The 576,716-nt window shown below is 39.9% G+C and overlaps 12 protein-coding genes across 23 annotated transcripts; 5 read left to right on the forward strand and 7 right to left on the reverse strand.

Annotated features, from left to right (window-relative positions):
- Positions 1-3,224: 3,224 nt before the first annotated feature.
- On the reverse strand, positions 3,225-4,061 carry LOC139465460 (uncharacterized). Its single transcript, XM_071247186.1, has one exon. It carries the CDS (start codon positions 4,059-4,061, stop codon positions 3,225-3,227), a length of 837 nt encoding a protein of 278 aa, XP_071103287.1.
- Positions 4,062-9,874: 5,813 nt separating this feature from the next.
- On the forward strand, positions 9,875-10,708 carry LOC139465470 (uncharacterized). The gene has a single exon (XM_071247197.1). The coding sequence runs from the start codon at positions 9,875-9,877 to the stop codon at positions 10,706-10,708; it is 834 nt and encodes a 277-aa protein (XP_071103298.1).
- A 6,982-nt stretch (positions 10,709-17,690) lies between these two features.
- Positions 17,691-28,712, reverse strand: LOC139465482 (uncharacterized). The gene is made up of 7 exons (XM_071247206.1): positions 28,621-28,712; positions 26,868-27,101; positions 26,582-26,689; positions 26,258-26,385; positions 24,359-24,444; positions 20,895-20,975; positions 17,691-19,620 (listed from the first exon to the last, which is right to left on the reverse strand). Exons 2-7 carry the CDS (start codon positions 27,070-27,072, stop codon positions 18,309-18,311), a joined length of 1,920 nt encoding a protein of 639 aa, XP_071103307.1. The 5' UTR covers positions 27,073-27,101; positions 28,621-28,712; the 3' UTR covers positions 17,691-18,308.
- A 160-nt stretch (positions 28,713-28,872) lies between these two features.
- LOC139465493 (DNA-directed RNA polymerase III subunit RPC3-like) lies at positions 28,873-44,054 on the forward strand. The gene is made up of 15 exons (XM_071247217.1): positions 28,873-29,048; positions 29,812-30,073; positions 31,838-32,008; positions 32,236-32,312; positions 32,804-32,908; positions 34,353-34,445; positions 35,242-35,322; positions 36,241-36,292; positions 37,411-37,471; positions 37,751-37,817; positions 38,905-38,988; positions 40,004-40,105; positions 40,660-40,709; positions 42,348-42,497; positions 43,933-44,054. The coding sequence occupies exons 1-15, from the start codon at positions 28,902-28,904 to the stop codon at positions 44,039-44,041; spliced, it is 1,611 nt and encodes a 536-aa protein (XP_071103318.1). The 5' UTR covers positions 28,873-28,901; the 3' UTR covers positions 44,042-44,054.
- A 2,184-nt stretch (positions 44,055-46,238) lies between these two features.
- Positions 46,239-61,773, reverse strand: LOC139479295 (molybdopterin synthase catalytic subunit-like). Its single transcript, XM_071262159.1, has 5 exons — positions 61,684-61,773; positions 53,239-53,358; positions 52,558-52,708; positions 51,496-51,619; positions 46,239-49,091 (listed from the first exon to the last, which is right to left on the reverse strand). Exons 2-5 carry the CDS (start codon positions 53,333-53,335, stop codon positions 49,014-49,016), a joined length of 450 nt encoding a protein of 149 aa, XP_071118260.1. The 5' UTR covers positions 53,336-53,358; positions 61,684-61,773; the 3' UTR covers positions 46,239-49,013.
- Positions 61,774-78,794: 17,021 nt separating this feature from the next.
- LOC139479305 (sodium channel protein 1 brain-like) lies at positions 78,795-157,935 on the forward strand. 7 transcript variants are annotated; one of them, XM_071262193.1, is made up of 28 exons: positions 78,795-78,879; positions 86,270-86,897; positions 113,430-113,644; positions 116,331-116,459; positions 119,053-119,165; positions 119,570-119,779; positions 120,574-120,634; positions 121,385-121,529; positions 122,084-122,218; positions 123,408-123,833; positions 130,758-130,854; positions 132,408-132,655; positions 133,288-133,458; positions 133,962-134,152; positions 134,624-134,777; positions 135,509-135,749; positions 136,099-136,214; positions 136,951-137,144; positions 139,355-139,487; positions 139,989-140,162; positions 142,150-142,272; positions 144,230-144,502; positions 145,323-145,376; positions 145,708-145,845; positions 147,066-147,176; positions 147,877-148,147; positions 150,595-150,621; positions 153,473-157,935. In XM_071262193.1, the coding sequence occupies exons 2-28, from the start codon at positions 86,427-86,429 to the stop codon at positions 154,741-154,743; spliced, it is 5,892 nt and encodes a 1,963-aa protein (XP_071118294.1). In that variant the 5' UTR covers positions 78,795-78,879; positions 86,270-86,426; the 3' UTR covers positions 154,744-157,935. The 7 variants fall into 7 exon arrangements, with proteins under 7 accessions (XP_071118294.1, XP_071118276.1, XP_071118271.1 ...); XM_071262175.1 differs by lacking the exon at positions 78,795-78,879 and adding an exon at positions 83,645-83,850; XM_071262170.1 differs by lacking the exon at positions 78,795-78,879 and adding an exon at positions 84,368-84,471.
- Positions 157,936-166,535: 8,600 nt separating this feature from the next.
- Positions 166,536-206,799, reverse strand: LOC139479353 (KH homology domain-containing protein 4-like). Of its 2 annotated transcripts, none has more exons than XM_071262222.1 (20): positions 206,750-206,799; positions 193,659-193,791; positions 190,602-190,697; positions 190,265-190,341; positions 189,883-189,935; positions 187,045-187,214; positions 186,642-186,728; positions 185,877-186,001; positions 185,268-185,328; positions 177,281-177,377; positions 174,960-175,055; positions 172,776-172,922; positions 172,295-172,399; positions 171,532-171,696; positions 170,835-171,136; positions 169,893-170,087; positions 169,531-169,652; positions 169,016-169,125; positions 168,133-168,198; positions 166,536-168,001 (listed from the first exon to the last, which is right to left on the reverse strand). In XM_071262222.1, the coding sequence occupies exons 2-20, from the start codon at positions 193,782-193,784 to the stop codon at positions 167,268-167,270; spliced, it is 2,934 nt and encodes a 977-aa protein (XP_071118323.1). In that variant the 5' UTR covers positions 193,785-193,791; positions 206,750-206,799; the 3' UTR covers positions 166,536-167,267. The 2 variants fall into 2 exon arrangements, with proteins under 2 accessions (XP_071118323.1, XP_071118315.1); XM_071262214.1 differs by lacking the exon at positions 206,750-206,799 and adding an exon at positions 195,668-195,755.
- Positions 196,160-198,222, forward strand: LOC139465502 (lysine-rich nucleolar protein 1-like). The gene is made up of 2 exons (XM_071247227.1): positions 196,160-196,274; positions 196,988-198,222. The coding sequence occupies exons 1-2, from the start codon at positions 196,160-196,162 to the stop codon at positions 198,220-198,222; spliced, it is 1,350 nt and encodes a 449-aa protein (XP_071103328.1).
- A 5,428-nt stretch (positions 206,800-212,227) lies between the features above and the next one.
- Positions 212,228-317,853, forward strand: LOC139479371 (S phase cyclin A-associated protein in the endoplasmic reticulum-like). Its single transcript, XM_071262231.1, has 29 exons — positions 212,228-212,444; positions 215,676-215,796; positions 216,416-216,672; positions 217,449-217,552; positions 217,814-217,978; positions 218,149-218,300; positions 218,591-219,069; positions 220,547-220,717; positions 222,238-222,307; positions 223,021-223,135; positions 223,930-224,041; positions 224,784-224,924; positions 225,182-225,283; positions 225,637-225,833; positions 227,662-227,743; positions 228,174-228,332; positions 228,713-228,814; positions 229,391-229,521; positions 230,703-230,768; positions 231,340-231,466; positions 233,796-233,908; positions 235,793-235,916; positions 236,978-237,189; positions 250,610-250,756; positions 263,115-263,352; positions 276,228-276,380; positions 288,558-288,749; positions 307,423-307,489; positions 313,774-317,853. The coding sequence occupies exons 1-29, from the start codon at positions 212,319-212,321 to the stop codon at positions 313,869-313,871; spliced, it is 4,323 nt and encodes a 1,440-aa protein (XP_071118332.1). The 5' UTR covers positions 212,228-212,318; the 3' UTR covers positions 313,872-317,853.
- A 108,453-nt stretch (positions 317,854-426,306) lies between these two features.
- On the reverse strand, positions 426,307-512,140 carry LOC139465513 (insulin gene enhancer protein ISL-1-like). 5 transcript variants are annotated; one of them, XM_071247247.1, is made up of 6 exons: positions 511,492-512,140; positions 448,837-449,029; positions 443,703-444,025; positions 438,264-438,541; positions 428,491-428,700; positions 426,307-427,182 (listed from the first exon to the last, which is right to left on the reverse strand). In XM_071247247.1, exons 2-6 carry the CDS (start codon positions 448,965-448,967, stop codon positions 427,015-427,017), a joined length of 1,110 nt encoding a protein of 369 aa, XP_071103348.1. In that variant the 5' UTR covers positions 448,968-449,029; positions 511,492-512,140; the 3' UTR covers positions 426,307-427,014. The 5 variants fall into 5 exon arrangements, with proteins under 5 accessions (XP_071103348.1, XP_071103344.1, XP_071103337.1 ...); XM_071247243.1 differs by lacking the exon at positions 511,492-512,140 and adding an exon at positions 449,223-449,349 and having other exon boundaries at positions 428,491-428,679; XM_071247236.1 differs by lacking the exon at positions 511,492-512,140 and adding an exon at positions 449,223-449,349.
- LOC139456229 (uncharacterized) lies at positions 503,972-504,892 on the reverse strand. The gene has a single exon (XM_071237837.1). The coding sequence runs from the start codon at positions 504,890-504,892 to the stop codon at positions 503,972-503,974; it is 921 nt and encodes a 306-aa protein (XP_071093938.1).
- Positions 512,141-555,086: 42,946 nt separating the features above from the next.
- LOC139479380 (uncharacterized) lies at positions 555,087-575,857 on the reverse strand. Its single transcript, XM_071262237.1, has 9 exons — positions 575,602-575,857; positions 568,537-568,609; positions 565,738-566,406; positions 563,975-564,044; positions 562,855-562,965; positions 561,993-562,040; positions 560,473-560,607; positions 558,909-558,981; positions 555,087-557,747 (listed from the first exon to the last, which is right to left on the reverse strand). The coding sequence occupies exons 2-9, from the start codon at positions 568,582-568,584 to the stop codon at positions 557,600-557,602; spliced, it is 1,302 nt and encodes a 433-aa protein (XP_071118338.1). The 5' UTR covers positions 568,585-568,609; positions 575,602-575,857; the 3' UTR covers positions 555,087-557,599.
- Between the last annotated feature and the right edge of the window lie 859 nt (positions 575,858-576,716).

Genomic DNA, 576,716 nt, shown 5'->3' on the forward strand with positions numbered 1-576,716 from the left:
CCACACCACCTGTACTAGCCCTGACTATAACATTATATGAATGGATACCTTTACGATGTTTTAACAATCATAAGAAAATACATCATGTAGGCAATTCATCTGACTGTAGACACAGTTAATGTTTACTGAGTTTCAGCTTATTTACACACCATATACAAACTACTAGCCAAGCCAAACAGTGGCCTCCACCTCCCCTTCTAGCCATACCCACAACACATTATATGAATTAACCTTTATTGAAAACTACATCATGTAGGCAATTCATTTTAATGTTTACCGATCTTCAGATTATTTACACACTACATACAAACTACTGGTCTAACTAAGCAGTGGCCTCCACCTCCTCTTCTAGCCACGCCCACACCATCTGTACTAGCCCTGACTATAACATTATATGAATGGATACCTTTACCGATGTTTTAACAATCATAAGAAAATACATCATGTAGGCAATTCATCTGACACAGTTAATGTTTACAGATCTTCAGGTTATTTACACTCTACATACAAACTACTAGCCTAGCCAAACAGTGGCCTCTAGCCATACCCACACCACATTATATGAATTAACCTTTATTGAAAACTACATCATGCATAAAAGCATAAATCAACCGAAAGACGCAATTATATTTTTTAATTCAACAATTATGATTCCACCTTTATTGATGTTATGATATCAATAACAAAATTAATCATATTTCTAATTTATTTGACACAGTTAATGTTTATCGATTTTCAGCTCCTTAATACACTGCATACAAACTACCTGCCTAACTAAACAGTGGCCTCCACCTCCCCTTCTAGCCACGCCCACACCACCTGTACTAGCCCTGACTATAACATTATATGAATGGATACCTTTACGATGTTTTAACAATCATAAGAAAATACATCATGTAGGCAATTCATCTGACTGTAGACACAGTTAATGTTTACTGAGTTTCAGCTTATTTACACACCATATACAAACTACTAGCCAAGCCAAACAGTGGCCTCCACCTCCCCTTCTAGCCATACCCACAACACATTATATGAATTAACCTTTATTGAAAACTACATCATGTAGGCAATTCATTTTAATGTTTACCGATCTTCAGATTATTTACACACTACATACAAACTACTGGTCTAACTAAGCAGTGGCCTCCACCTCCTCTTCTAGCCACGCCCACACCATCTGTACTAGCCCTGACTATAACATTATATGAATGGATACCTTTACCGATGTTTTAACAATCATAAGAAAATACATCATGTAGGCAATTCATCTGACACAGTTAATGTTTACAGATCTTCAGGTTATTTACACTCTACATACAAACTACTAGCCTAGCCAAACAGTGGCCTCTAGCCATACCCACACCACATTATATGAATTAACCTTTATTGAAAACTACATCATGTAGGCAATTCATTTTAATGTTTACCGATCTTGTAATGTTTTGATATTCATATTAAAAATACATCATATTTTCCATTTATTTGACAGAGTTAATGTTTATTGATCTTCAGATTATTTACACATTACATACAAACTACTGGTCTAACTAAGCAGTGGCCTCCTCCTCCCCTTCTAGCCATACCCACACCACATTATATGAATTAACCTTTATTGAAAACTACATCATATAGGCAATTCATTTTAATGTTTACCGATCTTCAGATTATTTACACACTACATACAAACTACTGGTCTAACTAAGCAGTGGCCTCCACCTCCCCTTCTAGCCACGCCCACACCACCTGTACTAGCCCTGACTTTAACATTATATCTTATACGTGGTTGATAGAAAATATATTAGATGTCAAACAGAATTTAGTCTATGATTTTGAGCCCAAATAAATATTGCCATAGTTTTATCTGCACAGATTAGGTTTTAATACAAAGTTTGGCCTAATGTCCAGTCCGTTCTGGATAATACATGCACTTCATTTATTAACGCTGACTAATTACTACCTGTCTTACTTTTTCATGTACATAGCTGACCAGATATTCTTTGAGGCAACATTGATTGTATTATTCATATCATTTGGTATCATTTGATCAGAGCTTACATGTATCATTAACCAGGTAATGTTAGCTTGAGCAAGGGTCATGAATGTGTGTTGCCAGTACCTCTGAAAGGGGCAGGAGTAGGGGATATAAGTACTGACAGAACTAAGGACGACAGCCACTAGCCAGGCGTGAACCACCGACTGGAACATCAGTAGGAGCTACAACTACTGGCAGGGACAGGAATAGGAGCTACAACTACTGACAGGGACAGCAATAGGAGCTACAACTACTGGCAGGGACAGGAATAGGAGCTACAACTACTGGCAGGGACAGGAATAGGAGCTACAACCACTGGCAGGGACATGAATAGGCGCTTAAACTACTGACAGGGACAGGAATAGGAGCTACAACTACTGACAGTGACATGAATAGGGATTACAACCACTGACAGGGACAGGAATATTAGCTACAACCACTGACAGGGACATGAATAGGTGCCAAACTACTGACAGGGACCGTAGCATGAGCTACACCCACTGACAGGGACAGGAAAAGAAGCTACAACCACTGAAATGGACAGGAATAGGAGCAACAACTTCTGACAGGGACAGGAAAAGGAGCAACAACCAATGACAAAGACAGGAATAGGAGCTACAACTACTGACAGGGACATGAATAGGGGCTACAACTATGGGCAGGGAGAGGGGTAGGAGCTACAACCACTGACATGGAGAGGGGTAGGAGCTACAACCACCGGCAGGGACAGGTATAGGAGCTGCAACTACTGACAGGGACAGGTATAGGAGCTACAACTACTGGTAGGGACAGGAATAGGAGCTTCAACCTCTGGCAGGGACAGGAATAGGAGCTATAACAACTGAAAGGGACAGGAATAGGAGCTACAACCACTGGTAGGGACAGGGAAAGGAGACACAACCAAGGAGGAATGAGAGTTGGGACTAGAATCAGGCTGGAACACAAGTGGGAAATGTTTAATGACAGTGATAAGGAATAGGGCTGTAAATTATTACAAACTGGAGTGATAGCGGAAGGACACAACTATTTTAAATATAGATATAATATAGATAGGACAATAAGATATAGTGTGACTAAAATAATAGCAGAAATTAAAGATAGTTCTACTCCGAATAAAACATAAAAAAGAGGTTTCTAAATTAAATGTTTCAAACATACATTAACAATGTACATCTGACCATACCTACCATACCTACAGCCTGGCCCTCTTACAAACCTTCACCTCTACCTCATCATCATCCTCATCTCTCTTTCTCTTCCTGTCCACCATCTTGTTCAGGGGTCCAGGTCTCCAGCTAGGGACTGGAAGTGGCACTCCTTGGTGGCTTAGGCTGGTCAGACTGCAGGACACATCACACTGGCTCAGGTTGGTGAAGCTGCTCACTGGGCTGACAGGGAGAGATGTGGTGCTTGAGGTCAGTCTTGGTCCATACTGAAAAGGGTCAGAGATCTTACAGAACCAGAAGTCTTTGTAAACTGTAGCTGAGAGGGTGATGCCATCTGGGAAACCTGACATGACTGATTCCAGGGATCTGCTAGGTGTGGGTCCATAGTTCAAGCAGGTGGTGCTGGAAGATGGGGAGGGAAGAAGATCATTGTAGAATTCCTCAGAATTCTTGAAAAGGGTAGAAGAGCTGGGGAAGGGGTCAGTAAGACTGGTGGAACTCAGGCTGGTCAGGCTGGAGCTGGTGCTGGCTGGGAGAGACTCATCACTTGGACTGACAGGCCAGATATCTGAAGTGGCTGACAGAAATGTTGATGTTAGATCAGGGGTGTCAAAGAATGAAGTAAATCTGGGACATTCTGGATAAAGGAAGGAGTCATGGTTTTCTTGTAACTTGCCGATGGGGCTGTTGGGGGTGTTACTTCCAAACATGGATGATCTAGGGGTAGGGTTAGTGGGGCTGATGGACCTTCTAGTGGCAATGGAGGGGATGGCAGCATCAGTCCAAGTTGTGTGGGAGTAGAGACAGGTACAGCGAGGCTGAAAGTCACCCAGGCTCACCCAACTCTCATTGGGACACAACATCTTGTGGTTCTGAAGTGTGTTAAAGATTAATTTTATTAACTGTAAGTTCATTTTACATGAGTGAGTGAGTGAGTTGGGTTTAATGCCGCTTTTAACAGTATTGCAGTTATATCACGGCGTGTCAGCTTGATGTGGGAGGAAAGCCCGAAGTGATGCAGGTCTCAGATGTTTACCACTTCGGTGAAACCCACGAGCACAGGTATGGAGCTGACAAACTTAGAAACATAATCGGGGCGAACCGGGATTCGAACCCACAATCATAGGTTTCTGGCGTGCCCAAGGGACGCAACTCTGCACAGTGAATCGCGGCGCTTTAGACGACTGGGCCACCCGTGCCCCCTATTTTACATGAAAAATCAAGAGACATGTATTTAAAAATAATATGCTTTTAATGTCATTGGTTTATTTTAAAAGGAACTTCAGGTAATGTCTTATTGTCTACGCATTTGAAGTTTCAAGATGGGCAATGTCTAATACTAATGCCTAAATCACTTGAATTACCTTCGCAGTTGAACTCTCTTGCACCAACTCAAGATTATACTAGAGTACTCAACTCCAGACTCAAGTCTCACAAGAGAAATCTGTAAAATAAAACACATGCATGTATGAACATGTGACTGTGTGAAATAAATTCATCAGTGAATGATTGGATGATTTTTCAGTAACTGTTTTATTCCAACCTCAAACCTGTTAAGAAGGGCCTCATTCTCACATTAGGTGTTTGTCACTATAATGCCAAGGTAGGTCCTGCACTGATGCACTAACCAGGCCTTGTGTAAATAAATAGGTTTAAATACATGACAAAACATGAGATGGCAGGCTAGATAAAAAGCCATGTGAATGACCAAATTAAAACCCGAATCCAGCCTTTCATTAATTAATTACTGATATGACATAGGACAGTCCGCCAACCAAATGGAAAGGGGAAGACATACACTGGTGCTACAAAGATACATGTAGGGCCAAGTATCGCTGTCAACATGTTGTAACAGATCAATTACAAAAGAACCGTCAAAATACATATTATCCAACTAGAAGCCCTGGGCTTTTCTTATGTGCAATCGGGATTACTAAATGTCTGTTTTGAATAGGCCTACTGCATGTTTAGCCCCTAGATTCATATTTCAACCATGTAGATTTAAACATCCGGGTATAGGCCTAGGGATGATGTCAAAACCCCAGTCGGCCTGTTGGCCTGTGTCTTACGGTAAAAAATGTATGTAGAAGCTTACATTACATGGACATTTAGTCATTACAATGTAGAGTTCTAGTGGGTCAAGTAAGGACATTTTGGCTGTTGTCAAGGATGACTTGTTACGTTTAAATTGACAACAAAGGTAAATGTGGGAACATTGGAGCAACAGAAAACTATATCTACACAGGAAATACGTTTAGTTACCTTACTGCGGTAAGAAAAAAGTACAGGAACTCAAATATATCGACGAAACTTTCAAAAGAGCAGAGGTGTGATAGCAATGATACGCTTCGGTAAACGAAGATTCGTAAGAGCCGGGCTTGAACTTGGCAACCGTTACCCTAGCAACACCGGAACTGACATTTTTTTTTTAAGATATATCGTAAGTGAATGAATGAAATATTTAGAATAACAACAAAGTGAAATTCCCCGAAAATACAAAAGTAAAATATAGAAAACTTACCCTTTCCTAAATATAATTCCTAAAAGGGAGCCTACTCTGAAAGTTATAAAAAGTTACCTCCCTTTGCAAAGCCGCTAAAAAATAAATATATTAACCCTCTGGATGCCGAGTCTTTTTTCTGACGCACATTTTCCTAAGATCGGAAAAGTGAAGGTTGAGAGAGAATTGCGCCCACGCGCACTGGATGTACTCCTGGCTATAAAATTGAGCAGAGGTGGGTAATATTAATGTTCCAATTTGATGGTGTAAATTTAACTGCAAATATTAAACCGGTTTTAAAAAAGACACTTCTAAGTGTTTTCCGAGAATTTATTCTGCAAGGAAAAACAGTTAATTTCTCCGCTTTTTATCGTACACAGATAAAAGTAATGTGCTTTATTTTACAGCATAAAGCTACAATCAATTGTTCACTGTTGTAACAAAACTGTACGTAGATCACAGTAAAACGTGTACTGTACAAATGATATGCTCCATGACTACAAAGCAATTTCATTGAGAATATTTCATTGTTTACCATGTTTACAGTAATCATACAATTATGCATTCGGTCCAGATTACAGAAAAACATCTGGTGTGGTATTCTCTTGGCTGCATCAGATGGGATGTCCCCAGTATGTGATAACAAAGCAACACTGATTCTAAACACTTCAAACACAACTGGACATATTTGATGGTCTGATAAAACTAACTTCATCCATATCCCAACACTCGGCCAACCAATAAAATACATCCTTCATAGATATGATTTGACCGTATAACAACCAGAATGAATCTGGCACGGAGACCTGACCAGCATGGTGAATGAGTGGATGGTTTTACGCCGCTTTCAGCAATATTCCAGCCCTATGACGAGGGAAAGCTGAAACCACTAGACAACCTCACCGCCCTGACCAGCATGGTGGGACTCCGAGAGCCGCTGCATTACCTCAAGTCGTCTCCAAGCTTGCCAAGATGACTCCAGTGCTAACCAGCTCACCGATATTGAGTGAATGAATGTTGCTTTGCACTCATCGACACTATTCCAGCCATGTCATGTAAATAAACAAGCCTGGAGCTGGCAAACTAGTTTCTGAAAGCATGAACAAGGATCACATTGCCTGACCACAGATCCCCATCTTTGCTGGCTTCTTCAGAGTCCACAAAGGGATATAGCAGAATGTCTATCATTACCTAGGGATTACTACAGCCATGGTGCTGTGGTGGTTTGTGAAATATCAACAGATACAGCAGGGGAAACTGATTTACCGCAAAGAAAATCCATTTACATCGTAACAAACTGAAGGCCTAGAAAACATCTTATTCAACAGTATGTATCAACATTTCCTCAGTGACACAAATCTATATCTCAACAAAGTAAACCATAGTAGATAGCAGGTTAGTATATATGGTGCACATGGTGTACTTCAGATCACTTTGTCATGTGATGTGTGGATCAGAAGGGGCCATCAGCTAGAGGCTGATATAAGTATTTTCATTCATCCTGCGAGTCTTGGCACTAGGTTCCCCTGGAACTGCTGCCTGAAACTCGGCATCCTGACTGTTATGGAATCCAGACAACCCTGACCCCAGACTGACAGCTTGATCCAGATGATGGTGTGCTGTATTGGAGGTCAAGGTCAAGTTTTGTGAACTGTGACGTTGATGCGAGTGAGTCTGTGAGTTGAGCACGTCAACCTGTGCAACCTGATGGAAAGCGAACTCTTAGTGAACTCTACATGGAGGCATTTTTAGGAATGGAGTGAGTGAGTGAGTATGGTTTTACGCCGCTTTTAGCAATATTCCAGCAATATCACGGCGGGGGTCAACAGAAATGGGCTTCACACATTGTACCCATGTCGGAATCGAACCCGGGTCTTCGTCGTGACGAGCGAACGCTTGAACCACTAGGCTACCCGCTCGCCCCTTTTAGGAAAAGAGAGTTGGTTGTCAATTATTCATTATCTGGAACCAGCGTTTCAATTGATTTACACTTGGAGTAGACAGAACTATTTTTTGTCGGAAAACATGTGTTGCCAGCTGGGTTCAAACCTGCATTATTTGATTTGAAGACGTCTAATTGTCGTCCTGAGCTGCGGCGATACTGACAGAGAGTGCGGTCTGAAATTAAACTTTTAAATATTTTGAAATATTTGCATAATCTTTAAATCTAAAAAAACATAATATGTATATTTATGTTGCATTACAGTGGGTTACCTATAACAATGTTCATATTTAAAGCAATTTGATAAACCTTTAAATTGACGAGAGGAAAATCAGGTGAACTTAGCTGAGGCAATGTAGAATCATTCTAGACTTGAGTTGGACTTTTTAACATTTATTCTCTAGTGTCAGGGAGATAGACTATGTGAAAGTGTAAAAGTAGGGATATGTTTTAAGTAGGGGAATGTTCTCGTAACTCTCCAATAAATAATGAGGATATCTTGTTTGTGTAAGTTGATGCACATTTGATGTCATTGTGTATCTCAGCCCATAGACGTATAGAGAGATATTTCACCATCTTTGGAAAACGTCCCTTACTTAACCATTAACTTAGATGCATCAGTATTGTTGCACAATCTTTCATGAGAATATATTAAAGATGTTTACATTTACCAAGTACCACTATTACATCTAAGTGCATCTTATATGTATGAAAACGGACAAGCCAATTAGAGACTATTTTCTTGGTAAAACTGACTTTCGAAACATTTAGCTCAACATATAGTTTCTTGGTTTTATATATATCTACTCGTTTTTTAATTTTTTAGCGGTATTGCAAAGGGAGATAACTTTTTATAACTTTCAGAGTAGGCTCCCTTTTAGGAATTATATTTAGGAAAGGGTAAATTTCTGTATTTTATATTTGTATTTTCGGGGAATTTCACTTTGTTTTTATCCTAAATATTTCGCTCATTCTCTTAAGTTCTACAGAAAAAAAAAAATGTCAATTCCGGTGTTGCTAGGGTTACGGTTGCCAAGTTCAAGCCCGGCTCTTACGAATCTTCGTTTACCGATGCGTATCATTGCTATCACACCTCTGCTCTCTTGAAAGTTTCGTCGATATATTTGAGTTCCTGTACTTTCCACTTACCACAGTAAGGTAACTAAACGTATTTCCTGTATAGATATAGTCTTCTGTTGCTCCAATGTTCCCAGATTTACCTTTGTTGTCACTTTAAACGGAACAAGACATTCTTGACAACTGCCAAAATGTCCTTTCTAGACCCACTAGAACTCCACATTGTAATGATTAATCTCCACGAAATGTAACATTCTACATACATCCTTTACCGTAAGACACAGGCCAACAGGCTGTGTGGGTTTGTAACACTATCTGTAGGCCTATAAACCTACCCAGATGTTTGAGTCTACATGATAGAAATATGAATGAATCTAGGGGCTAAACATGCAGAAACCTAAAGAGACATTTAGGGGCCTAGTAATCCCGGTTTCCAGTTGGATAAAATGTAGTTTGACAGTCCCTATCTTTGTGTATTGTAGGGAAGAATAATATGTTATTCTTTTCCAATTGACCTGTTACTACATGTTGACAGCAATACTTGGCCCTACATCTGTCCTACCCAATTTCTTTTGGTTGGCGGACTGTCTTATGTTAGTAACTAATTAATGAAAGACTAGATTCGGGTTTAATTTGATTTATCTAGACCTTCCCTGACCAACCCCCAAAGTGAGAATGAGGCCCTTTTTAAAAGGTTTGAGGTTGGAATAAATCAATTACTGAAACACACCCAGTGATGAACATGTCACTTCAGCATCTCCTTGTACATTATTGACAATTTTGCACCAGGATAATTTTGTCCCAAATTTCCTTGTTTTTGAACATCCGGTCATTCACTGATTAATTTATTTCACAAATTCATTGGAAAAACAAGCATACCATTTCATACATGCATGGATTATATTTTACAGATTTCTCTTGTGAGACTTGAGTCTGGAGTTGACTACTCTAGCATAATCTTGAGTTGGCGCAAGAGAGATAAACTGTGAAGGTAACTCAAGTCATTTTTAGGCATTAGTATTAAACATTGTCCTTCTTAAAACTTTAAAGGCCTAGACAATATCACATCACTTGAAGTTTCTTTTCTCTTGATTTTGTCTTGTAAAATTTGCTTTTAATTTATAAACTTTATCTTTAACACACTTCAGGACAACAAGATGTTGTGTCCCAATGAGAGTTGGGTGAGTCAGGATGACTTTCAGCCTCGCTGTACCTGTCTCTACCCCCACACAACTTGGACTGATGCTGTCATCCCCTCAATCGCCACAAGAAGGTCCATCAGCCCCTCCAACCCTACCCCTAGGTCATTCATGTTTGACAGTAACAGCCCCAACAGCCCCAGCGGCAAGTTTCTAGAAAACCATGACTCCTTCCTTTATCCAGAATGTCCCAGATTTACTTCATTCTTTGACACCCCTGATCTAACATCAACATTTCTATCAGCCACTTCAGATATCTGGCCTGTCAGTCCAAGTGACGAGTCTCTCCCAGCCAGCACCAGCTCCAGCCTGACCAGCCTGAGTTCCACCAGTCTTACTGACCCCTTCCCCAGCTCTTCTACCCTTTTCAAGAATTCTGAGGAATTCCACAATGATCTTTTTCCCTCCCCATCTTCCAGCACCACCTGCTTGAACTATGGGCCTAAACCCAGCAGATCCCTGGAATCAGACATGTCAGGTTTCCCAGATGGCATCACCATCTCAGCTACAGTTTACAAAGACTTCTGGTTCTGTAAGATCTCTGACCCTTTTCAGTATGGACCAAGACTGACCTCAAGCACCACATCTCTCCCTGTCAGCCCAGTGAGCAGCTTCACCAACCTGAGCCAGTGTGAGGTGTCCTGCAGTCTGACCAGCCTAAGCCACCAAGGAGTGCCACTTCCAGTCCCTAGCAGGAGACCTGGACCCCTGAATAAGATGGTGGACAGGAAGAGAAAGAGAGATGAGGATGATGAGGTAGAGGTGAAGGTTTGTAAGAGGGCCAGGCTGTAGGTATGGTAGGTATGGTCAGATGTACATTGTTAATGTATGTCTGAAGCATCTATTTCAGTAAAATTAATTGCTATATTTTCAGTTCTCTACATTTAGCTTGCTTTGAATTGAAATGACTTTACTTGCTGCTATTATTCTTGTCATTTTGTGTGATATTGTAATACGTTTCATCTTTACTTAACTTTTCAAAATAGGTGCATGCTTCCTCTATAATTGCCAATGTGAATGTCACTACTCTAGTTTGTAATAACTAAAGCCCTATTCTTATCATTGTCTATAAACTGTGTTCCAATCAGCAATTGCTTCCTCTCATTGTTATTCTTCAGATCACGTCATTAACAGTCCTGCTGTTTCTCCCACTGTTCACAACATAGTGAACCTACATTGTTGTCACTTTCCATGCCACTGATTCTATCTCCTATTCCTGACCCTTAATTCTAGCCCCCCTTCATTTATTCATGCCCCTGCTAGTGGTTCTAACACCTGATCCTGCCCCTGCCAGTGGTTCTAGCACCTGATCCTGCCCCTGCCAGTGGTTCTAGCACCTGATCCTCCCCCTGACAGTGGTTGTAGTGCCTGATCCTCCCCCTGACAGTGGTTCTAGCACCTGATCCTCCCCCTGCCAGTGGTTCTAGTGACTGATCCTCCCCCTGCCAGTGGTTCTAGCACCTGATCCTCCCCCTGCCAGTGGTTGTAGTGCCAGAGCCTACCCTGCCAGTGGTTCTAGCACCTGATCCTCCCCCTGCCAGTGGTTGTAGTGCCGGATCCTACCCTGCCAGTGGTTCTTGCACCTGATCCTCCCCCTGCCAGTGGTTCTAGTTCCTGATCCTGCCCCTGTCATTGGTTCTAGTGCCTGATCCTGCCGCTATCAGTGGTTCTTGTGCCTAATCCTGCCCCTGTCAGTGGTTCTAGTGCCTGCTTGTGCCCATCAGTGGTTCTAGCACCTGATCCTCCCCCTGTCAGTGATTCTAGTGCCTGATCCTGCCGCTATCAGTGGTTCTAGTGCCTGATTCTGCCCCTGCCAGTGGTTGTAGTGCCGGATCCTGCCCCTGCCAGTGGTTGTATAGCCGGATCCTACCCTGTCAGTGGTTCTAGTGCCTGCTTGTGCCCATCAGTGGTTCTAGCACCAGATCCTCCCCCTGCCATTTATTCTAGTGCCTGATCCTGCCGCTATCAGTGGTTCTAGTGCCTGATCCTGCCCCTATCAGTGGTTCTAGTGCCTGATCCAGCCCTGCCAGTGGTTGTAGTGCCGGATCCTACCCTGCCAGTGGTTCTAGCACCTGATCCTGCCCCTGTCAGTGGTTCTAGTGCCTGATCCTGCCCCTATCAGTGGTTCTAGTGCCTGATCTTGCCCCTATCAGTGGTTCTAGTGCCTGATCCTGCCCCTGCCAGTGGTTCTAGTGCCGGATCCTACCCTGTCAGTGGTTCTAGTGCCTGATCCTGCCCCTGCCAGTGTTTCTAGTGCCGAATCCTACCCTGTCACTGGTCCTAGTGCCGGATCCTGACCCTATCAGTGGTTGTAGTGCCTGATCCTGCCCCTATCAGTGGTTGTAGTGCCGGATCCTACCCTGTCAGTGGTTCTAGTGCCCGATCCAGCCCTGCCAGTGGTTGTAGTGCCGGATCCTACCCTGCCAGTGGTTCTAGTGCCTGATCCTGCCCCTGCCAGTGGTTCTAGTGCCGGATCCTACCCTGTCAGTGGTTCTAGTGCCTGATCCTGCCCCTGCCAGTGTTTCTAGTGCCGGATCCTACCCTGTCACTGGTCCTAGTGCCCGATCCTGACCCTATCAGTGGTTGTAGTGCCTGATCCTGCCCCTATCAGTGGTTGTAGTGCCGGATCCTACCCTGTCAGTGGTTCTAGTGCCCGATCCTGCCCCTATCAGTGGTTCTAGTGCCGGATCCTGCCCCTATTAGTGGTTCTAGTGCCCGATCCTGCACCTATCAGTGGTGCTAGTGCCCGATCCTGACCCTGCCAGTGGTTGTAGTGCCTGATCCTCCCCCTGTCAGTGGTTGTAGTGCCGGATTCTACCCTGCCAGTGGTTGTAATGCCGGATCCTACCCTGACAGTGGTTCTAGCACCTGATCCTCCCCCTGCCAGTGGTTCTAGTGCCTTATCCTGCCCCTATCAGTGGTTCTAGTGCCTGATCCTTCCCCTGTCAGTGGTTCTAGTGCCAGATCCTGCCCCTATCAGTGGTTCCAGTGCCGGATCCTGCCCCTATTAGTGGTTCTAGTGCCCGATCCTTCCCCTGTCAGTGGTTCCAGTGCCGGATCCTACCCTGTCAGTGGTTCTAGCACCTGATCCTCCCTCTGACAGTGGTTCTAGTGCCTGATCCTGCCCTTATCAGTGGTTCTAGTGCCTGATCCTGCCCCTGTCAGTGGTTCTAGTGCCTGATCCTTCCCTTATCAGTGGTTCTAGTGCCTGATCCTGCCCCTGTCAGTGGTTCTAGTGCCTGATCCTCCCCCTGTCAGTGGTTCTAGTGCCAGATCCTGACCCTATCAGTGGTTGTAGTGCCTGATCCTGCCCCTATCAGTGGTTCTAGTGCCTGATCTTTCCCCTGTCAGTGGTTCTAGTGCCTGATCCTTCCCCTGTCAGTGGTTCTAGTGCCTAATCCTGCCACTACCAGTGGCTCTAGCAGCTCCTGACCCTAGTTCTAGCTCCTATTACCATGGTTACCTGGTTAAAGATACACATGATAAAAAATGTACGCTAAATGGTACTAAATGATAAGGATAATACAAACAACAATGCTTAAATAATCTCATATCTGGTGAGACGAATCTGGCATTTGCTTCAGGCTGGAAGACTTGTCCAGTACTATATGTGCAGGTAACAGATAGGTAAATACAGATACTAATAAATCAGTGTTAAAAAATAAAGTACACAATAAAATATATTGTTCAAAACTGACTGGTTGGAAATAAGTATAAACTTTTGTTTTAAAAACAATCTATGCAATAAAAAAAGGCTCATGTTTCAATTGTCTCAAATTCATAGACCAATTTCTGTTTGACATCAGATATAATTATCTATCATCCACTTATAAGATATAATGTTAAGTCACTGTTTAGTTAGGTTAGTAGTTTGTATGTAGGGTGTAAATAATCTGAAGATCAGTAAACATTAACTGTGTCAGATGAATTGACTACATGATGTGTTTTCTTATGATTATTAAAACATCCGTAAAGGTATCCATTCATATAATGTTAAAGTCAGGGCTAGTACAGGTGGTGTAGGCGTGGCTAGAAGGGGAGGTGGAGGCCACTGTTTAGCGAGGCTAGTGGTTTGTAAACAGTGTGTAAATAAGCTGAAGATCAGTTAACATTAAAATGAATTGCCTACATGGTGTATTTTCTTATGATTATTAAAACATCACTAAAGGTTAATTCGTATAATGTGGTTTGGGCGTGGCTAGAAGGGGAGGTGAAGGCCACTGTTTGGCTAGGCTAGTAGTTTGTATACAGTGTATAAAGTAGCTGAAAATCGGTAAACATTAATCAAATAAATGGAAAATATGATGTATTTTTATTATGAATATCAAAACATTAATAAAGGTGGAATCATAATTGTTGAATAAAAATATAATTGCATCTTTCTGTTGATTTATTCTTTAAAAATATAAATCTGTTTTAGAGAAATAAATCATAATATCTTTAGTTTATTTTTATCTATCTCCTTTGTTCATTCATGCTTCACAAACATAATCTGTTCAGGAAAATAAATCTTAATATCTAAAGTCTGTGTTTTTGTTGTCATTCATACCAAAGGCATTAGCACGGCAAATCGAACCACGGTCCTCGGCATGAGGAGCAAATGCTCTCCCACAAGGCTACTTCACTGCCCTTACCCTAGGCAGATGTGGGCTGAGACAGTGGAAAATGTGGTGGCATATCACAAACATGTGCCCTGGAGTGAAACTGGTCTCTTTGACCATTTATTCACAAGAAATGACGTTTCTCGTTTGTTTGTTTGTTTGTTTGTTTGTTGTATAACCACTGTATCAGTTAAGGTATATCTTGGTTGCCTGTAAATAATTGGGTCTGGGACGGATAATAGAGTGATTGATGTTATGAGCAACGATAGTTGGAGTACGATGCCATGCAATAAACACAAGAAACAAAATAAGGTTGCTGAATCTGGCCACCCAATACAAGAAGTTCCCTCGTGCATAGGTCACTGGGGATCTTTGCTAACCAGGGTTGTCCACTGGGGTCTGGAGACCATCGAGACAAATGGAGAATATATAGATAACGACAAAGTTTTCTGACAAGACCATAAACCTATCAAAAAGATTAAGATGAAAAAATTATAGTTACCGAGATAACTTTTTTCATTGTAAACCTTTACAGTACATGCTAAGCATTATTCCAACCTCACATATTGATATCACCCATTTTAACAATTTATAGGCGTTTATTATAAGTAAATAATGCTAGACCGGACTATGGCGTTTAGCCATTGATGTTTGGGGTCGTTTTTATGCAGTACACTATTGTTCTATCATTCTCAGAGGTGATAGATTTTGTTCAAGCAATCAACAAGCTATTTGTTCGTTTTTTGTTAACGGCCACACTCAGTAGTATTCCAGCTATATGACTCTGGCCTGTAATTATCGAGTCTTGACCAGGCAAACCAGTAAACCAGTATCCATTTAGTCACATAATACGACAAGGTTGTGCTGCTGGGGACCTATTCTGAAGGGTAAGAAGTCCATTTAAACATATCCTGTAATGTCAACAATCTTTATGTTGAGTAATCAGAAGACTCGGAGGAGAGAAACAAATTGTTTTAAAAATTTGTTTTATTCCACAACTGTGTAATTTAAGGGCCATCAGACCCATATGGTATCCATAAAAAAAAATCATAAAAAGAAAATATGCAAAAACTGTATCTGTCAAATGAGAGCGAGGTGAGTCGGGCTTTAAAGTTTTTCCCTCTCATAGTGACTGTGTGTGTGACTGCTCATACTGAGAAACCAAGATGCAGTTTAACATGGATTCCCAACTCACACACATTATACTGACTCCGACCCGGCCAGTTCTTGTTTTATCCTCTTAATGCTGAGCAGTAACAACAAGCACCACCGTCCAACAGCTCTTGGTATGAAGCGGCCAGGTCATTGAAACACTAATGAGTGAGTGAGTGTATCAGTGAGTGAGTGAGTGAGTGAGTGTATCAGTGAGTGAGTGAGTGAGTGACTGAGTGGGTGCCTGTGTGCGTGGGGAATGTTATTTCATGGTACACTTCACAATATATTACATCATTACGGACTACATAAGGTCAGCCATATCAGTTATAATTGTATGAAGCAGTAATGGTGATGTGGCTGGAATAATGCTAATAGTGGCTTGAAACCATCGCCACACTCTGGTATGTCCACTCCTAATTCATTTACTTCCAGTGATAAAGTATTATACAGCTTTTAGCAATATTCCTGCCATATCATGGTGGACACTAGGAATGGGCTTCACAGATAGTGAGTGAGTTGTGACTAATGCCATTTTTAACAGTAGTCCAGTTATATCAAGTGTCAGCTTAATGTAGGAGGAAAGCCTGAAGCGATGTAGATCTAAGACATTTTTTTCACTTTGGTAAAACCCACAATCATGGGTATGGTGCTGTCAACCTAGAAACATATCATTAGGAGCGAACCATGATTCAAAGCCCTTGTGATAGCTTCCTCGTGTGCAACTCTGTACAGCGAATTGTGGTGCCATAGAAGATTAGGCCACTCGTGCTCACACATAGTAAGCATGTGGGCAAACAAACCAACTATGGCCTAGACTACCCTACAGGCCCTCAAATACAAACAGGCTGCCATGATAAATATGCTGTAATAATTTTTTAATTTGAAGTTTACACGATATACGGCTTTTTAATTGGACGAGAGGTCGATCACATGACCGTGAAATTGACGTTCATAAGTGTATGAACGACACAATTTGACGTTCATACGTTTTTCACGAGACCGTGTTCTTTAAATGATGTAAACACTGAAGAACTACTTCCACATTCTTGGGGAAACCCCTGGGAATTCCCTAGCACGAAAACACACTTAAGCGTTCTTTCTGATCATTTAGAACCTTTATTCTTGGTCTCAGCGTTTCAGTATACATTGAGATTGTTCACGAATATCCTCGCTGCGGCCTATCCTAATGAACAAACGATGAAATGCACATCTAAACTATCGTAGTTTCGACTCGATCCGTGCCAAGGCTGACATTGACCGTCTCCAGCAATCTATGAATTTACCTTAGTGTCTGTTTGACGCATCTTTATTCACCTTTCATTGATCGGCCAGTTGATCAATGATGACTAACACATGTAACCGCCACACGTTCATTAACAACTTCGGAAATCTCTCCCGTCACGTTTATCGTGTCTGCCATTTTGACGTCTTGTACTTGATGTAAATGTATTACGACGCGCTGTCATTGTGACTGACTTACTGAGGTAGTTCTTTACAGACCTTTCTCATCTAATGAGGATATGATTTGAATTTGAACACATGTGCTGCTTAAGATGTTTCTGAAGAGCAAGTTGTGCATCCATACGCCCATGTCACCTCTCTTTTTGAGGAACTATTTTACTCCGCGATATAGCTGGTTGTTGTATGGCTGTCAGTGTAAACATGAAATCACACGTATGTAAATGAAATTGTGTTTAGATCTTGGCCTACATCGTTTGAGGTAAGAAATTGTGATGAAAAAATTATAAGAATTGACTTTCACGTTGTGTGAGTTCATTGGAGTATGAACCTTCATAGAGTGAGGGCCAAACATTGTATGAACGTCGTCGCAAGCTCCGACGTTCATACTGTTTGGCCCTCACTCTATGAAGGTTCATACTCCAATGAACTCACACAACGTGAAGGTCAATTCTTAAATATTATTGATTACAGCATAAAGCTACAATCAAATAAATAACAACACTGTGTACGTGGATCACAGTAAAACGTACTGTACAAAACACATAAAGTCAATGCTCCATGACTACAAAAACAACAAATTCATTGAGAATATTTCATTGTTTACCATGTTTACAGTAACCATACAATTATGCATTTGGGCCAGATTACAGGATAACATCCAGTGTGGTATTCCCCAGGCTGCATCAGATGGGATGTACCCACTATGTGATAACATAGCCACACTATGCACTTCAAACTCAACTGGACATATTGGATGGTCTGATAAAGATAACTTGATAAATATCGAAGTGTAGAAATATCACAACACTCGGCCACCCAACAACATATATCCTACATGGATATGATTTGACAGGCTTGCAAGCGTCTTCAGAGTCCACAAAGGAATATAGCAGTACCGAGGGTTACTACAGCCATGGTTCTATGATGGCTTTGTGAAATATCAACAGATACAGCAGGGGAAACTGATTTACCGCAAAGAAAATCCATGTACATTGTAACAAACTGAAGGCCTAGAAAACATCTTATTCAACAGTATGTATCAACATTTCCTCAGTGACACAAAGCTATATCTCAACAAAGTAAACCATAGTAGATAGCAGGTTAGTATATATGGTGCACATGGTGTACTTCAGATCAGGTGGTCATGTGATGTGTGGACCAGAAGGTGCCATCAGCTAGAGGCTGATATAAGTCTTTTCATTCATCCTGCGAGTCTTGGCACTAGGTTCCCCTGGAACTGCTGCCTGAAACTCAGCATCCTGACTGTTGTGGAATCCAGACAACCCTGACCCCAGACTGACAGCTTGATCTAGAGGATGGTGTGCTGTATTGGAGGTCAAGGTCAAGTTGTGTGAACTGTGACCTTGATGTGAGTGAGTCTGTGAGTTGAGCACCTCAACCTGTGCAGCCTGCACCTCAGACACAGAGTGTGTTCCGTGCATCTGTCCCTGGCCGCCCTGTGTCTGTACAGCAGGCAGCGACGTGGGAACCTGCATGTGTGTCTGCAGATGGGGCGGCTGTGGTGGCATCTGCAGCTGAGCCTGTTGTGTGGTGTGCACCAGAGGCTGGTGGACTCCCTGTAAGGTTTGTGTGGCCTGCATCGATGGATGGACCGTTGGTACGGTGATGGTACTCTGTCCATAACCCAAAGGCACTGCTTGTTGGTACTGTACACTGTCCAGTGGTAACTCTCCAAAACGTTTGTGGGTGTATGTCATTTCAGGTTGAACTGGTGGTGGAGGATTAGTCCAGTTCTGAGTCACAGGAGGGTAAACCACTTGTTGATTGGGTAACGAGTTGGGGCTCTGTAACACCTGTCCTGATTGGTCAACTACAGCTATAGTCTGCTGTGAAGTTCCTTCATCCAATATCTGCTGTTCAATCAGTTTCTGTACAACTCGTTCACGACTGAAATCTTTGAGAGGTTGTGGTTCCTGACATGGTTTTGTTGTAGAAGGCTTGGGAGGAGGAACTTCGGGTCGAACAGTTAGTTTAGTAGCTGACGGTTTAAAATCCTTCAGCTCACTGTCCTTGCCAGTCAAATCAGACAGAGTTGATGATTTGGACTCATTTTTCACTGATTTCATATTCTTATTCTCAGCCACCTCTGTTTGTGCCTTGTTTTCAATATCATTCCCTTGTTCTGAACCTTGACTTGACCACCCTTTGATGTAACCTTTGTAATCTGGAAACAATTCTTTGTCCAGTATCACATAGTTTGATATTTTCTTGTTTACCGAGTGTTCTGAACTTATTGTAACCACTGGACGTTCAAAATCTGGAATATCCACATTGAGAATCTTGCACACCCTCGTCATGACTTCATCCACATATGCCCATATTCTTAGTTTTGCATACTTGTCGTGCTTTGTGGGCTGAAGATTGACGATAGCTAGCTTCCCTCCACTACCCACTGTCATCATAGGCAGGTTCCCACTCGGAACAATCTGTAACGATGTGCCTAAACACAAGCTGAGGTCCGCCTTCCTATGATGAAAAACATAATTGACATAAAGGACCGGTCATTTTATTACCAAGAATACTGAGAATGCTCTGAAGATCAGTTATAAGTTATAAAGCTTGTGATTTTGTGTCAACCCAACATCTGAAATTACTAGACAATTTCTTTCATGACACTTTGAGTGTGAGTGTTCGTTTGCTGTCAGATTCAGCCGTCAGCAATATGCCAGCTGTATATGATCTGTTAATAATTGAGTCTGGAGTAGACAAACCAGTGACCGATATCATGAACAACATACAATGACATGCAATCATAGCGCCTGACCAGCCGATCCATACAGTCGCCTGTTACAACAAGCATAGACACTGGAGAACTATTCTAACCTGGGGTCCCCAGAGGGTTACTACTAAAGCGAATGATGTTTTTAATCTCGCCCGTGAAGAGATCATCCCTTTAATAAACATACAGTTGTATTACACATTGAGTAATAACAAAGCGTGTGCTTACGTACTGCAAGAATTGTTTCTCTGTTGGATCTTGCAACAAAATTCCACATATTACGTCATAGGGTATTGTGACATGAGTGTAAATGTTGTGATGTAGGGTCCTGTTCCAAAAGGCGATTGTAGCGCAATGACAGTCGTAAGTCAATGTTAAAGTATGGGAGTCACGATAACCTTAGTGCTATGATAGCTTTGAAGAAGGGACCCCTGAATTCTAAAGGTAGGCAGTTGTTCGGTATTAAATTGGATTATGATGTCGATTACATAAATGTTTTCCTATTCATACACAACAGTGAAATATTAAGAAAAATTAATAAATAAAATACAAAACTCGCTCCCGTTGTCATCATGGTCATACCGGTTCTAATACCAATTTATTTAACTCATGAATAGTTCTCGTATCTCACTCCCTTTTGCTCGTCTGACATCAGAGTTTCATAAAATTGGTATTACATAGGAGCTCATTTAGTATTCTTTACTTGGGCCACACACAGTCACACATTTTAAGCTGCCCCTTATGACAAACATTGGATGCTTGGGACTTAGTATTCCTGGACCCCATGCAATGAATCTGAAGATGATCACTATCGGTATCACACAAGCATTATGATCATAGATATATCGGCTGTAATGGAGCCAGAGACAATGAGGGAAGAGCAGTCCTGGACATGTTGGCGGGTGTTGAGAACACACATCATAAAATGTTAGACACCTGCATACCTTGGAGGAGTGTCGCGTACATTAAGGAAGGAAATCTAAACATACACAGATATGTGTACAAACTGTTGACAGCTTACTTGGATTCTATCTCTGCCTGTTTGAGGTCCTGTTCAGGAAGTGAGTCCTCCCAATCCAAGATGGTGTCCGTCAGCTTACCTCTACACAGAAAAGTGAAATATTGAAAATTTAAAAATGAATTTAAATATATATATTTACTTATCCTATCACATACTATGCATCTCTTCCTTCTTCTTTTGATCCTGGTGCGCAAATGTCCTAAATCCAAGTTTCCAGCTTCACAAAACACTACAATCCAATATGTCCGAGCATCACCACGGTCACCACTTAAACAATGGGTCATGCACCACCTGTACGGCTTGATCATCTGACATACCCTGCCATTCCATTCTCTTTCTTAGAACGGACAGGCTGGTGTTACTGTGATGTGGGGATGTTTGGGTGGGCACATAGTCTGGGAAATAGGATAAGAATATAAATATACAATTTATTTATAATTTTTTAAAACTTGTCCTATCTCACACTAAGCATTTATCCTATGGTTGGACGGTGGGGCGCAGAAACCCTAGCCTGTAGAGACTACAACCATGCAAGGTACACGAGGAAGCCGGTGCTAAACACTGTTACAATCAGAAACATTCTTATCATGTTTAGTGTCGCAAAGACAAGAGCTCGTGAATTGGTGAAACAAACCCCTTTGTGTTACTAGGACACAGAGATGATGATAGTCGGTAACTCATACGTTATGTGTCTTCATGCAGGACGTCAACCCATGAGAAATTAGAATGACTGCATAACTCTGAACTAGGGAAACCTATTCAGCTAAGATTTGTAACCACTTCCATTGAGAAAGTTGAAACACAATTTCTCTGGCCAATCGGTTCTACAAGACATGCCTCACACGTCATTTCTGATGGACAGTCTTACTTAGGCATGCCGCTGTTGCTAGGGCTGGTAGAAACACCATCTTCAGTGTGATCCCAGGTAGGATCAGGTCATCGGGTGTTTGTAACCGGGGTAGGGTCAGGTCATCAGGTTTTTGGTGCCAGGGTAGGGTCAGGCCATTGGGTGTTTTGTACCTGGGTAGGGTCAGGTTATCGGGTGTTTGGTACCCGGGTAGGGTCAGGTCATCAGGTATTTGGTGCCAGGGTAGGGTCAGGTCATCGGGTGTTTTGTACCCGGGTAGGGTCAGGTCATTGAGTGTTTGGTGCAGGGGTAGTGTCAGGCCATTGGGTGTTTTGTACCCGGGTAGGGTCAGGTTATCGGTTGTTTGGTACCCCGGTAGGGTCAGGCCATTGGGTGTTTTGTACCCGGGTAGGGTCAAGTTATCGGGTGTTTGGTACCCGGGTAGGGTCAGGTCATTGGGTGTTTTGTACCGGGGTCTGGTCAGGTTATCGGGTGTTTTGTACCCGGGTAGGGTCAGGTCATTGAGTGTTTGGTACCGGGGTGGGGTCAGGTTATCGGGTGTTTGGTACCCGGGTAGGGTCAGGCCATTGGGTGTTTTGTACCCGGGTAGGGTCAGGTTATCGGGTGTTTTGTACCCGGGTAGGGTCAGGTTATCGGGTGTTTGGTACCCGGGTAGGGTCAGGTTATCGGGTGTTTGGTACCCGGGTAGGGTCAGGTTATCGGGTGTTTGGTACCCGGGTAGTAACTATAGACTCATCCCAGCCTTAATAATGATGTGACGGTTGCTGTTTTGGCAGGCTTGACCTCTGGAACAAATGATCTGACAGCTACTTGAGTGACATGTTTAGGTTTCTTGTTAGTGGAAGGTCCATACTCCGTGTTCTTCGGTACAGATCATTGATCGTTGGTCAATAATGTGCTTGCGACATTTGCGAAGATAATTACAAAAATCTTTCCACTGTAGTTGTCTGCATTGTGAACATTTGGCGGACAACTTGCATTGTCCACGACAATCACAGCAGTTGGAGTGAGGGTCTACTGACAAAAAAATATGATTGCTATTTGTGCATGGGCATTTCTCCATGTTAAACCAATCTCATTAAAATCAGACATTAGTTCTCGCTACTGCTAAACAAAGATCTGAGGACATCCCATTACGGGTCACGTCAGAACGACCTTTCATCCAACCAATCAGTGCGTCGCTTACCAGATTATGAAAGTGACATTCGGAATGTGATTTAATCATGCAATCTCGAAAACTTTAACATGGGCTATTCCGAACGATAGTTACAGGTTTAACAACTGAATCCTTACAATCTAGACCATCTATTAGTCATTCCAGAATGTTTTTTTCATTCCGGTTTCAAATTTGTAATCTAGAATTAGTCAAAAGATGTTTCGAAGCGTAGTTGCCAATTTGAAATTTGTGCCGTAAAGCACGAGAAAGCTGCCTTCTGATTGGTCATTCCATTGGTTGGTCAAAGTTTGTGCAAAGTCGGTCTGACATGACCCGTAATGGGATGTCCTCAGATCTTTGTTTAGCAGTAGCGAGAACTAAGATCTGATTTTAATGAGATTGATGTTAAACTGACTGATATGTTGCAGCTGTCTGAGGAAGATTCACAAGAAAACAAAAAACAAAATATACTTCTCCATTGATTCAAAACCCGTCCCCACACTGTGGCGATAAGAAAGAGAATGATGTGGCAGGGTATGTCAGGTGATCAGGTTGCATGGGATTGCAGTGGTTGATGACCCATTGTTTAGGTGGGGACAATGGTGATGCTAGGATGTGTTCGGGTGTAGTGTTTTTTTAAGCTGGAATCTCGGTTTTAGGACATTTCCACACCAGGATCAAAAGAAGAAGGAAGAAATGCATTGTGTGAGATAGGAAAGTTTACAAATTAAACATTACCATCAAACATACACATGAAATTCAACAACTTTAATCTAATAAGTGCCTGAGCTTTGTTAAACTGTTTACTATTTAGAAATCCATGGTACATGGTATTAAAAATAATGTCTCAAGATTCAAAACGAGAACCTTATTCCAGTTCAGACACCTTATGAAGCACAAGCACCTGAAATTGTACACTTGAGTTTACAAAAGAGAATAGATAGAGACTGTTCACCACTTTTAGTAATCAGCAATATGACAAGGGGGACCCCAGAAATGGGCTGGTCACATTGTCCCATATGAGGTGAACTTGGGTTCAACGTCGCGTCCAAGATTATTGCACTTATATAGCGACGTGCATGGTGTGTGTGTGTGTGTGTGTGGCTGTTTGTAATAGTTCGGACTGATGCCGATTTATAGTGCTAGACCACTGAGATACCATGCCGCAGTTTAACATGAATACCCCACTCAGACACAGTATACTGACTCCGAGCCGACCAGTCCTTGTTTTAGCCCCTTAATGCCGAGCGCCAGACAGGGTAACAACAAGTACCATCTTTTAACGTCTTTGGGTATGACGCGGCCGGGGATCGAACCCCATACCTTCCGCTCTCCGGGCTGACGCTTTGTCCCATATGAGGAAATAAACCCCCTGGGCTTCGGTATGATGAGTGACCACTCAGCCCCTAGGGGCCCCCGATGAGAATGTTTCATGTTTACCTGCAGCGCCCCCTGGATTTAGACTGAGTACAACTCCTCCCAGTCAGCTTCAGACCCATGGTCGGGGTGCAGGTGCTCAGTATGTACTGTAAACAATGGGGGTTAGATATGTCAACATGGTAACATCAATAATAACTTTAAAAGGTGATGTGGTGGAAAGAAAATATCTCCAGAATACCAGACATTTTTTTCATTCAATCAACACATGTTTAGTCAACTATTTTGTTTTGTTTGTTGTTTTATGCCACACTCAGCAATGTTCAGCTATATGATGACTATCTGTAAATAATGGAGTCTGGACCAGACAATACGTGATTGACATCATGTGCATCAATCTAATCAACTGGGATACGATGACATGCATCAACCGAGTCAGATAGCCTGAACGCACGTTAGTCACCTGTTACGCCAAGCATGGGTTGCTGAGTACCACTTCTAACCCAAATCTTTGGGGAAATTATGTACACGATTGGGATTATCCCTTGGCCAGCTGCTGGACAAGTAGGAAGTCACCGTTTATGGTACCCATACAAGATGATAGTCATACAAAGAACTAGTTACAGATACTAATTGTTATTTTAATTATTCAAAATGCCAGGATCCCATGTTGCTTTGTACACTCAGCAATGTCATCTTTCCAAGGCAAGAGAGTTAACTGACTTTAAAAGTCCAGGCCAAACTAGGCTGGAATTCCTGGGCTCTATCGTAGCGCCTCCAGTGGCTATCGTGAGTTATGCCCTTTCTAAGCATTTCCTATGGACCAATCATATTTCACCTTTCGTATCACTTCCATTTGTTTCAAACAAAATGGCCACGCCCAGTCAAGACAATCTGATCGATAATCAAGACCTATATTGTGATAAAACGGGTCTTACATGCGAGCACTTTGATTAAAAACATGAAAGGATTTGGAAAATATCGGTTGACAATGAGTTGGCGGTGCACATGCTTTGCAAATCCTGCAACTGACCAGAATCTCCACGACAACTGGATTTCGATTTCGTTGAGAGATTTTAATTGGACTATGCATAGACTCGTTAGTCCAGCCAAAATGTAACTCCATTATACCGGCCAAGTTTGGCAAGGGTGGAAACTGGAGTTTTATAGTCAGTTAACTCTCTTGCCTCGGGAAGATGCAGCAATGTATGCAATGTTATTTTTGTAGGATTACCAGAAATAGAACCAGTTAGACTGACCACTTCCTGATGTATCTGTATAGCTGCTAAGCATCACAAAAAAAACAGTAGATAGACTCTGCAACCCAGACTAAATATCAGCCAATGAAAACATGTGTCATGCACTGCTGCACCATTGCAACAGTAGCTTCAGGCCAAATAGTTTTGTTTAGGAATCCGATCAGTGTGTGATCTTTTCAGCACTTTCATTTGGTCATTTAAATACTTTCTACGAATGTTATGATATTTTTCCTCTCGGAATTGACTTAAGTATCTAGGAAAATTGCTATTTGCAACAAAATCACAATCAATGTTTTCATTTTACTTGCCCTTTAAAGAGCCATATATTTCATGAACCCCTTTCATAGGCTTATGATCACTAACACTAAATCCATGAGAATTGTACTCAACAGAAATAAAATTACTGGATGCTCATTTGGCAATAACAATAACATTAATAAATATTTTGAAGGAAAATGAGTTACTTCAAACCATGGTAAACAGGCTGTTTAAAAACACACACAGCAAAAGAGCATCTGATAACATGATTTGTTTGCATGTTGATTTACGTTGCAGTCAATAACATTCCATGAAAATAAACAATTAAAGCAATTTGATCAAGGACACTTGTACAATAACAGTGACAGCAACATCTTTATATGACAGAGATGTGTGTCGGTGACAAAGACTGCAAGAAGGGAAGGATGTTATATTGTACAGTCACCTGGGTGCCACATTTATTACACTCTTCCACAAACATGTTGCCATGGAGTTCGGAGAGTCGACTGACTGGATACCCCGAGCGGATGTGAAGTCCATCCACGTTCTGGCTCACTGTGTACTTCAGCATATCTATAGCAAATATCAACAAACGAAATAACAACAAAACCAAAACAGGACTTTCTTCAAAAACAAATTATTATTTTCCTCTATAACATTCATGTATGGCAGGTATAGTAATGTAACAGTATGGATTCTCAGATGTATCTTCTATTGATTTTCTTTCTAAACTTTACTTGTTACTTCAGGGAAAGATGGTTTGTCTCACTCTTTTTCTCCAATCCAACAAGTGCCATATGTGTACTGGTGGGACGAGCTGATTCAAATGTCACATTAAAGTGTGGTTGTTCCCCTTTCTTCTCCAGGGTCCACACACCTGCAATCAAATATAATGATTAGATAAAAATAATCAACTAAACACTAACTCAAACTGAGACTGCCCACATGGAAAATCTGGATTGTATAAAAGTACAACTGAGCACATGTGGTTGGTTAAATTGGCAAGTCATTCAACATTCATAAAGAAGATTTGGAATCAAAAAAACAAATTTTACCTTTGGGGCCTCTAAAGTCTGGGATTCCAGCTGAAGTGCTAATACCAGCTCCTGTGTGAACGACAAAATGGCGACTTATCCTAATCATGTCGGCCAACTCTCTGATTTTCGATTCCAGGATGTCCGGCGGGTCATATTTCTCTGGCATCCCACACTTGCCCTTATTGTCGTATGGGGACAAGCCTGCAGCATAGTTTACAGACATTCCTCTCTCGTACTTTTCTTGAACAAGATCTGCAAGAAATTTTATTCAACATTTGTTCAAAGAGGTCAAATTTTGTGGATTTTTGTTTGTTTTATGGTTCAGACAGGAATATTCAAACTCTATCATATCATTAAGACTGGACCAGACAAACCAGTGGTTGATATTATGATCAGCTTGCCACACTGTGGATGTAAGATGAAAAGTCATCAAGTGATCAAGAAGTGCTGGGCAGCTATTCAAACCTGGAACCCTTTGGGAGTCATGGCGAAGGAAACAGAGAAATTTGTTCTAAATACTGTACCTTGATCTACCTCTGTATTTAATACATGAGTCAGTACGGTTGTATGCTGCAATTAGCATTGAAGCAATATTAATATTTTAATTAGCCAGTAGCATAAAAAAAATTCAAAGAGGCTTTGATGATAATCATGTTAGTTGTTTAACGTCGCATTCAGCAGTATTACAGATATATGATAGCTGGCGGTAGATAATCAAGTCTAGACCAGACAATCCTGTGATTGATATTGTGAGCAACATTTCACGTAATCAACTAAGTCACTGAGTGTGACCACTTGATCCAATTTGTTGCCTCTTATGACAGCATGTGTTGTTGGGGACCAATTCTAAAAAGGAATCCCCCCTGAAGAGCTAATAATCATGATAATAGTCAGCAAATTAAGATCAGAAATTTCTGAAATTGAAGTCTGATCGATTAACACCCCAAACATTTAATTTTGCACCACCAATGTGAACTGGCATTGTCATGTATAAGTATATTTATATTCTCCAGATCCCGTTGAACATATTGAACAATCTTAGAGCTATGAATAAGAGTGCAGTAAACATGTAAATAATCAAGCATTAAAGAATATAACCAATGGCTGACAGCATGAGCAGCGATGGCACATGATGGGCAATGTCACACATTGATGATTGAGCTGAGGATGTATTCTGACCCAAATTTGGATAAGTACAAATATGAAACTTAGTTCGCACTTACAACTTGTTAAAAAAAGGAAATAGCACCTGTACCAAAATGTTGCAATGAAAATAAAGAAGTTGAAATCCTTGTCAACCCCCGTCTTCATTGATACCACAGCTTCTAAAAAGCCACTCATACAAGCGAAACATTGCGGGGAACCTATTCTGATGTGGTATCTAAACCCTGCTGGGGCTTAGCACCAAGACTATGATATGTGTTCTCAAGTTTAGGAGTTAATCCAGTTGTAGCACCATATCACTTTGTGAAATTGGCAAAGACATTTAAAACAATTCCTTTCTAATGATTGACTAAATCAAATAATCTCAAAATGATTGAGCTCCAAAGGCAATATATGCCTTCATTCAATTCAGTTTATTCGTTGTATGTTATACCATCGTCCAAATAGACATTGTATGAATTGAATGTGTTGGTTGCTAGTATGCCAAGAATGAATGGAATGAATACCATCGTCAATAGAATCTACACTCAGTTCGTTTGTGTACAAAAAGCTTCACCGGATCGCGCGTTGAAACGCCATGGCGAAGTCAAAATGTGAAAATACTTACTGCAAGTGTGATTAATATTATCGTTCAAAGCTTCTTAATTACTGTATAGGGAAACACGCACGAAATAATGCCCATTTAGAACAATACATTGTCGGAAGTTCCAAGCGTCTAGCGCGAGTATCGCAAACTCTTCTTCGATGCACCTTCGTGATGCGGTAGATGGGGTACGGTAGAGGAGGCATCGCTACATTACTGTTAGGAGTTCTATCAAGACGAAAACTTCCGGTTCCAAATTGCACGGTGTGGCGTGAGACAACCGAGATACCGGTGGTACTGGCAAAATGTCTCGCAGCAAAAATGATTTATGCGCTCGCATCTTGAAAGACCTTTATGGAGAACTTCCTTACAAAATAGGAAAATATCTTATGGCCAAGGGAGCATGCCCTCTCCGTTTAATAACCACAGACACAAAAATTCCTCATAACAGTGTAAGTGCACGTCATGATCGGTGGTATAGTTACAGGGACATGTGGAGAAGAACGATGTCCCTGTTTGTGTTTAAATGAAGCAAATCTAGGTTTTCCATGGGTTCTGAAATTATCATCTCACTGGGGCTTTTAACTTCAACGAAGCTGCTTATTTCTATCAAAATTATGGGGGGCACGAGTGACCCAGGCTGTGCAGAGTCGCGTCTCTTGGGCACGCCAGAAACCTATGATTGTGGGTTCGAATCCCGGTTCGCCCGATTATGTTTCTAGGTTTGTCAGCACCATACCTGTACTCGTGGGTTTCACCGAAGTGGTAAACGTCTGAGACCTGTATCACTTCAGGCTTTCCGCCCACATTAAGCTGACACGCTGTGATATAACTGGAATACTGTTAAAAGCGGTGTTAAACCAAACTCACTCACTCATTCACTATCAAAATTATGTATTTTCAGAGGTTGGGCGTTATAAGCAAAACAGTATTTAAAGGACATAGAAAGCGTTGCATTAATCCTGTCTGTTTACTAACAAGAGAAAAGTCTGGTCATGTGACAAGGCTACGCCCGTGGAGTGATCACTGGAGCAGGACATTCTGTTGCCGAATAAGGCGAGCAGAGCCGTGGTCGATCAGGGGTTATCGGCTAATGTTTCCAAATAAAGCTTTAGAACAGTCAACATCCTCTCCTTTTAAGAATTTTTTTTTATGACTTTTTTAAGAGATACTAATTCAGAGTTGTAGTAATGATCTGTATTGTTTCTACTGCAGGTGAAGAGAGCCCTGTGGGTGCTGAGTCATCAAAATATAGTTCACTTTGAGCAAAACAAAAAATCTTTCATTGAATATGGGATATCTTGTGATAGAATTTTGTGGCATGTCAGATACCCTAAGTACATATACTGTGCAAAGACTCTGTATGGAGATGCTGCTGAACTCATGGTAGAAGAATTACTTCAGGGAGGTCAAGGTCTCATGAGTGGGGTCGTTTCCAAGGTAACAGAACGTCTGAATGAAGCACTGGAAGCATCAGGTGCGTAGAAACATTTGTCTTATAGAGTATGTTAACATGATGATGTGTAACTATTAATTTTGTTTGTTTGATGTTTGTTGTTTGTTGTTTAGCACAATACTTAGCAATATTCCAGCTCTATAAAAGCAGCTTATAAATAATCAAGTCCGGACCAGAGAATCCAGTGATTGATATTGTGAACAACGATCCATGTCGTCAGGGTACAAACACATGCTATCAAACAAGTCACCGAATCTGACCAACCGACCCATTTGGTCGCCCTTTTATGACCTGCATAGCACAGGTTGCTTGGAACCTATTCTAACCTGGAATCCACACAGGGAAAACCATTAGTTTAGCAGTATTTCTTTCAGTTTCCTTAATTCATAGACATGTCAGATTCTAGAGGGAATTCTGGAGGACTAGGATGGGGCAAATGACAGCTCCAGAAAGTACATCTAATTAAAACACCACCATTTTATCTACTGACTCCAAATGTATGTCTATCACTTGATAATTACTCTTATCCCTAAAGGAAATTGTTTTATTTTTTGAATCGCTAGATTAGTGAGTGAGTATGGTTTTTCGCCGTTTTTAGCAATATCACAGCTGTGAACAACAGTAATGGGCTTCACACATTGTACCCATGTCGGAAATTGAACCCAGGTCTTCGGCCTGACTAGCAAACGCTTTTACCACTAGGCTACCCAACTGCCCCGAATCACTAAATTAAACAGTGTAGACCTATACTGAATATGATCAATAGGCAGTGTAGTGTAGTCTCCCTTTCAAGGTGATTCACAATGTAGTTTGAAGAGATGATAGTATTTACAGGCCTTCATCATATAGCTGGAATATGGTCGAGTGTTTAACAGCAAACACACAGACTAGATTGAGAGAGTGAGTGTTACCAGTTAGACATGTTTAACATGTGTCTGTAATTGTATGATACTGGGTGACTGTATTCATGGTAGTGTGCATGCTGTGAAACATGGATACATGATGACACTGACAGCCTCTGTTTAGATCCGGGTTAGAATTATCTTCATCAACCCAGGCTCGTCGCCAGAGGCGAATAATGGGATCAGCTGGTCAGGCTCGGTTGATGGATGTTATCTTGTCCCACATTGCATCATGGACACTCTAAAGGGTCCATGATGATTGTGTGAACAATGCTCGTGATGTCGATCATTGGATTATTTACAGACCACTGTCATATAGCTGATATATTACTGATTGCAGCTTTAAACAACAAACAAATGTTGTGAAATACCAAATGCTTCTGTAAACAAAGACATAAGATACAAAATCAATTAAAACTCAAATGATTTGAGCTTTTCAAGTTTCTCTTTGGTTGACAGGTCTGATACTAGAGAGTAATTGGAAAGTTAACTATGCATCAATGTGCTCATAGCATTGTGTAATCAGATTGAGCATTTTTAGTCATAAGGCAGGTTTATTCAAAACTTCGTAAATATTACTTTTTGAAAATACAGCATTTAAACATGAATTGATACAGGTATATCCTGTATTGTATTGTCATGATTGTCAGGTGTGACTTTGTAACATATGCATGATATAATACATCCGTTAAACTGGACATCACTTGTGGTTAGCATGGTTGGATTTATACTTGTGTCTGTGCACTGTTTCTATGTCAGGGGGTACTCTTGTTATATTGATGCAGTGATGTGACATAATCTTAAATACTGTTCAAAGCAGAATTCTGTCATGTTTTTGTTGTCTTATTTTTTTTTATATTCTCTTTTAAATTCCTCTTGATAGGTCATCCTAAAATCAACATGTCACTGGTTAAGGACAAGTTTTCGAGTTTGGTGAGAACTCACTTTCTGCATAGAAGTTTGGAGCCTGTGAAAGATGATAATAACAGAGTTATCTCCCTTCAATCACCACAGAACAGAGAGGAGTTGTTCCAAACACCGCTGGAGACGGAGGGTATAAATTGACAAAAAGTTTCATTGTCATAAAATTTATTGAAATGTTTAAACATTGCTTAAAGGAAAACAGTGTGATTAGATACATTTTGTCTTCTCCCTAACAAAAATTCAGAAGACAAATCTTTTAAGAAATATTTATAATGAATGAATGGTAAGATATCTAAAAACATATGTTACTATTATTTTGACACAGTTGACAAGAACATGAGAAATATGTGCTTACAGGTCCCAAGAGGAAGCGGTCAGTTGATGACCATTCCAACCCGACCAAGAAACTTAAGACTGAAGGAGGAGAAAAAGAGGTTATTTTCTGAAGCATTTTCATTAAAAAATGTATTTTAAATTTTATATGACCATTATTGTTTGATTGTTTGATGCCTTTGTTACTTAAAAGTTAAATTTTCCAAATCCTTTTTAAGTATTGAAACCCTATAGAATGCAACTTCATTTTGATTCTGATCAATAAATGTCAGTCAGTTTATGGAACATGGAAGATTAGCTTGTACATGTTATAGACTCATGGCCATAGTTTTACTTATTGCGTATACACTGTAGGGATTCCCAACTAGAATAACTAAGACGTTTTTGTTGTGGACAACTTGTTGCCTGCAAATTTATCAGGTACATTTACCAGTGGGACATTGTTTAACAGAGCATGACATTTGGACCCCCATTTCCATGTTTCGTGTGGGCAATTAACAACCCTATCCAGTTTCAACGACCAATATGTTTCTATGCTTTTTGTCCAGACTTTGTGGATGAATAGTAATATAGAAGCATCCTCTGATTTCAGGTTCCATTTGATGATGGTTTGTACTGGCAGGTGAACTTTGACCGTTTTCACCAGCACTTCCGGGATCAGGCCATCATCGATGCTGTTTGTAACAAGATAGACAAGGTGGGAGATAAGTCTACTTTCAATGCAAACTCCGTATTGATCAAATCAATTTAGATCTCTCTTTCCTAAATTCTCTAATCCACAGTTCTTACATCTATTAGATATTAGCAAGGGGGTAAAAGTGGCACTGTGATCAAACCCATTACAACTCACTATGCAGAGTTGCATCCCTTAGCTGAGCCAGGATTTGCTTGTCTTTGATTCAAATCCCTGATCCTTCCATGTGTCCCTGATCCTTGGACTGTGTTGGCCTCCATGTTTTTTAAACTGTTGGATTCATGAATGTGGTTTTTCCATGACTTGCACCTTTTTTTGAACTTATTCAGCCCACATGTCATGATATAACTAAAATACTGTTCAAAGCATCCTCAATCATCCAGTGTATTATCATGATATAATCTCCATCCTATGATGATGATGAATACCCTGTACTCCTTTGCCACTGTGGTTTAATTTTGGAAGTGATGTCACCATATCCTTCTGGGTAAGAACTGCTCTTCAAGAACCCATGCTTGTCACAAGAGGTGAACACACACACGTGCATGCATGTCGCTATAGAAGTGCAATAATCTTGGAAGTGATGTCACCATCTCCTTCTGGGTAAGAATTGCTCTTCAAGAACCCATGCTTGTCACAAGAGGTGAACACACGCACATGTGCATGCATGTCGCTATAGAAGTGCAATAATCTTGGACGTGACGTAAAACCCCATTTCACCTCACCTCACCTCACCCCGCCTCGCCTCACCTCACCTCACCTCACCTCACCTCACCTCACCTCATAAGAGGTGACTGTGACTAATGGATCAGGTTGTAAGGCTGGCTGACTTTGTTGATACATGTCATCATATCCAAACTGCGTAGATCGATCATGATGTCAATGACTGTATTGTCTGGTCTGGATTAAATTGATTACAGACTGCCATCATATCGCTGGAATATTGTGTGGCATTAAACAGCAAACAAACTCAAAATTTCTCTTGATTCTGTGAATATATTAATTGAACATATATTGTTAGCATTGTGTCTCAGCCTCAAAATGATGCTTTTGTAGCAAAATGGTATTATCAAAATAGAATGTACATATAATACACTGGATAATACATTATTCTCTTAGAGGACTGGTCAGATGGACTACTATATCTACAAAGTACTCCCCAGCAGTAAAGGTCACCATGGTGTCAGTTTGTATATCGTCAGTGGTTTACAATGCTGTTGACGAAAAGGATCGCTAAGCTGACTGTTTTGTGATTTTGAAAATAGAAATTCAAAGACTTTTATCTTCATTATCATAGAGTATGTGAAATATGTTGGCTATCTGTTGCTAGATAGAGTTTGAATGATTATTGTTCCATATCATTGATCATAGGCTGCCTTGACACAAGATGTGGTCCCTTTATTTAGGGTCACAAGTGTGAAAATGACTTGACTTCTGCTATTTTTAGAAAGCCGGTGAGATAGTACGGACCATGCTTCGTCTCAGTGAAGTGAGGACTGAGCAGACAGCCCCTGTTACCATGCCGATGTCAATCAACGAGGTAAGGATGACCAGAGTGGGCTTCTATTGGGAGCAGGATCCTATTTCACAAAGTGACCTTTAACTGTGATTGCTGTATTCCCATTGTTGAACATCATCATTACAGTGCTAATCTTACTGTGTGGAAGTGGGGCCATGATATAACTGGAATACTGTTCAAAGCGACGCTCAACCCAACTCACTCACTCACGTTGTGGATCTCGGCCCTGTCTGTCTTTGTGTCTGTGACATACAGAAACATGATCCTTGGTAAATGTGGTCATTTTGATTTGTTTCTGTGAGTCTCTTTGTGTGTGCCTGTGATCTTTAGTGTACTGTAACATGATTGTTCATAGATGTGATCATATTCCATTTTTTATCTGAGCAATATATATCAGAATAGCAGATGATGATGATGATGATGATGATGATGATGATGATTGATATTTGATATTTGATGATGATGATGGGGATGATGATGATTGATATTTGATGATGGTGGTGATGATGATGATGGTGATTGATGATGGTGATGATGATAATCTTAATGATGATTGATATTTGATGATGATGATGATGATGGGGATGATGATGATTGGTATTTGATGATGGTGGTGATGATGATGATGATGGTGATTGATGATGATGATGATGATGGTGATGATGAGTTGGGAGATCACAAGATTTGACTGTTCCTAAGAAAATGAGGAATGGGTTTGGTGAAGAAACAACGGTGGATGTAATGGACAAGTTCATAGTCAAAGTTTCTCTGTATCCTGTAGTGTTAAAGTCTTGAACCATGCTCCTCTATATCTCAGATTTCCCAATCTCTACCCAAGGACCAGGGAATGACTCTGAGGGTGGTTGAACAGTATCTCTCCATTATTGCCGATGATTCGGTATGTACATTCACTTGAATAGATGCAGTATTGTTTGAAGAATATTTAAAATTGTGCTCTCTCCTCCCCCACCTGCCATTTGCCTGTGACACTCAATGGTGGGGAGGCCATGCTTCTTTGTTGAGAGTGAAACCTCATCAGTCCAGACCCTGTTAGAATGGTTAAGCTGGGCTGTGTTGTATACTCGCCTTGATGCATAGCGCTGCACTTCTATTTACTAAACAACGTTTCGCTCCATGCAGTGCTGCGATTACCACTCACTGCGACTGAGAGGTGGTGCACACGGCAGTGAGCAAAATAAAAAATGGCGTCACAGTATGTACTTCTAGAAGTCGCCAAAGGTAACTTGTCCTTACTGGTGACCGAAGAGCAAGGGAAACGGATGCTATGTTTGCAATGTTTGTGTTTTGTTATTCACCAATAATAGTGTATTTACAGTTCTGATCTGACTCTTGTGGCAAAGGTGTGGCTAGTATCGGTGATACGTTTACTCAAAGAAATAAGCGACACCATTTTGAATGAAGTGCTCTAATCCACTTAGTTGCACAGGTGTGTGAGCAGCGTTGTGCAGCAAAGCTTGTAACCTTTTGCTGAACAACGCGCCCCAGAATAGCTTGCTCTCTGGACAGTTATTGTTGGAAACCTCAGCATATGATAAAAGAGATCTTACTACCCATGATTTATTAACCTGGAACTCAGACAATTTCATTGGGTACCCTCTGTATTAACAGGGTTTCACTATCAATATGTTGGATCATTATGCCAATGATGTTTGAGACCTGTGTTTGTATTATTATGTTTTTTTGTTATTGATGATATAAATTGTGATTTTGAGCTTGCGGAGAAAAAATGGTTTGTTGACACATAGTTGATTGTACCTTTGAAGAACGGTAATTTTGACTTCCATGTCTGTTCCAGTGTGATTTTGTCAGCAAAGTGGGAGACAGTGGAGGGGGAATGTATGTCGTCAGTATCCTTCACTTGTTGCCATGGTTAAAGATCTTTTGATCGTGACCATGGTTACAGAACGTCATTATTACTTAATATTAATCATTGGTCCAGACTCGATTATTTACAGACAGCGGTCATACAGCTAAACAGATTATTATTCATGATAAATGAGTAAATAATAATCCAAACAAAGCACAAGAATAATAATGACATGCCCTATAGATTTGTTGATGTCGATGTTGATGCTCAACTAATGGTTATTGTCACTGTGAAGTGTAAGCTTCTTGACACAGTTTTTAGGATAGAATACCCAAGTTCTTTACAATAGCTAATCCTAAGGCTAAAAAGATAATGGTCTTGGTTCTCAGGCACCACCGACTTCATCATAAGGTCTGCCGCACATTTCGTTTTTATTTCCATTATAAAACATCAAACAAAATCCTAATACTTAAAAACGATGCCATCCAATGAAGCATGCAGTTACCTCCCTTTACATCCCCTCTGCCTACTGTGCCTCTCATGTTATGGTCAAGGCGACAGTAGAAGTTTGTTTGCTTCTTTATGTAGGGAGGCCCTTTCTCATGCTGATGGTGCACAACTGTGTATTTGGTTACATACCAGTTTGAACAAGCCAAAAAAGACTAAAAAACACCGCCCACCTGCACTATGTTTTCAAAAGTCATTGCCTGAGAACCACTTCTTTTATTTTTTAAGCCTAAAGTGTGAATACTGTTTTCACCATGATATGCACCCTGAGAGCTTAGGAAATTGACGAAAGTTGGCGCTTATTAAACCATACACCCTTATTATTATTCTGCACTGCTGGTTTCAGGGAAAAATATGTAATACGAACAACAAATATGGACTGTCATGTAAATTGTACTTAAAAGATTACTTACAGATTGATCTAGAAGTTGGTCAAGTGGCACTTAGTGGAGAAAGGTGCTTGATAAGACAAATACATTCATTTAAAGTACATTTATGTGATGGTGTGCGTCCTTCTGGTTTTACAAGTGATTTGTCAGTATTCATGGTTAAGAATTCTGATGCCCACTTAATAAAATTTGCACATTTATGTAATGATCTCGACTACAAATGCCCCAGCATTGATGTATGCAGTCCTTAACTCATTGCTAGACATCTTCAAGTCTCTCACAGCACTCTGCAAGGCACACATTGAATCTGTGGTGCAGGAAAGGTGAGAAGTGTAGCTGTGTTCTGTTGTATGTTGATATGTCCTCCTCTGCCTTCATCAATAACTAGATCTACCAGATGTATTTAAGATTCAATGAGTACTGCCGTTCAGTTGAAGGAAATGAAAGTAATTGGTTACAACAAATCTTCAGCTTGATATGATCTATGTGAATCATGACGTGTATTATTTGTAAGAAGATCTGTTCAGCAGAGAAATATGACTATAGTGAACATCCTGCGCAGATATTCTATCGTCAATACAGTGTCTCACATCCATCTGCAGGTTCGGCTCCAAGTGTGTGAGACTGTTCCGAGTCCTCCTCCTTAAGAAACACGTTGAACAGAAGCAGGTGAGACGAACCTTCAACTGATGTACATACATCTATTTCAGAGAATGCTTATCGCCTTCACTTTTATCATGGCGCTTTGTGGCCAAATGATCACCATTAATGTCAGTGATGACAAGTGTGGATTCCTGGTTCAGATTTCTAGGCTTCACGAAGGACAGATTCCTTTATTCTGAGTTTTGAGTCAGCTATTGTATATATTACACATTATCAATTTAAGAAATTAAAGAAAGAAAGAGGTTTGAGACTTCACTGAAGTCAGCTTATTGTTCAGATGAGGTAATGTTTCTTTGTGAGAGATCATGAACAATATGTAACATCATGAACAATGGATGACATGAACAATGGATGATGACATCATGAACAGTTGATGACATGAACAATGGATGACATGAACAGCAGATTAAATAATGAACAGTTGATGACATGAACAGTTGATGACATGAACAGTTGATGACATGAACAGTGGTTGATATGAACAATGGATGACACAACAATGGATGACATCATGAACAGTAGATGACATGAACAATGGATGGCATGAACAGTTGATGACATGAACAATGGTTGATATGAACAATGGATGACACAACAATGGATGACATCATGAACAGTAGATGACATGAACAATGGATGACATGAACAGTTGATGACATGAATAGTTGATGACATGAACAATGGAAAATGCCATCATGAACAGTTGATGCCATTATGAACAGTAGATGACATGAAGAATGAATGACATGAAGAATGGATGTTGACATCATGAACAGTAGATGACATAAACAATGGATGACATGAACAGTGGATGACATGAACAATGGATGACATGAACAGTGGATGACATAAACCGTGGATGACATGAACAGTGGATGTCATGAACAATGGATGACATGAACAATGGATGACATGAACAGTGGATTACATCATGAACAGTGGATTATGTCACATCGTCATATCTCTTAAACTGACCAAACAGCACTGAGACTCATTAAAATGCCCATTTGCAATATTGGATAGTTATGACACTTTGTGCCCTTATGGGTAGTATTTGAGGATGTTGTTCAAGTTAAACACATGTTGACTTCAGATAGAGGAGTGTGCCATGATCCCTGCAAAGGAGGCCAAGGATCTTCTGTACACCATGTTTGCTGAGAACTTTGTGTCCATCACTGTAAGTGTTGCCCTCTGTACATGTGTGTTCCATATACCACACACATGATGCACACACAAACTGACACAAGCTTGAATCCAGAGGTTTTTTTATTAAAAAAAGGAGAAAATACTGATTAACTTGGAGTTGTTTTATTCTTCAAGCTTTGATCATGTTGATAGATATTGGAGCTTAAGATACAACAACAAATCACTTTTTGCTCTATGACTAAATGACTGGTGATCTGTAACTTCAATCTCATTAAAATCAGATCTTAGTTCTCGCTACTGCTAAACAAAGATCTGAGGACACCCCATTGCGGGTCATGTCTGAACGACACAGGGTATTCCGAACGACAGTTATGGGCTTTATGTCTGTATTCATACAATCTAGACCATCTATTAGCTATTTCAGGATGTTCTTTTGATCAGTTTTTAATTTTTAATTGAGTACATGTCAAAATATGTTACATAGCGTAGTCGCCAGTTTAAAACTCGTGCCGTAAAGCTCGATTAAGCTGCCTTCTGATTGGCTATTGTCGACTTCTTGTTAGTCATTCCATTGGTCGGTCAAAGTTTGTGAAAGGTCGGTTTGACATGACCTATACTGGGATGTCCTCAGATCTTTGTTTAGCAGTAGCAAGAACTAATAGATTTTAATGAGATTGTCTATAGCCTGTATGTTAGTGGTATTTAATGTTAATAATGATGTATAAGATTGGTAGGTTGTTACTTTAAGACTAGTTAGCTTTTACTCTTGAATAAGTGATCATTTTCTAATTGTTTATTCTCTTTTGATGACACCTTTTAAAATAAATGTGTAATTTGCTCTCATCGCTCTATGGCTGAGGTGATGCCTGTGTGATGTTAAACCTTTACCTCACTCACCCTGAGACCAAAGCTCTAAAATGTGATACCTAAGAAGCACTTTTTTCACATGTAAACAAGAGAGTTTACTTACCAATTGGAATACAAATGTTTCACGTTTTATTGTGAGAGAAGGGGGACTTTTCAGCAAATGTTTATTTATATATCAGGAGATATCCAAGACCCCGGACCATGCCCCCTCACGGACATTCTACCTGTTCAAGGTAGACATTGACCAGGTGGCTCGCATGTTGCTGGAGAGATGCTACAAGGTTTGTACAAGATGAATAGTTGGGTACACATGGACCACAAGATGAATAGCTGGGTAGACATGGATCACAAGATGAATAGTGGGGTACACATGGACAACAAGATAAATAGTGGGGTACACATGGACCACAAGATGAATACTGCATGGGGTACACATGGACCACAAGATGAATAGCTGGGTAGACATGGATCACAAGATGAATAGTTGGGTAGACATGGACAAGAATAATAATAGTGGGGTACACATGGACCACAAGATGAATAGTTGGGTACACATGGACCACAAGATAGATACTGGGGTACACATGGACCACAAGATGAATAGCTGGGTAGACATGGATCACAAGATGAATAGCTGGGTAGACATGGACAAGAATAATAATAGTGGGGTACACATGGACCACAAGATGAATAGTTGGTGTACACATGGACCACAAGAGTAGATCAAAGTGAAATACTTTAATTAGTATTGGTGTTTTGTTACTGGTTGAGAGAGAGTATGTTGTCTTCAGATGAGAAATGTCCTTACAGCAACATGCTGCGACTCTGATTTCAGGCCCTTGCAAATTCAATGATGAGAAGAGAAATGGAGGTTGCAGATCACAAGTAAGCAGACATTTCCCAGTGTTTGGGGTCATTAAAATATTTTTACTTTGATAACAGATTTCCTGTTCAGCGTGCAGGTTTTATTGATACCCAGACATGTGGTTTGTCAGTTGTCATTGTTTTAGCACTTTTACTGCTATGTGTGGCGTGTATCGGTTATGAAGACGCAATGATGGCTTGTCATCAATGGTCATAAGAAGCAACTACGGCATTGTGTCATTGAAGTTGCTCAGATCAGCTACTGATTTGTCTGGTTCAGACTTTATTGTGCCAGAGGTCACTGTAATATTGGTTAATTGCATGATCAACCACCCACTGTTGTGCACCCCCCACCCACCGTTGTGCAGCCCCCACCCACCGTTGTGCACCCCCCACCCACCGTTGTGCACCCCCCACCCACTGTTGTGCACCACCCGCCTACTGTTGTGCACCACCCACCGTTGTGCACCCCCCACCGTTGTGCACCCCCCACCCACTGTTGTGCACCACCCGCCTACTGTTGTGCACCCCCCACCCAACGTTGTGCACCATCAACCCACTGATGTGCACCACCCAACCAGTCGTACATCACCAGTCCATTGTCGTGGACATCCTACCCACTGTTGTGCATCACCCACCCACTGTTGTACATCACCCATCCACTGTTGTGCACCACCCACCCACTGTTGTGCACCCACCCACTGATGTGCACCACCCGCCCACCATTGTACATCACCCATCCACTGTTGTGCACCCCCCACCCACTGTTGTGCACCCACCCACTGATGTGCACCACCCGCCAACCGTTGTACATCACCCATCCACTGTTGTGCACCACCCACCCACTGTTGTGCACCCCCCGCCTACTGTTGTGCACCACCCGCCCACCGTTGTACATCACCCATCCACTGTTGTGCACCACCCACCCACTGTTGTGCGCCCACCCACTGATGTGCACCACCCGCCCACCGTTGTACATCACCCATCCACTGTTGTGCACCACCCACCCACTGTTGTGCACCCACCCACTGATGTGCACCACCCGCCCACCGTTGTACATCACCCATCCACTGTTGTGCACCCCCAACCACTGTTGTGCACCACCCACCCACCGTTGTACATCACCCATCCACTGTTGTGCACCATCAACCCACTGATGTGCACCACCCAACCACTGTCGTACAGCACCAGTCCATTGTCGTGGACATCCTACCCACTGTTGTGCATCACCCACCCACTGTTGTACATCACCCATCCACTGTTGTGCACCACCCACCCACTGTTGTGCACCCACCCACTGATGTGCACCACCCGCCCACCGTTGTACATCACCCATCCACTGTTGTGCACCACCCACCCACTGTTGTGCACCCACCCACTGATGTGCACCACCCGCCCACCGTTGTACATCACCCATCCACTGTTGTGCACCCCCCACCCACCGTTGTACATCACCCATCCACTGTTGTGCACCCCCAACCACTGTTGTGCACCCCCCGCCTACTGTTGTGCACCACCCGCCCACCGTTGTACATCACCCATCCACTGTTGTGCACCAACCACCCACTGATGTGCACCACCCAACCACTCGTACATCACCAGTCCATTGTCGTGGACATCCTACCCACTGTTGTGCATCACCCACTCTCTGTTGTGCAGACGTCTGCTGGACAAGCAGGAGCGAGTGGAGGCCATCATCGCGTCGCTGGAGCAGGAGGGTGGGGAGGCAGCTCAGAAGGAAGAAATTGAACAGATGATCACACCACCGGAGAGGGCACAGCTCGATAAAGTCAAGAAAACTGTCAATATGTATGTAAAGGAGAAACCACTTCTCCTCAGGATTACTTGAGATTGTAAACCTAGACAGTCCATAGGCCCCTTCAGTATGTTCCCTACTGGCAGGGTTTACAATCTCAAGTAATTGTCCAACTTATAAAGCCACCATCACTTGGATAATAAGAAAACATTGAGATACCTTATAGTGAAACAGTACAATGTGTCACGGTATGAAAGGAATTCGATCAGAAAAATTGCGAGCTAAAAACCATGTGCAGCATGGAGCAGAAGATTCATGACATGTCAATCTGAACAACTTTTCATCATCTACTCCGGTGGCTCAGTTACAAAACTAAATATATGTGAGGTTTACATTGATTGTAGCCCCTGGAGGAGGGTGTAGAATCAATCATTGTAAGCCCTCATAGGAGGCCTTTCAATCATTGTGAACCAGACTGTAAGGCATCACATAAAAACTAATGCACTCTATTACCTGCCAGGGTTACACAAACACGTAGGAGGTTTATAAGTATATGGTATCCGTTACCTCATGAACATGTCCCTTAGAGCTCATGAAGTACACACACTTACTGTTGGTGTAGAAATCTACAAATGATGTAGCAAAGGAGATGGAGATTTGTAATTTCTGCTGTTTTTCTATCCAAAAATATTCCCATTTTGAAAACAAGTTCATATTGGCATGAAAAGGACTTGAATCAGATGCTCTGTCTTAAAAGGCTTTGAGATTAAAGAGTACCTTTAGAAAGGGCTTGAGTTTTTTATTTTAACGCTTTACAAAGAAGTGCATCTGTAAGATCGTCAATATAAATTATTCAGTCGGATTCCTGGTCAGAATTGGTCCCCATCAACATATGCTTGTCGTAAGAGGTGACTTCATAGATTGGATGGTTCACAGGGGTTTGTAACCCCAAAATTAGCAGCTGCAAGATCTATGGTAACTACCAGTGTCATAGTACTGTGTGGGCGGTCGGGTAGCCTAGTGGTTAAAGCGTTCGGGTAGCCTAGTGGTTAAAGCGTTCACTCGTCACGCCGAAGACCCGGGTTCGATTCCCGACATGGGTACAATGTGTGAAGCCCATTTCTGGTGTCCCCCGCCGCGATATTGCTGGAATATTGCTAAAAGCGGCGAAAACCATACTCACTCACTCATAGTTCTGTGTACAAGGAGAGGAAGGTAACAGTGCATAGTTTTATGGGGTATGTACAGTGAACATTGTTGTACTCGTGCCACAACAAACTTAGTGTGTTGACCTTGATATTTAGTGCCATGCAGGGTATAATATGCTCTGATAATTTTTCCTTTACATGCCCCTGTACAAGGCATGCATATCATGAATATGCTCTAGACCATAAAACCTTGTCTACATGTTAATGAATCCTGCAATAATGCATTGTAGGAGTCAGCTGGAGGGTCACTGTGAGGTCAGAGTGTTGATGTTTGTTTCAGGTTGGACAGCTGCGAGGTTCAGTTGGACAACACGATATTTCTCCTGGAGACCTATCTGGAATACACCAAGATCCCACTACCTGTCTTGAAGAAAAAACAAGCCTTCTAGGACCCACTGTAAATAAATCTAGTAAATGTATTGTATTATTCCGGGATGTGTGGTTTATCTAAGTCAGCATTGCTGCACCATGGTGGACAGTGTATGCATGTGTGTCACTGGTCAGGAGCACATCTAGCGTGGGATATTACCACATGTGGCGTAATTGTGTTCACACCTTGTTTTCCTCATTGGACCTCCGTGACAGTGGATATTTGAGTGACTGAGTTTGGTATAGTGCAGCTTTGAACCTATACTACTCAAAAACAACTAAGGACCACCCAATTCTTTCATATTACCAAAGGTAATGTGTCATATCATGACACTAACTACAGTAATATGAAAGATTCTGGTTGAGTATTATACTTCAGTTGAATCATGTCATGTCATGTCATGTCATGTCATGTGATTGTCACTGTACAACAAATTCAGATCAGGTGCAAATCCACTTTTATTACCAAGTGTCATACATATTTAAATCTAATTATAAAAATATGATTAAATGCATCTAGTTAAACATACCAGTCCCAGAAGGCAAACAGCCCCCCCTTCATCCAGGATCAAGGTCCAGACTATACATGTAACAACCTGAGAAACAAAAACTGATGTTAACTCTGTGCCCCAATGGAAACCGCTAGTAAGGCACTGGAGTCAATTTTCCTAACAGAATCTCTTTTGTATAACGTGGTGGTCTGTATTCAGCAGATAGATTTCAGTGTTTGAAGTAAATGTAGATGACAAAAGTTGACATATGACCATGATGACTAGGGGTATGCTTAATAACCATGGCAACAAATTATCAATACTTGATGCTGAAGTATTCCAATCATTATTATGGCTTGTATTTTACTAAAATATCCCTTTTATATGTTGAATACATGGGTAGACCTGTTTTCATGAGGGAATAATATCATGTGACAGACATTATGATACCCAAGCCTGCCAGCTATATATTGAGGAGTAGATTTGAATGTATAGAGCAAAAACCTCTTTCCTTTACAATGTATCATGCAATATAAAGCATTAACATGTACTGTAAATGACTGTTGCAGTGATTATATTTGGAACAATTACTAAAGCTTACAAAAAGATCTCAAATAAATTTCTGATGTTCCAAAATGAGCCAGAAAATCCTAATATCTAAAATCAGATGTAACAAATGTTATATTTGGGATAACACTTACTTTGTAAAGTACAGATTCTCATACCTTTTTTGGGTTGAGTCCTGACCGGGATTCGAACCCACACTGCCAGAGTGAGGCATCTAATCGCCAGCGCACAAAGTCAGCGATCTAACCCACTCAGCCACCGAGGCTTCGACAAAATGAAAGTTCGAAAACTGGTAGTCTAGATCACCTACTTTGTGCACCCCTCTGACAAGTGTAAATTATCACAGCTCCCATAGCCGAAAGCTATGAACACACAATGCCATTTAGAAAGTGGTAAAATGTAACAAATATTATATTTGGGATGACACTTTCTTAGTGTGCTGGCAATTAGGTGCCTCACTCTGGCAGTGAGGGTTCGAATCCCAGACGGGACTCAACCCAAAAAAGTATGAGAATCTGTACTTTACAAAGAAAGTGTTATCCCAAATAAAACATTTGTTACATTTTACCACTTTCTACATGGCATTGTATGTTCATCTAAAATCAGAGTACCAACTCAAATTTAAGTTTAAAAATCTATCTTCCCTAGCTGTATCAATATCTACAAATATACCATACCTTTCTTAAGAAACAACTGTCAACTGTAAAACATGGTGTGGAAATAAATATAACATGAAAAATGATATACCGGTACTGGATTTCTAAACCTATCTAAACTGAATAGATACACCATCATCATCATCTGGGAGTATCATCACCTGTAAAATATTTTATTTTGGTGATGTGACAAAGTGAGAAAGCAAGGACCCGAGACCCAGCCCCTGTGGTGGTCTCACTGGACAGGTCTTACTGGACAGATCTCACTGGACAGATGCCACAGGCTGAGGTCCGGCCAGACCACCAAAGGTGTCAGGTCTGAGGGGCATTGTTTTCACATTATTACCTCTCCAAAAGTAATTAATTGTTTTGTTATACCAAAATTCATATATGAAATATGAAATATGAAATACTTGATTTCATCTGTTTTGTCCTTGAGATCTTTTTCAGGAAGATCAGCGAACCATATATTACCACTTACCAATAATGTTTTCTTGATCAATATTGATCACGTGACAGGTCAATAGTAAACATTTTTGGGTCAGTTTTCTATTGTTAGCCAACTTAAGTCAGCATTGAAATATATTGTTTCGTCATGTGATGTGGATTAACCAATGAAATTCACAGATTCTTAATAGAGGTATAACAATTCTGTATACACAACAAATGTGGGTGAATAATCTGATTTCTTATCACTGTGCAAAACCTTGCCATCAGATTAAATACACCAGTTAATGGCTTCACTGTCAACAACCAACATTTACATTAAATATGAGACACATCCATACCAGTACATATAATGAGACATCCTGTTTTCACACCTCAGGAGTATTCCCAGTGAGAATGAATCAAAGTAATTTTTGTTTGCCTAATATGTATACTGAGTTAGTGAGCGGCTTTTAGCAGTATTCCAGTGATATCATGGCGTGTTGCCTTAAAGGGGCACTGATCTAACGCAATTCCCCAGACTGGTTGTTGCCCCGTGAGTACCCGGATGATACGCAACGCAACTGAGCGTGACCAGAGACTGGGCTACCGTCTGCAAGGACAGCTAAATAGACTTGGAGGCTTGAGGCTATATTAATCTTTTTTTACGCATTTTTGAACACTGATTGGTTAACTGTGATCTATAAAGATTTCGACAAAGGGCGCATGTTAATTAATTTCTTCAGCCTCAACAAACAGACAAAAAGAACAACGGAGCTCAACGGATGTCGTCATTTGGAAATACCCCAGATGGTTATAGTTTAATAATAATAAAAAGTATCCATGCAGTGAATTGCGGATTGCGTCGATAATACGATTACTACTCACTTGTTGTCATCCACGTTTTCTGGTATAACCTTACACTTGTGTATTTGCGGTCATTCACTTGATGCTCAGTTAATGAATTTATTACAGGTACAGTTAGTGGTAGCACCACTTAGATTACCTGACAAAGGTTCACATTTGGCATTTATTGTGTCTGGGGTAATTATTCAATCCAAATCCAGGTTTGAAGTGAGGTGAAATATGTGTTATGTAATATGCACGTGGCAGCCCAGCAAGAGGTAAATGATCAGTTGATTTACTTTTTTTGAAAATCAACGGATCCTTCCTAGTCATCAAAGGATTAACAGAAAATATGTTGATTGATTAATCACTGTTATCTTGCACGGTGGATATGTCAAAAGTGAGTGTTTACATGTCTAGGTTTACTAAAACAACCTACACTCATATCATGGCGTGAAGTGCCGATGTAAAAACAACATACTTTGTTCAAAGGGTTAACTGATAATACGTTGATTGATTGCTCATTGATATCTATCACTCAATGTATTTTTTAGGAACCGTGGACGTTATGAAAATAATTGTCACGTGGGCTTTCTCAGCCGACCCTTGAGACTTGACACCTATGTGAAACACGTGAAACAATCTAAGTGATCAGTTGAGAAACGAACACGGGTTATTTATATCCCGAAATGATATGTATCTTTTAAAATATTTGATTGTTACAGAGACACGTGACATCGAATAAGTTTCTTTGTACAGCTGCAGACGAGTGGGATATTGTTCCTTTGTGTGGATATTCACGGATACATTCCTCGAACAAGGAACCTGCCTGAAATTTATACACATAAATTTGGTAGGTTGTAATTATGGTATTTGCATTTTGTTTTCCTTCATTTGCTGTAGCATTGAACGGATTCGTTCTTGTTCCTCTACGTTCCTCTATGCGCGATAGACATTGTTTCCACAAGACTTTTCCTTTGTAAGCGTGTATATATTACCATCAATTTGTAAAATGTGATTCTCTCAGGCAATTTATAAAATCTGTAAATATATCAGTCATCTTGACTGAAAAATCTGTCCAGATTGACTAAAATTGATTAAGAGGATCAAAAGGGCCTAAAAACATCACAACAGATTATTATGTAGGATTAGAAGCCAAACAACATAGAAATGTACTTTTCAACGTAACATTTTCAGTCTCTTGGTGATGACATTAAACATCAAAATGTTTGGAATTCGTTATCATAATAATACAGATGGAAATGTTTTTCAGTCACTTTGTAAAATAACTGAATATTTAGGCGTTTAATAAATTTGAAAATGTTACACATTTTTGCAGTAAAAAAATATACACTATAAAAAAAAGCAATGCTCAGGTGAAATATTTACTTTGTGTTGAAAGTCAAAATAGTGTAAACGAAAATTGCAAAATTACCAAGCAAGTGACTTATCAAAACTTCGTCACCATTACCGATGCTACCAACAAAGATACCTACATTTCCTTATTATCTTGAAAACTGTATTTCATTTTGTTTATCAATGTGACCATACGCCTTTATTACTACCGATAAAAGTGACTAATGCGCTTACGAATGGCGCAGCAGAGGTCGCGAACTAGTCTAGATTTCTGCTATACATCTGGGTACTCACTGGGAAAAAACAATAACAAAGGCAACAACCAGTCCCGGGGAATTGCTTTAGATCAGTGCCCCTTTAATGGTGGAGGAAAGCAGACTGGTATTATAAAATATTTTGCATAAAAACATAACATAATAGTTGTGTGATCATATCACACAACAGTTTACCCATCAGTGATAATCAGGTTTTAGATCAGTTCATTTTCTAGGACACTGACAGATTGTCAGCCAAAATATCCTCATTTGAAAAAGAAAAATAATGATATAGAAGATTGTCTTAAAGATTTGATAAAATCATAAAAATGTTCTTATGCCATTTGTCTCCAGCAAAGTCTCTGGGTATTGTTATAATATTATAGTGATCTGATATTATGATTGTTTGTTTGGTGTAGCCCATGCACACTCCTTGTTAGCTTTCCAGTCTGAACTGTGGTCATCATAGATTTCCTGAAACGAGAAAATTGGGTAGGTCACTAGTTACCATGAACAAACTAAGTTCTTACAAAGGAATTCGGATAACACTGGCAGACCATGACATTGGAGTGAGTGATGGAGTAAGTTGGGTTTAATGTCACTTTCAACAGTATTTCAGTTATATCACAGATGTTGGAGGAAATTCTAAAGTGATACAGGTCTTGGATGTTTACCACTTTGGTGAAACCCACAAGCAGGGGTACATTGCTGATATTGCTGATACGAAAACACACGATAGTAGGTTTCTGGCACGCCTAAGGGGTGCAACTCTACAGAACAAATTGTGGTGACTGAGACAACTGAACCATGTCCCCTTGACATAAGTGACATATGCAAGATTTCAGATGGTGATTTAACATGTTTCCGAAGGTATAGAAGTTTGACTGGGCATTTGCCATTTATGCAGCAATAAATCGTGGGGAACATTTCTCATCCTCAAACACTCTCAAATCAACACTAACAAGCTTCTGTTTGACAAGAGAAACTGGAAGTTTTAAACCAATAAAACAGAATTTTCTTGACTGCTGACTACTTAAACATGTTGAATCTGGCAATACCTGGTTATTATAATTAAACAAAACAAAGTGTCTACCCACAAGACATTCTTCCCAAAACTGGTCAAGGAGGTGAATGAGTTTACATTTTGAAATTTGAAAGAAACTACTATGCAAATGGATACTCATCCAAACACAGGCACAAAACTTAATACAGAAGAGTACTTGAAAAACGGAACCAGTCCCTTGACTGCCATTTCGGGGTGGTGGGGCAGCCTAGCGGTTAAAGCAATTGGGCGATTCCCTATTGAGTAGCAAAACATCATTGCTATGCTATGATTTAGTATAGACGGAAAGGTTTGACCTGTACTGTCTCAAATTGCCAATGGCTGAAGTGGTCAATATTTTGACAGTTATTAATTGACATCTTAAAGTTGGTCTAAACTAGAATCCCAAGGGTGTATTTTGTTTGTTTGTTGTTTAACGCTGCACACAGCAATATTCCAGCAATATGACAGCAGTCTGTAAATAATCGAGTCTGGACCAGACAAACCAGTGATTGATGTCATGAGCATCGATCCACGCAATTTGGATACGATGACATGCATAACCAAGTCAGCGAGCCTGACCATCCAATCCCGTTAGTCGCCTCTTACGACAAGCATAAATACCTTTTATGTCAAACATAGGTTGCTAAAGATCTTTTCTAAGGGTTATATCAATTTGAACATATAAACCTCATGCTAAACGTTATGTCAATCAAGCAATCTGTCATCAGGAAAACAATCAGACAACCAATCAGAAGTTTAAAAAATGTATCTCCAACTGCAGATGTGCCAAAATATCTTACTACGCATATCTCCTGTGGGGCCTGTATTGGATAATATACAGGTAATATACAGGTACATGTGACACATCTTCTTGAAGGACACCATTGCAGTTAGGAGGGAGGAGGAAAGGACCAGAGAAGTAAGATAGGTAAGCTATAATATAAACCAACTTATTAAGAAATCATTATCTTGGGACTTATAAACAATACATTGGGATATTTTCTTACAATGATGTTTACAACACACACAAAAGAAATATCCCCCGCCACCTCAACTCTGTAAATACTGTTCAACGTTTGATGGATTTACTTCTTATTCCGTGAAACATGAAACTGATTACTTTTAAGAATCTGCAACTGAAGTTACTAGTCTGAACCCCAAGTCTTTTAGAACTGATTCTGACTTTTGAAGCTCAGCTAATAATAGTCCATATGTTACAATGAGCTTTTACTGAAAGTCTCTGAAGGGCAGGTTTGGGTTGGCTGATGAAATGTTTTTGATATACTTGAAATTAACATAAGTCTGCTGGTCCGAGGCTAGTTGAATTCAGGAATGTCCAGTGACATTTCCTTGTTGACTACCACTTTTACAATTAGGTACGTGGCAATTATGTAGGAGTTCATTTCCATGAACAAGAGAAAATAGAAATTAATTTACAAACCCAGACATTAATGTATGTGAATTAGCTTTCACTATTTCAGTAACCCTATCAAACGTTGCACAGCATACAATAAACTATCAATCCATAATCCACATACAGTAAACTACAGTTATAACAAACACGCTTATAACGAACTGATGGATATAACGAACTTACTTTTTGGTCCTGACTACTTGCTGTAGTCATGCTGTATATGTACTCGTACTTATAATGAACTGTGGTTATAACGAAATAAAATTAGAAGTCCCTTTGAGTTCGTTATAACCGTAGTTTACTGTATTGCAGAACGTGTTGGTCAACAAAATGAGAATAATGCATTCTTATATCAAGAAGAAACATTTGTTGAGTCGAGGAGCCAGAGATGATGAGTGAGTGAGTGAATGAGTGCCTACCTTCTTCCAGATGGGCACAGTGGCCTTGAGGGTATCAATGGCATAGGAGACGGCAGCCAGTGACTCCTTCCGATGTGGGGAGGAGACCGCGATTATGATGCTGGACTCGGTCACAGGAACAACACTACAGAACACAGGAGAATGGTCAAGGGAGGGCAGAAAAATAAGTCTGGACAGTCAGTCAATCTATCAGAAAGCTGCATTCAGCAGTATTCATGATCCTATATCATGGTGGCCTGTACATATCTAAATATGTGACAAACCAGTGGTTGATATTATGAGCATTTTCCAATGTCGCTGAGGTACGATGACACACAAGTCTGACCAACCAATGCCTCTCTTGGCCTCTGAGACCTATTCTTACCCGACTTCTCATGAGTACGTCTTGACATTGCATGTTAAATAGTTATTGGCCTACTACTTATAGGAAATTGTACAAATTACATGGATCATTATAAAATACAGTCAGTGTTGCCTCTGGAATGAGTGAATGTTGTTTTCATATAACCAGATCACACAATGGAGACAGGAATGTAGGGTAGTGGGGCTCTCTTCTGCCCCACTTGAAACCCATGAGGAAACAAGTGATGGTTAATGGGACCCGTTCAACTCTAAATCCCAAAGGGACACAAACATTGAATACTGGGGGCCAATCTGTTATGGTTCTTCTTTCGTAAACAAAAAGATGGGATACTGGGGATCTATTCTGCTCTAACTCCCTGTTGAGCATCAATTTTGGAGTACTTTCCTTCTGCCCTTAACAATCTAAGTTGCCTCCAAGAAAAAACGGGAACACCTTTTTCGGATTGTTCAAATATTAACTAGGCCCCAAAGCAGTTCAGTCTAATATAAACTATTTGCAATCAATCTAACCATGAAATGACAATGCCTTTTAAATCTAACCAAGGCTGTACACTTTGCCTCAGAAAGACCATAGTTGAAACAGGATCATTAGCTAACACATCTAGTATGCTCCTATTCTATTCAGTACTTTACTTGATCCTACTGCAGAATTACAAGTAAAACAAGGGCATCATTTGACCAACCGCCATCTGGACCTACCCAAGTCTGTGGACAATGGCGATGTGTTCAACCTGCCACTGAGCTCGGATCTGGTCACAAACTTCCACCATTTTCTTCTTTGCCATGGGAACGTAGGCCTCATACTCCAGTTTCACAACACGCTTGTTGTCAAAGTTGTCCCGCGTTGTTCCTGTGTGGAGACAAAAGCTACATAACAGAAGGGGTCTTATGAAACATCGCCACAAATGTAATGACACAAGTGACGCGATCCTCAACCAACTTGCCCACCCTCCAGTCCATGTAATGTATAACATAATTACCAGGGTTCTATTCCTCAAAGCAAGCACAGAGCTGAGGTGATCGTAACTCCCATACTTTAACATAGACTTACGACAGTCATAGTGCTATGATTGCTTTGTGAACGGCGTCCTGTCCATGACATTGATTGCATGTTATGAGCAAGAACAGAATCGCAAAGTTTGAAACGACAGTGAGTCATAATTTTTATTTGGGTATACAGTGAAACCTTGAAGGACTTGTTAATCTAAAAGCCCTACTTTTCTGACGATGACTCTTATAATAGAAATGTCTACAGACATACAGACATTGGTCTCAATGAGTCTAGAGTCCTAAATTTGAAATGGGGCTGTTTGTAATTTTAGAGAGTTTTAGATTTAGAAACATGAGGTAGTGAGGACATATTCTGCCTTCAAAACTGACCCATGAAGACTGATACAGCTCCACACGAGGGCGCAGTGACGAGGGCTGTGATACGATCCAAGTTGAGCTTTTCCTCTGTTATATCTATGTGATTCATCTTCTCGAGTTTCCTGGGATTATCTGTAGATGAAAATAACATTTGATTTTTATAACTTTGCTACACTTTCTACAATAACATTTCTATGAAGAGTGTGAGCTCAACTGGTTTTACATCATGACAGGACATCTGTGAGGTTACAGCCAATACTGTGACACAGACATCAATCTCTGTAATCTGTACGGGGTTATTTTCAGGTTGAATGTTACAAGGTAAGAACTTGAAAAAGTTTTACACTTTATCAAGTTTGTTGTTTAATGCTACAGTCAGCAATATTCCAGCCATATGACGGTGGTCTGTAAATAATTGAGTCGGGACTAGATAATCCAGTGATTGATATCATGAGCATAGATCTACGCAATTGTGATACAATGACATGAATCAACCAAGTCAGCAAGCATGACCACCAGATCTCTTATGACAAGCATAGTCGTCAAGCATGGGTTGCTGAAGACCTATTCTAATCCGGATCTTCACAGGTTTAGTGAGTGAGTGAGTGAGCGCAATCCGTGAACACAGGTATGAACACAGGTATGGCAAAATTTTATTTGTTATGCAAGGGCACATTTTATTTTGTTCCACCGTTCTGGTGTTCTGGCAGCAATCTCACTAAAATCAGATCTAAGTTCTCATTGCCGCTAAACAAGGATCTGAGGACACCTTTCACGAACTTTGACCGACCACTGAAACGAAAAAAACACAGAAGTCGACATCAGCCAATTAGAAAGCAGCTTTCATGAGCTTTACGGCACTCGTTTCAACCTGGCGACTTCCATTTCAGACTATCCTTGAAAAATTTGTTGACACAGTTCTCTATTAAAATTTTGAAAACTGAACAAAAGAACAATCCGGAATGTCTAATATATGGTTACGATTGTATTGCAGTGCTTTCCACATACTGTACAATGCCTGCTCTGTTCAAATGTTTATCCCACGGAAGCGAGAGACAGACGATAATTTTGACAGAATCAGTCGTACGGGCCGTAACTGTCGTTCGGAGTACCCCGTTTTAACTTTTTCTAGGTTGCATGTTTAGAAAACACATTCCGACTGTCACTTTCATAATCTGGTAAGCGACGCTTTGATTGGTCAGATGAAAGGTCGTTCTGATGTGACCCGTAATGGGATGTCCTCAGATTTTTGTTTAGCAATAGCGAGAACTAAGATCTGATTTTAATGAGATTATTCTGGCAGCTGTTAGGTTCCTTCACCATTGTAACAAAGCCATGCTTGTCTGTGACATCGATATGGTAGGCAGGGCCACTCTTTACATATATCAACCTTTGTCCAGAAATTAGATTAATACCAAACATATGAAAAGAGCCCTATGTTCATTATCATGTATTTATGCCACGATTGTAACTGCCTGAGTTTAATTATAGTGATTACCATAACCAATCCGCCTGAGATGAATGCCAACACAGTGATAAAATAAAAAGATCATCTCCCTGCACTGCAGCTGTTGGCAGATTCATGTTGGTACAATGTGGATATGAACTTATGACCACCTTAACCATTACAATATCCAAAACAAATTAGATCATGAAATGTGAGGCAATAACTGTTTTATTAATTGTTATTCAGATTTATCAAATCTATCAACATCTTCAGAAATTATCAGTATAGTAATATTTACTATTATTATTATTATTATTAATATTATTGATGATGATGATGATGATGATCATCATCATCATCATCAACATCAGAAGCAGCAGCAGCTCAGGGCCCTTGCCCCCTCTACATGCAGCCCAGACAGCTAATGGGACTTCTCCCAGAAGCGCTGCCTAGTCGAATCCACCCAGAATTTTTTTGAGAATGTGAAGACTCGTCAACACTGCAACCTTCTGCATTACTCAGATTGTCAGAAGGGCTGTATTCCTGGCAGCAAACCTGGGTACTCTCCCAATGTCAGACAACAGATTGGGAGGTACCAAACCTAAGGCACTGAGATCAATGTGGAGTTGGACATGTGACACCCTTCACTCTTGTTTCTTGCGAGAGCAAGTGCTCAGGGGACGGTCGGGCTGGCATCAGCCAAGTGTTCACGTATTACTTTTTAAAATTCTACAAATTACATTAAGTAATACGTTACCACTGTTATACCGAGGCTGATTACCACAGTAGGCGGTGGGGAGCGCTACAACCCAAACATGACTGCTCATTGTTCCTTTTCCAACCAGCGGAGGTAAACAAGGCAGAAGCACTCTATGCGCATGCTCCCAGCCTGGCGTTACCGTATAGGAATATCAAAGCACTGTCAAGTGCATACCATAAGGCTCAATCGTCTTTGCCAAACGATTGGTGACTACAAACGGCCCCACTGGATAGGTATTTCATCGCCGCAGCAGATGAGAACACAGTACCCATGTGAGCTGAATCTTAGATCAGGTTAAACAGTCAGGAAGAGGGAAATTAATTTCAGAAAGCCTACTTAAAGTATGAGTTAGGCGCGTGACCTAATTCCAGTATTTGTAAGCATGCATTACAAGGTTGGAACACAGGACGGACAATTAAATACATAATTGTCAAAAATACAAATAAGGACAAAACACACAAAATGCCGCCCCACCTGTGGTGTGAGAGCCCTGGTTTGCGGGATCCCCACTCCTGTTACCCACGGCGGTGGGACCACCTCGACCCAGGTTGACCACCACGCAAAGGTCTGAAGCCTAAGGAGTTCGGTACTGCGCTAGGAACAACCCTTAGATGACCGCTTGCGCCGCGATCAGTGGCCCAAGACGATGCACACCCTCCACTTAATGATTGGCAAATACCGAGTCAGAACGCCAGTAACAACCTCTCAATATTCTGAGATATTAGAGTGTAGGGCAAATGTTGCCACTAGCGCTTGGATCTCATGCAGGTTTGAACCAGCAACCGGTACCCCCCGTGACTGGTATGCCAGACTGATGACAGAACAAAGTCATAACGCAATCGAGTTGCGAGTTATGTCAGCAGTCCGATTAGGGTTACACGATATGAACAGATGGTCGCGCCATTGTCTACGTTCATTCGAGGCCTTAAGATAATACTTAAGGACCCTAACCGGACACCGTGATCTGTCCTCGGCATCAGCAGGATGTAAGATTTCATTGAGTGATCTTACAGTGCATTCTCTCTCCGTTTGGCCAAATTTCTGATTCTAAGTGATGAAGCCCATGAGCAGGCCCAGTCTGGACCGCTCCTTTGTCGTCCCTATCGAATCGAACCTTGTTGACATCGATTGCATGCATTTCCAACTCCCGTGCCGCCATGGGAAATGAGAGGGGAAATGCTGTTTTCCAAGTCAACTGCCCGAACGAAGCACTACTCAAGGGTTCATACAAAGTCTCCGTAAGTGATTGAATCACCGGCTCTTTTGAGAGACTGGTACTCATAGCATTGTCCCGTACCATAGCAACGGACAAGACATAGCGGAATGGAACCCCTGGAGAGTTTCCAGGTCTCTCGTAAGTGAGACATGAAACGAGCAGCGTCCTGCACAGATACCTTATCTGGCGAAAGAATGTGATGTTTACTACACCACTTCATGAAAATAGCCCAGCTTGCATTATACACCTTCTGGGTAGAATCACGATGCATACTAACCTATGCCCGAGACGCCTGGCGAGAGAAACCTTTCCTCCTCAGTCGCTCGGTGACAACATCCACGCGTGCAGATTGAACTGCCCTGCGTTTGGATGAAGCTGACGTGTGTGAGGGTGGATCAGCAGATCCAGTCTCACAGGCAGTGGAAGTTGTGACTGTGTGGCCTGGGCCAGCAAGTCGGGGTACCACAATCTGTTCGGCAAACAACAATGGACGCGATCAATAACATTCGACAGTGGACTCCTCGGAGCCGGCTTAGAATGAGTGGTATTAACGCCGTCGGCGGGTAAGCATAAGCGTCCATGCCCATCCAGTCTAACGCTAGTGCATCGTGATCGATGGCCCTCTGGTCCGGGACTGGTGATACAAACAACGGGACGACATCGGACGACCCAGACGTTCGCACAGCCACTGAAACACTACTGGATTGAGGATCCACTCCATGGGGCTCGGATCCCGAGGCCTTGACAGAGCGCCTGCCAGCATGAGTCGGGCGCCGACTAGACGATGCTTCCAGTGATTGACTGCGTTGATCACTGCCTTGAACTCTAGGCAATTGATGTGAAGACCTAGTTTGTCTACGCACCACGGCCCCGAGCTCACCTCCCCCTCTAGATGGGCACCCCAGCCCACTAGAGAGGCGTCTGATTACAGGTTCAACGTGGCCTGAGAGGGGTCCATAGAAACTCCTGATAAGACGTTGTATGGGACCGTCCACCACTCCAGATGCGGTCCAAGCCGATCTGGGAGGGCGACATACGCACTGTTCTCCCCCTGTGCTAACAACTGGATGAGAAACCGTTGCAGCGGGTGGAGTTGGAGACGACCGTTCGCTGCAGTCTTGGGCCGATAACTCTCGTACCGCCCTCTTCTCCACCAACCTGCCGATTGCATCGGCGAGGATGGGAAGATCAGCTTCCGAATAGAAACCTACCAATGGGGCGACGGTGAGCGGTGGATTTGCCTTGAGATCTAGCCGATAGCTGTACCGGATTGTGTTGACCACCCAGGGGTCGTCGAACACTTGGTCCCAATTCTCTCAGTAAGTCTGGAGTCTGGCTCCTACCGGGGAAGGAAAGGGAGGCCTGACAGGCTGCGGCAGGCGCAACTGTCCAGGGCCGAGTGACTCGGCTTCGCCTACAGGACAACCGAAGTTGACGCTGTCGGCATACGAACCCCTCCAGTGAGAGTCACCTGGAGGAGCCCTTGCCGTCCTTAGACGGTTTGGGCTTCCCCCAGTGTCCCTTCTTCCCGCGAAAGGACGGGAGATTGCCCTTACCGGAAAAGGAAGAAGGACCCGACCCCTTGGACTTACCGGCCGCAGCATCCTGAGGGGGCACTCCGCTTAGATCCAAGATCCAGCGTGTGCCGAGAGGCCTTGGCGGACACAGCAGCCTGTTGTTCTTTGAGAACGCCAGGGATCTTTTTTATCAAACAGGGTCTGTGCAGACCAAGGCTGCGAAAGGAGGACCTCCTGATTAGCAGCGTCCAACCCTGAGGCGGCAAGGTACGCTTGCCGTCTGAGGAAGAGGCACGTGCCGGAAAAAAAGGCCGAAGCCCCGGCGACGTACTCAAGCCAAGCATTTAAACTGATTAAACAGTTGTAAATGCACTGGTCTCGGTCCGCGTACGAAACAGCCAGCGGCCTATCCTGGGATAAGGCCTCCAGCTTGGAGTCAACGAGTTGCGAAAGCAATGCAGTAACGGAGTCCCCGGTCAGCCCAAGGGTCGCCAGGGGATCCGCTGCAGACGTGGAAGTGGTACCCGCAAGGGGACCCCTACCGGGCGAGCCGGCCACCACAGGGATGGAGACAGGCTGGAACGCCTCAGGCCCCACACCATCGCACAGGGCGCACCGGGTGTACCCACAAGGAACCCTGCACTGCGGGCAACGATCATGGAGATCCTGGGACAATAGAAATTTGTGGCACACCGCGCAACGCCTGGTTGCGGGAGTGGAAGGGGTGGAGCACGGCGAAGTGTCCATGTCAGACATTGTTTAAGCTATAAACAAAGAACAAAACATGGTTACAACACAAGCGCCACAAATATTCACAACGAACATTTTCACAAGAAAATAAACGAGTAATGCGAATATAGAACATACACATATTTTAGCGTGATGTAAAAAAACCCAAACATACTATAACAGGGGAACGTAAGGCACAACATGCAGACAAAACACCCTGTAAGTATATAGAGAAAAGCGGGGAAAAATATTTCCGAGCGTAGTTAAAGCAAACGCCCTCAATAGATATAGTTTATATGCTAATAAACAGTAATAAATATCACCAAAGGATGAAAAAACAGGAACGCTTCCAAGCAGTCTTTGAACGTCTTGCTGAGGCAAGCGAAGAGACAAGAGTGAAGGGTGTCACATGGCAGCTCAGGTGGCTACGCAAGTGCTGCATGAGGTAATTGACATCTCTGTGGTAGATTTCGCTATTTAAGCAGTTGTGGGAGACAACAGCCTCGGTATAACAGTGGTAACATATTACTTAATGTAATTTGGTGGATCCAAGTTGGCAATCTAATATGCCTGAAGGATGATAGCAAGCAACCATAATGATACGGTCTTGATGCTGACTTCATTCATAATGTCAAAAAATGTTAACAAACAATTAACAGGTGTTTCCTAGCACCATGCAGAGTCTTGGAGCGATGGATATAAACTCACAGTGCATGCACAGGGCACAATAGGAGTTCTATGTGTCTTCGGTTCCCACAATCAATGATAAAGGTAGGAATGAGAAGGACCAGTTGGACTGTCCTGGTAGTTGATTCTTGGCAATGAAATCCCAGCACAGCCCTAGGTGAACAGCTCTGTGCGTACCATGCACAAAGCATATGCGGGTAATGTCGAAAGTATGAAGCTCACTTCTTGGTGAGGTTATAAAACAATGTAGCATGGAGAGGCTTGAATGGCAGAGCACGCAAACACTGAAGTACGACATTCAAATCCTATGCGGGAGAGGGAAACTTAGTCCTCTGGGCCCCGTTCCACAAAGCGATCTTAGGGCTAAGTTGATTGTAACTCACTAAGTATGCGATCTTAAATTTTTGTTACGATCAGCCGCCCGTTCCACAAAGCAATCTTAACTAAGAGAGTTGTAAGTTAAGATCAAAATGCTAAGTTGCTCCGGACCAACTTAGGATTGCTAAAATTGATCTTGAATATTGTACTATAACAACAAAGATGGCGACTTTTATTATGATGTGCAAGGAAATGCGTTGTCTGCTAAACATGACCAAGGGAAAATTTCGTATCTTTATGGCTGAAGATTCCGATCATTGTTAAGATCGGCTACTTAAGAACTTGTAAAGTTACAATCGCCCTAAGATCGCTTTGTGGAACGGGTGTAAACTTTAGCTAAGACAATTTTTGAATCGACGTAAGTCTCTAAGACTGATTGTAGTTACGATCGCTTTGTGGAACGAGGCCCAGATCTTCAAGACGCAATGAGCGTCATAGCGCCTGTAGTTCTAGGTTCTTTGTAATTTTTGATCTTCTGGAATTTCAAACACCAAATTGCGAGCCACCACAATAGGTAGTAATGCTTCTGCCTGTCAGGTGTTGCTTGGTATGCAGATAAGGGAGGTATTCAGCCAAGAATTGAGGCAAGGTTGTAGTGGGGTCCTGGCCCTTTCTTTTACATCAATCATAAAGGTCTCGATCAGTGTGCCATAGCAATGGTCTCAACTGCCCGTGCTGAATAGCCTTTTGTGCCTTGATTTCTCTTAAGAAGGTGTGCAGATGAAACCTGCTTTCCGTTGGGTGTGTTAACCTGCTGTGCAGATGGATGGGTAGGTTGGACCACCCCGGCAGAGTGGATCTCTTTCTGCAAGACTTCTGAGGTCTATGACCCAACGTCTTGCTGATACCCAAGGCACGGTAACGATGAGAGCAAGGCTCTTGGTTGCCCGGATGTTCCTTATCAAAAATCACTATGATGTCATTCCCAAAGACATGAACACAAGTATAAACATTACTACATTTGGGGTTAGAGGGCAAATTTCAAGATGCCATGGTTAAGATCAAATGTAATATATGAAGACACAAACCAAAGGAAAGATATAATTCACATAAAACGTATAGCATGCAAAGGATTGTAATGGGTAAAGCTGAGGGCTCGAAACCAGTGACTGTTCTCTCTGAGTGACACCAGTAATGTGATGATATGTGACGTCATCACTTCCGTGGTCATGTGGGAGCTGTGTGATGGGATTAGCCACACAACCAGTTGGAACATCTTCTTCTTCAGCAAGGGGGCACGGGTGGCCCAGTCGTCTAAGGCGCCGCGATTTGCTGTGCAGAGTTGCGTCCCTTGAGGACGCCAGAAACCTATGATTGTGGGTTCGAATCCTGGTTCGCCCCGATTATGTTTCTAGGTTTGTCAGCACCATACCCGTGCTCGTGGGTTTCACCGAAGTGGTAAACGTCTTAGACCTGCATCACTTCGGGCTTTCCTCCCACATTAAGCTGGCACGCCGTGATATAACTGGAATACTGTTAAAAGAGGCATTAAACCCAACTCACTCACTCACTCTTCTTTAGCAAGACCTCACACAGCTCTTCTTTCTGTCAAGAATCTTCAGTAAATGCATTAGGGAGCAAAAATAAATAAAAATATGAATAACAAATAGACAACCATTCTGATAACCATCATTGCCAGGAATAAAATTGCTGTGGGCACAGAGATCAGCTTGGGACCCCCATTTCAATGACTGGGACCCCTAAAAGTTATTTTAAGCCTTACCTGTGAGAGCAATGGTTTATCCTCCACTGATTGGTGGGATGACTGCCAGTTCGTCCCCGTTATGAAGTTCTAACTCGTTGTCATTTGGGTCAATATAATCTTCATTCAATGACAATACAATGTTTTCTGAGATAGGGGAAATGCTGAAAATATATGAAAAGGTTGCTCAATTTTAAACAGCAGTCATATGTCACTGTCAACTAGCTATTGGAAAGTGATGCTTACAGATTGAAACCTATTTCCTATTACTTCTAATTCTGTAACAAATGCAGGTACAGTTTGGTATTAGATTTAAGAATAGGGCGCATATTTTCACAAATTTTGTCAAAAAGCACAACCCATGCACGGGTAAAGTTTAGTATCATGATAATAAATATTCAAGCCCATGATCAGTTAATTCTGTTGTTACTCAGCAAATTCCAGCACCTTACAAAGAGTAAATGATACTTAAAGAGACAGGCAGAGACACAATATCCATGACAAGCAAACCTTGGAAACTTGTTCAACAGTAGCTGCAACAGCTGTTGTGCTGACAAAGATGGTGGAGCATCCACAAGTGATTCCTTCTGCCCAACTAAATCACGACTTTTGGCAAAAAATAAGACTTTAATCTGAAACAAACAAACCTGGTTTCATTAATCACAAAATAATGTTGTACATACAGTGTATACTTTATCATAATTTAATAATCGTGTGAAGTGTCCTGATCCATATGCTGAATACGGAAATAGTCTTCTATTTCACTGTTCAATCATTTAATTCACAGTTTGCCATAACCATTAGAAATTATAGAATGCTCAAACATTGTGTGTGTTGGCACTGTACGGACGTTATGTAAATACGATAGAAAGGACAATTTATCGTAATCGATAATTATCTGACGTTAACACGTTTGAATAATCTTTATCTAGTGGTCACTGTTGTTGTTGAAAGGATAAAAAGAAATCGCACTGATTGACAATCACGTTCGTTGTGAAATTGCAGATCCTACCTGAATATTGTCTGTCATGTTCGTCCCTGTTCCATCTCACTGAAGCACTTGAAACAAGAGTAGTCTCCCCTTAATCGCTCAATTGAGACTGGGCACTGTCTACTAATTTTGTTGATGCGTCCAGGCATATTAACAAGAAAACCGATTCCTGCGATCATGCAGACGCAAACAAAATAATTGACACCAAAATTTCAGTAGCAGTCTGAAACCAGCACGTGAGTACAAATGAATTGTAACATATGAATTTGCATAAATTCCCGTCGACCGAAATGAATAGCCTAATCAAACAGGTCGTAAGAGTTTATCGTTCAATCAGTAAGGACGGCGGGAAATACAAATGAATGCCCATCACAACACTGAATATTGGACATACAATATTTACAACTAGGCCCTAATAGGTACAAAACTATTATCTCATTATATGTATATTTGATGGTCACATATCAGAGTTTAAATAGGTTTTAATTACCGAGGTATTTCAAGTATACTATTGTTTGCCAAAACTAAAGCCTACTAGAAGTAGCCCATGGGAACAAGTCAAAAGGGTAACAGACACACTAACAAAGTCTAGAAGGGCCACACCAAAAACTCAAAAGGGCCTCAAATCTTAGTCAAAACGGCAACTTGAAAAGCATAAATATAAAGCATAGTGTTTGTTTTTATTTGTTTGCTATATTTATTTCATTAATCCAAAGGATTTAGTATAACCTTTGATCTATAGTGAAACCTCTGTGTGTGTGGTCTTTATTAAGCTTTCGTAATACATTCTTTGATACTGTGTGTGATGGACCTTTGATCATCTGTGAATCCTGTGTGTGTATTGTCTTTACTAAACAGAGTGGGAAAACGATCCAAAGTGCCAGGTGCTTAGATTGTATACCTCTCGTGCCTGTTGACCAAAAACGTTTACAGAACTTTAAAGTGTTGTCACTTCCCCTAGTGTACAGTGCATTTACCCTGTGCACACTCATACTATGGTAGATGGATGACCAGATGGTGGAAACATGAATACGTTCAAACACCCAAAAGGCGAAGCACAAAGTGTCAAAACGTGTGGTGTCACCCTGGGCAAGTGACTTACCGGTAGTTTTCATGTGCCTGTTCACCTCGCAGGGAATGGAACCTGATATATGGATGCCCTTAGGCAGCTTGGGTTGTATACTCCCAGGGAATTGAGAATGATAACTGAAATGCATATGGATCCACTGGTTGAGGAACAAATAAACCTCATTTTTGCATATACTAGTATCTGGTGTTGTATATAAGTGTATCAAATAATAAGATACTGTGTTGATTGTCCACTGTGATTGGATTGACTTAGTGTCAGAGTGATTGGTATATACATGGGGTGAAGTGGATCACTTGCATTACCTACCCCTCAACAAACCTGCTAAATGTGTACAGTGTACCCAAACTGTTCTGAAGAATCAGCAAGCTCTTGATAGTGACTCCTGCAAGCATTGGACTCATCGGGCACAGGAATGAGCAATGTTTAACCAGTTGAGCCAGAAAATGTGCTTTATAATGCTGATGTATGCCTACTGTAAAGATCTTTGTTTTATGGAATGAATAAAGGTTTAAAACAGACAAAATGTATACTTTCATATGTATAATGTCACCACTTTGGGTTTGCTGACCTTTGGACTTTTTAGGGTGTCCCTTTTGACTTTTTTGTGTGGCCGTTTTAACTAGGCGTTTCTGGTAATTTTTACTCTTTCGTGGCCATTTTGACCAAAAAATTATGGCCGTTTTGACTATAACCATAGCCCATTAAGGCATTCAGTCAACAATTTGACTTCCTGCTGACTCAAGTTAATGATCAGGATTTATTTTCCAAAAATAATGTTACATGTACATCAAGCGTGGACATAGCTTTTGGAAAATAGGGATTCATTTTTGTCATTTTTGTTAAAAACATCACTTTATCACTTAGTTATAGTGTTGTTCAAATTGAATTTATATAACCTTAGTAAACTGGTCACATATTTGTATAAATGATTTTCTTATGACAAACCTGATACAGACAACCAATGTTGCTTGAATTTGAAGTATGAACAACAGAACAGGTTATAAGGACATGCTCACAACAGTGTTATACATGAACACTTGCCTGATACCCCAAGACCAGAAAGGTTTTCAAAGGACTACTTGATTGCTGGAATAACTACATAGTAATGAGGAAGAGAATATATGGATGTCAACTTCTAGATTATGAGGAACACAATGTTTCGGAGTAAATGCTTACTCCTTCATCAGGTGAATGAATGCCATTTCTAGTATTTGTTGTTAATTATACATAGTAATGGACTGGATATAATGACATGCACATATTCTAGGCCCACAATATTGTACCCGATTTTTGATCTGAGTTTACCTTTACTGTTTTCAGATAGTTTGTTTATGGACTTTGACTGTCTTCTGTTCATAAAGAAATGAATGAAATCTCTAGTATTTGTTGTTAGTTATGCAGTGAATCATATGAATTAACTGAAAAATCTTCATTTTTAGTTTCATAGACATGATAAATAATTTTACATTTTAAATAAGCAGGTTTTCAATCACCAAAGGCTCTGTTGACACAAAAAGCAGGGTTTCCCCTGATGCAGAATTCTTGCGTATTTGACTCTCAATTAAGGAAAAATACGTCCAGAAATAAATGACTGCGTCATGACTGACGCAATTTCAAGATATCTATGTTTTTGTTTACCAGCTTTGGAATGAAAATATTACAACTACTCACCTGAACTTAATTTATAAACATTTTCTGAAGACAATATATGCAAACATCTTAAAATTTACGTCAAGTTTTTAATTAATCGTCGTTTCAAAATATATTTATGCATCAAAGCGAACATAACTCTCACACTCCATGTGGCTTTGATGACAGCATGTGATGTAAACAAAGGAAAACTCCGCAAATGGACAAGGTTTTTCATGTTTCGGCATATTTTCTCACTAAAAGTTAACCATAACATATGTTTATCTAGATGTCTAGACTCGTAAAAAATGAAACAGAAGAAAATATTATCATTGTTGCGGTGAATAATGTGATTTGGCACGGTCACAGTATGTGGTTAAGCGGAACCTATGGAACGGGGTAAACAGAAGTTGTAAGTATCAGAGGGACACATGTTTTTGCCGAAATTTAGGTTAACATTATTGAATGAAATCTTAAATAAAATTAATAAAATAGATGACAAACATAAGGTCAGATATACAGAGAACACATTTTTATTACCAGATAGTGTAACAACAGGATTAACTTGCGAAATTCAATTCGGATTTGTTGTGCTATTTCCGATGACGGATCATGACAGCCTGAAATAAGACTGAAGAAAAGTCTGTGCGTATTACACACGAGAGATATTTTTTTCAGGATTTAATTGCCCATAATTAGGGGTGTGGATTATACACGAGTGTGTATTATACACAAATAAATATGGTATATACAAAATGTAAAGCTTTGGCCATGTTTGTTGTTGCTAATAAACTGTATTCAACCAGAAAATATTATGAGTGTTCACAATTCTTCAGTTCAACTTCACGTTGATAGATAATACAAGATAACTAGATAAAAGATGTAAATGAGTTAGTGGTATTAAATTATAATCTGACATGAAATGTATTTTAATATCCATCCATGATAAAAAATTATGTCTCACAGTTGAGACTGATGTTATTTATTCATCCTGTATTAGTGTCACTGTAAATTGTTTCATGAGCCGTGAAGTAATTAAAGATTGTGAAAAAATAAAACCAACAAACTTTGTTTTTCATTCATATAGCCTTTATTTCTCTGTAGTACAATCAGCTGAGAACATTAATTAGCACTTGTTAACTTAAACTAAAGACATTTAATATTTAAAAGATACTTAACTTTAAGTGTAACATTAACAGTGAACACTTTAAATTTCATTAATCATACAATAAATCATTTGACTCTCAAAAAATATTTTTGAATCCCCAAAATTCATAGGCTGAGTCAAAGTGTCTAAGGGGAACCCTGAAAAAGTCTTCTCACATCACCTGTGCGGCAAACATTGTTGGATGGACACCCACAATTTCTAAACAAATGGTCATACTATCGATGTATGGTGCCCAGCCTTTTAGATCGCTGGATGACAAGATGCTCCCCACGATATAAGCAGCTGTAGTTTCACATATGTCAAACTTTAAGGACACAGTCAAAGCCATGTTCACTTAATTTGTTTCGTAACATTAATTCAGAAAATACTGACATTATATTTGAGAAATTTAATATTAGCAGCACATTTGGATATCTGGAATATAATGTTATTTTACATACAGGCAGAGACCATACACCACCAACATATTGATATATGGTCTCTGGTACAGGCAACTCTTGAAAACAATAAATCCGGTTTCAGCTGTAGATATCCCAACTTAAATGCCAGAGCTGTTATCGTCATGTGAATTGTGAACAAGCAGATGTTTCAGGTACAACTGTGCTTTAACAAAAGTATAACAAAAATTTAACATCAGGCCACTAAATGCATCCAGTTTTCTCTTCCTAATGAGATAATCTTATCTGTTTCTGAAGTGAACTAAATTGACTGGTTCAGAAGTGGACGTTAAACCGATAAATGACTGACTGTCTATTACAATGGAGTTCTTAAATCTGCCATAACTGAGACAATCCACCACAGAATAGAGGTGAGGTCAAGTGAAATGGAGTTTAACAATGTGCACAGAGTCCGGCCATACATCTGACTCCAACCTATATACTTCAGATGTACCTATTTGTAGTCTAATAATGTCTGATGAAATCATTTCTTAACACAATTAATTCCATAAAGTTGTGCATATTTATTATTTACTCACCAACTTCTAGAATGCCAATCACACAGTTACAAATAGTTTTGTTCAAATAAAAAGTATAAAAGTATTTTTATTTTGTGTTAATTTATAGCAACCTTACAATAACTGTTTTTCACAGATTGAATATGTACATCAAGAAAAACTAAAAGTCAAGTGTGGCCATAATGATATCTTCTGCGTTGGGAAGATTCAATGAATGAATGAATGAATGAATGAATCATTTGACAACATAATATGTCAACACAAGGAAAGTTAATGTTCCTTGTCACACAAGGAGAAGTGGGCATTATGCCAATGTTAAGCTTAGCCAGAACCACAGTGTTCTGTGTTTCTAATTCTATACAAGCCCACAGGGTATGTTGAACTAGGAGTTTACAATACCTCTCAAGAGGTATAGATGTATTTATATGTATCATGATAATCAACATGTATCCATTGTCACACACACACATGATGATGAAACTCAAATCTGTTACTTTCTTTGCTAGGTGCTGGGTATGACATAGCACAATATGAACACAATCTTTACACCTGGGGATCCGTCTCCAATTCCTAACATGTGCACGCATGGGTACAGCTCTTTTTTTTAAAAGCTGGGGTCCATTTTGTGATATGGCTATTCACTTTTAGTAATCATGTAATTTTGTTGAAATTACTTTACCAAATGAGTTAGTCATAGTGTTGTTATACATTTATATTTAGTATACCTGATTGCCTATTTAAATATCTGAATCTATAGATATTGATAGAGACCATATATCAGTTTATAGTCTCTAAAATTGAGTTTGTTTATAAATTGACAGGTTTGCACACCCCTGTATCCCCATCCCTTTCTGGATCAACATGTATGATGGCAACATTGTGAGTAATGGAAACATGACAATGGATGTTTGCTCTGAGCACCTTGAGTATAGGAGGTTGTTTAAAATATTTGTCTTAAAATTAATAAAAGTGCCACTGTCAGATCTGTCTGATTCTTGAACTCCTTTAAGTCAATACTATCATATGCTGAAGGATTAGATAAACCTTTGTCAGTCATGGTTAAGGATGTCCTCTGGTCTGTATATGAGTATTTAACTCGAACTAATATTGTTATTTTTATCTTCTGCCATGAGCTGGGGCCGGGGATATAGGAGTGGAATTCGTCTGTTCGTCTGTCTGTCTTCCATCCGTCCATCCGCTTCCCAAAGGGGACAGACGAATTTTCTCAAAAACTATTTAAGTTAGAGAAATGAAATGTTACACACTGGTATTACTGGTCATGATCTTAAATGAGTTCAAAATTTGGTGTCTAAAATTCATTTTTTACAGAGTTATAGCCCTTGCCCCATGCTTTTCAAATTAATGAATACTGCGTGAAATGGGGACAAGTTTTCTCAGAAACTACTGATGTCACATGAATGAAACTTTGTAAGCTTATCTAAGAGATAAATTGTCAAAACTGAGTTTGAACAACGGTGTGGTAAGTTATTTGTTTACAGAGTTATGGCCCTTGTTCCATGCTTTTCAATTTGCTGCATAGTGTGTGCAGTGGAGACAGCTTTTCTCAGAAACTACTGATGTTACATGGATGAAACTATGCATGCTTATCTATGAGATGCAAGTTTGTTAAGACTGTATTCAAAAATTGGTCCCTTAAATTATTTGTTTACAGAGTTACTACCCTTAGTACATGTTTTTAGATTTTGAGCATACACAGTTTTGGCCCTTGATCCATGTTATTTTTCAAAGTGCATATAAGTGTCTGCAATGAGGACATGTTTTCTCAGAAACTACTGAAGTTTATCAAAAATGAGTTCAAGAATTGGTGCCATAAATTATATTTTCCAGAGTGCCTTTTGAGTGTATTAATTTAACATTTGATCCTTTTTTCTGATAACATAAAGCGAGCATATCTCTTCTTAAGGGTTCATTTTTTCATTGTTTATATTCACTACTATATGAACAAACATAATTCTAATGTGGCGGGGGATAGTGATGATGCTGTTTTACAGAGGTAGAAACTAACATATTTAGTCCACTAGTCCTTATAACAATATGATATCAAAACCCTTAAAAATGGCAAATTTCTACTAGTCCCTATGATACCTTACCCCAGTAACTATTGAGCAGTTTGGTAAGGGCTACAGGGCAAGTGCCAATTTCTAATGCTGTTGTTATTGTTGATTAATTAATCTGTCAAAATATAGAGACCTATAAGGAAATCATTCATGCTGTAAACAGTTTTGTATAAAGGTATAATTATTAGTATTTAACTTATCAAAATATCTAACCACTTCTGTATGAAAAGTTTGTCCATAAGAAAACATCAAAATATATTCACAATTTTACAAAACAATGTCATGGTGTCATTCAAATATGTTACAATGTAGTGATGTGATAGTTGAAAGAATGTTTTGGTCTTTTGCTTTTGCTGTAAACATAATGGAAATAAATTCACTTTCTGACTGATACATAATCATGATAAATTTGTAGCTTTGAATATTTGACTTTTAATCAATGATTCTCTGCTGCATTGCTTTAAAAATTTATGATCCATTGAAAAAAATATGTCTATAAAAAGGATTCCCAATTGACACTTTGAGTGAACACAACATCTTATCTACTGACATCCTTAACCGCTAAATTTTCTATTACATTTTACCTTCCTTGAAAAGTTAAATGATAAACCAGCAAATATCCAGGAGATGATAAGATCTAATCACAGGTTTAAACTAGGAAGCAAGTATTTCAAAGCAGAAAGTTACAAAAATGACAGTTGCCCTCAATATATTTTAACTTTTTCTCCTGTTGATGTAATGATTATAGTTTATTGCAGTTCACTTGAAAAGTGAAGACTTCATTTCTCTCGAAAATGTGTTCTAAAGGAACTTGGTTATTGAAATGGTTCACACAAAAAAGTCACCACATGTTATGACTACTTTGTAACTAATTGGTAATGAAAATGTTAATTGACACTAATGCGTCATGTAGACCACCCATAGGGAACAATTGCCACAAATATGTTACACACCACATTTCAAAACCAAGATGCTTTCACCATGTGCTTCTGAGACAACCATAGCAGTAGTGAAAGTTTGTGTCACAGCAAAATATGATGCAGCAATGAGCTGTTATCATATCATAAGCATCTTAATTCAAACCTTCTATGTACCTATACCATAGGTTCATCAAAAGGGACAGTGAAAATATTGATTAAGTCATTGTGTGTTGTTATTAATGCAGTTAAGTTTATGTTAAGAACATTCTTAAACTTTGATATTATGTCTTGAGGACCAGGGATGCTAAAACATATTTTACAGACATGCAATTTGGCACTTGCCTGCCAGCCCAAGTCAGTTTATCTAATGTTGAAGGCATCCTGAGAGCTAGTAGAATCTCAGGCTTTTGACATGTTTTATGGGGAGTTCTTATATGTTATCACCATACTGGCTTGTGAATGGTTCTGGTTAAGCGGCATCACTGTTTGTTATGACAAACGGACCGAATGGCATCAACATTTTTGGAAATTGACACCACAGTATCGACCAATTATATGATTATGTGGAATAGTGATTAAGTAACAACCACCTACTGGTAGGGAAATGGTACTGAAGACATTTTTTTATGGCAATAATGGTGCATGTTTACGACAAGGTTGCTTGCCACCCTTTCATCCAGCAGTGTAATAGGTGTGAGAATAATTTGTCCAGGCAGCCAACAGCATGCCAGGCATACTGATCCCACACAATTGATCTCTGTCACTGACAATCTCCCAATACATGACCCAGTGAATGGCAGCATTAAGCTGACATCGACATTTGTTTGGTTGAGATGTAGGTTATGGAAGATTATTAAATCTGGCTTTGCACTTTCAACATGAATGAACTGAAATGCATGAAACAGTTCACTGAATGTACCAGAATAAAGGTACATGGATTTTTATGAGACCACACTTCGTTGCACCTTTGGCCAATTTTCAAAGTAAAACATGTTTTAAATCTTGTATTATCCCATTTAAGAAATTTGTGAAGTTGAACATACAGTAGGTAAATAAACAACGTCAATGCCAGAGAATAACCTGTCTTGATTATCTGATGAAACAGATTCCTTTGGACGTAAAAGGAAAAGTAGCGGTGAAAATTATATGAATGGATCACTGAAAATGTGTGATGACACCAGTGTTTGCAAAAAGGGTAAGCATGTCCTGCCCCACCGGTTGTACACACCACTCACGCAATTTGCTTAAAAAAGTATATGCTTGTTGCTATCAGGAACTGTCACTGTTCGGACAATTAACAATACTGGAAATTACCCTTGAAGCAGAATAAAGGTTTTTGTTAGTGAAACCCTAGTGCAGGTAGTTCAACATGTAATGGTGACTACAACCTCTGGTGGAGGAACATAGTGTGTACAAGTATTGATGATGTGCCTAAACACAACATAAGAAAAACTATTGGAAGTAATTCATTTCCAAATATGAATCTTTTTTTCATGTAAACATGAATGCGTATACTTATTTCCTAAGGGGAATGTATATTTGGACAAACTTTGTCCATGTCACCTACAAATAGAACATGAAAATAATCATCCTAACCCTGTGATAACTTTGGGAAGACACCCATCAGATCAATTTGTTTCTTGACAAGATTTTTTGTTAACAACCAAGCATCATTGTTACTGGTGATTGAATGTCAACAAAGCTGTTTCTTTCCTTCTGACAGGACAAAACAAGTTTATGCTTGATGCATGTATAATCATCAGTGCTCTCTGGAAACAGGTTATACATGAATTGAGTATTGATTTCTTTCCAATGGTAAAACATATATATATAAGAGACGCGATTGTCAATTTGGTGAGTATAAAAACACTAACCATTCAGTCATAAAAGATGTACAATCACAATATGTTTGCAAGGATAGCACCCTCCTCTTGTGAATTATTTATCTAAATATGAAAAAAAAAATCAATTTGTGTTTATTTATTCCTTTGCTGTATAGCTACGTATGTTCAAGTTTGTTAGCTGTAGTGTGTTGTAATGCATTTATGACTCCCAATCCACTTGAGACTAATAACATCCAACTTTGTAGGGAAAAGAAGGTTTCTTAATACCTGAACACGATTTGTTTCATGGAAGTGCAGTCATACACAATTGTGTCGAAGTTGCAGGTAGCTACGTAAATGCTTCTAGTTATCCAAAGTTTGACACAACCGCAAATAATGAATAAAGAAGGAATATGCAGGGACCAAGCTTTTCCTTCGAGATAACCATAAGTTCGACACATCAAAGTTATAAGTTTGACATAACAGTGTTAGACTGTATTTATATGATGAACCTTCGTCTTTTAACGTGCCAACAGCTTTGTATTCTTAAGTCAGTCAATATGTTCAATATGCCAACTGTCTCATAAAGGAGTTCCTATGACACTATATGAATAATCCTATAAACACTGATGAGTTGGTATTATGTGCTGGCTGTGTAGAAGACAGTGGCACAGGATGTACTTTAAGAGTTTATTGACTTCATCATCTATATTTGGATGGTCTGTGCATATAAGAAAAGATTATATTGACAGAAACTTGTATCAGATTATTGTTGAGTACAGTATTTCACGCTTTAAGATTAGTTCATTTTTTAGGGAACTGACTGTTGCTCATTCAAATTGTCCTAACAATACTTTTGACTTTTGGCAATGGTGTAGTAGAATCAATACTTGCTAATATCACGAAAATGTCCTGGTGACATTTGTCTCACTGGTATCCATACACACTGTGCTTAAAACATTTGAGACGGCTAGCCTGAACACGTTTCTTAGCATCGTTTCAGTAGATTTTATTGTTATAATATGTATTGCTTTTATGAGAATTAAAATTTGCTTGACTCAGGCTTTGGACTATCACAAAATGTTCATATTGACATGACAATACTGGCAATAATTCAGACATGATGTATTGTTTAAATTACAGGATCTCGGATATCTAGAATAGTGACAAGCAGCAGTTAACAAGGGCAATTTGTGTTTGAAGTAGTGCCTTTGTGATAGTAATCACATGGGACCTTTCACTGGAATACAAGATTAGTGGAGGTTTTACCTGTTCATTCTCCATGTGGGTTGTAATGTTTAGAGCTCATTTTTAGTGTTCCCCGCTGTGATAATGATAAAACCAATGTAAACTCAACTCACTCACTCAAACAGAAATGAGAAAATAAAGTTATGCATCCACACCCACATAGAATTGTTTGTCAGTGAGGCAAGTGTAAAGGCATTTGTTATCACACACTAAATTGAACAGATCTTATCAAGACACATTTCTAGAAGATGAGCATCTGTGATGAAAAAAAATATGTTCCAGACAGATTGACACCTCTTCATCTCTTTAAAATCTTCTGAAGTATGAAGGTTGATTGATAAGTTCTGAGCCTCGCATAGAAGGAATTGCGTAATAGTGAAATCCTTTGCTGTGGACATTACATGATGCCACAGAGGTATATCCCAAAATACTCCATTGAGCAACTTATATCACTATGACAAGTCAGTAGAATAAGCAAGGGTCTAAAACCTGACAACGATTTGTGACTATGGATGAAATGTGGGTTCACCACTTCCAGCCAGTCAAAACAACAATCTAAAAGTACTTGATCACTGCTTGCTCCTCAAACTTGTCCATTTTCCAAAGGTCACAGATCCTTGCTTATTTTGCTGACTTGTCACATAGAGATCAATCTCACAAAAATCAGATCCTCACTTCCGCTAAGCAAACGATAGCGAGAACTAAGATCTGATTGCAATGAGATTTCAGTGAAATCACTATGAAATAGTGATGATACCAAGTGTTTGAGAAACTCCACTTCACACACACACACTCAAACAATACAATGTGAATTTATCTTTGCCTTGATAACAATGTTCTCCAAGATCAGTGTATCTGGGAGCTTTGAAAAGATGATAAGAACACTGATCTGTCTTCTGATCCATTATCCACTTTCAACTGAGACCAAGACACCAATAATCAGTAATTCATAAATTGAATTTCTTTGTTGAAACGTAGTCTCTTGTGGTTTTACAGACCCCAGAGCAATATTTTCAAAAAAACATCCACCCCCATTCTCCTCTCATTCTCTTCTCAGGTCTAGGAAATTATGAGTCTTAGGGGTTCCTAAATACTCAAGGGTTCCTTTATTGAAGTATTCTTGTTTAACCTTCTACATAACTTTATTTATGTTGGTCTAGGTTGAAATTGTCCCACTAGAAATATGCATTTTGGAATTCTTCGAACATCCAAAGGATGATAACTATTTTCATGTTTGATTACAAAACAAGCTAAAACAAACCTAAGTTATTTTCTCGGTAGAGCCTATACTGCATTTAGAAATTTACAGTAACGACTTCATTTATTCATGTATTTTAATCTATGATTTAGTCCATCGTTACCATAATTCCGATTGTTTCATCCACATCTGCCTATATTGCTAAATTACCAGTCATAATCACATATATTTCATGTTCTCATCTATACCAAAATGTATCAACCACTGAACATTTTCACCAATGGTTATATCATTCGCTGAATTACCCAGTAACTAGAGTCTGAGAGTAATTGTTATTGAGCTTCCAACACTACTTCTTCTGGAGTGTATGATGGGTTTTTTAAGGTGTCCAGCTTATTGAATTCAAACAGGGAGTCTATATGAGATTAGTGAATATAACATTATATAGACTGACTGTTTCAAATTACATTTCTGATACCAGTCATCATATGTAAAAGCAGTATAGATTTTGAATTAGAGCTTCTTTAATCTCGACTTTAATCTATTATTTAAGGTCTTGTCAAAGGCAATGAGGTCTGGCCTGATTAGCCTGAGTCAAGACTTTTCTGCCCCCCTGAAAACATGATCCGATAGCTTTCCCTCAGCCATGAGATAATTTCCTGGAAATGAAATATTTAATGAGTATATTGACTTTTGGCTTGCATGACAAATTAGTGTTTTAAACAATGAGATTGTGGAATTCTATACCTAGCCACATGTTAACGTTTCACAAGATTTAGTGTAGACTGGACAACAAAGCAGCTCAAGACCATGATAATCAGCTTACTGTTCATTTGTGGTAAATTCCCTCGACCATGTTATAAAAGGCTGGTGATATTCATGTAATTGGGAATGTATCATTATTTAGTGGTAACCTATACCTAGACATTCCAAAAACATCATTATGGGTTTAATGCACATGTAAAGCATTATATTGCAGTCTGTGTCAAAATGTTTTGGTCTACTAGCCTGAACCTGTGTCTTGACATCATTGTCAGTAGATATTAGTGTTACTGTATGGACTTTTATTGCAAAGCTTACTGGACTGAAAGAAATTTTACTAGACTCGGACTATGGACTTGTGGCTAAAGTCTTAGACTTATGTTGGTAACAGATTCCATTACGATAGCTTGACACATATTGGAATAATACATAATGTCTCCCATATTTAACCAGGAATAAGTGTTTTATTCAACCTATTTCAACAAGCCACAGCTGCCATAAGCAACAGCCATGTGAACTTGTCTTATCCTAAGCAATTGATGATACACCTATATCCTTGCAGTGCTCAGATGTTGGATCAATATCATTTTATAGAGTGAACAGTAGCTTCTAACCCTATCCTGACGTTCGTATGCATCACTTGTGTCCAGTGCATTTCTAGAATGCTGATTTACATGGGCGTATTGAACAAGGCTATCTGATTAGGCCCAATCTCAATAAAGACTATTCGTGCTCAAAGATCTGTTCCCAAACTACTGTAAGTTAGGGACATGTCAAATCCTCCTAGCATTTCTTTCTACCAAAGCTGCAGCAGCTCAGTGCTCAGCTGAGTATGTATGACAGGATGAAGATTGTGTTCCCTGTGATTTATTTTCATTCCAGCCATTGCAAAATAGGAGAGATGATAATTTCTACCTGGATGCATGCATGTTGCAAACATAAGGCAAGGGATTTCGTCATATTTCAGTATGGTGTTACAAAGCATGCAAACCCTTGTCAACCAAACAAGTATAGTTTGCCATAAAACTGCCATTCTGTTTTCCAAAACATATCTGGTGGAAACTAAGTGAATGCATCAAATCCATCATTGGTTGCATTAGATTTGTAGCTGTTGCTACTACTTGGTGTTTAGGGTAGTATGAAGGTCCTATATGTTAACCTTAACTATTCAGAATAATATAATACTTCTTTAGGTTGTAGGTGGCTGAATCAAACTGTGCCAAATATTAGGCATATTGCTGCTTCACTGGTACCAAACGTTTCCATATTTATCTCCACTCACGACAGTTGTAAATAGCCAGTAGGGGTTAATAGGTTCATATCAATAAGGCCTTCCTATCTATACCACATATATAAAACATGAGGTGAAGAGTCTAATATTGTGAAAGCAGGCGACTATTAGCGAGAATGTGACAGGTCACACCTGTGTGGTTGTGCCTCTTATGAAATTCAATATGCAACAGTGCACTTGTATTGGACTTGACATATTCATCATTTAGGATACACATTTTGCTTCAACGATTTCCTTTCATATGATATAGATTGTGAACGGGTTCATGATTCTGTAATTATAACTTTGCTTATAAACATTGTTTCTTATGTTCTGCAACGTTTGCAAATACAGAAAGAAAAATGGAAACAATCAGTTAAGAATTTTATAGGCAAGTGAGGACTAATTATTTTGTTTAGTATTTCTTTTATTTTATTTTATAATAACAATGTCAACTCCAGAGAATAACCAGTCTGCAAATGCCTAGGTGCCCATTTAGACCCAAATGGTTAAAAAACCAACCATTGGAGATCACATTGTATATTATACATTATGATTATTCTTTAAAGCAATTACTATGGGACTTGAGGTGGAGACTCGTAGCACAAGGCTAAAACCTTCCTCACTCGAGTCTATAATGCTATACTTGTGATTATTCCCTCTGTGGGCATTGTTCGACAGAGAGAAGAAAGTAATTACACGGTAGAATTTCAGTTTTGTAAGCACTTACGTTCGTATCTCCCATGCGTCATTATTTCCATCTAAGAAAGTGTGTTCGCTTAGTGAGCTACCATAGTCTTATTACTTTACATTTACAATATAATGAAGAAGCATTAACTATTTATTCCACAGATTTGCAAGGTTCTTTCTCCATAGATTTTGTAAAGAAAGTCTAAAGAACAATTGGGCATTCATTAAAGCAAATTACAGATGGTTTCATCGCGATTGTCATTCCAAGAACAAAACATTTGTGTTCCACTTCTTAGATCCGACTGAAGAGGTACTTTATCACTGGTCATTGTAATATTTTCTGCCAGGAAACGTATACATTGTATACATAGTTACATGATTTTTTTGAAAGCTTCGCATTGAAATGGCCAATGATTTGATGACATGTATTTATAGTGAAACAAAATTTGCCCAGTTTATGGATGTGGTATGGTATTGGTTAAGTAATGCATTCCACTTCCATAAGTGGTTATAAAATCAGTAGTGCGTCATTAAATAATATGTCTACACTGCAATTCTAGTTCAACTAAAGATGTCTCCCACATAGTATTTCATTGTACACCATATATCTTATTATGAACAAAATACATGACGGACGTATAACAAGTGTAAACTTTGTTGAAAATGTAAAAGAAATACCTGCAATCCTACACTTGTTTGCATATATTATTTAATTTGATTTAATGAAGACCTAAATGAACACCGTGTTTACTTTGTAATTACTGTCCTTACAGTTACACGTGACTAGGTTTAACATCCGCCCGTATCCCGCCGTAAATATATATATATATAATTGAAAGGATTGAGCGACAATGCATACATATATAACTTTTGACTCACTGTACGGTCAATACAATCGTACTCTCGGGTACGATTTCAACTACTACTTGACACTCTTCAAAATCAATAAACAAAACGTTTAGTCATTTAGATTTCAGCTGTGACAAACACATGTTATTTACACCATTACTCAATACCCGATGCTGAAACACTGATCTCTATATGTCGTTAGATGGTTACCCAATTCCTATTCACAGATTAAACTTGTATCGACGGGCAATACGTAAATCCCCAATCGAAGCTATACCCGTAAATGCCTCTTTGTGCATTTTGCTTTATGCTTATTGAAAGAACTGTTCCGTCTCAAGCGCGCTTACATAATGTAAACCCTTTGTGACAAATCTGCCTAATGCTGAACCATTGCTACAGACTATCAGAGAGGTAAAGCTATGCTGAAATATGCTTGTATGAATACCCCGTGTAGAAAGAGGACGGCGTTTGAAAGCCAGGATACTTAATGCTGACAAACTTTGTATATTTGTCGACAGAATCATCCTTGTTTCATAGAAAAACTGGGTAAGTCGATAATTCTTTAAAACATGCCAGTTTATATACACAGTACCATTACTGTAGATTTGTTATCGCCAAGGCTACATTGACCTCATCGGCAATTTTAAGGAAGTCTCAGGCATCCATAAGATTTCCGTCACTTTAAGAAGAAATCACGATCAATTTACGTGGTTAGTCGGCAAAGAAGAAGTAAATATTAAATCGAAAGTGCCACTACGTGTGATTAAAGGAGCTGAGTTGGGGAAATTCAGTCTTCCAATTTGTACCGTGTCACTCGAGGTTGATTGGTGAATCATTCCTTTGATGGATCGCATACAATGGTAATCGACAAATGACCTTGGGACGAGTGTTACTTACTCCACCTCTCAGTCTCCAGGGTAGAATTGGTTCCGGTATAAAACCTGAGCTTGTCGTAAGAGTCGACTAAAATGAATCGGTGGAATTTGACTTGGGTGGTTGCATCTCATGGTGCCACTATGACGTGGGTCGATGTTCATGCTCTCACTCATTAGTTTACTTGGTCTAGATGCGTTCATATACAGGCTGCAGTGATATGGCTGGAATGTTGCTGACTGTGGTGTTTTGGACATTCACTAACTTATAGCATTGCCACATACGAACCAATTAGAATATGTAATATATATATATATATATATATATATATATATATATATATATATATATATATATATATATATATATATATATATGATGTATATGATACGATACCAGTTCTTCCTTTCAATTACATAAACTTGCGACAAAAGTTGTGTGCCTATGCATGTATTGTACCTATGGGTGAGTCACTCATTTACAATCGAAATAATCAGTTAAATACTGAAGAGTGAGTGGCGGGTGGGTTTGGTTTAAGCTGCTTTGAACAGCATATAGTAGTTATGTCACGGCGTGACAGCTTGATGTTGAAGGAAATCCCATTACAACGTATAATGCTTGCCTTAGACGTTTACCACTTTGGTGAAACCAACAAACAGGGGTACGTTGCTGACATACCACGTATATGGAATTCGAATTCTCAATCATACGTTTGGGGCACACCAAAGGGACAGCGAATAGTGGCGCCTTAGATGACTGTACCATCCGTGCCCCCATGTATGTTTAGACAACCCCCTATGCATTATCAGTATAACCAAACGTCTTGGAGTCAACATCGGTTCTTGACCTTTCTGATTGAATATACGTAACCTGTTAAACGGTTAGGATACGTTTCAGTCTATAAACTGCCTATGAAGCAAGACGTTTGCAAGTTTAACTTCCCCGGCGGGAAATCATGAGCAGAAAGACGATTAGGTTGTCATAATTGAGGTTATAGAGCACATGTATTTGTTGGATCCGGAATACCGACTTTCCGCTGGCATTGTATACCTGCGTATACCGGTGTATATCAGTGCAGTCTAACGGTGCCTGGTTGGACTAAACGTGGCATGGCGGCTATGAAAGCAGTGTCAGAAATTTGTACTAGTCCTGTAGTCCTTGCCAAACTGCCAAATAGTTAAGGTATCATGAAGACTATAGTAGAAATGTACCCCTTTTAAGGGTTTTGCTATATGCTATATCATTATAAGGACTAGTGGACGAAAACAGTTAAATTCTACTGCTGCGACTCTAACATATGTTATATCTCTCTTACAACTTAATCATATTACAGATGTAGTCCCCAGTATCCAATACTTGCAGTAAGAATAAGTAAGTTGGGATTAACCCCGCGTTTAACAGTGTTCCAGTTATATCACGGCGTGTCAGCTTAATGCGTAAGTCCGAAGTGATGACGTTTACCACCTATTAAGTGAAACCCACATGCACGGACATGGTGCTGACAAACCAAGAAACATAATCGGGGCGAACCGGGATTCGAACACACAAGCATAGGTCTCTGGTGTTCACAAGGGATGCAACTCTGCAAAGCGAATTGCGGCGCCTTAGACGACTGAACCACCCGGGCCTCTGCTCGTAGACAAGTTGTCAAGGGTTCGATTATTTGCATGCAGTCGTGATATAGCTGGAATAACGTATGTATTCTATAAACTGCGTCCTTAAACATTCATTTGCTTTTCATTACAGATTGAACTTTTTTCATCTACCGACAGTTTCCAAAACTGATAGTTTTATCAAATTTCTTTGTTTGCATATTGAAAAAAACAAGTATGTGGGTAATCTGTTTACCGCATGGGAAGCTGAATGACGCGTACAATTCTCGTCCGTTAACATCTTGGTTTTGCATGCACTTGAATAACTAATCAAGGGCGAAAAGCGTAGTAGTTAAACCAGTGTGTTATATCTCCATGCTTTTGTGATAAACACACGCGGGACTCATTTGCTACCATATCCTCGCGCAGGAAGTCTCGAAGCGGTGGGGTAGTCTTTTTCGTGGCTCGTCACATCGAAGACCCTGATTCTATTCTCCACATAGCTACAATGTATGAAGCCCATTCTTGGTGTCCCCCGCCGTGGTAGTGCTGGAATATTGCTAAAAGGGGTGTAAAACCATACTCATTCATTCACTTTAGGAAGTGTCGCCATCCTTGTCTGTCCTAACAGTAACATCGCACAGATTTTCTCTCGCTCGTTAGTCTTATGTAATTGGTTGGCTATTTTAGCGTCAAAACGAATGTATGGTTAATTGCAAATGCGTCATGTGTATTTTGTCCTAACAGAATGACGATATTATCCACTGCATGGATAATCGAGGATGGTGAAATGTGGATATTAAATAAAAAGCGACCAAAATAATCCATAATCGTAAGTAATCCCTTCTAAAGGCAGAGGCCATTGTAGGATTCCGACTAAATCAATAGAATGTGTGTATGAATCACTGTGTAGTGATACTACAAGGTGTTCGCAAAAAGGTATGTGAGGCACCGGCAGAATGGACCCGGGATTCGAACCCGGGTTTCCTCTTTAACCACCGCCCCTGCTTTTCGTGGAGATAACGGGTCACAATAAGACCCCAAACCACACGCCTGTCGTAAGAGCGGACTAAAATATGGATTGGGTGGTGTTCTCGCACTTCTGAATAAGTAATGAAATTGTATGCCATTTTACTTTCAAACACGTGTATCTAAACATAGAGATGGGTGTTAGTAAAAAACATAAAATTTAACTATTTTGTTCAGAACTTCGGCTTTCAATGGTGTGACTTGGATGATTGCTGACATCGTGTCCCGATGGTGTGGGTCGTTGCTCATGCAACGAGAATCATGATTCACAAATACTAATTATGTAGTCGGAATCGTAAAATGGACTCGGCTTCTAGTAGAGATTTCTTATGATTATGGAAAGGGTTTTGTAGCTTTTATTTAATAATACCCACTGGTTCGCTTGGTCCAGAATCGATTATTTACTGGCCGCCGTGCATGATGGTTGGAACATTACTGACTGCGGCGTTCAACTACATTCACTCACATTTCTGGTCAGAGCGTACCTTTGACATTAAAGTCTGTATTCCAGACACTGCAAGGCCGTGCGAGTCTAGTGGTAAGGGTCATGCTACTTAGGTCCTGCTGTTCGTGTTGTCAACGTTACAGTACTTTAGATGAAGATGGTGATCTTGTTACACTATGATTATTACTACATGACTATGTTGATATCTGCGTCATCTAGTTACCAAGTGTATGTAAACAATAAAAAATGACTCTGGCATTCCAATTAAAAAAAACACATTTAATACATTCCTGCTAAGGTTCAGTAAACCCGCGTTTCCTTGATTGACGGCGACAATTATCGTTGACAGTGTTCTCTAAGTGCGTAAGTTCTCTTCATCATTGATTTGTGCCGGTGAGTGATGATATATTCAAAGCCATAATGAAACTGTTTACTCATTATAAGACGTTGAACAAACACCATGCCAGGTGAAAGTAATGACATCGACTGTCGCCAACACTTTAAACAACACATATAGTTACTAGTGAACAGATAGAATAGAATCGTTTCCGTTGTCAACAGTTATTATAGAACTGTACACCTAAATGACTGGCCATTAACAGGAAGCAACACTAACGCGCCGCGTGTCCAACACAACGGCTATATACCAGTCGATGGTTCCATTCAATCGGCTTTGTTTAAATGCCGAGTGGTCGGGGTATAAATTTGTCACATTCAAGACAGAAACATATCTTAGAGTTTGGATAAATCGATGTTATGATGCTTCAAAATGAATTTCACCATAGGTGTAGTCACGTGTAACGAAGCAAGGTTTCTGACGTGATCGTCTCCAACAGTTTATCAAACGATGACGTCATTGCCTCAAGGATATGTTTTTCCTTCATGCCCTTTAATGCAGTAAGCCTTGTTTTGTATACGCAAATAGATACAATTGTTTTATAAGGATTTCATGGTCTTGTTGCTTTGATAGGAAATCTAGGAGTATACTCGGGAGTGTCTGAGGATTGGCGAGTTATGAGATTGGTATCTAGTAATGTATATTCGTATTGTTGTTCGGCGTATCTATTGCCAGGACGTATGACCTGTGTGAATGTGTCTCTGAATCTATATTAAAATCTCAGACAGACACGTACAAAATGTATGGACTTTTACAGTGTTGGAATACTTAAGTCAGGGTTGTGGCCTGCGATCTAAGCCGTCACCTTTCACCCGGGCGTCACAGCTACAATTGACAAACTGTAGACGTTGCCTTGCCACTGCAAAGCCCTATTCAATCTTCAATAATTGGGGCTTGTCAATAAAAGGATTTGGGTGTTCCGACCGACCGCCCAACACTAATACACCACTGCATTCTACAAGAGTGCGGCTAGATGCCTGTATACAATAGGCGTTTGATTAAGTGGATTTCGGAAATATAGTTACGAGTAATTTGCTGCTTGTTACGCTCTAACGATCACTTACTAAGCCGAAGTCCCAGCTATTGTATTGTTCTCGAAAAACTCGCTCAGTTTTAACAGATTACCAGTTCGATTAGGACCGGTAAAGTTTGGAATACTTGTGTCCCACAAACTCAGACAGGTATGTTCACGGATATTTTTTTCATATTTGAATATCTTTGATTAACGGAATGCAGTGTTCACTATGACGTTACCACTGTCTGGTAACTGCGTTTGTTCCGCGGTCAACGAAGCTGTATAATTAAAGTTCACAGTACACATGTTAGTAAGCAATCGCCGGTTACCATCAGTAACACTCGGACTCAATCGATGTAACCTGGTATATAACTTCTCAAAACAAACACTGTGTGTGGGGGACTGGCATCAGCCAAGCGTTTGTCCTTATCAATTAGTTATTACTATTGAGAACAAAAGAAAGTCATTCTGCTAATTGGACCTTGTCAAGCTAGACAAAATCATCGTGGTGAATACTCGCATCTTGTCAAATGATTCTGTATTAACTGAGGAAAGAAACAGGTGACTTATATCGCCGTCAAACGAACAGTATGCCCGTGCTGGCTATAGCTGGCCAATACCTGCAGATCAGTCACATGGTTAAGGAATCCTATACACCTGAGTGACGTCGTAGACTTGGAGCAGTCGATGCCTGGCGAGCTGGCGTTTATTGCCTCGGCGTGGCTGGCGTTATGTGATCTTTAAACTTGGATTAATAACGTGACATAGAGACTGGCTTAATAACAAGGTAGGTTTGGATGATACGCACCAGTGATAAGGATAGAGTTGAAGACGTTTTCATCTTCTTTTTAAAAGTTACAATTCCCATTCTAAAGACCTTTGCGTGTATACAAACTTTGCCGACTTCACCCACAATCTTTGGTAGTCTTTAGAACGCCATGTTTGTGGGTATTATTGTGTAACGGCCGTCACGAGTGTCGCAAGGTGTTCGTTGTTGGGGACGAAATATGCAAAGCGTGAACATGGGTTGCTTACAGCTGTGTGCCTACTGGGAACAAACGTAGTGTTTGTGAAGACGTATTAATAGTGAAACGACTTTCTCTGGAATTCTACTGACAGTGGAATTAAACACAGAATTGAAGAGCGATGAAGGATGTATGAATTATATGTATGTTATCAGATGAGTTATTATGTTTATCTGATGGTAATCTCTTGAGGTAGGTGTATCAACCAGATCATAAACACATCTTGTTTAGCAAAGAGGTTCTCAGTTCATATTCTTAGTACTTCAATAATGACACAGCATGAATTATCCTTAAGTTGAACGTTTTAAAACTAAAGTAACTTTAATTACTTATGGACTCTGCTTTTTGTAGATAATCCTTGATATGATTTTTTTTTATTTATGAACAAATGGATATGAAATAATATGTTTCAGGGCTGGATACATATTTTCCATGACTTTCTTCAAAACACTAACAGCTTGCATATACAAGTATATATTAATATTATTTTATCATACTAGATAACATTTTAGATGAATACAGTGATTATCTACTAGCCACTTTGCTTTGAGGTATTACAAAGTAACAGTCTACTAGTCCTGCTGACAAGTTCAGTAACTATATAATAGTTAAGGGTGTGACAAGAAATTCATCACTACAGTTCGTGGATGCAGTTGACCCACAGTTGACTGATTGACCCACTATGTTGAATCAGACCAGGAAAGACTGAAAGATTGTAACAGTTGCTTGCAAACAACATATACATAGCAACATGGGACTAGTGAAAGTTCAGGAAGGATTGAGAGTTTTTGTGTTTACTAGCCTGCAGGGTAATTTAAAGTTTGTATTCTTTACTATTATGTCATACATGGACATAATGTGTCAGAATTGTCTTGCCTACTTTCTGCAAATGAAATTACTTGATACACTTTTGTATCCCTCTCAGCATATTGTATCGCAAACCTTAAACTATACATATATTCTTCAAACAAATGGCTATTAATTTCCAAACAGCTGTTTAAGAGTATCAGCAGTTAGGTAAAGTTAAAATCTTTCATTCAAGGAAATAGCTAAAAGTATCAAACAGTTTCAAACATTTTTCAATGCACCAGTTTTTGTTCTGACAAATGACAAGTCACTGACTTGGTTAAACACATTTGTGTACCTTTAACAAAGTTGGTTGTATACATTTAGTATACACTCATGTTTGAGGGTAAAAATAAAACAAATAAGAAATTATTTATTTGATGGTGATGTATTTGATTTATGTTTGCAGTGTTTCTGACACTAAATTATTTTCAGCCTAGTTACGTTTTTGTAATTTTATTAGTCAAATCTCATTTTGAAGTGTATCCTTCTTTTGCCTGGAAGATAAATACAGTGAAGTGCAATGAATTCATATTTGAGAATATTGGACCTAAATACACTCAAATGATGTTTTCCTCAAAGTGAAAATAACCAAAAGAAAACTGCAATAACTGGAATATGGTATTAAACTTGAAAAGACTGGATATTCAGTTGAAAGTGGTAATTAGAAACACATTATTTCAGAAATTAATCACTGTGTATGTACAATTGCAGGAAGCATGAGACATAAAGAAGATGGTATATGTGGAAGTTAGTACTGATGGGACTTCACTTCAATAGACTCTAAAACACCATAAGAACTTCAGCTGCAGGGACACAGGCCAGTGCCCCACCAAACTGAAGTAGCACCTGATGTTTGCATGTGTAAATCATGAAAGCTGAAGATGAAGACATTGCAAAGACTACAGCCACCACAATTCCTGAAGATGGTGAAGTCCCACCTGTGGACGAGGAGGTTTCGTCACCAGCAGACGACATGCCTCCTAAAGTTCCTCTTGAAATCATGGACACTGGTCAAGAACAGAAGAAATCTGAGGAGGAGAAACCTAAACCATTCAGCAAGATGTGTCATTTCAGGAAGTTTACAGAGAAGACATATGAGGAACTTGTGATCCGAGAAACGTCAGATAAGTTGAAAGCACAGCAACGGCGTGCCAAAGGGCAAACAGCACGTCTGGTAGATGGTGACCTTAGGTTTGGAGATGAGGACGAAGAAGAGCACATTTTGGAACCAGATCCTCTTCTCCATGAAGGGAATACGCTCACAGAAAACTATGGAGTTTTTCCTACACCGTACTGTGGTTGGCCAATTGAAGAGATTGACCAAGGGATTAAAGACAAGGTGGGTCATACAGCAGAATATTAATCACAACCTTTACTATCTTTTCTCACAGTCTTTCATTGCATACAATATACTCCTTTTTCCCTACATCTTATGTTAAGTTAAGTATCCTCATATACTGTTGCAAAAAATTGTGATGGTATTTGATTATGTCACATTTTTTGTTGGATGCAATAGCTAATATTCATACATATAACTGATTGTGAGTATCCATCATATCTAGAGCCTTTAAATCTTATATGAACATGTGTACACCATAAGTTGTATCACATATTCGAGGTACATTAACTGATAAAATGACTGCTTGCAAGCAGAGGCATGTGAGAGTTAGAAGCTAGAGGCAGACACAACTGTTCTCAAGCTACATGTAATTGCAACATTCATCAGCTGCTACTGAATGATATGTTTCTTCAATGCGGATGTGGAGGCACGGTTTGCATAGAAGTCGCCTTATAGAACTAAATCCCCAGGCAGTGCGAGGATCTGTTGATCATGGGGTATGATTATGGAAAGGGCTTTGTCACATTTATTCAGATTCTAGATTCTCCATTGATCAGTGGTCTGTCAAAATCTAACCAGTTTTTTTGTGGGTGGTAAAGATCTACAACCTGCTCCACTTTGTGCTTTACGGAAATACTAAAACTCCCCGCAGCATTTAAACCAACTAACTCACCAATTATGAATGTCACAACAGGGTTAGCCCTTTCCCACAGATGTTCCTGTAGCTCAAATAGTAATAACACTTTGGAGAATACAGATGTCACTGATGTTCTTGTTGTGCCCATTATGTTCAGTGGGTCAGTCATTCTACACAGTAGCAACAGTAAGAGGCTTTCCCCCAGATGTTCCTGTAGCTCAAATAGTAATAACACTTTGGAGAATACAGATGTCACTGATGTTCTTACTGTGCCCATTATGATCTGTGGGTCAGAGGTAGCCCTGCTCCAAGGCTGTACTGAAAGAAAAATCTATTGATGTGAAGTAATTCTATCCTAATAAGCAAGTCTAGATATGTGGACAGTATGGACAACTTGTTTTTATTATTAACATTATCTAAGACAATAATTATTAGTTAAAATTAAAAGTTCTAGATACTTGTATAAGTCTAGGCCAGAGGCATACACATTAGCACCAAGAGGCTTTTCCCTAGTCTGTCATACAGACCCTGAAACAAATATATCCTATACAGCCCATGCAAGTCTATACTGTTTGGCAAGTCTAGATTACTGCAGTGTCTGAAAATGAAAAAGTCTCTGGGCTCCTTTTTATTATATTTTATAACTATAATTTAACAACTGTTTTTTCTGTAAAATATGTTCATTTCATAGACTAGATGTTAGTGTAGGTTTTCCCCGATGTTCCTGTAGCTCAACTAGTAATAACACACAGGAGAATACAGATGTGACTGATGTTCTTACTGTGCCCATTATGTCAGTGGGTCAGAGTAATCCTACACAGAAAGTCGTACCAGCATCCCCTTAGTACGTAGTCCTCTTATTAATCGGATAATTACATCAATAAGAGATATATCTAAATGATACTTAATGCTGTGGGTTGTAAATATGCTATGCTTAGTGCATTTACGTGTAACATTAACACTGCTATCATTGAAGATGATAGACATATGATGCACTGAATGCACTAACAGTATATTTATTCTTAATGATTACTGATTGTAATTGTTATGGAGTGTCTTGGTTACATATCTAAGACGTGTTAGAAGGTGGTAATATAGTTACAACACAGTCAACTTACTTTGATCCACAGAACACAGACATCTATGTAAATAATGTGAAGATGGTTAATCTGGAATGACAGGATGCTGCAAATTCTGAATTTTTACGTGACACCTCTTCTGTTCTTTTCATGTTTATGTTGCTACTGACATCTGTTTTAATATGATGAATAATTCCACTTGTTATTGTTTCCCTGGGTTCATGACATCTGTTTTGATATGATGAATAATTCCACTCATTATTGTTTCCTTGGGTTCATGACCTCTGTTTTAATATGATGAATAATTCCACTTGTTATTGTTTCCCTGGGTTCATGACATCTGTTTTAATATGATGAATAATTCCACTCATTATTGTTTCCCTGGGTTCATGACATCTGTTTTGATATGATGAATAATTCCACTTGTTATTGTTTCCCTGGGTTCATGACATCAGTTTTGATATGATGAATAATTCCACTAACTATTGTTTCCCTGGGTTCATGACATCTGTTTCGATATGATGAATAATTCCACTCATTATTGTTTCCCTAGGTTCATGACATCTGTTTTAATATGATAAATAATTCAACTCATTATTGTTTCCCTGGGTTCATGACATCTGTTTTAATATGATAAATAATTCCACTCATTATTGTTTCCTTGGGTTCATGACCTCTGTTTTAATATGATAAATAATTCCACTCATTATTGTTTCCCTGGGTTCATGACATCTGTTTTAATATGATAAATAATTCCACTCATTATTGTTTCTTTGGGTTCATGACCTCTGTTTTAATATGATAAATAATTCCACTCATTATTGTTTCCTTGGGTTCATGACATCTGTTTTAATATGATGAATAATTCCACTCATTATTGTTTCCCTGGGTTAATGACATCTGTTTAAATATGATAAATAATTCCACTCATTATTTTTTCTTTGGGTTCATGACCTCTGTTTTAATATGATGAATAATTCCACTCATTATTGTTTCCCTGGGTACATGACATCTGTTTAAATATGATAAATAATTCCACTCATTATTGTTTCCTTGGGTTCATGACATCTGTTTTAATATGATAAATAATTCCACTCATTATTGTTTCCCTGGGTTAATGACATCTGTTTAAATATGATAAATAATTCCACTCATTATTGTTTCCTTGGGTTCATGACATCTGCTTTAATATGATGAATAATTCCACTTGTTATTGTTTCCCTGGGTTAATGACATCTGTTTAAATATGATAAATAATTCCACTCATTATTTTTTCTTTGGGTTCATGACCTCTGTTTTAATATGATAAATAATTCCACTCATTATTGTTTCCCTGGGTTCATGACATCTGTTTAAATATGATAAATAATTCCACTCATTATTTTTTCTTTGGGTTCATGACCTCTGTTTTAATATGATGAATAATTCCACTCATTATTGTTTCCCTGGGTTCATGACATCTGTTTAAATGTGATAAATAATTCCACTCATTATTGTTTCCCTGGGTTCATGACATCTGTTTAAATATGATAAATAATTCCACTCATTATTTTTTCTTTGGGTTCATGACCTCTGTTTTAATATGATGAATAATTCCACTCATTATTGTTTCCCTGGGTTCATGACATCTGTTTAAATGTGATAAATAATTCCACTCATTATTGTTTCCCTGGGTTCATGACATCTGTTTAAATGTGATAAATAATTCCACTCATTATTGTTTCCTTGGGTTCATGACATCTGTTTAAATATGATAAATAATTCCACTCATTATTGTTTCCTTGGGTTCATGACATCTGCTTTAATATGATGAATAATTCCACTCATTATTATCTCTGGGTTCATGTTTCCACTTTCAGCTTTTATTCTGTAAAATCATATGTAGATTTATGCTAGTATGTACTGCCTGCTATGACAACCAGGATTAACTTGCATTAGCTGCAATTATCTTTCAGTATATATTTCTTCTTTCTTTTGGCATGTTATTGTATTGCACTTTCATTGATTTCTTGCCCTGATGTTGATTTCCGCTTCAATTCATGAATTATTAAGTGATGAAATGCTGTCACTTAGCATCCTTGACTTGATGGTTTAGCCTGTAGGGGAATCTCAGTGCTGTAGTGATGGCCACAAACTATCAGAGACAAGATAACTATTCATGTATTGTAAAAAGAGGAACTAATCTGGAACAAAAGGCTTGTGTTACTTTCAAGCTGGAAAATGATATATATTTGTCATAGTAAGATTAAGGTTTCTGCTCAGTTCTCATTTCAAGTATATGTTATAATGATATATTCATAAATTTCATATTTTTGTGTCCCATGAAAATGCAGCTGTGAAACAAAAGATCATCAAGACTGCAGTATTCTGGCTAGCATTTTAGGTACGGGTATGCACTATTTTGTGTGTGAAAATTGATAAATTGTGTAAATTACAAATTGAGTAGGAGAGAATTATAATCATTGACAGAAAAGTTAATACTGTTTTCTTATACTCCAACAAGCATTACTGTAAAGGACTTCATCACAAGCTGTTTACGAGTTCTTGGTATAGTCAGACAAGATAGATGTTTTATTTAAGCTCATTAAATAAACGACATATAAAACATAAATGACAGAGATATAGAGGTTATCACGCGAGTGTGTTTGGGGATGGTAAATATCCTGCATTAGGAATAAACATTGTATTTAGCGAGCCTTGGCCTTGTACTCATCGGATTCACGATGGTTAATTCTGACTCGATCGCCGAATGACAAGTGCGACGCCATGTTTGTTTATAAACACTGAAAGTAGTCCCTACTTGACCTTTGATATTTGCATCTCTATCCGCATATGACCCCAACGGATATCGTTTTTATCCGTTGGCTTTAACCTACCCATTATATGATAAAAGATGTTATTCGCCATTCTTTTCAGAATTATGAGAGTTTTTTAATGGATAAGAGTATTTAAAACACATTATGATATATAACATTGAAAATACTTTGTAAAACTATACAAAAAGTATGTAAAAAGACCAATGAATTTCAAGGTACTCGTAAATTAGAAACTCCTGCTTTTGTATCATATTGTGGACACTTCAGCAACACATGGCATTCTCTTTCAACAAATGTAGGGCAGATAAAACAACCCATCTCCTCCAGTGGGATGGGTGTCAGTAAAGCAGCCTGTCAGCATTCAAAGGGTTTAAGAATGTTTAACTGGAGACTATGGATGTATAGTAGTTTAAGACACGTTAGACCCCTGCTCTTGATTTGCTCTTTAAAATTTGCCTTGACAGTAAAATGTATCTTTGGAATGTTATCTTATATTTTGCTTCTGTCATGATATTAAATTAATTTCTGACTAACAGAAAAAAATGTTCTAGCCAATTGGTCTGGCACATCCTATTCTATGAGAGACTGACTCAAATTACTGGCAATTTGTCCACACCTAATACCACACAGAGTTTGTAAAAACTGAACAGGAGACAGTGCTGTATGTACTGATTCCAATTTCATCTCTAATGTTCCAAATTCCACAAGGTGCCACATTATTATTATCCGGGCAGTGGAACAGTTTGCACTCAATTTTCCTTTCTCAGCTCTCTGGAGAGTATACAGTTTTAATGGAGTAAGCACTGGCATGTTTATGTAAGAAATTGAAGCTGAACTTTCCAGCACAAAAATAGGTTCTAAGGCAGAACTTCTTCAATTGAATTCCTTATTGTTTAAATTAATTTATTAGTTCTTTGATTATTTCTGTGCGGGAGAAAGTTCAGTGAAAATTTACTTTGAGGTAAAAAATAATAATAGGGAAGTAGAGATATATCCACCAGTCACCTATGGTTAACACAATTGCTTAATTTACTGTTTTGTTTTGATCATATTGCATGTGTATACCAATGATTTGTGAACTGCCAGAAGTAGCACTATTCTTAAAATGTAGTCACATGCTAAATCGCAATGCTATTTTGTGTTGAGATGCATTGTGGCTTAAAATGTATGCTAATAAAATTCCAGGTGCTGTCATTTGTTTAGTCAACAGAAATATCATTGGGGGCATTTGTATGCAATATCATGCATGTAACAGTGAGGGGTGATCTCTCCAGTAATCATCTAGAGTGTCAATAGAAATATTTCAATTTCTCTTTCATTGAAATATACTTCAAATCCCTATGACGAGTGCTCAAAGATTGAACAATGGACTGTTGATAATGTTGATAATTGTCGGAATTAAATGCCATCACCGCACTATGGTGACTGACAACTTGGAATATTGATCATATTTATTAACAATAAGGTGATTGTTCACACAAATGGAATCCCCAGTCACTGGTCTCCAAGGACAAAAGGTATATATGATTTCCAATCCATCGGGAACTAAGAATAATAGGTTTTTCATGAAAAAAAAAAGACATCGGGTGATGAGTATTGATTTTCATCAATGAGTTGTGTAGTCAGAAGTGGTCAAAGCACTCTTATTGCAGTTTGTACATCCATAGCTAATCCACTTACCTAAAGATGAGACAAGGTAGCCATCACCTCATTATCATGGAATTAATTCAATTAATCGCAGTACTCAAACAAATTGGTTCTTTGCTATTATTTTTAAAAAAAGTGTTTGATGAACTTTTTAAGCCATGTCATCTGATGTGCTTCTGACTTATACTCAAAGGATATACATGTATCATTAAGCAGAAAATTAGATTGACTAATGCAAGCATCAGGATTGTTTTTGAGAGTTTCAGTATTTACTCACATGTTATCATACACATTAGGTATTGACATTTCTCTTTAGTTATTTAATACATTTTTACTCCCATGGGTTCAGTCTATTCAGTATTACCCACTTCACTCAAGTTCATTGTAAGATGCCAGTATTCAATGAGTAGATATAGATCTGTAAAAAAATAACACATGTATGCAAGCTGAAAAAGCAGAAAGGTAATTAAGCAAGATGTTGTTAAAGATGGTTTTGAAATTGTTTTTGCATGTTTGTACGCAAATAACTCATAATAATATGTTGCGTATTTCATTCCTCAGTATTTTACGCAAATAGACAGCTTATCTGAAACTCTGATAGTGTGTTTTGGGTATGTTAACATTGAATTTTTTCACACATAAATGAAGTTAAATATATAGCCACATATTAGGTGAAGTTAGCAGCAGTAGAAATTGGCACTAGTCCTATGGTCCTTGCCAAACAGCCCAATAGTTAAGGTATCATAAGGACAAGTAGAAATTTGTCCTTTTTAAGGGTTTTGCTATATGTTATCATTATAAGGACTAGCGGACAAAAACTGTTTGTTTCTAACGCTGAGTTAGGTTTTAAAATAGCCACACAAACAAGATGAAAATGCACTTACATACAGAATGTGATAAGTAGTTATCATTAGTGGATCCTAGTCTGAATGTCCTGAATGTGCTACTAGGGTACTGTGTTGAGGTTGCTCTGATGGGATTAAAAGTGAACTGGTGTCTCACTCTCAAAATTGATTTGGAACCCTAGGGTACTACTGATGCTACTTTGTGCTATAATTTCATAGAATTATGCATAAGTCAGGTTCCATGTCTTAATCATAAACCTGACCCAGTAATAGAAATTGACTCACTAGCCGGGACCAGGTTTGTTAAAGGGGAAGTGTACACGCCCAAATCACTTTCTTTCTTTTTCTAAACAAAACGCAATTTTAGAATTAGTTAGTATCTGTGTTTGAAAATATACACTCATTTATTTCACAGTGAAAGTAGGAAGCTACCAATAGTGTGAAAATGATATGCCGTTATGAGGCCTTCGTTTTTCGAGCTAAAAAGGCCTGAGTTATGACGTAATTGGTGCCAATTCAACTGGGTCCCTGTCTATTCTCAACGCAAAAGATATCAAGTACCAGTTTGCGGTAAAACAACTTGGCCTACGACACACTCCGGCGCAGTGGTGACTCAGCATAACACTATGCTGGCTGGCATCCGAGACGCAGGAATCACACACCTGTACCTACACCATGTGAAGCGGCTCTAACCAAACATGATGACGTCATAATGTATATCAATTGGCACCAATGATGTCATATTGCAAGGGGCATAAGCCATGGTGCTTTTGTTATGGAAATAGAACACTTGGTAAATATGAAAAATATAAATAGTTTTAATGCGAAAAATATGTTAATTAATTGTGATATTTTTATATTTTTGTCTATGACACTTCTAGGTGAACACTTTTAATGTGGAAAAAGTACAAGAAAAATAGGTTCATTTCCATGTGAACTTGCCCTTTAAGGTTACAGTTTAGCTAGTAGAATTTCAAACATTTTAGGGGCTGTTGCCTTATGTTATCACTAATTTGGTGTGTAGATTTTCTTGGTTAATTTTGTATCCCTGTGACCTCTTCTAGTTTCACATAGCAACATTTTCAGTGCCATTACTGAATTACACAAAATGAACTAGCAGTGTTCAAAATTATTCTCGGCTAGTCTGAGACAAGTAAAATTCAGGAAGGTCCAGTGACAGTTCTTTGAGGACTACCACTTTTACCATTAGGGAGATGGCAACTCTGTAGGACTCACGGTAGACTAGGGAAATTACGCTCTAACCCTAACAAGTCTGAACAAATTATCATTAGTGTTTAGAATTTGTTAAAGTTATGATATTATCACTACCAATAGATCAAAATTGGTGTAGCATCGATCCAATCGATCCAATAGAAGTAATTATTTATTTCGGAATGATTCAATATCCCAATATAGTAACATGAATTTGATTTTGTAGGTCCATGTACCCAAGTACTGGTACCCCCAAATCACGAATCCTATCCCTTCTGGATATGTTAAACTTGTTTTATGATCTTTTGTTTGTATTTGATTGTGGCTAATTGTTTCTGATTGCTTTGTCGTGTGATTCTCCAAACCAATCTATGATTATTTCCATTAATTGTCACACCACCAGTCTGTAGACAGCATTGATTAGAGAGGTGTTATTATCACAGGACAAGCAGACTGGCAATGACTTCAAACTCTGCCAACTGGTGATTGAGTAGGGTGTAAGACCGACCTGAGATGCCAATCGTCACCTCCTCTTCTCACACCTAACTTCAAAGGACGAGAGATTTTTTTATCGATCTGTAATAAGACATGGATATACTGCACTGATCGTCATGGCCATTTTGACAGGATTGATTAGTGCTGGTCAATATTTTGCATGATTATTGAGGAAGGACAAGATTCCTGACTTCATCACATTGTGTGCTTGATGGATGATGGGCTCAATACACAAAGTAAATAAACAGACAAAGCTTTTTCATGTAGAGATGAAAGCAGTGTCACCTACAACACAGCACACTAACTGTCACGACATTCTGATTCGGGTATTAATTTCATGAACTTAGTTGCCCAAGAATAACATGAAAAGACAGTACATGGTAGATGCAAGTTTATCCAATGTTGCTTGCACAAGGATCAGGAGAAAACATAGTATTCAATAGAGGCAATAACTGTTTGTTGCACAAAGAATGCATGAAAACATGGCACATGGTATATGTCATAAAATGTTTGTTGTACAATCATGAAACTGTTGAAACATCAAAGCCAGAGAACAATCTGTCTTGATTATCTGCCGAACAGATTCCCCTGTGTGTAAAAGGCAAAATAGTTGTGGTAATTATATGAATGGATCACTAGAAATCAATGATGACACCAGGTGATGGTAAAGAGGGCAAGTACGCCCTCCCCTGACCGTTGCACCTACTACCACTCAGACAATTTGCACAAAAAAGTAAGTGATTGTTTTTTTGCCCAACTCCTGCCATATGAAGGTGGCCTGTGAACAATTTTGTTGAAACTAAAAATGATATGTTAACTTTAAATTACTTCTGCTACTTACAAGTAAAATGAAACACTTCAGAAACATGTTCATTTTGCAACACAGCAGGCAGCAGTCTTAATGTCTCGGCCGAACATTTTATTTTCGTATGAAAACATAGTACATACTAGATGTAATAATAATATTTGTTGCACAAAGAATGCATGCTGACCTATAACACAAATTAAAAGAAATGTTTGTTTGTTACAAGTTTAGAAATACAGCTTTGAAAACTATTTGCTGTTAGCTGAGTTTCTACACTTTGTTAAAATAAAAGCGACTATTAAACTATTAAAATATTCCCTTCAGTGGTTCTTGTTATGCTTGAAGATGAATTGTAATCTTTTCTAATATTTGTCTTAATGTAATAAATCATCATCAAATGGCTGTCTGTTAGCTGTATGACCTCCATTCTCTCCTGATTAGGCTTACACATTTGGCCGCAACCTTTAACATTTATTGATGCTTCTCTTACTGCAGCTTTCTGTTCCAAGGTATAAATGCTTCATGTTGTCATTGCTAAACCTCATTAATGTACAATTAAAACATTAAAAGAGTATAGTATTCTGCATCACACAATGGTGAAAATGTCATCAGTTAAGATTTCAAAAAGGCTTTGGTGCAGCTGATAGACCCTGAATATGATTTGTGTTGTGATTGTCATGCATTCAGAAAAAGAGGAGGATGAGGATGAGGATGGATGCTTTTGCAGTATTGGTTGTTAAAATAATACTTTCTCGGAGCCCTATAGAAATGAAGGGAGATGTTACAAACAGAAACGTTGTAGCTTTGCCCCAGGTAACCTTCATGTCACTGTTGTGATAAACTGGAAGGAATGCTGTATAAAACTGAAAACATAATGCATTAAGAGATGAGAATTTATCTGCTTGAAATTTGTTTATATTCATAATACACATTTGATGCTAAGAATGGTAGGACATTTTGCCTTCATGACATTTTCAGATAAACTGGAAGGGTTATTTGAAAGCACTTCAAGAATATATATGCATAGTGTATTTGAAGTAATAAGCGCCAGGGCGCTCTCAAAATTAGAAATATTCTCTTATTAGAGTTGAAAGATAAATTTCATGCTTTTTGCTGACAGCCTGAAATGTTTATATACGACAGATATATTTTTCAAGAATTTAATTGCCCATAATTAAGGGTGCATGTAACACACAAGTGCGTATTATACGCGAATAAATAAGTCTTTTGTACATTGATCAATCGGAAGAGGTGCTAATTGGGATTGTTCACTAGCCAATATATTAGCAAATATCGCTGTGGGCACTTATTACATCGAATACGGTATTAATGAATTCCAATATATGTGAGAAGATGAAAGTTAATAATGAACTGCTTCAGGTTAGTTCTTTCCATCTTCATGCACTTCAAAAACATAAGGGGGTAGGGGTGTGCAAGTTGTCCAAGGTGCCACGGTTTGCTGTGCAAAGTTGCGTCCCTTGGGCACGCCAGAAACATATGATTGTGGGTTTGAATCCCGGTTTGCCCTGATTATGATTCTAGGTTTGTCAGCACCATACCCATGCTAGTGGGTTTTCACCTCCATCACTTCGGGCTTTCCTCCCACATTAAGCTGACACGCTGTGATATAACTGGAATACTGTTTTAAATTTGATGCTAATAATAGTGTGACATTTTGATGTACCCAGGGTACATCTAAAAGTGCCTAAAGTGGGACACAAGTTTTTGCTTGTTCATGGTTGGACCTCATGCATTAGTTGAGGTATGGAGGAACAATATCAGATGTTTTGTTGCACTCTAAGAAAATATGTGATAAGAACTGACCCATGTAAACTAAACAATAAATGGTAGTTCATTCGGGAGCTAGCTATTCATAGTTAACAATGACAGTCATAAAATTGGGACTAAACAAGTAATCAAGACAGACATATTTGTGTAGTATATATGACTTCCTACTGTTGTTAGTTAATGTCAAAAAGTGATTGATGTAAATGTCTTATGACTGTGATATATCTAATTATATATCATAAGATGTATATCATGGTATATCATACTACTTCTGCCATGTTAAGTAACCTATGTTAGGACAATGAAGGACAGATAATATTACAGGCCATTGACATCACCAGCAGTTTATTTTTAGACCTGCCCTGAAATATATGTTGCATTTGCGTAAAATACTATCAGATAATATCAGACCTTTTTTTGTGTAAGTTATCAAGTTGACTACCAAACTTGTTAGTAGGAAAAGGAATACAAAGTAGCTTTGCATTTAACAGATTGTGAATTTGGGTACTTGAAATGTCACTTTTGTAAAGACCCTGTTGCTTTTACTTTTATGTTACAAACTATATTATGATTGCCATTAGGCAGCGAAGGAAACTAACACTTTTTGTCCACCAGTAGTATAATAATAACATATAGCAAAACCCTTAATAATGCCCACATAAAACACATTTGTATTGATAACTAAACAAACACACAGTTGATAGAAAATTTAATTATGCAATGAAAATAATAAAGATGTAAACTATTTTTACAAAAATGCAATCATGACATATATCTTATATACTGGTAGTTGATGTTTCTTATAAGCAAGTAAAAAATATGTTTATACCTTTTCTTTTAAACTAAATGGTATGGCAAGATCTTTTAATGTTTAATTTGATATTTTAATACTCATCTGAAATAGGAAAATAGATTCAGATTTGACTATTTACAGGTCACCATCTATAGCTGTTATACTGCTGAGTGCACCATTAAACTTCAAATAAACAAATATACCTGAAAGATCTCATCTTCATTTATGATGACTGACATTTTATTTCTAAAAGTATTGTCTACTGAGTAATCAGTCCACAGTTTTTACTTTGATACCAGACTGCTAAATGCCCTTAGAAACCTATCATATATCCATCTCAAGTGCACGAACAGGTAAATCAGTCTATACACTATGGGCAAACAGGCTCATATCGCCAATATCAAGCTATCAATTATCACAATATTTAGTTTGAACTCAAGAATGTTTAGGTTTTTGTTAAATTATCTGCAGTGTGGTAGATTCTTGAGTTGTTCAATAAATAATGCTTTATCTTGAGACATGGTTCACTCATTGAGCTGGGTGTCAGGTAGGGAAGTTAGATCAATTCTGTGGCTACTAGGCAGGTAGAAGATAATGGAGAATTATTGATTGTTTCCCTACATGCTACCCAGCACGTTGCCCCTAGTTCAAGCCAACACTATCTGAGCCACAATTTCCCAATACCATACCTTTCAAACTGGTTTTACCTGTAAAAGGTACATATTTGTTTTGTGTTTGGACATTGTTAACACGTTATCCAATGTCTGTATTAGTCGGCCAAGTGAAAGATGAAACAGTTAATTTATGCATGGTCGATCCGTTGCTGTTTATTATCTATAAATACTAGTCAAAAGTAATTTCAGGATGTAAATTGAATTTGATGGGTAAAAAAAATCAGGGTTGTTTGGTTCATGTAGCCATCTTAAGTTTCCTTGATAACACTTGGTTGAAAAGATCTAATAGATCACTGAGGTAGAGAACTATACTTGGTCATTACAGAGCTAGAGGTAAGCAGCATATTTGCGTAAAATACCCCCCCCCCCAATATACAAAACCCAGTTACTTTCAATTAACTGGCATACAGAAACACATGCATTAAATAGATAACTCAAATGTATAAAAACAGCATGCATAAATACCCAATAAAGCTTTTTCAGCTTGCTCACAGAGGAACTTATTTTCTAAACACAATTACGAGCTAATTTACTTTCCGAGTCAAGCCTATATATATAGAACAGTTATATACATCTAAAACATTATTTCATTTTTCTTAAATCTTAAAATGTTCACTAATTTTGGGAAAAACGCAATCGAGTGATGAATAGATGAGTGAAAATATATTGGTTACCAAATGAAAAATGTAATAACCCAATTAAAATAGAAACCCAAGAGTAAAAATTCAATTTGTCAAAAAGTTATCTGGAGCTCTGTCTTTAGATGTGTCAAGGGGCAGTGGTTAAAATGTGTTTTAGTGAAATCACTGTTGTTGTATAATGCATTATAGACAGGAACAGAACCTGGAATAAAGGTTTCACTTGAATGTATGGAGACATTCCCTTCACACATACATCTATAGTTCAAGTCTCATAAGTCAGTGGATGCGCGGGAGGATCTCATTATAAAATCATTACGACCCTTAGGGTATTTTGAAATCAATTAGTTTCACTTCCTATCACCTTTGGGATCAATATGTCATGGTGTCTTGGTCATGCTTCCAAGCAGAAAATGAAGAGATGAAGGATGCTGTTGATCAGCCCAGTTGTCCTCAGATGCATGTTTATTAGCACTTTGTTTTACAATTATAAGGGTGTGCAGTGTAGTATGAGTGAATGAGTGAGTATTGTTTTACGCTGCCTTTAGCAATATTCCAGCAATATCATGGTGAGGAACACCAGAAATGGGCTTCTCACATTGTGCCCATGTGGGGAATCGAACCCGGTTGTTTGGCATGTTGAGTGAACGCTTAAACCACCTCCCCATGGTATGAAATACAGAAACGATATATTGTCATAGAAGGCATGCTTATTGTTTTACGTTGTCATATCGATAGATGTGTTTATTTGATGCAAATAGGCAAAGTTATGCTTAGATAATGACATCACGATATCTTTATCTCAACTATTCATTGACCAGAAGACTGCCTCCATAGTCTAGTAGATAGAGAGTCTGCTGGGTGAGTGGAAGGTCAGTGTATCGACCCTTGGCCGTCTCATTCCAAAAATGTAAAAGATGGTACTTGTTGTTACCCTGTCTGGTGCTTGGGATTAAAGGGATAAAACAAGAACTGTTTGACTTGGAGCCAGTGTATTGTGTCAGAGAGGGGGATAGTATGTCAGTGGTCTAGTACTACAAAGTCAGCATAGTTCAGACTGGTACACGCAGCCACACATGCATGCATGCACGTCGCAATAGTTGAATGTAATCTTGAATGTGACATTAAACCTTATTTCACCTGACTTCACTTATTGACCAGTACATCTCCTGACAGGGCAATGTCTGGCATCCTGGCATCCTGTTAATATCTTTGTGTCTGATGTTAATTCAAACAAATATTTGATAGATAATAACTAAATTTGTTTTTTGGACATTTCAGAGGTCAAGTTTGATAACCAACTCAAATTGGTTGATTTTAAGTAGGTAACATGGCAGTTAATAACTGGTGTGTTTGGTTTCTAGGAGGTCATTTGGAAATGTAAGATCTTTTTCCTTATGTATTGGGAATGAAGAAATGGATATTGGTTCCGTATTTGCCGTTCTTTCCAAATGTCAAGTATAGATCTTATGTTGTTCAGCAATAAACATGACATAAAACAGTCACCAGCATCCATTAATGTATTTGATGCTTTTACAAACAATAGGTTTTTGTACCCTCTTACAAGTAATGACATTGCAGTGAATATTGGCATCTGTAAACTATAAGCCCTAGAAAAGAAGGTTTTATTTTTGTTGTTGGTTCAAGATAGATTGATGCAGTGGTATGGCTTTTGGGAAACTGTTGTAGCGCATGCAGTCAGGCATTGCTTGATGGATATCAGCCTTTGAAAGACTCAATATCTCAAGTCTGTTTTTTAGTTGAAATGTTTTAATTGTTTGTGTAACTTATGACATTGAATACATTAGTGGCACAGTATAAATGGGTGCCTAAATGAAATCAGAGCTGTATATTCTGTCTTTGCTGTGAATTTGTGTCCTGTGATTCTAGTTGCAGTTAAACAGAGTGCATTTAAGAAAATCATTCCAACTTCCCTGGAAAGGATCACCAACACATTTGGTTCAGCCATATGTTCTCAAATGTCAATTATTCTGGTTAAAAAAGTCAGAAAAAGGTCCATACTAATATTTTGATCACAATAGTTTTTTGGTTTGCATTTTACATGCTGAAAATTACAAACCAAAATTGGGCATTAAATGTCCTTGAAAGGAAATTTCTAAACCTATTGGTAAGTTTGGAAAGATTGTCAGTGGATTTTAATTACGTTGGGACTGAAAGTAAATTCAAATTCCCAATCTTTCTTGTTGCATATTTGACTGCCATTTTCCGTGTTGAGAAATGCATAAGTTGTTGCACAAGCTTCAAGATAAATTGGCTTGATAAATCTCTGATGTTTGGGGCAATGATTCACAGCTTCATTTTACCATTTAGGCAAAAAGATTGACATTAATATATTGTCAAAGGACTACTGATACACGACAGTTCAAGGTGTGCAGTGCAGCCAAAATCATTCTAGCAGACATCCTTAAGATTATAAAACCTTCCATTTCATGAGTAATTTGGAACAATGAATGTACATTTGGCTGCTGTGGTACCATTTATGTCATAGCAAAGCAGAGCTGAAAAATATTAAAAGTGCTTTTTTTTAAGGTGTTGCTTGCAGTAGGTGAATGTTCAATGACTCAATATATATTTCAAACACACCTAGCACTGTGGTAACTACCCTTACGTATAAGGCGTATATGACTTTAATGTCAGCTGATGGTGTGACAAGCAACACTTTGAGACAACATCATCACAATGTCATGTCATTCATTCTAGATGCCATTTACATGTAATGTTGGTGTTCTTTATAGGCGAGAACTGACGGTGGCCGTATTTTTGTTGTTGTTAGATACGATCAAATACTGTTGATTTGAATGTGTCCCATTGACCATGTAGATCCCACTATGGAGGGATTTCAATACCTGGCTCAGTGCCATTGGCTTTATACATACCAAATACAATGCGTCGCCAAATTAAATATATAATGTAAGGAAAGTACACTTATGGGCCTGCATAAGCAGGATTGAGCATTAATATAATTAGGGCTTTAGAAGGGCTGCAAGAATTGCTCAACTTCCCATGTTGAAAGAGGACTTTGGCACTGTGTTTTGGTGACCTCGCGATGTGTATTCATCCGTTACTTCTATGGTTATTTGTATGGAGAAACATTCATGTCTACAGAATGAAAGAATCATGTATTCTTCTCATGTTGGTCGATGACATGCTGCTTGTGAAATGTGTTGGTGATTGGCAATATGGGTACTGAAATAAATTACCGTATATTCTGGTTAACAGCTTGTCTGTAACCATTTCAAAAGGTATTTAAATATCTTCATCCCGGACTAAGTTGCACGGATTTTGAATAAAGAAACTCTGTTTTTGTGCAATCAAATTATGGATAGGGCCAGAGTGAATCAATTATTTGATTTTTCCTCTTGCGTGCCTCACTACCAAACAGATGGAGAAAATATCTAAGACTATTTGTGTTTTCTTTTCTTGATAAAATACCGGTACACTATCTATGTAGTGTTACCATTACAAATATGCTTCATGTGATCATATCCGTTGACAGTTACTGTACACAGATACCTTGAACAGTTTGTTAATATATAATAGATAATACAAAAATGTAAAAAGATTATAATTGGATAGTAAGTTAATTTTAAATTAATTTATTGTGCAGAGCTAGCTTGAGTTTGTCTTGTGTTAGAGGTATGCTGGTGGCGAGTAAAATTTCAGGTTTTTAGGGTCTGACCTTATGTTATGACTATTCAGGATAGTTAAGGATTTCTTTACTCTCACTGGAAATATAAACGCTCCTTTAACACCATGAACACTTTGTCTTTGTCTTCAATATTCAGATGTAGTTACGTGTTCAGTAAGTAAAATATTCCATATCAATATATAGATATTTAACATGCACTATGTGACATTTTCAAACCCTCTCAAATGAAAAATTATTGAGCATATATGATGTTGATGTATTATGATACATGTATTGGCAATTTTTTCAAAATACCATTCTCATATAGAAGAATTGAACTGTGAGTGAATGCAGTTCAATATAACACATGCACATCTCAGAACCTCCTGCTTGAGGTCTAAACACTGGTACAATGAAGGCAAAGGGTCTTACATACCCTGGTAATCCAATATATCAATGTTTCCCACATTGATATTATTCCTTTTATTCTTTATATGTTTTATTTTCTTTGGCTTAAATGCTGAATGAATTATTGTTGATATAAACTGCCAGGCAAAAGAAGGTATACATTTGAAAATAATATTTGACCAAAACATTTGAAACATTATCTAATGTTACTGGGATGAAAATAGTTGACGAAACACTTCAAACTTAAAGTAAAATACTTAACTATGACACTCATGATCAAACTCATCACAATTGAATAACCATTTCTTGTTTGTTTCATTTATAACCGGGGGCACAGGTGGCCCAGCCGTCTAAGGTGCTGCGATTTGCTGTGCAGAGTTAAGTCCCTTGGACTTGCCAGAAACCTATGATTGTGGGTTCGAATTCCATATCGCCCCGGTTATGTTTCTAGGTTTGTCAGCACCATACCTGTGCTCATGGGTTTCACTGAAGTGGTAAACGTCTCAGACCTGCATCACTTCCAGCTTTCCTCCCACATTAAGCTGACATGCCTTGATATAACTGGAATACTGTTAAAAGCGGCGTTAAACTCAACTCACTCATTTATAACCACCATCAAACATGAGCCTATACTTACCCTTGCCCGGCAGTTTATACATCTATTTCTGACCATTCTAACTTTCAGAAGTAGAAATAGAAAGTGGACCAATATTTGTTTAGAATTATCTTTAACAAGGATTATTCTTTGCTTGCATACACCAAAATTATGTCATTCACAACAAAGACAGATTCTCCAGTAGTGAAATGGTCCTAGGGACGCATCCCTGGAGGGCTTAGGTTTTAGAATACAAAGCATATCAAACAAAATATTTTGTCGGGGATGTTGCTGAAAGTCTTGGTGGCCTTTCAAAATGTTAAGTGCTCGGAGCAATCCTTGGCTTTCACCCTGAATGTATTACTCACAACTCTTGCAGCCCTCAAGGAACAACGTGGAAAAACGTGACAGGATTAATCATGTGAATGCTGCACAATGTAAATCTTAAATCAGCAGTCAGCGACTACTCTGCTTAGCTGTGAGATCAGGTTATACAATAAGTCTGATACGTTCTTAAATATATTGTGGGTGAGGTTGTGGCAGTAGAAACTAACATTTTTAGTTCACTAGTCCTTATAATGATACTGATAACATACACACGGTAATCTTAAACTCTGCATATAAAACAATGCCTATCAGAATAGGGAATACAATTTAATCGGTAAATGATCATGTCGAGTGGTTTTTTTTATCCCAACTTGTAAATTTGTATTGACCAAGTTTAATTGTTATGATCTACGCCACTGTATTTTTTTTTCTGCGTAAGACATTGTGTATGCGCTGGTGAGGTGCTTCATTCCGAGTCGCTTTATAGATGGAGTATATAAATTAGCATTCATTTTAGAGGCTTGTACAGGAGGGTCGTCTTATATGTGAGGTCGCTCTATAGATTCTGACAGCGATATATGGTATAGCAAACCCTTAAAAAATGGCAAATTTGTACTGGCCCTTATGATACCTTAAGTATTGGGCAGTTTGGCAAGGACTACCGGACTAGAGCCAATTTCGAATGCTGGGTTGTCAACTGCCCCTAAAACTATCAAACATTGAGTTTATTTTAGTAGTATTAGGGTCCTACCAGGACTTTATAATGGTTCATGTTCTGTAAACACACAGTTAAAAGCAAGTTCCAGCAAAATGGTATCTTGACTTGCTAAGTTTTATAAGACATCAACAGTTTTAAAGATAACTGACATCAGAAATAAGAATCAGTATATATTGATGAGGAACAAAAATAACTTAGTAGAAAAATATTTTTATTATTATAAAAATACTGATGCAGTTTTGATACTAAATTACTATATAAAAGTAATGTAACACTTGAGTTTTAGTAGCTTAGGAACCATATGTAGGTATTGAAATTTGAGAGTTAAATCATCTGTGGTTCAACTTTTCTTCCCAAAAGTATTTATTCTTCAAGCCAATTTATTCTTCAACAACTTCTATGACTAACCCATTCCCACTGAAGTATTTTTTCAAATGTAGATTTGGAAATTGATCCATTAGTCACCTGAAAGAAGCTTGTGTAGATGGTATACAAATTTCCATTACAAACACAATGTTTAGGCCCCCACAAAATGTTGTTTTTTTTAAGTTACATAATGTACAGTTTGCACAGAACAAATGATCGAATTCTAGTCTTGGAAAAAACATGTACAGTACAGTCTTCTGTATATCCAGAGTATATTTCATTTAGGGTCGTTTGATAAAAAGTGTCTCATTTCCGAGAAAGCCAGGAGAGAAGTTGAGCACCGCAGCAAGGCTGTGTTCATTGCTTGGAGAGAAACACTACTCTGTATCCCATCATCAGCTTGCTTATGGGAGATTTGCAGGCACCTTTCAATGATTAACTGCACTGGAGCAATCATTTTTATGCAAAAATAGAAAGTAGGTCATATATATCCTGAATTAGTGAGTAATTCAGTTAAAGCAATCTGTAGGAATCATGACAGAAATGAAATGTCCTTGACTTCTGTGGCTTACCTTGTATGGTTGAGTGAGGGAAGATTACCCAAATTAGGTTACAGAAGACACCAGTGGTTCAAAAGGCCACAATGAATTAATTATTGATGTTCAGTGAAATAATCAAGACTGGTTATGCTCTGGCATTGATTTTTATGTTTGATGATGCAGGTTAAAGGGCACCTTATCATACCTTGTCATTTAGATTTCTGTGTGTTATTGTACTGAGTTTTCAAATGCTTTAATGTCCAGGCATCAACTACTCAATGGATGACATCAATGATAACTAAATCAATTGGGTTAGTGGAAAAAATGGTTTTGTTTTGACTTGTTGCTAAAACTTTAAATTACTTTAAAGAGGAATCCACTCAGCCAAGCACATTTTTTCAAATTTGGATTAAGAAAAGATACAAATAGAGAAAAGTATTAAAGATTTCTGGGATCCATTCGCATTTAAGAAAGATTTTCAACCAATCAGTTTGAAGCAAACATTCATTTTACAATTGCGATTCTATGTCAAAAGAATTTGTAAACACAAAACATACAGATGTTATATGGGGTAAAAAATATATAACATCATAAGGTTTCAGTTTGTCTTTTTGTGTGAAGTTTCTAAGGTAGGGAATACCATTAAGAGGACAGATCAACATTAAAGACTCTTCATTTCACACAGTCAAGAATAATCATACCTTACTGTTAAAAAACACTCTTGTAACTATATCATGGAGACATAAGATATTTAATTCTGATTATTAAGAACCAACAACACAGGTATTTTAGCTTGAAGCATAACAAGAGGCTTGCAATGATATCAATCTTTTTTTGAAGTCATTAGTTTTCCTCCTGAGAATGAAACTTAATGTCTGTGACATTTGTAATTCAAGACAGGAATATCTTTGACATTCATTTCCCAAGTCTGGTCAGGAATTTCAAGATATTTCCATAGCAACTAGAATAATTTGAAGCGTAGTGTTATTACAAGAAACTGCTAGTGTAATCTAGATTTTGTCTATTATAGAATACCACTGATTATGTTTTATCAGTTGAAATTGTGAATGGTTATATGACATTTAATATTGGTTGAGTGTTTGCAGTTTAAATCTGTAGGATTAAACTTCTTCTATTGCATGTAGTTAGTGGGCTATTCTACATAGTGTGTGAGATCTGCTTCCTCTCTCTCTCTCTCTACCACAATCCTGATTAATATCAAATGAACATTCTGCTTGGGCATCAAGGCTGCACCTTCAACTACTAGAATAAACATTGTACATTTTCGGTTACTAGTGTAGCAGTCTGTGACTTAAAGATAGTCATCAAGTCATACTAAAAAGCCAAAAGGCATCACATCGCCTGAATATGTCACAATTCAATTCCCTTTCTTGACAAGCCAGCAGCACAACATCTTGATTAAACGCATCTTGCAAAACAGACAAGTAATTGAAAAAAATACATTGTACAATGCCTGGTCTTGTTAATCAAAACCTGGTGGCCCAGTCATCCTAAAGGCACCGCAATTCGCTGTGCAGAGTTGTGTCCCTTGGGCATGCCTGAAACCTAAATCGTTAGTTTGAATCTCAGTTTGCCCCGATCGTGTTTTTTGTTTTGTCAGCACCATACCCGTGCTTGTTGGTTTCACTAGAATGGTAGACATCTAAAACTTGCATCACTTCGGGCTTTCCTCCCACATCAAGATGACAGCTGTGATATATTGTATTTGACGTAATAAGTGCCCCGCTCTAATAAGCGCCCACAACGATATTTGCTTACATTTTGGCAAGTGTACAATCCAAATTAGCACCCCTTCCAATTGATCAATGTACACAATACTTATCTATTCTCGTATAATACGCACTCGTGTGTTATATGCACCCTTAATTATGGGCAATTAAATTCTGGAGAATATATCTGTCGTATATAAACTTTTCAGGCTGTCAGCATAAACCACGAAAAGTATCTTTCAACTCTGTTTTTTTTCCATAAAAATAATATTCTAATAAGAGCCCCTATTTCTAATTTTGAGAGCGCCCTGGGCGCTTATTACGTCAAATAGGGTAACTAGAATACTGTTCAAAGTGGTGTTAAACCCAACTCACTGTTTGCAGCCTACACTCAAGCTGTTTGTGAAATGACCACTTAATAGGCTATCTTTAAGAAATATGTTTGAAGCAAAGGGTTGTTAAACATTTTTTGGCCAAGCAAGCACGCTCAGCAAACAAGTCCATATAGTAACACTACAATCTAATGAAAATGAAGCAAACAGCTTTGTCACAGACTGATTTAAATTGAGTGAACATAGTTGCAAAAAACTCTATATTTGTGAGTAAAATAAGTTACAAATCTTTCAGGTTAACTAGTTAGAGAAATGTCTTTGGCTAAGAAAAGATCTTATATAAAGAAAAATCTTATTACATCTTTCTGCAAAGTCATAAATTGTCTAATGCTTATGAGAGTATTAGTACCTGACCTTTGACATAGCAGAACAATGGAATCTTTTTCAAATTGTCCATGAAAACTCTTTTGACATATGAAAATAGAACTAAAATATTTCACCCTAAAAGTTTTCTATTAGCTTTCAAATAAATCTGTTTATTCAGCTGGCAGTAGAAACGTTCACAACAGTTACGTGAGTTGGTATAATAAGGCGTACCATTCCTCAGCTATGTTTTATATATACTTGAAGGCAGTTATAAGATTGAGATGATCATGGTTTGTGAGATTTGTAGGAAAATGTATAAAGAACAGTAATTACAGCACCAGCATCTCAGGCAGTCTCATCAGTGTGTTGTGTAACTTGAGAGTCCGTGGGGGGTGGCAGCTGCCCCGCTCCAACACTTGCAGCCCCCCAAGTCAGTCTTACCCTACAGGAGAAAATAGCTCCATGCTCACTCACATTCAAAATGGATGAAGCTGGGAGACTGGTAAACTGCACTTTTAGAGGCAAAGGGTGGCACGAAAAACAAAAGTTAATTACTGACATAAATACATGATGAACACACAGCTCTCCTGTGAAGCAGTGATTTGAGGATTGTGAGTGCGGCAAACTGGGATGGATGGATGTGTGCGACTTGACAATTCCTGGTAAATGTTTAGTTCAGGTGTCAGAGACCTACCTGTAATAATATCGATGGAATTATAATCCACTACAAACAAAATCCACTGAAATGCGAAACAGTTGCAGTAGAAAAAGCTGGTGAATGCTAAATGCAAGATCTGGATGTGATTCCACTTTGAGTCTTTGGAATTGCAGGATACAGCGGATATTAAATTTCACACCCACCGGGTGGCACCTGACTTATTCATGAAAGACTGTCAGTGGAGACGGCAGCGAAAACACTACACATAAGGATTAATTGCTTGTGTAATTACTGTGAGGGGAATGCCCCTTGGTTGGCTCTCTGTGCAAACCTGGAAGGATTGGTGTATACCCGAGTTCCATCTCAACTATCCTGCTAATGTACCTGATGCTGTTATAGAAATTAACAAGGCTTCACATGATGATTCCAACTCTGCACCGGTAAAGATGCCACGTCAGCCATTGCTTCTTGTGTAGTTACAAGTCCAAATTTATCTTATTTCTTTATGTTGCTTCGGGTTATTTTGGTATTATTTGTGTATTATTTTTAAGAGATATGTTACATTAGCTTGTTGTGAGGTTTTAAGAGGCTAAAAGGGGTATGATGTATTATTGTTGAGGCGCTCTTGACACAAGGTTACAGTGTCATAAACGTTACTGGTTACATTGTCAGGACCAAGTCATTATATACTGTTAGATATCTTAATATATGCAAGAGATTCCAAGGCATTGACAACATAATGAGAATGTTTTGTACTGGAAGAGTTATGATGATCATACATTTAGGCCAACAGTTATCAATTAGGAGGAGGATGTTCTTGTTTTGATGAGAAGTACCGAAATATTGATGTATGTTGCTCCCAGAAGAGTAAATTGTTGCTAATCATTAAGATTTATTTACCTCTTTAAGTCCCATCATGCCATGTACATCAAAACAAATCACAATAATGAGCAGCTTACTGCAACTTCTGTTTCTTTACCCCTGTTATTTCATTACTGAAGTGATATTATGCACTGACCTTCTCATCCATTCAAATATTGATAATCTCTTCTGAAGAATTATTAGTGCTGATTAAGAAACTTCAAGCTACCTGTGAATCATGGACAACAGATGCACAGTGGAAATGCAATATGTTTTATAAGTATCATCAAAAAAAGTTAAGAAGTAGTATATCTTTAAAGAAGTAGATATGGTTGAAGAAAATGTACCTGTCGTAAGAACTCTAGAAATTTGTTTTCGGATTAACTCTGTTCAATTTCTTTTGAGTATATCTGATTTTGTAATTATAAAGGCTCAATTCTTGTCAGCAGGAATGTGTATTTCTGGAAGCTAGAAAAAATATGGTTAACTAAATAGCTAAATACAGAGACATGTGACTTTGTTTTTTTAAAGAAATCACTACTTAAAATAGATTAAGTTTATGGATATGTGAAAAGAAAGCGACTATTCTGAAGAACAAGTAAGTAAAGTGGTGAGGCTCCTAGCCTAATGGTTAAAGCATGAGCATTCCATGCTGAAGACCCTAGTTTGGTGTCCCTTGCTGTGATATCGCTGACATATTGCTAAAATCAGCATACTCACCCAATCACTCACAGACACCAAAGTTAGATTACTACTCTTGAGTAGCGTGGTAATATATAGTTTCAACAAAGCTCTTCTCATATAGCATGGCTTCTTACTGTGTTTGCATTGCATCACCAGATTCTCATGATATATATTCTCATTAATCTATTTTAGTCAACTGTCCTGTTGGGTTTGCCCTTTTCATCATACTCAAATGTTATTCATGATTATAAGTGAATGTCATTTTTTTAGATTTACATTCTCATTTCAAATTCAAACCAGATTTAATTTTTTTATAAAAGTATTGAAAATCTTAGTTGGAACTTTAGTAAAGTACAAGGTGGAGAATAGATCGGTGATTTAACGCCACTTAATTTGATCAGTATTTTGGTTATATACCCTGGGTAACAGTGTGTCAGCTTGATGTGGGAGGAAAGCCCAAAGCAATAGAGGTCTTAGGCTTAAGAAACCTAAACAGACGAATCTTGGATTTAAACCCATGAAACTAGCTTGCCAAGGAGACTCAACTTTGCATGACAAATTGCATCACCTTAGCTAAAACCTTGCAGACCATGCCCCTACAAGATGGATACTTGAGGAGATCTGGTCCTGCGAGTATGATATGAACATACACACACACTTTGTGATGACATTAGTGTTCAATCAGGGAAGCCGTGAGACCATCAGCTGAGTACATGTATTACCTTTGATTGATGACCGTAGCATCATGGTGTGACCTGATATTGTAGGGGAAATCACACCATTAGAGAGGACTCCATAAGCTGTGTTTCAGAATTGTGCAGTAATTGTTCTTAAGAGTAGGTTTGAATTATGAATGTTAGGAGGTTCAGAAACCATGTGAATGAGAAGCGAGTTTGTTTAGGCGGTGTTGTTTTTAACACTCGGTCTTCGGATCTGCCAACCTTAACAATTAGACATGTGAATAAAAATTCCAATTAAAAGGTTTTTTTTCACGAATTGTTTCACTGTCTGACCGAGATAAGGAATATATGCTCAACAACCTGACAATGTACTCCAAACACCAGTGATGATAAATAGTATTCATAACTTCACTAGAACTCCATCATTGTGTGGCACTGTTCCTGTAAATGCTATGAAATGTCTGACATTCCTGTCACGTCTCTTAACAATTACCAAAACTATAGAATAGAATTTGAAATGTTATTTCTTTCTCATCTTACCAACCCAATTTTTGTCTAATTATATTATTTATTTTGTTTCAAGTACCGACTGAAGGTTTAGAGAAAAAAAGTCTGTTAACCAACTAGGGCTGGTTATCGATATAGATTATAGAGATTGTTAATTGCTAATTAAATATCGATCAATTATCAATTAATATTGGAGAAGTAACTTTAAGCAAATATGCAAGAAAGTCCAGAGAGAAATCAACATATTTCACGCCTATTTGTGGAGATTTGAGATATAACAAAAACAGTTGCTTTCTCTCTTTGACAACTGATCTAATTGACAATAGCAAATCTGTTTCGATAAATCTAAACTTTGTTTGATCACAGTAGTTTATATAAGTGATGATCGATGACAACAGCCCTAAAACCACCTAATGAAAAAGGATGCAGTTTTTTGCAATATTCAAAGCAATATGGGAACACCAAGAAAGGGTTTCAAACATTGTACCCCATTAGAAAATTAAACCTGGGTCAAGTGTGATGATGAACCTACCACTTGGCAACCTGACCATTACTCATCACATTAGTAATGCTGCTTTACACAAATAATAATCTGTTGGATACTTGAAAGAAACATTACTTTCCTGTGAGAAGTATAAAATTGTTATCCAATATTAAGTCCATTTTTTTTTTATCTATTTCAGACATTTGTGGTCATTTCCAGACGGGTCACAAAGAAGACTATATACCGGTTTTCAGCAACTCGATCTTTCTACATTTTCCCCCCATGGAACCCTATACGAAAGATGGCTGTGTTTGTCTCCACCAATCAATTCTTTGACTATTTTGTCATCCTTACCATCCTCACAAACTGTGTCTTTCTTGCCTTACCAACCATGACATTCACAGAATCCTCCGAGTAAGTACAAATCTCATCTCATGTGTAAGTTTAGCACTTCTTTTAGCAATATTCCAGAGACAGTCAGGGACACCAAGAATGGACTCCCCACATAGTCCTTGGAATCCATATTGGGAAGTGAACCCAGATTATCAGCATCACAAGCCATGGCTTGGACCACTTGGCTCCCTTTTGCCCTCATCCAACATGGTGGTTTTTCTAGTTTCATGACAAATAAATGTGTACCCTATTTATTGGGAGATTATCCTTTTCTTTTAACTTGCATTATTTGATTTGAATTTCATAAAATGAACATCATAAATACCAGCATGTAAGAAAATATGTAAGTTTTTGGTATGCAGATATTCTGACCATGTAGATAATTAAATACAGGTTCATGAGTTGGTTAAATAACCAAGGAAAACAAGTAGCAATTTACAGACAACATCATGATAAAGTTTCCGTGTTATGAATGTGTGTACATTGTCATTAGGGTACACAAACTTATCTGACTCGTATCAAAAGTAAATGTATGATCAAGCAAAGTATTGGTTCAATTATGACGAATTTGTATCATAAGAAACTCAGTCAGCATGATGAGGATATAATAACACTGTTGGTAAATGAAGGGGGTCCTGGGGTTCTAGGGATCTTCAATGGTACTTTAATCTGGGGACCCCTCTAAATCTTCACTTTTGAAATTTTGATTATGACAAGGCCCATTTGACTTTTGAACTGTGCATATAATGTAAAATTTGTGATTATAAGATGATATTTTTGAGAAAGAAAATGCATAGTTCTCTTGCATATGCCGTAACTCTGCTCATTAAGTAGCATTATTTAAATTATGCTTTTATGATAGATAAACATTGAGATTTGGGGGCAGAACAGGTCAACAGCACCACAAGGTTCATCTTGTGTTATCCAGTGTATCATATCTCAATTCTGTTGTGATACATATCATGGACACATTTGCCGACGAAGACTTCTTTTAGGGAGTGATGTCATCAGCACCATATCTCTTATCACTAATTCAACACAGATTTTCCTGCCTTTGAAATCTACAATCAATTAAAATTATATTCAAAATTGTGGTGAGAAATCGGTTGAGGGTATTCATAATAGAATGGAGATTTAATACAATGTATTATCAGGAATTCTAATACTTATCTTCAGAGCAGACCAAAATGAGGGTTCTGGTAGATATGAAGTGCGATCTTGCATGTATCATTATACCATAATGATTATACCCTGATGAAATGGATCATTTTATACAGAGAAGATTGTTTACAGGCAGCTATAGTGCAGCTAGAATATTTCTTGCATAAAACAACATTTTGACTTAATATCATAGATGTGTAATATTTGACACCTTGTATTGTTAGAATTTGCACTTTGTGCGTAGGTTTTGGGGATAATTATCTCTTTATGTTTTGCATAGTCAGTATCATAATTAGGTAATTGTATGTAACAGAATGTATCAACTCTTATGTGTTTCACTTCGGCAGAAGGAATTTTAATTTACTGTTAGTTGACATTTGGTTCAGGGATAATTAATAAATCATGATTGCAATGATACCTAATCACATTCTGAGTTACTGATTACAGTTAAAGAGACCAAAGGATAGAGTAAACCATGCTATAGTAAAACCACAATGAATGACAACCATGTAATTGGCACAGTTTCTTTCACTGGTTTAAATAATACAAACTATATTTTGATTAAATACTAACTACACTTGGTTTCGTCTGGGGATCAGATAATGAGTGGAATACAATAAATGTCTGGAAATGGTTTGGGGAAATAAAACATAAAATCAGTTTTCCCCCCAATGTTAGAATCTCCAGTGTGTGTATTTTAGTGCATTGTGCCTATTTTAGATGTGAGGGCTATTTACATCTTGGCAGTTGCCTTTCATTATCAGGCTGATGGCACAGGATCAAAACATTTGTTCACTTGTTTCAATCTGAAATATGGCTTCTGAATGCCATTTCTTGGAATGGGAAGTTGGGATTTGAACCAAAAATACACCCTGGGGAAAACTTTAAAAGACCATTTCCCTCCACTGATAGATAGCAGGAATTCTTTGTGTATCCTAGATGAAAATCCAAATTGTATCACTAATAGGTATTTATTAGTTTTGAAAACGAAAGACATACAAGTTATTGTTTAAACAAAAGTTCCACCCCACTCAATATGTCACCGTCGAAGAACCATTTCTTGTTTGTTATAGTTTTAGCTGCCATCATACATGGGTGTATACTTTCTTTTTCCCTGGAATTTACAGGAAATTTCCAAACAATAATATTCTGGACTAACAGGATTTCAACATATACTACTCAAAAGAAGTTAAGGATCACCTGATTCTTTCATATTACAATAGTTAATCTCTCATGCCATGACAGATTAACATTACCAATATGAAAGAATCGGGTGATCCTTAACTTCTTTTGAGTAGTATACTTCATTTGGATAAGTTAGATATTTGAGTTCATCATTTACATATAGTTTTTTCTCGAAGGTTTCTGTCATGTAGTCTTCACAGTTATGAGACATGCATTAGGAAGTAATAACCATTACCAGTAGCTTTTTACACTGTGATGACTTTTGACACATTGTATGACCTGTGATGGTAATATCTCTTTTATCACATTTTACTTATCACCTTTGGGGTATCAGTCATGTCTTGTAACTCTTTTTTTGCAGGTTTGTGTTCTTAGGAATATACACATTAGAGATGTTTATCAAGTTAATAGCCAGAGGATTTTTTATCAATAACTACACCTATTTGAGAGATCCGTGGAACTGGCTGGATTTTGTTGTCATAGTAATAGCGTAAGTATGTTTAATTTAAATTTTGAATGTGTTCTACATGTCATCATTTAGTAGTGTGTCATTATTTATATAATTTGCCAAGCTCAACAGGAAAGACACTGAAAAAGCATATTTCAATACCGGGGTACTTTCATTTCTTCACTCACAGTCCCATTTTCAAAACATGTGTCTACTGTTTCTTAACTAAAGATGGCTATCTGTCCATAAAATGAATTTTTCTCTACACATGTCATTATATTATGCAAATGAAAATATGGAAAAACAAGTGAAAATTTAAATAGATTTATTTGGCTTCTTGTGATGTCAAACATTACTGACAACTGATGAGTTGATAATTGTTCATATTTTGTTCAGTTTTTATGTGTGAACACGGCTTATCAAACCATTATGGTCAGATAAGAATGAAAAATATCGGGTTGATATAATTGATTATTTGTTTATTTTTTATGCACCACACACCATCCAAGTTACGTCAAACTGGCATGTGCCCAATATTTATGATTAATAGTATTATATATGCAGCTGTCATTGACTAATACCTGGGTAATTGTTCTATTCACACCTTTGGCAGCTCTAACAGTTTTGAAATGATCTTTATCTTGTGCATGATGCATACAAAAACACATATAACAGAAAATCGATAGGATCAAGGATAATGATTATGTACTTAATTGATTGTTGCTGGCAACTTTTCTAAATTGCCACTGAATTGAATCCTTGACATTGTTGTGCTAAAAATGAGGCATTAGTATCTCTTTTATGATGCACAATAGGAGAACATCTTGACCTGATTACAGGGTTTTGCTTGTGAGTTGTTTGGTATTAGTAAGAAGAAAAATTGTTGTAGATTTAATGGCGAGTATTCAGGTTATGAGGATGTGTGCAATTCAACACTGATGGAGGCCTGGTTCAAATCTTGTTGTGGTACTCTAGCTCTCCTACAGTCCACACACATTTGCAACCATTTCCCCTTGAATCAGTGTTGGTATAGAGAATCTCACACGAGTGTCTTTTGATATCAAATATATCAGCATAAGGGTAGCAAAGCGCTGAGGCTTGCTGATGAGGCTTTCTACTTTATCAACGAGTACTGATATATTTGATATAAAAAGATATGATATGAGTGTGACATTTTATTTAGTATCCAATCTTTGTGTACAACAACCATATATTTGAGACCATGTTTCTGTCCATCTTGAAATCATAAAAGCACATCACCTTGAAAAGAAATATCACAATGTATTTCTTTAATTCAGCTGAAACTTTTGCGGCCAGTATATTTTCTGTAGTGGTACGATATCTGTAAGATTTCACAACCTAAATATTGCATTGCATTGTTTTTAAATTTATCATGCAAAGTTGAATGCTATGCCTTTCTTTTGTTAAAATGGCAAAGTGGTCAAGAGTTTAAGCTGTTGAGAAATACCTCCATTCTAGTGATGTGCCACCATTACCTTACGATGTCAGTGTGTAAAGTTTTATGTACCGTTACTATGCTGTGAGGTCACAGTTAGGAAACAGTAGGGTCTGGCGCTCAGTCACATCTTCTTTATTCTAAAATAGAATCACTTGTGTTTGATACGAACACTTAAGCCTAGGGAATGCAATATCTCCAAAGAGATATATTATTTTTATCTTACACAAGCAATATTTACAGCTAAAGCTGGTCTTGGATAATAAATGTTGAATCAGTCAATAAAATTTTGGATAAATATTTGATAATTTTCATTAAATATAGAGAACAGTGTATGAAATTAAGCTTGGAAGTCAAGAGGTCACTAGATTAAGGATGTACCTATATTCAAATGCCATAGAAGCAGTGCAAAAAAACTTTTGAGTCACTAGCCAGGACCTTTCTTTATTTTCAGTAGATCTTAGTGTTAGTATTTGAACTTCAGTTAACAAATCTCACTAGACATCATTATGACAGTTCAGGCAAAGTGTTGGTGTGTTTTCAAGATAGTAACTGGTCAATCAGCCGGCTAGATGTTATACGCTTCCATGTCAATACGTTTGTTGCTCTTACAGTCATTTGGCAGGAACAAATGACAATGATGATATTTCTATCTGCTTGAGAAATTTGCAGTAGGAAGAACATAGTGTTTAAAGTGTAGGTGGAGATTCACATATTCACATAATATCCATTTTCGAACCATGCTTGGCACATGTTATATGACAATGAAAATCCACCTGAGTGTTGACAGAAAACAGGCACTTCCTTCACTGTTGTCACATGAGTAAATCACCAACCTTTTGTATCCCTGCTAATCTTTTTATGGATAACAGCTTCTGCAATCTTTGTAACATCATTTCAGAGCTACTTCAAATTATTCACTGATGAAAGGACAAGTAGTAGCCCTGAAACGTTGTCACAAAGAATAAAACAAATTGTTCTAAATTAAAAAAGTGTCATGTATTCAGACTATAGAAGTGTTTCTGTGTTATGAAGCAAAATATATCCAAAATGTGATAATAAATTTGATAATAAAAATTATTCTTGCTGATCTGAAATAACAGAAAGTCAATGGGAATTGAGATGAGGTTCACACATTTATGCTACAGTAGTGCAGTCAGCAATGATATTTGTTCCCAGGTATGTCACAACTATCATCCAAGCTGCAGCTCCAGGCTTTTCTGTTGGCAATCTCACAAGTTTGAGGACATTCAGGGTATTCCGAGCATTAAAAACAGTGTCCATTATACCAGGTAGGCCTCTTGTTGCTATCCATAATAGTTGGTACTTCCTTCTTGGTCTGATTTACTATTGATGAAGAATAATGGCTTGGGCTTCACACATTGTACCCATGTCAGGAATCGAACCCGTGCCTTCAGTGTGACGAGCGAACGCTTTCTACACTAAGCTTCCCAACCACCCCACATAATAAAATGGAAAAGAAATTCACTGGATAAGCAAGAATAAGCAGAAGAAGACATGTATTTGGTTGATAATGTGCATCATGGAATAAGTGTTTGCGTTTATTCAAATTTCAAATCTGCATCATGTTAATTTTAAGCTACTTTGTCTAATGTACCGGTAACCATGGTAACAGATGGCAAACATTGCTTATAGACGTGCTGTCCAATCTTGATTTTATTCTGCCATGTTTCAGGTCTAAAGACTATAGTTGGTGCCCTGCTTCGAGCTTTCAAGATGCTGATTGAAGTGATAATGTTGACAGTGTTTTGTTTGATGGTGTTTGCTCTGTTTGCTCTGCAAGTGTACATGGGAGGACTCCGACAGAAATGTGTTTTGAACTATAACATCACACAGTCTGATTCTATGTATGTTACACACTACAGTGAACATATACGGAACTCAAGTAAGTAACTCTTGAATTGCTACTACCATGCTGATCAGACACTCATAGTTTACCAGGATATTTTACAATTCTGCATTCTGATTGGTCTGTCAGTGGTATCAAATCTATGTAATACCATCATTTTCAGGATGACCACATTAGTGCAGAGGAGAATATCATTTGAAAGCACTTCTTTTTCAAAGACTTATTGGAAATTTATAATTAGTTTTGCCTCTCGGTTGTGTCAGGATCTGCTGATCATTAGTCATGAAACCAGATTCTCCCTGATTATGATGCTTGGTTTTACCAAAGTGATAAATGTCTCTGTCTTGCATCACTTTGAGATATTGTCTGAAGCTGACAGGTTGTGATATAGTGAAATACTCTAAAAAAGTATTAATTCCAACTCACTCACTTGGTAATATTATTACAGAATTGACTTCAAGTTTTTCTGCGTTTATGTAGGTATACGTAAAATCTGCAAAGTGTGCACAACAATTTTATGTTTATATATAAAATATAAATATATATAAATAACTTTGCATACTGTTAAATTAATCATATTCAAAATGTAGACCGTAGTAAAAAATCAGTGACATCATTCAACAAAATGATAATATAAAAAAGTCCCACTAATTCTATTATCAGCCAATCAGGAAACAGTAGTCCGTCATTGGGTATGGCCTTATTTTTTCAATTTAGTGTTAAAAGATTGCTTGGTAAGCCAATCAAATGCCAGGGAATGACTTGCAATGTATTTATTCATGCTTTTCTTGATCATGTCAAGTTTAACTGACTGTTCTATGACATTGAAGGCAACTGGTTCACTGATGGTGATGGAGGGTATTTGCTGTGCGGAAACATCACAGGATCAGGGTCAGTGTAGTTGATGTTTTATTCCATCTTAAAGATCCTCTATGAGGATTCTGGGGATTCCAGTACCCAGTGCTTGTCCTGTCGTATTTTACCTTGCTGATTATGTGTCATTGTCACCTAATTACTTGGATTGTTGCTCATGCCAACACTGGTTTAGCCTGGCCAAGACCTGGTTATTTCAAAAGCTAGATCATTCCTGAAAGTGGTGTAAAATTACATTCTCTCAATCACCAATTTCAAGCTTGGTAATGGTGTTCAAATCTGCACTGAAACCTCACTGCAATCGCGATGATGAAGTTGATCATCCATACTATCTTGTAATTTGTTACACCTATCAAACTTCTCAGAAGCTGTAGAAACTGGCACTAGTCCTGTAGTCCTTGCCAAACTGCCCAATAGTTGAGGTATCTTAAGGGCCAGTAGAAATTTGCCATTTTTAAGGGTTTTGCTATATGTTGTCATTACAAATACTAGTGGACAAAAATTGTTAGTTTCTGTAGCTGCTCAGGGTGGTGGTATAGTTTCGTGTGTACATCGTTAGCTGATTCAATTCACCACACGTTTTACTTCTGAAGCCCATTTCTGTACCACCTGTGGTATTGCTTAAATCAGCATATGACCTTACTCACTCACTCATTGTAAGTACCACTCAAAGATATTGCTTTTATTTCAACTAAATTATTTATTTATTTATTAATTCCACCGACAATGATCTAGGTTATGCTGACACACATAGTCTGTCTTCTACAGAGGATGCCCAAGTAACTACACCTGTTTACCTGACATTGGAGAGAACCCCAATTCTGGCTATACAAACTTTGACCACTTTGGCTGGGCCATGCTGAATGCCTTCCAACTCATCACCCTGGACTTCTGGGAGGATACTTATAATAAGGTAGGAACTTTATATCTTCTCACTCTGCAAGGGACCAAGATTATTGTTGTTGCGCCACAAGCATGATGAGGCTGAATTATTTATTTTTTTATTGTGATGAAACAATATACTGTCCTTCCTGACAGTTAAAAACTCTACCTCATACACTTGTCATGCATTCTCCTGTTGTCTTTATTTCTCCGTAATGCATTCTTCTCTTGTTCTGAGGGGGCAGGGGTGGTTCTGTTGTCTAAAGCGCTGCAATTTGCTGTGCAGAGTTGTGTCCATTGAGCACGCCAGAAATCTGTGATTGTGGGTTAGAATCTCAGTTAGCCATGATTATATTTCTAGGTTTGTCAGCAAGATACCCCTGCTTGTTGGTTTCACCAAAGTGGTAAACGTCTGAGACCTGCATCACTACGGGTTTTCCTCCCACATTCAGCTGACACCCTGTGATATCACTGGAATACTGTTAATAGCAACGTTAAACCCAACTCACTTACTCACTCTGTTGTTCCAAAATTCTCGCTCATACATTATTTGGATGAATGATGATATTTTGATTGTCCATGAAGGTGATCCGAGCTAGTGGTCCCTGGAATCTGGTGTTCTTCATTGTGGTGATATTCTTCGGCTCCTTCTACCTCATTAACCTCATGCTGGCTGTCGTGGCCATGTCCTACGAGGAGGAAGCTGTGCGTGCTGGGAAGGTAAGAACCATTCAAATTTGTTGAAGGATCTCTGCTGAATGAGGGATTAGGGAGCAATCATTGCCTCAGGAAGCTACCTGAGAGCTGATTGTTCTGTGTGATGGTTGGTCATTTATCTTATTGCCACCTTAATGACATACTGTCTGTTACATGATGATTCCATGCTTTATAACAAAATCTTTAATAGAAGCATGATGTTCAAAAATATGCAATGCTTACTTTTATCTTGAAAATTATATTTTTCAGAAAATAATGGTTATTGTGAGATTATTTTTTATGCTTGTGATAAATTTGGTTAGAGTTACAAACAAAGAAGTTCATTGAAAAATTTTGTTTTGAAAAAATATGTGGTAACTTTTATCTTAAACTTTAAGATTTTGAAAATATTATATATAGATATTTTTTGCTAATAGTAATTCAGTATATAACCATTTGAAGTCACTGATAGCCCACCTTGAAGAATTATGTTTTTACAGGTTAATCTAATTTGCACATCGTGTAATCATTTTCACTTGAATGTTGCATGGTAAATGTGTCTGACATGGCTTGTTCAGTGCATGTGATGTGGTAAATATGCAGCATGGCCATCATCTAACTGTCTTGAAAAAATAGTTCACATACCGTAATCAACATAATACATGTACGTGGGAAGCCAAAGTAAATTGGTATACCATCAAGCATATGGGGTCTTTTGAAGATTTATTATTAAGCTCGTTGTAGATAGAGATATACATATCTATCCCCCAAGAAGTAGTTTATTTAGTGCATGAAAAATTATTAACAGTAACAACTGAATTGATCTTTTGTCACACTATTGCTGGATAAATGGAAATATTTCGGACATTCAAGTTTTGTTGTGAGTGAAAGGTTCTGTTTGTTGTGTTTGTTCTTTAACGCCGCACTCAGCAATATTCCAGCTATATGACGGTGAAAGATTCTGAAGAGCATGGAGGCAAAGCTAAAAGAGTTAGGGCTGGGGAAACACATGATGACGCTTTTGAACAATAGGAGTGCTCATTGTGTTGATTACGGTAGACACAAGATATTGTAGTGACAAAATTCCATGTATAAACCAGGATGAGATATCATGAGTGACTGTTGTGAAAGAAGCTTAATGTAACTTGGGTTTGAATAATGCCTGAACAAGTGAAGAAAATACACAGAAGACATTGCATGTTACCATTCACAGGAGAGAGAACGAGAAAAAGCTAGCCAAAGGAAAAAAATGAATCAAAATCCAATATACGACATAACAAGAATATCCATAGCGAGCAAGAAACTGAAACTTGATGAAAAAAAGAACCCTAAAGATAAGAAGTCTGGATTGAAAAAAACGGAAATAAAAGGAGCAGAAGGATTAAAGCAGCCAGAGAAGAAGCCTAGACCTCCCGTGAACCCTAAAAAGCCTATGGTCAAGATTCCAAGCAAGGACAGTGGCTATTCATCCAGAAGTCAGAACAGTAGTCGTTCTGTGGGGAGCAGGGTTCTCAAACATAGGGACAGTAGAGAGAGGCTGAAGAACCCAGAAGATGCTGAAACAGACAGTGAAGCTAGCAGCAGCGTGAACTATGCCTTTAAGTCGGGTACGCTGATCAAGCAGAATAGCCGTGGTAATGTAAGTAAACCTAGAGATTTCAGTCTGACAAGGGATATGTTGTCAGGAAAACTAGTTATGGAATAGAAAAGATAGTTGAAATCTTGAATGGCTACTACAATGTATATGTATATGTGTACTAACTTTGGATACCATCATTTGTAGGATTAACACATTTAGAGGAATTTGTATTCGTTCATTTGCCCTAATGTAGTTCCATGTAGTATTAAATAGAAATAGTTTAATACTTCATCATAAGGTCTTAATACTTCATCATAAGGTCTTAATACTGCATCATAAGGTCTTATACTTCATTATAAGGACTTAATACTTCATCATAAGGTCTTAATACTGCATCATAAGGTCTTATACTTCATTATAAGGACTTAATACTTCATCATAAGGTCTTAATACTGTATCATAAGGTCTTATACTTCATTATAAGGACTTAATACTTCATCATAAGGTCTTTATACTGCATCATGAACATCATGAAAAGAATTTAACATTTAAATTTCTAAATGGAAACTAAAAGAGAAAATCCTATTTAATTTAGTATTGCAATATCTATACTGAATGATAGTTTGTTATTCAGATCCATATAAGAACTTTTTAGCACTCTAATTATGTATGGTGGTAATTCTATCTTTGTTCATAAATATGTAAGTAGGTGAAACATTGATGCCTCCACCACCTCTTTCGCTGTAGTCTTAATATCACGACAGGGTCACCAGAAATGGGCTTTACACATTGTTCCCATGTCGGGAATCGAACCCAGGTCTTTGTTGTGACGAGCGTAAACCATAAGGAAGATATATATAGAATAACAAAAGCTAATAAATGACTTTTGAGGTCTAATGTCAAATGAAGGCAGCACTAATAAATAGTCAAACTTAACATTTTTAAACCATCTGATGACAGATAATTAAATCAATTTGTCAAACAATATGTATCAACACAGAATGAAGAGTATTATGCATGTATTGTTGAAATTCATAGTACTTAAGAAAAACATTTCCATGTTTTTAAAAGTTTCACAGATTTAACAAAATTTAGGCATTTTTTAATATATAGTTACACACAATTGATACAAATATATATAGGAGAAGATCTTATAGATATAATGGTACACTGCAGATATCACAATGATATACAATGATCAGGAAAGCTAACCGGTGATTGGATTTTGAACGTGGTGGCTGCATGCCTGAAGTCAATGAATGTGTTCTAGAAAGCATGGACAGTAGCTGTATTCATGATAAAATACATGCAAATGAGGAAGAAACATAGTCATTTAGTCGACTAATTAACCGAAAGAGTTTTGTGCAAATTGCAGGGATTTTTGAAAGTGAGTACACCTCTGTGTTGCTTTGTTGGTTGTGTTCGTTGTGTGTCATTTGGCATGTAGTATAGTCTCCACTATATCTGTTGCACTACACAACATCCAACTCTCATTTCACTTTTTCACAGAACATTATTATTTAAATGCAGTCAATACAGTCAATTGTCAATTTTGAATTCTTTCTTTTTCAACTTGACAAAGCCTTAATGCACACAGTAATATGTTAATTTTATTTTGAGTTTAATAAATCTACTGGGCATATATACAGCTCAAAAGAAGTTAAAGAACACCCAATTCTTTCATATTTAGTAATATAAAAGAATCAGGTGTTCTTTAACTTCTTTTGAGTAATATATATATTCTTTTTATTATCTGAGCTATGTATTCATCGTATAAACAGATATTGTTGTGAGCATATGCACAAAAACATTCCCATGCATTAATGTTACTATTTTTTGTAGTGAGATGTGTTTTAAACTTTATACTTAACAGCAACATATATATGACATAAAACACAATTGATTTCTTTGACAACCATATATTTATACATGGCTGTGTCTTACCAAAAATATGTATTTTATATCTTGTCAGTGCTGTATTTAGTAACCATGAATGCATCTTCTTTCCCTCTATCTATTTTCTTCTATAATATTTTTGAATATATTAACTGCATATAAACTAACAAGTTTGAGTTTCCAGTTACCATGATTATGTAGCTGTTGTGTTGGAAGGTTGTGTCTATAACATTCTCCTTTCAGAGTTTTTGGGGGTGCACATGGGCTAGTTGTCTCAGGCACTAACTGCAATGTGTGTGAAGAGTAGTGTCCCTTTGCCATACCAGGAACAGCTGATAATGGATTTCAAATCATTGATGCAGCCTAGTGATGATACTTGGTTTTTCAGCAACATAACACGGATTTATCTAGGATTCCAAACCCTTGGCAGGCAAATTGAGGGAAAATGTAATATTGTTGACACTTTGGTTTATAAAAACAAGTTCTTATTTTGTTAATTTGTGAGTTATTTTAACATTGCAGTCAATAATACATTAATCTGACGAGCCATGATACAACTAATATAGACAGTTTAAGGGGGTATTTTACACTCACTCACTCACTCACTCACTCACTCACTCACTCACTTACAGTTTGGTCATGGTTCAAAGCTCTACATCATCTATATCTATAGGGTTCACATTTCAGTGAACCTAACTGTCTTTTCCTGTGGATCAACAATCTCAAGTTACCCGCCCTTGATTTTCATTAGCCAATCTGATTTGCTACGGTACTCAGTGTAACGGACCAATCAAAATATGAGTTACAATCCAGCCTTAACATTGGGTTGGTGATATAAAAAACATGGCAGTCAGTCCCATTCATTATGATAGAATTTGCAAGAAATTCAACTTTGAAAAAATGATTGACATACAAAAGGAAGCCTTAAAAAATCAGTTTGATGGAAAGGATGTCTTTATGTCCATTAAATTTAGCGTTGGCAAGTTCTAGTTCCTTTTTCCTTACCTCAACGTTTCATTGGTCGGTAAAATGTTGATGAAAATCAAAGGCGGGTATTTTGAGATCACGAGAACCAAGGGAATGGATCCAGGAGGAGTGTAGGTCCACCGAACTAAGCCCCCGGGAGATATAGAGGATGAAAGCTATAAGGTCAAAATGAATAAGTTGTTAGATATTTATCAAATTCCTCATAGGCTCATTTAAGTTGTTTTAAATTTCTTTCTGTGAAATTGAGCCTACCATTTCTGAACAAGTCATCTTTAGGTTACAGAGGCAGGGCTGACAAATGGCTATCAGGATTCATTAAGACAATGGAGACATGAGGGAGTTAAGATCTCATTATCAATTTATCATGGCTTACGTTACACATAGAGTCAACTTCTGAGGCAACGAACACCAAGGGACCTGTTCATTGTATCCAAAGTTGGTGGTTCATCTGGGCACTGGCACCAAGGGTAGAGAATAGCTAGGCCACAATAAATTAGTTATTAGTTTAAGGTGGGCGGGAGGCATTATATTAGTTATAGTTGTGAGCAAACTGTTCAAGGCATCTGTGTACATCAACTACAAATACTAGAAATCTAGATTTGCTAACTATTAAAAGCTTGCATGGGCTGTATTGGATATATTTCTTTCAGTGTCTGTATGACAGTAATCTAGACTTGCTAACTGTCATAGACTTGCATGGGCTGTATAGGATATATTTCTTTCAGGGCCTAAATGAAAGACTAAGCGATATATCTGTAGTTGAAGAAGTAGGGGTGTAATCAGTGTTCCAAATAAAGACAAAGAGTGTAATGGGGTCCTTGTCATAACCCTACTGATAAAACTGAAAAATTGGGGGCACTCCTAGATTCAACTACTGTTGCAGGAAAACCTTCAAAGACCTTTTGGACCCTATTTAATTTCGAACACTGTGTAATGGTTGTTGAATTATCAATGCATCACAATTGTCCCATGCCTCAATGGCAATACATGCATGACAAGTTAAAATATCAATAGTTGACAACACAAGCTACACTATCCATAGTGTTGATTAATATGTAACACAATCAATGGAATACTGTTAATCATTCATTTACATTTGTTTTGATTCTAACTATGCCTTGCTCAAAGATACATGTGGATGTATTCATTCATAAATCAATATCAGACTACGTGGTACATCCTAAAGTCTCCAATTTAACTTCCCAAGAAATATGCTGAATGTAGGATGGATGTGTTGGTATTTCATGTTAAATATTGTATTTAACGTAATATGCACCCCGCTCTAATAAGCACCCACGGTGATATTGCTAATATATTGGCAAGTGAACAATCCAAATTAGCACCCCTTCCGATTGATCAATGTAAACAAGACTTAAATATATTCCTGTTTAATACGCACTTGTGTGTTATATGCACCCTTAATTATGGGCAATTAAATTCTGGAAAAATATATCTGTCGTATATAAACATTTCGGGCTGACAGCAAAAACCAAGAAATTAACAATCTTTCAACTCGTGTTTTTTGTCAAAATAATATTCTAATAAGAGCCCCCTATTTCTTATTTTGAGAGTGCCCTGGGCGCTTATTATGTAGAATACGGTAATGCAGATATGTAAACCATTTTGAAACATTGTTTGCAAACAATAGCCGATAACCCACAAGGTTACTTGTCTCTTCTTATGTTGTTCCGAGAGCAATACAAACAAAGGATAAATAAGCAAATGGAAATAGTTTTTCACACTTTAGGATATTTACTGACTGAAAGTTATAAATTTCATGACATATGTTTATCTGAATGTGTCAAAAATAGATGAAAACATATGCATTGTTTATTGGACAGTGTAAATTGTAGTGACGAGGTACAAGGGCGTTCGCAAGAAATTCTGGGTTAGGTAGTGTTCTGCAACGTGATTGGCTTCATATGACCAATTGCTTTTATTTTTGAGAAACCCATGAAAACGAGTATCAGGGCAATTGGGGATCTGAATCCACAATCAAAAGTTTCTGGTGTGACACAGTGAATTTACAACTTGGACACACACACACACACACACACACACACACACACACACACACAGAGCTATTTAAATATTTTTCAAGGAATTCAAGTTTTTGATACATCACTAAGGAATGAAAAGCTGCTGGTCATAAAGAAGTGATAATTCTGATAGCCAATACAAGTTATCACATTCCATGGCATAGGAAGCATCAGTGTTTATAAGTATTTGTTTTCTCAACTGTTGCAGATCAATAATGGTATTCCCTAGATAGGCATTGTTCCGTGGGAGGGATTAGTAGTGTAAACTCACTCTTTGGAACGGGCAAATTTACACTCATATGATCTCTGTGATGTCTTTGTGAGTATTTGAACTACACCCTCAACAAACAGGCATCGGTCACACCATGTACATATATGGGCCAGGTGGATTCAATTAGATACTGAATTATGAAGACTTGCTGTCCTTGCCATTTTATGTACACACACACAATCAATACTCAGTCAGAGTACCAGAGTGCAATATGCTTTAGTAGATAAAGTGTCTCTTGGGGTTCATGGGCACAAGGTGCAAACTATGCGTTCATTTATTCATTTTTAAAGATTCAATATTGAAATACAACTAGGCTGTGTATATTGCACGTAGTTATGTAGGTGTGTTTTTTGTAAAGAAATAATATTTTATCGGTATTAGAATAGCTGTGTTGCTGTGTCAGCTAAAATGACATGACAAACATAACATACAACCTATGATGTTGTAAGTCGGGTTCTGGGTCGGGATGTTCTATAGCTTCATTAATATTTCATTTACTTCTTAAAATATTTTTAATCAAACAATGCTATTGGTTAGCCAGTATTGTTGAAAAATTATTTTTTTATAGTAAGTCTACATTCTTGGAATCATTTGAATGACTTCATTAGAAGTGAAGTTAAGTAGACCAAATAATTTCTTGTTTTACGTGTTATGTAGGCCAGTAATGGAGATATGGCACTACTCCCAATCGACTTTGATGAATTAATTATTTTTGACTGATGAATAATGCTGTATCTTTGCAATGGGATAGTGTAGCCTTTAGACATAGGGAAATCCTAGTGCCACACATTGGACTAACTGATACTGATGAGGCCATTGTTGGCACAGGAAGTGTCTGCAATAAGCACTGGCCTGTAGGCCTGTTTCAGGGAGATCTTGTGTCTGGCTGTAGTTTCAAATTTGAATGGGTCCTTATGGCCTGCAGTACATTTACATGTCTATTTATTTGTCACACTAAAGTAAAGCTGGGCCTGCAACTTCTGAAGTGTGTGGGTTCTGATGGCAGCCTGGCAATTTTTTATGTTTCAAACACTGGGAACAGGTACAACGAAACTTTAACTCAGTGGAAAGTTTCATACAATGCATCTTATATATTAGGTCCCATTATTCCCTCACAAAACTTGACAAAAATATGGATTTACTTTGGAGTTCTTAGGATTTCCTTTTGAAACATTTGTTAAAAGACAAATGTCCCCAATAGACTTATTGATGTCCCTCCTTGAAATGGAAGAGCCTCAGAATGGTTTACAAGTAGAAGAACCCTGTGGAATTCTGGGTTAAAATAGAGGCCCATGTTGTAAGAGGCAGCCATATGGATGGGGTGGTCAGGCTTGGTGACTTGGTTGATAGAGTGTCATCATACCCTGATGGAGTGGATCGTTGCTCAAAATAACAATCACTTGATAGTCTGGTCCAGATTTGGTTATTCACAGGCCATTGTCACACAGCTGGAATATTACTGAATGTGGCATTAAACAAATGCAAACAAAACAAGTAGAAGATAAAGAGAGTTTTGGAGATCAGTTAACTGATAAAAGTCATACAGGATAGGATAAGGGGTAAATATTTCACATTTGTTAATACTTCATATGCATTAAGTGAGGATGATACACTGAAATATTATGGAAATGCAATTCATATGGCATTATTTCAGTGATAATTTAGATGTGTATGATGTCCAAGTTCTGAAATATGTATTCCACTTCTTTTCAGAGTGAATAGTGAATTGAGATCGGATATTGTACAGAAACCTGCCTGTTTGTGTTGTAACAGTATTGTTTTGTTATCTAGGTGTCTTCATCAGGTGTGATTTTGGAGAGAGAGTCCACAGTCAGTGAGCTAAACAGCCTTGAAGAGAACAAGGAGACAAGTGTTGTTATCATCAAAGGTACTTATTCCCAATAATAATCCTAATAACCTATATAAAATTTAAAACAAAACACAAGACTTAATACTTTCTCCAAAATATGGTGGTGCATGGTCCTGTGCACAGTGCACAGGTGACAAGTCAGGTGAACTTAAGCAGTGTTGGTCGTGGAGAGTCCTCGGATGGGTGACCGTCATCATCATCATCATCATCATCATCATCATCATCATCATCAAGGATTCATGACAATAAGTGAATCTTCATTCTCCCTGATTATAAGAATGTTACATGGAGAAAGTATTCATTGTTGTGTTTTGTTTCAAATTTTATAATACTTGTGTTAGGTAAAATGGGTGTGGTAGACTGGTACAGATACAACATAGAGTATGTGGTCTCTGAAATATATACACAACTGCAAAATAAGCCAGTAAGAAGGAAGAAAAGCAAAATTTCATGAGCTCTAGAGTAATCTAGAGTATTTTACTGCCAGTTTGTTGAAGTATGTCAACCTTTTAAATATCCACATTGAAATTAATGCCTCAACTGTCAGCAAGCATTGTCACATATGTGAAATAATGTCCTCCTCACTACCCTGTAAAGGAGCTTCATGTAACTGAATACCCGTAATTGAGGTGTTTAAATTGTGGTGGTATTTTTTTCCCCGGAACCTGATGCACATGTTAATGAGGACCTGGAGTCTTGGAACATGAGTAGGGGGATTTGGAGACCAACACAGATTGTTTAAATTACCAGACAGATTATTATCTCAAGTGCCCAAATGACAAATTATGTCAGCATAATATGTGTAGCTGAAAAAAAATGAACACCTGTTTGGATGGTCTTTAAGATCGAAGAACATGTAGATCTACAGTTTATCAGCATTGTTAGTTACGGTAACTTCTTGTGACTGGTTGCTTCTTTTGAGAAGCTATACAGGTAACACAACAAAGGTGAAATATAAAACTGGAATACACATGTCAAGTAGCTGTGTAGTAGAGCATGAGCAGTGACCAACGTCGGCTCGATATCATGACACACCTGCCAGGTCATGCATTGAGAACCTGGTCCCCATTTCAATCAGCTGTGTGGGGTAGTACACATATTCTGCCCTATCGCAGGAAGGAAAAAGAGGAAAACAATCTTATAGAGTTCTGCTGTTCCAATTTTTTTTTCATAAAAGCCCTGTTGATCCTGTACCCATTATTCCTAAAACCCTACAGCCTGGAAGGTTGCTATGAGGAATGCTTATGTACATGTACATGCACATAAAACAGACGTTACTCAGTAAATTATTAATCCTGACAATTTCACTTGGAACAATAATCTTCGGATTAAAGAAGGTTCCAAGTCAGTGAACAACAAACTTCTTGTTAACTGTCACTTTCATAATCTGGAGTTCTCTATAAACAAGCATGAGATATTGGCTGGAAGAGAGAGCAGAAATAGTATGTTTCTCTCAAGAGTACTGCAATATTTTCAGTGATATATGCTTAGAATGCAGTGTATAGTTTCAGGTTAAGTGAAATCATTGTTACAGTCTTTAGGTATATAGTTTTCCCTTGGTTAACTTTCAGCGGATGAAGACCCTGACATTGTTCCCGGCCCAAACGAACTTGTGGACAGAAACTGTAAATGTTGCCATAGCTGCTGCAAGTGTTTCATCCCCCTGCTCCGTGCTGAGGGCATGGTGTACGCCTTCATCAGTGACCCTCTCTTTGACCTGTTCATCACCATCAGTATCGTCCTCAACACCATCATCATGGCCCTGGAACAGCATGGGCAGTCAGAACAGATGAACGTCCTTATCAAAGTTGCAAACTATGTGAGTCTTTTTTAACTATTTGTATGATTACTTATTTTCAATGGGCCAATGACTCGATGTTGCAAGAATTTCAAGCAGTACGTGTTTGTGTTCTGTTCAAATACCCTGTGGGGATACTGGGTTAGAACTGGTCGTCAGCAAGCTCTGCTTGTTGTACAAGGCGACTTTATGGATTAGGTTCACACCATTGCAAGTCTCACCCCCTACCAGAACAGGTGAGACAGGACACACTGTTACCTGCACTACATCATTGGGCCATGAGCATAGAATTGGTCTTCATCAACCCATGCATGTCATAAGTGGCAACTAACTGGATTGGCTTGTCAGGCTTGCTGACTGGGTTGATGCATGCCATTGTATCCCAATCCAAAGGCTGCACACTTAAACTTGCACTTTCTGGATCTTGGACAACTAATTCCTATTTGGTTGATGTTTTTAATTGTATCCTGACATAGTGTGACATTGTTAATGATATCAGTCCCTGGTTTGTCTGGACTGGGTTTGATTTTTTACAGCTGGAATATTTGAGTTTGGCATTATACAGCAAACAAACAATCAATAATTTGTCCAGAACATGAATAAGAGGCTATCTGTTTTTGTGGTCCAATATAAGTAAGTATTTGTCGTTTCAGGTGTTTACTGCAGTCTTCATTTTTGAGGCAGTTTTGAAACTGTTTGCTCTCAACAAGTATTACTTCAAGAGTGGCTGGAATATCTTTGATCTGATCATTGTGGTCGCCAGTATCATAGATTTAGGATTTGAAGAAGTAGATGGTCTCTCTGTCTTTAGGACCTTCAGATTGGTAAGTTTTACAAATGCTTGTTAATTATATTTAGTAAGACGGATAGGGCTGTGTGCGATACATATTGTGATATATTGGGAGCTAAAGTGTTTGACACTGATTGACACTGATTGTACATGCAGATCCTATTTACTACATACTGAAGTGAATATCATTCAGCATGGTCAGTCGCCAACATTTTGCCAAGATGTATACAGGGCGAATACAAATGTGAGAGAAAAATCAGTTCTGCATTTCCACAATTTGTGAATGAATTTCTGTGTAGATTTTTGGTTAAATGATACAAATAATGACGAACCTTGTTTCGTTTGTTTTACCCAATATTACCAATATATTGCAATACGTATCATATGACAAGCATCTTGAAGTATACTGGTAATACTGTGCAATCCTAAAGACAAACATTTACAAGTTTTATACAATAATTCATTGTATAAGAGCCAGACAAATTATCATATTTTGGTATTTCTGTTAAATTTGTGTGTGCTTTTGTATTTCTACAGCTCAGGGTGTTCAAGCTTGCACAGTCCTGGCCAACAATGCGAATATTGCTGTCAATCATCTTGAGCACTCTGGGTGCCCTTGGAAACCTAACAATTGTGCTGGCTATCATTATCTACATCTTTGCTGTAACTGGACTGCAGCTGTTTATGTCAACCTACACCCCAGAAAAGTTTGCCCCAGACCCTCCACCGTGAGACATGTTATAACTTTACTGCATGAACTTTCCAGGGCAGAATAGGTCCTTGTACTCCATGCTTGGATCAACTGTGTGACCTGTCTGATTATGGGTCATCACCTATATGGATAGTTGCTCATGCTATCAATCACTTGGATGTCTGATTCAGACTCTATGGTTGATGTGAATACACTGGTTTTTAGTTAATTTGTGTAATTATCTAGTGTAAATAAAACATTCATTCACTCGCTCAGCCACTCGTATTATATCTAATTACTATGTAGACTTTGAGATCACTCAACTGTGAATGTGCCTTAAACACAGCTGTCAAATCGTCTATTTCAATCAGAGGTTATTGTGATTTGCTACCTCTGATTGACCAATCAGAATCAAGTAATTTCAAAATTGATTGTAGAATGTGTTTGAATCATTTGATCAATAAAAGAGTAGTGTGTATGCAGTATCTAAAGCATGTTTCTTTTCTAGGAGATGGAATTTTAACAACATTCAACATGCTCTGATGATGATATTCCGAGTGCTGTGTGGAGAATGGATTGAGCCGCTGTGGGCCTGCATGAAAGCCAACAATGAACTCTGCATGGTTGTCTTCCTGCCTGCGCTCGTGCTCGGCTACTTCATCGTAAGTTAGAAAGGGGAAAAATGCCTGTACAGCACAATACTGAATACCAAAATACCTCTCAATACAACGTAAACACGAGGAAGATTGTCTCCAGATTGTAGCTTCACATCAAATTCATGCTAAACACTTGAATTCTCACAGAGCAAATAACCTAATGCGGAACGCTTAAACCCCCATGTAACCTGAGTTTTATGTTTAATCTTTGACATTGTAAAAGAATTCAAACAAATTCAAAATTGGAAGAAAACAGCTGTTCGATTGAGCTGAAGTTACCTTGCGCTATGTCACGTGACTTCCATTGACTCGGAAAAAGTGTGCTGCTATTTGCTTGGAAGCAGGGCATAAGGGATTTATTCTGCCCCTTAAATCCATGTGCAGCCTGACTTGCGCATGGCGGGGTATAAGAAATTCGCTGAGAAATTTATTCCCCTCCAAGGTGGGATACACATGGTTTTTTTATCAAGATCACGTGGACCAATCAGATCTCATCATTCTGACATGGAGGTATGATAAGACCCTTAGCTTGTAAAATCCAGTACACTCTGCTAGTGACACATGTAACAAATTTTATTCTAGCCCCTAGATTTAGTTATGTAAGTGTGAACAAGGTCAGTTGTGACATGCAAGTGACGTCACATTAAGCATATGACATAATAATATTCCTATGGGATGGTCACCTGGCCAGTCAGATAGATAGATTCTTTGACATGTAATCATACTTGATCTTCCAGGTCCTGAATCTGTTTTTGGCTCTGTTACTGAATGCGTTTGCTACTGACTCAATTCGCAAACACAAAGAAACAAACCAGGAGGAATCCCGGCTGAAGCTGGCTTGGGAAAGAATCCGAGGTCTTTGTTGTTGCTGCCTGGGAAAGAATATAAATGCCATAGAACCCAAGAAGAATGGCAAGGCATCAGGGGAAGATTCCACGAATGTAATAGACATTGATGAAAATGGAAAGGAGATTAAAAGTGAGTACTAGATTATAATTCTGTATGCTGGAGTACACTAAAACTAGTAGCATGAACACACTTTATGACAGGAAATAAAAACATTTTCAGGAAAGGTGTGTTCTGTGCCAAAAACATTTGAATCTCCTTGACCAAACTTGTCTTTTGGCATCAATTTCAGTCGATTTTAGTGTTCATATATATTGAGCACGATGAGCAGACCTTACTAGACCAAACCACATCTTACCAGACCAGATTTCGAACTAGTGGCTATAGTCACAGACTATGATCTTAATGCACAGGTGAGTGAAAGCCAAGGATATTCTTTTTTGTACCTTCTGGTGATCATTAGACCCTTGTTATTTTTCAGATGCTGATGCTGATGCTGATACTGATGCCAAACCTTCTACCAATGGAGTTAGTACTAAATCTGAAGATACAAAGAAAACCCAGTCAAATGGTTCTGTCAAAAGCCAACATGTAAAGGTATAAGATTCTTGATATAACAAACAGACACATATACAACAAATATGCTTGGAGGTGAGGTGAGGTGAAATGGTGTTTAACGTCGCGTCCAAGATTTTGCACTTATATAGCGACGTGCATGTACGTGTGTGTGTGGCTGCTTGTGCTAGTCCTGACTGATGCCGATTTATAGTGCTAGCTCACTGAGATACCATGCCACAGTTTAACATGAATACCCCACTCAGACACAGTATACTGACTCCGAGCCGACCAGTCCTTGTTTTATCCCCTTAATGCCGAGCGCCAGACAGGGTAACAACAAATACCATCTTTTAACGTCTTTTGGTATGACGCGGCCGGGGGTTTGAAACCCCGGAGCTTCTGCTCTCCGGGCGGACGCTCTGCTACTAGACCATGGAGGCGCTAATAAATATGCATGGAAAGTGCTATGTTGTGTTATCTGGTGAATCAGTGCAAGTAGAAGCTTCCTATTTTGTCTTGGGTATGGTTTTAAGCCACTTTTAGCAATATCCCAGCAATGTCAAATCAGGGCACACAGAAATTGATTTCACACATTGAACCTAGGCCTTCGGTGTTAGGAGTGAATGCTTTACCCACAAGGCTACTCTACTCCCACATATTTCTTTTAACTGTTTAGGTATGTATTTACAGTACATTGTAATCCTAACATAAAAACCTTAACATTACAGCTGAGTGAAAGTTGATAATTCCATGGTGCCTGTGTCTTATTTGTCAGGAGGCCCAGGCAGCATTTGATACCTCGCAAAAGAGGGCTCAGTTTTCAAGCTTTGAGGAGGCTCGCCAAGCAGAGGCTGAAAGGAAGAAGAATGGTGTAGATGAAGATGGCCTTGCTCTTGGAGATACTGCATCCTCACTAAAGAAGAATGAAGTTGTAGTGTTCAACTGCATGCCCAAAATCCTTGCAAAAAGGTGGGTTAATAAGGAATAGGGCCTATACACTTACATGTTCATTATACTTATGAGAAGTATTAATAGATTATTATTTTAATCTATACATGAAATAATTAAATTTCAACCAAAATGGGGTGAAGTTAGGATAAGATATATGGATGAAAAATTTCTTTATTGCAATTAGAAGCAACATTTTGGTGTAGGTTCTAACACCATTATCAAGGAAGTGATGAACAGAGTATGGTCACAAGCATATATACAGGTATGAGCTGGTGTTATACAGTTGAGTAGATTGGCATGTAGTTACAATGATGTGGACAAGCCTGTTATTTACACAAACTGGTGATATAAGGTAAACATCGTAACAGGTGAAGTCAGTAGTATGAACAATAGGATAATAACTGATCGGAGTCTTTGATGAGTTGATGGTACGCAGGGGGTATATAATAGCCTTGATCACCATTGATTTATGGTTTGTGTCTTTGATGCTGATGACTTCTTGGAGTATTCTGATTTTGAAGTCTTTGAGTTTGGCGCTAAGGGCTTTGATTTTGTCCCTCTGGATGCTGTGGGTTGTCATGGATATGGTCTGAGAGAATCAATTTTGGAAACTGAGATTGATGTTCTGTAATTTCGGGTTTTGAGGGGCCTTGAAGTTTTGCCAATGTAAGTTTGTCCACAATTACACGGAATGTGGTACACTGCTCATGATGGTTCTTGCTGTTGGCTCGATGGTGGTCTTCCTGTGGCTTCCTGGAGCTTGTTGTTATTGTCTTTCTGTACAAGTACATCAAGGAAGGGTAGAAGGCAATTGGATTCTTCTTCCATGGTGAACTGCATTCGTGGGTTTGGTGGTCCAGTAGGGCTCTGTTGGGATGTAGGATGACAAAGGTGTCATCTACTTTGTGGAACCAGCAGAGGGGTGGGTGTTATGGGGGATGTTTCTAGGGCTTTTTCTTCTAGGTTGGTTATAAAGATCTCTGTGATTATGGTTGATAGTGGGGATCCATAACAGTGTAAGAACTTACACCAAAACATCAGGGATCGCTCCGAGTTGTAATAAAGAAGTTGTTCATCCATATATCTTATCCTTACTTGATACTCCAACTTGTAAATTCCTTTCAAAGAAGTTACAACATGGGGTTGTTTCTGATGAGTTCTGTATGAATAGTTGTTTAGGGTAAAAATTAGTTTAGGATGAAAGTAAAAATGTGAGTTATTCAATTGCTACTTATAGTCAAAATGCACTTGTGCTATCACGTATCACCTATTATGTTTCCTTGTTGTCCAATACTGTTCCCAGACCAAACATTTTTTCTTATGAAGGGTATGGAAGAAGAAAGTTTGGATTAATATATATTTTGTTACTTTTCCACAATAGTACATTTTTTATAAGCATGAACGAATGAACAGTTAGAAATATATACTGTGTACTAAATGGTTAGCGTGTGGCTCGTGAAGGTTTGGAGGACTAGTGAAATGAATAAGGACACTAGCTCACAGAAATCTAGATTTTATCCCCCTTGTTTTCCAAACTGTTCTCAGCTAGCTGTTCAGTTATGAGTTATTAAATCAGTATTTCTGTAGCTGAGGATATTGGTCAAATGCAAGATACAAGAAGCTTTCTTTAACATCAGATATTTTAGTACAAACAACATTCGCTAAGAAGTTATATTTACGACAAAACAGAAATAAAACATGGAAGAGAATGTACACACAGAACATGAATTAATGGAAAGATGAGGAGAAAGGTAACTGAAGATGGATAGCAGTGGTAGAAACTAACATTTTTTGTCCACTAATCCTTATAATGATAACATATAGCAAAACCCTTAAAAATGGCTAATTTCTACTTTTCCTTATGATACCTTTACTTTTGGGCAGTATGGCAAGGACTACAGGACTAGTGCCAATTTCTAACCCTGGATAGGAGATACAAATACAAAAAAAATACAAGAACTGATGGGTTCACAGCTGAGTCATCGGCATACTGATCAAGTGCATGTGGGACCGTCTGCAGAACTCTACATAAGATAGTCTTACAGAATTTATTAGGCTGTTCCAGACCTGAGCAGCCTCATATGCAAAAGAGTTAAGAATTTTGTTGTATTAACCTTGGGTAATTCAGCCAGGAACTCTTGCCTGAGGGATAAGGGGATGTTTTAATTTTAATTAAATATTTTATAAATATATGAAAGAAGCTTACACAAATTGTTTCCTCCCTGCAGGATGCCGTGGTTGTCAAAGTACGATCAGCCATCACGGTGGTACAGCATGAGGAGGTGTTTAATAAAGGTGGCCGACAACAAGATATTTGAGACAGCTGTTCTGCTCGTCATCTTTGCAAGTAGCGTTACTCTGGTGAGTGTCCAACGTGGTTAAAACTGGTGCATCTTTATCAATGCATCAATATTTCATATCATTTTCTAGACTCACTTCAGTATTTAATGCTAAATTTGCTCTCTTTATAGAAAGTGTTAATTATTCAGCATCCAATGTCATGTCATAAATTTAGTGTCTAAATATTGATGATGGGTATTCTGAAAGTCTTGTAGTAACCATCCATATAGTATTTTGGTGTTGTTAGATATACTTTTTATTTTACAATTTCAAAACATACAGTTTTTTATCTGTCTGGAGAAGCAAAATAGTGAGTGAGTTAAAATTTAACGTCACATCAGCATTATTTCATCCCTAAACCGATGAGAAGCCAAATAATGTTGTTTTTACAAACATTATTTTTCATGACATCCAACGTGTCCACACAACAATTCTTGTTCTTTCTGCAAGACCTTAGGCAATTGATCTGTCCCTCAGTATCATTTGGACTCATTTTTCAACGTGTGTTTGATCTTATTTCAGGCGTTTGAGGATGTGACTCTTGATGAAAAGCCTTCATTGAAGTTGGCGCTGTATTACTTGAACATCATCTTCTGTATTCTCTTCTCGGTGGAAATGTTGATAAAGATGTTCGGCTACGGCTTGCACAAGTATTTCACAAGTTTTTGGACCATATTGGACTTCTGCATTGTGCTGGTAAGGGTATGCTTATATAGTCATAGCATTAGTGGTGTGTTGTTGTATCATGATGTAAAAGCATGGTGGATATCTATCTGCAGTCGTATTTGTTATCAAATCTGGATCATCAGCGGTAGAAACTAACATTTTTGGTCCACTAGTCCTTATAATGATAATATATAGCAAAACCCCTAAAATGACAAATATCTACTAGTCCTTATGATACCTTAACTATTGGGCAGATTTGCAAGGACTAAATTTCTAACCCTCATCATCATCATCATCATAATACCATGCTTGTGGTTTTGACACAGGTCCATCCATGGTAAGACCCAGAATATGTAGAGGGTGTCCTGGAAAATGATAAATACAAAATTCTTTGGAATAGGCCCATTTACAGCCTCAAGCGTCTACAGGCCAACAAACCTGATCTTGTCTTTTGGATAAATCCGATGAAATCATTTATATCATTGAATTTTCTGTCCCTTTTGACTCTAATGTGATTGACAAGATTGAGGAAAAACATGGCAAATATGTAGACCTCGCTTGCATCCCAAGCACCAAGTTGTCCGACTCCCCATTGTTCTTGGTGGCTTAGGTTTTGTACCTCCCAATTTGTTGACTGACATCGGGAGAGTACCCGGGTTTGCTACCAGGAATACAGCCCTTCTGACAATCCAAGTAATGCAAAAGGCTGCAGTGTTGGGGAGTTTTCACATTCTCCGAAAAGTTCTTGGTGGGTTCAACTAGGCAACTCTTCCTGGGAGAAGTCCCATTTGCTGTCTGGGCTGCGTGTTGAGGGGGCAAGGATCCTGAGCTGATGATGAGCCTAACCAGCCTGACTGTGCCAGGATCACCTGTTGTAATACTCATTTATCGCTCATAGCGCATCAATGTTAGCGAATCAGAATTACGTAACCAGTTATGTAATTAGTCTACCGGTATGCGTATGAATATCTTCCCGTGCTTGCACTTCTACCTGTAACATCATGAAATCATCCAAGTAAACCAAGTCGCCCTAAAAGGTGTTTGTCTGCTATTACCTGAAGTCCGGATTCAACAGTATGTGTAGCATGGTTCTACAACATCACCCAAACCCTCTTTGCTGCATTTTTTATTTTAATCTGTACTTAATAGCAACAACAACAATAATAAGTCCATGTATAATGCGCCAGATTCCATTCACCAATGTTTATGGTGCTACATATGTTGAAGCAGATTATGCTACAGCAAGGAAAAAGTCAATGGCTGGGGGTGAGGGTTGTTGAATTTAGACTAAATAGTACTGTTTGAAAAGGTAGGTCCAAAGATGTGCCTTGAATGATGGGAGTGATGGTGAGAGCTTAGTAGACTGATTGATTGATTAATTGTCAAAGAAACCCAATGGCAAGGGATATTGCTCCTAATATTAATCACGTTTGTTTCTGGTTCAGACTCGATTAGTTACATGCCATCATGATATTGCTGGAATACTGCGAGTGTGGTGTTGAATGAAAATAACAAAAAAAAAAAAAAAAAATTAACCTTGTGAACTATTTGCAAATTCTTAAAAACAAAATGTATACAAGAAATTAATTATGTGTGGCCTTATTAGATTATTTTGCAACATGCTTGCCTATTATTAACTCACGAGTGGCCCAGTCGTCTAAGATGCCGCGATTCGCTGTGCAGAGTTGCGTCCCTTGGGCACGCCAGAAACCTATGATTATGGGTTTGAATCCCGGTTTACCCCGATTATGTTTCTAGGTTTGTCAGCACCATACCCATGCTCATGGGTTTCACCGAAGTGGTAAACGTCTAAGACCTGCATCACTTCGGGCTTTCTCCCACATTAAGCTGACACACCTTGATTTAACTGGAATACTGTTAAAAGCGGTGTTAAACCCAACACACTCACTCACTCACTCACTTTGTATATGATTTCTATCATGTACCACTGTTATTGTGTTTTTGAAGTCATGAAATGTCATTTTATCTTCTATCCTAAATATGTTTCTCCTTTCAGATATCAATCGTCAGCTTGATAGCCGAGTCTCTGGGAGTATCAAATATTGCAGCTTTTAGATCACTGAGAACCTTACGAGCCATCCGACCTCTCCGAGCCATCTCTCGCTGGCAGGGAATGAAGGTAGCTTTAGTCCCATCAGCTGACAATATTCCTTCATTATTCATTAATTTCTTCTTTATCCTTTGGTCTTTGTTTTATTACTTGCTCTACAGTTATTTTTCTCCAAAGCCATAGGGTTGGTGTTTGAAATACAAGATAGACAAGTAGTATTTGCAAAACATTTTAGAATGATTTCTTTTAAAATATGGTTGGTAGAGTGAAATGACAAAACATAACATAAAAGAAACATACTGCTTGGAGTGTTAATGCAATAAATATGGGAAAAGGTTTCATTTTCATATCTTTTGAAAAACTTGAAAAAAATCAACTGGCAGATAAAAAGCTATTCTTAAAATTCTGTTTCATATTGGGGATATTTTGAATTGGTATATCCTCAAATGAAGTAATAAAACTGGAATAAAAGAATTGACACGACAGTGTATATTGTGTATATCACAGATATTTAAAAAAAGAAAACAGCAGTTAGAAAGGATATATAATTGCCAAGTAACTATTATAAAAGAAGAAGTTTAGTTTCATCACATCTTCTCGAGGCAAGAGAGTTAACTGACTTTAAGAGTCCAGTTTCCACCCTTGTCGAACTAGGCTGGAATTACTGGGCTCGATCGTAGCGCCACCAGTGACTATTAACAGTTATGTCCCTTCTAAGCCTTTCCTATGGACCAATCAGATTCGAAACATATAACACTTGCGTTTGCTTCACACAAAATGGTGGCGCCCAGTCAGGACGATCTGATCGATAATCAAGATCTATATTGTGATAAAACGGGTCTTACATCACAAAATGCATCAAATCACGTGAGCACCTTGATTAAAAACATGACAAAGATTTGGAAAATATCTGCTGATGAGTTGGCGTTTCACATGTTTTGCAAATCCTGCAATCGACCGAAATCTGCACGACAGTTTTCGAGTCGGATTTCAATTTCGATCCACAATTTTGATTGGACTATGCATAGACTCGTTAGTCCAGCCAAAATGTAACTCCATAATACCAGCCTAGTTCGGCAAGGGTGGAAACTGGACTTTTATAGTCAGTTAACTCTCTTGCCTCGGGAAGATGGTTTCATCAATGTTTGAACTAACTTTTTTCACTGCTGCTTGATCTCTCATGGCGTATGGTTTTAATAAGCAACCCCCTTTGTCAATTTTTTCTTGGTGTACAGGGCACTTATTACGGGAAAATATGGTATATGTCATATATGTGTCAAATACATTTACCCACCTTGGACATGTGTGTAAGCTTGGACATTACTGATGTGAAATCAGATTAATTTTACACACACGTGGGGATTCCAGGTATGAATATAGGTCCTCAGCAACTTATGCTTGTTGTAAGCGGCAACTAAATGGATTGGGTGGTCAGGCTCATGGACTTGGTTGACTGCATGTCACCCTATCCTTAAATTGCTTAGATCGATGCTCATGATGTCAGTCACTGTTTTGTCTGGTTCAGACTTGATTATCTACAGACTGCCATCACACAGCTGGAATATTGCTGAGCGCAGCACTAAACAACAAACAAACAAACCAACGATGTCATGTAAATCTTTAAGTGGGATTAAGACACTGTAGTATCAATGAAGACAGAGTTGACTTCTGTCAAGTATCTGTAAAGTTTTGAAGGTGCCATGTAATGTCATAATACATCAATTATAATAATACATTAATTGTATGATTGTATTCCTGCTTGATATGTCATGCCTGTTTCTGTAACCCTGCAGATAGTTTGCCTGGAGTTACTTGTTTTTTTAAGAATATAAAATCAAAAAGACCTTTAGACAGTATTACCACATCATCTTATAAAAGAATAATAGGATATCTTTTATCACATCTCATGTTTCATATGTTTTGTCTTCATTGCCCTATACATATTTCCTTTGAGCAGAAACCATATACTGATGTTAGGTCTCTGATTTAACAAGTAGATATAACGCATTGACCATTGCTGTTCCAGATTGTGGTGAACGCCCTGATGTTGGCCATCCCAGCCATTGTGAATGTCATCCTTGTGTGCCTGGTGTTCTGGCTCATCTTCAGCATCATGGGCGTGCAGTTCTTCTCTGGCAAGTTCTTTAAGTGTGTGGATGCCAACTTGGAGAGGATTGATGCAAGCATCATTGCCAACCGGAGCGAGTGTGAAGCAAACAGCCACATGAACTACACATGGAGAAACTCCCATATCAACTTTGACAATGTCTTACAGGGTTATTTGGCCTTGTTTCAAGTTGTAAGTGCCATAATCATTTCTGGAAGGTTTAAATAGAATGGGCTACCAAATAGCAGCAACATTTTGTTCCCATGCTTCACACTGCCTAAATGTCTTCTTCTTGTCCTTTGGTTCCTGTCTGAAGTCTTTGTCGACAATGATGAAAACTGTTACATGTGTGGTACCCTAGTCTGTCTGTTTGCTATGGCTCACTGAACAAAGAACAGTTTTTTAGAGTTTTGTAACAACAGCCTTCCTCAAGCTTCAGGAATTGACAGTTTGAGTGAGATAGTGAGATGGGTTTTACGCCGCTTTATTCAGTATTACAGTTATATTGTGGCGTGTCAGATAAAAATGTGGGAGGAAAGCCCGAAGTGATGCAGGTCTCAGACATTTACCACTTTGGCGAAACCCACGAGCACAGGTATGGTGCTGACAAACCTAGAAACATAATCAGGGCGAACCGGGATTTGAACCCACAATCATCGGTTTCTGGCGTGACCAAGGGATTCAACTCTGCACAGCAAATCGCGGTGCCTGAGACGACTGGGCCACCCGTGCCCCCTTACAGTTTGAAGATGTGCCTACATATTAACTATGTTATGGTTTTATACATGTAAACGAGCAAACAATCCCTTGAATGAAAACATGTGTAGATACATGTAGTTTAAGATTTAGTGTAGACTTTGATGGAAATATTGAGTGTGATGATAAGTACACTAAGTATTATGTGATGTAAAAAGACATTAGTTTTAATGACAAAATGAAAACTACCACCTTTCAAATCTCAATACCATGAATTCTTTGTGATGCATGATTAGCAACATTTGTGTTTCTACAGGCAACATTTGAAGGCTGGATGGAGGTCATGATTGATGCTGTGGATGCAACTGAGGTAAGATCCTATTGGAAAAAATACTTGCTGAGAAGCTTTGTTAAATCTGTACACATATCAAGTCTCATCTACCATCTTTTTTCAAATGTTCAGATGATTTTAATTATATTTTCAACTTCCAACATAAAAAACCCAGCCGATTGTATTTTGAACCAAGAAAGCGAATTACATTAGGTAGATCCGACACTCCAAACTTATGCCACATTTCTTCAATATCAATAATTGCTTCTATTTATCTATTTGTTAGTTTGTTTGATCAAGAAGAGTAACCAGATATGAAAGAGTGGTCTTATTGCTGGATTTCGTCTCACAGAAAGTTTGATACTTCCAGATTGATGTTCAGCCAAGGGAGGAGAACAACTTTGCGGCCTACTTGTATTTTGTGGGATTCATCATTTTTGGGGCCTTCTTCACACTCAACCTACTGATTGGTGTCATCATTGATAACTTCAATATGCTGAAGAAAAAGGTGAGGCTTGGAACACAAAGTGTCGGATACTCACTATAGGAAGCAAACAGTATTCTCTCACATCAGTAGGGAACATGTGGTTTAACGCCACTTTGAACAGCCTTCAAGTTACATCACAACATGTCTGCTCGATGCAAGAGGAAAGCCGGAAGTGATGCATAATCACAGTGAATCTGGGATTCAAACCCACGATAATAGATTTCTGGCATGATTAGGCCACATCCCTGTACAGAAGACTGCGGCATGTTAGAAGCCGGTCAGCAATTTCAGAAAATTTCAACAATTTTAAAAAAAGTGTGTAAATACAGGCAATCACATCTGAGCCCAGCAAACCAGTGGTTGTAAGAATGAGCAATGTGCCATTGTAACCCGGTGATTTCTAAATGGAAATGCAGAGATTAAACCAAAACCCTGTTCTTACAGAATTTAATTTTGAAGTCAGTAAATAACCACACCAGATCAATTAATAATTAACAAATTGTATTGAAACACAATTTTAGAGTTACAATCACAAAAGGCAATACAATAAAGTGGCAACAGCAGTAAATGACAGACCCTCTAATAAATGTCAGTGCACTCACAAATAAACATAATTTGTCACTGTCAAATGTCTTGAATGAGGCACATGCTCTGTTCTTGAATCTGGATTCAGCTGGCAGAAAGTCAGTGTTTTTAGTATCCTGTCCGCTCTCAGTAAAGTAGGTAAGACACAAGTCAGGTGTTATATAGGCACAGCCAGCCTTCTAGAAACTGTCACATCATGAAACTTCTCGGGGCGGTCGGGTGGCCTAGTGGTTAAAGCGTTCGCTCGTCACGCCGAAGACCCGGGTTCAATTCCCGACATGGGTACAATGTGTGAAGCCCATTTTCTGGTGTCCCCCGCCGTGATATTGCTGGAATATTGCTAAAAGCGGCGTAAAACCATACTCACTCACTCACACATGAAACTTCTCAAACGATGTTGTCTGTCCTGTTTGTTTACAATATTAAGGGGGGGGGACTCTAATTTACTAGCTGCCGAGAGCTTCCACTCTGCTGCCACTACTATCACTCCCTACAATAATTTTACTTTCACATTACGCCATGCAGTCAGGCTCTGATGACCATCCAGGTGACATTAACTACTGGATTCTCTTTACAAGGACTGGATAGACCTATTTGCCCTAGACTCCTACCGGGATTGATGTGAGTACTACAAGGGAACTGTGTTTATGTTGCAGTATGAAGGCAGCTACCTGGACATGTTCCTCACCTCCAGTCAGCGCAACTACTACAACACCCTCAAGAAACTCGGCAACAAGAAACCTCAGAAAACCATCAAAAGACCAAAGGTATGTCAACTTTAAACCGTTGCTGCAATGTATGTACATCAATGCATCTGTCTCAATACAATACCAAACTATTGATTGTTTAACCCTAGCTCTTCTGACGCCATCAATTATCCATCATATTATTGACTATAATCAATGCAAATTACTTCCAGTAGTATCAGGTAGTTGGGTAGCCTAGTGGTTAAAGCGTTCACTCATCATGCCAAAGGTCCGGGTTAGATTCCCCACATGGGTACAACATCAATTTCTGGTGTCCCCTGTCGTGATATTGGTGGAATATTGCTGAAAACAGCATAAAACCACACTCGCTCACTCACTCCAGTTGTTCAAATTAGGAAGAGCTGAGAAATGCTCATTTATTAGCATTAACAGATTTAGACACCGACACTTGATTGCTAGTCCCAAGACAAGATCTGGAAGAACTGGTATTTGTTTGAACTGTAGTTGTCTCACATGAACAGCTAATCTGAAATTAGCTATGGATTTGTAGGATTAAAATCATGGTATCTTGATACAATGCCACTGTTGAAGGATAGGAGTTGTATTTGTTGACATTCATCAGCTAATGAAGACAGTGCCTCACATGAGCAAGTTCCATGGTGCGCTAAGGTCACCCGCTACTGTCAACATTTTGAAGTGGAGAAACAAATAACCCAAGAAACTACAAGATATTACATCATTCATGTCTTTTCATTTTCAGAAACAATTTGCAGCCTTCTTCTATGATGTGTCCATCAGTAACAAGTTTGAGTTGGCTATAGTGCTGATCATCTTCCTGAACATGATTGTGATGGGGATTGAGCACTACAACCAGTCAGATGCTGTGTCCCAGGTACTGGACATCATGAACATCATCTTCACCACTGTCTTCACCCTCGAGGCCTTGGTGAAACTTGTCGGGCTACGTTGGCACTACTTCCGCCAGGCCTGGAATGTCTTTGACTTCATCATCGTCATCCTGTCTATCCTAGGTGAGACTCAATATGTGGACATACAATAAATGTGCCTGCTTCTCAAATTTATAGTACAGTCAACTCTAGTTAAGTGGCAAATGGAGGGCGTGAACTGGAAGTTTCTGTTCAACCAGAATTCTTTTTTTTTTGATTGAGTGATTCCAACCTTTTTATTAAAAGAAAACACCCTTTCACATGTTCGCATAGAAACAGTCATAAGGTGAAATAAATAGTAAAAGAAGTAATGCTGAATCCTTTTCCATCTAAACGGGATCAACAATTTATTCATTTATGGATTGAAGTTGTATTTGTTGACGTTCATCAGTTGATGAAGACAGTGCCTCATCTTAGCAAATTCCATGATGAGCGAGGCCTCTAACAAGCACAAGCCTGTATAAAGGGGCTCAGGGTACTCAGAAAATATTATTATCCACAATTTCTACTTCTTCTATTTATTGGTTAAAAATCCAGTTATCCAGTTTTACTTGCAATGTCAACTTTACAAGATCTGACTGTTCGCAATTAGTATCAATAAGTGAAAACATTTTTATCAGGACTCAAGGCTTAACATTATTTGTAGAAGTGCTTCAACTGGTTTAACAATGAGACAAGAAGATTTTGTTCTGGTACATTTCAATGCATTAATATATTACTTAAATTTCAGGAGTAGGTTTATAAGCTTATGACCTGTGCAGTATGTACTGTCTTCTTCACATCAATAGAGTACTATAGAACAGATAGAGAATCTCACTCAAGTGTCTTTTGATATCAAATATATCAACACTCTTTGATAAAAGTGGAAAAACTATGAGGCTTTTCGAGGAGTTGTTCCAATTTTATCTACGAGTGTTGATATATTTAATATTGAAAGACACTCGGGTGAGATTTACTATATGAGCAGCAGCTTGACTTTTGACACTTCTAATAGAACAGAATCATTATTCGGTTAGTCAATAAGTCTACATTAGGTTAACATTAGTGATAGTATATGTGATATTTGTTCTCTTCATTCCTGTCAATATGTTTCTTTTGGCCAGTATTGGCTGGTTTAGGACGACTGCCGGGATGCGTTTGTGTCAGATAACATATGAATCATAATTGGTGAGGTCCAATTACTCTCTTATATAGCAAGGGGACATGGATAGCAAGTCCAACACACTGTGCTGAGTTGTATCCCTTACCTGTGCCAGGATCCTGTTGTCATGGAAGCTACCCAGATTAAGCTGACATGCTGTGATTTATCTGAAATATTGTAGATATATGCAAGAAGAATATATTGCACATTTTTACTTTTATTTATAAAATATACCCCTCACATACCTGCTTAGATCAACTGATATCGTCACTCTGCGGGGTGGCGATCGATAATGTTTTGCTGAATTAAGTGTTGTAAACAGTTTCACTGATCAGGAAGATAACAGGACACATGCATGAGCAATCCCGGTGTCTTGTCCACCTCCTATTGTCAGACATTGTGGTTTTCATTTACCATATGTTTTTGTGTATAATGTACACATGAGTATAGTGAGCAACCCCCATTATTAGGTACAAGGTTCAAGAAATTCTGATTTTGTATACAATTGCAGTCAGAAATATCCTATTGCTTGCCCACTTCCGGCGAATAAAAAGGAGATAGCAAACTTGCTCGATGAAAATGTGAATTTTGTTATAACAAATTGCCAGACATGATGATTTACAATTTCAAATTAATTTTTGATACTATAGACAGAAATACACTGAACATTTTTCATAGCATAATAGTAGGTCTAACTTATGAAGTTCATGACAGATTTGTTGAAATGCTATTTCCTGTGTTACCTGCTATGATTATGCCTTTGCTTTGGAAAGTATTATAAGAACTCCTTGTCTGCATGTATAATGCTCACTCCTATCTACCTTCTACACAACAAAATATGGTATCAGGTCTTTTAAAGGTATGTAGAAGTGATACACATAAGGAAGAGAATATATGGATGTCAAGTTCCTTATTATGAGGAACACAATGTTTCGGAGTATGTGATGAAGGAGTAAGCACATACTCCAAAACTTTGTGTTCCGCATAATAAAGAAGTTGACATCCATATATTCTCTTCCTTAAAATAGTGTATGTTGAGTTATACCCTTCATTGTTCCCTGCCACTGTCCACTGAGTCCTAAACTAAATGACATTCATCATCCTTGTGATAATGAATCCAAAGAAGTTGCAAGACCCTCAATCATGGTAAAGTTATCTTATTTCAACACTTCAAACAGTTTCACATGTCACAGTTGCCTCTGCCTATGTGAAACATTTCAGTTATCGAGGATTACAATCAACCATCTTGAAAATCAATATTACAAAATGTGATCTGCCAAATTTTAATTTCTTGATTAATTTTTCAGGGAATTGTCATCTTATTTAGTAAAATATGATTCACAACAGCTAACAACATTGTTTTACACTTTTCATGAATCTTCTTATTTAGATATTACCGTGAGCCAGTTACAGTCAGGTAACTTAGCAACAACCTATCAGTAGCTCAGTTCATGTCATGTGACTGTCCTAGAGTCTGCCAAATGACTTGGTGCTGGCAGTATAGACTTGAAGCACTATGTCACCATTATGTAAAGTAGACTCATCTGATTGCACAATATGTAAATCTCTCATTTCAATATTCCAATCATGAGCATGGTTTTCAGTTTAGAAGATTTAGATACATAGATGAAATATAAGCACACTTAGTCACATAATAAAGGTATTGGGCACTGATATTTATGTACATCAGGAATTGTGTTTAGTTTGTGGTTACTGCCATATAACCTAATCAGTAATACAGTACTGGAAATGCTATAGACAAAACAAATGACTGTAATTTGTTCAGGAATACAAAAACTGAGATCAACAAACACAGAGTATTGTATACTACTCAAAAGATGTCAAGGACCATCCGATTCTTCATGCCGGGACAGATTAACTATAGAAATATAAAAGAATCAGGTGGTCCTTAAGTTCTTTTGAGTAGTATATACAAGTGAAATTTTTGTAAAGTTTTTGTGTTTTGGCATTCATTGAAGAGTCAGCTTATTCATTCTCACCAAATAATTCACAGTATGTACACATGAAGTATTGGCAGTAATCTAGACACAATTCCTGAACCTCCTCACTACTGACAGGAGCACTAGCAACACCATCAACCCATATAGTCACCCATGTAACTGAATGTGTACCCATGTCTCAGTAGCATCTAGCCAGGGAACGATGCACCAAAGATACGATATGTGTTGTGATACTTTCTTCTCCTTGATTCACATCACAATATTCATGCTCAGTGTCGTTGTGACATGACTGAATAATGTACTTTCCTCTAATGATATGCAGTAATTAAAACAATTAGTGAAATAATTATCAGAATTATATCGTTTTGTTGCATTGAATATTGCTTTGTACTGGTGAATCGTTCTGGTCTTTGTAGCTATCACTATATCTGTGTGCCCATGTTAATGGTAGCTTTGTGTAGAATGTACATCTACCCCAGCTGCTTCCCGTGTTGTACTACCCATGTGCCTCAGACAGATGACAGGACATTGACTGATGTACCCAGCTTCATTGTGTCATGTCCACGCCATATGAGGGTCATACACTAGTGGTGGCATGCATCTACCCTGAAAAGTAACATGCCAAAGTTTGTCCTAAAACCCGGTTTTTCACAGTATGAACCTAACAGGGATTAATTTAGATGTTTGCTTGGTAGAACAAGGACTTCAGTCTGTGACTGCTTGACCAAATCCTGAGTGGAATACTATTTTTGTTGTGTTGGGCTAGTGTAGAATGTGTTGAGAATTGGGTTGACACCTCGTGCATGCAGAGGGGGGAAATATGCATACAATAAATACAGAAGTCCTATATACTAACTTGAAGGGTAAAGGACTTGGGAAATGATGTTGTGGTTAAGTGGCTGAAATTTGACACAAGTGTCCTAAAAAAAACCACCTTAGATGGACTGGGGGCAGTAGGAGGGTGTCGAGGTCCTGATGGTGAGACAATGATCAGTATTCCCCTCAACACCCCCTGATGTTTTGTCAGACATTGTAAAAATTAACGTCTGACATTTTTCTTGGGTGATGGACAGTATTGAGTATTAATTCAGTATCTTGACCTAAAGTTATTGTCATCTTGCAATAATCTTCAATATAATGTACAGCAGTTTTGATAAAGATATTTGAAACAGTGACAGATTTATTTGATCATCACTTCTTAATAAGCCAGACATTATCAGAGAAAGAGGGATTGTGTTTCAAGTTTCTATGAGGAAATTCTAAAAAGGATGATAATGTCTTGCATTTTTTACTTTTTCGTGATCCACCAACCATGTTCTATGTGCTTTATTCCATTTCTAGGTGTTCCATTTCTGACATTTCAAGATGAGAAGCCTTTCATACATTACTTTGTAAAAAGTGGTACACCCTTCAGTTATACAACATAGATGCATTTTTAATCATATGTGAATACACTTTCTTCTACTTTCTGATAAATCTGTGATATCTAAAGAAAGAGTAACAAAACACTACATATATTGTGATGGTAAATGGCTGACTTAACATATTGCAAGCTCCATCACTAATAATGTGTATACTCTCTATCTTGTTAAGGTCTGTTCTGTCTGTTGACCTGTTATGTGTTGTAAAATGTCTTCCATTGAATATTAGGTTTGATTTTATGTGTTCAACACAACTCTGGCAAGAACATGTACATTATCAGGCGTGTATTGAGAATGTTTCTCTATGTTGAACCACTGACACATATTTTCTCAACTCTAGAATAATTATCAGACAACCTGCAAATATTTATATTTTTATAGATCATATAAAAACTACACTATTTTGCAAATTCTCTGTATTTTTCAAATTTAAATAATACAGACCTCTCATACCAACAAAACCAGAAAATGTACACATTATTGTAAATATTTCACAGTTAGTACTGACATGTTTCATCGTGAATATTTTAAGCTTATTTCTATAATGTATGATAAATGTCAGTATTTCATAATCATTTTATTTCCAGCTGCACAGATTTATGAAACATCTAATAAAGAAATAGTATACACAAACATTTGCATTTCCTGTCCTTGTAGCTCCAATAAGGTAATGAACCGGGACTTATATGTTACAGATATGTTGGCTTTAAAATTAGACAACAAATTAGATCATCTAGCATAGACACATCCCTACCTTCAATTTTATATTAGAAATTCCCTCAAAACATGGGTAACCAACGGGCAAGGTTTGTTGTTTTTAAATTGGTTTTCTGTGCTACCAAGGAATATCGTCAACCAGTTTTCAAATGAACTTCTAATATTTCAGGTGTGGTACTGGATGATCTCCTCTCCGATGTTTTTGTGACTCCGACACTGCTACGAGTTGTGCGTATCTTCCGTATTGGGCGAGTCCTACGTCTCATCAAGGCTGCCAAGGGTATCCGCAAGCTGCTGTTTGCTCTCATAATCTCCCTCCCGGCCATTTTTAACATTGGTGCTCTACTTTTCCTGGTCCTTTACATCTATGCCATCATCGGTTTGTCCTCCTTTGGCAATCTGAAAATCAATGGAGCACTTGATGATATTGTCAACTTCAGGACATTTTTCAATTCCTTCATGTTGCTGCTGAGATTAGCTACCTCTGCTGGCTGGAATGACATCCTGGATGCTATGTTGATTTCTCCCCCAGACTGTGATCCGGAATTCAAAACCTTGCCTAACGGAACCTTGGTGAAGGAGACATATGGTGATTGCGGCATACCGTGGCTAGCAATACCGTTTATGGTGTCCTATATTATAATTATCTTCCTCGTTATTATCAATATGTACATAGCTGTGATTCTGGAGAATTTCAACCAGGCCCATGAACAAGAGGAGGTGGGGATCACAGAGGATGATTTTGATATGTTCTATGTAGTTTGGGAGAGGTACGACCCACATGCTACCCAGTTCATTAAGTATGAACAACTAACTGACTTTGTGGCAGATCTGGATGAACCATTTGGGATAGCCAAACCTAATGAAATTGCTCTTGTGTCATTTGACCTTCCAATAGTTGAAGGAGATAAGCTACATTGCTTGGACATCTTAATGGCACTGGTGAAAAATGTGTTATCAGATGTTGAAGAAACTGCAGAATTCAGGGAGGTAAAAAATCAGATGGAGGAGAAATTCCAGACTGTGTTCCCCTCACGTGTCAACACAGTGGTCAAGTCAACCACCATGCAGAGGAAGAAAGAGGAAGTAGCTGCAAGAACATTGCAACAAGCCTGGAAGAGCTTCAAGACTCAGCGCTTGCTGAAGAACATCACCGCTCAGGCCATGCAGCAAAACATGTCTCGTTCCAGCTCCCAGGACTCACGTTCCCGAGCTAACAGCATTATGAGCCTCGGTCGTCGGCTCAGCAATGCACTGACGTCTTTCTTCAGTTCTTCAAGGCCCAGCAGTGCAGTCAGTCGGGCCAGCCTGAAGAGTGCACAAAATCAACACTTCTCACCTATCAGAAAGAAAAATGTATCAAATACTCTGCAGGTTCCTTCTGTGAACACGCTGTATTCTAGTAGCAGTGACTTGGACATCAATCACCTTGACTTATGATGCTTGCTGTGATTGATTATAGCTCTTGTGGAACTTGTTTATAATGTAAATGTAAGATAATTATTTGCGTTCGTGGCAAGATACATATGGGCCAAAAACAGGTTAAACGGAAGTCTCCCCAAAGAAGAGCACACCAATGAATAAATGTGCTCCCAACTGCAAAAATCGAATAAGAAATATGGGCTGTGACTCAGTGCTGACCTGTCATTTTATGTACTGTAACCAAGGACAACAAACCACATAGCAGAGAAAGTGACTGGATACAAGAGACAAAGTGTTAATTTTCTTCAGGTGACAATATTCTGAAGTGATCATGTGATGGATACCTAAAGCGAAGTCTTGCAGCCCAATGGTTCATGAGCATGAAGGTCTTGGATGGATGCTAATGGAAGATGGAGTCGTCTAGCCCAGTTGGACTTGCCCATGGCAGACTTGACTGTATTTGCAATCCATTCATTCCAGCTTTGTTCCACTTTCCTGGCACTGCATGTGTACAGTGCATGTAATACATGCAATTGTGTCTATTTAGATAGCACCTAAAAGCCAAAGTGAAACCTTAGTGAACTGATGATACTGACCTCACTTAACCATGTCCACATGTCTTGTTATTGTAAATAGTAATTCTGCCGGCCAAAGATGAGATATTTACTGTTATTTCTTGCAATTGTTTGGAATCCCTTAGTGGGACTGTAAGGTTAACCTTTAACTTTATTTGAGAATATTCAAGTATGATTTTAAAATGTTTTCACAAAACACTGTTCACCCTTCTGTGAATCCTTACAACATATATACTCTTCATTGTGTGAAATCAAAATTATCTGTTAGTGTACTAAATCACAGCACAAGCACTAGACAACTGGCATGTAAGAATCATCTTCATCTTCAGGTACTAAACAATAGGATAGTGGATACAAGATACTTCAGTTCAAGAACTTGATTCAACTATCAGTGTGAAAAGGACTTCTTCCAAGTTAAGAGTTGATTTTATACATTTTACAAATTTGAATTTCTCATGTTACCATGCTACCTAAGCATCAGATAAAATAATGTGCAAACCCAATTACCCACTTCTAGGAAGGTAAATTATTGCACCTGGTAATTTATGATGATATTTATCTTGTATTATAATTGATAAGTGATTACAGGTAATTATAAGCTAAGCAAAGGTCAAGTTTCAGGGGGTGGACATGAGTACAATTAGTCAGACCTTTCCTTATCAAATGGATCAGAGAAAAGCCATTTTTGAAAATGTGGAAATATTGTGAACATTTTCTTTTTTCTTCATCACCTGAATTTATTTATTACTCAATAGAGGGGCGGTCGGGTAGCCTAGTGGTTAAAGTGTTAGCTCGTCACGCCAAAGACCCGCGTTCGATTCCCGACATGGGTACAATGTGTGAAGCCCATTTCTAGTGTTCCCCGCTGTGATATTGCTGGAATATTGCTAAAAGTGGCGTAACAACCATACTCACTCACTAACTATTACTCAATAGACCATATGGCTTGTTGATCAAACTTACTTCATATTATACTGCTTTAAGTCTTCAATCTGGTAAAAGAAGTCGATTCATGTACTCATTTGCACAATATGACAAGACTTGTAATGTAATGCATTTGATTAGCAACATCTTTTAATTTAGATTAGTTTACCCATAAATACAGCTCACTATAATAGTATCAATGATAAACTGTAGTCTCTTTCCTCCCTGTCTGATTGATTGCTGCTTTTCCCAACTTGATAGGTACTGGTCTTGTAATCTGCAGTTACTTAAATTTTGACTATCAGTATAGGTTGTTTCAGTATTGTAGGTGATAAACAACTATTTTAAGTTTCAGCTTCTCATATGAATGTGCCAAACTCATATTGTAAATATACTAACGACAATAGCTTTCATATTGGTTATCTGTTACCATATATTACCTAAATCAGTATTCCTACGGTGGTACCACGTAAGGGCTTAATTTCAGACCAGCTGAACATATATGCAAGCACATATTGGATGAACTGTTTCAGGTAAAACCGGTATTAAGATACTGGGTCATCCAATCAATGCCAGAGTCATCAGAATCACCTCAGTGTACACTACTGCTCACTTTTATTCTTACATTATTATGCTTATTTTCTTGAATCTGTGATATTTGATTGTTCTCAGTAAGCTTATGGTGGTACTTTTCGCCACTCAAGTTGTTTGTCATGCTTGTGTATTTATTGATCTTTGCATGCATTTTACTGTGATAGATAAATACTCATCTGGAATGTCTAATATTGTCTTCCGACTTGACAACTGTAGTGTCTGTCTGATTTCATGAATTGGAAATGAAGTATGCCTGTGAGATTGTACCATGTGATATTGAGTTTGAAACAGTTTACTTACTTGGTGAATTAAGAAGTATTGTTTTGTTGTTCAGTGTCTTACAATAATGAACATTCATATGATATACATACAAGGAACTGTCAACTCAGCGTCACAGGAAATAAACTAAATTAAAAAGATCACCTAATTCAAGATTGCCAATACATTTTTAACGTGAAATGTTTTGATTAAAAAATGAGTAAATAATTCATATAATTTATTAATATGCAATGACGCTTGAAATTTTACAATGTCATCAATTCAGTTAAATATTCACGTCACCATTGAAATATTCTTGCAATATCTTCTCTAAGTAGCTTTTTCTTTAAGTGAACATTCTGTAGTTGCTTTTCGAAAGATTATTCATTGATTTCAGCAAATACTATTCGTAGTCCGCAGAATAATTTGTTACAGATTCCCATCGATAAGTCAAGCATGAGATCCTATATATCCTGTATGTGATAATTAGATGATGATGATGATGATGCTGCTGCTGCTGCACACTTATTAGTCCTAACTTCCCAGCCATTTGGCCACATACTGATGCTCACAGTCTGTATTTGCTGCTCACTGATATATTATTGTTCTTATTGTTACATAGTATTTATTTGTTTGTGTCTTTAACTCTGAGAAGCAGACTTGTATATTATGGGATTAGTGTCTGCAGTGACTACAATGAAATGTGATCTTTACAAGAGAAAGTATCAGGGAGGTGAAAATGACACTAAATGCTAAATATATGATTGAAAGTTGGGAAAATGGCACGATGAGGTGTGATGCTTTCTCTTGGGAACATCTTCTGTAATATTTTGAGAAAACAAATAAATTTGGTACTTTAACATGCTATTTGTGTTGTCTCTCTTGCATCTAGTAATTGCGCATGTGAAACTGGTGACCTTTATCTCACTTTTATTGTCAATGTAGCCTTTTGGATTTTGTTCATTTACAAACCTTTAAGTGAAATTGTGGATTTGAATCAGGGAGTATGTTTATGAAAAGACTCAAAGAAAGTCATAGAACAAAATGTCACTGGTATTGCATGTTTTGTTTTTTGCAAGACAAATTAATATTTGGGTAAAACACAATGTTCACATTAAACTATACTTTCTTTTGAGTATATCGCACGCATAACAGGACATTTGTTACAAATAATGGATCATTATTAGTAACAGTTACACATGCACATTCAGATTTAAAATACATCCAGGAAGTTAAAATGAATCAATGTGCAGGGAAATTTAATGCATTACATGTATAATACATGAGAATGTTTTACTTACTGCTTCAATATCTGTGCTGCCATTGAACTAGCCTGTATATTTGTACTACAAGTGAGATTTGATCATTGTAGCCAGTATATCAAAAAATTAAATGCATGAGCTAAAGTTTGGATTGCATAAAGTTAGTCAGTATACTGTCAGTTTGTTAGAGGTGAGGTGAGGTGAAATCGAGTTTAACGTCGTGTCCAAGATTATTGCACTTATATGGCGACGTGCATGCACGTGTATGGCTGCTTGTACTAATCCGGACTGATGCCGATTTATAGTGCTAGCACACTGAGATACCATGCCGCAGTTTAACATGAATACCCCACTCAGTCACAGTATACTGACTCCGAGCCGACCAGTCCTTTGTTTTAGCCCCTTAATGCTGACCGCCAGACAGGGTAACAACAAGCACTATCTTTTAACGTCTTTTGGTCTGACGCGGTCGGGGATTGAACCCCGGACCTTCCGCTCTCCGGGTGGACGCTCTACCACTAGACCACGGAGGCGGTCAGTTTGTTCGAGATAATCTTCAATTTTAAAATTGAATGACATCCAAGCTGTATATTAAATGTGCCCCTAACATTTATGAATATGCCAAAACCACTTACCAGTATATTATATAATAAAAGTAATATACACATGCACAAAAGTTAAGCGCCACCATATTCATAGTCTCTTGATTTCACGTGTGGGAATCAGAATTACGAAATATGATGATGTATGAGTGAATTAGGCTTCCATAGTTGCATGAACCCAAATTTGTCCAGATACCACAAGAAAAGCGTGCTTTACGTTTGCTGAAGTTCCCCTACCCTATAAATAGTGAAATTCAAGTTTCAGACACGTGATTGCATTTTGCTCCTGTGTGAGATTCCCCTTCTAAAAGAGTTTGAAAATCAGCCATGGTGAGGAGAAAGTTAACGAACGCTGAAAGATGGCAAGTGATAGGCGTGAAAAATGGACATTACAGAGAGGATAGACGTCTTTTCAGGATAGTCAGACGAAATCCATTTGCCACTTCAATAGATTTAAGACAGCAGTGGATTACCCATCAGAGACTCAGAGTTTCATAATAAATGCATGTTCAGAGAATACAGGAGAATGTAAGATTCTTCACATTGAACTTAAATAGAAGGAAGACTTTGTTATACAGTGAAAACCGCAAAGAGGTTCTGACAGAACAGACACACAGCATCAGAATAGTGAGATAATAGCTGTACACAAGTTTGTTTTGAAATTTAATGCAGCACTCAGCAATATTGCAGCTATATGACAAAGGTCTGTAAATTATTAAGTCTGGACCAGACAATCCAGTGACTGACATCATGAGCAACGATCTACGCAATTAGTATATGATGACATACACAAGTACTGCAGCTGCATCATGGCTTTACTTGACCTAGAGCCTGGTGCGAACAGTCTGCCCCACCCACGTCATAACACAGTAGGGTTTCCTCAAGCTGCGTAATGGAATTAAACGATTACATTTAAGCCAAACGATCATGAAATACAACTTCCCTAAGAACTCACTGCTTATCATAAATGTTGATACACAATCACTGAAAATAGACTTGTTCTTGTACCATCAATACTGCCCTGGAATCATTAATACTCAAATATTAGTATTACAAGGTACACAAGGTGTTTTGATGCCTGTCACGCTATAGCTGTAATATTGCTGAGTGCAGAGTTAAACAACAAACAAACAAAACAAAACTGAATAAGCTTGACTTTCAATGACACCCCAAAATATGTCAGAAAAGGTCCTCAGAATATATAAGAGGTACATCAGGCATGAAGATTAACAACTAACTTCTGCTCTAAGCGTGTAATTAATCAAACCAATTACAGGCGGCTGCATAATAACATTATTGGCATGGGTAATAATGACGTTGGCATGTCGTATAAATCGAACAATAGTTATCATTGATAATAATTCTAAGAATACTACCTCTATTACATATCTGCCATTAATCCCGTATTTTGGCTTTAATCACACTGACTAAAATTTTAAGATTTTCAATAGACGTCCTCTTCACTGTCAATTACACACAAGTAATTGTCGCCATGTAGTCTCGTAACCGCCCACGCCGTGACGTCACAACGGCGGCCATATCACTTTTCCCCCTCATCTCCTACTGGAGGTAGATGAATTGGGGAGGTGGGAGGGGGTAATTTGTATGTAATTGCGATAGTATTCTTAAAATTATCAACAATGATAAACTATTGTTCGATAATTCTTACAAAACTTCTACCTCTATTACATATCTGCCAGAATATAGCAGAGGGAACGCGGTAACCCTATAGACTTGATCCCAAGTAACTCTAGTAACTCCCTGTGTAACTGACAGCAATCCTCTTCTGGGAACCATAATATACTGTTTCTAATCCTACTGATATAATTTCCTCTGAAATTCCCCTTGAGGACTTGAAAATCAGAAGCTATGTCAATAACCAGTCAAATATGTGATATACTTAAGTAAAAGCTGGTGAAGGTGTTTTGTGAGGCCCACTGTGAGCTGGAAACTACTTGTTCTTCTGAGACTGTAGTCCATGACGCGAGACTCGTGGCTAGGGCTCTTATTTCGTGAGCTGAGCAGGATCCCAGGTGTGGCATGGAATTCTGAGCCAGTGTATAACTTTGTGCAACTCTGGCCTTCATCCATCCTGCTTAAAGTAGCCTTGGTGATATCCTTGTTCGAGTTGGTCTTATAGGATAGGAAGCATCTCCTTCGATAGCGTCTATGTTGGTCTGAAGCCGAGAGACAGAACTTGAGAGCTCTGATGGGACACAAGAGCCTGTCTGATTGATCCACTGTTGGTCCCGGGATTGTATAGTGTCAATGACCCAACTGTCCCATTGTGGTAGATTGGTTCTTGGCTTTGAACTGGACTGACATAAACTGGCAGTTGTTTGTTCTGGCAGATTGTGAATAGATCTATTTGTGGTATGTCCCATATCTTGGTTATCCAGGTGAAGATCTGTGGATGTAATGTCCATTCTGTTGCCACTATTCTCCCCCGATGTAACCAACTGTTGGCCAGTATGTTCAGTATCCCGGGTATATGTCTCGCTTCCATCCGGCAGTTGAAGGAGTCTGCCAAGGCAAACAATCGTGTAGTCTCCATCATTAGGGAGTTGGATCTGGTTCCTCCCTGCTTCTGAATATATGCCACTACTGCGTTGTTGTCTGTGGCTATGAGAACTGATATAGATGAAGCTGTGTTCTCCATTCCAGGATGGTGTAATATATGGCCTTCACTTCAATGCAGTTGATATGAAGGTTTTTCTTCTCTGTGTTCCACGATCCCTGTACTGTGAGATCGTCCATATGAGCTCCTCATCCTGTATCTGATGCATCTGTGAACAGATGGTGTTCTGGTGTCGGATAAGTCAGCAGTATGCCACTCATCACATGTTCTCTGATTCCACCAACGGAGGTCTTGGAGCAAAGTGGGAGGTAACTGAGACTGGAATTCTAGTAGACCATGAGATCGTATAGAGTTGACCCATGTCTGTAGAGGACGTAGCCTCAGCCTTCCTCTGAAGGTCATATCCTGTAGAGATGTCAAGTTGCCTAGCAGAGACATCCACAGAGACATCATCCACTTGCCGGGTTGACTTGAGATTGATTGGATCATCTTTATAGTCTTGTCGAATCGACCCTCATAGACATAGATATCCTCTGTCTAGCTGGAATCTTGCTCCGATGTATATAATGTCTTGGACTGGAGTGGTCTCTGACTTCGCTGGGTTGACATGGAAAGTCATAAGCTGGAATAAGAATATCATGTTCTGATGTAGCTGATCTTTTTCCCTTGGTCTGCTGCTAAGAAGTCGTCCAGATAACCATGGATTCGAACTAGCTGGAGATGAGCAACTTGATGACTGGCGCTGTAATCCTGGCGAATAGCCAGGGGACTATTGCCATCCCGAATGGTAGGACCTGGAATTCATAGCATCAGCCATTGATTGCGAAGTGTAGATATTTCCCAGATGATGGGTGTATTGGGACGTGAAGATATGCATCTGTAAAATCTAGGCTGATAAGCCAGTCTCCCTTCTTCAATGCCGACCGCAACTTCAGTATGGACTCGATCTGGAATTTTGGAGGCGGCACCAGATATCTCTTGTTGAGGATCTTTAGATCTATTATCATCCTCTTCTTGGTTGTGTTCTTCTTCAGGACTAAAAAGACTGGGGAGTAAAAACCTTTGGTGTTGTTGAACTCCTTCAGTTCCCGAATGGCTCGCTTCTTTAGTAGTTTCCTGACGGCCAATTCTGCAGCTGCAAACCTGGCACTGGTCAGGTGAAACCCTCGACCCACAGCGTTTATGTTCAGGCTCAAGTGATTCCTTTAGTGTAGCTTGTAACTGTGAGCCATGACGTCTAGAATCCAGTGGTCGGGCGTTCCAATTTTCGGCATATGACAGAAGGCTTCCTCCCACTGGGCCCGGAGTCAGTGTTCTGTTGAAAGACAGTTGGCGTAAATCGCAATTCATAGATGTAACCAGGTCAAAAAGGTCTATAACGTCGGAGCGGGTTGTAAGGAAGTCAGAATTTTCTTTCCCCTTTGCCGCTTTATCTTCCACGGCGATTATATCCCCGTTTCTTGTAGTCTTGCTGACGAAAAGTCCTGCGAAGATTGTTGCTTGTCGTAGCTCCGCCTCGGTTGGAACAAATAATTCCCAGAGTGGACCAACTTCTGAGGAGGCTGTTTGGATGCAGATGACTTATGGTCCAAGGGTCGCTTTTGAGAATGTGATGACTCATGAGCTCTTGCCGCAAGGTCTATGGTTGAAGTTGCAACATCAGCCTCTTGGTCTGGCTAGATTCGGCCCTTGACCTAATCTGGGAGCTGTTGTCGCTATAAACTCAGTAACTGTAAGGAAGTCCAGACTTGGGATGCTTGTAAATCTTCCTGCATCTTAACGACCAAGTCAAGGCGGCTGTGAATTAGTCTGACTTGATCAGTCCTAATAGTCATGGGTGTTTGCGGCGTGATTCCTTCATATGATGGTTGTAGAGTCAGTATGATGTGTCTGATTCCGGCGATGAACCAATTTATATATGCCACAATATTCATGGAGTATCTGGCAACCCATACTAAATCCTTGAAACGTGTTGCTGATAACGTAACGTTCATGTCGGGATTGCGGACTAATTTATAGAAATCCTCATACAAGTTTTGGAACTCCAGCGGTGTAGTATCCTGCGTCTTGTATGTATAACTTCTGTTTCATAGGTGGAAGAGGTTGATGTTCATTGTGCTTGAGTCTATGGATATTATCCGTTGATTTGTCTACGACCTTGCCCGTGTAGCTGGGCCGAGGTAACATCTGATGAATATGCTGAGATGGAGCAGGTGCATGACATCCCCCATATTCCGGCATCTGGGGTGGTGAATCCTCTGTCACATGTAGCCGAAGTGGAGTCCGTGCGACTGGCTTGGGTCCCGTTGGACGGTCCGTGCAGTGGCCATACGGTTTCTTCACGGTTGGCTGGCTGGACAGCTTATCAGATGGTTGGAATGCCGTGGCTGGTATGGCTGGCTGGCTGGCTTGGTTACCGTGGACGGCCTGTCCATGGATACCGTGCGGCTCCCGTCTGGTATTGTTCTCTGGTCTAGAGCTGGTTGGCCAGCTAGCTGGCTTGGTGACTGGTCCATGGGTTGGTGACGTGAGTCATGCCGTGGCCCATGGCCTATGGCTTGGCCATGGTCCGTGGGCTGGCCGTGCAGCTCAGCTAGTAGCTCTTGTGTAGGCTGACCCATGGCCGTGGACAAAGAACTTGTAGTCTTAGCCAGAGCTACCGTCCTGATCTTAGCATCCATATCAGACAGATTAGACTCAAACATGTCTTTCACCATCTCCTGCTGTTCTCTCAGTAGCTGTTGAAAGAGACTCATGGTGATTGCAGGAGATGATGGGGTCGCTGGTTTATATGAAGATCTCCCGTGATCATAAATCAACACTTCCTACACGCGGAGGTGGTGGGAGACAGCAATCTTATTAGAACAATCTTAGGTTCATGTGACCAACTACCAGGTGCTTGATTGTCACTACTACTATAGTAGGTGTTGACCCTAGCACAAACAGGAAATAAGTGATATGGCCGCCATTGTGACGTCACGGCAATGGTAGTTATGAGACTACTTGGCGGCAACTAATTGTGTGTTATTGACAGCGAAGAGGACATCTGTTGAAAATCTGAAAATTTTAGTTAGTGTGATTGAAGCCAAAATTCAGGATTTATGGCAGATATGTTATAGAGGTAGAAGTTTCGTAAGAATGATGGTATTACAACATGCCACCCTTGGTTGTCATTTGGAAAGCCAAGGCATTCACTTTCCATTGACCGTCTGCAGTTGAAAGCGTCAAAGGTTGACTTCAAAGAGTGAAATAAACATCCTTTCTATCTACAAGTCATTTGTCATTTTTGTGTCAATCGCTGATGAAAGTACTTCTGTACCGATACATTTAGACAGTATTTGCTGTAAGGTATGGGAACTTCATATCTGTCTTAACACATTTACAACAAGAAATGTTTTTGCATGTGATTGAAGTCAAGTTCACTCTGAAGTAAGCAAACCTTGAATCAACGAGTTTAAAAAAAATAACCTGGCCTGCCACCACGGGTCCCAGTGAATATAACTCCAATACCAGGGTCTGGTTGAGCATCTGGTACTCGCATGGTCAGGTACAGCACAGTCCTCTGCCTCGAGAGACAGGCTTACCTCATCTCCATGGAACTGTGGGAAGGTAGATTCATCTCTGCTGTAGCTAGAGTGGAGTTTGGGGCATGATGCTTTATCCTTCTAGGCAAGGGCACGAAAAAGAGTCCCATCCTGTCCTGCCGTAACAAGCCTTCATTTGGGTGGTTCAGACTTGTTCACACTTATCTCTTCTAGTTCCAGCTGGTTGTTAATAAGCTTTTCCCACCAAACTAATAGTAGATGTCTGAAACCTTTGATTAGCAGGTGACCTGATGGAACGCAAGTAATCATCGATGATGGATTGTAATACATATCGGATTCCTGCCGCAAACCACTTCATGTACATGCTGATATTCTTCATCTGCATATTTACTGCATCCTTACATTTTGCAGGCTTGCATTAGGTTGGAGATTGTGCCAGTTTGTACAAATTATCAATTCTGGGACACAGTAGGAAAGGACAGTTGTGTCTCTTGTACATGGACTTACTGAATTGAGGCACTGCTAATCTATTGACCGTCACTTTGGCCCTTTCAGGCGAATCATCAACCTAACTAATGACTTTTTCCATGAAGGAGGGAAACCCCAGAGTGGTAAAGTGTTCCACTTAGGGGATGGGTTCAGCAAAGCCGCATGCTCAATCAGCTGGGTTGTAGGCTCATCAGTATGAGATGGCTGCAAGTCTGGTAAAAGATGAAACAATTTATGTACAAAGTCTGCAAATGAGTAATTGTTTGGCGGTGTCTACTGGCACATCCGTAGGAGACATTACTGTTGGGAGTCATACCTCACAGGGAGCCTGTGCTGGGGTGAGCCGTGAACACGTGTGAGTGTCAGCCAGCTAGAGGCTCGGCTTGCACATGGTGCGTGCCAAGTAACGGTGACAGTGGATGAGGATAAGTTGTCTGAGCTATGATTGGCTGTCTGTTTAATTGGGGCTAAAGTGACAATATCTTTAACTTAAGGCTTTGCACCAGCAGCCCAAGATTTTTCAGCATACTGCAAAATATCAAGGCAAACTTCAGTAGTTTCTGAAAAAACTTGTCCCCATTTCACGAAGTATGCGCAAAGTTGAAAAGCATGAAGTAAGCGCCGTTCTCACTACCACTAAACAAATATCTGAGGTCACGTCATGGTAGCAAGAACTAAGATCTGATTTTATTGAGATTGTAATTCGGTTAAAAATGAATTTAAGACACCAATTTTCGTACTCAATTGAGATAGTGACCAGTAACATCAAATTTCATTTCTCTAACTTAAATAGATTTTGAGAATATCAATGTCAATTGAAAAGCAGACAGACTGAAAAACTAACATGGAAGGTTTTCATATAATGGTCCGAGGAAAGAAGCCACGATGAAGACATTAAGGAAATGAAGACAATCCATTCCTTGAACATACATACTTCTGATCAGAAGAGCTGTTTAATAAAACATCAATTAGTACAGCTGAAAAGGTAGTTTATTGGAAGTCAAACCATATGATACAACCATTACACTATATACACTTTGATACATGTTATCAATAATTGGGGGGCAGGGGTGGCCCAGTCGTCTAAGGCGCCGCGATTCGCTGTGCAGAGTTGCGTCCCTTGGGCACGCCAGAAACTTATGATTGTGGGTTCGAATCCTGGTTCGCCACGATTATGTTTCTAGGTTTGTCAGCACCATACCCGTGCTCGTGGGTTTCACCGCAGTAGTGGTAAACATCTGAGACCTGCATCACTTCGGGCTTTCCTCCCACATTAAGCTGACACGCCGCGATATAACTGGAATACTGTTAAAAGCGGCGTTAAACCCACTCACTCAGTCACTATCAATAATTGCATATGGAACAAATTGTTTCAGTTCCAGAAATGAAACTTTACGCCACCAATTAATCAGTAAATCAGATTGAAGATTCCTTTTCAAACTGAATTGTCATGTTTATCCCACACGAGCACTACGATACTTGAAAAGCGTCAGGATAGGTTATGACAAAGTCACCAACACACAATGCTGTAAGACACAATGTACACATTACTCTGCAGCTTTGTACACATTCACTGTATTCTGTACAATGCTGAAACAGTTCACATACTGTACTGGTTAAACAATCACACATAACACAGGCACTCTTGTATTGAACATCTTCAGGCCAACACAGCTAGATCCAGATGCAAACCTTTGTCATCCTCTTCAATTTTCTCATACCCAATACTGCATCCCTGGGGGCGGGAACTGTGACTGGGGTGGTGGGGGTGGGGGAGGCGGTAATGGGGGCTGCGACTGCTGGCCAACGAATTGTTGGGAGTAGCCATTCTGTGGCATAGGAGGGAAGGGTTGGTTGCTTTGGAACTGGGGCTGTAGTCCTTGACTCTGCTGAGAGGGGGGTGGTGGGGGCTGGATTTGGCTGTGTTGGCTTATAATCATCTGGGCCTCTGGGGGCCGAATATTAGGTGCCTGGGAATAAGGTGGCTGTGGGCTTGGAGGTGATTGGTGATAGTGAGGCACACTCTGGGATGTAGCGACAGAGTAGGTAGGAATCTGTTGCTGATGGTGGAACTGCTGTGGAGGGGGAGGATATTGTTCAAACTGTGGTGGAGGGGGTTGCCCAGCTTGGCCGAACTGTTCCTGTGGGTTCTGAGTATATTGTTCAAAGGGGGAAATCTGCTGCTGGTTCATCTGCTCGAAATGTGGAGGGGGAGGGGGAGCAGGAGGAGACTGTCGAGGAGGACCTTGTGGAGAACCAGATCGGAACGCCTGAGGTTTCCCACCAGGAAAATGAGGATTATAAAAGTCTCTCTGTTCCCGCTCTCGTTCCAAATGTTCTCGATGTTCCTGTTCCAACAATTCTGCATGTTCCCGCTCGACATCTGGTGGTGGTGGAGGTGGTGGTTGTGTTCCTCTACGTTTGCTCTCATCACCTTCTTCTTCATACCCTGGAAGACAGAATTCTCAAGAATAACAGAGTTGGCAACATGATTGAAAGACTAGTATATATAACATTATAAACAGACACATGTGGAATATAACTCTGGGACTGCAGGTATGACAAAACAGATGACAGTACCTAAGTTAGTCTTTGACTTCTTCTCTGTGTCTGGTTGACCTTGCCCTGAGTGACCGCGTTTCACACCTGGACAAAATGAAAAACGTGAATATGAATTTACTTTCTTTCAAGTCAACTGAAAAACATAAAGATTGTGCAAAGATTGTGAATTTCCGATCTGACTTAGGGCATAAGAATATAACGATAACAGATGTTCCATCAGGCATCTTCCATATTTCAGGACCCGTGAAGATCCGGGGTAGAAAAGATCTTCAGCAACCCATGCTTGCCGTAAACGGCGACTATGCCTGTTGTAAGAGGTGACTAACAGGATCGTATGGTCAGGCTCGCTGACTTGGTTGATGAATGTCATCAATCTCAATTGCGTGGAACGATGCTCATGATATTAATCACTGGATTGTCTGGTCCAGACTTGATTATTTACAGACCGCCATGATACAGCTGGAATACTGCTGAGTGCACAGCTGATTCCCATTTCCGGCTTATTTTACAAGACAAACACACATGTAATCTTAATCTATGCATATCAAACATTGTCTGGCACACAGTACACACATACCATTGAATTTGTAAATCATCATGTCTAGTGATGTTTAATTGTAAGTTTCATGGTTTCATTGACCAAATTTGCAAACAGCAAGACAAGCACAAACTCCTATTGCTGCCATGACCATAACACGAGATGCACAGTAAAGCAGTGTGCATGAAAAGGGAAGTAACTGCATGCTTTACTGGATCACACTATTTTAAGTATTGCAGCATTTCACTGTCGGGGCCGTGTGTTCCAGATGCAGAATATTTAAGGATTTAATTTTGGGGGAAAATGGAAATAAAAGCGGATTTCATGATGATGTGGGCCTTTTAGCCTAAAGGATACAAATACCTTTTATTCCAGGAGGCGGCATGAGATGTTTGTCTGCCTCAGGTCTGTCATGTACCGATGTTGGGGGAGGCGCCAGCACCACTCCGTTATTGGCCTGACTAGTGTACGGCCTGCAGCATGCAACAGTCAATGTAAAATCAACCCTTGGCGTCTGGACATTAAACAGGAGTATTTTGAGAACGCCTGACTAGCATTGCTTCTTTTCTTGTCCACATTATTAGAAGCCCGTTTCTTATAGGCTGTGATATTTGTACATATTTTATCACCATTCTCCGTTAAATCCCTTTCATTGGCTTGTAAATAAGAAATATTAGAACAACAATATGTTTATATTTTTTTCAATACAATTCACCATGCAAGAGATCAGTATAGTTAATGTGTTAGCTTCATTTGGGATGAAAGCCCCAAGTGGTATGACGCGGTATGACATGGCTGGGGATCCAACCTTCCGATTTCTGGGCAGAGGCGGTCGTAAAACATCAATAAGGCCACTAGTATTAGTCTGTATATCTCACCGTCCATCATCTGAAAGTGAAGTTGGTGTGAACGCCTGTCCCAAAGGCAGTGCTGCAGACACCATGGTGGCTGGAGGGGGCGGGCCTGATGCCATCAGGTTAGTCAGATGAGGGGGGCCATGCTGTAACAATAACAGTAGTGACATCAGTCAATCACCGAGCTTCGTAATTCGGCTTTATTTTTTTTGTAGTGACATCATAGCATATCAGCTTCATGTGGGATGAAAGCACAGGCCGCAGCCCATTTAAATGAAACTCACAGCATTGGGTATGTGCTGGGGATGAGTATCATAAACTTAACTTTGGAAAAATCACAAGCTTGAAAACTATCAGCAACGGAGTTGACTGATGAACAGGTGTACCTGGTATCCCAGGAGGTTTTCTGGAATCTTCTCCTCCTGTTTTTCTTCTGTAAACCGGCGTTTGTGTGGTTCCTCCTTCATAGGAACACTGTATGCATAGCCTGAAGTGGCCACTGTGTACGTGGCAGCCGGGGAACTGCACATCATGGGAGAAGTCACCATGCAGTATGGCTGGCCACTGCTCACAGGGCTATACTACAATGTCACAAGAGAAGGTGGTTGGATTCAGATAAATTAATATTTGAGCAAAATAATTACCAGTGTTATCATACAAGTATACTTACTTTGTTAGCATGGAAAATAAAAAGTAAAACACAGTATTCTACAATCTGGGGATTAAGTTCAGAATAGGACTAACATTAATAAGACTTGAAAGAGCAAATTTGGTTCAATGCTGCTTTGAACAATTACATCACTACATGTGAACTACAGTTGGGATGAAAGACCAAAGTAATGCTGGTCTTAGACCCTTACCACTTTGAAGACAGCATTGAGACTTATCATCATAATGAGGCATCGCGGATTTGTAGCTACGATCTTTGGATCCATGTAAAGCAAAGCGAAGCAAAATCATGTCGAATTGTGATATCTTAGACCACTACACATGACCCTACCAAGGATAGGTTCATAGCATGTTTGTTAGTGGCAATATTCCAGCTAAAAGACAGAATTCCAGCTACAATTGAATCTCAACCAGACAATCCAGTGATTGACATCATGAGTAGCAATTTATGCAACCAGGATACGATAACATGCATCAACCAAGACTGCAAGTCTGACAACCTGATCCCATTAGTCGTCTTTTACGATAAGCAACTGAAGACCAATTCAAGATTGGAGATTTATGGTTTAGGTGAAATGAGAGACACCATGACAACATGACCTGTAGTAGAGCACAAAAACACTACAGTATGCTGGTAGCATCACTTTGATTGTGGTTACCTGTGTGTAGAAGGGTTGATGAGGCTGTGGCTGACCCATGGGTGGCCCTGCAGGTGGTGGCATGCCTGGAGGGGGCAGGCCAGTTTGTGTCATCAGCTGCACTCCAGGTCCTAGTGGGCCACCCCCGGGGCCAAGAGGAGCTCCGCCTGGTGCTATAGCTGTCCCTCCCAGAGATGTAGCAACCTGTCCGGGGCCTCCAAGGGGTGTGGCCAGCTGTGGTGCAGCTACCTGCACTGTGACAGGCTGTGGTGGCTGACTTAGTATCATGTGTGTTGGCTGACCACCATTGACTGCTGCAGCTCCTGCATAACAACATGGGGACTCATGAACACCTTGTCTCACCCTGTTACTAAAACATTCAATGTTTTACTGACACAAAACAAAACTCAGATAAAGTTAAACCGGTACCTAAAAATGCCACAAGCATACATACCAATTCTCAGTCATCTATCAGAAAATTACAGCTGGTGAAAGAAAAAACTTGAATATTTATGAGTGTGGCATTTAACAGCAAACACCCTACACACTCTTGTGGATTTGATCTTTGGCACAAGATATCTAAATTCTTTCAATTACTGTCAGAATCATGTACATCAAGTAAGGGATAAAGGCTATAATAAAGTCTCGATCTTTGGAGTTACAAAGTTTCTTAAAAGTTTTTTTCATTAACACTGACACTGATGCTTCCTATTCCCACCTAGAAACTGGCTGTCGGTGATGGGCACATCATATGTGCTGGGTGTGGGCACAGCTGGAGCCTGGAGCATGGGTGGGGGCAGACTGGTGTTTGGGAGGAGCCCAGCGCTCACCACAGCTCCTGCCGCTTCCATCTGGGAGCTGACTGTAGTCGGGGCAGGAGGTCCTGGAGGAAAGCATGTACAGGTCAATAACAACTCAACACTCCCCAATACCAATCTAGTCACTGTGTTCAGTGCAATCTTGGAATGTGGTCAAAATTGGACTAGCCCATAGGAAGCTAGCCATTAATAAGTCATTAACATGTCCCTAGTCCACAAAGTGTCATTATTATTGTAGTCTAAAGGAAATATGTGACTTACAACGGTCATAATTCTGCTAATCACTTTGGGGGGCCCTGTTCTAGTCACTGATCTACTGGTATGACTTTACTGCAGATCCAGTTTGGTTTAAAGATATTTACTTGTGTTGGATAGTGATCACATAGACAAATTATCAAGGTCTTCCATTAACGACCATCCTCAATCCAAATTTGATGAAAAAGATATTTTGTGGGCACAATGAGTGAGTACGGTTTTACATCGCTTTGGCAATTTTCCAGCAATATCACAGCAGGGGGCACCAGAAATGAGCTTCACACATTGTACCCATGTCGGGAATCGAACCTGGGTCTTCGGCGTCGGCACAATGTGACCAACTTCAAATATAGACACAACGCCATCGGATATTGTCAACTGCATACAGACATGCAAGAAAGATCTTACCGGCTACCATTGTTGTGGCAGAAACAGGCATTGATGTAACAACCGGTACAGGAGCCAGGGATGTTGGCAACACTAAGGCAGGACCACCAGATGACACTGTCAAACCTTTTAAAAAATGTATGAATCTGGTTAATGTGTTCACTGTCATGTTGGCATGTCGTGAAATGGGATAAAAAACTTTAAGAAATTCCATTCCACTCACTATCCTTGTTGCATAGAAAGACAATTTATATCAACAAACTTTCAAATTTCATTTATACAGACAAAGTAACTGGGCTTAAAACCTTATAATTTAAGAAATTATTTCTTCTGCATCAAACACGATAAAATTGATAAGCAGTAATCCAGCAGTCTACACAGTTGCTTTAATTAGAGGCAATTACTGAAATTTGAAACCTCTGATCAACCAATTGAATCTATGTTTTCCAAAATCATGACAAACTTGTTCTTCTGCAGATTTGTCCACAAATGAGTAGTTTACCTGGAGCTGGCGTGATGAGAGCACTGGGTGTGAGGTTGGTGAGGGTGGAGTTGAGTGACGCTCCTGACATCACCACTGATGTTGGGGTGGACACAGGAATCATATGAGGGGCCATCATCCCCGGGTGGTGTCCAATCTGTTGCACTCCTACAGGCAACACACAACCATGTATGCACACAGACAAATCTATACTTGTACCCTTTATGTGGCAAATGACTCTTTCAAACTGACTGCATATGTGGCATCATTTGTTTTGATTTAGTTTTGCTACAACAAATTCTCTGTAAGTGCAATATTGGAATATCAGGTCAGATTAATTAATAACTCAAAGGTAAAAAATAAATCAAATGTTTTTAAGAAAAGATCCTGAAAATTTCATGCAGGTGAGCAGGTTTTCTTGTTCTTTGTTTATAAACATGTTTTTTAGGGGGATGTTTATATAATGATGCTACCACATACTTATCACATATCACATTTCAGAATTGGGGTAAAGATGAATCCGAAAGGCTTTCTAAAGATTTTGAATTGATTAAAATAAACTAATTTACATGCTGCATTGTAGTTCACACGTTCCTTCACAAAAGTTTAGGTCTGTTTATTTAGTTCTCAGTTAAGTCACATGACCAGTTACTTTTGTCTCCGAGTACACATGACAACAATAATCAAGTTTGCACTAACTACACTTCCACAGGAGAGTGTGAGTGAGTGAGTTAGTTATGTTTAACGTCGCTTTTAACAGTATTCCAGTTATATCACGGCGTATCAGCTTAATGTTTGAGGAAAGCTTGAAGTGATGCAGGTCTGTCGTTTGCCACTTCGATGAAACCCACGAGCACGTGTATGGTGCTGACAAACCAAGAAACATAATCAGGGCGAACCAGGATTTGAACCAACAATCATAGGTTTCTGGCGTACCCAAGGGACGCAGCTCTGCACAGCAAATTGCGGCGCCTTAGACGACTTCCCCAGGAAGTAGGCTGGGTCAATAGACATGTCATAATATACATATCACGAAATACAATACAAATCTAGATACAAGAAGGGCACAAGCTGTTTAAAATATAAACTAAAATATGTGTTGACTTAGAGGTCAAGTCGTTTGGCAGCAATTATCAAACATGAACAAATGATGGCAAATTTTTTACAGCCAAACACTGATATTTTCTGTGCACAAATACAGCTAACATCCTAATAACTGTGTAACATATCATCTAATATCAACCACATTGTTAAAAATAACCGAGATGATAAAAATCATATCCACACAAGTGAAAATATCACTTCACGGGCACCATTGTATTGTTTACGTCATCTGGACGGAATTGATGATGTCATTCGAATCGTATTGTGACGTAAGGTATGAATAACATCTCACTAGGAACGATGTCATAGCTGAAGATTGTTGATGTCAATTGTCAATAGTGGTTTGCTGAGACGGGGGTCGTGATAATACATTTTTTAGATGGAGCTCAAAAGGATAATGAAATAGTGGGTAATAAAGAAATTATTACACTCCCATGTATGTCAAACTGATTTACTGAACTCATGTACTACCCTAGCTCAGGAAAGACATGAATTCTGAAACTCGTTTTGTAAAATCAGTACGACACACATGCTCATCTAATAATCTTTATTTATGGATACAACGACCTAGGAGACAATGGTCTCATCAAGTGAGTGAGTTGGGTTTAATGCTGCTTTGAACAGCATGCCAGTTATATCATGGCATGTCAACTTGATGTGGGAGGAAAGCCTGAGTTGATGCAGGTCTCAGACATTTTCCACTTTGGTGAAACTCATGACCTTGGGTATGGTGCTGACAAACCTCGCAAAATAATTGGGGTGACGGGGACTCTAACCCACAATGATAGGTTTCTGGCATGCCCAATGGTCACTACACTCCACAGTGAATAGCGACGCCTTAGACAACTGAGCCACCCCAGTGGTAGAAATTGGTACTAGTCCTATAGTCCTTGACAAACTGACCAATAGTTAAGGTATCATAAGGACCAGCAGAAATTTGACCTTTTCAAGGGTTTTGCTATATGTTATCATTAACACGATGAAAACCGTCAGTTTCTTCCTCTGCACCCGTGTCCCCGATCACATCAAGACTTCACATATCATGATACATGGACGTATCATACAAGCTTACAGGCGGAGTACATGAGGCTGTTGACCTACCTGGTGCAGCCACCTGAGCAAGAGGCTGTTGTTGCAGGTGAGAGAAGGTAGTGATGCCAGGCTGGTGAGTAAACAGGGTGTTCCCGGGCAGTGAGGCTGCAAGAAGGATACATCCAAGTCAGACAGATCACCTAAATTACAACCTGACACATAAAAACACCAAGCATACTTTTCCTGACACTCCTTCAGAAAACCATCACAGTCAAATATACTTACATCAATTTTGATTATTTTTTTGGTTCCAAATGAAATGATTAAGTTCAATACGGAAGAATCTAGAGCTAGTTATTACTGTAAAATGTTTTCAGACAAGCTGAGCTGTAGCTTCGTACTTGTGGAAAAATTATGTTGTTACAAATCAGTTAAAAACCCATGGAAACAGAAAAATCCTGATATACTGCAATGCTACTATATTCTTGAGATAATGATGTATTCAACAGACCAATTTTATCATTCTAAGAAAAGATAACAAAGGATGTGATAGGGAAATAAAATTTCATATCAAAATTATTATTTCACCTTCCAACAAGCACTGATAATGCAACCTCAGATTTTGTGACACATTATGATAATTACCTTATTTTCTATATTAGACATCTACTTCATCAATGACTATCACGTGTCTCGTACCACAAAGCAATCTTAGCACAATAGCTGTCTTAACTCCCATACTGTAACACCGAGTTACAGCAGTTATAGCACTACTATCCAGTTTGTGCCACGAGATCGTGATCATTCACACCCTATCTCAAAATAGCTTAAAACAACTACAGATATAAGTATGCTTAATGTTTCACAACAACAACAACAACAACAACAACAAACAGTTTCTAAAACAAAACTGGATCCATGAACAAGCCTTCTTCATATTTGTTTCTGAAAACAAATAGTCCATTATCCCCCACAAAAGAAAGAGATAGAAGAGAATTCATAAAAAAAAACATTGAAATCAAGAAGAAACATCCATCTTCTGAATCTGGAAAGGTAAAATGAAAGGCTTATATCAAAGGTTAAGCTCTGAAAAACATTTTCCAAATATTTTTTGTTATTAAATACAATACTGGTTCTTTTCCAAAGCAAGGCCTTATTCTTTCAGAGAACTGCAACTCAAAATACACCTTTAACAGGTGTTGCATGTATTTAAGTGCTGAAACTTCAAAATAAAACCAAATATGTAATCTGAAACAGAATCAGATCTCTTATTAACATAGCCAACAACACAAGGTTTAAGCAGCTGACAGAGAGGCAAGACAAGATATCAGAGTACAAACTGCTCCTCTGCATCTGAAACAAATACAAACATACATCAAAGTGTACCATCGTCATAAGCTGGAACAGTTAATGACTGTCGACTTGTTTGTAGAGTTCAAGAGTTGCTTGCCTCTGAACATCTGCACAAGTCTGTTTTCTCTTGGAGGATTGTATCAGCGGTAGAGCAAACCTTACGCTAAACCACCTTCTTTACCTCCATCAGTAAGTGGATTACTGAGGACAAAGGATTCTTTCCATCCCAACACTGTCACAGGTGTGTATATATAAATACAAATACTGCTATCCATGAAGCTTTTTGTAAGGAATCAGCTGAAGAAAAATCCAGAAAGATTAACTCTCCAATCACTTTACAGCAATTTGGATGTGTCAAACCTTTTGAAACAAAATTGAGTATAAATGAAAGATTTAATGCTCAATAATACGTCAGAAAGTAATCCTTGACAAAGAACATCAATTTTCATAGCATAAAATTATTGTCTAATTTGAAACAGATACAGGTACAAATCAGAAAGTCTTGTTTTATCCACAGAATTCTTTGCAGCAATTGCATAAAAGATTAAAAAAAAATACAGCATTTCCTTCAAGAACACCACCTACAATCATGACAAAAGAAACGGAAATCAACAAACGAAAGGAGGACAGCCAGATGTCCGTGTTATTCTCCTGAAGAATCATGTCAACTGGTCATCCAACACCAACCTCATTGTCTAAAATACAGCAAAAGGACTTTGATGTTTTATGAAATTTATATGTATGCAGTCATATTATTTTGACTAGTATCTCAAAACGAAATTTGCAACTATAATCCAATATTTGTCATATGGAGATAAGATGAATGACCACTCCATCACAAGTCCAAATGCTATGACTGAAAACATCTGAAGTCCACAATAACTTCACACCAGGTTCAGAAATAAACAAAGCACTACAGAAATACCAGCACTGGGTACACCTGTGAACCGTCTCCACCTTGACCACTTCTAGCACTGCAGTAGGTTCCTGATAAAACAATGCGTCAGAAGTGTAGGTTTAACTTATTGCAGACTTACTCTGCTGTATGCCAGCAAACAAGGCGGCTGTTCCTGGATTAACTTGGGTGGGCATCGCAGCTAGAGCTTGTTGAAAAGAGGCATACTCCTGCTGCACCTAGAATAAACATGTACCAACATGGTTAGCACTGGGAACGACTGGTCCCAGACATCAATACCTTCTGTTCACAGACATACTACTTTCAATGATAATCAATAACAAATCTAGCCAGCAAGTATGTCTTCTTTACAAATCTGACAACAGGTTCTAACGTCTGCGGTAAACGTTTGCTCAGGATGATCTTGATCTGTGGAAAAACCAAGAGTTACCTCCCTTTGAATATGACAATGGCTTTGATTTATCAAGTTCATGTTATCTTGATTTGAGTTAAACCCAAACTGAAAGAATAAAGATTACATAAATTGCCAATTCCAGATTGATACTTCTGTTGTGCAAATTCTGAACAAGAATATATAAGTTAACTAAATATTACATGAAACCAGAGACCATATAATAGAGGGACAGCCCTCTAGCCTATGCGCGAAACCATCAGTGCTACGGCTTGTACTACGCAGCCTGTCCGGAAGCGAGCAGAAACGCGTTCACTGCAGTCATCGTTGTCGCCTTTTTTCCCATGCAAAAGATATATTTCACAATACATATTTACTCATGTATTTCTTAACATTGTAAACATTACAACTGAGATTTGTTGGTGCCCTAAAGCATGTCGTTGTCACTGTATTTGATGACTGTGATCATGCTTTGTCTTTGTCCGAGAGAACAAAATGGTGCACATGTAAAATCGGCAAAAGTGCAGATTTTGATTTTCAATAACGGCCTCTAATTCGCAAAGAAAGTCCTTGGTTACCAAGATGTATGAAAAGGAGATATGTTAATAAATGGTTTAGTGCCCTTGACAAATTTAGGGCGGATTCGAAATTTCAGATTTTTCCCGAAATAATTACACAACTCTTAATTTTCGCATGCTTTCAGACGAATGTGTTCCTATTATCGGCCCTGAATTAAATAGTTTTACATTCATCACGATTTCTCCCTTGGCATGGTACCAAAGTTATTTAGGTACGATCGGTAGTTTTTTTTGTATGATTTTTGGTGCAAGGCCATATTTTACGTCACATATTTTAAGTTAAATTACCATATAGCAGACGACATAACATCCTTTTTGTCTGTGATTATCATCCGCATACATCTTTTGAAAAATTCTACAAAGTGACTTATATTGTATATTAGAAATTTTTTTGTAAGACGCATATTTTTTTAACCATTGCTTTCGCCATTTCTTCGTAAGTTTAACTTTGTTTCAGTTAGGCTTCTATCACATATCGCGCATATACTACAATACTACATATTTGTTATCTTCTGTAGATTTTGTCTGTATTAATCATGACTACATTAATCAATTACATAGTTTATGCCGTGCAAATATTGATTATGAGCAAAATGATCTTGGCCTAAATCCAATCATAATAATGTAAATATGAAGGTAGTACTTACTTTGTGTATTTGGAAAACAATGAAAACATCATACAAAAATAAATATCCATTACATGAAATATTTGTATTATAAAATTATCATTTACTTTGTAAATGCCAAGAAAGAAGAAGGATTATATCGGCAGTCGTCGGGAGAGGTCCCAGACAACAAGGTCGAAGGTGTCATTCAGTAAAATGTATAGATGGTCTACATCTACATATGTCAGAGTTTGTGATGTTTTGTTTTGTTTTGATAGTAATAGTTGCATGCCTCGTTCCAGGTTAGAGTTTAAAGTTTGTTTTTCATTGATCAGATATAAATAGAAAACTATGATGAAACAATTTTGAAAACTACAAACGTTACTACAGTGTACATATACTAGTATATATCTGGTACCATGCTCGTTGAAGCTATATTGTTATACCTGAAATACCTAATTATTTGTATGCTGAAATATCAAACTAATCGGGTAATATTAAATAACGATTGCAAAATTACAATCGTCCTCTTTGCTTTGGAATTTAACAGTAGCCTCCCTTTGAAAAAAAACTTATCTTGCTCCGGCAAACCCCATTATCACTGCTAGCCCCAAACTGGCATTAACCAATAACATTTGATTCCTTCGAAGCCCATTGTCGGACACATCGAAAATTCATTTAACAACGCTCGTAGTTTAAAGTGTAGTTTTAATTCATTGGAAATATTAGCATTATAAAATAGTAGCTAATTTACATGAAATAAAAACATCAATAAGTCGTCATTTTTTCTGGCTAATAGTAAAGCATTTACACCAGTCGGTGATCATGCATTTTTCCAAGTAAATCTAGTCTGGACTTATAAGATATGAAGTTAATATGGAGATATATTTTGTGAACATCGGGAATATGGTGATATCTTACAGGTGTCTTCCCTGCTTCTGGATGAGTTTTATTTACACTTCCTGAGTTCCTGTGCAATTTACCGGATCGTAGTTTTCTGTGGCGTTTGTAGTAGACTTGGTATATTTTTTTATTTATAATAGTTAAGAATTGCAGCATAAAATGAGATATATTAACTGATTTTTAAAACAAATAGAATACGTTATACGATATCGGAACAGCTTTTTCTCTACACGCCCCCGAAAACTTACGCTTGAGGACAGACGTCATATTTTCATTTCCTATCTTTTTCTTTGAGTGAAACTTTTTGGGAGGTATTTACCAACGGCTTGGAAGTGGTACCATCACTGTGTCATTCTATTTAGACCACGAGTCATCCGAAACCAACCCCTGGTCGAAGAGTGGGAATTGTTCAAGTGGCATATCTAGGTCCAAGACGAAATCGTCCCAGTGAATGAAGTCGTCCATGGCTGTGGCGAATGTAAATTGAAATAAATGTCCCCGAAGACACACATGTTTAGCAAATAATTTGCAGCCAACAGACATGTGCTAATGAGAGATATCATAAAAAAATCTTTGTAATCCGCTTAGAGACGTCCTTTCATTGGATTGTCGGAGAAATCTCGGCTAAGGGACTTAACTCTTACCCCGGATATTATGTAATATTGTTTACATGGTTACCAGAATGGTCAGTCGTGAATGTCTGCGTATCTGCAGCGGTACAGGGAGGTTAACAGCAGGGTGTCGGGGTGTATCAGTTACATGCCAGACCGTAGCGCTGATGGTTTATGATAAACTGTTGGGGAGGGCCGTCCCTCTATTATATGGTCTCTGATGAAACAAATAAAAACGTCTCTTGCTGGCTAGATGTGTTCACAGCTGTGTAGGGAGTACTCACATTCTACACACACAATGACATACACTTCAACTAGTGGTGGGATCGGAACCTAAGTCTGGCAAACTGTACCTTGTGTTGATACTCATTTGATATGCATGCCATATGCAATATTGTCTATACAAACTTGATTTATTATGAGTCAGTGAGGTGAGTTAAAGTTTAACGTCACATGGACAATATTTCAGCCATATCGTTACGAGTGAGTGAGTGAGTGAGAGTTTATGGCTGCTTTGAACAGCATTCCAGTGATATTGCTTTTCAGCTTTATGTGGGAGGAAAGCTCAAAGTGAAACAGGTCTCAGACGTTTACCACTTTGGTGAAGCCCACGAGCATGGGTATGGTGCTGACAAACCTCAAAACATAATCAGGATGATCCAGGATTGGAACACGTGACCATAGGTTTCTAGGTGACAAAGTACGATCAAAACACCTACAAATTTTCTGTTTCTTGGAACCCATGTTTTTTAGTTGTGCAGGAACAAGTTTAGATTCCAGAATCCCTTGAAACTGTAAATATTCACTCAATTATTGAGCAACTCTTGACTTCTTAACTTTTGTTGGACTTGCTGCTTCAATAACAGATTTATTTGTTTGTTTCACGTCACACTCAGCAATATTTCAGCTATATGACAGCGGTCTGTAATAATCAAATCTGGACCAATCTAGTGACATCAACCAATTCAGCGAGCCTGACCACCTGATCCTGTTAGTTGCCTCTTACGACATGCATGGGTTGCTGAAAACCAATTCTAACCTGGATCTTCCCGGGTGCATTAACACCGGTGAGAGATCCTGCTGGGTAAATGGCAGCTCATGAAACAAGTATAGGCCATAACTCTCTATGGTACAAATCAGTTTGGAAAAGTATAGTCAACCAGTGGAACCGGGATTCGATAGTTTAGTTATAATTTTAAAACCAAAACTAGACAGTCAGGCAGGTGACCCATAAATATTGCATGTCCATTTTCAAAGTTACCTGCCCACATTCAGACAATATTGAATTTAGATGTATCCTCGCGTTCTGTGTTTTCGAGCCCCTAAGAATCATTTCTGATTATATGTTAATATTAATCCCAATGCACTAAAATTAAGACTAGATTGACCAATGAAAGCGTAGTTACTTCCTTTCATCCTCTGTTAATAATGGATCGCCGAAGACAGTATGAGGAATATTGAGACAAATTGAGAAAAATAAGAGACAAATTGCGTCTTGATTCAGTTGAATTAATGCAAAGAATTACTTGTGAATCTAGGAGGAATACTGAATACGTAATTAGTATTAAAATTATCTGCCAGACAGACAGGCAGGTAGAGGAAAATTTCATGCAGCCCGACAGAGAAGCCACCAGCCACGGGCAGGCAGACAGGCAGTTATTTCTGATACTGAATTACAGATATCATGAACAAGTAAAAAGTTCTGGCAATGTTTTTTGATAAAACTTTAGTACCAGATATTTCACACATTTGGATTTTGGTGAAAAATATAATCACAAAATGATTAACCCAAAATCGTGATGGCTGGATGAGGAATAACATGGAAACATATTTACTAAAACCTGTGAAAACATGCCATTAGTGATGTGACCAACTGCATACTAGATACCTGCCAAATTCAAACACAATATCGAAATAAATGCTTCTTTATCATATGGAAACCAAATTATCCATATATTTGCGAAAAGCCTTTGAAGCCTTTCATCCATGCAAACTTTCAGCTTTAATGCTATAACAAGAGTAAACCCAAAACGCCAACGCCAGAGAACAGTCTTGATAACCTGCCAAAACAGACTGACTCAGACAAACTCAGACTCTGTAAAAAAAATCTGAAACAATTTCCTTCTACAAAACTCTAATAATACCGGTGCCAAGCTGAAACAATAGAGTTTAGAAGTGCAGGTGGGTTAGTTGTCTCACAGGTAAACTTTCAAATCCTTTAAACTCTTCATCTCTTTATCACCATGACAACAGTGCTTAAAGTATCACATCTCGTACAGCAACATAATTGGTGTAGTGAATCCATGGAGATCTGCAAGTATCTGCTCTGGAATGGGTTTTGATGGCATATACAAGCACAACAGTAATCAGGACAAAGGCAATGAATCATCCTATTTTCTGACATGATATCTGGTTTGGTAAGTCTGACAAGATCCCACCACTACACAGCATAAGTAATCAACTAACGAGTGGGCAACACACACACAAACATACTCAGGGTGACACACAAACACTCATGCACCACACACACACACTCAGGGCACCACACACACACACACTCAGGGCACCACACTCACATACTCAGGGTGACACACACACACTCAGGACACCACACACACACACTCAGGGCACCACACTCACATACTCATGGCACCACACACACATACTATTTTAGGACACCAGACAAACATACTTAACAAGAAGATGCTGCTTACAGTAACAACAGTGATTTGATTCTGACTGAACTCACTCACAATATCATCAGAACAGTACCACAAGTACTGCTGCTGTGTATTGCCTTTATTGGCCTCAGACATGGTGTCAGGAGTCAACACACTCCGCCCCGCCCACATGTTACCACACTAGGGTGTTCTCAAGCACCTGCCATACCCTACTCCCTAAGGATAAAAAATTGCTACTCTAGAACTAGTGTGATCGTTTTTAGTGACAATTATCAAAAAGAAACTTTTCAAAGATCCATAAACATAAGATGTCTTTGAGGATTTTGTTAACTCACTTAAGTTTTGATTACCTTAATAATTTTGGGGAGTTTATGTTGTACAAAAATATGTTTAAGTCCAGATAAGGTACGGTAAAATGTTTGCACAAATATTCTGAAAGTATTAGAAATATATGAAAATCCATTACAAACACTGCTGTAAACTAAAGGAAGCAGAGATAAAGATGTAACACTGCTTATCTTAACTAACTGTAACACAGAGTAGGTGTCCATGCATCTCATAATCATTGTGTGGGTGTGCTGATTATTCACATTTTCAGCATACGTCCACCAATAATGAGCATTCATCTCAATCTCACAGACTCACTTTCATTGTTCTTCATTTATGAAAATAATTCATAATTACACACACAAAAATACTAGAGCAACGAAAACTGATTCCTACCACACTGTTGTCATGTGTGGAAATGCATCTTAGCATACTAATATATAGTCAACTCTGAACTCGATCCAGTGACACTATCTATATTGTGCAAGAAGTTATCTCCCTTACAATCCCTAACAATCTTGTTAATAGTCCTTGACAATGCATTACCTAGTTTCAAACAATCTATTATCTAGTCCCAAACAATTTATTACCGAACAATCTTGTATCCAGTCCCTAACAATACATTATCTTATCCCAAACAATCCATTATCTTATCCCTAACAATGCACTATTTAACCCCTAACAATCCATTATCTAGCCCCTAACTATCCATAATCTAGCCCCTAACAATCCATGACCTAGCCCCTAACAATCCATAAATCTGGTCCCTAACAATCCATTATCCAGTCCTTTACAATCCATTATCCAGCCCCTAACAATCCATTATCTAGTCACTAACTATCCATTATCATGTCCTTAACAATCCATTATCATGTCCCTAGCAATCTATTAAACATAGGAAAAGGTGAACATCACTTTGACATCTCACTAATAATTAGAAAAATCATCATTTCAGCTATATACCTATGCTGTATCATCCCCTGAATCTTATGTCTGAGGAGCCTAGAAGATTGAGCATGGTTCATGCTGATATGGTTTCACACTTTGATCCAATGTGGCAAATTGAATGCAGGACTTTGACAGTACAAGCAAATGCATTTACCAGAAAACTACCCACTTTCCCTGGTGCTTAAAAGAAACAAAAGATAGAAATAATGATTAACTACAGCTTGCACTTGACAGATAGTATTGAATATTAAGCTTTAGAGAACTGAAATTGATGTTCGCATCATGGACTCTGAAAAATGTCTTGGTTATGTGTGTCAAAGTTTGCTAAAAAAAGTGTCCAAGGAAAGAAGTACGAGATATCTTCAAGATAACTTCCTCCATTTTTATATTAAATATATTCAACGGTAAATAAATGAAATAAAACATCTAAAATTAATAAAAACTGAGACAGAAAGAAGAACTCAACCCGTACATTTCTTTCATTCATTACAGCTGTGAACAAATAAACAGGACAATACCTAATCAGGTAATGTACAGACACATTTCTTTATGGAAAACATCATTTTCCCCTTTCTCATAGTAGATACGTTTGATGTCTCGAATATCTGTGAACTGACAGAAATAGGTTTTGTTTTTATGAGTCTTTTTTTGTCTCAATACAAAAAAATGACCAGCCAAATGGACAAAAAGGTGCAGTTTTTCAACATCAGCTCACATATAGTTGTCATGAACTTCTTTAAGACCAACCCTAGCTGGAAAAAAACTTAAGTTAGTAAAGAAAAGGTTAAGTTAATATTTCCTACATACATGATATATGAAGCCAGTACGTTCAAAAAACTTGAGCCAAAGTTTTATGGCATCTTCCCCAAAGCTTTATTTAGATTATCATATGAAACATGCTTTTGTCTTCATTGAATACATGAATTGAAATTACAGTATAAGAGTTTCATTAGAGATTATTCATCCACGATACATCATCACCCTCTTCAGAAATGTAAACAAGTTGATGAGATAAATCGTATCAGTGTCAAATGAAAAACCATGGACATGAAAAAGATACTTACTGTTTGAATGAGATTTTCTGCCAGTTGTTTAGCTTGTTGAAGTCCCACCATTAATGTGTGTCTGGAAAACACAACACACCATGAACACTGTCATTAATGAAAGATGATTTTTCTAGGATTTCAAACTAAGTACACTTGGCAGGTAAATTAAGAAACAAATAATTATTTTGTTCAAATTTGAGACTTGTTTACAAATTCCTATTTCCCCAAACTGAGTGTTCTGACACTGCATTCAATGCAATCACAAGCTGGTCCTGTTATCGTAATTTAACAAAAGAAAAATCCCCTCTACAAATACATAACATTAGTAGAATATTATGAGTTGGGAAATATCGAATATCGGCCTCAAAGCAGGTCAAGATAAATCCCTTGACAAACATCCACAGACCAGTCAGCTTTGAAAAAGAGTGGTTTGGGGTATTGGTCGTATCCAGCCAGGTCAAAACGTTGCTATTACAGGCAACAGTCCATGCCGTTGGGGTAAGACATGCATGTCTAACCATTGGATCCATTACAAGCTTAGGTTGCTGGGGACCCATTCTCAGCAGAGGATCCTCTTGGAATTACACAATAAGTTGTGACAATATCAAACATTGGGCAGCAACTTACTGTATATGTACATGCATTGGTTCAAAGACTTCTCTCTCTCTGGCCGGGTCGAGAAAACATGAGCCCTTCCCTCTAAGCGTGACCTTCGCTCCTGTCTCATTCATGATATGTTGTAAAAAGGAGCCCTGAGAAACAGAAAAATGTCTTTGATTGCTATTACCTTTTAAAGCTGATCTAACTCCCTGTTCTACTGACAGTTCATTTGTGTAATACAATGAGAGGAAGTGATCTAACTAGGACTTCCTCATTCTTGATAATACCTTGAACAATATCTTCAGTTGATAAGCCTGCATTTATATGGTAACACATTTGTATAAAATTTATCAGCTGATTACGTAAAAGTGCATAATTCCATGCTATATCAATGTTGGTCTTTCATGAACATCAGCAGGAAAAGTGGCCTGTAAGTGTTGACAGCAGATAAAATATATAATCTATTATAAAACCAAGTATGGTCCCATGAATATTACTCCTTTTGTGTGTAGCCACATCACTGGGTTAGAAGCTAATTTTACTAGTTAACGAATGTGATCTGCTAATTCATGGAAATGTTTTAGTCCACAAAGAAAAGTGACAATTGTCCTTCCTGAAATTTACCAGTGTTCTTTTGTTAATTTCAACCCAGTATAATAAAATCACAAGGAACAGGGCCCCATTTCATTAAGCAGACTGTGCTCTAGTACTGCCGTAAGTCTATGTTAAAACATACACAGTGGGAGTTACAACAATGAAGCACTACTATCACTTTGTAAAGAGTCTACTCACACCAACTCCCAGGATCTTGTTCTTCACATCAAAAGATGGGGGAGCATGTTCCAGGCCAATATACAGCTTTTCCTGGATCACAGTCACCTGCAAGAAACACTGCATTTGTACCCACAGAACAATGAACCCCAAAAAGTTGTCATCATTTTTCAAGTCTAGACTATTTGATTTTGTATTAATTTAATTTTGAATTTACTTTGTTAATAAGCTATGACATGGATAGATCTAAGATGCATTTATCAAGGATTGCTGCATTATTTTCAAAACTGATAATCCAAAAGCAAATGTATGATACTGTGACCACATGATCTCCATTATACAACACTGAAAATCCTGTGGTACTGGGAACCTATTCCACCCTTCAATGCCCTCTGGTCTAACTTGACGATATGAAGTTGTCTACCTGTGGTCCAGGTGGCTGAGGTCCAATAGACATGAGTGGGGGTGGCTGATGCATTGGTACCCCTTGGCGGGGTCCAGGCAGATTCATCGGGGGTCGCACAGCTGGTGAGAACCGAGATCCTCTCTGCTTCATTCCATTCTGGATGATTTCATTTATTCTCTTTACAGCCACTGTAGGAAGAAATAATGTCCAACTAGGTGATTACCTAAATACTGGAATAAATAATGTATCACCTATGGAAACATACATTTAGAGTTCAGGAAGATTTTGTGATTCCGTTCTTCAATGGGGAAATAAAACTAGTAAAATCGACAACGGTATAAGGATCTATACCGAAACGTCGCCTTTTACAGTATTAAAGAAGTTGTTATCCATAAAAAATTGTGTCTATCTAGTAAAATCGAGATATTATTTTTTATTTGGATACTTATCCTGCATTTAGTGCCTGTTTTGACAGAAAGAAGAGCTGTGTGACGTCTTGCTGAAGAAGAAGTTGTTCCAACTGGTTGTGTGGCTAATCCCATCACACAGCACCCACATGACCATGGAAGTGATGACATCACATATCATCACACTACTGCTAGATCGTAACATCTGAAGACATCTTGGGGAGGCAGCTCTGTGATGGGTGTGTCACTTTAGATGTAGCAATGCAGGATAAGTATACAAATATAAAAAATATCTAGATTTTACAAGAATTTATAACTTATCCTGCATTACTCCTTAATGCATCTTTATCGGATGGTACAGCGGAGCATCACTTCAGATGCGGTCCTCAGTGACATTCTGTCTAGTAAACTCGCTTGGTGTTGGATGTGGTAAGCTGCTGTGCAGATGGATGGGTAGGTTGGCCCACCCCGGTAGAGGTAGTGGGTGTCTTTATGCAAGACTGAGGTCAACGAACCAACCTCTTGCTGGTCACCAAGGCACGATAACAATGAGAGTGAGGATCTTGGTTGCCCTGATCTTCTGCATCACCCTGTGGTGGAAAAGAGTACACTCAGCCCTTCACACGGGATGCTGAATGCGTCCACTGCCCAAGTCTGCGGTTCTGGGATTGGGGAGACAGGAGGTGCGATCTAGTAGTTCTGGCAAGTGGCAACCACTCGGATTGTGTGTGGGTTGTTGGCCCTGGGAGGATCCAATCCAGCTATCTCATAAGCCTGTAGAATGAGAGCACAAAAACACAAGGAGATCCGCTAACTTCTGTCTGCAATGTCATCCCAGGTGCGTGCCATGTCTGCCAACTCCAAAGCATGGATAGGGAAATCGTCCTCCCTCAAACAAGGAACCTTGAATGCCAACGATAAAGATAATATAGCAAATTCTTCATCCAATGCTATGACCAGATCCATCAGCCAATGGAGGTAGGCTTGGACCAATAGTAGCTCGTCGTTTATCCACACCCGCTGGAACATGGACTGCAGCATCTGCAACCAGGTGGGATTCATATAGGGAGCCTGGAGGAGCTGTTGTGGTGCCAACTGGAAGGGCGGGGAACTAGAAGCACTGAGAGAGCCGGTGCCAGCAGTGCAGAGCACCGACGGTACAATCGCTGCTCAGGAATGCTGGTGCCGATGACAGAAGCACGCTTGCAGGAAGGACTATCTCTGGGTCGTTGGCGCCATAGGTGGTCTCAGACAGGCGTAGTCGTCAGTGTGATCAATGGCGTCTGGAGTACTGTCATCTTGAGAGTAGACACCAGCACCTGTACAGTTGAGGTGTTTGCCGGTCGACTTAGATAGAAGAGATGCAGGGGAAGCCGATCTTAGAGGGGTAGACTGGAGAAGATGAGTAGCTGTGGTTAGTGGAGATGTAGCAGTGTCAGAGGAGTAAGTTATCTTCTTTTTTGCTTGTCGACAAGCTGGCTGTGAACGGCACTTCTGAGTGACTCTCAGGTACTTGGAGAAGGCTGGGACAGAGGGGTATACACTTCGTAGCTGTCTAACATATAGGGTCAGGGGTCATGGTCCCAGCCAGACTTGTAACCATGGCACATACAATACAACAGGACATAAATATGCAATGACACAGAAGGTGTCATCCCAATGTGTTCCCACCATGATCAGCGTTAGAAATTGGCACTGGTCCTGTAGTTCTTGCCAAACTGTTCAACAGTTAAGGTATCATAAGGACTAGCAGAAATTTGCCATTATCTAGGGTTTTGCTTTATGTTATCATTATAAGGACTAGTGGACTAAAACAGATAGTTTCTATCGCTGATGATTGTGTGTGTGATATTCTAAATCCCATAACACAGAGGTTAAAGAATAAGGTTACGTAAAGAAAAGTTAATAAAACACTTTAATAACCATAGGGAAGCATAGGTACAACAATGTATAAGAATTAACAAGCAACAAAAAGAATACAAAATGCATGACACGAAAAACGTGACAACAAAGTGAATTCAAAACGGCTCTTTGGAACAATACCCCTGATACTTACAATGACAAATATCCACCATCAAGCTTTAAATATTATGCAATCACAATAATAGTAGGTTATTCATGAAGTCACAAACCATATGAAGGGTATAAATCACAAAAAACAAGTGGTGTTGAATAACACTCAAAGGATGTCAATAGATTGTAGCTTGACAACTCAAACAGGACTGTTCAGTCTGTGTGACAGCAATAATGTGATGGTCTGTGATGTCATCATTACCGTGGTCACATGATGGGATTAGCCACACAACTAGTTGGAACAATTTCTTCAGCTGGACCTCACACAGCTTCTGTCAGTCATGAAATCATTCTGTTTAAATGAATCTATTCTATATTTCCTTTGCTTTGCTAAACGACTTGCATGATACAATCAAAGTGTTTTGAGTTTACTTACAATCTACAGCCTCTTGGTTTGGACCCTGGACACAAAGATACAACGCTCTCTCCCTGCAATAACACAAACATACTTTCAGTGTTATGGTATCAAAACATAGAATAAAACTAACAGATCATTAAAAATGTTTAAAGCTGAACTGTAAAAATAAAATGTTTGGAAATTGCTTATATATCATGTATAATATGTATATATATATATATGTATATATGTAATATAAAAGATGTAAAATAATTTCTTGTGCTTCTTGCATCATATTGTACTTACATTAAACTGGGATACACAAATACAGTTATAGTAATCTCTGGCCGATGAATGATGAAACATCAAGTTATAAATATCACAAAGATGAGCTGTTCTCAAAAGTGCAGCTGCAGCATACCCTGGATTTCTTAGTCGTTCATCCATGGTCATGTATCGACCCCTCGTAGAGACAGCGGATCCACTCATCTTAGATATCTGTCAACAGAAAAGGAATTCTTTAATATACTTAATATGTTCACAATAGAAATGAAACCATTACGGATATTTTGGAGATCTAAAAACTTAATATGTCACTAGGGACCTGTTCCACAAAGGTATCTTATTGCAAAGATGTTTATAATATAACTTCCATGTTTTTACAAGACTTGACAGTCGAAGCACTAAGATTACTTTGATTAATGGGCCTAAGTTCTTTCTTCCCTGTCAACAACTTTTAAGATACTTGTGACTATTACCTCCTCTTGTGTTGATCCTCTTGTAAGCATATTCCTGCATCCAATTGGTACATCATTAATGTCAACCTCGGCAATTACCAAGTTTGAAGAACTACTCTGCAAACAGAAACACTTGCATAAGATTCACATACAAAACTATTCCATCATGATACATTGTTTAAACATTTATCAATATCTGATACATCTTATAGTTCATACTTATCCTGCATTCCCTTCTGTTTCCTTCGCAAACATGACTGGAAGCGTCATCCCTTGAGAAAAATCCTGTTCCTGAACATAGTTCAAACTACTTGAACAAACTCATCCTGCCCTTCCCACACCAGTCAACATAAACGTCACTCTTCTTGTTGAGAAAACAGCAACATCCACTGAAGATACAAGCAGGGAGGCAGCGCCAGCGCAGTGGGCCCAATCACAATGTAATGCAGGATAAGTATTTAAAATAAAATATATCAGATATCGATAAATGTTTACTTAATCCTGCATTACATACCGGTATTGCATTTTATTTGACGGGCGGAGGTGGGCATACCTTCAGTGTAGACTGGTTATCCAATCCCCCGCGTGGGTAGTGTAGTAACATCAGGCGACATTCTGTGCACACCAACAGCGATTGCAACCTGCACACAGGTGGAGACTGGAGCAGGACCCACAAGTGCTGGGTATACTCATCGTAAGTCACTTTAGTCGAGTCGAGTAGACCCTGAGAGGTTTAAATTACCTCACTTGCATGCTTGACTAACAAAAACGTATATGTTGGATAGACGCATCATGAATGCCAAAACCCCTATGTCCTCTCGACACTCCTCAGAGAGGGGGAACCTCAGGTGGTAGTGTATGTGTCTTTTTGGGATGTCGATTTGCTGTGCAACCACCAGTGGTCCAAAACTATGGACGGCCTCAACAACTATGTTGTGTAGATAATGAATGGCAAACACAGAGTTCAATCTCCAAAAATATCCCTCCATTTAGGCTGTGACTGTACAGTTGCAAATGGAGAGCCATCATCGACAGTAACACTGATGAACGGAAGGCATCCTGATATAGCATCCACTCCGTCAGGGACAGCTTGCTACCAGGACGTTCGTGCACCCTGGAGTGTGCCTGACCCTGACCTCCAATTGGATGGTGTCAGGAGGGGAAACAGGCGAAAGGTTTGGGCCAGCAGCCTGTCCGAAGGAGTGGAATCCTGCTTCTGCATGTACCACAGAACTCTCTGAGTTGTCAGTGGCAATCAGCTACGAAGTAGATGCCACCAGTGTTTTATGATGTGCCTCATTTTTTGTTCGTCTGACTACAGCCTGCAGACAGTCTAGTCATGAAGATGTGCCCAGGATCTCCAGGATCGATCATGGTCCGGAGGAGCGACAAAGATGTCATCCAAGAACCTTTTGAGGAAGTGACGATTGTTGGCACTCTTGTTGTGAATCGACTCTAATTCCGAACTGCTCTTCTTAGGGACCTAACATATGGGGGGAGTAATGCTCTTGTGACATCGTTCAATGAAGTTCTTTCTTAGCGTGTTTGTCTGGAAGAACGTTGATGTTCTCCTCAAACTGGCGATCGTACATCCCCTCTGTTGTGGTCGGTGACATCATGAAGTTCAGCAACAATGTGGAGTCTGTATCCATGTCTGATAATATTTGTGACTTATTCATCTCCGAGAAGGCACTAATTCTGCCAAAAGTGTTAGGAGTCTCCCACATACTTGTGTCGGGTAGACCAGGATGACTGGAGATGGGAGCTCCCAATCATGTAGGTACTGTCCATCACTGTTGACCCCCTACACTGCCTGTCAGACTGAGGGTCTCAACATAGTTTGCCCCTGCCTCTGCCTGAACTAGAAGCGCTGGCACCGCTGGGATGAAAACTACCATGTCTAGCGTGACGGACAGATTTTGTTTTTGTTTGTTGTTTAACGCTGCACTCAGCAATATTGCAGCTATATGATGGTGGTCTGTAAATAACCGAGTCTGGACCAGACAATCCCGTGATTGACATCATGAGTATCGATCCACTCAATTGGGAATTGATGACAGGCATCAACCAAGTCAGGGAGCCTGACCACCCGATAGCGTTAGTCGCCTTTTACAAGCCTAGCCGCCTTTTACTGCAAAGATGGGTTGCTGAAGACTGTTTCGCCAGCCCTAGAAAGAATACCCAAGTAAATAAACAAACCAATATGTCCTGAAAGAAAAGTAAAAGTTTGATAACCCCAACAAAAAACAGAGGATCACTGACAATCTTTTCTCGTTGGCGAAAACAAGAAGAGTGACATTTATGTTGACTGGTGCGTTGAGGGCAGGATGTATTCCGGTGAGCATTTTCAACCAATTCCAGTCATGTTTTTTTAAGGAAACAAAAGGGTAATGCAGGATTAAGTAAAAATCAGAATTATCGAACTTTCTGTGTCTGACAACAACAAAAACTTTCTGTTTCCGGCAAAAACTGCAACCTAAATGTTAATGAGAGCCAGTGAAGTTAATAACAGGAAAAAATAAATAATTGTTTCTGGTAAACACACTGTTGGTAGGGAGTTTTTGGTAGGTAGAGAATTGGTTTTTCAAAATGAAATTGTAGACAAAAAAAAGGAAACTTATGACAGTTTTGTTGTTTCTGTAATGTGAGTGAGTGATCATAGGATTTTACGTTTAAGCCCAATGTGTCTGTGCTACAAGACACAGTTACCTTACTTTTTTACAAGAAAGATTTGCTTGTTTGTTTGTTGTTGAACACTGCACTCAGCAATATTCCAGCCATATGATGGCGATCTGTAAATAATCATGTCTGGACCAGATAATCCAGTGACTGACATCATGATCATATGCTGTTGGGATACAATGACATGCCTCAACCAAGTCATAGAGCATGGGTTGCTGGAGAATTTTTTCTCCCTAACCTGGATCTTCAAAAAGAAAGACACAACAGGTATTCATAATTTTCAGTGATCATTAGATTTACAACTTTAGTAAGATCCTGTTAAACATGTCATTCCATAATTCTGGTGGGAAAGTCACAGAATTCTTTCTTTTGCTGTTGTTGGCCATGTTGACTTACCTTTCTGTTTGACTGACTCTGGTTGACCTGTGAGGGCCTCAGTTTTCCTTTGGCAATTAACATGGCGTTAACTTTGGCTGCAGCCTCTGCTGCTGCTTCTAAACTACTCCTGTTTTCATCATACATGGCTTGGCTGCAAGCAAAGTGCATCATCATCATCAAATTAGAATCATATATGTATATATTGTTGCTTGACAATGTTTTCAAGAATCAGTACCTTATCATACTTTATATATATCATCTCAAGATACTTAGATTAGTTGCTGCAGGCATAAATGACAGTCAAGGTTTTTAGGCTTTCAATTCAATGTGTATCATGTATACATTGAAAAATTAATAACATGATTAAGATCCTCTGAATTAATTTTTTCGTAAGGCATTTCTTTCAAGTTGACAGGTGACAAAGTAGACACAAATTATGAATAACAATTTCTTTAACCATGTTAACATGTCTATTGTACTATTAGTATTATAACAACATTTTGCTACAGATCCTTATATCCCATATACTATATAGTAGTGAATAACATGGAAATTATGTGAACTATAAAAGAAAATCCTATATATCCTTAAGAAGAGATAGGCACTGATTTTACTTTCCCCATTGCAGACACTGTGTGCTAAAAAAGATATAACACTGATTTAATGGCCGTAACTGTGTATGCACAAAATCTAAAAACATGTAGCAAGGGATGTAACCATGCATGGTAACTCTGGAAAAACATAACTCATCGCACCAATTTTCAAACTCATTCTTGACAAGTATCTCTTCGATAAACATGCAAACTTTCATTCATTACTTTTTAGTAGTTTCTGAGAAAACGTCTCCCCATTTCACAAGGTACGCATTAAGTTGAAAAGCATGGAGCAAGGGACATAAATCTGTACTCATTTGAGATCATGACCAGCAATATCAGTGTGGAAAATTTCATTTCTCTAACTTAAATAGTATTTGACAAATTTTGTCCTCATTGAGAAGCAGACAGACGGATGGACAGATGAACTCCATTCCTATGATAAGTCTTACATATTGCCTTGGTAATGCAAGAAATATCCTGAAGAACGAACATGGCAAAGATACCAGTTCAGCACTTGCATGATATGTATTACATACAAAGTTTCTTGAAAAAATATTCAACAGTTTATGAGTTATGCTCCAGAAATGAAACGAAGGGTATACAGGTTCCATTTTTATATTCCCTGTCTAACATTGTTGAAGAATTATTACACAATTCATTCTACCTAAACAATTCTATTACTTACAACAGTGAAGACCTTTTCTCCCCCTTTCCAACCTAAAGACATGACTTATTCAGTCAAAATTCAGGGAAGATTATTGAGACTTGGCTAAAACCATTACATCTTATCAGAACACAGGGACAAAGATACCATTTCATCCCTTTTTGACGGTGCAGGAACAGCCACTACCAGACAACTGAACTGATGGACTAGGCCTATAAGTTTTGTCACAAAACCATCTTTTTACAGTCACAAAACTACACTTGTCTGCAATGAGCTTTTGACTATGGAGATGAAATTTCAAACGTCCTTGTGCAACATGAATATAACTGCCAGTTTACCTAGTTTTCAAGACGAGTAATGTTCATGTCGTTTAATATTTGTTAAACCGATAATTACGAATGGACAGTGTGTTTAAGACGTTAAAACACAGTTCGAGATTGCAAGGTTAACCTAAAGTTTATCTCCCTTTTCTGTGTTTGAGTTGAACCCTTTCAACAAAATTCTACAAAAGACGGAATATAACATAAGATCCAAATTTCGAAACTTTAAAATACAATCATATTGCAAATTCAAAACGCGTGCATCTAAACGGCAATAAGGAATATTGACACATTAGGCCCAATCTTCATCATCGCCATTTTATATTTATTTGGTTTCCGGCCGCAGGTTGCAGGACATGGAAGTTCATACTAAACATACTAATATAAGGCATTCATCAAAGACAAATAGAGAGTCACTAGCTGTTACGAAGGTGCAAAATGGCTTACCACAATAACTTCAAAATGTCTTACGCGAGTAGCCTAATGCACAAAGTGCATTAAAAAATATTGGTTGAACAATACTTAGCGTGCCATCCTAGGCCGCCATTTGTTATCAATCTACATACGCTGTGACATCATCTATGACGTCAGAATATTCTCGAGGAATTCCCCCTGCGCTCGACATGTCTCGTATCAGCTGATTACAGAAACAGAAATATTCGTTCAGTGAAAACCATATGTTTTAATACATCCACCGAGCTCTTATGCAGAAGATAATGTAAAGTAGATGTAGATATCCCGTGCACCTGCCACTCTAGCCAAACATTTTCAAATGGAACCAGAAACGATATTGTCTTTTGTACAAACTTTCATGAAAGTAACTTTGCGTGCTGATTTCAGATGAGGGAAGATGAGCAAATCTTTATTAAGTACAAGAGTAACAAGACAACCATTCTTCGCTTTTCAAACCACTGGAACCAAAGAACATGTTGTACACAGATGTATTTCTCATCCCAAACAGGGCCCCTTGTTGTTTCACCGCTAGGCGGCGTCCTAACCTTTGGGGTTTCCCTCAGTCTTCAACACGTGGTTTCAAGACGAGAACAGTGTTTTGGTAAAATTCCTGCCATTCATGTAAAGCACAGGACTATGTAACTAACATTCTATATTAACAAACTCACATAGGAGGCATCGTCTGGGAGTTTGTTAATATGGAATTTTAGTTACATGTTTCTAGTTAAAGGAACTAATTAAAATGATTCAAACGTGGTTGTAACCAACAACACGTATATATCTCTGCACACAGGACCATGTAACGGTAAATAATAACAAACAAACCCGCATACGGGCTCGTCTACGAGTGTTTTTGCGAATTTGTTTATCATTAATAGTTATATAGTCCTGTGCTCTGCCGGACATAAATAGGCACAAAACTATTTAATTTCTCATAAACCACCTGTGAATCGATAACCTAATTTTGAAAAAATATGATGAATAATAATTCATCTTTCGTTTTATGATATCCAGATCACATGTACCAAGGACCATATATTGGTGTATGGTCTCAGGTACATGTTTTATGATATCCAGATCACATGTACTAGAGACCATATATCGGTATATGGTCTCAGGTACACATGTGATCTAGATATAATAAAACGAAAGATGAATTATTATGAATTCATCATTTCTATTTTGGTATATGGTATATGGTCTCTGCATATATCATGTATATGTTTTAGACAACCTATATTATTATGAAATGTATCACATGATGTAAATATTTTTGTTTGTATTCAAATGTGAATGTTTTCTATTCTTATTTAGGTAAGGGCTTCAACATGGGTGACACTGTTATATCAAAGAAATCAAAGAAGAAAAGGAAAAATTCAGACCTTGATATTGAAGTGGCACATTATGATCCAAAGAATACTGCTGAAAATTATTTTGCCGAAGAAAAAACAAGAAAGAAAAAAAAAAAGAAGCAGGAATTAAGTGAAAGTGGTATTGCTCTTGAAACAGAACACGATAGTGGCAACACAAAGGAAACACTTAAGAAAAAGTGTAATAAGAAAAGAAAACACGAACCAGAGTTGGACGACAAAGATGGCAGTGACAGTGTATCAAGCGGTGAAATCAAAGCAAAAAAGAGGAAAAGTAAAAAGAGTAAAAGAAAGGAAGCCCATGAAAGTGAAGACAGTGATCAGCTTGAATTACCAGTCCCACCAAAGAAGAAAAAGAAAAGGAAAAAAGAAAGAGAAAAAGATGTTGTCACAGAGAGACAAGGTGAAATTACACATTTGTCCAAAGAAAAATGTGAAAAAAGAGACAAAAGTGTGAAAGGTGACCATTTGGAAAGTGATGAAGGAACAGTGAATGAAGAAAATACAAGTAAGAAGAAAAAGAAGAAAAAAAAGCAGAAGCAAGAGGATAATGAGGAAACACCCGTAGGAGATTCTAAATGTGAAGATATTCATGCTAAGAAGAAAAAGAAGAAAAAGAAACACGACCAAGATGCACTGGAGGAAAACAATGATCATGATGATCATCACGACAGCATTGAGAAGATTTCAAACAAGAAAAACAGAAAACAACACAATAGTTTACCAACTGATCATGCTAGTAAGGAGAAAGCAAATTCATACAACAGTCAGCCTTTTGACTATGGCAGTGAGGACAAGTCAGGGGGTGATATCTCCAACAACACTTCAGGCCCATACGTTGGGCAGTGGGGTACAGCATCGCTTGGTAACAACGAAAGACAACAAAAGTTCATGCGATTACTGGGGGGCTTTAAGAAAGGTGGAAATCTTGGACAGAACAAGCCAGGATTATTTGGGAAGTTAGGGACCAAAAGTAGTTCTTCCAATTCTGCTTTAAATCGTGCAGAAGAAGATATACTAAACAAGAACCTTGAAAGTGACTTTGAGAAAGCACTGGCTTTCAGGCTTTCTAAAGAGAAATCTTCTGGGCTTGGTTTTGCTCCGCCTCCTGAGGAAGGCAAGAAGTTTTATATAGACAAGACAAGCTCTAAGTCAATTAAATTTGATGATTCTGATTAATTGTAATTAATGAATAAATTAACATCTTCTGTAATCGATTTGTGAAGTGTTGTGTGTGGTGTCAATGATCTGTGAAAATTGTTTTCACTATCAATGACATTTCAGTTCCGGAATGGAAACCACATTGTAGAAAGTTATATTGTTATTAGGTACAGTCGAACCACGCTTATCCGGACAGTTAGGTTTTCTTAAATATTGTCCAGATACATGAATTTCAGGATATCAGAATCCCATGTCAACTGGCCAGAGTTACCTCCCCTGCCCAAATGCTACAGGGACCAAGAACCCACTCTATTATTTACTATGTCAAACAAGTATGAGAACACCCACTATTAGGATATATTTCAGTAAAAGTAAAGTTTGCTGTACAGTAATGCAGTGGTATGATATCTGGTGGTGCATGTGGAACATGACAGAGGTGAGGTAAGCAGATGTGCAGTTGGAACCCGGGAGGAACCCAGATTGGTTGTGTTTTGGCGACAGTCAAAATGACAGAAAACATGTGGAAATGTCGAATGCAAACCTGTCCATTGTCACACGATGGTGTCTGCCACCCAAACAAAACCATCCACGTGCTACATGATTCCTGTGCAGCCACTGCACACACAGGTTTAAAAGCTGAGGCAGCAGACATTTGTCAATGTCCAGTTTTTGAGACGTCATGTTGCGAAGACCCCTAAGTGCTGTTGATCGTGGATGGGCAATTGCATGGCTTCAAGATGGTGTAGCCATGAGAGAGGTCGCATGACGCCGTCAAAGGTCAGCATCTGTGATTCATTGTCTAGGAAACATTTTCAGGCAACAGGAAGAGTACAGGACCGACCACGTTCAGACAGACCCAAATCAACGTCAAGGGCTGATGATCCTTACATTGTTGTGACGGCCTTAGGTCAGAGATTCCCTGCCATCAATGCACTTCAGCTGCAACTGAGCCACACACACATGTGAATGTCTGTGCATAGACAATTCGAAACCGTCTCCAAGCTGTTGGTCTCCGTAGCACTAGCAGACATCCTGCTGTTGCCCGCTTCTTCCATGTCACAGAGCATTGGAATCGTCAGGACTGCTCACAGGTATTGCTTTCTGAGTCTTGGTTCAGTTTGCAATATCAAGATAGCCATATCCTGTGTGCTCAGAAGGCAAGGTGAACGTTTCCATGATGTGAAGTTCTGTGAATGAGACAGGTTTGGTGGAGGGTCAGTCATGGTGTGAGTGAGTAAGTGAGTGAGTTGGGTTTAACGCCGCTTTTAACAGTATTCCAGTCATATCACGGCGTGTCAGCTTAATGTGGGAGGAAAGCCCGAAGTGATGCAGGTCTCAGACGTTTACCACTTCGGTGAAACCCACGAGCACAGGTATGGTGCTGACAAACCTAGAAACATAATCGGGGCGAACCGGGATTCGAACCCACAATCATAGGTTTCTGGCGTGCCCAAGGGATGCAACTCTGCACAGCGAATCGCGGCGCCTTAGACGACTGGGCCACCCGTGCCCCCCAGTCATGGTGTGTGTGTGTGTGGGTGGTTGGGGAGCATCAGTTTGCAATACAGGACCCCCCTGGATCATGTTCATGGCAATCTGATTTGTGTCCAAAACAGAGAAGAGGTTGTTGGACCCCTTGTGATACTGTCTCTCAATACCATAGGACCTGGTGTCATTTTCGTTCAGGATGACAATGCCAGGCCACATAGTGCATGTGTTGTCACTGACTTTCTCACTCAGGGGGGCGTTCAGATAATGCAGTGGCCACCATATTCCCCTGATCTCGGGGCAATTGAACATGTTTGGGACATTTTGGGACGACGTTCCTGATAACCATCCTCTACCAGCAAATCTGCAACAGCTTGTCGGATTCCTTCATCAGGCAATGCCCCAGGCATCATTAGCCACTTGACAGGTCAATGACAGGTCAATGACAGCTTGATGTGCAGAGTGCGCCAAGAACCAGGGTGGCCACACCCATTATTGACTCTGTAATGGCGTGTGGCTTTTCAAAATGACCCCTCAAACTTTCTGTTCAACATATGGGTATTATTAGATTTGTTTACTGGTGCCTGATCAGAAAGGTTCATCCACTGACTGTCACATGATCTGAAATTACCCAATGTTTCCTGGTTGTCTTTGTAGTCATTGAGATAAGATGGAAATATTGGGTGTTCCCATACTTGTCTGATGTAGTATAAGTAATGCTTAACATTATTCAAGTAAAAACCTCGCCAGGAAGGTGAGGTTTCCGGGTATTTGGGGTCTGGATATGCAAGTTTCCACTGTATAGTTTGTGTGACAATTCAATTGGGGGGATTTGTATCAGAAATATCAGAGGTTGATACCCACAGGGATCCTGGGATAGAATAGGTCCAACCTATTCCTCATCTTTGAGGCTTTGTGACCTGGTTGAAGTTGTGTCATCACACTCTACAGTATGAATTGTTGCTCATAATATCAATCACTAGTTTGTTTTGACAAGCTACTGGCCATTGTCACATAGCTACACGTCTATGTCAAACTGTCCAAAATTGGAATGAGGAATTTCTAAAATCAGATTTTATTATGTATTATCCCAAGGGTATTGTTTTATCTGTGTGAAGGTAATTTGTATTTCACTGATAACACATGACTGATGATGTCAAACTTTAATACTTAGATCTTACACTATTACATTTTATGCAATTGCTAAATGCAGAATAAGCTGACATTATATAACTGACATACTTTTCAAAGTGAGGTTAACCAAATTCAGTCACTTGTGAGAAGGTCGGTTGCAGATTTACATGGTGTTTGAGGTGAAATGGGGTTTATCGCTGCGTCCAAGATTACTGCACTTATATGGCGACGTCATTGCACGTGTGTATGTGTGTTGCTGCTTGTACTAGTCCAGACTGATGCCTATTTATAGTACAAGCCCACTGAGATACCATACCACAGTTCAACATGAATAGCCAACCATTCCTAGTTTTAGCCCCTCAATGCTGAGCTCTAAACAGGGTAACAACAAGTACCATCTATTAACGTCTTTTGGTATGACATGGCTGAGAATCAAACCCTGGACCTGGTTGACACTCTACCACTAGACCACAGAGGTGGTCAGATTGCCATGGTTATGGAATATGTATCATGTAACATGCAGCATTGATTAAACTTATTAAAGAAACAGAGTTGATCTGAAGTTGATAGCATCTTGCTGGAAATGTCGCATAGCTGGGTTACCCACATACGGGAGCTGTAGCCATGTTACTCCACTAGGGGACCTGTAGCTGTGTTACTCCACTAGGGGACGTGTAGCTGTGTTACTCCACTAGGGGACGTGTAGCTGTGTTATTCCACTAGGGGAGCTGTAGCCATGTTACTCCACTAGGGGGACTGTAGCCATGTTACTCCACAAGGGGAACTGTAGCTGTGTTACTCCACAAGGGGAGCTGTAGCTGTGTCACTCCACTAGGGGAACTGTAGCTGTGTTACTCCACTAGGGGACCTGTAGTTGTGTTACTCCACTAGGGGAGCTGTAGCTGTGTTACTCCACTAGGTGAATTGTAGCTGTGTTACTCCACTAGGGGAGCTGTAGCTGTGTCACTCCACTAGGGGAACTGTAGCTGTGTTACTCCACTAGGGGGACTGTAGCTGTGTTACTCCACTAGGGGAATTGTAGCTGTGTTACTCCACTAGGGGAACTGTAGCTGTGTTATTCCACTAGGGGGACTGTAGCCATGTTACTCCACTAGGGGAATTGTAGCTGTGTTACTCCACTAGGGGAACTGTAGCTGTGTTACTCCACTAGGGGGACTGTAGCCATGTTACTCCACTAGGGGAGCTGTAGCTGTGTTACTCCACTAGGGGACCTGTAGCTGTGTTACTCCACTAGGGGAGCTGTAGCTGTGTTACTCCACTAGGCGAGCTGTAGCTGTGTTACTCCACTAGGGGAACTGTAGCTGTGTTACTCCACTAGGGGACCTGTAGCTGTGTTACTCCACTAGGGGAACTGTAGTTGTGTTACTCCACTAGGGGAACTGTAGCTGTGTTACTCCACTAGGGGAACTGTAGTTGTGTTACTCCACTAGGCGAGCTGTAGCTGTGTTACTCCACTAGGGGAACTGTAGTTGTGTTACTCCACTAGGCGAGCTGTAGCTGTGTTACTCCACTAGGGGAGCTGTAGCTGTATTACTCCACTAGGGGGACTGTAGCTGTGTTACTCCACTAGGGGAGCTGTAGCTGTGTTACTCCACTAGGGGACCTGTAGTTGTGTTACTCCACTAGGGGGACTGTAGCTGTGTTACTCCACTAGGCGAGCTGTAGCTGTGTTACTCCACTAGGGGACCTGTAGCTGTGTTATTCCACTAGGGGACCTGTAGTTGTGTTACTCCACTAGGGGAACTGTAGCTGTGTTACTCCACTAGGCGAGCTGTAGCTGTGTTACTCCACTAGGGGACCTGTAGTTGTGTTACTCCACTAGGGGAACTGTAGCTGTGTTACTCCACTAGGGGGACTGTAGCTGTGTTACTCCACTAGGGGAACTGTAGCTGTGTTACTCCACTAGGGGGACTGTAGCTGTGTTACTCCACTAGGGGAATTGTAGCTGTGTTACTCCACTAGGGGAACTGTAGCTGTGTTACTCCACTAGGGGGACTGTAGCCATGTTACTCCACTAGGGGAATTGTAGCTGTGTTACTCCACTAGGGGAACTGTAGCTGTGTTACTCCACTAGGGGGACTGTAGCTGTGTTACTCCACTAGGGGAATTGTAGCTGTGTTACTCCACTAGGGGAACTGTAGTTGTGTTACTCCACTAGGGGACCTGTAGCTGTGTTACTCCACTAGGGGAGCTGTAGCTGTGTTACTCCACTAGGGGGACTGTAGCTGTGTTACTCCACTAGGGGACCTGTAGCTGTGTTACTCCACTAGGGGAGCTGTAGGTGTGTTACTCCACTAGGGGAGCTGTAGCTGTGTTACTCCACTAGGGGAATTGTAGCTGTGTTACTCCACTAGGGGAACTGTAGCTGTGTTACTCCACTAGGGGAGCTGTAGCCATGTTACTCCACTAGGGGAATTGTAGTTGTGTTACTCCACTAGGGGACCTGTAGCTGTGTTACTCCACTAGGGGACCTGTAGCTGTGTTACTCCACTAGGGGAGCTGTAGCCGTGTTACTCCACTAGGGGGACTGTAGCCATGTTACTCCACTAGGGGACATGTAGCTGTGTTACTCCACTAGGGGAACTGTAGCTGTGTTATTCCACTAGGGGACCTGTAGCTGTGTTACTCCACTAGGGGAACTGTAGCTGTGTTACTCCACTAGGGGACCTGTAGTTGTGTTACTCCACTAGGGGAACTGTAGCTGTGTTACTCCACTAGGGGACCTGTAGCTGTGTTACTCCACTAGGGGACCTGTAGCTGTGTTACTCCACTAGGGGACCTGAAGTTGTGTTACTCCACTAGGGGAACTGTAGCTGTGTTACTCCACTAGGGGACCTGTAGTTGTGTTACTCCACTAGGGGAACTGTAGCTGTGTTACTCCACTAGGGGACCTGTAGTTGTGTTACTCCACTAGGGGAACTGTAGCTGTGTTACTCCACTAGGGGAACTGTAGCTGTGTTACTCCACTAGGGGAACTGTAGCTGTGTTACTCCACTAGGGGGACTGTAGCCATGTTACTCCACTAGGGGACGTGTAGCTGTGTTACTCCACTAGGGGAATTGTAGCTGTGTTACTCCACTAGGGGAACTGTAGCTGTGTTACTCCACTAGGGGAACTGTAGCTGTGTTACTCCACTAGGGAGACTGTAGCTGTGTTACTCCACTAGGGGAGCTGTAGCCATGTTACTCCACTAGGGGGACTGTAGCTGTGTTACTCCACAAGGGGAACTGTAGCTGTGTTACTCCACAAGGGGAACTGTAGCTGTGTTATTCCACTAGGGGAGCTGTAGCCATGTTACACCACAAGGGGAACTGTATCTGTGTTACTCCACAAGGGGAACTGTAGCTGTGTTACTCCACTAGGGGGACTGTAGCCATGTTACTCCACAAGGGGAACTGTAGCTGTGTTACTCCACTAGGGGAGCTGTAGCCATGTTACTCCACTAGGGGGACTGTAGCTGTGTTACTCCACAAGGGGAACTGTAGCTGTGTTACTCCACAAGGGGAACTGTAGCTGTGTTATTCCACTAGGGGAACTGTATTTGTGTTACTCCACTAGGGGAACTGTAGCTGTGTTATTCCACTAGGGGAGCTGTAGCCATGTTACTCCACTAGGGGGACTGTAGCTGTGTTACTCCACAAGGGGAACTGTAGCTGTGTTACTCCACAAGGGGAGCTGTAGCTGTGTTACTCCACTAGGGGAATTGTAGCTGTGTTACTCCACTAGGGGAATTGTAGCTGTGTTACTCCACTAGGGGAACTGTAGCTGTGTTACTCCACTAGGGGACCTGTAGCTGTGTTACTCCACTAGGGGAGCTGTATCTGTGTTACTACACAAGGGGAACTGTAGCTGTGTTACTCCAGAAGGGGAACTGTAGCTGTGTTACTCCACTAGGCGAGCTGTAGCTGTGTTACTCCACTAGGGAACCTGTAGCTGTGTTACTCCACTAGGGTGACGCTAGCTGTGTTACTCCACAAGGGGAACTGTAGCTGTGTTACTCCACTAGGGGAGCTGTATCTGTGTTACTACACAAGGGGAACTGTAGCTGTGTTACTCCAGAAGGGGAACTGTAGCTGTGTTACTCCACTAGGCGAGCTGTAGGTGTGTTACTCCACTAGGGAACCTGTAGCTGTGTTACTCCACTAGGGGGACTCTAGCTGTGTTACTCCACAAGGGGAACTGTAGCTGTGTTACTCCACTAGGGGAGCTGTATCTGTGTTACTACACAAGGGGAACTGTAGCTGTGTTACTCCAGAAGGGGAACTGTAGCTGTGTTACTCCACTAGGCGAGCTGTAGCTGTGTTACTCCACTAGGGGAGCTGTATCTGTGTTACTACACAAGGGGAACTGTAGCTGTGTTACTCCAGAAGGGGAACTGTAGCTGTGTTACTCCACTAGGCGAGCTGTAGCTGTGTTACTCCACTAGGGGACCTGTAGCTGTGTTACTCCACTAGGGGGACTCTAGCTGTGTTACTCCACAAGGGGAACTGTAGCTGTGTTACTCCACTAGTGGAGCTGTAGCTGTGTTACTCCACTAGGGGAATTGTAGCTGTGTTACTCCACTAGGGGAATTGTAGCTGTGTGTTACTCCACTAGGGGAATTGTAGCTGTGTTACTCCACAAGGGGAACTGTAGCCGTGTTACTCCACTAGGGGACCTGTAGGTGTGTTACTCCACTAGGGGAACTGTAGCTGTGTTACTCCACTAGGGGAATTGTAGCTGTGTTACTCCACTAGGGGAATTGTAGCTGTGTTACTCCACAAGGGGAACTGTAGCCGTGTTACTCCACTAGGGGACCTGTAGGTGTGTTACTCCACTAGGGGAATTGTAGCTGTGTTACTCCACTAGGGGAATTGTAGCTGTGTTACTCCACTAGGGGAATTGAAGCTGTGTTACTCCACTAGGGGAGCTGTAGCCGTGTTACTCCACTAGGGGGACTGTAGCTGTGTTACTCCACTTGGGGAGCTGTAGCCGTGTTACTCCACTAGGGGGACTGTAGCTGTGTTACTCCCCTAGGGGAGCTGTAGCCATGTTACTCCACTAGGGGAGCTGTAGCCGTGTTACTCCACTAGGGGGACTGTAGCCATGTTACTCCACTATGGGACATGTAGCCGTGTTACTCCACTAGGGGAACTGTAGCTGTGTTATTCCACTAGGGAACCTGTAGCTGTGTTACTCCACTAGGGGAACTGTAGCTGTGTTACTCCACTAGGGGACCTGTAGTTGTGTTACTCCACTAGGGGGACTGTAGCTGTGTTACTCCACTAGGGGACCTGTAGCTGTGTTACTCCACTAGGGGACCTGTAGCTGTGTTACTCCACTAGGGGACCTGTAGTTGTGTTACTCCACTAGGGGAACTGTAGCTGTGTTACTCCACTAGGGAACCTGTAGTTGTGTTACTCCACTAGGGGAACTGTAGCTGTGTTACTCCACTAGGGGACCTGTAGTTGTGTTACTCCACTAGGGGAACTGTAGCTGTGTTACTCCACTAGGGGAACTGTAGCTGTGTTACTCCACTAGGCGAGCTGTAGCTGTGTTACTCCACTAGGGGAACTGTAGTTGTGTTACTCCACTAGGGGAGCTGTAGCTGTGTTACTCCACTAGGGGAACTGTAGCTGTGTTACTCCACTAGGGGAACTGTAGCTGTGTTACTCCACTAGGGGAACTGTAGTTGTGTTACTCCACTAGGGGAGCTGTAGCTGTGTTACTCAACTAGGGGATCTGTAGCCATATTTTTCCGCTAGGGGAACTGTAGCCATGTTACTCCACTATGGGACCTGTAGCCATATTTCTCCACTAGGGGAGCTGTAGCCGTGTTACTCAGCTTCAAGCTAGCCATGTTACTCAACCAGGGGAGCTGTAGCTGTTCTACTTTGTACATGTAATAAGATAATATACTTACTGTGTGACTTAGTTTGTGGATAGAGGCAAACATGTTGACTTGAACAAGATGACCAACCTTGGCGTAATATATGCTGCGTAGATGGACAACGCGTTGTGTATCTGAACACCAGCATGCATCGATCGTTCAGCGTGCAGATGTTTTAATAGTTTCTCCAATACATAATTTGGGACGCGTCTGCCTTTACAGGCTGCTAAATCAATTGTTTACACTGCAAGAGTAATAGTTGTCCCGTGTTGTTCGTTTGACAGTCTTGCCATCTGTTTCACGCTGATGAAGTTTGATAAAGTAACTGCCATATCAACACTACCCCAGTATATTCGATGTGTTTGTGATCGACTCCTATAAGAAACTAAACAGCGAGAGAAATTGAACCATCATTATAACAATCTCTCTCTCTTGAGGACCGCCTCCGTGGTCTAGTGGGAGAGCGGAAGGTCCGGGGATCGATCCCCGGCCGCGTCATACCAAAAGACGTTAAAAGATGGTACTTGTTGTTACCCTGTCTGGCGCTCGGCATTAAGGGGCTAAAGCAACGACAGGTCGGCTCGGAGTCAGTATACTGTGTCCGAGTGCGGTATTCATGTTAAACTGCGGCATGGTATCCTCGGTGTGCTACCACTATAAATCGGCATCAGTCCGGACTGGTACAAGCAGCAGCACAAACACAGGTGCATGCACGTCGCTATATAAGTGCAATAATCTTGGACTCCATTTTACCTCACCTCACCATAATAGTTAGTTCACGGCGACTTGCTTAGATCCGTAGTTGCATGTATCACACAGTCATTGTGGTGCCTTGTGCTGCTTTGTTGTTGCATAATAATATAAACCTGTCTAAGGAGCTCCTTGGTTTAACGCCGCTTTGAACAGCCTTTCAGTTATATCACGGGTGTCAGCTTGATGTGAAACCTCGAAGAACGTGAGGTCTTACCACTTTGGTGAAGCCAACGAGGACGGGTGTAGTACTGACAAACCTTGAAAAACAATCAGTGAGAATCTGGGATCGGAACCTATGATCATAGGATTCTGGCGCGCCTAAGGGATGTAACTCTGCACAGCGAATTGCGGCGCCTTAGACGACTGTGACACCTGGGTTAACCCTAATCCCTCACACGATATCAAGTAACAAAGAGCTAATATTATCAGGGTGTTTATGTAGACTCGCTGATATATATAGTTATTACATATGGGATATGTTATATTTATGGTAATGGTGAGGTTGAATTTCTGACGGTGTCATATCTATAAACAATGACTGTCCACTGTGATATAAAGTTAATCAGATACAGTTAAAGACCAACAGAAAGTATCGATATTTACATAGATCGACAGAAGTCAGGTGTTTGAAGCAAAGTTACAGTATTTACCCCAGTAATGATAACAGCGCAATGAGTGGTACTTGAAGTTTATTTACAAAATCAATCTTTTGTAAAGCCCAAATATGTGAGTGAGTGAGTTGAGTTTAACGTCACTTTTAACAGCATCCCAGTTATATCACGGTGTGTCAGTTTAATGTGGGAGGAAAGCCAGAAGTGATGCAAGTCTCAGACGTTTACCACTTAGGTGAAACCCACGAGCACGGGTATGGTGCTGACAAACCTAGAAATATAATCGGGGCGAACCGGGATTCGAACCCACATTCATAGGTTTCTGGCGTGTCCAAGCGACGGAACTCTGCACAGCGAATCGCGGAGCCTTAGACGACTGGACCACCCGTGCCCCCAAAGCCCAAATAACATTTATAAAGGTCTAGTCATATATAATACTTACAAGAGATGCAAGATTAACTACAGTAATGCGAAAGAACGAGTGGTCCTTAATCCTTTTTGGTAGAATATATATATATCCCAACAATACGAGACACATTCTGCTTTGGGTAGTCAGGCTCGCTGACTTGGTTGATGCATGTCATCGATCCGAATGGCGTGGATCGATGCTCATGATGTCAATCCCTGGATTGCCTGGTCCAGACTCGATTACCGGCCGCCGTCATGTAGCTGGAATATTGCTGAGTGCGGCGTTAAACAACAACCCCACTCACTCACATTCTGTTTATCTGTAGTAGTAGTAGTAGTAGTAGTAGTAGTAGTAGTAGTAGTAGTAGTAGTAGTATGTAATCCTAAGCTTCTAACTCGGACAGAACGATACTTACAGCAGTCGTGTTGTTTCATCTGCAGTTACTTGTAATCATGTAGTGTGAGAATACACGAAGATTCTTCTGCATACAAGATATTTATTTACACTTAATCTATCTATGAATATGATATCTATTATCTATTTATGCTTACAAAAGCTCTATTAGTTACTGGCTTATATCGGAACAGCAGTTTATTCACCTTCAAAAGTCGTTCTTACCTGAATTCATACCACACCTAAAATATACCCATGAGCAGGTTTGGCACAGCATGCTCCAAAACGGTACCAAAACATCCTCACATTTATTGTTTAAAGTTACTTTTAGAACAGAGCTGTACCTCAAATGTATGTCTATTAAGAAATTCAAAGTGGTCCTAGCACAATTGAGATGTTTTTTCCACCAACTGCATATTGAAAGCGGTAGACATATTAACATATGGCAAAGTAATGTTAATGTTGCAATTATGTATAAATTGAGGATGAATATCACTTCTTATTAGTTTGCACTGCGGACAAACATCTACGTATAAAATATATATACAAGAAATCTATAGCCTTCATCCTGATAAGAATAAATCTTATTTTCTAATGACCACAAGAAGCGGTACGTGTATTCAAATTCTAGCTATGTACTTTTATCATGCGATGCTCCTACGTAAAATAATTCTGAGGATATGATGTCAAAAATCTTCAGTCTTGTCAACTATTGTATTAGACTATATATATGTATGTTGCATGTATTCTACACGTCATGTATTCGAGGGGCGGTCGGGTAGCCTAGTAGTTAAAGCGTTCGCTCGTCACGGGTTCGATTCCCGACATGGGTACGATGTGTGAAGCCCATTTCTGGTGTCCCCCCGCGATATTGCTGGAATATTGCTAAAAGCGGCGTAAAACCATACTCACTCACTCATGTATTCGAATGTAAACATAGACCGCTGGCCTACATATACCGAAATAAAGAGTATAACTGAATGTGATATACCTGATGGTTCTTTGCGTGAATAGGAAAAAGTTGATGGAATACGTGCTTGTCTGTGGCCATAATGCGACCCACCCTACTTAAAACAAACACTCACCGAGTCAATTTTCTACAAAAACATTTTGCTACAAAATTAGCTTACAGGGATTGTTTCGTCAACGATAAGCTGGGATTATCTTTGTTCATTGGAGCACGTGGTGGCCGACATTGAGTTGGGTGATACCACGACGTCCACGGGTTTTAGTGCAGGCTATTCGATATACTAAGTAAGGATAAGAATTTATGGATGAACAACTTCTTATTTACAATTAAGAGTGACGTTTCGGTGTTGCTTCTAACACCGTTATCCAACCCACGCCGAAACGTCGCTCTTAAATGTTAATAAGAAGTTGTTCATCCATAAATTCTTATCCTTACTTAGTACTCCAACTTCTAAATGCCTATCAAAGAAGTTATTCGATATACTGCTGGCATAAGGCCAGTTAAACACATTGTCTTGTTTCTCATGATTTTCTTTAAGAAACTTATTGTGTAGGGAGGGGTAATTTTCTGTTGGTTTTTTTTTCAGTTGGTTACAAATCTATACAAAATATATAATTTGGACAAGACTTATGACACACTACGAATGACATAGCTGGTCAAAATGAAGTTGTAATCTGGTGGCAAAACAAAATATGAATTGGTCACTTCGTTTCTAGAAAACATAGAAATTACATGCCCTTTACACTGCAGTAAGCATTCCCCTAAGTAATACCAGCTCTGTCAGCGGGATACCCTCGTGGTAGTCACATCCTGGTTATTACATATTACTGACCCGTGAAGACCCGTGTTAGAATCAGTTTTCAGCAACCCCTGCTTGTCCTACGAGGCGACTGACGGGATCGGGTGATCGGGCTCGTTGACTTGGTTGATGCATGCCATCGTATCCCAATCTTTCGTAGATCGATGCTCATGATGTCAATCACTGGATTGTCTGGTCAAGACGCGATTTTTCTCAGACCGCCGTCATATTATTTATGGCTGCAATGTTGCTGAGTTCGGCGTTAAACAACAAGCAATAAAGCAAACAATCTTTAAATATTACATATTACTGCGATCTATGGAAATACGTTACATGTGTAAATACTACAGTCTGTGGAGACACATACTGCATCTGTAAATACTGTGATGCATGTTTTTTTACAGCGTTTTTTTTACAGTGCAGTTTAAGTGTAACACAAGAGCATGGCTACTCCAGACAGACTTTCCAATGTCCGTAAGTATACGGACTAGCCGAATAGTCACAACAGTAGAAGTGTTCGAACCAAGCGATTACCGATAAGCCAAATCTCCTGTCAGGAGTAAGGCGTTCGTGTCCTGCTGAGTGCTTAACAAATAATAAACTTAAAACTAAGACCAATACAAAGTTGATTATACTCACATAAACAAACATCTTCCGTAATATCATGGACAGGTGTATATGTAAGCAAGGATTATATCCTACCTAAATATTATCCCGGGGGGAGTTTTAATCAAGAGTATAGTTATAGGATAGGATTAAACACACTGGTATGGGCTCAAATTCACTAGGGAGAATCATCCTGACACTAGGGAATTTCATCCCCGGGATAAAATATAGGGTAGAATAATATTCACTCTTACATATACACACAACCAATGGTAGCACAGTGTTACGCATATCGAAATACATGTATAGCATACAGGAGATCTTATCACTTTCCAGTAACTTTGCCTTAACTACGTTGAATCATTCATGTACAGGGCACATTATGTGTAAAAAGTATTGAGTTGTGGAATCCATGATAGTTTTCAGTTCGTCATATTGTGGTAAATACTTAAAATATCGTAGACGAATTTACTTATGACAATTTTATCCAAACATAGAAATAGAGTCACTTTGATAGAGCTGACTGGTGAGTCACAAACTATTCTAATCCGGTATACATAACAGAAAAAAAGGATATTCGTCGTTTTCATGTAAATAAATTCCTGTCGAGCTTCATTACATAGATATTACGTTTTCTAAACATTTGAAGTGAAATCATATTTTATTTTACGAATAGCATCAACACTTGCAGGTCGTAAGAATGAGATATTTAAGCAACCTAAGTGGGGCCCCTTTAAGAGAGTAACCTCCCTTTCAGTTACGCGATCTCTGTGAACGTGCATAATTAAATAATGTTAATATAATATGTTATTCTGAATACATGAAGCACACTGTAGTTATCACCCCAACATATGTTCTTGTTGTTTGTTTTTTTAAGCTACGTTTGATAGTTTTATTTTTTAACTGCAGAACTACTCCATTATAGTTCCGCAGACGTCATATTTTTGGCTGTCTGCAGGCGCAGGCTCTGTCTTGACCTGGTTACCGATATCATATTTATTTGTGGTATGTCTGAGTAACAACTGTACTAACCAGCGCATTACCTAGTTAACTGCAGTACTATGAGTGATTCTCGGAGGAAGAGGCACGGCCCGGGGCCCAAATCTCGGTCAGATAACGGTGAAAGTTCGTACCGGAGTCTTGCGAATGGTGGCAATTCCCAGCGAGGAAAGGGCTCTCATTCCAGTGTAAGTGAAATGGAGTAGGTTCCAGAGGCATTTGTTAAAAACGAAAGAGCTGTTAGTTATTTTTAAAATATCACCTGTTGATTTCAGCAGCTGCAGAATCCTCAGTAACTAAATGACTCATCGTTATTTTGGTTCCTATCAGCTCTTGTCTTGGTACCCCACTGAAGAATAATTTTGGTCCTGAAGATTTAGATCTTTCTCGCCTGGATTTAGAACTTTAGTTTTAAATGTAATGCGTTTTGTAGATATTTAGAAGAGAGAATAAGACAAGATAATTTTACTCGAGACAGTTCTCGAATTTCCCCAACGTGTTTGGTTTTGAGAGATGTACGATTAAGTAAATGTACACACCATATTTCATTACTGTTCACTGTTCACCTGAAATAAACAAAATGACTCACTGTTCACCTGAAATAAACAAAATGAACAATATCAAGCTAAATCTGACCATTAAGGATCAACAGTAAAATTTGTCAGTTATGACAATATTCCCATCACATTTTGTACATAAGTTTTTTTGCACAGTGATGGTAGAACATCTTGTTCATTCCTCATTGGACATTTATAAAAATGCTTTTTTGTTCAGTTTATACTTTGAAAATAACCTTTAGCACCCAAAGTGGGTCCAAAAGTGTTTGTTTCTGAACATTAGACTATTTAATCCTTTGGCATAATAATATGTTTGTACATGTTTATATAAAATAAAACCAAATTGTCATCATTTTGTTAATATCCCTAACACATTGCTGTATGTCTCAGAGCAGAAAGCTACAAATTGTTTTTGACTAACCTTAGAGTTAAGGTCTGGGAACTTCAATACAAACTGTGCCTGCCTTTGCTATTTTCAGGTTTACCGACCAATTGCAACTATTGTCAGATGGCACACTCTGGTTATTACGTGTGACAGATTTTGAATAGCACACAATGTTTGAAATTAAAGGTGGTCCTGGAGATTTTGCTCCCATAATATTTAAAATCTTTGGACCTCTTGAATTTGTTCAGCCATTAGCATTAGAGTTATGATGCGAATCCACTGGCATATTTTGATGGTATTTTGGAGCGTTCCAGATTGGTTTTAAACATTCACCATTTTAATGACTAACTGTTATCAACATGGAGACATGTCCTAAAGATTATTTTAAAAATGATTATCATGTTGTAATGATATAGACATGGTTTAAGATTGCCGCATAAAAACAGGATGTCATGAATTTTGTTAATTGTGTGACCAGCCATGGTCAGATATTGCGACTTCATAATAGCATTAAACAAACTTTATAGTTTAACATGTAAGAACATACCACATTTACTATATTATGATTTCTGCTCCAATAACTGTGTTTACATGACAGTCCATATTTACATGTGTATATTATGGATTGTTTAAAGGAAACAGCAGCAGTGGGCATATAATTGACTTGTAACTGTTATCCAAATAGTTTTAGTTTCATCAATGTTTAAACAAGGTTTATACACTACTGCTTGATCGCTGGAAACAGGTATACCTCCTTGTGTATGGCTACAATAAGCCCCACCCCACCCTTGTCTAATTTCTTATTTCCAAGTGCCCATACTGCTTATTATGGTGAACATGGTATGTTGAATGTGATTGCATAATTTTTGTTACGATTTCCAAATAAAAGTGTGTTTTGATTTCATGATTATGGAATTTTGTTTCCAAACCATGTGATGGGTGGTAGAAATATAAAAATGATAATTGAAGAATGTTTTTTATCATGTTTAAGTGTTCTGAGGAGTAATTGAGTTATTGTTGTATCGCAATTGTCCCTTTTTCAACAATATGGATAGAAAATAATATAATGAACTCTTCCATTGGTTTTAATCCCAAATACATCTTGCTTGTTGGGATATGGAGGTATCTAATGAAAAAAAGATTGTAACTTCATATCAAACAATAATCAGAATGTGTTAGGCTTTGTCATCATGTAGATTCTGGTGGGGATTTCAGGTAGTGTATTACCCTAACAACCTGGATTTGATGGTCAGATTTGGTGACTTGGTTAATTAGGAGATAAACCTTTTCTGTTTCTGAATTTTGAGGTTGTTCATTGTTGATTATACGCTGCTAAATGTCATTTAACACCAGATGCATTAGCGTGAAGTTTTAAATGTACCATTTACCCATGTTTAATCAATGCAGTGTTCCAGGTGGCTTTTGAAACTCTAAAAATTACCAGTCCCCTTTAATTTTTGTCAGTCCCAACTTTCAACAAATAAACGACGTCATCTCTGAAGTAATTTAGTTAGATCATTCACACAAAGTTCAGTCACAATTTTCTCTGTTTTTAAAAAAATATTTTGAGACTAAATCGCTACAAATATATATTTAACCTTGAAGCATGTGAAGCAATGCGAAATGTTATTTCCTTGCACAGAAAATAGACAAGGGAAAACCCAGATAGCAACAGACAAGCTTACTTCGTTTGAAGACTATACTTATATGAATATCGTCGAATATCGGTTCAATAACAAAGATTTATAAGGTACTTTTTTTGCCAGTCCACAGGGACTGGCAGTCAGATGAATTACCGATCTAAGCCTAATTTAACCAGTAAAAAACTTGTAATTACCGGTAAACAGGAACACTGTCAGTGATCAATAAGTTTGTTTCTTATCTACCAGGACTAAAATATTTGTAAACATTCTTGTTCTTACGCACATATTCAGTGTAGCAATGTGGGCGGAAGTTGATATCACTCATAGACCGTGTAAAATTTAGTAAAATTAACCAATCAAATTAGATCATCCTTCAATGTCATTTTGGAATCGGGTATGTCAGTTCCCACAGTATGAATCATTATCATAAATCCACTTAATTTTGGTTCAGTATTCAGAGATGGAAATTGGCAGTAGCCTGTTAGCCCAGACCAGTTTTGGTAATGTCAAACGTATCCGAAGGGGTAATAGAATTTCAAACATTTTTTGGGGTATTGCTATATGTTATGACTATTCAGGCTAGTAGACATTTTTTATTAATTTCTATACCTGGATTTTGTAATACATGATTGGTTCCCACCCTCTTTCAAAGTAATCCTGATGATGTCTGTATTACAGTAGTTTTTTTAACAATGGTAAAGATACCCTCGAAATTCATTCCTATGAAATACATATATATTACATTGATATCATGAATATGGGGTGGATAGTTCTCTTCCCTTGAGTTTCGGAATGTGTTTGCTATCATCTTTGATTGATGTTCGTTTCCTTCAGTCACACTATCAAAGGATGAACAGCTTTGACAGAGTGCGTAAAATAGTCCAAGAAGAAGGTCGAACTGCTCGCAACTTAGTGCAGTACAATCTACCACTGGAAACACATCATGAGCGAACAGGTATACTTACAGATCTACTGTCAAATGTGTTTTTTCTTTCACGTTGTGATATCATCAGACATGACCATTGAAAACTGTTGTGACTGAATACTATGATAGGTAACATGGCAAACTTACACCTACCATTTCTACCTTCCATAGCAAAGAAACGTAATTTATCATCCGAAACTGGCTCCCACAGGAGATATCGCTAGGGTGAGATCAAGCATTATCTATACTGTAGATATCGCTGCAATGAAATTGCATCACAATGCTTTGCAAACCATTTTGACATCATTGGCTACCATGACGTCACAATCAAATGACATCACTAATGGCTCTGCTACTGAAGCTGTTAGCAGTACTTTTTACACTTAAGACACTGCTTATTACTTTCTACAAACTGAATAAGTTGGAAGAATGATGTTGGATTATAAATAAAATGTCTCCCTCGTATCTTTTGATATCAATCGCCATCGTCTCCATGTTGATGTCATATGAAGACTTTGGATGGCAGTTGGAAGTGATACACAAAGAGATAATTTATGGATGCCAACTTCCTATCATATTATATGAAAAAAAAATCAACTGAATGCTTTATAATAGAGTGTAATGAATTAAGAATATTTTTTTATGTCAGGTCGACCTACAACTCGCCAGATTCGCAAACCCGGGACCCGCCGTGAGCGCCCAGCCTCACTGTCCTCATTCCCAGGACTAAGTGGTAAAATATCTCCACTTGACCCAAGCATGGCAAAATCTCCTAAGTCAGATTTAGGTGGCAAACGAGTTGATCTCCGAGCCAGATACTGGAAGTTCCTGTTTGACAATCTCCAGAGGGCAGTGGATGCAATATACGACACCTGTGAACACGACGAGAGTGTGTTGGAATGCAAGGTTGGTGGCATTTTGGTGGCATCAGCTTCATGTAACTTGTTTTCCTGTTTCAGCATTATACAGAAATTGAGCTGTTGTAAATAGTCTTGCATTCAGTTGATGTATATATGATAAGTGTATTAATATGAAGAAAAATGCTGATAGGTCTAGGGGGAGGAGTAACAGTGCCAGAGGCTTACAATCTAAGGGAGATAACTCTTGTTACCAGAAGTGATAATGAACGTAAACACTGTTGAGTTGGGAAATTCTAATGTTGCTGAGTAACTGGTGAATAATGGCAGGTGATCAAATGTTTTGTACACGTCACAAGGATATCTGGTTAGGTTGTCAGGATGAAAACGGATATTGTAGAAAGGGCAGTTTGAGTCTAGCTCTGAAATAAACAAGTCATGTTGTGACCAGATGTGTTTCGAGCTTTCAATAGACATTGCTTCCTTTAGTCATTGGCTGTTAAACCTGTAAAATATGGTGTCCTATTCATGATTATGATGATAGAAGAATGAATGGAATGTCAGAAATTCTTCAACATATTCCCCTAATTCTGTATTAATGTCCGATTAGAAGTTTGACAGATCCAAGTAGACAGATCTTTTATTTCTGATTAGGTTTGATCTGTATCAGTATGATGTGTTTAGTGATTTCTTGTGAATTTCAACTGTGGAGGGCTTTTAGCTCCAAATGACGTTTCTGCTCATGAAACTCTCAATAAAACCTGCAAATCTGAGAACACATAATATTTATTTCTGACATAATAAACTGATGTTTTTGCTCTGTAGGAAGTGATTATGATGCTGGAACAGAGTACCAAAGACTTTAAATCGTTGATTGAACGCATGAATCTGCTGAAAGCTTACGAAGATGCAGCTCGAGGTGGAGACAGGTAGGAATATTGGGGCAAATTATGTTGCAGGTAGATTGGCGAGACAGTACTTGTGAATTTAGCAAACAGAAATGACAATATGAGACTGAGAGCCCTAATAATGTCTGATATTGATAAATAAATGTCAGTGATTGTAACTGTTTTCTACATTTGGTCATATGTTCAAGATAGTTTTGTACAATATTCAGACAGGTATTGTTTTATATTTCTTATGTAGTATGTCCTGTTATTGTATTATTCAATCATACACTTTTACTTCAGACCAACCTCTATAGCATGGGAAGTGAGGAAAATGTCGCCTGGCAAAAATACTGGAGGTCATGGGTCATCAGTTCAAGGTCGGTGCTCTCCAAGTCCAGCACAGAGGTCACTGAACTTCTCCAGTCCCCCACAGGGCCAAGGATTTAATTCTAATAAAAATGAAAAGTAAGTACACTGCTTTTGTATCCTCATTTAATCAGCAAAGCAGCCATCAAATATATCAATCAGGTTTGTTGTACATGTTATAAAAGCATGCTAAGACTCAAGTGACAGTTAGAGAGCTCTACTTTTTGTAAACAATCTTGAATTTATATGTATGAACTTGTGTTTTTCAGTTCAAAACCAGTGTCTACTGGCAATAGTTGGGCAGACAAGGTGAGAGGGGTGCCAGCTAGGCCGGCTGCCCCTACAAACATTTCTCCATATAAGCATGTTCCAACCAGGCGAAGAGAACCATCATTAACAGAAGACTCGGTCTCACCAGCAGGTAGGGAGAGGATTTGGTGTACTGAAACTCGGTGTACTGTCATGCAGATTACAAGAGGATATGGTTTATACTTCATTAATACTGTCATCCTATTTTAATTATCTGTTTAGTGAGTAATATTTGGATTGATGGCTGGCAGGTCAAGTATTTTTTTCATTAGATAATACAGTCAGTTGAGTTTGATAGTCTCTTTAATAGTGGGTTTTACCTGCTGTGATTCAGCATTACCAGGATAATTCCCTGTTCCCTGATCGACATACAGATCTTGCATGGTATTGATCCTGCTTCAGATGAAGACAGTGATGGATGGGAGACTGTGCAGCGGGGAGGCAAGTTGAAGTCACGACAATCCCCATCCCAGAAATCTCTTGAAAATCTCGCCTCCAAATCAAAAGACAAGAAGAAACTGCAGAGATCAAAATCAGTCCCTGATTCCACCAAAAACGTTTCCAAAGAAAAGTCTCCAGCAACTGACAATGGAGCCAATAGGACATCTTCTGATTCCTACTTGGATAACACCAACCCACGGCGTGAGCGAGCCGGCAGCAAGGACAGTGAGAAGGAGAACATCCCACAGATGAATCCCAATGTCCTTCAGCAGCAGACTCTCATGCAGGAGCGGCGTTTGGAACTTGAACGTCATGAGAATGCCCAGCGTATGATTGATAAGTTCGTTGACACGCTCTCCAAGGCTCCTGATGACAGCTTCAGCTCCGATGATGAGCGAGAGAGGGATGAAGTCGAGGCTCTTGCAGAGCAACTGGACAATGTAAGCAGATTATGAAATAATGATGAAACATAAAAAGTTTGTACTTGTATCAATCTGTTGTTTACCAGAATTCCAATAACATAACTGCTTACAGTTTTGCTCCATATCATTTGCTCACTTGCCACTTCCATGTTCACTCCTAAAAACAATCAAATCAATCCCATACATTTTAATACTCTTCTACTTTTATTCCATAAAATCGTACAAACACGTACACCCCCACCCACCCATCCACCCACCCACACCTATCCAAACCCACAGTCAACATCTCTGCTGACACTGAAACTGTGCATGAATAATACCGGATGTTATTTTTATTCAAAGTGGCATTAGTGCAGACATGACCATTTTGATAATGTTTGTTTGATACATGAGCCATTATTCATGTCAAATGTATCAAAATGTGTAAATTGGTATGCAACAGGTATATTTGTCTCAGGAAACACGTTCCAATTTGGGCCTTAGCGACCTTGGGGTCTTCACTTCATCTAAAGAATTTCGAGAAACTGTTTTACATTTCTTCTGAAGACCTTTGTAAAATCTTCTTTGTTTCAAACATGGCCTTGACGGCTCATCAGTGTTATTTATTTGAAGACCCTAATCATTAACATCATTACGCTGGTAGTGATTGCAGGGGTCCGGAAACCGTCATATGCGCCGGACATGTCCGATTGGGAATCTCAAATGTCCGGTTTAAAATAACTATTGCTATCAACGATATTTTAGTATTTGTGATTATATTATCTGTCTTGTTTTTAAATAATCTTTAGTTTAAAAAAACCCTTTTTCCCGTGTGGTCACGTGATATCCAAATATGTGATAATAGTCTCGATCCAAATGTTACAACGGGTACACTTGAGCAGATATGAATATTAATTAGACTGTTCACGACGTTAACAGATCATATTATAACAGAAACAGACGTATGTTTTCCATGTATATCTAAAATGATATTATTTGTTATTAATTGTCCGGTGAATTAAACAACTTAGATTGAAATAATTCATCATATTATGAAAACGTAACAACTTGTAATATGTGTGAAAAGTCGTACTAAAATACGCTATTTGAAGGGGGCGTGGCCTAAATGCAAATGTCCGATTGGGATTTTAAATTTTCCGGACCCCTGAGTGATTGTTTGGTAGACATATCATGAACAGGACATACAAACAGTCTGTGACTTTAGCCACTAGTCTGAGCCTGAGTCTAGTAAAATTCTCTTTGGTACTGTAAGCTCAGCTAATAATAGTTAATTTCATAAGACTAACATCTGAAAATGTCGCTAAGAGTAAGAGTCCTGTACAGGCTAGTAGACATAAGAGTATTTGCCACTGACCGAAGATATGTATTTATACTCTGTTTTTGTTTGTTGAAGCCTAATGTACACGTTATGTGCTTGCCCTGGTATCTGCAGTATTTGATAAACCCAATAAGAACCCCCGCCTGATTCACAAACTAATGATGTGAACATTTCTAGGCCTTGGCTTCTGCGCTTGACGAGGACGACACTCAGTCGAGTCAACTGGAGCGGGAGCAGAACCGAGCCATTGAGTCCGCCATCAAGGAGGAGGAGTCCTACCTCCAGGCTCTGGCCAAGGAGGAGAGCACGGAGATTGAGGTGGAGACAGAAACAGAGAGTGACCTAGGGGTGAGTCTCTCGGAAACTGTCAATGCCCTTTCTCAGTGAATTAAATGTTCTTAGGAGATTGATATGAATGAGTGAACTGTGTGAGGCCCTTGCAGAGCAACTGGACAATGCAAGCAGATGAAATAATCACGAAAGACATGACTTTGTATTTGTATTAAAATGTGAGTCTCTCAGAAACTGTCAAGCACGGCACTATCTCAGTGAATAAAGTGTTTCCTAGAAGTTTGTTGAGCGAGAGTGAGTTGAGTGAAAACTGACAATGTATACAACAATGTATAATGATGAAGGACAAAGTTTGTATTTGTATTAATGTGTGAGTCTCTCAGAAACTGTCAAGAACTGCAGGATCTCATTAAAATGTTCCAAGAACATTGATAGGGGCGAGTGTTTGGTTTAACATTGCTTTGATGAGAATAGCCTGAAGTGATGCAGGTCATAGACTTATACTTCTCTGGTGCAACCCAAGAGTATGGCTAGGACATTCCAAGGATCATAATCTGGACAAGTCTAGGATTTGATTTAGCAGCTCCTGGCTTTGCTAAGCATGCTAAGGGAGGCAACTTTACACAGTGAACTGCAGTGCCTCAAGCCATCAGTTCCGCCTTACAGATTGACTGTAACACATGTTTGTTGTACATGATGGCTGCCAAAACAATATCAAATCTGATTTCCAGTCTGTCTCTGTTAAAGCTGAAAAATGCTTATACTGGCAGAAAAGGGAATTTAGTATTGGTTGTAAAATGTCATACTGTCAATAGAGTTCGGCTTAGAAGAAAAGCTGTGCAAAATTCCAGCGTCTTTATAATCCTAATATTCCAGTATGCTGCATGGTTAGACAAAGACACTAGACTATTAGTCTGAGGCTAGAGAAGATCTAGCGAGGCTACCAAGATCAAGACATTTTGCATAAAACACTAGTCTGAAATAAGCTCCAAACTATTTAGAAAACATCAATGGTGTCTACCCCTGACAATGCTTGGTAAAGGGGCAAGCTGGATAAAAGTTTTAGTACATGCATCTGCATAGAAACGTTGCAACAGTGTAAATATAGAAGTTGTCATCTACAGAATTGTTTTCTATTACCTCACTCAACTACGATTTCAACCCGGAGCACCTATTTCAACACTGGACATGTCATCCAAAAAGATGGTACTTGTTGTTGCCCTGCCTGGCACTCGTCATTAAGGGGCGAACACAAGGACTGGTCAGCTCGTAGTGTGTATATTGAGTGGGATATTCATGTTAAACTGTGTCGCTGTATCTCAGAGGGCTAGCACTATAAAAGCGGCACTAGTCCTGACTAGTGCAAGCAGACACACATGCTTGCATGTTGCTGTATAAGTGCAATACTCTTGAACGTGATGTTAAATCCCGTTCAGCTCACTTCACCCCACCTACTATTTCAATCGAAGAATGAATGAATCTTATATTGGGGTTAAAGTTATATGTATAAGTAATTAAGTTACACATATGTTAAAATACATCTATCTACATTATGTATATTGGCTTTTCTGTTACAGAATACAACATGTTCATTTGATAACTCAGCCCAGAACCTGGACTGGGACGCTATGGTAGCTGCATATGATGGTAGGTTATAAGAATAGGGACAAATGCCCTTAATAGAGATATATTTTGGTTTCACGTGGTTGTGTCTGTGCACAGGGACAAGGTTTCAGGTACAGTGGGTTTGATATTTATGCTTTTTTGAGAGATTAAACATCCTAACTTAATCAACAGTTATTCATAATTCATTCCCTTGATGCTGTTCTGTCCAAAACGATTCTGCAATTAAACATATGACCCAGTCTGAATTATGACATACAAGCCTTTTTGTTAAACTATTTTCGAGACAAGTTTGTTGGAGGACAAGGTTTGATAAAGGCCCTATTTGCCCTACAGGATCTGCATAATTTAGGAATTGAGCTAAAGTGTTGGAAATTGGTATGACAGTTATCAGATATGTTCATATGAATAAGAACATAACTTTGTCCATTTCATGAATTACATTTTGGGGACTTATGACAACACTAAATGCATAGGTAAGGAGGAAATGTGTCCAAAATGGCTGATTTAAGAGGTTCTCATGAAGTATTTTTTAACATGAGCAAATCTCTGGCAGAATCATTTCCCTTTTGTCTATGCATCTGTCTGCAGCTGAGTTGAACATTTCCTTGATCAAACAAAACCCACAACATTTCTAGGCTTGGAGTTTGGACTTGGGACTAAATTCACCAAATGTATTTTTAGAGTGTTTGTATTTTTAGGAAAATGCTGATTTTGTAAATTGTTTGTAACATCAGAGCAAGAATCATCTGGGAGGAAGTCGTGGGGGGAGATGGCTGAGGAGGCAGATGCTAGGACGCCAGGACATGGGGCGCACATGCATGAAAAACTCTCATCACCATCACGGAAGAGGTAGGTCACTTACCCTTCTCCAAGTTTCAGAGAATAATAATGATATATGTGTGGTAAAAATGAGCCTTTCTGAATAAATGCCTTTTTTTTATACTTCCTTGATGCTACACCTATAGAGCTGTGTAGTGTAAGGTAAGGCAAAACATAATTCTAAAAGGGGTTCTGTCTGTATTTGTCTGCTGCTCTAGTGCCCTTTCCTCTTCCAAGCTGTCCAACTGACCTCAGTTATTGAACTGGTGCAGAATAGGTCCAAAGTAACCCATGTTATTTGCATGAATTGTAAGAGCTAACATAATTGATTGGGTGTTAACATGTGAAGGTGACTGAATGTGTGTTATTATACCCCATTGGCATGGATGTTTGCTAATACTGTCATACTGTTATTTAGTTTATATAGCCGGAATGTGACTGTGTATTAAGATACGTGTTTGATGGTAGGTCCCCGACCAAGTCCCGGCGCTGGTGTTGATTATTTAGTTGCTACAGCTGGAGTGTGACTGTGTATTTAGATACGTGTTTGGTGGTAGGTCCCCGACCGAGTCCCGGCGCTGGTGTTGATTATTTAGTTGCTACAGCTGGAGTGTGACTGTGTATTAAGATATGTGTTTGATGGTAGGTCCCCGACCGAGTCCTGGCACTGGTGTTGATTATTTGGTTGCTACAGCTGGAGTGTGACTGTGTATTAAGATACGTGTTTGGTGGCAGGTCCCCGACCGAGTCCCAGCGCTGGTGTTGATTATTTGGTTGCTACAGCTGGAGTGTGACTGTGTATTAAGATACGTGTTTGGTGGCAGGTCCCCGACTGAGTCCCGGCGCCGCCATGAGGAGAAGCAGGCCAAGGCCCAGGAGCTGAGGGAGAAGCTGATGCAGGAGAAGGCCGACAGACTGAGGGATTTGTCAAAGAAGGTGGGAATTACATCTCTAAACACTGTGTCAAACATCCTGTGGGGCTCAGAAATACCACCCTATGCTTGTCGTTAGATTGATGTCAATGTTCCCCTATCACAGATTTGTCTACCTGTGAAGATTAGGGTTAGAATTGGTCTTCATCAACCCATGCTTGTCGTAAGAGGCATACGGGACCACAGGATATGGTGGTCAGGCTCACTGACTTGGTTGATGCAAGTCATCATATCCCAATTGCTTAGATCGATGCTCATGATGTCAATTACTGGATTGTCTGGTCCAGACTTGATTCTTTGCGGGCCACCATCATATATGTGGAATATGCTTGGAGTACTGCATTTACAACAACCAAACAAACAAACAAACAAACAAACAAACAAACAAACAAACAAAAACTTTGTTAAACATCTTCCAAAATATGACATTTTTGTTTCTCACTGAGCAACAATGATTAAGTTTTAAACAAGAGGGCATTTCCAGTACATGTATTGGTTAAAAGAGATACATCTGATTCATGAAAAGAATTGTTTCTACATTATCTTCAGCCTATTTGAGAAGGTCTTTAATGTAGTGAATGCAGATTTGCTAAGTTCTTTGTGCAATGTTGATCATTCACCTTTAAGAAATTTAATTGGAGAGTAAATTTAATTGGAGTGCAGACAGTTGTAAATGTTTGTACGCTGAGATTCCTCGACCAGTGTTATCCCATACAGTTCCACACTATGGTGTATGTTCTGATCAGGTTGAGGAGGTGAGAGCATGGAAAGAGGAACTGATGAGACAACGACGGGTAACGATCACACGCAAACTACAGAGAGCCGAGGTGAAGCGGCAGAGTCAGCTGAAGATCAAGGCCAAGAAAGCTCATGAGGAGGAAGCGAAGGTCAGTGTGGTGAATAGTCAGAGAGCGCTGGTATAGTTCTTATTATAAGGATGTCATTTCCTATCTTCTTAATGTCTAAAAATATTTGCATTATGCATAGCTCAAGTCCTGAAGCCTAATCTTTAATCCAAAGCTGGACATTTGATAACTTTTCATTTAGCATGTTAAAGTGCATCCAATGCCCCAGAAGAACTCCCTTTTTAGATGACCTTCATGTGTCAATTTTTGTATAAGCATTCATATTTATTTGGTTGCAGGCAAATGAGATAGCTTTCATCAACACGCTTGAAGCCCAGAACAAGAGACATGACATCATGTCGAAGCATCAGGAGTCAGAAGCTCGGTTGCAGGATCTTATTGTGAGTATAATACAACTTGCCTAGATGCTCCATATATTACATTTAAAAATATGGGGCCGGCCGTGTAGCTCAGTGGTTAAAGCGTTTTCTCTAGTCACGCCAAAGATCCTGGTTTGATTCCCGAAATGGGTACAATGTGTGAAGCCCATTTCTGGTGTCCCCTGCCTTGTTATTGCTGGAATATTGCTAAAAGCATAACAAAGTGCAGTGATATGGCCAGTTTAGCTGTAATATATTACTTACTACAGCAGTAATTGTTTACTCTTAACATGGTTCTTTTGTTTATCATTTTTACTGTATTGCTATGAACTGCTGTTGGTGAGATTCTGTGAACTGTTGGCATGTGGTTACAGGAGGAGCGTCAGAGGAAGGTCGAGGAGAAGCAGGCCAAGGAGGCAGCTGTGGAGGAGCGTCGCCGGGCGCTGGAGGCAGAGAGGAAAGCCCGGTTGCTGGATATGCAGGAAAGACGGAAACAGCGGGATGCTCGCATAGAGCAGCAGCAGCTTGTCCGCGAGAAGGAGAGGCTGGAGGCTGTCAGGGCGAAGGAGAAGTGAGTAAAGATGGATGTCAGGGCCAGGAAGTGGGTATAAATGGATATCAGGACCAGGAAGTGGGTATAGATGGATGTCAGGGTCAGGAAGTGAGTATAGATGGGTGTCAGGGCCAGGAAGTGAGTATAGATGGATGTCAGGGCCAGGAAGTGAGTATAGATGGATGTCAGGGCCAAGGAGAAGTGAGTATAGATGGATGTCAGGGCCAGGAAGTGAGTAAAGATGAATGTCAGGGCCAGGAAGTGGGTATAGATGGATGTCAGGGCCAGGAAGTGGGTATAGATGGATGTCAGGGCCAGGAAGTGTGTATAGATGGATGTCAGGGCCAAGGAGAAGTGAGTATAGATGGATGTCAGGGCCAGGAAGTGAGTAAAGATGGATGTCAGGGCCAGGAAGTGAGTAAAGATGGATGTCAGGGCTAGGAAGTGAGTAAAGATGGATGTCAGGGCCAGGAAGTGGGTATAGATGGATGTCAGGGCCAGGAAGTGGGTATAGATGGATGTCAGGGCCAAGGAGAGATGAGTAAAGATGGATGTCAGGGCCAGAAAGTGGGTATAGATGGATGTCAGGGCCAGGAAGTGAGTATAGATGGATGTCAGGGCCAGGAAGTGGGTATAGATGGGTGTCAGGGCCAGGAAGTGGGTATAGATGGATGTCAGGGCCAAGGAGAAGTGAGTATAGATGGATGTCAGGGCCAAGAAGTGAGTAAAGATGGATGTCAGGGCCAGGAAGTGAGTTTAATGGATGTCAGGGCCAGGAAGTGTGTATAGATGGATGTCAGGGCCAAGGAGAAGTGAGTATAGATGGATGTCAGGGCCAGGAAGTGAGTAAAGATGGATGTCAGGGCCAGGAAGTGAGTAAAGATGGATGTCAGGGCCAGGAAGTGAGTAAAGATGGATGTCAGGGCCAGGAAGTGAGTAAAGATGGATGTCAGGGCCAGGAAGTGGGTATAGATGGATGTCAGGGCCAGGAAGTGGGTATAGATGGATGTCAGGGCCAAGGAGAGATGAGTAAAGATGGATGTCAGGGCCAGAAAGTGGGTATAGATGGATGTCAGGGCCAAGAAGTGAGTATAGATGGATGTCAGGGCCAGGAAGTGGGTATAGATGGGTGTCAGGGCCAAGAAGTGAGTATAGATGGATGTCAGGGCCAGGAAGTGAGTATAGATGGATGTCAGGGCCAGGAAGTGGGTATAGATGGATGTCAGGGCCAAGGAGAGATGAGTAAAGATGGATGTCAGGGCCAGAAAGTGGGTATAGATGGATGTCAGGGCCAGGAAGTGAGTATAGATGGATGTCAGGGCCAGGAAGTGAGTATAGATGGATGTCAGGGCCAAGGAGAGATGAGTAAAGATGGATGTCAGGGCCAGAAAGTGGGTATAGATGGATGTCAGGGCCAGGAAGTGAATATAGATGGTTGTCAGGGCCAGGAAGTGAGTATAGATGGATGTCAGGGCCAAGGAGAGATGAGTAAAGATGGATGTCAGGGCCAGAAAGTGGGTATAGATGGATGTCAGGGCCAGGAAGTGAGTATAGATGGATGTCAGGGCCAGGAAGTGAGTATAGATGGATGTCAGGGCCAGAAAGTGAGTATAGATGGATGTAAGGGCCAGGAAGTGAGTTTAATGGATGTCAGGGCCAGGAAATGAGTATAGATGGATGTCAGGGCTGCTAGAGGCCTAAGATGCTCAATTAATTGATGAAAAAAGATGCTGTGGACACTGTTGAAATATGTTGACAGGAAAAACAACAATTGTCATGATAAGGTTGATCCCAGGATATGCAGTGCTGTTTTGATATAGTTGTTGAGCGTGTCCTTGTGTTCCAGAGACCGAGAGGAACGCCTTGCAGCCCTGAACGCACAGCAGCAGCAACACATACAGGAGCTACAGAAGAAAATACAGCAGAAAGTAAGAGCAAGCATTAGATTAACTCTGATACTACATCAATCATACTACACACACAGGCTCCAGTGTCTCCAGTCATCTTTCTCATCACATGATCTTCAGAGATCAGGGGAAAGACAAGAGTTACTTCCCTTTGACCATTTACGATGATAAAATCTCCATGTAATATATTTCCCCCAAAAACATCAATTTATCATATTTTGTGTTGAGCTTTTGTATATCACACATTTTGCATTCTTTTGCCATATGCAAAATTTTGATATAATTCAAATTCTGTTTTGCTTTCAACCTCACAAGATAACAATTTATAGGAGTAACTGTGCATGTACCTACCTCAGCATGGGGCAAATATCAGGTGGAGTGGAACTCGGATCACCACTGGAAGGAAGTGACCCTACAATGTGGTAGTGCAATGATTATGTTCTGTTTCCAGCAAGATGAGAGCTCCCAGCGACATGAGGAGATCCTCAAGCAGATCCGAGAGAAGGCATTTGTGATGAGTGTGCTGAGACATTCCACTGAGGACCACAATGATGCTCCACAACTTACACCCTATGACAGGCAGAAACTCTGCAGCATCTGTAACTATCTGGTCAGTTTACTGTCTTCCTTTCACAATGTATATAAATGCCTTATTTGTATGTACGAGGTGGGTTCAAAACCCAGATTCATTTTAAATATAACTCTTGATCTGTCAGCATCATACCCATGCTCATAGTTTTCAGACATTAACATCTGTGACCTGCTCACTTTCGACCATCCTCCAACACTAAGCTCGCATGATGAAAACAATATGTTATCAGTTCTCTCCTAGAACTCATTTTGTTTGGGATTTTTGACCCAGCATAAAACAATGAATGAGGTGCATAAAAGTGACATAGTCTGCCTGTTTACCTATTTTTTGTTGTCATTGCATGAGAGGCATGTTTAAGCATTTTTTAATGTGAACAATACTGTTTCGTCACCCCCCAGATCCCGTCAGAGGTGTACCTGCTGAGCCATCTGAGAGGCAAGAAGCACCAGCAGGCTCTTCATGACAACAACTCTGGAATTGCCATGTCAAAACAGGAAATTGTAAGTCTTTGCTACCTTCATTCACTAGAGGGCAGTCCTATAATTGTTGTGTTATTAGTGTAGAGTTTAAGTGCCAGTATTGTCAGTCTGTCAGGGTGGTCAAGATTGCTGGCTTGGATGATTGTTTGTCTTTGTACCCTGACGGCATGGGTTGTTGCTCATAATATCAATCGCTGGTTTTTCTGGTACCGACTTGATTATTTACAGGATGGCATCATACTGGAATTTGCTTGAGAACAAACGAGCATATCCCTTAGGGCACCAAGTAGTAAGACACAAACGTTCTGTTGTTTGTGACTGAATATAACATACCTGTACATCACACTTCAGATCTGTTTTAGTTTGCAATTAAATTGAAGACTGTGTTAATTCCTTATGAGTCACTATGCGCTTGATGATGTGTTGACACTATTTATGTAAAAAGTGTCCAGGAAGAACTTTGAAACTGTTAAGAAGTTCATTTGTATCATAGCATAACATATCAAACAAAAAGGGAATTCATTTCCATTTTACGACATATCTCATGTCGTACTACCCTGCTCATTTCCAGTCACTGATCTAGTGGGTCTGTTGTAGGAAACTTTCAACCTGAAGCACATCGTGGATGCTCCCGACAACAGCAACCACCCCAAGATTTTGACGGAGAAGGAGAGGCAGAAGTCCCTGAGGAAGCGATGCAAGAAGCTGCGGCAGAGGATGACATCACGGTGAGCGAGGAGTACAAATTGCCGCTAGTCCCGTAGACAAGGCTAGATACTCCATTCTCCATAGGGGGGACAGGTGGCCCAGTTGTATAAGGCGCAGCAATGTTCTGTGCAGAGTTGCATCCCTTTGGCGCGCCAGAAACTTATATTTGTGGGTTAGAATCCTGGTTCGCCTTGATTATGTTTCTATGTTTGTCAGCACCATACCCATGCTTGTGGGTTTCACCGAAGTGTAAACGTCTGAAACCTGCATCACTTCGTGCTTTCCTCCCACGTTAAGCTGACACACCTTGATATAACTGGAATACTGTTAAAAACGATGTTAAACCCAACTCATTCACCCATACTTCATAGCTCAGGCGTATAAGGAGTTGTAGAAATTACAAGCTCCACACATCATTATCAGGTCTATTGACAATAGTTCAGTTAGGTGTCTAAGGTTAAGTCTACTCTGTCTTCATGGATACTACAACTGCCTCCATGATCTAGTGGTAGAGAGTCAGCTTGGAGAGCGGAAAGTCCGGGGTTTGATCCCCAGCCGCTTCATACCAAATGACATTATTTGATGGTTCTTGTTGTTACCCTGTCTGGCGCTCGCACTTAAGGGGCTAAAACAAGGACTGCTCGGCTCGGAGTCAGTATACTGTGTCTGAATGGGGTATACATGTTAAACTGCAGCATGGTATATCAGTAGGCCAGCACTATAAATGGCATCAGTCTGGACTAGTACAAGCAGCCACGCACACACAAGTGCATGCAAGACGCTATGTAAGTGCAATAGTCTTGGATGCAACATTAAACCCAATTTCACCTCACCTCATGGATACTACAGCTTCTAAATGCCACTTAATCATATCTATGAAAACCATCAAACACATGAATCAATTACAAAAAAGTTTGTGATTGCACTTTCTCAAAGTGTATTTCTGTATCTATCATTAAAGTTGGTATATATACCTTCTTTAGGACTGGATCCTGTTTTGAAAAGGACAGCTGTCAGGTTTTGTAAAACATGGCTATATCATTATCAGTTTATGAGGCATGGTTACCTCTATATACTGACATGTTTCTGAACAAATCCTACCTCATCAATTGTCGATTGCATTTTCAAAGACCCTCCTTATCATTGTCACAAGTCCTGGATTCCATGTCACTGTTAGCATCGCTACTTTCTGTGATTTCAGCGGTCTGGAATATGAAGGGACACTGGCCAACAAACAACAGACAGCTGATTCTGAACATAAAGCTAAGTAAGTAGACAACCCAGACCACTTGTCACTAAGTTAAAACTGCTGCGTCCATGATATGAAATATATGGCTATAATCAATTCATCATTAGATTTTCATCTGGACCTAACATAATGTTATTGTCATCCAGAACGACAAAGAAAGAAAATAACTGCGTTCCCGTTTTTCTTTACTTGATGAAATAAACTACATTCATAGTACTTTCAAGCAGGTCTGTCAACAGTCCATGTACCCAGTGAGTTATTGTAGTACGGCAACATTGGGCAGGATTATAATACTGATGACCCGTGAAGATCCGGGGTAGAATAGGTCTTCAGCAACCCATGCTTGTCGTAAAAGGCGACTAAGCTTATCGTAAGAGGTGACTTATGGGATAGACTGGTCAGGCTCGCTGACTTGGTTGATGCAGGTCATCGTATCCCAATTGTGTGGATCAATGTTCATGATGTCAATCACTGGATTGTCTGGTCCAGCCTCGATTATTTACAAACCGCCATCATATAGCTGGAATATTGCTGAGTGTGGAATTAAACAACAAACAAATGATACTGATGATTCCATGTTTCCCTGCAGGTTGCAAAAGGTGATAAAGGACTTGAACAAGTACCTGATGACGCAGGACCGCGGCCCCTGGCCCACCAGTAGAGTCTCCGCTACAGACCGAGCGGTCGGGGAACTCACTCGCATCCTGGAGAGGAAGGTACAAGCAGCATCCGTTTACCATATTATCTTCTCACTAGATGTAATTAATCAGTGTTAACTTAAATATATTAATGATGAGGTGGCCCTCGTGGTAATTCCATCATTAAATAAATAGCTTAGGTTTCCCATAAGATTACCATGGTTACAGGTTGTTTTACTTTTCAAGATGTGTTATTGAAGCAATTTTGTTTCAAAACAACTGGAAATCTGGCTTCCTCACTTGGATGTATTTATGCATTTATAATGTTTAATAAAGGTGAAACATTGTTCCAGGGTAGGACACACAATTACTGTAATGCGCTTTGTTTGGAGTCATGGATATAAATATAAGGTCACCAGTATCCAATGCTTGTTGTAAAAGCTTAACAGTGTGCTACCTGGATGGTATTTCATACCAGTATTAACTACCACAGTGGATTGTAACATTTAATTTTTAATCTTATCCTATCTCACACATTGAATTCCTCTTTACTCTCTGATCCTGGCGTGGAAACATCCAAGAACCAAGTTTCCAGCTTAAAAAAACAACTCATCCCAACACATCCCATGCATCACTACTATCACTACTATCACCAGTGGATGTTTGGACAGTGGGACCTATGGTATGTCGTCCATTGCGTCGGCCTAGGATCTGGATCGTGACAATTGTGTCATTAATCCAAAGTGATCTTCACATTCATCTTTTGTCAAAGATAAGGACTTAGCTCCCCTGGATCAGACTTTATGTCGCACTCTTCCACTTCTCTCAAGTATACTCAAGGAAGCTGTAGCCTTATCTGTGGCCCACGCCCAATCATCAAAAGAGGCCCATATTCATGGGACCATGGCCTTGGCCCATGAGATTTCAGGGCGTTAATTCTCACTATCACTCATTGGGTGACTATTTTTCACTTGTCTTGAGTCATGATCCAGTTGGACAATGCATCTGTTATCTGGTACGTCAACAAGATGGATTCGACCAAGTCAGCTTCCTTCCTCAGATTGACAATTCAGTGTTTCCACCTAGTCAACTCTTTTCATTTACTGACCCGTGAAGATTCCGGTGTAGAATAGGTCTTCAGTAACCCATGCTTGCCGTAAAAGGCGACTATGCTTGTCGTAAAAGGCGACTAACAGGATCGGGTAGTCAGACTTGCTGACTTGGTTGATGCATATCATTGATCCCAATTGCATGGATCGATGCTTATGATATCAATCACTGGATTGTCTGGTCCAGACTCGATTATTTACAGACCGCCGTCATATAGCTGGAATATTGCTGAGTGTGGCGTTAAAAAAACAACCAACCAACCAACCAACTCTTCATATACTGGTTTGAGCCAGACACATTCCAGGAATCCAGAATGTAATAGCAGATGCCTTATCCTGCGCAAAGCACTCGTCCCTGACAAAGTGGCAACTCCACCCACAAGTCTTTTGCTGGATTTGCTGCCTTTTTGGAGCCTCAGACCTCGACCCGTTTGCCACCCAGTTGAACAGTCAGCTACTGATATGCACCTCCCCACATTCTGTACTAGCAAGCTTGGACGATATCGCCCTTGCTGTCTTGTGGGAAGGTCTCTACGCTTACGCCTATCCTCTGACTGGCCTCCTCCCTCAGGTCCTGTAGAAGGTGATAATCACCAGTAGCCTTCATCTTCTTTTGGTGGCTTTGAGGATTTCCCTTCAGGCTTTTCAGGTATTACGTCGTTCACACAAGTGTATCTCCTTTGCAACTTCTGAGATATGGCGGACCATTATCTCCTTTTGGATGTGCTTTATCACCCAAAGAGCTTACCACTATGAGGGTTAACCATCTCTGGTTGAAACCAACCCTCATGCTCAGCAATTGCACTCTCAGCGATCATGGAAGGATGCTTATGGCAGTCTGACATGGTCTTTGCGTCTCATTATCTGCAGGACATCTCGGTTGCCAATGTCCAAGGTCTGCATCACTCAGTCCACTTGGGTTGCTCACATCAACCCTTCAGTGCAGATAAGGATACTTCATGTACTACAGTCTCGTGTCTCGTCTCCTGTATATAAGTCAATATATACTTGAAGTTATTTATTTGTTCTTTTTATTTCTCCGGGTTCCCAGTCAAGAGTTAGGGTGAGTTGCTTTTTTTGAAGCTGGAAACTTGGTACTAGGATGTTTCCACGCCAGGATCGAAGAGTAAAGTGAAATGGGTCAGGTATGTAAATATACAAAATATTGTAAAATTTTAAATTATGCAATCAACCACTGATTTGTCTGGACCAGACCTGACTGTTTATAGGCGGGGTAGTACTGACTGGAGTAACTTACATTAGTCACCGACTGTAAAGGCTTCTATCCCATGTTTCAGTCTGTCTTGGATCAAGTGAGTTACCGGGTGCTGGGAGGGCTGACCACGCTGAGCCGTCTCCTCCAGACCATCGATGACTCTACAGTCTCTCTCCCTCCAGTCATACCCCAGAAGTGAGTAGGATCACACTTGTACTGTGATGCAGCAATTCAGCCTACAATACATACCGGGGTACACCGATGCATCTCTAAAAATCTGTATAGCGCTTGTGCAGTGTTGGCTTGTTTTTCTTTCACACCAATGGTCAGAAATGTATCAAAGTTAAGCTTTGTAGTGGTTAAATCTATATTCTTTTCAATAGGGTGGCTCAAATTCAATTATTTCTGTCCACTGAAAAAGTATTGGACCATGTATCCCAAGGACAAGCGATGTTTTGTCCTTGAATGTGGCTAAGAACAGGTGCTTTATTGTGAATCAAAGTGAAGAAAAGATTTGTGTTGAAACTTGAATTATTTTGAATATTTTATCAGTTATAATATTTTTATTTATGTGTTTGAATAATTATTTGAGCATGTGGTCCTGTGAATGGCTTGGAAAGTTATCTCCCTTAGACTGTATGCCAGCCATTCAACTTACGTGAAGCTCATTGTCATATTGGTAAATATTGATCCAGTGAACAATTTCTTTTACAAAATGATAAATTTGTACTCATACTCATGCTTCAACAGCTGTCCGCATCACAGCATACATGTATGGTCTCATAGTCATTTATAGACATATTTCCCCAAAATTATATTCTGATTTCAAGCAGCATATTTTTATAAACAAACACAGCTGTGTGAAGGGAGGGGCGCATCATACACGCCATAAAGAGTTTTGATGTTTTTTCCCCCAATGCAAATACATTACCGTGAGCTCACCGAAAATACCAGTCAACAAATTTGTACAGAAGTACGCAAATTAATTATGTAATTTTATTGTCTGGTTACAAAAAAGAGTTCATTGTCTATCTGGACTTATGTTTGTAACCTATTTTAATAATTTTATTCAAAATTTCTTTCAGTATTGTTTACATTAATATTGGCGAAATCGTGTGTGAAGTGATTGGTAGATCATGTAGATCGTACAACTCTCCAATATATTCAGCAACCACGGTCAGATGACCATTATTGACCCTTGAAACAAACTTTAGCTGACAGGGAATGGATACATATATCAAATGCCATACTTTGACTTGTTAAAAGTCATATTTGGTGTAGTTTGACTGTTATATAGAATGTTACATGGAGTTTTCACAAGGGCTGGAGCCTTGACGGTGACTGATTATGTTGTTCCATACGTAAAAAATATCCGGCCATAAAGATCAGCTGTACCAAAGTTACTGCTCCACATATGGTTATTAGTATTTGAAATATATATAGTAGAAGCTGCAACTAAAATAACACAATATTGGAATATAGTATTCCTCATAAAATAATAGTTTTAGATACAATTCTTTTGATCATTGCATAAAAATTCTTTTAAGTTATGTTATTGTATAATTTTTAATCGAATGCTGTAGATAGGGAGAAAACGTGTGTACAGCTGAAAATACATACAGTAATCTTAATCTCTGCATATGAAACAATGCCTAGTACATGTAGTAAGACTGGAAATACTTTTTAAAATCATCTTGTCTAGAGATGTGTTATCTCAAGTTTCAAATTCATATTGACCAAATTTGTTAGATGTGTTTTCTGCAGGGATACAATGTAAAACATTTCTGCTCATAATACTCAAATTTGTTTCCCCATCAATACTGAATACCCTAGAGGGGGGTTTGCATTATACAAGAGACAAACATCTACAACGAAAAAAGTATCACTTATTGTTTATTGAGAGAGAGTAGCAATGCTGTGGTGCATATCTAAAATGAAATACAAGATAAAGCCATTAAACTCCATTCAGTAATCTAAGTGTACTCTTTTAGTTTTGCCAGTACTCCTACTTTGAAATAATAAAGAGCAAGTACGCCTGATGCTGAAAACTTATCTGGAGCCCTGTTGTGTACTTTTCAGATCTCTGTGTCAGACCTGCGACGCTTACCGCCTGGCATGTAAGGGATGTTTTGAGAATTGTCACTACATGTTGTTCAGCAACAAGCTGGGAGTCCTTGCGGATCATCTGATACATCAGCTCTCCGTAAGTTGGCTTTGACTTACGAGATAAACATTGTGTGTTTTCAGATTTGTGAGTTTATAAGAGTAATTCATGCCATGAAATTTCACTTGGAATCAACAGTTTTAGCTGGAGGTTTCAGTTGTAAAAAGTCAATGCCGGATAGCAAAATGTGGAAAAAGCCTTTATCAAAGTTGTTGGGATAAATATTTATCCAACTTAATATTTGATTAATGTGATATCCTCTTGCCATGCCAACTGGCATGTTTTGGTAAAAATAAGATGCTTTTCAAGAAAAATATTCATGTGCCAAAGCTTTCCTGGCTTCAAATTCCATTTAATCCTGTTTTTCAAACAATCAAATCATAGAACCCACTCCTTTTCATTTGACAATGCACATTCACCATTGGAATGATATAGATTTTGTAGTTTGTATTTCAGTGCCAGCATTCTCTGCTCCTCTGTTTGTGAACACTGAATGTTGAGAGTTTAGTTTTATGTGGTCTCTGCCCAAATCTAAAATGAATGTTATGTTTTGGATATTTTCAGTTTAGATTCTATTTATTTTTTATTAATTTTTTTAATGTAATATGTTTTTAGTGCACAAGATGAAATTTGTCAAGGAGATTTTAACCTCTATCTAACCATAACTCATTATTGCTGTACAAATGTGTGGGAACTATGAGGCAGTACAGCGTTAGAAATTTGGTACCAGTCCTCTAGTCCGTAAGAGGTGACTAATGGGATCAGGTGGTCAGGCTCACTGATTTGGTTGATGCTTGTCATAATCTCCCATTTGCGTAGATTGATGCTCATGATGTCAATCACTGAATTGTCCTGACTTGATTATTTACAGACTGCCTTCATGTGGCTGGAATATTGCTGAGTGTCGCATTAATCAAGAAACAAACAAAACAGCGACAAGCAGAACAGATTTCAGGGCTCCTAAAACTAATTTCTATGATTATATTCATCCCAATATCTCGTCTACCTTTCACCTTATGTTTTCACAGACAATATGTCTCTAGAGCCATGAGAGAGGAAATCGGTACAAATCTCTTATCTCACTCCTTGTTGTGTCCCAGCTGCTGCTACCTGAAGATTGCCCCACTCCTAGTGGTACAGTGGAGCAGAAGCTCCCCTACGACCCGCTAGCAGCCAGCCTGATGCAGGTAGTGGCCAGTGTGCTGTCCTGCCTGGCCAAGAACAACCCTACCCTCCACTCTAGTGAGGCCTCCATGGAGAGGATGAGCAGCAGCGGTGACGCCTTCGCCAACAGGGGTAACGACATCATCAGGTAGGCTGTTTCTACACAAGCAGATGGATTTCAAGCAATCTGTGGTTCTGGGACTGTGCAGATTCTCAGGGCATGGGGGCTGATTTGTTTAAGATTCAGAGTTGCTCCCCTTGCTCTACAAGGATCAGCTGATCATTTGTTCGAATCCAAGAATCTCCCATATTATAATCCTTTTGTCTGTCAGCATCATAACTATGGTTGTGGGTGTGAATGTCTACATGCTGTGTCTTTTTGAGATTCCCTTCTACATTAACTGAAATATTGTATAAAGGGCGAGTCACCCACACAACCCACACAACACTCTTTGGAAGAGAGACAGCTGACATGGTGTTTGCTACCATCTTCAACAGTAATAATAATTATGGACTTTCTATTGCGCCATGAACACCCATGAGTGCATGCTTATTCACTATAGGAGGGTGGTCATCCCAGGAAGATGTGTATGATGTAAGTGAGATATGACTGACTCTTGCATGAATCCACCTCACTCATTACTGGAAAATAAGATACAGCTGTTGAAATAAGGAAGTTCACCATCCACATCTTATCATTAGCTGTGTTACATTGTAAAGTAGACATAATATATGGATAACAACTTCTTTATTTTACTGTATAGGCGACATTTCGGAATTGATCCTTATACTGTTGTCAAGCAAGGACAAAGGTATAAGGATCCATACCCAAACGTCGCCTTTATAGAAAAAAAAAGAAGTTGTTATCCATAAATTGTGTCTACTTTGCCATCTGTTAACTTCTAAAAAATGTCTGTCAAACAGTTGTTACATTGTAGTTTGAAAATACATAATATCTTTTGAGAGCACTAAGCCTTCAAGTCTTTTTAAATGAGTTAGCAAAATTCTTTTAACGTAAATTAGTCTTATGTATTCACCACAAATGGACATACTCACGACGTGGGTGAGCAGTGTTTTGCTTGTAATTTTAAGATTGTTTGACAAGGTTACCAACAACAAAGACGCCATCATACATGGTTGGCAAGTGTCATAACTGCTTGATCAAATTTTGTTAACAAATTGATCACCATTGATGTGGAACTTGGTGAGAAGCACTGTCTACTTCTAGTGTTCAATAGCATTGTTGATAATGAACAGTTGTGTCATTGTTTCAGCCCTTGTGCTGTGAACCTGACATAACAATAAACTACAATATGTACAGATAAAGATGTGTCACTTCATTAATGTGAGCAAGGATACTTGCATTTTTCACTTTAATTTCATGATTTTCAGTATATATAAATCATCCAGTGAGGAGTGCCTATCCACTTCCAAGTAGTTCCGATGTGTGTCAAGTTCTCCTGTGTCATGCTGTAGCATCGGGAATGTAAAGACTATTAGCTAGATTAAGTGCTTCAAAATCTATCTCTCAAAAATGTATGTAATATTGTCTCTCTGCTGGCAGAAAGATTTGTACTTGTCTTTCTGTCTCATTTTGCTCAGATACCAAAGACAATTGATTACTTGTTTACAAATATCTTTTGACCAAATTATTTTGACCTGTATTATATGCAGTCAAGTCGTGGCCACATTGATTTATTAAGAAGATTTTCATCCAAATTGTTGATGAATGTGAGGCAGGAAGTTGAGGGGAGGAATGTGTAAAGTTGATGTCTCTCCACACCTGGAAACCCTGCCTCACAGACATTGCTTGGTGGAACTGATTGTGTGGCATCATGCGCCAATGGCATGGATTATTGCACATGCTGTCAACCCCGGTTTGGCTTGCATAGTCTTGACTATTTACAGGCCCTTGTGGTATAGCTGGAATAGTGCTGTCAGGCACAACGCAGTTGTTATCACTGATCATTATCTGTCAAATGTCAAGGTCATTCGCTAGGGTTGCTTGTGTGAAGGTCCTGATGCTGCCTGCCCACAAATGAACATCAGTATTCTTCTGATTATGATGAATTGAGACTAAAGTAGTTTAGATCAACTTATATTTCTGGAATCAACTGATCCGAGTGATTTTTTCCGACTTAAACCATATTATGGTTTATATATGATTTCACTATAATTTTGCATAATGATCTAAAGTTGTGACAGTTTTCCGCGTTAAAAGGCATGTTCAGAATGGCCAGATAATTCCTGGCTGAGAATCAACTGCAACGAAAGTAGTGTGACGGCATCATACTGGTTTAAGATAGGAATTTAGACACCATGTTGTATATCTCTATGTTGCCATTTCCATCTGATTAGATTTGGGCTCATACCCAAAGGTGAAAGGTCGAGGTCAACATACATGGTGTTTCCGGGTCTAAGGCACCGCGATTCGCTGTGCAGAGTTGTGTCCCTTGGACACGCCAGAAACCTATGATTGTGGGTTTGAATCCCGGTTCGCTCTGATTATGTTTCTAGGTTTGTCAGCACCATACCCGTGCTCGTGGGTTTCTCCGAAGTTGTAAACGCGTGAAACCTGTATCACTTCGGGCTTTCCTCCCACATTAAGCTGACACCAGGATAGACCCTCTATGTTAATTTCCCGCTAATTAACCAAGCCAAGGTTATTCACTCATTAGAGTTGTGAGTTAATTAACTCAGGTATTAATTAGTTGCAGCTGACTTAATCGGTCGTTTATGCATCTTGTTGATATCTTCTCAAAGTATTGATTTAGCTACCTCGCAATTTATTACTGTAATACAGTTGCTTAGCTAAGCTGCTTGTGTATTTACTCTGATTTAGTTTCTGTATTTTCTTGAGTATAGTGCACACTTGTTTCTCAAAAAAACACAGCTGTGTGGAAGGGGCTGAGCATTATACACGCAATAATAAGTTTTGATGTTTTTTCCCCCACCGGAAAGACATTACCGTGAGCACGTAACACCGGAAATACCATGTCAACAAATCCATACTGAAGTAGGCAAATTAATCATGTAATTACACTGTCTGACTATAAAAAGTGTTTTATGTATATCTGGACTTATGCTTGCAACTTATTTCATAAATTTTATTAAAAATTCCTTTTAATATCGTTTTAATTAATTTCCGCGAAATCGTGCTTGGAGCCATCGAAAGATCGCACAATTCGCTGTTATTAACAGCAACCACGGTCAGATTACTGCTATTGACGCCTTGAAACAAACTGTAGTTGACAGAGAATGGATTCATATATCATAAATGTCATACTTTGACTCGTTAAAATTCATATTTGTTATAGTTTGACAATTCCGGAGACTAGTCAAACTGGTTCCATGTGAAAAATAATAACCGACAATAGCGATCATCTAATTTGCTTAGGGTTATAATTTATTATTTTAAATATATATAGTAAAAGCTGCAACTAAAAGAACAAGTTATTGGAGTATATTATTCCTGATAAAAAAATTAGTTTCAGATACAATTTTTGCCATTCATTAAAATCTTGTAAAGTTATATCATTTGGTGTGTCTTGACCGAATCACTGGTAGATTCCAAGAAAACGTGTGTACAGCTGATTGCTGTTTCCGGCTTAGTTAACGAGAAATACACAAGGTAATCTTAATCCCTTGGTGTAAAACAATGCCTTGCAGTACAAAAAATACAATTTAAACGGTAAATCAACATGTCTGGTGATTTTTTATCTCAAATTTCAAATTTGTACTGACCATGTTTCTCATCACCTGTTCGTTTCCCGGAATTTGCTGAAGGGGAACGGTGTATTTTTTTCTGCTTTCTGCGCATAATATTTTTTTTTTCCAAAATACTGAATCAGCTAGAGGGGGATGCACACTATACTCAAGAAAATATTGTAATCAGCGATCCTTGTTAGTATAGATTGGTTATTTTATCTTTCATATTGTCGTCCTTTGATACAATTAGCTGCTAATAAGAAACCTGTGAACATATTTCCACATTTTCATTATGACTTTATTCTTGTTTAATGACACCCCTGATCATTGGAGCACAGCTCCATGACACTGTGTTAGAAATTTACAAAAGATCCTAGTCCAAGGCGAGCAAATTCAGGAAGGACTAGCAGAATTTCATTGCAGACAACCACGTTTATCTTTTGGTAGATGTCAACTCTCCAGCAGATCATGTTGTAGACTAGTGAAAATAAAATTAATTTCTAACCATGATCAATTATTGAGACATTCATCCAGCAATATAACAAATAATTTTATGGACGAGTGAGTGAGTGAGTTGGGTTTTACGCCGCTTTTAACAGTATTCCAGTTATATCACGGCGTGTCAGCTTAATGTGGGAGGAAAGCCCGAAGTGATGCAGGTATCAGACGTTTACCACATCGGTGAAACCCACGAGCACTTTATGGACAAGAAACTTGGTGAGATGATGATTGATCATGTAAATATTGGTTGAATGTTTGTGAATACCATTACATCACACTTTATTAAAGAAGACCATACTCCTTTTAGACATAATTTGCATGTTTCCCCTATCGCAAGATACTACTGTAGTTGTATCAGCGTGTCCCTCCTTCCCTTGCCCCCACAAGTCAGATGGAAATGCCACGGAACAAAAAACGTTGTTTTGACACAGACATTATCAGGTAAAACATGACGCTTGTGGTTGCACAGTACGATCAAGATTATCAAATCTCCAACTATTGAATTTCTGGTTTTGTCTTGTTTAGTTTTTCTCAGTAGGAGCTGGGCTGTCATGATAAAGATTGTGGGTCCTATTTCAGACGTCCATTGGGTTGTTTACATCTTTTCAGACAGTTTCAGAATGTCATTTCATTGTGGAATTCAGGATAATATCTTCAGCCACATATTTCCTCCTTCAGGAATAAACTAAGTAATTGTTTCACGTGTAACTGGTAGATACAGTTTTGTGTTTTTGGTGTATTTGGAAACCTTGTTTGACATCACAGAAGCAAAAAAGGTGTGAAATTAGCGTCATCAGTGTGGTGGCATCAGGAAAAAACTGGTTAATTTGTACAAGATAGGCACAGCATGTCCTGTCTAATTATCGTCAATTTATGTATTTTTTCCCCTTAAGTCTTTTCTGCATGGTTGGTAGGTCAGTTGTTATGTTAAGTGTTGCGTTGCCTGGAGCAAGTTGCATGTAAACTTGCACGAAAACAAATACTCAGGTTGCACCAAGTCCATGTATCATTCTTGTGTGTTTGTTTGTTGTTTAACGCTGCACTGAGCAATATTCCAGTTATATGATGACATGCATACAACCATAAGTCTCTTATTAGTCGCCTTATATGGCAGGCATGAGTTGATGAGGACCAATTCCAACTCGGATCTTCGCGGTGGTATCATTCTTGCCCTAATTGGAACTTAAATGGTAGAATTGGCCAGCCCTTCAGAAATTTGGGATTATTATTATATTATGGATTGGTCTGTCTCTCTCGATGACATGATGAGTTGAATGACATCTTGCCCTTATATTAGGACTCATGCTTTCAGTCACTGGTTTGCCTGGTCCAGACTTGATTATTTATGACCAGTAATACAGCTGGATTAATGCTGACCGGTGCATTAGACAATATTCATCCACTTTACACATTCATGAAAAGTGGACCCGTGAAGATTCCGGGGTAGAATAGGTCTTCAGCAACCCATACTTGCTGTAAAAGGCGACTATGCTTGTCGTAAAAGGCGACTAAGGTGATCGGGTGGTCAGGCTAGCTGACTTTGTTGATACAGGTCATCGATCCCAATTGCGTGGATCTTGCTCATGATGTCAGTCACTGGATTGTCTGGTCCAGACTCGATTATTTTACAGACCCTCGTCATATAGCTGGAATATTGCTGAGTGCAGCGTTAAACAACAAACAAACATGAAAAATGCTCCATCATTTTCTTTGTTTAGGCAGAAATATTTCACCGATGCACCATTATCATTTATTGCTCTTGGACATAAAAAAGAAATTTTGTATGTATCAGATTTTGTTTTCCTCTTTTTTAGAAAACATTTGGATATATTTAAGGATACATTTCATTGTGATCAAAGTATTGTCATACATGGCATGTGACTGGTTCAGACTTCATGTCCATTCTTGAGCTAAGTAATAATTATGATGATATTGTGGTTAGGGATTGTGTATGTCACCTGACCAAAAACTGGATGGATCATGGCTCATGCTGTCAATCACTGGTTTGTCTGGTCTAGATTATTTACTGGTTGCTGTGATAACTGATGAAGGTGAAGAGTTACTGAAGCCTAAACAATTCTTTGAATAATATTTTAGACAAGAGTTAGTCAGTAAATAATGCTTAATGTGGTATCAGCAATTTGGTTATTCATCCTAGAATACTCTCCCCAAAATCGGGTGGCCCAGTCATCTAAGGTTTGGAAATTCAGTGTGCAGTTATGTCCCTTGGGTATGCCAGAAACCTGTGATCATTGGTTTGAATCCCGGTTCACCCTGATTATGTTTCTAGGTTTGTCAGCACCATGCCCATGCTCGTGGGTTAAACGTCTTCTTCAGGCTTTCCTCCCACATTTAGCTGACATGTCGTGATATAACTGGAATATTGTTCAATGCGACATTAAACCCAGCTCACTCTCTCACCCAAATTCTCTCACCCTCCTCATGAACTTAACTTCAAACAATGGCATCATGTACTCTTGTGTTAACAAATATTTTTTAAATAACATCTCTATACAATAATTGATGCCATTTTATTGTGCTTATATTATGATTTAATGTAGTAGGTTTGAGCTAATCATTGTTTCTGGTAACTTTCAGTAAAATGATGTCTTGTCTTTATTTTAGGACTGGTAAGATAGAGAGAAGCCTTTGGCTGCACATTATTTATTTCAAATGATGACCTAATTTGTCACAGTGGTGGTGTTCTGTAGAGTAACATGACAAGTGAAATCTTTCCAAACCACCCTTGTAGAGCGTATCAGCGATCTGTTGTTGTGTTATCGCATATTGTAGGGGATGCAGGTTGTCGGCCCTTATCTGGGAGTCTTATCACAACCAGACTGGGGAATCACACAGGGAAAGTCGCCTGGGCCTGCCAGAGTGTCAGATAGAGTTAGCAGTAGGGAAAACAGTATCTCTACATTGAACAGACCTTTCCTAACCACTGGTATCACCTTCTAAGGTCACTAGGAACAGGAGAACTGTTCAGGGCTTAGTGTGATTATTTCATCATTCACTGTCACTAAATGTTTTGCTTCTGTTAATGGCGACTTGAATAATTGTTTCAGCAGTTTGATTTAGTTGTGTGCAAACAACTTTTCCTGTTTATGAAGTTCCGAAAATACAAATTTGCAATCTACATATCAATTTACAGGTTTTCGGATTTGGAGTGATGGTTATAGAGTTTATACCTGTTTGGAAGTTTGTACTTGTTTAAATTTGTTTAAAGAAAAATATTTCAAGAATCAACATATGATATTCAAATCTTTTGTCTTCTGCAATCTGCCAAATAATATTTTCGTAATATGAAGGGTGAAAATATGAAGAATGATTTACCAGGATTCAGAACATGTGGTTGTTCAGATTATTGGTATTACAGTCTGCTACTCTAGCCACTTGTCAGATGCTCCAGTCGAGTAAAATTTCCTCTTGTCTAGTAACATCACATTATACTAGTTCATAAGCTGAAACTAAAATATACTGGAAATTATGCCCAAATACATTTTTGGGCAAGAAGACTTCAAAGTTTTTGGAGTTGACAGACTAAAAGTATGTGTGCGTAGTTATGTTGCAGGTCACCATGGTTTACTGGATAATAATTTTTATTTTTCCCTTTGTTAATTGCCACCTTTTGTTATCTTATTAATTTTGTTGTCCTTACATGTACATATATATGCTCTCTGCCTCATTCACCTGATGAAGGAGTAAGCATATACTCCGAAACGTTGTGTTCCTCATAATAAAGAAGTTGACATCCATATATTCTATTCCTTATGTGTATCACTTCTAAATGCCTTTCAAAGACCTATTTTCATGTTGTTTATATGCTTGCTTGAATTTGTTACTTAAATGCCCTAAGGATCTGTGACTAGTGATCCACTATGGATGAAACCAAATAATAAAAAGAGCTAACCAAAGCAGCAATGGGACGAACACTAACTATGCCATCATACCAGTCTACCAGAATTAAAAAACTTTGTTAATAAAGAAACGACGTAGATTGTGATGTACTATTTTGCTGTAAAATGTGTAGGATAGCTTGGGTGGCTTGTTGGAACTGGTATAGTTTGTTCTTTAGTAAATAATAATCTAGATTTTTTACAAATTTTAAAGTATGTTTTCTTTTTGTTCTATTTTTATTTTTATTTTTCACTATTGTCATTTATGCCTTTGTGTCCTGATATATGTTTTAATAGTGAAATAACATTGATAGATTTTGAGAGACAATTCTCATTTATTTTTCTCTGCGTTTTACTATAATGGCTTAATAGCTAGTCTTGTAGAAAATTTCTCTCATCAGTCTCAGCTCAAAACTGATATTTCAAGAAAATAGTCCAGTTTGTTTTGATATCTGTTTTTAAATTATCAGAATGAAAAACATATTTGATATAATGCAAATTTGAAGTGTTAGAATCAAGCACCTGTCCCTGTCATTCAAGCTTTAAGCTCAGTAGTTACTCAGGAGCAATCACGATTTTTCTCTCATTTTCAGTTTTCATTGTTTGCTATTGAGCAGTGTTTGCTAATGTGTGGTTAGTTTACGAAGGTGCCAATCAAAATCCACAGGGGCATGACAATGCAAACATTGCTGGAAATTAAGCGTGAAAAACAAAAAGGAAAAAACCTCATTGTGGAGTGAGAAATTACAAGGTCGTCAAATCGCAGGGGCAAGATTTCCTTAACCTAGGGCGGAGAAAGCGTGAACCTCTCTTTTACGCCTTGACAACAGGATGCGTGATGGCAAGCAGTACCTGAAATGAGAGACCATCCTCGCTCACTGCTCAACACTCCAGGGCAAAATTTCACCATAAAACAACTTCTCACCACTGGCAGATTTGACATGTCTTTTAATTCTATGTTGAGCCAGGAAATGGCAAAATACAAGCTGCCTTGCTGATGACAACGTTGCTGGAACATAAGCCCACAGTCAGGATATTATCCAAAGAACGATATTAATCATTTTGTTTTGCTGCATTGGGTTTAGCCCGCAGCAAAATAGATCCAGGCTAAAACAATACAGTGAAATGAAGTCAGTCCTGAAAGTTGTCCATGCATCGGAGTCGCACGTACAGGAGCCTTCGAGAATTATTAACTGGCTGAATGCAGACAAGCTCTTCCTGACTTCTCCAGTTCATCAGTAATAAACTCCTGTGAAATGTGATATGCTCCTTTCCAGTATCATGCAGCATGGACAGCAAAAATTGCCCCGCCAATACAATTTGCTAATATAGTATCTATTAACTCTGTCAATGAAAATCTTGAGTTTCAGGCGCATTGGACAATAAAAACATTGTGCTGCAGTGAAACGGATATCTCAACTCCATCTAAATTAGGAGTATTGGCATGGAGGCCTTGGAGCTCAGACATAAAATCTCAGACCAATATCAAACAATTCATTTATCAAAATCACTGCGTTCAATTTAGGTTTGGTTATATGGAAGAAAGAGCTGGAAGAGATGGATTCCCGTTCTAGCAGGGAAAGTGTTTGGTTTTACAGTTGGAGTTTATGGACTGGAGTGAAATAAATGTACATATAATCTCATTAAGTGGTTTATGGTTTGGAGAAACATAAAACTGGTGTGATTGTGGCTGGATCAAGTTCCATTTATTCAATCACCTCGTGTGTGTCCTGGGTCAGGTTGGGTCCCCATACCCATCCTTGCCATAACAGCTGATTCAGTTTAGAATGGAGTTGTCGCAATGGCTGCTGTGCATGAATTATACACTACTCAACTTTAGAGAGGGAGTCAGTGAAACACTGTTATCTAGGCAGTGCCATTTCCAGTTCAGTTGTCTGGATTGACACATATCTTGGTTATCAAATTGTGGTTACTTAAAAATTGACTTGCATATGTTTTGTGTTTATGGAAGTATAAACATAAAAACAGTGTGCAGACTGTGTATGCAAAGAGTGCCCTCAGGTTTTTATGTTGATACGTCTATAGATGCAAAACAATATGGAAGTTGATTCTTAAACCTCAACTGATTATTTAAACATTAACACACAAAAAACTAGACAACAATATAAAATCAGTGTACTATTGTAAATAGTATAAAATATCTCTGTAAACCTATCAAACTTTGAGAAGTATACCATATATAGTCTTTGAAAGGCATTTAGAAATGATACACATAAGGAAGAGAATTTTTTTATGTCAACCTCTTTATTATGAGGAACACAATGTTTTGGAATATGTACTTACCTGATGAAGGAGTAAGTATATGTATATACTCTGAAACGTTGTGTTCCTCATAATAAAGAAGTTAACGTCCATTAATTATACCATATATATTTTAGAAAAAAACTTCCTAAATATATATCAATTCAGTCACACGCTTCTGATAAATCAACGGAAGCCAGGGTTCGGAAAAGTCAAGGAACTGTGATTTTTAGAAGTAATTAACTTGAAAGTGGCCTATAGTGAACATGAATACATGTATTGTATAAAATAAAATATATACAGTTCGGGTTTAATGTGCCTATTTTGATTTAAGATTTTATATTGTACCGAACCTGTATTATAGTACAAAAACTAATTTGAATGAAAGACTTTTATAGAGAATAGTGAGTGAGTGAGTTTTATTTTACGCCGCTTTTGGCAAAATTCCAGCAATTTCATGGCGGGGGACCCCAGAAATGGGCTTCAGACATTGTACCCATGTCGGGTTATAGAGAATAGAGATACCCATAGCTTGATACAGCCATCCACATTAGGACCCCAAAATGTAGCATGTATGTTAAACCAACTATACGGTATGTAGTGGTAAAAAATAATTTGACTTGACATTCTTAAAGCTAGCTTACATGTGGATCCTAGAGATGCCCATTGCCGGATGCAGACAACAACATGAGGATGCTAGAATGCAGCATCCTGTATCTTCTAATTGTTGCATTGCACTCCAGCTGAGTGCAGTCCTATACAGTTAATTAATAGTCAAATAATGGTTATTTGTTGGGATTGTGCAGTTCCACAAAGGGTTGTTTGCTCTCTTCATCAGTATCTGAGTGACCTCCCTGTACCTCCAGTCATTGAAAGAGTTGTTAGTGTGTCTTAAGAGGTGCGTTCAAGTTGGCGATGCCAGTTTGATTCCTAATGAATGATTATATACTTGGTGGCCACTGAGGTTGTTCATTCACACATGCACTGCTATTGAAGAAGTTGACCAGAGAGTCTTTAATTTCCTGTCACTGGTGGGCTGAAGGCGACACTTTGCTCATGCTTCAATAGCTTAGGAATTAACGTTGTCTTTGCTCGCAAATGGTCGATGGGAATTCTCATGGCTTTTATTCAGACTTTGGTCTTGAGTTGAAAGGGATTTGGACATATTGTAGCCCACAACGTCTCGTAATGGTGGGCCGAATCTGCGTATTCAGTTGGAAGAGGAAGTCCCTCCGTAATATCGCATTGATCGCATCTCAGTGGCTATACAGCTTGTCACATGCAGGATGTCGTGTTCCAAATCCGCGGGAAATCAAGGTTCTTGTGGGGCCCACAGTGACACAAGATTATTAGAAGCTCACACTTGACTTATTCCACTCTCATGGTCACGTTTGTTTCCCCAGTCTTGTATTCACAACCATCACCAAATTCCATTTTGAAATAAAGAACAAATTTGAAAAGAATGACTTAATTTCCTGAAAGAGCTCTGTCGATTTTTTTCTGATGTAATTGAGTGTTTCCGAGACAGTTGAACCTCACATCTCTTTTTGAAATTATGAATGGCAGTCTTTAGTGTTTCACCAAATCTGCTTGCATATGAAAATAAGTGGAGCTATTTGTCAGCATGGGAGAGCTCTAGAAATAGTTCCAGGTCTTCAAACACCTCTTCACAACTCTCTAAAGCACTTTCACCTTCTCTTCAAAAGAAAACACTCGTTTTCAATGGGTCCTGGCTGAATTAGCCCAAGGTGAAGTGTGAAACCATTGTATTTGAACAGGGGGGTGCCAAAATCTCCTCCGCTGCCATGAAATCCTTGATAACCTGACACAAAAAGGCAGTATCACATTTGAAGGCCATGACTCACTATGTCTTCTTCTCAGAGTACTTCATATCATCTGGTTTATTTGACGATTCAAACTGGTATGATATACCCAACATTAGTTTGTGTAGGTTTTTAGAGTAGATCTTTTTCTGATGCTGGATCTTATATCAATTGCTGTTTAACATAGAATGTTTTTGTAATTGTGTATTTGTTAAGTACAGCTTGCCTTGTTATGAATAGCCCAGTAACTGAAGCAGTAACCTATTCTTACTCACAATACATATTGTTAAAAATGAGTATGTAACACTATGCATAGAGGAACCAGGTTAGTCCTGCCTTCATTTATCTGGATGTGTGCCTGAGGGAATGGCAGTCTGTTCACTGTAATCAACATAATCATTCTGTGCCCAGAATCATCATGTTGATTGTCAGGGGCGCTTATTGAAGCAGGGTGCTGAATACAGTAAAGGGACATTGTGAAGTATTTATGATGTATTAATCCGAAAATTTGTTACGCTGGACAATTTTGTGGCACCTTCCGAATTAACATTGGTGCTGCTTGAAGATATTGTCCAGTTTATTTGCAAGTTTACGGTAGATTACGGTCCAGTATGGGTAAATGTAAAATGTGATGAGAACTGGTGTCAGGAATAGAGCTGACAGATTGTAAATAGAGCATTCACCCCCCTCCCCACCCCCCAAACTGTAGATGGAAAGGAAAGTCCAAAGTGAATTAGCCGTCTATTACTGGATTTTGATACCTAGTGTCTACCCATGGATATCATAGGATTCATTTGATACATAGTGTCTACCCATGGATATCATAGGATTCATTTGATACCTAGTGTCTACCCATGGATATAATAGGATTCATATGATGCATAGTGTCTACCCATGGATATCATAGGATTCATTTGATACCTAGTGTCTACCCATGGATATCATAGGATTCATTTGATGCATAGTGTCTACCCATGGATATCATAGGATTCATTTGATACCTAGTGTCTACCCATGGATATCATAGGATTCATTTGATACCTAGTGTCTACCCATGGATATCATAGGATTCATTTGATACCTAGTGTCTACCCATGGATATAATAGGATTCATTTGATACCTAGTGTCTACCCATGGATATCATAGGATTCATTTGATACCTAGTGTCTACCCATGGATATCATAGGATTCATTTGATACCTAGTGTCTACCCATGGATATCATAGGATTCATTTGATACATAGTGTCTACCCATGGATATCATAGGATTCATTTGATGCATAGTGTCTACCCATGGATATCATAGGATTCATTTGATACATAGTGTCTACCCATGGATATCATAGGATTCAATGGACAACATTGTTATTTCAGCTACATCATCAGTGTTGGAGTGATTGACAAGCTTCAGCACTACTTCAGCAACGTGCGCGGGCCTATTGATGGAGACAAGAATGCTGCTGACTTCCTTCAGCACAGCCTGGGCCTGCTGGTGGCTATGACCAAGTTCATGTCAAAAAGGTATGTTGGTGCCGTGTTCAGTGTCCAGCAATCAAAGCCTTTAACATGATGAGAATAGGAATTTATGCCCTATTAAACATGTGTTTTACATAACATGAATCAGCATTATAGTTCTTGAACCAGAAGATAGTATTATCATTTTAACAACTTCAGAAAAAAATTAAAAAGGAATAACTAAATAGGCTTGAAAGTTTGTCTCAGGCTCAGCCTGTGGCTGTATGATTTTTAAGGTTCCAAACAAAATAATGACATAAACTTGGGAAAAGTAGGTACATGTTTTCACTGCCTGAGTACTTGTTACTGAAATAGTCTTAAAATGTAAATGTCTCTGTTCCTCTATCACATTTAGTATCGGGAGCATAAGTACATTCGGTATTCTTTAGTGAATCTTTGAAATTCAAATTGAATGCACACCAGGCAAGTAATGACCTAGTGCCTTTGCCAATTTGTGAATTTTGTGTGTGTGTTTAGAATAAGTATATAAGTATACGAATAAGTATATAACTTAGGTTCAAAAGAGGCTGAGATTCATTTCAAGAGCATAAACTCAAAAACAGTTCAATATTTCATCTTGTGCTGAACTGGTGCCTTTTGATATTTCCGCAAAATCTAAATGTGTTTTTTGGGGGGTCATAATTTAGAGTTTTGAACTTATTACAGTATGTAACCATGGTAGCATTACTGTCAGCCACTTCTAAATGAAGTTCTGTTATGCAAAAATGCATTACTGATGTACTTGGATGAAAGACACATAAACATTTAAAGAACAGAAGGAATCTTGTTGTGTCTTATCATGAACTGGTCATGTCACTGGTACAGATACTCATTTAGGACTAACACAATGTTGATTGGAATAATCACATATATACTACTCAAAAGAACTTGAGGACCACCAAATTATTACATATTACTATAGTTAGTATGTCGTGGCATGACAGATAAACTATAGCAATATGAAAGAAACCGAGTGTTCTTTAACTTCTTTTGGGTAGTATATAACCAATGCATACATATACTTTATTTTGAGATTTTATAAACATATTGAATAGGACGTTAGAATCTACACCGAAACGTCGCCCAATTGTAATAAAGAAGTTGCTCATCCATAACAATTTTGTCTTAGGACGGGGAATATCAATGACATTTTCTTCTTGTTTAGTTTTCCTTCAGCCCTATGAACATGTAGTCACCGTGCTGTTGAGACTCTAGCCCAGAACATGGGGAGGGATGTGGGGTTTCCCCAGCAGCCAGATGTGTCATGGGAGGGAGGCTCATGCTGGATACATGTCTACAAACAGCCACTGCAGTGTGGCTTTGATCTGTGACTGGCCGTGTTGTGATTGGTTGGTGTTTGTTTTGACCACCCATGCACAAGCAGTGCTGTGCTGGTGTGTGTCTGACACCAGGGTGTCAGGCAGTGAGAAACACAGTGCATCATCCTGGCTATCTGGGCCGTCACCTGCAGATAGTTGGTGTGGTTCTTCCTCGGGTTGATGGATCCCAGGAAACACACACACTCCCACACACATTTACACTAGCACATTGCAATATCACAAGCTATTTTGTTGTCAAATGCAGGACTTGAAACACACATTTACTCCACCACATTGGAATACAATATCACAAAGTTTCTGTGATATTATTGTCAGGATTGGTGCTTGTTTGATGTGATGTGGCATGCAATGACTAACAATTGAACATGAAAGAAGTAATAAATTATGTTTCAGTAGCCAAGGTATTATATACAGTTTCTAACTAGAACATGCTTATGAAAAATCATAGTTCTTCAACTGCTACACTAATGACTACTAAGCACTATCTTTAACAAAGAAGTTAAACAACACCTAATGTTTTTTCTTATGACTATAGTTAATCTGTTATGGCATGGCAGATTAGCAATAGTCTGATGAAAAAAATGGGTGTTCTTTAAATTTCTTTTGAGTAGTATATTTGATTCTAGCCAGAATTGTGAGTGAGTATGGTTCTACACTGCTTTTAGCAATATTCCAGCAATATCACAGCTGGGGACACCAAAAATTGGGCTTCACACATTGTACCCATGTTGGGAATTGAACCCCGGTCTTCAGCGTGATGAGTCAAGGCTTCAACAACTAGGCTACCCCACCGCCCACCTGGTCATGACAGTTGTATGGTATTTACAACCACCATGATGATGATCCTCAGATTCTAAAGGCTTTTAAAAATCAGAAATACCTTGAAGCTGTTTACCGGTATGTGTATGGAACAAAACTAAATGGGCGAAGGGTGCAGCTATTAGTAATATTTTGGAATGATTGTTTCATTGACGATACAGTAGGAGAGCCTTGATCAAGAGCCCCCTGACTGCTCCTATGTTAGTTTTGATCGCTATCATTGTGATACAGTATTTATCAGGGTTGCAAATTGGCACAAGCCTTGGTATCCTGATTCAATTTGTCTGAGGTATCTCAAGTGCGAGGAAACTTTCAGTTTTTTTAGGGGTGTCCTTTATATATGTAATCATTGTTCAGGCTAGTAGATTTTTCAGATTTAGTTTTCTCCCTGTATATACAATAATTGTGTGACATGTTGTCTGTCTTCATGTATGTCCGTGTTGCTATAGCCACCTTGTGTGGGGGCACAGATGGCCCTTTTGTCTGAAGTGCTGCAATTTGCTGAGCAGATTTGCATCCCTTGGGTATGACAGGATTGTCAGCACCATTCCCATGCTTGTGGGTTTCACAAAAGTGGTAAACGTCTAAGACCTGGATCACTTTGGGCTTTGTTCCCACATAAGCTGACACGCTATGATATAACTGGAATACTGTTGAAAGCCACGTTAAACCCAACTTACTCACTCACTCCACCTTGTGTACATCTGGGCAGTGGTGGTATATGAGGTATATACGTGCTGAAACCATGCAGTAACACCTCCAGGTGATAACACCACCCTCCGTCCTGCTGATTGCTAAATATCAACTGACTAAGTGACTCCATCCTTTGTTTTTATCACACACTGGCATTTACGCAGTGAGCCAACAGTGGCCTCTTCTGTCCTTAGTACAACCACATGTTGGGTGGGGTGGCCTCCATGGCATGGAGAACTGGGACAATCATTATAACGTTTTTCTTAAAATATTTACTTGAATTTTTCCAAGAACTTTAAAATTCTATTATGAAATGAAGTCTTTGTTTCAGTGTTTCCTAAACTTGGATAATAAAGTTAACCTTGAATTGAATTTTTCAACTAGTTTGTTGAAAGCATTATTATGTCAACAATATTAAATTTTGACATCTTAGTGAGAGAGAATTTTTGTGTGCAATATTAATTGAATGTAATTTGAAACTATGTACTGAAAAGGCTTTTGTATTGTTATGAAAGTTCCATACACACCTGCAAATGAAACCATACTTTTTATTACTTGATGCTGATCTTGAGACTTCGTGTGAATGTTATCTTATAATTCTATCATGTAATGTCTACCTATCTTTTCTTTCTTGCTGATGGATTTAGATTTGTTCCATTTGTGTTGAGTGCACCACCATTATAAAATGATCACGTTTGGGTTGTCTTACAGGAGTTGCTTCCCTTTGTCCAGTTTTCACAACCCATCCGTTTCATGTTTGGGGTATTTGGTGTACTTTGTTGGGAAACAACTTTGAAATTGAACAACTATCTTTGATATATGTGAGACAATATCAGTGTTTGTCTTTTGACAGACTGGTTACTGGGTTTTCTGGAGCTGACAGTTAAGAAATAAATACACACTCTCAGTGGGATGTATTGTCTGCAATCTGCCAGAAGTCTCCTGCCTGAATGTGTCATTTGATATCATTTTCAGTAGATCAGTGTGTATGAACTTTTATTAGCAAAGCTTACTAGACCGAAAGACATTTTAGTAGGGCTTCAAGCTGTTGGCTCACAGTCCCAGACTGTGCCTGGTGTATTTGTCACATGGTGTTAGTTACCTCCAAGATGATTTAGTATGGCTTGATATGTTTTGTTCATACTGTTTCTCTGTTGAATATTACTTAACTGGGGCATACCAATAATGTATGGGTTGTTCAGGTACAAAAGAATCTCTGGCAATAATTAATTTTCATTGGAGGAGTTGTGTTTTCTCATGTGTCACTATTATGAAAAATTACCAATAAAGAGGATAAAAGGCACTTCAACATGTGCATCGTGGTGACAAAATTAATTATCTGTGATCATGTTGATCTATTTGGCTTCAGAGTCTGCCGGCACTAGAGCACCAATGTATCTTATCAAGTATGAAATAACCACATCTGTAGGTGCTGGGACAATTAATTCTTATAATAATCAAGATGGGCCAGCATCAGATTTAACCAAAGTGAAGAATTATCAATTATGATATGTTATTTTCTCAGTACGTCATATGAAACAGCAATTTCATGGGTTGTGGTTTCGAAGAAAGTGAAGCAGTCTGCTTGGCTGTGAATTCATTGTTGTATGAATTGGCCAGTGATTACCACTGAGCTTCAATTCTAGGGGCTGATTTATGTTTGAACTGCTTGATAACAGTAATTGCTGTGTCATTGTTGGCTGCCTGTCCTTGCAGGGATTGTTTGACTGGAATCAGTGTATGTTGACAAGATAATTGAAAACTATCAGGTCTTCCGAAGAGCTGCCTAGTCTCGTGTTACCTCACTGGCCATTCGTGGCCACAAAGGCATTGGTTCCACTCCACCGTTTTGCATCTCTTCTTTCAATTATTTATTGTCAAGGCGGCTGATGCTGTCGACTGACTGATTGTCTGCATTTGTTTTTGGTTCCTGTTTTAAATGTGAATTATGACAGTCGAAATTCTATTAGTTTTGTATGATTCATCCATACAAACATTTTCCGCTTTCCTTCTGACCGGCTGATGAAATGTTCACACCTTGAAATTTGTACATCATCAAATTGGCACTTGTGATCATTTGCAACCCAGTATAATTATATCATGCTGGGCTATTTTCCAGATGGTGATTGCCTGATCACTGATTATTTGATGTTTGTCAGGCCAACGGGGACAGTTTATTTCGCACCTTGGTTCCCAGGGGTGCGACCAGAGAGTTTTGTCACACCTGTAATGAGAGGACTCAAAGCAAGAACTGTCCCGTGGGATGCGCCACTAAAAGCTTGGCAGTCTGCTGGAACAATCATGGACTAGTATGAGGACAAAATGGACTCCAGCGATCATGCTGATTGGTGCCGTCAATTTTAGCAGATTGTTCAGCTTCGTACTTCAGCAAGATTGCATCAAACTTCTTTCTGATTCTCGGGAGACCGTATCGTGTGTGCTAGGCAGTGGCTCACAGGCATTGTAGTCAATTATTCACAAGGTCTGTTTGGTGGTTGAAGGCACCCTGCTACATGAGATGTCACAGGAGTAGCAGCCACAGCCCACAAGGACGTCCAAGTCATCCAGTTCCTCTCCACATTTGTAACCGTCTGCTCGCGTCGCTCCACCACCAAGAGGATTAGCTGTGAGCTGATCACCAGGACACACCGAGCACATCACTAACATGAATAAGTCATGATGATAAGCATGGGTATTGATTCACGATCAAACACCCTATCCTTCCCAACAAAGCTGCGACAGGACTCACAATAGATTTGCAGGTATTAACTTAGTCACGCTCCAATCACCAGCCTGCTGCCTCACCATCAAAAGAGGTTTAGCTTAAACTTGATGAAATATTAAACAACATACCCCATGGTTAACAGTAAAGAGATAAAGTGGATGTGATCAACTTCTGTTGAAGAGCACTTGCAGCATAGGACGACCTTTGTCTCTCCCCATATCTTTTGTTTCAACACACCATTGAAAGTTTTAAAAAGTGATGAAGAGCGCTCAGCATGAAGTTTGTTCTTATTGATGAGCACTTTCTGCTCATCTTGTTGTTGCTGAATTATGAATCAAAGTGAGGCAAATTCATGCACTACTGCCCTTGCTTATAGTTCTCAATCCAGACAGAACATCAAAGAATTGTACTGTTATCTTCAACTCTGAAAACATCAAAACTTTCATCCTGAACCATTCAAACTTTTATGGCTTACTTTTGTTTACGTTTATGCTCTGTAGTTGGAGAGAGTGCTTTGTCCATGGCTGCTTTCAGTGTGACGGGGTATAATGTAAAGGTTGAGAGGAAAGGAATTATTAATTTAATGTACTACAAAGGTGTTGTTGTGAACATATGGTAGATACAATTATGTAAATTGGGTACTTTTATTTTTTTTAAAATTTTCATTGTATCCAAAACTAAGAAGGAATGTTTATTTCAAACTTGCTGTGAGCAATTTGATCGATGTTTATTGTGAACAATTAAGTCACTGTATGAAGGATGTTGCATTTTTTCAGTCAAACATAAGTATTTATCTGTTTAGCAACTTACAATTGAAAAACTGTAGTTCCAGTTTTGGCTGAAAGAGTAAGTTTAAGATATGTTTCTGGGAATAAAATCCAATTATTTTAGCAGATCTTTTCAAACTTTTACCAGTGTTACTGAAGCATCATGCATATTGTTTAATGTTTTGATTGCTCTCAGTGTAATTTATTTTAAGAATCTATAGAACACAGATTCCCAACATCAACAGTCATAAACAAACATGAAAAAAACCTAATAAATATCCAAAGCTCTATCGATTTATGTACAAAGTTAATTCGTGAGTTGAAAATCTCCTTTTAGCTTGTCATGCCTTTAGTGCACATCAGCAAAAAGGACAGGAACTTTTACACAATTAGGGCATAGATTTTTCATTTTGGACCATTCAGATGTGTTTACTATTTTTGTGATCTGCCTCTTCGGGTCAGCGAACATTACACTCCTGTAGAGAAGTCTGAAAATATTGGCAATATCCGTCAAACGGGAGAACGTAATTGATTGGACCATTACAACCTCCCTCCACGAGAGTGGCGGGTTTCTTGTGCAGCTTTCTAAATGGTGTTACACGCTTTGTTTTCAGCACAGTGATTATGCAAATTGTTTCTGATTTGAGTTTTATGAGAAGACATAGTGACAAAATGGCTTGGAAATGGCCTGAAAAGTATGGCAATTGTGTATTCATCAAAACAGACCTCGACTGCTGGAGCACCATGAAAAATCAAATTGTTTTCAAGTTTTCCATGGCTGTGAGAAATTGTTGAAAGCATTTCCTCTATGATATGGGTATGACCCGATATGAGAGCTAGGAATGGAGTTTGAATGGGGTGTAAAGTGGTAATGGCGGAGATACAATACTAATGGGTTAAGTGGCTTTAGTAACATGCCTGTTGAAAGTGAACAATATCTGCCATCGTCGAGGAAACCATATAGAATTATTGCTAAATGCTTTCTGATTGGTTGATGAGAATTTCTGATCAAGTGTGAAAATGGTTTGGGAAATAGTTGATATATTTCATTTCTTTGACACTTGTTCGCTCACAATGCCATTTAGACATTCTTTGTTGGTGTAATTAAAGATATCAATGTCTGAAGATTGACTTAACTGATTTCAACAGTTTTGTGTTTCTCTCAGGTAATTGTCAGATCAATAAGTCAAGTCAGATTGATCAATTGAAAATAAAAATAAATGTAAAGCCACAGAAAGGATACATTTCATTGCCTTGATGCATACTGTTCAATGAATTCAATTCTTGAACTATTGTAAATGGGGTATTTTAAAAGGCAGACTTTTTTTATTTCTTGAATGAATTCTGTTACAATGGTTCTATTTTTTCAGCCATGATTATGATTATAAACAAGTTTCTTTTTAAGCTACAATGGATTATCAAGGTATAAAAAAAGAACAATACAGTTCTTTGTATTTGTTTTCTGAAAAATTGATTTTGGTTTAACAAACCATTGACTTTACTGCTGCAATGAAATCTCAACGGCATTGGAAATCACCAAGATATTTTGTGTGACATTCTGCAGATAAATCTTCAGAGAGTCTGAAGTTAATCTTCAACTTGTCATCTCTTAGGTTTGATAGAATTGAAGACATGCAGAAAGATATTGTAACTGGTTGTGTGTCAAGTTGTCCTTGTCTCTCTGACATGTGACAGCTTAGCCCATTGACATATTGTCACTCCAAGCTAGCCAGGCCTACACGTTCAGATTACTTTTGGGGACAAATCGATCAAAGTATGTTTTTATGTGGCACTGACGATAAGATGACATGATAGAAAAGGACCATGCTTTTGTGATCAACTCCTGTGGGAGCTGTTCTCCATTATGCTGGCCATTGTTAATTTGGCCCTTGTCAGTCGCACATTGATTTATTTACAAATAGGACTGTCAGTAAATTTGCCAGGTATTCTTGCGGATTGATTGCCAATCAATATAGGTGATGTTTGACAACGTGAAATCATATGCTATGTTTTAGTGGCTAGAGCACAAAGGCTCAAGTTAAATATTTGGAAAATAATCAGTCCAGGGAGATTTTATCTGCTGGTTGGCTATCTCTTTTCCCAATTTCCTTTCCTGGTCTGCAGTGTTTAGTTTGGACCTGTCACCTGTTTGCACTCCTCTCTGATCTTGCCCAGGTGACCATGACGTCGTTCTACTGCATCATGCCGATGTTGCAGCTTTGTGTTGGCTTTGCTTTCTTTGTCCTGCACTGGCTGATGCTCGTGCCGAGATTTCGGAGTGTCGTCGGCTGATAATTGTCACGATATTGTCTTGTTTTCACACTTCATGGAGTCCGGTGAAAGGCGACAGTCGACATGAAAGGGTCTGGTCTGGATTGGTCTGTCTGCCTGATCAATCCCTATGTTAGGATTTCATCCAGTTGACTTGTCGTGCAGTCTCTACCTGAATGGAACCATGTCAGTATTAATTGGTGATTAGCGACTACGATACTGTAAACACATGCAGTGCTATTCACCTGCAAAATTGAATCAGTTGTAAGACAATGATCTGTGAAGACTAATTAATGAGTTGAGTCAAGGCACATTGATTTGAAACAATGCTTGGCAGAACAGTTGCTGAGCACATTCATAATGATGGTCTTTAAATCCACTGTCTTCCACTGTCATAATGACTGATTACTTTCTAATCTGACAACCATGGTTAGACCATCAATGGCCAAGTACATAATCCTCCTTCATATTCAAAAACATTCCTCAGAAATATCTGAGACTTAAACAAATAACAATATATTTGTGTAACATGGATTTTAATAAGACAGGTTTGATGGTAAGCAATGGATTATTTGCCTTTTAAAACATTATCAGCATCATCAAACATTGAGGACATTTAGATCATTTAATGATAGATATATCATTTGACTCTTAGTTAAACTTTCTCTTGAAGTTAAAAAATAGTCTTTTAGTCTCATTTTGACAATACATTTGGACTTGGTCATGTCAGAAGTCAACAATTAATGCAAATGTAAGAAAGACAAATGCCTAGTTGGATGACGCTTGAAAGTGTTTAACAATTTTCATACCAATATATAAAAGTTTTCCGTAACTTAACATTTAACTTGCAGGGAATCCTACCATGCTCTTTAAGTTTGTAAATGGCTCGGCTGCTATTAATACTGATTTTTATACTTCTAAAGACGTATCTACATTTTCTGCAAAACTGTACATCTTGTTAATATGTACATGCTAAGGGTATGGCACAAGCCAGATTTTTTCAATCATCTGTTTTTTTAAGTGGGATATTAGAACACACTTTGTCTTGATATATTGTAATACTAGGAAAATACTGCTGTGTTTAAGGACTTCTAGAAACAGTTAATGGTTATCTTCTCATTTGATATGCATAGCAGATTTCTAAAATATTTTTAGTTGGATGTCATGTCCATCAAGAACCACTGTTACATCAAGTTTGATTTAGCTTCGGTGATTATTTTCAAAAGATATTATATAAAAAAATATCTAAAATATTATCATGAGCATGGACATTGGGCTAATATTGTCAAAGAAAATATCTCTGCCACAAGTGGCCTGATACAACAGATGCTGTCACGTGTGGTTCGGACATGAGTGAACATATTACTTTGTCAGAGCTCTAGATGAGATAAACATGTTGTCTGACAAGATTAGTCAGTTATTCTCAACTTAAATCTCATTGAAAACACCACAAAACATTCCTTTGTCTGCAAATTCTCCCATTCTGATGTAACCTTGAGCAAAGGTGAGGTTATTAAGTTACTGTGGGGTGATGATGTCATTGAAAAATTGGAAACTTTGAAAATATTACAGGGAACCCTCGTTAGTCAGGACCCCATTTATCCAGAACTCCATCTTCCGGAGTCTTTTAGGGGCACATATTTAGATATTAAAAGGAACATCACTCCTTACCCATGATTCATTCATCCAAAAGTTTGTGATTCTGGATGATCTTGTACCATCTTGATTAGCAAGAAATTCTCTGTACGTTAATAACGAATATAAAATTGTCATTTCACATAAGTTGTTGTATTCCGTTGCCAAATTTAGAATATATATCCACATGTAAGACAGCTAGTGATAATCAAGAATGTATATGTGCATAATTGCAACGACCATCCTGTCAGGACACCCTGCCAGTGCAGTCTGAACACACAGAGGCTGTATGCTGTTGTTCAATTTCCTGCTTACGTATAAACCTCCCTGTACCTTACTGGTACACCAGTATTCCTGGAAATGTTTCCAGTTGAATTTAACAGTTTTATTCTTAACCAGGTATTCTCTAGGAGCCTGAGTTTGACAGCTGAATGAAACAACCAAGTTGGACCAGTGAGAGTCTTTTTTTAGAACTTATTTCAGTATTGGTGTATTTCAATATTTTTCAAAATTAGACGACCTGGTCGTTGTCATTATCCATTTATTGAAATGAGTGTGTGAATCACGGAGTATGATTATGAGAGCATCAGTCCCTGGAGAGTGACTACAATATATAAGGTGGCAGCAAATTACACCTATTGATCAGTCCCCAGTGTTATTACATAGCCTCCAGCTAATTCCTCCATTCCAACTTGCAAATCAAAGCTTTTCATACACAAATTTCAAGTCCCATCCTCATTTAGTGGGAAAATTGATTGTGTCGTGTCACCTGAAATGATGTGAATGAAAACACTTGATGCCTTATTTCTATGGGATTGTCCTTGTTTTGTCTCCCCATTTACCATCACATTAATCGCAGAATCTTTCTCACGGTAAATATTGTTCGTATTGATTAGTATGCGTGTGATTATCATGCATGACATTAAGTTCTGTCATCTTGTGGCTCGGGTCTATAATGCTTTGATTCATGAGTATTCTAATAATTTCTCACAGTTTATTACTGTGTTGTATTGAAAAGGTGGCTTCTTTGATGTAACAAATACCACCATGATGGAGCAAGATCTGTTGCCTGCAGTCAATCTTTTGTTGCAGGACAATAGAGTTTTATATCGAAAGTTCACGATCATTAGCTACACTGGTCATAGAACTTACGCAACGGGCTGACGTCCGGTGTCCGTATTCTATCACGGCATCTTTTCTTTTTAATGTTTTGTGTTTCTGCTTGATAAAATGTTTAACTATTGATTTAATTTTGCTAATTTTTATGGTACTTTTTTATGGTACTTCATGACACACAGACTATGTTGGATTGGCATCTAAATATCAAGTAGGTTAAGGTAAAGTTCAAAAGATGATTTGTCAAGGTAAAAATAATAAAGAAGCTATTATTTATTGACTTAAACTGCAAAAATCCTGATTTGGGCAGATGGAATAACTTACAGATCTTGGGTGTTTTTTCTTATCTTTCTCTGTTGTCATTGCTTTAAGGCCATTAGCATTTTTGAAAAAGAAATATATCTTCGACTGAGACATAGGCAATCATACAACAGCCCAAGCCAGGGGCCAAGCAACAACATGCTTCAAGAATAAAATACAGTGACTACCATGTCACCATTTTGAAAGAGAGAAAAGTCATTGATTGTAAGCTCTCCTATGATTTTTCTGCTTCCCAAGATGCAACAGTCAGATGCATGCTTCAAAACTATAATTTTAAAGTTCGTAAACATAGAAGCTGATAACCAGGCAATGTCAACATTGAAAGGAAATGTCAGTCACGATTTGCAGTAAACTTGCAAGTGATTTTTTTAATACAGTCAATCAGCACTGGCTGTCAGAATACATGTATGTACACAGTAATAAGTACAGAAATTTTCAACTAGAAGAATAAATTTCACCTGTCCCAACAAATGTTACCAGCGACAAAATAGTCATCAAGCATGTATTTTGGAAACTGCTTTAGAACCTGATAAATTTGATGATGCCAACTACAGAGTGAAATCCCGGCTTACTGACTGTTTAGTTCACATGATATTTCTAATACACAAAACAGAGAAAGGCATGCTAGCAGTATTGGCTGTAGCAAACGTTTTGACTGTTTTTCTTCACTGTTTCAGAAATTCCAGTCTGTTTGAGAAGAAGAAGGGAGAGGATATGTCTCAGCTCATCAGCACATTTGAGGTGACCGAGTTGGTTGGAATCGTATCGTTGCTGTATGGTATGCTGCTTCATTCTGGTGCTCCAAGTCGTGGTGACACGCCTCCTCCAGAGCTGCCACAGCACACACTCCTGGTCACCCTCACTGGACTCCGAATGCTCAATCATATGGCTGCCTTAGACCTGGACATGCTGCAAGTAAGTCTCAGTCCTCATTGGGATATCTGGGCAGAATAGGAAAAAGTCCATGCTTTCAGTTTAAGTAAAGGTAGACTAATAAAGATAAGAAAGATACAATGAGCAACCTGGCTGATTGTGTGCCCATGTACCCCCATGATTAGGATAATTCCTCATGCGACCAATATCCCAGTGGGAATCCAGGTAAGAATTGGTCCCTTTGCCTGTCGTAGGAGATGACTTCAAGAAGAAGGTGGTAAGACTCATTGGTTGATTGTATGTCATCAGACCACAACAGTGTGAGAAATTGCATAAATTCAAGTATCAAGTATCAAATATCAAATATCAAACATCAAGTTCTCACTAGTTTGTCTTGTCCAGATTTGATTATTTACAGATTTTATATAGCTAGAATACTTCAGGGTGCAGCATTAAGAAATAAACGTTCCATCAGCCACTGGTCTGCCTGGCCCACTTGGTTATCTATAGGCTGTCATGATAAAGCTGGAATAGTGCTGACTGCAGGGAAATATAACATCAACTCTCTCTCTTTCCTGTTGTGCACAAATTATTCCTCTACAGTGACATGGTTAAAATATTGCTAACCATGGCAGTAAACCCCTTTCAATCTTTTTAGTGTAATCTGCCTAAGCAACTTAACATAATTCCCAGTGGCCCTAAATGATTTCAATAGCCCAGTGACGTAATTGGCAAAGATCTTGACATATATTCTGTTAGTTATAGTATCTTCATTGAAAGGAATGCATCTCTGGTTCACTTTGCTAGTATAAAGAAGTCATTGACTTTGGGATTTGAAGGCCAAATACTATTGTATAACATCATTTCAGAATTCAATGTTATGTGTTGATATGTTATTCAAAGAATAGGAACATCATCATGTCTTCATACATCACATTCAAACCTTTTTCAGCTCCTCCAGTTCCTCCAGCTCACTGAAATGATGTAGGGCCTCATACTGGTTCAGTAGACTTGCAGGGCTTTACTTTTGTTCCCCGTGACGTCAAGCTCTCTTTGATCTCTCTCGGCTTCAAAAGGAGCGTATTATATTTGGCTAGAACCTCACTCTGCTTCAAAGGGCTATGTTGTTTTTGGTCTAGAACTATGGTCTAGTACCCTATGACTGTTTCTTCGTGACCCTGAAGGAGTTTCCTGAAGACTGAATTTTGTTCAATAGGGCCTTACCTTAGCTGCCTATACCCTCAATAACCTCACTTTACTTCCTTTCATCCTCACCCTGGCTCTTTAAAATTGGAACCACAAACTGGTTGTTTAGAACTTCACTCTGGTTATCTAGAACCGCACTTTGGATAAGTATAACCTCACCCTGGTTATATGGTACTGCACTTTGGATAAGTATAACCTCACCCTGGTTATATGGAACCGCACTTTGGATAAGTATAACCTCACCCTGGTTATATGGAACCGCACTTTGGATAAGTATAACCTCACCCTGGTTATCTAGAACCGCACTTTGGATAAGTATAACCTCACCCTGGGTATATGGAACCGCACTTTGGATAAGTATAACCTCACCCTGGTTATCTAGAACTGCACTTTGGATAAGTATAACCTCACCCTGGTTATATGGAACTGCACTTTGGATAAGTATAACCTCACCCTGGTTATCTAGAACCTTGTCTAGAACCACACACTGGCTGTCTAGAACTTCACTCTGGCTACGTAGAACTCCATTCTTTTTACATTATATTGGTTCTCTTTGATCCGACTGACTGTCTTTCTAGAACCTCATTCTAGTTACCTGTGACCTCACACTGGCTCACTTTGGCTACCTACAACTTAGTAGGACCTCACTCTAATTGTCCGTGACTGCACACTAGCCCTCCTTCCCTTGACTCTGGTTATCTAGAACCCTGCTGGTTCTCTGGGGCTGCCCTCAGTTTCTCCAGGACCAGACTAAGGTTCTCGTTCCTCAGTACCATTCCTTACTACCTCATAGCTGCACTGCCAGATGTGCACTTACCTTTTAGACCTGACATAACTTACATGTGTTTAGCATCTTTGACAACAGTCTAAAAAAACAGCTGAAAACTGATTGAAATATCATATTTCCTGCTGTTGTTTAGTTCCATGTCAGATTTCATTTACTCTGTTAATACTGCAGTTGCTGCCTGCTACAGGTGGTACCTGCTTTGTGTAATTTGTGAATACTGACATGGGAGCCATGTTTAAAATCCAGTCTCTGTTTTTGTAGGCAGCAACTGTATAAGCAATGGTAGTGTATTTACAGTGAGAAGCAGTCCTGTCCACATGTGCCTTGGGTTTCGGGGTCATCAAGTTTGATTAACTGATTTGTTTTTTTTCTCGAATTCCCCTGTATCTTCAGTTAAACAAACTACCATTTAAAAGAGGTGAGATTTCTCCAGGATTTCGCACAGATTAGGACCAGCTTGCATGCCAGTATTTCAATAAAATAAACCAATGAGGATATGTAATGCAAGTTTTTTATCTTTACATAATTTGTATAGGATTAAGTTACTTGTTAAACGGCTGTAGGCTTGAGCTCGTCAAGCAGGCAAATAAACGCCTGTCAATAGACTTGCCACTCTGACGTGCTGTCAAACACTTTTGCCAAAAATGTTGCACAGATCATAACAGGCGATGTCCAATTCCCTCAACAATTGACACAGACTGTCCCAAGCACCTGCCTGGATCAGTGGGGTGCCCTCCAAGTTTACATTATTGGCGGTTCTTACTATAACATCCAGCTTTTGTTTATGCTCTCTGCAATCTGATTTCCCCTTTCACAGCAGAACTATGCTAATTGGCCAGGGGCGGGATCGAGGGATATTTTCGCAAGAAATTCCTCCCCATTGGCCACAAAGCGATAGTTCTGTGTTGGGCGATTCTTGACATCTCCTTCTGCGTATCCGAGGATTGTTGTATAATTCCGATATCAATCGCGATGGCCCTAGGGTTCTTGGCTCACAGATCTGAGGAGTTCTCCCCATTCAACCCTGCCTGTATTTGCTCCACAAACTTTCCCCTGCCTATGAAAATAATCTCTTTTCTTGGAATATTTGATGCCAGTAGGAACAGTTGATCTCGTATGAAACAAAAATTAGAAAAGGAAAGTTCCCTCTGTTTTCTTTCAAAACATTTACGGTGATTGTAATCTTTTTGATATGATATTCTTCCTCCTCATAGTAACAACTTTGATCCAAAGTGGTATAATTACAAACGTTCCTGCTGGTTTCTGTCAATGGGATATGATATTCTTCCATGATTTCCGGTATTTTCATATAACAATTTGTTTCCTTTCTTGTGTTTGGTCATCATATAGACAGGAAGTACCAAGATTAGCAAGTTATTTTGTTCAACCTTTTCTGTGTATGTAGGTGATGTATTATCATGTAACAAGTATACATACAGAACTGCAATCTATTCAGTTGATACGCCTTTGTTTTACAATCAAAATCCTGTCTACTTAAGAATTAATCTCTCACTTTGATCATGTTGATGTTAAAATGGAAACATGTTGGATAGATTATTGCATTCTTTCAAGATTCTCATTCATTGATTAAAAAAACATAAGTAGGAGCCATGCCCTTTTTACTCGTGCAAGTCTAAGCCTTCATGTTGAAACCTCTCATTGTAGTTAATACAAAACACTACTCGGCAATCACTAGATTCTATGAGGCCTGTCGTATCTGTTTCATATCCCAATACATAAGACAGGATGAGTATTGTGTCGAGCTGTGCAAGGCCGGGTGGTGTTTGTGCTGCTACGGCTGCTGTTGCTGTTGTAGATCCTGCTGGGGAGCGGGAAGGTCAGGAGTTACAAGTATCATTGCCCAACACAATGAAGTAAAGATGTGTACACTTCGCTCCATCATCTCTCAAGCCCTGTATGTGTGACACCACACTCAACTCTCAGGCAACAATTCATTTGGGGAAGCTCAGGCGTCTTTCAGTGAGGACATTTCTCGGATCGGATTTAGCTGTAGGATGTGTTCATTTTGGATGTTTTCGTATTTAATTCAATTGAAGTTTCTGTTAGCTTTTATGTATCTTTTGAAAAAGCAGACCACACACATCTCAATTGTGTAACACAGCTAGGCAAACCTTTCCGGGGCAGGATTTGTGTGTAGGGTATATGTACATCGATTATAAAAAGATTAGTTTTGTTGTTTTATTTTTAATTGTTTTATGATTGGTCAAATAGAAAATGGGCAGTTGATCCTTCATAAAACAATTAAGATATATTTTTAGTAAACTGATCCGAAAATTTGTCTTTTCAATTGTTTTTGGTTAAATAAGAATTCGAAGTAAATTTTGAAATATGAAATGAAAAGGACAACAAGAAACTAATTAGACTCAAATGGAAAATAATATATTTTTTTCATAGGGAATATGTCATTGTTATTGTGGAAGGGAGCTCATGGATGAAACATGTGAACTGTTTACGTGGTTCATGGGGTTTGATTTGGAAGGATACAGAGACTGCAGAAGACTTTCGACTGCAATTGCCTCATTTATGTCTCATGTCTAAGCAAAAATACACATTCTTTAACTTATTTCATTGTTAGGTGTCCATACAAACATTTGTTTTCACATCTTACATGTATGTTTGCATGGTTTTCTTCTTTAACACAGAATAGGTTAACAATAACTTTTATGTACCTTGCACCTTGTATATCATTAAAATGCCCTTCAGTTTAGTAAGTGGTAAATAAATGCCACATGCCTTTCTGGGAAATCATGTAACAACCTCCAAGTTGGTTTCTCTTTCCAACAATTTTATTGAGTAGTTTGCCTGGTGGTTTATATTGTAGTGCATGGAGTCCTCTGTCTCTGTATGCAGGCTCTCTTGCCACTAAGGTAGCACAATTAGCTCCTGTTCTTTGATATGTGAACACACATAGACCATCTGGTCACAGTAGCTTGGACTGCTCTGTTCTCACTAGGATAATACTACTTACGTGTACTCAGTACAGATATGCACTGTCTAAAGGACCCCCACCCTAACCCCTCCCCACCCTGTCAATTTGGTGACCCCAGGTCCGTTCCCCTAGGACAAGTGACAGAGGGCGTTCAATATAATCTGTAGCTCGGCGCGCGCCTGTAATGATTTTGCAGTGTTTACGCTGTCTATTACTACCATGTGTAGGTTGGGGCTGCACAAATCTCCCTATTGTTTTGCAAGTTGGCCTCACAAGGTTGTGGTCTGCACTTGGTGTCACGCTGTACGCAGTGCACTGTTGACATGCCGAAAAAGGAAGTACACTCACTGAGATGAAATTCTAAGCAGATGGCTGCAATTTTGTCAAAATGGTTGTGAGGTTTGAATCAGAACAGGTGGTGGGCAATTCCAGAACTACGGTACTTGAGAGTTCGTGGAAGGTTTGCGAGTTCTGACTACGTGGTGGACATTGCTGCCCACAACTAAATGTGTGGCATTTGGAAGCATCGTCACTGGGTATACCTTGAATCTCAACCTTTCATCGTACGCCAGGAATGTGGAAAGTTAGTGAGACAAGAAAGGCCTTGTAGTCTTTACCTCGCTGTTTTTCCAGCAAAGATGTCATCTGGACTGTCATGTGCGACAATAAATGTTCAGGTGGAGGAGAACTTGCAATTGTCTGTCAGACTTAAACAAATCCTAGCACTGTTTCATTTTGAGCACATGCTCTGAAGGTTTTCAAGTGACCTTGCATGTTCAGTCCTAGAAACATACTTTCAATGTAACCCCTAGTCATACATGTAACACAGACACTGTTTTTTTTCAATTTTTATTCAAGGTTTCTTGAACTTTTGAGTGGATACTCTTCTCCAATGTTAACAAGGCAAGAGCTGGGTTTTTTTTATCTTGAAACCTGGTTATATCATATCATGCATATGCTGCTGTTAAAGTAGAAACAAGTGTAGGTATTACTTATCAATTTCACAGTTTGTGTATATCTTTTGTGTGAATCGATTGAATCATATTGAATAATAGTGTGGCATGTGCTTTTTAAAAAAATAATATGCTTTTGTTTCCCTTCCAATATCAAAATCTGAACACTGACAAATGTCTATAGTGTGTTGTATGCATGCACTCATGGCTACACAGCTGTTTAGGTGATATGTCTTGCTGGAAAACCTGAATGTATCTGGACCTAACCATAACACCTGATACAAGAGTTGGATTGAAGTAGGCATTGTCTATATTTGCATTTGTTGTAATGGTGCTTGTGGGTTTCACCAAGTGATAAACATCCAAGAACTGCATCACTTTGGCTTTTCTCCCACATAAGCTGCCTTGTCGGGATTTAACTTTCAAAGCTGCGTTAAACCAATCTCACTCGCTGACCCACTCACCAGCTGTAGTGGACGGTAGGTATCCTGACAGTGGTGTATCTATCTATCCTAGTAGTGGGTGAGAAACTTGAAGGACAAATGTCAGGAGGAACCTGATGCTGATCGAGGACTAACTGATAAAAGTGTTCAGTTGAGGTGTTGCTGTGATACTATTACAGTACACCCAGAAACATAAAAAATACAAGCTAATTCTCTGTAAATGCAATTTCATTTACCAACGATCTACTAACTCAGAAGCTGTACATATAGTGGAATTATGTACACGGTCAGTGGACAAAGAAATAAACCATTGTTACATGAATCCATTTGAGATACTTTATCCATTCTGATGTTTGACTTTTAGTGTGAGTTAATTGAGATAGGCAGCTTAGATCACAAGCTAGGATGTTCAAGTTGATTTGCCGATGCAATTGAACCCATTGGGTCAGCCTCTCAAAGTACTAGTTGAACATTCTGTAGCATTGTCACCTTGGATCATGGGTGTGCTAGGGGTCATGTATTCTTTTGTTACTTCTCTCTTCAAGATGTTTGAATGTTACAGCTGTATTGGTATCTCAAGCTGATAATATTGTCTCAATTACGACTGTATCGCCAGAATGGAAAGTGGTGGCATTATATTTAGACAACATGCGCTGGGTATGTCTCTTTTTGTGATTGTCACCACGTTTCCCGAGTGAGTCCGTGCAAACACGCTTAGAAAACATTCTCATATGGAATTTATTGGAGCTATTTTTGTCAAGGAAGAAAAAAATCTGTAGGTAAAATAAATGACAGACCAGGAGGTGTTTGTAGTGGCTCAGTGTCGAGACGTGTGTTTACTTGCCTCATATTTTCAGTTTATCATAAGTTCATTCGGTTATTTTGTGGAGAATTATTACTTTCCTGTATTTATGTTTTCCTCTCCTACTTCACAGTCAAAAGAACCATTGTAAAATAATTTAAATGTGGAAATGATTATTAATGACAAAATTTGAAATTTGAATGAAATTATTGTGCTATCTGAAATAGTGTATTAAGATATATATTTCTTGATTCTTTCATTTTGTTGATACAATATGAAAGTAAATGTTATACTGCCATGCATTCAAATGATTGTACATTCCAGACATCAAGGAGCCATTAGGAGTTAAAGGGCTTCCCTGGGAAAGTCTTATATGCAGACTAAATATTTTTATACTGAATTTCTGGCAAAATAAAACTTCAGTGTCTAGGGGGTGTTATACAAGTTCTTCCTTCACTGTCACATGTCTAGATACAACACGGGGCAGTTGGGTAGCCTAGTGGTTAAAGCGTTCGCTCGTCACGCCGAAGACCCGGGTTCGATTCCCGACATGGGTACAATGCGTGAAGCCCATTTCTGGTGTCCCCCGCCGTGATATTGCTGGAATATTGCTAAAAGCGACGTAAAACCAAACTCACTCACTCACTCACTAGATACAACACAGTCTTTAGTTATATTAGAGTGACCATTTTATTTAAACTTGAGCTGCACATCTTTAAAAACAAGATCTAATTACCAATTCACAATAGTTGAGAAATACTGTTTAATTAACACTGCAAGTTAAAAAAGTGTTTAAACATATATATGTTTAGGCATCAAACTAAATTAGTGGTAATTTTACTAGTGCAGCTTTGTGGCCGTCCAAGTGTTCTATGATGCTGCATATAGAAGGAGGTTTGAATCCCATATTTGCTGCAACTATGATCTGTATACTTTACCATGCATGTCATCATATCCCAATTGTGTGGATTGATGCTCATGATGTCAATCACCAGATTGTCTGGTCCAGACCCGATTATTTACAGACTGCCGTCATATAGCTGGAATTTTGCTTAGTGCAACATTAAACAGCAAACAAAAAACTTTACCATGCTTGTGGCAGTTGTCCTCAACCTGCAACTCTCTGGGCTTTCCTGTCTCATTAAGTCCTAATAAATGAAGCACTAGTCAAAGCAGAGTTAACCTGGTCATCCATCCACTCACTCACTACAGCCTCAACTTCTTGTATGAGTTAACCCCCTTCAATCAGAAGATCATGTGTCCATGAAATAGTACTGAAATTCCCATTAACACTTTCAGAGCGGATCTACACCCTCCTTTCATCCAACACTGATCGAATTAACCCCATATTCAAACAAAGATTGGCGTCTAACAGTTTTATTGATGTCATATTGTTTTGTGAAGAATATAAACCTCTTTATGTAAGTTTTTCTCTGGTTATGGGCAGTTCCTCTGAAACCAATACCATTGACGTCTACCAGGACGTACACACTGGACTTGCCGCTGGCGACGCAACAGAGGTGGGACTCTCTTGATCAAATACTTCAATTTCATTTCATTTTGTGTATATGTTTTTTAGCTCTAAGCTATTATTGCTTGTGAGGGTCGCGCGACAGAGTCTTGTATAGTTTGTGATCTGCCTTAGGAAGAACGTGCTAGTCTGGAGTTGTGTTTAAAGGGGACATTTCCTTCTGTTGGGTGTTGATGGGCATATCATAGACATTACAGCACTATATTGTTTTCTCATTTCACAAGAATTTCACAAAAACATGTGTGGCAAAGTGTCTAAGGACGTGTGCTCGAGTGGAAGAATGTACAGCAAGTTGTTGGGACTCTGTTGACAATAGCTTTGATGCCTGATTTCTGTTTAGATATAGGAAACTGATATTCAATTATTTACACAATGATTGTTATATTGATATGATCAAATTTGATAGTTTGAAACTATGTTAAATGTAACTGACATTAACTCAGCGTTAGAAATTGGCACTCATCCTGTTGTCCTTACCAAACTGCCTAATAGTTAATCCATCATAAGGACTATTAGAAATTTGCCATTTTTAATGGTTTTGCTTATATGTTATCATTATAAGAACTAGTAAAAATGTTAGTTTCCACCACTGCATTAACTATGCATGACAGCTGCTTCATATTGAATAGGTATTATAGATATTATATAGGTAATCTCTTGCACTAGGGTAGGTAGCTGGTACCTGCACAACATGAAACTAGATTAAATAGACAAAATATGATCAGTTTCTATGATTAACATATTCATATAACGTTTTAGTAGTATAAATTTATGTTCTAAATGTAGTAAACAGTGTTTGAATCTAATAGCCTGAACTTCACCTCCCAGCCATGTTATACATGTTACTACTTGCATTCAGATTGTCATAAGCTAAGCTTCCTTGACAAAAGAATTTCCCCAGCCTTGGCCTCAGACAAGTAACATATGTCATAGATTGCTTGAATTTATTGACCTAACGATTAAAGTCAATAAGTAATTATTCATAAAATTATCATCAATCAGTTAAATTTTATTAAACATTGTAAATGTAACGTGTGGAATAAAACCAAATTTAGGAATCCAGCTAACTTGGTTGAACAACTGTTTCTTCTGTTGTGGCTGTATATGCAAGTGATTATCCTGCCATTTTACCCCGGAGTGCCTGTTGATATTTTGATAGCCCCTCTCCTTGGGCCTGGTGGTGTTTACAGCTACCAATCTTCTACATGTCTGTGATCTCAGGACCACAGTGTCTCTCACAGCAGCCTGTACCTGCCCTGCTTCCCCTGCAGATATCACACATATGTCAGCATTTCCAGGATGGATGGCATACCTACCATAGTGTCATGACCCATGGGCTAGCACACCTACCACAGTGTCATGACCCATGAACTAGCACACCTACCATAGTGTCATGACCCATGGGCTAGCACACCTACCACAGTGTCATGAGCCATGGGCTAGCATACCTACCACAGTGTCATAAGCCATGGGCTAGCATACCTACCACAGTGTCATAAGCCATGGGCTCGCATACCTACCACAGTGTCATAAGCTATGGGCTAGCATACCTACCACAGTGTCATAAGCCATGGGCTAGCACACCTACCACAGTGTCATGGGGCTAGCACACCTACCACAGTGTCATGACCCATGGGCTGGCATACCTACCAAAGTGTCATGACCCATGGGCTAGCATACCTACCACAGTGTCATGGGGCTAGCACACCTACCACAGTGTCATGGGGCTAGCACACCTACCACAGTGTCATGGCCCATGGGCTAGCACACCTACCACAGTGTCATGACCCATGGGCTAGCACACCTACCACAGTGTCATGACCCATGGGCTAGCACACCTACCACAGTGTCATGACCCATGGGCTAGCACACCTACCACAGTGTCATGACCCATGGGCTAGCACACCTACCACAGTGTCATGACCCATGGGCTAGCACACCTACCACAATGTCATAAGCCATGGGCTAGCATACTTACCACAGTGTCATAAGCCATGGACTAGCACACCTACCACAGTGTAATAAGCCATGGGCTAGCACACTTACCACAGTGTCATAAGCCATGGGCTAGCATACCTACCACAGTGTCATAAGCCATGGGCTAGCACACCTACCACAGTGTCATAAGCCATGGGCTAGCACACCTACCACAGTGTCATCAGCAAACATGGGGTGGCCCGGTAGTCTTATTACTTTGGACATTCTTTCCCCCATTAAGCTAACAGGCTCTGATACAACTAAAATATTGTTAAACTTCCGTTCACTTGCTCACATATTTCAGGTATGGTTTGTTTGTTTGTTTCTTTGTTGTTTAATGCCGCACTCAGCAATAGTCCAGCTATATCACAGCGGTCTGTAAATAATCGAGTCTGGACCAGACAATCCAGTGATTAACATCATGAGCATCGACCCACGCAATTGGGATCGATGATATGCATCAACCAAGTCAGCGAGCCTGACCACCCGATCCCGTTAGTCGCTTCTTACAACAAGCGTAGTCGCCTTTTACAGCATGAATGGGTTGCTGAAGACCTATTCTACCCCGGATCTTCACGGGTGTCTACAACTTAGTATTTCTATACACTGGAAGTGGAAAGATGATTTTTGAACACTTAAGAAAAAAGTAGTAATTCATTTGTACATTCATGATGATTAAATATTTTAAAATCTTTTGTTACATTTATCATGACATGAGAGAAGAACATTCCCCCTTGCAACTTCTTTGTCAGCAAATCCTTCCTGTTGTATGTGAAGAACTGATCAGTTCTTCTATCATAATATCAAATTGATATCATTTCCTATGTAGATTATCATGAAATTTCTCATGGTCATCTTGACTGCCAAGCTCACCTGTCTTAAAGAACATGATTATTTCTGCATCAACATGTTTGAATGTCAATGTTAATGACTTCTAAGCCAGTCTGGCTACAAGTAATGAGGAACATGCATTTCTGAATTAAGATTCCATTTGGAACAGGACAGAACAGTTTAGGCCAATCAGTTGAGTATCAGTGTCACAAATTGGCAGCAGGTTGAGCTGGTTGCTGTGTCTAGTGCTAACAACGTTGTTAGCCAGCAAGCCTGTTGTGACAGGGACGATGTGATGTTGTTGTAGTAAGGACAGAGATGCTGATTTTGAGATGTCCATACTTGGCCCATCTGGACTGAAGCTGGTTCTACTGGTGGTTGCTGGACTTTCATCCCTTTCTCATGGGAACATCAGGGCCTAGTGGTTTAAGGTCATCATCTCTATGACTGTTTCCACCATCTACAGAATGTGAACCATTATGGATGTTATAATCAAGCCAAAAATGTATGATTATGTTTTTGAGGTTACCTGATTTTCCTTAGTGTTTGGACTCCTGTCTTTCTATGGTCTTTCTTGCAAATGTAGTAATACATCTAAGCTAGTTGCAGGTATGACAACTGTAGTGCAGGGTTGGAATTGAGCATTAATCCACTAGTCCAAATTTAGTTTAGTGGCATAGATGGCATCTCTGTAGCTGATCATATTTGCAGTCTTTATACTTATGGTCGTCCAACTGGATAGTGTGAAATATGAAATTTCATTCGTTATTTTGTTTGTCTTCAATAGTATGAAAGGACAGACATTGGTGGAATATTTGAGTTGTTTTTTTCTAAGTCAAAACTTTTGTACCATATTTTCTTAGGTACCAGTGATTTTCCTGCTCCAAGCGTACCAATATTAATGGCTTCCTCAATGACTTCATGTTTAAAATCTTGTTTAAGGCTTTGAAAAACACGATGTAAAAATAAGTTTTTTTTCCAGGAAGCATCCATATCCACAGATTTGGCTATTCCTGTCCTGATAAAGTTTAATCACTGTTCATTGATAGCTATGATTAATTGCTGATTATCACAAAGCACAAGTTATAAAAGAGCTGTCAGTTGTCATATGTTTTTGTGAACAGTATGGGTATTTCTGCAAAGAGCTAAACTCAGGTTCATTGTTTGTTACTTTCAGATTTTATGTAGGCCACATATATACAGGGGCTATGGCAGTCTAACATTTGTAAAATGGGGCTCTGGTGCTTATTCACACCTTTCACATTGCATCTGGAGAACTGATTCAGATTGTGTGGTCATCCATCTCTTACAAAGATGGAACTCCCACATTGAGTGAGGGTTGATCTGACCAGTGCCACCCTGCTGCAATGTATGGATGCTGTGGTACTGATGACCAACATAAGTCTTTTGTATCTCACCTCGTCTTTGTTGTTTCAGAAAACCCTTGGGGAAGAAGGTATGTCCCTTGAGTTCCGTCACATCGCGAGCTACCTCATCTGGTACTGTTCCCATCACACCCAGTCCGAGGAGCTGATGCACGAAGTCATCCTGTGTGTGGGCTACTTTACTGTTCTGAACACAGACAACCAGGTGAGCTGCACCACATTGTGCTCGTGGACACTATGGTAGAGTTTACTTTTGATACACTGTGAAGTAGACCATCAATCATACCAGTCATCATTTCGTCTCTATTGCTGCTCACAAATTTTGCATGAAATCTTACCTAACATACCAACTATTGTCCATATAACGCTATACATACATTCACATTACCCAGTGTCACCTCTTTCTCCTGTACACACACCTACCTCACCTTCTTCTATACACCTTCATTATGATTATCCTATACTTACATCTACCTCACCATTTTTCTATACCTACCTCATCATTCTTTACCTACATTTACCTCACCATTCTACTATGCCTACATTATCTCACCATTTTCGTATTCCTACACCTACCTCACCATTCTCCTATTCCTGCACCTACCTCACCATTCTCCTCTTTCTACACCTACCTCACCATTCTATTACTACATCTCCCTAACCTTTCTCCTATTCCTACACCTACCTCACCATTCTCCTATTCCCGCGCCTACCTCACCATTCTACTATACCTACACCTACCTCACCATTCTACTGTTCCTACACCGATCTTGCCATTCTGCTATACCTACACCCACCTCACCATTCTCTTCCTACACCTACCTCACCATTCTATTCCTACACCTCCCTCACCATTCTACTATTACTACAACTACCTCACCATTCTACTGTACCTGCATCCTCACTACTTCACCAAGTGTCACTTATTTATGCTACCTTCATCCTACCTCTCTGTTTATTATTTGCATTAACCAATTACATATCCCAGTATGCAGTGTGAGTCAATCTTCCAGATCACAGACTGAGACTGCAGTTGTTTTCAACATAAGAATTCACCAATGTATTATTTTGGCCCCCTTTGTTTCCTGGAGCTACTATAATGACATTATCAATCAAAACATGAGATGTTCAGGATGTAGGCAAAGCAAATCAATAGTTTGAGGGAAAATGGGAATTTTTGAAAATAGATTTACATATTTTTTATCTTCAAAGGTTAATCACTGTTCACCTATTATATATATATCTGAAATGTCTACATCTTCAGCATTGCATGGGACTGAATACTACCCTCTAACATCTGGAAACAAAACCATGATTTTAGCTTGTATAAAATCAACATTTATGGCTTGAGACATTTTTACCATGCTAAATTAGTATATCATTTTACACTGGTCTTCCAACCCACACACAGCATCACTGACCTGAAATAAATAATTCAAAACCTGCAACAATTCTGATGATCTGAAATAATACCTGCTGTCACACCTTCATCCTGTTAGTAAATGAGCCCCGCTGGCTTTTATCTACATAATACTGAAGGCCCATTACCAAACTAGCCAATGACTAACAGATAATTGGAATCAATTGCCGGCCATTATCACACACCAGTAAGGCCACTGTCTGGTCTACCTGTTACAGAGATAAGCTGGTTTACCTTGCTAGTGTTATAGTGGTTATATCCCAGCCAGCCATTGTACATCCTGGTCATCCTGCTTGTTATTGAATTGACTCATCAACATTTCTCTGCTTGTAATAAGCCATGTTATCCTGAGGTAATCTGGCACCCACTAGCATTACTGATCACTTTTATCTTGGTAGATTCTCAATACCCCTGTCTATGATGTATCTGGTATCACACGTATTTAATGCCAGGCCCGTCACGCCAGTAACGAGTAAAACTCTAATCCCCAGGCAAAATTTACGACTTTGTGAGTTTTTCCAGACAATGATGAGGACACATTTAATCAACTTAAAATCACCAGACTACAAACAAAAGCTCTTTTCTAAACTAGACTCAAATCCAGGGGGACAACATGAAATATTTTAATGTAGCTTAGTGTGACATTTAATTGAATAAAGCTCATATTTTGCCTGGATTAGTTTTTGTACTGCAAGATTAGGGTCCTGGATGGGCTCTTTAGGGAGGTCTCCGAGCCTGTCGGGATCTCGCGAGCTGGGGCGGCAGTACGAAGCTGGCCCCTAGGGTGTAAGTGGAATAATAACAGACCCGTGTACAGCCCATAGGGAGAGGAACGACCGCTTCGACTAGCTTTGTTAGCAGAACTGCAAGAGAACACCGAGGATGTGTGGGGCGTGTGTAATACTACCTTGGCGATTGTGTTATGTATGAATTGTGTGCTACAAAAGTAATATTGATGCTGTACCATTTGTCAGGATTTGATGCTCAATGAATGGAGTATTTCGGCCAAGATAATGATGAAAGATCGGTATCCAAGTGGTTTTATCAGAACGTTTGGTTGTCAGTCAGATTTAAGCTTATATTGATCGTCAGTATCTATGGCATTAAACATTACTTCACTGATCTTAATCTTTTGAAAGAAAATCTGTCATTGCCGCTGTAACTCGAGGAGGTTAGAATAGCAGTGAAAGATAGGTATAGATGACCTATACATGTTATCCTTCATATATGGCTGTGTAGTCACACTCTGGCTGGATTATCAGAAAGGTTGGCATATTTTGAGTAATAGAAAGACAATAGTAATGAATGTTTTACTGATACAGTTGAGAGTCGTATGCTTTATGCCACTTGGTACATATCTTAATTCATCACCAAGTTTAGCCTCCCGTCCGGTGTTCAAAATTCATGGCATCCTTTAGGTTTGCTGTCTAGGTTTATTCTAGGTTTCTGTCCCAGTAGTACTCTGATATCAATTATTATGCTGAATACTTTGCAACAGGGTTTTACCTTGACTTACAAAACTGGAGTCCAAGGGACCCTCAATAATTAATTTCATGGGTCTTTACAGGAAATGTGAGGGACCTGTAAAGTAATGAAATGATGTACTGTACTGTACTGTACGATTTGATAATTACCCTAATGACAGGAACTTTTTATTTCTTGTTACAATGAATGTTACTGTGCAACCTGAGGGTTGCACTATATATTTTTTCTGAGTCTATTATATACATTTGTGCATACTGGATGCACATCTCTGCATCATGTAAGAGCCTGTTGCAACTTTAACCCAACCCTTGTGATTTTACTGACTTATCAGTGTTAAAAATTAAGGGGGGTTACTGGGGGTCATTAAGGTTTCCTGCCTGCCTGCCTGCCTGCCATAGTATTTGAATCTAGGGACCCCAAATTTTTCATTTTCAACATAGGATAAAGACGAAGTCCCCTTGACTGTCAGTGAGTTCTATTTTATGTAAATATAAACGGTCTTTACAACATGTTCTTGCTTTCTGCAGCATCAGCTGGTTTGAGGCTAAATGTAGTGAAGGCACTTTTCATCAAAGTTACAGAAGTGCATGTTCTGTAATGAGTTGTTTACTTTTGTATGTACAGTCACATGAATTGAATTGTATCATGCTCCAAATACTAATCTCGGTGTCTACAGTTATTTCTATTTTATTCTGATGAAGAATCCTAAGAATGCCACACTTATTGACCTCAATTTGTAGATTGGTTTTCCATGAGTAAAGATGAGATGGATTTATTTTAATTAACCCTTGTTGCTCAGAGTTGCATCAATTTGAATATAGGAAAAAAATCTATGTGTATTTATACTCCTTGCACAAGCAATAATGTCATAGGTTTTTAGACACGATCTAAATGTGTGGCTCCCTTGCTTGACATTACCAGTTGTTTTGGTTGTTGGAGTGATTGCATATTGCTCTGAGTAGGTAGCAAATTAGACTAATGTACAAGGAACCAGGATTCTGTGATTGAAAAGGGTTATTTCAGATATTTGAGTGTTGAATCCCTCTTTGGTGCGGGATTAGTTTGAATAAAAGAAAAATGAATCCAACCCAAACTGAGATATTGAACAGGGCGATTAGTGATATATGAGCAGAAAGTAGGAAGCTCGGGATACAATTTTTTGATGCATTAGTGATTAAGTTGAGATAATAAAAGGTGCATCTTGCAGTCTCTGCTTTCAGATCCTGATATTTGATGCATTAGGATAAGGAAGGTTCAAAATAACTAATTCATCTTGTGACGAGAGCGACTTGGTCGCCTTTGAGCGACTGTCCTAATGTTTTGGCAGCCTAGGGCATGACTGATGAGGCTGGGTTAAATAGAGGATTTGGCCCTGCTTTGTCCGGCAACCTGATCAGCTAAATCACCCAGCGCTCAATCACAGTTCAGTATTTCTCAATGCCTCTGACTTCTACGATTGTATACCTGCAAGTCAAATCAGACGCTTTTCTGTTTGGAAAATTACACTGGGGTCATTAGGGCTTAGCTTGATAGAATTTTCCATTTGGATTATGCTAGCCTCAATAAATGATTTGAAATATTGGCTGGTAAGTCGGGAAAGTTGAAAGCAGCGAGTTGAACCTCTATCATCAGGGGGCATTATCTAGGTGCTGGGGATCAAGAGGCCAGTTGGAATTGTCACGAAATCAAACGAGAATGTAATCAAAGTTCCGATTATTCCAATTTTACAAAACAGCTGATCCTTAAACAGGACAATTCGCTACCATTCATTTTGCATGTTTAGGCTCAAATTTGTTCATGAGACTGTGCTCTGTAATAGCTGTTATCCTGAGGCAAATTTCCTTACTAAATGATGATTAAAGTAGAGGATATTCTGATTAAAGATGGCCATTTTTAGTCATTTACCCAATTATGATAAACTTTATTAAAGGATTGAGATGGTGAATGAATGCACTTATGCAAATGATGATGCCTTTAGAACCAGAAGTTACTAAGATTACACTGATTGTGAAGAAAATGGTTTTTTTACATACATGCATCATATATCACAGTTGACAAGTAAATTGACCAAAAGTTCCTTTTTTATTGCTAAGTTTTGGAAAAAGTGTGCAATGAATGGGACATTTACCACACCTTATATTTTCTCTGGAAGAAAGATAATTCTCAGGACAATTGTCAGTGAGTTTCTTCTTTGAGAAAGAATAGATAAGTATTAAGAACATGGTATAAATTTTGTTTGAAGGGGATCAGATAGTACTAACAAAGGATGTGTTTTTGTTTTTCTCAATTATTGTTAACAAATCAATAAATAAAGTTATGATCTATAATCATGTGTGAGCCACCTGGAGAAAAGGGACCTTATGGGTGCTGGGATACAATTGTGATGTGACATCTTAACTGAAAGACGTTTGACATCAGCTTACTTCCGTATAAATCGCCATGTGTGCTGACTGTACTTATTTTTCTCCCGTTTGTTTATAATGTAATAAAAACGTTATTTCGAAACATTTTATCATACATGTCTACATTCATTTAATCTGATATTAACAACTACAATTATTACATAAACAGTTATAAGTCTGATAATGGGACTTTGCGTAAAATGAGTCCAAATGTTTGATGTCATGTATCCCTGTAATTAATATGAATTGAAGCTTATGAATTGTATTTTTGTGTTGCTAAGATACTGTAGTTTAAAAATGTAATGAGAAGTCAAAATGTGTTTTTTCATCCATAAGGTCCCTTATCTTATGGTTGGTCTTATTGCTATGTGACAATTCAACATTATTATTAGGTTGTTCTACCCTACTGTTCATAAGTACATACATACATTCCAGATTGAAAAAAGAGAACAGGAAAATGTCATACTTTGGGTTTTAATTTCCCTCTCTTACTTGCTCCATGTTTACTTATTGACTAAATGACACCATGTGGAGGAACTATTGTGGGAAGGTCTGTCAAGTTTTCACTCACCTGCTCACTACTTCATGACTTACTTTCATCAGGGTAGTGCAGTGATGTTCACATAAAACCAGCTTGTTCAATGCCACCATTACAGATAGGATAAACATTCTCACAATCAAAATCATCTCAGCCATTGATTTGCTCTTATGAGATTCATGCCTAATTTTGTCAGCAAATAGGTACTGATCCAGTCTTGGTAATTATGTGCAATGATGGAGATATCGTTCGCGTCTAGATATTTGGTGTCAGATATGTTATTTAATGATATAAAGGGAAATACATACAAAGAAAAAAAATCATTGGACCTCCCATTGACTTGAAGTTATGGCAAAAGACACATACTTTGGTGTCAAGGCGAGTTATCATAGAGTAAGTGATGTGAATATATATTAGTATTGTCAGATTGTGTAACTTTCAGATAAACATTCTGTTTTTGTAACATCATCATGTTTCAGATAATACACCTTAATAATAATTTCAAAATGATGACATAGTGAAGTATTTTTAAGTAAGAATTATTGAAAGTAAAAGAGCAGTATATTTTTGGCACCTTCAGCTGTTAAATGGTACGAAGGCTGGGTAAGAATCCTTGTTTTAAAGTCTGCCTCTGTGATGGATACAGGTGGAATGAGATGTGTCTGACGAGGGAACATCTCAGTAGGAAATAGGAGTGTTATGTCCTTGTCTCTGTTCCTGCATGTCAGATGTGCTTGATTACTACACCATCCAATACTCCACACTGATGCCTTTGTTTTACTTCTGATAAGGTGTCATCTTTATGAGCTGATATGAAATTCAGTTTGACTAGTATTGCCTGAACTGCTCCTGATGTCTGAGAGTGGGAGAAACCCAGAACTAATCTCCCCCTGACTGTCTGTAGGGGTGAGATATGACTTCTACAATTATGAGCCTCAGAAACTGAAGGGTTATTCCTGCCATGTGCAGCCTTTCTCGTTACTCAAATGTGGACTGGAGCAAGTCGACAGTTATGATCTGGTACGACCTAACCGTTTATGAATGAAGCGATTTATGCCAGTTTGAGAGTGAGGTTGACGGGATAGAGCTATCATGCTAAGGAACCCACACTGACTTAATCTGCCTTTAATTATTTTCTGTGTTTCCCTCAATCCGAAGGTGCAATGAGTTATGCTAGCTTGCTAACGAAAAATTCCTTTGCCCTGAAAAACATCGTAGAAACAGGAAATAAAAAGAATGTTGGTAAATTAGAAGCACGTGATTGTAACATAACTTTCGAGGGAAGTGTATGCGAGATTGCTGTGTTGAACACAACAATTCTGACCAATGAAAGTTTTTGTGATTTATGGTGTCACTGTGGGGTGATGTTTGAAATATGCCCAGTGTGCCAGCAGGCAGATAGATGTGAATATAATTTGTAACAGAAAGGGGAGGGCTCCCGTCAGTCATGTCAACACAACTTTGATCAACTTATCGCCAGAAATGACTCTCAACCTCTGCCTTTCCTATCTCCTGGGCCATCTAAATCTGTAATGACTCAAGTATGTTAAATGTTTGAATTGTAAAAGCTGGTTTACTTTAGGTTTTTTTCACTTTTCTTTTTCACATAAATTGAAACATTTTGGAATGGTTGTTATTTTAAGATGAACATTTCAAATTTCCTTTTGTTAATTAGTATTTTGTATTTGGAAGATCTGTACAATAACAAAATAGGGATTCTGTGTGAAGTAGCTGTTAAAAAGTCATGTACCAATTTATTTGAGCAATCCTGGTGCTTGGTAGGGAGATCTGTGAAAGGTTTGTTTTAAAAGAACACAGTTTAGGAGTGTGAGTGACAATACTGATGTTTGTTGTGTGATGTAGATAAGTAGGGATGTTGAAAGATTCACTGCTTCCAGGACAACTTACACCCTAGATCTTAGATTGACATTTGCTTTGGCAGAAAATATTTCATTAGATGCAGATGCACTGTAAACATTTGTATAAATAAACATGCACATAACGTAATTGCAGGTCAAGCAAACAATATTTCAAAGGTATCAATACGTATCAAGTCAGCTTGACAATCTTTTGGGAGCAGAAATTTAGACAATGTTTAAAAAATCCTTGTTGCAAATTGCGCACATATCTCTTGAGGATGGCTGCTTGTGTGGGTTTACATTTACTTCGTAATTCAAGTAGTCCTGCATGAGCGTGATGTTACAACAATTTTGGCAGTCCTTTGCCATTATGAAGTGAAGGAGTTGAAATTCATGGACAAAGCGTCCAATTGTTAAAGAAACACAGTCAATTTATTCTAAATGTATGAGAGATTGCTTAAAAGTGAATGTTTTGCTTTGAAACATTCTTTATCTATGACATCATTGCATGACTTATGATTTCATCAGTTGAATGGTTATGTACATTGAAACTGATTTATATGGACAAAGAGCAAACTTTAGTCAATTCACTCATGAGCTGCCACACTAATATGACAATAACGACCTTATCTTGGTATGAACAGTTTATGTAGGTTGTGTCTGATTTATATAAAAAAGTTAAATACCATAATGATACTTTAAACATATAATTTAAACATATGAATAACAGTAATAATAATATTTTCATTTGGCTCATTGGTGAATAACATTTCAAGCTCATCAAATCCACTCAAATTCACATGTACCTGGTAGTTATTCAGATAGTATCGTGAACTATTACGATTTTCAACATTTCTGTCTAAGAAGATGTATTAGAAGTATTGGACATTCTTAACTACAGTAATCTCCTTGGTCTCTATACGACGTTTCATGGCATTTATGATGCGTGTCTATAGAAAAAAGATTCAGTTACTTATGTATAGTTAGTAGCTTCATCAGACACCGCTACGGTTCAGACCTTATTCCTATCCAGAGACTTGATCAGTCAAATATTATTGATGATTCTAGTCAACAGAAAATGTGTGGTGTCAGCATTATAGCCAATCAGAATTGTCTTCTTCCAGTGAGTGAGTGAGTTGGGTTGAAGCCAATATTCTTGTATATGGTGCTAGGAATGTGTTTCTGAGTGACCAGCTAATGCTTCAACCACAAGGCAACCCAACTGCCATTCTCCTCTTTGTCTCAATATGAAAAAGAGAAGTCATGGATTTTGTGTGATAAGGTTAAAGTCACTGCAAAGTTGACTCCACTCGAAAGACTTCTATATTATAAATTATTTATTGTGTAAAAAACTCCAAATAAGAGCTGTTGACATTTTAGAGGTAGCTACAAAACATTTCTAATTGTTTTGGTTCAATAAAACTGACTTTGCCTACTTCTTAAGTAACTGTCAAATTCTTGATGGGCATTTTGAGTAGATACTTGTAATCATCTCCGTAGGTTGATGGAAGTAGTTTGATTGGCTGACTATTTTTAGAACTACAAAATCTCATTTCCAAGATCTTGGCCTAGTGTCTGTCTGTGTCTGTTGGTTGGAAGGTCTCTTCACACATCTACCAATCAGCAAGTGCAGCTTTGAATTATCTTGTATACACATGGATTCTCAAGGATTATGTATTTTGTGATGGAACTATACTTTTTATTGAGTTAATAGTTAAATTGGACAGGTATCATTCCCATACTAGTTCTTTATACTTAGGGCTACAAAATTATGCATCTGAGCTGTAGTAGACTGGTCATCAAAGGGTCATACTTGTAGGGCAACTCTTATGACATTGTCCAATCATTAATATACTACATGATGAAATGTATGAGTGCATGACATTGAAAATACCCAGATGCTTGGAATACCAAGCTTCTTCCTCATGTAACAATTGTAATATTGGTAGAAAGCTTAAAAAATGTATTGTATTACAATCTCATCGTCAGTATCAAATTGCTTTTGCCAATACCAGTTGAAAAACAGTAAAAGACTGATAGTTATTGCTGCACAACATTTAGCTATGTCAGCTATCCAAAAGCCATTCCATTTTGTTGACTGCTAAATAATGGACCTGAATAAATGCTAGATACTCCAGTGTCAAGTTGGCTTCAAGATGTGTCCCTGATACTTTTGTGTGCAGTGATATATTGAACCAGTCTCTCCTTGACAGTGTGGCCCAGACACTTAGCACATTGTTTTCATGGTCCAGGATCGACTGATGGTTTTCCAACTGCACTTTAATTCTTTGTTTTGCTACCAGACAAAAGGCATTGGCAGTATCCACAAATGATCTGTGTTTCATTTATTTTGAAAGATGATCAAGTTGAGAGATGAAATCAATTGACCACTGAATGGAAGATAAATTGCATGGGGGTCTCTGAGGGACTATCTGGCTGCCAGTTCCTCGAAGATCAGGGTATCAGAGAGCCAGTGCTTGGTCCCCGGACTCGGCTTTATTAATTTTTGAGCTTATCAAAATATCCTGTAACAGGAAACTGGCCCATGACGAGTTTCTTATCACCTCTGGGCTCGATAGACAATAGCTGAATTCTTTTGGGACTTAAAGTCCAAGTTATGTGCTTTAGTTGTCCCTCTCTGCTATCCCGTGCCAGTTACAGAGTTTGGGTTAGTTTCTACAGTGTTAGGTATAGAGTCTCATGTGTACTTTGTATAGTCTGGTCTAGTGTACTGGCTGCTGAGACAAATGGTGTTTATATGTTAGATACCTAAAACATGTTTTGGACATGAGATGTTATTGAATCCTATGAAAATAAATTTGAAATAGTATGCTTTTCAGCTTAATGACAAAGCAATATTTAAGAGAAGAATGTGTTTAGTTAATTTAGTTAGATTTTAATTGCTTTGAGTCAGTATTATTTGTTGAAGTGTTTAAGTATAAGGTTTGATAAGTATGTAGACAAAGTTTCTTTGTTATGGTACTTTGGAGTGTTCAATTTAAGAATGAAAGCCAAGAGGTTCTTCTGTGAACCCTAATGTTAAAAGGAAATATTTTAGGACCTCTAAAATACAATGCTGTAGTTGCAAAACCCATGGACCACTGGATCCTTACTTAACTTTTAACACCTGTAAGTCAGTAGGGAAAAGTTTAAATAGCTGAGTACAGAAAACTAAATATTGGAATAAGACTTTCTTAGTAAAGTACAGATTCTTGGTTGAATGTGTGGGTTCGAATCCTGGATGGGACTCAACTCCGCCACCCTACCCGACCACAAAATGGCATTGTGTATTCATAAATATTTTTTCATTTAGGCTTTATGAGGAAATTTGTATGTCAAACAACAATAGGGAGCAGTACTGAGAAAGAAATCACTGGGATAGAAATAATGTTTTCTGAATAATAACCTCCTCCGGTGGAAAGTAATCTTGAAGATTGTGCTTTCATGTTGTTTTCAATCAGGTATTATTTTACTATCAGAAGGTTTTGTTTATGAATGTCTTTGCTTATCACCTGAAGAGTAAGTATCAGAGGTAGGTCTTCCCTTGCTTGGCAGTGAAGTTGTCTAACATGTGCCGCCATCAACACTCATATCTGATTGTCTGTCAATTCTCATCCACAAACTAGTCTGGAGCAAGTATGCATCTACAGATATATGCAAGGACATTGATTAGGACCTGAACTCTCAGGCAAATATTGGAAAACAAGTGTGTCCCCATTTCCATCATATATTCCTTGTGGGATTTGGGCACAAACTTTTCACTACCCATTGTTTGTCATAAGAAAAGGGGGGTCAGTTCTATACTTCCCAGGGAACTGAGAAAGATAGTCGAGTGCACACATGACACTGATACACTGACGGGTAATAATTGTGTTAGTGCTGTGAGTTTTAATGGCTGGACTAGAGCGGATTACAAGTATCCATTTTTTAGGTATTATTATTACTGCTTTGTCACAGGTGACATCATAAACGGTACAGACAATGAATCTGTGATTTGTCTTGTATGGACTTGATTAGTATATTTACAGCCCCCAGTGATGAAGCTGTAACATTGCTGGCTGCAGTATAAGTTAGCATTCACTCTCTCACAGCATGCTGTGATCCAACTACTACATTGCTAACTGTAACATGACTTATTCACATCACTTAGACATATATGATATCACATTCATATTCAATGTGTGATGTGGCTGTGATGGAATGAGTTGTAGCTCATGCAGTCAACCTGTGGCTTGCCTGGCCTAGACTCAGACTTGATTATTTACAGGTTGCTGACATATAACTTTCAATTGTGTGTCCATGGCAAACACGATCAGTCTTATCATTTAAGTGAGAAAGGATGGGGTTTTACTCCACTGTAAGTTGTTTAACAGTCATATAACACACTTTGGTTTAAACAATGTAGTCAGGCCTGGAGCGGGGGAGCCATTCCTGACAGTGTACACTTCAGTCCACATCAGGGTATGATGACCAAGTAATCCAGCCTGGTTCTAGAGGAGAGTGAGCAAATGTAGTGAGCAATATTACAGTGCAGAGATGGGTCTTCTAAGTCATCAAACCAGTTATTGATAGCATAGACGACTATCTATGCTGTAGGGGAACATTGACAATGTCTTCTTTACTTTTCTGTTGTATAGATTTTGCAGACTATCATTGTAAACGATGATGTTTGTTTCAGATGTTTGTCCAGTCCGGCCAGCCTCCGACAGTGTTGCAGCAGTTGTGCGCACTGCCGTTCCAGTACTTCAGTGACCCGCGACTGACCAATGTCTTGTTCCCTACCCTCATTTCCTGCTGCTTCAACAGCCAATCAAACCGACACATCCTGGAACAGGAGCTGAGCTGTGCCCTGCTCGCCAACTTCATAGAGGTGAGACACTCCCACGAAATAGTAGGTATTTAGTTTGTTGGAAAAAGCCCTAATGTTATGTGGTTTTTTTTGTACTTCAGTAAATAAAAACTTATTAAATCAAACCCTGACGAAAAGATTATTTTTCTGTATGATTTTGTAGAAACTATGTAATGAATATCAAGATTATGAGATTATAATTTATACATGAGGTATGGCTCCTTTCACTCAGCAGTGAATGGGTACCCAGTAGGATGGGATATCAATGTGACTGTTAAGCTTCTAGCCACTTAGTTGTATACTCCCCAGGGAGATAAGAAAGAAAATCGAGTGTGCCCATGACAATTACACACTGACAGGGTTATTAATGGTGTTAGTGCTGTGGCTTTAACAGATGGACTATAGTGCATTACAAGTATCCATTTATTATTTATTTTTTATCATTATTTATTATTATTATTATTTATTATTATTATTATTATCATCATCATCATCATCATCATCATCATCATCATTATTATAATATGAACGTTAATAATTATTATTATTACTGTTTTGTCATAAATAGTGCAGACAATGAGTCTATGATTTGTCTTGTATGGGCTTGTTCAGTTTATTTACAGCCCCCAGTGATGAAGCTGTAACATTGCTGGCTGCAGTAAAAGTTAGCATTTACTCACTCACTCACAGCATGCTGTGATCCAACTACTACATTGCTAACTGTACCATCACCAATTCACATCACATAGACATATATGATATCACATTCATATTCGTACACAATAAATTTTAATAACCTCCAAGCTGAGTATCAGTTGTAACATTAACTCTTTAATACTTAGCTAGTGTGGAGTTTTAGCTTTTCCAAGAAAGCTACAATCCTTACATTCTGCAGTGACCCCACATATGTAGAACAAGAAAAGGTTTGAAAATGGAAACAACTGGTTCAACTACACATCCCATCAGTAAAGGTTGTACTTCTATCTTAGCTCCTTCACCTTCTGACTTGAGAAAACACTTCCAACTCCTGGCAAACAAACATGGTCTCGATTATCCCTCCCTGCTAGTGGTCCAGGCATTGCTTACAGCCTGTCTGTGCGGTCCACCCATCCAGTTTGACAGCAGGATGGCAGCAGTGAAGCAATGGGCTGTGACATACGCTCACTGTATATCCCGCAGGGTGGGGGTGAGGGAGATTGTGCATGTCCCTGTGGAGCTGATGTAAGGTTTTATTACCTACTGTGACATCAGGGTTCAGGAACTGAACAATTCGACATCATTGTTGATCTTAAATATCATAGGCACTTTTGTTGAAACATAATACGACAGACGCTCTTGTCCCTAACATAACTTTCAGCATACTAGCTTAATTGTGGGTAGCAGAATGCCCTTGGGAGAGATTTACTGAGGACAACAGCTGTGTCATTGTCATGATATCTGTTGTCATGTTGATATTATGACATTTAGGTGACACATTTGTTTGTTATTATCTTCATTTATATCCGAAATGGAAAATAAACCCTGATGAATATTTCCAGTTTCAAGGATGACTTCCCTCATTTTATCCAGGAATTGTAGATATTTTTGGAAGGGAATGTTGATGACAGTTAGAATAGCCTCTTTTATATCTCAATAAATGCCAGTAATTTCACACTTCATGAAAGTTGATGAAGTAGTTTTTCGGATGATATCACTCTCAAAATTCAAAAAGCTTGTGTAGATTATGTTTCATCTGGGAAAAAAATAATTAGTACATTTGAAAGTTGAACAATGTTTAGAAGTGTGGTCCAATTGAGAACATAGGATATCAACACCCCATCCCGCATACCGATTTTGTCACCAGGTTTTTAGCAGTAATCAGATCTGTTTCTAAGAACGTCATCCCGTTAATCTGATAAAGCAGGAGACAGGTGGATTAGATGGATTTGGGGTGGGAGTTAAAAGATGAAGATAATCACCAGTTAAATATCCCTCCCGATGGTGGCCTGACAGTTGTAGAGGTGTGAAGTATTCCACTGCTGAATAAGCACTCCATGGTTACTATGTAACAGGGCTTTATGCTGTTACATCCATTGACACCTTGTAGTTCTCTTAAAGTTTAATCTTTGCTGAATAATTGCTGCCCACAATAAAGTGTGAATTTGATACCAAGAGTGTTACAATATCTACACATCATATTGACATTGGGTGAGGACGAGTTGTCATTTGGCATTCAGCCGTGCAGTTCTTGTTGTGACTCATTGTGGAGAAAATCCGGGTGTTTGACTGATTGAGATCTTTATAGTTAGTAAAACAATCAAGACTCATTCTGGCATCACAAGTTTAACTGCAATAATTAGTATGTTAGAGAGCTATTGGTACAGTGAAGTACTTATTTATAGTTATACCAAGGAATTCCATCCATCCATCCACCTAAGGACATTTTGCGTGCTACTTATAACCTGAGAACTACTACATAGATTCTGTTCAAACTTGGTGAACACTCTCAATACCAATTGGAGGGGTGCAGTGCGAAGTTTGATTTCAATATTTGGATTGTCTGAAAAAATACAGCTATTTTTCATGTTTTTACTTTGAATTTTTTACTTCAACATTTGTTCGACTTATTATAACTTGAAAACTACCTCATGGATTCTTTTAAAATTTGGGGAACAGTTTCTATTCCAATAGGAGAGGTGCAGTGCAAAGTTTGAGTTCAATATGTGGATTTTCTGAAAAATATTGCTTTTGTCATGTTTGAACTTTGAAATATGTTGGAATCGAAGTTTGGTGTGTTGGTGAGCCCTGCTCACTTTTTGCCTTGTTTTGAATGAGTGACTTCATGATGTAGTATTTTCTTCAGTAAGCCATATTCCAGGAGTTCATTATGACATAAGTAATCAAGTCTTGGTTTGGCAAGCTGGTGGTTGACAGCATGAGCATCCACCAGTGATCCTCGTTATTTGGCACTTGTGACAAGCATAAACTTTAGGGCCGAAAATGAACCGTCATATGACAATGGTAATGGCACATTGAGGAGACAGGTGGCCCTGTGATCTAAGTTGCAGAGTTGAGTGTTGTCTGAAAGTTCAATAAGAAACCCCACCATCTATGCAGAGTCTTCCCTGTCTGCAAGTCCACCAGCACTTCCTTTATTGTATCCAGACATACATTCCTGTCGGAGAGTTCTTCCTGTGGAACACTGACTTCCCTGTCAGATACATTAAGAAGCTCCTCCATCTAAGAGACAAGGACGTCCATCTATGAGAAGCCCCTTCTTGTTTACTGACACACACACCTGTTGAAAAGTCCATTGAGACCCCCCTTCTTGTTTACTGACAGACTCCCCTGTCAGAAAGTCCATTGAGAAGCCACTTGTCAACTGAAAGACTCCCCTGTCTGAGTGTCTCATGAAGAAGCCCCTTCTTGTTTACTGAAAGACTCCCTTGTCTAAAACTCCATTGAGAAACCACTTCTTGTTTACTGAAAGACTCCCTTGTCTTGGTGTCTCATGAAGAAGTCCCTCCTTGTTTACTGAAAGACTCCCCTGTCTGAGTGTCTCATGAAGAAGCCCCTTCTTGTTTACTGAAAGACTCCCCTGTCTGAAAGTCCATTGAGAAGCCACTTGTTTACTGAAAGACTCCCCTGTCTGAGTGTCTCATGAAGAAGCCCCTTCTTGTTTACTGAAAGACTCCGTTGTCTAAAACTCCATTGAGAAACCACTTCTTGTTAACTGAAAGACTCCCTTGTCTAAAACTCCATTGAGAAACCACTTCTTGTTTACTGAAAGACTCCCTTGTCTTGGTGTCTCATGAAGAAGCCCCTTCTTGTTTACTGAAAGACTCCCTTGTCTTGGTGTCTCATGAAGAAGCCACTTTTTGTTTACTGAAAGACTCCCCTGTCTGAGTGTCTCATGGAGAAGTCCCTCCTTGTTTACTGAAAGACTCCCTTGTCTAAAACTCCATTGAGAAACCACTTCTTGTTTACTGAAAGACTCCCCTGTCTTGATGTCTCATGAAGAAGTCCCTTCTTGTTTACTGAAAGACTCCCCTGTCTAAAACTCCATTGAGAAACCACTTCTTGTTTACTGAAAGACTCCCTTGTCTTGGTGTCGATCATGAAGAAGCCCCTTCTTGTTTACTGAAAGACTCCCCTGTCTAAAACTCCATTGAGAAGCCACTTCTTGTTTACTGAAAGACTCCCTTGTCTTTGTGTCTCATGAAGAAGTCCCTCCTTGTTTACTGACAGACTCCCCTGTCTAAAACTCCATTGAGAAGCCCTTCTTGTTTACTGAAAGACTCCCCTGTCGGAAAGGATACAGAGAAGCGCCTCCTGAAAGATTCTGCAGCCTGGGAGTTCACCCAGCATTTCCTTCCAGAGTGATTACAGGAGCTGGTTTATCAGATAAAAGTGTGAGCTATTCTGTTGAGAAAATGTAATACAAGCAGAGACCAGACTGGGATAGCAGCACATTTTATCAGGTGTTGATGTAGGAGTGTCTAGCCCCAAGCCCATCGCTCCACAAGACTAATGAGGGACTAATGACATAAGATACAGATATACTCCTAAATGAAGCATGTGCTGATGGACCCATGATGCAATGTTTCACCATCTGGCAATTGATGGTGTGTCACATGGTGGGGCTGGTTAATCAGCCTTCCTTCAGTTTCTTTGTTTGTCTATGCTGTTTGTGTTTAGTTTTCTTTAATTGAAGGAATTATGTTTTGGAAGGCAGGATAGTATTTTGCATTCCTGGAAATACTGGGTCACTTGTTCAGGGACATTAGGTTTTAATGACAGCTCAGCCAACAAGGAGGCTTCACAGATAGAATATCAGATTTCCAGGAATAGTTATTGGTGAATACATGCATGATGGATATTTGTAAGGATTCACAGCATTAGAAAATGTCACTCGTCATGTATAGTCCCAGCCCAAATTCATAACAGTTAAGGTATCCATAGGACTTGTAAGAACTATACTGACATTGGAATAACTTCCAAAACGTATCTATTGCTGGAATAAAAGTGGTGTAAACCCATACTCACTTGCTCATTCCAATATGTACCAATTCCACTAAAAGGAATTACTTTTTACTCCTGCAAAGTAAAGAACCCCATGGGTATTCCATGTAAGGTCCTCAGTAACTAATGCTTCTTGCTACTAAATGGATCCAGTGGTCAGACTCAGTAACCTAGTTGATTATACATCATCGTACCTCGATGATGTTGGACATTGTTTATTCTGTATTTTCTTATGAGTATAGTGCACGCTTTTTAAAAAAAAAAAAACAGCTGTGTAGAAGGGGTGTACATTATATATGCCATAATGACGTTTGACGTTTTTTTCCCCCAATGCAAAGACATTAACGTAAGCATGTAACACTGGAAATACCATGTCAACAAATCTGTACAGGAGTACGCAATGACATTTTGTAATTACACTGGCTGTTTATAAACAAGTGTTCATTGTATATCTGGACTTATGTTTGTAACCTATTTCATGAATTTTGATCAAAATTCCTTTCAATATTGTTTAAATTAATTTCAGCGAAATTGTGTGAAGTGATCGGAAGATCACACAACTCATCGTTGTTAACAGCAACCACGGTCAGATTACCGCTATTGACGCCTTGAAACGAACTTTAGTTGACAGAGAATGGATACATACATATTTATATCATAAATGCCATTCTTTGACTCGTTAAATTTTGTTGTTGTAGTTTGACAATTCTATGTCAACAAATAGTTCCAGCAATCACGTGTGTAGGAGCCTCGACGGTGACTGGTCAAATTGTTCCATGTGAAAAAAATATATCTGGCAATAGCTATCAGCTGCATCAAAGTGCTGTGCGTATGGTTATTAATGTTTTAAATATATATGGTAAAAGCTGCAAGTAAAATAACATGATATTGGAATATATTATTCCTGATAACAAAATAGTTTCTGATAAGAAATTTTCCAATCATTGCATCAAAATTCTTTAAGGTTATATCATGTGTAAGTTTTAACCGAATCACCGGTAGATTCCAAGAAAAATGTGTGTACAGCTGATTGCTTTTTCCGGCTTAGGTTACGAGAAAATACACAAGGTAATCTTAATCTCTGCATGTAAAACAATGCCTAGCAGAACAGAAAATACAATTTAAACTGTAAATCAACATGTCTGGTGATTTGTTTATCTCAAATTTCAAATTTGTACAGACCAAGTTTCTTATCACAGGTTTGTTTACCTGAATTTGCTGAAGGTTTAAGGTGTAATTTTTTTCTGTGGATATTTTTCAAAAATCTTTTTTTCTAAAATGCTGAATCCCCCCAGAGGGGGATGCACATTATTCTTGGATGTGCACAATACTCAAGAAAATATGGTAATACTTAATAATCACTGGCTTGTCAGAACGTGTTGACAGGCCATGGTGCCATAGCTGGAATATTGGTGGACTATGCTATTAAACAACAATCAAATGCAGATGTGAAGTACAGACAAAAATATTGAAACTCGTAGGGAAAAAATATCTTCAGTGCTTATTGTAGTGTCTTTTCAGGTGCCTTATGTTATTTTGTTTTTTGACACTGTTATGATGCCTGTCACAAAGTTAAGTACCTCTGAATCATTTTGGTTTGTGTCCCCACATGTTGATTCTGCCCCCTAAAGACTTCCCTCCCAGCCCCTCCTACACCCCCACATGTGACCAAGGGCAGTAGCAGTGTCTACACAAACCTCCAGTCCCGACCGTGAGCTCTATACATGTATACTTTACAGATTGTCTTTCCATGTTTTTGGTGCATTGCTTATCAAGTGGGCCATGGCACTCTCTCATTTCTCCTGCACCTGTGGGAATGCGCACAATGTATTTGTTCTGTGGCCATGTTTGATAATATAAGGGGAGTTTAATGTTATCCTTGTGTTGCCTTGGCTATGTTGAAACATCCAAACTCGGAGAAGTTTGCGTTGATTTGAGGGAATGTTTTCGGACGTGTATTTGATTTGATAGTCTCTCACACTTGGTCTCTCACCATCAACACAGATGGTTTCCTTTTGATTAGTATTATTGTTGCCACTGCGATACGAGCCATTTGTCTTCATCCCCACATCTGTATCAGTCTCGATTCCACACTGGTATCATTGTCACACAGCTGATCTGGTTTGTTAGACTGTACCTGCCTTGTTAGCAGCAAGGGTCATTCTGTACACTCAGATTCATTACAACATATTTCCCTATTCCGAAACACCAGACAACCGCTACAATGAAAGGTCCTTCGGAGACATCTCGGAAGTAAATTGCAGTGTTGGAATTACGCTGATGTTTTTTTTCTTTCTTTTAACAAAGATGTATTCTTGGTTCATATTGAAGATGTTGATGAAGTTGTAATGGGAATAGCTTGTTTGTCACGAGGACTGCACAGTATTACCGGTATACTTCAGTATGCTTTTCAAACTATTCCTATTGCAAAAAATATAACAAATTTCAGTATTATTTGTATCATATAACTTTAACATTTACAGAGAAATTTAATCACAAATGATTTTTTCCTTTGATTTACAAAACTGTTTATAACCGGAAGTGATTTTTCTCTCACAATATATTGCAATACAATTTGTTTGCCAATACACATCCCTATTCTACACACCACATTGTTTGTATTTAGATAGAATAACGATATATCTGATGTCAGAAATGTTAATAGTATTGTGAGTGAGGGGGGCAGAATATACGGTAATAGTTGTAGGGGAATAGAATGTACACCGAACGGTCACGATGAGTGCCAGGGGTGAATAGTATGTACTTGGAAAACCAGTTCTCATCTGAGACCTGGCTCATTGTGTATGTAACATGCCTCCTGCAGACTTAATTGCAAATTTTGGACCTCCATCATTCATGAGATAATTCTGTCTAAAGGGCGTTCTGTGGGCAATATGATTATGAGAAAGAAAAGGTCCAGTGTAATATCAGGAGTGATGAAAATGTGGTTTTGACACAACGTATGGGTGATTGTGTCATCATAGCCTGAAAGCTTGGAAAGTTGTTCATGCTGTCTACCACTGGTTTGCCTGTCCCATGTTTGAGAGTTTCTGACCTTAGGCACAGGAATACAGCGGTGATATGTTTGTGATGTCATCACATCATGGATTCTTTGACAAGAGAAAAAGTGTATAAGCATCTGCAAAGCGTTGTGCAATATTGACATATTGGATGTCGGGTTTGGGTTTAGTGTTAACGTTTAAGCGTCAAATTCATTCTGAGTTTCATTGAAATACAACATGATAGAAGGGAATGGGGTGCGAAATGTTCAGAGTTGGTATTTCACTCCTAGTCTATTTATATTTATAGTAGGGTGGTGGAGTAATCTAGTAGTTAGAAGTGTTGGCTTGTTATGACGATGTCTTGGGTTCGATTCCCAACATGGATACAATGTGTGAAGCTCATTGTTGTGTCACAGGTAGGTTTTTGATGTAATATTGCTTTGGGGTTTGATTCCTGGTGTGACATACCCATGAAATATTGCTAACTGTGACTGTTTACTCAACAACTCACAGCTGCTCTGTGACATCACATTCAATTCCGTAAGGCCCGTGAAGATCTGGGGTAGAATAGGTCTTCACCAACCCAAGCTTGCTGTAAAAGGCGACTATGCTTGTCGAAAGAGGCGACTAATCAGATCGGGTGGTCAGACTCGCTGACTTGGTTGATGCATGTCATCGTATCCCAATTTCGTGGATCGATGCTCATGATGTAAATCACTGGATTGTCTGGTCCAGGCTTGATTATTTACACACCGCTGTCATATAGCTGAAATATTGCTGAGTGCGGCGTTAAACAACATGAAAACACTCAATTCAGTAACTATGTCATATAAACTGGCCTGACAGTAGGATCTGATCATGAGGAAGTGATCCACCACAATGCACATGGCAGAGAGATGAATGGCTTGGTTGGTGTGTTGTGTCACAGCTATGAGGACATTACCCTTGGCAGGTAAAAGGTGTGAGATCTCATCACAGGGAAGAAGCTTGTATAACAGAAACTGAGATGAAGCTCCATCATTTAGATCAGGGGATGACAGCACTATGCTAGATGTCAGTACAGAGGATTCCTCATGACAACCTGAGGCAGCATCAGTATGGTGAGGCAGATGTAGATGGCTGTTCACCTGTGCAGCTGTATGTGTGAGGGATTGTAATGTAGCACACACCAGTCCTTATCTGAGGGAAGAATAAAATGGTGAACAATGAAAAATAACTGTTTTATTACTTGAATTTGCCCAAACACTGGAAACATGTACACAAATTGTGAAAGAATTAATATTTCAGCCAGCAGAAGACATCTAACTTGTTAGATTAGTTTGGGAAAGTTTGTGTCGTGTTTTCCCTGAAACTGTTGTATGGTAAAAAAGTAAAGCTTGCTTTATTGTTTGCTGATCATATTTCTGCTTGCTGCATATTGTTTTTGATAGCGGTTACAAAAATAATTTGCTCATTGCTCGCTCAATGAAGAAACTTGATTCTTGCTTTTCACATTTTTATGAAATAATATAGATGCCTATGAACAACAAAACATGTGAAAGACAGATCTAGCCATTCCATCTTTAGACTCTTTTTCAGCAGCATGAGTTATGATACACATGTAAACCATTTGATAAAATGAATTGTGAAAAGATGATAATGCTGCAAAAAGTAAACAAAATCAGAAGCATGTTTTCATTTTGTTAGCTGGTATCACTATATTCATAATTGTAGGCTTTATTGGTTATTGCATAGGTTTCCTGTATATTAATTTGGCTGTTACCTAAAATGATCAAAATAGATAATTTAACCAGGTGAGCTACAGGACCCTTATTTGGCTCCAACCAAAAAACTGCATCAACCTCTCTTGAAAATTTGAAAACTTGAAAGACGTTCAGATGCATTCAAGTCTCTAAAAGTATTTTAGACAGAACTTCCTTATTTGCAGCAAGTTCTTTTTGTGTGGACCTGTTAATTAATGCTCTTAATTACATGGTGTCCTTTTTAGAATTTTGATGGGCATATTGATGACAGAAGTTCCTAATTGTTGTTTTCATGGCAGTGTCACAGCGAAGAGCGGTGCCTGAAAGCACAGTAACATCTGAGGATTGTCACACTTTGTCTTGTATTATGTCCCTTGGATATGCTTTTCAAAAATGATGCATTTATCCATTTCAGAATAAAAAATCAGTTTGTAAAAAAATATGATTTTGGACCTTTTTGCGGAACTAGGAGAAAGGGAGCTTTTAATCTTGTTACACAAGACGTGTCTTGCCCTAGGGCAGAGCGAACTAAGTTCCTGAAACTCTTTCCATCTTTTTGATTATTTTCTTTTTGTAAATTAGACTGTGTTTACCCTTTCCATTAGGACATCCATCCTGAGGAAAGTTTTTCACAATGTGCATTGTTGCATTGAAGACATAGTTTGAATACATTCCACAGTACGATCAATTGGCGTTAGATTTGCCCTGCCAGCTCCACCCGCTTAAAGAAATGTGGCCTCCATCTTTGATTGAGATGTCAATAACTGATGGAAAAACACAACTTGAATAAAGAGAACTCGGAATCAATGCTTTGAATATAATGTGATTTAATTTGAAGCTTTTAAGCCTTATTTATGTAAATTTGCTATTATGATGCTACTTGCAGGAATTCTTTTTGCACGTTCCGCGAGTTTTCCGATACTCAATGTTTCATACAATTTAATGTAAAGGAACATTTGTACATCATACACAGAGTAAAATCAAGGACGAAGAATTGATAACTCATCTTGTTACTTATGAATTTCTGGCATTAAATGATTTCTTTTACAATCAATAAACTATATTGAAACAGAATTGTTTGGATAATGGATCAATACTTGATACTTCTTGTAAGTTTGAGTGAGGACGATACTTTTAAGGAATCAATGACTCGGATGCAGAATGAATTATTTCATTTGCAAAACATTAATATTGCATGTGATGTTGTCTCATAGTATACACTATAGATTTGATTGGATCTGACCAGTAATGCAGAAACTGTTCGATTGTCTTTGTCAGGAATAATTCTTAAGTGGTATGGAGAAATTACAGGTTAAATCATTATTTGGTCTTCTTGTGGCTGCAGCATTGTAGAATCGGAACTATTATCAATGAAAGAGCTCAGTTATTATGCAGAAGCTATAGGTGTACCTTTGAAATCTGTCATACTTAAGAATGTAGGTTAAATTGAAATAGGAGGATTTAACAAAGTGCTAAGTTTATTTTCAATTTTATCCCCAGTGTACTCAGTGTTTGTTGTTATGAAACAGTTACACATAAATACAGTCAAGTGAATGTACTTGTGTCTCATTGAGTAAACTTTAAGAACAACATCTGGACAAGTATTAAATTCATCATGTCAGTCTGTATGGAAATTAAGAAATCTGTTCATGTATATGGCTTAACTACATCTGTGATTGTACATTTTATAAAGATGTAAAACTTTACAATAAAAGGCCCAGGATGTTCACATTAGCATAAAATACTGAAAAGTAAGTGAAAGAGCATTTTTAAAATATGATAAGAAAATACATAAAACTGAATACTGCCTCACAAAAATATTTGATTCTTATTCTAGCAATGGTTCAATGTTTAAAAACAAAACACTTTGGACACCCTTTGAATTTTTTAAAATAGAATTCCAAAGATTCTCTTAATTCGTCATACATTACATAAGGTTGAGGCAGCATTCATATTTCTATAATTTTCACCCTTGAAGTAATTGTAGGTGGATGTTTGACTTTTTTTTAAGAAGGTGATGCTGATGTATTGTCAGGGCTGGTGATATTAATGGTTTGTTGAGGGGAATAAGAGGGGAGGGAGGGCTGTAATAAAGGCTGTGATATGATTTGGCCTGTTATCTAGTGGAGCCCTGCTCTGGGAGTGAGTTATGATGTATCAGCCATGTAATTGTCTGTGACAGGGGGATATGCATGTTCAAGTTGATCATCACCAGACTGATGGATTATCATTTGTGTCAGGCTACTGGTCCGATGGAGAAGGGTCACTTAATTGTGGCAGAACTTTGGTCTGTGTCTTGGGGGAGGGAAATAGTGGTGTGTTTTGGAAATATATGATATAAATATACAATGATGAGGTCAACTAGCCAAATGGCATCATTCCATTATTAGTTTTAGTACATGAACTAACATCAGCTGATTTTACTAGGCAATATCAGAACCTCAGGTGTCAGACAAGTGGTTGAAGTCAAATGTTAGTCAAATGTATGGGTTTGTATTCTGTTGACAAAAGTAATGTATCTTTCCTTTTAGGCCCCATCAGTTTGTTTTCTTGATCGGAAACAGTGTACAGTTTGGAAAAATATAAATATATTTAATATTCATCATCACTTTTGTATGGGGAATATATGTCTGTTAAAATAAACAGAAAAGCGTTTTTGTTTATGTTTTTCTTACAGTATAGGATATGAATAATTTAAGAAGATAGATTTGGGGAAGAGAAAGCGTTTCCCTAAATTCATTTGGGTGAAATAGAAACACTTCATGTTTGCATCATAAATGTGTGAAGCATTTTCTTTCGTTACAAAATGCATTTAGGAGAAATGTGGAGAATGGAAGTGTTCTCCATTGAAACTGTTATTGAGGTAATTATGATTTTTCTTTCAGCAACTCATTTTACTGGATTTAAATAAACGTTTGCAGTTTCAAAGTTCTATTTTTAAGCCAATTAGAGTTTTCAAATTTTATTCCAACTTTCTCTGGTTGTAAGTCACTTCCTGTCTCAGGAAAAAAATCAAAGTTATCAAGCTAAGACTAAGCATGACACAAATGTTTGGGAATATATTTGATGCTGACAAATCCTGATGCTTCCAATCCCTGTTGAATGTACAGGATTTTCTCATTGAAAGAAGGAGTTATATTAAAAAAAGGACTGTAATAATTCAGAATTGAATCCTCATGAGTAAAAATCAACATTGCTTTAATCTGAAGGCTACCCATAAGCAATAATCTGAGGGATAATTGCTCCAAGCATTTCTCAATCCATCTTGTTAGGTGTAGTTTAGCTGGGGAGCTTGATCGTAGCTACCACCCTGGTAACATGGATTAAGCTTAAGTCGAGCGGATTTTTGTTTGTTACTTTTTTAGATTAAGTTGCAGAGTTTCTAATATTTTCTGGTTGGGCTGTCTGTCAGAGCAGAAGAAGTGTATATGCCACACAGGGAGGTGGCTCTCCACTCTCTCGCCAACTAATTTATCCTGAACATATTTAAAGGGATAGCCAGGAAGTAAAACTGTGAGGCAAATTTCTATATCCTACATTTCGGTTGAAGTTGTGTCTTGTATTAGGAGAATAAGAAATTGACTTTTTTGTGGTTGTCTGATTTAGTTCTTTGCTCCTTATATTCCTGATGTAGAGATACTGTCAGAAAATTATTTTATTTGGAAATGTGTCTGGATGTTTAGATGTGGAATGCTTACTATAAGAGAACTGCATGTATTTTTCTGAAGTTTATTTTATTAAAGTAAATAGCAGTAATTTGTGCACTTAGTCTTAGAATTCGTAGCCACATGTTATGCAGATGTTTTGAATACACTGTTAAATTAATTGAATATCTGTCATTTTCATTAAAAATGTCTTGTGATTCCCAATAAGATTGTTTTGGATTATTAATCTTTTAGTGTAATGGTGAATCACTAATCTTTATCATCTTTGTTGTTCATAAGCATTGGTATGAATGTCTGTGTTAAGTTCCTTCTTGTCAAGATGTTTTTATAAGGTTATCAACTGAAAAGTAATTGGTAAATCAAAATAAAATAATTTTATTTATTCCATAGCTTTTCTTGTAGTAAACCACAAGTTTGTGAATAGTGATATAATAATACATCGCACTCTTGTCCAAATGCTCCCTGCTCAAGAGTGCTCAGTCTTATGTTCTTTTGAAGGTGATGGTCTTGTGTGTTGACCAGAAGCTGCTGATATTCTGGAATATTCTGATTTGTACATACTAACAGTTTTATCAGGGCTTGTCACATTCACCATATGACCCCAAAAGGAAGAACTTTAAATGACCCGTCAGCATTTACTGTAACATTCTCCCCCAAAATGAAGAATATAAAATGACCTGTCCCTGGACCACAAACACAGTCATCAAGAAGACATAATTTGGGGATGCCAAATAATAAGGTTTCATATCAAAAATAATAATCCTCATTTGCATAAAAAGGTTGCTTTTGACAGTTGGGGATTCGAAAAGTAGTCATTTTTGCTTGAAGTAGGAAATATTATTGGAATTCCTTTGTGTGTTGATTATCCGAGAAGCCCTTATGGGAAGACAAGCACCCTTTGCATTTGTTTTGTGAGTTGCCTTTGATTGTTGGGACAAGGGCCTGGTCTTTGATTGAATTTGCTTTGGTTTATACTCTAGTTAATGTTATTAGCGTCAGACTGCGTGTGAGGGGTATTAGGGCTGACAGGCCTCGCCATAGGGGAAGCTTGGACTCCTCATCCTAACTGGGACCTGATACCCAACACTCATACTCCCTAAACTCACATTGATTTTTAATTACTCTCTATTAATTAGCTTTATGTTTTAATGAATTGATGTATTCTCCCTAGACAGTGTCTCCTGTTTCGTAGACACAAGGTCAGAGGTTAGAGGTTATGGGCTGGTGTATCATATTGCAACTGCACTGGGTTCCTTGACAATTTTATGTTCATTTGGTTGACCAGTGTCTCTGTTTGTGTCTCTCTGATAAATAGAGGATAGTAAAGTGTCAAGTGTGGTTATTTGGATGGTTGCATTTTTAAGAAGCATCATTCTTTGACAGGCTGGTCTGTGTTTCTATCATTTTTGTAGATTTTGTTATTTTTAACACCTGTCTATTTGCAATTTAGTCCATAATATATATATATTTTTTATTCCACGTGCCTCAATACCAAACACCCTTTCTCACATCATTTTATCATATCAAATACCTGCAGATGAAGAAAATCACTATGTGTGTTGCCTTCTGTGTTTACTTGATGAAATAGGCCACATAAACTGACTTACCAGACGTTCATGGTTCATGTGATTCACAGTACACAGATGCCTTGAACAGTGTGTTTGAAAATAAATAAATGTAAAAAATAGAATGCCTCACACCTAACGTTTTAGCTCACCTAACTGAAAGTCAAGTGGGATTATGTCAAAGCTTGTTTGTCTGGCCTGCGTTTACTTGTAGCCTGATATATGTATTTTACTGTCAGTATGTGAGTTTGTTTCCTTGTTTACAGGATGAGAGATGACACTAAAAATGGGATTGATCTAATTTTTGCACTTCTATCTACAAAGACATGCTGCCAAATCAGTCACATCTTGTTAATAATCCTCACATGGGCATCAATTAAATATAAATCTGTTTCTGAAATTAACATGCAGGTTTTTAGGTTATTTGGTTCCATTTTTCTCATTAAATATTCACCCTGCAGTTATTTTCTTTTCTTATTTAGTTCCTTTATAGCCCTGTGATTCTTTGATTGGGGCATGGGATGCTTGCTTTGATATTGAAGTTTTTCAGGACCATGTCTCACAAAGCAATCTTAGCGCTGAGATAATTGTAACAGCCATACTTTAACATGAGTTACAATAGTCATGGCACCAAGATCACTATGTGGATCAGGGCCCTGGTCATTGAAGGTAGGGGAGGGGCGGTCGGGTAGCCTAGTGGTTAAAATGTTCGCTCGTCATGCCGAAGACCCACATGGGTACAATGTGTGAAGCCAATTTTTGGTGTCCACCGCCATGATATTAATGGAAGATTGCTAAAAGAGGTGTAAAACCATACTCACTCACTCACTCACTCACTCACTCACTCACTCACTCACTGAAGGTAGGAGAGTATTTGTCACACAAGAATTATTTATATACATATCCTTCTGGAAATTTGCATTTTCCTTACCAACATGAAGTACTTACATATATGTATATGTTCAATATAATTGTTCTACTTAAGTCAGCTCTTCATCCTGGTATGGTACTAGAGTTTCACCAACAGTCTATGTCGAGATAGTAAACAGTGTTAGGCCATGCTGACAGTGCACAGAGTGAGATGATGTAACTTTGGATCCTCTGACACCAGGTGATCCTACACAAGCAGCTAACACAACACGACACAACACCAACACAACACCAACACACAGTATGGTGTCACCAGCCAAATATTGGCAGAGCTGGAGGCCAAACACTAGCTACTAAGCACTGAAGACTTGTCAGGATTAACTTCCCACTGTCAGCTTGTTATTGCAGATTAAGACTTTGCTACTTATCAGGCCATGTATATTCTCATATGTCTAATTTGCAAACACTGTTCCTATTCTTTGTGTAGGAAATGGAGTTGCAATTCTTTTGAGGGATATGTTTTTCAGGGAAATTGGGTAGCCTCGTGGTTGGAAATGTTTAGTTAGCTGAATACCTGGGTTTGATTACCCACATTGGTGCATTGTGTGAAGCCTCTTTTTTGAGTGCTTTATTATAGTCCAATGGCTAGGATAATGCAAACACATCTCATTCACCAATTGTTTTGTAATACACAACCAATCAGTTTACTGTTGATTGAAATGTTTCTTCTTTCAAGGTGTGACCATCTTTCCGTTATGTTTGTTAAACCAGGCAAATTAGATCCTTGTGTGTCAGTAAGTACTATGTATCATTCTGTTCTAGGATTTTTGTCTATGTTTATGAAGAAACTCTATAACAAACCATACTGGTGCCTTACACAGATCCATTAGACTTTAGGTGGGTTTAGACTCTGTAGAATTTGGCTTCCTGGACCCTGTTTCACCACTGGAGTTTATCTTGCCCAACTGTGTATGTTAAAGTATAGGAGTTACTGATACTCATAGCTTTGGAGTCTATGTGTACAAGTCTACAGTTCTACAGTACAAGATGGTCATAGTGCAACAATTGTTCTGTGATCTGTAACCCGGGGCCCCAGAACCACAAAGCCATCGTAGTGCTAAGGTGATTGTAACTTCCATACTTTAGACTTAGACAGTCGTAGATCGTTTTGTGGAACAGGGCCCTTGTCCTCAGGATCAGTCCAAAGTCTAGGTCAGTCCGTGTGAAACTGTCATGATGTTAAGACCTTCATACTGCTACAATTTTTGTGTAAAATGCATGCCTGTTTCTCACTTTATATCCAGGGGTGTCAGCCCATGTAAAAACTGTTCAAAAGTTTATGACAGTGGTAGCTCTGCAATTGTCTTGTGAGATGCTTGCAATGGTCCTCAGTCTCGATTGCGTCAAGGTGCGTCAGTCCATGTAGCCAGCAGTGTAGTGCCAGATTACATATGTCGACAACATCCTGACAAAACTGTTGAAACAGGGCCCCTGCTGTCACGTCCCACCCCTTGTGCCCTGGCCCGTGTGTTGAGGATTAGCGTGTTTGGACCGTAGTCGGCAAAACACTGGCGAGCTGAAGCCCCACAACCGGGTAGACAGTGTACCCAGACCCTTGTCAAACATGCCTTTTCACCTGTTCGGAGCCATGACACACAAAAATTTGTTGACCAATTAGCCGTTTGTTTTGGAGGGTAGGGACGCCCTACTGGCAGAGATTGATAGGGTGACGGATGACAACAACCTGAATGTGTTCACAGTTGTCAAACACCAGGTTCTGCTCTTGAGAAACCTGAATTTCTCCCCATGGATGTTTGCTCATGAGCGCCCTCCCACCCCACCTCTGTCAGTTGGGTGATCACCAACTACTTGAGATAACCCCATGTGTACCACTCCAGTCTAGATTGCAGGAATCCTGCCTCAAACTTGCGGCAGTTTATTTGTATAAACAGTGCCAATAATCTTAACACGAACACAAGGATTAGCTTATGCTTTACCTCATACCATTTTCACAGCCTTCCCTTTGTCTCACTGTGAATGAGACGTCCTGTCAATGAAAACATAACCAGCATATATTCCTCAATGCATGTACCAAGAAGGATTTGTTGCTGTCAACATTGATCAATGTTCTACTGATATATTATGATATGTGTCATTCTACTCTTGGGAATCATTCAGTATGATCATTGTCATCTATTTGTAGCATATGTTATATTTGGGATAACGCTTTCTTAGTCAAGTACAAATTCTAGTACTTTTTTGGGGTTGATTAAAAAAGTACTAGAATTTGTACTTTACTAAGAAAGTTAACTAAGAAAGTGTTTTCCCACATATAACATTTGTTACATTTGATCACTTCATCTGGTTCATCGTTCGCTCGTCACGCCGAAGACCCGGGTTCGATTCCCGACATGGGTACAATGTGTGAAGCCCATTTCTGGTGTCCGCCTGCCGTGATATTGCTGGAATATTGCTAAAAGCGGCGTAAAACCATACTCACTCACTCACTCACTCACTCACTCATCTGGTTCATCACCTGTTGGCTATCCAAAATACATTACCTCAAATCAGTGTCATAGTGTTCAGTCTTGAACCTGACCATTTACTGATTTCAGAGTAGAAATGGTTCTCTCAGTTATGAAAATCAGGCAGTGAGGACAAGATGGTTTTGTCCCAGTTGAAGAGTTTTAGAAATGAACAATTTATTTAAGTTACAGTGTCTAATTTCAGTCCGTTAATATATAACATTTTGGTTATTTGAGGAATGACAAAAAGGCAGCGAAGGGCAGATTTTCTCAGTCTTTCTTTCACAACAAGAAATGATGTCAGTGTACCTTATGTATTTTCAGGAAAAACAACTGGAAGCCCAGCAGGCTAAGCTCATGCCCTCTACCACGAAGAAAGCCAGATCCCAAGGTAGGTTGTGACACGCTAGAAATGTCAGACATCGGCATATGCTTCTACAAGTTAATCACATTAGTAATTGTATGGTTGTACAACCAACCCATTCTTTATGATGGAAGATTTCCCTTGGTTCTCATACACTGCTGTATCAACAGCAACACCCCAGCATGAATGAATGCACATTAATCAGATGCTCATCTGGCTCACTTTTTGACATAAAGCTGGACTTACTTAATTAATTGGTTTACAAATTCAGCTCACCCTAAAGAGGTGAAAAGTGGGGGAAAATGAAATCTCAAAAGAATTATTTTCTTATTCCACCAAATGAAAACTTCACCACAATTGTGGGGAGGGGCATACACTCAGGTAGCTTGCAATACAAATATGGATATAATAGGTTAATCTATGAGAAAAGCTTAATTAGAATTGCACACATTGCAACATATTCGATTAATTTTGGGAGACATTTAAAATTTAAAAAAATTCTTTTAATGACCAAGATTGTTCACACAAAAAATGGGGTGGTTTGATCGTCTAGTGGTTAAAATGATTACTTGTATAACTCGAGGGCTGGATTTGAGGCCCTACATGGGTACAATATTTGCAGCCCATGTCTGCTGGTTCCTGCCATGTGCTGGTATTATATTGCTATTAAAAAAAGGTAATAAAACTATACTCACTCATTCACTCACGCAATATTCTGTAAGCCATGAAATATATAATGTTCTGGCCTAAATACATGTATAACATTCCAATCACCCAACTCAAAAGTGAAAGTGCCTTTGAGAGCCGGTTCTTTTATTTTGTTTAGCCTTTCATTAATATAGTCAAGTAGCTGTTTGTGGTACGGTGTCTCGAGCCAAAGGGTCATAGTCAATTCCAGCCTAAGTAAATGAATATGGAAGAGCTGACCAACTGGCTCCATGTGTTGGGTAGCCACTGCTCCGCCATACCCAAAGCCTCCTTCAGTCTCAGTGACCAGCCAAGCCACTAGTCTGACTTTTGTTTACAGAAGTCGCTTCTTGACATGTCACAGCACATAAGTGTTGAATCAGACCACCTCACTAAAAGCTTTCTGCATGTGAACATGTTCATTACACATGTAAACTCAGAAATCCATTTTCGCTTGTGCAGCTTGTAAACCTGTGTACCTTGTGCTCATAATTAGCTTAGTACTCCAGATTCAACTAGTTACAGACCTTGAGGGGCGCTAGTGGTCCAGATGTCTAAAGCATTGCAATTTGCTGTGCAGAGTTGAATCCATTACTTACCCCAGGATCTAATGAGTGTGGGTTAAATTCCAAGATTTGCACTATTTATGATTCTTCTTGGTATGTCAGCACCTCACCTGTTGTCATGATTTTCCTCAAAGTGGTAAATGTGTAGGAACTGTGTCACTTTTGGCCCTCCTCAATTATAAATGTTACATTGCAATGATGCTGAAATAATGTTCCAGGCAGTTATTAAAACTCATTTGCCAACCTAACCAACCACTTAAATTACGTATGCAGCTTTACACACCTACTGGTTAAAGCATGTGCTCGTCACGCCGAAGACCTGTGTTCGATTTCCGACATGGGTACAATGTGCGAAGCCCATTTCTGGTGTCCCCCGCTGTGATAGTGCTGGAATATTGCTAAAAGCAGCGGAATACCATACTCACTCACTCACTCTCACTCGCTCACTCACTCACTCACTCACTCACTCACTCACTCACTCACTCACTTCACTCACTCACTCACTCACTCACTCACTCAATCGTTCGCTCAGTCCAAACTGTATTTACTGGCTTTAGTGAAATACACCTTAAGTTACTGTAGTGAAGGACACAGTTTCACAGATCTTAAGATAAGCTGCATAAAGGCATAAAATATGCAAAATAAGACCGTATGCTACCATCTTATTCCACATGAAGTGAGAAGGTCAAAGGTATAGATCATGAAATAGAAAAATCTCATGCAAAAACTTGTAGTTTCTGTTGTTTGTTTACTTGTACAATCCTTAGACTTGGTAATTGTTGGATCTCAAGAAATTTTCTTGATTGAGGACAAGGTCTGCAAGTACTGTGTTTTTTCGACTGGAAGTACACGGTTGTACATTAAGACTTTATGCTTTGCGGAAATTGAGGTTTTTGCAAGTAAATGCAAACACCACTACACTGTTGTCATCAAAGTGTTCCCAACAACACCTCACTTTGAAAGGCTTAATTCCCTTTTCCCTCAAATAGTTTTGCTTGAATTATGAAAATTCTGACAGTTTCAGAACCTAGCGACATGTCCTCACTGTATGGTCCATGCAGAAAGACATATCAATTGGCCATGGGTCCCATTAAGATCTGTGGCTGCTATTTTCTTGACAACTAACTGTGACTAGGGGAGGGCCTGATGTGATTAGGATGTCAGTTTGCAGGCTGTGATTTGAGATGCTCAAACAAGGCTGTGGTCAGCATATCACTTTCTAGAGTGTGACTTGGAAAGACAAGTTTCACTTTTGCTTCATGAATCACCCCAGAGAAAAGTCAATTGTGGGGTGTCAGGACTGGGTAAATCAATGGCAGAAGACGGCAGAAAACTTGTTTGATTTATGTTCAGTAGGAGTTTTGGAAAGCCTGATTTGAGTTGACTGGAATCTGGTCTCTTGATCATTATTTTTTTCAAAATTACGATTAATAACAGATCACTTGTGAAATGTATTTAGGATTTGTAGAGGACATGTTTATTGAATGTAAAGTCCAAGGATGATATTATGTGAATGTTGTGATGAAATAAACGGAGAGAAATTAGGATCCAGTCGAAGTACATGTTTATCCACTACTGTTTAGTTCTGTTCATTCATTTACTCACATCACAATCTTGTTTGAACATTTTTAATTTCATTTCATTGTCACAAATACTTAAAAATTAATGATTGAGCTGTTTGAAATTTACAATGAAAGTCAAAGGGCCCTTGCCTTAACCCATGTTTTAAGAATGTCCTAGAAACAATATCCTATCAACATTTGCCAACATCATGAAATTGTTCTAGAATGTCCTAATGCCATTTGTCGACTGGAAAATCACTGTCAAGGAGTTCAATGATTAAGAACTATTCCAGAACACCTTGAGGACCCTTGTAGGCATATGCAATATTATGTGACTATGTATGAACGAGTGTGTTCTTCTTACATTTTGCAAACATCTTTTTTATCAGGTTTATATAAAACTGCTGCATCTAAAAATGGGTTGTTCCTGTCAGTGCTAGGAAGGTAGTTAAAGTGAGCAGACGACTTCTGGGAAGTAATGAGTTTACAGATAGAGATCTTGTCATGAAGATTGTTTGTAGGAGGGTGTAACATAAATATTGTAATTATCCCGGAACATGAAGCGCTTTGCCTGACACACTTGCAAAACACAAGTCCATCATCAAGTGTGTATGTGTTCTTCATTTGGCTGGTGCAGACTGTCAACATCATGGCCAGCATGGGGCACATATTTCCCTAATCTAATCATATCTTCGGGAGGGTTTGTTGTTTTACATCTATACCTCCATTAGAGACCGTAGCTGGAAAAACTGTGTGGTTAGCTTCATTCAAGTAAAAAAATGTTGAGGACCAAAGTATTGAATTAAAAATTCTATTGTATTTTGCAATGATTTTTAGAACATGACATTTGAGAAAATTGTTGTCAGCTCACTTGAACCAAAGACATGTTTCCTTTTGTAGATATTTTTGACATTATCTGAAAATCAAAAGGTCTGTGAATCTGAGCTTTGCATAGATGATCCATGGAATGGTGTCATTTCAGGCCATGGCCACCATGGCAGCCTAACATAATTGTCATTCTGGCCTCTTATTTAATGGTTCCTCACTCAGTGGATCAGTGTGTGGTTTGAAATCATTTTGTTGCATGTTTTCATTGCATATGTGCTGCTATAATGTATTTCAACTATGCCTATATTCCCAACCAAAATGGTTCAGGAAAGTAAAACTGTATATATACACTGAGGGTTACTATAGGGGTCTTTCTTACTATTGCATTAGTTATACTATTGTAATATAATATTATTGCAATAGGATTGCAATAGTTTGATAAAAAACATTCATCTTTGATGATGACATAATAACAAAGCCAAACATCCACCTTTTTCAGTGATTGCAGTAGATTGTTAGAGAGTCAGGGGAGGTGCCTTTGATTATTCTTTGATACAAGTTTATGAACAAATATAAACACAAATGTAGCTGCAAGTGATTGTTATTAATATTAACTAAAATAACAAAATCCGGATTGCTTATATGAAACTTTAACTAGTTTTCCATGTACAGGTTTTCCAAGTATTCCTGACAGGCCTATATTTGTGTTTCTGTATCATCAAACAATGTCTATTTTTAAAAAAGAAAAGTGTCATGAAGCTGTTGTTAAAAAGTAATGGTTTTGCAGCTTCTGAAATGTTTGTTGTTTGGAACCAGTTATTTTCATGTCCTTTTGGCAACCTCCAAAATACCATAGACATCAGCCTGTCACACTTATTCCTTCTATCCATATGCAGTAGCAACATCATAGTTTTTCTTTGAAAAGATAAACATATTAATAAATTAAGTATTGTTATAGTGAAAAAAGCCCATTTACATTGGAGTTTAATTTTTATCATTCTGAAAATATTTAAAAAAGATTCTACATAGATTAATAACTTGAAGAAGCTGAAGAAATATGCTACACCAAAAATGATAAATGGAATTCCAGGGTTTAGCACTGAGTGTCATCATGTCATGGGATGAGGCTGATTAGCATCAGTAAACATCCCTCCATCAGTCAAACTCTTTCTTCACAAAGTAACTCAGCTCTTAACCTAGAGGGCCTTTCTGCTTAGCAAAATAAACGTCTCAAAAACATCGGATTAAATTTCCAAATTATTCCATGTGGTCTTGATCTGAATAATGCATTAATCATAGCCATCATCAGCTTATTACAAAAAGATAGCTCACTATTATAAAAACAAATTAACATATCAAATAACACACATTTTAAGATTTATTAACAGATAAATTGTCATAATAACAACCTTTGTATATATTCATTTACTCAGCAAAACAGGAAGATAATATTTGAAACTGATGATATTCAGAATGTAATGATTTAAATGATGGACAGTTTTGTTATTTACTTTGGCTAAATGACAACTGTACAGTTTCAACAAACCTATTTTCATGAATACGTAGTTTGTAAGTTCTAAATATGTATAAGTTATGATAACTAAATTCAATTACTTTCTGATGAAGAGAGTTTCAAGAGCTTCTTGAATCCAAATGGGAATGTGAGTTCATCGCAGTTTTCAAGTAGATTGTGTCTCATCAGCCTTGCTCCAAGGCTGCACTGAATGATAAGTCCATGGATGTATAGTAATGCTATCCTTATCATAGGAAAGTCTAGATAAATGCACAGTACTTGTTGGGACAGCTTGTTCTTATCATTTATATATAATCCAGGAAGTATGATTAAAACTAATAAATATTTGCTTAGAGACTGTAATAATTATTTGATGCAAGTCTAGTGTCTCAGCAAAGACGTGATGGGCCTCTTAATCATGGTTAAGTATTGGTTTACTGGTATTAAGTATATAAAGTAATATACATTTTATTGGGAAAAAAGTTTTCTTTGGGACAGTTTGATAACTTTAAAGTACCTTGATTTTTCCTGAGTTTGTAGCATCGGCTCTGTGGTCTAGTGGTAGAGCATCCGCCCGGAGAGCAGAAGGATCGGGGTTTAATCCCTGGCCGCGTCATGTCAAAAGACGTTAAAAGATGGCACTTGTTGTTACCCTGTCTGGCGCTCGGCATTAAGGGGCGAAAACAAGGACTGGTCGGTTCGGTGTCAGTATACTGAGTGTCTGAGTGGGGTATTCATGTTAAACTGCGGCATGGAATGTCAGTGAGCTAGCACTATAAATCTGCATCAGTCTGGACTAATACAAGCAGCCCCACACACACACACGTACATGCACGTCACTATATAAGTGCAATAATCCTGGAAACCCAATTTCACCTCACCCCACCTGAGTTTGTATATGCAGGTTGTAGCCAGAAAAAAGCTAGAGTAAATTTAACCCCCTGGAATCCAACATTTAACAGGATTTTAAAAGTTTTATTTGTCATAGAGGCTTTAAATCATCAGTTCTTTATGATGATGTATCTTAGAAAACCTGAATTTCATTAATTTCAGTTTGTCCAATGGATTGAGAATTTTGTTTGTCTGTAGGATCATGGTATGCCTCATTCTCTGTGCCACTGTAATGATGAATGTACATATTCCCTTTATTTACAGACAAAGAATACCGTGACACAGAGTCTAGGATGACACTTGCCAGCCGCTTCCCTCCAGAACAGTGGACAGTTGCCCAGGAGTACTTCAAGGTGGAGTAGGAGGTGATGCCCTAGGTGCTGGCACCATGGCACTGTAGTTGTCAGGTCTATTGGTGCTGATGGCCATCTGCTGATATGACTTGCTGTGCACTGTAGACTAATTTACTATATGCTGTGGTATGACTTGATGTCAGGAACGCATTACTCATATACACAGCACTGACATCCATGTCTTTGTCGCTTTCCTCTGACATTGATTACAGTGTTTCATCTCTAGTCCAAGGCCCGACTGTAAGACAAATGATAGTGTATTGAGAGTGATGACAGGTCTTCAAGTTTAGGTGTACCATAGGTATACAAAGTCATATGTGCATCTTTGATAGCAAAGACTAAATTCTGTGATTCTGGGTTGTCATTAATTCTCAAAAGAAAAATCTTATGGATTCCTGTCACATGCTGAACAAAACATTGTAGCTGGGAAATTGCTCAAAGAAAGTTTTGATCGAGATGTTCACAATCACAAGACTTGTAATCTTTTTGTAGACTTGAAAAGTGGTGAGGTTGTTATGAATTGATGTTGGATTAGCCAAAACGATGGTCATCTTATAGAAGTGTATAGGTCAGGAGAACACAAAAGACAAAGTTGAGTAATTGAATTCCACCTGTTGTTTTTGTTTGGCAATGTATGTCAAGATGCTATCCAATCTTCTTTGCAAAGCATTGATGTTGTTTCAAGTAAGATGTTTCATAAAGCACAAATCAAAGGGAACTATTGATGAATTCTGTACAGTATAGGTAAATGAGCAATATCATTACAACTAGCTACCAAAGAGTTGTTGTTGATCTGTATGAATGCATTTGTGATTTACTGCCAGTACGGGGAAAAAACATCAACTTTGGGAAGGCATTACCTTTTTCCTAAAACTTTTGTTATTGTACTTTTCATTGCAGACTTTGTCCACTCAGAAGTCATTATATCAAGTCTTGTTTTATATTACAAGTGTTTATATGCACACCCAGTTAAAAACTGTTGGTTAATGATGACACATGGTATCATTTAAGCACTGTGAGTTATTATTGTACTTAAGGCCACTGGCCCTTATACCTATCTGGTACTTGCCTGTTTATGATATATTTGATTTAATGTAACAAGGTATTCATTAACAATGACTTTTCTAAAGCGAGTCTCACTTTACTGCTTATGACAAAAATACCATAAGTTTGATTATTTTAGTTGTGTCATTCCTCCTTTGATGAAAGCAATGACACAAACACAAGTTTATTTGCAAAAGATAAATAATGCTCTGGTAAATATTTAATTGAATATTCATATTTCAAAATTTTATGTTGAAATAAATCAATAAAAATAGGTGCTCATTGTTTAATCTTCTTTTTATACTGTGGACATATTCCAGTTGATTTTCATGGACATTAATTTCAATTTATTAAATAAGGTTTGATGACTGATGTTTCTGTGGGTAGTTTGTGTTATATACAGAGGGAGTAATAATGAGGCTTGAAGATAAGTGTGTTGAAATGGTCCTTTCTCAGGCAATCACTTCTGACAAATTGGTGCAGTTGCATGCACAATTCTATTTTATTGGTGTGAAGACTACTGTGATATAACATTGAAAATGCTATCTGCAGCATAAAACAACATTTACACATTGATTTGTGAATAAGAGTACTACCCAAGGCCAAATCTTCATTTGTTATCTTGAATGGGGGTATTTTTCTGCTGCATTGGTGCCCGAGAACCCAGAATATATTTTTAAAAGCAGTATTCGTGTACACTTTTATACTGATATTGTTTTGTTAAGTATACCCTGTTGTTCAACATGAGCTGTTTAACCAAGGTGCTAACTTACATCTTGAATGATTGACCCTTCTGATATCCTTGAAATTGAAATCCCAATTCTTCAACAAACAACCATATCAATAGAAAGGACATTGACATACATGTATGTATCTTGAACAGCATCTATGCCAAAACAGCATCTATGCCAAAAGTGAGTGGCAGAAGCCTTCATATGTTGTGAAAGCTACTATTCACCTGGAAAGAATTTAAGCACCAACCATCTTTGCTTTCATATATCCTGAATGTCCATGTAACTTTTGGAAATAACAACATATGACATTTTTCTAAATTTCATATGTGTAAGATACTACTGACACCTGTGGAAGAGTTGGTACAAGAACACTGTATGTTTCTTCAGATGGCATTTCTTCAAGTACCGAGGCATATCACATGATACATGATACATAGAGTGAGTGAGTTGTATAATGTCCCTTTGAACATTATTACAGTTCTATCACAGCATCATGATGACATGACAAAGAAGCAGGGGACTCAATTAAAAAGGTAGTCAAATAACCATCGTCATATGAATCAGGTCATTAGAGAATCGATTTTGGTTTCTATATGTTTATATGAGTATGTCACTTCAATGTCCAAAAATAACCAGTCTTGATAATATGCCGAAACAGATCCCAGTGGGCATATTAAAGGCAAAATAGCTGTGAAAATTATGTGAATGGATCAGAAACAAAAACAAATGGGTCAAAATATGGGTTCTGGTATTTTATATGGAAATATATAGTACGAGGTGCTAAACTTTTTTCCGTGTGTATAATTGTCCTGCAGGTAAATTTTGTAATGAGTACCTGCCGCTGCAGGAGCTACGTCTGCATGGTTCTGTTAGTCAACAAGCACAAACCATGCTATTTCTTGGTCTTCCTTGTCTAAAGTCTGTGATCTATGTGTTGAGTCTTCGAAACTACAGTTAATCTGAGTGTTTGCTAAATGTTTCTGATCAGATGTTTTTGCTGTAATGATCTGAACTATTTTCCTACCCTTTTATGTGTGTCTGTTTCTGTTAGTAGTGTGATGTGATTATCAGTGGTTTGCATTTGATCTGTTTGATAAGTGGATGTAGAATCTAATGCAAAAAAGCATATCAATAGAACTAGGCCCAACACAAACTGTACATTTTTGTCTAAATTGAATGTCCACAGTACAGACACATTGTATTGATGGAAATACCTGTTGCTTGTTGTTTGTAGTTCTATAGTACAGAATTCCTTTTGTTATGGTATTTATCAAGAACAATAGGAGTAAATCGATCTCCGTGCTTGCATATGTCTACCATTTTTATTTATAGCTGCGTTCAGTACATTTAATTATTTAACCCTGCCTTTGTTGCAACTATGGCCTTGATCCTATTGTCAGTATTACCCATCATTTGGATACCAATAATGTATATGTGTACATACTGAAGGTAAGAATATCTAGCAGCGAATACTTACATAATATATTTGATGGTTTGCTTTTTGTATTCCTGTGGCGATACCTGTTTACTATGCATCTTTGTACACTTGCTTCACATTCCTTTAGTAATTGTTTAATTGTATTTGACAAATGGTTGTCATTTTACATGAATATGGCTGAATAACCAGGTTAATCCTTGATCCTGCAATTTGACTGGTGTGTCCTCTGTTCTTATCGATGTAAGTGATGCTTGTGTTGACTGGCCATAAGTAGTTATGTATGTGTGCACCTGTGTTGTGAACCCACCCAGTCTGTTGTGTGTTAGTAGTGCAAGGTCCAGTGTCCCTGTATAAGAGTGAGCAATCCATATTTACATGTCCTTGGTATTAGTTTTGTTCCACATTCACCTTCTTGTTTACCAACGTCTTAATATGTACTGATTGATTGGTTAATCAAAACATAATACTTAAATTTGGTTTGAGCACATATGGCTCAGCTTCCTCACAGTTTGCCTTTTGATTGATTATTCTGAGGTCCATGTCATCTGTATTGTGGATGCTGTGCCTCATCATTGGAGAGTGCAGTTAAGGTGAATGTTGGAAAACAAACAATGACTGTGATATACAACTTTGAACATTCACAGTGTAGGTGTGTCCTTGTTGTCTTGCTTTTTTTACAGATTGATTGCACCAGTATTTGGTTTGTTGGTGTCTACTGCTTGGATGTTCCTTCTGTGCTGGACAGTACTGGACATGGCCATACTGTACAATTGATAATAAATTATTACACAATATGATGAGCAAACTTTGGAGTTATTTGTTGTAAAGTACAGTTAAACACTGTTGTGGCAAATGGATATATGTAAATAGAAAAAAAACAATGAATAAAGAAGGAATATGCAGGGTCCATGCTTTTGCTTCGAGACAAATGTGTTTTGAAACAAAAAGAAGAAGAAAAGCCTGGTCACTTTGCCATTTCTAAAATCTGGAATTGATGAGAAACATTGTGTATGTGTTGTGTGTACATGGGTGCGTGTAATGTGTCCCCTAAGATGAAAAAATGATGGCCCCCTGAAGGCCAAGATGGTTGCCAATTTTCCTTTCAAATATCCATATCCTCTTTTGCCCAGGCCCTTGTCAGTCGGTCATGGCAGTTGGTCACAAATGTGCCAATCCTGGAGCTTCTGAACAGATCTGCCAACCTCACCCTTTCTTTCTTTTCAGATGCTCAAATGTGCATAGGAGTAGTTTAATTCCGCTTTTAAAAAGTACACGTATGTTTCTCGGATGTTACCACATGCATGGTAAATCAGTTTCTTTATCCATGTGTTATCTTTATCCATATATAATATGTCAATGCGGCATAACTACAACCATGCTCTGATGAAGCGTTACAGACACTGACACATTACACTGATCTATTAGAAGTGCCGGTACCGAAGTGTCCATTACTATCGGGGAGTATGAATGGAACTATAGGACTACCTGTCATTATTGATTGTCAGGAAGAGTGCCTGTAAATACCTACATTGTTTCAAATATTTTCTTATTCAAACGAATGATAACATATCGATCATATGTCTATCTTTCGAAAGTGCACACACTTAGTTACTCCTTGAGTAACTGAACAATCCGTTGAAAGAGGCGATTGGGGACATAAGGAATTCCAATCCGATTCCTAACACAAAATTCGATCCGACATTTGAAAATCAAAGGATCGTTTGCAAGGTATCTTCAAGGTGTTACTAGATGAAACTTCGCAGGGTGTTCTACCAGAAGGCGTAGAAGATTTCCCCCGGGAATAAGCGGCTGCATGTTGTCTGTACCGCAATGACCCTTGGAAGAAAATCCAGGGTCGTTCCTCAACGTGATGTGCCGTAACAACCCTGTGGTTACCACATGCGCACCGGTGGCTGTGGGTCACGTCCCATGTCCTTCTCGGGGGATGGCATTGACACTAGCAGTGAAGGTTGTCTTAGTTCATGCATCAGTGAAACTTATGCCATCATGTCATCAACAAGTGTTGTACCCCTACACGTTGACGTAACTACAGAGTAAACAAACTCGCATATACTACTCAAAAGGAGTTCAAGAACACTCCATTGTTACATATGCGTCTGGTTATTCGGTCATGTTCTTTAACTTCTATTGAGTAGTATATATACTACCATCAACGGAATATGTGGTTTAACTAGGAGTTTATGTAATACTCTCCGATAGACTCCCGGCTTAACCGGGTTAAACAGATGGAAACGAGTGCAAGAAAAACTATATTTGCATACAATTTAGCTATAGCTGTAGCTAAATTATATCAGGAAAACTACTGAATGGTGATAGTTTGAAATTCGTACGCATCACATAGACTGGTATGTCTTCATACGCTATGCTTTATGACATGTGCATTGTTGGTTGGGCAAAGGTCGCGGATGGCAGAAAACGCACGCACGTTACTGGCTAATACAAGCTGACATTATAATGGACTGTTTCATTACATGGAATGTGGACCCTGAGAGGGAAATACAAATTCTGAAAACGGTCAGATTCGCTCAAGTGAAGATATATAGCCTGGGTGGTAATTTGAGGAATTGTTTCTTGGCAGATTTCTAAAAACTAAAAAAACCGACCTGCCAGATTTGACGGTGTTCGGGTCAGATTGCAGTCCTAGCAAATTTGATTAAATTCATTTGTAACCCATTTTGATTGTGTAACTCAAAAATTGCCGTGTAAAGTAATTTATGAGTTATTAATTTCCTTATTGAAAAATGTGGCTCAAGTTCACAAAAGGCAGTCATTGTCAACGTGTAGATCTGGACTGGAATTGGGCACGAGCTATTACTGGCTATAATATCTTAGAGATATGGATTCATCTTTAAGGAAAACAACATTTTGAAATTTCAATGTGCAATTCAAACTCCGGTAATGATTGCGAAAACGTTTGTTTTGAAACGCAGGAAAAGTGTCGCCTTCTCCGCTTCATTCCCTCCAAGATTATATAATGTTGATGTTTCCTTTACACACAGTTTCTACCAGATAACTGAACCCACCCGGTTCCAAGTTCCATTTGGTTATGGTAGCCCACTGACTATAGTACTGACTACTGAGATACTATTTGGTTTTGTTGCCTATCTTTTAATTTCTGAAGTTACTATAATACACCATCGCTTTAACCGATGCTACCCTTCATGGAATTTATTTCTGTTCGGTCTGAGAATCCGGGTGCATGACCCATAGAGCTATTTATGCATCCGGCACATTCCGCGCGGCTTTGTGTCAGTTGCCCATGTTGTCGTCTGCTTCATATCCATCTTGCATGTCACGAGCGAACATTCCCTGGCACCGCCAATATCCATGGAATCCTGAACTAGAATCAAACACGACAGTCTCTGCTCCCAGCTTTTCATCTCCCAAAACAATGATATTATGGAATGTTGACTTCTGTATACCATTACCCCTGCATTACAGCTCCACCACCATTTTATCTTTCACGGACTCCTGACAATATGTCGTACGCATCGTCATGTGGATGGGATTCCATTCTCGCTCAAGCTTAGATGTCACTGATGCCTGGGGCGTATTCAGTAGTTCTGTGTTTTTTATTCTCCTTCACTAGAGTGCAGGGGTGGGTCTACTCCAGAAAGAAGCATAACCCTGTTGCGATTTGTCGCCTACTTTAAAGAATCGGAATCAATGGCGTCACAAACGGTATAAAACAGCAACCGGGAAGCCAAACCAAGCAGGCATAAGTACTCGCAGAAGAAACCAATTCAATTTTTACCCTGAGCGATTATAGCATTACTTGCAATGCAGCTGCATCGAATTGAAAACCTTTTCTGTAACCTTTGCTAACCCCTTTTCACTACTTGTGATTCCCTGCCATATTCCGGCCAAATGACGTTCGACGAGGGACGCTTTATGACATGTCGCTACGCGCCCTTGTCAGAAGGAATAAAAGAATAGCGCTAGATAGCTTTTGATGTTGAAAATAACAATTGACAGTTTTCTTTCTTAGGCTTAGTCTAGCGATGGAGTTATTCTGAAGAGGGTTCCATAGGGCTCCATATGCCGTATCTCGCGTGTGTGACTGATTATGTCATTTGAGACTGTAGTGGTCGAGTTGGGAGGTGTTGACGCTGCCAAAAATGTCACTGTGCAAAATTAGCAGGATTCCCAAATCAGTTTCAATTATATTTTTACTTTCGGTAACATGTGCACGAGGGTAGATAAGTTGTTAACGCTTACAGTGTAGATCAGGGGAGGTATTGTCTTCAACTCTTAATCTTTTTGCTCTTGAATTCTTTGTTAAATTAAAAAAGTTACGTAGTACCACTTGGCATGATATTTACTGAAAAGAGTATAAAAAAGACACGATATTTTTATGCTTGAAAATGCCAGACGTCAGCCTTATCAAGCCTGCCAACCATGTTATATAATTATTATATACAATAACGTTTTAGTCTTTCTTGCAAAAAAGGATTTTCAAAGGGAACATAAACTGCCGAGCAAAAGAACGTATACACCCATGTTTGGTGATGGCTAAAAATGAAACAAACAAGAAAATGGTTATTCGATGGTTATGTATTTGATAAGGGTATCCTAGTTGTGGTTTGGACCTTAAGTTTGCAGTGTTTCGGCGACTGTTTTCAGCCCAGTAACGTTTTTATGACGTTTGTAATTTTATGGTCAGATCGAATTTTCAAGTGTATATTTTCGTCTCACCAGCAGTTTATAATTTACGTTTATAACCGAAAAACGTAATGCTTAACACAGGTTGTGTTATTTAAGTTGTTAATAACAACGTTATCTGTCATCAAAGACCAATGCATACGGAAAAGTGTCTCTGATTTAATGAACACTTTCCTTAGTTTTTTCACTGTACCTTGATCCAGACAATGATAATTTGGAGTTGCACCTCAGCATAATTATTATTCCCTTATGTTTGAATGGAAGAAAACACCCTGCTTGTCTAAACCGCGAGCCGAGAGACACCCGAGTCCTCAAACCGGACGTGAACTGACGAAGCAGGTGAGGTGCGATTCGATGCCTCGCCTTCACAAATATCATAATTAGTACCAAAGACAATAATTTCTGTGTCTGTTGTGCACGTGTCATCCGGGGTGTCGCCTTTGGTCGTGTCCGTCGTCGCCCCACCATTGTAAAGAACATGAACACATTTGTCGTCTACCCGTCCGCCATCGCTAATGGCGGCGCCGAGTTTGGTGAGAGATGTGTTTGAAACGCTGTCAATGGTGCCGAATTTCATTGCGTTTTATAGTATTTCATACACGGGTGTAGCGGTCAAGTACTGACGCGAGAGGGTCTTAAGGGTGCGAGTAAATTCTAATGTATTTTTCCTACGTTTATCCCCAATGTTTGGCTTGCTGTACGGGTAACGTTGTCAAGTCTCGCGGGAGGTTGGCGAGAGTTGTGGGTAGGGATCGTGTTGCGCCGGCAATCATTAGCAAGCAAACAGCAGACGACAGACGGTATTGTGGAAGAAAAGGGATGTCTGCAGTGAACGCTTATCGCTTGTATCTCAATAAAGCAGACGACGGAGCAGATAACGTAGTCACGGTCGTCTTTGAGGATTTCACACACAGCTATTAGGCTCCCTCCCGCCTCCAACTATAGCGCATTGTATAACTCACAATTGGCAGTGGGGCACGTCAACTCTCATAGTCAATGTAAACTCTTCACACTCGGATTTCCTTGACTTTTCCCTTGACAAGTTTAAAGTTTCTCGATTGTCATCTATTGGTTGTAAAATACCGTTATCAGTTGTGCGAGTGGTGTGGTAGTTCACACACAGTTTGGGATGGGTGGACCTTTTCAATTCTGAATTTGTTTTGTATATAGTCACGATTCGATTTTAATGAGAAAGGTCAGTGAGTGCGATGAAAAGAAATTGTTGAAAAACAGTCATCAGGGATCTCTTGACAAGGAAATAATATGTTTAATAATGTGACTTGCAATCATGTGTACACTGAATATATTTCCTCCAACACCCCCCTACCCCATATATTTCTGGCCTCATATCAACCCTCATATCAACATATCTCCTTCTGTGGTGGATTTAAGTGTTGTTTAAGTCTCGACGCATGTGTTGAAAAGACAAAGGCTAGTTACATAGACATTTTTGGTAACATTCACAGGATATTCTTAACGTTATTCTCATTTTATTAATTAGGCACGACTGGAAAAACCAAGACCTTGTTACATCTTCCTTTCTCCGGTCTTTGTCTCCTAATTTTAAATTATATTTTTTAGGGAACATAATATATCGTGAGCAGCTATCTAAAGGAAGGCTCAGGCTTTTGTTCGAGACATTATATTTTTCCGGTCACTGCTTCAAAATACGATTTCTTCTTTCTCTGAAAGGAGAAGAACAAGTGATATTTTTTCTTATCACATTTTCTCAGGATAATAAGGTCCAGCAAATATTTAGGACATAGCCGGCCTCTAAATTCCATAGGCTAAGTTTAAAAGTTCCTCATAATTATGTAGTGAAAGTTTAAAGGGTTCTTAAGGAGTAAACACAGTTCATAAGACAAAACTATTTTGAGCACAAATAGATGTCGTCTTTGGTCCGGATGGTGACTGGAACTGAATAGCAGCGTTTGACACCGTCGAGGACGAGAAGACGCCCATGGTGTAAGTAATGACCACCCATGACGTCATTGTCATGGAGCCGTCGGGCGGACAGGCTGGATGAACGACGGTAAACATTTTCCGTTCGTGGGTGAAGAAACGGCGATTATTCCACGTGAGAAAGCCCCGGTGCAGGGTCGACGCAATGCATTTACACTGGCCCGCCATCGATCGCTCTTTAATCAAATTAGTTACAGTGGACCGTGTTGCCGCTTTTCGTTAGAAAATACAACAGTGTGGAGGACGGAATCCATTTAGGAGGGAGAGGCACTGTCAATACATTGCTATACATGCAGCCCGAGACGGCCCAGCTCGCATCCCGTCCCCTCGGGCACACCCGCTCGTAATGTATTTGCAACGTTGAATAATGGACGCGACAATTTGCCTGTTTGAATACAAAATTAGGCTTAATCCATGGACACGAGAATACGAGCTTCTAAAGAGATTTCTGTGAGGACCTATGGCCTGGCTGGACTCTTGGAATCCTCGACCAATATGAGAAGACTCTGGTAGAGATCGACACCGTGCCAGTAGCATTCCTTTGAGAGGCGGCACGAGTGTACATTAGAACTGATACGGTCTTGGATAGAAGTTATGCAGTGACACAGTACTAAAAGGATTTTTGGCCTCGGGGCTTCCGGCGATGCGCGCTCAGCAAATAAGAAGCGAGTCGTGGGCAGGGATTTGAAAGAACCTTTGAATCGAGTAATAGCCTCGACATTGAACGAAGATTACCAGTCCTGGTCTAATATTCCGCAAACAGTTTCACATCTCAAAATTAGTATCGTTCTTATTAGGAAATGGACTGGCACTTTTGGATTTCAAATATCGTGTAGATTGATATTGTCGCTGGAATTTGTTCAGTCATCATCTCGACGAATCCTCATCTTTCAAATATCTAAGTAAACACTGGTCACGCGAATAGAAGGAAAACTATAATACATAGCTGGATAATGGTTATTTCGAGATGAAAAACTTTCCCCCATAACTCCAAGTTATCAGGTTCTGAACTGAAGGGAAGTAATTGTAATGAACTGTTGTTTAACGGGCTACGGAAACGTGACCTTCGATCTGGAATTGGCGTGACTCCTCGCGAGCTTCTCGGCAGATGTGAAACGAGTGTCCACCCGTCTGTGGTCACGTGAAGATAGTGGACGACTCTCGTGTGGACATTGCATGCGCGCGACTCAACATCGGGATCCCTGCACGTGCAGCCCCGAGCAGCACGTGCTCTGTTGGGGCGGTGCCGTGACCATGGCAAAGGCTATGACATTTGGCGCACGCAGAGCAGAGTAAAAAAGAAACAAATTCAATTTTAGGGAAAATGTAATTATACAGATGACTGCAAAAGTCATTCTTTGTTGAGAAAAAGGCACAAGCCACAAACAAATTAGTTCAATCTAACCCTTGCACGCTCTGGGTTCGTGGTCCACTGAATGTGACACCACGATTCGTGAGTGACCAGCTAGCCCCCTCTGTAGACAGACGACGGCCGCCAAACAAATAAATCATCACATTTTACTGAAAAACTCGCTTACTGTGATTATTAAGGCGTTTCTAACGCCGCCATATTATTTTGGATAACAATGATCTTTGGTGTTTGACACTAATCGCCATCGAGTGCAACATGCACGTTCGAAAAACAAATGATTAAAAGCCATGATTCTTTATTCCTTCATTTTGGATATGAAAAGAAATTTTAATATCACGCGGTCCGAAGAAATACATTTTTACACTTTATCAGCACATCAACACTGTCAATAACGCTACATTCGAAATTGTTAAGTCTTAAATAGCGAATTCATTTTTCATATTATTCTGTTATATCAATGTTTAAAACATTTTAATACAACGGTACGGTACGTGTACAGTTAAATTCAAAAGTATGAAAAAAATCATTTTGACCAGCATTAACATTTTTTATATAGTCTGGATCGTACGATGGACTTTTTGCGGCGATTTCTTAAGATTATGGTAATGGTTTGTGTCTTTTTTATTTCAAATGTTGGTATTTTCGAATCACCATCAACTCATTTAACAGTTTCTGACATGGGTCTTCTTTCGACTCGATAGCTAAATGTGAAAGAATGCGAACAAAAGTCGCAAAACCATGGCCGATAGCTATATTTTAGTATATAATTTTTAATACACATGAATAATGTTGCTCATTAAAGAAAGAACAGAATTATATATACCAAATTATTTTACAAATCCGTAAAAAGAAAAGTTCATATAATTTAATCTCCTACGGATAAACATATAACTTCTTAAACCAACTCATGATGTTAAAGATAGTAATCGATGCATAATATAAGGCTTGCAGACCTAAAGTAACACCTGATCTAAATTCGTCGTTTTCTCATCCTGCACACGTTAACAGAACAACATCTTGATTAAACATTTTTCGCAAACAAATAGTTACGTAAACATTGTATAGTGAATGTTTTGACTACAGATAGGGGACGCCCAAACCGTTTGTAACACAGCCAAACGATGACAGTCTTTAAGGTCGGCATGTCTCTGTTGTTCATGTTGTTTTGTGTCGGTGTTGGATAGTTCGTGTATATACGTGGGCATTCCGTCAGGCTCGGTTGATTCCGTGTCATCGTACCCCGACGCCGTGGAACGTTACTCGTCATACACTCGACAAGGCGACGTACATATATATTGATCTTGATAAAGGTAGGGTTGTCGCATTGTCGCCCTTTGGTAAAAATAAAAAGATATATTATTCAAAGCGCGATAATGCGAAAAATAGTGAAAATGTCGCGCTGTCACGCTTTGGTTAATTATGATACTGTTTGCTTGATTTTGTTAAATTCGAGAACGCAACAATGTACTTTCCAGGATTCCAGACCACAGTGAGAAGACACTAACTTTCGTTCTCATTCAGTGGACTGGGGCACGGGTGTTCCAGTCGTCTACGGCGCCGCAAGAAGTCACTCACTCGCTCAGTCTTCTGTGGACTCTTCTTTAACGTACACATTGCTAACAGTGAGCGAACGATGAAATTATTGCCCTTAAAGCCCCTTCTCATCGCACCAAGCATCAAGGGATCTTTAGAGAAAAACGAGACTTACTTCAAAGGTCATTCAACATAATATGTTGATTGTGGTGGTATTTCCACAGCGATTTGTTACGGAACAAATACACTTGAGGCTTTAGTTGCTATCTTGACAAAAATATGATTGTATTAAATATTAAAATTATTTTAAACTCCATCCGTCGCAGTGTTGTAGTCAACATCGTGCTTACGTCGGTAACCAGTGTTCAATGCTGCATTCCCATCTCCCTCGTCGTTTAAAGCACCAATGTCGCCGTGCAGAGTTGCGTCCCTTAGGCGTGCCAGGATCCGATGGTCCTTATCGCGTAGTATACATGCTCGTATATTTCACTAACAGATAAACGCCTTGGACCAGTGCCTTCCTCCCACATAGCCTAATTAAGCTGACAAGCCGTGGTTGACGGTTGGGCAAAAGAAAGCATACCCTTGAAAATTGGATTTGACTAAAAAATTACAAACGTTATGAAAACGCTACTAGCCTGAAAACAGTAACCGAAACACTCCAAACCACAACTATGATACCCGTATCAAAAACATTACCATCGAATAACCATTTCTTGTTTATTTCATGCTTAGCCATCATCAAACCTGGGTGTATACTTTCTTTTGCCTAGTAGTTTATAACTGAAATGTTTTTAAAAAGTATGCAAAACTCACTCTCTTGCTTTGAGCTGAACACAGATGAGGGTAAATAATTTGCTATCGAAAATCAACCCAACACTGCTCACTGCTCTGTAACGCTGATAATTTTCAAAACATTTGTAACATTGAGTGAGTGAGCTTTTAACAGTATTTCAGTTATATCACGGCGTGTCAGCTTAATGTGGGAGGAAAGCCCGAAGTGATGCAGGTCTTAGACGTTTACGACTTCGGTGAAACCCATGAGCACGGTTATGGTGCTGACAAACCTAGAAACATAACCGGGGCGAACCGAGATTCGAAACCACAATCATAGGTTTCTGGTGTGCCCAAGGGACGCAACTCTGCACATAGAACCGCGGCTCCTTAGACGACTGGGCCACCCGTGCCCCCCTGTAACAAGTAAATACCATAACATTATCTTCGTGAAAATAAGGGTTTGTTGCCATGATGATACTATTTAGTCACATTTCAGTGTGAATCTCATATTTCAAAAGATTTACACTCGAGAATGTGTAACACGTTTATTTGGTTGTTCCCACACCCGTATACGGGACCCTTGTGTGGATACCCGTGGTAGCATCATTACAATGTGTTAAAACGCTATTGCGTAAACAACCATATACAATCGAACAATGTTTTTTTCGAACTCGGATGTGTCGAGTTCCCGGTTTTCTCGAACACACAGTCCGATCCCGGCAAACACTTACTATGTTTATTACTATTTAACCAGGATTTGTCGAAAAAGATAGGAAATAACTGATGCTCAACACTTAGCCGCTGTGTAAGTGGTGTTGGGGGAAGGGCGTGGTCTGTACATGGGCCCTTCAAATGAAGGTTAACGTACAGTCACTGAAGTCTTTTATTCCACAGTAAAGGACACAGTATGATAAGGTCCCGATTTGACCTCCAGAATCTGCATAATGCACAATATGCGCTATGCATTTACGGTTATTAGTTGTTGTCATAGGAATGAGAACTAAACGTGTTCATGACAGTACGTGTATGTTCCCGAAATATAACACTAGATATACTTCAAAAACTAACTTAAAGACTAAAATATGTCAACCAGGCTGATTTAGAGGTTTTCAGGAAAACTTTTTGAAAATTATAACACGTCGTTAGCCAAGACTGAATCGCTTAGATGTAAAAGAGAATACAAACATATGGTGTCAAATTCATCTTGGTCCACGGACTACCTCACAGATTCGTTCTTGAAGTTTGAAGAACAGACCATTTTACTCGTTTGAGTCATTCGTATATACTTTATCATGCCAGAAGTCCAGTTTTACAAGTTTTACTCATGCTAGTGTTACCCATTTCTGCATAACTGATCATGTTTATATCAATATTTAAGATTTGTACGTATTTTTCAAATTTGTCATTTTCCGAGTTTTCCTTTTCAATATGTGCCCTTATCCTACCTCGCCCTTTCTCTGTTTTTAGACAAAAAGATACAATGCTGATTTCACAGGGAGCTTGGCTTGCCTATGTTTAGCGTTTAGACTGGGTTTGATTAAATTAAATACTGATATTCCGCAGTCATAATGCAGAAATTCAGAAGCTATGTGTATACATACTGAATGCTAATAAGCTCCGTTCTCCGAGTGTGGGCTCGAATCCCGGATGGGACTCAACGAAAATAAAGTACTAAAATAACTAAGAAAGTCGTATCCCAAGTAAAAGATTTGTAACATTTGACCGTTTTCTAAAAGGCACTGTGCGTTCATAGCTCCGCTCCTGCCCTGGTAAATATAAATGGGGTTGGCGTCGGCGTACGGTGATGTTCACTTTGCTGCTGATGTAGAAACTCGAGAGAAGAATGTTAAAGTGCCGTTCTTCCAATGGTGGTTGACTGTTCTGGATTTTGACACACGTCCTTGAAATAACAATCTAAATGTTGAGTGTGACTGAAATGACAACGGGCATTAAACATTCACTACACACTGATGAAGATTTCTAAGCTCTTTGCTGGATTTGATGATTAAAAATAATCTTTGACAAAGCATTTGAGAATTTGATGCCGTAAAAAATCCGCCATTGTTGTAGTTGCGTGTGGGGGACAAAGTGATAGAGCGGAGCACCGTGGACAATTTACAACTACGGACGTGTTTTATTAATCGAAGTGAAAGGGTGATACGGAAAATTACTAAATTTTTAATAAGAATCTTTTTACGGTGATTGTCGCAGTGATCTGCTCACACGAGGAACTCTCTGTCCCAGCACGCGCACCCTGATTAGATGAGTGATTCCTATTTACTATCAACCTGACTCTCATTAAAAATTAAAACAGATTAATTCGAAAAACCCGTGACTGTGATCCCGTGGGTGCCGTCAGGCCGATATGCTAGGGGCGAGGAGCACGGGGGGTTGGGGGCGTGGCGGAGTGAAAACCTCCCCCCTCGTACTTTCATCAATGATAAAAATAATAATGTTTATATGCCTCTATAAACACAAAGTCAATATTTTCCACGGCACAGATGGTTATGTGTTGTTTTCTAGTCCGCAAATGTCCCTAAAGATACGGGACTCAAGGACCATCTCTCAAGGACCGCATGAAGCGAGTCGACAGTCGGATAATCAGACAATTACCACTGGAAATACATATTTGATCGAAAAGGCGTCATTCATGATTGAGATAAAATAATCAAGTGCAAGATGAAATCGGGCCCCGGGATACAATTCGATGGTCTATATTGTTCATCTAATTACTCGGGCCTATTGGTGCGTTCTCAAGGGAACAATTCTGAGCGTACACCGTCACAACTGGTCGCTGACAGCGTGCACAAATAAAGTTTTTGTCCCGCGTTCATTGGGCTTGGGCGTGCACAAAAATCACATATGTGCTCAATTGTTGCGAGACAAAGCGTAGGATAATTACCCTGTTTGGGCTGCTAGTTCTAACGATTTGTTCCAAGTTGCTCTACTGCTTCAAACTAGGCAGTTTTATTACGTTTTAATTAGATGTAGAGGGGTTGGTGAAATAATAACACACTCATATACCCTTGTGGGCGAATATGATTTTGAAATAACATTCTTCCAAGTCCTTTCATCGAGACATTATTTTAAATTTATGAATGTCAGAGAGGATAATTTTTTGTAAAATAAATTGGAAAAAATGTGTCACCATAGATCTTTTCATTTTCAGGGGTATGGGATTTCGTTAAAGTTAAATGGCTTGTGGTCATTCGTTCAATATGCATAACACAACTGACAACCGGCAGAATTTGTATATCCATTATATATATATTTATATTTATGATTTTGTTCAATATGAACCAATAGAGTTAGTGAGTGAGTGAGTGAGTGAGTCCTTGTTCTAGTGAGTGCTTGTTTTAGCCAGTGAATGAGTGAGTGAGTGCTTGTTCTAGTGAGTGAGTGAACGGTCGTATAATTCTAGCACACAAAGATACTACGCCGCAGTTTAGCATGGACACCCTACTCAAACACATTCTAGTGAAGATGTGACCCGTGAAGATCTGGGTTAGAATAGGTCTTCAGCAACCCATGCTTGCCGTAAAAGGCGACTATGCTTGTCGTTAGAGGCGACTAACGGGATCGGTGGTCAGGCTCGCTGTCTTGGTTGATGCATGTCATCGTATCCCAATTGCATGGGTCGATGGTCATGATATCAATCACTGGATTTTCTGGTCCAGACTCGATTATTTACAGACCTCCGTCATATAGCTGGAATATTGCTGAGTGCGGCGTTAGATAACAAACAAACATAGAGAAGATGTTTGCTTCAAGGCTGTACTGAATGATAAGTTTGTTTGTGTGTTTGTTTGTAGTTTAATGCCGCACGCAGCAATATTCCAGCTATGTGACGGCGAATGAAAAGTCCATGGTTGAATACTAATTCTATCCTAATGACAGGCAGACAGGTCAAGATAAGCAGACAGTAGCTACGGACAGTACATCTAAGGACGCCAGTCCCTTATATGGACAACTTGTTCTTATTGTTTATATTAACTAGAATTTATGTTTCAACTAAAAATAATGATTGCCTTAGAGACTTGTGCAAGCCTAACGTCTACCCCTGTGATGAAACTCACCAGCACGAGTATGTGCCCAAAATGACGCAGGACGGTGATCACTCTGCCAAGGATTGTATATATGGAATATCTGATGTATGAATATCGAACCGCACAAGTTCGGTAACCCTTCCGATTATTTATCTAATATTTCGCTCTTCAGTCATTTGTAATGTCTTGTATCAATGCAATGTAATTATGTTTCCATTTGATTACGAATATTAGTTTTGAAAAATTAATTGTTCATGTATGCAATCATTATACATTTCCCTCATCATTATAACACGATACTCGTTATAACGCCACCAAAGGTTAACGGTAAAGCATGATAAAGTTCAGTCCAACACCATGATTTTGGTGTAAGTACTACTCAAAAAAGTTAAAGAACATCGTATTTGTTCATATGTCTGTAGTTAATCTGTCTTCTTAACTTCTTTTGGGTAGTATATGTATTGTATGAAAGCAAAGCCAATCTAGGTTTGAAAAAGCAATTCTAGCCAACTGTATTACACAGCACCATTGTTGAGAGGAGAGATAAATTTGTAAAGTTTAGGTTAATTCATTTTTCAAATTTACCTGTTTAATATTATAAACCAATATATTAACAATACGTCATCAATAATAATACATAGGTAACATGCTTCTAAGGACATGTTTCAATGATTATTTTAACGTGAAAAGAGATCATATCATCTACTTCAAAACATAGCAAATAAGACTTAAATCAAAACAAATAATGTTCATTGTCATTTGAAGAAAAGATGATATGGTGCAAAATATGGAACAGATGTGCGCCCCGTGGTCACCTTGATTTATGATTTGTGTTTGTATGACGCCGCACTCATCATACGCTGATTAAAACCTCATCGCAACTTGAGTTACTATGATTAAAACAGGCTAGAGGGAAACGTCGGCCTTGCTGCACAGGCCTGGCCACAGTGATAAATGCCAGTTCGTTTTCATTTAGGATGCTGGTAATGTATCACTGGCACGGGTCCTGATATGGAGGTCGTTTCTTTCAAATTCAGAACCCATTAACACCCAAACCCATTTATAAAAGTGAGGTTGCATTCATGGTATGTGAGCATTGATATACGTGTTTTGGTCGTAGGAGTTTGGATTTTGAGTAAGTAGGTGAGTTTATTTTAACGTCGCTTTGTGTCAGTTTTATGTAGGTAAAACAACTCAAAATACGTTACAACTGTGGTGAAACCCACAAACACAGAGTGATGACAAAACGAGATTCATAATCATGGTGAATGTGGGAATCGAACCCACCGTCATCGGATTCTGGTACGGCTAAGGGGCGCAACTCAGCACATCGCAATGCATCACCTAAGACGACTGGGACACTTATTATTGGGTTCGAACCAAAGATTTGTAAGCCCACTGTATAATGTTCTGACTATCGCTCTCTTCTTTGGGGGATTCTGGGGCAGAATAGGCCACCAATGTCCCATATCGCATACGACGGTCTGTAAATTTTTGAGTCTGGACCAGACAAACCATGACTGACTACCTACTGACTATGTGGTTGAGTGGATAGACCGTTGAGCGGAAGGTCGGCGATTCGATGCCCGGCCGCGTCTACCAGAGATGTTGAAAGATGAAGCTCTTTTCGTAAGGGGGTAAAACAAGGACTGGTGGGCTCGGATTCTGTATGTCTGAATGGGGTTTCCATGTTAAACTGTGGCATGGTATCTCCATAGGTTGGAACAGTAAACCCGACATTAGTCCGGACTGCAAGCGCCCGCACACTTGAAGCGGTATGAATATGAATACGGCACCACAACCCGGTCGTCATTTTAGGGCAGCTGTACTTTGTATGGGACACTGAGTGAGTGAGTGAGTGAGTGAGTATGGTTTTACGCCGCTTTTAGCAATATTCCAGCCAGAAATGGGCTTCACACATTGTACCCATGTCAGGAATCGAACCCGGGTCTTCGGCGTGACGAGCGAACGCTTTAACCACTAGGCTACCCGACCGCCCGTATGGGACACTGATGACTGATGTGCCCCGGAATCCCCAAAATAGGAGCGACCGGTAGCCAGAACATTACTGAGTGGGATCGCAAGCATTGGCTCAAATTCCAATAATGGGTGGCCCAGTCGTCTTAGGTGCTGCAAAGCGTTGTTCTGAGATGCGCCCCTAAGTCGTATCAGAATCCAATGACGGTGGCGACTCCCACATTCCCCCTGAATATGAATCTCGTCTTGTCTTCACCATAACTGTGTCTGTGGGTTTCACCAAAGTGGTTAACATCTTTGGTTTTCAACCCTGACACACGAACAATATTGTTCAAAGCTGCCTTAAACCAACTCACTGACTTGATTCCCGATAGAATCCGTTCACCATAAGGACCCTTTCCCTCGTTTTGCTAGTCCTTCAGGGTTAAAAAAATAAAGCGGCGCCAAATGTGAAGCTACAAACTCGCTTAATCATCAATTAATAGTAGTCAGTAGTTCTATAAAATTGCCTTTGCAATTAACCGTCAAATTATAATTCTGTTCATTAAATCTTTAATTATCCTTTTCGATTTAGAGAGATCTTAACCCGTACACCCATTCTACATCACACAAAACATCCACCCAACTCCTCTCTTCCACGCTGCCTCAAGATGCTGCTCTCACACGTGAACGTAATGCGCTATTACTCCAGAAAATAATCATCAAAGAGACTAATGCAGCATTGGCGGCATATGTTCCAAACTCAGTCACCATGAATGTATTAAAGACACACACCAACTACATTAAAAAAAAACCTCCCCTCTAAATCCAAACTATAACACCGAGACAGGCGATAAAAACACTTCTGTCAAACCATAAAGACTGTCATATTTTTAAATGTCCGTTCAGCTTCCATATTTCTAATCCGTTGTCTTTCAGGCGACATCTCAGATCGTTACAAGTCGTCTGCGCCCAAGTGGCGACGAAAGTCACAGGTTTTGGCGCGAAATCCTTGCATACAAGATGCGTGAAACGGTGAACTGGGACCCTTTCGCTCATTGTACGAACCAGCGCTGATATCGCTGTTTAACAAACAACGCGCTATGATGATGATTGTAATAATCCTGCAGCTTCGGCTACATCTCATGAAATATTCAACCTTTCTGTTTGGAATTGACGCCTTATGTTCAGACAATTTCCCGCCTATCTGCCGAGTTTGTCCCGGAGGAGTTGCTTGACTGCCGATTGCGATTCATTAATAGCTGATTAGAAATGAAAGCACGGCCCCATCCGGGTATTCTGTTTTAATTTTCTCCCATGTAATATCTGTATGGCATAATAGAGAGTCACAGAAGCGTATCATTCTAATATTTCATCCATAATGGCCGCCTCTGGAGCTGCAGTAATTGCAGCACTGGTCCACCAGACTGCACGGGTATATCGGGCCACGTGGGTATTTGTCACGCGCCTCGTGCTGCGCGCTCATGATTAAAATCACTCGCATGTGACACGTTGTGTTTATATAGGAGGCACCCAGCTTTATTCAATTTCTGGCCAGTTTGAGCAGTTTGAGTTCCGGGCATATAGACCTCAACGACTTTGATATGTTGCGCAATTCAATCACGTTCATAATATTTTCACAAACCACGTGCACAACAGTGCAATCATTTTTCCTGATCCGATATCTTTGCTGTACAAATGAACTTTAAATACGGAGTGATCACACATATTAAATTTGAGGTTTATAGGAGCTTGTTGGAGTGGCAAATCAAACACTATAAATATCGGTTTTGATAATTGTTTTCGAGAATTGGTTGATTGTTCTCTGAGCAAACACTAATTCAGTTGTTTTTTGTTTGTCATTTAAACAAGTTTATTACAATATCAACTATATTCATGAACAACAAGTGAATTGATTTGCTGCTATAATATCGTGATGTATTTCAGAGTGATCAATTCACCGTATTGAACATGTGTGTTAGCTCATCAACCCACAGTCACCCTATTTGTAGCCACTAAAGTAGGATCTGACTGATTACGTATTAACGTATTACCGTACCCCGACTGAGTTGGATGATGCTCATGCTGTCAACCTTTAGCGTAGAACTCACTCACTCGAGTGAGTAAGTGAGTGAGTATGGTTTTACGCCGCTTTTATCAATATTCCAGCAATATCACGGCGGGGGACACCAGAAATGGGCTTCACACAATGTACCCATGTCGGGAATCGAGCCGGGTCTTCGGCGTGACAAGCGAACGCTTTAACCACTAGGCTACCCGACCGCCCCTCTGACAATGAGCATGGGTACGAGGGAGTATTCGTACCTTCAAATCCACTGGTAGGATCTTGGAGAAATATAATTAGGCCACATATGGGCAAAAACACTTACGTTTACGGGAACAATGTCACTGACAATGCATGATAGTATGCATTTGGATTTTGAAGAAATGCTCTCTGGACGATGCAAATATTGTTGTATGTATTTGAATGAATGACGATTGGTACTTGAATCTTCACGAACTACAAGTATCTTGGACCATGCATAGGGTATATATCTGGATGTTGAATAACTATCACTTGACCATATTTGGTGGTATATATTTGGAATTTGAGAAACTATTTTTGGACCATGCATAGGAATATATATATCTGAATGTTGAAGGACTATCATTTGGTCTGCATGGGGGTATATATTTGGATGTTGAAGAACTATCTCTAACTGTAACTAGAGTTAATTGTAAAAGACAGTGATGCATAATTAAATGGGCCGCCCATAAAACGGGTATCCTCCTCCTCATCCACTTTACCTATGACATGTCGCTCCTCCCATACGATACGTGGCTCCTGTATCCCCCACCGAGATCTCCGTGGCGGGGGTGATCTATTGCCACTGACCCGCCTACTTAACCCTGATTTGTTGGGATGATCACTTCTGACTCTCGTGTTTCACCCTGTCCAGCCGAGATGACGTCAGAATAGCTATAGAAAAGGCTTACTGTCGTATGGGCACCACCACGGCTGTCCTGGGTGGGTGTTGTTGGCTGTGGATAGAAGCTCGGTAATACACCCGAACGCTGTTATGTCGAACTCTGATGTATCGAATGTCGGTTATGTAGAACTGAATGTCCGTCCCTGCAAATGCCTTCAATTTTTATCACTGTGTAACTCTGATAAGATGATTCGGATTTGCAGTTGTCTTGAACTCAGTTTGAAGTCCCAAAGAGATAAAAGACAAAAACTTCTTGTAAGTCGAACTGAAAATATATTTACCTAGCGTGCATCACCATTCATTCAAATTTTAAAACACAAATGTCACTCGTTTCAGATATGTCGAACACTCAGATAAGAACTATTTCTAAGGTCTACTCGTCTTCACATCTGTGTTAAATGGTTTTAGGGGCAGTCGGGTAGCCTAGTGGTTAAAGCGTTCGCTCGTCACGCCAAAGACCCGGGTTCGATTCCCGACATGGGTACAATGTGTGAAGCCCATTTCTGGTGTCCCCCGCCGTGATATTGCTGGAATATTGCTAAAAGCGGCGTAAAACCAAACTCACTCACTCACTAAATGGTTTTATTTATTGCTTTGCAGGTTAAAATGTTTATTGTTGCAAGGAAGGGTTCTACACTGGGATTCAAATGATACTACCCTGTATACTGCGGGTACCTTCTAGTATCCTCCTGTAGTCAGGGGGCGGTCGGGTAGCCTAGTGGTTAAAGACCCGGGTTCGATTCCTGACATGGGTACAATGTGTGAAGCCCATTTCTTGTGTTCCAGGCCGTGATATTGCTGGAATATTGCTAAAAGCGGCGTAAAACCATACTCACTCACTCACTATTGTTACATAATGTAGAACAATCATTATCGATTCCACTTCTTTATAGTATATGAAGTTTAACGAGTTAACCAATGTGATATTACCAAAATTCGAAACATTCATGTAAAACCCAGACGGGATTTTGTTAACTTTTGGTAATATTTAATGTGTCAACCGTGTTGCCTATATTAACATGATAGAATGGAACCAAGAGTATTTACTCAGACTTGCCAAGCTAAAGACTTGCAGGGGATTGTGTGGATATTTTTTGTTTCTGTATTAAGTCTGCCTCTCGAACCCTCGAGAATAAGGGAAGTCCAGAATGATTTGATAGGCATTGTTCTTGGCTCAATTTGGATTTTTTTTTATAATTAGTACTATACATGTTAATATAAATAACTTTATTTCTGGTACTAAATGTAAGTATAGGTGTGTACAAGAGACTGGGGTCACACCCAACTATCGATGGCGGCGCCCGCGGTCTCTGAGTGACAGGTTCATGGATAGACCAACCAATGCCATAATACCTGGAGTTGTCCGACTTTCGTGCTTCATTTTGAGTCGGAAGCATTGTTCTCTAACTGGGGTGATGCGTTTTTCCTTAAACTGTAAACACTAACTCAATATGAACGATGGTAGCCTAGTGGTGAATGTGTTCGCTTCGTATACACAAAACCTGGGTTTAATTCTTGAAATGGTTCCATTATGTGATGCTAAATACATTTTCTATCAAACCTCAACAACACTAACCTAGGGTCATTATAGGTGGTTGTGGTGTAAACGCCATTCCGCGAACAACTTCACTGGCATACAGCCCTTTATATCATAAGCTCGGCAATCCCCTCTCTGATGGAGCTCGCGTGTTGTCGGAGCTTCCAAGTTTAATATGGTGTACAGCGTCGCAACAATCAGATCTAATTGAAAGAAGACCCATCTTGTTTACAAAGCAACTCATACAACACGCCTTTCTTTGTAGTTAATGATCTGAAAATGGTGAAAAAGCCTTAATTACTGTTAATCATGTCCATTATAACTTAAATCAAATATTTCGAACTTCCTATATGAAGGTTTAAGATGACAAATAGTAATTGTTTTCAGGCAATTCCTGCGGGAGCTTTGATTACCGTGAAACTCGGTGCAAGATTTCGTTCCGTTTCCAAAACCCATTTATGTTTTTGATATGTTCACTCAGGGGTGACACCGATTTTCTAAATCTAATTGGACAGGACTCGACACATAAAATATTTACGCACTTTGAATTGGTTTATATTAATCCACGCAAGAGTTCTCTTTTGCCCATAATCTCAAAGGAACGAAATCTGTACATGGTATTGAGTCGAATGGAATTAGATTTTCTCAAACGCAATTATAACAGTCTAAAAATGATGCTTTTACACCGATGTATATGGTGTTCGTTTTCATGTTTTCCAGCAGCAGCAGCACTGCTCATCATTCACGTTGAGGGGGTAATTCTGTTACCTCAACATCGAGTCTATTCCCTTCATGTAAAACTATGAATAAAACATTCAAAACCTACTCGTATTTCCACGTAAACAAATTCTTTTTGGTGTAAACACATTAACCCTAAACAACACAGTATGCAAATATCCCATTTAAATGACATGTGTTGATTAAAACGGATATCTTTAAAACGTAGTTTCTCAAAACCGCACCATTTAACAAATGAAGTGACTGAGACTATGTTGATTTAAGATTGTCGCGTAGCTCGGAAGATTGTGTTCTGATTTAAGACGCCCACCGATTCGTTCTTCCCACCAATTCAGCAAATTGCCCTTCCAAACCTGAGGAAGTAAAATGACATACACTGAATGGGAATACCGACGAGGGTTAAATATAGTCATATTCACAATTGGCGGAACGCACCATAAAAGATAGTGTGTAGGGTATGATGATGGGATTTGTGGTTATGTAGACGTTTACGTTATTTACTTTTGAAAATGTTGATGTGGTTCGATTTGTTTGCTTCTTGTTTAACGCCGCAGCGAGAAATATGCCAGACAAATATGACCGCGGCCGTTGAATACTCGGGTCTGGATAAGACAAATAAGTAAAGAAATAATTACTTCTCACATTCTACCTGTTAAGTGACAATTTCAAAATAGTTGCAGAAACGTTTATTTTATTTGCTCATTTTCAATGCATCTATCGTGTAAAACTTTACATAAACAATGTATGCATTTTATATTTAACGCCGTATTCAGCGATGTTCAAGCTGTATGACGACGGCTGGTAAAAAACGAGTCTGGACCAGCCAAACCAGTGATTGATACGATGAGCAATGTGTTAGATGACACGCAATTAACAGTCATTGAGCCTGACCACCCGATCCATTTCGTCGCACATTACGACAAGCACACCTAGTTGGGGAGTCACTCTGCATCGTTTAATTGACATATATACTTTTATGTAATGTGCTGTCTGCAAGTTGTACAGTAAATAGCTGCTGTCGAGAACTGCGGCGTGACGTCACGGATATCTATATGTCTCGCGTCACGCGCCAGGAGAGGTCCTGGTGGATAGGGAGATTTACCTGTAATAATTTCATTGTCTCGTCTTAGTAGACACCCCGTTGGTCAACACACGTGAAAAATGACCTCCCAGATTAGACACGTGAGTGTCGACTTTCCTGAAATATTCTCGCTGTGACGAAAGCACGTGCGATGTGGAATGGACCTTGGGACGCCATGGATTAATGTTTGTTTGTTTATTTGTTGTTTAACGCCGCACTCAGCAATATTCCAGCTATATGACGGAGGTCTGTAAATAATCGAGTCTGGACCAGATAATCCAGTGATAGACATCATGAACATCGGTCCACGCAATTGAGATACGATAACATGCATCAACCAAGTCAGCGAGCCTGACCACCCGATCCCGTAAATCGCCTCGTTAGTCGTATGACAAGCATAGGTTGCTGGGATTTGTGTCACACTGTTTCACGTAAGTTTTTCATTTAAAGGTGCATGTTAAATAGTTTCCATATACGGTATCATTAGTCAAAATAGTTAAAGATAATTCCTACCTACTACCATCAAAATAAATTACATTTGTTGTTTAAATTGGCTTTACCGGTGCAGTATAATTCACCTTCATTTTCTTCTAGCCAATACGCTGCGAAGCTTGACACACTATCACCTTTACGATCTAATTGCTATTCACATTACGACAATTACCCAAGTGCGTGTGCCTCGTTGTGCCGTAAGTACCATTCACTGGACGATGAACACACACTATCATATTGACAACACAATGGACGTAAGATAGGCAGCAAATTAAATACTCATATTCCCTAAATAGGAATCCTATGATATTGATATTGTGACACGTAATATATAGTTCGCCTACTCTCTTAATGGTGTCGTGTTTCTCAAAGAGATTTATAATCTTTTCCGGTTCCGGCAGAGTTGCCATAAACCAACTCAGTTCCTTAATCTGACCCCCCATAGGTCGTAAATGAGAAAGTTGCTATTGTATATTTTACTAGTTAATCCAGCATCGACAGAACACGTGCACCCCTCGCTATTAGCTTTCACGTCAGTAGCAACATACACGTGCACAAACATCGCGCACGACATCTACAACACGTACAAGTTGAAACTGACGCGTGCACGTGCGGGAATCCATCTTCGCCCTTCACTGACCACTGCATGCACGTGGCACGCGGCACGAGTTAGAGATACTGGACAATGGGAGGCTTAATGTTGAAGGAGTGCTTGTTTCGTATTGTCCAGACGTGATGGTCAGCGACCTGTTATTAACGTTTGATGTGGATGTGTATCTCCGAGCCCGACGGGGCAAGGTTTGTGGTAAACAGCAACATGTTGTCAGATAACGGTCCTCAACACGGGCCGAACTTCGCTCGTCTTGCCTTGCTGAATGATGAGTGTTGGGCTGTTTACGTCGCCTTCAGCGCTCATCTTTGAAAGAGGTGTACATTGATATATGGTTATGTATTTTAGGTTTATTTTACAAATGTTAACGTTGGTACATTGTTTCTGCCATCTGCGGTTACCGGAAGTGCTTGAATAGACGCCTGTCTTGAATACACGTTGGGTCCGACATACTCGCGAAACGAATTAACGCCCTCTTTTGAATAGACGCTGGGTCACCCAATAAAGTGATATTGAAGCGAATTTCGTTACCATACAAAATGCAAACCACACATGGTTGTTTTCAATTAAGTAAATGCGACCAAATACATTCCCCAATTCCCACTGGTGGCACTCGTCACAAAAACATGCAGAGACAAGTCAAGTATTCACCTGAAAAAACACGGGAACCGTATTCAAGTCAAAACAGGGAATTGCATCGGACTTCATTTTTGTCGCTGATGCGACAAATTTGAAAATATCCTCCACACGTCACTACTACATGTATTTTGGAAAGCTTTACCGCGATTTTGATCAAACAACGTACGTATGATGCTCTTTGAAATCTTCGTAGCAAGAACTTCTCGACACAAAAGGGAAAGGTGACCACTGGGAAGCTGCAGTCGTCCGGCTTGTCATACACTCTTTTGGATAAATTACACGCCCTAACTTCATGGAAATAGAAGTCTTAATCGTAATTACAAAATAGACGCCTGCTCTGAATTGACGTCTGGCGTAATCTTTGAAAAAGATAGACGCATTTGGGACACATGAAGATCCGGGATAGAATCCCATACTTGCCGTAAAAGGCGACTAACGGTATCGGGTGGTAGATGCATGTCCTCGTATCCCAATTGCGTTGGCCGATGCTCATGATGTCTGTCACTGGATTATCTGGTCCAGACTCGATTATTTACAGACCTCCGTCACATTGCTGAGTTAAACAACAAGCAAAGACGCCCTGGGGTCTATACAGTAACTTAATGTGAAATGTATCCAAGGTAAGAGTACGGTCACAATATATCTTATGTCTTTATGCTATAAATGTGTGGTACACGTAGTAATAATGGACACAGGTGCCCCAGTCTCTCTTGCAGACTTGATGGAACAATCACCCTATACCGTTCTCACCCATTTCTCCCCTCATGATTGCTAAAATTTAGAGATTTGAGCATATGAGGATTTCCTTCAAACTCGAGGCTTCCATTATAGATTTTTAAAATTTTTAAAACCTCAAATATAACTTTATTTCGGGGATTATATGTTAGTACTGGGTGCCGCATTTCGATTTGTAGAATTGCGTTCCTTGGGCGTTCCAGAATGTTATGATTTGGGGTTCGAATCCCAGTTCGCATTGATGTTTCTAGGTGTGTCAGCACCCATACCCGTGCTCGTTGGTTTCACCAAAGTGGTTAACGTGTTCGACCTGCTTCGTCCCAAACTTAGCCAAGGACACCAAAACAGACAATATTCTACGGCCTCGGGCGCTGGGGTAACTTACTTGTGTAAGTGTCCACTCGTCACACTAAACCGGGAAGGGTTCCTCAAGTTCCACAATGTGTGAAGCTCATTTCTAGTGTCCCCTGGCGTAATATGACTACAGTATTGCTAAAAGCGGCGTAAACGCTAACCCCCTCACTCTATTGGCCTCCGTTATATATAATGCTCTCACTCGCAACGTTATATTAACGCCCACCTGGCGCGAACGATATAAAGAGTAATTTTATGACTAATGAAATGGTATATTGTGATATTTGAATCTGACGGATGTATCATGTATATTTAGTTGTATACGATCACTTACAGGTATATAGTGTAACGACTTGACACTGGGAGTAGGGTTCTACTAACTGTCAGCATGGACTATACACCCAGACGCCGAAGGAGCGGCGATGGGTAGACTGGCATTTTGTCCCAGAAATATTGTTATCTTATTTAAAAATATATTTCTATATTTAAAAAATAAGACCCAAATGGAGCCTACAACAATGCTTAATCTAGGCAATCTAAACTTGCCGAATCATTGTAGACTTGAGTTGGACACACCCGGCTAGGCGACGGAGAGCTTTGTGATAAAGGTTTCGTTCGTCACGCTGAAGACTATAATTCTTTGTGTTCACAGCCGTAATATTGCTGGAATATAACTGAAAGTGGCGTCCCCCCTCACTCACTCGCACGGACCCCAGTAAAGAGAACATACACCTTGTGTATCCATAAACGTAGAACATTCGATCACATTCACGCACCTGCAGATGGCCACGGCTAATTACACACCGTCTATGGTAAACTGGACTTATTATTTACAATATATATTATTGTTAAAATGTATTGCAACATTTTGGATACAATTTAGACACTGTTTTCAGTTACTTTTGCATCCGTTAAAATGTGTTCTTTCACCTATATTTATGTGAAATAAACTGCCGTGAGTCTTGAAAATTGGATTTGACCGAAGGATTACCAACGTTATGAATACGTTACTAGCCCGAAAAAATCTCCGAAACACTGCAAAATATTTAACTTCAAGGCTCTACACAACTATGATTCCCGTATCAAATATTCTACTCAAAAGAAGTTAAGGATCACCCGATTCCTTCATATTGGTAATGTTAATCTGTCATAGCATGAAAGAATCAGGTGATCCTTAACTTCTTTTGAGTAGTATACATCACCGTCGAATAGCCAGTTTTTGTTTGTTTCAATTTTAGCCACCTTCAAATATGAGTGTTTACTTCCTTTTGCCCAGCAGTTTGTTTCACAATTTGGCCATTGGATTTTTGTTTTATTTTGTCCCATGCCCAGTAAAAGCGGCAAGCAAACGAATGTTCTGCAGCATTGTAGATGGTCTGTTTATAGAGAATGCATTCAATACGTATTAAATAACCCACCAATGCATGCTGTTTCCTTAAGAAAACTCCCTTGTTGGTTTTACACGTTTTTTTAACTTTAAATGACTCGAGAAATGCGAATTAATACAAAACTACTCAAGTAGTGTTTGTTTCGTGTGATCTTTAGTAGAAATATTGTCAAGCTCATCGCATAACAATGAAAAAATACGTGTGGTAATGACACAGTGCTGAACCACGGTTTTGTAACTGAGATTCTACTAACAGGTCTCCCGCCACCTGGCGGTATACCGGGTTAGACTATTGATCCCAAGCAACGTATGTTTGTCTTGGTCAGGCTCGGTGACTTGGTTGATTGGATGTCGGCGTATCTTGACGGTGTGGATCGTTGCTCATGATATTAATCATTGGTTTGTGGATTATTTACAGCCCGCTGTCATATTGCTGGAATATTGTTCGAGTGGTCTTTCTGCCTGTGCACATCCATGTTTATTTACTGTGTCAGTGCGCCTGTCAGTTACCTAATGCTAGGCCAGCGGGAGACAAACACCGTCTTCCTGTGAAGCATGGCGTCCCAAGGTCCATTCCACATCGCACGTGCTTACGTCACAGCGAGAATATTTCGGGAAAGTTGACACACATGTGTCTAATCTAGGGGGTCATTTTTCACGTGTGTTGACCAATGGGGTGTCTACAAAGACGAGACAATGAAATTATTACAGGTAAATCTCCCTATCCATCAGGACCTCTCCTGGCGCGTGACGCGAGACATATAGATGCCCGTGACGTCACGCCACAGCTCTCAACAGCAGTACAACTTGCAGACAACATATGATAACATAAAAGTGCGTCAATTAGATAATGCAGAGTAATTCCGGTAACTAAATGGATCGGGTGGTCAGGCTCGGTGACTTTGTTGATTGGTGTCATCTTTAATACTCCGACGGCGTGTAACATAAAAGTGTCAATAAAAACACGCAGAGTGAAATTTTGTTATCAGGTTATGCGTCAACCAAGTCAGCGAGCCTGACCACCCGATCCCGTTCGTCGCCTCTTACGACAAGCATAGACGCCTTTTAGGACAAGCATAGTCACCTTTTACGGCTAGCATGGTTGCTGAAGACCTATTCTACCCGGGTCTTTGCGTGTGAGTGGTTGAGTACGGTTTTACGCCGCTTTTAGCAATATTCCAGCAATATCACGGCGGGGGGACACCAGAAATGGGCTTCACACATTGTACCCGTGTCGGGAATCGAACCCGGGTCTTTGGCGTGACAAGCGAACGCTTCAACCACTAGGCTACCCGACCGCCCCTCTTTGCGTGTGGTTATATAAGAAACTGCATGGGTAATCAAGTATTATGCTTTCAAATATGCCATATTGTCAAATCGGATGATTAGTATATATCCATGCTCATAATTATTGTCATGTGATCGCTCCATGGAGATATGCGTCTTTTAGGGATGACAATGATTATGAATATTGGTATAGTGATAGCGCAAGACTTTATCTTGTTAAACCATGGCCCTACATAACGTGGTCAATGGTTAAACATTATCAACTCAGTGACAACACTATTATATAGTACTCAAATTATGTTTTCTTTCATTTTATTATTGTTAATCTGTAATGCCATGACAGATTAACTTTTGTGATAGGAAAGAATCGGGTGTTCTTTAACTTCTTTTGAGTTGTATATTTTGCATTTACCATGTACAGTAAACTACGGTTATAACGAACTCAAAAGGACTGCAAATGGCCGGGACCAAAGGAACAGTTCGTTATAAGCGTGTTCGTTTTAAACGTAGTTTACTGTACATTCATAAGACGTATTCTTCAATTGTACATGAGACTTGCTTAGTGAATTATCTATCTGATTTTTAATCAAGAACCAATACACATCCTCTATATACAGCTGTGTTACTTCGTTTGTTCGAACAGTCGCCACAGCACCAGAAAACAAGTATGGCAGGCACATCAGCTTTTGAACAACTATAACATTCTTATGCGATTTCGTACTGCCATACAGTAGGTCGCCTTGTAGTCATGTCGGGTGGAGGGAACATAAGATGTGGCGAGGGGTATCCGCGTTCTGGCAACCCCCATAAACTCGGGTCTGTCGCCGGCGATCCTTCCAAGGCCCGGTGGGAACCTCTGCCACAATAGAACGTGGGGGTAAGCCCTCATAACACAAAGATACCCAACTATACACCGACAAGATATTATCTCAAACCTACAAAATACGAGTATTTATACCGTCTAACGTGTGTGGCAGTAAGTGTTTATGGGGGAATATCGGACATATTAGCGCGCCCCCATCTCACAGACGTCTCCCACCAGACGACACGATAACCCAAGTCGGCAGACGACATGTGGGGAATTCCCGCCATCTTTTGTTTTATAGCAAATTCATGAAAAGTTGGGATTGCGTCAGGTAGATTAAAAGGAACTAAAGAAAACGGATAACGTTTATTGTTTTATTTTAAAAGACTGCCGTTTTAGTTTGTGACGGCAACATTTCCCAGGGCATATATATTTAAAGAGCTCATTGGATCAGCACTGGTCTCGTTTAGTCTTAATGCACACGTGAAGCTGAGAATGACAATTGTGGTTTATTTTAGTGTCATTAGGAGTATTGAGGTAGCCAAGTAGACGGGTGTTTGCTATTGTCCAGGACTTCTCTATTTTTGGTTCTACTTCCTGTATGCAGATCCAGGATGGGTAGGAATATGGGGTTCGATCACATCCCCTTTTGAAAATCACATTGGCACTAATTACAGGCGATTTTTTAAAAACAACAACCAAGCTCTGTAAAACAGTAGTGACTGGGAACTCAAATAGTTTGTGAAAGCCTCGAATATCTGAAACTCTCGGTGGCTTGGTGGCTTCGTTTAAGCAGCAAACAGTTCTCAATCGCGCAATTAATTGCTAACGATCGCGAACGAACCACACGACGATACAAATCGCGAAAATTCCCACTTTCTCCTACATTTAACACACACACACACACACACACACACACACACACACACTGCCCACCGAATTTAAGAATTCAAAATTTTCCGTCTCCTCCCCTCTTTAGAAACTCCTGGATCCACCCCTTTTCTGTAGTTTAGTGTTCATCGTTAAAACTTGGCGAAGAAATGCACATCCGTTACTCCGCAATAACTCCTAAAACAATTCTCCTTCTATTGCCGAGGGTGAATCCTTCATCTTGATGTGGTTAATATGTTGTGTCACTCTAAGAAGGTGGATGGTTCAATGTCGGCAGACATCGAATGCGCCACGGGCTAGCTACAACATAGAATGCAGCATTTCGTAATAGTTGTCCACATCGCTTCGTTACGCAGTATGAATGTTGAATTGATTGCCATCACTTTACATTAGATTTGGGGTATAACAAAATCATAAAAAAAACTCATAACATTTTTAAGTGTAATTCACATGCACTTAGCACTTAAAAATAATACCCAACTTTGAATTTGAAATGATCGAATATCGTCTCCATTGTTCGTGTATCAAGTGACAGCGCGTGCAGTGCTCGTGTGGCGTCTCTTTGGCTGAGACTGGGACTCCCTCACTCGTACAGACAACTTCAGATGAATTTCCTATCTGAATGAAATCATAACACGTAATACTTTGTGCTTTGTCGCTTGAATTATCTTCAATCTTAAACCAGATCAATAGTCCTATTCATTTTCAACAATATTTCCTTCTCTATGAAATCAAAACACGTATTGACAGCAATGATTGATCAGCTAGCCCTGCCGTGTACAAGCTGTCGTGTGCCCGACCCCCCACGGGGCGTCCGCTCCTCCATGCGGCACGGGATCCGCCCAAACCTATTGGAAATCTATGATTAGTGTTTATGTGAATTGGTCTCAGACTCTAAGTAAAACAGGGAAGATGTGAACGAGGGAGAGGAATACCCCTAAAAGCGCAGCGATGAAGATGGATTATTGAGAGTGGGTGTGGAACAAGTATTGATGGAAGCCAGTAGGGGGCATGCAGCAGTACGGAGAGGAGGAGGGTGGTGTTGACGAGGGGTGGGGGGTAGGGAATGGTAGTGGGGAGTGGGGAGGCAAGTCATGCCATGCATGGTATGGCCTTTTTCTGTCTTTGGAGTTACGGAGTTGTTGCCGTGTTCTGTGCGACAGGGGTGGTTCGGGTTATTACAGGTGAAGGGTTGAAGACCTTGTAGCTGTCCGGAGAGGTGATCGGGTGGGTTGGTGTGGGAGATTTAATTTCACCCTTGGTTTGCGACCATCTGTGATGCGGCAGAGAGGTGAAGAAGATGTGGCGGGTTTGGGAGATTAATGATAGGGGTGGTAGATTAATGATTGAACGGCCATATGGTTATTCAATCATCGGAAGTGCCATGGCGGAGATAAAGGATAGCATTGGTGATATCGGGGTGGAGGTAAGAGATAGAAGAGCCGGGGTGGTGATAGGAGATAGAAGAGCCATGGTGATGTCGGCTGGTGTGGAGGTAAGAGATAGAAGAGTCGGGGTGGGGTGGTGATAGGAGATAGAAGAGCCATGGTGGTGTCGGGGTGGAGATGGGAGATAGAAGAGCCGTGGTGATGTCGGGGTGGAGATGGGAGATAGAAGAGCCGTGGTAGTGTCGGGGTGGAGAGAGGAGATAGAAGAGCCATGGTGGTGTCGGGGTGGAGATAGGAGATAGAAGATCCGGGGTGGTGATAGGAGATAGAAGAGCGATGGTGGTGTCGGCTGGTGTGGTGATAGGAGATAGAAGAGCCGTGGTGGTGTCGGGTAGGGGTGGTGATAGGAGATAGAAGAGCCATGGTGTTGTCGGGGTTGGGTGGTGATAGGAGATAGAAGAGCGATGGTGGTGTCGGGGTGGTGATAGGAGATAGAAGAGCCATGGTGGTGTCGGGGTGGTGATAGGAGATAGAAGAGCCATGGTGGTGTCGGGGTTGGGTGGTGATAGGAGATAGAAGAGCCATGGTGGTGTCGGGTAGGGGTGGTGATAGGAGATAGAAGAGCCGTGGTGGGGTCGGGGTCGGGTGGTCATAGGAGATAGAAGAGCTTTTGAGGTGTCAAGAGGGATGGTGAAAGACAAGCCACGGTGATGTCGAGAGGGGCGTGGAGGGTGGAGACAGATTACTCAAGTACAAGTCGGGTAATTCCCATGGCAATGTCACATATATATTAAAACAAATAATAATACCCGCTTCGGTCGTTTACAGCCGGAGAAATCTTTGAAATACCGCGGTGTCTATTATCAATGTTTCGTGCAGTGTTGACAGTTTACAAACACAATCGTTGATGTTATCAGAAGCTTTACACACAAAACATGGCAAGCAAAGTCACAACACAATCACAGTTAATGGCACCGAATCACAGAAGCCTTGGACAACAACACGTTTTATACGAGGTGATGTACAAACGACGGTAAGACTAATGGCAAACAGGTCATGCGTGTGTATTGAGATGTACTGCGTATGCTTTATGCTGTCAACTAATGGCAGACCCACTTCTATGTCTAACAATAATTTCTATAATTTATTTTACACTTGAGTGACGTGCCGCTCGGTGCCGGTGTGTGATTTACACTGAAAGTGTAAACACAAAACACGGAACTGAAAGAAAGTGAACGACGAACGCTGATGTGGGCGAGATAAGCGAACCCAGTCCGGATCTGACAAGGGTGGTCGTTGTGATTACAGATATCGTCAGGTGTGGAATGTAAGCCGATCTGATTGGACAAAGGTAAAAAGTTCGAGTAAAGTGCACGTGGTCGTCAGCAACACACCTGGCATTTATTCACACGTCAGATGTTATGAGTGCTTTAACGCGTTTGCACTTGCATGTATGTGTGTGTGTGTGTCTGCGTGTGCGTGTGCGTGTGCGTGCTTATATGAAAGGAGTATTTGTTGACATGCATTACATCATGTTTGTTTTGTTTCTTGTTTAACGCCACAATCAGCAATATTCCAGCTATATGATGGCGGTCTGTAAATAATCAAGTCTTGACCAGGCAATCCAGTGATTGAAATCGTGAGCATCGATCCACGCAATTGGGATACGATGACATGCATCAACCAAGTTAGCGAGCCTGACCACCCGATCCCGTTAGTCGCCTCTTACGACAAGCATGGGTTGCTGAAGAGCAATTCTATCCCGGATCTTCACGGGTCTGTTGTAAGGGTCAGGAGTTCTTTGGCAATGAAATTACACTCCACTGATTTTACCAGGAAAACCGGTGGTTGATAGCATGAGCAGCAATCAACGTCGTCCGGATACGATGATACAAAGCCAGCACACACATCGTTACCAGTCGTCCCTCATAAGAAGGATGGATCTCTTTGTGTGAGACAAGCATGTATAAGAATGCCGATACGCTGTTCCGGAATCGGGGGGCTATATTGACAGAACAGAGCAAAACGTTATTTCCTTCGGGCTGCTATTTACATATAGATGAACAGCACTAATTTACTATAGCTGACGACATGGTCGACACTGACACATACACATCGACATATGCAGTCGTTGAAACCGTCTGCACGGACGCATGCACATTCACGCGCTCTTTCACGCATACATCCACACGTCGTTTTTTCGGGCAACTTCAATGAGACGTTTCCGTCCGGATTAACACGGTTTCGCTGTATATACACGTACTGTGAGTGAAACCCCGTTAGTACGGACAACCCGTTATCCGGTCAATCATTATTAGGGACATTTAATGGTATACAAGAGAGACATTATACATTGTGCCCATGATTCGTTATTACGGAAAAAAATGCTAATGATGATGATGATAGTCCGAGCAATATCATTGGCAACACAATAATGATGATGATGGAAAATAATAGCTTTACTTTATTATAATAATAATAATAATTATTATTATTATTAAATTTACAGACACTGTGTCAACGTTAGGTTATAGTGGGTACAGTGGGCCGGGTGACTGAATAGGAAGGCGCTACTACTGGTACTGCAGTGCAAAGTCCCACCCCCCGGTTCGGGTGCAACGGGTGCACTATGAATAATGAACAGTAGAAATAATGGTGCACACCCTACAGCCCCGGGCAACAACAGGCATGGTGTAATAGGACCATTACCCGCCCAAAGGACGAAATCAGCTCTCCAGGAATTAGCATAAACATAACAACTCTAGTACTTACGGGTGGGTGGTCTTTTTTAGGTTTAGACCACGGTGTTATAGGGTTACTATGAAATATGACTTATAACGTAATCAAATTGCTGTGTCTAGCGAACACGGTCACAGACGAACGCCACCTATTGGGGCATGGGTGGAGGGAAGGATGTTGGAGATGGTCGACAGTAAGCTGATGCTATCAATCACACCATCACCAATTATATTTCCCATGTCGTCACCCTTTGATGTACGACAGGCCTTGATTTATCATCCGTGACCAACTTGGGAAGTTTGTTAAACTGAAACGAAAATACTGTTTACGTGAGCGAGGCTGATGAAGCCATCGTGATGCATGGAAGGGTACACCAAAACCTACCGTCGTCGTCCGCTCGCACAATGCCTCTGTTTGATTAACTTTGAAATTAATTTACGAATTGCGCGAAACGCATCAAATCTTGCAGGAAGCTTTCCGGGTAAATGGACAACGAGGCTTTGAAGAGATGTGTCGATCAATGGAAGAATGAACGATACAAGATTAAATGGGAGCAAGGCTTGGGTTTGTTGGGCTGGGGAAGTTATTCGTCGGTATATCATTAAGTTTGGCAGTTCATCACTTCAGCCTCAGCTCGGCTAGACTCCCACCAGCCTTAAATCTCGTTGACTTTAGCTTCAGATTGCAGCGAAAATCTGGGATCGTTTTTATTGCATTATTTGAACTATTTTTTGTGTGCGTAGTGTGACACTGATATGAGTAATTAGGCTCAGGCGAATCACACAGGTCAAATCAGTACATATCTCAGCCATTAAATGACATGTGTTTACAGAAATGTAATTGATATAAAATATCAAGTACAAATCAGGCTTTAAATCTGAATACGGAATCGGGTACATTAGCCATATACTGAAAAGAAATTTATAATATTGAAGAAGAAAATATCACCTAACTGCAGATACGGTAAAGTGGATGAATTAAACAAGAAATATAAATACTTCCGTCCAAATATTAAGAATAAATTGTCATGTCTAGATAAAATTAAATGGAAATGCTAACAACCATGTGACACGGTGTGTATATAAAGTGGTTATTTTCATCAGGGTAACTGTCAAGCTTGTGCTTGCGATAGTTTACTGCGTCTTGGCAAAAGGGCATTTAATGCGATTAGGTAGGGTCTTTTTGACTCGAGGCTTATGAAATATACGATGATTACATTATAAAAAAAACTCTTTAGCTTTATCTACTGTTCATAAAAGAGGCTAATAAATTATTAGACGAATACATTCCATATTCGCCTCCAAGTAGGGACATGTTTTGTATCATCATTTTGTGTAAAAGTCATTTTGGCTTAAATATTTGTTTATGAAATATAGAAAACATTAGTTTAATTTCTGATTCACGTGCATGGATATATCGATAAATTAAAATGATTTTGAAAAACTAGTTTAACATATTGTAGATATTTAAAGGACCAATTTCATATATGAAACATTTTCTTTCCTTTTTCATGAATAAGATTTGAAAAAAAGAATAATTTTGTGGGGAATAGTTTTTTAACAATTTGATCTACAAACTAGACATTGTTATTGGTCGATTTAAAATTTCCCTAGTGGTACAGTCTGACATGCACATTTTCCTTTGCAAAGGTTGCAATGTTGATATCAGGTTTTTGATAAATAATATTCGTTGATTAAATTCAGAATAACGTTTCCTTGTACATATATTTTCCAAACACAATGACGCCCCCCACGTCCCATAGTATGATATATAGACTTTTATCTGTGCCATATGGAAAGACGTGCTATTAATCGTGCATGGCTTGCACTCAGCTAATGAAATTACTTCTGCTCAAACAGTACATTAAATCTAATTCTACAGGTGCACATCTCGCAATATCCACTGACACATGCCTCGCCGTTGATTGAAATACCTATCCTGACAGGCGCTTGTCACTAGGCCGTGCCATTATTTTAATGGATTAAAACTGACTGCTTGGATAATCCTCAGATTTGTCAGTTCCGTCCTTTTAATTCGGCCTGATTTTAATTTCAAATTGGACATCTGTAGCGATATTTTTTAATTTAGCTGAACAAGACGGTTCAAGGAAAAATAATGAAAGTTCATACAGGACACTCGACCCGATTGCTTTTGACATAATAATGATACAATCATCACTTAATTGTTCACTTCCACATCATGGCTCCGATCCGCAGTTTAGTATCGCCCACTATTATCGAAAAGTCGTCACAGTTATTCTTCCTAATCCTGAGGCGGATAATTAAAGCGAAGGGCGAAGTAATCGCGAGATTTCCCTTGGGGGAGTGAACTAGCACTGTTTTCATTTACGTGCCACTCACTATGTAGACGAGGCAGGATACACTCATAAAATTTGCTAGATTGTTTCAAGAAAGTCGACGATTGAAAAACGAGTAGATTGCAAGCCTGTCGGTGCAACGTATGGCCGTCATTTGCATGACAGAAGCAAATCACTTCCACTTGAAATGAACGACTTCATACCAACACGTGAGCACGTCGGTTGGATTAATCTATTCCCCTCTTCATACTCAGGAACATCTAGATAGTAATCATGTCAGTTTTGTAATGTAAAAAAAATATTACATAATCGACAACATATGTTTTGAAACGATGTTCCAATTTATCATATAAGTAAACACTACGCATTAAACATCAATATTGGTCTGTTTTCTTTCCGAAAGGCTCACCATAATATTCACAAATACACATGAAACGTGTTTAAAGAGTGTATGTATTTTCTGGTATTTACCATGAGTAATTATATAAATATTAGCAAGATGTGCTATTTCTACTTTTAAAAAAATGTATTGTTGAATTTACACCGAAAACAACAGAATCACCCGTAATGTGATCACACGCCATTACTTGTGTAAACTTTCTGGGTATTATACTGTTGTTTACTTCTTCTGTTTACTTCTCTTTAAATATCAAATACTGTATGTTTATTCCACAGAAGACGCCATGGTTCTGTTTCAAACAAGCAGGAAGGGCATACTCTTTCATAAGTTGGGAATATTGTTTTCCCTTATTAAACATTATAGAATCTGTTTTAGCACAGTTATGTTTAAGTCCATATCAAGTGCACCGTTATCTGTAATAAATGCGTGAAAATAGTACTAAACTGTCCTTGGGTTGACTTTCCTGGCTGATAACACGGTTAATCATCTATCATAGTAACGTGGCAGAAATAGTTTACAAATAACGATAAAATGAATGAGTGAAGATGACGCGAAAAATGATGTATTGTTTATAAATGTCCAAATATTGAGAGATTATATGAATGAAAAAGTAACAGAATTACGGAAAACGGATTAAAGGGAATATTTTGATTTTATTTATGACAAAGTTTTCATTATCTGGTTTAAAAAAAGACGAAATTCGTTAACAGGACTGAAAAACGAAGATTTGTATGAATCAAGATAACCGCAAATTCCGTAATATCCGGCCTGTTACGCAGCGATTACAGACGACCAGATTAAAAAGGAAGCTTTTTCACTTTTGAATTTTGAATATGCACGAAAAAAGTATTGCCACAAATACGAAAACATCTGTTTCCATTTTTCTTATTTGACGTTGACATGCAAGACGCTTGAGATATGTTTAAATATATTTGTTTGACACACTTGAGATTTTGTGTATCGAGATATTTACAAGCAGCTATATACTCAGTTAAATGTATATCAATATAAGGACGGAGGCAGTGTGTAATTACTGAGTGCAAAACTGTAAATCATGTTCATTACAGACAACAGCTGATAATAGTAGGATGATAATTCGGTGTATGCATGTGCGAAATTCGGATCAGCTGATTTGGGGGAATGGTGTGAAGTCAAGATAGCTGTGTTGTTTATTTAATGTCTTGCTTCAACTAGGATGTACCGAGAGGCGTATCTCCCGCCTGTCTCTGTTTACGTAATCTTTTGGATAAGCGACACTTGATATTAAAATAGTCGCAGTGCACCTTATGATACGACACGGACATACATCTCCAGGCTGAACCTGTGGTTGTTTCAGAACGCGTTGAACCTTGCCCCGAGCACTTGTTTACAACAATTAATTTATTATTTTGTAGATTGCATTTAGATAAGTATTATTGTAAATTCAGAAGCAAATTACCCTGTCGACGGCGGAATTGTGTTAAATTTGTGTCTTCTATTAGTCAACTGAAGTGATTTTAACGATAAAGTATTTTGTGTAGTGTGGAAACATCTTGGAAATAACGGTACTGGGTTTTTATTTGAATATCGATTTTGAATATTCATAAACAATATCATTTATGAAAATATATTTGTTCATTCATAAATACTAAGAGATTGTTACTTTTCCGCATTTTACACTGGTATATATAGAAATTATATTAATTATAACAACGACATTGACAACTACGAAAACAGCGACAATGACCAGAAAAATGACATGAGCAAAACTACAAACAAAGATAATGATAATAATAACAATACCACGCATTACGATCGAAAGGCATTAGTTGTTTATTGATATTTATTCTGCGTTTACCTACGTCAATAAACAAGGAATGTCAAAGGGACGTTACGCAAAAGCTATGGATTTTATAAGTGGGTCAAACCCATCAAGGGAATTATTCCCAGAGAAAGAGCGACCTGGTTTTCAGTTAACATGGAAAGCGTGTTAAAAGATTTTGTCACCTCAGTTCGCTTTCAGGCAAGAGAGTCAATTAGTATGGAGAAGGTAAACGCTGACAGACCCGTATCCAGAAGCCTCACAAATTCGCTGTTCACACCGAGGAAGTGGACTTTTATTCTGATCGTGATGATGATTATGACGATGGTTTCATTTTCCATGGCAACGGCTGTGTCACTTCAACATCACGAATGAAATAACAGTTTCAACACTTGTACAGTCCGACACACCTGTGCTGTTATTCATTGGTAATTATTCAATACCTTCATGCAGTCGTTTTTACACAAGTATTTCCTGTTTTTACCGAGTCGTGTCCCGCGTCTGAGCGATATCTACATTTAATATTAATCAAAACAAGTCTAGATGAAAATAACCCATTTAGCTAGTCATATTCCGGAATATGAAATCAACATTAGAATATAATATTATACAATATTGAATATAATATTTTTTAAATAGAGACATTATTTTTGTAATAGATTATGTGTTAGCATAAACTGCCGGAAAAAGGGAAGTATATATTTGAAAACGGGTCGCCGAAATTGCGATTGCGGGTTTCATATCGTCATTAGCACGTCAGCTGTTGTGAGGAACTCATTGATATGTTGCGCGGCAATATAAATTTATTTTCAGCTTTAAGGCATTTTTCTTGTTTTGTTACTAATGTTCTTAATGTGACTGTTTATGCAATAAATATAACAATATGATGCAGGTAGGAGACTGGCAATGATTATTTTTTTCACGAAAACATGTCTATGCTTTGCAAGTTCCAGATATACCTTCAGCGATATGTATGAAGCATGTCAGATTATGTATTATGTAATTCCTGTTGTACATTTCCCAAGGTATTACCTTACTGTCCTTAAAAATCAGATTTCATTGATGTTAACGCATGCGTAGATTTGGTGAACTACATTGTACTGGCTTATGCGTGAAGGGTTTTATATGATTAGGTATTGTATACTACATTCACTGTACTATATGAACATTGATCAGTGGGTACTGAACATAAAATTGATGCCTGATAGAGATCTTGAACATGGATCCTCTCAACCACAATTACATGTCAATAGTAGCGTTAGGAAGAATGTAGTGCGATTTCGAGTGACATCGGAATCTACACACATGAGCAGGATGCAGTGGTTACGGATGACGTATTATGTGTTTTATGTTTCCCAGCGTATTGGAGCAAACAGAACATACATAACGTGAGACCATGAAGCATAGAATAAATATTGTCTTTTAAAAGATTATGTTTTTATTTAGCAATCAGTAGTTATGTACACCGTTAAAAGTATTACCTTTTTGACAAAACGTTAATTATCAACATGTCTATTATTTTGAAAAAAACCCAACAAACTCGGAAATAAATAAAATATGACACAGCTCTTAACTAATGGAATGATGATGAGAGCTGAAAGCAGCCATTGTTCATTTTGTAAAGCTCTCAGTTACTAAATAGTATAGACACAGTGCAAAAATTAACTATTTATCAATTGTTTTGTTAGTTTTGGTTTGAATAAAGAACGTGTTAAAGTTAAAAGTTTGTACAAAACACATGATTACGGTAAAAGGGGCACTAAGGTTAATATTATTGATCTGACTTACCTATGAAATACAAGACCGGGTCATATTTTAATCTGGGTTTCACTTAATGAATTAAGTGCACTTTCCAGTCAATACCTGGTGGGGTAATGGAACAGATGTATTTACATATAACAGAGAATGCTCTGTTTTAATATAGTGTTTCACCCAAACAAATACCGCTGCATCTTGACTGCAGCCCATTATATTGTTAGTCGGCAATCAATAGGGTCTCTCCAGCTGAAGGGGTACGGTGTTTGTTTTTATGCTTGACGCGCCTTAGTGCAACTATTATATTTTAAAATTCTGGCGTCAGGACAGACACCGTCTTTGTGTCATCATTGCATAATAACAGCGATTCTGCATTCATCTATTTATTTTCCGACGATGGAGACTTGTTTGGTTCAGTCACGTGAATATTTTGAATTTACAATCGTAATGAATAATTTAGATAAAATAACGAACGTTGTAGCATAAAGCATTTTTAACTCATATATCTGTACAATAACCTCGGGGATGTAACACTTTATTTGTAATAACGGCACCACCAAACAATATTTTGTCCCTATTTAGGATCAAGTTATGGACGAGCTTTTTGTACGAACGCTTGTGCACAAATACCAAAGCGGAATTTATTCAAACTACATCAATGAGAAATGTTTAGCTTTAAGAAATTCGTTTTCAAAAGAAACGTCATGCAACAGGTTCCGATACAGAAGTGTCAGTCAGACAGTAAATGGAAAATGTAGGTTTGTAGGTATAAACAACACAAATGGTACATTCGTTCACGGCACAATAATAACATATTTGCAAAGGTATGGTGCTGTGTCTACACGAGGTACCTTAATAATAAGTCGACGAGAAAATATTTTCTCTTTCACTTCAGAATGCACTCATTGACGGAAGATTTTCTCGATACGTACTGCGAACATACCACCGAAATGGACTCTGAAACTGGAAAGTAAGAAAAATATACTATCATCCTAAAAACACTATATACAGTAGCACTATCGATGTCAGATCTCCTGGTAAAATCCCAAGGAATTCCTCAATAAACCATCCAGCGATTGCATCCCAGGATCCGCTCTTCCCATTAGCAATAACCTCCATGTATGGAGGAGCTTTTTCCTTCGTCTTCGGGACGACAGTCACAGCAAGATAACTGGTCTGAGATTGAGGTATTGGACTATGAGCGGGACTTATGTTCTGCTGAGCTCGATCCCGCACCCCAAACATAATGGATAAGCTATTTGCTAGACTCACAACGACCCCATTACCTGCCGACAAACCACTTAAGCTAATGGACTGAGGTAATTATACTTGCGGTCAGTGACTATTTTTGTAACGTTGCCGTACGTAACGGTTTATGTCCTGTATTCCCCATGTAATCCACCACCGCGGCCATTTTATGTTTACTGTCTCCATTATGAAATGAAACCATAAAAACTGGAATTGGGGATATTGACTGGCCTTCACTTGCAATCTGAATGCATTTCATGATGAAATTCGCTTCTACGAAACGCATTTGGCATGCTTGTTTAAATCCGCGTATCAGACATGCTTAAGGTATAAGCTATCATCTTCTCCACACGTGTTGAGATGAAAAGCGGAAATCACACATTTATCAATATATTGTAATGCTGCAACGGTTTCTTTCTGTGCCTTTAATATCTGACCTTGAATGAGTTGACCTTTGACCCGAGGTCACTGCCAACATGGCCGTATGATAGCGGTATTCGCGAACACCGTGACAGGAGCTCCAACACGTGGATAGTTAATAGCTTTTAAAGTAAAGTATTTATGCATCTTCAGCCCAATATTTTGACGAGATTCCACATCGTTCAGGAAAATGGGCTTTGTTTATGTGTGTCTTAAGTGGCCTGTCCGCCTACCGCCCAATAGAGTATCTGGAACAACCCCTATCATACATTAATCACAATCTTTAAGGCCAGTGAAAGCTGTAGGCCAATTTAGGACGGGCACCGTGTCTCAGGATCGACCTGCACAAGCAAGGGGAATAACAAACACGTTTAAAAAATTGATTAAAAATTGATATCGTCTTATATATAATATAGCTTTGATATCTTTCATTCCCTGCACTAAGATTTGAGTGTAAAATAGAATAAACGGTCTACTTTAATTTAATATTAGACCCAGGGTAGACAAGCGAAACACATCAGGACGGACGCATAGTAAAATCAGATATACCAACATCTTTAACGTCAGGGTAGAAGACCTCAACTTAAGGGGAGACAAGGGCACAAATCGAATAGCCAAAAACGCAGTGGAGCAAAAGTCCCAGTGTGTCAGCATGCAGTCACGGTTTAATATCATAAAAACACAACGATGTTATTTGTATCTTATAAGTAACATATTCATGGTATAAGTATGATGCCAAGTGCATTCTGGTTAATATCAAATCATAACAGGAAAAAACCACCAAAAAGCAAGACCCAAGAATATTTAACAATGGCGACTGACGTTTACATGACGTAGTGAAGTGAATATTGCTTATTTTCATTATAATGTTGATTAAAACGTCCTTCATTGACGTCGCCAGATAAACTCATTTCACATGTTTTATCTCACTTTGTGACTTTTGAGACGCCCCCGAGATTTCCCCCTCCCCATTCAGAGATACATACATTCGTAACATAGAGGTTATATCGTAGTTTGAAGGACCCTCGCAATACTGCACCGGGGAGGGGTTATATCGTATGTTTGACGAACCACTTTATTCTGCATCTGGGAGGGGTTATGTCGTAGGTTTGACGGACCCCGTAATACTGCACCAGGGATGGGTTATATCGTAGGTTTGACGAACCCCGTAATACTGCACCAGGGAGGGGTTATATCGTAGGTTTGACGGACCCCGTAATACTGCACCAGGGAGTGGTTATATCGTAGGTTTGACGGACCCCGTAATACTGCACCAGGGAGGGGTTATATCGTAGGTTTGACGGACCCCGTAATACTGCACCAGGGAGGGGTTATATCGTAGGTTTGACGGACCCTGTAATACTGCACCAGGGAGGGGTTATGTCGAAGGTTTGACGAACCCCTTTATTCTGCATCTGGGAGGGGTTATGTCGTAGGTTTGACGGACCCCGTAATACTGCACCAGGGAGGGGTTATGTCGTAGTTTGACTGACCCCGTAATACTGCACCAGGGATGGGTTATATCGTAGGTTTGACGAACCCCGTAGTACTGCACCAGGGATGGGTTATATCGTAGGTTTGACGAACCCCGTAATACTGCACCAGGGAGGGGTTATGTCGTAGGTTTGACGGACCCCGTAATACTGCACCAGGGATGGGTTATATCGTAGTTTGACTGACCCTGTAATACTGCACCAGGGAGGGGTTATATCATAGTTTGACGGACCCCGTAATACTGCATCAGGGAGGGGTTATATCATAGTTTGACGAACCCCGTAGTACTGCACCAGGGATTGGTTATATCGTAGTTTGACGGACCCCGTAATACTGCATCAGGGAGGGGTTATATCATAGTTTGACGGACCCCGTAATACTGCATCAGTGAGGGGTTATATCATAGTTTGACGGACCCCGTAATACTGCATCAGGGAGGGGTTATATCATAGTTTGACGGACCACGTAATACTGCATCAGGGATGGGTTATATCGTAGGTTGATGGACCCCGTTATACTGCATCAGGGAGGGGTTATATTATAGTTTGACGGACCCCGTAATACTGCATCAGGGAGGGGTTATATCATAGTTTGACGGACCCCGTAATACTGCATCAGGGAGGGGTTATATCATAGTTTGTAAAAGGTGGAAAACGAGGGAAGCAGGTAGTATACACCGCTCCTTTAGCCAAGGTTCTATGCCGCATTTAGCAAAATTCCAGGAAAGCAGGGGATTGTACCCGTGTGGGGAATCGAACCTGGGCCTTCGGCGTGACAAGCAAACGCTTTACCCACTTGGCCAACCCACCACCCTTACACCTATATAAACTGAATAGGGGCGGTGAGATGGTCTGGTGGTTAACTCGCTCGTTCGTCACGCCGACGAGGACTTTGAGGATAATGCGTGAAGCCCATTCTTCGAATCCCCAGCGCTATCGTTGAAATATTGCTGAAGTCGACGTAAAACTCACTCAAACTTGAAAGCGCCTGGGCCATCTTGAAATGGCGTGAATATCAATCAAATTACGTACACATGGCGACAATAAATTAATTATTTAAAGTTAAATTTGGGAGGCATTACATTTTTTTAAACCAACTTCAGGAATCCATGTACATTAACTGTTGACGGATGAGTATTAGGGATTTTGTATGGTTTTACGCCGCTTTTAGCAATATTCCAGCAATATCACGGCGGGGGACACCAGAAAATGGCTTGAGATCCACATAAAGTATGACTGTTGGTTGGGCTACGTATACATTATACTAATATCCAGTACAGAAAGACGGGGCGGATTTCCTTTTTGTGGGTACTTGGGGACCACAGGAGTGAGTGAGTTAGGTTCAACGCCGCTTTTAACAGTATTCCAGTTATATCGCGGCAGCTTAATGTAGGAGGAAAGCCCAAAACCAACGAGCACTTGTATGGTGCTGACAAACCTGTTAATATAATCGGGGCGAAACGGGATTCGAATCCACAATCATAGGATTCTGGCGTGCCTAAGGGACGCAATTCTGCACATGCCCCCGGGGAACAATAGGATGATGCGAGGCAGGGTGTTTGGTTGCAGGATGAAAATCTAATAATAAATACATCATGTCCTGTGGCGGAAACGGCAGTTTCACACTACCAAAAGAACGTATACACCCAGGTTTGATGATGGCTAAAAGTGAAACAAACAAGAAATGGATATTCGATGGTAATGTATTTGATACGGGTATCATAGTTGTGTTTTTGGACTTTACGTTTGTATTTTCGGAGACTGTTTTCAACGTTTATATTTTTTTGGATCAAATCCAATTTTCAAGCGTATGCTTTCTTTTGCTTGGCACTTTAGTCTTTCTTCCAGAGCAGAGCATGAAGTCAATAAAACATTCATTCACAATGCGCTCTCGTCCCTTTGTCAGCTCTAGCAGCCTATACTCAACCCCTTTTCAGCTCTAGGAATTAAGAGACTTAAGGGTTCTATTAATACTCGTGAGTTCCCTTGTGGAACGATTTGTACTTAACTTTGACTCAGGGACTTAACTTTTTTTCAGGGACTATATGTTAGTCTACGCCAGGTCCCACAGCACAAAATCCGTGTAACATGATGGCCATTCTCAAGACAGGTTGTTCTATGCTGAACAGAAATTATGTGTACGCTTTGATTTGAAAACCAAACCAAACGACTGTTGCCAAGTTGTATTGTATCACGTGATAGTCACGTGCACGAAACTAGAATATGGATGCCAGAGCTGACCGAGAGCCTGTTGGAGTGAGAGACGAGCCGAGTGGTTTAAGTGGTTCGGTGAAACCAACGAACATGTGAATGGTACTGCCATATCAAGGATCCCATGCACCCCCCCCCCCCCCCCAATCCCCTCAGCCCTACACCCCCTCACGCGCCCCCACCCCTTCCCATCCACCCACCCATCACACGCACGCTCGCATCTCCAAAGATAAAAGTGAGTGAGTGAGTGAGTATGGGTTTACGCCGCTTTTAGCAATATTCCAGCAATATCCCGGCGGGGGACACCAGAAAATGGCTTGAGATCCACATAACCCATGTCGGGAACCGAACCCGGGTCTTCGGCATGACGAGCGAACGCTTTAACCACTAGGCTACTCGACCAACCCCCAAAGAGAAAAGGTTTACGGTCACTAGCCTTTCAGCTACTGTCACATGAGTGCGCTCTGTACAAGAGATGTCTTCCTCGATACGTCCTTGCGTCACTAAATGTGTTAGGGTGGAAACAATGGCTGTTTATGGGTACTTTGAGGGATCAGTGCAGGAAAGGCAAACTTTTGTTGAGACCCCACTGAATATGTGCATCACGCTATCGACCACTGTTTTTTTCCAGCCTTGATTACTTTCAATCCGGCGCAACACTCACTTTACTTGACACATAGGTTCCCGTGAGTAGATTAACGTTGGTTTACGCCGCAGCAGCACTCTCATCCATAGAACCTAGGGGAAGGCTTTACCGAGTAAGAAATACCTGTATACAACTCGCGGCTTATGTGTACATGTTCGCTGTCTGTCTATGATATCCCGAGGTTATCAAGGTTCATAGGACATTTGACCTGTACGTCTGAACACCCCACGACAGACAGAATGTGTCCCGTGTTGGGTAGCTACGACTGTATGCGACAGTTGACGGCACGTCGTCAAATTCACTTATCAGATGTTCATACACCGTTAAGTAAGGGGGGTTGGCCGAGCGGGTCGCCACATTAAAATCAGGTTCGATTCCGACCTATCAATGATATTGCTACATATAATCTGCTGGGCAAACGAAAGTATACACTTTAACATTGGATTTGACCAAAGACGCATACAGATCTATATACGTCTTTGATTTGACCAAAGCATTATAAACGTTACACGGCTGAAACAGTCTCCGACACACTGTAAACTTAACTTCCAAAACAAAACTATGATACCCGTATAAAATACATTCCATCGAATTACCATTTCTCTTTGGTTTCATTCTTAGCCACCGTCAAGCACGGGTGTGTGTAGTCTATTGTCCGGCTGTTTAGATATATGGAGTTATGCAGTTTACCGTAGACTAACATTTGGTCTGTGAAATCGTATATTACACAATACCCTTCTCGATTCTAAAATTAAACAAATAATTTTCCCTATACTGCTGTCATGTGGAATAGAGCTAGCTAGAGATGTCTAGACTTGCTTTTGTATACGTTTCCAGATTGATGTCTTTTCATAAAATAAAGGGGCGGTCGGGTAGCCTAGTGGTTAGAGCGTTCGCTCGCCACGCCGAAGACCCGGGTTCGATTCCCGACATGGGTACAATGTGTGAAGCCCATTTCTGGTGTCCCCCGCCGTGATATTGCTGGAATATTGCTAAAAGCGGCGTAAAACCATACTCACTCACTCATAAAATAAATATATTCCAGTCATGGTGCAGGAGTAAGTGGATTCATACAACATCACTGTGCCACTGCTCCTCGAGGCATTATGTAGGTGGGGGAAAAAGCCGAAAGGACACGAGTACGTCTGAGACTTATATTCGGAATTCCGGCCGCTTGAATTCCTTTGAATTCGTGTAAAGTACGCAACTGCAACGAATGCCCCCAAACACAGAACCAGTCCCTTTTGGGCCCAGTTCTGCACTTCTGACACACAGTTTCGATGTACGATGTATTGTACTTCAACTTAAGGCATTAACCACTGTACCAAGGCCTCGTCTGTGAGTTTGTTGGTGTAGAATATTAGTTACATGGTCCCGTGTCCGAACAGACGATCTGCCGTCTAAACAAGCAGACGAACCCATGTTTCCTTGTGACTGAATCATTGCGACAGACAAACGAATGCATGGCGCTACATCTGTCAGCATGGTCAACGTCGGGGCCAAACCGTGAGAATTAGGAGCATAAAGGCGGACATAAGCAGTATATATTACAGTGCGAGGGCTGGTTGTGAGGCTACACAATACATCCACCCAACCCATATCCTACGGTCTGGGAGCCACGCAAACACCTGTCAGCGTCATCACCTCGTAATTATCTCCCCTTAGCTCGCGGCCGAGTCGCCATGTCGTATCTCTTTTCTTTATGTCGAGGTGGCAAGTTTCAGCTCAATGAAACCGTTTAGAATTTGACACTAGACTTTCACCCCTCCCGCGTCTCGGGTCCGAGTTCAACCCTGCTTGCCAGTTGTTTACTGTCCGTACACGGTAGCAACATTGCATGTCATGAAAACAAGGCTTTCACCAAGTCACGTCTCGTCACGCGCTCTCGCGGAGTTTCGGCGGTGTCTCTCGGGGATGTGTGGACAGATCGGGGTGTCGATACCGGGTAGATGCTCCGTTTAAGCAGGATTGAGTTTCTTGTTAGGGAGGTACGGAATTCCTCAAATCTTTGATGGTAGAGATTTAACACGGAAATAAGCCGTGGCCCAGACAGTAGGGTGAGCGGGGACTAGGGACGGGTATACCCTGCCGCCACTTCAGTAATGGGGGACATAAAAAGCGAATCAACCACTACAAGATCCCCACGTCCAGTCCTCGGGGCATAGGGAACCCCGGGATGTGACTTTGATATCGCCCGCGATATGGTCGTCAGATGTGTTGACAACAACGGCGTCAATATTAGACGAACACTACGATTTCACAATGTAGATTGTGATTGAATAGTAGGTACAGTCATCGAGGAATGGACACATGTTTATACCACACGTCGGTAATCCAATATGTATTGAATTAGATTTCATAAAGATTGCGTTTAAACATTCTTCCGTGAATGGTTGCTCTGAGGACATTGTGATGTCTGTGAAAGTCGTATTAGAAAAAAACTTTGTGTTGTTAGGAGTGAGTTCGTTAAAACCTGCTCTGCAGTGTCTGTGAGATGTAGATCGTTGACGTTTGTTTAAAAATAAACGAGCACGGGATTAATGCTGACAGACCGAATCATTATCGACGTGAATTCGAACCCGTCATCAGCGGATCCGACGTAGCTCTGCATATTAAACTGTACTATGAAATATCTGCGACAATAGTCATGTTTGTACGTGCATATTGTTTGTTTCATGTTTAAGCCGCACGATTCGTGCTATATGATGGCAATCTGTAAATAATCGAGTCTGGACCAGACAATACAGTGATTGACATGGGCATCGGTCCAGGCAATTGGGATACGATGACATGCATCAACCAAGTCACCGATCCTGACCACCCGGTCACGTTAGTGGCCTCTCACGACAAGCATGGGTTGGTGAAGACCAATTATTACCCGGATTTCACGGGGGGAGTACATGCATGTATAACGTGAGTGTCAGTCCATCTGACAGAAGTTCTGCTTCTATTTAGTACTTTAGATCTATCGATTCAAAGACCCCCATGGGGGTTTCGGGGCAGAATGGCCCCAGCATCAGAGCAGTAACGGGTGTTTACAGTGTATCGCATGGCATGTTGTCACACCCCAACGGGAAGGGATAATTGTGCCTACCAATCACTGGTTCATATGGTCCGATCTTCGTCATTTAAAGGCCACCTTTTTGGAGCTGGAACTTTGCTGCGGCGTTAAACAACATTCATTTAGTCATTCATCACTGGAGAAGGGAGTCAAGAAGGAATAGTTACTTCTGTTGTACTTGCTGTAAACTGACACTGTTCGAAAGACGGACTGGGGGAAACCGACTACCCTATACATATTTCTGCATTTTATATGCTCGCATCATGAATCACTTTACATAAACGTCTATGGTTTGTTAGTTGTTTAACCCCGTAAAATGTCAATACAATGGCGGTCTGTAAAAATTCGAATCCGGACCAAGCAAACAAGTGATTGATATCATGATCAACGTTCCACGTTCTAAGGGTCATCCCTGATTTCAATGATCCATTTATATTTTCACTACTATTTTAACTTTTGATATATGTCTCGGCAGATAAACGAGACTGAATAATATCTGGCGTGAGCGTTCTTTATTCTCTGTATATAACCATTGACAAGAAGATTTACAAACACACGGAGCTACAGCTCTATAAAACATGTCGTCCAAAAGTAAACACGCCTCGTGCTATGAGGCTGTGAATGTTTTTCTTTCAAATACTACAGGTAAAATGTCCCTTTTTCGCATGCACCTTTATAACACATAAATTTGCTTTCAGACAAAAATCATTAATCTCTTCCGTGGGCTCGCTGTCTCCACATATTCATCACATCACGGCCTTGCTACACAAGACGCTGCTTGGCATCCCGGAGTAGGAACCTTAACAGTTATTTAGGGGACCTCTGTTTTATATATCACGGTGATATGCGTGTTTGCAAAAAGAAAATGATGTCAGATTTGTTTCCTTCGCATGTTTTGAGTGTTTCAGGTAATGTTGCTAATCCGTCGAAACGAAGACGAAATACAAACCAACTTAACGAAAGAACAGGTTCAGCGGAGGTTCACGACACAGATAACCGTTCATGTTGGTTCACTCTGAAGGTATTGCTTCTAGAGTAGAAAAAATAACACGTTTGTGACCACGGGTTTTAATAACAACTTTAATGAATTTTTAGCCATGGAACCACGATATGGAATGAAAGTACAAAAGCGCTAAAGGGGTTCTCATTCAAGTAGTCGGAAGTCAGTATTCGTTTCCCAAGGGTTCTGATATTGATATTAATTATGTTTTACCTTGGAACGAAAATATAAGGCAAACAAGAATGAACACCATATAAATGACTGTTACTCAAGTAACTGGATGTCAGCATTCGTTTTAATTCTTAAACATTGTCGCAAGTGTTACATGGCCTACTACACGCGACGTTCCATTCAAGAAGGAACGATATTCAAGAATACAAATATGGGATTTATGAATGCTATCCGTTAACTGTGTAATAGTTATAATCAGCTGATAGAGATAATTTAATTCCCAGCTTACAAGTTTCGTGAAGGAATAACACGTATATGGCCAAGGGTTTTCATCATAAAATTAATTAATTCTAGCCACGGAACAAAAATATAAAATGCAAGAGCCAGATCAACATGAAAAAGATTCTCATTCAAGTTGCCGGAAGTCCGCATTCGTTCATGTTCATAAACGTAGTCGTTATTTTTACGTGGCCAACACGTGGTATTTTGTTCAAGAAGAAACTATATTCAAGAATACAAATAATGGATTTGTGTATGCCTTTTATTCACTGCGTACTGGTTGTCTTCATGTGATAGGTTCATTCCCAGCATGCAGGCTTGTGAAGTATGAGCACTTCGACGTTATTCACTGATATCCAATACATGCACTGAATGACACAGGAGGTCAATACAATAACCAATCACAGTCAAGTTATAGTTTTTTAGACCACCCAACGCCAAGCGTCAACTTCTTTATCCGCGCATGTGCAGCACGTGCTGTAGGGGGAGGTAATCGATTCGATAAGATATAATCGATGATGAGAATAATGGATCTTGTTATTGATACTCGGTGTTCGATTTCCACTGCTTAATGTCTTTGTGTATTAACAATAATCGACAATGCTGTCCAGTATTTAACTACAGTGGGCCATTGAGACACGCAATAAAAGGTTATTGACAAGTATGGAGTGTGCTTGTCTTTGCCAGATTTGACGCTGGCTACATCTACGTCTGATGAAGGTGAAGGCCGATGAGGACGTGGTGGAAACAAAAGATGGCTGGCGGAGTTCCTCCCGTTGTGTCGTTACAGCCGTTGTTCACTTTACACAATTGTCCTACTCGGGAGTTGCACGTGGCCCAATATATTGATGGAACTCTGAATATTCGTTTCCCAAGGAAACCTGCACTCCTCACATCAACGGTGCGTGTTGTATATAGAACATTCTGTAGTTCTAGTCCTATTAACGGTGCGTGTTGTATATAGAACATTCTGTAGTATTAGTCCTATTAACGGTGCGTGTTGTATATAGAACATTCTGTAGTTCTAGTCTATCAACGGTGCGTGTTGTATATAGAACATTCTGTTGTATTAGTCCTATTAACGGTGCGTGTTGTATATAGAACATTCTGTAGTATTAGTCCTATTAACGGTGCGTGTTGTATATAGAACATTCTGTAGTATTAGTCCTATTAACGGTGCGTGTTGTATATAGAACATTCTGTAGTGTTAGTCCTATCAACGGTGCGTGTTGTATATAGAACATTCTGTTGTATTAGTCCTATTAACGGTGCGTGTTGTATATAGAACATTCTGTAGTTCTAGTCCTATCAACGGTGCGTGTTGTATATAGAACATTCTGTAGTATTAGTCCTATTAACGTTGCGTGTTGTATATAGAACATTCTGTAGTATTAGTCCTATTAACGGTGCGTGTTGTATATAGAATATGCTGTGGTACTAGTTATATTAACAGTGCGTGTTGTATATAGAACATTCTGTAGTATTAGTCCTATTAACGGTGCGTGTTGTATATAGAATACGCTGTAGTATTAGTCCTATTAACGGTGCGTGTTGTATATATAATATGCTGTAGTACTAGTCACAATAACGGTGCGTGTTGTATATAGAACATTCTGTAGTATTAGTCCTATTAACGGTGCGTGTTGTATATAGAACATTCTGTAGTATTAGTCCTATTAACGGTGCGGTTGTATATAGAATATGCTGTGGTACTAGTTATATCAACGGTGCGCGTTGTATATAGAATATGCTGTAGTACTAGTCACAATAACGGTGCGTGTTGTATATAGAACATTCTGTAGTATTAGTCCTATTAACGGTGCGTGTTGTATATAGAACATTCTGTAGTATTAGTCCTATTAACGGTGCGGTTGTATATAGAATATGCTGTGGTACTAGTTATATTAACGGTGCGCGTTGTATATAGAATATGCTGTAGTATTAGTCCTATTAACGGCGCGTGTTGTAAATAGAATATGCTGTAGTACTAGTTATATTAGTGAGTGAGTGAGTGAGTGAGTTGGGTTTAACGCCGCTTTTAACAGTATTCCAGTTATATCGCGGCGTGTCAGCTTAATGCGGGAGGAAAGTCTCAAGTGATGCAGGTCTCAGACGTTTACCACTTCAGTGAAACCCACGAGCACGGGTATGGTGCTGACAAACCTAGAAACATAATCTGGGTGAACCGGGATTCGAACAATCATAGGTTTCTGGCGTGCCTTAGGGACGCAACTCTGCACAGCGAATCGCGGCGCCTTAGACGACTGGGCCACCCGTGCCCCCACTAGTTATATTAACGGTGCGTGTTGTATATATGTCGGAATGTTGGGATTTTAAAATTTGACTCCTCCGCTGTCAATTTCCAGTTACAATCTATGCATTGTGTGTACTATGACATCTTCTCTGTATAATTAACGTAATCATAAAATGCTAGATTAAAAATATATTAAAAGTTTAGACATACAAACTTAAGTATGTTTGAACGAATCTTGCTGGGACTGCAAATCAGTCCGAGCTTTGTCCCCCTGCTAAAGTGTTCGCACGGAACGAGCCCAGCCCGTCTGGTGAATTGTTCGATCAGTCACAGCATACTCCCCTTTAAAATATTCGATCAGTCACAGCATACTCCCCTTTAAAATATTCGACCAGTATTAGCATACTCCCCCTTTAAAATGTTCGAACAGACGCAGCATACTCCCTCATAATGTTCGATCAGTCGCAGCATACCCCCCCCCCCCCCCCTTTAAAATATTCGATCAGTCTTAGCATACTCCCTCATTAAAATATTCGATTAGTCGCAGCATACTCCCCCTTTAAAATATTCGATCAGTCTTAGCATACTCCCTCATTAAAATATTCGATTAGTCGCAGCATACTCCCCCTTTAAAATGTTCGAACAGACGCAGCATACTCCCTCATTAAAATATTCGATTAGTCGCAGCATACTCCCTCATTAAAATATTCGATCAGTCGCAGCATACTCCCTCAATAAAATGTTCGATCAGCCGCAGCATACTCCCTCATTAAAATATTCGATCAGCCGCAGCATACTCCCTCATTAAAATATTCGATCAGTCGCAGCATACTCCCTCAATAAAATGTTCGATCAGCCGCAGCATACTCCCTCATTAAAATATTCGATCAGCCGCAGCATACTCCCTCATTAAAATATTCGATCAGTCGCAGCATACTCCCTCAATAAAATGTTCGATCAGCCGCAGCATACTCCCTCATTAAAATATTCGATCAGCCGCAGCATACTCCCTCGTTAAAATGTTCCATCAGCCGCGGCATACTCCCTCATTAAAATGTTCGATTAGTTGCAGCATACTCCCTCATTAAAATGTTCGATCAGTCGCAGCATACTCCCTCATTATAACGTTGATCAGTCACAGTATACTTTCACTTTAAACTGTTCCTTGTCGGGTACATTGTTTAAACCCGTATTTGGTGTCAAGCGCCGTGAGGTGTTTGGAGTATTGCTTAAGTTGCGAAAGAAACCAAGAAACATATATAAGATGTTTAATACATGTATATTTGTCTCGACCACATTGACGCAGTCGGTGTTTCGTTGACATTACGTTTTTTTTTGAGGATACAAGCGTTTGATACAATTTTCCTATTTAGAAAGTAGGTGTTCTTCTCTAGTCCCTGACATCCCTTCTTGAACACGAAAAAAGGAAGCGTCCCAGCACTCATACGTACTTTATACACAAAAAGTACAGAAGAACATGAACATTTACTCCTCCAAAACGGAAACACGGCCTGCATTCTCATCGTGAATACTAGGACGATCTGCTTCTTTGTCAACTACAATAGCGACATGGAGTAATTGTTCTTAAAACAACTCGCGTCTCGAGGAGATGAGGAGGGACGGGAGGACTCCGTGAAGAGCTGCTGGTTGTCACTGCCGACACATCGCCTACATCCGGGCATTCAATGGACCCCCTGTAAAGAGGAAATAGGCAGCCATCTTGGCCAAGCACTGCAGTGAAGGACTATCGAGTCCTCAAGTCCTCTTAGACACAAGTTTGGGTAATTTTAACCAGTTTCAGCTGTAAGAGCTATCAAAACAACAAAGACAGACCCCCATCGACCTCTTCAGAGGAATGAACGGTAGAGGGCGCATTAGAGTGGGGGGTCGATTGATTGGTTCTTAAACACTGTTGACGTCACGTGGACAGGCGGCCATGTTTGCACAGGCTTGAGGTCCAGTTGATCCCCCCTTTAATCTCCCCTTCATCGAACGCCGTAGCAGACCACGTCGATATTTGGTGTGGGGCAGCACCATGTCTTCAATGGTATCTCCTCTCACTGTGTTGCCGAAAGCACCCGATTCTTCATCGTAAAAATAGTTGCTGAAAAACTTATACAAAAATAAAAAATCAGTTCTGTGTCCTGTTCCGCAGGGCGACTTTAGAGCTACTAAGGTCGTAACTCTCCGGGAATTGGCCCCAAAGTAACCTATGCCAGATCTCCGAGACAACTAAATTTAACTGTAGCTCAGGTTGGTGACTTGATTGCTTGTGTGTCATCGTACCCAAACGGGGTGGGAAGTTGCTCAGTCACTGGTTTTTAGATCCTTCTGGAATATTTTAGTACGGCGTTAAAAGACAAACACACAACTGTTTAATAAGTTCTACAGAGACGGAACAACACGCCCCGCTACAAAATTTTAAAAAGTCCCAGAAACGTTAAAGAATTATAATAGACTCTTCCATGTGTCTATTTTAATGACGTCATTGACATCAGGTTGCTTGTCTCTGATACCCTTCCTTGCCATGTTCCGTTTAAACACAGCGTCGTCAACTACGTACGAATATTTTTTAAAAATAATTTGTTATAGCATTTCCATTTCCAAAAGATTCTATTTCAAGAATGTTAGGATGACTTAAGAGACAAAGAATGGGAGTACCTAATGCTTTCAGATAATGGCCATTTAGATTTTACTGCTTTGTACCTGTCCTGGTGCCAATCATGGCACCACTTTTATCTTCGGTTGCATGAGTGACACAGTAAAACCAAACCAAATATAGCCCAGTTACTGCGTCTGATGCATTGTAGCGCAGATCGAAAAAACTCATCGTTAGCATTCAGTAACGGATCGCCCCATCTACCGTATACAATAAGCTCCTTCTGTAGAGGAGGCAATTTCAATAATGTGCAGACATCGTCTGCTGTTCATTCATTTAGGAAACTTGGGTCAGTTAGATGACATTGTCTCACCTTGGTCCTGGCATTATCTGACCTTAATCCTTTGAAGAACGATAGCCACGGCACGCGACCGCTGTAACACCCTGTTTCTAGCATTAAATGTCAAATATCGTTTGTCGATTAGGTCAAAGCCAGATCGGGCCGGCTGAAGGTCACGTGACGAAGCAGACGACAAGATTGGAAATCAAAGTGGCTTTAGTTCTCATCTCTTTCAGACGTTCGAATCCACGGCTGATTCCGCTCAATTTGCTCCAATGACTGAACCCATCTCCCGACATGATGTGAGGTAGGCGATGGCAATGGCGTTAGCGACGCGTAGCCGATGTGCGCTGCTGCCGTCGGCCGCCAGTCCTGGAGTAATTTCCCCTGTGAACAGCCATGACGCTTAAGTCAGCGTCTATTTTAATTGAGGGAAAGGACTTGCAGAGGTAATCAAAACGTCTTTCAGTTGAACACAGGGCGTGATGACGATGGACTGTAGGAGACATAAAACGGCGGTATCAAGCGATGAGCGGTCACGTGATGCTGATAAGTACACGGGGCGTCTCCTGGGATTTCCGGAGAGACGTCCACATTTGGAAGAATGGACAGAAAGCAGTTTTCCTGATGATGATCGAGCATGGAGATAGGTATAGATTTTAACCAGGATTAGCAACTCATCCAAATGCAGACTGATAAATGAATGGTCATTCGAAGAATTGAATAAACAATGAAACCCCGTTAATCCGGACTGAACCGTCTCTAGTGAAATCACCCGGAATAACGGATTTACAAAGCCTTGGTACGAAAGGTCCCCGGAGCTATATGAAGACGTTCCCAGCAGTATTCGTCGGGGTTTCCGGATTAACGAGGGTCCACTGTAGGTTTAACTTCTGGTACCATTATAAGTGAGCGGGCTTAACGCCGTTTTTAGGCTGTATTTCATTTATATTACAGCGTGTCAGCCTAATACTAGAGTAATGCCAGATGACATGCGTGGTAGACGTATACCGCCTAGTGAACGTTACGAGCACGGGATGGACAGACCAAACATCATGATCAGAGAGAGTAGGATTCAAACACATGATCAGCGGATCCTGAAAGTCAACGCGATTGGCGCCACTAGAGACAGTCGGGCTACTGCATCTTCAGCTGAATGCCCCTTCACCCCTACAACACGAGATACGTACAGCGAACTTTAGACTGGTTATTGTGTGGTTAAAATATCCGATCGTGATAACTGCATGCCATCACCTCCGACTGTGCTGTTTGAGTACCTACATGACGCTGTGATAGATACTACTCAAAAGAAGTTAAACAACACCCGATTCTTTCATTTGACTATAGTTAATCTCTCATGCCACAAAAGAAGAAGGTAAAAAAACTAATCTGTCATGGCATTACAGACTAACTATAGTCATATATGGAAACATCAGGTGTTCTTTAACATTTTTTTAGTAGTATAGCTGTATTATAGCTGAGCTGTGACATTAAACATGTTCACTCACACATAATAACTGTTGGTTCGAGTGTTCTGATTATGAAATGATATTTGTGTGTGTGTGTGTGTGTGTGAGAGAGATAGAGAGAGAGAGAGAGTGAGAGAGAAAGTGAGAGAGAGAGTGAGAGAGAGAGAGAGAGAGAGAGAGAGAGAGGCATATGGCGAGTGATCTCCGTTCTGTATATCTTCATGCACAAGTATATCTCTCCATGCACAAGTATATTTCTTCATGCACTGGGTAGCCCAGTGGCTTAAGTATTCTCTCGTCACGCCGAAGACCCACGTGTCCATTTGTGGTGTCTCCCGCCTTGATATTGCTAAAATATTGCTAAACTCACTCACTCACTTAACAAATCACTAATTTGATACAAATTGTATCATGTTTTTTCGCAAAAGGGCGAACACAAAACTGGACGAGAATTAGCCTGCAGAACTTCTGTTGAATAGTCCGGTGCTGACGAGTTCCCGCATCGGACGTTCTTCACCGTAACATCATACTGAATGAGAAATGCATTTGACACCACTCGCCCCTTTCCGTAGACTCGTTCCCCTATCGATGAATGTTATGTGCGAAAATACAACAACCCAATCAGAATGTGCGTATGATTTCAAGTTCTTCGTCAAAGAACCCCTCAGAAATAATTTTTGATTTTACATATGTCTTGCATCTAAAAATATACCCATGATTAAATGTGTTCAATCATACTGTATAATTCCGCATGTCCCGATGTGCTTTAAATTGCATCTGAAATATTTGTAATGTATGGGGAAAAATATGTGAACCATTACGCAACGAGTTGACAATTGTTTTAGGTCACAAATATGGCCACGAGAGGGGCACGAGTCGCTATTTGGCTTGTCCCGGAATAACACGAGTTGGTCACGAATGTGACAAATGATGCAGGTCCACACAAACATGTCGGTAGATGAAGACGCAGTTGGCATAAATCACCACGTTGTTGACAGAACAGTACCAGTCATCTCATTATTCATATTACCTGAAACATATTAGGTACGACCCTCAGTGCGTGTGGTCTGTGATCTATCTGATTATGTTTTCAGTTTCTATAGAAAATAAATTACAAGAAACGCTCGCCGACTACGTCCTGTCAGCTTGGGAGTATCGTTTGTTTGACTGTTGTTTAACGCCGCACTCGGCAGTATTCCAGCTATATGACGGAAGTCTGTAAATAATCAAGTCTGGAACAGACACATCCAGTGATGACATCACGAACATCGATCTACGCAGTTGTGATACGAGGGCATTCATCAACCAAGTAAGGGGGCCTGATCACCCGATCCCCTTAGTCGCCTCTTACGACAAGCACAGTCGCCTCTCATGACAAGCATTGGTTTAAGGCCAACTGAAACCAAGATTCGTTGACGTAAGCGTTGACTCTTCAGTCTGCAATTCTGGACATACATAACGACAAACACCACAGAACATAATATGAGACTCGTAATTCTGTTATTAATCCTGTGCTCGTGAGTTTCACCAAAGTGTTTTTAAAAACGTCTACGACCTCAGCCATCTTGGCTTTTCCTTCTACATGACACGCTGTCATACAAATGAAATATTGCTCAAATAAGTGCTCAAAATAAGACTCAGTCTTTTGGTAACAGATGTGAAATGTATAGTGGATCGTTAATCCAGAAACCCCTTTAATCCGGAAACTCTTAGCTCTTCGTTGGTCATTTTCCCCCTCACCCGCATCTGACTAAAGATGGCGGTATTCGAGGGAGTAAATGTTGTTTGTTGTCGACAGAAGGCATTGAAGCTCGGACTATTGACATAAAGGCGATTTGCCTCCTCCCTGGTTCTTCAATACCCTTGAACTGCCCCCTGTCCCCCTTCTGTGGCGGGTATTTGAGGACACGGATCCGATTCAAACCTTGCATTCATGTGTCGTCTGCTGTCCAGAAAACTCGCCTCACACATACACTGCTCGTGCCGATTGTAACTCTCACACTCATCTCGCGCCGTGAACGTGACTTCGCCTCCTGTTTGGTGTTCCTGAACCCAGACGATGTCACGTCTCACGCGGCACGTGCATGGCGTGAACCGTCTTCCGCGATACCCGAGAACTGAACCAACAGCCCACCTTTCAGTGGAGTTTGATCAGAGCCCATCTGATAGGACATCTGATGTTTCTATTGTGCCCTGTGTCAAGCCATCAATGTTCCTCAGGTGTTTAAATAGGATCCACACTGGCTGCAGTACACACCGGCAAAGGCGACAAAACGTAATCCCGATTATATCAGTGCGCTTATATTTAACCCAAACAAAAGCGATTTAATGTTTTTGTACCAGAAGTGACATGCAATGTGCCATACCGAACCTACGCTTTGAGGGGTGAATACAAATTAAAATTCCATTCTCAAGTTACAGATGCAGAGAAATGGCTGAACAGTGTCATCCATTGTTGTCAGGCAGAACGATGTTATTGAACGACTGTTACATACCATACGCAGTGATAGCATCAGAAAGTATTCCTTGCTTCTAAAGGGTTGATAGATATCCAGTTTTTGGTCAACTGAATCGGTGTTCAACTTTTACATTTGAAATTAGATACATACACCTGATTTTTTTAGACACTTGCAATTGGCGCTACTGTTTTAAATAACACCGAAACATCCTTATAATAATGGGAAATAGTACTTACGTACATAATATATATTAATAGAGATGTGCATGTTCCTATTTAAAATCTGTAACTTATAAGGTTTGTGTTGTTGTAAACAAAATGATCTAATTTCTTTTTTTCATTTTTTAAACAAATCTGTGGCAAATGAGTTATACATGTAGATGACAAAAGTGTTGACTGATCCTTTTCAACTTCTTAACAGAGCTTTTAAAATGGCATTTAAAGATATTTACATGCACATTTGTTGCCAGCAAACAGAGCATGACGTCTTTTTTAAAACAAAACAACCTGCTTTTGCATATTTCGTACGGCAAACATCCACGGCAAACCTTGGATATGACTCATTTTAATTTTTCAAAACACCGTGAAACATTATTCACGCTCCTTCCTGGTGTGACCATTAGTTTCGTGTTGAGACAGTCATTCATGTTCCTTATTGCCCCCTGTCAGATGCTAGTAGTTGTAATATATATGTCAGGGGCTCCGACATCACCGACACGTTGTCGGGGATGTTTTTCGTCCACAGTACAGTGTGGGGTCGACGAGGGGTCGTAACACAAGTGTCACAATCAGCACTTCATCCTCTTAAGACCAATTCCAGCTTCCAGAAGCCATTCTCGCCAGAGCACATCCCATCTTACTGTCATAATGCCAAACCGGTGCTACTATATTTCTTTCTAATTTAATCCCAAATTGAATAGCCCTCTTCGTATAGAGCTCAATCTCAAACCAAAGTTGCAATTCTCGGCAGATCAGAAATGGTGTTTGAGTGCATTTGAGGGCATCGAGTGATAACGGCCAGTGTACATTGCATTAGACATGCATTAAACTGGAGTCGTGGACGCTTTTAAGAAGATGATGACAAAACCACCGCTGCCAGCAAATGAAGGACGAGGCCCAGTTGAGGAATCATTAGCAACTCTTTACGTTCACCGTTCTTGACACGTCCATTAGGGATTTGGGAGCCCGGGAACCCCCTCCCGAGAATCGCGGCATTTTCTCTAACAGTAAATGTGTGCAACCAACCAGTGGTTTTAGACTCTACGTAACTGCATTACCGGCACAGAGAAGCACCACTATCAGGGTCTGAGATGGAAAACCCATTTGTAGAAACCCATTCTTTTTATATAAAGTGATGAAATCCCCACAATGATTTCTCGCCAAATTAGCTGGTGGTTTACATGAGATGTCTTGCTTTTTGTCGGCCATATTCATTCTTGCTCTTGTCGCATCGCCGCTCGCGATACATTTCGCTCATCTTTTTATTGTCATCCAGTGTCAAGGTGCAACGCTGATGTTTGAATACCGTCGCAATAACGGCCTCGGTAATGTACACATTTAACATTTAAGTCCTACTATGATATTACGACACGTCGCAAACGTAGGTTTTATGTGTCGAAAGAAATACCGCCATTAATTATTACACAGAACTTGTAATAAAATTGATAAGTTATCGTCTATAAAGAAGCTTTAAAGAAAATTGGTATAAATCATAGTTTAAACCCAGAAATAAATCTGGATATGGATTAGAAAACTATATTCAACTTCACGTGTACATTGAATACGACGACAAGACGTACAATATTACATGTTATATATCAAGGTGAAATATGTTCGTAAACGACGATGTGAATCGTTTTGAGATAATCGTATTCAGAGAAACAGGTGGGGATTTTACCTGATGGGATTAACCTTCAAGAACATGAAGACGGAAGTCAGTACTAACAATAGGCACCATTGTGGTCCATATATGAAGAACGATTCACATGAGTAATCCACTTCCTATATGAGACATTTTATTTCTGTTGTGACAATGGGAGAGCTAAAGTCACAAATATGGCGGCATTTGCAGGGATAAATCATGGAACATGTCCTAAAATGGGATTCAGGACAAACGGGACCTAAGTTACTGGATGGCCTCTTCAAAATACAAGCGAAGCGAAATTGTCGCGGCTCTGTCGAGTAACTCGTGAGGGTATAATGTCATGTACCGCGAGATCCCGTTAATCTGGAAAGAAGCGTTCGCAATGAAATCATACGGGTTAGTGAGTGAGTGAGTGAGTATGGTTTTACGCCGCTTTTAGCAATTTTCCAGCAATATCACGGCGGGGGACACCAGAAATGGGCTTCACACATTGTACCCATGTCGGGAATCGAACCCGGGTCTTCGGCGTGACGATCTAACGCTCTAACCAATAGGCTACCCGACCGCCCCTTACGGGTTAGTGAATCATGGTTACTGTGTTTCGTCCTATGTTTTCCACTCGCAGGTGTAATAATAATACACCATTGAAGACTCGGATGAATTAGTGAAATTGAAATATGTAGTGTTCCCTTTAGTGAGCCCGAATAGGTAAGGGACCGGACTATTGAGGACCGGATTTGCGCTGTATCCAGGTTAAATGTCATATTGTTGGGTAATTCTTGGCAGGCCCTTGAGAACAGGGTGGCCACATGTTTCTCACCGTTGTTTGTTTCATCAAGAAAATTTCACAAGGGAATTTTGCTCAACCCGTCCGACATCTAAACACTTACAGAGTATCTTGGCAAAACCGAATTTAGAATCAATATATTGATATATGCAAAGATACAGCCTTAGATTTATTAGTATGCTTTTAAGTTTTGCGTTTTGACTTGTGAATCAGTGCCATTGTTGACATGGGGAGTTTGGACATGGAGACACCCCTGCCTCCCCCCAACAAAAATGTACACACTCTGAGTTGATTACGCCTCGTGATTTCATATTTATATACCTATCGTACAAGGCAATCGATCCTATAAATCTAACAAGTAGGTTCTACTGGTCGATCGTATACATCTAACAAATATGCTCTATCAGTCAGTTTTGTACATCTTTCATATTTAGGCTCTAACATAATCGAATAGGATCTACCAATCGATCCTGTAATCTATCATACAAGGTTGCACAAGTCGAGACTGCAATCTATCATATAGTCTCTACTAGTCGATCTGTAATCTATCATTTAGGTTCTACTAGTCGATCTGTAATCTATCATTTAGGCTCTACCAGTCGATCTTGTATTCTATCATACAGGTTCCACAAATCGTGACTGCTATCTATGGTATAGGCTCTAGACGTCGATCTGTAATGTATCATTTAGGCTCTACCAGTCGATCCTGTATATCAACCGTAAACGATCAAACGGCAGAGTTATCGTATAGAGATTCTCCATCTACCAACTGACCGTGCACAGGCCTTTACAAGGAACACAGTTCCACAAGTCCGTGTATCATGTTTACCCACCAGGACAGCGCAGTTTGAACCAGTCGACACAGCACATGTACGTTTAGTGACATATAGTACATACTAGTCGAAAGCTTCACTACCTAACGTGCAGGCATGGAATCTACAAACAGTAGACATAGGCTGTACCAGTCGACACGATCTCGCTAGATGCCTGATTTCCTCTGTACAAAGGATACACTGGAAGTACCTCCAGAACTGGCTGCAGACGAAGACTTCGTGTTATCTCAATCCGTCCTGAAGTGATTCCTACTAGTCTGCGGCCATGTGTGTTCTCCCACCATTTACTAAATGCTATGAAAAAGTTCATTAACCAGGTTAACGTACTTATGAGACGTGGTCCATTACCTCGCTGTATAGACTATTGTAGAAGCGCTAATCACCCCAAGGTTAAACATCAACACGGAGTCGGCTCGTTAGCAGAATTCACAGTGTCCTGAAGCAGATGTGTAGTGAGAGAGTTTGCTGGTATGACCATGCCATAGCTTCCATCTCGTCCTGTATCCAGGGATTCTAGACAGGGAGGCGGGAAGCGTCGTCTGCAACAAAAGAGCGGGAAATTTTACGCTCTGACGAGAAACAGCGAGCAGAAGACTCAAATTGACGTCTGCCAGGTTTGGAAGAAATCACCATAGCAATACCGGAAGTGCGTTTCCTGCTATTCCGCGGGAACAAGACATGCTAATTTTGGCGCGTCACGAACTCTGCACGAGCCGGGCAAACTGACGGCGGTGGTAAGCGAAGCGGTAAGGGGGGGCTGCTGGGTGGGGCGGGGGTGGATTAGAGGGGGAGGGGGAACAGGGAGGGGGGGGGGGGGGCTGTGCTGAGGGGTGGGTGATAGAAGAGTAGATGCTTTTCCATGGAGTTCAAATGTCTTCTGATCACCGTGTGTTGGGGTTGTTGTGCTTCTTGGTGTCACATGTGATCCTTTAATTCTTTGTCCTCTTGTCGTTACATAAGCAATTTCGTTGTAAACATCCTCGCCGCAGTATAGGCCCATACCATCGTCATACACATCGTCTCCACAATATAATCCATTATTAATCGAATGTCCGCATTACGCTCAAATCGGCCCGAATCACAGAAGCACCGAAGTTGCCAATACGGATTCCGCGGGCCAATGCGGGGTTTGAGCGGACCAATGCGGCTTTGCCGGGCCACTACCGCATTGCGCGTGCCTTCCTGACACTGCAACCACAACATGGCAACAGACTGCAGTCATCACACGTTAGAGTGTGGATCCCGTTTTCCTATAACTTTGATACTTTTAGCTTTTTTCAACTTACATCCTGGAAACATATACTTGATGTAGTCATTTGATAAATATGTCATTAAATGTGTTTTCATATTGGTCTCGTTATGTTGGCGCTCGACTGGCTCTAGTGGTCCTCGTCCTCGGGTCATACGTAATGTCATTACAATATAAGCCGATATCATTATACACGTTACCATTAGAAACTGCGATGTAAATACACGCATCGAAAAAAAATAGGTCAATGTCGTTATACCAATCTGTAAAACAAAACATGTCTGTGTCTTTATGTACACCATTGTAACAATATATGTCAATGACATTTTTCACGCCATCGTCACAATATATGTCTATATTAGTTCACATGCCATCTTCACAATATATGTCTGTGTTAGTATACACGCCATCGTCACAATATATGTCCATGACAGTCTACACGCCATTGTACAAATATGTCAGTTTGCAGACCGTTGTCACAATATGTGTCAATGTGTCAATATATGTTACTACATGTCATTTTTGACAATACACATCATTGTCACAATATGAATGGGTTACACATCATTGACATACTATCCAGATACCCGGTGTTAGACATGGGAGATTATAGTGACGTTTGCCACTATGGATAATAATCTAGCAACTACAGTGCAACCAAACCACAAATCAGTTTTATCTGGGATTCGAACTCACTTCTAGCAGATCCAGACATCAGGGGACACACTGAACCACAGCTTCGTTTCTGTTTTTACCATTTTTATATCAAATGTGGTAGTCTCAAACTACACCAAGTACGTTCACATTCCAATTTTGTTCAAATAAATGGTCATTTCTAAAATTTAAGTTGGTACCTGCATTTCCTAGACAATGCGTGTTCACGGCATTTACAGGATTTCCTGTAATTTGGAATATTAGCTGCCATGATTTACGCAATATGTTCTATTGAGCCTGTACAAAGAACGGGACATGCACCTTGGGAACTCCTGTCATTTGACGAGTCGAGTTCACGCTATCCCTCCTGCTCTTGTCATGCAGATTTCATATCATATTTCACTCTAAGCCTGCATTATAAATTCTGTAAAATATCAAGTAGTGGATTACAGCATTAGCTAAAGTGAATTTAATGGACGAGACTATCAGAAACTGTTGATATAAGCTTCCAATATCAAATTCTAAGACCGGGGCTGTTGCTCCCTAGGGCACGGCAAGGCGATATTCTGAATCCATTTTTATTCCGAGAATTAGTGAGTGCCTCTATTTTCAGGCCATGCTGATATTTTAACACCTGTTCAAAAAGCCCAATCAGTCATCGTTTAAACACCGTCACAGATTTGTTGAGCTTGCACAAGCCTCAAGTTTGTCCACAAATGATGCGAGTGTGATATTACGGTGTTGAGATAATATTATCTGACCGTGTGTTTGAATACGAGCACGGGCAATCAACATTAGGCTACGTGATGGAGATGAAGAAGTCTTCAGATGGACCAACTTCCGTTAACACCACGTTGTCAGGGCGATTATCTGACCATGTTTCTCCCGATCATGACTCTTCCACTGTTTGTACGGGCGACACTCAGCCACTTGCGCACCCGGAGTGTTATATTTCAGGATTAGCTTGCCCACAGTCGCCAGGATGCATCTCGCGAAGTCAAGCGTTGAAATTGGTGGCGCATTTTATGGTGAGATAGTCACCATGACATTAGGCTGTTGAGCGCCAGATGGTCAGGTTATGACTATCACCACTTCATTGCCACCTGATCAAGTCTTTCTAAATCAATTTGTTGATACTGTCATCCTTTGTCCCATTATAATATCCCATATGAAATCATTTGTAGTAATGACCGGAACCGCCTTGATAAAAATGATTAATTTCAGAAATTCATTAACTAGTTAGCTGCGACAGTGGCATTTTACAATGCATCCTCATCCCAGCTTCACCAAGGCAGTTCAACCCTGCTGCTGGTGATTCCAGCTTGTGACTTTCAGTGTTATAAAGAAGGGCGTCATTAACCTTTAACGTGAACGCTGTGGCCCTCTGATGCGTCCCATACCGCCCTGTTAAGAATCAGCACAAACCGTAACGTACAACGTTTAAAGCTCTGCGGCACCCGCATACAAAAAGATGACTGTGTTGGACTGATGTTGTGTGACGACGGCACAAACGTCTGTCGTTGATGAAAAAACATCTGTTTTAATGCTGAAAGTGACAAATATGAGTACAACGGAATAATGTTGGTCCATTTAAGTACTTATTAGTCCATTCTCTTCCAGACTTATTGGTCGAGAAATATTTATTCCCATCGATTTTCGTGTAACAGAAATTCTAACTGTTTGATTACACAAGACCACGTCAACGATTTTGTATGCATAAAGTGAAACGGTCCGGATCCTGTGTGTCTCTCAGGGTCTATGTCCGCGAAGAGCGGCGAATTACTGCATCAGGAGACATTTGTGTCTCATACACCATTAGGACCCGTGAAGATCCGGGATAGAATAGGTCTTCAGCAACCGGCATTTTTGCCGTAATAGGTGACTATGGTTGTCGTAAGAGGAGACTAACGGGATCGGGTGGTCAGGATCGTTGACTTGGTTGATGCAAGTCATCGTATCCAAACTACGTAGATCGATGCTTATGATGTCAATCACTGCATTTTCTGGTCCAGACACGATTATTTAAAAAAAAACACAACGCAAAAACAAACAAACATACACCATAAGGGCTGATAATGTATCAAGATGACTTTTAAGCTTGTCCTGTAATATGTGACACGTAAAAAAATAATGTTCTTCTTGGGTGATAGGGTAGTCTCTTTGTTATAGTGTTCGCTCGTCATAACGAATATCCGGGTTCGGTTCCCCACGTGGGTACAATGTGTGAAGCCCATTTGTGGTGCCTCCCGGCGGCGTAAAACAATTCGCACTCTTTTTCACTATCATTCTCCTTTGTTCATTGGACCAAGGCTCGTCGTTTGACTTTGAGATTCTTGAACCAGTTCTGTCATTGACAGATATGGAAATTTCGCCTTGGGTTACTCGATAGACGCCCATAGCATAACATGGGTGTTCAGGGTGTTAGGGTAAACGGTTTTCTTTGTTCGGTATTGTGAAAAGGTGCTCACAATTACAAGACAATCAGATCACTCCGTATGTCTCCGCCTTTTGACAGAAACCATGTCAGATTACGACAGAACCAATATGCTTTGCCCCACTTCTAACCCTTTGACATACGTGTGACGTCATCGTCAACCGTTCTGACCAGCCCCTTTGAAAAGGAACGTGTTTACACTCGTTGGTCACTTGCCCGTGCCACAGGCGATGTCGTAATGCCTTTGTCGTCTGACACCCTTCAAACCCTCCCCACACCTCAACGGTGACGTAAACACGAGAGACTTAACAGTTATTCAAATTCCTGTTTGTAAAGTCGAATTCCCATCATTGTCCCTCACAGCCGACATGTGCGGCTCAGACGCTTCGATCTAGAGATTTAGCAATGGCAGACGACCCAAAGGATTTTCCCGCGCTGGATGTTGAGGTGGAAGAGTATTAGCCAGATGTTGAACATAGTGGCCAGTCTGCGCTTTGATCCGCTCCAAGATTGGCCTAATATGGTGTATCGGATTGCTCGTGTCGCAGGCTAATAATTAAATGTCCTTTCACTCAATGATTATTGTAGCGCCATGTATTGTCTCTTAAATTAATTTACTGCACACAAGGCCAATTTGGTTGTTTCTGGAAGGCCCGAGTAGCTCGATCAGATAAGAAGACGGAATCCATGCCCTGACGTTAATTTGAGGCGAGGGCGGGAAAGGGGGATTTCCCCTGTAAAATAATGAGGCATAGGGAGAAAAGGCGGGGCGGGTGGAAGTCGGGGCGAGGAATAGTCCCCTTACACATAAAATAAAATGTATTACTGTTACCTAAGTCAGGACTCCACAAGCTGGTCGTGTTCCAACAGAGCATTATAATAATTATCTGAACAATGAACAAATGTTAAGTATAGGAGTATGGAACAAAAAAACAATCAAATCAGTTATTTCCATTATAAGAGCACAGGCTTTGTCTTTTACAAGAGCGTACCTGCTCCAGTCACAGTTCCAGCAGTTGGGTGAAGGGTCATATGAAGGTGCAATTTCTGACTCCCATTTGGTGTTTCCAATAGATGGAACTGATTGCAAAAGACGTCAGCAATGACCTTTTCTTTAGCTGTGACATCTTGACGCGCCTCGGCACCATGCCGTGAATCACGGCACTACACACGTAGAACTTTTCATGAGCACAAAAATGCCATTGTCTAACCATCATCCGGACAGACTCACGGACAACGGTGAGAAAGAATGGTAGGGCCCGACATCCCCACAGCCCAGTCAATGCAACTCTGGCATGATAGGAAAGGTGTCGAACTATTGTATTTTGTGCTCTTGGATGCACAAGTGCTGTTCCCAATGGCGAACTATAATAATGTAATCTTCATTAGATCTTTAAATCGTGTTCCTTTGACAGAAATCTGGGGGACGTCAAGTTAAGCCCGACGTTAGTTACGACAATCTAATTCTGAAATTGTCACCGGGAAGAAAGGGGCGGAAGCCTACCCTAGCGCATGGGACGATGGGAGGGATGGTGTGCTCGCTCCAGGTCGGTAATTAGCAATAATAACAGTAATAACGCGGCAAAGGGGACTGTTTAGGGAGTCTTTCTGTCCAGGGCAAGAACAGAACAGGGGTATCGTGTTTCCAGCACGCGCTGCGTTGACAGCTGTCCCTGGTCTAGGGGTTCGGGGTGGCAAATTACCGTCGTGTGCCCGCCTCCCCCTCGCTCGAGCAGAAAGCCCCCCTAGCGTGTGTTGAGGAAACACGATTAAGGCTTATTGTTGCTTGAAGAAAGCATCACAGTTCAGCGATTCGGTCCGTAGGCAAAAGTAACCTTCTTCCTTTGTGGCACCGTGGCGGAGGGATATGTGCGTCGTCCGTCGCAGATTAACGTTGATTAGGGCGCTAGTGTGGCAAATTGTATGGTAGGCCGGCTGGGTCATCCCACAGCTCAAAAAAGTCACCTATGTGTGTCCGTACCTGTAATTTACGGTCAATGTTGACGCGCGCGAGACAGTAGAACAATATTGGGCGGGCGTTGCCATGTCACCTTGTGTCGACAGGGACAATACCAAGCGTACGTTACTTCGACAGGAATTTATATTTTGATACTGTCAATTGTGTGATTTTGTTAATCTTAGCAGAGATCAGATGTGACATATTAGATGGGGTTTCGATGGATGATAACTCAATTATTTACAGATATTGTCGTCACGTGACCTCTGCAACCAAAATGGACATCAAGCGTCATTTACCTGTCAGGACGGTTGAATGGCACTGGATGTAAACGAATGGATGTGATTTATTCGCGCTAATAACACGTGATTGTGAAAGCTAAATGTTGTAGTGGTACTGCTATCTGTTTCCAATGTGCATGAATCTATTGTTTGTTTGTTTGTTGTTTAACGCCGCACTCAGCAATATTCCAGCTCTATGACGGCGGTCTGTAAATAATCGAGTCTGGACCAGATAATCCTGTGATTGACACCATGAGCATCGATCCACGCAATTGGGATTGATGACATGCATCAACCAAGTCAGCGAGCCTGACCACCCGATCCCGTTAGTCGCCTCATATGACAAGCATAGTCGCCTTTTACGACATGCATGGGTTGCTGAAGACCTATTTTACTCCGGATCTTCACGGGTCTGAATCTATTGAATGAGACTGACATTGACAACTTCATTAAGACAACCAGCTAAACACATCAGTTTATGTGTTTACAATATAACCAACCTTGTTTGTTAACGCCGCACCCAGCAATATTCCTGCTATATATTAATAATATATAATCGAGTCGAGATCAGAAAATCCAGTGACTGATATTATGAGCGACGATCCACGCCGTCAGGGTACGATGATAAGCAATCAACCAAGTCACCAAGCCTGACCACCCGATCCATTTAGTCGCATGTGTTTGCATGTGAACAGATGCATGCATGTGATTGTAGACGAACACGTGCAGCTGGCGTTTCAACTGAGGATTATTATTCTATTAAGGACGTGTCGTCATCAGTCCTGCTGGTTATTACTATATTATATTGTTTCGGAAAATGTAATATAATATTATGCTGACACTCGTGCGTTTCTATACTACTACTACTACTACTTCTACTACTACTACTACTACTACTACTACTACTACTACTACTACTACTAATGTGAAAAAATTGTACAGTCCACATGCTTCAATAATAGTCCTCGTCTTATTCATCAATTAGAATGTATTATTTTCAAATCAAATATAAGAAATGAACGAAAAAGCACAATCAGTAAGGCGCCGTAATTCTCTGTGAAGAGTTGCGTCCCCTATGTGTGTTGGGATCCTATGATCGTGGGTTCGAATCCCAGATTTACTCTGATAATAATTATTGGTTTGACAACTGAAGTGGTAAACTTCACTTCAGGCTTAGTATACAGCTCACTTAAGTCGGTGCGTTTTTTTGTTATCAGGTCGCTGTGTTATTATCATTGCGTATTTCTCGTATCGGTGCGCTCTGTTGTCATCAATACGTTCTGTTCTTATCAGTGATCTTTGTTCTTATTGATGAATTTATTGCTTATTCGTGTTTTATGTTTATCGATTTGTCTTGTGTCGCACCCACACGTTTTCTAATAATGATACGTTGACAATGCGTTCTGACCCGTGAAGATCCGGTGTCGAATAGGTCTTCAACAACCCAAGCTTGTCGTAAAAGACGACTATGCTTGTCGTAAGAGGCGACTAACGGTATCAGGCTCGCTGACTTGATTGATGCATGTCATCGTTTCCCAATTGCGTGGATCGATGCTCATGATGTCAGTCACTGGATTGTCTGGTCCAGACTCGATTATTTTACAGACCGCAGTCATATAGCTGGGATATTGCTGAGTGCGGCGTTAAACAACAACACACACCCCAAAAAACAAAAACGATGCGTTCTATTGTCATTGGCAAGTTTTATTTCACTGATGAGTTTCGTTTTATCACTTCGTGTTGTTTTCGACGCATGTTTTGCATGTTTGCGAGACTCGTGACCATAAAAAAAATCGAATTGAATATGATAACAGAGGGACTCTGAGTTCTGAAGGGTATTGACAGAACGCCAGCAGGACTACATCCCCCAAGAAAGCCTAAACGGGTAGGGGTTGACAGTAGCCTAATGCGGTATTATTTTCGTCCAAGTATGGCTGGTGTCAGTCAACAAAGCGGCGTAAATAAATTCGATATATACGTCGATCCGACCTTTCTGGTGTTTGCTTTGTTCTTAGATGTCATAAAGTTAAGAGTTGTGACAATATTGAACTACACGCTTAAAAATGCTGACTGACATCGATGACAGTTAATCCGTTAAAACAAGCACCTGCAATGATGTAGATTCATTCATGATTCTAAGTGTGCAAAGTGAATATAAACATGGTTGTACATAAACATTCGTTCTTTATTCTTACTTTGCTAAAAAAGTGATGTACGCTCCGATTTGAATCGACGCTTAACGGGGTAAGTGTCACGCGTTTTAACCAACTTTGAAAACAAACAGCCATCATCATCATCATCATCATAATCATCATCATCATCATCCAAAATAATTTCTTCAAGGAAATATTGGAATGCAAATACATTTGTCTCCGATGCAAAACAATTCACACATATATTCAAACACAAATATACAAAGAGAGAGAGAGAGAGAGAGAGAGAGAGAGAGAGAGAGAGAGAGAGACAGACAGACAGACAGACAGACAGACAGACACAAAATATGGAGGTATTTCTCTGCTCAGATAGCGCCCCTACAAATCTACCTATGTCAATGTCGTATTCGACAATGTCTCCCTGAAATCTCATTGTCCTTTGGTAAGTAATTGGAAGCTATGGGGTAGCACATGTGCACACTTCATTGCTGGAGGCCGGATGAATATTACTAAAAGCGGCGTAAAACACAACTCACTCACTAATACGTAATTATCTGTCTTGAAAGGTCATTCATACAACTGGCGTCAACTACTGGGGTCGAAAACTGCCTTTCCCAATAATATTTTAATATTTAGCCTCTTGACATGTATCTCCTTTCCCAAAGAACAGGTCAGTCATTCCCCGGTCGTCGCAGTCTGCGATGGCCAATATTTAGAAACGCCCCACTACCGACTACCGTTAACCTAACATTTGATTTGTGTCTTGGCCAAAGTATCACATAACTCGCACTGGTCTCTTGTAAGGCGATATCTCACGCAGGCAGCTTCAGCAACTTCATCACGTTGTCCAACCACGTCTGCGAAACCTTTAAGTGCATTTTGGCGAAAATCGAAAGTTTTACAATTAGAAATCAGATTAAGGAGATAAAACATATATATGGTCGCGAATCCACCCACCATTCCGAAGCAACCACGATCGTGCCTTAATTCGCTCAGGTTCTGTCATGAAAATATATCCCTGCAGACATGTTCGACATACTCAGATACGAGTCACTACTTTCCAGCCTACCAGCACCATTCCATTACGCACATGGATTCCGTTTATTAAATTGCAGTAGATATCGGTATATCGAGTTTCCTAGTCAGAGAAACAGGTTTTAAAAGTTTGGAAATATCTTTTAAAAAAGATATTAGAATTAGATTTCGTGCTGATTTTGTCGCAAGTACACGCATTAACAATATAAATATTCATAGATCTTGATTAAAGCAAGGGGTATCAGTTGCTATCAACTCGACGATATCACGAACAAAAATACACAAAGGGAATTATCCAAGGGGCGTTAATGTAAGTATAATTCTTTGGAAGATCCAAAGTGTATAGTGGAACCTCATTATTCCGGACACTGTTAGTCTGGAAAAATGACCTTTTGGACGTTTGTTGTTGGTAACGTCTACATTAACAAAGGACATGAATTCGAAAGCTGATTCGCTAATCTGGACGATGTTTCCTGGGAACGATACAGTCCGGATTAACAAGGTTTAACTTCGGATTTCCTAAGAAATGCAAACAAACAAAAAAACAACTTGAACTTATTTCTTGATGTTTTCCTGATATATTATAATGAAAATAACATCCCCCACATACGTATTATGGTGGCACGTGATCCTGTGTACAGTGCAAACGTCACAGATCAGGTCAGGTTGTTCGCGGAGAGTAGTTGGATGGGTGACCGTTCGGTAGTTCGTCTCCTGAGAGTTTCTAAGGCTTCGGTCATGCACCACACTGAAACAAATGTGGTGTCTGTAGGCGAGTGACTTTGTTCGAAATATCCCTCTGTTCACTCTGCAGTGTGTGGGTACCCGGTAGGATGCGATAGTAATGTGGCTGTTTACTGTGACTTCTAGCGCCAAGCAGGCAGCTTTGGATGCATACATACCAGGGAGCTGAGAATGAAATTTGAGTGCACACTGAGCCAATGACCGGGTGAATAAAAATGCTCTCTCGGCGTGCTTTAGGTTGTTCATATGCGAATTATTAATATGCACATTATTCATTATTATTATTTCAGTGTACGGGGTGTACAGTACAGTAATTCATTACCGTCATCGTCATTATTTTTTCGAAGCATATATCGTTACTGTACTTATGCAGAACAATCCTTTCTCGTTTAGTTTATTTTACGCCACGTTTATATCATCTAATCTGTTTGTGTTTTTTACTCCGAAACTCCGTCTTTGTTTTCCTCCATCGTCTGTAGATGGGAACAGATTCTTGACCACGTGATCACTCGGGAGACTCGTCCTACGCATTGTTTACAAAACACCGCCGGGGTTCAAAGGTGACTGATATCCGAGAGTGCATGTTTTGCACGTGCATGTTTACTGTTATTCTCCAGATATGCGTAGCTTGCTGTAGCTGGGTTGTCTCGCACTGTCACGAGCAGAAACGCTGTGACGTAATTGGGTCAATTAGCTCGCTGAAATCCCATGTGATTAGATAACAGAGGTAAACACGGGGCAGTTAACGCCTCATCATGGGGCAGATATGGCGGATTACACAACAACGAGGAATAACATTTGTAAAGGGCGGCTGTGTTTGGTCAGGGAGACAGATGCTCAGTTGGATGCAGACTGGTAGTAACCCTTCTCTGCGCACAGGTCGTATGACGTCATGGAGACACATCACAGTTGTTGGTCGTTCAGTGTAACGGGCTGACATTGTACCGGCCTTCACAATGTCAGTTATTGCTTTATGTATACATTCTTTTTGTGTATATTCGTCTGAACAATTTGACAACCGATACAAGCGGTATTTTATTTTAATAATGCGCAAACGTTTTATCGCGAACACCTTCGTTTGGAAATTGTTAACCTTTCGGATAATTTCTGTATTACATTGAGTATATTTCTAATGGGTGTAAAAATGCAATTTTCAGGTGAACAATTGACCTGCAATTGCATGTTTTTGTGACGAGTGCCATCCGTTGGGCAGGGCGCACTCATCTTTTTGCGATCACTACTTCATATTGATTCATAAACACATATTTGTGAAATTGCAAGAATAGAACAATGGACTCGGCTTTTGTAGAAATATATTGTGATTATGGAAATGTTTTGTCGATTTAATTTATTATTAAGTAATTATGAAGTCTAATACATCCTATGACGCGATAACAAGACTTATTCCCTATCGGATTAGAATTCGGGGCATTACAAGCCCAAGGCATCATATGTAAGTTTCTTGTGCCAACCATTGAGGATCGGTTGGTCACAATGTCTACGTGCCTGGTGCCACCCAATACCCCCTATAGTTTTAATAAAAGACTAGTGTAGGTGCAATGCCGCATGTTATACACACATTCACCCAACTCCATCCCCACCCCCACCCCACCCTACCAACAGCTATAACGAACAGGTTAAGAGGATTGAGGTAAGGAAAACATTAACTCGGAATGCAGAAGACAAATTAAAGAGAATTTTATTAATAACATAAGCCGGAGCCAACCACTAAATGTATTGTCGCCCTCGTTCGTTATCAAAACAATGCATTTCTTAATCTGATATTCTTGTTGTTCACTATAAATGTATTTAATGTCTTTGATTTCTTTTTGAAGCCACAGGAGCTGAAATAATCAGATCAGAATTATTACAAAATGTTCCCAATTCATCTTTATATTCAGCGAGTGCTTAAAACTCCGTTTTGGTTTTCACACGTTTACAAATCAAAGCACACATTTCATTTTAATGTATTTTACAATGAACAAACATGTTGTTGTCGCAATAATATTTTTGTGAAATAAGGGTAGGTAAGAGTCATATTCTAAAAAATGTCCTTTAACCTATTTCTACATGTATGCTTTGTAGCGGTCAATAAGATTACAGTTACTTCGACTTGAGGGGTATTGGGGGGAGGGTTGATGGGGTGCAATCGACAGGTTGTACTGTTATTCAAGCTGTCGGCCACTGGTTTGCCTGGCCAAGACTCGTTAACCGTGATATTGGAGTGATATTGCTGGCTGTGCCATAAAATGTCATTCACTCACTTCATTTTAAAACTTATTAAAAAGCATGCAGTTATCATTCTGCATGAATCAATATGCCGACAATGTATGGATAAGTGGATCAGGGAAACCATATGTTACATCTGTTAGAATTGACAAGCACATATGGCGTACGATGACAACTACATTGTCCAGGACAAAGAAAGTCTTCGAGGCGAGTCCTGTTCAAGAGGTACCCCAAACCTTGTGACATTGTTCTCTCAGAATTCCAAGATTAGAAGTCTCTTACAAACAGGGGTAGAGGAGACATATTCATCCCTGACTTCGACATCCCTAATTCCTAAAAGTTGGAGGGTGGTGGTATAGCCTAGATGGTAAGGCTTTCGCTCGTCACTCCGAAGGTCCGGGTTCGTTTCTCCATATTGATACAATGAGTGAAGCCCATTTCTGGTGTCTTCCTAGGGGGCACTTTGCAGAGTTGCGTCCCTTGGGCACGCCAGAAACCTATGGTTGTGGGTTCGAATCCCGGTTCGCCCCGATTATGTTTCTTGGTTTGTCAGCACCATACCCGTACTCGTGGGTTTCACCGAAGTGGTAAACGTCTGAGACCTGCATCACTTAGGGCTTTCCTCCCACATAAAGCTGACACGCCGTGATATAACTGGAATACTGTTAAAAGTGGCGTTAAACCCAACTCACTCACTCACTCACTCTGGTGTCTTCCGCCGTGATATTGCTACGTTAACGAGTGAATAAGTTTTTACGCTGCTTTTATTAATAACACCAATATCACGACGGGGGACTCCAGAAATGGGCTTCACGTAAGTGACGAGCGAACGCTTCACCCTTTAGTCTGCCCCACCTCCCCTAAGCGGCGTAAAACACCACTCACGCACTCACTCGGCAATTGAAGGGGAAAAATTCGCTGATTGAAGCCAAGGGGCGACACATCCCTCCCCAGGAGTACAACCCGTCAACACACTGACATGACAAACGAGTCGAGGACAAGTGTTTTTTAATCTGATATATGTCCCCTGTCAGTATCGTAGTCTCGCGGACTCTCGCCTTCACGGTAACTCTCGCTACACTACATACATCCCTTAATCCCGGGATCATCCTTTAATCCATTTGTTCCAAGATATAAAGTAGATAATCTTTGTGTTCCTAGATAAAGGACAATTAATACCAAGCGCGAGACTGTACAATGGCGCCGATTCCCAACGCTTTAATCCAGTGGAGCCTGTTAGTGTGGGACTGTTATACCGTTCTCTCGATACAACGACTGTTTTGTCGCTGAACAAACTGTGATTGTCAATTGATGGTTATTTCATACACTCATACGACAGATGTTTCTCTTGATAGCGGTCCCCGAAGAAGGAGGAGAGAGCTAGGGGTTAATCACCAAAAAAATGGAAGGCAAACAACACGAGTGCCTTACGCGCTTTCATGTATCCTTTGCGACATGACACCTAATGCTAACAACGCACAAGTCAAAATATCAATCAAAACTTTTCAACAATTGTTTGTTTGACATTCTTCGTCTCTACTGTATTCTAAACCGTATACCTAAAGGGTCCAACACGTAGCTATAGCAACGAGGCCATGTATACAGACTCACGCCCGCCCGCGTAGTAATCCCGCTTGTTTACTCTTCCCTGGCGCCAAAACGTTCCCCGTCTCTGTAGCGCCATTAGAAGGACCTTCCATGTAGTCGTGTCCCTGGCCACTGGCGTTACTGGTCTCGTTAGGGGGTTGCTCGGGAGCGCAACAGCTGCTTAAAAATGTCTGTGAAGTCCTACCCGTACCCTATTGGCGAAAATCCTTCTCTCTATTTAACAAATCCTTACCAACACAAGGTGTCCCATTGTCGTGGCAGTTGTCGAACCGACGTCGCCACCAATGCAAATAGTGCCAGTCAACGTCGGCTCTTCGAACTCTCCCCAAACCTCTTGAATCTGTGCAACCTGACAAATTGTGGCGCTGTGACCATAGGTCTACTTTGCCCGGCGGCAGATGACAAACACTACTGACTAAAGTGGCGCGGAATAATCCCGCCTCTCTCGCGAGCAGATGTCTCTTTTTCCAAATGGTGTCTTATATTCACAACATAAGGGTCACATGACCCAACACTCCTCTGTGAGCGCATATCAGGGTAGGTAAGTGAATGACAGGGTCTAACCCTATCTTAATCTCACGACGCGTGACGCTTCATGAAATCATCCAACCAAAATGACCCCCTGCATTTGACACCACGAGTAGATGTCACGCGTAAAGCTCTCGTTAACAGGCTATACACGACTAGAAAGAAAGAAAAAACCCAATTTAAATATGAGTGAGTGAGTGAGTGAGTGAGTGAGTGAGCGAGCGATTCGCTTTTGAAATATCGCATCTTCATTGCGACGTTTGAGGTTTGCATGTACAACTACATGCTAGCAAAGATATGAAAAGAAAGACATGTTTGTCGTCACAGATCCAATTCAATGTGTCTACTATCCAGTGAAATCCCGTACATCTGGACCTGTTAGTCCATAAACGCCGCCTTCTTGACAATTACAAGCGGGGAACGTCGATATCAATACAACTAGACAACACTTTGTACCCATAATTCATTAATCCAGATATTCGCCAATCCGGACGATTATACTGTGAACACGACCTTCCGGATAAACGGAGTTTCACTATACATAAAACGTTATTGTAAAAATATACTTCACTCATATAGTATTTCAAGTCAAATATAACTATGTATTATTAATATTAGTATTGCTGTTCGTTATAAACGTATTTTACTGTACCATTATTAATATTAACTGAAGGGCAAAAGAAACTATGCCTCCCATTTGATTTTATCATGTTTGATTTTCAATTGAAAATATCTTAAGTTATAGCTATTATAGCCATAAGTTATTATAGCCATAATTTATAGCTAATATATCCATAAAATGTACTGAACTGGCGCGTAGACAGCACTCAAAGAATACTTCCACATGGTTTTATTTTTTAAAGTATAATTTCATGTAAAACTTCAAAACAGTACAAAACAAGTTGCATAATGCACAACTCACGATGGGTATCGTAGACGTTCTTTTCTTTGAAAATCAAATAAATTTGCTCTTTTCTCCTCTTATTAAAAAAAATTTAAACATGGTAAGCTCATGTGGTTGTTAATACATTTTGTACCCCAGTCTTCGATGAACCAATTTCATTTTACACAAAATTACCTAGCCACAGATTACTTTTTACAAACTGTTGCAGGAATTAGTGATGATCATATAGTCATAATCACATTTAACAACAGTTCTTATAATTTTCAAATACATTAAAAATAAACTCGGTATACTTTTGACCCTTAGTTTATATGCTATATGACTATTTCATCTGAATCATCACGACGACAAAGTTTACATTATTTTAGTTTAGCCTTATTAAACTGGCAAAAGTCCTAAAATGTGAGCGTGCAATACGACTAAATGATCCCCAAGCACGCCATTTGAGGCTGAAGATGGAGGTTGATCTTCGTTATGACTCCGAGCCTGTAATCAAAGGAGAGGTCCTCTCTCGAACCTCATCTTTGACATAAACACAGTGTTGGAGAGAAGGTATTATTGCTGTTCGATACAAATATTGAAAATCCCCATCCTTTGCACATGAAATTACTTAATGGCGGGTATGCGTGATGGAACGGTTGTCATAAAAGGACCGAGAAGATGGGCGACAGGGCTGAGGCAAGGCTGTAGTATTGATCCCCCCCTAATGTAAAATAGTAACATTAACGTAAGATGCTCACATCCCATTAAGAACAGGAAGGCTCTTAGGAGAAGCCTGGACTACGTCGTCTTTGTGGTTGCATTGGAAGACGACAGCTGCGACTGGAGACATCGTCAACTACATTCGACAACCCCATCATAACAACAGCTCAAAACGCGAACAGAGTATTCAATACATTAGACAGATTTATGATCAAGTTTGATGAGCGTTCCTCGGCGAGAAAAGGCTGGAGGAATTTCTGCTTTCCGACATAGTGAAAACCTGCTGTGATACCACTTGAAGACATATCTCCTAAAATTATTGATTTTACTCGCAAAACATTAACTGTTTTTATCTAAACTAAAAGAAATAATTTTTAGTTTTCTCTGAAGCACACATATGCTTAACATATGTTTCAAGATTTGACTGGTGGTTTTGTTTATTTGAAGTTGAAAACAACATGATGACTATTATCTATTTCGTGATTACACACAGTTATATTCAACATGTAACTGTCGTGATTCCTATTCGTACAGCGAGTCTCCATTTTAACACATACAAACATGTAATTTGTATACGAGTTGTGTATTGAGAGCTCTTGCGTAACTGTTAAAAAAGAAAAATTGTGTTTACGAAATGTCAGGGTACTTTCGTTATATAAAATCATGCATGGATTTGAGCTACACTGCATGAGATGTGTAAGACGTGATTGCATGGCTTTAATAGAATCGTGGTCTGATAGTCTAGTATATTTAAGATGAGGTTCGAGAAGCCATCAGCTATGCCACCGGATATGGAACCAATAGTCAGATACATTGTATTTTAATGGCATGATGATAGATACATAATATTTTGGGACGTGAGAGTACCTCTAGTTAAGACTAGCCAATGACGTCATGTATTGGAAATGAATGATGACATCAAATACCAGTTCCTGGAGGGGGCTTCCTTCCATTACTGAGATCGGTGTAATTTTAGCACGTTAAATGAGAACATTCCATTAGAAAGGCTTTTACCTGAAACCTAACACTAGATACGTCTACTCGACCCTTGTCAAAAAAACATCTCTGACATCCTGACTGAGGACCGTCCATTTGTCAGGAGTGACCACGCCACGTCCTCTACAGATAAGGTTTCAAAACAGCACCATATACCCACGCCCTGGTCTAAAACTCGCACATGTTCTTGAAGTGCTTTATGGCACCATAGTTGTGATCGCAGAGATGAGTGAAAGATAAGAACGACATTTTATTGATTGTCAGACAACGAATCTGATACAGGGCTGATCCAGATTGTCACTCTCATGGAACCTTTGAAAGAAAATGCATAAAATCCATTGATAAAAATATAACTGTCGTGGAACTGCATGTCTGCAACGGAGCGAACTTATTTGAATTGTTAGATGTTTAGGCAAATAAAAACGTGTGCTTGTGTTTGTAGATGAAGCGGAATTGTTTTAATATTTGTATTCTTCTAGTGCCGGTTTTATAAAGCGATATTTTCAATGCTGACACAGGTTGTAGCTGAAGGGTCCAGCAGTGTGTACTGGATTACAACTGGTTCCTTAACACATGTCGTACATTGAAGTCGCGTGACCACGTATACATAGATCAAGCAACTTCCCAGCGCAGAATACGGAGGAAAGAGGTTTCAATTCTGCATTCCAGTTCTGGTTTGTTTAAGGCCAGATGTCCGAAGAAGGTTAAATTAGTTTCTGAAATGAAATTGTTTGAAGATGTGTGTTCCTCACTTTCTCCATGCAGACTGTGTGAGTGGCGGGTGCTACAGGCCGGACAGGACATGCTTGTCATCACTTGTTTTAGTGAGCATTCATATGATTCCCACCGCTACTTTGCCCTTTAGACCCAATGGAATCTATATCGGCGTTGTATATTTAATATATTAAAAAGAAGCCCACAGAAAATGACTTCATTTTCAGAAACTGAAACTGAACAAAACTTGCTGAAATATTGAAGACATCGTATGGATTTTCGGACATTTTGTTTTAGGATCTGTATGATAGACTAATAAAACTGATCGATTTGGAAATAACAGTAATATGTTTATGAAGGACGATACTGTTCCAGTTTCATGACTCGTTCTGGACCAATGTTTTCTTTAAAGCAGGCTGTTTTTTCAACCTGCTGCTGCATCTTCCTTGTCGATATTTCCAAACATCTTTGACATGCGATGTGAAGTTGGTGGTTCACAGACGCACAGAATCATTGGATTTCAATTGTTTAATTCTTTATAATCAACATTTCGAGGAAACATCTTGGCAAGTTGGAACAGGGGGACTAATGGCTAGTGTGTTGCAGTGTGTTCACAGACACCAGTCGATAATAAACTACCGGCCAAAAGAAAGTATACATCCATGTTTGGTGTCTAAAACGTTTATTCGATGGTGATGTATTTGATAGGGGTATCATAGTTAGGACTGCAGTGTTTCGGCGACTGTTTTCAGCCTCGTTGCATTTGATAACGTTTGTAATTGTTCGTCAAATCCAATTTTCAAGTATACTTTCTTTATACTGGCAGTTTATATTTCCCGTTCTGTATCGAAATCATGGTTACCTGTCTCTTATTATTTGGCTCTCTTATTAATTGTACACCTTTGTGAGAGTGTACAACGAACGTCTCTCTTGTTGTATGAGTGAGTGAGTATGGTTTTACGCCGCTTTTAGCAATATTCCAGCAATATCACGGCGGGGGACACCAGGAATGGGCTTCACACATTGTACCCATGTCGGGAATCGAACACAGATTTTCGGCGTGACGAGCGACTAGGCTACCCGACCGCCCCTCTTGTTGTATGAGCTAAATTGTGTTTGTAGAATGTGGCTCTGGTTTATTTCATGATTGCTTTGTTTGTTTGTTTGTTGTTTAACGCCGCACTCAGCAGTATTCCAGCTATATGACAGCGGTCTGTAAAATAATCGAGTCTGGACCAGATAATCTAGTGACTGACACTATGAGCATCGATCCACGCAATTGAGATACGATGACATGCATCAACCAAGTCAGCGAGCCTGATCACCCGATCCCGTTAGTCGCCTTTTACGACAAGCATAGTCACCTTTAATGGCAAGCATGGGTTGCTGAAGACCTATTCTAACCCAGATCTTCAAGGTCTTCGGGGTTGTAATAACGTGAAATAATAACGTGAAATAACAAAGTATAAAAGTGACCCAACTCCCGTGAATGTTTCTCTTGATGACTGGTGACAACACGTGAGCTCAGGGTTGATCTATTAATCAAGTATAACGTACATGTTATGTGATAACTGGAGAAACATATCACTCACCTGTTTAACAAGTGTATGGTTACATCATGCGATGGTGCTTAAAGTTTATCAACATCTTTGATTGAGCGACCGCCGTCTTTTGTTAGAGCATCGCACTCAACCTATATGGTTCACCTCAATTAGCACAACACATTTACAACAACAGACAAAAGCCGTAAGTTTGGAGGCATGCCGATAACATTAAAGTCAGTTTTCGTGATGAAAGCGTTAGCCTGATAAAGCGTCACGCTTGAAATAACGCGACCCCTCGTGGCGTAATGAGGTGCACACGCCTGGGTTATCTCCCTTCCCAATCACCACGATGCAATAAATGCCTATTACAATGAGACAGATATCGCTTTGCTATGATTGCTCGCAACGCTGTCTAACAAATTAACAGCATGTAAAAAGGTGCGACGGTGACATCAAAGGACATTACCTGAGGCAGGTACGCGACGAACAAGGCAGTACACTTACTACGGCCGCTACCTGTTTGGAAATTACCGCCCGCTAATGAAAGCTGTTGCGACGTGATGTAGACGTGGTTAATGACGCCGTGGGTGTTGTTGCAGTCTCACTAGAGGGAGGTTGGCCCGGTGAACAATTACGTCTAATATCCTGGTTAATATTGTGCTTCTAACGATGCAGTTTACTTTCAATTGATGCCAGTTTATCCTCTCCGTCAGCGCACCTCATACAAAAGACCAGTCAGAACTCTATTTCCTCTCCGTTGTCGGAAAAATAGATACACGTTCAATTTCGTATAGATCATGAATTAAATTGAGCCTTCTTTGTATCGTGGCAAATTGGAACGATTCTAGTTGGGATATTTCGGGTCGTAATTCATGCAAATGAAAAAAGTCTAATTGAACAAAACTGAACCCAAACTATTATCATACGTCCCCGCGGTTAAAACTGTTTGATATTCTGGCCGCCGAGGCGGTACACATTAGAAGCTCGCACCAAGTCATTAGTCGGGTTATAATAGATACATCATCTCTCCGTTATCTATTAGGCCGTAGTTGTCATGTCTGTCATCACCCATTCGACCCTTTTTTTACGTACCAAAAAATAATGACAAAAAAGTGTCGAACGAACTAAATCTCGTGCCCATCCAAATACGAAAAACGGTGATACATTCTACTCAAAAGAAGTTAAAAGAACACCAGATTTTTCATATGACTGTAGTTAATGTGTCCTGTCATGACAGATTAACTTTCGTCATATAAAAAAAATCGGGTGTTTCTTTAACTTCTTTTGAGTAACGTATTAGTAAGGACTGGCGTTTTCACCTGTGTGGTAGATTATGGAAACCTTTTAAACAAAAAATGTGTATATTTCATTCAGAAAATATTGATTCATTAGTATTACCCACTACGCTAAGATGGTTGGAAGGGTGTGGTTTTAGAAATAGGCGGATTGATTTTGACGCTTGAATTATTTCCTAGACCAATTCCACAAAACATTCTAAACTCTACGACTGAGCTCTTTTTACAGGGGCGGTCGGGTAGCCTAGTGGTTAAAGGGCTCGCTCGTCACGCCGAAGACCCGAGTTCGATTCCCGACATGGGTACAATGTTTAATGCCCATTTCTGGTGTCCCCCGCCGTGATATTGCTGGAATATTGCTAAAAGCTCACTATTTTTACAGTATTGGACAGTCATGGTGATGCTTCTAGAGTTTTTGTGGGTTTATTTTTGGCGCTACGGTCAGCATTATCCCAGCTATACCGTGTCGGACTGTAAACGAATCAGTTGGCCCAGACAAACCTGTGGTTGATATTATGAGCAACGTCCAAAGGATTCGGGTTCCAGAGCCTGACCGTGTGCATCCGATCAAAATAAGACTCCTCTTACGACAAACTGTGGGGTATGTGGGATCTATTCAAACCCTTGACCCCACGGGGTACTTCTTTTGCAGCTCGCATACTCGTAACACTGACCTCCCATGGTCGTAAACTCTATTCTTTAACATGGACATACGGTAGTCGTAAACTCTATACTCTACTATAGACATACGATAGTCGTAAACTCTTTACCTCAGACCTACGGTAGTCGTAAACGCCCCACTTTACCTTAGACCCAGGATAGCCGTAAAATCTCCGCTTTACCTTAGACCTTCGATAGTCGTAAACTCTCTACTTTACCTTAGACCTTCGATAGTCGTAAACTATCTACTTTACCTTAGACCTTCGATAGTCGTAAACTCTCTACTTTACCTCAGACCTTCGATAGTCGTAAACTATCTACTTTACCTTAGACCTTCGATAGTCGTAAACTCTCTACTTTACCTTAGACGTATGATAGTCGTAAACTCTTGACTTTACCATAAACCTTCGACACTCAAACGTCGTAAGTCGTATACTTAAACATTGATTTACAACAATCGTAACTTCAATATTGAATAATATATTTACTACAGTCGTAACTTCATTACTTAAACAGTCGTAACTTTAATATTTAGACATATATTTACGACAGTCAAAAATCGTATATTTAACAGACTTATGGCAGTCGTAACCGCTATACTTTAACATAGACTTACGAATTCTTCAATATAGACTCACGTAGTGTTTACTTTATGTATTAACATAGACTTACGACAGTCGCTGCGCTATGCTTGGTCTGTAGTACGACCTGAGTTCGGGTCCAGTTTCACAAAAATTCTAGTGGTTCTGCAACACTGGTGGTCCCTTCACTGTAACGTAGACTAAGACGGCCGTAGCAATCCACAGTAAAAGTATTGAGTAGATCCTTTAAGGAACGAGGCACCCCGATCTACCTTTACTTACTGTAGAATGAAAAATATTACACTCAAGAATATATCACGTATGGTGATGGTTAATTTCAAATCATAATCAAGGTAAGAGGACCTCACACAGTGCAGTATTTCATAAGCTCATAATTGTTTGATATCATACAGAAATTAAACAGACCACGAGTCAGCGGGGCTGATTCAAACAACGATTAAAGCCATGCTAAAGTATTGGAATTACCACAGTCGTTGTCTGCAGAGCGATTGGTTGAACGAGACAATGACGTCTGTAGGGGAAGTGTTGATTATACTAGTGAGTGAGTGAGTGATTTATATTTAACGCCACATGCAAAAGTATTTCAGTACAATCCAGTGATTGATACCAGGTGCATCGATCCACGCAATTGGGATCGATGACATGCTTCGACCAAGTCAGCGAGCCTGACTACCCGATCCCGTTAGTCGCCTCTTAAGACAAGCATACTCGCCTTTTACGGCAAGAATGGGTTGCTGAAGACCTATTCTACCCCGGATCTTCACGCGTAGCAATGTCCAATGAACAGGACAGTTAACGATAACTGGACGATAGCTTACACAGAAGCTTATACCTATATATCCTAGATTTTTTGGCTTTTCAAAGGAAACACAACAATGTACGGTGATTCAGGCTAACACAAACTAATAAAGAACGACTTCCAACAAGTGCATTTGTCTATCTGTAATTGCGTAATAACGACAAAAAATATAAACCCAACACATTTTGTATCGCCCAAACGGCTCTACAAGTTTTTTTTAATGTTTTAGTATTATAGCGGTTTGAGCCTTTTCTCACGGCCTCTTTCGCCGTTTAGAAAAAAACAACCTGTTCGTCTTGTCTTCGCATCTTCGGAATAGGTTGTCCACGTTGCTGCGATCACGTAGATGTCAACAAACACGGCATTCGGAATGTTTAGATTTAAAAGATTTATTCTTTCTGCGTTAAAATACCAATCAAATGGTCGCGTGGCCTGACAGTCGGAACTAGCGGCAGGATTCCATGCACGTGCAGGCAAACACACGCGCGGAGGAAGTAGGATCGATGTCGCGTCTGAACGCGCAGGACCAGAAAGGCAACTTACCTGTAGAATCTGCATCGGCTGAGAGGATGTCGCCATCAGTGTGTGCATATAGCATCACGCGATGTCGAAAGCTATAAAAAGTATCAACATTTGTTAAAAAAATCAATTAAATTAAAAAAAGCAAAAAACAATATTTTGAGTGAAGGAAGAAAACTGCGATTAGCATACGTCTTGGTTGAGATGTTGTTGGCTCATCGTGGGTAGTGCTGTGAGCTTGTAGTGCAGTGCATGGACGACAGTACCCACGATACATTAATTAAGATTGAAGGGGTATGTCAACAACGCGCCTTGTCTCTTCTACCTGTGCAATCAGTGGGATGCACGTGCCGCTGGGTATTGTCGCTCGCACATGTTTTTTTTCCATTGTTCTGGAGCCTTGGTCTCGTGGCGGGTAAGGAGTACGCGCAGGGCGGGGATAAAGTGAGAGGGGGGGGGGGGGATGCCCCCTCACATCCATACCTGTCCACTGAAGATCTCCGCCAACCGCCACCACTGACAATGAGTGATTAAAACAAGCGTAGGGCCGCTGTGTTGTATTCCAAGCTAAATCACGCCCGAGATCGATCAGGTGGTGTATGATAACAAACTGACTGACAAGCAGATAATCAGAGCATCGACAGTTCTCGTGTACAATAAACAGTTGGAAATCGGATACCAACCGGAGTATTATTTTAGTACCTTGAAATATTAATTGCCGAGTGAGATTATAGTATGAGCTATGGTATGAGAGGAAACTCTGGTTTTTTTTTAAATTTCCATGACTTTGGATGTGGTATTTGGCACTATTTACATCTTGCCAACGAGTAATTATATAAATGTAGACCTTGAAACAGGAGAGTATTATGAAATGATTATGATAATATAACTATTATAAAATGTAAGATATGTTGCAGTTGTGGCATTAAATGCATTTAAACGACAAATCTATCATGTTTGAATTAGACGAGAAACAAATATATAATTACATATAAAACATGTTTCGAGATTGGTGTTAGATAAATGGTGCGTTAGTACAAGCGTATTAATATTTATGTACGAATGAGTGTGTGCTGTTAACAAACTTATAACTACATATTCTATTTTGAATAGGGTCGGGTAGCCTTGTGGTTAAAGCGTTCGCTCGTCACGCCGAAGACCCGGGTTCGATTCCTGACTTGGGTTTAATGTGTGATGCCCATTTCTTGTGTCCCTTGTGATATAGCTGGAATATTGCTAAACACGGCGTAAAACCATACTCCCCCACTAACTCACTATTATGAATATATGTTAATTGTTCTTATATCTAAATAAGTTGACGGTAAAATGGGTGTTTGTTCAAACCCTGATATCGGCCTGTTTTAAACTCCTATATATCCTCTAATGATTTGTAAATTGAAATATATTTCCTTATCTTGCCTAGCCGTCGTCCCTATCATTGAACACGGCATCTCTTTCAACTGGTTGTAACCAGTCCTGTCTTTTCATTAAGTCAATAAAGTTGGTATCTCGTCCGCCAGGCCAAACCCAACTCTGCGCATGCGCAGTGATAACGTTGTCCCTGGAATCATTCACTTCTGACCGGCAGACGACAGGGGCAGATTCCAGAGATGACCTGTCCATCACGAGATGACCATGGCATCAATGTCATGCCTGGCGCGTGCCAGGAGATAGTCTCGCAATAACTCGTACAAGCAGCGAGAATGTAGTAAATGCTCCTTCTAAGTGGTGGCCATGTTGGATTGTTAGAGAGTTACATAATTTCCCTTTGGCATTTTCAGTTGTAACGATGAAAGTAGACGGCGTGTTCTCGGGCGTAACAGCGATGTCCTGTTGTAATGTCGGATTAGCCTCGGACGACAAGTCCGCTATTATCAGGCAGCCTTTGCGCTAATACACAGGGACATGGCCATGCTGGTGTAGCCAACACTATGCCAGTCACACACGGTATTCTCACAGAGGACGAGGTCTTCTTACGTTAACACAGTTCAATTATAACGAATTATGCACATCCACACTGGAACCAAACATCAAATGCACTCATCCCATAGAAACATTTAGGTTAAGACATGCATATGTGATCTGACAAGACCTGTGATTGTTCACTTCAAGAATGAGTGAGTAGGGTTTTACGTCGTTTTTAGCAGACATTCCAGCAACATCACGGGTGTGACTTCAGATGTGAGATGAAATGGGGTTTAACGTCGCGTCCAAGATTATTGCACCTATATAGCCACGTGCATCTGCGTGCGTGTGTGTGTGTGTTGTGTGTGGCTATGTCTGCTTGTACTTGTCGGAATCTTATTGTGTGCTAGGCAACTGTGATACCATGCCGCAGTGTAACATGAATACCACTCGGACACAGTATACTGACTACCAGCCGACCAGCCCTTGTTTTAGCCCCTAACACCTTGTTTAGTCCAAATCTTGCACTTATGTTCTATTCAGTATCATGTCAAAGGACGCCATCGATTGAAACGAAAAGGCTGGAAGACCCAAAGAAACACGTGGCCTAACGTTACAAGTAATTCCCTTTCTGTACACGCTATTGAAACTACCAGTAGGGACATATTATGATCTTTGTAGAAAACATCGAATGCCGACACAGATAATGGCACGATAATCTTAGTTTTTTTTATGGGGTTATGCAGCAGTTTAATTGAGCGTTCGATGACTACCTTTATTTGCACCAGGTATAACCCCCAACCCCACACGCCTCGACTCGCCTCGCCTTTTTCAAAATAAAACAATCCTGGATCTGCCCTAGCGTTGTATTTGCAGTAATTCATATCAATATCATTTAGTTCTAAATAAAGCAACGTGGAGTCTATTTTCGGATGACCTCGCATACTTTATTACTTGAAATATTACTGATATAAAGGCGGCCTGAATACATTCAACTTGACTGACTCCGATTGTATTTAATGAGGAAAGTCTCCGTGAGTCGGTTTATCAAACATGTCAATCTGAAAGTTGTGAGGTCAGAGGGAGGTATGACACTTAGATGATATCGCATAAATATTTGTCTCCTGTCACATTTTTCATGATTTCTAACGCGTTCTCAAATATCTACATATCTAAAGCATTGTCATACACAAGTCATATATTCGGTCAGATCATGTATGATGGTTGTGATTAGATGTAAAGTATCTGTTTTATGTGTGGTCATGTCACTGGCACGTACTCACTTGTATGACTAGATCTTCCATATGTATGACCATATCACCCATATGTATGACTTATCACCCACATGTATGACCATATCACCCACATGTATGACTATATCACCCACATGTATGACCATATCACCACATGTATGACTTATCACCCACATGTATGACTTATCACCCACATGTATGACCATATCACCCACATTTATGACCATATCATCCACATGTATGACTTATCACCCACATGTATGACCATATCACCACATGTATGACCATATCACCCACATGTATGACTATATCACCCACATGTATGACCATATCACCCACATGTGTGACCATATCACCCACATGTATGACCATGTCACCCACATGTATGACCATATCACCACATGTATGACCATATCACCCACATGTATGATCATATCACCCACATGTATGACTACATCACCCACTTGTATGATCATATCACCAACATGTGTGACCTTTAAGGATGGTGGCCGTTAGACCCCATTAAAACCATCGTTCATAGCATTTCATCCCACGTGAATATATTCAGATTAATTCTTCAAAAAGTTATATAAATTTAGATAGATCGTATTTTCGTAAACATATCTTAAGATATTTTCTAAATGGCATACACTTCTTTCAGATAAATGTGTGTGCTCAATTTTAATCAATGCTGTGATATTATACCAAACTATTAACCATAAAAACGTCGTCACGTTATGCCGCTGTACAATGTCTGTTGCGAAAGGAGACGATATCTGCTAGTTATGATAATATATAACTAAGATCATGTTTGTCATAGATATCCATCAGATGAGGGGATGTGAGTGTGTTTTAGAAGCGGCTCGACCATGGAGGTCTACCACGCCCTCGCTTATCGCTCTAGCCTCGTTATCGGCCGACGGCTTGATGACGTAAACCCTCATCCGAGTGGCAGATCGGCTAATTCCGGACAGTGCCGTGAATGATAGCGGTATCGGCTTGTCACAGCGTGACACATGCCAACTCATCTACGACGCGTTTACATATACAGTATCGATAAACATTGGAACCTTTGTCACGCGGACACTCGTATTTAAACTACCTCGTTATTGTAGTCTTTATGTTTATTTGTTTTTAAGTCAACGATCAAGAGAGAATCGCTTGTCAAATATAAAAAAATCAATGTCAAATATTTAGACATATACTTTTGGATTTATTTATTTCAGATATACGTTTACTTATCTTGCAATAAAGTTTGACAACACGTATATTTTTTAATTGATAAAAGACACAATGGTAAACTACACGAAACTAAAGTACATGTATATATTGTATCTCAAATATGCAGATGAGTTTGAATTACAATTTGACAAATTATTTGTATCATACATAGCTACAGAACCAGTACATTAATTAAATTCAATACTGAACGTCAAGCGGTGTATTTCTTCTATACAATGATACTACTCAAAAGAAGTTCAAGAACACAAGATTCCGTAATATTACTATAGTTAATCTGTAATGCCACAACTTCGTTTGAGAAGTATATATCTTATCTAAGGGCTTATCTTCTGAGGATATCGAAACTCTCTTCATAGGGTCACAGAATGTTTTTTGCAAGTACACTTATCAATGTTTCCCGAAGACATAAGTTAAGTAAAACATTCTTCCGAAGACAGGGGGTTAAGGTAATTTAAATATCATCAATTTATATTTATTTACCGAAGGAAGGTTCATTTTTTATTTATCTTCCTAAAACAAGTTCATTACTCAGAAATACAATCATTTTCCCAAATTCTATACAAAGTATATATTTTGATTTCCTTCACACCATAGTCAGTTCCAGTATTACAAGTACCGAAACACTTTACACTTATCCAAATAACACTAGTACTAACAACAACAAACATAATTCAAAATCTAAAAGTATTCCAAACAATCTTTATAGGGATTAAAAACCTTTGAACATAAATGGTTTATTTATATTGTCTTTACCTTCTGAAAATGCATTAAGTAATTTAACTACGAAAAGTATAATAAACAAGGCCTCGAGCTCCCTGAGAAATTTCCAGAGAGCGCCTCGACTGAGCCCAGGTCAACAAACATCTGATGTAAGAGTCTATATTCCCCAGCGTTTGCTATGTCCAGTATACACCACGCCAGTTCCCACTGTCCGTGTGGCCAAACACTGACCACCGTGAGACTTTTCAGGTCACTCTCGACATACGAAGCAGGGGAATAACATGCCATATCACTCCCATCAGCCAAATCACGCAGATTACCGCAAAGTACCGTTTAGCTTGGCTGGAGCCCTTCTGTTCAATTATCAACATAAATCTTAGCATCCCCTGTCGATTAAGACCACGGCCCGTCTCTCATAGTGACGAGTGGTCGTAGCTACTCTTATCTATGAATACTTTGGCGGAAAAGTGAAAGCGAATTCGCTCAATTTAGCGTGTGAAGAGTGCTATCTGTCCCTAATTGGCCTTGCTAATCGTGTAGAAGATTTCACAAAACAAATTAATGTCATGGGCGGCCACGGTAAGGGCATAGACTCCCCGAGACGCCATTTGCCGTAATACGGAGGGGCTAGTCAGAACACCCCGGCTCAGACCCATTATACTCATACACGCGGAATTATGTTCGTGTGAATCATTACTTTCACAAAAACACATTTATTAATAAAAACCTTGCAACAAGGACGGTGGGGTAGCCTAGTGAAACTTTACAAGAACGCTACCTTTTGACTGAACAAATGTATCTACAACCTCCCATTGCTTCACTGCCTTCAAACAAATACAGGGCGGTGGGTAGCCGAGTGGTTAATGCGTCCGCTCGTCACGCCGAATCCCAGGTTCGATTTCCCACATTAGTATAATGTGTGAACCCATGTTCTGGTGTTCCCTGCGGATATATTGCTAACAGCGGCGTAAAAGCCAATTCACTCACCAACCCGGATCCTGTTACACTAACAGTCGTAACAAATCTAGCTATCTTTTCGGTGCGATATTGTTGTTGGGTTGATATTAACCGTCGATTATTTAACGTTTTTAAACTGATTTTGTTTGTGTTTGTATATTAAACTGTTGAACCCAAATGCATAGTTTCATTATATAATTGTATAAATATTTTAAACGTTCCATGTCAAGATATTCAGATTGCAGAAAATCAGACTTTATAATATCAACTTCGATGAATAGGATGTCGATATAAACCTTGGAGTATGACATGTCGAACACGTAATGATATAGGTTCTTTTTTAAAACATATCTTACGATTCATGAAATTAATAGTACCTGTGATTTATTGGCCTATAGCAATCGTAACTCTTACACTAGAAACCAATAAACCATTTGTAATTACAAAATTTGAACCAGGATCAGATAAATCCCACCTAAAAATTGATTCCTCTGAAAAATACTGTCCATTGATATTTTGATGATATTAATAAAAAAAATACAGACCAGTGTGAAAAGCACGAGGTATATGATAAGGGTCCTATTAGTCCTCTGGAAATGTTTATAACATTTTTAAATATTGCTATGAAATTTATCGAACAAAAAAGCACGGAACGAAAGAGAGGAGTCGATATGCAATTTCAAGATCAAATCGAACAAGAACAACACACACCCCCCGTAGGACATCAACTTTATATAATACACAAAGATTGGAAAAACGCTTTCTTGAAAACCTGTAAAACCAGCAGTTTTAGCCCATTTAGTCTCGCCTGATCATAAAGTGGGGTTATATGTGTTCAAGTTGACAAAAGCTAAGTCATATGAACATAACGATGTCTTAAAGCATGGAGATCCTGTGGTTGAAAAGGGGTCCTTATAGTACCTTATCCTGGTATTTACAACCTTGAATTTGTAAACTACTACTACTACTACTACTACTACTTCTACTACTACTACTACTACTACTTAAAGGTTTCAGCCGATTCACTTAGTTTATTTTTTTGTCTCAGCCGGTCGACGACCTCAACGTTACAGCAAAGGCCAACGTCTGTGGTGCGCACTCACGCCACCGATGCCAACAGAAGGAGAGGGAAACACAATCAAATACAATATATCGAGGATGTAAACAACGGTCGTGTTATCGTAATGTAAAACTATTGTTTCTTCACTTTCATCTTTGCTGCCACCACGAAAAGCAACTATCTATGCAGCTGTCGCATTATGGAGGTCTATGGCCAAGTAGTTGACTGCACTCAAAACAGAACACAACGATTTGTTCCACGACCTATTTGTACGAGATGCGACAACGGAAACCGCCCGATATGTACAATATAATAACGTTGGTCATTGTCTCTGCATGTACGTGTCGAGATAGCTGGTATTGAGCGCGGACAGGTGAACGTTATACTCTGGGAATATTGCTAATGTCCTTCCAGACGTGTAGCATCAACTCACGTTATATTGCTCAATACCCGGCTGTGGTCAATGGTCAGTGCTGTGAACCTGGTTAGTCTCATTCAATGTCATCAGACTATCAGACTACCAGACTACACCCACCCACCCTCTGTAGCATCAGACTACACTCCGTCATCCCCTGTCGCACCACACCCCATATCCCTGTAGCACCACACCCCGTATCCTTGTAGCATCACACTACGCCCCGTCATCACCTGCAGCACCACACTACACCACGTATCCCTGTAACACCAGACTGCATCCCGTCATCCCCTGTAGCACCACGCCCAGTATCCCTGTAGCACCAGACTACATCCCTGTAGCATCAGAATACACCCCGTCATCCCCTGTAGCACCACACCCCGTATCCCTGTAACACCAGACTACATCCCTGTAGTATCAGACTACACCCCGTCATCCCCTGTAGCACCACGCCCAGTATCCCTGTAACACCAGACTACATCCCTGTAGCATCAGACTACACCCCGTCGTCCCCTGTAGCACCACGCCCAGTATCCCTGTAACACCAGACTACATCCCTGTAGCACCAGACTACACCCCGTCATCCCCTGTAGCACCACACCCCGTAGCCCTGTAGCACCAGACTGCATCCCTGTAGCACCACACCCCGTAACCCTGTAGCACCAGACTACACCCCGTCATCCCTGTAGCATCAGACTACACCCCGTCATCCCCTGTAGCACCACGCCCAGTATCCCTGTAACACCAGACTACATCCCTGTAGCACCAGACTACACCCCGTCATCCCCTGTAGCACCACACCCCGTATCCCTGTAACACCAGACTACATCCCTGTAGTATCAGACTACACCCCGTCATCCCCTGTAGCACCACGCCCAGTATCCCTGTAACACCAGACTACATCCCTGTAGCATCAGACTACACCCCGTCATCCCCTGTAGCACCACGCCCAGTATCCCTGTAACACCAGACTACATCCCTGTAGCACCACACCCAGTATCCCTGTAACACCAGACTACATCCCTGTAACACCAGACTACATCCCTGTAGCACCACACCCCGTAGCCCTGTAGCACCAGACTACGCCCCCTCATCACATGTAGCACTACATTACACCCCGTATCACCACGGGGTGTAGTGTAGCACCAGACAACACCCCGCCATCCCCTGTAGCACCAGACGCCCTGTCAGTACGGTAAAGCGCCTCTTGCACATGTAGCATATGAAAAAGAAGGCGTCAAAGATCAACCTGAAAGCTTGTCGGTGAACAATCCTGGATTACGTGTGCGTGAAGTGACTGTGTTGAACTATTTACACGATGACTATTTATTGTATCAGCAGAAACCAGATTGGATCTGAACTCAATTACTCTCAAATAAAAGATTTGAAACCAATTCCTATTGTTTACTTTCCTTGAACAGGTAATACAAACAATTGTCACTGCCAGTTATGAAACCTGCCGTGATCGTTTGAGGGCACTTGATCGCTACGTTTGATGCTCCGGTTAATCTGCTTATAAACTTACCTTCTTCTTGCAGGGTACCCCGAGGGGTCGGGGGTTAAAGGGTGTTGAAGGTAGGGTGTTATAGGGGGGTACATATTGGTCTGGTGAAGCGAGAGGGTGTTGACAATTGAGTTTTACACCTGCTTCGCTTTCCCTGCAATTGAATCGTCTCAGATCCTTTGATCTCCGGGCAGGATTTAGAGAGCGATCTATTCGTCGAGTTTTAGACTGGGCTCGGGACATGCAGACCTGTGTTCAACACATACAGGAAATCCAGCGCTTTTGGTTGCGCAATGGCTGTGAGAACAACAAAAGTAATCGCACGTACAGCCTGTGATGCTGTTTGTTACGGTATTTTCAGAATGTTGTTGATTTGTTTTGTAAACTACTTATAACAACGAATACAGCAACACTGTGAGTTATAACACTGTATGGGTCCAGTAAACTCGCCAGCACCCTTCACAGACAACACCGTGTTGGATAGGTGGTTTTCAGTGATCCATGTCATTTTCACCACTAATTTGCTTTTCACGCCCAATGGAATCTGTTCCGGCAGATAATCAAGACTGGTTACTCTCTTGCCTTTACGTTTTATATTTACACAAAAAACTTCATGTGCCCTGTTGGTTAAAAAGTTAAATGTACCAGAAACTGTGTTATTTTTAAAGAGGAATTAACTCTTTCTACGACATAAAATAAGGAAACTAATAATAGATTAATTAAAATATGATTACTCAAATATTCTGGGATTTTTTACTTTTAAAAAAAAAATTGATTCTAACGCTTTCTGTCAAACTTGTGAACATGTATTAAGAATATGAATGTTTGCCCGAGCTAGTATCGACTTCGGCGTTATAATCGTTCCAGGAATCCGGGTAAGCCTTTATTCTGATGATCGCGGTGCGCCTGCAGTGTCCACCTGTGTTTCTGTAGTGGATTACCTGGACGGGTCAATCACCGGACTTGGACAATGTGGTTGACCATATACCAACTACCTTACATAATGGCAGGAAAATACCGCCGTTGTTCGCTGTACCAACAAACTACCTGACAGGACCGTGTTGATATAAAATATCAACCCGGATCACCTGGATCGGACAGGGATTCAAACGGCAGGTGTATACTAGTACCCGTGATTGTTAATCGCCAATTACATGCCGGACAGGTAGAACTACAACAATCAACATTTCACCAAGCTTTTACAACACATTTTCATTTTACGGAACGTTGAACAAACCAGGTCGGCTCGACTAAAAGGGAGCGCGTTAGGTCTCCTTCCGGATTGGAGTATTTATCGTCGTAGGGGAGGAGGTTGATCATCGCCGATGACGACGTTACCTGTTTACCATGACAGATGCTATCCCCTGCCCGCCTGTCGATGTCACATCTTGCGGTGACAGTCTACCAGCCCCTGGACCGCCTTCTGTGAACGCCATGTAGGCCACGTGCCGTCGCTTTGAAGACCTGCGCTAATGAGAGATACAACTAGTTTAGGTTGTAATGACATGGGGTTAGGGCACTTGGGCAGTTACAATGGATATGCCGATGTGCTGTTTGAACAATTTCCGTACCTCGTCGAACTATCGCGTAAAACAGCTTTTAAGGTCTTTTATGTCAATTTTATGCAAATTATCTATCATCTGGTTGCCATTTCACTACATGGTTTCCTTGGACATGCTTTCAATTAATTGAGTTAATGAAATGGAGATTTAATCTGCGTATATGGCGGCCGTTTGATGAAACGAATCACGTTTTTTACGTTTGTTTTGTCATAACCTGCATTGTGACGATAATGCGTATTTATATTTCACCCGCAAAAAACACGAGAGTCCCGCAACGTAACTAATGTTCACCTAAGAGAGCGTGATGCTTTTGAAATTTAAATTGTTCTGAAACGTGTATTGTGTGACTACTACTTATATACTCAGTAAGACCAAAATGAGCAACATTCGTCGCGCAGAACAACTTAGTTGGAAGAGAGCACGATACACACACGCGCGTTGTTACACAAGCTTCTTTTGACTTAAGCCGACATGTTTTTGCCGAATCCTGACAGTGTCACGCTATTTTCGCATCTGAAAGTATTTGCTAAAAATTATGAAAATAGTTTTTCCCCAAACCATTGCTTCTTCAATTTCGATAGCTGTCATATGTAATCATTTCGTTGATATTGTCGTCACTGCAGCAATATTGAAAAAAATTTGCTCCAACAGGAGGTGAGTATTGTGTGGTGTGCCCTTCAATAAAAGTTCTAGAAATTCATATTTTCAGAAATGACCTCAACCAGCTCAAATTATGAAGCGATATCAATTGACATTATTGTTGGCAATGAGACACGAGGTAGATGTTATCAATGTCTCATCAGGAAAACCACGTACAATGTTACCTCATTAATCTGGACATTGTGATTCCGGACACTATATTCCATATCCAATGCTATAAATCAGTCTCGAATGTCTGCCGAAACAGATTCCATTGGTTATAAAAAGCAAAAGATAGATGAAAATTATATGAATGGATCACTGAAAATCAGTGATGGCATGCGATGTTCGCGTAAAGGATTAGCGGTACCCACCAATCACAAAATTTTCATTTAAACATTCACCGCCAGTGAGTGAGGAGGTGTGAAAATGACCTGTAGAGGTCATGTTACGGGATAGCATCGCACATCATGTTAAAATTGGTCTTCAGCAACCCATGCATGTCGCGAGAGGCGACTAACGGGATCGGGTGGTCAGGCTCTCTGACCGGGTTGATGCATCCCAGTTGCTTAGATCAATACGCATCATGGCAATCACTGGATTGCCTAGCCCAGACCCGATTATATACAGGCCGTCACCATATAGCTGGAATATTGCTGAGAACGGAAACAAAAGACAAAAACAAAAACAGCATATTTAGCAACGTCTGATGTCTACCGTAATCTTTCAGTAATGACTAAACCAGGCCGTTTCTTGAAAGCTCTAACGCCCGACCCCCCCCCCCCCCCCCTCCCCCATTCCTTCCCCCCTAAAGTAACCAGACTCCCCACGCACTAGGCGATGTCGTCAGTAATAAGCATAACCCAAGAAAAATGTTGTTTCTGGGGACGCCTGTGATTGCATTCATTGTTTCCGTGGTATTCGCTCATTCAAACTTTCCCCCATTTTTCTTTTTATATATCAGTTTGCGTGTTATGAAGGCCGCATTCTGCCAGCTGCTTGCGTCATGTGACAGGGTCCTATTTCACCCAGGAAATTGTTCATACCAGCTAATTCGTTTTCTTCCTCTCTGAACTGCCTGTTTTCAATGGTTGCAACAAGCAGGATTCTTAACTGTTAGTTTCCCTTAACCAGCAGTCCTGAATACTCGGACGCACCCTCTCACACAATTGACCTCCAACCACTGTGGACCTCCTGAACTCGAACCTGCACAAACTCGATATATCGTTTCAAAGTTTCCCTACGTAGCCAAGACGTCAAAGCGTTGACTTTTCACGCCGAAAACCCGGGTTCGATTCTCGACATGGGTACAATGGTTTGGGGGACATCAGCAATTTCACGAGCACCTGGTCTCATTGTTCATGTTCATGAAAGTGGTTGATATTGAAGCATCCTTAAGGTTAGTTGTGTTACATACTCTAGAAATACTACCTAAAATCAATGCCAATGCACCGAAATTACTTGTTGATTGCTTCATTGATTCATAGAATTTGACTTTAATTATTTGTTGATATAATGTCAAAATCAGAGCAAGCAACGAAACACGGAAACAGTTCTAAGAGTGGCAGACTTACATTTTGTCCTAGAAATAAAGTTATCTTATTTAAAACCAAATATCTACACAATAAAAATCAAAGTCCAAATGGAGCCTAGAATAGTGCTCAATAACAATGCTCGTATCAAATCTTTTTTTCAATTCAAAATATCTCTTCCGTATCCGATAACTTATTAAACAGGATACAAATCAGATTTTTCGTTTCATTGCCAGTTTACTGCAAGCTACGACCAGCGCCACCCAGCATCGTATAGCTGGGAAGATGTCGACATCTTGCCATGTGTTTCAACCATGCGCTCTCTTAGAACCCAAGTATTCCTAATACCACCTGCAGTCAAAATGTAAACTTCCTATTTTATGCTGGCTGACATTTCTAACCTCATTGAAATAAAATATTTATAAATGGGAATGAATATATCATGAGATGAAAATTAATATTGGAATAAATATATCATGTTCCCATTCATCAAGCAGACAGCAACAAATGGCGAGCGGGAAGCTGTACTTGGGCCAATTGTTAACAAGACGTTGCCGCTTGTGCGGGATTACCGCTTCCCGTTATATCTAGGGTTAGATAAGGATTGAGTAAGATTTGCATATATTTACTACATGAATAATTTTGTTTCAATTAAACCTCATTAGACCCCAAAACGTCAGACGCTTTAAAATTCTCCGTATATATACCTGGAAAATCTTTAAGCACTGCATATATTACATTTCAATATGAAACAATCATTTTTTAAAACGTATCATTTTGGGGGTGGTTGGGGGGTATAGCATCTGGAGGAACATACAATGTTCTTGTAGTATCTGGAGAAACAGACAGTGTTCTTGTAGCATCTGGAGGAACATACAGTATTCTTGTAGCATCTGGAGGAACATACGGTGTTCTTGTAGCATCTGGAGGACAGAAAGTGTTCTTGTGGTATCTTGAGAAACAGACAGTGTTCTTGTAGTATCTTGAGAAACAGACGGTGTTCTTGTAGCATCTGGGGGAACATTAGTGTTCTTGTTGCATCTGGAGGAACATACGATGTTCTTGTAGCATCTGGAGGAACATAAATGTTCTTGTAGCATCTGGAGGAGCAGACAGTGTTCTTGTGGCATCTGGAGGAACAGACAGTGTTCTTGTAGTATCTTGAGAACAGACAGTGTTCTTGTAGCATCTTGAGAACAGACAGTGTTCTTGTAGCATCTTGAGGAACATACTATGTTCTTGTAGAATCCGGAGGAACATAAATGTTCTTGTAGCATCTGGAGGAACATACAATGTTCAGCTTCATAGATGTGGATATTTCAAAAGATGCATGGACGTTCGAGATAAACTGCCGGGCACGAGAAAGTATACAAGTGAAAAATTGGTTTGACGAAACAATTACAAAACGTTACTAGGCTGCAAACAGTCGCCGAAACACTGCGAACTTAAAGGTCTAAAACACAACTATTATATCCCTATCAAATACAACATCATCGAATAACCATTTCTTATATATATACACACACACACACACACACACACACACACACACACACACACACACACTATGTCAGTAGTTGTAATCGACATTTACAACTGATCGATTAAGTTTATATATGCATATATAAACTTAGTCGATCAGCTGTAAATGTCAATTACAACTACTGACATAGTTGACAAGAAACGGTCGTTCTAAAAACGTAATGGACCATGTTAGAGCGAAATTTCAGAGACACTATAGGGTTTCAGGACAATCTATTGTTGGACAAAATAGACTCATGAGAAACTGTGCATGAAAATGGAAACAAAGGCAACCATATGGTGCTATCGGCGTATCAGAACTAAAGTCCTGATACACAATCACAACAGCTATGAATATTTTAACGGAAGACTACGGCCTGTTATGTTGCTGCGAGCTTTATACTGAGACCAAAGATAGGGAAATATCAGCTGTGAATTTTTAAAAAACCATTTAAAATGTAAATACACAGTTAACATAACTTTAATATATATCACAAACGTCTTGTGAAGATGTGTCAGAACACAGTAGAACTCAGCCAACCTGCAATGAGTGGTGGTATATTCAGGGCAATTGTTATGATTTCTACTCAATTTTTTTTATACATCCACACATTTTCTCAAATATGACGTTATTACACCTACATACCCGCACCGGTGAAATTTACCTTTTTCAACATTTATCACACGTATCGCAACATCATATGCAATAACTGCGACACTTTAACATTCTCTGTTAAGAAGATATGGCGTGTGTTTTATTGAAATCAATTTAAAGGTATGTTAAGGAGTACATCACACAACAGAGCTGATAATAAATATAACGTTTGCAAGTACATATACATTCACATGAATTTCATAGGATAATTTGTAGCACCCGTGCCATAGGAAAATCAATGTTTTGGCATTAGGTTCAGTTTTGAAAAAATTATCAATATCATTAGACTTATGAGACTACTACTTCTCCAATGGCCGTCCTATAATTCTGTTAATGGTCAGTATAAAAAGGACATTGGCATTCCATACTGTTCATTAGCAGCAACGATTATAAAATGACTGTCCCTGATTAAAGTTTACTAGCATTTGTCAGTGGGCCAGCGTGTCTGCACAAGCGTGTAAACAGGATAAAGAATGTGGTTCAAATTGCTAGACGTGCATCAGCTTCCTCGTGCAGGATTAGTATTACTTGAATTTTTAACCAAATGGCCAATACACACAGAGACCAGATGTGCATATTATAAAATAACTTAATCTAAATTTTAAGTCATACGTATCTTTTATTAGAGGAAATCCATCAACCCAATATTTCCATTTACATCAGATATTAACTAGTCACCAAAATATCTCTTTAAATCGTTTACTGATACAAATAAAATTTATAGTTATTGTTTATCTATTTAGCAAGTCGTACCTGTTACACGGTTCCTTTCTGAAACCCTTTATGTACGTTTATGTATTTCTCTGCCATACTATAGTTAACATGGACATTGACCTACTCTCAAATGACCTTCATGTTGTATGTCACGTGGTGACTGTGACGTGTGCGCGCGCGTCCCGTGTTTGACATTCTTGAGACATTCCTTCACACGAAGTGTCTCAATTATAAATGAGAAAAGGTCTTAATTTCATGGAAAGTCTGGTTAATGTTTCTTGTGAGTGTATGTAAGAAATCTAGGTACAGTTGCAATTATTTCTGGGATAATAACATTGTTGCGTGGTGTGATTTTTTGATATCTCACGAAAAGTCTAAAAGATGCTATTTTGTAGTGAATGATGAAACTGTGTGAATTAAATCTCTATGGTTTGGTACAGATTAAATAGATTCAATATGAATTAATTCACAAATCCTTATACAAGATACATTTTTCTAGCGTATTCCACAAACAGAAACTCTCACTGACATATAAACTGTTGGTTACATATTTTCATGATTGCACCGTTATGTTATGACTAGCCATTTAACAGTGTGTGAGTATGGTTTTACGCCGTTTTTAACAACATTTCAGCAATATCACGGCGGGATATACCATACATTGTCTTCACACATTATACCCATGTCGGTAATCGAACTCGGGCCTTCGGCGTGACGAGCGAACGCTTTAACCCATAGGCTACCCAAGCGTCTCAAACCACTTACACAATGTTTCCTAAAAAACAGTTTCAATCCATAAGGGGTTACGTACGAAAATATTTTTTCTGTACTAAAATATTATGTATTGTCTCGTAAAAAAACTTTCCAATAGTTTCCAAGTAATATCCAGAATTTTACCCATACTCGGATATATGTTTGAAATGGTTCCCCGTGAAAGACATCCATGTATATTAAGCAGCTTCTCCGCCCGTTCTAGCGTTGCAAATCCTGTTCTGCGGACGCTGAGCGCTCCGGCAGGGATCGATAACGTATAGCTGATGATGAGGAGGGGCTAGGGTGGGAGACTGTCCAGTGTCTAGGTATTCGGCCATGTAGTCACATGTTGTATGTTTATACCGGCACAGTTCGAACACAGCTGACGGAGTGTGTGTTTCTTATCCAGTGGTTAGGTCCGGTGTGACGCCAAATAAACTACCTGCGTTGTAAAGTTCGCAGGAATTTAGGTCCCCTTGCCTTGAAGATATAGTCAAGTTTGGGCTAATGATGGGAGAAAGTTTAGGGAAAGGGGAGTTTGTTCCTAGAATGGGGGTGGGGATAGGGATGGAGAGTTTGTTCCTAGAATGGGGGTGGGGATAGGGATGGAGAGTTTGTTCCTAGAATGGGGGTGGGGATAGGGATGGAGAGTTTGTTCCTAGAATGGGGGTGGGATAGGGATGGAGAGTTTGTTCCTAGGATGGGGGTGGGGATAGGGATGGAGAGTTTGTTCCTAGGATGGGGGTGGGGATAGGGATGGAGAGTTTGTTCCTAGGATGGGGGTGGGGATAGGGATGGAGAGTTTGTTCCTAGGATGGGGGTGGGGATAGGGATGGAGAGTTTGTTCCTAGGATGGGGGTGGGGATAGGGATGGAGAGTTTGTTCCTAGGATGGGGGTGGGGATAGGGATGGAGAGTTTGTTCCTAGGATGGGGGTGGGGATAGGGATGGAGAGTTTGTTCCTAGGATGGGGGTGGGGATAGGGATGGAGAGTTTGTTCCTAGGATGGGGGTGGGGATAGGGATGGAGAGTTTGTTCCTAGGATGGGGGTGGGGATAGGGATGGAGAGTTTGTTCCTAGGATGGGGGTGGGGATAGGGATGGAGAGTTTGTTCCTAGGATGGGGGTGGGGATCGTGGATGATGGCTGATGTGGAAAGGGTAACTGATGGCATTTTTAATAAATGTATTTCCTTTGCACCTTTTAAGCTCTTTTGTATTTGACCACATCTTTAAATTACGATATTCCATATATACCGCTCAAAAGAAGTTTAAGAACAACTGATAGTTTCATATTGCTATATTTAATCTGACATGCATCAAAAGAAATTAAAGAACACCTGATTGTTTCATATTCCTATAGTTAATCTGGCATGCCATGACACCTTAATTACATTAATATGAAAGAATCAGGCGTTCTTTAACTTCTTTTTAGTTTGGTATTAGTAAGCTTAAGGACTGGCGGTTTTACCTGGGTGGTAAATTATATGAACCTTTTAAACAAAAAATGTGTATATTGATTTCTATCAGCACAATAAGGGAGAACCCTGATATAAAAAAAATGCTCCAAATGATCACTTCTGTACACATTCAAACCTGACACATGTGTATATCTAGGCCGACCGATTTGAATATGAAATGTTAATGTACATAGCTACAAATTAAGATCAAATTATGAAAAAACCCATGAAGTTTTATGTTTTAACGAAAGGTAAATCTTGGAAAATGTCGGAATCATATGTGCATTTAACGATGTATTCAATTACTTCTGAACCAAAGATGCTATAACAAGCCACACATCGTGTCTTATCGTGGACGGGAGAGCCAGATATAAAATCTCCTTTTCCAAAGCTGTTTTTTACTGCATTGTTTATGTTTGTGTGTTACACACATTTACCAGTAACAAAACAAGCTGTTAAAACGTGTGATAGATATTAAAGCTTGATAAATAGATCGTCACACTTATCAAACAAATGTGCGAAATTTGAGATAATTTGTAATTCAAAATCAGTGCCAGTGAGTTTGTTTACAGGTCATGTTGCTGTACATATGGAACCCTCCCAACAGGAAGTGTTTGGAATTTTCACACCGAAAAAAAGTGAAAAAAAAAATCAGGCAGAAAATATCAGTTCAACTTTAATGTTTCCGGCTCTATATTTCTCAAATATTTGATAAAACGTTCTAAATAAACTCATGGTTGGAAGATATTCTTGGTGTTAATGGTTGTCCTAGTCCTGCACCATGACCGTGGAATATATTTATTTTATGAAAAAATAATAATCTAGAAACGCATACAAAAGCAAGTCTAGGCAGCTCAAGCTAGCTCTATTCCACATAGGCATAGGGATTTTAGTTAGTCTATGGTTGTAAGTTTTACCCCAATGTAACACACCTCGATCGGACGATTTTAATCGTGACCAGTTTAAAACATGCTTTATATTGATATTTAAACAGATTTTACTGTCCAGGGTTAAATGACCCGTGCCATATGACGGGAGAACTGGGTTTTATAAGAGGAGGGAAATAAAAAAGAATAGCGAAGGGAAATAATATTCACAGAACATACTTTTTGGCGGTACTATCAGAAGCAGTACATTCAGTTCATAGTAATGTTCCCCCATATATACAAAATGGTACTCAACACAATATAGGAAAAGCTAAAACTTATGAAGTGTAATTTTGTCAAAGATTTTTATCGGAAACAAATATTGCGATCTATTCGCATACAAATTGTGAATGGAGGAAAAAAATTGACATTGCGAGTTCTGAAGAGTTCAAAATTGTGTTTTGGTTGTTGAATCATTGGAACTCGTCAATATTGTAGGTTGCATGTTACGTCTAACTGAAATTTCTATTCTGGTATGGAATACACTCAAAGTTCAAAGTGTCAGTGGTTTATTTTCTTCAATCTCACATTGAAGTACCAATCTGTTATGCGCTTAAGGTTTCTGCGTATGTAAAATTCTTGGAAATCAAATGAAGCGTGCCATGTGTTGCCAGTCTGGAACTCCCATATTTATGCCTTGGACCTCCCAAAATTCTAACAGAGAGTCCCCTGGGCTGGAAAGTAGATAGCCCCGGGACTTAACCATATCTTTGTGGTTATTGTGTTCTGTTGTCACCATCATATTTCACGTTGTTACAAAATACATTAAATATCATACTCTTAACTGCTGTTGAGTTGCAGTTCTATCAAGTTCCCACGGTAAGAGAACTAGAGATGTTAGTGTAAAGACAATGATAGCTGTCTTTCAGTGTCAGCAGAACATCAGAAATAGACTACAGAACTCCCTGAGAGAAGTACAAGACGGTCGTCTAGAGTCGGGCCTCCAAAGAGATCGCTCCCTTCCTTTCATTGCCACCCCGAAGGCTGTGGGACATTTTAATGAAAGCGGTAATAAAAGTCGATATTCCCTCCCGATTCACTGTATTGTCTCTGCACAGATCGATATTGATGTAACCCTAAGCTTCTCTAGATTTTGACGGACTTTTTATTCTAGATATAGAAATCGATGATGTTATGAGCCATGAGACAACGTTGTGAGATGTCACTGACAACGCAGCTAAGATGACAGACGCAAAGGCAATCGCTCAATTCAGGTAAAAGCCATCGAAATCGATTTTCGACCGATCAGCTCTTACAGTCCGCATGTATCATTGCCTCGAAGGCGTAAAACAAACATATCATTTTGGTTTGCTTATCCCATGATTTATTGGCGTGCTGACATTCAACGATTCCATTTTATAGCTCATGACTGACTTTAACTACACACGCCTTTACAAGCTACGCCTTTTTCTCTATAAAAATATTTCCAGATGAACCATTTTGGTTTTGTAAAATGATTTTAAGACATTTCACTTTGAAGGCATAAACCCGCTCTGTTTGTATGCAGCCAATTTCAAAGAAATATGGAATTCCCGATACGGTTTTTGTGTTTTTTAAACAACTGAGACTTGATATACAGAAAATGAGTAGGTAGGTCAGACGTTGAATAACGTTATCGATTGCTTTGTTAGATATTTATTTAACAATGAAACGAGTCAGTAACGACCAAATAAATATCAACACGAACAATACATAAAAAGAAAATGAAAATTAATTTGAAAAGTTAATACAAGGAATTAATTAAGTAGTTTTACTTTCTTTGAAAAGAATGTCTATAACTTTTTATGCTATTAGAAAATCTAAAAGTATTAATTTCATTATTTTTGTTTAAATAATAAACTGATGTATTCATTATATTGACACAAAGTAATTCACCATGCGTGGGTGATTAGCTCTAGTTCTCCATGAATTATCCCAAATTGGTACGATCATTTGAATGGTGAATTTGATAATATCTTACTTCAAACCCTGTAAACTAAAAATAAGATATAACTGAATTAATTGCTTAGCCACTAGAACAGATGGGAACTGCAAGATTCGGGTGGATTATGTGGTAACATTTATGATTATATATATATATATATATATATATATATATATTATCACCAAAAAATGAGTCAAATAACAGTTTTCGTTCCACACGTAACTTGTAATTTCGCTGCAATTCTAGCGTGCAACATGTAACTTGTAATTTTAGCTACGTGTTCATCGAAACACTAAATCGGTGCCGATGTCGATGTACTTAGTGCTAAGCGGTTTGTTTCTGTAGTTTGTACCAAGGGGGTCGTTACATGGAAGGAATTATCCAAAGAATCCATGTGAGCAGGAACGACCGCAGTAAATTAACTGTTAGAATTGAGCGGCAGATTATTGTAAAACTTACATTACTCTTGACTGCGGCTTCATGATTGCAGGTTGCTGCCAGGGATGGCTGGAATGGTTGTATTATTAATTCATAAATTTCTAAAAAAAAATAAAAAAATAATTTTGTTGTGTCGCTTGTGCATATATATATATATATATATATATATATATATATATATATATATCACACGTATATAACGAATAAAACTACTTCTCAATAAAAAAAGTGTCGTATTGATGTTCTTCCAACTTCTAAATACCTACCAAAGACATAAAAGAATAGCTATATATCACAAAAGAGGACGAATTATTTATAAGTTCCACAGTTAAGTGAGTTTAATGAGTTACGGCAACATATTATTCTATTCCATTCGTTTAAGAAATTTGTTACATGGCTGAGCTGCACTCGTGACTTGATATTTGAGGATAGACACGTTTATCTCGCTCACGATGTCTATTCTCATACACTGTGTAGCAAAGGGTGTTAGTATATTTGTATTGACATGGCATGTATTGCAGACAATAAATGAGATTGCGATACCCGTTTACTATAATAATACAGAACTCCTGATGTGACAAAGTCGGACAAATAGTATGGTCTGTCATAACGTAGCATATAGTAGAAGGAGTGTTATGTAGCGTTATTTCGGATGTAACGAACGAATTTTGCAGATCCCTCAGCTTCGTTACAACAGGAGTTGTATGTAATATCATCCTTTCTATCGTTGACGTGATTCCCTTGTCATGCATGTACGTCGACGTACAGAAACCGGGCTTAAACTAATTCTTTGCACTGAAACTCTGCGTTTGGTGAGTTTGGTTTTACGCCGCTTTTAGCAATATTCCAGCAATATCACGGCGGGGGACACCACAAATGGGCTTCACCCATTGTACCCATGTCGGGAATCGAACCCGGGTCTTCGGCGTGACGAACTAACGCTTTAACCACTAGGCTACCCGATCGCCCCTCTGATAGTCTGAAAATCAGCTGCAGAATAGCATAAAGGAAAAATAGTCACATTTGTACACATTTTATTGCATAATTTAAATTATGTTTTTCAAGAAATAGGGATGATTGAGTGAGATACACTAGAGGACGCCATTTTGATTGCACGCTCTGCACGTGCTGATGAGAGAGATGACAGCACGACATGGAGAAGACAAGATCACATAGCTACTCTGTGGTGTAAACGATGCACAGACGTGTTGTCGTACCCCTCCCCCCAATAAGGGGTGGGTGGGGTATAGTTCGGAGCCACGCGCTCAGTTCGTGCAAAAATAACAATAAGAAGCACAGCACGAGAATGACACAAACCACTGTCTATTTACATAGTTCATAATTTCATTTGTCCTATATATATCCACATTTTTCACAACGAGTCAACACAACATTCGTGGTCCGGACTCCTGATCCGGTTGATAACAACACCTACACAGTAGGCTAACACAGACACTCGTCCCGTGTAAAACCCGGACCGATGCCGGTCCTCCACTTCCTGGTTTTGACTTGGAGTCGGGCTCACTATGACTCTCGTACGTCCACACTGCACACAGGTAAGCCCAGTTTACACTAAGACTGAGGACCAGCCGGTGGGACGTTGATAGGCGTGTTCCTTGTGCGCGTCGGAGCCCTGAACGGAATATGGGTCTCCTGCCCCCAGCAGAGTGGCAGTGAGGTACTAGGTTGATTGAGTAAGTTTTCCGGGGCGGCGTCACTCCCAGACGCCGCCGACGGGATACCGTCACTGACTGAGCGGACTCGAGAGTTCTGACGGTGTTCGGGGAAAGTCGGAACTAACGGAGTTGGGCATGTCGTCGTGGTGGAGGTAGGAGACGTGCATGAGGGGGTCGCTCTGTGGGGACGCTCCCCCTGCCCCGCAGTGGGCTTCCATGTTGTCGAACGTTGACATCTGGAACGCAACGACGTCGACATTAATACAACGTCACGACTACATACGTATACGCCGTTTCATTACCCCAATGATATCATTACAGTTTAACTTTTAAATCGGCGAATGGTTGATCTTTAGAATAGTCCGGATAAAAGAATTAATTACATATGCATCAAACGTTATCCATTAATAAAATCACATCTTGTATATTGTGAACAAACCGCACTGGAAATTTTACATACTGTTTTGTGTCAGTATATTAGACAATTTTAATAAATATGAATAAGACTCATCTATGCATAAATAAGCAAAGCAGTGTTGTCTATAAAGCAAAACAAACATATCTTAAATGATATAAAATAATAATCAACAAAGCATCACTATGAAAACTAACGGTCTATCTGAGGACACAGGGCAACTAAAAAGGGCGTGCTATAACAGAAGGGTTCAAACCCAGGTGATAAGGTGAGAGAGACTTTGGGGACTTTCGATATCAAACTGTATGGTGTTCCGATTGTATGACGATTCCCAGGTATATTATATCTTTGATTCTTTCGTGTTTTATGTCTTGATTCTGTTATGAACTTTTCGCTCCTATAAGTCGTTTTGAATCCGATCGAATGACAATGCTAAAAATAACCGTCCAATCAAATTTCATGTGCGAGAGACATTCTGTGGAAAGTAACTGATTGGACAGATGGAGATGGTGACGATGCTGTGGTGCCGAATGAATACAGGGTATATATCATAATATAATAAAGCTATTATACACTAGATAATGGCTTTATACCATGGCAGTGTATCGCCAAGACAAACTGATTAGACTTACCATTACGAAATCTTTGTTATTGGTTCATATTATTTGTGTTATATAGTTCCAGTTAACTAACGTGTTGATAGAAACGGTTCCCCAAAGCCCCTCCCCTCCTCCCTGTGCGTGCAATATAAGCTTGACACATCAAGGGACGGCAACCACAACACCTTTCTTGTGATATGTACGACGACTGGGTTAATAAATAATGTGAAGGCTTTCGGGGTTAGGTGGTGAGTGAACTGAGAAGTAAAAACAAATTCAGGATGTATTTTTTAAAGATCGCGCGAGAAAAAGGATTAAGAAAGGGGTCGTACAAAGAGGGTCAAGAGGGGTGACGAGCTCAGTCACGACACAAGAAAGGCGTAGTGGGTTAGCGCCTGGAGTGATGGAGAGATTACCGTTAGTAAGAGATGGGAGCATCTGATTGGCTAGAAGCAGCCACGTGACTAGCCCTGGTCCTCGAGATATACAACCGTATCATCCTCATCAGGAGGGGCCAAGAAACTGCTCACCAGTTGTTGGAAGGGGGGATGGTGGTGGTCGATGTCTCCCTGCATAGCGAATTCACTCAGGGCTTTCCAGGGAGTTTGGTAACTCTGGACCTCTACTGGGCTAGCCTGGATTCCAGGCCCCTCATGACGTACAGGGCTGGATGCCACCATGGGGACTCCCTGCAGGGGGCGCTGCAAGCCGTTTCCGTTCTGCAACAGATGAAAGAAAGGCTGTGGTCACATAAAGACCGCATCTGGACACAAATGAAAGTCTGACTAAGCAAATGGCACGTGTGGATGTATGAGATGAGATTGTGCTCGTTTTATATACATTAGCATTAATGAAGCCTGATTCATGTCTCGATACGAGAACTCCTGTTCTGTGTAATCGCCGTCAGCGTATAGACAGTCTCTATGATTGCTGAACGAATTGGAATATTCCAACAGTGTGATTTGCGGCAGTGTACGGTTCATGAAACAGAAATTCCATTATTGAGTAAAGAAACAGAATATTTTCCAGTAGCTTTAACACCGTTAAATCAAGACTGAGGCGATGATATTTTCAGTTGAATAACAACCCAAGAATTGAAAATAAACTCCGATTATGAGAATATTCAAGAAGTACAAACAAAGACCTGGGGAATGATAAAAGCGTGAGATTGCGACCGTTTACTATAGAAACTGGCCAAACAGTGGGACTACACACGCCATTGTTAGAAGCCTATACACCGCCGTCTCGACTGATCAATCGGGTCCTAAAGTTTATTTACCCGTGAGAAATTGACATGGAATCGATGGAACCAGATTTAGAAAAATCTATACTGAACAAAGAGACCTAAACACCCTCCGAGAACTAAAAACCGCGCCAGTGCACGTCATTGTTGTACATAGCGCATGCACGTGGCTTCCCGCTTTACTCGCTCTTTGATGGCCATTCTGACAGGTGAAACATACCATGGATGATAAGATGACAGGGTGACAACGCGCGGACCTAGCAGGAAACAACCTCACATTGCGCGGACGTCAGAGAGGACACATTATCGATACGTTTCTGCATTGGACCTACTTGAATATTGTGAACAGTCACAAAGAGTTTAACTGATAGCAGCATATCTTTTAACACCAATTAAATAATCTAGGTGTAGTCATTGACAAAGTATGTTATTACCACATTGATCAAACGATCTAGATGTTATTAATTCAATTGCTTACACAAATGTTAAATGAAATGGAACTTGTCTAATTTGCCCGCTTCTTTGAAAGACACATTATACAAAAAGGATATTTCATATTTCAACTGATTTCATGAGGCTCATAGGTGAATGTCAATAAATAAATAAATAGATAAATAAATAAATAAATAAATGACATGACATGACATGACTGGGGCTTCTGCTTGGATGTAGAAGTACATGTTTTGAGGAAATAGAGCGATATATACATTGATATAGGGCAATAATGGATTTCTTATCAGACATCGCTTTTTCTGGAAACCATGTGGAAAATAAAGGTAAAGCTAATAATTATTTTAGTATCGACAGATGTGGCGATTGCTGGCGTTTAGTTACAGGTGTGACATTGATGAATTGGGTATCTTGCGGGGGGGGGGGGGGGGAGCTTTTCACTTTTATTGCACTCCAGTCTCTAACGGTTGCATATCAGTATTCATCGACAATAGCAATGCGCCGGCACACAGTGAGATAGTTTTAAGATTATGAAAGAGAATACGTTAGACGATATCGCAGATCCCGATGCTAAGATACAGCTTCACCGAATCTCCGAGGACCTTTGTGATAATCACCATACAAATCACACCAAGATACTTTAACATAACTCCACTGTGAAAGGCGAGTTGTTAAATTATGCATTATTTATTCTAAACGAGTTTTTTTATAGACTTGATATAGAACGTGGCTTTAACACACCCATTGTATACGTAAAAACAATGTACCTTTAAACCCTTCGATTATCCAAACACTAAATGCAATGTTTATCCAGTTTTGTACTGACAGTCAGTTAAAAAACAAGAATATTCCACAGAACGAACACTTGCATATCATATAGTGTACAAAGGCTACGCAATTCTTAAAAATCGATATATTTTTTTTTAAAGATCAAAGATGTTGGCCGTTTGAGATAAGGTGGTCTCGTGCACCCGATGCACGTGCATGAACGTGCAGTTAGCGCGAGAAGCACGTGAGGGGGACAGGCCACAGCACATTTGGTGAGGGACTTCTTGGAGTGACGCCAGATGAGACCGGGGTTTAAAATGACCGTGGGACGGGGTAATTGCTCCGATGATAATAGGGTGTGGACCGCCCGGGGGGTGGGGATCGAGCGGTCCGGGCAACCGGGGAGACATGATTGTGGATGGAAATCCTCACACAGAGAATACTGTGACGTTATGGTAGAACCATGGATAGAATGAGCTTCCCCTGGTCCAGTGAGAGTATCATGTAGCGACTTAATAAGACTGTAATTTCTTCAATAATGATTGTGCTAATTTCATAGATGCGCCCCTCTGTTTAAACGGCAGTTTCTGTGCAGGCTCGGTCACGACTTTGCTATCCTTGAAAGCAAACATCTGCTCCTAGGTTGTATTCCCCATAACGACAGATTTTTCAAACAATACCCGGGCTCCGAATACACCAACCCAATTCTCTTTGTCTCAGTTCATTCGAGAAATTTAGCAATAGTTATTATTTCTTTGCCTGTTAACGAGAGAATTGAGTTGATCTTTATTGCAAACATATAAATGATCTAAAATAATTAAATAAATAAACAAATAAAAATAGATGGATAAATAAAAAAATATAAAAATAAGTAAATAAATCAGTAAATAAATAAATAAGTAAATAAATAAATAAATAAATAAATAAATAAATAAATAAATAAATAAATAAATAAATAAATAAATAAATAAATAAATAAATAAATAGAGCAACAGATATCAACATTTCGTAATTGCAACTAAATATAAATTTATTTCACTACGACATTTGCATTCTTCCAGAAGAGCTTTCACTAAAATAGCTGCGTTTAACGGTATTGTTAGTGTAAATGCACGTGTTCCATAATGGAACTGAATAAACATCACGTGCTATGTTGAATTAATAACCTTTAAGAGATGGTGTTAACTCCCGAATTAAAAATCTTGACAAATATTGACATAAACGTCTAGATATGCAACATGTCAAAAGTGTTGATAGTTTCTCTATAGTCGACGCTCGCGATTAACTGTTTTATATGTGCTTATTAAAAAAAATCCTTCCTTGTAAATGGGCGCCCAATTATATTATTAATTCAGCGATTCAAGTCTATTAGCGCCATTACATCTGACGTTATGACTACTACCAAGCAAATAAATATAATTGTAATTATATACATTATTTAAAGTTTTGTAATTTAACATCCCATTTAGCGTTACATCAAGGGAAAATATCACAGCGTTGAAAAGCATAATAATTGTTACTAGCCGACTTGATTTACGTAACATATTGTTTGTGCCGAGAGAAAAGGCATTCGAATATTTTGAATGGCTGTTGGGTTTGATGTCGTTATATCTCCATCTAGACGACAAAACAGTTTGAATAGCGATTACTACCACAATGAATATTTCGAGAAGCGGATATGGATGGAATATGTAGAATATTAATAAAGACTTGATCATCGCCTGCAAAGCGTTTCTATGGGGGGAAAAGTCATTCAGACCAGGTTAATCCGAACGAATGGGTGTGCTCTTTGTGATCCTGACTAATCCATGATGTTGTATCTTCCATGTGAAGCTAGGACAATACAATGCCTCAACAATTTGCTTTTAATTACGAATGTTAAAGAAGTAATCCAATAAGACCATTCCTTAATTTCCTGATATAGCGGAACGGAAAGGTCGCTTCGGAGTTAGCAATGCCGTATCGAGGAGGAAATTGAACGGCTCAGCTCGCTAATCAGTGAAACAAATTTACATCAAATTAACCCGCCATGAATTTTTTTTACCAAACGCTGCATTCAGTGTTAAACTCCAGCAGTAATCAGCGGTAGAGCTGCGATCATTACGACTTGAAGTTTCTAAGGCGCGCGCCAGATATTTACTGTCCATAGAGTCCATTGTCAGGGCGTTGTTCGCCAAGAAAATCGCAATTGGGAGATTTCGAACCAGCTTTGTGATTTAATTAAACGAATATAATAGAAAGATAGCTCAAAGAACAGCTTGACTTCTAGAACAGACAAATTCAGAATAAAAAAATATTAAAAACTAAGAATTTGGGTTATGTACCAATCAGCCGTTACGACCAGCAAAGGTTGACGGAGATAAACAGAAACCATTGGCATCCAGCTTAATATTAATCATAATATAAATTCTACCGGTCAGTGAAATAAAATTGAAATGATATGAATATAATTAATCACTATATTTCAAAAGATAAAGGTGATTATGTAGATTTTTACTTTGAAATAAAGAATACTCAAATAGACACGAATTATTGACGTATTGGATGACAGCGTAGATTAAAAGTAATGTATTTTTTATGCTGTGCCATTGCTTAGAGCCTGGCTCATCTCCAAAGTCGCCTTAGTAAGCATCAATCTTTAATGTCAAAGGTGCTGATTCATGACATTAGTGTCAGGACGCTCACGTGGTCAGTCCACGACACAACTAGCCACTTAAACCTGGCCCATATAATCCTACACTCCTACACATATGATCGAGGGTATAACCTCACATGCAATTTTCCTATATATTTCTTTTCATATATTTTCGCTGAGATATCTTCACCATGCCCGAAACTTGTAATGATTTCTGAATAATTGTTTTCAACCAAAGTCGATATTAATTATGACGGGAGGGCGATATCGGTTAAAAACATTTACTGTAGCACTACGCCCATTGTAACTTTTATAAGTAAAATAAAACAATTCTGAAAATACCCATTCACAGTGCATTTTCCATAGTAAAAAAGAAATGTATTCACTGGAGAATGTGTATGCAATAATCTTAATGTATATCATTCTCCCTGCCACACGCTCCTCGTAATACATCAATAATTTATACCACGAAAATAATATCTGAAAAAATGCACCGCAAGTAGAAAGTCACATAAAAACCTTCATTGTGGTGGACTGACTAATGATATATTCATTAAGATATTCCAACAAGAAAAAAAAAACCACACAAAACATAAAAAACAAAATGGGCGTAAAATGTACTGTTCAATAAATTTAAATCCCAAATATGTAAGTAGGTATATAGATTATCATTTTTTATCACTCCCTTAATTTCAGAGAAGGTGGGACTTAATGAGTATGTAATACTACGTAAAGTGGAAATACCGTTAATTCTTTTCTTTTTTTAAATCACAAATTACACATAAAATATCAGATAAGTATGTGATATTATTACGATGGTTATTAAGAGATCGGGAGTCAACACGTCGCCTTGTGGACCAAACCCGATGTGTGTTGCGAGTAAGGTGTAGATGGTAGTATGTAGGGGGGGGGGGGGGGGGGGGGGAGGCTCAATGTTCTCAACAAACCTGGGGGTGATACACCGGGTTATCCAAGTGCGAGAGGGCAGAAAGTCACCCTATCTAAACATGGCCATATTGTTGGTAAGCGGCAATGCACCGAAATGGCTCCACAATATACACAGTATTTGTTTGCAGAGGTTTCAAATTTAAATCTCAAAAAGTTAGTCGTCAGAATAAATACTGTAGAAATGAGAGAAATAGCTCTCTAACCATATACATCTGTCTGCATATAGCAATTTACACTAGTTGAATAGGGGGATATTCCAGTGTCGTTATACCTCTACCACTGATATGTATTCTACCGCAATACGACACCGCCACCCACAAACCCTACATACACTATTGATGTCAAATATCTAGTTTTCTGTGGAATACCATTACAATTGCATCGAAATTGTTTTAATTACATCTCACCGTAAACGAAGTATAGATATATTCTTCAAAGAAAGGCCCATCACACAATCCAGTGTCCTCATCAACACTTGAATCAATTGACAGAGAACATACCGATTTCGCCTGAGATCAGAATATGACTTAAAAGTTGGAAATGGTCTACCATTAACATTCCATGCCATTATGGAGTCGACGAAGGTGTTGTCCTGATGCAATAACCACTGTGTAATAGAGTGCGATTAGTCTTCATTAAAGTGGAGCTTCTTAAGTCGACAACTACCACAAAGGAGTGCTAGAGTTCTGCTACATTAAACACGACAATTGTGCTCTGTTGGCCTGGGGTACGGTGATGGGAACCCAACTGTTAAGTGGACAGCGAAAATTAGACGAAACTTAATTACCGCAAGAATATCAGCAATAACCTTGCAAATATTGTTCTTCAATTGTTTCTATGATTTTATCAGTTGCCTCGGGATGTCTCGCGTGTCTACGCGTGATTTTGACGCGCTCTCGACTGGACCGCGAGTTGGCGGTAATTAGCAGATACGCAACGTTGACTTTGACATAATCAGAGCGAGTGTTTCTGGGAGGTTGTGATCCGAGAATAGTGCGCATCACGACATAGCGTCTTGTTGTGAAACAGGATTCTTTCTCGCGAAAATTGACAGAAAATTTGATAAGATTGGCAAGAGCAGAAGCGGCACGCGATGTTTCGAATTGAAGGCGATTTCGCGTGAACAGCAGCACACACTTCTGCACGAAAACCGGTCTTTGACTTGGAACTTGACAAGAACCAATCTAGATTTAATACGAAGAATTATCAGAACAATTGAAAGAACCGTACCATGTGCCTGGGGGCGATGTAGAATTAATATAAACCTCCAATCTTGAGTCGGTATTTTCAATTTGTTTGCTAAACTAATTTCAGCTAATATCATCGACTACACCAAATTAGCTATATCTAATTCCATGGCAAAACCTTCTATTTGCGTTTGGTCGTGAAAACCAGGGATTTTGTCTGATAATGTGACGTTTGATGATACGATGCACCGGAAGTGAGCAGTCCTTGAATGCAACCCACAATTCCACGCGAAATGAGCTAGAATCAAACATTATTTTATATCTGCGGCACTTCAGTCCAGCATCGCCGCTTCATAACCAACATATGCTATATTGACAGTAGTAATTACTGGGCCTCGCACAATGGAGGCTGCGTGAAGGGGGTTATTTGCAACCACGTGCATCCGCGAAAATTACCAAACGGTGGAAAAGTTGTAATTTGGGTAAATTACGCGCAGTTTGGCGTTCAGCTTGGTAGTTTTGAGTTAAGGAGAGAAGGAAATGAGAGAGAAAAATTGTTTGAGATTGAAGGCGGTGTTCTCTCGCTAGCCGAGATACTCTGATGGCCGCGTGAGACGGTGATTATGACGAGTATGAGAACATTCGTTGAGAAAGGTGGTGTAATTTGAGCCACTTTTCCAGTTAAAACGTGCTGAGTTTGTGATCAGGCTTTCAAAGCAGATACTCTTCAGTCACAATATAACCTTTACGAATCTGTATTTGAATCTGATCTGAATCAGTTGGTTTTTCCACTCCAGTATAGATCCTACACAAGATGGAACACTGTTTCAGTTCTATTGAAGTATCGGGAATTATCGGTATGTTTTATCATACTAAATGGTGAGATACATGTTTGATTACACTCGGCTAATATTCCTTTCCGCGCAGACTGATAATACAAGAGCCCAACCCTCAATTTCCCGTCTCCCACCCCCGGGACGAGGGAGGGGGGTTAGGCAGGATGGTCCGTCCTTCATCCCCCCTGCATAGCCAGACATACTCACAGACACACTTCTTATAATCATTTTCAGAAACAAAAAAAGACAGTCATTTTTCAGATATTTTCCTCCCCGGCGTCGGAGCAGGGAGGAAGCTCCCCCAATGCGTCTGCGATAGGAAACAACTGGGGGTAGATAACTGGCTTGGCACTTCTGGGAATACAACATGGAAAACCGCCCCTTTTTGCTCTACACGTGTAAAGGATTCCAAGAAAAGTGTTGTGACACGCTACACGAGAGAGTTAATTTTGTTATGAAGAGGTGAAATAAAAAATCAAGAATGTGCGAATTCTGAATGCATGAAGAATGTTTACGCGTAGCAATATCCTGAATTATAACGGTAAACAATAAGAAGTTGAAAGTCTGTTTTACGTTAGGGTTTTATACTGTTGGGGAGCGACTGTCACATATATATATATATATATATATATATATATATATATATATATATATAGTCATGTATATAACGAATTTGCATGCTACGTATACCCGTTTCTGGATGCATAATGTATCAACTCCATTTCGACGTGTTAATACCATTTACATTAGGTGATTTAAGAAGGCTCAATCCCCATCCCCAAGCAGGGTATTTAGCCAAGGGTTTGCCTCGCCACGGAACCAATAAAATATCAAACATTTATGAAAAGATAAAGAAACAGACTTAAATAGCTATTGACATTTAGAAGCAGACCCTATCAAAATATCAAACTTTTCCATAAATTATTGAAATAAAGAGGTTTTTAATCGCTGTTTGGGAAGCGATATCAAATGACTGAACACTGTGTTATGCGTGGCTCCATGGCTGCTCGGTTTGTATGTTCGAACTGATTAAAGGATTACGACGCTTACATTTTTAAACAGATTTGCATTGAACTGCATTTGATTTATTTTAACTGAGATTGGGGATCAAGCATAAAAAGCGCATTAAAACTGAAAGGCACGTATGTTACCTGTATTGTACTCCGGTATAAGTGTCAGTTATAAAATTGATCTTTGCGGAGAGATTATCTCGTGCACGATCCTGTTGTACTATTGAGTAACGCGTAAAAGAAAGAAATCAGTGCTCACTCTAGTTTCGTAACCTCTCAATTCATTTGAAAATCGTTAAACCAACGTGTTTGTACTTGGTCCTCGGGTCTTTCATCAGGAAAAGACACTATGCACCTAAAAGACCCCGGAGAATTCGCCATTAACCATATTGATAGTTCTAGCGGAGACTAATGTACCGTGCGGGGTGAGCGATCAGTTTGACACATCGCTTTCACCGGCAGAACAGCCACATGGAATCGTCCTCAAAATGTGCTGCCTGTTCGTTCACAAGAGCCGCAATAAAGCTACATTTGCGTATAGGTGTATTGGAGATTATTCTGGAAGTACCAGAGGTGTACTATCTCTGTGGGTGGTATCGCTTATCCAGTATTCAGTTTGTTTGTGTTTTAAAGCCAGTTAACATATTTCCGGTCATATTACGACGATTTGTAAGTAACCTTGAACATACAAACAAGAGATCGATATCACGAGCAACGTCCTACGGGGTACGATGCCATTCAAGCCACCAAGTCATCAGGCCTGACCCCCTGTGCTTCTAATAAATTAGCATTCCCAGAAGCCGTATGTGTGTAATCATCGATGGTCGTCATGCCTCACACTAAGCGAACATACAATCCATTTGAACTGGCATTTGGTTCCTCAATCTAATCAGCATCCAATGTCCACTAACCCTTTGGGAACATCGCTCTTCCCCCGATCAAGCTAGTGGCTAATCAACACTTGTAAAGCATAAACACTCGAAGCAGTTGTTATTTAAGGGCCAGCCATTATATTCTGATGCAAAATTATATTGTTGAAGTATTTTCTGTAAAATTATTTTTTTCACAAATACCCAAGCTACCTAACCGCTCCCCGTGAGGATATAAGGACCGATCCTAAATCTCAACACTGTATGTACTACCGCAACCTTGATTTCAATAGTTTCCCTACAAATCCACACGTGAGCACCCGCTTCTCCATCCCCACAGCATCCCAGTCGCCTTACCTTGTCCTGTTGTTGCTGAATCTGCTTCATGAGGATGCTTCTCTTCTTGTCTTTACATCTCTTATTCTGGAACCACACCCTGATGACCCGGGGGGATAGGCCGGTCATCTCCACCAGCTGTTCCTTCATGAGGGCGTCAGGCCTGGGGTTCGCGTTATAGCATGTCCGTAACGTATGTAACTGTTTCTCGTTTAACACCGTCCTCACCCGTGTGGTCTTGTGGTCTGACTTATGACCACCCCGAACCGCCTTGGTTCCGCCTGCCTGCTCTGCTCGACCTGGGGGTGGGAACATTTGTGTCAGATATGATAATGAAATGCTTACGTATAAAAGAATAACAGTAAATGTGATATACCAGCCTTCTCTTTTTTTGGGTCCTATTCTACAGTGTGGGGCGTTGGGGTAGCCTTGTGGTTAAAGCGTTTGCTCGTCACGCTGAAAACCCGGGTTCGATTCCCCACATGGGTACAATGTGTGAAGCCCATTTCTGGAGTCCCCCGCCGTTATAATGCAGGAATATTGCTAAAAGCGACGTAAAACCATACTCACTCACTATTCTAAGTGCAAGCACTTTCGTACATTCACATAGACGAAGTATGAGTGAGCGAACATGGTTTTACGCCCCTTAATAATATTCCAGCAATATGGGGACAGGGGACACCGGAAATAGACTTCATACATTGTGAACCCGGGTCTTGGGTGTGACGAGCGAAAGCTTTAACCACTTGGATACCCCACTGCGCCCCCCCCACCCCCACCCCCACCCCCACCCCACCCCCACCCCCACCCCCATCCCTTAGACTAAAGACAGCCATAGAGCTTTGATCTCCACACAGAAAGAGGATCTGAGAAAGGAACGGGGAGAACCACTAGAGTGTCTGAAAGCTAAGGAACACTTGTAGTGGGACATCAGTGGTCACCCATCGCTTTTCGTGGATTCAAACCCGTGTCTCAAAACCACACTGGTAAAAGTACCACTGGGCTAACACGATCTAAAACATCCTAACGGGGCAGCTGGTTGCATCCTATATCCACAATAGGCTGAACCTTAAAGCTATTTCAGTGATCTTGTCATACTACTGGATCAACAACACCTTCCGGTTACAACAAACTGAAAATTATTTGTCCGTTATTTGTTTCGTGGGAAACTCCCAAAATAGTCATCGTTAGTGTCACATTTAGTCAATACAGTCTAAAATGATAACACCCCATAAGACTTTTGTTTTTTTTCATTTAAATATAAATCTCAGAGAGGATTTCGCAATTTTGAATAAAAATGCAACGAAAGTTGCCTTACCATCTTGGCTTTACCTAGATATTGAACACAATGTAAAGCTGTCATTTCAAGGCCGGCATGGGACATGTGTCCTTGTGAGAGTGACATGTGAATCACATGCCTCTATTACACAAACAAACAATGCCAAAACACGGAAATGGAACGATTAATTCCCGCGTTAATTACATTGATATGTACCTCCTTACAGTTAATTAGATTTATAGCAAATACGCCAAGCGTCTATTGATCTGAACAAGGTTGAGTGAGTGAGTGTGTGAGTGAGGTTTTACGTCGCATTTTGTCTTCTCTCTTATCGTGTTCTATCCTACATTGCATGTACTTTCGAAAACTAACATAGACGCGTATGAGTGAGTGAGTATTGTTTTACGCCGCATCTGAGCAATATTCCAGCAATATCAAGACGGGGAACACCAGAAATGGGCTTCACACATGTGGGAATCGAACCCGGGTTTTCAATGTGACGAGCAAACGCTTTAACCACTAGGCTACCCCATCTTGCCAGAATAAGGATCACCAGCACCAGGCTTAAATCCTAGCGACCATGTATTTGTCAGGTACTGTTCCTCCTGCACAATGTTATTCACAATCCTTATCTACAAATCAAGGGGCGTTCGTCCCCCCTGACGCAGTGGGCATGTTGTACACGACGGTACATGCTTCAACCAGCAGTGTGATGGACGTCATCTGCCCGGTCCCCTTCTGTACCACTTAATCAGATTTTAAAAACTTAAGTAAGATTTTGTCAAGAATGTTTGAGGCCTTGTCTAATATATATCTTTACGTGTATTTCGCCGTGTGTCTGCATTGCACGTAGCGTATATCGTTATACCTAAACGAGGGGGTTGCAAGGTAGCGTATTTCGTTATACCTAGGGGGTGTTCCAGGTAGCGTATTTCGTTATACCTATATGATGGGTCTATACAATGTAGCGTATTTCGTTATACGTACACGAGGGGGTTACAAGGTAGCGTATTTCGTTATACCTATATGATGGGTCTATACAATGTAGCGTATTTCGTTATACCAACAAGAGGGGGTAACAAGGTAGCGTATTTCGTTATACATAGGGGGTGTACAAGGTAGCGTATTTCGTTATACCTGTATGATTGGTGTATACAATGTAGCGTATTTAGTTATACCAACACGAGGGGATAACAAGGTAGCGTATTTCGTTATACCTATGGGTGTACAAGGTAGCGTATTTCGTTATACCTATGGGTGTACAAGGTAGCGTATTTCGTTATACCTACATGATGGGTCTATACAATGTAGCGTATTTCGTTCTACATATATGATGTCGGTATACAAGGTAGCATATTTCGGTACACATCGCACATGTGGAATTCGATCGTGATGAGTATATGAGTAGATGAACATAAGATGACCCATTAATCATAGACACTTTTCGTCCGGGTAACGATTACGAATTGTGGACCATAGACACAGAGTAACTTCCCCTCTTATATTTAGGCGTCCCTATCAAGACTTGTCCGGAAATCGGGTTCCCGGACCAACAGCGACCGAAATATCGAGGTTTCATTGTATAAAGGTATTTGATCACACGAATACACATGGAATCTGAGAGGATTCAACATGAAAGGTAGGCTGTTTCTGCAAGCTAGTTTTATTATTAAACCTGTAGCGATGTATTTGGATGTAAAGTCTTGGTTGCCAGGAATGTAGATGATCTTGATTTGAACGTTACGAGTACATCGCAGCCTACTGCGCGGAGGACAGAATTGATGGATAGCTGGGCTGATAAGATGAACGAGTGACTTTGTTGGGCAAACTACGCCATCTAGCGACGGTATGACGGCGAGGCCCTGATTACCTACCCTTACCATCCCTGTTGTTTAAACCCAGGAACTCAGTGAGACCGGCTTTGCGTAACAATACAATCTGCTGTGGGGTGTTTTGCGCAGTTTCTGTGATTATTGTATCTTTTTGATAAATATACAGAGTCGGAAGAATCGGAGAAATCTGGAGGAGAACAGAGGAAGCCGTGTTATTGTTTGTGTCGGAGCGGTCCGCTTCCTCATCCGAACACATCCTGAGTTTGATAACTTTAGAAACCGGACACGATTAAATCCGATTTAATCTCAAATTGGGAAGATCAGGTTCGATGAGGAGGCTTTTGTTTTATTTATTGGTGTATGAAAATAAACCAGCATGTAATAAAAGTAGCATGTTTGCCGAAATGATTCAATGATGGCGCGGAGAAGGTCCTGGGTCGAATGCCATCCAAGATGAGGACGATCAAGTTTCAGGACAATACGACAGGGATGCGTCCACTTGGGATTTCCACAGCTATCTGTTAGAACATGGAGGCCATTGTGACATTCAATAACTGTCGGAGACTAATAGCCGGACGATTATCAATTAGTGAAACCGAAATATCAAAAGTTGTGTGTCTAGGATCGGCCGTGAAGCTGGTCCCGGTTGAATATTGTTGAAAAGATCGCCAGATAGACGGCATACTGAACCCATTCTGACTGACGACGCATGTCCCTAGTGGGCAAATTAATTACACGTTTTCACACGTTTGGTCCACAGACGATCGGGTCGAGTGCCGCACATTTTATATCTGATAACTAGTCGTGTAGCAAACAGTTTCATCTGGGACAAGACAAGCAAATTAAGGCGAGAGGAAAATACAATCTGCTACAAAGATAATCGGAATTTATTTCCTTTGCAAACCACGATCGCCTCTGTTCGTTGGATAATTCCCCCATCGCATGCAAATATACAAGATTAGAAGCCCATTTTACTATTGTTACAGGCTTTCCGGAATTAAAATATTCTAGCTATTTGTCTGTGAGCGTGTGTCTCCGAGCTACCCTTTAACCTTTGTGTAATTATTAAATATAATGCAGACATGGTTTATATGATTGAATCAAAAGCAGGTTGGTTAATGCAGAGTTAAGAGATAAATACGACCTGGGTCGTCATGTCTTGATTAGATCGCGCACACAATCTGATAACTGGCGGAGGGATACATTCATGTGGTCATTTTACTCACTTTATCTTATCTTGTGTCATTCCACCAGACCAGCCACTCAAAGGTCCGCTATCAATAGCTTTTTGCCTATCTATAGTATACATTTCCTAATGATTTTTAAAACATCGTTGAAGATAAATGGCTTTTTGAAAGTCTAGATTCGCTAAGAGCTTCCGACAGTTTGACATTTGAGAAATCGACATTAATCGGTTAAAATGTTCATTTTGAAACTTAGCAGCCTGTGGTTTATATTAGTTTGATGCTTATTCAAGCTCGATATGTCAAATGTCTATTTGTTTTAAGCATTAATGAGGGATCATCTTTCTGGTAATGTGGATGTGTTGTGGAATATTTCATCATTACTGGGGATGTACAGCAATTTACAACCATCCTAAAACGTGCATCATTAACCGCTGCTTTGAGTCGTCATTACAAATGACCGAAATCGATGGTGACATGGGATATTTTAAAACATAACAACATCACGCCTTGCGGTAGTCTTTGAAGACACACGCAGATCAAACTCCCTGTTAAGAAACGTGCACTTAAATATGCATATAGATATAAAGAATATACTATGATTTTGTTACCCATATAAATGCATGAATCATAAATAAGGTACAAGTAACATATTCATGTATATCGTTCTGCAGAAGAATCAATGTAAATAAATAATTACTTTGATATAATATATAGTCTACTAGAAAACCATATGTTGTTATATTTTACGTGACTAAAAAGGCCATGAACACTCATTAGCCTGGTTGCCCTGGAAACAAATTTAATAATATCAAATTGTGTTGACAAATCATCTCTACACTACAAAATCAGTCTGAATAGTAAGAAAATCTCTTCTGCTGAGTCAGTATAAATAATTCATACACAACGTATAACGATTTCATTGTAATATAGTTTGCATTTTAGATAGCATCACCCTTCGTATGAGGTGACAGCATGGCCACACGCACGTACTAGTACCACATACGAAGCAAAATGACTATCAAGATGGCTTCACATCAACCATCTCAAGAATATATTTAAACATCCAAAATTGCATATCAAATTGGAATCTATATAACATCTTATCAAATGATTCAAATATGTACAAAAATATGCGAGAAGAAATACACGTAAAAAATATTACCTGCGAGCTGTAGTCCATTCTTTTCCGAGTGGCTTTTCTTATTGTTGTTGTTTACACTTGATGAATCGTTATTGTTATTATTATTATTGCTAAGGGGGCTCCCAGGATCACATAGAGGACCCGAGGCACGTTCAACGACATCATGATCAGCTTTGCAGAACAGCCCGTCGTCTCGCAAGGCAAATTCATCTCCTGGTATCAGCTGTCTGCTACACGCTACGCAACGGAAACAGTCGATGTGAAATATTTTTGTTTTTGCTCTCATAACAAAGTCATTCTTACTGAATCCTAAACCACACTTAGCACACTTTGTCCCGAATAACCTGAAAATAAAGAGCGGTGGATTAGATAGAATCAACACAGATTGAATAAGCATGATAAAGTTTCCCGCGAGATTCACACGGACAATCAACACGTAACTTCAAGAAAGCAACGAGATTCTATCTATATGTAAAATAACGTTATTATGTGTTACACCTGCACTGTAGCGAGTTCATAGGAACGGTTGAAGCGTTTGGAATGTGTGAATTAAAAAAAACACTGTACTTTTTGGATTGGTTTGTGTATTACTGAATGTTTATCATATTTTAATACATATTCTGACTAAATTATTCATACTATTATAAAACAAACCCATGTTCAAATGCAGGTGTAATTTGACATATTTTACATGAATTAATAAGGTTTGTTACATTTAATTATCATCTGTTCATTTCTCGCCATGTCTTTTTAAAAATTGAATTAGATTAAAATGAATATTCTTCCCACTATAGAACGCTCGAGGCCTGTCTTTATATGTAACGCCATTCAGAGTTTTTAATTCATTAGCAAACCTATTATCAAACGTGTTTCCTTTGGTGTCAGACACGCAACCCACTGCGCAATATCTATATTATCACTGAAAGTAATATTTCGAAGCCATATCTATTGAGGCTGATATGTGATGATTTCATGCAATGGTAATAAAAAAAGATCGATATTTGAAAATAATGAATCTAAACGAAAACATCAGTTTACCATATCATTCATTAACATATTTATCACCTGATGGTCGCGTCACATGTGTGCGACTATGTTTTAGATTTCATTTGGCTGACGTATTACCTACAACGAATGTCTAAACCACGTGTTGACATTCCCCATTAATTTTCAATTAACACTTAATAAATCCTTTTTAAAACATCCCATACAAATAGATACTGTATTCAACATACACTCACACACATTAGGGAACCTCGCACATATTTTTATAACCATACAATACATAGTGTATAATATTTATATTTACTGCTCAATCATAGAAACCTTATTCTAAGGCAAACTGCAATTATTTAAACACAGACATACAAACTCGTGAAATAGTTAAGCAAGAACGTGGTCACAAAATGCGTCTTTCATTATACAATGTCGCCCAAAATACCGGAAATATTTCTCCCCAAGTAATATAATTCATACTGTTGTCATTTACTCTATCTGTAAGCAGATAACAATTAAAGGCTTCAACGTTAACTAACATTAGCTATTGTCACAGATATTAAAGATTCACTTTCGTCCAACTGCACGCAAGCGACAATAAACCACCTGAAATACAATCGTCAAAAGTTGGGGTGTGCTATCAATATTTGCATGAAAAATTCATAGGAATGCTTTAGTTAAAGAATTCCCTTTCTATTTTTTTCTATTAAATATGCATGTCGCGATTTGGGAAGTAACCCTTTTCCTATAGCGTTAACACGCACATTACACCCAAAGCCTGATTCTAGTCCATGAGCTCAAAAATTAAAGATTTCTGTGTTTAAGGAAAAGATTAGCCAATATTTTTTGTTTAGTTTGCAGATCTTGTTGTTTATCTCAGACAAACTTGAGATGATAAACTGCGTTTTCTTTGAATCGGAAATCGGAAAACTCTTAGCGGATTTCGAGAAGAAAGTCGATTTGGGATCGAAAACAAATTCCAGCAATATGCTGAAATGAACAGTTAAGGGGCGTCCTGGGAAGGTCTCTAATTGCGTGATTATGGAACCTGTAGACCCATGTATGTATTTGAAGGTATTTATGTGAAGAGTGAATTCTATCAAATACATCGCACCCATCGTATCTCTAATTCCCCGAGCATTGATTGTAGGAGACATTCAAAGAACACCATCGGCTGAAGAAGTACGATCAGCTCTCAAATTACCTTAATTATTAGCGTGCTCAAACTCTTCAAATAATTAATACATCTATCAGAGAAACCATCTGAATTTGTTAGGGAGGAAAACGATTTCCTTAGCGAACTCTTTAATCATGTGTACTGCTTCACATTGATTAAGTCATCCCTATAAAGCACCGATTGATATTGACTTGTTATTTAGCTCTGTGTACAAACGTGCATTGATAATTTATCGAGTAAATTTCATTAACAGGTATACAGATATCACAAAAACAAACAAAATATCTTATCTTAGATGAATTTTAATACTGATATTACAAATGTCAAAGTATACTTGTAATTTACATACACATACCAATTATTCCATTGCTAACTTACTTGATAATTACATGGAACAAACAACCAAACCGTCCTGGTGTTTAATTATTATTGAAATAATTTAATTAAGGGCTAAGTTATTGAGGGGCCGTTGGAAGTTCAATATCGTCACACAGATCAGCGGTAGACCAAGTTATTTACAAGGAATACGCTTGTTGGTGCTTTTAGTAGATTGAATCAATAGGACCGTAATCTCTGACCTCTGTGAGCTTGAGTAATTAAGACGATTGCTTTAAAAGGTTTTTGGATGAAAAGCACGAATGCACTTGAATTTTGGCACGCCTATTAAGATGGGTAAGCGCGATATCTCACCATCATGGTTGTTTCTGCCAAATACGTTTCACCCTTTTATTAAAGACAGCGCATGCACTATTATAAGAACATTTATAAAGGTACTTATAATAATGGTCCAAATACTTATAACTTCAGATAAGCGTAACAAAAGCATTTTTGTATTTTAACATACAATTTCTGATCTCATATATGTTCATAGTTTTACTGTGTGCTTTCCATACACACACATCACCAGCGTAAAATAATTTGAGGGTTGGAGCGAGCCTTCTTTTTGGAGAAAGAAATTTAAATATAAATTATTTCAAAACCTTTATCCATGACCTTTGACACTTTATGTTATCTTTATGAAAATTGCGTGAATATCTCGGCAAAGGAAAACATACAACGTTACGTGTTTATGTTATAAACAGAAGGCCCGGTCGCGGAGACGTATGTTTTCACGGGCCACTTGCCCCTTCAGTTTAATCGCTCAAAAATTTGAAATACTATCCTCAAATAAAATATTGATAATACACGGAGTTATTACAAGAAAGAACGGAAATTTGAACATCATTTCCCCTTGTCAAGACACGGTCTCTAATTAAGAGACGGTGAATTCAAACACTAAAACCATCCATACGAGACCAGCGTTCCGTTTCTTCTGACCCCCAAACAGACGCGCGACACAGTCGACGGGCCAGCTGGGACACACTATGGAGTTAGGGTGGGGGAACGGGGGGACGGGGGACGCTTCATTGGGACCCGTTGTACTCGCGCTTTAACTCTAATGAGGCATACACCGCGCTTGTGATGCCTTCATTAAACATGGCTTGAGTAAAAGCCAATGGACATTTGATTTTGTGAACTGTCACTATGCCTGACGCTGTACTAAGCCCATGTCAAACCTCATCCACGAACAATCGTTACCTTTCACCTGTCCCACTTTTTGTAATTCTTCACAGGTCGGTGAAGTGTTGTTTTGCTGACTTTTACCTCAGTAATATTCTTGTTTTAATACGGGAGTATTGCGTTACATTGACGTATATCAGATACTCTTATATCCCGTGTGTCCTTGTCAACTTGTGAGCGTTTACATGCATAGATATAACTTATGAATATAGGAATAGTTCATAATTAGATATGGAAGTTAAAGTCGTTATTGATTTAATAACATTGCACTAATTTAAAAAAAAAGTAATTAAATTCCTGCGCCATGAAATATTATCAGGTCTTTGGACATTGGAATTGTCCATTAATGATAACGCGTTCTATAGAGCTGGATATATACATATATACCATAAGCGTGTCAATACCTTTCCTGCGAGTAGGCAATATTTACACTATTAATGTCATAGTGACATATGACAATATGTTGCGTATGCTATGTTGAATAGTATGTTTATTCCTACTGGTCCACCCGGATATATCGCCCCTGTTCTGCTACAGGTTCTACCCTGATATGTCGCAGTACGACAACCGTGCACATCGTTATGGACACGAAGTCACTGTCAACCAACACTTGTCTCCGAGAGCAACACACCCCTACTGGCACACAACGTAAGGGTACCACCCATGGTAACCGACGTATCCTATGCAGACTTTCTAAAAGGTCCTAATGTAAATAAACTGACAGCTATCACACAGTAATTTTGCATTTGAACCTGGTCTAATCACATGTATATGTTGTTATGGTCTATTATATTTAATATGTTATCGGGCCCGGGGCATATACACTGCTGCTGCATACAGTTTACGGTAGCGCTATCTCGGTATATATAATAAACAATAAACATCTGGTGTTCTTTTCAGAATAACTAGGTAGTATACAAATCCGAATATATTTGACATGTACACACACTTTGACTTCGCATTTGTGCACACGTCGTTTATAGTCATCTGGTGCCATTCATTTATAAATCGGACCTCATTATTAAGGTTGTTCCTATTTCTCTAATGATGTCTATATTAAGGCCACTTTTGTTCCATATTTTTGTTTCATATTGTGCATAACGAACTAAGATGGTCGGTTGATGGGTGTATTTTTAGGCATGGCGACTTTTTAGGGTAAACAGTCCTTCGCAAGTCCAGTCCTTGGTTTGGACAACCAATATATACTAGTATATATATATTATAACCATCTTGCACTCCGGAATGGCAGTGTGGCGATATACCCGTCTATGATTTAAGAATTCCCGTGTTTCAGATTCCTAATCTAAGATAAGTATTTATATCAAGATGGTGCATGGTACATTTGACATATTCTTCCAACCACAACAAACTTTGTAAACTTTGTACAAGTACTTGCAGTAATAAAATGTAGAGAAGGCTTACCTCACGTAGTCCCGTTTACAGTAGGTTTTTCCATCCCTGACAAAACATGTACACGACTCGTCGAGGTACTGGTCGCAGTCGGCACACTTAAGGCACCCTGCGTGCCACTCCAAGTCGGGAGCGACCCTCATAATAAACTGGTCCTGTATCTGTGAGCCACAGCCGACACAGACCGACACCCGCCGCTTGGTGCCTGCAATACAACAGTAAAATTAGACGAGTCTCGAAAACCACAAATTTATATCAATTATTGGTACATTAGGCGACCTGTCAAACGTTGAACGTAGGGGTACAGATCGGCCCGTGCGTCGAAACATTTAAGTGATATCGGCGACGGAAGACAACGCTGGCTCGTTGAATGACTTTACATGACAATGATAACTTACTTTGGGTCTGCGTCTCAGCGGTCATTTCCTCGGACTTTGAGGGTGAAATTTTGGCTGGTTTTGAGCAACAACACTCCACGTGGAAAGAAGGACTCGCAGATATGTGTACGTTCGTTCCCGGCTACTCTCAAACACTCTTGAAAACTCGTGCAAGGTTGATGACACAAAATACCTCTATAAATTCCTAGCCTAGAAACTGCGCATTTGATTGGTCGTCACACCGTGACGGGAGCACGTGACCTGCTAATTATAGTGAGTGGGCGTGTCAGACATGTGCGACTCGGCGAAGAGCTGAGTGAAGGCTGCCTATGTGGGCTCTCGCTCGTGGAGTACTGCCCTCGCTCGTAGAGCTATAGCTGTCACTCATAGCAGACAGCTTCCCCCAAACAAACCCGAGTGTGAGGGTTAGTCTTCATTCGTAACGAGACGTAAGGGCCTTTCACCATAGTAAACCAACATGTCTAAATATACAAATACTTATATACATAGTGAAGGGGGGTTATGTACAAGAGGGAAGGTTTATTTACAAGATGCCCTGGCAGATGAAAGAAAATATGATTTCATAAACACTATACACGTTCTGGGCTGGTGCACAGTACTAACAAAGAACGAGCAGTATGAACAATACGAGAATGGTCCATGACATTCAGCTGCACACGTGCAGAATAAAACTTGTTTTTTTTGGTACCTAATTAAACTTATGTGCTCGTGACTTAAAAGTGTTCAAGGTTGTTTTTTTGTTAAAATGTGTATTATGGTATTATTACGTTTGATAGCGTGTAATTCTGACTTTGTACAGATGTATAAGGTTTGTATAAACACATAGGTGGAGCCGCAGGTGCAACGGCGGGTTTTATTGCTTTAGAAGTTTATTACAGCTATTAATAATAAATACACTGGATTGATGACATATTGAATGAGTAGCCGAGGACCGAGTAGCCAGTAGATGATCAGCATCTTCATCAGAGTAGATTCAAAGTGCCATCCCTATCCTTTCCGAGTATACGTGCTTGTGACAGAGGGTAACGAAAACCTAAACATGAAACAAGTGTCTGATTATAAGAACACTGTAATTAGCTTCCATATTCATTATTTTATTTAGTTGCGTTTTTTACCGTAAGGTTGTCGATGCTGTACTGTTAAATTATTTCAAATTTGTGTCTTAACATACTGCCAAAGCCAGATTAAGAATAATAAAAGTGTTAATTTAAGCATAAGGATTCGTGATTGCTTTAAAATGTTCGTATAAACATCTCGCACCTTAAAAAAATGATTTCAACTATCAAAGTTTAACCAGCGTCGGTAGGTTTAAAACTATATATCAATGACGGTGTATATTATATAAATGGTTGAGTTGGTTGTATAACGCTGATCTGTGATGTAGCTATATCAATGTTTGGCTGTTGTGAGTTATCATCACTGAGCAGGTCTTCCACGCAAGCAAACTGACTTTAAACACTTTCCCCATCGCTGCACAGTAGTCCAAATTCCCCATCGTTCACCCCGTCTCAACAAATTAAAGCAGCGTGTTTTCATTTCACACACAACAAGCTCGTGTTTTTTTCACACGAGGCCAATCTATTGCGCTTATCGGGTGCTGTCACTCAGCCTTGGCGAGCCAGGACTCGGGAACGGGCCTCTGTGGGGGACCGCCCCCCGACGCTCTCGGAATTAACATCGTAATCTGAACGCTGAACGCTGCCGTAAGGAAACAGTCCAAACGAGGAGAAGGATCCCAAACTGGCGAGATTAAACCAGGGGATCTGCAATACTAGACTCCGGTATGGGCCATGTGGCGGAGCATTTGGGGATCGGGAAAGGGGGTTGAGGGTCACTTTTCAGTTTGTTGTGACTGCTAGGGAGATGTTCCAAGAATTCCTGCTCAAAATGCAAAAATATTGAAAATTTGATATTTGCATGAAGAGAGTGGCTTAAATGTATCTCATGGCACGGCATTCGGTAGGGTTGGTACACATTACAAATATCAATAAACTATCTTTGAATCTTTAATTATTGTTAATTGAAGTTGTCAAATATAACGTACAGAAATATGTCCAAATATTTGCCTTCAACAATAATATCTCACCGTTTCACAACAAGCACGATTTTTGTTCATTTGGAAATATGTTTTTTTCTCCTCATCACTGAAATAGTCATTCGGCTATGCTTATTAAATGCATGCATATTACAATGCAAATGAATGTAATAAACAGATTTAATAGCAGTACCCACGTAATACAATAATTTAATCATACTGTGTTCCTATATTATATATGGTCGGGTTTCTGAACCTGTACACGAAGGTATTATGTGTTTCTATCAATACTCTTTTCGTTTATAAACATAACCTTAAACATCCCGTTAATATCGATATGCAGAAACGATTTAAAACAAATGCTTCTAAAGATTCACGGAATTCATTAACTGTATGTAATTGGATTAATTGTGAACAACTTCCTACTTGCATAACAAAACCACAGAACACTAAAATACTTCTTCAATCGACGATAGCCGTATTCAATAACACGAAACAGTTGATCAGTACAAATTGCTGTCAATCGAAATCCAAATGCCGTATTTCCACCCGGTCCGCTTGAGAATCGATCTGTACCCGCAATGTCGATCGCTGTAATAACACGAAGGCCTATAATCATCATACGTTATCCGAAGTGTCTCTTTACCCGTGAATAAGCATCGGCCTACTATAACGTATACATGGGTTGAGAATGCTGCAATCACATTGACGTGGATGCTCTCTGATCAAAGTGTTAATGTAATTTCAAGCCACGAAGTCTTTGATCTCAATTAGTAATTATCTCCCGTCATAGAATTTAATCTGGTGTTTATGGAACAGTGTTGTCATAATCAGGCTTCTATATCGTTACTTAATCTATCATTATCGGAGTGATGGTGTGTAAATTATAGAACGATCGTTGAATACATAAAACTGATACGTTTGTTTAGAAAATATTATTGATTTATTATAGGAATGAAACAAATATGATTTACATAAGTATTTCAAGTTTCAACGTGTGTTGCAGGTAGTGTTCCACAATTAACATTACTCAAACTCGCTTCTCTGATGACGTTGACAATATTAGATTGTTCGGATTTCATATTTTCACCTTTGAAGCATCGTGTTATATTCATATAGGTTTCACTGAAAGAAATCGATGATAACAAAAAAACCAACTATAATGGGATGTCTTTGTGAAGTTCAACGTTAATGTATTTGATAATTCATCTCGGACGTATAAATCTGATCTACTTTCTTTAAATGTCATTCCGGTGAGATATGAAGCGTTGTTGTCATCAAGTTGAGTTCTTGTTTCAAATGCAGAAAACTCCACTAACTTTTGACCTCGAACCGGTCACTCATTGTCCAGATTCACGTGGCGCGTGGTCGGTCTCGCGCTGACCGGAGCATTAATCCCTTCAAACAATAGAATAGTTACTCTATTTGAATTTCTGTCAAAGCAATCTTTTTCCAACGCCTCAACCGTAGAGGCAGTGCCAAATCTCGAGTGTTTCTTTTCTAGTTTTTGAGTTGATTGCTTGAGTCTGGGGCGGCATAAGCCTTCACAGGTGATCGACCCTCGAGTAGTCCACAATTACAGCCAGTATTCTTGAGTGGACACTATTAACGTTTTATGAATAGATAGCCTCTATCAACTTAATCATTTACGAATTTCCCGAAAACATTGTTACCAATACACATCAAAGAACATACTGGTAGTATTTCCGAGTATTGTTATTAATTATTTTTTCTTTGTATGAAAAAGTGTTACTGTATCGATTTTGTTGTTGTTGTTTATTTACAACCATGTGTATACAAAGTCCTCAATAATACTTCGTTTTTTGGTGAATGAAATTAAGACCTATTAAGACTATACATATCTACATACATGAAAAAAATAATTTAATAAGCAAGCTATGCTTGGCACTAGTGAGTATGAGGTCACAGATTGATTTTCGTTACTAATAGCATTGATGCATTTCGCAGCATATCGTTGGAACAAGCAAGACACATTTTAAATTGTAGATGTTTCTTGTAACCTTGAACGACATAGTTATATGTCACCCCTTAGAAAACATCAAGTGATTTTGAAATCGAAACCTGCATTCAATTCATAGATATTATACATTTTGGCTTATATTAGGTTTGTGCGTAAACGGTTGTTATACACTATGCATGCTGCGTTAGTAATGTAAGTCGTGTAGATTCTTCAACGATCCATTGGAAGTTATATTTATATTATAATATATTATATATTGAACATGAAATCATTAGAAGCTTATTTGTACACGGAATGATATTGATAGAGAAAACTGACTTCGTGTCTTCTGTCATATTCCTAAAGAATCCCCGCTTGTTCGTGTGTTCATTTTCTTGATACACTTAAAGGACAGTATATTATGATTTGAACGGTTCAATTAAGTCTTATTACTAGTACTTTATAAATCTGTCTTAAGATAGTTTTTTATTTATTGACAATATACACAATTATTATTATTATTATTATTATTACTACTACTACTACTACTACTACTACTACTACTACTACTACTACTACTACTACTACTACTACATGTTCAAACCATTTTTTGTGTATAAATGCATACAGTCCGTATTTACTACCGTTCGTATCTGAGTAAACTCAGCAGTAGATTTGTGTCTAAAATCTCTCTGTATTGCGGGAGTCTTAGAGGTGCATGTCGTTACGGATGCTGCTCACGTGCTCTGGTGATACAGAGTTTTCGGGTGAGTGGAAATGTGGAAGACGACAAGTGGAAGTGACATGTCACCACGCTCAGAGGGAGAGCCGTTCAACTGACGTAAACACACACACGACAGACTGTACACCGCGGGGTTGAGGCGGTGCGATTACGTTAAGGAGTGCGGATAGTCTATACCTGCTCCCTCTCTACAGGGAGATGTAATGTATCCTACATCCCAGATAACGTGACCGGTGTCTCTGCATGAAAATCACGAGATGACTCGTTATATTTCGGGCGTTAAAAACAGTTTTGTTACAGGGTCGTTTTTTTTTCATCACTGTACACAAACCGGAGCAATAGTTCACAGACGAGTCTAACTTTCTTACCGTGACTTGAGAAATGCAGACTTCTCTTAATCGATATATACGCTGATTGCTGAGTTGTAACGTTTGGTGGAGAAGTATTATTGATTCTATAGCACGAAGCACAGATGTAGTACTGTAATGCCCTTTTTATGCGCAAACCTAATAAAAACGTTTTTCTTTTGAAAAACGCAGATCAAATTTAATACGAGGGCAAATGCAGAAATTTCGTTTGAAAACACGATTCTAAGAAATGTCAGCGTGTGAGTCCGCGCGCTTTCGTGCGTGCGTGTGTAGATATATACGTCATCCACGTATGTGTGTATAGATGTACAATCTGCATACGTTATCCACGTGTATAGATATCTACGTCATCCACGTGAGTGTGTATAGATATACACCTCATCCACGTGTGTGTATGGATATATACCTCATCCACGTGTGTGTATAGATATACACCTCATCCACGTGTGTGTATAGATATATACGTCATCAACGTGTGTGTATTGATATATACGTCATCCACGTGTGTGTATAGATATATACCTCATCCACACGTGTGTATAGATATATACGTCATCAACGTGTGTGTATAGATATATACGTCATCCACGTGTGTGTGTGTATAGATATATACGTCATCCACCTATGTGTGTATAGATATACACGTCATCCACGTGTGTGTATATATATATATACCTCATCCACGTGTGTTTATAGAAATATACGTCATCCACGTGTGTGTATAGATATATACGTCATCCACGTGTGTGTATAGATAGATACGTCATCCACGTGTGTGAATAGATATATACGTCATCCACGTGTGTGTATAGATATATACATCATCCACGTGTGTGTATAGATATATACCTAATCCACGTGTGTGTGTATAGATATATACCTCATCCACGTGTGTGTGTATAGATATATACCTCATCCACGTGTGTGTATAGCTATATACTTCATCCACGTGTGTGTGTATAGATATATACCTCATCCACGTGTGTGTATAGACATATACGTCATCCACGTGTGTGTGTATAGATATATACATCATATCAAGTTACTGACAGCGGCCTCAGATTTAATTCACATACTCTCAATAATGCAAAACTGTACATTCCCATATTAACAAACGACAATTAATATCAGCACAGAAGTTGTTTGGTGTTTTCCCCTATTAGTGAAGTAATGCGCAAATGTTCCGTCCCCAACCTTTCCCCTAATCTCTCTCCCCCTCTCTCTCCCCTCCCTCTCTCACTCTCCTCCCTCTCTCTCTCTCCCTCACTATTCTCTTCGTCTCTATATACCCCTCTCTCTTATCCTCCTTCTCTCACTATGCTATCACTCTCTCTATACCCCCCTCTCTATACCCTCTCTCTGTCTCTATATACACCTCTCTCTCATCCTCCTTCTCTCACTATGATATCACTCTCTCTATTCCCCCCCCCCCCCCCGGGCCACCACATTTATCTCTACAATCAACGACCAGTCACATAACGTACATGATTTTTAACATTCGGGGATCTAATCACAAACACTGAACATTGTTGTCCGTCACTATTCCTTTGTGATACAATCAGATTAACTACCGCCCTCTACCCTCCAGCGCCCAGACCTGTGGTTAAACTGTAGGGGAGGGGATGTTACGTTTGATGTGGGTCGGTATATTGCCACCGAGACCCTCTACCACCCAGACCAGTATCAGGAGTGTGTTGTTGAGAGATATAATGTATCGTAACGTCAAATAATTACCCACTGCATAATACATTGTTTACAGTTATCTTCTCTGCCATATAACCCATTGATGTTTTTTTAACATTAACTGTCAACATTTAATCATTATGGATATATTTTACGAATTGTATGCTTAAACATGTCAATATGGAGGGTTGGTAGGTGGGGGATTTTGCTGTAACGTTTCAGGGCCCGGACAACTGTGCCTGACACAGAGATGCTATATCAAGTTAATATTCCCCTCTTGTCGACGCTTGAAACATTTAAGTCTCCGTGATCATGTGACGTGTGACCCGTCAACGTAACCTGCTCGACTACAGGTGAGAGAAGCAGGTATGTAGACATATACACAAGGGCTCACAGACAATGTTTAGTTACAAATGAGCAAATAATCAAGGAATTGTTTGAAATACATCTGACAGGTTTATGTTTTTCGTAAATGAATAATTCATTTTTATAAATCTATGATTCAAATTTCCGACTTAAATGCAGGTTTATAATTGACAATCAGAAAACAATTGAATAAAAAACAGATATTATTATCAGTTTCAGAACGTAAACATCAGTAATTATCATGAATGAAAGTCGTTTTGTTCAAAGCAACGGTTCTTGAAGAGGATACATTTCCCAATACAAAGGGTCGTCATAATAAAATATTTATCAATGAATTCGCCATGATCCAGATGGGAGAGCTCGCAATAGCAGCTGGTTGTGTAATCACCCGACCTCGTGTGCCTGACGCTTCGGGGCTCTCCGCCACACCAGACAACGTGTGTCTTTCTCTCTCACGGATGAATAGACATACTCGCAGCCCGACAATATGTGACAGGGTCTCTCAATTAATTTGTATTGGTCCGGTCACCTAAACCGGACTTGAATCGGTGGAATACGATGGCGAAAGCTTATCATATTATCTTCATAATTATCCCGACACGCCAGCTTCCAAGTTTGTCCAGGATTTCGCGCATCGTAAAGTTTTGTTTTGATGTAGATACCATTATTGATTGGGTTATGTAAATTGTGCAATGACACAGCATTATTTAGGATTGAAGAACAGTGTTGTGTGTTAACACCTGAAATACTAGAAATGAACGATACACGATGCCTATGAAAGCGGGTAGCAGATGTTGTGAGCGATGCAACGATGTGGTGATGTTGACTTGGACGTCAATGTGGGAGCGACGAGCGTTGGCGAACTGCACGTGGTGTATGTTTCCGGGCTGCAGACCGTAGCAGCAGCTGTGGGGGTTCAGGTACTGATGGACGTGAACGTACACGGGCAGTATGGACACAGCAGTAAAGACGTTTTAATAAACTGCCGGACAAATGTTTGCTTGTTTGTTTGTTGTTTAACGCCGCACTCAGCAATATTCCAGCTATATGTCTGTGGCTTGTAAATAATCGAGTCTGGACCAGACAATCCAGTGACCGACAACATGAGCATCGATTGGGATACGATGACATGCATCAACCAAGTCAGCGAGCCTGACCCCCGATGCCGTTAGTCGCCTCTTACGACAAGCACAGTCGCCTCTTACGACAAGCATAGTCGCCATTTACGGCAAGCATGGGTTGCTGAAGACCTATATCCTACTAGCTGGTTGTTGGTTGGTTTGTTGTTTAACGCCGCACTCAGCAATATTCCAGCTATATGACGGCGGTCTGTAAATAATCGACTCTGGACCAGACAATCCAGTGATTAATATCATGAGCATCAATCCACGCATTTGGGATCGATGACATGCATCAACCAAGTCAGCGAGCCTGACCACCCGATCCCGTTAGTCGCCTTTTACGACAAGCATTGTCACCTTTTACGGCAAGCATGGGTTGCTGAAGACCTATTCTACCCCGGAATCTTCCTACTTCCTACTAGTAGTAGTAGTGCAAGTAATATCAGTAGTAACAACAGCAGTAGTGGTAGTGGTAGTAGTAATAGTGGAAGTGGTAGTGGTAGTGGTAGTGGTAGCAGTAATTACATCACTGTCTGCAGCAGTAGAAATATTTGTAGTTGCAGAAGTATTATCTACAGTGATAGCGTCCTGAGGAGAGGTCCCAGTAAAAAGTAGTAGCAATAATAACAGAGTATTTGAAATAATAACAACAGCAGTATTAGCAGCAGTAAAAGTTGCAGTAGAAACAGCAACGACTGCAGCAGCAACAACAGAAGCAGTTGTAGTAGCATCGGTTCCATTAACATCAGTAGTGGTAGTAGCAGTAGGAGTAGGAGTAGTAGGAGTAGTAGCAGAAGTAGTAATAACAGTGGCAGTAGTAGTAGTAGTAGTAGTAGTAGTAGTAGCGGTATGAATAGTAGTAGTAGTAGTAGTGGCAGAAGTAGTTGTAGTAGCAGCAGCAGCAGGAGTAGTAGTAACAGTGGTGGTGGTAGTAGTAGTAGTTGTAGTAGTGATGGAAGATGGCAGAGGGCGACACACGTGCTTCTGGTTTTCCACCCTGATGAATGGCGTGTTGAGCCACAATACATTTGCGCCCCCTCCCCGGGGTAGATACGTGCACCCTTGTCCCGGCCCCAACACTATGTACATCAGTGTAAACATGCTCACCCCACAGTCAACATACCGAACGCTGGTTCCTCCCCTTACAAGACAAGCCAATATGGAACATCATATTTCATTGTTGTGTTTGAAAGGCAGCTGACTGTCGCACGAGTCGATGAGGGAGGTCAGAGTCTAAAAGGTTTTCGGTTACGTTTTGACGGCTGGTGATGTTTGAAATGGGTCAGGTTCTCTGCAAGGGGTGCCTGCACATCCATTCCAGTCCTTCTCGGGGGAGTCTATGGTTATGGTGATTACACTCATTACACTCCGTGTGTGTGTGTGTGTGTGTGTGTGTGTGTGTGTGTGTGTGTGTGTGTGTAGGGAGGGGGTGGGGTGGGGTGGGGTGGGGTGGGGAAGGGGTGTAGAAGGGGCGGGGATGTAGGAGGTTGGGGTAGGAGGATGGGGTGTAGGAGGGGTGGGAATGTAGGAGGGGTGGGGATGTAGGAGGGCGAGGATATTGGAGGGGTGGAGATGTGTGGTGTGTAGGATGTGTGTGGATGTAGGAAGGGTGGGGATGTAGGAGGGGTGAGGATGTTGGAGGGGTGGGGATGTGTGGTGTGTTCGATGTGTGTGGATGTAGGAAGGGTGGGGATGTAGGAGGGGTGTGGATGTAGGAAGGGTGGGGATGTAGGAGGGGTGGGGTTTTTTAAAGGGTGGGGTGTAGGAGGGGTGGGGATGTAGGAGGGGTGGGGATGTAGGAGGGATGGGATGCAGATGGGGTGGGAATGTAGGAGGGGTGGGGATGTAGGAGGGGTGGGGATGTAAGAGGATGGGGAGTTGGAGGGGTGGGGATGTAGGAGGGGTGGGATGTAAGCGGGTGGGAATGTAGGAGAGGTGGGGTGTAAGAGGGTGGGTGTAAGAGAGGTGGGGTGTAAGAGTGGGGTGGGGATGTAGGAGGGGTGGGGATGTAGGAGGGATGGGAATGTAGGAGAGGTGGGGTGTAAGAGGGTGGGTGTAAGAGAGGTGGGGTGTAAGAGTGGGGTGGGGATGTAGGAGGGGTGGGGATGTAGGAGGGATGGGAATGTAGGAGAGGTGGGGTGTAAGATGGTGGGTGTAGGAGGGGTGGGGATGTAGGAGGGATGGGAATGTAGGAGAGGTGGGGTGTAAGAGGGTGGGTGTAAGAGAGGTGGGGTGTAAGAGTGGGGTGGGGATGTAGGAGGGGTGGGGATGTAGGAGGGGTGGGAATGTAGGAGAGGTGGGGTGTAAGATGGTGGGTGTAGGAGGGGTGGGGATGTAGGAGGGATGGGAATGTAGGAGAGGTGGGGTGTAAGAGGGTGGGTGTAAGAGAGGTGGGGTGTAAGAGTGGGGTGGGTGTAGGAGGGGTGGGAATGTAGGAGAGGTGGGGTGTAAGATGGTGGGTGTAGGAGGGGTGGGGATGTAGGAGGGGTGGGGATGTAAGAGGGTGGGTGTAGGAGAGGTGGGATGTAAGAGGGTGGGTGTAGGAGAGGTGGGATGTAAGAGGGTGGGTGTAGGAGGGGTGGGATGTAAGAGGGTGGGTGTAGGAGGGGTGGGATGTAAGAGGGTGGGTGTAGGAGGGGTGGGATGTAAGAGGGTGGGTGTAGGAGAGGTGGGATGTAAGAGGGTGGGTGTAGGAGAGGTGGGGTGTAAGATGGTGGGTGTAGGAGGGGTGGGGATGTAAGAGGGTGGGTGTAGGAGGGGTGGGATGTAAGAGGGTGGGTGTAGGAGAGGTGGGGTGTAAGATGGTGGGTGTAGGAGGGGTGGGGATGTAAGAGGGTGGGTGTAGGAGGGGTGGGATGTAAGAGGGTGGGTGTAGGAGGGGTGGGATGTAAGAGGGTGGGTGTAGGAGAGGTGGGGTGTAAGATGGTGGGTGTAGGAGGGGTGGGGATGTAGGAGAGGTGGGATGTAAGAGGGTGGGTGTAGGAGAGGTGGGGTGTAAGATGGTGGGTGTAGGAGAGGTGGGGTGTAAGATGGTGGGTGTAGGAGAGGTGGGGTGTAATATGGTGGGTGTAGGAGGGGTGGGGATGTAGGAGGGGTGGGATGTAAGAGGGTGGGTGTAGGAGAGGTGGGGTGTAAGAGGGTGGGTGTAGGAGGGGTGGGGATGTAGGAGGGGTGGGATGTAAGAGGGTGGGTGTAGGAGAGGTGGGGTGTAAGATGGTGGGTGTAGGAGGGGTGGGGATGTAGGAGGGGTGGGATGTAAGAGGGTGGGTGTAGGAGAGGTGGGGTGTAAGAGGGTGGGTGTAGGAGGGGTGGGGATGTAGGAGGGGTGGGGATGTAAGAGGGTGGGTGTAGGAGAGGTGGGGATGTAAGAGGGTGGGTGTAGGAGGGGTGGGGATGTAGGAGGGGTGGGTGTAGGAGGGGTGGGGATGTAGGAGGGGTGGGGATGTAAGAGGGTGGGTGTAGGAGGGGTGGGGATGTAGGAGGGGTGGGGATGTAAGAGGGTGGGTGTAGGAGAGGTGGGGATGTAAGAGGGTGGGTGTAGGAGAGGTGCGGTGTAAGAGGGTGGGTGTAGGAGAGGTGGGGTGTAAGAGTGGGGTGATGGATGTAGGTGGGGATGAAGGAGCGTTGGGGACATCGGAGACTCGACACGTCACACAACACTGTGACCTGATAGATCCATTTATATACTTGTATGTACATTACATTAAGTATGTCGTTATCTTAGCATAGTATCAGTGTTTATTCTGAATGTATTTATGTTATTTTCAACACATCTGCAATTTGAGCTTTAATGTGTATTCACTTCCTTTAAGATAACAAGAAATTTGATTACAAATAGGCCATGAGTACGTTTTGAAAACGAATTACGAATTAAAAATGTGTACTTCTTGATTGCACAAGGTGACTCCGCTTTCAGCTCTGACATACCGGCCTGCCAGGCAACAGCAAGGGACCCTAGAATCCCCCCTTAAGACCAGATTTAGATTAAACGTAAATCACGCGAGAGTGAAAGAGAATTTACGACATGTACGTAGATAACTGAGCGTGTCTTATACGACAGTCTCTTTGCATCGACTGCAGAGTGATTTGGGAGCCGTTGTTGAGTCAATATATCCTGTGCATTTATTAATGACTAAAAAAACTGATTAATGTAAATATAATTTATCTGAATATAGACTTTTGGATAATAATTTTTGAATTAATTTTAAATTAATTTTTTTATACTACTACTATTGTGTTTAGCCCTAAACCCAATAACATATATTATGAATAATACATATGTCGCAAATTAAAATAAATGTTCTTAATTCAGTTGGTTAGAAATTATTGAAATGGCATTAATTAGATTTATTGGTTGATATTACATGATTCGTCATTTGTGAACAATAAAAATCATAATTGTCAAAAATGTAAATGATCACCGAGTTGGTAGCGTATCTACGACATTCGTCCAACCGTTTATTCCAACCGTTTCATGTTGGTCGAAATGCAGTTCAATAAACAATAAACGCGTAGTAAACAAATCCAGGGTTTTGATACAGAAGCAGATGAAAAAAGAAATAGTACAATCATTTCCACTTAAACTCAATCGTTTCTTTGCCGGTAAAAAACTCGCCTAGCATAACCCAGGGCCAGAAGCGTCACAGGAAACTGGATTTGAATCGCATTTTTTTTGCTAATCTGAAGTCATGGTTGAGATTCTCCACGACTTGTCTTACACAATCTACACATGCCACTTAGAGAAATCTAATTCTAACAATTTCACGCTAATCGCGCCGATCTGCTTTACCGGTGTCAGATCTAGACTGACGCAGGTCTCGTCGACCCACGCGAGATATGCGTGATCAGGACTGAAGCTTGGTTCTGTGCACTGTGTGAAAAATAATGTGTTACAATGTCGTATATATTGTTCACAGCCATGGGGTATGGGTAAAGGTGACATTTGGCAAACGGAGCAGTTCCAGTCCAAATTTCATTTTCAACTCCCTGCGGAGTATACAGAACCAGATACGTGTTAAACTTGAGACTCGTGTCATGTTCAGTTTAGTGTTCGAGGCCTTGACAACCTCTCCACCCCACGCCCACCCACACGTATCCAGTACTGACATTGTTGCTGACATCACAGCTAGATGTGTTTAATAAATAAAATAAGCTTTTTCTGAAATATATAAAAACACGGGGGTAAAATGGTCTTTTGAAAATCTTTGGAGTCTGGCGTTAGACGCTGACGTGAGACATTGTAGCCCCATTACGGTGGATTGTGGGAGAACGAGGCGAACACACTATCAACTGGGCTACCTCGTAATAACTCGTTGCTGTATAATAAAATGCCGACTTAGTAATACAGACATGCGTGTTCACAGAGTGAGTGAGTGAGTGAGTTGGGTTTAACGCCACTTTTAACAGTATTCCAGTTATATCACGGGGTGTCAGCTTAATGTGGGAGGAAAGCCCGAGGTGATGCAGGTCTCAGACGTTTACCACTTCGGTGAAACCCACGAGCACGGGTATGGTGCTGACAAACCTAGAAACATAATTGGGGCGAACCGGGATTCGAACCCACAATCATAGGTTTCTGGTGTGCCTAACCGCCGGGGAAAAGAATGTGTACACATGATTTGGTTTGTTTGTTGTATAACGCCGCACTCAGCAGTATTCCAGCTATATGATGGAGGTCTGTAAAGAATCGAGTCTGGACCAGATAATCCAGTGATTGATATCATGAGCATCGATCCACGCAATTGGGATCGATGACATGCACCAACCAAGTCAGCGAGCCTGACCACCCGATCCCGTTAGTCACTTTTTACGACAAGCATAGTAGCCTTTTACGGCAAGCATGGGTTGCTGAAGACTTATTCTACCGTATACACATGGCCATTGAATTTGACCAAAACGTTACAAACGCTTTCAAAACGTTACTAGGCTGACCTGTTGTGATGCACATAAATATCGCATGAGATACCCGTATCAAATACATCACCACCGAATAACCATTTCTTGTGTGTTTCATGAAGAAAATTGGTAGAAACATTTTTAACGATCTGTTAATCCAAAATATGTCCAGAAATTGTGTGGAATTTGTTTCAATATATGTATGTTTTAGTTTTGAATTAACCTTGTAGTCGCTTGCAACATGATGCAACATAATATTGAACATCGCGCCTGAAGGCAGTCTAGGCGAGCGTGTTAGGAGCGACACCTAGCGGCAGTAACCTGCAGCAGACGGCTCGTGTGGCGGAGGACTCTAATGAAGGTAATGACGTCTGACACTGCATGTAAAACTCCATCGCCCACCCAGGTTAACAGCTAATTACCCAGCCTTCTAACACCTCGCTTATCACTCCGCCTCACAAAGTAGTCCAATTGAGCACAAATAGCACGGCTTTCTATGCAAAACATGTTTGCTATTTGAGATCATAAATATTATGAACCTAGTTGTAACTATTGCATTGTTAAGCTGACAGAGAAATTATCAATTTCTTCAACAATGATGTTCATGGTAGTTGCGCTGAGGATTCTGGGAATCGTCCTTATCAATCCCCGGTTATTCAAAATAGGATGTTTATTCGGTGCATCTGATCAGTGTGTCTGCAGCAGTTCATTGCAAACTCGCTCTTCATTGTGGTAATGTACATACTTAGGGTTTTAAATTATACCATCATTATCACGACACGGGGTCACCAGAAATAGAAGTCACACATTGTACCCATGTGGGGTATCGAACCCGGGAATACGGCGTGATGAGCGAACGCTTTAACCACTCCGCCCCTATATTGGTTGAAGGCACATGGACAGTAGTAGGTAGTGGCTACTTGTGTTAGGTCAATAGGTAGAGTCCATGTCAATGTTCAAGTTGTTTTGTTTGTTTGTTCGTTGTTTAACGCAAATACCCAGCAATAGTCCAGCTATCTGACGGCGGTCTGTAAATAATCTCTCCGGACCAGACAATCCAGTGATTTATATTAGTATCGATCTGCGCAATAGTGATTCGAGGGCATGGCAAATGTGACCACCAGATACCGTTTGTCCCTTTTACGACAAGCATGGTTGGCTGAAGACCATTCTAACTCGGATCTTCACGGGTTGTATTTAGGTAAAATACCCACATGGTCACGTGTCTTATGCGCATGCGCGACAAACAGCCGTAGCTAAAGCAGATTCGCTTCATCGCACTATATTTGCTGCTGAAAATTGTCAAAACGTGTGAGAATTAGATCATTAGTAAGAGATAGTTTAAAGTAAGAACAGCAGACCTCTTCTAGGCTAATACTCCCACAGAAAGCAGGCATCCGAGTCTCTAGCTGGTCGACTCGTCAGATGTCAGGATTGGTAAATCTGACGTGACAGCCATGGCGGGAGGTCGGTCACGTGACATTGTCTCGTGCCACATCTCGCGCCAGGCCGCCGCAGTGACGTTGCTTGACGTTGTCAGTTCCGACCGGTATTTTACGCTTCACTTGATGCAATTTGGGAGTTGGACAGCGTGTTTTCCTGTCTCTGATTACGGTCTATGCTTGATTGACACACTAGTCCGCCATCTTGACAGCTCTGCGCATGTCAAACATGGCGTCGACACGAAGGTCATGTTTTGTCCGTAGCGGTCGTACGACGAGAGATGCCATTGGTTAAAATTGATAAGATAACGTGCATTCTTTGTTATCAAAGTTTAGTATAGGGACAATGTTCGATTCGCTGCGAGATACGGCTGGTATTACTGCTCGAGTTCATTAGAATTTTGGGACATCACTCGGTGAATAAATACGACCTGGTCCATGCAAAATTCAGTAAAATATTGAAATGAAATTTTCACATAAAAGAGTGAGAGACACTCATCTCTAGTAAGTATATCCCACGAGACATGTTTTTTTGTAAATTTAAAGAAAATGACAATATACATTTAAAAAAAACCCTTATCACATCCCGCAAAACCGTATAGAATAATTATTCCTAGGATGGATAATACAATTTCATAATTAATTTTTATTTACTAGTGTTGACTTGGTTTAGAGAGTCAACACTTAATTGTACATAGCACTAATTATAATACCGGCGAACCTTTAGCATTACAAAACATCAGGATATATATTGCTTCCGCTGCATAAAATGAAAACCCATCTGAATAGGGAGGAACATTAACATAAATCCGATGTTTATTCATATAAAACATTAAAGCCGTTTAAAAAGGTATACGTATATAACACGAGAAATCAAACAAATTGTTAAATAGTAAATATACGCTTCAACATTACTTACTTTCGCTTTATCAACAATACAATAACCACCCATGCAGGCTCATCATTGGACATAGTTAGTTGTACTCGGGTTGTCGTTGCGCTAATTCAAGCTTACTGATTAATATCAATGTTTCAAATTTCATATCAATTTATTTCCAATGCATTAAATAATATGTTATGCATCATTAGATAGATTGGAACAGAAAAATATCGTCATACAGTAAACTACGTTTATCACGAACACGCTTATAACGAACTGGCGGATATAACGAACTGTTTTTTTGGTCCCGGCCATTTGCTGTATATATGCTGTATATATGCTATATATATGCTTATAACGAACTATGGTTATAACGAACTAAAATTTGTGGTCCCTTTGAGTTCGTTATAACCGTATAAATTGAAAATTACAAAAAAATCAGAACAATACCATGTTTCTCAGGACATTTTGATCAGTCCTAATAAAAACATATGTACAGTTTTAAAACGATAATTTAGTGTATTCCGCTCGGTTTCCAGTGAGATGTGAATGGAATGTTTGTTCACAGATTCGCGTCGCGTTCTTCACTCTGTTAACCTGGTGGGACTGGAAGTGACAGGGTACTTGAGTCTCATGTCCCGCCAGACACCCTGTCGGGGACTGGAGTCGGGTGTGTGGGTGGGAGTCGGTCTCTGGGTCTTAGAGGTCAGGGTGCGAGGGCCGGGACACAAAGAGGAGGTCACCAGTCAACGAGGCTGGAGAGAGGAGGGCGCACCAGGGGTGGATCGGGTAGCCGTGGCGATGCGGCGGGGAGAAGATTAGATGACATAACAGCCTCCATATTTAGTACGTCATATTCTCATCACGTGCGGTGGATAGGCGATATCCTTGATGACATAAGGGGTCCTGTTATAATAACCCATAACACCCCGGGTGTGGTGAAAAAAATGAAAGTGAATATTTCAGAGATTAGGTGAACAGACACATGCCCCTTTAAGACCGTTAGCGGCACCAGTGGTAGATGGGGGTAGCGATATCTCCCTCACAACGTATAAGACGTCAGACGCCTATCTGAGGCACCTCAGAGATCTCGCCGGGGTAGTTCAGATATCTCAGACATGTCAAGTACTCCCAGGATCATGCTTTAGGTAGTAAGGTTGGATCTAACTCACTAGACTAACATCTAGTCTCTGAAATGAACATATCGCACAGAAAAAACAGTTGTTCAATTATCTTAATAAAAATATAATAAAAAAGAGCCCAGAGACTCTCTAATCTAGACTTGCCAAACATTCTAGACTTGCGTGGGCTGTTTTGGATATATATTTGTACCAGGGTCTGTAAGACAGACTTCTAACTCACTTGAAGAACTGTATACTTTCCTCTAACATTTCCTTGTTGTTGTAAATATGTTGAAAATACACCGAGATAAGATAATATTTATTGCGGCGAAACTGTTCGTTTGTGATGGGCAGCAGTTTACATAACGGCATGTTTGTGGTCAATTTAATGTAAAATATAACAGACATAATAAACTGTCTGGCAATAGAAGTATATACTCGTTATTGATGGTGACGTTTTCTGTTTCGGTGACTGTTTTCAGTCTTGTAACATTTTCATATTTTTTTTATCAAATACAATTTAAAAGTGTATACCTTCTTTTGCCCATTATTTTTGTCAAAAGTATTTTAAGAGATAAAAAAATAATTCTTTATCGTAAGTGTATTCGGCATTGTCTCATTACTGGGACATTTAAATTTAAATTTCCAGTACGAAACATTATGAGCGTAACAGTGAAAATAGCATACATCCCATACGTGCTACGCGTATAGTTGGCACCAGGTTAAACATCAGTGAATGTCTTAGTGTAAAAAGTCGACAGTAATAACAATAACAGGTGATATTAACAATCCTGACCAGTAGACTGGCCTTACTGCACGTTACAATAATGTGTGGACACATGACACCCAAAAAGAAAAAAGAAGTATAGTTTCTTGTAATCATTTATAAAAACGAAAAATCAACGTTCATAATTTTGATGAAAATAATACTGATATATCCTCGACAACGTCGGTAATATCTACTAATTTACGATAAATAATGACGTAACTTAAAATGAGTTTGCAATGGAAATATCTATCAAAACAGTACTGATGTTTTATCTGTATGCCTGTGCATACAGACATGCATACAGAGACAAAACATACTTAGTTACGTATTCTCTGACTTGCTATAAAACATGACGGATGCATTCTGGAACCGCGAGACAATAATTTGTAGAGATGGTTAAAAATACTTTCAGATTTAACATTTATGCTTCTTAATTTACGACAGGCTCTCGTTTAGTGTTCGCAGATAGATCCACGTCTCCCAACCCCCTCTCGGGAGGTCTTCGGATTGCGTTGACAGTAGTTGGGTAATGCAAATACACAGATAAGATCCGTCGACAAGAGTTTTCAATATTGAATTTTCATATGTCAAGTTTTAAACTGCACTACATAAAGGCGAGGGCAGGCTAGCGGGAACCAGACCTCCTCTTTCTATAAAACCCGATCATTTTTCTTTCTCTTGAAGTAATCTCATTCTGTGAAGCAGTCGTGTTGAAAGCAGCATTTTATTGTTGCGGACAGCAGCAATGGCGGCTGGTTTCAAATCGGTGTGTATGGAGTGGGATCAAGTATCGGCTAGGCCTGTTTTCGTACCTTGAACAAGGCCATGGAGAGCGTAATGTAAGTTTGAGCTATGACAATAAAACCCAGTGGATTCGACGCCAGTAGGTAAAAGAGTGTTTGGGTGAGCTGCGCTCGATCCGTTTTATGTCTGTTTCAGGATTTGTACGTTTTTACTTTTTGTTGTTAAAATTAAAAAAATGAAGTGTCGTGGTGGCTGTAAAAGAAGCGCAGATTTGATTTGCAAATATTTTACAGAAATGTCAAAGTGTTTCTGAAGGAGAAGGTGAAATATTATTTATGAAGCTGTGTTGTCATTTTCAGTGATCGGTTATTGCTTACAATAAATCTAGATGATATGAAATATACATGCAGAATCAAGTCAATATCATGCATTAAAACCTTATGGTAAAAGTTGATGTTGTTACATCAACATTATCGATACCGCTAGCTCATGAATATTTACTGTTACGACACGCTGTTAAGAAACATGTTTTTTCAGTTCTATTTAGAATTGACTTTTGACAAGAAAATCACAACATGCAACAACCTGTTTAATCTGGGTTAACGTGGCAGTGCGCAGGTGTCTAAACTGAAACCCCTGATAATTCGGATAGAGGGGAAGTGGGGGTAACTTGTGGCTGCAACGTTCGTCTCCTGAACTAAATAAGTGTCGAACAGGCGACATCAATGGATCGAAAGGACAAAATGCCCCGTGATATATTTTTGGAATAAATCATCCTTTTTCAAAAGCCCCACCACCCATCCCCCAACCTCCACTCCCCCCATCCCCCAACCCCTACCCCCGCCACACACACACACCTCCCACAATATTATAATATCATCTGGTTCACCGCTAACGTATTAAGTAGGCATTGTTTTATATATACATTGTCTCATATATGGAAATAGTACTTTTGAGATCGCCCAAATGTCACTGTGTTAGGCGACACGTTTTCACAGGAACTATATATTTGTCGGTTCGACTCTCCTTGTATAATGCCTATAATCTAAAACTTAACTGGAACATTTTAATCCACGGCGTTGGTGTGAGGTGCCGCGTTACACGGGGCCGACGTCTTTTGTTGACCCCGTTGTCCAACATACTTGAGGGAGGGGAAGTTGGGGGTAATCTGACTCGGGGGAGGGGGACAACTGGGCGCTGTCCACACACCCCACCTCCTCCATTGTAGTGGAGGTCAGGTTACATGACCTGTAGGCGTAAGGCTTGACCCTTGACCTGACCCGACTCGTGATCACACGTCACCCTTGACATTTGGCGCAAGGTCAAGGATACGCCGTTGTTATTAGTGAATGATTGAATGGCATCAGTGTGGACACGGTGGGTTTGATGCTGATTGTTTGTAGCATGTTGACATGTGTTTAATGGGTATCGTCATTAAGATATGCGCCTCTCAAATTATTATTTCTCCAATTTAAACTTTAATATAAAGCTTTAAGAAAGAGCCCATGGATTCTCACCAGAGCTCCAGCATCGGTGTACTTGCATTGACATCAGTGTTAACTAACATGCAAATTTAATTTTGATTTTAACTTTAGTTGTCTTTGCCATGTTATAACTGAAAGCACTTTTATAAACACCCCAAAAAGGCTCTGACGAGAAGATGAGTGACCGTTTTGAAATATGTAGTACGACCAAAATACGTGTCAGAATCCATTTTCTGTTCGTGCAACGGATGCCATGATCTGTTTACCGTGAAGCATGTGGCATTTTTTATTAATTGTTCATGTTACATGAACCGAAACAATGTTTTGTTTTGTATTTATTACCTCTCCTCAACATAACACAAAACGACATGTATTTTAAAATAAATTAATATAATCCTTTAAAACATATATGAATGTATTAGGGCTGGGACGAACCCACATTTACTACCCGGGTAACCACCTCCCTATTACCCGACCCCATCCGGGTACCAATTGTAGATATCTAGAGATAGGTACAAACTGTCCGATTTGGAAAAGTTTGACCGTAGCCCTGACAAAATGTATTTAGATATACGTGTTAAACAATCTGGTCATGCATACACTGAAGTTTACTGCATGAAGTTTTATCTAATTCAGACATATAAAAGTCAGAAGAAATGGGTGCATATTCAGAGAGAAATGGGAACCTTAGTCACTCAGAGTTTTAGATAATTTTTGTCATTAAACCTCTAGTCCGGGTAGTCCTGTAGGTACCAGGGTCCTACTCTGGACCCACCCGACCCGAGTACCCGAGTTACCCGTCCCAGCCCTAGAATGTATCATTATTCCCCCTCTATCTTTCTATTCACGGGTGGCCGAGTAGTCTAAGGCACCGAAATTCACTATGCAGGGATATGTGTCTTAGGCGTGCCAGACGCTGTGATCTAGGTTTGTCGATTCAAAACCTGTCTTTGTGGATTTGAACCATCACTCGGCCTTCCTCCTCCCATTATAATTAATACAAGCTGAAGCGTCGTGATATGAATGAAATACAGCCGTGTTAAACTTGCATTGTGTTAATCCTACCTTACATAACTGAACTGATCTTGTCTGTGAAACAACCATTTAACATATAGATTTTACGAGATTGATAGTTTGGCTGATGTCAAATATTCAAAACGAGGCCAGGCCGACTACACATCTCCCCTATGCAAATCGTAAAATGCTAAATATGTTTACATGTATTTGATAACAATGTTCTGAAAATGTTATGAATTTAATGTAATTAAATGAATGTTATGGAATGTTATCAATTGAATGCTATGAAGTGATCAATATTAATTCAAGTCAATGCTTCAATTACGTGTATTGTGTTTTGTTTTGTTTTGTTTTGTTTCCGAGCGAAAACGTATATAACGAACAACGGATATAACGAACTGATTTCTCTGGCCCGTTATAACCATGTTCTACTGTACTTAGTCCTGCACCATGACCGTGGAATATATTTATTTTATGAAAAAATAATAATCTAGATATGCATACAAAAGCAAGTCTAGCCAGCTCAAGCTCGCTCTATTCCACTGAAATCAGCATAGGGAATTTTTTTATTTTTAGAGTCAAGAAGGATATTGTGTAATATAAGATTTCAGAGACTAAATGTTAGTCTATACTGTACTGTTTGACGAAGCTTACTCGCTCACTCTATACCGAACATAGGGCACTGTGCCTTCCTGGGTCCACTTGAAGAAAACAATCTTCGCTTCTGTAAGTCAATATGAGTGATTAACATCAGCCTTTGCGCTAAGATCTGCACGTGGGCGCTGTTTATAGAGTGAGTGAGTAGGATTTAAGGTCACATTCAGTAAAGATGTAGCCATAACTGTTCGCCCGAAAACAAAAACGGAAACATGGCATCTTTCCAGTCATATGACGTTTGACGTTGACGTTGGTAGACCAAGTGATGTAGTTCTCAGATGTTAACCTCTGGGGAACACTCTGGTTGGTTCAAACAAACTAAGGATCATAAGTGTGGTTTATCTAAAATTCGAGTTTCAGTGGTTTCTGGGGTACCCAGCCTCGGGTTATGGACAGGGGCGTCAAAATGGGCTTCGAAGAAACGCCTGTATCTTCATTGACCGTCGCCCTGTGATTTCATCGAAAACGTCCATTCAGTGTATGTACTCATGCTGGTATTATCTGATTGATCCTGTCGTCACGAAGCGATCATTTTGGTACTCTTATTTTGCCAACAAGCACGTCAGACCCACATACAAACATCACGCGAATCATGGCCACATTGATACCCCGATTGTCTTCAATCGCTTCCAGGAATTTTTTTAAGGTAAGGAGGGCTGTCAACAAGTTCATTAATTCGTACGTAACTGAACCGAATGACCTGAAGCAGACGTGTAGGGGTTCCAACCCGTATTTCCCCATACACATCATCGTCTACAAATACCACAACAGCTTGCCAGTGCAACCGTCTTGATAACCTCTGCCCGAGAATACCCTCAGCAAATACATACAAGATTGACACAGCTTCGATAATCGCTACTGACTATTTAAATGTTGTCTTGTTGGGCGTCTGTGGGCAACAAAGAGAACATGTCGTCTGCTGGTTGTACGAGCAGACGACACATCCACCCCTGCTCCGTGCATTGTATGTCCAGTCCGTTCCTGCCTCAAATACGCCAACTTTTTTCATGCACGCATGAAGTCTAATCTATGATGTCGCCACTGTCTGTAAAGCCGCCTCGCCCTTGTACCCGGGCCGTGACGCGCCATTGTATAGATATCGTTGTCAACTACGTACTAACGCGCGCATGTTTGCAAACTAACATGCCGAGACAAAGATGTCCGTTTGACAGCACCGCCTCCATTTAGCGCCCAATGTAGCGCGCGTGGATGTCTTTACATGCCAGTTGACTTTAACAGCGATAGACACAGCGCTGCTTCAAATCCGTCCAGACACCATACCTAGCATGCCTTGAGAGGCCAATGTAACCCCAGTCGCTGGTACACCCTTTCTTGTATACACCCCTTAAGGGAACTCCACCCTTACCCCCTGCCACACTACTGCCACACCCTCACTGCCAAGGAGTCTACGAAGGTGCCACGGTACAAAGCCATGAAGATAAGATGTATATATGTTTGTGTTGCTTAGAAAACGTTGGTTGGTTGGTTTGTTGTTTAACGCCGCACTCAGCAATATTCAATATTCCAGCTATATGACGGTGGTCTGTAAATAATCGAGTCTGGACCAGACAATCCAGTGATTAATATCATGAGCATCGATCCACGCAATTTGGATCGATGACATGCATCAACCAAGTCAGCGAGCCTGACCACCCGATCCCGTTAGTCGCCTTTTACCCTTACAAAACGGGACCAGGGACTGGAGCAGGGACTGAATGAGTTTGAGAAAAAGGTATTTTGCGTCAGTATAGTTTTACGCCGCTGTTAGCAATATTCCTGCAACATCACAGCAGGAGACACCACAAATGAACTTCACACATTGTACCCATGTTGGAAACGAACACGAACCTTAGGCGTGACGTCTGAACGCTTTAACCACATGGCTACCACACGGACCCTTATCCAACATGAACTGTCGTGATTGCTGGGGATGTTCCGCCGATGGTTTTACAGACCGAGAAGGTTATGTTGGCGTGCAACCATGACCTAGTTCTCAATGCAGAGTAGTGGGTATTTTTGGTTTAATGCCGCTTTGAATATATTTCAGCTTGATGTTGGAGAAAAAAAATGACGCGGGTTGTTCCTTTACCACCTTGTCTTTGTTATTTAACGCCGCAGCAATATTCCAGCTATACGACGGCTCCCTGTAAATAACTGAGCGGACCAAACAATCCATTGATGGATATTACAAGCAATGGTCCACGCCAATGATAAATAAACTCACCGAGCCTGACCACACGATCTATTAGAGTCGCCTTTTACGACAAGCATAGGTTGGGGTCATCTCTTGTTCGGATTCCTCACGCGGGACGACATTTTGAACCCAAGGGTAAGATGTTGACAATGTTGAATCCAAATAACTCAGATTAGCAGATCTACTTGTGGATTGTATGTCAGACATAATCTTGATAATCGAGGGTGGTGGTCTGTTGATTGCTTGGCAAACCATCCAATCCTCATTTAGCCGACTCTTATGACCAGCAAGGAGACTGAGTATTGTCAATGCTGAAGGTCAAGTGGACGTGAAATTAATCACCCTGGAACAAGTGGGAACCCCAAATCACGTGTTCCAACCTCCTACAGATTTAGATGTCGCCAAACAACTATTTGAAATTGGGCACATTATCCTACATATATTCATAATTAAGTCGGCGTCGAGTGACTAACGCGCTGCAATTCTGTGTTCCTTAGACGTGCCTGAAACCGATGTTCGTGGGTCCCAGATTTTCCCTGATTATGAATCTCGATCATCACTATACCCGTGTTCGTGAGTTTCGCCAAAGAGATAAACCTGCAATATCCGCATCACTTGGGGCTTTCTTCCGACATCAGGCTGACAGGCCTTGATATAACTGAAATACTGTTCAGAGCGGCGTTAAACCTTACTCACTCACTCACTCACTCATTTATTTATCAGTTTAGTGAACAGGACAACACGCGCACCTGAAATGGATACGTTAACGTAACCTTCCTGTACTGCCACACACCCGCAACAATATGTACCATACATACTCACTCACAACGGCCGCACACCCATTTCGCGAACATCTTGTGTCACCACAGTAGATAACAGTGACTCGTCAGCGTAGGTTCTTGATTCTCTCGCAAGTTTGGTCCTTTCCTTGGGGACCCGTAAATATCCGGGGTAGAATAGGTCTTCAGCAACCCATATTTGCTGTAAAAGGCGACTATGCTTGTCGTAAAAAGCGACTAACGGGATCGCTGACTTGGTTGATGCATGTCATCGATCCCCATTGCGTGGATCGATGCTTATGATTTCAATCACTGGATTGTCTGGTCCAGATTCGAGTATTTCCAGACCGCCGTCATATCGCTGGAATATTGCTGAGTGCGGCGTTAAACAACCAACCAACCAACCAAACCTTGAGATTTGTTTGTTGTTTAACGCCGCAGCGACCCTGACCACCCGATCCCGTTAATCCTTTCCTGGGAGAGTGAGATCCGACTATGGAAACTCCTGGAGCATTAACGTTTTACATATGGACCCGAGATGGTAGTCTGGTCATGTTTTGCTTTAAAATGTTTCAAAAGAGTGAATATATCCTGAATGGAACGTAGGTGTGTTGTGCCTTAACACGCTGATGATCTAAAAAAAACTAAAAGGGGCGAGGTATGACTTCATGTACACAGTTTATCTAGCCGTCAGCCTCACCCATTCTGAGCTGGCATGATAGCTGAGTTCATTGTTCAGCATCTTCATCCCTATCTCTCTCTTAACCACTTACCTCCACATACGTATACTTTTATTCGTTGAAAGTTAACTTTGAATAAGTATTGCAGATCGATACAAACAGGTGGTGTTTTCGTGGAGACCGCCATATTGTTTTCCCAAACACGTATCGGTGTTTGTTAGCGATATAGAATCCATATTCAAAGTTCTGTTTGGACGAATAAAAGTGTACCTATGTGGAGGTACGTGATTAAGGAAGAGATCAGTGTGATTAGAGTTGAAAAACTTTTTATTCTAATCGGAAATATAGAAGTCCTACGGCGCAAGTAGGCAGACTTTTCTAACGGGACGATCCGTAGCCCCTATTTGTGACATATACTACTAAAAAGATAAGGGCCAACGATTCTTTCGTATTATTATAGTTAGTCTGTTCAGCCGTGTCACTATTATCATCATCACCATGGTCATCCTCCTCCTCCCCCTATCGTAAATCATATCATTGTCATCCTGAATATTATAATTATTCCCCATGGCAATTCTGTCTAATATGCCATATGACATGACAGATTTAACTATTGTAATATAGAAGAATCGGGAGGCCTTTAACTTTTTCTTTCATATTACTATTGTTATATGATTGTTTCATATTACTATAGTTAGAATCTGTCATGGCACGACAGGTTTAACTACATGTATTATAATATGAAAGAATCGGGAGGCCTTTAACTTTTTCTTTCATATTACTATTGTTATATGATTGTTTCATATTACTGTAGTTAGAATCTGTCACGGCACGAGAGGTTTAACTACATGTATTATAACATGAAAGAATCGGGAGGCCTTTAACTTTTTCTTTCATATTACTATTATTATATGATTGTTTCATATTACTGTAGTTAGAATCTGTCACGGCACGACAGGTTTAACTATAATAATATGAAAAAATCGGGTGGTTTTTAACTTTTTTTTAGTAATATAGAAAAACCTATATAAAGATGTACGGATGTGGGGATACGGAAACTGCAGCAAGGGTCGTGAAATCATATCTTGTCCACTGGATGTACAAACCATGTGTTCAATGTGCAGATTGAGCCTCGTTAGCACGACTGGCCGATGCACCGTTACATGATGCTGGCCCCGTCAGTCATGCTGGCTCGTACATCAAGCTCATCGCTCCCTTCAGAACAGTGTAACCTGGTCGTAACGTCATAATTAACTACATCCCCGCAGATCCCCGTAACTCCCTCCCGTTACATATGTGCACACGTAACACCCAGCACGTGCCAGGTAATGTATACATGTATGTATGGCAGTCCATCAATGCAGAGGAGCGTTTGGAACAAGATATGTGTGTATTCTGAAAAAGTTAACTAAACCAACGATATGAGCACACAATGCCTTTTAGATAGTGGTCACATGTAACACTTTCTGAGAAAAGCACAGATTCGCGTACTTTGGGGGGATTCGAACCCACACTGCCAGAGTGGGGCATCTAATGGCCAGCACACAAAGTCTCTGATCTAACCAAATCAGCCACCGAGTCTTCCACGAAATGAAAGTCCGACAACTGGTAGTCTAGATTACGTACTTTGTGTACCCCTCTGACAAATGAAAATTGGCACGGCTCCCATGGCAGCTATAACGATGTGTTTATATTGTAAACACACACAAACATGGACCGTGTCCATTTCAACGCGATTAAAGGTCTAAACATGTTTAAATAGTAAATTTTATCATCATCATTGTTATCATCATCGTCACCCTCCTCCTCATCATCATAATATCGTAAATCATATCATCGCCATCACCATTATTATTGATATTCCCCGTGACAAATCTTGGACAGAATAGGCAAGCTTCGCTTGTCTTCAGAAGCGACTATATGGATCCGGTGGTCAGGCTCGCTGACTTCGCCGATGGGGTGGTGCTCATAATATCAGTCACTGGTTTGTCTGGTCCAGACTCAGGCCTGTACGGCTGCCGTCATATAGCTGAATGAATATTGCCTAGTGCGGCGTTAAACTGAGTGAGTGAGTTTGGTTTTACGCCGCTTTTAACAATATTCAAGTAATATCACGGCGGGAAACACCAGAAATGGACTTCAGAGAGACTGTGATCCAATGCCTGGAATACTCGCCCAGTCTAAATCTGGATACCGACCCTGAGTAATCATTAACAGCTAGATTGATCAAAACTGTCGGGAAAAAGAAAGCATACAATAGAAAATTGGATTTGACCCCCAAAATTAAAAACGTTATCAAAACTATACTTGGCTGAAAACAGTCGCCAAAATACTGCAAACTTAAGATCCAAAACACAACTATGATACCCTTATTAAATACATCACTATTTCTGGTTTGTTGTCATTTTTAGCCACCATCAAACATGGTGGATACTTTCATCTTGCCCGGCAGTTTACATCAATACATTTTAGAATACAATACATTCCAAACTGGTTGCTTGTACCGCTTGAAGCAGACTTGCTATATATAGGCATGTCATTTAGCTCAAGCCTAGTACCCCTTTAACAACAAATAAATAATATTTACTATATCATTATTGTTGTTGTTATCACCACCATCATCACCATCATTATCATAGTCGTCATCATCAACAGTTGTAATCTTCTTACAGTCCAACCGTGTCCACGTTCTCGATGACACGCGGACAGCTGTCCACATAGTTTAGCGGACAAATGTATCATACACTGTCGTCCCATAAAGACCATGTGACGGGCGACACGCGTTTCACTGCATAATAACATCGTCGCCGTAATTAAACTGTCGACGTTGCCGCGGATCCCCTCGACGCTGTCAGCCGCAGATCTAGGTTACATCCCATCGTCAACTTACCTGATTTACCGAGTTATTCTACCTGGAATGGTCAATCGTGAAGTCTACACAATTATGTACTTTCACTAAGTGGTCACTTTAAGTCCGTCGTTGTGGTGATTAGTGTGATGCTGTAAGAGCTAGTGAGCCATTGCATATGTCATCGGACAGATGTCGCGAGGAGTTGTGGGTAAAATATGGCACAATGAAGACAGTCAAATGACTACGGCGGCTTAAGATTCTGACATATTTTATTATTTTGTTGACGTGAAAACCTACTATCGTGCCTATATATCAACTGACAAGCTACAACGTAACATCGGGTTCATGAGTTGCGAGACCCACGGGGGACTTTAAAACAGTCATATTGTATCCATTTATCAACGGTATTACTTATAATCACATGACGTCTTCGGGAATAATGTTACGGGAATAGATGTGTAACATGGTAAGTGCGGTTATTTTCCTTTGAAAATGTGAAATATACATTTTTAACATAAAAACGATATACCTTCTTGGTTGATCAGATGAATGCTGATTAAGTAATGCTATGTACAAGAGGACGTTGAAGACGTAGCCGCGGACCTCTTGAAACAGGCTTGAAAACATGATTATTTTATCTACACTGCGTAGTACCATCTATAACCTCTATTGCAGTATTTCAATGCCGGGTGCCAATGCATTCTATGTAAAAAATAAACTTCCATCTCAAAGGTGTTGTTATTTGTGAGGTAAGTATATAAGTGTGTATTTACGCTTGGGCTTTTATTGGTTATTCTACTCAATTCCTATACGATCTGGACATGTCGTGGCTTATACTGTGGCCGTAAGCTAACCTAAACTATTTTAGACAAAACTGTTCAGACCCAAATGGTGTCACAAACACATGCAAAGGCAAGTCAAATGATCACTTGAAAAGTTTGTACTGTCAAAATAGTGATTTGGATGGGACATAATTTTGGTCATTGATCAAATTTAGAAACGTCCTCTGCATTCGTAACCAACAAACGTTCTGAAAGCTTTACCGAGGCCTTAAATGTTGTAACTCGGAACAAAAGTCATATGACGCTCTTTGAAATCTTCGTAGAAATAGCATGCACGATTGTACCGCAGAATATGTGAAATGTAGACAAAAGCTGGAGCTGCTAGAATACTGCCTGACATACAGACGGAAAGTTGACTAGTTGCAACTTAAAGTCACCCTCTTGTCATACAATCATGTAGATAGTTTGTTAGGACTCTGAATATTTCCACAGATCTAAATAGGAAACATATATGGCGGCTTCACTGGTCTCCTTTATTTCAAGTTCAGGTGGGTAAATCGGTGGAAGGAAATTGGCTATTTGACCATTATTGAACGTAAGAAGATCATCGCTATACCTGAAGCTTAAGTTAATATCTTGGGCTAATTCCGGTCATTTTAGAACAAACTATCGATTAATTAAATACAAATGCTATTCCTGTAATTCCACATTTCTGAAACTCGGTATGTGTCATATATTCTTTTGTTCCCTTTGAAATAAGAGTGTTTTTTAGTCATTATCAGTTCAATTCTATAAATGTTTACCTCAAAACTCCGCAAATGATAGCCTTTATCTACAACTTTTTGAAATGTTAGATACATGGAAAATATCCTATCTTTGAACTATCAAGAAAATCCTTATTATGCCAGTGTTAGTCGCTCATCACCACTGATTAGCCATCAATTGACACGCGTTGACAGGAGGTAAGCCAATCTATTGATAATTACACATAAACATCAGGCTTTAGTAGCGTATGACACCTCTACAACAGCCTATGTACTCCGCGTATGAAAGAGATAGGGGTTAGTGTATCACCCTGCCATGGCCCACCTAGTAATTTAGGGAACATGTCATAAACTAGATACACACCCGCCATAATACTAATATACATTAACGTATATATATCAGATATAGACAGGCGCTATTTTATAAATGGATAATGAGTGACTTTGAAACAGTACTTGAAAAATTCGAATTTGAAATTTCTCGAGATTTCAAATGTGAGGTTAATGTATGATAACACATTTCCTGTTATATCCGACACATCGTATGGTATGATGTGTGCCTTTAACCCACGCTAATTATGAATTTGCATTTTTTGTTTATTAATTGTTGCGTTTATTTTATTTTGCATTTCGTTAGTGTATCGATATTTAGTATAATATGCTTTTGACACAGTCCCTTGTAAGCCTGAATTTAGAAGAATTAGTTTGTGACCTCGTCACTCAATAATCTTATCATTAGTTAGCATAAATTCCACATATGACCACTAAACTAGCGTTAAATGTACTTACATACAGATTTTACTTCCTCTACCTAGGTTTCAATTGAGTGAAAGATTGAGATATAAGTAGATTGGTGTTATGTTATCGTGAAGGGCTTGCGTTGTCGCCTCCAGGGTTGATAAGGGAGGATGTCTATCTTAACAAACAAGATACACAAAGAACCCTCTTAAAATAAAGTGCAATTAGATTGTAGTAAAAGATATCGATATTGCCTAAGGTCGACCTATGAAAATGTTGCATTAATTTTGAAGAAATGAAAATAAAATTTTATGCTGTGATTAATTAATAAAAGTTCTAGGCGTAAAATAACCGAAATACGTCATTTACCGTTGGCCTATTGAAGTTAAAAAAATTCAAATTCCAATCGCCCATGCCATGCAAAACAACCCTATGTGGAACATGAAATGAAATTCTTCTGTATTTTCTTCCTGAGATTTGATTGTAGAGAAAGTGACTGTAATCGATGTATTACAGTAGAGATACATGTTATACTATACCCCGCGGCGGAATGAGTGATTGTTCAGATAATTTATCTGAGAAGTACTACAGCTGTTATGAAAGCGAGGTCGCCACTACAATGAGCATATAACAAACTTAAAGTTAATCAATTTGGGACGGATGAAATACATGTTTGCCCAATCATGTCACCTTCTTGAAAAAAATCTTACAGATATCGGATTATTGACCGTTTCTGTTAATACGACGACCAAAGGAACATCGTTTATTTTTTACGCCGAGTGTCCATGCTCTGTTTATTTTCAACACAGGACGTTGCCAGCACGAGGGAACCTTGCCCTGTATTTGAAGCGTCGCATGTCACGCATCAGGACACAGTTCGATTCCCTATATTATGAGATTGTGTGATGATTATTCCCACGGTGATGGAAAACAAAATGGCTAAATGTGTAAACTTGACTGAACGATTTGGCGCAAATACGTGAGTCGTGATGCGTTAAACGAAATATTGTTAAAATGTAACCATTTTGAATTAGTTATGAACAGAAACAGAAAATTATTTTTTTGAGACGTTGCAATCTTATTAACATTTTTGAATTATATATTTCCAGAGACATTTCGGAAATGTAATCGTCTTGAATTAATTAATATAACATGAAAAGAAAGTTATAAACTGACAGGCAAAAGAAAGTGTACACATGAATATTTGATTAGACCAAAACATTACAAACGTTATCAAAACGTTACTAGACGGAAACATACCTATGATACCGGTATCAAATACATCACCATCGAATAACCATTTCTTGTTTGTTTCATTGTTAGCCATCATCTAACATGGGTGGGTACTTTCTTTTTCCCGCAGTGTATATTTTTGAGCCGTTGTTACTTTACCTGTCTGGCCAAATAGAGAAATAGACCGCCTCCGTGGTCTAATGGTAGAGCGTCCGCCCGGAGAGCGGAAGGTCCGGGGTTCGATCCCCGACCGCGTCATACCAAAAGATGTTAAAAGATGGTACTTGTTGTTACTCTGTCTGGCGCTCGGCATTAAGGGGCTAAAACAAGGACTGGTCAGCTCGGAGTCAGTATACTGTGTCTGAGTGGGGTATTCATGTTAAACTGTGGCATGGTATCTCAGTGAGCTAGCACTATTAATCGGCATCAGTTCGGACTTGTACAAGCAGCCACACACACACACACACGTGCATGCACGTTGCTATATAAGTGCAATAATCTTGGACGCGACGTTAAACCCAATTTCACCTCATCTCACATAGAAAAAGAAAAACAGTAAATTGTTAAAATCCAGGGAAAGTAAATGAAACATCATTGTCTCGATATATCGGTTACGTCGATGCTACTTTATGGTCTCGAAAACCGCTGGTCTCGTTCGACGGACAAGGATGTCGAGTTAACGAGTTTTCAATGTAGATGAACAGCTTTATCTCACAGATCCAGAGCAAATATTAAGTAATGCAATCACCCTTTCACCACCTCGATTCTCAGCTGTCAGTATATGCTCGTCCCTGGTTTATCACTGAAATTAAGAAACTTGAGGGTTCCCCAATACGCGAGAGTTACCGTATCCTCGTGTATGACATGTAGAGTGGAATCGATTCCAGTTGATGATGGAGTTATTATACGCCAGTCTAGCCCATGCAAACCATTGCAGGACTTTATAGAATCTTCTTCCCAGGAGACCTTACACGCTATATACGAAGTGAATAGCGTTTTACTTTCGTACAGAGATGATGAATGTTTTTATGATACATTGAGATGATTTAAGTGGAAACGTGCAGGGGGACTTTAGTAGAGAGCTGTGGGGAGATGGGCTATTATCAGAGCTTGATGTAACAATGTTACTTCATTTACAGGTACCACAAGATCATGTTGCCATGTAACAGATATATAGTGGTCCTATGTGAAGACTTACCATTTAATGATCAGTGATTAATATTCTGTTTTGAAATGCAATGATTTATTGTTCGGTTTTAACAATAAAATAACACCCACAGTTTGGTTTAAACCTTAAAAAACGTAGTTTCGTGGTCAAAGGATCACAGAACATCCGTTCATGAAAAGAATGAAATGCTCACTGATACAAATGAGATTTTTAACACATGCGAAATGTGTTCAGTTACGGGCGTGTTGAAAATAGTTTACTTAGAAAATAATATTTGAAATGCTGGACTTCCTCATTGATAAGACATTAAGGCAAGAAGTAGGCATCCCATAGGCACCAAATGCGCTCCGGGCGCCACCGAGGTGGCAGGAAACGCCCACCTTTAGGCGAACACTCGCTATCATCACTATTTGATAGTGATTAAATAACACGTGCTCACGATATAGTCGGAATTGTACTATCGACTCTGTTTTTAGCAGATATTTCTTATGAATATGGAAAGGGTTTTGTCGCTTTTATATAAATCCTAAACGGAACATAGATTTTGCGGGTCTCATCTTAACGAGTTTAGGATATAAACAGTCTAGATCTCACAATGCACTTGTATCTGTATAAGTGCATTCTACATATTGATTTAAGAAATAAATAAAACATTGTTATTATGTATTGAGGTATATGCAATAATATATAAATGCTTCTTTTACGGATGCAAGATGTTTCATACACATAAGCCTTAATGGCTGGACTTTATAACAACGTTTTGCACTTGTTTGTTTCATTCACAAATTTATAGATGCATAGCGTTTCGGCACGCGCTGATAATTTCTTCTTCTTCTCACATCTCTTTCTTTCTTTCTCTCTCTCTCACCCCTCCTCTCTCTCTCACCCCTCCCCTCTCTCTCACCCCTCCTCTCTCTCTTTCTCTCTCTCTCTCTCTCTCTCTCTCACCCCTCCTCTCTCTTTAACGCTTTCGTATTAAACACGTCTTCCACTTTCACTGAGGTAATGGTGTTTTAAGTAACGCTTCGTCAGTGTTCATAAGGTTTGAATAAACATATTTTTACGGTTGAGTGACAGCCACCTGTTTATCCCGTTCGACTATAGAATCTGCGTGTCAGACCTCATTCCAGATGTGCTTCATGCTTGGGTTATAAACCATACTTCGATGTAGTACTTCATTTATAACCATCCAAAACATGCATTTCCATGCACCTCTGAGATCTACATATTCAGAGAAATATTCTATATGGGTAAAACTTAAGATTCATTACTACATGACGAGCAGTACAACCGGATTTAAAAGAAAACGCTGGTTCAGTTCAGGGTTTGTTTGTCATATAATGTGTTTTCTTTTACCTGCCTTAAATTGTACATATAACATAAATCACAAACACGATATGTAAACCATTCATACGTTTACTTTAACAACCAAACTAACATGTTATCATGGTATGGTAACATTTTAAACATTTTTTGTTTGGGTGCGTGTTTACATTTTAAAAAAGGGAGGGGGAGGGGGTAAAAAGGGGGATGCATGCTGTTAACCCCTGGTCTGCCAGATCAAGACTCGGTATTATTTACAGGCGACATAGGAATATCGCTGACTGTGGTGCAAAACAACATTCACTTCACTGTACAGTTGGTCAGTTCGATTTTCTCCATAGGCACTATACGGGATACAGTGAGTAAGTGAGTATGGTTTTACGCCGCTTTTAGCAACATTCCAGCAATATCACGGCGGGGTACACCAGAAATGGGCTTCACACATTGTACCCATGTCGGGAATCGAACCCGGGTCTTCGGCGTGACGAGCGAACGCTTTAACAACTAGGCTACCCGACCGCCCCGAGACAGTGAGTGGTACATCGCCATCAAATGATGTACTGCATCACTTCGGGCTTTTATCCCATACCAAATTAACACGCAGTGATTTTACTGAAATAAAGTTCAAAGCAGCGTTAAAACCCAACTCGCTCACAGCGCTGTCATGTCTCTTAACGCGGAATACAATACCCCTCACTAACTCCACACAGCGCCAACAACACAGAGACTTATTTATTTGTTAACAGTAGCTCCTTGAGTTTGTATCAAAGCGTTATCTAAATAGTTTTAACTGACTGAACATCCGATGTAACAAGTACATGCGTACTCACACCATTGTTTACAATTCTAACAACGGTGGGTGATAAAGAAACGGGCTTTCATAGAAGCTCAGCCAGTTACTATAGAGTGGCCGAAGCTGGGATAATATTTAGAAATTTACAATTCATAGAGGGAATTTGAGAGTAGCACTTAAAGTGGAACTATATTATTGTGGACTGTGTGCAAACAACTTCCTACAATATCAAGCGCATTGATCACGAAAGTAGTACCAGCATGGTCGCCAACTCGAGTAGATGACAGGCAGTTCTTGGAGATAATTGTTCGCTTACACATAATATTTTAATTATTAACATAACCAATAAAAGGCCTAAGAAAAGAGTATCGATTATAAAACTGATAAAACTGAAGATAATCACCGCGTTAATACGATGTAGCGTTTCTGCTCTTCAACTGATGGGGATATTATACATGTTATTGACATTTACTTCTTGGATAATACGTTTAATTGCATTAAAAAAAATATTCTTTCATAACCGAGAATTAGTCTTTTTTATTCCTTTTTGCCTAAAGTACATGGGTATTACGTCACGTGGGAGTCTCAATGCATTGTGTAATATTCATGAACGTTTTATCGTAATCTTTTTTAAATACAAATCGACAAACCCTTCGATCAGAAACATGTGCAGCAGCCATAAAATCAACACCATCACTATCGCGTTGGTTGTGTGTGTGTTCTATTGTAATTGTATACCACAAGAGAATTATCAGTTTTAATCATACATATACATTTTGGCGTCATTAACGATTCTATGTTTAGCTATATTACTATCAATCTCTTTTTAGTGGAAATGTAAAGCTTTAACTAACATTGTTGCGATGATATCTAAGTTAAAAATTCAAAAAAATATTTTAAAACCTGGCAGAGAAAATAAACCCATCTGCACGGACCCAAAGTGAGTAAGTGATGCACGACCCTCGGCCCTTAAACGTTGCTGTATCAATGAGACGGAAGTATTCTGTTCGGCATATAGGGTCGTTAATGATGCTTAACGATTGTATCAAGATAGCCGGAAATGTTTTATTAATAAAAATAAAAATCAACTCTCAGATAAACATGTAAATGCAGTGTTGAATAAAAGCTGTAGAAGATAGTCATTTGTTGTTTAAATAAATATCCTTTGTTGCAAACAGTGTTGATACTGGTTTAAATTTCACAACGAACAAAAAGCATACGCCTTCGATTTATAGACTATACCACAGATAATCATTACATACACTCAGTCGTAAGTGCTTTCGGTATTTAGAACGCCATTAACTTTCAGGATAATATTTTCTGCGAATTCGTTATAAAAGGAATAAAAACAAAATTTTAATTTATGAATGATACCTGCCGTGGGTTATGCTTAGTGGTGTATTTATACTGTAGCATATTGTACGTTAATGTTCAAATCTATTCATTGCTTGTTAATGTGTGTCAGAATAGATTAGAAGCTTAATAAAAATGTTAATTCCCCCTATTAAATTAACAACAACAGACAGCCATCAAATACGACGTTTGCATTCTTAGCTGCTTATTAACATTCAAAATGTGTTGCACCTAATGTCTGGTTTATACTATCAAATGTTATGCACCCACAATTAAACACGAAGAAATATGTAGTCCTAGAGAACAGGTGTCATGGCAGGGGTCGTAAGCGCGTGGGGAATCGCTGATGCATGACGGGAGTCCCGCCCCAAGTTCCGCTTCTTCCAGGCGCGACAGAAATATGTAGGGGCAGCGTAACGTATTAATTATGAACCAGCTTCGTATTTACATATTCTTCTTCATCTAACAGTTCACAGACACGACATTCACGGTTAAGTTTAAATAAAGAGTGTTTAATTTATCTTAATCTCGATTTCCTTTGACCTCATGTAGTTCAGCTAACAATGACCCTAATGATTTAATAATTCGCCGTCAGGTGGCGTGCTCGCTTTTGCGCGCGCAGCATGCATCTCTTAGCTGTACATCGTGAGGTTACCGTATGGGACTCACCACCATAACGAATACTTTATATCAAACTCTCGTAATTCCATAAGGAATTTCCTTTGTACTTTGAACGCAGTGGCAATTATTTATATATGTGATGCATAAATTGTTTATTCGTTTGTGGCTTTGGTTACGTTTGTAGCGTTACGAGGACGGATTTAAACCTTGTTAAAAGTTGGTTGCTGATTAAGAATGGCCGCCTACAACCGTAATGATTCAACAGAAATAAGGAAATAATGTTACCACCTTACACTATATTTTTAGTAACACAGAATACCATTCTGTTGAGACAAATATGCTCATATGAGCACTCTTCATCGGTTTCCCGTAGCAAGAAAAAGCAAAAAGCAACCAAATAAATTAATTTGTAAAAACCCAACATTTCAACTGCATTAACACTTCCGGAGAGCCTCAGTTATACTTTTCACATCAAAATAGGATCATTTACGTGCTATACTACTCTAATAACAATAAAACACGGTGGTAATAACTAGCTGTAGATGGCACGTGAGAGAAAATGTAATATTTCAACAATACGCTCGTAATTGCGTGTTCTTGAATTTCTTGCTTGTGACACCGAATATCTCCGTGCCAGATGGGGACCGAACGAATCTCGCTTAACGCTGTTTGCCAGGGCGGGCTGCTCTCCCGGCGAATGGAATTATGATATCAAGTTTACATCTCGTCTCGTAACTGACTGTTTCTGTCATCTTGTCTACGATGAGAGTCGGGGCAACTGAAAACCACCTTTTTATCATGCAATTACTGAATATGCAAAGATGAAGTTACTCATTATTTGGGCACAGTTCCCTCTGTTAAAAAATGATAAGTTCATTAAGAAGCTCAAAACATGAACAACATACATAAAAACAAACCCCTTCTGAAACAATGTAATGAGAGTGATAAGAATAAAAAGAACCACACTGTGTTACTCGAAGCCTGTAGGTTCACTTCCGTTGTTCGTTAATTCTTACAATATTGGTTTAATGTCGATATCGGCGTATGTTCATTGTACCCTCAAACCTGTATGACTGCATAAGACAATGTGCGAATACATTAAACAAATAAAAGACAGACTTGACATGCATTTATACTTACTTTTTATTCTATGAAAGTGACGTTTTGGTACTGATGCTAATACTGTTATTGAGCAAGTGAGTGAGTGTCGTTTTATGTCGCTTTTAGTAATAGCGGGGGATACCGGAAATGGACTTCACACATTGTACCCATGTCGGGAATCGAACCCGGGTCGTCGCCGTGACGAGCGAACGCTTCAACCACGAGGCTACCCGACCGCCCCATTTTCGTGTGTGATAAATGATACGTTCTGTTTCTTCATCAAGTATAAACAACATATTGTTGTTATTTCTTCATGCTCTAGTTTGTAGACAGATCAAGAGGATACAGACACACACTCACCCTCCACCCCTCCCCCACAAGGCTACCCGGGGCCCAGTACTGTTATAGAAAACGTAGAATTGATAAACTAAAATAGAAGTCGTAATCTCTCCTCAATGTTTCCACAAATTATCAAATGTCACTTCAAAATACATAATGTGCTATTACTAAAGCAAACAAGACACAATATAAATACTTGATTTTTTACAGAGCATTTACATGGGTTTTATGTTTTACAAGGTAATGTAATTTATTGGTTTTACTTATTCTTCACGAACAGTTTTGAAGTGGACAGAAGGTCTGCTAGGAGAGCGGAATGTCGGTTAGCGATAATCCTGGTCGCGTCATACTAAACGATGTTTAAATATGGTGCTTCTTGTTGCCCTGCCTGGCGCTCGGCATTAACGGATAAAACAAGGACTGGTCGGCTCTGTCGGTATACTATATCTGAATGGGGTATCCATGCTAAACTGCGGCATGGTATATCTGTGGGCTAGCACTATAAAATTGGCATTAGTTCGGACTAGTACAGGGAGCTACACGCACGCACGCACTCACGCACGCACGCACGCACATCGCCGCAATAATCCTGAACGCGTAAACCCCATTTCACCTCATCTTATTTGATATCAGATAAAAGCTTAGTACGTTTATAGAAATGTAGTGTCAATCAGATATAGTGCCGAATAAGTCACTTTGTATTACACACGAGGGATTTCAAATGTAGTCCGGATCAAGTCACTCTGTTCATCTAACGAGGTATCTGTGTCGCCCTGGGCCGGTAAGGCCAAACCAAATAACGTATTTGTTCTCCGGTTTATTGTCAAAAGCGAGGATGCGTCAAGCGTATTGTTTTCAGAGAATAACACGTTTTGATATTTATGAATGCAAATACCTCATCAGCTGGAAAAATATAAATTATCAGATATTTAGCGTGTTTACATTTGAGGTTTTTTTTACCTGTTACTAAGCCATGCCATGAGTATATTTTCAAGCCAAAGTATGCAATAATGTATCTATATGAAACAATTTACCTATATATATTTTTTCTCTTGTTTAAAAAGTCAGGCAATTCCGTCTAATTAGTTTTAAAAGGGCGGACAATCCTCATAATGGGCATATTGTTCAAACGTGTCGAATACAGCATGCTGGATATGAGCATTAAAAATGCGGATATTTTTTAACCAATGCGACCTTTAAAATAGGTACATCTTGCCGCGAGTGTAAATTTTAATAAATTGGTTTCGAGGCTAGTGGAATGAGATTTTGTCCATATCTACCTGTTAGGCAGGCTTTGAGATATTTAATAATGAATGATAATTTCCTATTCTCTTCCTTGCCTTCATGTACTCCACAAACTTCATTCCACAGCAAGCAGACATAACAGCCCCTCATCTATTTAAATGCCCAGTAGAACGGGAAATCTTACCAATTGTCTCATGTGATTTCTCAAATCTATTCTGAATCAAAAGAAAAATGAATGTAATTCTTTTAGCACCAACACTTAGTATCCGCGATGCATGATTTGATTAAGTATCGTGCACGTGTCTGTTGTCGATGACAGGTCACAGGTCTGTGGTTTCGCTTAGAACAAGACAATGTCTATGGGCCGTCCTAAAACCACAAAATGCCTTGGCAGATATGACACATTTTGACTATGTAAAGAAACACAAAAGAAACGACAGCTAAACTAGGATGTGCAATTGAATAAAAGAAGTTCGATTCGTCTTAAAACCCATTTAAGTAATTAATTTTATGGTCGAATAATTTACGGAAATTATCAAGAGGATTGTATTCCATAAAACCGCCGTGTCCGAAAGCAGACAACGCGGTTCTTCGTGTGGTTGTTTTGAATGGGCGCAGTTTCGCCTTGCTTAACACCCAAGAGGTTACATTGAAAACAGGCAATGCTTATCTGATATCCCGACGGGCATTGCAAAAGGTGCACGTGCCTGATGTCGCCGCATGCAAAGTTGCAATAAATTGTGTGTTGAAATCAGCACCTGTCGTCATGGACGACAAACCCCAGCTCCGCGACGGTCCGACAAGGACAGACGCGAGGGAGATGTTCCGATGTAGATTATTCACGAATTGAATAATTGCGTTCAGCTCTTAGTCCGATGCACCGAAAATCTCCGAAGTAAGTTCGCAAAGTCTCCTAGCATTGTTTTAATTACATCAGTTGAAAGCGATACCTTGTTTCAACGAGGGCGATGCCGCCATTTACATGGGACGTAATGAACATGCGTAAAGCTCACTTCCGCCGAAGGTCTTTGATCTAATGAGGTGAAGTGTAGTCGGTAGGGGAATATCGTGACGAACAGGAATTTATTCCGCCAGCGATCTCGCAAATCCCCAACATAGATGCAATCTGGATTCTCTTTTCATCCTTCGTCCCGAGTTTGAATTTTCTGCCTAATGCACAACATCCGGTGATACAGCTTTGTAAACATGGCCGTAAGAGTGATCCGCGATGATCGATCAGGCACCTGCTGCTGCTTTGCGTCTGTTCTAGGTGGGGTTGGCCTGGTATGAACATCAGACAGGAAAACCAGTAAACTGAAACTCCGCTGCAAAAGCAGATGTTGATTTGTGGGACGAATTCGATATAACTATTGTGTTGAGTAATGGTCGACGTTTTTAGCTGAATTTGGTGGGCGATGGAGAAACGCGTCTGGAAAAAAATACGTTTTTGTTTTTAATTCATTAAGTATGTAATTTCGATGTTCGGTCAAACCACGTTAACCATATTTCTGGGAGATCGAAATATACTAAGGGGAGAAATTAACCGTGCTTCACGTAAAGTTCAATAAAATAGACATATTCCGAAATTGAATAATGCATCTTTCAATACATTTCAATTCATGATAACATCTCCTTGACTTTATGGTAGTGTTCACAGTTTGCACGTGCATGTTCATGCACGGCGGACAATTTGGATGTTGGCGTATTTGTTGGGAGCATGATACACGCATTTTATAAATGTGAACAGAACACACTGATTGTTTAGCTATCAGGTTATCATATGAACACTTTTGTTAAACCGTAAATGACACTTACGCAATGTCACTACTGGCTGAAAATCAACGTCAGCTCCGTGGGTATGCTGCGAACAGGAACAGCAAAACGAAGTTTCCAGACATTTTAATATTCACCGAAACACAATATCGTCTACTTTGAGACGTTATATATAGCAGAGCAACAATCACGACTTGCCACGGAACGGTCGTCCACGTGTGACGTCACATCAACACGACAACCGTATTTCGTTGGTGTAACTACGGAATCGATACGAAACAGCTACATCAACAGCTCGGACAATTCCTGGGTTGAGACCAATGCGTGGCAGGGCCATTCACAACCTGTTGAGGGAACACAACGTCCGGCCCCGAACTCCATCGATATGCCCAATGTTACCTTCACGTCACCATCAGGCACGCCTAGCTTGGTGTAGATGACATCGGAGGTTCAGAAGACAAGACAGGGGCAGTATACTGTTCACAGATGAATCCAGGTGAACAGCTCTGATGCAAGGGCCTTACGGCGCCCAGGAGGACGTATTAGCGACGCTTGCCTAACTGAACGTTGTCAGTTTTGGGGTTTAAGTATAATAGTGTGGGGTGGCAAAACAGCTCATGGGAGAACACAATTCATCATTATTAGTGAGTGAGTTGGGTTTAACGCCGCTTTTAACAGTATTCCAGTTATATCGCGGCGTGTCAGCTTAATGTGGGAGGAAAGACCGAAGTGATGCAGGTCTCAGACGTTTACCACTTCGGTGAAACCCACGAGCACGGGTATGGCGCTGACAAACCTAGAAACATAATTGGGGCGAACCGGGATTCGAACCCACAATCATAGGTTTCTGGCGTGCCCAAGGGACGCAACTCTGCACAGCGAATCGCGGCGCCTTAGACGACTGGGCCACCCGTGCCCCCTCATCATTATTAATTTGATTGTCGTACGCTAACGTGACGGCAACGTTCGAGGTCATGTTCTATCCTTTGTGCAAATAGGGGGACGTAAATAAAACGACAAAACCCTTACCATATCCAATAGAAGTCTCTGCGAAAAGCAGAGTCGATCGCACAATTCCGACTATATCATGAGCATGTGTTTATGAATCACTATAAAATAATAATGATACCAGGTGTTCGCAAAAAGGTGTGCGCACCCGTCACAAACTCATGCAAAGGCAAATCAATTGTTCACCTAAATACACATGGGAACATATGGTACAAGTCAAAATAGGAAATAATGTCACGTTGCAACAGGATAATGCTCATCTAAACGTTCTACGTATTGTACCAGACTTGTTTAGGCAGCATAACATTTCTGTCCTGACATTGCCGGCTGTTTCTCCAGACCTCATGTTTGGGATGAGATGGTTGACGCCTACGACAGGACCAGAACCAGCCGGTAAGGCAGGCTCAGTTGGCCAACATTTGGAAAAATATTCCCCAGATTGTTTTCAATCATCCGGTGTCTTCCGTGCGACGCCGCTGCCTCGCCCGCACTAACGCAAATGGTGGTCACACCCGATATTGACATAGTTTAAAGAGTTGTACACTATCCCTCTCTAAGGGCATGTCTCTCTGTTTCCTGTATCCATGTGTGGGTTTTGTCAATGAATAAAATAATGATCAGACGAATGACTGATTATTACATTGTTATTTTCACAATAACGTAACGATGAAATGTAGATAAAAGGGATCATTGTTAATGGTCGTCTATTGGTCATCTCGTGAAGGCCTGGAAACAATCGTCAGTCTTAATCGTCGCTGTATGGCTGTTATAATGCCGATGCGAGGTTAAATTTTATCTCACTCTTCAGGCTTAAGCTCAGTCGGATTTGTATAACTGCGCATATTGAATAGGTGAGGTGAGGCGAGGTGGGGTTTAACGTTGCGTTCAAGATTATTGCACGTATACACGTGTGTGTGTGTGTGTGTGTGTGTGTGTGTGTGTGTGTGTGTGTGTGTGCGCACTGACATAAATGCCGCAGTTTAACATGGATACCTTACTCAGACACAGCATACCGACTCCGAGCCCACCAGTCTTTGTTTTTACGCCTTTTGGTTTGAAGCGCCAGAAGGTCTATCCACTTGACCACGGAAGCGAATTTTCCATGTAATACAATCTCATGAAACAGACAGGTGTTATAACTATAGTGCGGATCTTTATGTTTCGACTTGTGTTATCTCAAAGTATGGCACACTCTTGGACCCTTGTTATAAGAAAGCTGATGATGTTTTATCTAACGCTGGTGCTAAATGTAATCATTTCAAATTCAGATTACACTCAAATCATGTTGTTTCCAACACCAATTCTGGGCCACTTCCACTTATTATCTTACTCGGTTTTACGCACATCTCAGCGATCTTGGGGCGGTGGGGTAGCCGAGTGGTCAAAGCGTTCATCGCAAGCTATCCCCCCCCCCCCCACCCAAATATGGTTACAATGTATGAAGGCCAAAATCCCCGCAATGGTTTTGCTGGAATATTGCTACAAGCGGCGTAATACCTTAGTCACTCACAGTTATCCACCACAGACAATACTCTTAAGACTGTTTTGTGCACAGATATTAATCAGTATGCCAATACTACAACTATATAAGTATATGGTTTTTTTTTCTGAATTTAACCAATTTTGGCGTAAATTTAAGATGCAATTTTGACCGTTACCTGTCAACACACAAAGATCTTATTTATATTTATTTTTTATAAAGGGGCCGGCTGGGTTTGATTAACCGAAAATAAAAATAATTCCATTAAATTTTTTTTAAAAAATATTTAATAAAGCGTTCCTTAAAAACGATTGACGTTTAAGCTAATTAACGCTGTCTAGAACTACAACACGCTGTTTTGCTCAAAGATAAATTCGGCACACATGAAAAGATGTTTAATAGAACAAAACAACACCGCACCGTCTGGGTGGTAGTGCCAACTTCTGAGGGCCGTCGATAAAATTATTTTAATTATGAACTTACTTTCACGCATTCACGAACACGTTGTTACTTTTCTTTGATCGCACAACGTGCAAATTGTTGAGCCAACGTTTTGTTTTGAAGTATAAACTATGCTGCGTTAACACCCGCTAACCTCCCCCCTCCACCCACCCATCCACCCTCGCCTGTCCATATCCGTCTCCCCATCAGCGTACAAGAGCCAAGCTCTATCGACACCCCGTATTGTTTTCATTTCCGTGTCTTTATAATGCTATGTTAAAATCGAAACTAACTCAGGCGAAGTGCCGAAATTAAAAGTAATATTCTATTTTTATGAGCATAATGTGTAAAGGTTATAAATAATTGACGACTTTGTATCCAATGCAAACGCGGTGTACCCATGTATACTCGGTCGCTGGGTATACTCGGGTCCCACGCGTTTCAGCGTATGGCTTATGCCACTTCTGTATACGATATAAAAGGGGAAATCCTGGCTCTAGTTTGAAAAATGTAACTATTTACTCAGGTGATTATGTATTCTTCACTTGGTGTTCTCCCTGACTTGAGTACAATGCAGATCAGTTGTCACGCACGCAGTTTTTCTCTGGCCATTCACGAATAAATGTTTAACGCGCATGCGTTTTCAAAGCAATATTTGTACTTTTTCCGGTCTGAAGAGTTCCTTCGCCAAGTAGCGGCCAACCTGTCGTCTCGTCCAGACTTGCCATGAAGCGTGGAGAACAATTCTTGATAAACACAACATGGTTTTCAAGCTTCTACCAACACGACGACCGTTTCTGTTTCCTAACTTGTTACAAACTTCGAGGCCGTTGTCACAAAGAGGGAGCGCGTTCTGCTGGGAGGGTCCTCATGACGCGTGCCGTTATTGATCAACCCGACACGCGCCAAACTCGCCTCGGGTTGTCAACAATCACCACCCTCTCCCGCCACCGTCAAGTATCGAATTAAGAGGAAAAGAAAAACATAGGTTTATGCGGAATAATACATGAGGCGAGTTTAGGGCATGACTGGAACCGCGGCCATATTGAAAACATATGAATAGAAGAATACTTGGAGATGTAGAGCTTTGTGTTGCAGGTTCCACTCTTCCTCTAACACACCTGGTTACCCTGCCTAATTATCCAGCCTCCGTTTGTACCTGTATAAGTAGCTTTTGTCGCAAAACGACAAGAAAAGATTCAGATGTGTTTCTGTTTATCATGTCGTCTGCCGCGGAGCGTTGTGTGTGATCAGTCCTCGATGAACTCCGTGACAGGGTTATGATTGACGGAAACAAATAACGCGTCGCAATAAAGAGCTTGCTGTGCAGCGGGCGAGCTGTTGTATGTTCATTGCGACATTATCTAATAGAAACTGACAATAGCCAAATTGCCACAAAGAAAGCGACTTAAGATTCTACACACATATCTGCCACTTTACAAAAAAGACTCCTCTTGTTATGCCGTTTGTAGTTGAGGACAGCAACGTGTTTCCACAGAAACGTTGACAGTGTTACACTACAGAGGTGATAAGAGTTTGAAGTGTGAGAGTGAGTGAGTGTGGATTTACGCCGCTTTGTGCAATATTCCAGCTTTATCACCACGGGGGACAAGAAATGGGCTTCACACATTGTACAAATGAGGGAATCGAACCCTTCGTCGTGACGAGCGAACGCTTTAACCACTAGGCTACTCCACCGCCCCTTGAGGTGTCTGAGTTGGGTTTAACGCCGCTTTAAACAGTATTCCGGTTATATCACGGCGTGTCAGCTTTATATCGGAGGAAAGCCCGAAGTGATGCAGGGCCCACTTGCACAAAACGATCTTAGCGCAAAGATGATCGTAACGCCCATTCTTTAACATAGGCTAACAATAGTCTTAGCGCTAAGATCGCTTTGTGCAAGTGGGTCCAGGTCTCAGACGTTTAACACTTTGTGATACCACGAGCACGGGTATGGTGCTGGCAAACCTAGAAACATAATCTTGGCGAACCGGGATTCAAACTCTCGACCATGGGTTTCTGGCTTGCCCAAGGGACGCAACTGTATAGCGAGTTGTGGCGCCTTGGACGACTCGGACACCCTTCCCCCCTTAGAATTAAATGTGGACAAATGGTGGTTAATGCTCTAGATTATCCCAGTCTCGAGAATAACGGTATCAAACACATTCATATTTCAGTTTGATGTCAAAAGTTACGTTAACATCGCTTCAGACAGAAGCCAAATTAACGCTGCACTTAAATTTAATTCTGTAACGGTACAGTGATCCTACACACAGTACATTTCATATGGTTTTTAATATAAAACATTTACAGAGTTGATGGTGAAGTTATTACAGGCATAGAGTGCTGGTGATTGGTTTAACATGTCCTTTGGAAGTTAAGTGTTGGATGAACAGTGCAATGCTTTGTATTTATGGTTTTAACCTCTTTATTGCAGGGGTTATGTTCACCATGTAACTCTATTAATTGCAGGGTTTGTCTGTGGAACTTCCATTTTGAGTGGATCACAATATAGCACCAATACGGAATGGGTCGACTGTTATTTTACGCCGCAGTAAGCACAATTTCAGACGTGTCATGGTGGCTGTAAACAATCGAGTTTTGGTCCAGACATACCGGTGGATGATGTCGTGTGCGTCCAACGCTGTTGGGGTACGATGCCGAGCAGGGAACAGTCACCGCGCCTGACCATCAGTTCTTGTGGCTATTCTATCCGCAGTCTCCACGGGTGCCTGTCTCCGTTCCACAAAGCGATATTATATAAACGACTATCGTAAGGTAATGTATGTGAGTATCTCAGTCATAGCTAAGGTTGCTTTGTGAAAAAGGTTCTATCCCTATCCGTCTAAGGGACGAGTGATTGAGTGAGTGAGTTTGGTTTAACGCCGCTTTTAACAGTGTTCCAGTTATATCACGGCGTGTCAGCTTAATGTGGAAGGAAGGCCCGAAGTGATGCAGGTCTAAGACGTTTACCACTTCGGTGAAACCCACGAGCACGGCTATGGTGCTGACAAACCTAGAAACATAATTGGGGCGAACCGGGATTCGAACCCACAATCATAAGTTTCTGGCGTACCCAAGGGACGCAACTCTGCACAGCGAATCGCGGCGCCTTAGACGACCGGGCCACCCATGCCCCCTGTAAAAGACGACATGTGAACAATAAGCTCTGAAAACCAAGAATGTTCGTTCACGTTTTCTCATTGCTACACGTTTTTGAGTGAAGAGTTTATTCTGTTACGTGTCGATTCCTAAGTTGAAACAATATGTTAAACCTGAAATCTGCACGTAAAGAATTTAGTGTGAAACCAACAACCAACAAATGGTATACAATCAACAACTGTATTACACACTTAACTAGGTTGCAAATGGCAGTACACAATAGAGTGGTTATACAATATTCAAAGGCAGTATAAAATGTGAGAGCAGTGGAAATGACAATGACAAGAGTACTAATCACCAATCACAGTGGTCAAGCTTCCGAGATAGGCCTAGGCTGAACACCAGGGTGAAATGTGATCTTCACACGAAAGCTGGTCTTGATATAATGTGAGATGAAATGACAGGCAAGCGTCCGCTTCACTTATATAGCCTAACTAGCTTAAAACACTTTCAACACGGTGCCAGACCAGTTCAGTGTCACTTGGATATCACAGAATATTCCACATGTTTCTTTACATCAATCCATGTAATTCAGGAAGTTTACAGATAATTCGAGCATCTAAATATAATAACTTCCTCACCACTGCTTACATTTAATAGCTCTACATTCCTGACAACAAACCATTGTCCAAATACAATGCAATGAACCTTCGCCGAATCTCAACAGAAACAATGTAATACAGTTACAATAATTGTTTAACAATAAATTACACCGCCATATAACAATTAAGATAATTTAACATTTAATTCTTTCTGTAAAATACTTTCATTTCAGAGACTCGATGTTAGTCTATTTCACGTGATCTGGTTCTATGGCGATGGCACAGTGAACCCTCAACGAGGCCCGACTGTGCCCTATTGATATTTAGTAGATTACTAATTGGCCTTGTCTGGCACCATCCGTCTACACGTATAAATTCCATCATGATATTCTTGGGTGATAACATTTACTGTACATGTCTATATTGGTGGTGCTTTAACTTGTCCCCAGAGATTCAATGCAAGTAGCATCTTCAAGGCATCAATTAAGTGCGGATACTCCTCTTCCGAATAGTGAAGCAGATAGCGTATACTTGTCGAAGTCTGTGACACAAACACACACATCTGCGTTGACGGTCTTACTCTGTCTCCCTGGCCACAGAGAATAAATTAAAAAGTAATTCAACTCAAGCCTAGAATGACTTGGCAAGTGTAGATTGTCTCTGAAATTGAAAATTATTCCGGCTCCATTTAGATTTTCTTTTATGTTTTGTAGAAATATATATTTTTAAACGAGATAACTTTATTTCCTGGACTAAATGTTAGTCTAGGTCGGTTGCCTTGATGTGACGGAAAATAAAATAACTTTAGTCACCGAAAATCCAAGATGGCCGCCAATTTTCCTTTCAAAGGTCCATATTTTGAGAAGAGACTGACCATTTCTGCCGTGTTGTCTGTTTTTAGTCTGTACATTTATGCTTGCTATTATGCTGATTCAAATCCTACTGTGTAATATTCCTTGTTCTTGCTCAATATGGTGTGGGTTCGGTCCCCAATAATCCATGCTTTTCAAAAGAGGTGGCTAGCAGGATTGGGTGGTCAGACTCGGAGATTTGGTTTCTTTGCATGTCATCGTATCCCAATTGCATGGATCGAAACTCATGATGTCAATCACTGCATTGTCAGGTCCAGACTCGATTATTTACAGACCGTCGTCGTGTAGCTGGCATATTGCTGAGTGCGGCGTTAAACATTTTTTTTTAAATGCTACATCTGTCACGATATGGTCTTGTTTCAGTAAACATGGCAGGCTGCCCTGTTGTAGGTGGGAGTCCAACGCATGCCACTAAGTTCGTTTAGTTGATTCGTTTAACCAAAAGTCAAGCTGTAATACCAGTCACAGATCAGTTTGTAATCATCAACAGGTACCTTCTTGGTCACCTGTCCACCATTATGTAGTAGTAGTCAATTCACAAGGAACATGTTGTAAACTGCCGGGCAAAAGAAAGAATACACTTTCAAACTGGATTGGACCAAAATATTACAAACGTTCGCCGAAACACTGCATTATAAGGCCAAACAGGATACCCGAATGAAAATACATCACTATCGTTTAAACATTTCTTGTTGGTTTAATTTTTAGCCACCGTAAAACATGGGAGTATATTTTCTTTTGCCCGGCAGTTTAAAATAAAGGCCTCGGGATGAACGCAACTCTTTCTTAACGAATCATGGAGATAGGTCCCTTGTATTAAACGTTCGTCTGGCAATTGTGGACTCGTCCAATGCAATGCGAACGGAGGGTGGCTATGAGTGGGTACAGACCAAGAATGGACCAAGAGGACACCAAGAATCGGTTTCGAACATTTCAATCATAAGGAATCGAACCCGGCTCTCCGACGTTAGCGAACGCTCCAACCACAAGGCTACACCAATGTATCATTGCACGGGTGCAAAAGTACAAACAAATTGTGAACGATGACATTTTTCTTTGAACACTTTTTATACTTTTTCATTTCAAATATTTCACAATGGGATCATGAAATGTATCCAGTTTTACATGTATTTAGCACGTGGCATTATAATAAACTGTTCTTCCGTATTAACACATGTTACTATATGTGACAACCATCTGGAGATAACAGGGAATCTATCCAACACAGGAAGTGATGACACGTATTAAACCACACACGGCTTTACAGCCAACCGAACAATGGGTACACGTCTTTGAAAAAACTAAATGTGTGTTCCTCTGTTCGAATTTTATGAAAGGTATGATAAATATTAATGACGAGACATGAAGGCCACTTGTCTAATTAAAGTACGAGCCATCGATTATCTATCTGCGAAGCCTTTGTGCATGTTCAGCTCATGCAAGGAAATACGCATGACGGGATGTCAAAGGTAGCGTCTTTGGACAGGTGTGAGAGTTGTCTCTATAGGGGTAAGGCAGTAGGGGAGTGGAGCCTGGGTGTGACAGCGGGGTGGCGCGAGCTTGTGGGTGGGGGAGGGGTGATTAGGGACGCGGCAGCGAGGAGTTTAGTTCGGTGGGTTATGTAGTCTCATATGTGATCTTTGACCCTCACCCTATTTGAAATATTGCATAAATTGTTGGTTGTATTGCTTTGAGTTTGGTTTTCATTTCAAATCCATTTTGCCTCATCCCACCCCTCCAAAGAACTTTTTAAATTTACTGACACAAAAAACGATACAAACATATTGTGAACGATTTGATATTTCGATAACGTTTAGGTCAGTTCTGCAAGATCGAACGTTGCACAAAAACGGTGTGTAAGCACTCGTTAGCGACAAGATATTTGCGCCAAATGCTAAGTATTGAACCAGGTATTTTGCTAAATAATAGTCATCCTTTAAAACCATCCCCAGGGCAAAGGGAAACGTGACGTGTACGAAAAGGACAACGTATTTTGCGTTCAAATAACAAAGTTCATCTTAAGTTGTACTAACATTGCCATATTATGTTTACACATAAATAGCTTTATAATCCATTGTAATGCTGATTTGCGCAATAATCTATATTGTTATACGACAATTGAAGTTAACAATGTTTATAAAATTTGTATTTTTGGCAGACAAAGGTTTTATCCCACGTATAAAATTAATTAATTTTCAAAATTAAAATATTTGGTTTTACAATGTCAAATACTCGTAGTTATGATTTCGATGGTCGTTATCTTTATTTGATAATAATTATTCGGGCAACATTGGCCTATCTCTCTAACATACACTACTGTGAATGTGGGATATTATATCTTTTGTAAGGCAGATCAATATCTTTGTTTTCGCACAGGAGTGCTCTTTGTCATTAATTGTCAGAGCTCTGTATTTACAGAAAGTGATATCGCAGGCCAATTATAATCCTGTAAATACAGGATATGTTAAGATTAAATATAAACACAGTGTATGATACAAAGGTAAACTAATATCATGGCGCACACGCCCCTGTGTCAGCAGGCCAGTTCAAGTACGCAATTATTAAAAAATAATAATACCTGGGCCTTTTTTATATTCTGTTGTAAGAGAAGACACAGAACAAGTCTGATTGGGTGTAGCTCTTGGGTCACGCACGCCGGTTATTTGGTGACCATAAGCAGTAGGGCCACAACAGTGTAGTTATTTGTACGTGGGCGGCTGATTCTGTGGTGGCTATTCTTTGTGGCTATGGTGACTGCTTCCTCTGAATCAGGGTATGGAGATGTAAAACACACAATAATCAGGATGGCCTTACCCTGTACAGTGAGTGAGTGAGTTGGGTTTAATGCTGCTTTAAACAGTATTCCAGTTACATCACGGCGTGTCAGCTTGATGTGGGAGGAAAGCCCGAAGTGATGCAGGTCTCACCCGTTTACCACTTCGGTAAAACCCACGAGCATGGTGCTGACAAAACCTAGAAACATAATCGTGGCGAACGGGAATTCGAACCCACAATCACAGGTTTCTGGCTTGCCCGAGGGACGCAACTCTGCACAGCGCATTGCGGCGCCTTAGACGACTGGGCCAACCATGCTCCCTCTAATTAAGAAGGTTGTATAGTACACCCTTCACAGTTTGCACGTATTAAGTACACTGCTTTCCATGCTTAATATCGGCATTTGATCTAGATATACAACCAGGCAAAATGCTTCCGCGGGATTCAAAGGGATTAGGTATTCTTTGTTGATGAAAATGGACAAATTTGGCAACGGCGTCTTCATGAAGTATCTCAAACTGAAAGGGTTAGGTAACATAACCATTGATGCGGACATGGTTTCAACTTAAGGGATGATGTCTCTTCCTTTGCCATTGTTAACGGGTGGACAGCTAAGTTCGATACCAGGGTGTCGGTGTACAAAGCGATCGTAGCGCTAAGGTGATCGTAACTCACATACCTTAACATAGACTTACAACAGTCATAGCGCTAAGGTTGGTTTGTACAACGGCACCCAGAACACCTTCATCTGCCACCGCTGTTCCATCAGCTGGCAAGGTGATGGCTTCTGTTTTCTGAGATTTCAAATGAATCTTACTGGTGGACTACCCCCCGAAAGGTCAGACCATTGATGGACAATCTGCTGAGGTAACTTCGCAAATCAAGGCTAAACATCGTGAAAAACTCACTGAATGGATTGTTGTTCCACCGGGACAATGAACCTGTGGACAAGTCTGTGGTCATGGATGTAATGCATGACTGTAGTCTTGCTTTAAACTCATTGAACATCCTCCGTATTCACCAAACTTGACATTGTCAGATTTCCACCTTTTCCCGAACTTGAAGAAAGCATTATGCAAATGATGATGACGTCATTTCTGGTGTGGAGGACTGATAAAACCATCGGGAATAAGCACTCTACGTCGTTGGCAGCGGTATGTGGACCTCAGAGGGGATTATATTGAAAAATAATTGACAACCAACTCCATCAATCTTTAGGCTCAGAACATTTCAGCCACCCCTAACACTTCGGAAGCTAGCTAAAAATCATGAGTTTCTGATTTTGTCTTTGTGAAGAATTTACCATTTTAAAGATAAATGTTCCCCCTCCAGCTCCAAATTTGACTGATATATGAAGACACAACGAGATATGATATTTAGGCATAAAGCGATATATGTAGACACAACGAGATATGATATTTAGGCATAAAGCGATACGTGTAGACATAACAAGATATGTATAGACATAACGAGATATGATATTTAGACAAAAAGCGATATAAGGAGACGTAACGAGATATGTGTAGACATAACGAGATATGATATTTAGGCATAAAGAAATATATGTAGACATTTCGAGATATATACATACATACATAACAAGATATGATATGTAGGAATAACGAGATATACGTAGACATAATGAGATTTGTATGCAGGTATAATGAAACATGGGTAACAGCCACGATGAACTATAAGAATAATGAGATTATGTGTAATTGACCGAAGTCATAAAGAAGTGTAGGTATAACGAGATGACGCCGGTTTGTTGTTTAACGCCGCACTCAGCAATATTCCAGCTATATGACAGCGGTCTGTAAATAATGGAGTCTGGACCAGACAATCCAATGATTAATATCATGGGCAGCGATCCACGCAATTGGGATCGATGACATGCATCAACGAAGTCAGCGAGCCTGACCACCCGATCCCGTAAGTCGCCTCTTACGACAAGCATAGTCGCCTTTTACAACAAGCATGGGTTGCTGAAGACCTATTCTACCCCGGATCTTCACGGGTCTGTACCGTGATGAGGACTAGGAGATGAAGACACAACTGGGTGTAAAATTTCATCAAATGAAGGCTTGATAAACTATAGGTATAATTGAATGTAGATATAACGAGATGTAGGTACCATGACATGTAGGTATAACGATATGTAGGTACCATAAGGAGATGAAGACACGGTGAGATGAAGGCATAGCGAGATCAAGACACCATGTGATGAAGGCATAGCGAGATGAAGACACGGTGAGATGAAGGCATAGCGGGATGAAGACACAGTGAAATGAAGGCATTACGACACGAAGACACAGTGAGATGAAGGCATAGCGAGATGAAGATGCAGTGAGATGAAGACACAGTGAGATGAAGGCATAACGAGATGAAGACACGGTGAGATGAAGGCATAGCGAGATGAAGGCATAACGAGATGAAGATGCAGTGAGATCAAGACACAGTGAGATGAAGGCATGACGACACGAAGACACAGTGAGATGAAGGCATAGCGAGATGAAGATGCAGTGAGATGAAGACACAGTGAGATGAAGGCATAACGAGATGAAGATGCAGTGAGATCAAGACACCATGTGATGAAGGCATAGCGAGATGAAGACACGGTGAGATGAAGGCATAGCGGGATGAAGACACACTGAGATGAAGGCATGACGACACGAAGACACAGTGAGATGAAGGCATAGCGAGATGAAGATGCAGTGAGATGAAGACACAGTGAGATGAAGGCATAACGAGATGAAGACACGGTGAGATGAAGGCATAGCGAGATGAAGGCATAACGAGATGAAGATGCAGTGAGATCAAGACACAGTGAGATGAAGGCATGACGACACGAAGACACAGTGAGATGAAGGCATAGCGAGATGAAGATGCAGTGAGATCAAGACACAGTGAGATGAAGGCATAGCGAGATGAAGATGCAGTGAGATCAAGACACAGTGAGATGACGGCATAACGAGTTTTAGATGCAGTGAGATCAAGACACCATGTGATGAAGGCATAGCGAGATGAAGACACAGTGAGATGAAGACACAGTGAGATGAAGGCATAGCGAGATGAAGACACAGTGAGATGAAGGCATAGCGAGATGAAGACACGGTGAGATGAAGGCATAGCGAGATCAAGACACCATGTGATGAAGGCATAGCGAGATGAAGACACAGTGAGATGAAGGCATAGCGAGATGAAGACACAGTGAGATGAAGGCACGACGAGATGAAGACACAGTGAGATGAAGGCATAACGAGATGAAGATGCAGTGAGATCAAGACACCATGTGATGAAGGCATAGCGAGATGAAGACACAGTGAGATGAAGGCATAGCGGGATGAAGACACACTGAGATGAAGGCATAACGAGATGAAGATGCAGTGAGATCAAGACACCATGTGATGAAGGCATAGCGAGATGAAGACACGGTGAGATGAAGGCATAGCGAGATGAAGACACAATGAGATGAAGGCATAACGAGATGAAGATGCAGTGAGATCAAGACACCATGTGATGAAGGCATAGCGAGATGAAGACACAGTGAGATGAAGGCATAGCGAGATGAAGACACAGTGAGATGAAGGCATAACGAGATGAAGACACAGTGAGATGAAGGCACGACGAGATAAAGACACAGTGAGATGAAGGCACGACGAGATGAAGACACAGTGGGATGAAGGCATAACGAGATGTAACAATGAGATGTGGGAATAGTAAAGTGAAGGCACCACACAGCCACTAATGGTATAACACACGATGACAAAGACATTTTGTTTCACAACCGCTTTAAAGGACGAGCAAACAGAATGCTGTTTTCTGTTCGAAATATAAAACGAGAATATTCAGGTTCGACTGTCTGCCGAAACAGATTCCACGGGGAGTCATAGGCGAAACAGTAGTGAAAATTATAGGAATGGATGACTGAGCATCAGTTATGACACCAGGAGTTCGCGAAAAACATGTATTTGCCCCACGCCGCAGCCAACAATATTCCAGACATTCAGTGAGTGAGTGAGTGAGTGAGTTGGGTTTAACACCGCTTTTAACATTATTCCAGTTATATCACGGCGTGTCAGCTTAATGTGGGAGGAAAGCCCGAAGTGATTCAGTTCTCAGGCGTTTACCACTTCCTTGAAACCCACGAGCACAGGTATGATGCTGACAAACCTAGAAACATAATTGGGGCGAACCGGGATTCGAACCCACAATCATAGGTTTCTGGCGTGCCCAAGGGACGCAACTCTGCACAGCGAATCGCGGCGCCTTAGACGACTGGGCCACCCGTGCCCCCTTCAGACATTCAAGGGCGTCTCGCAGAAAATCCAGCCAGGATAACACATTCCACTGATAACGTGTCCGGACCAGACAATCCAGTGACCAAATAGTGCTTTAATTGATTTTATTAAACCTTAAACCTAATGTTAACTTTGTATACTTTATTTTTTAGCATGAAACAACACAGGCACATATATCCCCCCCCCCCCCCCCCCCCCCCCCCCCTTACATCACTATATGAAATATGTGGAATTCACAATGTTCAGCGTTACAGAGTGCATTTCATTTCTTCAGGTTTAAAAAAAAAACATGTTACCCTCTAACATTTTGTAAGCTTGGCATAAGATATGAAAAAATGCATCGGTTGAAATCGTAGTCAGCGAGCCCTATTTTAATTGAGCTATCTTGCAATCTCCATGTGACGACGTTATCAGAATGATGAATGATGTCTGTTCTCATCGCCAGCGGTATCGCATCCTACTGGTGTAATCAGAAGTTTAGACCCGTATATCGACAGACTGCAAATTAGGCATGGGAAGAAACTCGCTTTGTATGTACTCTATATGCTTGAAGTGAAGTCGTGATTTAAATTAAATTTAGATTTCTTGTTACAAAACCCTATCGCAGACCAGACATACCCATCCATTATTTCATTACAACTTAGCCATATCGAAGCAATAGTACCCATATATTTAAGAATCACGTTAGAACGTAAGACGATCATATTTAACAACGTATGTGAATAACACATTATTTTTTTTAATAAAACATTCAAATATAATATAAAGCGTCAAAGCCAGAGAATAACCAGTCTCGATTATCCACCGAAACAGATTCATTTGAGCGTAAAAGGCAAAATAGCAGTGAAACTGATATGAAGGGATCACTGAACCCAGTGATGGATGGCACAAGGTGTAACCTGTCCTACCGGTAGCACCCGCCCGCCACACACACAATAGTAACGGTTTCAGAATATCGATAGCGTTATGCCTACAGTATATTTCATGTTTAAATCACCAAAACCGTTCCGTTGCATAATTTCAAAACATACACCAACGGGTAAGAAGTTGTGTAAACATTTGGATTACAAACCGTATAATGTTGTTACAAACTTATGTATAGTTTCTGTACAGTGTATGGCAATGAGCTAACAAGTGGTCGAACATAACACGACAATGATAAGGTGACACAGACATGCCGTCTTAAACGACTTTGAAGTAACACTAACACATATTTCAAACGATTTGAAATCGACATGAAACAAATTGTGTAGACACATATTTCAAACGATTTGAAATCGGCATGAAACAAACTGTGCAGACATACATTACAATATTCCAATATATATTCCATATTGAAATCGCCATGGCAAAAAAACTGTAGACATACATTCCAAACGACATGAAACAAATTTGAGTAGACATATATTCCAAACGATTTGAAATGGACATGAAACAAATTGTGTAGACATACATTCCAAACGATTTGAAATGGACATGAAACAAATTGTGTAGACATACATTCCAAACGATTTGAAATCGACATGAAACAAACCGTGTAAACAGACACATTTTACATAGTTAGTACATATATTCTAAGCCATTTGACATTGACAGCAATCATATAATATAAATAATACTACATACCTTCCAAACAAATTGACATTAAACACACCACATACAAAATATAAAACATTTGAAACAGAAGGCCATGTAGTTCTACATGATTGCGAAACTGACAGCAAACCTATCATGGACACATATCTCAAACGATTTGAAATTGACATGAAACAGAAATATTTATTTATTCTATATATGATTATGGAGCATGTGCGTCTTATTAGAAATAGTAACAAACACAACACATTGCTGTTAATTAAAATTAAAATATAGAACGTGACAACACACGTGAAGGTGGCAAGCAATAAATGACAGAACAATCAGTAGATACAGAGATATGCAATGAACGAAAGAGGAACGAATGAAATAACTACGCGGACCGCAGGTGCAAGTGACTAGATGCCCGTGGTTCTTGGGCAAGAAACAAACTGGTAGTTTTAAAAGTTGGAACCGTAAATCAATTCCGAAATGAGATGGCGAGCAGTAAATCAAGCCTGTTGTCGGTAATGCTGACATATTTGGCTGTGAGCGGTAGTGTACCACATGGGTCTCGACCGAGAACGATATGCTGTCTCTAACGGGAGCAACACAGTGCCACAATTGTCAAGATTTACGACCAATACTCATGTATGATGGTAATATTTAATTTCGGTTTCACAGTCGTGTCCGCCGCACTGATAATTAGAAGCCACTTTGTTGATTATTCAAATGTATTTGATCATTTTGAGCATTTATATCTAAATAGAATAATTTTAATTAGTATTTTTATTAAATGTAGAAAAACGTAGAAATCAAAATTTGGAAATAACATGTATCAGTTATTTAAAAGTATGTTAATCTGTCGTGCCCTTGTTTAGACATTTTCACTTATAATATGAATACCCCTATGACTTTTGACGTTTTATCTGAAATTACATAGCCATAAACAAGCATATTTTCTCATGAATATTACTGTCCGTCTCACTTAATAATATAGTTGCTATAGTGAAACTAGTAAAATTATCAACATGGCGAATATCTGTACATGTCGTGATACCCTGGGCCATATGACATTTCCTTTTCAGAAATAACTCTCAGATTGTTTTGGCGAATTTAGTTCAGAAGTATAAACAACCCACGGAGTTACAATCACAAGAGAAAATACTGTTTGTAACCTAGGAACATTAAGTGTATAATCTAAGTGCATCACTTTTTTTTCTGAGTTGACACGACGATGAATTTTCTCTAAGAATTTCCCAGCCCAACATAACTACTAGTCTCACTGCGGGTAATTGGGATAAGGAAACTGATACTGTTATGTGGCTAAATAACAACAAACATGTTGATGTTTTATTGATAAATCCCCTGTAATTATTACGCATCCAGAACAACTAATAGTTCTTTTTCAAGAATAATTTGACATGAAGCGCACTTCGGATAATCACGAGGAACGCCGAACTCAATTTTTAACGCTCCCATGGGGAAGGGGTAGGGCGATGTTCCACGCTGGGACCAGATCGGGATAGCAATTTACTAATGAATATTGATTTGTATCAGAGAAGTCACGTGGCATGAAAGTGATGGGGTAGGTGGAACTTTTTTATATGCCATAAACATATACATAGATCCATAATCATTGTTATTATCATTAATAAATCATGAGTGTTCCAGTTCACATATGCATCGCTGGCCATGTGGCATTTACACCATAGGGTGATACAGTCAATATAATTACTTGCAACATCACCCCGTTAATCCGGACGGTACCGTCCCAAGTGAAGTAATCATGGATACATATATCCGGATTAACGAATTATGAGAGTAATGCCCCTCTCTATATATTTTACACTTTATCAACATTAATCTTCCTTTACATGGCGTTTCCAGAATAAAAGGGTTGCATTGTACATGCAAGGAAGAATGGAATAACTGATAGACAATTTATCCACCCATTGTGCTGTTGCACTCATTTATACAACACACAACAGTATAACGGTAACTATAGTAACATCCCTGCTATTTACACGGAGACATGTATATTGCAAAATAAATTGGTACATTTCCTTTCATGTCGGCCTCGGTAGTCCATTTCTGCCTTTGTTGTAAACATACATATGATATTATAACGGTAAAGTTGACTGGCGACGATTTGAGTCTGTTCTAAAAGTGAAGTTCTATCTTCTACTGCTTAAACTGCCAAGATTTTTATAGCTGATTTATCGTTAGGATATGAACGGGTTCTGAGCAACCAACTTGTAAATACCAACGCTCGTGTACCAGATGCGTGTACATATCGGAACTGAAGCATTTTATGTTGTAAATACATGTACATATGAAGATTTTTTTTCACGTTTGTTACAATTGTAACATTATCCTTAGGCTGGCGAGAACATGGGTCGTACAGCGTGTCGGGAAAGAACTCATTGTGATACGTGCAGATGTAATAAGTTTGTAATAAACAAAATCGTAGACATTCACGAGTTTCATCAGTGTTGTCAATATCATCCATGGCGTCTGTTATGAATAAATCAACAGCGGTTCTGTGGTTATTCTGTGTCTGTGTTCAACGTAAAACACATCGATACACAGCTCACCACCGAAACTGTTTTAAGTGATTAAAAGTTAAATATTTTATGAAGTCAACCCAGGTAACCGCTTATAGTCCCCGGGGGCTGGGGTTTGTCGGTCGTCGTGTTTTGACACGGTCGTCCTCTGCAGCAAACACGCAACGGGATTACCATTAGTTCGTATTAATATCAGTCTAATAATAAACGCACTTACAAGATTGAAATTAACACTGTTCATTTTATTACAATGTTGAATGTTTGATATATTTGTGATAACAAAATGATTGGGTATCTTACAGATTTTTTTTTATGACGAATATACATATTACCCTGATGGAATGAACGTTTTTGATATAATTTTGAACATTAATCAGATACTATTTAATAAAAATAATTTAAAAAACAAAAAAACAAGAAATATTATCCGACATCTAGCGTGGTAATAAATATTTTATCAACTGTAAAATATTTCGTTGAGATTATATTTCAGTATAATTTACTATATATGTATATATTCCATTGATATTACACAGTAATAACAAATGTATCCTTACTCCAATTTGGTTATATTCTAGACAATTAGAAATGTGCCAAAATATATTCCTAGGAAACAACATTATAGATGCTCCAGCGAAAAGATGATTTTTCCCGATTGATTTTTTCCTTTCAAATTGCCTTCCGAAGTAGGTGTTTGTTTACGTGACTATACCAGGTGAGTCGGGTTTGCATGGAATTCGGCCTTTTAACAATTATTATCTTTAGCTTCAATTTGAAACAATATTTACACGACTCTCCATCAAGGGTCACTAAAATTCCCCTCGCTTCGTGTATGTATTGAACGGTAATTATATTCATAATTATCGATTTATCTGAAAACATTAAAAAAGAGAGACGTGTCACATTAATGTGTTTATCAAAGTTCAACAAAGGAATTTAGATCAATTTGAGTGTTTATGATTATGAAAAATTTAAATATATTTCAACAAATTTATGCGTGTAGGTGTGCCTTTACTGCTTTAATCTCTATAAAAAAAACATAAATGTAAATGAAAGTTTGACATAATGAAATAATTAAATCAATCAAATATAACGTTAAGTTTTCTATGAGGTATATTATAAATTGAGGGAAGATATATGTCTTCAAAATATTTAAAGTTTGTTGGTGATCGTTTGGTAATTAAGATAAATACATTGATGATTCAAATTTCGAAACAACACATACCGCACTAAATATTCTTGGTCTGTATTTAAAATCCCAAAAGGATTAAAAGTAAAACAGCTTTTTGCATAATTGGATTAAAACGCCATTTTTAATTGGGACTCTATGTGCTTGAATTTAATAAACCCTTGAACACAATTACATTGAAATAAACACAATGTTCTTGTATTCTTCACAATGCGTAAAAGTACGTACGTATATTGAGCAATTCTCCGTGAGTGTGATCCAACATCACAAACACAGTACCCGTCAAGTGAGAAATGCCCTGCCCGCACAATGCAAATGACGTCACAGTTTACTCACCTGTATTCAGTTGCCCGGATGTAAGATGTATCAGCTAGCCAGGTAGCCGGGCAGGTGAGGTATTCCCATGTACAGCTGAACGAAGCCCCGGCTATGGCGCCGATTGTGTATGTTTGTTTCCCCAAACTCCTCTTCAGAACGTACCCTGGGGCACGAGAGACACTGAAGGTCGAATGTATCCATGTTTGAATGTGATATTCTCCATAACACGATTCAGCGATAGGTGAGAGACTGCGTCTCGGATGCTTGTGAATATCCTATGTGGGTAGACATATCCAGAAGACATTAGAAATCAGTTTCATTGTGGTTCAAAGTTTGTTACTTTCCAGAATTCAAAATATGTCACCATGAACTCCTTTTGAAACTTGATTAAAATTGATGAAATTATTTTCCGGTTCGAGAGCTACGTCACAACACTTATACGGTTTCAGACATCTACAAATCCGGCTTATATGCTTGGTCCCTAGAGCACAAGCAAATCTTGTCTCACCGAGCCAGTGAACATCCCAAAACATATGTTACGTTACACTTGCGAGAACGCAGCTTCTACGCTGTCGCAGAGTACGCCATACCCGTAGCGTAATCGTGAGCGCTCCGGTGAACACCTGTGAAATATTCACCTAGAAAAAAACAACTTGACACATAAGTGTGCTTGCGTCGTATGATAGCGAATGTTGCCCACTAAAACAAGTAATTCTAGTATGGCGCGGAGCTTTGAGGGCCTGGCTTTTATCCCCACACAGGATCAGGGGATGAGCTTAGGCTAGATGGAATAATTTTGACAGTACCGGATTGCAATAAGCCCAAATGGCGGGTTTTTCCTGCCGATGCCATTACGGAAAATTGAAACTAGACAAGGAAAAGCATGTGACATTTATTGGAGAGTTTAGTGTTTGCAATATTAATATAGATAATGTGTTGGATGAAATCTCTTCGTAGAGGGGATACAGAATTCCTCAATTCCGGCGTCAGGGGAAAAACCGTAGCGTCCGCGGAGATAGCCGTCACGTGCAGCGCGTGCAAGCTTTGCTGGGGGAAATTTAGTTAATGGAGGAATTTTGATACTGAGTGGGGTGCTTGTCAAACGTTTCCCACGTCTGGTGGCCATCGATTCGTCTTCCTAACATATGCGGCCACCAATCCAATTTGAACCAATTTCACAAATGCACTCTCGCTCAAGTCCGAACACTGGGGGTCGACCCTGTCGTATATTTTCTCCGCACTTTAAAAAGCTTCTCCAAATTGAATGGTTGAAATAAACCAATTTGTTGTTTTAAATCTATAAATTTATTTGATGGAATTTACGAAGAAAGCATTAAACGCGCGGATGAAAGCCTGCACTATGCACTTTACACTGCTACTAATACAAATTAATTGGAAGATCTTTTCCATCTGTCTGAAAATCACATGAATAAAACCAGAATTAAAACAGGCCTTAATGTACCCTTTCGTATTCTAGACCATGATTAAGTAAGGAAGATTTGGATTGATGACATGATTTAAGAAGCTAAATGGATAGAATATTTCAAGAAATTCCTTAAATTTACTGAGAGTATCTCTCAAAGAATGCAGTGATTATTCATGTAATATAAAATAAAGCCAGGTTACAATCTTCACAGTAACGCGTAATAATTTAAAAAATGAGTAGAGGGTGATTCTGGCAAGATTGATCTGTTCTAATCGTAACAAAGTCTTGAAGAAACATAAGTTTAATCATCCGAGATTTCATCAGATTAGAAAGTTGATGGAAGGATGATGCTAACACCCTGAAACTGTTATTCATGGATGGGATGGATTTGTTGATGTGTTTAACGGAAGTAGTGTGACGACAGCAGAAGATTGTGGTTATACGGCTTCTGAGCGTTGGTGTATACTTTTTCATTAAATTCGAGAGAACCACGCTTTAATAGTAACCAGTATTACTAAGTATGGCCCAGTATTGCCTTACTGAAACGCTGTCCCTTGTATTTCACAATACAGCGGCCCGTATCCCTTAGTGAGTGAGTGGGTGAGTGAGTTGGGTTTAACGCCGCTTTTAACAGTATTCCAGTTATATCACGGCGTGTCAGCTTAATGTGGAAGGAAGGCCCGAAGTGATACAGGTCTCAGACGTTTACCACTTCCGTGAAACCCACGAGCACGGGTATGGTGCTGACAAACCTAGAAACATAATTGGTGAGAACCGGGATTCGAACCCACAATCATAGGTTTCTGGTGTGCCCAAGGGACGCAACTCTGCACAGCGAATCGCGGCGCCTTAGACGACTGGGCCACCCTTGCCCCCTATCCCTTAGTAGTACTGAATCATCCGTATTTTCTCACAAGACAAACAGGCTCCAGTCGTTTAGGGCGCCGCAGTACAGGGTTGTGTCCCCGTGGTGTGCTCGTAACCTATGATCGTGGTTTCGAATTCAAGATTCGCCCTGATTATGTTTTTGGTTTTTCAGCACCGTACCCGTTCTCGTGGGTTTCACCAAAGTGGTAAACGTTGGGCTTTCCTCTCACTTCAAGCTAGCACATCATGATATGACCGACACATTGTTGAAAGCAGAGTTAAAACTAACTCACTTACTGGAATTATCGTTTGTGTTATTTCATCAAAACAATCGCCCATATTGATTCGAAAGAACCGTCATCTGTATTGATCCAAAGAGAACAGTCGGTATTGTCTCAACAGAATAAACGTCCATATTGCCTCACTGGGACCATGGTCAGTCTTGTCTCACTGGGACCATGGTCAGTCTTGTCTCACTGGGACCATGGTCAGTATTGCCTCATCATCTTCAGTATTGCCTCACTGAGATCATCTTCAGTATTGCCTCACTGGGATCATCTTCAGTATTGTCTCACTGGGATCATCTTCAGCATTGTCTCTCTGGCACCAAGGTCAGTATTACCTTACTGGAACCATCACCATAATAGTCAGTATTGTCTCTCTGGCACCAAGGTCAGTATTACCTTACTGGAACCATCGCCATAATAGTCAGTATTGTCTCTCTGGCACCAAGGTCAGTATTACCTTACTGGAACCATCGCCATAATAGTCAGTATTGTCTCTCTGGCACCATGGTCAGTATTGCCTCATCATCTTCAGTATTGCCTCACTGAGATCATCTTCAGTATTGTCTCACTGGGATCATCTTCAGTATTGTCTCACTGGCACCATGGTCAGTATTGTCTCTCTGGCACGAAGGTCAGTATTGCCTTACTGGAACAATCGCCATTAATATCAGTATTGCCTCACTGGGACCATGGTCAGTATTGTATCACTGGGACCATCGCCATTAACGTCAGTATTGCCTCACTGGGACCATGGTCAGTATTGTCTCACTGGAACCATCGCCATTAACGTCAGTATTGCCTCACTGAGATCATCTTCGGTATTGCCTCACTGAGATCATCTTCAGTATTGTCTCACTGGGATCATCTTCAGTATTGTCTCACTGGCACCATGGTCAGTATTGTCTCTCTGGCACCAAGGTCAGTATTGCCTTACTGGAACCATCGCCATTAACATCAGTATTGCCTCACTGGGACCATGGTCAGTATTGTCTCACTGGGACCATCGCCATTAACGTCAGTATTGCCTCACTGGGACCATGGTCACTATTGCCTCACTGGGACCATCGCCATTAACGTCAGTATTGCCTTATTGGGACCATGGTCAGTATTGTCTTACTGGAACCATCGCCATTAACGTCAGTATTGCCTTACTGGGACCATGGTCAGTAATGTCTCACTGGGACCATGGTCAATATTGTCTCGCTGGAACCATCGCCATTAACGTCAGTATTGCCTCACTGGCACCATGGTAAGTATTGTCTCACGGGCACCATGGTCAGTATTGTCTCACTGGGACCATGGTTATTATTGCCTGGCTGGAACTTTCGCCATTAAGGTCAGTATTGTCTTACTCAGACCATGGTCAGTATTTGCCTCACTGGCACAATGGCCAGTTTTGCCTCACTGGGACCATGGTCAGTATTGCCTTACTGGAACCATCGCCATTAACGCCAGTATTGCCTCACTGGGACTATCGTCAGTTTTGCCTCACTTGGACCATGGTCAGTATTGCCTCACTGCCACCATGGTCAGTATTCTCTCACTGACACCATGGTTAGTATTGCCTCACTGCCACCATGGTCAGTATTGTCTCACTGGCACCATGGTCAGTATTGTCTCACTGGCACCATGGTCAGTATTCTCTCACTGCCACCATGGTTAGTATTGCCTCACTGCCACCATGGTCAGTATTGTCTCGCTGGGATCATCGTCAGTATTTGCCTCCCTTGGACCATCGTCAGTATTGTAACACTGGGACCATCGTCCATATTGCCTCACTGGCTCTATCGTCAGTATTGCCTCACTGAGATTACCGCCAGTATTGTCTCTCTGGGACCATCGTCAGTGTTGCCTCACAAGGGTAAATTTCTGTGTTCAATCTTTAAAATCACTGTTGGTTTCATGGGGTCTGAAACGTTCCTAGTCTCTCGTTGCAGAATAGAAAGGATTGGGTGTTTTTTCTCTGTGTGACCTGGCTGGCGTGTGTGAGTGTGTGATCGTACCCCGACGGCATGGATCGTTACTCATGCTCTCCACCACTGGTTTGCTTAACACCCGCAACAATGACGTTGGGTATCTGGAGCATCCACGTGTCCATTTTACCGAGGTTCCGCTGTTGGTGTACTCATTGACCACAATATTACTGAATTACTGAATCTAGATCATGTCATATGAGGGATGTATTCAAATTACAGGTCACATATTTCCTTTTCAAATCTGTTTGGAAGTTTTGTATCGCCGGATTGTAATCACACTCAATTTTCGACATGACAACAGTTAATGTTTGTGGATTGTAGAGAGACAATAGAACAACATATTGCTGGTGTCTGATGCGCCCGTATAGTCATTAAAGTACCTCATTTCAAAGTAATCCTATTGCTCGTTCATGAGACATTTTTTTGGGTAAAAAATAACGGAAGGAGAAACAAAACTTAACAAAACAGAATACGAAATCCATACAGGACAATCCTGAAATCATATTTAATATCGTCAAAAATCTTTTTATGTTTTGTTGACGGTATCAGCGATCAAGTCACCTCGGGGGGCACGTTAGTTAAACCAACAATATCAGAGTGATTCTCGTCTCGCACCACTAACCACGTGATTACTACGAGAGTAGCGCGAGAGCGAGACAAAGCGAGAAGGAGTGTTATGAAAAGTTGATTGCGGAAATATTTGATAATGTGCATAGCGCGAGACGACACGGTAATGGCGACCAACAAAGAAACAGATATGGAAACAATTAGAAGCGAAGGGGTTGAATTACCCTAATGGCCCGTCTTCCAGAATAGCAGCAAGTGCTTTGCGGGGGGCATTAAACTAGGGTCATCCATATTGAATTATGATTCAATCAACCTAGCTTCTAATATCTGGCATTGTCAACATAAATTTACGTGTTTCATACCTGATAAAGAGACCGTTTGTCGAGTTAGGCGTTCGCGTGATGACCTTCAGTTTACTGTTACACTCCCCTCAAAACCTATTTATTGAACACTATAAAATACCATGAAACCAAGCCATTGTTTCACTCAATGGCTCCCATTGATGAGGAGAGTGTACATTGCGAGTTTCATCGGCATAAAACCTGGCTCCTAATTCGCGCACAGGTAAATGGATACATCACTGTTAACTCGCTGAACAGCATCACTGTCTGGAACTAAAGCCGATTCTTGGAGTTCTTTGATGCGTTAAGACATAAAAGTTCCTCGACTCAGGTAAGAATGGGGCTATTAGGGTGTGGCGGTGTGGATATTAGCCCGCTAGACAACATGCTGGTGAAACAACAGAGCTTTTGTACCTCATGACCAGGGCACACACACGAGCAGATTGCTTGTATTGGTTGAGAGAGATTTTATACCATTCTATCCGAGGAGATAATGGGATGTCCTATTGTTGTAATTTAGACAAACATCACGCACGGTGATTGTCCTTCTGATATAAACGGTGGTTTGTGTTTTATTTACGGAGATCGATTATCCAAATCTTTACCTTACCTTGAGGGAAAATAATGTCACTGGATAACGGATTTGGGATGTTTTGAAATGTGAGAAAATAATAATAAAGCTAGTCGTGCGATCTGAATTTACACACATTATTTACTGGGGAAATGTGTTACAGTACATACGGGCAAAGGAATGGAACGTATTCGGGCAAATGTTAATTAATTTAGTACACGTGCTAAATGTCATCATAGTACAGTGAAATGTAAATCTGGTCTGCATACCATTGGTTATGATAAAAAGATAACGGGAAATTCTACAAAAGCAAGATATGAATTACCGTTCGATCTCGAGGAGGGTGGAATGGTAGTCTTGTGGTTGTAGCGTTCGCTCGTCAAGCCGGAGATCTGGGTTCAATTCCCAACATGGGATCTTTTGGAATTTGCATCTCTCACAATAGAGGTCTTTGGATTAACTTAGTCCCCATCGTGTTAGTGTCAAGTGTGAGATAAACAACCTCTCGGATAGAGTATAGGGTCGTGTTCAATATATTTAAAAAAATATGCCAATTTGTGACTGTGCGTGCTTTCATGCTTATCGTGGGGTTAGACTCTTCCTCGATCCCCTTTCTTAACATTCAAGATTGGCCTCCTGGCCTTGTCATTTGTTCATTAGTTTCTGTGCCTTGGGACAATACAGGCGTGCCAATGCATTTCCGCTGGTATTAGATGAGTTTGTGCAAGGGCAAGGGCAAGGGCAGGCGGAGGGGCAGATAACTCTAAAACAGTTTTCACAGCGTGTATGAAGCAGTTTGGTTGATCAATACATTAACATTGCACATTTTGCGCTTGTTGTGTTGTGTTTGGTGCTTATAGACCTTTCCTGGTCCAGGTACTAAACCGCAAATGCCTACCTACCTAACTATCTACCACCCACCTACACGGCATGTACATTTCTTTTTGAGTGGAGCCACATTGCAAATTATATAAGGGCTGATAACTGTCCAGACATTGACGTGAACTTTGAAGTGCTATACTCCACAGTGTTTTGACCCATTCGAATCTAGATACAGACGCTTTAAAGCATTCTGTGTAGTAGTATTCAGTGTTACCAATAACTATTAGATTATATAAATATACAAAATAATATTGGAATAATTTTATAATGGTGCTTGGACATCTAAAATCACATTTCTGCTCATTCGTTCGAGTCTAGTGCCCCTTTTATATACGCTCTGTGTGCCATACAAGATAAGACACGTCGCATCGATTTATCATAGCCAAGAAACAAACGACATTTTATTATAGACACATATGAGACTAGGTAAGGAAAACATGCAAACGATCAATAAAACAGAGAATCAGCATGGACAGACGGTCATAACAAATTATGATTCTGGAGCTGAACTAAAGTCCCCGGATGTTCTCGGCGACAGCTACCAGTGTGATGGAGATGTTTATGCCGTAAATATTACTGTTTGGCGATCTACTGATGTGTGTATGTGGTCTCGAATGTACAGCTGAAAGTGTCATTTCATATCTCGCGTCTCTCAACATACCGTGACCGTCCATGGCGTAGACGGGACCCCTGATGGCGGCGCAGTCTTTGATGTCCGTCTTCATCCCGTCCAGGATACACGCTGGTGTACACAGGTGGCGACTGATAGTTATCATACGCTGTATATGAAAGTCTGAATATGTTTTAAAAACTAGGTTTGTGATAGCTGGGCCGAGAATGAGATGGCGGACTTTGGGTTAAAATAATTCACAAATGAACGGGTTTTTTTTGGAATGACCAGAAAATATTTTACTAAAATTGAAATATAAATATTTAAGAATTGACATTCACGTTGTGTGGGGTCATTGAAGTGTGAATCTTCAATCTTCACTCACTGTACGAAGGTTCATACTCCAATGATCACAATGTGCATGACAATTTTTATAATTTTGTATGTCCCCATTTTGCAGCTCGAAGGACGTTTCATCTCTTACGTGTGACTGTATGTATATACCGACAGCCGTACAACAATCAACTATATAGCGGAATTTAATATTTCCACAAAACGAGAGATGTCATGACTGGCTGGCTACGGCACTGGGATCGAGTCGATAGTTTGGCTGTGCGTTTCTTCGTTTTATTCACTCGGGTCGTTTGGGGATATTGGAGCAAGCGCATGCAGTCAAACCCTCTGACTTTTTCCAATGTATGCCAAAAAAAAGCATGCCGAGTTGAAGATTAAAGCTTATAACTGATCAGAAACAACGCTTCTGTATGTATTCCTAATATGGAATTGCCAGGGGTTTCCCAAGGGGTGCGGCAATAATCCGTCGGTGTTTAGGTCATTTCAAGAAAACAGTATCGTGAAAGACAAAATGTATCGTTCGTACAGCTGATACGCTTATAAACGTCAGTTTCGCGGTCATGTGACCGTCCTCTTGTCCAATTGTAAGGCCGTATAACGTGTAAACTTCACATTGTTATGTTTATATATGAAGAACTGATTACACCAGTACATAACGGTTATACGTAGTCATAGTTCATATTGCCTGCATGCAGTGTATGGAATAGGTGTAATCTTACCCCCGAATAAATAATACTATCCTTTATTCAATCGGAAGTGAACTCTGAATAAGGATCACATCGAAAACGAAAGCCGCGGAAGTAATGTGGGGGCCGCCATTTTGTTTTCCAAAACTGGTTCCGGGTTTTGTTTCCGATTTGGAATCCTTCACTTTCGATAAACTAAAGTACACGAATTGTGAGTTAATTGAATACGAAAGGAATGCTAATACATTTTCAATAAATATTTCATGGTTTGTAGCAAACAGGAAATTGGTACGTACGCTGTAAATCCTACAGCGCACATTGGCAGACTTCGCGGGTCGATCAGCAGCCCAGTATAGTGACATGCAGACAGCTGATGATGAACGATGGATGAAGGAGGGAGACAGTTACCTCAGCCAGCTCATAGTGCTATCCGCAATAAAAGACTAGCCAACAATGATGTGGATGACTGTACAGGGTGTCCCTTTTAACTCAACTACATAATAATACCCCATGAAGACTTATCGACAGTGACACCCGTTAGTCCGGAAACCCCGCTTTCCGGTCGATCACTGGAACGTCGTTTTATATATTACTCTTCGGTTATCCGAACTTCCTTAACCTAGACGATATCACTGTGAACGGATTTCTGGATTATCGAGTTCGTTGCACCATCCACATGTAAATGTCGTAAAAGTTCATGGAGTTTCGGTTTTAAATGGTCAACTTGACAAGGAATAGATAAGTTGAAGGATTACTATTTCTGTTAAATTAGTGAACGTTGGATGACGGACAGACAGTTATTTCGAAAGGTGGCTGTATGCAGTACACACTTGTGTGCTCCCTTTACATCTAACCGGCTGATTTAGCTTCACTTTGAGGACATTGAAGACACTACATCTTGACATTAACTTTGTATGTGAGACAAACGGGGTCCGGTGTGTATCAATTTAACCAGCTAACTTCGTTTCACTGACGGGACATGAGACCATATCTTCACACTCCATTTGTATATGAGGCAAGCGGGCCGGTTGTGTCTTATTTTCACCCTTCAGTTCGTTTCACTACAGAGACATTGCAGACACTGTATGTTCACATTAACTTTGTATATGAGACAAACGGGGGTCGTTGTGTACGAAAGAAACAAAGGAGATGAATTCATTTCACAAGAAATTCCAGATCACGTATAAAATCAGGATGATATGATGTTCATTCTCAGTCTCGTAGGTCACCATCTGTCGGGGGATGTACAAGAGGAAAACGCCAGGCCAGGGATTCGGGGGATTCGGGGAGGGACCATCTATGTACACACGGGTAAAGTCGCGGATTAATCAAGGCGAGGAAGGTTCGTGCTTGCTCCACGTTTGAAGCGCGATGGAGGAGTGAGCCGCGACGATGACACCGAATTCCCTGCCATCACCGGCCACTCTGCTTCTGCGGCAGGCGAGGAGATCCGCCGAGATCATGCACGGAGACCGAATTTATTGAATTAAAGTCCATTTGTAGTGATTGTTTTCCTCACGGAAGAAATCTTGGGTTTTGCAAGTTTGCGCTTTTAATTAAAATCGAAGGCAAATCGTGAGTGTGTGTGGAAAGGATAGCGTTACATGTAGCGGGGTAATCAGGAGAGGCGGGTCTGGTTCGAAACAGTTCGTCTTCCTGCTGTAGGCGAGATGAGACGACCTGGTGTCCATATGCTCCTGAGACAGGACCAAAGTGTACAAACTACTGGCCCAGGCAATGTCTCAGATGAACAATCTCTGTAATAAATGTTACCACCCTGTGGGGAGAAATACATTAACTGCCGGGCAAAAGAAAGTATCCACTGGAAAACTGGATTGACCAAATTACAAACGTTATCAAAACGTTCCTAGGCTGAAAACAAACGCCGAAACCCTGCAAACGTAAGGTCCAAAACACAATACCTGTATCGATAACCATTTCTTGTTTGTTTCATGTTTTGCCACCACAAAACATGGGTGTGTACTTTCTTTTGCCCGACAGTTAATATCCGTGAATACACCAAAATGCTTTTGAAAATGTGCTCCGATAAGATTCATTAAATGACTTTTTGGAATATACAAGCATTTAAATTCTGCAGGAAACGAACGAGAGGAAGCGAGTAAAGAAGATGGCCAGAGCCAAATCACAAATGTATCTGAGAAAATATCTGAGAATAGATCCGATCAAGGATACTATTTAAGATTATTACATGCATGGTTTTCTTTAACTATTTATTCAATGCAGAAAGTAATGCTAATAGTGGTTATGTTAATAGTGGTTATGTAATCTAAATATACAGTGAACGGGGTTTAATCGACATTACTCACATACTACGGCGACACGCCGTGATAGAGCTGAAATACTGTTTAAGGCGGTGATCAACCAAACTTGCTCCACTGAAAATTTATAGCGTTAGTGAGGGAGTGAGACGAAGGAACGCTTTAACGATTATGATACTGCAAGTATATATATAAAAATGGAGTTACATGTAAGTGCGAATCGAGATTATAGATAATGATTCAGTCGGGTTCATATATTAACATCGTCTTAAACGTGATATGGGTTTAATGAGTTCCACGTTGCATTACCCTGAATATACACGCCAGGGTACGACATTGTATATGAGGCGTATCGGAATTATTTACCTCAGAGTTTTGGTTAACGTAATAATTGTATTCCTGGCATGAACGTATACCAGAAAAAAATTCATGATAATAAACAACTTCCAGGGAATCACCGGAATCCAATGTTTGTGTCAAAAAATGTTGAAAAGAGACTTCAATTAGTAGAAATGAAAATGCTGATCACTGTTTACGATTGTTAAATTTTTATTCAACTCCAGCCATTCGCAGTGACATAATTCCTGATTGATTAGTAACGGTCGCCCCACATTCTCCAGGCACGTATCAGTATCACTCTGGTTATTTACGTGGCGGCACAATGGGTTTAAAGTGTGCAGGGAATTTGCATCCATTTTGAAAGAGATTATAGGCCTACTTCAAAGGAGCGCAGCAATCACAGTACATTTTCAACAGATTTCAAAGACATTGTGATAATGCCGTTTGGTTTCTATAGCAAATCCCGGAACTCGACGATTTCGCCCTCGGCGGTTGGAACTAGTCTGAAGGCATTCGGGTCGCCTGGATGTTGTTTGTGTTGTGTTGGATAATTTCTACCTGGGTTTACGCGATTCAACAGAACAGTGATTTGATCATTAAATCCCCCTGAACCGGACATCGTTGTTTCTGTGCGGCAAGATATGAGTAAACTGCATCGAACCGGAACCGGAAACAAGAAAATTACGCCATCGTGGATCTGGTTTTGGAAAATGATAACTGACACTTACAATTTCGTTTTCTCGGCGTCTTCCATACACGACAGCAATGCTGGCCATCCGGGCCATGGCGGGATTTCCGGTACTATTCTATCAAGAAATACAATACGCTGGGCCTCGCCGCTAGAAGGCGGTGCGCCCCGGCGCCATGACGACAGGGGCTCGTGCAGCACCGGAAACGGAAATTCATTTCGCTGACACATACCGCAGTTAATGCCTTGTATATTTGATGGATAGGATGGAATGCAACGATTTGTGTTACATGGGTGATTTTTAATTTCACTCTCATTCAAACAGGCTCAAAACCTTGATGACGATAATTACAAACCGGAAACCCCCTTCAGTGTGCGCAAACTTCGAACACGCATACAGAGAGCGAACCCCGAAGGATATTACACCATTACTTCGGCTTTTACCCAGTTGACGAATGATCTCGGCAACACACTGGGGGCTATAAACCAGCCAGGATTGAGCGGGTTTCACTGATAAGAACACATAGTCCAAGACGTGTCAGCAATTTTACACTTCTCCTCAATTGATCCCTGAACAGCACTGGGACCCAGCCTACACCCCGCTAGACCTACACGGAAAACGTTTTAGACGGGACGTTGATTGCTCGGGTTATGATGAGCTCAATAAATAACGTCTGCTGGCTTTTGACACCATTTGGGAGTCTTGTTCATGCAGGACTCGCGCTTCTCCGGGACAGTCATTGAAGACTGGGCTCGAGCTGAAGCAATTGTAGCCCTCTGATCTTGCTCATCGGGGAGGGGAATTGGAAGCGCGTTGAAAAAACAAATGGGGGTGAAGTGAACCTATCCTACAAGTGATTGATACAGTACAAAAGTGATACGGTAGTAAAGAGATCGCGTCCCGCTTCATTAGCCTGATTGGCTGACTCGGGGACATGCGCACTTCATTAAGTAATTAAAACACGCGAAAGGACGGTCAGCTGATGATGCCAATTAACTGATTTATGACGGGGTATTTTCCTTGCCTCCTTTGTCGGTGTGAGGAGTTTTTCACATGAATCATGTACCGTTGGTCGAGCGAGGTCCGAGAAGAGTGTTGGAGACTGGGCTCTTTCCGAAACACCGCTGAAGCCTATATATCACGACAGCCTGGGACAAGCACTGGTCTGAAGTTATGACAACGTTGTTGAAGGGGCGTGTGTGGCAAGTCGTTGAGTTTCCTGCTTATTGAGAATGTGAATAAAGCTCGCCAACATAACCAGTCTCAGCCAGGCGTAAGAGGCAAAACAGCGGTGAAAAATATATGAATGGACAGATGCCCTAAAATATATTATGTTATGGTCTCTGGAATGGATCACTGAAAATATCGGATGACACCAGGTGTTGGCGAAAAGGGTAAGCATGTCCTGCTCTACCGACAGAATCCTGAAACTACACCAAGGGAAACTGTTTACCAACTTAGGAGAACCATACACTATTTCAACGTCATTTGCCTGAAAGTCTTGTGCGCCAATAAGCAGTCCTAAAAGTTTCCATTTAGTTTCAGATCACACAGAAAAGAAATGCAAAACTCCAGACCCAGTGACAAATGTTAAAATGTTCATGAAGTAAATTGTTGACAAGTATAGCAGAAAATGGACTAAATATGTCCAAATCTAACAAGTTTTCTCGTTGGAAGATTTTGCTTAGTAAAACCGTGTTAAGCGAAACCCTGTTATACGGGACTCCATTGATCCACGTCCTGACTTCCGGGTGTATACTGTCCGGAGTTGAGTGATTCTATAAATATAATGATTAATGATAACATTTAGAACTCCTTGCCACAGTGACCCCCGTTTTTGGATAATTGGTCTTTTGACAACAGTACATGTACATAAAACACACACACGCACGCGCGCGCACACACACACACACACGCACGCACGCACGCACGCGCGCGCGCACACACACACACACACGCACGCACGCACGCACGTACGCACAACAACAAAAAAAGAAAAAAAGGGTGTGGCTGAGACAATGACACTGTAATTATATTCGTAAACTGCGAAATGATATACTCACTTGCATTTGGTTCTCAGACAGTGTGATTTATAACAACCTTCACCTAAATTGCTGGGACTGTATATTTGCCGAGCCTAGCCCCCCTTTAACAAACGAAATGGACGTATAATCTTATTACATTCCATCTCCAACTTGACATCTCTTACCGAACGAGTTGTGCTAATTAGCTGAATTACTTATGACGATTAAATCCTTGGAAAATCAGCTCAAGTGTCAGATGATTAAAGATGCATATGATTTATCGTAGACTACATCACTTTGGAGGCTGTATCACTTACCAATATCACCAATTAGCACTATTTTCAGGTCTCAATTGAAGGTTTTAACAGGCCTTCGCTTCTATGTATCAATTCTCTTTAAATCTATTGCATATTCATAAACATCTTTTGGCATCTACAGTCCGTTTATCTACCTGTCTATAAACAGAAACACTTAAGCTACTAAATTTCTTTGTAAATGGGAGAGAGAACATTTTGTATACTATCTGCATGGCATTTTTGATCAATCACTTTATCTACATATATTATGCACGAGGAAGTAATTAAGCACGCAGCGTCGTGGCCTGGTTTTTTCACATATACGTATGTATTATACAACAGTGACAGTTCATCAGTGGGCTGTGCTCTTTACCCGATAATAGAACTATTCACGACCCTCGTTAAAATTCAAGAGGGGTTGTGATGATATAGTATAAGTATCCATCAGGCATTAACTTTATATTTTAATGAGGCGTCTTTCACGGCACACACACACTAAAAGGCCTATAATTTGTCACACCACATGTCAACACAGTCGGGTATCCTACACGTGCGAGGGCGATTGTCGTATAAACCGGATCTATCAACATACAGTTGTTCTTTGTATATAGCTCTTATTTGACTGATTAAAATATGCTTTTAACACAATCCGTTATCAATTCGTAAATATTATATCAATGATATTTTCAATGATTTTATGTCAAATAAACTCTCGCACTTACATGTAAATGCTAATTTCACCAGGTTTGAGTGGAAAGCTTCATGAGATGGGGATTTATCATATGTGAGTTTATTCGAAAATGTGATCGACGGGAAACTTCGATGTTTTGGACGTTTCTTATGAAAACAAGCTTTACAGTTATTTTACTTAGAAATGAATGGTTATTATTTTATGCTGTTTTTAGAAAAAAAATTCGCTGTATGACGGCGGGGGACACCAATATTAGGCTTTAAAAAATCAAGGTTTCATACAAGGTCCTTAATAGGGAATCGAACCGGGTCATCTGTTTCTTTCTTTCTTTGTTGTTTACCGCCGCACTCAGCAATATTCCAGCTATATGACAGGGGTCTGTAAATAATCGAGTCTGGATCAGACAATCCAGTGTTGGACATCATGGGTATCGTTTCACGCAACTCGGATACGGTGACATGCATCAACCAAGTCAGCGATCCTGACCACCGATACCGTTATTCTCCTCTTACGACAAGCACAGTCGCCGTTTACGGCAAGCCTGCACCGGTACCTCTCCAAGACGAGACAGCGTCTTGACCGGTAGGCCGTACGACATTCTCTGTTCAGCTTGACCTGTGACAAAACATGAACTGTCATTATCATAGAAGGATTCAAGTTTGATAATGGTACCAATTTGTTATTTTGAATATTAAGATTCCGAAATAACACAAGTTACCAGCAAAATACATTGAAATATGTTTTCGTAAAATATGTATTTCTTGGACCCTGAACCTTGAGTCAAAACTTATTGTTGTTGTTGCGAAAGACATAATTTCAGGTGAGTGAGATGCTGACAGTTTCTCGGGCGGTGGTGAAGCCTAGTGGTAATAGTGAGGTGAGGTGAGGTTCAGTTACATGGTGTTAAACGTCGCGTTCAAGATTATTGCACCCATATAGAGACGTGCATGTGCGTGCCCGCGTTCGTGCTTGCGTGCCTGCGTGCGTGCGTGCGTGCGTGCGTGCGTGTGATATACCATGCCGCAATTTAGCAAGGATACCCACCTTAGACACAGTATACTGACTCCAAGCTTACAACTCCTTATTTTGTCCCCTTATACCGAGCGTCAGGCAGGGTAACAACTAAGTACTCTCTTTTAACGTTTTGGTATGACGGACCGCCTCCGTGGTCTAGTGGTAGAGCGTCCACCCGGAGAGCGGAAGGTCCGGGGTTCGATCCCCGGCCGCATCATACCAAAAGACGTTAAAAGATGGTACTTGTTGTTACCCTGTCTGGCGCTTGGCATGAAGGGCCTAAAACAAGGACTGGTCGGCTCGGAGTCAGTATACTGTATCTGAGCGGGGTATTCATGTTAAACTGTGGCATGGTATCTCAGTGAGCTAGCACTATAAATCGGCATCAGTCCGGACTAGTACAACCAGCCACACAAACACACACACGTACATGCACGTCGCTATATAAGTGCAATAATCTTGGACGCGACGTTAAACCCCATTTCACCTCACCTCACCTTTGGTATGACGCGGCCAGGAATCGAACCACCGACCTTTGCTTTCGGGGCAGAGGCTATCCACTAGACCACGGAGGCGGTCTAGTTATAGAAAAGGCTGATAACATGAGCAAAGATCAACGCTGTTGACATCTGACAACACGCCATCATCGGAGCCTCAGTTTGGTCGGCGCTTCGAGGAACATGGTGTACAGAGAACGCGAGGTTTTGACAAGCTGCAGCGTCAGGCAATAATTCACTCACTCACTCCAGGTGAGGAACAGACGTTCATCCCTATCTTCTTACATTACATCACAAAGGAAACCTTTTTTCTGTTATCTCAGAATAGTTCATTATTGTGATGGAAAATATTTGCGCGCTTCCTCATCTCAATGGCAAATTTTACTTTTTTATAAATCAGAGTCTCCTCTAATTAGTCCAGTTTCAGTCAACAATCACATGTGTCTGCAGTAAATCTCAACGTCGCGGTGTGTACGGACACACGGACTCTGTGACGTGATCAGTGATGGATGGTACGAGCGAGACACGACCTGCACCCACAACCAATCAGAGACAACAACTCAATCGGATCGCTGCGCAGGACACGTGACTTTTCTAAAGAACAAAACGAAAGTAAAGATTGCAGAGAATACAATCACCAACACTGTTTACACACCAAATGAAAGCTTTTCTGGTCGTTTGTCAGAAGAAAAAATAATTTTTGACACGCGCATGAACCGAACATATCTTGGGAGAAGTGGACAAAGGCTAGGGCTAATTATCAACAATTGCTGCTGCACATGTCTAAGACTGCACGTGCTTTCAGTGCACGCCACGTGAAGGTGAATATCACGCACGACGGGGTTCATTTAGAGTGATCCTACCGTCTCCGCGAGTATTTAGGCGACATTACTGTTGACACAGTCGTCATAGAGGGGCGCGTTCTTTCTCTTTAATCTTCTCCAACCGGCGTTGCGACGTTTGCAATGTCGACATCATAGTCAAAAACGTTGTTAGAAGCAGTGTGCATCAGTGCATAGATGAAGCAATATTGCATGTCCAAACGTCGTTGTTATAATTACACTTTGAAATATCCTTATCTGGAAATAAATGTTCGTTTTAATCAGTTTTTTGTTTGGCTTCATAACATTCCATAGTCTAAATGGACATATAGTCACGTGGTACACTGCCATGGTTACTCAAAACCAGAAACTATAACGGAACTTAAGTTAGGCGTTAGGAGTTTTGTTAAAGATGTCACTGGAAGGAGGATCTGTTTTGATGGAATTAAGAATGCATTATATTTTCTGTGCGACGGATAATATTTATCAGACAAAACTCTTCTTTCAAATTACAATAACAGACTTATATCGCTGCTAAAGGTTTTCCCCAAACACAGATCGTCATTTCACCACCGGAGAACATATATATCCTCGAGAATTTATGGGGATACGTGCTGGACGTGAATTCAAAGCGTGACATTTTGTCAGCGCTTTCGGTGAGAGCGTGAACATGTGAGAGTTAACAGTCGGGATACAAAATTATTGCAGCGCGAAAAAGTAGAATTGAAACAACAAAAAACATTCTCACACCAGTGTGACCCGGGTAGAGAATAATCTTCAGCAACTGATGCTTGCCGTAAAAGGCGACTATGCTTGTCGTAAGAAGAGACTAACGGGATCGGGTGGTCAGGATCGCTGACTTGGTAGATGCACGTCATCGATCCCAATTGCCTGGATCCCTATGCTCATGATGTCAATCAGTGGATTATCTGGTCTAGACTCGATTATTTACAGACCCCCGTCAAATAGCTGGAATTTGCTGAGCGCGGCGTTAAACAACCAACCAACTCACACCAGCGTATAGCTAACGTTAACACTCATAATCATTTCGAGGATCCAAGATGTTTTCACACAGAAACGGAAACTATAAAAACTAAACTACCTATAAATTTGATTCTACGTTCTATGGCTGTCATCAATTGTAAACACAAAACAGCTGATAAAACACCTGCAAAACAAGGTCAAAGGCTATCTATATAATCTTGATATTTTGGGATAACTCTTTGAATACTGTATGTATTGAATAATATGTGTCTGCCGGCTATGCCTTTGAACACACGGCAACGTTGCGGCCTATATGATACGCTTCTTTTCCGAATCTATTTTAGTACCCCGGCGGGTTCGTGTGATACTTCAAAGACAGCTTACATGTATAAACGACAGGTAAAAGGGTACAGGTAAGAAAAGAACGGATTTATTTCTATTTAAATGTTTGACTTTCTTCCCACAAGAGGCTCACCTGAGCTGGTGCATTCCTTAATAACAAGGTAGATACTATCTCGTGACGGTAAAGGCATCAAAGTGTTCCTCTCTCAATACACGACAATTGTAATGGCTTCTCCATCCTTTTTTCTTAATAAACCATATTTCGGAGAATAATCGCCCTTTATTTTCACTGCACTAATAAGGTGAGAATCGTTTGATAAACGCATAAAATATTTCTCGATAAATTTCGTTAGAAGAAATATGTACATGTTTATGTGCAAATGAAACTTAAGATGAGTATAATCCATTGCTCAGTAAAAAAACAGGCCTTGATTTATGCGTGGAAGACACAGTGTTATCTGCAATTAGCCGTTTTTGAAGTTATTTCAGATCAAAGATGATAAAATCTCACATTGAAAAAAATTCCGTGTGATTTACATCGTCAAAGACGTCAAAGAAACCCTTGGAGCATTTAATTGAAATTGTCGAAAGCTATGATTCAAGGGCTGTCCCAGAAGGACACGAAGCACCGTTGTTCACACTGACGCGCTCAGGACAATAGGGCGTTAGAAAAAGAAGTTTAAATGTACTGGCCATAAGAATTTGAAAATACTTTGATTTCGACAAGTTATGTTTTTATCCCAAGATTAAACGGACTGTATACACAATGAGAAACATGCATCACTTGTGTATTTCACAATACAGTGAATGTTTGATATACCGACGTCATTGTACCCCGTTATGAATAAAAAATGCCTTATTAAAAATAACAGCAGCGGTCTTTTACAACTGTTGGGGACTCATACCTGGCTACCAGGCACACGCACACGCACAACCCTCCCCCATATTACGGGTAGTCAAGCCGGAGACGAAAGGTCGGGGGTTCGATCCCCGGTCACGTCATATAAAAGTACCATTGGATTATGTTTCTTAAACTATGGTACTTGCTGTTACCCTGCCTGACGCCCGGCATTAAGTTTTAAAACAAGGACCGGTCGGCTTGGAGTCGGTATACTGTGTCTGAGTGGGTTATCCATGGTCTCCTGCAGCATGGTATCTCAGTGGGCTGGCACTATCTGAACGAGTACAAGCAGCCACGCAGCCACATAAGGGGCCTGGGAAAGGATTCGTCCGCTCTGAGTCAGTATAATGTGTCTTAGTGAGAACTAGAACTACGCACGTACACATACACACCCACACACACACACACGCACGCACGCACGCACACGCACACGCACACGCACACACGCATGCGCGCGCGCGTTCTTGTACATCGCTATACAACATAAGTGCAATAATTTTGAACGCGATTTAAACCACACTTCACAACCGTTTCCGGGTTCGTTAGCGAAAACCCCCCAGAAAGATTCTTGATCATATTTTTGACAAACCCTGCTGAGATATCTACTATTCTTTGAAGATGGAACGTTTGAACATATAATTTAAAACGTATCCTTCTTTTTATCTTTTCGTTTACTGTAAAGGTCTTTCAATATACGAATACCAATAGATGATTGATCACTTTGGTTGATGATGTCATCATATCTGAAGGCGGTAATTGGCCAAAACTGCTTGTGTGAGTCATTGCCGCTGTGTCTTCTAAAGTCTCCATTTGGAGATATTAAAGGGAGGTAATTAGGCGTGACGCGAAACGGGTGAATGGCGCTACCGGGTGTGACGCTCGCACGGGACGGAGATGGCGGGAACTTGCAGCGCTTGGCACGGGAAGCCGCTAAAGACAAACGCTGTAATGTTCTCAAGATCAATTTTCATATTTCTGAGTACATTCATCACTTTTTAAACCAGCTGTTTTTGTTTATAAGTCTTTGATGTATAAAAAAAGAAATTCACGGACATTGTTGATTGGCATTTGACTGATACAAGGCTCGATTTGATTTGGTTATGAACTGGATAGGCTACTACTAGACGGACTCTTCAGTGGGCTCATCATGACTCAGGCTTAATTGACATTCCAGGTATTGTTGTTATTGCTTGAAGTTCGTGGGAGAAATTTTATACATTCCATCACAATATTCATTCTTTGTACATGATAAATAGTACCAAAGAAGTAATCTTTTTGCGGTTTCTTCAAAGAATGTGTTTTGACCCAGACATTCATGATAGTAGCCGACAAAGCAAATTCACTATGAGAGTATGTTTTAGTAGGATTCCAACAGAAATTTCGTTTGGTGTATTAGTGTGAAATATGACTAACCCTTAAACATGTATGAAAGAATGCTAATGGCGTACCTGATTTCATCGCTGCGATTTATATTGACATAAAAGCTTGATAAAAAAAGCTTTAACAGTCTGCGTGGAAGCAGGTGTTAATTTCAAATGTTTAACACCTACAGATTGAAAAGGTAAATTTTACTGAAAACATTTAATTACTCATATTTTTGTTATTTTGCGACATCATATTGGTGTTTAACATATGAGTACCATGGGCTTTTTACCTGGTGGTATTTGGGTCCACTTAAGTAAAAGTTAATATCTATGAATTATTGCTCGTTTCCCGTGGCTATAAACTGCCGGGCCTAACATGTATAGACACGGTTGATGGTAGTTAAAAATGAAATGATTCTACGATGGTGATGTATTTGAAACAGGTATCATTGTTGTATTTTGGACCTTAAGTTTGCCTTGTTTCGGCGACTGTTTTCAGCCTAATAAAAATTTGATAACGTTTGTAAAGTCAAGTTTTCAAGTGAATTCTTTTTTGCTCGGCAGTTTAATGCATACTTTTTTTGATAGATACGCTCACGTCGAAGTGTGATGCCGATTCCTGGTATCCCATACTTTATTATTGCTGGAATATTGATAAAAAGTGGCGAAGGAAATAACCCACCCGTTCACTGATATATACGTTTCTAATACAGCGAAATCCTTTCCATAACCATGAGAAATCGCTGCTAAAGGCAGAGTTCATTGTAGGATCCTGTCCATATCACAAGCATGTGATTATGAATATATAGTTGTGACGATACCAAAAAGGTGAGCGAATCCACATGATAACATGAACCCGTGGATATCCGGGGTAGAATAGGTCTTCAGCAACCCATGCTTGCCGTAAAAGGCGACTATGCTTGTCGTAAGAGGCGACTAACGGGATCGGGTGGTCAGGCTCGCTGATTTGGTTGATGCATGTCACCGATCCCAATTGCATGGATCGATACTCATGATGTCATACACTGGATTGTCTGATCCAGTCTCGATTATTTACAGACCGTCGTCACATAGCTGGAATATTGCTGAGCGCGGCGTTAAACAAGAAACAAACAAACAAACAAACAACATAATAACACGACGACAAATTATATGGGTGCACGTAATATTTGAACAGTAGTGAGTGTGTTTGGATCAATGCCGCTTTCAACAGTACCTGTTATATCACGGTTTTAGACGTGGGCCACTTATACGAAACCCTGGAACACCGATAAGATGCTGATATACCCAGAAATATAACCTGGGCGAATATGGGATTCGAACCAACAGTCATGGGATGCATCCCGCCACACGACTTTATAACTGCGATGCCATTGTACACCTGTACCTTGAGAATTATGTTACTTTTCATTTTTAACATAACAGTATAATGTGACATTAAATATTTATCCTTTAATTTACCGATACATTACTGATATCTGTATAACATTCATCAGACCATGTACTTACAAAACAATGGGAGTATAGAAGGAATGTAATGAACTACGTATATGAAAATATTGCCAATGCGACAGAATCTTCATCGATAATGTTTTCCTATATTGATAGCCCGCGTGCTTCGGCTATAACGATATATTCTCCATGGTTCCAACAAGATCAAGCTAGTGGGAATGTCGTAAGAGCTAGCTTATAGACCACCATACCCCGACACCATGGATTGTTGTTGTTGTGCCATCATATCCCGACACCATGGATTGTTGTTGTGCCATCATATCCCGACACCATGGATTGTTGTTGTTGTGCCATCATATCCCGACACCATGGATTGTTGTTGTGCCATCATATCCCGACACCATTGATTGTTGTTGTTGTGCCATCATATCCCGACACCATGGATTGTTGTTGTGCCATCATATCCTGACACCATTGATTGTTGTTGTTGTTGTTCCATCACATCCCGACGCATGGATTGTTGTTGTTGTGCCATTATACTCCGACATCATGGATTGATGTTGTTGTGCCACCATACTCCGACAGCATGGATTGTTGTTGTCCCACTATACCCCGACAGCATGGATTGTTGTTGTCCCACTATACCCCGACAGCATGGATTGTTGTTGTCCCACTATACCCCGACAGCATGGATTGTTGTTGTCCCACTATACCCCGACAGCATGGATTGTTGTTGTCCCACTATACCCCGACAGCATGGATTGTTGTTGTCCCACTATACCCCGACAGCATGGATTGTTGTTGTCCCACTATACCCCGACAGCATGGATTGTTGTTGTCCCACTATACCCCGACAGCATGGATTGTTGTTGGGTCACCATACCCCGACATCATGACATATTGTTGTTGGGTCACCATACCCCGAGAGCATGGATTGTTGTTGTTGTTGTGCCACCATACTCCGACATCATGGATTGATGTTGTTGTGCCACCATACTCCGACAGCATGGATTGTTGTTGTGCCAGTATACCCCGACATCATGACATATTGTTGTTGGGTCACCATACCCCGAGAGCATGGATTGTTGTTGGGTTACCATACCCCGACATCATGACATGTTGTTGTTGTGCCAGTATACCCCGACATGAGGGATTGTTAATGTTGTGCCACTATACCCCGACATAATGAATTGTTGTTGTTGGGTCACCATACCCCGACATCATGGATTGTTGTTGTTGGGACACCATACCCCGACATCATGGCTTGTTGCTGGGTCACCATACCCCGACAACATGGATTGTTGTTGGGTCATCATACTCCGACAGCATGGATTGTTGATGTTGTGCCACTATACCCCGACATCATGGATTGTTGTTGGGTCACCATACCCCGAAAGCATGGATTGTTGTTGGGTCATCATACCCCGACATCATGGATTGTTGTTGTTGGGTCACCATACCCCGACATCATGGATTGTTGTTGTTGGGTCACCATACCCCGACATCATGGATTGTTGTTGGGTCACCATACCCCGACAGCATGGGTTGTTGTTGTTGGGTCACCATACCCCGACAATATGGTTTGTTGTTGGTGTGCAACAATTTGGCTGAGGATTGTGCTCAGTTGGACACCAAGGACAGATGCCTATACTCTGCAGCCATTGTGACCGCCAGGGCCCACTTGAACAAAGCGATCTTAACGCTACGACTGTCGTAAGTCTATGTTAAAGTATGTGAGTTGCGACCCTCGTAGCGCTAAGGTCACTTGGGGCAACAGAACACAGGTACCCATTTATCAAAACAAACGTGACCACTTTTGCTGTCCCGCAATCCCAGTCAGCGGTATACTTGCGCGGAGGAGAAGGCCAGTGATTTAATGTTTGGTCGTCACTCCGACGACCACGGTTCGAATCCGTATATAGGTGTCATGTGTGAGGCTAATTCCTGGCATCAACCGCCGCGATAAAACTTGACATTGATAAAAGGCGGCGTGAAACCATACTTCCTCTCTCACTCCAGATATTCGGGGCTGGTATGAAGGTGAGTCCTAGAGGGCCGTTGCACAATGCCATCTTAGCGTTCAGACGATCGTACTTGGAAATAGACTTACGATCACCTTAGCGCTAAGATGGTTTTGTGGAACGGGCCCAGATCACTACACATGTCATTGTATTCAGAAAGTGGACGTCTTAATACAACCGGAGTAACGCCATGCACGTGTAAAACATGCCCCAAGGTGAAGGTCACGCGATAATGCCGTATCCAAGTGGCCGCTAGGGGAAGTACCAGATGTAATGAGCGGGCAACGTCCGATCAAAAGACCGAGAGAAGTAACCGGAGGACAATAGGTACAATGTATGGCTTGGGGCTGAAGGCTGTAAGCCGATGGCACCTTTAAGTGGGAGTTTTCACACTCGACTTGATCGTAATGCAAGAGGCCGACTTATCAAGCAACAAGATGACTATCATTCGGACCCCATCAATTAGCAGGGGCCAGGTTCGGGCAGGGCCTCGCTACGGAGGCATGATTGAGATGTCACGTTATGATAAATGTGTCGGCGCCTTGTGGGAGATACAGTAGGCTTTCATTACCACCAGACGTATACGAGGACCTTCCAGTGCTAATATTTCATCCTTCATATTTTAAGTTCTGGTAATGAATTCGGTCAAAATGATTATTTATTTTGTCTGATGGTTTGAATTCAGATTTGAATAATTATCAAATACGTTTGCAATAAAGCTGAACTTTGGGAGTCCCCCAACACACCACCGTTTATTTGAATTGTAAATGTGAATAGCTAATGCGCATGTGCTGCGGGGTAGATGGGAAAGCCACAAGATTGGTTCCGCTGTTTTTTCTACCACAAAGGGTTAAAGCATATAGACAAGCCGTGTCCCGTGAAAATTCGGGTTAGAATTGGTATTCAGCAACCCATGGTTGTCGTAAGAGGCTGCTGACGGGATAGGGTGGTCAGGCTCGCTGACTTGGTTGATGGATGTCACCGTATCTCAACTGCATAGATCGATGATCATGGTGTCAATGACTGGATATTCCAGCTATATGAGAGCGGTCTGTAAATAATCGAGTCTGGACAAGACAATCCAGTGATTGACATCATGAGCATCATCCACGCAATTAGGGTACGATGACAAGCATCAAACAAGTCAGCGAGCCTGATCCCCCGATCCCGTTAGTCGCCTCTTACGACAAGAATGGGTTGATGAAGACCTATTCCAATCCGGACCTTCATGGGTAATTGAGATAAGATAATACAGATCTCAGGCTGCTCGACATTGGCAGGGGCCAGGGGTCGCGAAGTGGCTTCAGGTACCGCGGGTCAGGATCCGCTGACCGTGGGTTCGAATTCAGGATTAGCCTTTGTTATGTCCTTGCAAAACAGCCAACGTCATTTAATATAAACTGCCGAAAAAAGGAAAATATACACTTTAAAATTGGATTTAACAAACAAATTACAAACGTTATCAAAATTTTATTTGGCTGAAAACAGTCGCCGAAACACTTCAATGTTCAAAACACAACAATGATACCAGTTTCAAATACATCACTATCGAATAACCATTTCTTGTTTGTTCCATTTTTAGCCAAACGTGGGTGAATCAACATGGGTGTGTGCTATCTTTCTTTTGGCCGACAGTTTACATCAAATACGACCCGTGAAGATCAGGGGTGGAACAGGTCTTCAGCAATCCATACTTGCCGTAAAAGGCGACTATGCTTGTCGTTAAAGGCGACTAACGGGATTGGGTGGTCAGGCTCGCTGACTTTGTTGATGCATGTCATCGATCCCAATTGCGTTGATCGATTCTCATGATGTCAATCACAGGGTTTTCTGATCCAGACTCGATTATTTACAGACCGCCGTCATATAGCTGGAATATTGCTGAGCGTGGCGTTAGACAACAAACAAACAAACAACATCAAATACAAATGGAGACATTTATATCTAACGTCTTTAAGCAAATGTTACATTTCTGTTTCGATACATTTTGAATGTTTAGTTTGTGTGCTTTGGTGCGCTCGTCATGCGTGCATGTAATACAAACAAACCACCTGCCCCTGTTAACGTCATAATCAAACGTTATAATTTACGGTTAAAGTGTCATGCGTGCTTCGCTGGAGATGCTGAATGCGTCAGAGTTTCATTTGCATGTAACCCTTGGTACTTATATTGGTCAGTAGGGACAGTGATATATCACGATCAATGTGTCAAACAGTGCAGTCAACGACATCAAGTATCAATGTCTATCAATGTTAAAATATTGATAAACAAATCAGTAACGGCAGAAATCATAAGACTTTGATGGCGATTGTCATCACAATCACATATTACGAGTTCAGGTAGTGGATTAAGTGATATCGTGAATAATTGATCAAAATAATTGGCAAGTGTGGAAAACCGATCTGCGAGCAGCGATTACATCAGTGGTAGGAACATTAATGTGTCAACTACATCCGGGTAAGTCCTCGGAGACAGTTACGCCATCTATTCATCTCGTAGAATCTCGTCTCACACGCAATCTCGCGTGACTTGAACTAATATCCGAAGCATTCTGGTTCCCGTGACATTTTTAACACAGATTTGTCACGTGTCGATATGCTCCGAGTACAACGGATGTTTCCACGACGTACATCACCGCTAGATGGCGTGTCGACGGGTCACGTGATTTCAACTGTCACAGCACGTGCACTCAGTAGAGCATTAATTTCTCTTAAATGACAATGACAGTCTTGGGGCTGTCACTTCCGGTACTTTTTATGTTTTAATTACAACTATGTGGCAATAGTGAGCCAATATGTATAAATGGGGCGGGTATGAATAATTTATAGACTGATACGTAGATAGGCGATAGTGCCAAAACCGAGCGTTAGTTAATGACAGATCTATTTGGATTGTTAAAGGGCTTGTTGTCCTTTTATTATTAAATGTATTGAACCATGGTAATGAGACTTAGAGAAGCTTTTGACGAGTGCCGTTGACGATTAAAAGCTGATTTCGGTGTAATGCCAATATTGCTACTTAAATATTTCCAAAAAAATAAAGAATTTAAAAACACATTGTAATGAGATACAATATTCTGTTTTATGAGGGCTGTGATCAAAACAAAGATAGGTACGTTTTTTCAAACAAAATTTAAAACGTGTCAACATATTCCTATGAAAGTATCTAAAAAAAAATAATTCTCCAGAGTTATGTAATGATTTATTTATTTGGCGTTCTCGGAGTTTTATTCATTATAATATTTAAAGTTTCGAAACTGTTGCTTGGCTCCTTGACTCCGTCCTGCCTGGGCTTTAGATAATTTCTCAGATATACACACCTATTTAGTATTTAGTATTTCAATGACCCGTGAATATCCGGGTTAGAAGTGGTCTTCAGAAACCTAGGCTTGTCTTGAGAGGCGATTAACGCACTGTAACGGGATCGGGTGGTCAAGTTCGATGACTTGGTTGATGCTTGTCACCGTATCCCACTTGCGAAGATAGATGCTCATGATGTCAATCACTGGCTTGTCTGGTCCTGAATCGTTTATTTACAGAACGGTGTCATATAGCTGAAATATTGCTGAGTGCCGCGTTAAAGCACAACAAAACAAACAATTAGAATTTTAGTAGTATGAAGACTGTCAGTTTTAGATGGTTTGTATAGCTTTAGGGGACGTTTTGTTTGTTAGTGTATTGCACTCAGCAACCTGGGACATATTCTGATCCGGGTCTCCATGTGGTACCCACGATAAAGACCCGTGTATGACGTCATCAAGAACGACATGTCACGTTCTGTTGTTCTGGGAGTGGTAGGGCATTCATCACAGCGATTTATAAAAAGCGTTCGCATGTGACACCGAATGCACGGGGTGCATCACTACATGACTACAATATGCTAAGTTCACTTTTGATGTTCCCCGCAGTCATATTTATAAAACTGTTGCTAAAAGCGGCGTGAAACAATTCTCACTCATTCAGTTGTACATTTGGCTTCGTGTTATTGGTGTTTCAATATAAGCAACTACACTACTCAAAAGAAGTTAAGAACACCCGCTTGTCATATTATCATTGTGAATCTGTCACACCAGAGATAAAGATATCAACTATACTACTCAAGAGAAGTTAAGAACACCCGATTAATGCCATAACAGATTAACCAGGAGGCTGTTCTTTAACATCTTTTGAGCAGCACATATCCAGACATTAAGGTGCCGAGTATGTTACAAAAGTCCGTCTACAAACCAACATGACATATACTGGCCATTAAAACGCTGGCCATCCCCTGTCAGCCAGCGAGTGGCCTGCTTTGACATGAAGTACCATCCGTTAACAGGAAGAGGGAAAGGTTTATAGCTTGGCAGACGACATTTCCTTTCTACTGGAACCCATGCTGTTGGTGGCTTGGGTATGGCCGCCATGGGACACACCAGCGATACGTTTATCGGCGGGATGTTTAGTCGACAAATGGAACACGCATGAAAATGATGTAACAAATTTAATTGAATATGGGACAGAATGGAAGATTCCGCTCCAACAATTGTGATTAATGACTTGAGGTCATCAGAGCATGGTGCTATCTCTATCACCAGGGGGTCCCAACTAACGAACTATTTCCTTTCTTTGGCAGATCCACATCCATTTCCGAGTTACAAATTTTGAGAAAACCTTGCTCAATTACATCAAGAGTCGACATCGACGGCGTTTGGATTAGCAACATCGAGACAGGGGCCGTATCATGGCTGGCTTCTTAAGTCGCCTGGAAAATCGTGTCAAACGACACATTAACCCGTGTCAGTTGAAGTTATTCAATCTCGCTGCTACCAAAACAAAACTCTACCCTCCCCATAAGATGCAAGTTTATAAGGCATTTATTGCCCCGTTGTACATCGAGGCCTTAGACGAAGCATGATGCTGATCGAGCCACACGCGCCTCGCGAGCGCTCCACGACCAACAGAGCGATATGAAACGTACCCTTCGCTTAGATGAGGCTCCAGTGATTAAACCCGCCCAGCCGTGAAGACTTCGCATGCCGAATTTATTACTGGTGTAATGGGTCAAATGTACTTGATGTTTTATGCGAGGGTCCTCCATTACACCCGTCCTCTCTTCATCAACTTCTCCATTAGCTGTGATCCACATCGCTCCACCGCCAGCACGCGCACAGGCAGGGAATTGGCGCGAATACGCAGACGACATGTTTACATGCAGCACGTGCTGCGTACATACACGCGCCCAGTGTTAGCGGAACGACAAACAAAAGTTACAGCATTTGTTTTTCAGATGAAATCCATGGTCATCTGAATCGCGAATTTTGATCAATCTTGGAGACCTTTATCCAAAGGTCGGCCCCACACAACCGCAATTTAGCGAATCAAGTCTTTGGTGCCACGCGTTGATCTCACTTGTGTAAATAGTCGGCGAGTGTGCCTCTCTTCCCCGGCTTTTGGGAAAATTACAAAGATTCATTAAATCGATAATTCTGTTACTGTTTCACAAATTTGTCTCGGTGGTCCTTTATTTATTCTTTAGCAAACAAAACATCCTATCCATTGCAATTTCTTAATTCTCCATCGCCCACTCAGAGGTCGTGCATCTGCATACTGTAGCCGCGGTCGTCGTCCCTAGTGCCGACCCCGCGTTCATTGCAGTCGTCAAATGACATAATAAGCCTAGTTCAGACACAGGGACTTGATACCAAATGACCGAACATGGAAACCCTTTTATCTCGAAGCCTCAAAGAAGCGTCAAGCATTAGACACGTGCGGCGCGCTCGGACATTCAGCGTTACTTGCTAACTTTACGAGCTTGAACATGAGGCTTACTCGGATCCAATATCATTTGAAAAAGAGAAAAATAAAACTTAATTTGCATTCAAGCATACGTCATGCATACAAAATAAAGCTGTTGTGAAACGTTACGCTAATTAAGTTCTGCCTATCCTAGGGCCAGCAATTGCCAGATTTCATCACAAGCAAACAAAAGCTTTACATAAACATCGCAGTTAAATTCGATCCTGCGAAATAATGTTTTAAAGCTAAGTGAACCAATGCCGTAGTGGGTAGATTTCGTTTGTGGAATAATCGTTCTGATGCGTCTGACGGAAGCAAACAAACATACTATTTGGAAATTACACGCATTAGAGACGCGCATGCCGTGATGTAGATGGCTCGGAATGACGAAGGTTTAGGGAAAAAAGTAGCCATTTCTGTATTAATTCTAAAGCATGTACAAAACCTCGTCTGGCTCAAAGGGCGAAGCAGCAATTTGATTTTGCTCGGCGAGTGAAACTTCAGTTTAATTCGGATCAAAGGGGACGGGAAGAAAAGTAAAAGGGCCCTCGCTCCTTTTGCATAATTAGAAATAAAACGTAGTGCTTGGCCCATTGAGTGCCGCATGCACTATCGCATATCTAAAGTTGTCGGAGGTTTTAGCTTATCGTTTCCTCAAGTCATTAGTCATCAATGAGTGAGTGATTTGGGTTAAACCGTTTGAACAGTATTTCAGTTGCATCACGGCGTTTCAGCTTTGTTTGGGTGAAAAGGCCGAAGTGATGCAAGTCTTAGGCTGCAACTATGATGAAACCCACGAGCACTATGGTGCTGAGAAACCTCAGCGCGGTTTTGAGATTCGAACCCATAACCATAGGTTGCTGGCACGCCTAAGGGACGCAACTCTTCACAGCGACGCATTTGCTGACAAGGCCATCCGATAAAGGTGTTTATTTAATTTAATTTTGTCTTTATATTAATATGGTGGTCTGCTTCGTCCTGGGTATTAGGAACATCGTTGGTATCAATAATTAGATCGCATTAACATCGTCCAGATTAACGGGTGGGCTCTAAGCAGGTCACTACGTTGATTCAAAACACCACTGACAACGCATATTGTTTTAGTGACGAGTTGCGGTCACTTCCCCTGTTATCTTGTAGATTTTTACAACATAATCTTAAGACTGGCTCGAAGGCGAAAACAGGACATCTATAATATTTACAGCATAATAACATTGTATGACGTCCGCCGTGCTTGGAGTATGAAGACATTCAATATTATACCAAATCCCGTAGTTTGATCAGACCTTTTGAAAACAGGTTCACGGAAATTACAAATCTCCATCAATTTAACAAACTAATAATTAAAGAGATATAATTGTAAGGTTAACTAGATGACACCCATTCCTCAATCGTCACCAGTAATAAATACTGAAATTAATGTCATGGAAAATTTAAATCGACGTTTTAGTAGCTTTTCCCAGCGAATAGTAGTCAGGAGTTAATATGTCCCGAAACCTATGCCCTGGGTGGCCACTAAGGCAGAACGATGGCGCGTGTTCGAGACTCCGTAACCACGTGTTACTGGCGCTCTACCAGCATATAACGGTCGCGGCGGTCGCCCCCGGTCGTTGAGTGAAGTCGTAAGGAGTTTAATGAGTATACTTCAGCTTTGTCCGTTGTACGCATCGTTGCAAGAACCATCCCATGGGAGTTGCCGAGTCCCCTGGTACGCAGGGAGCTGATAATAGCTTAAAAAACACAAGAGGAGTACGACTCCCATACAGGTCGTTTTCAGCACTGATGGGTAATGGCTCAGGATTATACTAAAGCGAATTGGCTGGGATTCAGAGGCTGGTGGAAGGTTCAGCAATACAATTGCAATGACGTCTTCACATAAAGCGGACAGAAGGCTTAGTCTGCATACACGGAACACATTTGGTTTGAATTTTGTAAAAGTGTTGTCATTTTGAAGCACGTGTTGCTATTGTTTGAAGACATAGGATTGAAATACTTGAAGTTAATGGAAGGAGACAGGTTAAGGGCTGCAGTTGCATGGCCATCCATCCATGATGCGGCTTGTTTACTGAGATGTCGGTCTTGTCAGTAAGTTAATTTTAGAACTATGCTTTCGGGGTTTGTGGCTAAGATGACAATATCAAGTCGGAATCGTTATTATCTGTTTGTGTTGGGGCCGTTATGACCGACGGAACGGAACGGACATGCAGTAAGAGCTGGGTGTTTGTTTGTTTGTTGTTTAACGCCGATTATATAATATTCCAAGCTATGTGACGGTGGTCTGTAAATAATCGAGTCTGGACCAGACAATCCAGTGATTGTTAACATGAGCATCGATCCATGCAATTGGGATCGATGACATGCATCAACCCCCTCAACCAAGTCAGTGAGCCTGACCACCCTATCCCCTTAGTCGCCTCTTACGACAAGCTTACGATAAACATTCATAACCAACGGGGTTCACCTACAAAAAACATCATCGTTCACTACATGGTTCCATGAAATGCAAAAGACATTTTTTACCAAAGCAACTTCCCGCGGGTTGAGGTTGAGGGTCAGACCTTGTCTGTTTTGAGATCAGATAATATCGGTTCTACATCGTGCCCGAACGATGTGGACAGAATAGGCTCTTGGTTTACTTGGTTTATCTGCCCCAGGTGTGACCCTTTCATTGTTGTAAGTTGCGGAAGGCTGCTGGCTACGGCTTTAAGTTGAGGAGTGAGTGAGTTGGGTTTAACGCCGCTTTTAACATTATTCCAGTTATATCACGGCGTGTCAGCTTAATGTGGGAGGAAAGCCCGAAGTGATGCAGGTCTAAGACGTTTACCACTTCGGTGAAACTCACGAGCACGGGTATGGTGCTGACAAACCTAGAAACATAATTGGGGCGAACCGGGATTCGAACCCACAATCATAGGTTTCTGGCGTGCCCAAGGGACCCAACTCTGCACAGCGAATCGCGGCGCCTTAGACGACTGGGCCACCCGTGCCCCCTAATGTTGAGGTCCAGATTCTATAACCCGTACATAGTTACACTGGCGGATCCGCGTGTGTGTGTGTGTGTGTGTGTGTGTGTGTGAGAGAGAGAGGGCTGGGATGGGTAACTCGGGTACCCGGGTCTGGTGGGTCCTGAGTAAGGACCCGGGTACCCACAGTTAGTCACGTGATATTTATTGTTTGATGACAAAAATTATCTTAAACTCTATGGTTACACTATAAGTCACTAATATCCCATTTCTTTCTGACAATGCACCATTCCTACTGACTTTTATATATTTGAGAAAAGATAAAACTTCATGCATTAAACTTCAGTGTATGCATGACCAGATCGTTTTACATGTGTATCTAAATACATTTTGACAGGGCTACGGTCAAACTTTTCCAAATTGGACAGTTTGTACCTATGTCTAAAAATCTACAGCGGTGTGTGTGTGTGACTGTGGTTTTGTGTGTGTGTGTGTGTGTGTGTGTGTGTGTGTGTGTGTGTGTGTGACTGTTTTGCTTGGGTGAGCACCCGTCATTTCAGACACCTTACTACGCCATCGGCCACGTCATTGAGTGGGTATTCCTTTGAAATCCTTCTCAAAGGTAGATATTATGTGTTTGGTATTGGTTGACATAAATACAGTGTTACTCCTTCATACAATCAGCGGGCGCTTGCTCATCACGATGAAGACCCGGACTCCCCAATGGTACAGTCTATGTGAATAACCCTATAGGTATCGCCAGCAATATGAATGAAATATTTCAAATAGCCCCTCATCCGTACAGCAAAATGGATGAACTATTTCAAATAGCCCCTCATCCGTACAGCAAAATGTCTGATGCGCACATGCCTGTGTTCAGAGCTGTGCAAGCGTGAGCCATTAGGGTTACTTGGAATTCAACTTGAAAATTCACAATACTCACATAGCGAAAATATATCAATAATTTATAACATTTAAATGACGGTATTTTCATTTCTCTTCTGATTTCATGTCAGAGAAACATGTCACGTCAAAAATACATTAACACTGCAAAAAGCAAACACCAAATAACGTCTGTATTTTGTTTTGACATCGATATGCCTTTTTATTGCAATTTCCATGCAGGTAGCATTTCACGCTGTCACAACCAGTCTTCAATGTATTTCTTTAAAACCATTCATACTTTGATCCGTTGTCATACGCTCATCGCAGCCCGCACGGAGTCCACAAACCAGTGGGGCCGACGGGGGACATTGGATATGTGACAATCACCATTAAATGACAAAAGTCCCCAGTCACCGCTTCCATCAGAGCAGGTTGCGAGGAATCTTCTGCTTGGTTCCAGAACGAGTCTACAGGCGCCTATAAAAAGACTGCAATCTGGTTGTGGTGTTTTAGCTTCGTCCTAGGATAGGGGTTGCCAGATTGATGTGATAGATTTATGTGAGTCTCAATGGCCAACCCTGCTCTTGTGGAAACCTACCAGATTCCCTATTGTCATATTGGCTGTGGAAGACAATGCCAATAGGGGTTGACATATGTTGTGCTTGAAACGCCCAACAAACGACTGTTACTCGCTAATCGTATAGCACGGGCGTTAAGAGATACGAACGTTCTACCCGATTGCGATTTTGATTCGGATAACACCGAATCCGTTTTAATTACCATTTCACCCTACAGTAGCATCGGTAGTGATGCCTGTGACTTTTATTCAAAGCAAATGTGTCGTGACTAGAAAAGAGAGTTTTCAGTCATTAAATATCCCCGTGCCCTTGGAAGGAATATATGGCCCGCTTTTGTGTCGCAGTAAATATGTAATTAGGTTGTACCTAGTTGTAGATGCTATCTTCTCGGTGTTAATACACGAGTTCTTTAGGGTTATTAATGACCGTATGATAACATTAATGATACCGTTTCCTCACCACCACCACCAGAGTTACAGAGGAGCAGATGTAATAGCAATGCTATTCAAATATAATCCTTATCGTATGTTAAATGGTTGTACTTTCCCTGCACTTTTTTGTCGGATAAATCCGTTTTTAATTAAATAAACGTTTAAAGCACATGCTTATAATGCAGTTGGCATTGTCGGACTGTCCATTATAGGGATCCTGAGATACAACCAAAGGTTTTCAGAAGTCATTGAGGACACGTATACCCTTGCTTTTTGAGGATTATGCATTCCCCTTTAACTACTTCACTGGAAACATGACATGAGTATGTACGACCCTTACGTCTCCCTTGTCCAGTCCTTCAATAAAAGGAAGAGACATGAATAAATATAACGGAAACAAAAAGGAGACAAAGGCAATCAATTACCAGAAACACAAACAACTTAACAAAGAACAATCAATAAACAATGACATAACTCCAGAACTGTCTCCAGAAGGACCACAGTTACGTCCACTATCCCCACTATTGCAAAGAACAATCCCCACTTAACAAAGAACAATCAATTAACAATGACACAGCTCCAGGACTGTCTCCAGAAGGACCACAGTTACGTCCACTATCCCCACTATTGCAAAGAACAATCCCCACTTAACAAAGAACAATCAATAAACAATGACACAACTCCAGAACTGTCTCCAGAAGGACCACAGTTACGTCCACTATCCCCACTATTGCAAAGAATAATCCCCACTTAACAAAGAACAATCAATTAACAATGACAAAACTCCAGAACTGTCTCCGGAAGGACCACAGTTACGTCCACTATCCCCACTATTGCAAAGAACAATCCCCACTTAACAAAGAACAATCAATTAACAATGACAAAACTCCAGAACTGTCTCCGGAAGGACCACAGTTACGTCCACTATCCCCACTATTGCACCAGCAACGCTAGAACTCTCTAGAAGGACCACAGTTACGTCCACTATCCCCACTATTGCAAAGAATAATCCCCACTTAACAAAGAACAATCAATTAACAATGACAAAACTCCAGAACTGTCTCCGGAAGGACCACAGTTACGTCCACTATCCCCACTATTGCAAAGAACAATCCCCACTTAACAAAGAACAATCAATTAACAATGACACAGCTCCAGGACTGTCTCCAGAAGGACCACAGTTACGTCCACTATCCCCACTATTGCAAAGAACAATCCCCACTTAACAAAGAACAATCAATAAACAATGACACAACTCCAGAACTGTCTCCAGAAGGACCACAGTTACGTCCACTATCCCCACTATTGCAAAGAATAATCCCCACTTAACAAAGAACAATCAATTAACAATGACAAAACTCCAGAACTGTCTCCGGAAGGACCACAGTTACGTCCACTATCCCCACTATTGCAAAGAACAATCCCCACTTAACAAAGAACAATCAATTAACAATGACAAAACTCCAGAACTGTCTCCGGAAGGACCACAGTTACGTCCACTATCCCCACTATTGCACCAGCAACGCTAGAACTCTCTAGAAGGACCACAGTTACGTCTACTATCATGACGATTACTCTCGTCACCAAATTACCACCAATGACAGCCAGATACTTAAAGTACTGTTAACGTTACTTATCAACACCACTTTGTAATTTGTGTCTACTTTGTGGGTTATTCTGTTATCAAATTGATGTCTTTTTAAATAGCATCTGCATGGGAAGCTAGTCAGACATTCTGAAACAAATTGTCATAATTTCTCATGACAAAAAAACCCAATGGTATATCGAGATAAATAATATAGGTGTTATAACAGTCAATATTAGAATTTTCCCTTTTCGTTTGATTATTGAAGATCAATGCGGAAATATTGGTATGATTTCTATATTCCCGGTATGTACTTAAAATAGGTCCCCGGGAACGCATGTTTCCCTTACGATTGGACCAAGCGGGCAGACTCGGTGAATTGGTTAATTTGTGTCATCGAGGACGTGTGATGCTGTTCACATTATCAACTTCTGGTTTACAGACCGCCTCCGTGGTCTAGTGGTAGAGCGTCCGCCCGGAGTGTGGAAGGTCCGGGGTTCGATCCCCGGCCTCGTCATTCCAAAAGACGGTAAAAGATGGTACTTGTTGTTATCCTGTCTGGCGCTCGGCAAAAGGGGCTAAACAAGGACTGGTCGGCTCGGAGTCAGTATACTGTGTCTGAGTAGTGTATTCGTGTTATATTGCGGCATGGTATCTCAGTGGGCTGGCACTATGAAATCGGCCTTAGTCCGGACTAGAACAAGCAGTTCCACACACACACGTGCATGCACGTCGCTATGTAAGTGCAACAATCTTGAACGCGACGCTAAACCCCTTTTCACCTCAATTTACCTGTGGTTTATCAAATTAGAATATTACTGACTGGCGTAAATATAACTATACATTGTTTTCGAAATACTGCGTACTCAACGACCACCTGTGTGGTCTGATGGTACTGCTGCCGCCCGGAGAGCGGAAAGTCCGGGGATCGATCCCCGGCCGCGTCATACCAAAAGTAAAAAAAGGGGGGTACTTGTTGTTACCCTGACTGGGACTCGGCATTAAGGGGCTGAAACAAGGACTTGTCGACTCGGAGTCAGTATACGGAGTGGGGTATTCATGTTAAACTGCGGCATGGTATCTCATAGGGCTAGCACTAGACTAGTACAAGCAGCCACACACAGACACATACAAGTGCAATAATCTTGGACGCGACGTTAAACCCCCATTTCACTTCACCTCACCTCGTATTCAACATAGAATTTCATATAGGCACACTACTGGCTCTGTGATAAAGGCAAGAATTCCCTGTGGTTGGAGTTGCGTGAGTGAGTGAGTAACGTTTAACGTCGCATGAAGCGACAAGGAAACAATGTAAGGGACTCGGTGTTGTCATAAAATGTAACAAAAGCATGTGCGCCTGTACGTCGCCTGGACAAGGGGAGGTAACTCTAATTTTAATGACCATTCTATATATCTATTTTTGTAATGGTGTGGGGAATGCTGGTTCGAACCTACATCTCATTTGTCAATTTTATTTTACGAAATCAACTCACAGCTTCCGTTTGCTGCTAATAAGCATCCTCGTTTTCATCAACGTTATTAATTTAACATAGATATTTTATTGGATAACTGTCACACGGTCGGCATAAAAAGGTCACATTGACACTGCGTTTCGAAATGTACAGCATCGCAAATTCTACACCATCCCAGTGTAGCAACAAATGAGAAGCAGCGGATACGAAATAGAACCAATGGACTTTTGATACAGAGATATAAACAGCATTTGTGTCGTACAATGTCGGAACTGTTGGTACATAAACTGACGGGAAAAAGAAAAGGTACACTTGAAAATTAGAATTGGCACAATCATCAGAAACGTCATTACAAAACGTTACTACGCTGAAAACAGTCGCCGAAACACTGCAAACTTTAAGGTCCAAAACACAAATATGATACCCGTATCAAATTCATCACCATCGAATAACCGTTTCCCGTTTGTTTCATTTTAGCCACCATCAAATATGTGTGTATACCTAATTTTGCCAGGCAGTTTATAGTATCGAGCCAAGTTTCAAAATATAGTGTACCCCGTGAAGATTCGGGTTAGAATTGGTCTTCGGCAAGCTATGCTTGTCGTAAGAGACGACTAACAGGATCGGGTGGTCAGGCTCGCTGACTTGGTTGATGCATAACATCGTATCCCAATTGTGTTGGTCAATGTGCATAACGTCTGGAATATAGTCGCCTTTTACGCCAAGCATGGGTTGCTGAAGACCTATTTTAACAGAATAGTATGTTTTAAGTGTTTTAAAGTCCGTTGTTGTTTATATTTTTCATAAATGAACTTACTATAGAGCTGCAAAATAGTTGTCAACATGGGATATTTGTAAACAGAAGAAATTATGGCCAATAGGCTCCTCTTTTCTGTAATATTTTCCTATTCTGTAAATGGCTTGCAAAAACAGTTAAATGTGTTAAAATGGAGTCTTGAAGTAAATCTGAATAAAACCAATGTTGTAGATTTTAAAAAAAGGTGGTATTGTTGCAAAACATGAAAAGTGGTTTCTTGGTTCGCCTGCCTTGAGTGTAGTGTGTAGTCACTTACTATAAATATTTAGGTCTTATGTTCTCCTCTAGATTGTCATGGTCTATGGCATGTAAACAATTAGCTGTTCAGGCGTCGATAGCCATTAGGCCGCTTTATAATTTATTCAGGAAACATAGTTCTGTCTTTTTTCAAAGCATGTATCATTTTTTAAGTATAAGTAAAAATTTGCACGTTACTTTTGTGTGGTTCTGAAATATAGGGTGCTAAGTATTACGCCGCAATTGAAAAAGTTAACATTTCATGTTTCAAATGTTTTCCAGGAGTTGGTAAGTTGGCCTCGAATAGGCAATCTTTGGTGAAACAGGCTGTAGTAATATTTTTTTAGCCAGCCAATTAAGGGTAATTAAGTATTGGATTAAGAATGATGCCTGACACATACTCATATTAGTGTTATAAAAGGTTAAAGGTACCTGATGATAATGGTAAAAATAATTCAGATGTCAGAAATCTATCATTGATTTAAAATCTAATCATGTACATCACGTGACAAATGTTAATATCCAATCTGCATTGTACTACGGGCCTTGATGCCTAAATTACTGAATAGACTGTCTGTATTCTAACAGTTTGTTTCAATTATTCACTCAGTAAGGATTTCCTACGTGATGCGATGGCATACAACAACCAAGTCGGCGAGACTGACCACCCGGTCCCGTTAGTCGTCTCTTACGACAAGTACAGTCGCCTTAAACGGCAAGCATGGGTTGCTGAAAACCTATTCTACCCCAGATCTTTACAGGTCTGCACGCACGCACGCACACACGCACACACGCACGCACATGCACACACACACACACGCACACGAGCACGTGGCTATGTAAGCGAAAAAACACACCCGGAAACACAACATGAATGCTCATCATACCTCCCCATACTCTCAAAAAACTCAAAATAGATATCTGACATGACTGGCGCGTTAACAAAATGTGTATGCAAATGAAATGGTGTTCCACACTTCAATGTGTGCGTGCCTTTTCTACGAACCCATCTCCTTACTTCACCTAAAGATTAAATGGTACAGAGCCAGTAAAGCGGCGAAAGTGCATCGCTGGGGCATATGTTTGTTTTTGATACCCAGCAACCTATGTTTGTCGAGGCGGCCTAATGGACCGAGAGGTCAGAATCGGTGACTGGTTAATTGCGTGTCAGCGTACTCCGACGGTGTGGGATATTGCTCATAACATCTCTGGTGTGTGTGGTCCAGGCTGATGTCCACAGCTGATTTGTTTAGATTACCTGATACGCGCTTCATTTCATTGCGGCCCGGTTGATATACATTTTAAGGCCGCTTCAGTTTAGTTCTTAAGCCAGACATTGTTATCTCCCTTAGATCACGTTTCAAAGCGCTAGAAACTTTCGAAGCATCTCCTCGAGTTTAATAAAAACAATACTTGTTGAAATGTATTTGATGCGAAAACATATTATAAGCGTACACTGACAGAGACACACATATCTGTGATATACTTCTGTAAAACTAAATATGCGACACTCTCCAACCTAATCGAAAGTTTCGAGTATGAAGAAGGCAGGCGCTCTTTTTGTCAGATTTATGAACAGCACCAAAGTAAATATTTCCACTGAAATTCCGGTACTTGTACCTGTCGATCCCAAAATAATGTATCCATTCTGAGAGGCAGGGTCTTGACTTCACTGTTGGACCCTCACTCAACTATCTCATATTCAGATTCAGAAGTGATTGAGGACCAATCCTGTTAATTTGACATATGTTTTGTTCATGTGTATTTCAATTTCACTTCCATTCTGAGGTTTCATCCTTCCAGGTACCCATTCACTGCCATGTGAAAATAAGAAAATGTCGCTTGTCGTTTTAGAAACCTCCAGTGACTTTCAACCTAGTGTATTTACGGGACCTTCATTTTTTGGTTAAACCTCGAACGTAGTTAAGATCCCTGAAATCCCGGACATTCCATTAAAATACTCGGGGCTTTCCATCAATAATACCAATAACGGAATACCCGGATTTTGTATGCCGTTCATATTCAGCAACATTTCGAAAAACCTCTTACAGCGCCAAAGATTTATACAAATCCTTTTGTTTTGCACCAAATGTCACATCCTTCAAAATATCTGTGATCACATTCAGCACAGGTCATCATGTTGAATAAGACAGTACTAAATATGTAACAACAATGTCAGTTTTAATAACTGGATGGATGTACATTTAAAAGACATAGAAAATCTTACACAATATCCCCCAATCACAGCCTGCAGATATCTCTCGATCAGCACTGAAGGATGAAAACCGCACTGTCCCAACTGGTTCTGATTTGGTGCAGTAGAACCGAGAGCCATCAGTGGATATTACGAGTTATGTCTCGTCTTTGTGCCCCATATTGACCAATCAGATTCCACCTCTCATATCACTTGCAATTGCTTCAAATAAAATGGCGGCACCCAGTCAAGACGATCTGATCGATAATCAAGATCTATATTGTAATAAAGTGGGCCTTCCTTTGCGAAGTGCATCACATTTCTTGAGCACATTGATTAAAAACATGTAAAGGTCTGCAAAATATCTGTCGACGCCCAGTTGGCGGAACATATCTTTGCAAATCCTTCAGTCGAATGACATCAGCCAGAGACCATATAATATATTATATGGTCTCTGCATCAGCACTTTGAAGTCCATGTTGTTTACGAACCGGATGTCCAGCTTGTTGCGCGAGTTTAAATTGGACTATGAATAGACTCGTTAGTCCAGCCAAAATTAGCCTTGTTCGGCAAGGGTGGAAACTGGACTTTTATAGTCAGTTAACTCCCTTGCCTCGGGAAGATATGATCCAAGTGACATCAAAGATGATCTGACATACTACTAAACACAAAGTTAAGGACTGCCCAATTCTTTCATACTACTTCAGTTGTGTACAGCCTAACTATTCTTTTTAAAGATGAATCCTGGGGACAAATGTGAATTTTGTAACTAGTCTTCAGAGTTATTAACTAGTCTTGCTTGACTGACTTGAAGTGAAATCACAGCATTTGGAGCTGGTAAAGTCTTATAGCCATCAAACATTACTAGTCATTATAAGAATCAATGGACTTTATTTGTCCTTAGTACAGAGGGTGGCGTAAAACTTCTGAGCCTAACTATGATGGACTGCCTTGCTTCCTCGGAGTGGTTTAAAAAAACACTCCAAAGTTATGTCATCATCATCATTTGCATACATTCAGACCGTTCTTTCTTGAAGTTTGGTAAATACAGAGGATTTTCAATGAATTCAAAGTCACGGACATGCATTGCATCATCCGTGGCGACAACAGGCTTGTTCATATGTGCGTTGTCCTGGTGCAACAACACAACTTTAGTATGTTTTCTATGTTTAGTTTTGGTAATCTCACAGAGTTGCCAAAGCAGATTAACAATGTATTGACCATTAATGGTCTGAAATTCGAGAGGTAGTCCACCAGTAAGATTCCTTAAGAATCCCAGGAAATTGAAGTCACCACCTTGCCAGCAGATAGAACAGATTGCCATCTTCATCGAAGGAGACATTACTTTGACTGTTGTTCAGTCTCTAGCTGTGAACTCAAGAAATCACTGAACAAAATCAGAAGGGGCTTCTTCAAAATGACATAAACCTGGAGCAGTCCTGATCAGGAATCAGAAGCCTTGGAACCCAGTGCACTGAAGCCTTTGTCGTGCCCAGTTCATTCCTTATAAAGTTCTCAACTCTCAGATGAAAGATGCCTCCCATATTGGCTGTTTGGCATGTGGTGAGTCGTCAATCATCCATAATCATATAATGTATTTTATCAACATTTTCTTTGGTGGCAGTTGAAGGTCTTATGGATCTTGGATCTTCTTTGAGGCTCTCTCTTCCCCTCTTGGATAATAGTCTTGGTTGTCAGGCACCGCCTGCATCATCATAAAGTTTGCAGCACGTTTTGTTTGAACACCACCCTTCCCCACCAAAAAAACCCACCGCCCGCTCGCACTATATTTTCAAAAGCCATTGTCTGAGAACCAATTCTTTTTTTTAAGCCCAATGTTGACAGTCTGTATGCATAGAGCATATTGTACTTAACACCCAAACTGTTAAGGGTATACATGTACTATACATCTGTGTTTAGACTCCTAACGTTTCAACCACCCCTAGTAGTCTAGGGCAAGAGGACTAGCATGAAGGCTGAATGTACCATGACATGCTCCAGGTGTACAGGTTAAGGCCATCCATATAATTGTTTCACATCTCCATCCTCAGGTTCAGGGGGAGCAGTGAGAAGAACAACAATACACACAACGCCAACCCCACCTCACCCATCTTTGGGCAAAAATATAACTCATAATATAAGTTGTCCATTATGACAGATTATCTCTTGATGTAAAAAAATCAGGTGGTTAACTTCTGATATTATAGATATTTAAAAACTGTTCACAATTTGAAGTATTTTAACACATGCATTTGATCATAAACTCCAGCAATCGAATGTTCTGTACACATTTGTCTCATCAGTGTTGAGGGCTTAAAGGACGGAGAAACCATCATTAGATGACACAGCTAGTAAAAATAACATAACAATTGTTTCATGTTTTATTGTTAGATGTTCACAATCACATGTTTTACTGGTTAGCAAGAAGAAAAATAGATATGAATATTGCATCAAACACAAAATTGTACCATAAATCACCATCTATTGGTAATCCAGGTTAAGTTGAGACAGTGCAAGGAATTTGGGCAGACATGTTTGGCTCGTTACAGGTAGAGAGGGTGTACGCTTGTTGTGCATGTGCAGGTGATGATGATGATGATGATGATGATGATGATGATGAAATTTTCAATGCTAACATGGACACAGGTGCTGCTCATAGATTATTAAGAGCTCGGTGTGACAAGTTGATACCAGAATTCTCTAAAAGTCATGAGATAAAAGTTAATTACTAACAAATAAACATGTCAAAGCTTGGTAACCATGGCCAAATTATACATTCTCAGGCTCAAGAACTGGCCTATGTCATAAATCACATCTGATTTATTGAGGAGTATGTCATTGAGTCTATCTCTGTGTTAAGGTCTCAACCTTCACAACCATTTGATGAATGACATCACATTATTAATTCTTTTAGCTGAGATCTGCGCACATCCATCGCACTACTTGTCCTGGACTACCTACTACTCTTTAATGCTATTATTTCCATTGAAGTATCCCACTTTATTTATATTCAATGTTTAACATTTACACTATTGTCCACTGTCTGTATAAATGTTTATGGAAATGGCATCGTAGTTAGAAAACTTTTGCCGAATCCATTCGACCTTCACTGTTAATAGAAAATGTCTAAAACAAAACAGATCTCCATTCTATTGTGATAAATATCCTGGACCCAGCAAAGTGTTGGAAATAAGGTCTGCTTCTCAACCTCTTATCACTAACAAAGCACATAGTTACTCTCAGTAATGAGCATATTTTGTGTAAACCATGAAGATTCGGGGTAGAATAGGTCTTCAGCAACCCAAGCTTGCCGTAAAAGGCGCCCATGCTTGTCGTAAGAGGTGACTAACGGGATTGGGTGGTCAGCATCAACTTGGATGATGAGTATGATGGTATACCAGTTGCGTGGATCGATGCTCATGATGTCAAGCACTGGACTGCCTGGTCCAGACTCGATTATTTACAGACCGCCTTCATATAGCTGGAATACTGCTGAGTGCGGCTGTAATGTACACGCCTTTTGTATATTTCGGTCAGTAGACAGTGAGATTAATCATATTGTATATGTTGTATGTGATACAGCATACTACCGTAAAGATATACATTATTGCTACATGAATTAACGTATATCACCACTGATGTTACTGACTGTTTAATGTGCAAAAACAAAATGTGAACACATTCTAAATCACCTGTTTCGATTTGGCAACATGATAGTTCGTGTGACGTCACATATATTCGTGAGTCTGTTCCACAAAACTACTTTTTGTAGCATAATGGCTTAAATCAGCCTTGTATGGCTACAAAAGTGCATCTAGTCCATCTAAATGCATTGTATATTACTACATAGCCGTGACTTGAAGTAAACTAACTTCTGTCACTGGTGGAGTGCAATTTCCCCACGTTCCACCAACCGTATCCTCGTGCGAGAGACTACTTCCGGTATGACGTCACTTTGTTGACAGTTTGATGGGTTGTAGATTTTCTGATATGAGAGTGAAAGCCGGTTCGAGCCGAGATATGTGAGTTGACATTCAAGTATTTTATATATATTGTACATCTTCCTAACTGAATGAAATACTGAAAAGAATAAATGATTACATTCTTGTAATTTAATAAATGTTATTGTGCAATTCTTAATTGTGAAATTATTCTTGAAAGATTAAATAATTAAAACTGTGTGGTTGGTGGTATTGGGAGTCATCCACAATTGGCTAGCCAAAGCTGTACCCCAATACCCACCCCCTGAACCGTCACAGCGGCATTAAACAACAAACCAAAAAACATCACTCTAGCTTGATAACGGTGTAAGAATCTACAGAAACTAAGAGTGCTTTCACAGTTGCTGCTCAGCTATAAGACATAAAAACAGAAAGACAACTGACAAACAGGCTGACAACAAGCACACCAGACATACTTCAGACAAACAGACATGTCAATAATCAACTATAGTTTTAAAGTAGTATGACAATTATTGAAGGCTTACAACAAATGTGTCTGCGACAAAAAGTCCGCAAAGGCACATTGTAAAGGTTGAAGTACACACTAATAAACTGTTACTACAAATAGAAAAGAAAATATAAAGCAGGGGTCAATAATCAACTATAGTTTTAAAGTGGTATGACAATTATTGATATTCACTGAAGGCTTACAACAAATGTGTCTGCGACAAAAAGTCTGCTAAGGCACATTGTAAAGGTTGAAGTACACACTAATAAACTGTTACTACAAATAGAAAAGAAAATATAAAGCAGGTGTAAGGGCGAAATTTTTTCTGGCTTTGCCTGATTTCATAAGTCACGCTGCATAGGCTGTTGATAGGATCCTACTACATGGAGTGTGTTCCTAGAGGTTCTTGTATGACCCTACTATATAGGGCATTCATACATTGTACTGAATGACCCCACTACAATGGCTGTTCATACAGGTTCTTGAACACCAGCTTCTTCAACAGCATGTAGTCATCATCAGACAAGATGGCCTCCATTTCGGGATAACTGCACTCACTGAAGATTTCCCGGAGATTGATCAGAGATGACAAAGCAGCATCACACCTGGAAAGAACACTGCGTATTTTAGACACACATCCTCAATATCATATATACTACTCAAAAGAAGTAAAGACCTAACGATTTTTTCATTTTACAATAGTCATGCCAGTGTTGTGTGTTTGCTTGCTTGCACTTGCCTGGGCTAATTTTACAATTTCTTTATTCAACGTACTGAGGAGGCCACAAGCCTATAGTACAATCATGATTACAGGAGCAATTGGTACAATCATATAATTTCCAAACTTGATTTTCTTTGTATAAAAGCATGATATATGTACATAGAAAGATTTCTTATGGTTTCAATGTTGCTAGTGGTCAGTAATAGTTTAAACTTAAATGTACAATGGTTTATATGAAAATATTTTGGTAAATATACTTTTCTTAGTTCATCATAATGCGGACATACTAGTAAAAAGTGATACTCGTCCTCAATTAATCCTAGGTCACATAGTGGACAGAGTCTATTTTCTCTCGGAATATTTTGATATCTACCTTTTTCAGTTAAAAGATCGTGTGATGAACATTGGAATCTTGCAAGTGCTACCCTAAATTTTCTAAGACTAACACTGAAAAGGTATTGCTCTGCAATGATAAATGACTTGAAACTGCTATATAACAGGGACTTTGGTGAACGCGTTAGAGTTGCATTCCATGACTGAACATATAAATCTTTTAATCTTTGTGTTATAGCATTTATGAACAACTTCAGATACGCAATATGTTCTAATTTAAAAATGTAACCAAAACCATATTGTAACATTTCTTAGGGAATCTTGAGGAGGGCATATTAAGTAGTCTTATCCAATATTTTATTATTTTCAGACGTGCTTCTATACACAAAGGGACTCGTCCACATTCACCATAAACCATCACATTTGGGGTAATGCCAGTTTACAGAGCTATCCCAATGAGATACCATGCCACAGTTTAACATGAATTCCTATCTCAGATACAGTATACTGAATCATGGTCAAATAGTCCTTGTTTTTTTCCACTTAATGCTCAGCCAACACGGTAACAAGAAGTACATTTTTTTATAGGACACGGCTGGGGATCAAGCCCCCGACCTTCCACTCTCCAGGCGCTCTATCCGCTTGACCACAGAGACGGTCAGGCCAGAACATGTGGTCATTACCTATGACACAGAAGAAAATATGTACTTACTCCTGACAGAACATTTTGTCCACAATGTCTTCCGTAGTGGCATTGAAATGGTCAATTGAATCAGGGTCCAAACCTGAAACAAGGAACAGCGAGTGAGGCTTGACAGTCTTTATGGGCACAGCATCAGTTTAGTGGGATGCAGGTCTTGTGATGCAGGTCTTGTACAATAGTGGTGAACACTGAAGGCTAGGCACGGTGCTGACTACCCAAGGATGATACTGAGGCCACATGTAGGATTCCAGCCTACGTTCAGCAGATCCTGGCACTGACGAAGGAGGGGTTTCCAAACAAACTGGGTTTCACATTATAGAATGAATGTTTTCAGTACGACTATCAAGAATTGAACAGTGTATATGCCAAGTTTCAAGTCATCTGATGTGGTTGGAGGTACCGATGCGATAGAAAGAGTGAGTGAGTTGGCTTCAACACCACTTTGAACACCACTTTTTAAAATCTTTTAATACTCGACATAGCGGAGAAAGCAGATTCTTACATCAAGGTAACTGTAACCTGAGATATTCGTGAGTAATTCTCGTAAAACCCATCTCTTTGTATCGCCACTCCTTGGTTCTTGGGATGACGTAGCTCCATTCAAATTCTATGTCAGATTGGTAACTATGATTTCTCCATAGAACTAAGTTAGTGAAAAAGCATTTGCTGAAGCAACAAGAGTCTTATGTAAGTTGTCATATTCTCCAATTCCCCTTGAAAAGAGACTTGGATCATCTTTCTATTTGTTTGTTGTTTAACACCACACTCAGCACTATTCCAGCTTTATGATGGCCGTCTGTAAATAATTAAGTCTGGACCAGACAATCTAGTGATTGACACCATGAACATCGATCTACGCAGTTGGGATACAATGACATGCATCAACTAAATCAGGGAGTCTGACCACCCAATCTCATTAGTTGTTACTTACGACAAGCATGGTTTGCTCAAGACAAATTCCAAACTGCATCTTCACAAAGGAACGGGCGGTCGGATAGCCTAGTGGTCAAAACGTTCGCTTGTCACGCGGAAGACCCGGGTTCGATTCCTCACATGGGTACAATGTGTGAAGCCCATTTCTGGTGTCCCCCACCGTGATATTGCTGGAATATTGCTAAAAGCGGCGTAAAACCATACTCACTCACTCACAAGGAAACACCATATCAGTTTAATGAGGTTTTGACCCACACAATGTCAACTTAATGTGGGTCAAAAGTCTATTGATGTACTGATATGTGCTTCATGTCAAGGGCTTTCTGCTACCCTGGGTGGAAGTCCATTTCATGTAACAGGTACTTTTCATAAACAATAAAAAACCCAAAAAAAACCCCAAAAAACAAACCGTCTATTCATAATTTCATTCATACCTCTGATGTGGTGCTGACAAACCAACGATGACAATCTATCCAAACCAAGGAACAATATCAAGGAGAATCTGGGATTCAAACTCATGACCAGCGCCATAACCAAGGGATGCAACCTCATACAGCCAACAACAGTACCTCGAGGCAACCGCCCATCACTGCCCCATCACGGAAGTATGATCTTAGAAATGTATTATTTATAACTTCACCTCCACTACGTGCGTCCTTCTTGGAGAGGAGTTCGGCATTCTCCAGCAGCTGTCTGATCATCAGGTCATTCGGCTCCCAGATGGCGTGCCACTCCATGTTGGCTTCGCCTTCCCTGTAGGCTAACTCCAGGTTGTCTGTGGTCAAGGTAACAATATTAGGCCACACTCTTAAAATATTTTGGTGAATGGACCAACTAGACATAAAAAGGGCAAGTTTCAAGTATTTTGCAGTTTAGTTAATTTCTACTTCCCCGTCCTCTTTCCTTTTGATGAATAGAAATACTAAAAGATCCAACTACAATTTGAGAAATTGATCACTTTTATAATGACATATATATACCACTAAACATTTGATGGGATTATCCTGAGAGTCCAGATGGGTTATATATCTGATTGTTTGGAGAGGTTGGCATACGAATAGGAAGTGTTTGTTTGTTTGTTGTTTGTTTGTTTGCTGTTTAACGCTGCACTCAGAAATATTCCATCTACATTATAGCAGTCTCTAAATAATCAAGTCTGGACCAGACAATCTAGTGATTGATATCATGAGCATTGTTCACACAATTGGGATACGATAACATGCATCAACCAAGTCAGTGAGCCTAATCACCTTATCCCGTTTGTCGCCTCTTATGACAAGCATGGGTTGCTTACGACCAATTCTAACCCGGATCTACACCATGTTCATAGGTCGAATGGGAAGTGATTTGGGTTTGACCTGATGCATGTATAGCTTCATTTCTAGTAATAATAAACAAAAGACACACATGCAGTTTCAGAGGAGACATAAACAATGCAAAAAACATCATAAAAATGGGTGCATAAACATGATAAAGGGCAAGGTCATACCTTGACAAAAAAATCAAAATATGCCAAAAACCACACTGTATATAATACTGCATACCACATACATGTATTAGCTGCAAATTTAATTTAATAATGATACATGTAGAAATGTTTGAGTAAAGGGTGAAAATGACATTTTCAACATGGCGGCCATGTTTAAAGACGGATTGGAATTCTGTGAGCTCTTTTTAGAAGCACCACAGCTGGGATCATTCATACAAAATTTCCACTCCATAGGCTTTGTAGTTTCAGATGTCGAAAATGGAATATTTAATGACAAACGACCAGCCAGTCAGACAACAATGCGGAACTATTAGGGGTGGGGGCAATTTTAGGGCAAGTGGGTTTAATACTTTACTTTGTTTGTTTGTTGTTTAACGCCGCACTCAGCAATATTCCATCTATATGATGGCGGTCTGTAAAAAATCGAGTCTGGACCAGAGAAATCCAATGATTGACATCATGAGCATCGATCCACGCAATTGGGATACGCATCAACCAAGCCAGTGAGCCTGATCACCTTATCCCGTTTGTCGCCTTATGACAAGCATGGTCGCCTTTTACGGCAAGCATGGGTTGCTGAAGACCTACTCTAACCCAGATCTTCACGGGTATGGTTTAATAAGCCTAAGTGCACCTGCTATTGTTGTTGAACCATTTCAATACACACATACCTTTAAAGTTTCGGAGGAAGATCCGCCTTGACTCAGTGACTGCAGCAGCTGTAACCAAGCATCTAACATGAAGCAAGCTTATGTGCAAGATACGGGAACACTGGGAACAATAGTGTTACTATCATCTCTATTTGTGCTATTATCTACATATGCCCTGATGTAAATTTATGTAAATTTTATCTCCACCGTCATTCAATGTCATCACATATTTTTGTTTAATGTAACAGTATTTGGAGATATCATTAAACGGGAAAAACAACCTAGTTTTGTTAGTTTGTTTGTTGTTTAACGCTGCACTCAGCAATATTCCAGCATTATGACGTCGGTCTGTAATAATCGAGTCCAGACAATCCAGTGATTGATATCATGAGCATCGATCCATGCAGTTTGATACGATGACATGCAAATACCAAGTCAGTGAGCCTGACCACCCGATCCCGTTAGTCGCCTCTTACGACAAGCATGGTCGCCTTTAACGGCAAGCATGGGTTGCTGATGACCCGGATCTCCTAGTTCTGTTAGTGCTGAATATGACTGTCGCTCAACTGGGTCTGAAAGTTTCTGTTTGCTTGTTTGACCTTTACCACACTCAGCAATATCCCAGCTATATGATGATGCCCAGCTAATAATCAAGCAAAGACCAGACAATCCTGTGATTGATATTATGCGGAACGATCTATGATGTCGGGGTACAATGACATCCAATCAAGTCACAGAGTCCGGCCACCCACCTGTTATGTCACCTCGTAAGATCAGCACAGGTTGCTGGGATCAATGCTAACCCTGGAATCCCTACAAGGTTCTGGAAGGAGTGGTATTCACCGTGTACTACAAGCAGAGAGAGATGCTATCTGTAACTGACCTGTGTCCCGTGTGTACTGAAACTGGTCATCAGCATCTGAGTTATTAATAACCAACCCTCTCTTTGGCCAACCCTGGAAGCCTTGTTCGCCCTTCACCATGGCTACTGGATCTAGAAAGTATCAAATACAAAGAGTGAGTGAGTAAGTTGGGATTAATATTACTTTTTACAATTAATCAGTTATGATAAGGTATGTCAGCTCCGTGGAAAGAAAGCTTAAAGTTGTGCCTTTTGTAGAGTTTTACCACTTGACCCCTGGGTATTGTGCAGACACAACAGCTGGATTTTGTACTTCAAATCAGCAGATCCTGGATGCAAAGGTAAGCAACTCTGCACCATAGATGACTTGGTAACTCTGGGGTACATTTCTTTCGTACCCTATGCCACAAAGACTCCCTCAGGTTTAGTCACCCCACTCCCCACCCCCAATATCTTACTATTATGTGAACAAAGGACTGACTTATCTGATCCCATGGAGTTCAAAACTCTTGTAGAAATCCCGAGCATATAGTTCATAACTGCATATATGCAATCAATTTCTATATCTTATCTTCAGTCACGGCTGTATTCCACGAATCTGCGGTTGCAGAATATTTTTCAGAATTGTACTCTTGATGCAGAAATGGACCCATCTTGCATAAAATCACCCATTTGCATTTTTATAATTATAAATTATTTTATTATTTGTGTAATTTTAGAATAATACACTGGTACAAGAACCTTCTACGATATATGATTTTAAATTTGAACATTATGAAAGTGTTCCAGTCAGTATTCTGGTTTTGTTTTCAAGTGAGTCCAACTTTTGTATTGTGATGACAGCAAGCACGTCTTATAGCTTCATGCTGTGGCTGTTAGTTCACAAATCATGGATAAATATTTCCAAAAAAGGCTTTAATTAAAAAAAAATTAGCTCAAGAGATTTCAGAACTTTGTGCAGAATTCATGAAAATAGGTTGCAGAACTGATCAAACTTTACTGCCAAATATTGATATTTTGGGACTGCAGAATTTAGTAGGAACTGGATCTTGTACAGCTGACAAAGCAGTAACTTAAGTACATAAGTAACTTACAATTTTTATTTTCAAAACTACTGTCAATAGCCACCTCAAGTACCTACCAAAAAAAGAGTTCCTGGGCTTGGGTTTAATCTTCGCCATGTTTTTCACCAGCAGGTCCACTACGGCAGACTACAAGCAGAAAGAAACTTACCCTGCAGTTATTCACCAATCTCATTCAGGTCAGATCTACTGCTCCAATACATACCGTATTCGATTAATAAGCGCCCGCTCTAATTAGCGCCCACGGCGATGTTTGCTAATATATTGGCTAGTGAACAAACCCAATTAGCACCCCTTCCGATTGATCAATGTACACAAGACTTATTTATTTGCGTATAATACGCACTCGTGTGTTATATGCACCCTTAATTATGGGCAAATAAATTCTGGAAAAATATATCTGTCGTATATAAACATATCAGGCTGTCAGCATAAACCACGAAATTTATCTTTTAACTCTGGTTTTTTTCACCAAAATAATATTCTAATAAGAGCCCCCTATTTCTAATTTTGAGAGCGCCCTGGGCGCTTATTACGTCGAATACGGTATGTCAAGATCTGACAAACACTCCTCCATGTCTTTTAAAACAACACAAACAGGTTGGGTTTTCTGTTGCTTCTAGCAATATTCAAGCCATTTCACGGCAGGGGACACTAGCAATATGCTTTGCGCATTGTACCCATGTGGGCGACTGAACAGTTCTCAGTGGAGAATAATGGCTGTGCTATGTTGTGGTTATTTTATACCTTATTGTTGCAGTTATTCAACAACAAGAATTCCTTTCAGGGGTACGGATGGCCCAGTAATCTGAGGCGCTGCAATTTGCTGTGCAGAGTTGCGTCCCTTGAGCATCCCAGAACCCTATGATCGTGGCTTCAAATATCAGTTCCCCCAGATTATGTTTCTAGATTTGTCAGCGCCACACCTGTGCTTGTGGGTTTCACCAAAGCGGTAAATGGCTGACAACTGCATCACTTTGGGCTTTCCGGCCACATCCAGTGGACACGCCGTGATATCACTGGAATACTGTTCAAACAGATGTTCAACCAAACTCACTCACTCACACACTCTTTCAGGTGTTTCATTTCTCTCTACACAAATATTAACTGCCCGAAAACCACTGTCGAAGCTGCCAATTGCCATGGAAAGGTGATGTTTAAGAAAACTGGAACTTGCATGGATAAAAACCATTATGATACCTCCATGTCAGAATGATGAGATCTGACTGGTCTACGTGACTGGTCCAAAATACTGTGTATCCCACCTTGGAGGGAAATATACTTCCCAGCGGGAGAATAAATCCCTTATACCCGCCATGAGCAAGACAGGCTACACTTGGATTTCTTACAGGCAGAATAAATCCTCTTTACCCCACTTTGAAACAAAAAGCAAAAAGTTTTTTCCGAGTCAATGAGAGTCATGTGACATAGCACAAGTTAACCTCAGCTCAATCAAACAGCTGTTTTCTATCAAGTTTGAATTTGCTTTTACAATATCATATCAAAGCATGTCGAAAGATAAATTTGTCATAGCAGGATCACTAAAACCCCATGTACCGCGAGTGATCCTGCTTGAACTTCTAATGCATCCTAAAGTGGCACCTTAAGACTGGGCCTGACATAACATAATGCTGAGAAAGTTTGTATCAATACATGGACTCTTATCAGCTAAGTTTACCAGGGTGACGTTACACAAAACAACCTTAGCGCTACGACTGTGCCTATGTTAAGGTATGGGTGTTACGATCACCTTAGGGGTCAGGTCTCTTTGTACAAGGGCACCCAGAATGGGACAAGACCCGGGTTCTAACTAGTGGCTCACCTTTTCCATGTGATAAATATACGATGCTGTCACAATCTCCATTTGCTGGGTGGCATGGATGACAGCGCACTTGTCCACAACATTCTCCCCTTCTTCCTTCCAGAAGTTCACCTGGTAGTCGGGTTCTGTACTGTAGGGGTGCGGGAACAGACACAGACACTCCTGGTCTAATGCCACGACAAACTCCTTGTCTGCAACGCTGCTTTTTGATCTCACATCAGTCACCTTTACATGGAGTCCTTCGACAAAACATGGAATGAAAGCATCAAATATGGTGCTTGCAAGGGAGTCATCCTGTATCGCCCTCAACGGTGTAAACTGAAGTTGACGGAACTTGTTCATAACTTTGCCGGCTTGAGCAGCACTTGTGACTTTCATATAAACATATTTTGTTTTCTTGTTGATGTCATGACTCTCTGCTTGACGGTAGGAAAATGTTACTATGTTTTCATCCGATTTTGTCATTAGGCTGGCTTTCGTTGTGATATATCGTATTTGTGTGAATGCAACACGTTCTTCCCCAGTACGGATACAACTATGCTCATGATCAATGGTGATGGGTATGGTTTTCTGTTCAATGTCACCATTGTCACCGTAGAAAAGGACAGTGGCCTCAAAGTCGTCATTCTCCATCAGCTGTGCTCCTTCTCCATCCAGGAATTCTTTCAGCTGTCACAAAATAAACAAAATAATAATCTAAATATGATGAAAGATAACTCACACTAGATGTTTATAGTTTAGTACTTGTTCCTGGATCCCTCGACCCTAAATATTAGGAATGTGAAGTGAAAATAATTTACCCCCCCCATCTTTAAAAACACAGGATTAGCCATGACAAATACCAGGGATTTCCTGGATCTATTTATTTACCATTCCTAGGGACCTTAAGTAATAAAGTCTGGGGTCTAAAGCCTGGGAAATAACAGTATTCCAGTTATATGGCGGTGTTTCAGCTTAATGTGGGAGGAAAACCCGAAGTGATGCAGGTCTCAGACGTTTACCACTTTGTTGAAAACCACGGGTATGGTGCTAACAAACTTAGAAACATAATTGGGGCGAACCAGGATTTGAACCCACAATCATAGGTTTCTGGCGTGTCAACTCTGCACAGAGAATTGTGGCGCCTTACACGACTGGACCACCCTTGTGCTTGACTTAATGCCCAACAATGTTATTGATGTCACTGCACATGCCCTGAAGCCTTAAGTCTACTTAGGCTCTTGATATTCTGTAAACCAACTAATAAAAAAATGGGTCTTATTTCTTCATGTACAGGTAACATATTAGTCCCAGATGAATTCTTTGGTAAAATTACTAAAATCTGTGTAAAATCTGCTAAATAACAATATTTTGCAGTAAAAACACTCACTCAAATATTAATACACATCATATTTTCTTAAAAATGATTAAAAGCTTGCATTTAGACATTTCAGGTTTGGTGTAACACATCATCTTTATGTAGTCATAATACAAGAGCACTTAAAAGTGAGAATTATTTATTTCCAAAACAGCACGTTTCTGAACTGCATTGTGAATTCAAAACTTCTGAGAATTCATGGGAATGAACAAGACGACAATAAATTAATTATTAGACTTTGATCCAAATTTTGAAAAACAAAGCGAGGCAGAAGGCATTTTACTGTATACATTGTATTAATTTCAAACCGACAATTCAAGGCATATTATTGTGGACATTAACTATGGGGTGGGTAGTGTATATATATCATCAAGTCAAGAAACACACATATCCTGGCTGTCTTCATCCTGATTCATGGAGACAACAAAATGACGTGAGAGTGGTGTTTGCTAGTGAGTCGGCAGAGAGGAACTTTTAAGCATTCATTTTTATGCCCAAAGATGCAATAACATATTTCCAGCATGTAGCCACTGTAAACATTTCAGAAAACCCAGGATCCAAGTTTCTCGTTTTAAGTTTCAGACTTCTTCCTTTCTCATTCTGCAAGTATTATCTTCCCATCTTCAAATCTCATTTAAATCAGACCTACGTTCTCGCTGCTGAGAAACAAAGATCTGAGGACATCCCATTACGGGTCCACGAGAACGACCTTTCGTGAACTTTGACCGACCACTGAAATGACTAACAAGAAGTCGACATCAGCCAATTAGAAAGCAGCTTTCTCGAGCTTTACAGCACTCGTTTCAACCTGGCGACTTCCATTTCAGACGACACTTGAAAATATGTTGACATTTTGAAAACTGAACAAACGAACATTCCGGAATGTCTAATATATGGTTGAGATTGTATAGCAAGGCTTCCCACGTACTGTGCAATGCCTCCTCCGTTTAAATGTTAATCCCACGGAAGCGAGAGATAGATGATTGTTTTGACGGAATCAGTCGTACGGCTGTAATTGTCATTCGGATTACCCCGTGTTAACGTTTTGGAGGTTGCAAGATTAGAAAACACATTCCGACTGCCACTTTCATGATCTGGTAAGGGACGCTTTGATTGGTCGGATGAAAGGTCGTTCTGATGTGACCCGTAATGGGATGTTCTCAGATCTTTGTTTAGCAAGAGCGAGAACTAAGATCTGATTTTAATTAATGAGATTGCCTATCTTCATCCTCGTCCACAAAAAAAAGCCCCTTTAGTGGTATTACGGTACGTCAATAGATACTTTTGTGACTAAGATATATCTCTCATTTGCATTCTGTGTACACGATATACAACACTTACGGGGCATTCTCATCCCTACCAAAAATCAATATTTCTTGATCTTAGCAATACCAATGTGCAGTACTGAATACCAAGGTAAGGTGAGCTAAACTTTAGCTTACCTCATTGGAGTCCCAAGCCTGTGGTCTGTACGCCCAGGGCTCTGCCATATTTGTTGATTTCTGGATCTTTTGGCTGAAATGAATATGGATAGTTGGCAATGATATACAAAAGGAACATGGTGGATTCTGCCCATGATAATCTGGATTAGAACTGATCCTCAGCAACCCATGCTTGTCGTGAGAGGCGACAAATGGGATCGGATGGTCAGGCTTGCTGACTTGGTTGATGCATGTCATTGTATCCTAACTGCGAAGATTGATGCTCATGATGTCAATAATTGGATTGTCAGATCCAGACTTGATGTCATACAGCTGAGTACTTCATAACAACAAACAAATAAACAAGGGTGTTATCTTTGAACAACTGCAGGGATCATGTTTTCAAAGTTTAAGCTTCACCATGTTCACAGGTTTATCTGTAGCATCACAGATGAAGATAATACTCCTACCAGGCTCTGTAGCTCACCTGACTTTTTTCTGGAGTCAGGAATAATTGCAACATCAGATAATAAAAGTCATACAGTGATCCCTCGCTACAACGCTACCTTCGGGGTCCAAATAATTGATGAGCGCTATAGATGATCAGCGGTTTAACGAAGGTCGAGTCGTAGGTGGTAGATGACCAACAAAACAGTATACATGCTCTGCCTACCTAACACGATCTACTTTGCATGTTTCAGGGTTTCAAAAGATTAGAATAGAAGTTATTTATGATTCATAGTGTATAAATTTTTTTATCGAGTATCAATATGCGCTTTAAAAAAACCCAACACATCGTATCCCTTCAGGTGAATAAACAGGTAGATCTATAACAAACTTGGTCAATACAAGTATGAAATTTGATATAAAACATCAATAGACATGATGATTTACCATTTAAAATGTATTTCCTGCTCTCTAAGGTATTCTTTTATATGCAGAGATTAAGATTACCGTGTGTATTTTCTCGTAAACTGATATCGTGTTATTTGCTAAAGGCAAAACAAGAATATACTAAAGATAAGTACAAGAAGACTTAAACAACTCAACAAGAATATACCAATGTGAAAATGCATTGCCTTTGTCATTTGGCATATGGAACTGAATCTTAATGTTCTTTTTTAAGAGGGCGGTCAGGTAGCCTAGTGGTTAAAGCGTTCGCTCGTCACACTAAAGACTCGGGTTCGATTCCCAACATGGGTACAATGTGTGAAGCCCATTTCTGGTGTCTCCCACTGTGATATTGCTGGAATGTTGCTAAAAGCGGCGTAAAACCATACTCACTCACTCTTTTTTAAGAAACAGAAATCATACACGATTCTCTGAATGCTTTTCTTGATCGCTGGTACTGAGAATTTAAAAGCCTCGAAGATGATTGGCTGATTAGACAGTTCACCTGACGTTGCGTTGTATGGTGGGTTGTAAGCAGAGTAAGAGACTTTACTTTTTATGAAATTATATTATGATTATTATAAGGCCATAGCAAAAGAATAGCAACAAAAAGTGAAAAACACAACTTAAGTTCATAAACCTCAACTTGCAATTCAGGTTAGCTAATTTTTTAAGCAATAAATACATATAATTTCAGTATTGCAATCAGACTTCTGCATTTATTTTCTCGACCAAAAAACAATCTGTTTGTGATCATGGCGATGGCCCAATTCGTTGCAAATGATACTTACATTCTTACATTATTAAAAACAGAAGCACACAGATGTTTTTCTATTGGAACTTTCATGAAAACATTTGATTCCAAAACCTGTGGTGTCTGAGAAAAAGATTCTAAAAGATTTTTCATATACGTTTTCATATTTTTAGCGCCATGAAAACATTTCATTATGTCCCATGACGGTGCTACCTACACCTTGTCTTGGTAGGTTAAAAGGTAAGTGTTAGCAAGAAAGTGGAAGCAAATCCAATTGATTTTTTTAAAACTATTTTGACTTTTTTAATACTGGAAATAGTGGAGAAGGCAGATTCTTCAACCAGGTAATTGTAACCTGACATATTGGTGTGTAATTCTTGTTAGTCCATCATGTTGTATCGCCACTCCTTGGATCTTGGGATGTAAGGCTGGAACGAGTCCAAATTTACTACCCGGGTACCCACCACCCTATTACCTGACCCTACACGGGTACCCGCTGTAGATATTTAGAGATAGGTACAAAATGTTCGATTTGGAAAAGTTTGACTGTAGCCCTGGTAAATTGTACTTACCGGTAGGTACACGTGTAAAAAGATCCGGTCATGCATACACTGAAGTTTACTGAATGAAGTTTTATCTTTATTCAAACATATAAAAGTAAGAAGAAATGGTGCATTGTAAGAAAGAAATGGGAACATAAGTGACTTATAGTGTAACCATAGAATTTTTGCCATTAAACAATATATCACATGACTAACCACGGGTCCGGGTAGTCCTGTAGGTACCCGGGTCCTACTCAGGACCCACCCAACCCGAGTACCCGAGTTACCCGTTCCAGCCTTCTTGGGATGATAAAGCTCCATTCAAATTCTTTGTCAGATTGGTGAGTAAAGTCTACATATTACCTATTTCCTAGGCTCCCTAAGATGATTTCTCCATAGAACTAAGTTAGTGATAAAGCATTTGCTGAAGTAATAAGAGTCTTATGTAAATTGTCATATTCTCCAATTCCCCTTGAAAAGAGACTTGGATCATCTTTCTATTTGTTTGTTTAACGCATGACTCAGCAATATTCTAGGTAAATGACGACGGTCTGTAAATAATCGAGCCTGGACCAGACAATCCAATGACTCACATCATGATCATTGACCTACGCAAATGGGTCACGTTGACATACATCAACCAGCCTGACCCCTGGTTTTTTGTTTGTATCCAAGATGACACACAAAAGTAACTTGATAGGTCGACCTCTATTTTTCATGCTGTGACATGTGAATTGATCCCCAATAACTGATCACAGGTAATCAGACCACCTTTTCACAGACCACAGGTAATATTTCCACCCATTGCACAATCACGGATAATTATCATGCAAACTAGTTCATATTTCTAAGAGATGAGGAATAATTCATTCTTACTTATCAATCTGATAGTGACTAAAACCATATTAAAATTAAACTATATGCGACCATGCTTGTTGTAAGAGGCGACTAACAGGATCGGGTGGTGCATGTCATCGATCCCAATTACGTGGATCGATGCTCATGATATTAATCACTGGAAGACTCAATTATTTACAGACCGCCGTCATATGCTGGAATATTGCTGAGTACGGCATTAAACAACAAACAAACAAACAGCATGCATAAACTAGGATTGCACCCCCATTTTATTGTAACATAGAAACTGACAACTTGTCCGACAAGACCATCTTGGGTTTCTTGATACTGTCCCCCAAATTTACTACACAGTATTCCCAGTTTTGACAAGAAAATCTATTAAGAATAATAGCAATTCACAAGAGAGAAAAAAGACATTTCACAAAAAACGTGTAATTTATTTGCAAATTCATGATAACAGGACTGTTGAGAAAAAACGTATCACAGCTAAATAGTATTGTGAAATATCGAATCACAGCAAATTAAAAGAACCAATAACATTTAAGGAAAAAAATATTCATTACCCACTGAGACCAAACATGGTTGCAAATTGGTCCAGGATATTCATCATCATAGCATGGATCTTGTGGAGGCAGCACAATCCTCCTTGTCAAGAATCATATTGAAAGAGTATGTACGACGTCTTCCCTAACAATCTTGTAAGATGGAGAAACAGAAATATTGTGATCCCTGTCCATTACCATCATTACAGGAGATTAAAAAACCACGGGATCTTAAAACTCAAGGTCAGATGCAGTTTGATAGTACCATCCTTGTTATCAACCGGATTAAATCATTTTACAATAAGATGTGAGAGCCAAAGTTCAAAGTTTGTTTGTTATTTAATGCCATGCTCAGCAATATTCCAGCTACATGACGGCGGTCTGTAGAAAATCGAGCCTGGACCAGACAATCCAGTGATTGACATCATGAGCATCTATCCATGCAATTGGGATACGATGGCATGCATCAACCAAGTCAGCGAGTCTGACCACCCAATCCCATTAGTCTCCTCTTATGACAAGCATAGTCGCCTTTGGCACAAAAGACAAACAAGTGACTAACATAAAATCAATAGTGTACTGCCCCTATAGCCAGAGATCCTCAGAGGCCGACAGACACAAGTGACTAACACAAAATCAATAGTGCACGGCCCCTCTAGCCAGTGTTCCACAGAGGCCGACAGACACAAGTGACTGACACAAAACCAATAGTGTACTGCCCCTATAGCCAGAGTTCCACAGAGGCCGACAGACACAAGTGACTAACACAAAATCAATAGTGTCCTGCCCCTATAGCCAGAGATCCACAGAGGCCGACAGACACAAGTGACCAACAAAAAATCAATAGTGTACTGCCCCTATAGCCAGAGTTCCACAGAGGCCGACAGACACAAGTGACTAACACAAAATCAATAAAGTCCTGCCCCTCTAGCCAGAGATCCACAGAGGCCGACAGACACAACTGGACACAAGTGACTAACACAAAATCAATAGTGTACTGCCCCTCTAGCCAGAGATCCACAGAGGCCGACAGACACAAGTGACTAACAAAATCAATAGTGTCCTGCCCCTCTAGCCAGAGATCCACAGAGGCCGACAGACACAACTGGACACAAGTGACTAACACAAAATCAATAGTGTCCTGCCCCTATAGCCAGAGCTCCACAGAGGCCGACAGACACAAGTGACTTACCCTTCTACTAAATTCTAATTGTACACAGCTGGATAAAGATACATTTCCTACATAAGCTGTAGTCAAAAGCCTTCTTGCATCATTGGTTATGCATAGTATTACACCAATATCCAGTGCTTAAAGTTACAAGAATTAAGATTCATATCCTCAAGCAGTCATTCTCAAGGACTCCTAGACTCCCTTTTATATTGAACACTACATCTTCATTGTAAATACCCTGGACCATAGCTTAGTATGACCATAGCTTCATCTACGACATGATGCTAAATATAGACATCCAACTACTCTCCTGAGCAAGAGGAATTCTGTGCTCAGAGATATGCTTGATGGAAATGGCTCTCCGGGCAGATGCTCTACCTCTAGACCACGGAGGCGTTGACCTTTCGGATAACTGAATTAATTTTCCCTTCTGCGTTAGGATTTTGAAAGTTGTTTCTAATGGCCTCCTGCTGTGTGTGAACAGTTTCTGACTGGCAAGCCTGAGTGATTTCTGAATCAAGTGTGACTGTGGCATCTACCTGCACTCAGAGAAATGGTACACACACACACACACACATGCATGCAGGTCGCTATAAAGGTGCAATAATCTTGGACGTAATGTTAAACCCCATTTCACCTTGGACTCAAGGACATTTGTATTACCAGTACACACCTAAACAGACCTCAGAAAGTGCTGTGGAGGCAACATGCACTTGAAGTCGAAATGCCCAGCTAGAGATTCAAATTGCAAGTTATGCAAAAAGAATGGACATTGGACAAAAGTGGGTAGGTGAGGTGAGGTGAGGTGAGGTGAGGTGAGGTGAGGTGAGGTGAGGTGAGGTGAGGTGAAATTGGGTTTAACACTGCATCCAAGATTATTGCACTTATATAACAAGAGATACCATGCCGCAGTTTAACATGAATACCCCACTCAGACACAGTACACTGACTCTGAGCCGACCAGTCCTTGTTTTAGCCCCTTAATGCCGAGCGCCAGACAGGGTAACAACAAGTACAATCTTTTAACGTCTTTTAGTATGACACGGACGGAGAAAAATTGGACAGGTCTTCAAGCAGAAACATGCATGAGGTAGTTAGAGATAATGAATCTTAAGAGGAAAAATTCTTAGGTTAAGTCAACGTGGATCCAAAGCAATGGTAGAATAAGTCCATGATGAGACATGCAAAGCATAGATGATCAAGGTGAAGGTTGCCAATCATTATGTGGAATTCAAGATTGACACAGGCACCAATGTGACTTTGATACCAAAGAAAAGATTTGCAGATATCTGTTCGTTTCCCTGAATTCGCTGAAGGGATACAATGTAAGACAAATATGTTTTTATTGCAAATGTAGGTATTGTGTATGCGCTGGTGATGTGCTTCATTCCGATTCGCTTTATAGACAGGGTATATGCATTAGCATCGGTTTTGAAGGCTTGTACAGGGGGGTCACCTTATACGTGGGGTTGCTTTATAGATGGCGATATATGGTAATTCTGACATTGAGTATGTATCGCCTGATAGAAAGCTCTCAAGAGTTGGTGAGTACAAGCTCCAGGTTTGTGGACAGTTTATGACCACATTAAAATGGCAGGACAAACAGATCACACAAAAAGTTTATGTAGTCAAGGACTCGGAACAACATGTACCCTGCTTGGAAAGCCTGCAATAGAAGCCATGGAAACATCACTGAGGACATGAAGGATGCTAGACCTGTTGCAGTCTCCTTGAACAAACAGAACTTTTACAAGAAAATATATCCAAAACTTTTCAGTGGATTAGGCAATACTCAGCGCATGTATAGGATCCAATTGAAGCCATATGAAAACTATTAGCTTTGTTTACTCCTAGGAAAATAGCCTCTCAAGAAGTAGATTCAAGAGAAGCATATCACCAGTAACAGAGCCAACAGAGTGATGCACAGGAATGGTTGTCATACCTAAGCTGGAAATCAATAGACACTGTGGCAGCTGCCAGGAACAAAGTACTTCCCTATTTAGGGGCCTGTGGTCATGAGCTCCTGTGCCTGTCGTATCATCCTATCGATAGGTTAGAAACTAACACTTTTTGTCCACTAGTCCTTATAATGATAACATATAGCAAAACCGTTAAAATGGGCCAATTTCTACTAGTCCTAAGGATACCTTTACTATTGGGCAGTTTGGTAACACTGGACTACAGGACTAGTGCCAATTTCTGACGCTACCTATATAGGATATATATGAATAGGCCTTATGGTTGTTTATCTCAGAGAAAATTGTGATCGAATCATTGTTATGCGTCAACAAACATTATTAAAACAGCTAATTCAATCAGAGATCATACCTGGTATTTCCACTTCTGTTGACAATGTCCGCTTGATAATTCTAAACCGAAACAAGCAGTACTCCGCTTGAACAGTCCCCGTTATAACGTAATTTCTGTATTGTTGTCATCCAAACAAAAACGGATATCCACTAAAACTTTACAGAAGCTGGCATCACTGTAATTGAAAACCACCATCACGATTAGAAACAAAACTGAATTCTAACATCAGTGAAACGTGTCTTCGCACCGCGTTTTGACGATGATAGCGTCTCAGCCAAAGTTGTTGAGTCTAAATTTAGCGTCCATGATTCAACTGGGCCTTCCCCATACCGCCTTTCGTTGACCGAGTTCCTTCTTCCTCTTAATCACTCTGCTTCAGCGCGTGCACTCTTCGCTTCATTTCGTACAGACGACGTAGGGAACGATATAAGGCTGTGTGGAGTTGGACAAACAACGCATTCACCAGCGCATTGTAACAAAGCAGCCAGTCTATTTGTGTTAGTCGTGTGCACAATGGTAATGATAAACTGCAATATCTATGACTACATCACTGGCTCCACAACACTTATTTCTGTGATGTTAAAATAACTACACAGCGTTACTGCAGTGGCGGTCCGAGGGTCAACTCGCGCCCAACTCAAAGTATACTTACTATAGATAAGATAAGATAGGATAATATTTATTGCAGAGACGTTCCATTACGGGACAGATGCAATTTTAAAAGACAAGACATTATGATTCATATATACATATATACAGACATACATAATTTACATTCCTGTAGACACATACAAAAAAACAAAATATATGATATTTAACTGGTCCAGTAGCCCACTTCTGGTGTCCCCCGCTGTGATATTGCTGGAAAATTGCTAAGATCGGCGTAAAACATACTCACTCACTCACTAATAGGGCCAGTACGTCGACCGTTTGCAAACTAGCCGATAACCCCATAGTATACACAGGGATATCATCCACTCAGCCACCGTTCGCTTACTTTGTGTGCTGGCGATTGGGTGCCTCACTCTGATCGGGCGTGTTGGTTCGAATCTCTAATGGGACTCAACCCCCTAAAAGTACTAGAAATATGTACTTTACTATAAAAGTGTTATCCTAAATATACCAGTTTTTAC

The sequence above is a fragment of the Haliotis cracherodii genome, unplaced genomic scaffold, assembly GCF_022045235.1.
Source record: "Haliotis cracherodii isolate W230 unplaced genomic scaffold, xgHalCrac1.p SCAF_1, whole genome shotgun sequence".
Lineage (NCBI taxonomy): Eukaryota > Metazoa > Mollusca > Gastropoda > Lepetellida > Haliotidae > Haliotis > Haliotis cracherodii.

What these genes read in the sequence shown, in the direction of transcription:
- LOC139465460 (XM_071247186.1), bottom strand. Translation starts at nt 4,061, where the DNA reads ATGTTGTGTCCCAATGAGAGTTGGGTGAGCCTGGGTGACTTTCAGCCT.
- LOC139465470 (XM_071247197.1), top strand. Translation starts at nt 9,875, where the DNA reads ATGTTGTGTCCCAATGAGAGTTGGGTGAGTCAGGATGACTTTCAGCCT.
- LOC139465482 (XM_071247206.1), bottom strand. Translation starts at nt 27,072, where the DNA reads ATGTCTGTAAACTATGCTGCAGGCTTGTCCCCATACGACAATAAGGGC. An exon ending in TGTTGGATTGGAGAAAAAGA is followed by an intron (nt 26,386 to 26,581) that starts GTGAGACAAACC and finishes TATTTGCTATAG; the next exon opens with ATATGCTGAAGTACACAGTG. An exon ending in GTAATAAATGTGGCACCCAG is followed by an intron (nt 24,445 to 26,257) that starts GTGACTGTACAA and finishes CATTGTTTACAG; the next exon opens with TACATACTGAGCACCTGCAC.
- LOC139465493 (XM_071247217.1), top strand. Translation starts at nt 28,902, where the DNA reads ATGTCTCGCAGCAAAAATGATTTATGCGCTCGCATCTTGAAAGACCTT. An exon ending in TGAAGCACTGGAAGCATCAG is followed by an intron (nt 30,074 to 31,837) that starts GTGCGTAGAAAC and finishes TCCTCTTGATAG; the next exon opens with GTCATCCTAAAATCAACATG. An exon ending in AACACGTTGAACAGAAGCAG is followed by an intron (nt 37,818 to 38,904) that starts GTGAGACGAACC and finishes TGTTGACTTCAG; the next exon opens with ATAGAGGAGTGTGCCATGAT.
- LOC139479295 (XM_071262159.1), bottom strand. Translation starts at nt 53,335, where the DNA reads ATGAATCACATAGATATAACAGAGGAAAAGCTCAACTTGGATCGTATC. An exon ending in AGCTGTATCAGTCTTCATGG is followed by an intron (nt 52,709 to 53,238) that starts GTCAGTTTTGAA and finishes GTCTCCACACAG; the next exon opens with GAACAACGCGGGACAACTTT. An exon ending in GCCATTGTCCACAGACTTGG is followed by an intron (nt 51,620 to 52,557) that starts GTAGGTCCAGAT and finishes TGTGTTCTGTAG; the next exon opens with TGTTGTTCCTGTGACCGAGT.
- LOC139479305 (XM_071262193.1), top strand. Translation starts at nt 86,427, where the DNA reads ATGAAAGCTGAAGATGAAGACATTGCAAAGACTACAGCCACCACAATT. An exon ending in ACATTCACAGAATCCTCCGA is followed by an intron (nt 113,645 to 116,330) that starts GTAAGTACAAAT and finishes CTTTTTTTGCAG; the next exon opens with GTTTGTGTTCTTAGGAATAT. An exon ending in ATTTGGCCTTGTTTCAAGTT is followed by an intron (nt 144,503 to 145,322) that starts GTAAGTGCCATA and finishes GTGTTTCTACAG; the next exon opens with GCAACATTTGAAGGCTGGAT.
- LOC139479353 (XM_071262222.1), bottom strand. Translation starts at nt 193,784, where the DNA reads ATGTATGATGAAAACAGGAGTAGTTTAGAAGCAGCAGCAGAGGCTGCA. An exon ending in AAAACCTCCTGGGATACCAG is followed by an intron (nt 169,653 to 169,892) that starts GTACACCTGTTC and finishes TTATTGTTACAG; the next exon opens with CATGGCCCCCCTCATCTGAC. An exon ending in GAAGTCAAAGACTAACTTAG is followed by an intron (nt 168,002 to 168,132) that starts GTACTGTCATCT and finishes TCTGTCTTCCAG; the next exon opens with GGTATGAAGAAGAAGGTGAT.
- LOC139465502 (XM_071247227.1), top strand. Translation starts at nt 196,160, where the DNA reads ATGTATTTCTCATCCCAAACAGGGCCCCTTGTTGTTTCACCGCTAGGC. An exon ending in AAGACGAGAACAGTGTTTTG is followed by an intron (nt 196,275 to 196,987) that starts GTAAAATTCCTG and finishes ATTCTTATTTAG; the next exon opens with GTAAGGGCTTCAACATGGGT.
- LOC139479371 (XM_071262231.1), top strand. Translation starts at nt 212,319, where the DNA reads ATGAGTGATTCTCGGAGGAAGAGGCACGGCCCGGGGCCCAAATCTCGG. An exon ending in AGACTCGGTCTCACCAGCAG is followed by an intron (nt 218,301 to 218,590) that starts GTAGGGAGAGGA and finishes ATCCTGCTTCAG; the next exon opens with ATGAAGACAGTGATGGATGG. An exon ending in TTGCAGAGCAACTGGACAAT is followed by an intron (nt 219,070 to 220,546) that starts GTAAGCAGATTA and finishes GAACATTTCTAG; the next exon opens with GCCTTGGCTTCTGCGCTTGA.
- LOC139465513 (XM_071247236.1), bottom strand. Translation starts at nt 449,247, where the DNA reads ATGACCGCTGAGACGCAGACCCAAA. An exon ending in CGCTGAGACGCAGACCCAAA is followed by an intron (nt 449,030 to 449,222) that starts GTAAGTTATCAT and finishes GTTGTATTGCAG; the next exon opens with GCACCAAGCGGCGGGTGTCG. An exon ending in GAATGGACTACAGCTCGCAG is followed by an intron (nt 438,542 to 443,702) that starts GTAATATTTTTT and finishes TCCCACCCCCAG; the next exon opens with GTCGAGCAGAGCAGGCAGGC.
- LOC139456229 (XM_071237837.1), bottom strand. Translation starts at nt 504,892, where the DNA reads ATGCCTTCATCTCAGTGTGTCTTCATCCCGCTATGCCTTCATCTCACT.
- LOC139479380 (XM_071262237.1), bottom strand. Translation starts at nt 568,584, where the DNA reads ATGGCAGAGCCCTGGGCGTACAGACCACAGGCTTGGGACTCCAATGAG. An exon ending in GCCCAGGAACTCTTTTTTTG is followed by an intron (nt 562,966 to 563,974) that starts GTAGGTACTTGA and finishes GATACTTTCTAG; the next exon opens with ATCCAGTAGCCATGGTGAAG. An exon ending in CTTCCTCCGAAACTTTAAAG is followed by an intron (nt 560,608 to 561,992) that starts GTATGTGTGTAT and finishes CCTTGACCACAG; the next exon opens with ACAACCTGGAGTTAGCCTAC.